This window comes from Aptenodytes patagonicus, chromosome 1 (assembly GCF_965638725.1).
Source record: "Aptenodytes patagonicus chromosome 1, bAptPat1.pri.cur, whole genome shotgun sequence".
Classification (NCBI taxonomy): Eukaryota; Metazoa; Chordata; class Aves; order Sphenisciformes; family Spheniscidae; genus Aptenodytes; species Aptenodytes patagonicus.
The window spans coordinates 153725610-154302325 of NC_134949.1; the positions used below are offsets into that span (position 1 = coordinate 153725610).

Here is a 576716-nt window from a genome sequence, read left to right on the forward strand (position 1 = left end):
CGAATCTGGGGCTGGGGAGAGAGGCACTGTACGTGCAGGCCTCAGTTCGATGGGACTGCGGTCTTAGCTGGGGCATCTCAATGAGGTAAGCGTTATTGTTGAGCAACCTTTACAGATAAATCCCACTTTCTGAGTCGAAATCTGCTCCAACTTACAAAAAGTACATCTGATGTAATTTCAGCAACTTCAGCACAAAGGAATTTCCAGGTGAAATATGAAAGGCTCAGCGTCATGCTGCTTGCAGCCTAATACGGGAGACGTGACCGAGCAGCGATTGTGGCTGCTATGGCCTCTGAAGGCTGCTGTCATAAATGCAGAACAACTCTGGGTCTCTTATTGTCGGAAAAGGCACGTAAAGCCACCGACGGAAGATCTCTCCCGTGCCGATACTTCTGTGTGTTCCTTCTAGTCTCGCGCGTTTTTTCCCAGAGTGGCCTTGGGCTGTCACAGTTCGCATAAACACAAGGGCCGACAGAGAGTCAACCCTTTGCTGTTCCATAGAGAAAGGAGAACACTTAGCATTGGCTATTCCATCGCTTGCTGTTTTGCTGGTCTGTAGGTTCTTATGTTTCAGGGGAAAAGCACTGCCAATTGCTTGACTCTACTAGAGCCAAGCTGGTCACAGAGTAAAAGAAGGCTCACCACCCTCATCCCATCTCCAAACGGAGAGGCTCAGTAACGTGAAGCCGACAACCAGTTGCCGCTCTCTGATTTTCCACACCCGTCGCCGGCCTGCAGCTTCTGTAGCTCTTGTTCTGCGGCAGCAGCCCCCGACAGGCAAATAGCCAGTTGGGAATGGCTGCAACGTGACAGCTAATGGACTTTTTCCTTGTCATACGGTAGGTATGTCCCCTCACTCCATAGTTCTCCTGGTCAAGGAGCTCTCGGAAGAGTCATCTGTGTGGAATTCATGCCAGGTGGGGGATTCCCCAACTCAAGTTCAGTTTTCAGCAGTAAACGCAGAGGTGCTTTTTATTCAAGGCAGCACGGAGATAAGAATAGGGGGCACTGAATTCACCTCAAAGCCTTGGCGGGGCTCTCTGGGCCCTTTAATACCAATAGGTTCAGCCCTGTAATTCGGCACTTCGGCACAGCGTATCCACCCTCATCCCCCAGGTATTTTTCTACGCGCAAGCCGTGCAGCGCCGTTTTGTACAGATGTGCATGATTATCCCCAAACACGCCCGGTACAACAACCTGCCAAACCTTCAGGCCGTGGCTGTCAGCCTGGTGCTGTTTTACGCGCAAACGCGTGTGTACACACGCACACCTCCTGCAGCGGCCAGCTGCGTGCAGCTGGAGGGGTTAATCCGGGTAACAGCCCACCGACTCTAACCCCCGGCCAAACCCCCGCGGAGGGGACCGGCGCACGCAGACCGCCGGTGCGAGGCAGGCTCTGTGCCTCGCCGGCAGCCCCGCGGGCACGGGGCACCGCGGCACAGCACGGGCGGACCGGTGGCCGCACCTGCCTCCCGCCAGCAACACCTAACGGGGAGGCGGCGGCACTGCAGGGGAGCCCGGGCGGCGCAGCCCCTCCGCTGGCGGCTCCCGGCGAGGCGGTGCTGCATTGCGGGCGCAGCCCGCCCCGCCTGCTCCCCCCCCCCCCGCCCCCCCGGGGCCGCCTTTCTTCCCCAGCGCGGCGGCCCCCCGGCTTGCGCCCTCCTGCGCGGCAGGGCGGGCCCGCAGCCCGCGGGCAAGGCGGGTCTGGCGAGCCGCCGCCTCGGAGGGGAGAGGGCGGGGAGGCCGGGGGGGGGGGGGGGGAGCGCCCGCTGCTGGCACCGGGCGGGGGCGGGCCGCGGCTGCGGGGAGGCGGCTCCGCGCGGGGGCGAGGCGCCGCGCTTCCCCTGATGTCCTTTGGCGGTGCTGCGGGGTTACGGTTGCACAGCCCCGGTGGAAACCCCGTCGTCCCCCCGCCGGCGAATAACCAGCCGGAGAGCCGGAGGAAAAGGAGGGTACGCGCTCATCTGCGGTTTCGCCCGGCTCCCGCAGGGTAGAGGTAATTACGAACGACGGAGACACGTTTCACAACTCCTGCAATGCTGTAGCAACACAGCCTGCCTACCGTAGTGGTGCCCTAAATATTAACATGTAAAAAGCTGCGGGATTATTGCAGTCGTTTCCTGACCAAGCACTATTGTTTCACGGTAACCAGTGAAACCGCTATTGTAAAAATCTCATCTGCAGCGTTTGGTTCTAGCATGGATACGTCACATAAGGCCTATCGCGACCTACACATGCTTTTTAACCACGATGCCAACTTTCGTTAGCTCCTAAAACACAATGCAGTCAGGTATTTTTAGGCGGAATATATGTTTTATTGCGATCATAATTAATTAGTTCTGCTGAGCAGAGCTGCTCTTGCTCTTCCAAGAGTGAAAGAACCTAAGGAAGATTTCTAGCCAGGGATAGAAATCCCTGTCTCTCTTGCATGATTTTTAAACATCACAGGAAAAAAGAAACCTCTGCAGGGTAATCTACACTTGCAAACACTTTTTTTTTTTTTTTCTTTTTCTGAGCATGTTACTAAGATCAGTTCAGAAAGGATAAAACAGCGTAAGATCAAAACTTGCAGAGAGCAGCAGCCTACATTTGGGCCTGGCATTAGGGGAAATGGCTGTGGGGCTCTTTGCACAGAAGGCACTCGCAAGACAAGAACAAAGACCTAGGTAAAAAACGGTAGGAAGCAAAACAATTATGAAAAACAGACAAACTTGGAAAGGCTGTTGGAAAGAATCGGAGCCAAGAGTTAGCTCTGGGCATTTTGCTAACGATGGAGCAATATGGCTGTTATGTTACTGCCACAGTCCACGAGACCAGTGGTTGAGGGGAAAGGTGTCACCGATGGATACTTCTCCTCTGTCTTCAACCTGCCTAACTGAGAAGAGCAAAAATGCTGGCACGTGAGCCTGTTCTGATGGCTTTATTTTACCAACCTACGTTACTCCCCAGTAGTCATTTTGGAGTGGTGCAAAAGTGGCCAGAATGGACCAGTGCATCAGGCCTATTTTGCACAAAGTGGGGATTTACTGAAGAGTCTAAAGATCCCTCAGTCCTCTCCTCCCCTTGCTCATTACCATTGCCGGGTGCAACACTCTTAACTGGTGCGGATTCTGTGGTCACAGCTGAATGGTGAAGAGTCCTCCCCCAGTCATACGTCAGGGCTGCATCTGCCCTTGGAACTGGGAAGACTACATAAAAATGAGTTTTATTTTGGCTAATTTTGTGCTGAAGCAGTCTAGGACACTGCAGTGGAACTTATTTTAGATGAAAATTGCACATCTGCAAAGATTTCTACATCATCCTGATAGTGCTCTGGCATCTCCATTTCAGCAGCTCCCTGAATGCAAAATTGGTTTTGTGAAGAGCAAATATACATGAGTGGATTGCCACCTGCAGCCCCCTTTTCAATGAATCTGAAACCATGACTCAGTACTCAAAGATATTGTTAGGTAATAATATACTATCTATATATAGATATAATGTAATGGGTGCCTTTATGCCGTTGACCTTTTCTTTTCATAGTCTTCCTAGGCTAATATTCACTTATTGATTATAAGTTCTGCGTCTCCCCTTCAAAGAGAAGTTGAGATGGAGTCCTTGATTTCAATTGCTGTGTTTCTTATTATAGTTTCTTCATCATTTCTAACTGAGCTTGGAGCGTTGTTGGACACAGACGTTCTTACGGCGTTTTGCCAAAAGCAGGTGCTTGCTACAGCAGAGGATGGTCTATTCAGAACAACAAAGTCACTGTTAGGCAACTGGAAAAAAACCCAAACCAAGAACAAAACACTAGGTAGACGTATTGGATCACTATAATAAAGCTGTGTCTCTCACCTAACTCCCCAGTTTCTCTATATTCCGAAACGTGGATCTCTCTTCACAGTGACCAAGCAGATGGACTCCCTGCTGACTGCAGGACTTCGCAGACCCTTGTCGGCCTGTTTGCAGGTTGCATGGGAGGAGAGTTCCTGCCTTCTGAAATGTTAGTTCTCTGCTGTAAACTCCAGGTAGTCTGTATTTGTGTTAAGGCAGGGGAAGGATTTTTCTGTTACAAGGTCAGTTACCCCCAGTTCTTTTTTTCCCTTTTTCTGCTTGGAGTCAGTGTCTTCCCTCTCCTCAGAATTGTTTGAGATCTCAGTTATATGGAACTCCATACATTTTACTTCCATTCAGTGCTGCCAGGGGTTTTTTTTTGCATTGCGATCGGGGATTTAACGGGTGCCATCGGCAGCATTCAAACAGGCTTACATATTCTCTTCTCTCTGCACGGACGGCAAGGTGTTACTGCTGAGGTTCTTTCTCTATAAAACCATAGAGGAGCTCAGCTTTTCAGTGGTGGAAATTAGTCAATGCATTTGTTCTGTCTCTCAGGGTTCAAGGTGCCTGAATAACGGTAAGTGCCATATCCGGAAAAACAAGTTACAGAGATTCTATTGCAACTTCCAGTTAACAGCCAGGAAGGATCCTGAGGTAATTGGGAAGACAGAGCTGCATTCTGGCATATTTTTGCATGATATGTCTTGTGGTATCTCCAAGAATGCGAGTGCTGAAAAATGCCATTGACATCAGTGAAGTGGATGCAGCGGGTTTAGTGAATGCTGACACAGAAGATGCAATTGGAACCAGAAATGAAGGATTGAATTGATTTCTCCTAATTTAGATACCTACAGCTGAGCTAGCCTTGAATGTACCTGTCTCCACTGACTATAAAGAGACCCTAGGGTGACTAGCTCATATGTAAAGGTCTATGCTCTGGAATGTTTGATACTAACTAAGATGAATCTCACTCATAAAAGTCAGTCTCTTCTATTCATCTCGCCTTTCTGCCATGCATCACAGTCTTCTTACATGAGGTCAGATTATGGGCTACAGGATCAGAACCTGTCTCTGTTTTATTTGCAAAAGATACAGGAAGAGAAAGGGGCAGGGAGAAAAGAAACAATTGGATAAGGCAAAACAAATGTCTTTGCTACAAATCCAAGTATCACATGTAATGGCTACCTGGGAAATGTGCTGTGGGAGAAATTAATGAGTCTGAAATGAGACAAACTTGGTAAGTAAGACGTCTTCAAACTCGACTCTGGACACTCCTGTGAATCCTGCAAGTCTCACTGCATCAAAGACGCATTAGGGGCAATAGGGACCACTTTATCCTTTGGCTGTTCTGGGCTACCGGGAAACCCACTGACAGCTCTTGAGAAAGCAGCCTCTTGAATTGGTCTGGCCTACTGTGGCTCTCAGCCCGGTGTGGAGTCCCAGAGAGAGAATTGCCACAGCACTTCAGGAAGGGATAAACAAGTAGAATGTGGATGGTAAAGATGGGGAAAAGAGCATGTCAGCAGGATGAAATGGCATGAATGTTACAACTACGTTGGTAGTAGAAAGTACTAGAAAAGAAAAAAGCTTGTGCTGAGGCTAGAGACAGGAAAAGATCTGGAGGATGTTTGTGAGCCAGAGGAAGAGATTGATCAATACAGGTTGGTTTTTTTTTTTTGCATGGAGGTAGAGGCCTCTGCAATGCTCTTGGAGAGAATTTCAATTGCTTTGGATGATGCGATAGGGAAAATCATACTTTCATTGAGGGAACATTGGAATCCTTCCCTTTTTGCAAGATTCTTGTCTTACTTTCACTAGATGCAAATTTGCCAGAAAGGAAAGCAAGATTGAGGTGCCAGGCTGTGTCTAAATGTTACGGTAGAGGAGGTTTTCAAAAGTTCCAGTGAATAGAATAATATTACAGATGCATGCTCAAATCACACTCCTGAATTCCAGGCAGTTCTATGAGGCTGCATGCTGCACAAATCATACAGCTACGATGTACAAGAACAGGTCTAAACCAGATTGCAGGAGTTTTATTGTTAAAAAAGGCTGAATTTTGGCTGTCGCTGTTCTCCTGGAATGCATTCAGACGTGAAACTAGGTGAAATTTGGCTTGGAGCTTCATTCTCTTCTTAGAGACCTGAGACTAAGAGGAGGACTATGAAAAATCTTTCCATTCATGCCTGTGATGAATTCCTCTGACTTACATATTAATAAAGAGTAACAGCATGCTGCCATGAATTAGCAAAACTCTTTTTTTCCTACTACTCCGTCCTAGCAGAACAGAGGCTATGATTTTAGTATGGAGCAAATGCTGATTTTTCCATGCTCAGATAGAGGTAAAAATTGTTTTTCAGAAATGCTGAGCACCTAGAACTCCAGCTGATTTTAAGTGTGTGGAAAGCTTGGGATAAAATGTAGTATCTCCAATCACAGTTATAGCCAAGGGCGAGTTAGTTAGGCTGGGTATGCTGGTTTCCTGCCCAAGAAAGGCATAACACAAGTTATTTCCTCTGACGTTTGTAGCTTATTAAAGATTTATCTATGTTTTGTGCTCCTAACTCAAATCACCATGTAAAAACACTATAAATGGGAGCAGCAAATGTTGTTTGAAATCAGGCCCAGTCTGTCTGAACTTGGCATTCAGAAAAGTCAATGCACTTTAAAGAAAAAATAGCTCTTTTTACATGTGGACCATAAAACAGCTGCAAAATCCTAACTTTCTGAACTGACTATTCTGTGGTCATTTTCCACATAAATAAATGATTAGAAAATTTGCAAGGAAATGCACAGGTTGTCTAGGTCTTCTCTCACCTGAATGTATCTTGGATAGGCAACTGATAATGCCTCAAGTGCGTGCAATGCTTTCAAGGGAAGACCGGAAAAGATCATCCAAAAGATTGCTCACTCTGGGTAATCCGAGACAATTTTTTCCTTAAATGACAAACAAAATAAGGCGAAGGCAATAGACCAGCAAGCCAGGCTTGCTGTTGCTAAGACAGAAAAGAGTTTCCAAGAGAATGCCATGTGGCACATGCATCAGCACAGCATAAGGCTTGCCCATAAACCCTGCTTTAAAAGCATCAGTGCTTAGCCTGCACTATTCTGGTGCTCAGAGCTGGGAAAGAGCGCGTGTCCCCAGCTGACCCCTGCTGCTTCTGCACACATCTGTCCTTCCACACATGGGACAGTTTCTGAGGGGATTCAGAACAAGTTCTTTGTGCTGGATTTTCAGAAATTGCACTGTTGGGCTGAGAGGAAATTTATATTTTTGCCTATGGGGCCATAGCAGTGCTGGTTTCTATATGGGTGAAGTCTCATTTTGTTTCCATGTTCCTCTTTCCTTTTTTCCTTTCCCCACGTGCACACATGTGCAGACACACACACACACAAACAGGACGCAGTGCGAGGAAGAGATGTGGCATGTGCCTCTCCTTCCAGTACCAGAGCTGTGAGGCGGGGAGTGGAGTACGTGCTGTATCTTGGTGTGGACACACCAGATGGGGTCTCTGAAAGCTGCAGCAGCCCATCCGCAATCTTTGGGATCCCTGGTGTAAGACACTGCCTTGCACTGTCCTCCAGCACAGGGCCATCCTTTATCTCAAGCAGCCTGAAGCATATGTGAGCCTAATTTTTGCCAAAGCTAACACTTCTTTTCTATATGAATGCAGCAAGTGGCAAATCCAGGCAGGATGCTCTGCCCAAGGTGTGAGAAGATCCTGCGGATTCCCCTGTCTCTGCTCCTGTGCCGCAGCTGAGCTCTGTGTGTGTGAAATCTCCGCTGGTTGGATGGTAAAACTGGAAGCACAGAGAAGCGATAAGGAACAATGCAAGCGGATTCAAAAGGGATTTGGATCATTTAGTTGATGAGCCAGCAGATGGCAAATGCTGCTTGGTATAGAAAATGAAAAGTAATTAGTCTGGGAACAAAGAGCAAATGTAGGGAATGGGTGTTACATCCAGCACGCTGATCAGAGAGAGAAAGGGGTTACTGTGGAAAAAAAATCATAGAAACCATCACTTCAGTGCACAGCTGCAATAAAAAAGGCAAACAAGACACTAGACCGATGGAACAGTGAGCTATAATGCACCACGAAAGAGGCAATACAGTCCTCTGGAAGATGGTTATTAGGCCCCTCCAGAATACTGCACAGAGCATGGGTCACTGTCTCAGGAAGCTTATGTTTGGAGAAAGATGCATTATAAAGCAACTAAACTCTAATGGTTTTGATGATTTCCGTTCTGAGGCAAAGTTAAGAGGCTCATTCTGAGGGGTCAAAGAGACCTTAAAGAGATTTTAAAATTATAGTAATGATCAGTACCAGACAATACTCATAGTGCTACGAGATTATAAAAATTAAGGAAGGGGTACTGAGCAGAGAGCAGAAACTTCACAAACTGCTGCACAAGAAAAAAGACGGTTACCTCCTGACTTCACTGAGTTAGCTAAGGGTGAATACAGCTTCAGGAACACATAACTCAGTCAAGTGAGTGATGCACAATTACAGTACATGGAACTGTCCTGTGGAACAAGCAGGTGGACAGTAAAGGCCCAGATAAAAATAGCAAAATGGTTTAGGGGAAGAATCCCTCCCCAGTGCTTCAGGGTTTGTTTTTATTCGGATTCAGTTTGTGCAGGTTCCTAAACTGAATCTGTCTGTTAGTAGAAAGATCAACCTTTGCACACAAGCCATAACGAATGTGGGTTCCCCCAACCCACATTCAAAGAAGAGAAAAGGGGAGGGGGAAGGCAAATGTTGCCGTGCCCTCTTGATCCTGCTCCGGATCACGCCATGTGAAAATAAGCTAGCTTCAGGTCTAGTTAAGACACAGAAAAGTTGTTGGGCTGCTGCTTATGAGAAGACGGGACAGCAACAGGCTGAATTTGAGGTCAGCAGGTAGTTTACAAGGCTAGGGAAGGAGGGGAAAACTGGAAGCATGTGTACCTGCAAAAGGGGATGTAAGCATTTAAACTGCAATTAAATAGGTTTCAGGCACCTAAGCCTACCAGAACTACGCAGAAAATCTGTGCTTTGCTGTGTAGGCATCAGAGAGGCACTTGAAGTAAATTTACTGACGTGCTGTGGTGCAGATACAGAACTGCTGCCGCTGCACCTGGGCTGAGCTGGATGGAGGCCGTCTCGCCTGCTTAGCCCTGAGGTCCTGGAGCTGGCAGATACAGTCTAGAGCATACGGATTAACTATACGGACCTTGACAGAAAGCCTGGGCTCCTTTCATTTAGCGCCATGGCCAGAGAGGACAGTATACCACTTCTATTACAAAAGGTTAGTTCTTAGGGGTATATCGTCAGGAAATAGGAGGTTCATATGCACAAGCTTCCTAACAGAGAGCTACTTGCTGTGGATTAAGCTTAGGTTGTGATCAAGCTTTGCCCTTTCTGTAAAAGGGAATGCAAGACAGTGAAAAGGAGCAGGCAAGACTGAGCTTGACCCTGGGGTGAGGTGAGGAAGGTAGCGAACTCTGTCACTCCGTGTCTACATGGCTGCAGCTCCACAGCCGTAGCCACCCTATGTTAAGCAAATCGTGTTGTGATAAAAATGCCTTGTGCTGATTTACTACAAGTGGTGCCATAGCTGTATCACTAGTGGAAAAAGGCAGGTTTGAATTTGCTGACATTGTTGCAGCTAGACAAAGCTTTTAGGTGCCTCTGAAGCTGATGTGGAAGTGGGAAAATAGAAATTGTGTAGCTCACGTAGACCGACGATCTGGCCTTAAAGGGACCAGCATCAGCTGCTTGCAAAGAAGATAGAAGGACCTCAGAAAAAGATGTGGGGTAATCTAACCCTATAGAAACCTAATTTTAATTCTCCCATAGTCAGATACTGGCTTAAACTCTGAAAGCCTGTCTTTATACTTCTTCCAATGTTTAGCATAATTGTTCTGACTAGATATTCCTGTGATCCATATAGCCGTCCAATCCTTCTTTGAATCCTGCACAGTTCTTGACCTCAGTGCTTCCTGTGGTGATATCTTCCACTGTCCAATTACACATTATGTGAAAGAGAATTTCCTTTGATCAGCTTTGAATACATGAGCTCTTCATTTCATTGAATGTTCCTTTATTCTTGTGTTACACAGCAAGGTAAAGAGAAGTGTCAGACACTTCTTCTCTAGAGTATTTGGTATTTTATCTTACTGTGTCCCTTCTTATCTGTCTCCTTTCTGAGACAGACAAATCTCATTCTTTTCAATCTCTTCCTTTGATAGTCCCTGTCTCTGCCTCCACTCCCCACTTGCTTATTCTCATTCTTACTATCTGACCTCCACTTGTTTCTGCAGGATCTTTTAGAGCTTGGGGAGGGGCACGGACAGTATGCCAGAGGAGAATTCAGCACTGATTGGTATAAAGGGAGAATATTTTCTGCATTATTCACCATCTCATTCACTGAGTAGCCGAACATCTTGTTAGCTGTTTGGATTGCAGCTGTACCTTGAGCAGATGTCTTCGTTGAGCTCTCTATAATGTTTTTTAGGCAGTTGGTGCTGAGCTCATCACCTCAGACCTTAATTACTGTAACCAGCTTCTCCCTGGCATCTCTAACATTCATGCTGTCTCACTTCATTTGGCAGATATCTTGCTACCCAGGAAGCCTGCATTATCCAGTAACCTGACCTTATCTCACCTTCCTGAATCCTTTTTTCTACCACGTCAAGAAGAAAGGTCTCACCCTTATTTTAAAATGGCCCTTTTAATGCTTATTTTTGCTATCTGTCTGCTTTTATGCCATCCTCAAGCTATTCGTGGCTTCCTTTCCATGTATTAGTAGGTTTGACATGCTTTGCCCACACTGCCCATGCAGTCTCCATGGTAAGAGCTTTTCCGTGCCGATCTACAAGATTTCTTATTATTACCACTTTGTAGTCATCCAGATCATCCTTAAAGTCTGGTTTTCTGGTAATACCTCCAAGACGCAGTGAAAGGCGGTAATGCAGGGTCATCTGGAATTCCATAGTATGCCTATAAGATGTGCCCAGATGTGAAAGCACGTGCAGCACAAGGAACATGGAGCTCCCCTTGATATTTAGCAGGAGGTGTATCCCTTCCAACCCACTCAGCCTAGGTTGATACATGGAGTCGTAACACAAGCAAAGCCAATTTGTGCCTTCCGTGTCAAAAGAGCCACAACTACTTCACCATATATGCGTTTGCCTGCACATACCAAATGCTCTGATGGTGAGGCACTCCATTTTTTGGCTATGCTTCCTTGCTCATGTGGATTGCTCCTTGGAAAGTCACAAATAATTCATGTAGGATTAGACAGTGAACTCCAGGTCTGTCAGGGGAGCCAGGCACTCAAATGCGTCTCAGTTACCTAGATTATCCCACTCCCCATTGTGTTATGACTCAGTGTGGAAAGGTTTCTTGGAGTTTTGGAGCTGAAGGTGTCTCTCCCACGCAGCTCTTGTGGGCTATGTTTTTTGTATAGGAGCCTTGTTTGCAAAGTCCTGTCTTCTAGAACTAAACCCCCAAACATTCTTGAAGCAGAAAAAGGAATTGATTTTCAAGTGTTGTTTTTTGAGCCTACTTCATGCTATAGTGCTGTTTTGCTGTGTTGGCTAGAGAAACCAAGGTGTCTTTCATATTAGTATGTAATATTGGAAATGAGTAAATTCTCAAAGGTAGGAAGTTGGGAGTGAATTAGAAGCTGACTGAGTGACGTTCAAGAGGTACCTGAAGAATATTACCTGGGAAAGTGCCACTGAGAGGATTTAGTGCTGAGGTCCTGATACATTGTGCTGAGATCCACAAAGCATTTGTTTCTGCACTCGAAAAGGAGCAGTAGAGAGATTAGGATCTGTCCGGTTAATTTTAGAGAAGGCAACTAGGATGGTGAACAATTTGCAACACTACTTAAAATTAGGAAGACACCGGTTAGTGAAGTCTTTTAATTACTTTAATAAATGCAGTGTAATCTGAATGTCATCTCTTCTCTTCATTATGAGCCAGTTGTGCCTGGCCCACATGTTTTAAATTGGCACTTGTAAGGCAAATGGAAAGGTGAATAGAATAGCTGAGCTGAAGAAGCAAACCCAGTTGGGTCACTTCTGTTTCTTCAGTGTAAAATTTTCAGAACATGTGCACAATAAAGGTATAATCAAAAGTGAATTTTGGATTGCTTTCAGGGTTCCAACTGCCTTCCATCTTCTCAAAGCAGCTATTTATGCTTTCACAGGAGCTTTATGAAAGCATGTGAAGTGGGTATCAGTTCACCCCTATCTTATGCTTGGAGACAATCTACCTTTATCTTCTTCTTGTGGCTTTGTCTGGATTGCAATGAGGAGTTTTGTGAGACTGACCTAAAGCAGCAAGACAAGACAAAATAAATTTTTTGTGTACACCCTCATTCACTGAGTTTAAGCTTAAATCCTCCACTCTTGCAGTGTTTTAGCTGAAACAACTTAATACACAGGAGAAGATACCTTATCTTGTTTTGATTAGAAACTATTAGCTCAAGCTAGATAACAGGGCCTAAGCCGAGATCCCTAAATCCCTCCCTAGTCAAAATTTATGTTCTGATGAAGCAAGAACAAATTATGTCTGCTCCATCTAAACCTTTTTGAAGCTTTTACTCCATGCAGCATCATGAAGAGAGCTGTAAAAACAATCCGCTGAGTCCAGACTGGCCAGGTTGCAGCCACTTGCCGAAACAGATGATACCTTGTTTATTGTTTTGTGTCCTTGAAGTTTAAAGAACTTTTATCACTCTTCACTTCCTCTGTTTTCAGTTTATCAGTGAGTTTAGGATGCCAGTGAGAGCTACTCTATTGATCACATCAAAGGACCATTTAGCCTAATGAATTTTTTTCTGACTGCTGCCAGTGTGGGATGTGCAAGAATGGACGTAAGGATGGAGCACACATGCTGTGGTCGTACATGTCCCAGGCCCTTGGCAGATGGTGCCCTGTGGCTGGCGCTGGGACTGTGGAGCCTGTCTTGGGAGCAGATCAGAAAGCAGACTTCTCTCAGGAGCTTTCCCTGGCCATTAAGGCTCGCAGTCAAACTCCCACTGTTCTTCTCTCATCCTGTCCTTTTGAGTCTTGCATTCTGGGCTGCACAGCTTCAGTCAGAATGGTCACACGTGTTGGTTGCAAGGTGCAGCTTGGAGTAGGGTCTCTTACTGAGAGAGAGCCTATTTATGTTAAGAAAGGCTTGCTTCCAGGTTGTAGCAAATAACCTGCTACATTGACCTGCTAAAAAAAAAAAATACTGGAACTATTGCCTCCTGGCTCACTCGTTTCCTAAAATGTTTGCTCAGTACCCTGAAGAATGCCTGTAGGAACATACTTTGCCTAGATCCGTCTGGGTGGAAAGGCTTGTCTGTGGCCCTGCACCAGGTGCTTTAGAAGGGCCTGGAGTTTATCGCCCTGCTCAGGCACTGCTACTTGCCTGGATCCAGGAGCTCTTTCCTCAAGTGAAGGTTTTTAATTGTTCATCCAAGTCATCCAGATCCCTCCACATAGTGCCTAGGGTGGCCTTGTGCCTAACACAGGGTTTTGTACTCTGTTTGGGGCCAGGCACCTAAAATGATGTGTCTTGTTACAATGCCTAAACCCTTAACTAGCCATAGCTGCAAAAGCTTGCTTTTAGTACTTTTTGAGAAGCATGCTAGCAGTGAGAGGGCTGGGGATATAGAATCATAGAATCATTAAGGTTGGAAGAGACCTCTAAGATCATCGAGTCCAACCGTCGACCCAACACCACCATGCCCACTAAACCATGTCCCTAAGTGCCTCATCTACACGTCTTTTAAATGCTGCCAGGGATGGGGACTCAACCACTTCCCTGGGCAGCCTCTTCCAATGTTTCACTACTCTTTCAGTAAAGAAATTTTTCCTCACGTCCAATCTAAACCTCCCCTGGCGCAACTTGAGGCCATTTCCTCTCGTCCTATCACTAGTTACTTGGGAGAAGAGACCGACCCCCACCTCGCTACAACCTCCTTTCAGGTAGTTGTAGAGAGCGATGAGGTCTCCCCTCAGCCTCCTTTTCTCCAGGCTAAACAACCCCAGTTCCCTCAGCCGCTCCTCAGAAGACTTGTGCTCCAGACCCCTCACCAGCCTCGTTGCCCTTCTCTGGACACGCTCCAGCACCTCAACGTCCTTCTTGTAGTGAGGGGCCCAAAACTGAACACAGTATTCGAGGTGCAGCCTCACCAGTGCCGAGTACAGGGGGACGATCACTTCCCTAAAGTGAAGCCAATATCTCCCAAGGCAATCTTTCAAAGATGTGTACCCTTTCCCCAGCTGCTTTTCAAAATGGATATACTCCTTGTGCTTAGTGTCCACTCCCTCTGCTTTACCTGGAGGGATTTGTACACCATAAGCTGTCCATAGCACTGTGGGACTGAGAAATTCCTTTCTGGGAAACAGGAAAAAAAAAAGAAAGATCTGTATCTGTATGATCGGGTTCTCCATTATTTTATACTATATGTAGGCATATGTGCTATCAAGTCATAGTTCTTGACACATGTAACCTTAGCTTCTTATAGCTGATCTGTAATACTGGTGTTTGAAAAATTACTACAGAAGATCAAATCAGTAGAAACTCACACTGTCAGGAGTTGCATAAATGGTCCTAGGAGACGCTATAATAGTACATCTCTACTGATTTGTAATTCCTTATATTACAGGAGATTTCAAGCTAATAATCCCTATCCAGACAGTTGGGCAGCCTGGGTTTCATTTTAAGAAACATCCACACACACTGCTGGTTCCTATTCTTAAATTAAAGAAAACGTAAGAGTCACATTATTAAGAATGTGAGCTTGATGCAAATGTGAAAGGACCACAACAGGGTCTGCATTTCAGCAGACATTGTTGCAATGTTTCCTTTTGCGTTTTGTCTGTGGGCTTGCACGTCTAGTGAGGAAGATCGTGGCCTATTCTATTTCAGAATGGCAAATATTACTGCCTATACATACTTGCCTCAAATTAAGAGCGGAAACTCCCCTAAAATGCAACGTTTCCCCATAATTTTTTTTTCCCCTTTCTTTCAGTACGGATATTCCATCTTCAGGTTTTGAGTTTTCTTTTTTTTCTGTTTGGCTTTGCAGTTAGCTTTGATACCATTCAAAGTGAAGCCCTGGGGCAGAATTTTTAGCAAATAGCAGTCCAAGAGCTGCAGTAAATTCTTCATTGCTCTGTGTCTTTAAATCAAGATTGGGTGCCTTAATAAAAGGTTAGGCTTCTCTTCATCGAGTTATTAGCCTTTGATAAAGGGATCCCTTGATGAAATGTTATGGCCTGTGTTTTCCTGGGAAGTAAGACTAGATCATCGTAATGGGCCCTCCAGTTCTTCAGCTCAGTGGTGCCTGATTTCTTTCCTGACCTTGAATTATGCTGAGAAGAGGAGGTTTTTGAAGAACAAGTCAGGAAGTAAAATTCTGCATGAATGTTTTGCAGGATTACCAGCAAACCACTGAGGCGTTCAGGGAGAGAGGCAGTGCTGAAGCAAGCAGGTCCAACCTAGCCGAAGTTAACGGAGCTGTGTGTGGTGTGTAGGACTGAACCAGCACTGGTGTGGGAGATGGCAGAAGTGGGCTCACTCTGAGCCTCGGTGGCCTCGGAAACACAGCTACACATAACTGTCCCTCTTGTGCGTGGTACGTCAGCTCCTCAGCCGCTGCAGGCAATGCCTGGGGAAGCTGTCTCCGTCCTTCAGTGATGGCAGTACCCCGATGAATGGGGAGACCGTTCATTGCCTGTTCTCCCGTCCCAACAGGAGACTCCTGGCAGTGATGGGGAGCAGCAATGTCTTGTGTCAGCCCATCATGCGTCATTGCACGTCATAAGCCAGAGCTTGTTCCTGAAATACATTCCCTGCCCTCAGTAGCAAAAGCTCTCCATTTGTGTGCTTCAATATGCGATGGTTGCAGTCCATAAAAGGCACGTGTTCGTGTATGGTGGTGAGTCACAAAAGTGCAGAACATTTTTTGGGAAGCTCATTTCTTCTGGCCTGCCCCTGAGATGTTCAGCCAGTACCTGCCCCGGCTGTCAGATGCTGCTTGGGAAAATGCGATTTCCCCAGTAAGAAGGAAGAAAATGGCCAACCCCCGACTCCCCAGGTATTGATCGAGCAGAAAAGAACCACCAGAAGCTACCACTTGCAAAATGGTCATGTTAAAACAGCAGCATTTAGGTTTTGGCCCAAAAAAGCATGCTGGAATAAATACTTCTGAGAGATGGCAATCCTGCGTGGGAAGAAGCTGTAGGAATCGGGAAATAATTGGTGAAAAATATGTGTGTGTGGACAGGGGAAGGCAGGATGGAGAGTGACTTGGTACTTGTATTTCTTGTGGTTTTATCGTAATACTGGCCTATAAATCGTGAACTGCTGCTGTGCAACTGCTGAGGTCATGGCTCTCTTGGCACTACTTACAGACGTTAGTGGTCTTAAGGTACAGGGGCTTGTCTCCTAATTTAAATAAAGAAAAGTTTGGATCGGTTATGCACTCATCCTGCGCCTCACTAAAAAGTAGCAGTGACTCTGTTCTCCTTTCCCCAGAGAGCTGCCTCTTTTTGCCTATTTGGCTCCGTCAGACACCCCAGTTAAATCCGGTGCCTTGTTAATGAGGTCTGCTTTGACGAACGAGCCTTTCCTCCTTCCTTGTATGAAGCTTTTAAACGAGCTCACCCGTGAAGGAAGTGTGGAGAAGGGTAGGTGGCTTAGGCAGGAGCACAGGCGACTGCGATGGGACCCGAAAGCCATAACACAAAACCAGGCAATTTTTTCCCTCAGAAAAAGGTTTAAGAAAGAGACAGATGAGGCATAATTGAGACAGAAGGATGTTGATTTCATGGTTTATTGTCACATTAAAAAAGTAATCTTACTGATGAATTAATATTTGCTTTTTAATATAAAAGTGCTTATTCTTACAAATCCTTAAGGCTCATTCTGTTACATTACAGTAGGATTTTTCACCATCCCAGAAACTGTGCTACATGAGTTTTATATGAACCGTGGACATAGCAAAATCTCCAAACAGTAAAACAAGTAATTAATAATTTCATTGCCTTTGTATGCATGAACCTGTTTAATTGTGTAACATAATTTAACATGAAAACAAACAAAAGCAAAGTTTTCTTGTGTTTTCCAGTTTGACTCAGAACTGATCCCCAAAAGATCTCTATTTTGCTTGAGTGAATGGAACAAATACAATTGGTTTTGAATCTCAATTTTTCACTCGTACAGCAAAAAGGAGGGAGGGAGACAGAGGAGCGTTACAGATGTAGTGTTTACCCTATGTTTCTTACTAAAGAGAAAAGGGACGACCAGCAAGCACAAGCACTGTTCATATGTGATATATTTATTTTTGTAATGTCCCTATGTTGTACTTTTACTTAGGTAAAGCTCCCACTGAAGCCAATGTGAGTTTTGCCTGAGGGAGGAATAAGACCAGGGCTCTCACGGGGAACATTTTCGATTAAGTAGTTTATTATTTTCTTGTCTCACAATGGAAGAATGAAATAGGTGAAAGTTACTAAAGCTCTTGTTTGTATTGATCACAAGTGGAATATGATTTCTGGCATACACTATGATACACAGATAAGAGTATACCGTATTTATTTTTAATCATAATCAGAGCTATATTAGTTGGATGGGCATTGAATTTGCTATTTCTACTTAAATTTTAGATATCTATTTACTGTAAAGACCAATTTTTTTTGTGTGTCAATATTTGGGTCAAAATGCAGTAACTAAAAAAATACTAATGCAAAAGATAAAAATAATTTAAAGTATTCTGGAGGAAGGGGGGAAATGCTGACCAATCTAATAAATAAGGCAGTTTAAAGCATTTGTGACTGCTACCGTGATATATGTACATACTTTACAGCATAAATTACTGTACAGAATACTCTGTTTATTAACCTGTGTAAACAATATTGCCTGCTGTATGGGGACATATCGTGGGATTATGCTCACTGGAAAGATAAACTGCTATAGCTTTGGCTGGGTGGGGGAGGCCTCGGTAGCGTGCCCTTAGAGAGAAACACGAGCGATGTTTTATGAGCTGCAAATAAAGCCATCCTGACTCGAATAATTTTACAAAAAATCTGCTGACGTTTGTTGCTATGAATGAAATATGGAAATGAATCTCTGTTGTTTGTTACAAAAATAATTCTGGTCATAAGCTGATCTTTGTGTACCTCATCTGGCCAGGGACCCTCGCTTAGAAGTTTGCTGTGTGAAAAGGGGAGGTGGGGAAGAGTTGCAACGCGGCAGTATCCCGCCGTGCGCCGTGTGCAGTGCCAGCACGCCCGTCAGGAGGACGGTCGGTGGCTGGACCCCACACTGGGACCGCCGCATTGCCTTTTCAGCCACTGGTGCTATGTGCAGGATGGGAAATGGGCAGGGAATAAGGACTACTGCAATTATTGCAACCGGCTGGAGAAGTAATGACAAATTTAAGCATCCTGTTATTTTGGCCGCCCTGTACTGTTTTCCCCACCTGTTTTTTTCCCCTTTTTTTCCCTTAACCACCCACAGCACGGTTTGGTTTTGGCTTCTGCATGGTGGCAACTCTGTGGAAGAGAGTCTCTGTAGGATGCCTACTGCAACATGGCCCTGGTGAGTGGACGCCACCGCAGCCCAGGTTTCCATTAATAATACGCCCAGGAAGGCAGGCGGTTGCCGTAAGCGAAGTGTGTGTGTGCGCAGCCGCGATTTGTTACACCGGTTATCGTCTCTGTCTGCCGCTGTCAGCACGGAGCAATGTCCCTGTGCAGGAGGACCAGGGGTTAGCCTCGGGCTGCCCGGAGAGCAGCTCTCACACCGCCTGGCTCCTCTGCCTCAGCTCACCCCCCTCCTGTTCCCATCTGTGGAAAGAGACAGCCTACCGATGACACCGCAAGCACACCTTAACCCGGCTGCCCTGAAGCTATCAGCACGCCGCCGCTCTTTCTGCCTCCACTGACAGCAAGGGACGCTGCCTGGCCAGCCCTAGGAGCTGCTATGGGACTGCTGGTCTGCAGGCAGGCCACGAGCTTTAGGTGGCCCTGGGTGGCCTACAGGCTGTTCATCATGGATAAAGTTGCCATTTTCACATAATGAATTGAAAAATGCTGTTGAATTTCCATAAATAAAGTAATATTGGCCTCATGTGGGCTCACGGCCAGCCTCATCTCTTCTGCCATCCACAGAAAATCTCTTTCTTCTGTTTACAGAAAGCCAGCTCTACTTCCAGACAACATATGGAAAAAGTGCCTTTGAGTGTTTACTAAACCATAAAATGTATTTTCTTGGTATTTCAGTAATCTTAATAGAAGAAAGGTGCACATTCAGTCCTCGAGGAACTACCTACTTCTTTGGATTTGGGCCTAGTGAATTAGAGAGTGGGCAAGGGATAGTCCAAGTCTAAAACATATGCTTTAAACATCTCAGAAATAAATGTATTTACCGCATACTTATTTTCCTGCATATCTGCTCCCTCCCAAAGTGATCTCAGCCACATCCTGCATCAGCGCATCCTAAGATATTTTACCAATTTCAGCAGGCATTCTCGTTAGCAACAGGTACAATTGTAAACCTGGGGTGGGATTTACAGCACCTCTGTATCTGAGCTCATCACCTAAATTCCCTTTGTAGCCGGTGGACGGAAGCAAGCACTTCTAGGGTGTGATTCACTGTGCTTACTTTAGACCTTCAGTACAAGATGAGGTGAATCCCAACTTCTGTGTTTAAATCAGGACCTTTTTTCTTTCCCAGTCCACCTTCTCGTGCTATTTAACGCCAGTGAATTGTTACAAGGCTGACTGTGTGTCCTCAATGGCCTAAAAAAGGTCCTTGCACAGGTGTGAGACCACCAGTTCCTGCTGGTTCTACTGCAGGGCTGTAAAGTGACAATGCTCATTCAAGCAGATCAGTAACACAATGTCAGGCAATGGTGCTGGGCCAGGAGATGCTGCTGTAACCCCTCCAGCCACACTGCTGTTTCACACGGGGCATTTGAGTCACCACCGCTAAGGGCTTTCAGTTCCCAGATTAATGGCCTCTCCCCATCTGCCTTTGGACACGGAGAAGAAGAGCTGGTCAGAAATTGTGCATGGAGTCATCAGCACCAACTGTCTCTTCCTCAGGAAGGAGCTGAAGTTTCTTGCTAGGAATAATAGGAGAAGGTGGGCACCAGTCCAACAAGTGGGGTGGGAATGAGAAGAAAGCAGAAAGGTCCTGAGCTGCTCGGCGCAGCTCTGCACTGCCCTCCATCTTTTTTCCCATGAGTAATTTCAGCTCTCCCTTGTCCTGTACGTCATACGCCCGGGCTGGGAGATGGGGTTGTGGAAGAAAATGTCTAGAGCTGCAGGAAAAGCTGACTGTGGGACCAGGAAGACAAAATGAAAGGCTGAGGAGATAAAAAATGAATTACTGTATTGATCATGGCACTAGTTAGCTATGTGTGATTTGCTGGGGAAAGCCAGAAGTCCCCATCCTCCCATTTTCCATTTTCCTTCCATTTCCTTCCATTTCCTTCCATTTTCCTTATGGAAATGGAAGACAGACTTGTCATGGGTGAAGGCAGACCACCAAAGGGACCTTGACATCCAGAGGGACCTTGACATCCAGAGGGACCTTGACAGGCTTGAGGAGTGGACCCATGTGAACCTCATGAGGTTCAACAAGGCCAAGTGCAAGGTCCTGCACCTGGATTGGACCAAGCCCCAGTATCAATACAGACGGGGGATGTACTGATTGAGAGCAACACTGTGGAGAAGGACTTTGGGATATCGGAAGATGAAAAGCTGGACATGAGCCAGCAATGTGCGCTCGCAGCCCAGAAGGCCAATCGTATCCTGGGCTGCATCAAAAGCAGCGTGGCCAGCAGGTCGAGGGAGGTGATTCTGCCCCTCTACTCTGCTCTGGTGAGACCCCACCTGGAGTACTGTGCCCAGCTCTGGAGCCCTCAGCACAGGAAAGACACGGACCTGTTGGAGCGGGTCCAGAGGAGGGTCATAAAAATGATCAGAGGGAGGGAAGGCCTCTCCTGTGAAGAAAGGCTGAGAGAGTTGGGGTTGTTCAGCCTAGAGAAGAGAAGGCTTCGGGGAGACCTTATTGTGGCCTTTCAATACTTAAAGGGGGCTTGTAAGAAAGATGGAGAAAGACTTTTTACCAGGGCCTGTAGTGACAGGACAAGGGACAATCTACCTCAACTGAAAAAGGGTAGATTTAGCTTGGACATAAGGAAGACATTTTTTACAATGAGAGTGGTGAGACACTGGCACAGGTTGCCCAGAGAAGTAGTGGATGCCCCATCCCTGGAAGTGTTCAAGGTCAGGTTGGACGGGGCTCTGAGCAACCTGATCTAGTTGAAGATGTCCCTGCCCAAGGCAAAGGGGTTGGTCTAGATGATCTTTGAAGGTCCCTTCCAACCCAAACCATTCTGTGATTCTATGCTTCTATGATAAATCTAAACTGCAAATGAAAATATCCTTTTTCAATACAAATATTTTCCAAAATGGAAGTAAGAAAAAGACTAAAAAGGGCCTATCCTTTGGTAAATGTTATCTATGTCTAGCTTGTTCCCGCAGGAAGTGTTTCCCTTCATGTCTGTTGACAAGGTGAGAATTCGATATCCAAGAATGCCAAGTGGAGGAGAAAAGGATAACTAGTGCTAAGGAAGGAAGGATTTGTTAGTATTGCCTGAATAACATGAACAGCATTAGAAACATTTTGTTGATTTGACTGGTGTTCAGTCCTTGGTGAAGTGCTTCACTGATGACTTCTAGAGCTAATGTGTCAGAACAGAGCTGGGAGTTTGACCCTGGGATGCTGGCTAATGATGGTGTGATTTGGGAAGGTAACTCCCTGAACATTGTGCTCCCAACATATCTCTGATTTCCCAGCTCAGTTACTGGTAGTGTGCATCACAAACAGACACATATTTTGTTATGAGAGAGACTTTTTTTTTAATGTTTCATTAAGTGACTAATCCTCTCTGCAATGCACCATTCTAAAAGAAAATATCCATTGATTTGAAGTTACTTGAAGCTGGATTTGGAATAACAAATGATTTGAATACTTCTGAGGCTGTTATGAGAAACACACTTGGTACAACTGGGGAGGCAAATTTCTTTCACAGAAATACAAAGTGGCTCAAAGACATAAAAAGATTTGAAATTCTTAGGATGGCTACACAGCACTTGTTAACCTATGCTGTTTGTCCCATTATGTACTGTTGTGATTCTTTCTCTCTACCAGGATCAAAGTTATAGATACTCTGGGAACAGCAGTTTCGCCTACGCTGTGACTCCCCTCAGCGCTAAGCACAAATTTTATATACTCAGGCGCTTACATTGAGAGCTTACATGGTATTTAAGGATTTTGAGGGTCTTGTAGTTCTGGACTCGGGGGTGAAATTCATCCAGCGTACTTAGCAGTTTTTTCCATAGCTCTTCTACAGCACATCTGAGGATACAAAGTGATTTGCAAACATTAATTAATTCTCATAAAGCCCTATGAGGCAGATAAGTGTTAAGTATCCCTGTGTTAGTACATATGAGAAACATGAGACCTGAGTGCCTTATGATCCATGCTCTTCTCTATATTCACTCCCAAAAAGGAATATGTGCCTTGGGACAGAGGAAATCCCCACTTTTTCATCATTCTGTTGTTTTCCTCGGACCCTCTGCAGTCCTTCAAGGGTCGCAGGGATGAGGCTGCAAGTCAAGCTACAGCGTGTGAGATTCAAGCTACACAGATCAGAAAAGAGAGGGAGCCTTGCTGTATTTGCTGCTGGTTTTGTGGGGGAAAGCAGTGCCCCTTATGCAACCTGTGGGTTACTTGCTCCGTGCTCCAGCACCCTGTCTGAAAGGCCGCTTGGGCTGCCAAAGTAGAAAACACTCCTGAAAGTGCAGGCATACTTGTGGACTACCGAGAGCAATAGAGCCAGACAGCAAGCGGAGGCAGGGGAATTACTTGAAGAAATAACCCCAGCTGAGTCCCGCCCATCTCACTGAGGAAAACCATAGTCTTTTGAAAGAATGATAGAGCCTTGGATGCCCCAAATCTCAGTGTTTTTCCTCTATGTTGCTTTAGTGAGGTAAGCACAAACGGCGCCTAAAGTAACTTTCCAAATTTGTTAACCTCAAGAACAATTTACAGCATGGCCACCAGTATGGCCTTATTGAGGGCAAATGGCAGCTTTATGAGAGACATTAAAGTAGCCAAATTTTCATGCTAACGTTATTGGGTGAGAGACATTGTCCTCCAGTTTTCGAGACAGACTAGATATAAGATCATCCAAATCCTTTTCTGAATGCGTTCAGACAAATTTATCTACGGTTACATGCCTTCCCAGCCCTCGGTGCACAGCACATAAGCTAATGTAACAATTATAATTATGATAGTGGTCAGACCTACCAGGCCTTTTTAAGACATGAGAATCAGACTAATTCTCTAGTTTCAAACACAATGAGTTCAAATATGTGATGTAAATGCTAAAAAAAAGGTAACAGAATGAGAGGCATGTTAGGTCTGTGCCAGCCAAACTTCTATTGTTATCTTAACAAGTCCATATTCTTCAGGCATTGTTTGTATTTCTATTGTGCCAGGAGATTTTATTCTTTAGTTCGAGGATTCTCCCTGAATGGGGGAGGGAAATGTTGCTATCACTGTGAAAAAGAAACATTTCTTTCTGACATATTAAGCATTAAGCGGATTATGTAAAGGCAAGGCATATTGCAGAAGGAGATGTTCTTAATACAGCTTTGACCATGAACCCACGACCCTCGAGAAAATTTAGGAGAGTTAAAAAACCTATTGCTTTGACAATCTTTTAATTAAAAAAAAAATCTTCATGTAAAAAGATCACGGAATTCATCCACTGTTATTTACATAAAATTCAACTTTTCCTGCTTAAAATCATGAATCATTTCATGTCACATCTGCAGGATATCTGAGGCAGATGCCATTAATCCAAGTCATTTTGCAAATTCCAATTTCATTTGGATTAAAACCTACAACTAAGTCAGCGAATAGTATATTCTGTACATGCGTTAAGGCTGGTGACTACTGAAGTCTCTTGGGTAGATAAACTAAGCACAGATTAGCCAGGTCTAAGTATATGTCCTCATCTAGGGAAAAAAAGATATCCTGACATTTCAGTGATGTAGATTTGAATCAGTAGCCATGAAAAATGGTTGAACATTTGTATTACAAAAGAGATACTATGGCACAGTCCCAAAGGTGCATTTCTTATAAATTAATTAGCTGCACAAATTATTTTGATAACAGTTACTGCACTTCTGAGGTGATATGGCTGCTCAGTGATGAGTACTTGATGATCAATGGTAGGCACTAGTAATCCTTCATGCTGAGTGACTTCATTACTATTTAGATTTACAGTATGTACATATGTGTTTGTATCTACACTTACGGCTTGATCTTCTTAACCTCCTTTACCTAAGGTCCTCTCTTCACTATAATCTCTTCCTTTGGAGCCCTGTGATATTTGGATAAAAGAAATAAGCAAACAAGGGGTTGGGGTATCCTGCCATGCGACAGGGAGGACTATGCTTGGCTTTTGGCCACACTTGAACCTCTGCATATGCTTTGTTCTCACCTGTCATTCATGCCACCATGGAATACTATAAAGCATTAAGGCCAAGGGGTCTGTATGATCTTGCTGTCTCTGAGGATCCTATAGGCTGCTCTGCATTTGTTGCGTCCACCTGCAATACATGGTTCCTTTGAATGCATTCCCATTGCTTTACCAACCCTGACTGATTCAGAAGGCTCTGTTTGTAAGCAAACCTCTCCCTCCAGGCATAATCCTTCTGGATTTGTACAGAATGACTTCTTACTTTCACAAAATGAACCTGAACATTGCTATGACGTAAAGAAGCCTGCATGTTCCTAGACTTTTACAACAGATTACAACAAGTAAGCGTCTTTCATGGAACCCCAGAGAAGGACGGTCTCTGCTGGTCCCACCCAGAACACACAGAGCACCTTTAACTCATGGTGAAGTGCCTAAGACTGTTCAGGTTCTTCACGTGGAACATACGCTTAATTGGACCAGACCTAAAAGCCACATGCGCTTTTCCAGACGAGGCCCTAAGAAGATGAAATGAAGTACTTGTCACCGTGCCACATTCAGTCATCTGAACAGCAGCAACCATTTACAGCAAATAGTCTGCACAGAAGAGTATTCTAAATAACCTCACCAAAATGGTATAGCTGCAAGAAACCCTATGGAGAGAAGGCCAAAACCTCTAATCCATTATATGTCTAATTGGTTTAAATGGCTGCTATTTCATCCTGTTACGCCACCAGAAGTTAAGGCTCAGTGTGCTCATCAGACGACACAGATGATGCCAGCACAAAAACTAAAAAACAGCGTGTTTTTCCATGGAAGCAATGGGTATTTTAGCTGAAATAATTCAATATAAGAACAATGTACAAGAAAGGACAATCATCTACAAGAGATCCTTAGTACTTGGAAATGTTACAACAGGACAGCATTAATTCTTGCATTTCTTTGAAGTTTCTTGACATATTACATCCATACAAAGAGTTCATCGTGATTAAGAAAAATATCCCGATCTTAGTAAAATAAACATGCTTCGAAGTTCCATACTTGAAACTCAAATGCCACATGTGCAATAAAACTAAACTCCATTTAAGGCAAGTAATACATGTCACTTCTAAAATTTCTCAACATTAAATAGCAGTAAGGGCTCCCAAACCCCCAAACTTATCTGAAGATAAACATCATAGGCACCGTCAAAGAAAACAGAAGCTAATCTAATTGGAATTTCACTTTCCTGATCTGAGGAGAAATCCCGCAGTACCTTCATATGGTATTGAAGCAGCTGACAGAATCCGTTGCTACTAGTCTAGTAAATCACGACAGACTTCCACAGCCGGAGATCAAGCAAGTGATAAACAGAAAGGCACCGATCAAGTTCTCCACCATATTTGTGACCAAATTGTGTTCCTTCTGGGGTGGATAACAGCCAGAGTTAAGAGTGACAGGAGGACTCAGAGGATGTGTATTTTGTTACTTAAAGGCAGGTCCGTGTTCACTCTTAAAGCCAGCCAAACTATTACACTCAAGTCTGTGCTAAGAGGTGACAGCAGCCTGAGCTCAGGACTTCTCTTGGGGGGAAGCATCTGAGCACCAATGGGCACATAAATATTGGCCTGGGATGGCTTGGGGCTGAGCAATCCCTCAGTAGCTACCCTACTGAGCTGCTTCAAAGAACAAGGTGAATGCTCTGAGTCTGAGCGATAGCTGGAGTTATGGTAAGCAGCCTCGACAAGAAAAATGCAGGTACGTGGGGCCCTGTGTCCTCTCAAGCCCGCTCTTTACCACAGGGTAAATACAGCCTGGGTTAAAAAAAAAAAGATGTTTTGCTGAGAAAACGTGCCGCATTGTTTGGTATCTTTTTTTCAAAATGCAGCTCTTCAAAAATGGGGGAGGGGAAAAAAAGGCAGCAAGGACCAATCAATCAACCATCAAAACCAGTGGCTACTTCTACTTGTATCTTCTATTGAAAGAGTCTTTTGTACTCACATTTCCTTAATCTATAAATTAGATTAGAAAACAACAATCAAAGGCTCCAGTCAGTGACTCAGACAAAAACAGTCCATTGAAGTCACTGGAGCTGCTGACTTGAGTAAGGGCTGCAGATCTGATTGCAAAAAAATTATACTTCCGATACAAAAAAAGAAAACTAAATGTGTAAAAAACCACTGAAAATGAACAAAAATGCACTGAATGCAAGCACAGTTGATATGAACTGGACTTGACCTCAGCTGACCCAAATTAAACTCCAATTATTGTGGGATTAATTCTGGCACGAAAAACACAGCCTGTCAACAGGAACTGAAAACATCCCATAAATCAAGAAACGTTAAAGCTTAGTTGAGATTATGCATGAAGAGTGAGCGGATTATGATAGGAAACAGTTCTTAGCCTGGTGAACAGCAAACTCCGCTTCCCAGATAAAGGAAATTGCATGTAATGCTCCCATACAGCCTGGAAGAAAATGCTGCAAGCTTTTGCTAGATGAAAAAGATATGAAAGTCAAAATCTGTGGGATGAAGCCTTCCCATGCAAAGCCAACAACTGGTATAGTTATCTCTCTGTCTCTCTGTGTGTACGCAGCTGAAATTAACACATTTTCTTTTCTAAGTGGATTGCAGTTTGCCATATTTTTTCATTTATCTGCTTACTGTCAGTAACAGAATGCAATTTTCCACCATCTCTTTTAAGTTCTTGCTATCAGCATATATGTTTTCAGGCTTTTTGCTTGATACTGTAGGTTATACTGTTGGTGAGGAGCTGAACAAGAGGTAAAGTTATTTAAAAAGACAGGAGATAAAGAAATGCATGCAATTTGTTGAAACTTATTGCACATGAAGGAATGCCGTCTTTCTCCAACTTAACACGGACTACACAACTCCTCTGTGTGCCCCAGTGGGGAAGTAACAGGGAGATGGCACAGTAATATTGAAACTTCTGTGACGTGTCCATGCTCGCAGTAAAAGTTCTCCATGTCTATGATTTGCCCTCATTCATTCCAGTTCAGGAAAGCCCTTGTGTATGTGCTTAAGCTCTGCTGAAGTCAACGGGATTTCAGTACAAGCTTCAAGTTAACAATCTATTGAGAGCTTTCATGAATAGGGATCTGTGCTTATTGCACTTGGTTCAACCAACCCATGAGATTTTGGTTTCTGAGTTTCTCGGCACAAGAATAGAAAGGGTATGCTTTGTGCATTAAGATCAGTTCTTTCCAGTATTTCTAGTGTATGAAAATGTTTGGAGAGTGGTACAGAACAATTCATTCTGAAGAGACATCATTGTATATTATGCATATCATTGCATATGTATACATATATGCACACATACATGTCTACACTCAGAAAATTTTTGCTCAGTATTGAAGAAATATTCACCTTTGTTTGGATCAATGCTGTGGTTGACTATTTCTGTAGCACAGTGTCCAGAATAACTGAATTATCCGTGAAAGATATACTGTCCATGTGAATGGCACACAGTCATTATGACAAGTGAGCACTATTCCGCACCCAGTGAAGTCCTTGTTGAGTGTACTGAACTAAATGCTCCATACTGCTGTGCAAGGTGATAGGTCCCATCAATGCATCCAAGTCGTTAAAAAAATCTACAGGGGAAAAAAAGATTCAGCATCAGAGGAGTGAAGCTGTATTTGCTACTTGTCACCCTTTAATAGATTTTATTCTCTTGCAAATTGAGTCAAGCTGAACGTTTCATGGGAATGAAAGTTTAGTGCTGGTGAGATTAATTTTAAAGCCCTGTGGTTCACGATGTTACAGGCTGATGCACAACAATTTTCTTCTTAAAGAACAAAACAGTGAGTTCTTCGGCTTTGCTTTTCATTAATTTCCATTGAGCCTTGATAAAGCAAACAGATGCTGGGCAAGATTTATTCTGAGATTAAGGACAACTAAATCAAAAAGTCTACACACAAGTGTCTATCTATACATATGCTAAATATCTAAGCTACCGTGACAGACAAATAGAGCCCTGTACAACATGGTCATCACAGCCTAAAGAGTAATTTGGCTAACTAGCCACTAAGGACTAAATTCAGTTGCCTACTTAGAGGTATGTAGTGCCCGTTTGAGATGCCCTCAGGCAGCTGATACATACAGCCTGGACTGGCACGTCTAACACAGGACGTACAGGAGACTTCTGGAGTGGTAGGGTAGGTAAGGATACCTCAAATGGCATTTGGCAGCTATGGTTAGGCAACTGAATTGTATCCCTGTGTCCCCTTCAGGGTGAACTGAACAGCTCTCTGAACTCTGCTGTTTGTATTGAACAAAGTTCCATCAACTGTAATGGGAGATTAGCCCCCCTGACTCATATATACACACCTACGCTTAGGTGTCCTCATTTTGATTTGAATCCTGCCCATGCCACTGCCTTAAATACATGAAATAGCCTGAAAACCAAGGAATACTTTATCATCAAGTCAGATGCTGAAGCGCTTGCTCATGGAAACCAGTTCAGCTGAGAGAAGTTTGCTCTGAAGAGGGAGCGAGGCACCTCATTCCCATCTGTGTCTGCTCAGATGGGGGGAGGGCTAGGGGCTGTTCATTCCTTCTGCAGAAAGGAAGTGTGCTCCTGCTTTTTGACGTGGTCTGGCTAAATGCATCCCATCCAGCTCCACGACTTTGGGGCGCAGGAAGCTGTCTTGCCTCCCACAAACTTTTCTCTCCAGAATGACACAGATGGCAGCGAATGCTACCCACAGCTATGTCTGTGACCTGTCTGTCACCAGTCCTGACCAGCCAAATAAAGAAAAAAATTAGATGCTTCTGAGCGAGACAGCTATCAAAATTGCCTTTTTGGGCCGTTCTGGAACAGATTAGGAGCACACTGAAGAAAAAATCACCTCTGCAGTCCTACTTTGCAGACAGGATTCCTATCAAAATAGTTGTTTTCGTGATCAAAATCATGTGACAGCCTTCTAGAATAGTCCAGTGCCTTGACTCACTCACCTCTGTTTTCCTTGGCCAGGTTGTCAGCCATCTCCCAGTAGTCATAGCTGTGCAGGATGCTGTTGGTGATGCTGACGTGGTTGGCAGCCATCTGATGAATGCGCTGCGGGATGCTGATGATAGGAGATGGGGAAGGGGCCCCTGTGCTCCCCTGGGATCCTACAGAGCTGACTGGAGAAGGGCTAGGGGACATGGGTGATGGAGTTCCTGTGCTCCTGGAAACAGATTTTAATATAGTTACTTAAAAGGGCATTGGGATTAAAAACATGAGAGTATCAGAACATACGGCAGGTAAGAAAATATAATTTCTGCCTGCCAATCTGATGTAAGTTTCTGTGCGACCTGTGAACTTACTTTCCACTGGCACCCCAAGGAGAGGGGTTCTGGGCAGCTTTTGATGAATTCTGTAAAGGAAAAAATAATTCACAATGCATATAATTTATATAAGACTATGAAATGAAGAATATTAAACAGTATAAAAGTAAAGAAATGTAAAGAAAAAACTGTGCCGACAGCAGTATTCAAGTCTCATGATGCAATAAACCCACTCAGCCTAGTTTGGTGTGATGAAGCAGTGCTGCAGCACAGACTCAAATCACAGTCTATTAAACACCCTGGGATGGGGACTGGTTAGGAAAACATGTTGGTTGAAACTGAAACTTTTCACAGAAATCCTGGGAGTTCAGAAGAAAGTACTGCCAAGACTCTTTGTGAGGTTTAACATGGCATTTCTTGTGATAGGGAAAACCAGAAGGATTTCCTCCCACTCTCCTGCCCCCAAAGACACATGCCATTCTCCTAGGACCTGCGAGACTGTGCAAGTCTGCTCAGCCTGGCTGACCACAGGGATGTGAATCTGAGGCTCCCTCAGCTCAGGTGGGTGTTTTAACCACCAGGCTCAAGAATCTCTCTCACGATTGCTCCTCTTGGGACTCTTCCCCTTGGTCTGAATATAGCAGCATTCACAGGGCCAGAGAGACTGCCCTTGTAGAGTGGTGGTTCTTCTAGCTGAAGGGTTACCCAGACCCACCCAGAAGGGGACGTTAGATCATATATTGTGAGCTCTTGTATACCTGCAGTCATTAAGACTCTCACTGGTATACTGTGCTTAGGTGAAAGAATTCCATTGCTTGAGGAGAGGCTACTTTGTACAAGCACTGCGTTTACAGAGCAGGAGAAATTCAGGTGTCCACAATAATGGAAACCGAATAGCTAAAATGATTCTAGTAGTTAATCTACAAGAGCTGGTGGGAGTCTACTGGCAGGTTCCTGCCCATTTGACCTGTGGAAAAACTCCTCCCCTCTCCCAAATGCTGTCACTGATTTAATCCTGGGCCTGTGAGAAGGAAGGATGTAAAAACCACAACTGTAGGAAACAAAACTTTTCTGGTCCATCCCATCCACAGCCTCAAGTTCAGCAATGGCCAGTTTCTAATTCCTCAGAGGAAAGTGACCTCCTTGCACCCTCCTCTGAAACCATACATCCAGATAATTGTGTGCTGGGGAACAACCCTCCCTTCTTGACAACCATGGGAGACCAAGTGAAGTCCTGCAGCTCGCGATCTGTTTATGGATATTGTTCAAATGCAGGGCTGCAGGTGTTGCAAGCTGCAGGAGTTGCAAGTGTTAACAGCAGTACAAACAATCTTCATCTCTCATGGCTTAGGAAGGAAAAATGATAAACAAGCGGTTTCAGAGCTTCATGGATTTCAAGGCCAGGACTAATCCCCCAGGACACTCAGTCTGTCCCTTTTCCACCAATCATGGAACTTTTACCAGAAGCTAAATTCCTTTTAAAATGTATTTATTTTATTTTATTGTATTTTAAAAGGATAGCTAGTCATACAGAAATCTTAAGACACTATTTATCCTCTTTGTTCTCTTATGTCCTGCATCTAATGTTTAGCAGGCCTCACAGTTAGGAAAACAGATTCTGTTTCAGGGTTTCAAAGACTGAATTTTCTTAACTTCAGTGCTAGCTTTTGGATTTTGTTGGACCAGTGCCAGCAAAACTGCGTGTCACCTGGTATTATCAGCTCTGTTTCCATATACATAATGATCACATCCCCTCTTAACCTGTTCTGCAGTAAGCTGGACGCATCTCCCGAGCCTCTCTTCAAAAAGTTTGTTTTCTCAGTTTTGACCTGTCCTCTGAACTGCTTCTTGTGTTCTCACATCTTTCATGTGCACACCAACATTGGCTGTATTTCAGCAGTGATCACATCAGTGTCGTGTGTGCCCTGGCATTCTTCCTGCATTTTGACACTGGGCCTTCTACATCCCAGGTAAGTGGTATGAAAAACAAGCTTTGGAGTGTCCCACAGGGGGTTCATCCTTCAATGGGTTTTCTTTTTCTTTTGGCAGAAAGGGCTAAGGTGTGAAAGGAAAAAAAGGAAAAGTTCTCATTTACCATCCTAAATAGAACCAACCTGGGAATCCTCGGCATTTGCTCCTTTCACAGAATAGTTTCTTTTTTTTTTTGCTTTTGTTTTCTGATCTGTCTCAGAACTACTGGCCTTCATCTTTCTAGTGTAATGGAAACTGAGTACATGTTATTTACTTACAGAGTTGGAGGCAGGAAAATATGAAAATCGAAGTGGAGTCAAGGATACTTCCGCTGTAAATGTAATCAGCCTCTGCCTTACTGTACAACTTCCCACACCTTTTTTCTCATGTTTTAGGTATATTACTCCAGCCTCCTCCCAGTTCTGCACCAGAAAGGTGGGGGTAAGGATTCTAAAGAGTGTAATGTTGTAAGGGACCATCTCTTATCCCACTTTGCTTACTGCTACCCATTCTCCTGGTTTCTTCATGCTCTCAAATGCGTCGGGCCCCTGAATATCTGTAGCTTCTTTCTAATTCTCCACTGCATTGATTTTTTTTATAATGGAAATAAAATACTTAAAATGAGATTTAAATAATCATTTTGTCTTTTCTAAAAGAAAAGTGTATCTAATTTTCCCTGCAAATGCATGTGACAAGGTTTAAAATCTTTCTTTTATTGATATATATGTGGAAGTTCCTAATGCAGTCAGCATTTCACGTCACTTGGTTTTGAAAGCTGTTAGATACCAAATATGAAATGAGTAGAGAATTGGCTTGTTTTCCACTAAAAATTATAGCAAATGTTTTTTTTTTTTCCATTTTTACTTTCAAAGGTGAGAATACTTTCTAATGTGAAACTACACTATCATTATATCAGCAGGAGCTCTGCAAAAAAACAAGCTCATCTTGGCTATAGCAGAGTGTAAGTCCATTTTATGTTTGCTGTGAAACAGTTTCTGTCTGCTAGTAGACATTTTACATGGTTGAGAGCCTGACCATCCTGTTCTTAATGCAGGTATTCTCTGAACTGGTAAAGAAAAATAAAGTGCTGTAATAGGCACATATTTCTTTTCCCTGAAATCAAGTCATTGTTAGAGAAACATAATGTGTTGAATTATATATTGCTAAATTTTTAGAAGCAATTACAGGGACTTCAATTTCAGTTTGACAATAACGGATCTGTCAATTTCCTTCACTGTCTTCATGTGTTCAGAATCTGGTCATGAGCATTCGTGCTTGTATTTGAATTTTTTTATTAACAAAATGTCAAAGGATGGATGTTTTTCATTTCAAGGTACCTCCCAACTGCAAAACAAACAACCAACAGAGGAGCCTGTGTTCAAAGACAAATGGCTGTTCAGGTCCCCCAAAAGAGTTTGTTTTAAAGCTTGTACTTTGTAAAGCTTGTACATATGTACTTGTATGTACGTATTATTTTTTTAATTAGAAAGATAAAGGCTAGTTTTGTGTTTGGAGATGAAATGCTGGATGGACTGACTGCTAGGTGAGCTCCACCTGAAAGGCTTTTTTCCTGAGATACTTTCCAGAGAAAGGTTGCCTGCCAAATAAAATATATTAAAATACTTTGAATGACTTCCTGTCTTATTCAAAATAACCAGGGTTTGGACCTGGCAGAGAGTGGAAAACAGATGGAGTAGCAGGCAAAGCAAAGGAGGAAGGGGAAGCCAGCAGTACCGTGTCAAGTACATGGCAGGCGGTTTGGTTGCCCTCTGATGCTTTTGTACAGCTCTCACTGAAGGCAGCGTGGGCTGTTTGCCAGTTCCTTGGGTAAGAACATGTCCCACTGCACTGTCCTACCTATCGATGCTGCTAAGTGGAAGCCCTGCAGCTGAGGACTGATCTAGATCAAAGTCTTCAACTCACAGGTAGTCTAGTGGGAAGTGTAATCCTGGAGGGGATTCTTAGAGCAAAATCTGCAAAACCTATTTGCAACAGAGCTGGATAGCGCTAGACAATCGACCAAGAATAATCTGAAAATGCCTGTTTGTTAGTACAATAATAAATTTCGCATCCTTCATGAAGGGACACGGTGTGCATTTTGCAAAGAGGGGCCCTTGTGAAGACAACAGAACTGACTAGAGATCAGGCGTTGCCATGGGAGTCTGTGGTAAAACTCTACTGACTTCACAGGGGAAGAACTAAGCCCAGCACAGCTACTGTTTTAGTAAGATGCTGTACTTCCTATAATGACACACTGATCTAAAAACATGTCACAAAGAATGCACCTTGAAATACTCAATAAGCGCTTTCGAATACTTGACCGCATGGTCTCTCTTGAGTCGGAACATCCTCCAGTACAGAAGGGCCAGGCAGCGGTAACTAGAACAAAAGGGAGAGCAGAAGGTAAAGCGTGCCCCCTGAACAGAAATCCCAATTAATTATCTTAAATTCTCAAACTAACGCAGAGTGGAAGGCTGACAACACCTTGCTTACGGTTTTTATCACCATTTGTTTACAGTACTTCACACTTTGCCATGGATTCATGAGCAAGGCTAGGTGTTACAGCCACTGACAAATGCTACCAGTGAGGTACTAAACAAACTATACTCAGAAGGGTTTGCAGGTTTGGGTTCCCAGGCCTTGACTCTGAGTCGAAGTCTGCACACTTGACCAAAGGCCTCTCCCGTGAAAAGGTCATTACAGGCCTGGAACCCAACATACGCATTTTTTTTAAATTTCTTTTTGTAAATGCAAAAGCAGCCTTTTGGGGTGTCTTATCCCGGGACTTTATTACAACAGCCCGGAGCCTGTATAATTAACTAGAGTTATAATGGGTGTATTTTGTGTACACCAGTGGTCTCTTCCAGCAGCTGGAGATAGCTGGGAAACAGGGAAACCTCGGACCTGCCCACATTTCACTGACCACGGTCCTCAGTGGGAAACCAGAATGGAGATTGTGTTGGAGCCTGGAGGCTGTTCCTAGGCCACCTGCCTGATTTGTTCCCCAGGGGAAACCAGCAGTGGGCTGAAAAACTCAACGTGCTGTATTGGAACTGTCTGACCCCGTGCTCCTCATTAGTCTGCAGAGAGCCGCACACCTTTAATGCTATGTAATTAGATGAGAGTAATAGCTGTTAACAATAATGATACATCACAATAACTGATAATCAGCATTCAGGACACACGAACTCTTTTCTTCGCTATCGGCTTTAGGTGCGCTGGTCTATTTTGCAAATCAAGAATCACCACCACCTCTTCCCAGCAAGCTTTTTGATCGGCAAGTGTGGGATTGCCCGTCGGTAACACAGCTTTCGAAGCAAAAATCTGGCGTGTTTTGCTTTTCCTTTGGCAGCAGAGGCCTTATTTTTAAAAGCAGTATTCGGTCTCCGAGCCAACCTGAAGCAGCAGAAGGTGCCTTGAGTTTGGAAGCGCAGGGCGCCCCCCGCCTCCCCGCGCCCAGGAGCTGCCCGAACCTCAGCAAACCCCTCGAATTAGCAAATCGCTCTTGGAAAAAAGTCCCAGCCAGGGTTTCCCAGCCCGTTCGCCTCCCGTCCCGAGGGCAGGAGGTGACTTTCTGCCTTCGGCCGCTGGAGGGCAGCCTCTCCTTAGGAGAAGCGGAGCCGGGCGCGCCGGCCGCCCGGCCGCCTGCCCGGCGGGCGCCGGGTGGGAGCAGCCAGGGGCTGCGGCGGCCTCGCAGAGCGCCGTAACTCTCGCTCTGTCACCTTCACAGGTACGGCGCGTAGGCAACGGGTGCCGCTGGCTGGCAGAGGGTGCGTTCGGAGTTGCTACTCGCCGCCCGGAGAAGGCACCGTCTGCTTTCCCTCGCTCTGACCTTCCTGCTGCGACAGATGCGGCGGCTCCGCCAATTCGGATGCGGCTCCGCGCACGCCGGAGCGCTCCGGCAGTTCTGAGCCACCCTCCGGAACGTGGCTTTATGGGTTTTGGGTTTGTTGTTTTTTTTTTTTTAACCGTTCCTTAGTCGTTTTCCCACCTAAGCGTTTTTAAAGCAACTGCCGTGAATGCATTCTGCACTCCTCCCGGTGGCACAGCAAGCCGGTGACAAAGAAAGGGCATTGAGGGAAAAAAAATTGCATCTCTCAGTATTTTGTTCTTTTTTATACAAATGATTAATTAGGACTCCTTATTTATGGAGGCTAAAGATGCATTTAATTTGGATTTTTAACAGATGGTTAATAGATGTTAAAAACACACTTGCTGATTGTAAATGTCCACTTACTGAGAATCAGTAACCATGTAATAGGTATTTTATGTATTAGCTACATAGATACTAAATTAAAATTCGATTTTAATAACGTTTGAGTATTTTACTAGCAATCAGCAACCATCCTATAGAATCTAGGGTGCGTGCGTATATATCTAGAAATCTCAATTTAGAAGGTAATCCAAGAGGCTTAATTATCACCATCCCTGTATCTCCCTTCATATAACATAAATATAATATACGATTATTGAGCCTAAAATGTCAGCCACAAAAGAAATTACCGAGCTATTGGTACAAAAGTACATCACTCATAAAAACAACAAACCATCAGGCATTTAAAAATTAATTATGCTGACGTACCGTAGCTGACCTGCCACACTCAATAAGTATGAATTGCTTATTTACAGAGACAGAATGCAGACCTGGTACAGTGATACAAGGGCTGGACCCTCCCGGAGCAGAAAGTATTCTCTTAATTTCAATAGACAACATAATCCTGTCTGGCTGCATCCAGCATCTGATTTTCAAGAACTGGCTCACTGCAGAAAAGAAGCCTTTTGAGGAAATCTTGATCTACTAACCATAATGCTGCCAGCTGTTTGTCTTCTGGCGTGGCGTTGGGGCCTGAGTGGGTTTTTAGTCTCACTGCATACCTTAAGCAAAAGGAAAAAAGCCAATGTGAGTTAACCGAGACAGCTTTATATTACTGATCAGAGCGCTAAGCTGGCCGATGTCATTTGATCTGCCCCCTTATACATATTTGCTCAAGTTACCAGACATACATGTGCTTTTTCTGGTTGTGTTTCAGAGCTATTTTGCCGTTAGCAGTGCCTCCCCGCACTCTTTAAACAGCAGTAACTCCCTTGAACATCCGTCAATCCAGAGGGGAGCCTAGCTGGCGAGGTGATGCTGTCCTACCACAATAACTTCTGCTGCTGTGGAGACCCAGTTACACAGAATTTATGCAGAAAGGTTTCCACAGCGTTTGAAGACAGACGGCCTGCCTTGAAGCTGGTGCTGCCCTCACCCTGCCAGTTCTGAGCGTGTCTACGCAGATTTGCTCCTCCAAGCAGAGCACAGCAGAGGGGGAACATGCGGCTCAGAGCTATTTTTGCTCATATGACATTACATTCAAATTCTATAAATATTAAACATCCACAGAGGTAGCACTGCTGTTTCAAGAGTGTATGTGCTATGCAATCACAAATTAGTTTCTGGAAATCTCAGCTTCCAGCTGAATACGTGAACAATGGACAAGGTTAGGACAACACACAGCACTTCTGGGCTCGCTTCCAGAAAAATACCTGTTCCCCATAATTAGCTGCTTGTGTTTTTTCTTATCTTTGCCTTCAAACTTTAATCCTGGTACCTGTGCAAAGATTCAGCATGAACGTTTTGTTTCAACAGGCATACCTAGTAAACCACCTATTTTTCTGAGCTGCAGCAAGTGAGATCAACAGCAATTCACACTACAACACAACCACAGCTACACACGCTATTGAAAGCTATGGATCTGCAAGCAAAATTCATTTCCAGAGTTAGGACCGTATATTTACTATCATGAGAAAAGACAGGGCAGACAAAGAAAGAGCTTTCTGCCTTTTGAAAAGAAGAAGGGAAGAATTGCGGAGATGGGATGTACTATTTCTTACTGAAAAAACCCTTTGATTTTGTTTAATATCCTTCCAGTTAGAAAGCTGGCCTCAATCCACTGAAATGCATGAGAAGACAGCCCTAAGTGGAATAAAATGCCAATGGAATTGTTAACATGCGAGGAAATCATTGCATCAACACTAAGTCCAAAAGAATGCAGGTGTTTCAGAAGCTTTGCTCCATTGTGAATATGATTAACAATTAAAATGTTTTACTTCCTATGAACTTAGTCCTGACAAGAGCTGCGTGGTTGACTGTGCACTAGCAGTGCGGCTTTCTCTCCTAGTGTGGCCGGGCTCGCTCTCTTGCAGAGAGAGTCACTCAGCTGCTGGGATGATTTTGACCTTTGTGTTCTCTACCGACACTGTCAATGATGTTAACTATTAGTACCAACTATAAAGGAGGAAAGGACTTAAGAGACAAACTTCCTTCACAGGGACTTGAGGGTGGGACGGAATTCTAGACTGTCCTATTTGGAGAGCAATGAAGGTGACTAAGTATAGGGGTCTGCTTTAGTGTGAGCTGGACTGCTTTTGGGACTCCACTGGCTACAGTAGGAGCATACACACCAAATGGACCTTGAGTGACCATTTTTCTATCACTGTTCACATCTTCTTTCAGGCAATCATTAAACTGCAGTCTTAAACATGTTGCAACATTTTGCAAACTAGCACTCCATGAGAATGTTTTGGTATTATGTATTATTATTTTTCCCTTTTGAGTAGCACGGGACTTATACCATGAAACTCTTGAAGTAATTTGCAACTCAAGTAATATGAAAAGCTTTGGGGTTTTTTTTGCATTCTACACAGTTTCCTGATTTAATTTCCATAGAAATCACAGATGATACATACATATTACATATGACTGACCAGGCATTTGGGAGGACCTCATTTCTCCCCTTCTACTGTATCTAGGGAATTATGTGATGATGTAGATGAGCATGTTTGCACAAACAGAGTAACCCCTGAGGTCATCTCTTCCCTTCCTACCTGATGAGTTCAACTGTTTCTGAATACATTGTATAAGGGGATTTAGATTCCATTGGGCCTTGTTCCATTGCATTTCCACACTCAATAAACGATAGTGCTGCTTCTGCATAATTCAGTGCCTTTCCAAACTTTTCCACCTAGAGGAAAAAAATAAGGACACAGAGAAATAGTGTAATCATCAAGATATGGTTATATTTGATGGGATTTTCTCAACATCAATTGTAAACTTGACGCAAGTTGGTATATCTTCAGATTCACAAATTTTCCTTCAAGAAAACTAAAACCCATCAAACCCTGTGCATCAGTGAAAATCATAAGATACAGAAAGTAGAGCTGAAGAAGGCTACAAAATGCTATTTGGTCCACACTCTTGTGTCCAAAGAAGGATCAGCTCTGCCTACGACATTCCTGATCTTTGTCAAAGCTCTTCCAAGTGCTGGAAATTCCACAAACTCATCAGGCCTTTTGTTCCAGCTTTCATTAAAAAGGGTTTCACATACGTTTGCAAATGTAGTTTTTCATCACTCAACGAAGGTAATGATTATTGTGAACTAAGAGAATCAGAAATAATACTTTGACTACTGTCTCTCTTATTCAAAGGCTCATCTCTGTTCTCATGTCTTCTTTATCCCTACCATTTTCAGCACTGCTTGACCACAGCCTCCTCTTGTCAGGAATTTGCTTTCTATATCCTCCTCCTCTTTCAGGGACTGCTCTGCTCCCTCAGCTTCTCCTGCCATCCTTCTTCCTTGCCCCATTTCTTCTCCTATTTTCAGTACTTCTTTGACTCTGTGTATTTGTGTACTTATACACATATACGTACATATATGTCCTCAACGACGGTGTATATGCAAATGTGCACATAATGTTCATATGTGTACACTTACATACCACTTATCTGCTCTCAGAAGTTCGTTTTTGATGTGGATAGAGGTGAGTCATACTAATACCTCTCTGTCCTGACTTCTCTTTCCTTCAGTCAGAACTCCTGCGGTACATAAAGCCCATTAATGGACTGGATGCATTTGGTTGAAATCTGATGCACACAGTGAAAGGTTAATGGACCTTATTCTTTTCCGAGGGATAAAGATTTTAAATAGTAACTTTGGAATGGCACACTGGCTTCACTCTATTTTAGGTTCTTAGATGACTCCCATTGCGATCATACCAGAGAACTTCACAAACTTTTTATTATATTTCTCTCCCCGGTGCTCTTGTGCGGGTGGAGGTGCTATTATCCCAATTTCACAGATGGGGGACTAAGGAGCAGAGAGACTTAGAGTAATTTTCAGGCTGCTCACTCTAAGTGCCTATGTTAGGTATTGCAGGGCCAAAGTAGGAGCTATCGAGCCCAGCAAGGTGATTCAAAGTGCCTGGAGGCACTTTGGCAATATGGCGATTCCTCCAGGATCCCTACACAGTCAGTGAGGGAGAGGAAGTACCTGCAAAGAGTGATTCACAAGGTGTAAGTAAGGTGCTGGTCCACTGTGTACGGAAGCTGAATGTGAAGGATGTTTCAATCACCTAACACTGATGGGAGGCTATTTAAGCTGTGCCTAAGTGACTCTCATGCAGGAAACTTGTAGCAGAGCAGAGAATAATGCTCGCACCTCCTGTTTCTGGGAGTCTACCATAAAAACATTTCTCTTCAGGCTAAGAATTTCCTTTGCATAGTAAGTGATTTTTTCCATTCTGTTTAAAGCAACACACTAAAATGCACCATTTGTACTTCTCCACATTTTTTTCTGATTTAAGACTCACTTTAGAGCAATATGGAACTGAATAAACCATGGAAATTTGCGCTAATAAACTCAGGTAGAGTGTAAAACTCGGTGTTAGTGTCCTAAATTAAGGGCCTGCTTCTGCTTCCTTGGCTTTTTTACATTCTGCACAGCTGAGAAAAAGAGGTGAAGAAACAGAGGCTCTGAGCTACCTTTCTTGTTTCCTGCTGCTGTGACAACAAAGTGTCTGTCTGACAGAGCAAGGCAGGACTGCAGCTACTCCCGCCTGCAAGCCAGCCATATTAATGCAGGGTCCCACCCCATATATTGCAGGTGCAATACGTGAAGAAGCTGTGCTAGCTTATTCATAGTGCTGGACAAACGTAGCCTTGGAGAAAGCTGAGAGACGGCTAAGCAGAGCTCTCCTGGAGCACTGCGTACTTCATTGCACCCATTTGTTTGGGAAGACAAGCATCTCTTTAGTGCTCCATATAACCTCAGATTCCCCTTTTTCAAGTGGGTCTTACCGGCTACATTTTTAGACAGGTCACAGCCAGGGCCAAGAATCTCTTTGCTGCAACAGTCCTTTGTGTGCAACGTGTTCCTCTAGGGTTACACAGATTCCTTGTGTGCTTCTGATTACGTTAGGAGAGGTCTGCCATGAAACCAGGATTCTTTTGGCACTGAAGAGCCAAAGCTCTTTAAAAAAAGTACTAATACCTCAGCCACCAGACCAAATTTGGGAATGCAATTATAGGACCTAGCCAGCTAGTTAAACTGAGAAGATAGGTATGTAGATCCCTTGTGCAGCCTCCATTACTATAGTTACTAATTAAAGCAAAGGAAGAAGTGGAAAGTTTTATTTATCCAGGCCTTTATCTCGGTAAGTCATTATTTGTTAAGTCATAGTTTATTGGGCTATGAACATCTGATTATACAAACATTTCTTAATTTAACAAGCCTAGCCATCCTTATAATAGATTTTATAATTACCCCAGCAATACTGCACTGATGAAGAAACTGCATTACAAAAATAATTTGGAGCAACATAACTGGAAAGAAAATGTTCTCACCATTGCATCTGCTTTATGCTTCTTCCGTTTAGCTTCCTGCATAAAGTAATCTGCATTGTGTGGCCTACCAGGGGAAAATAAGAAGACATTTTATTATTTTCTGAAGTGCAGAATATTTTCAAGTTATTTTTCCCTTATTTTAAACCTGATTTGCAAACATTTTTAATGAAGAAAATACACTTATCATGTAACCATGCATCTTCTATTTCCAAATTGCTGCCTGTGGAGACAATAGCATTTATGGCTGTTCTCATTCTTTAGAAGTCAGTGATTCAAAGCAAAAAAAAGCTAATAAAATGTGTTTTTATGGATTATATAAACTGCTTCCCAAATTAGTGCAGTTTTGATCTGCAAAACGGATGCAAGTGTTAAGTGGAACAAGTTATTCCATCTTCTCCTCTCCCTGATGCTTGCTTACCTCTTTTTCTCCTCCTCTGTACATTGTCATTTGCCTTGGCTTCTCCCTCCTCTCAAAACAGATGTGTGTTTAATCTCTCCGCCTTGAAAACACGCATCGAACCTGCTTGCCTCCACAACTACCATCTCACCCCCCTTCTCCCTCTTATCTGTAAGCACACTGAGAGTGCTGTTTACTTTTGCTGCCTGGAGTTCATCTCTGACTCGGTGCTGGGCTGCCTGCTACAATTCCACTGGCATTGCTCGTGCCAATTTCTCCATTGATTTCTCCTCAAACAGATCTCAGAGACTCCATCCCTTCCTTAACCTACCTGACCTACTGCCTGCAGGGCACCAATTCAACTGCTGTCTCTGTGCTGAAATTCACAAGTCTGTTTCTGATCCAGACTTATCCACTTCCATTCAAGCTGAAAACACAAACTGATGTCTCCTTGGAAATGTCTGGTCACCACCTCAGTGAGCTCCTCGTGACTGAAGCAAATTTCTTCACCTCTTCCCACAAACTCTCCCTATTGCACCTTTCTCAGTCACTGTGGAGAATAGCCATTTGCCATGTCATTTCAGGCCATAACCTTGCATCTTCAGTTGTTGCCTCTCATAAAAGTCTTCATATTTCCTGACCCTGCAGATTCTTCCAGTCTCATATACGTGGGAGATGGCCGCCTTCTTTCTCTACTCAGCTAAAACATGTCCTGGTTCTTCTCAGCTTGTACTGTGGTTACTCCCATATCCTCGTCTCTCTCAGAGAAGGAAGTTCTGCGTTGCAACATAGTTTTCTTAATATTGGTCACAGTGCCATCCCTTTGCCCTTATCTAATGAAAATGAGTTATTCCTGAGTAGTCAGAGTATGAATTCTGATGTTTTTACCATTCATGCTTTTAAGTGCTTGGTGTTGTAAATGATATGGTATTATTGCCACTTAGCAATCTGTTGTAGGTTAACCCTGGTAGGCAGCTCAGCCCCACACAGCCGCTCGCTTACTCCCCTCAGCAGGATAGGGGAAAGAATCAGAAGGATAAAAGTGAGAAAACTCGTGGGTTGAGATAAAGACAGGCTAATCAGTAAAGCAAAGCAGAATAAGGAATTCATTCACTGATTTCCATCAGGAGGCAGGTGTTCAGCCATCTCCAGGACAGCAGGGCTTCATCACGCTTAACGGTGACTTGGGAAGACAAACATCATCATTCCGAACGTCCCTCCCTTTCTCCTTCTTCCCCCAGCTTTTATTGCTGAGCACAGCGTCATATGGTGTGGGATATCCCTTTGGTCAGTTGGGGTCAGCTGTGCCTGTGTCTCCTCCCAGCTGCTTGTGCACCCCCAGGCTACTCACTGGCAGGGCAGGGTGGGAAACAGAAAAGGCCTTGACGCTGTGCAAGCACTGCTCAGCAATAGCTAAAACATCTCCGTGTCATCAATACTGTTTTGGTCACAAATCCAAAACACAGCACCATACAAGCGGCTATGAAGAAAACTAACTCTATCCCAGCCCAAACAAGTACACAATCCTAACTAGTTTTTTTGAAATTGGGATTTCTCAGCACCCTTGTTTAAAAAAGTGTTTTGTGTAAGTCAGAGAAAATGCAGATCTAAAACCTGAAGTCAATGGGATGGATGAGTCAAAAATTCTTGCTGACAGCAGTAAGAACATACTCAGATCCATAACTGAGATCAGTGGGAGCAATGGGGAGCCCCTTGACAGAAAAGGACTGCCATATATACTTCCTTGAGACCATAAGGCTATTTGACAGTGCATTTACTTAGTCTGTTTCCTTCTACTGAAGTGCACACAGTTTCAAGGACATTTAATTGCATAACGGAAGGTTAGTCAACCTTATTTTGATGAGAAGGAAGGCTAAATATCACTAGATGGAACTAAAATTCAAAATCTGGCTAATTTTGAATGACCTCTGCCCTAAAAAGCTTGTTGATATGAAGAAAAACAGTTCCTTTGCTCCAACTTTCTTTAAAATATTATTCTCCTTCAGAGTGGAATTTCCCCCCAGCTTACTCTAGCCAGTAGGTCAGAACGGGGACTACAGTCAGGTTTGCGTCCCAGTATCTCATAACCTACTGCAAATACTTCCTGTGCCCAGCAAGATGCTAACATTATCTTAATAATACAAACCATCTGGATTTGGTCTTGGTCAACTATGAAATATTAGACAGTGAAACAGTGTTAGCTTGATATAGAAAAATAACGATGTTTTCAGAACCATTGAAAGAATTCTTAATGTTAATTCCCATCTCTCTTCATCTTGTGCAATGACCTAGGTAAGACGGTTTACTATGAAGTGCCAAAAAGCAAAGCAAAGCAGAGCACATCAACAAAACAGTGGTCTCATCTCTCTGAAATGATCAAAGTGATGAACCTTTACAAGATCCTTTCAAACTCAGGTCTTTAAAATATGTCCTTTGCAACATTCCCTCCCCTATATCACCCAGCACCGTATGTCTAATTTGCTTGTTTGAAGCATGGTAAGAGGCTGTAAAAACAAAGTGAGATAACACAATGTAATTATCGTCTACTTATAAATAAGTTAATTGTAAAATGGTTTATTCTCCCGAGTTACGATTAGCAATGAGGGTATTAGCAAGAGGCATGCACATTACTGAACCAAGAAGCCTGCTTTGAGGGCCCTGCTATGGGGTGGTTAACCACAATGCAACGTGCAAAAACTGAAGTCATCGGTTTGTACTAAGTCCTATTGTTTTTTGGGAAGCCTAATATAAAAAAGAAACTATTAAAAGGCCATTTTAAAGCAAAGCATATATATTCTCAATGTGAATGTTTAGGTATTTCCATAGGAAAAGTACAAGATTGATTTACAAATCATGGGATGCCTAACAGAAATTAAGATTAATTGGGAACAAATGGATAGGGTATGTTTTCTTCTAGTTTCTTAAACAGAGCTTGTTCAATAGTGTTAATAAACACAGCAAGTCAATTTCTGATCTCTTTATGCCATCTATGAAATACTATTCTTCAATTTATCACTACATGTTAATAAACTTCCTATTCAGATTACTGATGTGCGTGTTGGGTGGAAATGGAAAGCTGAAATGTCCTGTAGGTTTAATGTATGTTTATGTACATTGCATACATTCCTTATACCATTTTAGTAACAAAATAAGGATGTGCTTGGATTTAATTATTTTCTGATTTTTTTAATGAGAAAGGTTTCAAATTCAGTTTTAAGTTCCCACTGCACATGAACATCATTTGCCTTTTTAAATCCAGTATACTAGTTTAAATTATTATGTCATGAAGTAAAAAAACAGAAAAAAACCCCTCTTCCTTGAAGGTAACAGGTTACCTCAGCTCATGGACATATGAAGACACATGAGAAAGCTGATGCATGAATTAATTACTCAGGATAGCTCTTTTGTATACTGCACGTTTCATATCTATGAAGTTCACAAAAGCTTGTTAATCATATTCTGATTTTACAGACCCTTAAGTTATAGTGACTGAGAACCCATATCTGTTACAAACATGAAGGTTCATCCAAATTTCCTCTGCAGCTTGGCCTATTTAGTTACATTGGTGATAATCTCAGACTGGAGAATTTGCAGGTAGTCTCATTGGATGCTAATTTCAGATACTGTATGTTATTGATGAGAGGCATCTTGAGGAGAAGCAAATCTTTTCCCACTGACGAGATTCAGAAAGATCTGTGGCTAAACCCCTTTTCAGGTCTTTAGTCTAAGGTTTGCGATCCCTCTGCAGATCACAGCCTCGCTACAGCTTGAGAAACCAGAGAATAAAGAAAATTTCTACAGGATTAAAATGGTACCAGACTACTGGTTGAACCGGAGTGGATGAGAGTAGCAGAAGAAGCACTGGAGTCTCTTCGTTAGGCTTACTGGTCATGAATGTAAACTGAAGCCCACGGAAAGTTATTGAGCGACCTCTGGTTTTCAGACAATTTAGTCAGATTCTCCTCTTAAGTTATTTACAACTGTATGTATCTGTTGGTGTCAGCACTGTCACTCCAGATTTTGAAACAGAATTCAGGCTTCTTTTTAAAAAATAATATTTAAAAAGAAGTCTGACTTCAAATTAACAGGTACAAACAAGCGTTTTATCTCTATTAATAATCTTGACTGCACAAGAAAGTCTTTTGTTTCCGAATATCTGATTGTTGGTACTTTTAGAAATGTAGTCCTCTTCAACAAAGCCAAAAAGGAGTTCTAATACACTGCTCTAATGCATCTCATATATCTCTCTGAAAGGCAAGAGAAAGAGCGTAAAGCATCAGTGCCAACTAAGTCAGGCTGCTGGTGAATTCTCCCTGGGATCAAGTGTCATTATGTGAAACTGGCTGCTCTCGAGGAGAATTTACCCTACTATGTTGATTGGGGAAAGCAATCAAGTACCGCTGGAACCAGTTCAACGCATTCTCAGTCAACACTAGCCAGTCACCTAGGCACTGCAACAGAATCCAGCCTTTTACAGAATAACCCCCCCATGGCTAGATCTGATAGTACAAACAAGGCCAGGCTTCCTTTTCAGCAGCGGCATTCAAACCATTTATGACTTTGACAAGGGCAGCCTCAGTAGCATGGCTGTGGCTGAATCCAGGATGAAATTTATCAAACAATCCGCTACTGTCCAGAATTTCTCTCACTCGCCTTGCCACCACTTTCTCTGGGAGCTTGTTGAAAACCAGCAGGAAAGGCAGCATTTCCATTGCTTGTTATGTTGCGCGGGATCTCAGCGTGAGGTGAGATGGCCGTGGGCATGGTAATTACTCCCCTTCCAGAAGCAGCCTTTCAGAATTTCCGGGCTGTTGAGCTCCTAAGAGTGGTGTTACCATTACCCAGGTGAAATGCTTGTGTGTGTATATGCTTCTCTCATCCTATTTAGCTCTATGCCATTACAGCGCATCTCTGCCACCTTTGTCTTTTGCTGCCTTCTCTGAATTTAATTTATTCCAGTTTAGCAGATAATTGCAAAAATGTAAACTCATGCAGTAAAAAAAAGGGAAGAGAATCAAACAAAGTGAATCAATAAAAGCCTTACTTCGTACAGTAATTTATCAGCATCTACTGCAACACAATCTCCTTGGAACTCAGTGCAACCACTGGTATTTACAGAGTACGGTGTAGCTTAGACTCCAATATACAATTTTAATTATAACTGCATTCAAAACCACATTTTTCATCTAATTTTTATACTTTATATGAACTAAATACTAAACTATAGCATTTTCTGCTTCATTTACATAATCTACTACTTGTACATTATTTCTTACTGTGGCATGGTGCTTTATGAGAATACATTAAAAAAAACTAATAAAAGTTCAATTAAACATCATAAATGTAGCCAAGTGCATATTTTAATACCCTTCAGAGATAATGCTGCTGAAGTGTTATAAAAAAACAAACTAGTGCTTCCTCAGTGTACAACAATTGCATGTAATAAAAGCAGCTTAAATCATAATTCTAAATATAGGACCAGTTTCACAAGTTTAGTAATCTAGACCCTAAAAAAGTGAGTGTGCTGGAAGGGAGAAGAACAGCGAAATAAGTGACTTTAACATTTGGTCAGAGCTAGAGGCGAAACAGAAGAAACTGGCCTAGCCAGGGTTAGCCCATGTCCAGTTTTGAAGCTGTGCCAGTAGGCCCTGAACTTTGAGTCCAAGAAGAGAAGAAAATCCCGTAAGAGCAAGAAAACCACGTAAAGTGAAAGGCAGGCGTATACAGCCCTGCCTATTTGCTGTTTCGTACTGGAACATGTGTCAGGAGCATGTCTGACATGTTGGGTCACAGATAAGGATGGTCATTTTGGGGGTAAAGGACAGAGCTGAAGCTGAGGAGCGGGTATTACTATACAAAATAGTCTTCTCCCCTGATGTATCATGGCCTCCTGCCCATTCCACAACTTAAAATAAATGCTGTTTTATGGGACATGGCACTGCTGTGTCTGGGGCATGGCACACATGGTAGCACACAGGGTTGGGGAGAGCCCATGGCACTGTACAAGGTGGGTACCCAGTTACGGGAGTCTCATGCGCACTATGGCAGACCCAGCAGGTCTGGGAAGTTTGGCAGAGGAGCATACAAGTGGAGAGGGCAGAGAGAGTTTATGTGACCCATTTAAATGATAATGCTATAGGCATTTCAGAAAGACAGGAACAAACAATCTGATTGGAGTCAGGCCAAATGTAAGAAAAATTTACTCAATCACACAACTACACAACTACTATCTTGTTGGGCTTAGTATAACAAGGTCAATATCTTAGATTAGATGAATAGATGAATAGTACAGATACCTAGAGAGGGAGTTACTGTTGCAAAAAATAGCAGACAAAATTAAAGCCTGGCACCTAATTTAAATGAAATGAAGAAGGATAAAATAAGTGGGGATTCCTATTTTGGCAAAAATGCAAAATCCCCCAGACTAACCATGTCAATGTAGTGAAATACAAGAGACCACGAGAAAGAGTTAAAATTCACTACAAATTCCTGGGCACGACCCAGATTCATGATTTAAAGATATCCATGTGAAATCAATATCTAGACTAAAATATGCAAGGGCAAAGTGTACAAGTGAAAAGAGATGAATGAAAGAAGTATTAACAATAGGGACTTGGGCTCCTGTATTAAAAGCAGAGGGAGAAAACATTACATCCTTGCAGATAAACTACAGTTGTGTCTCTTTCAATGTACTTTAAATAGATATTCTGAAATCAAGTAATTTCAGTCGAAGGTGGGGTGAAAGTCTTTACATTCAGACCTAGGGAGAGAGGGCAGGACCACGGCGGTCCAGATTTATATTGTTTTAAAATACCATGGAATCACACCTTGAATTCTCAAGAGGCAGCTGAAAACCAAAGGCAGAAAAATCTTTCTGGACGAGAGACTACCTGGCAGCCAGCTCCATGTTCCCAGCTCTGATGAGTGAGAAGCCAAGGTGTGGGTGAAACTGTTGAGTGACAGTACATGTGAAACCTGAGTCAATGAATGGGGTATCTGCACTGAAAGGAGCAGGCAATCCTGAAACAAAGACGCTATCCAGGGCTCCTGTCCTGCATTGCCTGTCTAAGAAACTTCAGTAATCATAGGATTTGAAAGAAATCATAATCTAGGCACTAGAAGACCAGGAAAGCATCTGATAGGGATTTTGGGAATTCATATGCCTCATGTGCATTGAGTCATCACAGCCCCTCTCCAGCTCCATGACTCATTGCTGGTTCTCAAGATGAACAGGGTACTCCCAGGCTAAAAATGAATTTGAACAGTCTACCTGTGATTCTCTAGGCTAAAGTGGTTACGATCATCTGCTAGTGTGGTTCATTATCACTGCAAGATGAAAATATCCTTTGTATGTTGAAGGACTGATCAGGAAAGCTCCCAAGGTTCCTTGGGGGATCACAGCCTTTGCACCCTAGGGCCATTACAGTGAGCCTTTTAGTCCAAAAGGGAAACTTCTGGGTAATTGTATTGTGGAAAATGGACTTGAAGCACAGTCTTCAAACATATGTAAAGATATTTTCCACTGTCACAGGGACAGCAAAGCTGACTTAGGAATCAAGCTGCACATAGAGGCATTAGAATATCTCGTACACACCACACCTGTGAATCCTGGCATTGAGGGTGATGAAAACCCACAGTGCTCTGTGATCCAGTACAAGAAGACAAACCCTGAGTTACACTGGGATGGACTTCTAGCTCTTCGAGGAGAAACCAGTGTTTGCCACCAAACCTGAGGGAAACAAGCTCTGTCAAGAACCAGAGGTGTGGAAGAATGGTAAACACCATGGGAGGTTAGATGAGACTTCCTCATATTCAGTACGAGACCTAGACTAGTCAAAGAGCTGCAGGGTTTGGAGGGTGCTCATCACCTGCTGTAGGCATCTGCTTATTGCTCACCAGTTGCAGAGGTGAGGAAAGACTGGGAGAGACTGGTGGGAGAGATTGTCCTCTCCCTGAGAGAATCAGCTCTGCTGCTGGGACCCGGAGGAGGGTTTGCTGAGCCTGATTAGAAGACCCTTGTCCTGCTCACTGTTATGATTCATTGTGGACTAAAGGTATTTTCTAGTCAAGCTGTAAAGTAAGAAAAAGGCACATCAAAATCAATTGATGCAAACAAATCCTCTTTCCTGAGTGGCAAAATTATCAGAGGCCATTTCAGATCTGAGTCTGTCAATAAAACCATTCCTTGGCTACGTCTGTGCAAGTGAAATAAGCAGGGCAAGGATACCAGCTCTATTGTTTGATCATCCATGCTGTTTAATTGCTAACATTCTCCCTGGCATAGTTTTGAGCTCGGTCCCAGACAATGCCTGGGCACAGCTGAGGGACAGCACAGGCCAGGGACTGTTCTCAGGAGGCAGTGAGTGTTCTTTGTTTTGGGGAGTGAAGACAGTTTAATCATATAAGCATAAACAGTGCTGGACCACTTGCCCATAGGAACAGAGAAGGGGCATGGATGTAGCTTGTAAGTTCAAACGAGGTCCACAGCTCTGGGTTTTCTTTGACAACAGGAAATAGTGGCTATGAATTCTTTACCCCATGAGAATCTCCTGCTAGAGCTGATTAAGCGTCTATTTCCCACCAGACCAAGCTCTCACAAAGCGTCCCTAAAAAGAAAGGGGGTAGGTGGTCTTGCAGAGAACAGAGAACATATTTAATCATGGGAGGCAGTGTCTGCTGTCTAATAGTCTAATGTTATTTTCTCATGGGCAGTGTACACATGAGAAAATTCAGTGCCACAAGAAGGGAAGAAGAACAATGGGATGGTCAGATGAAGTCTTGAAATCCCCCAAAGCCAAGAAACTGGGAGCACTCCAAAGTAAGCATACGAATTTATGAGGAACTTAGTGTAGTAGACGTTGGTCTATCTGACCAGCAATTTTTTAGATTGCTGATGAGAAGAAAGAGGAGCCAAGCTCTAATCCTTAACTGTGCTCCTGAGGATGTGCTCAGCACTACAAAAGTCTAAATACTTCAGAAGACCAGGAGTCCTTGAGGCATTTTGAGCAATGCAAAATGAGATGACTTCCAGATATTATAAGGGAGTCACAACCCAAGAGCACCTTTTCCTTTCCACTCTGAGGCAGAAGAACAGGGAAGAGGAGACTGAAAATGAGGGACTTGTGGTTCAAGCCAAAACAAAGAGATGCACCAAGAACTTATCTTTTGAGCTCTTTATGAGCTCTATGCATAACACCTTTACAGGTTGAATATTTTCTGGGTATATGGTTTACTGGTTGACAAACACACACAGGAATGCTAACTCACAGCAGGATATGTACCTTGGACAATGTCAAGCTGGTGCGTGTGTGTAGCACCTAAATCCATAAAGGTGGAACAAACATTCAACAAAATATGAATTAAAAAAAAAAAGCTGCAGAAGATGTATTATCTTGCTCCTATAAGGCCAGAAAAAAAGGGAAAATAAATCTAAATGAAGAAAAACCACACCCCAAATTTGAAAGGGTAACCCACAATGCAAGTGAGAAAATAATCCTGAGGAGCACGTTCTGATTTAGCCATAAGGAAAACTGGGAAGCTGGGTATGCTCTGCTCTTTTTTATACCACACATGCAGTATTTTGAGGAGGGTGTGGGACTGTGCCCTCGGGCACCCACAGCATGTCTGTGCTTATCACTTCAAGGACAACAGACTTTGTTCCTAAATGCGGTTATTGGGAATTCTATCATTCAGTGAAATTACAGCAGGACTGAATTTGGCTTGAAGCATTATTATGTAGCCTTGAAAATGTTCTCTTCATAGAGTCAGAAATGGCTAAAAATCCAGGAAATCTTGTTAAGAATTAATACTGGAAACAGCATTGATGTCACTTATACACGTGGCATGCTGGGTACCTCGAAGCATATTTAGAGCAGGCAGTAAACAATGGCAAAACAGGGGAAGTAGGATTTTGCCTGCCTTTTGAAGACTGTTAGCTGTATTTACTTTTATATTGCGATGTATGTGTATACAGCACTCTGCCAAGCAAGATACACTTTTTATTGACCTACTTGTGTTCCAATTTATTGCTAGTGACAGCTGTTGTCAATGATTTGGAGAAAATAAATTGAGAATAAAGCAAAGAGACATGACACTGATTGGTCAAAAAAATTAGTTGTTGTTTTAAATCAAATATAAGGGATTTAGTCTCTTAAAAACTATAGATTCTGATTAAAATGAAGACTTTAAAGCCATGGCTGGATTATAGTAATTCAGAACTTCGTGGATTATGAGAGAAATACTTCATAGGCATCATTTTGGACAAATGCTGCCATTAGGATTACTACATAATTTTAGACCTACTGTATTGCATTTCTTCAAATCCTCTGCTGTGGTACTATACGAATTTGAAAGACACTGGCTGCCATGTTTAATTTGATCCTTCTAACATGTGAGTCAAATTTGTTGACATTTAACATTTGCAGCCAGTCTCATCTGCTACATTTCAGTGACTTCTCTGCACAGTAATTTCAGAATCAATGTCTAGTGTAGCTGGTATTCTGGTGGTGTTTCCTAGATACAGGTTGTGGATGACAGTTGTACAGTACACGAAAATCTCCCTCCTCTAGTTAGCACAACAGGTATTTAACTGTTTCTGGTTTTTAAGGGCAAATTAACACATATTTGATTCTGTGTTTTATCTTACTTGGCTTTTTAGATTGCTTTTTTTAATAGGCCACAAGTTGCTTGGGGACATTCTACATGGAAGGCACTATACATGAACAGTTTTATTGTATCTGTATCTGAAAAGGTGAAACAGTTTTACTGAAGATGCCTGCCAGAGAAATCACATGTATCACTAATGGAGAAAGCAAGTGATAAAAGCCTCTTAGATGATAGAGATGGTGAAAAAAACAGTTTTCCTATGACAGTATTCTAGGGGAAAAACAAAACAAACCAGTCCCCCTGTTTTTTGTCAGCATCTTGAGGGAAAATCTGATGAAGATACAATAGTTCTGTTGTAGCTGTTTCTGACTGTGTTTTTTTCTAATCCAAACAGATGAGCACATCCTACTATTTTGACTTTTATCAGGCACACTAATACCTTTCTGCCTTATATGTACATGTATAAACTGCAGAAAAATTGAACAGTTGCAAGTAAATTATAGATTATAAAGTATTCTAAGAGATATGAAGAGTTAGGTAGTACTTCCAAACAGTTTCAAATTTCCTCAGTGGAGATTGTTGAATAAATACACTGGAAGAGTTAAAAAATAACATGGAGGGAAGTGGAGAAGGAGGGAAAATAAGAATATATATATGTACAGGGAGGAGTTTTCTCCAAAAGGGACAGAAAAATTGATTACATTTATTCAACTTACATCTCCTTATGGCTGCCAGGAATACACACAGACATTAATCTCATCAGTCTTTTCTTGACAAACAAAACAGTTACGTCCTTTTGAAGTCTATGGGAATTATTTATGCCTTATAGTAGGAAACCTGGATTCTCTATATGAGAGGCTGCTGTCCCTCTAGTTGTCCCTGAGAGCAGGTGGTGTGAATAAACATTATAATTATTACAATTATTATTATTAAATTCCAGTTCTGGTAAGAAGCAGCTCCTGAGGAAACAGGGCTGTTTTCCCAGGGTTTCCCTTGGTATAAAAGAGTTAGCGATGTTGTAGGTGAAAGTCTGGGAGTACGAAAGGCGTGTTAAGGTCACACAGCTTACAGAGCTGTATTTGCTCCAGGCAGTCTGAGGCATAGCTTCAAGAGAACCTCTTCTACACTAGAAAAATCAGTATTTTCAGGCCAGAAAATTGCAAGTCAAAAAGAATCTGGATTTTCTAGATACTAGGATTTCAACCTTCAGTTTCATCTTTATACCTCATCTAAATAATACCACATCCTAAATGACCCTGGGAAATGAACCAGCAATTTTAATTTACCAAAAAGAAAAGAAAGACAATTACAGGCTGAAATTCTTTTCAGAGGAGGAGAGCAGGGGATGTTTGAAGGATGTAGTGGAGGAGGGGAGGGCCAGGTATCCCTCCAGGTACTCATGCCACCCACTGTTGATTCCTGCTCACCCTGCCTTTGTGATACTTTTTTCTGAGCAGCACTAGCAATGACAGCAGCAGCTGTCAAGGCTCAGGGATGCAAGGCTCCTATGTGTCCTCTCCCCTTGCTCCAAAGGGTGCACAAGAAGGGTGCCCCTGTCACCCTGCCTTGCTATGGTTCTGTATATATTAAGTCTGATGTGTGCATAATTAAAGCCAGAGCCTCAAGGGTACTAATAAAGCCTTAATGGCCCTGTCCTGCTTCATGTGGGGCCTCCCCTCTCTGCCCATGGGCTGAAGAAATCCATTTAAGCTCAGGTCTGGGCCTTCACTCCCTGTCCAACTCATTGTAAGTGTGCCTGTCTTCAGCCCTTTCACAGCCATGCTTGTGCCTGGCCATGGCCCTCGTTGATCTGGACCCTGACCTGGAGACCGTCTTCCTGGCTGGACTTCAGACCTGCCTCACCACTACGCACACCTGGCAGTCACTGGGCTGTGTCTGACCCTCACCGGACCTGATCCTGACCTGACTTCCTGGCCTGACCTTGGGCCTGCCTCATCACCATGGTCTTGCCTGAGGATCTAGGCTCTTGGTTGAACCTGACTCCACCTTTGGGCCTGCCCTGCTCACCTTGCTTGGGTGTTGTGGGACTGGACCCTGGCTAGCACGGCCCCTACCCTGCCAGCCGTGTTCTGCCCCTTGGCTCCTGGCTCCCCGTCCTTTAGGGAACAGCCAGTCCTTACTGCTCCCTGATGATTAGAGGCTTAATTTATTATGAAAAATTAAAGAGTTTATATAGTAAGTCTCATTCATTTCTCGATGTACAGTATTACTATAATACTTCTGACCATGTCTCAGTTCCTGTTGGACAAATTGCATTTTTCTCTCTTTAAATGGAGAAAATGACATTGTTTTCTTTATTTTAAAGTCATCTGTACTTACATATCATCGAAGATAAGCTTTGTCCTTCTGCAGTCCCTGGGTGTGCTGGACAGAGGTGACCAAGGCTCTGTTTGGGACTGGGGCTTATTGCAGAGAAGAACATTTTCTGAATTCATGTGAATTGCTTTCTAGACAACAAACAGCAGAGAAGACATTGAGGAATTGGCTACTAACTTCAAAAAAGCAACTAATAAACAACAGAGCGTCTTTGCATTGTGTTGTAAATTGGCAGTTAGTTTTCCTACTATTTCAGTAGGGAGTATGTGTAACTGTCCTGTCACTGATAGCCACAAATTCACAGATATTGCTCAGAGCACTTTCTAAAGGGCTCGAGTTTCAATGTGATATACGGAAGAAATGGAGCTGAACTATTAGTAACTATCAAAACATGCTGAAACACAGTAAGTGAAATTTTTAAATAATAGATCTGTTGTGGTCATTTAGAAGATCAAGTTATATCTCTAGTCTTCAGCTGCCAAACTAGCATTGTACCTTGCCTCAGGAGAGCAAGGCTCACTTGTTTGTCTTGTTTCATGCTGCACTGCTGATGTGCCTATGCAGTATGAATTTGTAGCCCAAGGTCCAGGTTTCTTTCTGTTCTGGGCCCCTGATCAGCCTGAAAGATCACTGCTCTGTGCCACAGTGGAAGCTCATGTCTTTTGGCAGGGTCTCATGCGTTCCCTCAGCTGCAGCCCTCTTCATGTGGCCTCATGAGCCATTCGTCCCACTGAGTGACCTGCTGTGTAGGCTACCACGCACTGGTACAGTGCAAAGCAGAGGGCCCCAGGTTGTTTTTAGTTGATAACCACTGCCAGAAAACACTGTTCTTTCTCTGTCGGGTGACGGACAGAAACGCAATAGGGAAATGGACAAAAAGCTCAAATGGATAAAAGCCACTCCCTGGCTTGTGGTCTCTGACAGAATTTCAAAGGACCACTTGGGCATGCCAGTTAGATGCCAGATGGGAAGTTGGGATAAAACAAAGCTAACTTTAACATTTATAGTTCATGAGCTCTCATCTTCTATATGGCACATCCAGATCAGTTCAGCAGGCTAAAGTTTTCAGATGAATAACCAGATACATAAGAATTTTATTGCAAAGGTTGTTAAAACGTTGACCAAATGGTGCATTGCTAGGCTATGCAGAAAATCTCAGTGAAATGCATTTGCTAAGGGTGTGGATCATAAAGCAATCACCTTTTACTTTTGATTTCCAGCACATTTGCCTGTGAAGGAATTTAAATTGTTTTCAAGATATCCAGTGAAGAATCATATCATTATAATTCTGAATGGGTTATAAACCTCTAAACTTATGTTTTAGAAGTTAAAATGTTTAAAAATTTACATTTAATCCATGAAAAAATAAATTAATGACTATGATATGTTAAAATCCCTTTTTATTGGAATATTTTTATGTAATTAATTTTATTTCAATTTACCAAAAGCATCTGTGAGATATTCTTGAAACACACAATTTATGACAACTTGGTTTTTAAAAAGTGTCCAAAATTAAGATTATAGTTACTACTTCCCCCTCCACTCTCAAAAAATAAATATCTTTAAGTATATACATGTATACTTAATATATACTGTGGGGCCAGTTATCCACACAACAAAAGTAGCTGGAAGAGACCACTGCTACAACTCAGGTGGTTTGTTTTCCTGAAAGTTGCTTAGGCACTAATACTTAGGCTTTTGAAGCCTCTTATGTATCAAATAACAAATACAACAAATAGATATAGGATAAAATATATAAATAGCTTTTGTAGCAAGGAGAGGAGCGTGGGCCTTTCTAGCAGCAGCAGAATGCCCTAACAGTTTGACTAGATGCTCCAGCAGTGGACATCAATATGATGGTACCCAAATTGCTTCTTCTAGGTATTTCACACAAAGCAGAACAGCTTCGAGGCGAGGATGTGACAATATTCTGCCCTTGATCTTCTACCGGCAGCGTCCTGCAGGCTGGAGGGTAGGGTATGATTTTGAGAGGTGAGAGAGAGAGAGATGTGAATTCCCTCAATCAGAAGAGCTAACAGGCTCTTTACTCCAGCATCCTAATTGCAGGACTCATGCATAAATGGGGGCAGCATCTGCTCCTGTCTCTCTGTGCTCTGAAGGCAGTAGCTACCACGCGGTGCAGTAATACGGCCTTATCTGGAAGGGGGCTCTGGACACATTTAGTGTGACCACGACTCTCTCATAGGTATCTGAATACCTGGGCTCTGATGGAGCTGAGTTGCGAGGCTGGTGCTAAGCTGTTCATCGGTGTCAAGAGTAAGTAGAAACGTCTGAGAAAGTTGGTTGTAAGACATGTAGGAGAACTCGTCTGCAGGCACACTCATGGTTAGGCAGCGGCTGAGTAGAGGCCTTATACAGCAGAGGCCTTATGCACCATACTTTTGGATGTAGGGGGCTTGCATTGTGCCCAAACAATACTCTGGAGGCCTAAATCCATTTGTTTTGGGCCATTAGCTTTTACCTTTTGCTTATGTAGCCTTTGGTATCTGCCTACTTTACAGCCTGCCCTCTTTACTTTCTTCTGTGCCTTGATAAACTCCAAATCAGAAAAACTGAACTTACAATAAAACATTCATTATTACAATTTTTTTGCATAACATTCTGCAAAACTATCACAGACTGCAATACAAAGTGAAAAATATATAGCTAGGCTTTATATTGTGAACAAGAGCATAAACTTACATTGAAGTCTCCGGGATGTGGCTGTGACTGGATTTCACCCTTATGTTTTTTGCTGGAGGAGATGGAAGGTAATAGACTGCTGCCATTAGGTCTGCTGGAGGAAGTTAAATCATCGTTGGAGTATTTGTGTTTTGATGCATCAGAGAGGGGAGAGACGGGTGACCGAAGCATTTTCTCATTTTTATTTATTGGTATTGCCGAGCTGGAAATGGAAATTACAGTAATGGAGTGTCACAAAGCTGGCTTTGAGAAAGGTAAATGTTTTATATATTACCAAAACTTTGAATTTAAAACCTGCTGGCAGGATAAAGTCTATTGGTATCTGGAAACAAGCTTACAGTATTGGGACCAAGAGTTCATTTACAAATTTGTATCATGTTTCTTCTCTTTCCCTTCAAGGCAAATTGTAATTCTGGAGTTAATATAAAGTCTGTATCAGAGTACTTGAAAAAAAATACAGAGATAAATGGCCACTTGCTCACCATTTCTTAAGGGATAGCTGGAGACAAAGATTAGGCTCTGAAGTGTAAGTTCAGGTTATGGAGCCCTATTTCACCATTACAGGTGACAATTTATAAGCCATGGCAATAAAACCATATGTGAACTAAAACAGGAAATGTGTTTAAAGATGACTGGCTTGTCTTTGTGCTCAATGCCCAGCCTTTGGTAGCACTGTTTATACTAATCTAATACAGATTTTGAAGACAAAGAAAGATAGGCTGGTACCACAGACAAAAGGAAACATATGCAAACAGTAGACACACAGAAATGTGAGCTGCTCTGTCTTCTAAAGAAGAACGCTGTAACGCAGACAGTATTTTCCGCTTTCATTTATTTGGGAGAAGCTTTGGATGAGGAGAAGTCAGACAGACCGTAAAAATATGCCCAGAAATAAACTTCAGATGCACTAATTTGAAGAAAATATTTAGCTGAAAATCTTAAAGCAACACACACAAAATAAAAGTTTTTTTAAGGAGACAGTTTGCATTAAGGCTAAAACTGTGATTAAGGTCAGACAGACTATTTTAACACAATACCTTTCCCTGTCACATTCCTCTTTATTCAGCCTATTACTTTTTATGGACATTTCTCACTTCTTTATAGTCACTGTATCAGACAGTATACACTTAATGGAATCGCAAAAAAGAATATGGTACAAACTATACTTTATTTCTGCACATCATTTCAGAGAACAGAGCTAATTAAATGTGCTCTTATCATACATTTGTCCATTTATCTGGCAAGTCTTTAAAAACTAGCTGTGAAAGAAGCCATGAATCGTAATTCAGAACCTTTCCTGTTTCCCACAGTGTAGTACCTTTAAAACACAATGTGAACTCTTTTGCTTTAATGATCAATCCTGTTTATGAAAGCAAGAATCAGGGTGTGTAAGATGGACAACTGTGCCCTTCTTCTCCCCCTAAGAAAAATAAGATCTTTAGCACTATTTGGAATGTGCAGGCCGATGCTGTCATTTCTTTTCCTCTTTCAAACATAAACCCACGCCTTGACTAGCCATACATCACTGTCAAAGTGCAGGCCTAATGCATCCAAGAGAAACCATAGCTCTTTGGAAGCGTACCCAAGCCTCAAAAGCTTGGCCCAGAGCTTGTGAGGAGTAGCTGCAATTTGTAGTTATGCTGCAGACCTTCTACATGGCCTTTTGCACATTGCGTAGGGCCCACCTAAGTGTATTGTGAGCAGTCAAACTGCAGCAGCACAATCATCCTATACTGAGAAGCTGTGCGTAACAACCTGCAGCGAGCTCTGGTCTGCTGGGAGTGGGCAGATTGTGGCACCTGACGTAGATGCAAGGTATTTGGGGTTTTGACGTTTTTTGACGCTGCAGCCTTTCTTGTCAAAGAGGGCCTTGCTCAGTCTGCACCTCAGACTGTAATTCCACAGTAGAAAATGCTCATGTCTGAAGGTGGTTTTGCTCCTCTCTTTGCTACCAGCCCTCAGCTGTGCTGTCAAAACTGTCTGTGTGGCTCTGCTGGGAGCTGAATAATAATAACCTGGCCAAAAAAAAAAAAAAAAAAGAAGAAAGAGTTCTGGTTTCAGACAAGTTTCTTGAGTGAATTTACAGGAGAGCCTCACAGACAGCTATGGTGGCATAACTGGAGGGGGGATGTGCCAGCATGAGCAGCCGATGGTTGCAAGAGGGACAGGAGGTCCTGATATCTGCACTGCTGGTTTAGCTACAGCCTCAGTAGCCCATCCTCAGCTGTGGGAATATTAGCATTTGATATCATGCCGTACAGTAGCATAAACCACAGAAACATCTTGAAAGCAGGGCAGACCAGGGAAGAATTAGGAGGCAAATATACGTTTAAGACCTTCTTCTTTGTTTCTTTAATGTACAGTTGCTACCAGGAGTATTGAATATAATGTCAAGCAAAGCACAAATTATTGTCCTGCTTCCAGGAAGCACAGAATTAACCCTGTGACATAGTAAGCTATGACAGCCATGCTATTCTCTGAAAATGAATGCGATGTAAAACATATGACACTGCGGTAACAGGAATGGCATGCCTGCATGCAATCACCTACAATAAAACAAACTGTTCTGTGTATTGTTTTCACTTTATGAAACATATGTGACATGTCAGGACAAAGAAATCGAATGCATATTTTTGAATAAGCACTATATATATTAGTTTTCTCCATGATTTTTTCCAGTATTGATGACAAGAATTGCTCAAACTCATCAGTGATGCATACAACAGAAAAGCCTACTACAATAAATACAACTATTCTCTAATTTTAGCAGTTCCACCTCAAGAGATACCCTGGTACTACCAGAAAATGATTTTTTTTGAAATACTGATGACCAGCATGTACTAAGCAGCATGCAGCTGAACTCTGAAAAGATGCATGTCTAAGTTTGACTGCTGGAAGCCTCCAGAGAAACTCAGCATGATGAATCTGACATTGATAGGGGTCTGTGTGCATAAACCATGCCAGCAAATGCTAAATATTCATCATTTGTTTCATGCCCTGCATCCTTTGAAAATCTGATTGTTTTTAAAGTCTGAGTTCCTTGTCCTAAAATACCCACTAATTACACAGAATAGATTGCTTGTAATCTAAAAAACCCTGGATCTCAAATATATTCTGGAACTGAGTATTGCAGGCATTGTTATGAATATTCTTCTCAGTCTTTTCCACAGAGTTTATAGATAATTGTATTTAAACCCAGACATACAGCCAAACTTTAAGTTTGAAACTTGTAACACTGTAAGGAAAGAAAAGGTTGTAAGATGGTCACCTATGTGCATTGGTACCTACAACATGGTGTTTGGGAATATGTCTCCGACGATCACGCTGCTCTAGCTATAATTACTCATTCCATGAGCCTCACATTTGAACTCACAACTTCTTTGTGCAATAGGACAAAAATGCAAGTATATAAATGTGTCAGGAGCTGCTAACATGTTCATTAAACCAGAAGAAAGGAGAATGCAGTGGGCAATTTTTCAACATAAAATGTGATAATTAAAAAATAAATCCTATTAAAGGAAAAAATAACACACGGCATTAAACTGCAACTAGTTGTATGACTCAGTGGTAAATAAGAAGGAAAATGCTTACCTATTTTCATTCATATTGCAGTGATTTGCTGTTGTGATGCTATGGGCAGAGGCAGTTAATCGTGAAGAACCCTCTCTCTCTAAATGAGTCTTCTTGATGTCTCTGCACTCTTCCTCATTCTCACACTGAATGAAGAGAAAAATAACAATCTTGTAGGTTTTGGATTTACTACAGATCCAAAAGTATTTCAACAAGTCAGGGGCTGGTATTTTCTGGCAATTTTGGTATTAATGATGACACTTTCTTTGAGCATATACCTAACGTGGATCAGAGATGATTCGTCCATGTCTTAAAAAACTAAAATCTAAAGAGGCAGTGTGTAAACAAAGGAGTAGAATATAAAACTTGACTTGTTTCAACCACTTCCCCACTTGCACCTCAGGATATTTTTTCTTTATACTGCCCTCTTTGCCCATCTCCTGTGTGCCTTTCTCTTGCCTAGTCCTCAACCTCATACCTCTTTTGTCTCTCCCTGTCTTTTCTTGGCAGCGGTGACTATGCCCATACTAGTAAATACAACAGATCAGCAACTGGCCCTGAGGCCAACCGGCATGGCACAGCTCGCACCCATGCACTCATCTCACTCCTTCAAACCAGGGCATGCCACATTTGGACTGCTTTTTGGGAAGGGACCTTAATCTGTGCAGTCCTGAGTGAGAGTCAGACAGTGTTTGGAAGAACAGAAGTTGGCCCAGGCTAAAACCACGTTAGCAAGCATGCTAACAATTAAACAAAGAGGATGGATGACTGTGTGCCACCGCTTGGGGCTGGACCCTGGCCCTATCTGACCTATTAATATGAACATAGCTAGTGTTGCTGCCACTATTTAATATCATCTTGTGATCCTTAGGTTCTATACCATTGTCTCCCAAAGGCTCTGCTTTCCCAACCTCCTAGTAAGTCTACATCCTTTTCCACTTCTAACACTTCTCTAGTTGCCAGTGCTGGCTGAGTTTTACTTGTGAACTGTTGATTCTGCTGTATTTATTGCCTTGCTGCATGGTAAGAACATTTTTTATGTTATCGACTGCCACTATAGCTGCTGTTATGGGGTTAACATTGTAGCTTATACTGCACAGGAGTGAAGCTGTTCTCACACCTCAGTGTGCTTAACCATCCTTCTCTGTCTCTACGTTGCCCATCTTGAGATCATGACAGAGGTGGAAGTAATAAGGACCTCTTTCTAATTTTGCAGTTACGCCTGATTGATAATCCATTCTTATTAGTCTTATTCTTAAAGTCTTTTGGGAAGGGGGATCACATATTGTGAGTTTGCATGGCAACTGTCCCATTGAGGGTCTTATTCCAGGCTGAGGGGCAATTTGGTACTCCAGGAATGCCTTGTATTTATTATATCACTAAAACCACCAACAACAGCAATGCTTTAAGATGGAAGAGTAAAAGATAATATGTGCCACAGAAAGTCGGATTAAGCATTTCTAGCGTGACTGCATTTATTTTGCTCTTCTATTGTGTCCTCCTGCTTCCTTCTGTGTGCACAGCCTGGCACTATCACACTGGCATCTCCTATGGCACAAAACATAAATCTTTTGCTTCTGCCACTCTTTCTTGGCCTGTTCCCCATAATTTTGTACTGTGCAATCAACTTCCATGCTACTTCCTAAAGAAAATGCAGACAAACGCATCAAACAGATACTGCCACCTTTCAGATACTAAAAAAAAGAACCCCAAAATGAAAAAAGATAAAAAAAGGAAAGACTGCTTTAGATAAATGGTCCCCAAAAATGTACAGATCAGTCTGCACACGTACAGTAGCTCAGAGGGCAACAGATGACTGCACAGTAAAACTGTCCAGAAATTGGGCAGATGGCGATTCCAGTTCAGAGTGACTTTTGCGGTCAGATCAGTACAAATGGACCAGAAAGCCTCCTCGGTGGACATCTGTGGCCATGGGGTGGAGGGGGCTTTCTCCCCGGCACCACCAGCGGCTCAGAAAGCGGGAGAAGCAGGGCGGAGGGGTGGATGTGACTGGAGGGCTGTGCCCACCCGGCTGCTGTGACGGTGCTGCTGGGGAGGGGGCAGCTAATGGACTACACCCCCACTTCTTACAGCTGTATGAGAGCCCTGAGGTAAAAGGGGGCCATGGGGGTGCGAGGGAGGCAGTTAGCAGAGCCAGGCAGGTCCCAGGTCTCTGCGAGTGCATACCCCACGAAGCCAGGGCTCCCTGCTGGGACTGAAGGACAATCTGAGGGGGAAAAAGACGTTGCCTCTCCTTTTTCGACACATGCAGTGATACCGTGCAGACTGTGACAAGTTAGCTGTTTATATTCCCTTTGCCGACCTAAGCATCACCTCCAAATGCTCAGGTTTTGAGAGAAGCCTCATGAGAGAATACTATCCTACTAAAAGGCAGTGTCTTTGCTAAGATGTGGAAAGCTGCGTGCCAGCAGCAAACGCTGTCTCCAAGGGGCTGTGATCCCTCGCAGCCAGGACTTTCATCACCTCCTGGAATGGCATCTCCCCTGAGGCTTGGCCAGTTTCTACGCGGCAAGCAGGGACAAAGCCCAGCTCTGAAGCGCTGGTCTGGAGAAGACACCGCCATCGAGCACTGGATGCGGGCGCAAGCGATGCTTGCCTCCCACTTGCCAGAGGCCCCCCTACCCACCCCGATCGGTCCTCCCGAAGCTCACCTTGCGTTTCCTTCTAGATTTTGGTAAACCCTTCTCTGCAGGGGGGTCAGCACTACTACTCTGCGGGAGGCTGGCCGCCTGGTTTGCTCCGGCGCTCATGGCCAGTGGCTCTTCGGGCAAACGCTCTGGAATCCTGGACAAAAGAGCCAAGTCAATGTTGACCCACAGTGACTTTACCTCATCACTGTCTTTCAGAGGAGACAGGAGCTCATTCCTACCGAAAGGAACCAGGGTGTAAAACTGTTCCTCCAGCTCCTTTGCTATTTCACTACTAGTCCTGGCATTAATGGAGCCAAAGGCACTGCAGCCGCTGTGGGGTTTGCTGGCGGTGCCGGTCCCTGTGTCCTTGGCGTGCGGCTCGGCCCCAGCCGCCGCCGGCGCCTTGGGCAGCGGGCGCTCCTCCCGCTCCGACTCAGAGCCCGAGTCAGAGGAGGATGACGAGGATGAAGACTCAGTCTCGATGAACTCCTTGGATTTGGGCGCCGTTTTGCTCGGCCCCCGGGCCCGACGCTTCTCGCCGGCTGCAGCCGAGCGGGGCTCCCGGCGGTGCCCTGCTCTGCAGCCACCGCCGCTGCTGCTGCCGCTGGGCCGGGCCCTCGGCGCCTCGCCAGCAGTGCTTTCCGGAAAGCTGTGGCTCCCGGGGGGCTCCTCCGCACCGGGGCAGTGGGGGCCGTTCCCAGCAGAGGTCCTCTCGGCCCGCCGCGGTGTCTTCTTCCCTGCCGCCCGCCTCGGAGGCCCGCCGTCGGCAGCGGGGGGTGACTTTTGCCGGCTGCCCTTGCTGCCCGGCGCTTTGTTGGCGGTCCTGGGCCGCGGTCCGTCCCCGACGGCGGCAGCGGCGGCAGTGCGGCTCTCCCCACTGCGGTGCTCGGCTGGGCCAGTGGCTGGGGTCTTCTCACTTTCCTGCCGCTCCCCCTTCACACGGCCGTAGTAGGGATGGGCCTCCAGCGCCGGGCCGTCATGGTGGGTCAGGATGGGTGCTTTGTGCGGGGTGACTTTATTCAGCCACTTGTCCAGCTGCCACTTGTTGGACGAAGGTGGCTCAGGCTGAAAGGGAAACAGATGGCAACGAGCTTAGTGCCGAGACCCGGCTGCCCTCACCCTGGGGCTCCCTCAGGGACACCAAAACGCCGGGTCCCTCCTGGTACCGCAGAGATTTTCCTCTGGTCAAAGAGCCGCCCCCAAGCCGCGTCAACCCCCTGGCACTGGTCCTGTGTGGTGCGATGGGAGACATGGGGCATGCCGTGCAAGTGGGGCTATTTTTGGTTTCTGAATGAGGTTGGGAAGGAGGACGGCTTCCGTGATTCATCATTTCTAAGGATGATTCACGCAGCGCTACTGGCATCGGCTTTACTGGGAAACGCTCCCAAGTTTCCAAATAGAAAAAAATATAATGGTGGTAGGAAAGGAGGAAAACAAGGCAGGGGTACAGGTGAGGCTAAGGGAGGATAGCTAGTAGGAAAGCTAGGGATATATATTTTGTGTCCTGTGCCACTGCAATAAATATGAAAAGTATTTAAAAAGCATACAAAGAGGCATGTAGTGGGGAGCTGGAGGGCTAACCAGGTGGTTCATGTAATCTGTCTGATATTGACGTTATAATCCTGTGAGATCCCACAAACATTTGTTACGTGGTGGTATTGTCAAGTGCTCATTTTGTGAGTATTGTGCGGCTGTTAGTTTTTCTCTTCGTTCCTGTCACAACACGATCAAGTTATAAGAGAGCTTCTAAAACATAATGGTGTTTGGACAGTGAAGAAGTGGGATAATTATGATTTCAAATGTAACCACAGCTCAGACAATGTTATTTCAGAACAATGTGCAAGTGTTTTCTAGTGCTTCTTGCAATCAGTAATTTGAATGTCATAAAATGAAGAGGAAAGGCAAAAAACCCCAAAAGAAATAAATGATGGAGTAGATGGCCAGCCATAACCTAAGCCCGCAGAAGCCAATGTGAAAAGTCTCCTAATTTCCCTAACTGGAACCAAAATTTGATCCAGTAGGCTATTGCATATGAATAATCAAAAAGCGTGTCATGAGTCTAACATGAAAACTGTCAATGCTCTGGAAGAAAGTTTGCCTAAGAGAGAATATCCACAGTTTCTAACTTAAAAGAGTCTCTTAACTCCTTATTTAAAGTAGGTGCCTGAGGGCAACACAGGTTTCCTGCATAGCCAAGGGCGTCTCCAGGATCACCCACTGAGGGCTGTATTCACTCTACATGGAGCAAAGGCTCCTAAAATAAGCAAAAAAGTTAGACATCGGAATTCATATAATACAAATATTCCTTCTCGCAAAAGTGTCTAATTTACTCATCATCGAGCTAGCCAATACCTATGGGAAATTTGCTGGATTGCCTTAAGTTTATTTTTTTCTTAAGCATACTCCCTAATAACTTACACGAGGAATTTCTTTCCTGAGCTGTAAATCATGAAAATGGATGGGCAGTATTTCTCTTGGATGAAGATATATTCTTATAACTCTTAACTCTTTATCTAAAATAAACAGCATTTTTTTGATTGCTGCTGAAAATACAGATAGATTTGTTTGGTGCCATTCATTGTGCACATACTGAATTTACTAGATATATAATAAAAGGTTCACTATACAGGGAAGTCTTTCCACTGTTCAGGTGTATTTAAGAAAAGGACGTACATCAGAAGCATGTGGGGAAAAATACACCTCTGCCCATAAGTATAGGTCAGAGTGAGGGCAGCTTGAAAGTTCAAAAAATCTTCCAGCTTTTCTGTTACATCCCATTCTGTCTCTTTATGTACCTTGTAATTCTTGAAAACAGTGGTTCACAAAATATGGATTCCAAGGGATCACAGTAAACCAGCAGAAAACAGTGATTAACTGCTACAGTGTCGTAACTTGGCAACGTGGTACTTTCCTAGAGTGCTATGTCTGCTATTTAGGCAGAATAACTACAGTCCCACCAACCTATAAGCCAACTATGAAGTCTAATAAGAAGGATCAACAATGTTGCCAGCTTTACTAATTTTGTCAGGAGTTTTAGGACACTCATTATTTTTCTTAAAGCCTCAGCTCTCAGAATCATGGGCTTAGATGCACTTCTGGGGTTTATTTAAATAAAAATTCAAATCCTTGTGGCTACTGAAAAAAAAACCCCTTAAGATGTGTCTGCTAAAAAAACCCCTTTAAGATGCATTTGCTAAAAGTAAAAAGTCTGCAGCCCATCAGGTAAATTAAAAGAACCCAAATTTAAAAAAATCAGAATTCTAAAACTTTTCTCACTATTTTTGGGCCCTGATACAGTTTTGGAATATTTGAGATTGTCAGTGTACATGAGTGATGCCAATTAACTTTTGGAAGTAATTTATTCAATTGATTGCTCTAACTGAAAAGTACTGCACATAGAAATCCTTTAAAAAAACAAGGTACCTTGCAAGAGAACAAAATCATGACAGCCAAGAATGAAGAGCAGGCCTGGTAAAAAAAGGGATTGGGAAAATTCACTTGAAAGTTTTCGCCTGTCCACTTTACATGCCTAACTACAATTATTTGTGGGAGAAAAAGAAAATCCCTAATTCTCCAGTCCACATCGCCCCGCTGAGCATGTCACATACCATTCTATGGAAGAAAAGTTGGTTTGCTCAAAGCGGGAAATTTTCAGCAGCATGTAAGATTGGAAATATATATGAAAATATATCCAGAGTGATCAAATAGCAGAATGGTCTCTGTCCCTTGTTTTTTGTGCCATGGAAATATGCTGCCCTCAAGGCCTTGTAGAGAACTGGGTAGTTTTTAATTGGGGTAAAGCTGGTGGTGCCCAGATGGGCAGCACTAATAGGAATAACAGACTGTGATAAAGCTGACTTGCAGTGAAATATGGGTTTTGCATGAAAACCCAAACCAGGAAACTTTACAAGATAAAGATAGTTTCAGGGACCAAGGCACCACAGACATACACATGTGCCAGGCTTCATCGAGAAACAGAAGGATGTGATACACTTCCTTAAAAATTGTGGGTGGATTCATCTGTAGAACTTGGACAGCTATATCTGAGCTAGTCAACGAGTTCCTTCTCCAGTCAGTGGACTACTCTTCTAGGATGTGCAAAATTCCCTCTTGAAATAGACATCTGAAATAGGCCAGATGAGCTGGGCCCTAAAAAGGTATATTCCTTTCCACCGACTGTGAAGGGGAGGCTGAGGTGATGAGCAGATGTAGGTATCTACAGTAGAAGTGTCCAAATTTAGGTGGGATGACTCCCACACAGCACGTCTATATATCTCAGATCTCTTCAAGGCTACAAGTGCAACCAGAGGCACGAGTGGCATGCTTCCAAAAGAAACCTTTGTCAAAACGTTATCCAGAAACACTTTCTGGGGTAAAGGGCTGTTAAACAATGTAAGTGTAACGGGGTCACTCTACGCTTGTTATGACAAAGAGGGACCCAAGGTGTAGCTAATACCATGGGAAACTTGAAGCATGACACCACTTTCATTGAGAGATTAGATAGCCTATAATATGTGCATGTACTTAGCCCACTGTGGGGTAGGACTGAGCTATCTGCCATCCCTGCAGTATACTCCGCCTATTGTAAATTCACATACTAATTTACCCTTATGATAACTTGCTTGTGCTGCCCTGCTATTAAAGATTTCGTTCAGGGCAATCCCCATAACAATGTGGTGCCTCTTCATTGTATTTAAGGCATAGATGATGATGATGAAGATGATGATGATGATTATTACTACTACTACTACTTTATTGCTACTATTAGCACTGCTGCTAGCACTTTATCAAATTAGAACTGGGGATTCCCATGTGTTAGGCATGGCACACATATACTGTAAGAGGTGGTTCCTCCCACAAAGAGTTTTCTGGAGGGAAGGGAACGTTTAGTTTGTAGTCGTTGTCAAAAGTAGTCCACAGGACAGCTAAAGCCCACGAATCCTACTTGCAAAGGTAAAGATGTTGTCTACAGTTGGTCTAGTGGTAAAATCCCCATTTCTTCTGAGTGTACCAGTCAGGAAATCGAATCACGGCTATACTTAAGATGGGAAGCAAAAACTTTTTGGAAAGCAGGACAGATACAGAAAACATACCCCTCCTACCCCACAACCCTAAAATTACAACTCGTCTTCCCCTGCCTCCCTAGTGAAATCTATCAGTGAAGAAAGGCTGGTGAGGTGACAGGAGCACGCTCACCAGTTAGCTAGTCTGTTAGATACACACGTTCTTCCTATTTTCTGAGCTAAAGAGAAGAGAGCCAATGCCAGAGAGCACCTGAGGGAACAGCAGGGATTCACAGGCAGTGGCTCCTCAGCCACTGGTACTGATGTCCAGGCACTTGAAGGACTTGATGCACAGTGGTCAGGAGGTGGCTCTCTGCTGATGAGAGAGGAGGGTGGGGAAGAGCAGGACCCTACAAATCACTTCAGCTTTGACCTGGTCAGTCACAACGTGGGGACTTGAGACGAAAGAGTATATCCTGTGATGACGGAATAAGCATGGACAAAAAGTACATCTGAATCCTTGAAAAAGAGGAAAAAACTTTAACAGTTGTGAGCTAGTCACAACAGCAGAGGCTGTAAAGGATATTGCATCTGGTGTGTGGGGCTGGAGGGGCCCGGGACAGGACACTCTCTCTTCTGGCCTGGTTACTGTTGACTAGCCACTGACACTTTGTTCCTTGCAATGGCTTCTCCGCTTCCTTCCTGCCCATTTTCCCCCGTAGTCCTCCCTGCATAGTAGGAATCCCCGGTTGCCTAACCAGATTCAGCCTTATTAAAGGTCTGCAGGATAATTCAATGGAACAAAGAACAAACAAACCAAATTCTTAGCTTTTGAAATGCAGCTCTTTCTATGGACTTGGCACCCAAGTTTTTTTTCTGCCATCTGAAATAATTGCAAGGACAAGACGTCATTGTTTTCCAGAGTCCTCATTTATGACGTTAATTAAGGTCATGCAAAGAATTCATGACTTCAGCAAAGAAACAGGAGATAGAAGCCTCAGTCCCTTGTTCATAATTTCAGGTTTGGCAGTCCACAAAACTGTAACTACTCACATTAATGTCTGAGGCACCTTAATTTGTCCACATCACTGAAACCAGTCTGAATGTTGTCTCCTGTTCTAGCTCAGCCATTATTCTTAGTTTACTGCAGACATAAAGTGTAGACAGCTGAGCTAGTCACTACAGCCTCTAAATAGTCAATGGAAAGAAACAGACACTTTTAGGGTGCAATTCATCTAATCTATTTTATATGTATGCTTTACAATGAGCTGCTTTTACACTCTAGGCAACTGCATTTAGACACCTGAGAACAACTCAAAGATCTCAAAATGAGATGAGGAAAAAAATACAGAAGAAATGAAACAGCAATTGAATTTCTATATAGCCTCAAATGCAGAAGACACGCTGTCCTAGAAATAAAAATCTTTGAGTATATGCATATAATATTTCAGATTATGGAAAAAAAAAAGAATGGAGGCCTCATAATGGTCTGCAGATTTCCAGATTAAGTTCCTCCCAACCTGGAAATATGGATTTCCTGCCCAGCATTGTGTTGGAGTACGCAAGTTCATTGTAGCTGAATTTATCAGTTTATGCTAAAGCAAAAGCAAAGGTGTATTTGCTTTTTCTGTCTTATCCAACAGATGAAATTCATTTTAAGACTAGGACTGGAACTGAGTCCACTACTTAAATTTAGGTGGACAGGGCCTCCCTTTAAAGAGCTTCCAAGGACATGTCTCTCCATTTACCGGGTAAGAACATGACATATACTTTAGAAAGATGGCTTCACTGGGTGCATAAATGTAAGTTAAAGCATTAATGCAAAGCAGACAGGACTTCCAGTCACAGACATCACATAAGCATGTTTTGAACTGGTGCCATCAGTCATACGATGGGCCTGGGAAAGCACTGGCCCTTGGGGAAAGCACAGGTAACCTACTTCCCTGGGACACCCTGACCCTATCCATGTGTGGCCTCTCCCATATCCCATCAGGGCATGACCTATGAAAACCACTGCAGCCATCACATTTTTTGAGTCATTTACATTTTCGCATAAGCATGTTTCATACAGCATGTCCTAGAAGGCAAACCACACAAATATAATGCAAAGAGACAAGCAATCTGTTGGAGCAGTGCAGCTGTTTCGTGACAATGATCACTGATAACTCAGCCTCTGTACAAAAGTAGTTCCACAGATCTCTAGAGGATATGTATAAAATGCTTAAGAGGAGGCACTTCCTCCACGTTTCGATGACTCTCAGATCCCTGCTTGACTTTATGAAATCCACGACCTGCCTCAGTTAATTAACTTCCCACATTCCCTGAGGAATTGCTGCTCTCAGGTCCAAGCAGCATGGGTATCTGCCTAGATAGTAAACACTCCTCCCTTCCTGGGTACTATGCTTCTCCTCCTTTTATCTCATATTTCCTTCCCCCCACAATGGTTCCTTCTCTTTCTTCTCTTTGTCCCTTTTCTTCCACCTTCTGAGATCCCGCAGAGGGAGGAGAGGCTGAGCGCGAGATCTCTGCACTAATTCCAGCGGGAAACTAGGCAGAGAGAGAACAAGGTCTTAACGGGTCGGATGAGAGAGCTCAGAATGGGAAATAAGACATAGGGTAGTGCAGGGAGGGCAACAGGGAAGAGAACAGAGACGAAAGGAAAGAGAACCAGAGAGAGAGATTTAGGAAAGGGACAAAGTGAGAGGAAAATTAACTGGAAATGGATCTGAAAGTACTGTGAAGGAAAGACAGAAAGGAAGATAAGTGTTAAATAAGGAACAGAACCTGAGAAAAATATATTAAGGATATTTCTGCGAGTGCTGCATTTTGCCTGATAGGAAACATGGCCCCAAATAACCGAGCAAAAGATGAGGAAAGGCGTGCTGGTTATTCAGTACAATTTTTCAGCATGAGAGAATAGGTGAGGCATAGTTTTGGGGGGAGGAGTCTGGTGATTGGATGCTTTATGTGGAGTAGGAAAATACACTGACTGTATTTCACGTGTATTTACAATCTTGCTGCTAGATTTTTGAATATTTTTACATACATTAATGTGTATGATGTGGCTGTGGAGTTCATGGTTTTATACTAAAGGTGTGTATTGACCAAAACACGTAAAAACGTCAATCCTGCTAGAAAAGCAGAGCAGAGACAGCAGCCTTGTTGTGTCTGTTGAGCATTCTGCAGAGGTGAAAGCAGAAGGTGGCACAGCACTGGCAGCTTAACTGTAATTTGGCTAGGGCTTGTCTACATGTGAAAATTTTCAGTACTAGCTTTCCAGATGATAAGTTTGGGTTTAATGTTTTGCACCGTGAGTAATTCAGTTTAGTCCATTTTGGATGTAGATTACAATAAATCACACAAAGGCAGCAGTAGCAGAGAGTAATTCACTTAGGGAGTGAGGTGAGGGAAGTGCGTGAGTGAAAAACAACTGTTCTGCTTTAAAAATTCACCCTCAAACTGATTTTATAATAGCTTCCCTGTGTAGAGAAGCCTTTAGTTCCCTTGCAGTGCTGGGAGCCCACATCAGGACTTAGGCACTAAGCAAGCCATTGCTATGGAGGCAGAGTCACGTAAAACTTCAAGCAAGCTGTGAGCCTTGCAAGGCACTCCACTCATCTCCAATTTGAGGAAAATATCAGAGGGTTATTTCTTTCCTAATTTTTGTTTCAAATGCTTTCATCTGCCCCAGGATCCCCTGCCACTTGCATTTCACAGCATGCCAGGAGGAGGATCCCTGGGCCTTTCTCTTCCATTTTTTTGTGCATCTCCCCACAGCCTCCTTGTGTTGCCTTGGCTGGAAAAAGGTCTGAGTGGGTGTAATAACGGATTGCCGCCCTAAATCATAGAGAGCCGAAGCCCTTACCTCTGGGCTGGAGTAATGCGAGGGCTTGCTGCCGTCACTCTCGCTGGAGCTGCTTTCGCTCTCTGAGTCAGACTCTGAGCTGGTCTCGGATTCACTGGAGCTGCTGCTGCTTGACCCCTTGCTGGAGAGTCCCGAGGCTCGGGTGTTGGACTGCGGCACCACCAGGCTGCCAGCCCCACACACAGCCCATGGGGGAGGCGGGAGGGAAGAGAAGAAAACAAGAACATAAAAAAACCCACATGTAAAACCCGTGGTGTTTTAGGGAGCATACCTATGTGAATGCCTGTGAGCTTGCCTCCGCTGCTAATGAATGGAATTCAACACTGCATTATTATAATTGGGGGGAAAATATGGGGTTACCCTCATATTCATTTAAATCCATAGCCTTTGCCATCTCTTCTTTGTCTGAGGGAGGGTCAAGTTTTCACTTCAGCTTGTCTCTTTTCTCATTCAACAGACATTTTAGGATATATTAAAAATATCAAAACGTTAAAAACCAGAGTATAGAAAGCAGTCTTACACCGTCTAATGAACACTCTGCACAGAGGTGAAAGCAGGAGATGAAAAAAGGTGAACAGTTAAGAAACGGAGTTGAACTCCACAGTACCAGTCATTTATAAGTAGTAACAGCAATAACGATAATAATAACAATAATAATACATCCTCACTGGAGCTTCTAACCCCTATCTTTTGTTCTGCACACTTCTTCACCTACCCATAAATGATGTGGTTACCTGTATATACCATCTTGATATTGACAACTGCAAGATCTAAGACTCTGATCCTGCAAAAACTTGAAGAGCTCAGGCTTGTGTTTTTGCACGTCAGCAGTGCAGTGCTGTCTGCAGAGCTACTTGCCTTCTTAAAAGTTATGTTTGCATGCAAGTGTTTGTATTATCAGGCCTGACAGCAGAAGAAATGTATACTTTCCTGAAATAGTTGACCATGCATATTAAAAATATCACGGTCATAAAGACTTGAGTGTGAAATGTTCTATTAAGTCATCCAGCTTATTCCCCAGGCAATGGAAGATTGTTCCCTATAGCAGGGTGCATTTTCTAGTGAGTTGTCCAATTTGATTTTAAATGACTTGAATGCAGCTTTTACTTTTACCCCTGGGAAACTACTCTGCAAACTAACCCAAATTCCACTGTCAGAAATTTCTCCCAACCTGAAGTTGCCCTTTTTAAATTTATTGTTGTTACTTATTATTTCATCCTATTACTAATAGTTACTGTGATAAATTACCCTCCTCCCTTTTTGCTTTCACATATTTGCAGACTATTTTCCTGCCCTACTTCAGTCATCTTTCAGACAAGGCCTTACACATTTACTTCTTCTGATCTTTCTTCATAAGTCATTATCTCCAGAGATATGGGATCATTTTTATGGCTCTTTTCTGAACTCATTCCAATTTGTCTATATCTCTCTGATAACAGGATGCCCAAAACAGAGTGCAGCATTATAGATGGGTTCTCACTAGAGCCCTACAATGAAGGGCTATTACCTTCCTGCTCCTTGATGCGTTGCTTCTGTAAACATATACCCGAGCTGTGATGGAATATATAGTCCATTAACACTCCTACATCTCTTTCAACACTGCTTTCTCCAGAATTCCTCCACTGATAGCTACGTTTTAGATTATTTGCTTCCAGAGAGATTAGCTTGCTTTTTTTCTTCATACCAGATCTCATTTTCTTCTTTACCGCACATGCCTCTATCTCCTTTTGATTTATTTCACTGCCCTTGGAGGTGTCTGCAGCAACTTCTAATTTAGTATCAAACGCAAACTTAATTAAATGGTTATTCACTTCCTTTTCCAGATCATTAATGAGACTGTTAAATAAACCCCACATGAAACACACCGGTACCCTAATAACCATCTCTTCCCAACTCCGTTCACCAGTGTTTATCATTACCCTTGTTTATGCTCCATCAGTCCAATATTGTGGCTAATGCAATGTGATCTCGGAGATGCATTTTGTGAGAAGTAATATCTAATAATTAATTACAGTTCTGCTATGTTGCACCTAATGAATTGTCTTTACCTGCTAATGGTGCATTTCATTCTGGAAAACTGGTACCTGACACCTGACACAAGCCACACATGACAGGCAATTTCTGGGGCTTTGAAAAGAGGCCAGGCCATCAGAGATGCAGTTCCAACTCCACGATTCCCCACGGCCGCACACTTCCTGGCCCTATCCCTGCCTCCCCTAACATATGCCAACCTTTCCCCACTGGACCACCTGTCTTGCACAAGCCAGTACTCCCACCACATCGCCTTTACTAATAGTGTCCTCCTTGCCTTTTGCTAGGAAGTGGTACAGCTGCCCATGGCTTTCTTGCTCCAGAGAGTTTCTGGTTGCTTGAGGAATCGTGTCGCTGTTGGAGAGCCTTCTGCACCCTTCAAGGCACAGCGGTGCCAGGCAGTGCAGAAAACCTCACCTGTGATCTCACCTTACTAATTAAAGCAAGTAAAATAAACAAGAGAGGGAGGAGCTGACATCCATTTATATTTCTGACCTTTATTTCCATCCTTGTAACCATCAGGTGGTAGACAGAGGCAACAGTAAAAGCTCATGCTCCAGCAGGACGGCGCGGTGCTACACGCATGTTCGCAGAAGTGCCTGCCAGCTCTTGTGAGGCAAGAGGTCTGTCATCATGCACAGGCATTAAAGGTACCGATTACAATGAGTGCCTTTAAAAACTCGCCCTCTGCTATTTTTGTTGTTATTCATGATGTCTCTTTGTCTAGCCAGGTAGGTGTGGTAAATACGAGATTTTCAGGCAGCCATTTGTATAACAGCATTAAGGCCCAGAGGTGCCTGAAACAGAAACAGCTTATAAGCTTGTAAAAATTTTCCTTCCCGGAGAAGGAAAATAGATGTTTTGTGCACTGCTCTGGGACAATGCCGTTGTCCACTTGTACAGGTTGCCCAGTAAACTCTAGATATAAGTTGCTCACTTGTATTAACAGATCACAGTCAATCCCTTGCTAATAAAATAGTGAGAGCTATATAAAGGCCATTGTGAGTAGGTTTTCTCGTTTCGATTTTTTTTCTTTTTTTTTTCTTAAGGGAATATGAAAAGGTAACTGCCTTTTCTGACAGCGTAGCTTAGGGAATGCTTTTGACAGTGTCCGACTGATGGATTTCCAGTCCTCTCCACAACAGCGTTGTGACTGTTGCCCGAAAAGTTCTTCAACATCACAAAACATCTGCACATTTATGTCCTGCCCCTAGTGACTGTGGTTTTAATTTTTAAACCATCATTTTTGTTTGGCATTGACTGAAGTATTCAGAATTGCTATATAGGGGATGAGGGAGAAAAAAACCCCACAGTAATATTTCTTTCCTGTTGTGACATGAGATGTTTTTCTAGGCTGCTGAATAGAAATTGTTACTACAGCCATAGATATAAAATATAACTGTTGGACTCTTCACAAACATCTGGAAATTTGTGTTTGCTGCTCTAATGGTAGCCAATATACTACAAAAATTTAACATTACAATATTTTCCCATTTATGCTGATACTGTTGACGTCTCCTGTCCCCCTTCTACCTTTTCCATTTTTATATATAGCATATTCTTATAAGGATCCTCATTATATTATAGTGACCAGGGTGAAAACAGTTAAATGTTTCTTCATGCATTCTTATTAAAAAATGACCTTTATTTTAAATTGGTGACTTCCATTTTGGACTGTTCTTTCTAAAGTATGTAAGCAAGATCATGCAGTCAAAATAAAAGACCAATTTACATTTTAATGACAGTGGCACATAACATTCATGCATATTTTGCTACTGGCTTATGCCCCAGAATTAATTACTACATCATAGAAATGATATTTTTATTTTAAGCAATTAAATAACAATTTGGGTAAGAACCACTTTTCTTTAAAGCCCTTGATCAGAACATGCACTCTCTGATTTAAGAGAGAGAGTAAATACTTTGTAAAGTTGCCAGAAGTTCAGTAATAAGATCACTTAATAACCAACACACCATCTGAAGTTTCTGATTAGGTATCTCCCATCATCCTGGCTACATGGAACTGGGGCTCCTAAACACCATGCAAGTCTCCAACAACCTATTTTCCTGCACTGCCTAGTGGACAAGTCACCCTTCTCTGAAAAACTGCTAGATACCTTATAGCCTCAATTTTTCTCAGATGTGCAGGTTCAGAAACAGTGATTTGGGGAGGTTAATACTTCTTCCCCACTCAAACTAATTTGTGATCCAAGCTGAGAGGTGGAGCCATCTCAATCCCTGGAGAAGCCTGAGAGGCTAGTTGTGGTGGGACCAGTTATTAGCTCCATCAGACTGCATGGCCACGGCCAGCCTTTGAACAGCACCAAGGTGGTTTAAACACTTGTGCAGGAAGGTGCAGGTGTTTGCTATTCAGTCAGTGGAGAGAGATTCCCAAATCAGATTGCCTCAGTGGCCCTCAGGAGACCTCTTGAGGTTAATCACGCTGGATCTGGGTCCTACTCTGTGCTTCATATTAAGCTGCTGCTTACAGCTGCACTACTTTCCATGATAATAAATCATGGCGTTCAGCACTGGCCACAAGAAGTTCCCGGGCAGCTAAGCGTATGCTGCATTGCAGGAATTCAGTCTCAGTGTTTCAAAGACAGACAGCCTGGATGCCCGATCAAGGTACAAGTAAAACAGATACAGTTCTTTAGCAAACTGCAAGTATTTGGTAACAATATTAAATGGATTCAAAAGAGAAAAATCCCTTCTGTGCTGAAGAATTTGTGATCCCAATTCTTCACTGCATTACCACATGAAGGCACTTTATACCTACTTTACACAGGTATGAATGATAATCAAGAATGCAAAGCAAGGGAGAATCAGGCCTTGAAGAAAAGTCTGTGCCAAGAAAACTTATCAGAGTGAGCCTCTGAAATACTCTTCCAACCACAACAAAGGCGATGCACGTGCTCACGCTTCATATTTTGGAGTCCAGTCAGTCTGTGTAATTTCACTTTGCAAGAATTGTATCCAGAACCTTCTTATCAAAAAGCTCAGTAACACTATCAGACACTATTTGCTGTATTTGTTTTCGTGTCTGGAGATGGGACAATATTTAGACAGTGTCATCTGCATAGCTGTGATCATCTAAACTATTTTTCTTCTAAATCTCACCCTACGGTACCATCCATCAAGCACTGTGCAACTACCAAGTGGCCCTGACTCCCCATAGGAAAGAGGAATGCAACAATTAGTGTGAAGAACTGACTTGAATAAACAAATGACACTGTTAGGGATCACATTGTCAACATTGAGAGGTAAACATGGAGAAGGTGATCTGAATTTGTAGATGTCACAAACGTTCGAGAAAATCCTAAGCAAGGCTGTATGAATGCTTGCAGTATTTGAAATACCCAGAAAATCTATCAGTGTCTGGAAGATCAAGGCCAATTGTGGGAAAACAATACTCTGAAACAGACACCAGTCCCTTGGCTGGTATAAACTGTCATAGCTCCATTGACTTCAATTAGGCTACACTGATTTAAATCAAACAGTAAATCTGACCAAGACTCTGAAATGATATTTCAAACTCAGTGATGAAAACATATTCCACGGTTTAAAGGAACTCTGCTGGCAGAGTCTCTATTTTTATTCCAGATTAAAGTATCTGAACCACCACTTCCTTCTTCCCTTGAAGCCAACCTAAAACCCAGTGCAGGTCTTTTACGGAAAACTCTTTATCCCTTTGTTGCGAGAAGCAAATTCCTCATCGTGCTTCCTCAAAGCACAAACTGAGAACATCGTGCCAAGATCTGTATAATTATCTCTGCTGCCTGGCACCGAAGATACTGCACGTCTCCCATGCACACAGTAGGGAATTCCTGTGTTGATAATTGTGAATGAATCACAGAGGCAATGGAAATGCCCACTTCTTGCTGCTGCCCCTGTGTATTTTTCAAATTCTGTTTCAGTGAAGACATCTGAAGCATGCTTATCACGGGGGTCTATCTGGACTTGCAGATCAGGCCATCCCAATATTGTAGCAGAACATATGGGGATTTTTTTTCTGAGGCGACTGTAGAATGCCAAGAAATAGCACCATAAGGATAGCCTACAGAATGAATGTGGACGCTGTCCATTCGTTTCAGGCCAAAATCATGCTGAGAAAAAGGAGATGATACCATAAACTCTAGAATAGACACCCGCTTGAGGACAGCCAGATACCTCCATGGTTTAAAATACGAAGGCTGGTTCTGTACTTAACATACAAACATGAGTATAAGGAGCCTCTGCTCTAGTTTTAGCTCTGCCATGTCGAGTCTGAATGATCAAATCAGTCGACCCTTCCAGGGCTCCGGTCACCATCCAAGTCATACACAGGGATGACCAAACTTGCCTACCTTCAGTGTGTTAGGAGATGTCCTTCGTTATTCTTTAAAAAGCACTTGGATATCCTTGTTCCGAACACAGTACGGAAGTGACACAAATTTATGTTTTTGTACCTTTGCTAACCGGGAGCATGAAACCAATTAACTGTCTGAGTTCTTTACAGTTACTGATTGTCAAAACCCATCGTTCACTAACAAAAAAAGCAGCTAGCCCTGCCATGGTCGGCTGTTTGGGCCTGAACGCAAAAAAATGAGGCCGGGCACTTCCCTTTCTCCAGGTAAACGATTTCCCAGGAGTCTGTTAATATCTTTAGGAAACAGAGAAATGTTTTCATACCTCATTCCTATAATGGATGAGGTATGAAATGGGAGTCATGATGAGTGAGAGTCCTGGAGGTTGTTCGGCTTGTCACAATATATAATGCTTCTGTGAAAGCACTGCATTACCTTAGTCGCACCACCTTTGCACAGCACAACTAATAAAGCACAGCTGCCAAGAACAGAGTTCATAGACTCCACCTATATTTTAACACTGTCCTTGGGAGTTGCTTAAATAGTTTGTGCTGACAAGACTACAAGTATCATCCGATAATGCAAACCTAAGGTAAATCAGGTCTCTTCAGAGAGTCAGGTGTGCCCTGTGTGATTGCAGCTTAATTGCCAGAATAGTCACCAAAGAAAAACAAATTGATAGGAAAGGCTGTTTAGAAAAACAAGCTATGAAACTCATGCACACACACGTACAAAAAACCCTCAAGGAAATTCAGTCTAGCAAGGGGGTATCTACTTAAGGCCCGGTCGATACTGGAAGCAGCAGAATCACAGCTCCCACCTTGAAGGAATATGGTAGGAAAGAGAAAACCACTGAAAAAAACCTTGGCTAAAAAAACCCTCCTAAAATAAAATGCTACATAACAATTAATAGTGACATCTCTGTATAAATAGCTCTATCAGGAGGAGCGTGTGTCGGGGTATCTGAGATGAAAGGGTCCAAAAGACCTGGAGCGGCATTAGTGTGGGGATGAAGTGATTAGTCAGCAGGCTGACAGCTGTGCTAGGAGCCTGGTGCCAGATTCCAGTGTATGCTTTCCACTGCTGCCAAGTGTTTGCTTGTCGCTCCAGATAAATGGAGCATCAGCAGTGTTTTATTTGACCTGCTCACAAGAAAAATAAAGCAACTCTGACTTCCTCGGTGTGTTTGTCGTTGACCTTGCATCAGCTGAATATGAGCAGAGAGATTCCCTGGTCCAGGAAAATTAACTCTTTAGTAGAAGAGCAGTGATAGAGTCTTTTCACCTTGGTAGTATAATTAGTCTCTTAATGGTTCGAAGTACTGTGACTTAAAAAGTGACAGGCATAGCCTATGTGTCCTATACTGTCCTTGGAACATGCCCTTGGACCAATGGCCTGGAGAATGATGAATGACTTTGAGAATAGTCCGTGAACAGCCATCCTCCTGCCTCCAGTGTGAAATCAGGAAACCATTTCTACAGAGACTTTTTGGGGGCGGGGGGGGCGGGGGGCAGAAATAAATTGTAAGTGGATGAAGTTGTTGAGAAGATTCAGTCAGACAACACCGCTTTTGATTTCCCCCCGAGACCAAGGGCAATGGCTTTTGTGTGTTTTCCTTCATATGTGCCCCAGAAGTTTTATTTTTCTCTCTTTTCTTCATCAGTTTGGTCATGTTAGGAACTTTCTATTTGAGATCCCCATTGCTGTCTGGTCAAGGCCAGCTTCTGCCGCTGGGTGGAAATCGGACACAGTGTCTTTGAATTACATGTCTGAAAGGGAATGTAGAACACACACTTTTTTTGACCTTCAATGCCCTCGATGTGTGAAGGTTCTCCATGGCGGCTAAGAGTGACAACCATACTCCAGAAGCAGTGTTACTCAAAGGACTCTCTTGGGAGATATACCCTTTCCTCTTCTCCTCTAGGAATCCAGCCCTCACATCAGATCAAAAGACCCAGGGAAGAGGTAAGAAACCTAGAGAGTCTTTGCAAGAAGGAGAAAGGACTCCTTTAAGCACATGTAGATACATGGTACTAGTGGCTGAGACCGTGGTCAGGTATAGTTTTTCCATATCCAGTAATACTGAAGCTTTGGATGTCTTTCTGGCACTCATTGATTCCTTGTAATAACCAAGTGCATTCTTCTGGACACTGCTACTTTCCAATCTTTCCTCTTTTCCACCTGTCTCTCCTCCCCTCCTCACTTTGAGGAAGTTCCTTTCCTGGCAGCATCAGGAGTTGCTGCATACAATTGCCAATGGTCTCCAGAGAACATGAGTTCATTTGCCCAAGGGAGATCAGATTACCTAGGTTCACTGAAGAAGGTAAATATCACTAGAGATGAGCTCTGTTCAACTTCCCATTACATGAGTTAAAAACATGCCTGCATTTCATTGGTTTGCATGATAAGCCAGATACGGAATAGGAGCTCAGGCTCAGCTGTCAGAAGGTCTCATTAGAGTGGCCTAATGTGAAAGTAAAGATGTCACGAGGCTCCGCACAAGTTCTTTTAGTCACAGGGAAGCACTCAAGATGCTGAATCCTACCATCTGAAGAACAACTTCTGGCCGATGGCTCTTCAAGAGAGAAGGAAAGCTCCATAGGCATCCCTTTTTCACAAAATCTTGATGTCACATATGACAGTAGGAGGAGAGATCCTTGTGCTTCAGCAAAATAAGAAATCAGGAAGTTACACCTGAAGTCAATGAAAATAGGAAGAAAGGCACTAATTTAGGAGCTGTGAATGGAAATACAGAGTGTAAAGAGTGACAAGGACTAAGGACTGTTTGTAAGTCAGTCAGTTGCCAAGAGGTCACCTGAAGACCTTAACCAAGCCAATTTTCTGACTTTGTGAACAAATAAGTCATGTGACTCGCACAGTCAAGACTTCACCTATTGTGCAGGGCTTAAAAAATGACTAAAAAATAATGTAGCTGAGTTAAACCAAGGTGGAATTGGACCCTCTTGGTCAGAACTTGATACAGCTGGCCAGTGGGGTATAGGATAGTGGGTCTGTAGGCATACAGTTTGTCTGACCTTAATTTACAAGGGACCAAACTACTGCCTAACTTCATCATCCAAAAACGCGTTCCGGAGATTCCTACCTCTCTTGATAGACTAGAGGGAATCTAGGATCCTAAGGGCAGCTTAAACTATATGCCTGGTACGCCCAACACCATGTGCATTTTGATCTGGAAGCAAGGGAGGTTTAGTTCAGATTTCTCTTAATAATTTCCCTTTCAGGGTTCAGTCAACTCTCCCCACTTGTCCTAAAGACTGGGGGTGGTAAGCAATATGAAGACCTGTATCCACTCCCAAGTCACTACTTCACTCTTTCATTAGAGCACTATTAAAAGCTGATCCCCTGCCAGATTCAATGATATCAGTACTACCCATTTCAGGAATAGATCCTCCACTAACATTTTGAAGATGATTCCAGCAGCTTGGTCTTTGGTGGGATAGGCTTCAACTGTCTGGGAGAGATGTTGCAAAGATTAAGGTAATTAAGCACCGGAACAGATCATCAGTGAAGATGTGGAGTATCAGTCATGGTAGTTCCAGAAACTAGATTAGGCAAAGGAGCAATGCAAAATGTTCTGTGAGTGGCATTAATCCACTATCCTCAAAATGTCTCATCAGGAGAATTCGATACCAATTCCCTGGAAATTAACCTGAGTGTTGCGTTTCTTGTCTCATTTATTTCCTAAAGCATGAAGTATAGTTGTACTTCTGTCCAAGAAAACAGCAATTTTTGCTTGTGACTGACAGCTTCATCAGGCCACAGAAGGCAACCACTGCAGTGCACACGAGGAAAATCCTCGTCTGCTTTGACCTACCATCACCTTATTTCAGAGTTACTGTTAACATAACTCATGTTGTGGCTGGCCATCTGAACGGACAGCCTTTTATAATTTTCAGACACAGTTGTACCTCACTTCAGCACGGCAGTCTTTTGCCTCAGTCAGCAGGACCCTGAGTATGGTTCTGCCTTGCAAGACCTCTCGCTAAGCTCTGAGAGTCCAAATACAGATGAACTTGTGCAGATAAAATTACTAACTACCATAATGGCTGTCCAAATGGGTGCAATAAATTTCAGCGTGAGACAAACTCTCTCAGGTTTTACTGACTCTTAATGTTGCTGCTGCCAGCTTTAGTGTTACTCTTTGACTCAAGCCATATTCTGTTGTCTCCCAAAGGTCTTTTCGGCCCGTCAGCTCTAATCAATATGCTGCCTTGAGAAGGAGCTTGTTTTAAGTAGGTTTGCTCACCATAAAGAACCATATAAAGAAAATTTGACTTCTACTCCTTGTCAGCATATATCACTCCCTATGCAGAGCAGCATTTAGATGGTCTGTTAGTTGAATCCAAGTACTCTCTTTTATATGTTTCAAGAAATGACAAATGCCTGGAAAAAATGCATAGTTGTTCTACAGAAGACATTAGGCAGACTCAGGAATGGCAAGCAGAACAGCTAATAAAGCCCAGAATTGTAGCAGAGAGGATGTTAAAAGCTAATTAGTTTGAGATTATTTGAAGACTTGTAAAAGGTTCTTCTGTTCTCCTTTCTGATGTAAGTACAGCCTGTTTTCCAGCAACATGCAAAACTATTTTAGTATGTTTTTAGAAAGAGTTGCCCAGGATATGCTGTTTACCTATTATTGACGTACTAGCTCAAAATAAAGGATGTTTTAAACCAATTTTCAGCTGTTGAATATTTGCCTGTGGTGCAGCATTAGGTTTTCAGGGGTCTGAGCCACTGGGAAAAAAACTTCTCCCATTCTGACCAGGCTCAGATTCTTGACCCCTTATTCTGGCTTAGCAGCATCGCACTTTACAGCTTGGAATGGAGTACCCAGAAGTGCTCATGAAGAGCAGGAACGGTCTGTCTAGTGAGGGTATCAGGATCTGACCCACTGTAACCCAGCAACACAGTGTGCAGGTACTTGATGAAGGATTTTAAAACAGAGAGCAGCCCCTACTAGTAACCTTTGCTGTGCCTTCCTCAGTTATAATGTATTAAGCTGGCCTGTGAAAAACAATGAATAAGTATGATATGCACAAATATATAAATCTATGTTAAGAAAGAGTTACATAAATTGCCCTTTACAATTCAAAGGAAAAATCAAACGTGAATTGCATCCTTTTGTTAGATGTCATCCCTGGAAAGCGAACTTGAGGTTTGTTCATGCACACACAGATGATGAGGGGAGGCAGAAATAAATTACAAAGCAAATATAATTTTATTTGCTTTATTAATCTAGAATGTGGTACCAATGTGTCTGGACTCAGTGGCTCCCCAGCTGCACCCTCCTGCAGGATGTTATCAATCCTTTATTTCTGTGAAATGTGCTACCAACTAGTAGGAAAAGCACTAGAACTGTATGACATTTTATTAAAAAAAATCGGTCTTATACCATGCTGTGTCCTGATGTAGTTAAACGTGTATCTTCCAATATACCTTTCAATCCATATCTCATACGTTTTGCTGTTCATTAACTGCCAGGCATCTTTTTAGGTTTCTTATGATATTACATTATCACTAAGGCATGCCTAGGTGCCTTTGCCTATTCTTCAATGTATCTTTTGTTCTCCCTGCCTCTCCCAGGGAGGCGGAAAGGAAATAGAATCATAGAATCATAGAATAGTTTGGGTTGGAAGGGACCTCTAAAGGTCATCTAGTCCAACCCCCCTGCCGTGGGCAGGGACATCTTCAACTAGATCAGGGTGCTCAGAGCCCCGTCCAACCTGACCTGGAATGTTTCCAGGGATGGGGCATCCACCACCTCTCTGGGCAACCTGTGCCAGTGCTTCGCCACCCTCAGTGTAAAAAATTTCTTCCTTATATCTAGTCTAAATCTACCCGCCTTTAGTTTAAAGCCATTCCCCTTGTCCTGTCGCAACAGGCCCTGCTAAAAAGTTTGCCGCCATCTTTCTTACAAGCCCCCTTTAAGTACTGAAAGGCTGCAATAAGGTCTCCCCAAAACCTTCCCTTCTCTAGGCTGAACAACACCAACTCTCTCAGCCTTTCTTCATAGGAGAGGTGTTCCATCCCCCTGAGCATTTTCGTGGCCCTCCTCTGGACCCGCTCCAACAGGTCTTTCTTATGCTGAGGGCTCCAGAGCTGGACGCAGTACTCCAGGTGGGGTCTCACCAGAGCAGAGTAGAGGGGCAGAATCCCCTCCCTCGACCTGCTGGCCACCCTGCTTTTGATGCAGCCCAGGATACGATTGGCCTTCTGGGCTGTGAGCGCACATTGCTGGCTCATGTCCAGCTTTTCATCCACCAGTACCCCCAAGTCCTTCTCGGCAGGGCTGCTCTCAATCCCTTCATCCCCCAGCCTGTATTGATACCGGGAGTTGCCCCGACCCAGGTGCAGGACCTTGCACTTGGCCTTGTTAAACCTCATGAGGTTCACAGGGGCCCACTTCTCGAGCTTGTCCAGGTCCCTCTGGATGGCATCCCGTCCCTCTGGTGTGTCGACCGCACCACTCAGCTTGGTGTCATCTGCAAACTTGCTGAGGGTGCACTCCATCCCACTATGTCATTGATGAAGATATTAAACAGTACCGGTCCCAATATGGACCCCTGCGGGATGCCACTCGTCACCGATCTCCATCTGGACATTGAGCCATTGACCACTACCCTCTGGATGCCACCATCTAACCAACTCCTCACCCACCGGACAGTCCACCCATCAAATCCATACCCCTCCAGTTTAGAGAGAAGGATGTTGTGGGAGGCTGTGTCAAAGGCCTTACAGAGGTCCAGAGAGATGACATCTGTAGCCCTTCCTGTGTCCACTGATGTAGTCACTCCACCATAGAAGGCCACTAGGTTAGCCAGGCAGGACTTGCCCTTGGTGAAATACACACGACAGTGGAGAGAGGGCATGAGAACAGGGAGAAATATTGCTCATCAGTGCTGCTTCTCCCTCCCAGTGCCACAACAAGCTGTTGCTGCCTTCTGCCTCTCTCTGCCCCCAGGCTAACAGTCCCCTTCTGGCACTCTGGTCTTACCGCAGTATGTCAAACACCTCTCTGCCTGCCTGAGGTCCCGCATGGTCTAGGATGTGCTGTGGGAAGTGGTGGGCCTCTTCAGAGCATGAATTTACATCTAGCAGTGTGATCCAGCACGGACACTGTTAAAGGTGTAGGAGTCAACATGTGTTGCTGCTAGGAGTTCAGTGCCCAGCTGTGAGGATATACATTCAGTATTTCTTTAAAAGTGTATCAGGTCACCTGCCTGCAGCTGGGAAACAGCTGGGGGAAAGTGGAAGATGCTGCACAAGAGCTCTGCAAAGAAGATGAGACGGACAGATAGGTTTCCAGGAGAGTATGGTTTTCCACAGTCAGCGCAGCAAGAAAGTAACTCTTCGGGATTTTTTTTACCACCCCGACATGACTCTAAACCCTGCTAGACAAGCCTCAGCTTGGGGAGAAAGATCAAGTGTTGGGCCTTTGCCATTAGTTTAGACACTAGAGGAAAGGGCTAGATGACTTTGTTGATAACTAGCTTGAAGACCCCAGCAGGCCTTCAGACAGTTTTATTAATCATAAAAGTCATTAAAAATAGCCAATTCCTCAGGGGCAAAGAAAAAACAAAACCTCAGAAGAATGAATCAGAGCAGGCATCTCCCATTCCTAAGAGCACTCTGTTCACATTCTGTGCAGGGAACTGAAAGGGAATACTTAGGAGTGAAACTCCCAAACAATATAACCAAATGGTTTCTCAGGAAAGGGGCAAGCACTTTCTTATGGACTTAGATTGCAACAAGGAAAGATATTGATGGGCTTTGTGTACAGCCCAGAGGCACTGAACTTTAAGACAGTTGACTCTGAGGCTTGCATGTCACATCCAGAATCAACAAGATAGGTTTCGCCTTCGCCTTTGCACTTGGCCTTTCCTCTTTCATTTTTTTGCTTTCCCCTTGCCTCTCCCTTTCCCCCTTATCTTTCCCTCTTCCCCTTGCATTACCTTGCCTTTTTTTTTAAAAAAATGGATAGAGATAACATTTATTTGCCTCTATGCCACCGTTCAGTGCCTGTGCTCTATCTCAGCAGTCTTTAGCTGCCTTTGCCATATGAACCTGTCAGGCCCTAAAGACGTCTTACATATCTTAGGGTTTCTCAAGTGACTTTAGATGCCTGTGTTAAGGTACCTGAATCCCATCTTAACTTTGTCACCTCACAGTTGTGAAGAAATCCTTCCAAAGCAGCCCAAATGTAAAACAAAGCATTGCTATCTTCCTGGGTCTGCAGACAACCAAAATCAATAAAAGGTATAAACTTTCCTACCAAAATTAGCTTTATAGGGATGTTGGCCGCAAAACACAATGGTAGTTTAAATATAAGCATTCGTTTCTCTTAACTGGAAAGGTTTCAATGGTGAAAAAAACTGTGGATGAAGAACTAGGACATAAGGCAGGCAAAAAAGAGGATGGAGGAGAATCGTAGGTGGTGGGAAGGAGAGGAAGCTTGCAGAGCCAGTTTTTCTGTGGTCTGTGGGGCTGGTGACTGAAACGTGGACAGTAAGTGAATGATGCAGATTTTCTGCCCAGAAGGTCTGTTGCCTCCCTGCAACACTAGACATAATTTTTGGACACTTGCCAGCAGGTGGAGGGAGGTGATCCTTCCTCTCTACTCAGTCCTGGTGAGACACATCTGAAGTACTGGGATCCAGGTCTGGGCTCCCCACTACAAGAGAGACATGGAGCAGCTCCAGCAAACTGCCATGAAGATGAGCAAGGGATTGGAGTGTCTTTCACATGAGGAGAGGCTGAGAGAACTGGGAGGGATAAATACCAGATTGGAGGGAGGAAAGAAGACAGAGCCAGGCTCTTCTCAGTGGTGCCCAGTGACTTTATATTTAAAGTTCCCTTTAAATATAACAAAAAGCTTTTTTTTGCTGTGAGGATGGTCAAACACTGGAACAGGTTGCCCAGAGAAGCTGTGAAGACTCCATCCTGGGAGATATTCAAGACCCAGCTGGACACAGCCCTCAGCAACTGCTTTAGCTGACCCTGCTCTGAGTGGGATTGGACTGGATGATCCCCGGAGGCGCCTTCTGACCTCAGCCATCCTGCCACCCTGTGGGACTAGCAAACTATGGTGCTCTGTGGGAACACAAAGCTCACTGGGGTATGAAGCCCATCCAAGAAGCTGGATAACTACGTGGGCACTGAGCTCCATTTGGCCATGAGCGTCCCTCTGCTGTGTGTTTAAAGCTCACTCAGATGGCTACATGAGTCATTGCCCCAACTTGACTGAAGTGTAGACTTGGCCTCGGGCACCAACACTACAGCTGAAACCATGTGCCAGCTGCATATCACACGTTGCCAGCTTTACCCACTGCTCCATCCTTTTGCAGGCTGCTCCATGCTTGTCAGAGTAAAATGGACTCTGGCGGTGTTATTAGGTTCATTTGCTGCATTTGGTGTATTTTACAGCAGGTGCAAGGTACAGCAGCAGCAGCCACAGGCTGGAAAACTTCCTTCTCCTTCAAACATTTCTGGATCTGTCTGTGAATGCGGTCAGCAGTGTCTGAGGCTGCCCATCAGGTCATGCTTTATTTATTTAACTGCACTTTATAGCACCTCCCTCCTTCTATAAAACCTTGCTGTTAGGAGACTGCTTTACATTTTTTTGGGAGTATCTCTCAAGTGCAGTTGTCTGGCATCACTGCCCAGAGCAGCTGCTGACAATGCCAATGCACCGAGAGCTGCAAAATCCTTCCTTTCTGAAATCAAGAGTAGAAAAGATCATCATGAAATAATGGACTAATGTGGCCGTTCTATCTATGCTGCTCATAAATTAGATTTTGAACCTGGCAATTGCAGGGTAATTAGGAGGAGAGTAGCTTTCCTGCAGGAACATATATTTCCTATTCTGCCTGCCTGACACACTCCAGTTTAATTTTTCCTTTGTTCATTCAGCTCAGAGAATGGCAATTACCAAAGGTGATAGCCTAGTGGCAATTTTTGAATCATGAAGAGACGTAGCACAGAAATGAGGAGAAAAAAAAAAAAGGACAGGTATCACTAGTAATTAAAATAATTTTGAATTAAAGGGACTATTTCAATAATTGCTTTTCTACTATAATTGTCACCACATAACCTATCCTTATGAATTACTAATACAGTGAAATAACAGTACTGTGGAGAGTGAGCTTAAACAGACAGCTTTCCTAAACATGTAACCTCATCAGTGAGAGATAAGTAATGTTTGGGCAGATGTTTCGGAATGGTAGGTGATGCCATGGCTCTGATCACTAACAGCCATGTGATTTTTAAGCACTCCTTCCCCTTTTGGCCCTGTCAGAGAGGCACAGGAAACAGAGCAGGAATTCCCATCTCGGGTGGCCAGAAGAAGGTTTCACATTATTAAAATAGATGATTTCCTTCATCTAAGAGCCTCTGAGGAGCATAAATTACAAAGAACATCAAAGCAAGTGAAAAGTTTTAGAGCAGACTGTCAAAGAGACTGCTGGGGTTTCCTTGGTAGATTTCCATTTTTAAGGAGTCTCAGCAATTTACTTTCTTTCTCAAAACAATTCCATATGTCTGTGGATTATTTACGGTTGTTTTGATTTTTGTTGTCAAGGGTTTTCAAGAAACAATATTGCAATTATTTAACATGGGGAAATAAAGTTAGACAGACAGCGCCTGCAGTAACAAATTATTGGGATGATCTCATGGACTAAAACTTTGCAGACTTGCTTTGTGCTCTCCAGGGTTAGACAGCATGAGTCTAGATACAAAAAAAAGCAGTATAGCTAACTGGAAATAAGTGTAGGTCCGACACCCTACAAACGCAGCAACTAATTATTCAGGTTGCCACCACCGATTTTACAGGATAAAACACCATGGCAAGTGTGTGGCACAAGAATAAGGGCTGTGAGATACGTTGGCCCAGATTTGAAGTAGACCTGAGAAAACTTTGTCTCATGATTATTGGAATTCATCTGATAAAAAGTGCAAAGGCCGGCCGTGGACTTAGATTAAAAGTCATCAGGGCAAGTTGTGAACGGATTCATATTAGCTTCCTAACTTAGGGTAAAGAAGTGACTATTATTAGAAAAGGCGTGAAGAGACTATGTGCTGACGAGGTTATTAGCCAGTCCCGAGGAGGCGGCTTTTGCTGAGTGTGGGTTTTAAGTGCTTTCCCTGCAGGGGAAGGTTGTCTGTCATTAGTCGCTGGGACACGGACCACGCAGGAGACTGGTGTGTCACACCTCAGCCTGTAGTTCCTGCCTGCAAGGCCATGGGTATATTCAGCAGCAACCTGCACACTAGATACCAGGCTGTATTGACCACATCCAGGAAACCAGTCTCCATCTATGCAGTGAAGTAAGCAGGAAAAAGGATGGGGCTGTGAGAAACATTGCCGCGTCTCTGGATCACCAAGCAGGAGACGCCAGTTTTAAGCTCTGTCATTATGTTGGCCCAAGCTTCTGCGGTGTTGTGCTGGCAGCCAGCCACCATGTGAAATAAAGATCCTTAGGAGGAAAGCACAAGTCCGAACACTTTATTTTCCTTTAAGGGACGGATCCCTCTTTATTTCACATGTGCATGAGTGCATAGGTGTTTGGCCAAAAAAAGAAAAAGGGAAAAAGGTCTATATTAATTGTTTCCAAGCCTAGCAGCAAATGTCAGATTCTTAAATCTGCCATTTACTGCTGGTGAATTATTCCAAAAGTTATTCATAGTTCTTACCTAGTAATTTTTCAAAAAGTATTTTCATAAATGTTGCATCAATAATTTAAAAGCTGCAACAGCATATGATTTTCAGAGTGACCTCTGATTTGAGTTTGATGGCCATCTTATCTCTTTGATAAGAGCAGAAGACTAATCATACATGATAATCGCATGACATGAGAAGGAAACGCTAAACTGTGCATCGCTTATGAGTTTGCTCTGATGGGTGTACTTCCCTGGGCTGAACCGTAACAGCACCAGTCCTCCATGCACCACTGGCAAGGACTGAAGAATACAGTCTTTATGCCTTGCGTTGACTTGAACGTTTGTGAGGAGCTTGGTTGAAACATGAGCTGGCTTCTCTTCAGTTTTTCCTGATGCAAAACTAACTGGATGTAGTTCCATCTCACGTCAAGCTTATAATTTAAAGGTGATTACCTTCTGCATTGAATGTGTGTGTTTGATAACTCAAAGCTCTGATTCATTGGTTCGGGTCTCGATTGTGACTTTGATTTGATGACTGTATTGTCCATCGTTAATTAGCTTGTTGTGGTTAAGCTAATATGGTCACGTGTTTTACATTTGTTTGCTTATTTTTAGTATAGAGGGCTGGCTTATTCAGTCCAATTGTAACATGAGTCATGTCAACCAAAAATGTATGTAACTTAAATAAGATACTTCCCAGCCATGTGGCCCTGCAAACGAATAAATAACTCTACCCTCCACGGGATGGTATCAAGATTAAAACAAAGCTATTAAAATACTGTCTTAGTTAGCAATTAAACTAAAAAAACCTTCAAGATTGCAATGCTACCTTTAATAAGCTCTTTACCAGGTGCAAGACAAACCTAAGGCAATCGCTTCCTTACTAAGCAAACCCTGTTTACATCTCAGCTTTGGAAACATAAGTTGTTAATTTAGAATTGCAATTGCCATGTGAGCTGGGTGTCACTTCTAAAAGAAAAGAAAGTGCGACTTTTGGGGATAATTATTTTTTCAGCACAGGTGCAGAAAGTGCATTTGAGCACCCTAAACATTCACACAAGCTAAGCTTTGACTCAATCAGACTGCAGCCTATCACAACCTGAAAACAGTATCATAAAATCTATTCTTTCAGGCATGGTATGGCCTTAATACAAAGCAGTGCACAATTTCTTAACTTAACAGAGGCTCATCTTTTCTCCTTCCACATTTTACCTTCCCTCCATGATTACATTTTACCTTCCCTCCATGATTTCCCCTTTTACATTGGCCAGACTACCCACATGTTTCACCACTTCTTCATCCTTACAGCTCTTGGATTAACTGGAGAAGTGGCTGGCGGGTCCATGCATTTATGGAGCTTGCAGTTACCAGTCCTTTCAAGCTAACATCCCAATTCAACAGCTGAACACTGGTGCATGATATCCCTGTGGAGCTCAACTCCAAAGCAGCCAAGGAGCGCGTTGTGACACTGTAGTATCTCTTCTCCATGTGGGGCAGTGGGAATTCATTTGCCATACGTTCCCTCATTTAACCAGAGAGTGTATTCATAGAGTTTGTTCTAATGTATTTAAAAGGCTGATGTGGTAAATTACTGACATATGAACAATACAAACTGGATCCCCAATTTACTGCTGCTCCATAGTGATACCAGGCTTTTGGCCATAAAAACAACCCTAATAATTTGGATAGGGCAACTCTGCAGTAATCGCCTGGTCTAATCAACCTGGGAGACCTTACACAGGCAGAGGAGGGCAGCAGTGTACAGTGGCGAATGACAGAAATTTGTCATGGCTCTTGTAATATTAATAGATGGTTAATGCTACATTTTGACCAAATGGAAGAAGAGAATAAAACACGTTTCTTAGAAAATAATGTGGTGTTGGCTCAGATTAGCTAACTACATCGAATGCTAAGGCACTTGTCTAACAGTGCCCTTTGTCTGCATGGATAAAGAATATGCATGGGGATAATGCGCAGCTCCAGGAGGGGGGCAGATATCCTTGCAACACAAGGGAGAAATTCCTGGATAATCAGGTGTCGACCTGGCGCTTTTCACCAGCATTAAATCCCTTATAATTATTTAGGAAAATGCATATATTTTTACACAATACTCTGAAAATATCAGCAGTCTGAGGTTAAAATTTGGTGGCAGCTGACAAGCAGACAACATGCTAATACAGAAAATGGTATAAAAAGAGAAGCTGAACCAGAGATCACAGTACATCTCTGTATCAATTAGAGAGTGATAATCTCAGAGGAGTGTTTAAGTTTTGCTGTCTTCTCAACCTGTTCTCTGGGTTTGCACAACCAACTTTGCAGTTGTTGTTTTCCTCTTCAGCTTAAACAGAGAGAGGTGCTGTGCTGTGAATCCCTCTAGCAGGAGGAGGGGGAGGAAAGCTGAGGGTGATCTGACAGCTGGAGGAGCCCCAGATTAGGTTCTTCTGAGAGCTCCACCTTTCAGCATCCCTATTTCAAAAACACAGCCTACAGCTTTCACGTTGGAAGCCCACCACTCTTCTTTTCTGTACCCTGTACCTCATCCCACAAGTCCTGCATGAGGGGTTTGCACCAAAAAGTTTCAAACTGGAAAATGAATGTGCTTGTTATTAGGTTCAGCAGACTGGAAATCTGCCAGGCTTTTACAGAACTGCTCATTTTCTGAGTCTTAGCTCTTTTAGCTATTTTTTTATTTTATTGAGTGGAGGACAAGCTCTATCTTATTAAGTGAAAACAATAGAGTGAGAAGTTGGAAATTGCCAGGAAGCCTGGGAAAGACTGACACTCAGCCGAGATTTCATACCATGTTTTCCTGTTGACCTCACAGGCTCTCGACACAAGAGCTCTGAGTACATTAAAGAAAGGCCACAGTCTCATTTGGTCCTGTGAACATTGGCAATATGTTATGGGGACAATATACAAGCTTGAAAGGGAAAAACCGCAGCAATGTCCCCATGCCCTGGAGGTTTTGTCTGGTGCAATGCTGTTTAACCAGAGCACTGTGAGGTTTTAAATGGCCATATGAGATTTATAGTAGGTCATGACCAGATCTCTTTTCAGGGCAAAGTTTGAAAAGTCCATTTGTCTCAAAATTTAAAAAAAGAGTCTGGTAATTTTCCAAGGTTTTTCCTCTTCCTTCAGGCAACTATTTTTGCCTGGCCAGAGTTCCTAAACCCTCCCTAAGAGCCCTTTCAATGTGGGAAATATTGTCCTAGTGTCTGCTATCAAAGGAATAATGCTGAAGATACAAATATTTACAAACCTACTCTAACTCCACATGATCAGTATAAAGCTTATTAAGTTTTAGAAAAAGGGACATCATGACCTTAAAAGAAGTGGCTTCAGGAAATCAGTATTTGAGGGCATTGTTAGCAGGGAAGAGTGATGGTTATTGCGGGGAACTGAATGGAGAAGACTCAAGGTGCAGGCAGAAATCCCCTGTGTCTGGCGGGTGGCGTGGCTGCCCTGCTCCGGGGCCGGCAGCCGAGGGGCAGCCCTGGCTGGGTGGGTGACAGTGCCGGCCCCCCACCGCTGCCCAGCTAGGCTACGTCCCACCACATGCCAGCAAAAGGCGTACGCTGGTGTCCATGGGGCTGCAAAACAAGACAATGGGCTGGCCCCCCACCACAGCTGTTTCCTGCACAGCAGGAAGAGAGGTTGTCCCCTTTCAATGATGGGGGCCACGTCAACCTTTCGGCAGCGGGTGGTGCTTAGGTTGCCTCTGCCAAGCCTTGCTCATGACACTGTAAGCCAGCGGGACTTGTCTCCTGCTATGTGGCCCTGAGATTGGGGGCATCTGGAGGAGACTGATGGGAGATGGGGGTCCCGGGAGGGCTCCAGGCACCCCAGTGGGGTCAGGGTGGTTTTGAAGAACAGGGAAAGGGCAGATTGGGCAAGCAAGATGGCAAGTGGCAAGAGAGGCTCTGGGACAAGGTACTCCTGGGAACCATGGAGAGCCAAAATCGTGGATATCTTGAGCCAAGTGGGGGAAGATGCCTGTGATAGAGGCTCTGTGTCTGGTTTTCCTCTTTTCTCTCTAAAGGGGCTGTAGGAAGGAAGAAAAGGAAGATGGGAATGGCAAGTGAAGTCCCACAGGGCTTCTGGGAGCCAGGCACTAGCTGCCCCCTCACCAGCGCCTGCACCGCCAGCAGCCATCACCTGCCTGGGTATGAAACAACACAGACCTCCCCGGGTGCACGCGACGCCAGGGCCAGAGCAGATCCTCACAAAAGCATATTAAAGTGTCTTAAAGGATCACTGCAAAGCAAGAAATTTACTTGGCAGGTCTCTATGACTTTTCTGGGGTGGTTTTTATCTGTTGTGTAAATCAATATCATGGGATTCTTTAACCCCGCTCCCCTGTTTTTTTATCTGACAAACTGTTTGTTCATTTAAAGCAGTTATGCTTGATTGTGCCAGTAAATAATAAGTGAGAGCTGTTTGTGAATTATTTGGCTGCTAGATTTCCACAGAGAAGGGCCTATTCTCTTCTGTGTGAATGTGTGTGTGAGGGGCAGTCCCTCAGCATGAAGAAAAGTTATGCACCTGAGTCAAGAATGAAAAAGACCTTTAAAATCTTTATAGCAGTCTAATACAGAAGATACACTGGTATGCGAAATAAATTTCATTAGGTATAAAATACCTACCTTTAAAAGAAATAATTTTCTTTTTGCTAAAATGCCAGAAGATTGCAGACTATATTAAAGATAGCATGTGTCTTGTTTAAGTCATACCCCGTGGAAAAATACCTAATTTAATTTAAGTAATTTCTATTTATTTCTGCCTTTCAAAATGATATCATTTTCAGGTTATAAAAATGTAATGTATGAACTTAGACTCTTTACACTTAGTTTCAAGCCAGACCTAATTTTACATCTGAGTTAAAAACACATGAGAGCACACAGTCATAATATGATCTGGCCCCTCTCTGACTGCAAAAAGGGCAGCCTGCTTATAAATAGAGTCCTTGAGAGAAGTAAAGTCTTCCGTTTTGAGGAGGATTTTGAAATTTCATGCCATTCCAGTTTGGAACAAAGCTCTCCAATTCTGAATTTTCCCATGAAACAGAACCCCAAAAGAAAGCAATAATAATGAAAAATAAAGCAGAAAGTGTTCTGATCATTTGTAAAGAAAATGTCACCAGATAGACCTCCTGGAAATGCTGACTGAGCAAAAAAACCTTCCAACTTTGGAAACTGAGCCATTTGAGATTTCGGGGTCTTGGTTTGCATCAAAAAAGCTCCAATGGTTCAGGAGCCTGAATACCTTCCCTGCAGCCCTACTCATCAGGTTGCTGGCGAGGGTGTCGGGGGAGCTGGTATATAGTCAGGCTGAGTTGAAGTGGAACCGTAACCGGGTCCTGATGTCTGAATCGCACGCCGAGTGTGTTCCTTTAAAATAATTCACTTGTGCAACCTTTGGACTCGCAAATAGGCAGGGTTGTGATTTTTAAAAGCTGGAAATATTTCCAAAGTGCTAAGGTCAAATCCTCAGTGGGTGAAAACTGGGATAATGCTACTGAAATCAGTGAAGCTATTTCATTTTGTACCTGTGAAAATCTGGTCACTGAAGTTTAAAACAGAGTTCAAAGTCTAGAGTCAGTGTAAAGTAAGAATCATTGCTAGTGTGCACCGATCAGAGCCATCGATGAACCACAAAGAGAATTACTGTGGGACTCAAAATGTTAAAAACAATTACATGATTTAAGCCTTCATTTCATGCAGAAAAAAAGCTCTCAATCAAACTAAACCAGAAACTTGTCATTTTTCTATTTACTTTTCACATTTACCATGAAAAATGCTCCCTGCTGCCACAAACTGCTAGGGTAAACCAAAAGGTTTGCATGTAAAGCCAATTTGTCAGCATTGGCTGAAAAGTGTATAACCATACCTCCTTCTCCTGATGTCTGCAGGAAAAACTTTTCACATGCATGGAAAAAGTATTCCTTTTTAACCGGCTCAAGCCATACAGCTAGGTATAACATGCCTTGCTCACCAAAAACTCCCAACAATTTTAATTTGGCTTCTGGGTATATCAGGAATGCAGGGTCAAGTCCCTGTTTTGGAAGCTCTGCAAGGCATAGAAGTTCTCTGAATATGGCCTTGCTTCAGTATCTAGATTTCAACGCATTGCACAGAAAGAAAGGAGTTGGGGTTTTTTGTTTGTTTGGTTGGTTTTGTTTTTTTTTTAGGAGGAAGAAAAGAAACAATTCCTTGGATGGGAAGAGACTTTTGCAACCGCTAGGATCTCCAGGATTCTGGGAGTAAGACCGATGGGGGTCTGTAATGGGGCTGTGGAAGAGTATCCCCTTCCCAGACTTTTCAATAGGAATTTGGTTACAAGTACACATGGTGGTCCTCAGGAAATTCAGATGGTATTTTTTTGGCCCAACATCTCGGGTAGCCACGAGATGGCCTGTATATATCACCCAGCATGCACTGATTCTTTCCGATAAGGGAGGAAGATGAAAGCATTGCCAAAGGAATAAGAGTCTGGGAGGAGACAAAAATAGTTTTGTGAATCTGATCCTTTTCTCAGAAAGTTCTGGATGTGAGTCTTTCCTAAGGCTTTCTTAGCCAAGGACTTCTCTAGAGGTACTACCAAACATGCCTGAAACCTTTCGGCTGCAATAGTTTTCAAGGTAAAGCATTTGTATGAGGTTTGGTGGATCACACCGAGCTATAGGACCCCACTGGACTGCTGCTGTACCTTCACACAAGCCTATGTGAAATAGTTAAGTGGGAAACTGCTCATGCATCCTAAGAGCTCTGCCAGATTTCACAAATGTTCCAGTTTTTCTCTGGGAGGAAACCCAGGCTGTTCAAAGATCACGCTTACATTTTCTTTCACTGAAATGCAAGAAACCTAGAACAGTGTGAACCCTTCCTCAATGGCAGAATAAGTCCAACTTTTCTCCAAGGCAAGGAGAGAGGAAAGGACACTAATCCCCATGGGGAAATCACAGGGCATCTCTTTCTTTGTACATACTCACCTTTTTTTTTGGCCTGCAAAGAAACTGGCCACAGTTCTGCTTCACCCCTCAAAAAGCAAAGGGCCAGCCGAGGCACAGACCACGTGTTGTCCCCACTGGGGCCACATGAAGACACTGTACTGAGGAGTTCCTTGCCTACCTGCACAAGCAGAGCTCTGTCGTGGGACTGGCCTCCTGCAGAACATGCCTGCCCTCCCCTGAGCAAACCAGAGCTCCCCTTTCCTTTTTGCCTCCGTTGTTGCCAGGGTCAGTACAAAACCAAGAGCAAGGAGAAAATGCTCTTGAAACTAAAATGAAAAAATACAGAGGGCAGTAGGCAGATAGCCTTACCAGTGACAAAGGCAAACGCAGAAGTTCAGCTGGGATTTCTAAACCACCTTTGCAAGAGGCAGGAAAAAACGACTGGAGCGAGCATGTATCCATGGAGCTGATGCCAGAACACCCGGTTGTGCCTGGCTGATTACTGAGCGATTAAAGCTTGAAGGGGGGAATCTCCTTCCATCTGCTGCATGGACTACTGCCTCACTGAAAGGGAACTGGAATTTCTCCTTTGTGTTGCTGCACCCACTCTGAGGACTCCCTGAGTCTCCAGGACACGATTCACAAACACACAAGGGTCAAAAGTCCCAAGCTAACGTCCTGTAACTGGACCAGGCTGAGGTGCCCCTGCTTGCTACAAATTCTCAGCTTTTTCTTAAACTAAGGTGGTAATGAAAGTGTCGTGATTTGTGGGAACAGTGTGGTCCCCTGTTTTCTGCTGTTGGTGCCGTGTAAACCTGAGCTCTCTTTCTTCAGACTGTCAGGATATAGATACAAATGTATTTATAAGATTTCACTTTTGCAGCATAGCACTAAAAATAGCACAATACATCATTCATAGTACAGGTCTCTCTATTCTCTTATCCCACTGCTGAAGAAAGGCAGGCATAATGTTATCAGCTAACTGTCCTCCTCCCTCTTCCAATAAAGCAAGTTTTAGCTACCGGAGTTACTATCAAGGTTGAAATCCCCTTTGTTTTACAACATGTTCATTGCCTAGAGGGACTGTCATTGCCCAAAGGGAGCATAATGTTCAAGTCTCATTGAAATATCGTAAGTAATACCAATAATAAGGAAAACAGAATTCATTAACAAAGTCACTGCCCATAGCTATGTACTCATGATATACGGGAGTGGTGTTCAGAGCATCAATTCAACAATACTTTAAGTCAGCGCTCCCTTGACCCACGCTGATGAAGATGGACAGACAGGTTAGACAAGATTATGCCTCCAAGGGTCATAAAAATGTAGAAGTTTCCCAACTGCAAACTGATTTTTCAAAGACAATTACCTGCACAATTTAACCAGACAGCCATTTATGCCTTCCAGGTTTCATATCGTTAATGTTTGTTTCCTCTTGGATTTTTGCTGTTTCTCCTACACTCGCTTTTCTTTTTTTTTTGCCTCAGATACACACATTAAAAAACCACTCTCACACTTCTTGTCCTATGTGATTTATTCCCAAGAAATTAAATTACATTTTTATAAGCCTGTGTTACCGCAAATGATAGCTGAAGATTTGCTGAAAAAATTAATTCCTGATCTGTTGCCATGAAGCGTCCTCGCTAGCACTGTACTGACTCTGTCTTTCAAAACCAGATGGAAGCAGTCCAATGGTATGATTAACTTCTTAGTCCCTGCAATTTCCTATTGCTCTACTTGCCCTAGATTTCAGGATTGACCTCCTGCTTCACTGCAAAATGCACAGTTGCTCAGTTTGATAAATCACATGAATACTTTTTTGATCACAGTTATCTACTATTTACTACATACCCAGTGAGGTTAATCATATGCTGAGGCACTTCATATGCTGCACACATATACACTCTTCTTCCCAACAGCACTTTGCATATTCTTCATGCTGCCAGCCAGCAATGGGACCTGTTTTCCCCTTACTAACATGTGAAAGACCTCAGACCTGCACCTTGTCTCTTTTTCCCCCCACGTTAATTCTGTAATTATCCACACGCTGATTCTTAAAAAACGTAGCAAGCCAAAGAAAATACATAAGAAATTGCTAGTCAGACCTAGAACGGATTGTCTCCCCTCAGGTATCTTTAGGGAGCTATTGAGAATGCATGGGGCTGTCCATAGGGAGGTGGGAAATGTTTGGCTGTCATGATAGCAAAATACTATCACTTCCTTGAAGAAAAAACACATCTTAACTTTTCTTTGTCTTTCTCTAAACACCAAAGGAATTTCAGTATTTAGTATAGCTAGCTGGGGCTTAAAATTGCTAAAATTCCCTGGGACATCTCTGCTCCACCTTCTCACGCAGCACTGCAATACATCCAAATCACGTCTCTGGTGCTATGATAGACCAGCTCTAAACAAACACCAGCAACAGTCAAGGTATGGGAAAACATCCAATAACGAACACATGAGCGCTACAGATCTTGCTCACAAGTTAAATAAAGGGAAATGGAGTCCCAGTTTTAGAGAGATATCTACTCCTTTTCACTCCAAGCCGTCCACACAGGCTCTTCTTTTAAAGACCCTTTTCACTAATTCAAAAGTCTCCAATACTGAAAATAGTGTCCTATATACAATACATATCATTAATCTTCCTCCTTCAAGTTCTCTAACTAGGAGGGCTGAGAAACTCTAGACCATTTCTGCCACAAAACATAGCAGCAGTCACCCTTTGCTACCCTGTACCGTGTGGGAGGGCTGTAACTGTGGGACACCAGTGTTTCCAAACAGCCAACCTTTCATGTAAGGCATAAATGATGAAGCCGTATCTCCTGTGGGAGGTGTTCTCTTTTTCCTCGCAAAGATAATCCAGAAAGTTTAAGCAACGTGCTAACGCTGTGAGGGCCGTGTGTTTGTTTCTGTGGCGGTGAACACCGTGCGTGTACACTCTTCTCCAGCCAACCTTTGCCTCCTGCAGAGCCCATGATCTCAATTCCATCATTCTCTGCTGGGACCCAGATCAGCTGTCCCAAGCCAAGGCTTCCCCTCGGCTGTCACTGATTACCCAGACCTGTCACATGAAGCCTTTCTGGCCAGCCAGCTAGCTGAGTCACTCCGCTGATAAGCTGACAACGTAGCTTCTCACGTGGAGAAGGTCTCATGGTGTGAAAGGTGATGTTATCAAAAAACTCAGTCCAACACAAACATAAGTATGTGAGTGACACAAAGCACATGAGTGTTTTTGCTAGCTGCCACTGGACTATTTACTTACTTCAGGGCATCACAAGTTCAACTGCTCCGCTTAATCACAGCTCAAGCAGATACTTGAGAACAAGAAATTTTTGGCTCCGTCCACCAAAAGTTTTAAGGCTGCTTGGACAGCTGCCTTCCCTGCTTTAAGTGATCTATTAAAAGTCCAAATTGCCTCTTATTGTTGCCTTAATACTTTACAGGCAGTCCCTCCCCAGGCCTCCTAACCCAAGTGGTGTATCTCAATGTGGCTTTGTCTGAAGGAGAAGAGCCATGCTACAGATCCCACTGGACTAATCCTCAATCCTGTGGCTGCTTACAATGTCAGGGGAATGGACTCGATTGTCCCAGGTCAACCTTTTCTGTTCGATTATCCTTGCAGCTGAGTGCTAAATGCTTGCATGCACCCACGAGAGGCGGTGCAGCAGCACCTCTGCTTGCAAATGTCTCTCTCTCCACAGATGTGGGGCTCTGCTGCTTTGCATGACCTGCTGCTCGGCTCCCCGAACCCTTCACCACTCCAGAGGACAAGAGGGAGTATTTGTTTGCTCTTCAGGTTCTTAAGTGCAACTGGCCAGACCCATTAGGGTAAACCAGCTCATGCCTGGCACAGCCTGCATTTCAATGTCCTAACCGTGATCAAACATGGACAGACAAGGCATGGTTACACAGAAATGCAAAGTACTATCCCTTCTGCCCGGCAGGAAGGCGGACCGAAGCTCAGACAGGCTGTGTAACTCACAAACCATCATGAACGGGGCTTGTCTATACTGCCAAATGGGTGTTAGTTTTGAGACGCCTTGTCTATCAACAGCCCAAGATGGTAAATCAAAAAGGTTTATCATAGCCTGTACTTAACAGCTCAGGTCTGGATGACACGTATATATTAACCAGGTGCTGAGTGTAAGCTAGTGAGTTGGACTCTTTACAGGACTTATCAGCTGGCATGGGCAGGCTTGCCAGCACTGCTGGGCTGAGCGGGTTCAGCTCTCCCTCTGCCGTACACACCTGAGCTGAGGTTCGTGCGGGCACAGCTAGCAGGGTCTGCCTGCGTCCTCCTGCCTAAGTACACAGAAAGTATAACAGACCACAACTGTGAATTAAGCATGTCTCATAAGTACCACCCAAGCACCGCAGTGAATGAGCTATCTTTCCCCTATTACAATGAGAGAGGAAATTCAGCGGTGGTACAACACTTTCCTCTAAGCATTCAAAACTCTTAGGCAGACCCACTTGGCCTACACTACAGCACAGAGAAATAAAAGCAGCTAGGGGAATAAAAGTGCCCTAGGACCACTGTAAATCTTTACTTCATGGAAAGTCTTATCTTGCACATGAATATGAGCTGTGAGTAAATTTAATGTGTGGATTAAGTACTGTGCGGTCTCCCTCATGGTGGGCTTTTCAGCCTAAAAAGAACAAAAGAATAATAATGAGTGTTGTGTTTGGGTATGATTACAACCAGCTGTAATTTACAGCTGGACATTCTCCATTGCAAATGTATCCAGCAAGCAAGTGCTTCTGGGTTAGTGGAACAGACTGCAAAAAATTAGCTTTTAACTTCAGCCTTAAGGTCAGAGTTCTGGGACCATGGGAGTCAATACTAAAATCTATTTAGCTCAGTGGGATTAAGCAGGTTTAAGACCTGGCTTAACCACACTGCTTACTGTTAAATAACAACAGAACACACTGAATATTTTAGTTACAGACATTTTTCTTCATTTGAAAGCTATTCAGGCAGTGGATATGAGAGTCGGACAATTGAAGATAGGCTAGCACTGTACCATTAAGGTATATGAGTTAAGTTCTTGCTCTTCTCTGTCCCAGAAACTGAGCAATCAGTATAGTTAGACCACTTTACTGAAGACCACAATAAAATTAAAACCAAGCTGTGCTGTATAAACACCGAGGGTTTTTCATGAGAGAATGAAAAGCTAATGGGGCCAGTGCATCTTTCCTGACAAAATAGTCAGTGCATGTGCAGAGCAACCTGTCTTCTGGAAGCAGAAAAGCTGTTTCAGTCAAGCTTCTGGGTCACTAATCTTTGTGTTTGCACATAAATCTGCTGGGGGTTACTGTGTCATTCTGAAAACAAGGCTGAGTGCAGTACACTAAAGAAACCAATGGCTACAGGTTTAAAAACTCTCCCTTCCCTCCCCCCCCCCCCCGCCTTTCAGTTTAGCTAACTGTTACCTTTTTAATAGAACCTGAAAGCAAAAACTGAAACAGGAACTGCTGGAGAATATTTTTCAGAAAAAATAATGGGTGAAATTACTGAGAGCTTTATTTAAGCTGCCATCTCCCTTGGTGCTGGGAAGTGCTGGTGTGTGACAGGGAGCTCGTAGTTGCTACTGAGACACAAGTAATGAGCAGCAATATCATAGGCATCCTCACTTTAGCCAAGACCAGACAGAAACTGCCATCACAGTGTGGGTTTTTGGCTCCCTGCCCTCCCATTCACTCGCTGCAGTGAGGCTACAGGCGGCAGGGAGGCACCCGCAGCCTTCCCAGAACCCCCTCCAGAGGGAGGGGACGAGGGTGCCCTGACGGCTGAATGTTTGCAGAGCAGGTGGGAAAGCTGTAGTCTCCGGGCATGCTTTTTGGGGCAGACAGGGGACTATCTCATCATAAATACCAAATCTGAGGTGTGACGGGCAACATTTCAGCCCTTTTGCCCTGAGGACGAGGGCAGCCTGTGCCCAGCTCCCTCACCACCCCTGATGAGGTAGGGACCATCTATCCATCATCGCCACTTTTCTTTCTAGGGGAGACAGAAAGCACAGTGAGGGGTTTGGGGCTTGTTAACTACCTCCAGGGGCACTTCTGCAGGAATGTTCCTCATTCAGCCCAGGGGAAGGATGCTGAGAAAAAACCCCCACGTTTTCTTTGGTCACCCAAAAGAAAATTTTACCCCCACCAAGTGCAAAAGCTGCTTTGCCTCGGGGGCGAGCCTGCACACCTCCAGGGAGAGGAGCATAATGCTGACTCTGACTCCTCTTTCTTTTTGCATTCATCCCTGTTACAGCAAATACTCATATGCCCTACAACCGCGCCAGCGATTTCACCCACATCCCATACGTTTCACTCCGGAATTTTTTTCCTCAAGGGGGGGAAAAAAATTCTAAACAAAACGGTGTTTGTAAACTTGGGGGGGAAGGTCGATAATTTTGGCGGTCTTAGCCTCCGAGCAGAGAGAAATGTTATTCATCCATGCACAACATATAATTCAGTCTAAGTGACAGGCTCTGCTCTGGAGAAATCCTGGCCTGAGCTGGCTTCCAGAGTCAATTACCGCTTATTCCCAGGGAGGCGGGGGGCGGGGGGCCAGACGGAGCAGAGGGGGCTGCCAACAAGGCATGGGGAAATTTACTCTGTGTCAGCCTGCATGACACAGTACCTCATTTGTGGATAAATGTAAATCTGCTAGTTCTTTTTCACAGGCACTAAAATGTACAGTCTCTCCTCCCCCTTCCATCCCCCCGTTCCCAAAACTGGAAAAGAAATCAGGACCGTCTTAGAAAGCTACCTTATATTTCAATCAATCCTCTTTCATAAAAGTCATTTAAGGTAAATACCTGTGCAGACCTACGGCCCAACTATAACATTTACTATGGCCCAAATCCTGAATTCCTCACTCGGGCAAGTTTCCCATTGAAGTTAATGGATTTTTGCTTGAAAAAGAGCGGAGTAAAACCTGAACACTGCCTAAGGATTTGGTCCCCTGCTTATCTGCCTGGAGCACTGCTGCAGTTCCAGAAGAAGTGAAAAAATGAATTAAATTCCTCCAAAATACCAATCCCTCAAAACTTAAGGTGTAAAAAAGGGCATTGTTTCTGTGCATAAAACGTACAGGGAATCTCATCAAAAGAAGAGTAATTCCCAGGGAAAGGATTTGGAAAAAGTCAAAAGAGAACATCTCGGAATAAATGAAGTACTTATTGCTGAAAAATGAGCTCAGATATATCTCAGCAAACTCTAAAGCTCAGAATTTACTGCATCATTCATGCCTTCTCCAGTAAGTTTCTTATCTCTCGTTTGGTATCACAACAAGGGATTCTGCATACTCTGTATGAAATACAAGACGACTGTGATTTTTGCAGTAATAAACTCTACACATGCATGACAAATCCAAGCATGCAAAATGTTTAACATCCCAGTTCACAGATACTTTGGGGACAAAATCCGATTATGAGTTATATGCCACAATAAATAGGGCTCAACGTTTCATAAAGCAATTTATAGTTCATAAAAATGACAAAATGTACCTGTCAGATAGAACGCGGAGAGCAGATCTCTGTGCTGCCTGCTGGAAGAAAGGGCAGAGATGTTTATTTTATATTCTGACTTGAAAATTACGAGCACAATCAACACTTTAAAAAATGCGTTACACACATTTTTGTCACGTGTCCAAAATGTTAAAGTACAAGCAAAGTAGCAGAGAATCTATAGTCAAATGGACATTCCAGCCTAGTAAATGTAAGAACACTTTGTTAAGTATGCCATAAACCAGAAGATTGTCAAAGCACCGCACGGTATTTGAGGTCTGAACTACTCTGTTTAGACGATTTTTTCTGCGGGTCCCTGAAAACTCGGCAGGGCTCGGTTCTCTGCCTTCCCCTCTCCCCGCTTCCGCACTCCCACTCCCTCTCCTTTACCATTAGTCTCCTCCCATTCTTCCACAGAAACAAACATCACATATTTGGTTCCTTTTGCGATGAAGCCTGTAGCTATAATTATAAATTTTGCAAAGCTTGCCAGAGCTGCTGCAGACTTTTCATGAGCGCTGCCATGTTAATCTGCTGGCAACTTTTGACTACACAGTACAGGATTGACCTGTTGCTGGTTTGCTCCTCAGTTTTTGCCTAGTACAACTCTTTGGATGGGATGGGGAAGCATGGTGCTTGTTCTTGTGTTAACCAGCAGTTCTGGGAATAGAAATCGTAGCCTCTCAAATTTAATAGGACTCCCAAGCCTATCCCTGAGCTAGTTTGCCACTTTATTATTATTATTCTTTCCCCTCCTTCAATCACTTCAAGTGGTGTGATTCGTGGCTTCGGCACAGTAACCAGCTGCTAAGCAAAGATGAAATCCATAATGTTTTGAAAATCTACTTTAAAGCCTCCATTCTACTTGAAGCTGCCCAGAGCGTCCCCTTCCCAGCTGTACCTGTCCAGGCTGTGCCTCACCTGGCACAGAAGGGACACAAAGCTAAGCAGTACGGAGAGTCAAGGGGCAGGGAATTAAATGTCAATTTTCTCTTTGCAGTTATCAATAAATTTGTTTTTGAAACCATTCTCCCCGGCTTCTCAGGCTGCTGGGGGTTACGTCCCTATCCCTGAACAAGCCGCACAGCTTGCAGGCATCCCGCTCAGCACCGGAGAGCATGGAGGTAACCTTTCTGGCTAGTCAAAATGCTGCTGACAAGCTGCAAAGAAAAACTTGATAAAACCTGACTTGCAGTTGCAGTTATGAAGCATTTCACAGAAAGGTGTGAAAAGATCCCGAGTGGATCCCTGCAGATCTGACAGGAGTGCAGAAATGCTTTGGGAAGGGTTTCTACTTGATTTTGGAAGCAGGATTTCTGCTCAGGGAACTTTCTGGAATAACTTGGGCCTCCTGGGTTCCCTGGGGAGAAGTAGTTTGCTGTGTATCACATACCAAATTGTGAGGAGACAAGGGCTATGCCGAATCCCCTGTGGCTGGCATGGCTCGCAGGAGGGGTTTTTCCTTAGCATTGACTTTCTGCAGTGGGAAGTGGGAGTGTGCCCATGGAATGAACACGCTGGTTTTAGTGTCAGGAAAATAATATGGGGAGTCTGGTATTTTTCACTGTCTCCAGTAGGTCATCCTATTTCCACACGCTTTGAATACAACCCTGTCCATGCCATCCAGGCCACTGGGTACAGGGCAGGCCTTAAGGGAAGCAGCCACTCTCCAGTTCAGCAGGCTGGCACCATTTTTATTCTCTCCTCTGCAAGGGGCTTGTTGTGACAATTTCATCCCACTTCTTGTACACAAATGCAGGAGAGACCCAAAATGTAGGTCTTATGGCTTAATCTCTTATTTAATGCCCTGGGCCAACGCAAGTTCATCTCCTCCCACGTCTCATCACCGTCACTAGCAGGAAGCTATGTCCATTTTGAGTTTCAAGCTGCCCAGCTTCGATGCTGACCCCTCCGCTGTGTTATGGCTTTGCCTCCAAAACTCAGGAGCTTCCTCTCACTATCAGAGACCTCTTCCATGGCCAAGTTGTGTAGACACCATTCAGGTCGCCTCTCCTTCTTCTCTCCCACCAGCAGCCAGGGCTAGTCTTTCCCTCACAAGCAGCCACTACATGGCAGTGCTGTTTAAGCCACTTTTAATGTTTCCCACTCTTGGCTCAGGCCACCACAGGTGCTCATGTGGTTGTGCAATGCAACGGGTTGGAAAACTGATCCAGCTGAAAAATAAGACTTTTCTGTCTTTTTTCCTTTTTCTTTTTCCCCCAGGTTATTTGCAGACTGGATCTCTTCTCTGAGCTGCTTCCCCAGGGAGAGGGTGTCACATCGCAGGGTGCGGTGTGAGGATGGGAACGGGTCTGTGGGGGCAGCGTGCAGCGGAGACCCTCACTGCTGAGATAAGGGCATGCCTGCCAGTGAGGTTGCTTTCACCTGACATCGCTCTCACTCCCTTCCAGGGTGCTGCAGAGCACTCCCGGAGCAAGGTACGCGGTGGCTGCAGTAGCCAGCGGGCCCTGAAGGAGACAGGCTGCTCTGTAGCCACAGGCCTCATGTACCTTACAGAGACCTCAAGAAAGCAAACATGGACTTTGGTGACACTAAAGGCCCCTAACAGGGGGATGTGAGGTGCATATCACTCTTGTATTTCCCTAAAATCCCTAATTTTGAGAGAGGGAGAAGAACTGGATACTTTCTCTTCCAGTCTCGATGAAAGCTGCCCTCAGGAGGGAAGAGGAGAGGACTCTCATCAGCGCTAACCAAGCCAGGCTGTGTGGTGTGGGACTGCAGCCTCAAGTGCCGATCTTCAGTTTCCATCTTGGTACATCCAGTTGTTGACCGCTTTGAAAAGGTGATCCATTCTGGGCAAGAAAGTGGGTTCAGATGACAGGCAGGGCAGCAGAGAGAAATGTACAAGTAGTTTTCAGTGAGATAATTCTACTTTTTCAATTAGTTTCTCATTTTAAGCCCTTTAATAAATGTCCTTCTTCACCAGGATGCAGTGCAGATTGCATGGGGCACCTCACTCTTTGCTTGGTGGTCGCATATTCTATAAATGAGACTATTGATTTCTTTCTTACATGGTTTCAAAATACAACTGTGTTTGCGTATTTGTGTGACCCTCTGAGTTTGTAATGGCCCCATTTCTAAATGATGGGGGAATAAGATCCAGTCACAAATTTATTCTTCCTCCCTGGAGAAACAGGTCTATTGCCTGCAATGAAAGGCAGTTAGCAACTATCCGGCAATTTTAATTCTAGCCTATATTGCTCCCCTCTCCTGGAGAAAGTGAGCTGTTGTAATTAAAAGTAGTTAGCAGTTCCCTAGCAAGTATAAATACTTGCAGCCACTAATTACAGTCTGCTTTCTTGTTCCCCTGCGAGAGGACTGGGCTGCTTAACTTAGGGGGAAATATCTGCCCTTGCTTCTCGCTAACACTTTTTTTGTGACCCCATTCAAACTCATTCATGAATCCCCATGGAGGGTCATGACCCATAGTTTGAGAAACTCCTGGCTAGAGAAACAGCTTTCTGTGATTTATTATGTTTCTAATATGCTGATATTATCTATGTAACAATGTAAGCAAAAGGGTGGTACTTAGTATCATATACTGCCTGCATGACTATTTTTTTAATAGCTTGATTTTGATTGTGCGATTTAATTTGCATTTTATTTTACATCGTTAACAACTTTACTGAGGCCAACTCATCATCCATCAAGAAAAGATGAGAATATGTTCTACAGTCTTTATTATTCCTGGAAGTAAGTGACTATGCTGGTTACAGAAATTAGGGATAAGAAATAATTTTGAAGTTTGATATTGCTGACAGAATGTAAAGATTTCTAAGACTTACCACTAAAAAGTGCTTTATGGGAAGCTTAATATTCTCTTGATAAGTGATTGAGTTACACTTTGATGTGTTCACCAGTAATGAGTATAAATCCTGAATTTTCAGTTCTTGGTAACTTATGGAGGAAGGTTCTCCTTGATATGAACACGGATATTGAAGGTCAACCCACCACATAATAACTTTAATGATGAGTAGAAAGCAGAGAAGGGAAAAAAAATAATCACTTAGGTGACTCGGGTACTTGGGCTTGAGAAACCAGCCACAGTAAATGAGGTGAATTACTCCTTTTCACTCCATCAAGAGTTGTAAATTACAGGATACTGGCTGGTTAGACTTCTTTGTCCCCCACCTGAGTTGGTTATAGATACATTTAGGGCAGAGTTTCATTGATCTGCCTATAGTTCATTAATCATTCATGAGAGATTCTACTTGTACCCCAAGACTACTGGGACAAAACAAGTTTTCGTCCAGCAGTAATCATGTTCAGGTTCTCAATCTCCAGAGATTGCATCTCCTTTCTCCATCCTTTATTGCAATGAGCCAGAGCTTGGGAACATAATCAGCAGATATTCAGGTTTCAGTGTGTGTTAAATGAGCTACCAAAATTACTTGAAGTGTCACAAGTTGCAATCTGTTGTTGAAGGGAAATCAAAGAGGAAATTAAATACTTTCATTGTAATTGGGACTGAGCAGCGAGCTAGTTCATTGTAATTGGGACTGAGCAGTGAGCAGAACGGGTTGAATACAGCTATTGAGCTGAAGATACAGGAGTGTTGAGAGTGGTCCCCAGAAATCCCTCCTTTTTTTTTTTTTCTTTTCTTTTTTAATCTGGTTGGAGTGGAATTGCTTCATAAACTGCTGGGCTTGCAGGCATTTTTTGGATAAGAAGCAAACGAGAACTACTGCAGAATATTCTGCTGGGCTTGGAACAGTGTCTTGGAGGCACTGCAGGCTGACTGTGGATACATTTTCCTATACCTCACCCACAGCACGCTTTGGCAAATAAAAGACAATAAATTGACCGTTGGCAGATTCAGATATTTTGTTTACCGTTTTTCCTGTCCTGTGGATTAATCGCTGTTATTGTGAGAGAGCTCAGTTACAGCAATTTTATGGAGTTACACCAGTTATACCAGCGACTTCACTGAGATGGTGCAGGTGTACACAAGGTGAGAATTTGAACCATTTCTTTGGTGACAGTGTAACAATACGTACTACCTGTGCATGAGTAAATTGCATTGCTTCCAGAGCATCTTGTTTGTCTTCCTCGGGTGGTAGAAGTAGTTCCTCGGTAGTTCCTGGAACTCCGCAGTGAACCATTTATGCTCTAAGTGAGCATCTCCCATATTAGCAACCACCCAGACTGCTGGATGCCACCCTGTATTGGACTGCAGTTAGTGAGCTGTAGATGCACTTTTTCCAAGCCAGGGTTAAGGAAAGATGTCATTACTATATACTGCCATTTGGGAACCAGACCAGAACAAATACTTTTATATCTGTCTTCTTTCACGTTTCACTCTTCGTATGCGTTCCATGTTGATTCTGTTTTAATTTCCTAAGGTTTTGTTTATTTTTAGCTTAAATGCAGTTTATTTCTAAACTAGAGAAGCCAGGAAGAAAATTTTGCGAAGGGCACAACCTGACTGCATGCCATAACTTGGGCCATGGGACTCTCCAGAGTTTTTTTTCTACTTCAGATCTGGGAGCAGTTGTGGACCTAGAGCAAAACTTCTGGATAATCCTCTTATGGTGAACCCACCTCAGTCCAACCACATGCATGGTTTTTCACCTTCCATGTTAAGATGTGAGTTTAGTCCAACTCTGTTTATAGGCACCTTCTTGCACTGGAAGTTATACCTTTGCCTGTGAGACGGAGCTGCCTTCCAGCCTCACAGCTCTGCTCCCTGAGCAGGTGTTTATAGACTGTGATCAAGCCAGCCACCAGCCTTGCTTTAGACAAGCTCAGTTCATTGCATGGATATCTTTCACTCCAAGGCATGTTTTCCGAAGGTGTTAGGCATCCTTCTCCCTCGTCTTGAAACCCTCTTCAGCTTTCGGCATTCTCCTTGAAGAGTGCAGAGCTGCGGAGTGTTGCAATGATGCTCTCATCAGGGCTCAAAACAGAGCTAATGAAACCCTCTCGCATCTACAGACTTGCCCTGTTTAAACGGCCCTGAGTGTCTTGCGGCCACAAGAAGTTGCCCGAGGAGCCCAGGTCAGGCAATTTATCGTAAGTGATTCCTAATGTGCCTTCTCTCACTGCATTATTCTGTACTCCTCACTGTTCCTAGGGGCTTTGTTTGAGGATTTCTGAGGGATTTAAAATCACTTGTAAACTGCAGCTTGAGTGTTTCTCTGTAAATTTGCAATATAAATGTGTGAAGGTGATTTTCACTGTCCAGTTGATATTTATTTAAGATTTACAGGCTGTAAGACTTAAAAGGGTCTCCCTTCCTTCCCCTTTTGCAGTTGGTTATCATCAGAGCCACATCTTTTAAGAAACTATAAAACCCTTTCTGGATTTCATGATTTCTCCAGGCCTTTCAACACCTCGGTATTCGTTTTTCACCCTGGAATTTTATTATTATATTTCTGGCGTACATTGTTCTTTCTCCTCTGCTTTGCCCATTAATCCTTATTAATCTTCAGGGGCACACAGTCTAGTGACTTGAACATGGCACCTGGGAGTGAAAGACCCAAGTGCTAATCCTGGCTTTGCAGCTGACTTGCCATGTGGCTTCAAACAAGCCACATCTCAGTCTCAGTCTCCCTGTCAATTCTACAGAGATAATAATTCTTGCTTAGCTCTACCTAAATACCTCTCAGGGGCATTGTATTAAGTAGTTAATACTTGTTAAGTGATTTGGATCTCCAAATTACTGTATAATCAGCATGGGTATTAACCATACAGAGAATTTTATATATCTGTAAATGTTGAGTCTTCTGTCCTGCATCTGTTCAGATTTCTCCTGCAGTCTTGCCCCAACAACCACACAGGGTTTCAACGCAGATGATTTAACTTTAAACTTTTTCAGTGGAGACAAGCAGAAGGAAAGTCCTTGGTACTTTACATTAATAAAAAGGTTAATTTTCAATGACACTGGAGGAAGGTCTCAGTCATTGCAAGCGAAGCAGCGGTCACCTTGGAAAACCTCCTCTGTCTCCACAGAAGTAGTCTCCTTATCCAGGAAAAGGTAACTTGGTTGAAGTGCTGCTTACACTTAGGATATCACAGGCAAAAAATGTCAGTGTTGTGCCACAGGCTTTACAAGATTTACTGGGAAGTCTGAAAGCTCAGAAATTAAAGTAGAATTTTTCTAAAAGCCCATATATGTGAAAATAGGGGAAATAGGGTAGTAACTCTGCCCAGGGAGGTGCTATGTCAATCGACTATGATGCATTTGTTGCTACCCAAGTATCTGCTTGGATTGTGCTAGGAAATAAAAAAGAAGATGGGGGATAACATCCTAAGTTGATTGATATCAGTGGCTAAACTCCTGCTGACTTCAGAGGAGAGAGATTTCATCCTAGGTGCAGGAGAAATTGTAGCAATGGTTCCCCAGTCCCTTTTTCTTAAATTCTAGTTTTGATGGATTGGCTGCTGGCTCTTTTTGCTTATTTCTCATCGTGTTCTAATATAGCTGCTACTCCCTTTATAATGCCCTTTTTTTTCCAATTTATTTTCTTCATTCATTTCTTTTTTATTCCCTTCATCCCTTTCCCTTTTCATGTTCCTTTTGTTTTCTGACATGCTCTCAGCTGCCTCTTTCTCTGCTTCTGCTGTCATCCATCTCTGTGCACCACATCTCCTTCACACAGCTCCTCACGCTGACACCACCCCAGCCTGAGCTGAATGGCCAAGGGGAGCGAAGTGAGCTTGGCCTTCTGCCTTGCAGAGAGCAACAGGCAGCTCCTAGAGAGGCTGGGAGGCTATGCTGGTGTGTGTGCACGGACACGCGTGTGAGAGAGACACAAGCGGAGTCCCTACAGCATTCCTCACTGCCTTCTGCTTCCCTTGCACAGGGGAAACCTGGGCTGATGCTAAAAACGCACAAGTTGAGAGGGATAGATGGGTACAGCGACATAAAAATAACGGAGCGGGATAAGCTACCACGTGCCCTTCGAGCTTCTGAACGTGTCGGGGGTATGTTCCCCTCTTAGAGCTTGTAATAGCTGCAATACTACGAACGACACTAATTTGTGCTCTAAATTATTTGTGACTGCTGGTTATTTAACCGTTCTCTTACAGGCACGCTGGAATGAATTTGCCTGAAGGCAAACAGACGCTTTGTGGCCACGCTTGAGTGGGGCGAAGGCTCAGGCACGGTGTCTGGCTTCAGCGAGGGCTCTCTACGGCAGGAGGAGCGGCGCGTGGGCTGAAGGGCTCACGAGAGACAGGGACAAGGGAAAGCCAGCCTGGAGATGTGGGGCCTAATCCTTCTTTACGCCCCAAATTAGCCAACGCTGCTGAATTGATTGCATCAGGATATGTTCCCATGCCAGTCAACGTAGACGTTCGTACATTAATTCCAGTTCACAAGGGGATAAAAAACTAACCAAAGATTTCAAGAAGATGGGGTTAAGGAAGTTACAGTAGATACAGAGAGAAACTGTTAGACTTGGAAAAAGGTGATACCAGTGGAAAAGGGCAGGCTTTGGAGATTTATTAGAGCTAAAACTTAGCTTAGTCACGGCATCCACATGAAGAGACAAGGAAGATGCCCTTGTATTTTAAATTTATTTTCCAGTCTATTTTTAGAGGTTTGCTACTGAGGAGCATGGAGATCAGAGTGCTGTGTTTCAATTTCCCCAAATTTTGTGCACGTCCAAGAGCCAAGATGATCTCTAACCTTTTTCACTGTCATTCATGGTGGTGGCATTCAAATTTAGAGCTTGATCCTGGCTGTCAGTGCATGACAGACACTGAATCTGATTTTGTAAGATAGGCAGTGATGTGAGCCAAGTTTGGCAGGACAAGACTGAGCTCTTATTATGTTTCATCTGACAGTTTCAGTGAGGCAATCTTGGTCTTCTTGTCACGCCTTGTGGAAGTGCAAATTTAGATGTCACAGAGATTTTAACATCAGAGCTGGCAAACCACAAAAAAAGCTTGGCTCAGCTGGCTTAAATCTTACTCTGGATTTTGGTTAAGTTGGATACCAAAAGGCTTGCTTCTCTAATACACAGGAAATAATGGACTTACCCAAGTTAAGTAAGGCTGTCACAGTGGCTATTCCTCCAGTCTAAAAACACACTCACATTAGAGTGACAGAGGGCTGAGCAGAGCATTTGGATTCAGTACAAAACCACCTGCGGTTCCAGCCATTCCTTAACCCAAAACTTAATTTTTCCACTTTTGCTTATCTCCGCTTTGTGCAGTTTTGGTTGCAGTCAGACTCGCATGTGGCCAGACTTCATGAAATAAGTTTCCTGTGCTCAGTGGAGTGAGAAACTTCTCATCAGAAAGATATTTTTTTTCCAAGTTTATCAGGGCATTTTTTGAGAGAGAAATTCATTTGCAGTGATGATGCAGGCTCTGTGCTTTTTTTTCCAGGGCTGAATGTTCCCATCTCCTTTTTCGCTCATTTTCCCTTCTGATCAAGCATCAAGTATGGCATTGATGAAGAGGTGAATAAAAGGGAGCACAACACTAAAGTGACTTAATGTCGTTAAAATATTCGGACATGGCATATGTGAACGCAATTAGCACTGCCTAAAAATAGTTTTAATGATGAACAGGGCTATGCAGTGGCGTGTTATAATTTGCCCAATATAACTCTTCTCTCTAGACATACCTGACTGCGCTCTGCTCGGCTGATCTTCGACTTCAGAAAGCGTCGTTCTAATAGAGGAGGTCTTATGGAAAGAAAGCTTGTAGCTGCTTTGCCCCTTTTTCAATTTGTATCAAAATTCATTACAGATGGCTTCAAATTAGCTGGAATATTACATTTCATATGCAGAAGTAGTGCTTATAAAGACCCTACTAAAAATTATTCCTTCTGGAAGAAGGTGGACATATGAACGTTCATTTCAGGATATTTTTTTTTCTCTTTGTTGATTGTCAGTCCCTATCCAGAGGCGAGAGGGAAAAGTCCTACACATTATTAAAAAGATTGTCTTTATTGTCATTCTTTCTCATTTGTTTCTGGCTACCAGTAAAGAAATGAAACATGATTTTACGACTTAGAAAAATAAATCATTTCCTAATGCTACTTACATAGGGGCATGGCCACACCGATTGCCATTGACCATGTAGATGGACTTTTGTCCTGTTTCAACGACAGGACGGATTTGGCTCGTCCTAAACACCTATGCTGCAGACAGTCCTGCCAGAAAGATGCATTTCCAGCACTGAGCCCTGGCATCCCTCAGTGCATAAGTGACAGGGAGGAAACATAGGCACGTATGTCCCCACTGGAGCTGCAGGTGTAACTCGAATTAGCATCAAGTTTTCTAGCTTAGCCATGGCCAAGGTGATTGATGCTGGAGCATGGACCGGTACCCCAGGGCCAGCAGCCCACCCTGGCTGTCCGCAGGCTGCCGTGGGTGGGGGGCAGCTCCGGGACCCCCAGGAGGGCGCCGGGCTGGGTGGGCTGCCATCACCCTGTAGGGCTCTGGGTGGCGAGCCAGACCAGGCTGCTGAGACTTTTATTTTACGGCGCTGAAGCTGTTCCTGGTAAACTTTCTCGAGGCTGCTCTTCCCCCGAGGTCTCCTGTGAAGGGACATGGCTTTCTGTTTGTCTTGGCTTGCCTGCGGAGGGGCCGGTTTTGCTCACACCGCTCAGACCCTGCAGGACCAGCCTGTCCCCGTCCCTTCTCAAGGAGGGCAGCCACTTGCAGGCAAATGCTGCCTTCCCTCTTCCTTTGGTGCAGAGCACACGAGCAAAATTAATGAACCCAAGAGGATTGTTCGCTGCCTCCCTGTGCACTGTGCGCGGAGGGTGTCTTCAACCCCCACATTTACCTGCTGCCGCAGGGGGATAGTCATACGATTATTTAAAAAAAAAACCAACTACTAAAGTTGGGTCTTTCCTTTCGAGTTACAGCAGGGGCTGGAGTGCGGAGCCATGTCCCTGGGAGTGTGTTCTGATTGCTTCTTCAACTTCTGTTTATACAATTTTACAAAATTTTGGCAGGAATCAAGAGCACATACCAGGGTGTTGGCTTTTATGAATCCCATGGGATGTGAAAGTCAAGCTGACTGGATGAACTTTGGTTACATATTCCAGACAAGCACAATGACTCTATTTATTCAGACTTGGCAGCCAGAATGCAGATTGACTCTGTGGGTAATAAATTTTCACAGCCACAAAACTTCAGCGGCAACCAACCTGATCCCGTGCAGAAAAAATGCATACAAGGAAGCAGACTTGGGTAGCAAAAATATGTTAGATTATTATTCCATGTATGCATACCAGTCAGTTAATTTATTTGGCTATTGATTGACATGAATTGCACAAATGATGCCAGGGATCTTTTTCCCCTTAAAGGAACTACTTTCTATTACAAAATTTTCATATTGTAAAAGGACAAGTAGGGGGGAAAAAAGATAATTGTTCATATTACAATTGACAATCTCCTTTTAATATTTCACCCAAGACTGATTTAAGTTATCCAGTGACCTCTACGGAGAAGAGCAGGGTATTATAATGGGGATTGTTTCATGTGCTATGCCACACTTCAAGGAACCAAAAGGCAATAACCACTACAATTCAGTACTCCGAACAATCTTAAGTACAATTTTGACATCTTCATGCTACAAAGCTTCAGATGCTTTCTGGGAGAGACGATGATGAAATTATTACTCTATGTGTTATAAATCAAAATGAATTGGCTCTTTAACTTGCAGATTTATGTTAACTACCTTGGTATCTGTTAATTGCATGCTCTTCAGATATTGATTGGGGATTAAAAAGTATATTTTCTTCAATCTATGTGATGTAAAATATGCCAACAGGAAATTTTCCCTCTGCATATTAGATCCTACGATCACTGCCTGTAAAATTAAAACGATCAGTTTAAATGGATAAACTATGCTCATTAAAGAGGAAAAATACATTTATGTAATTAAAATTAAGAGACTAATATGTGTGGATAATGTAATTACTGTGGGCGCACAGACACTCAGCTCAAACCCAGCCTCTTTTGCCTCTCCTGGGTCTGTGAATCTCACTACCTTAATTGCTGATGTGGAGGGAAGGGTTGGGAATGCCTTGCCCACTGCTGGTCCTGAAGCTCTTAATCATGTCTCTGTCTTGCATTTGGCCTCCCTCATCCGTGGCTCACATTCCCTGGGTCAGTCACTGCCCTTCAAATACCAGCCCTGGGAGTGCAGGAGCACCTGTCCCCCTTTGCACCGCTTCAGAAACTTTCCGTCCGCTGCTTGGCAATTTCAGATGCAAACACAAAATCTCCTCTGGAGTTTTCAAAGTCTTTCCCCTAAACTTCCCTGTTTAGATATTAGCAAAATGAAAAGCTTCCCGGTTCTTGTACAGCTCACCTTCAGCTCTTTAAGAAACTGGACTACTTAAATGAGTCTGGGTGCTCAAAGGTTAATTAATTGTGTAAGGACTATCTGGGAATCACTCATGTACTGTTCCTATCCCTTCATCTTTGATTTCTTTCTTTCCTGTTCCCGAGCTCAGGAGGAGATCTGAGATTAAAGAGCCTCAGAATTAGGAAGTAAAAGAAAATGGGTTCTTCCACTGACATTTAGACACAGATCAATGTTGTAATCTGGGCATTTATTGGCAGAGAGGGTCTGTGTTACTCTTTTTTGGGCCTATTTCCTGCTAGGTAGATGGAAACTTAGTGTTTTGTTATCCCGCAGGCATATTTATTTAGGATTGTTCATTAAGCAAACCTGCAGGTCTCAGCTGAGGTTCTGCAAAGCATTTCAGATAGCAGGAGCCAGCCTGTGCCTCCAGGAGATTTTTATCTGTACAGTCAAGTTAGAAAAAAATGTGACTAGGAAAGGGGACCAAGTCACAAAGTAATTGCCGAAGGTTGCTCATGCTAGGGCCCGTGATGATTAGAAGTGAGTACTGGGATCTCAGCTCTGCTCTTTGCCGCGCGGGTGGCAGACTCTGTCCTGGCTCTGCAGAGCTTGTTGGAGCACCGAGGCAAAAGACCCAGGCTGTATCAGCTGTACCTTAAAGCTCTGGTTACTGAGCGAAGACCTTGCGTAGCACACGTGATACTGAGCAATCCAAGCGCATGAAAGATGTTAATAGTTGTAAGCGGTAGCGCTAAACCGAAGGTACCATGTGTGCACACCCAAACAGCAGTACTTTTCCACGATCCCTTCTCCGCCTAAACCTACTAATGTTCTTTTATCTCCTGCACGATAGACACTTTCACGTGTCCTTTTCTGCTTGCTGTGAAGCAAACCAGTATTTCAGTTCTCTGGCTTTGCCAGCCTGTTCCACACTGACATCCATTACGCAGGATCCCATCTCCCTTCCTACCCAAAAGACAAGCCATCTCTCCTGACCACTGGCTCCCCCCTCCCCTACCATGCAGCCCCTCGCTGCAGGCACCACGGCATCTTGGTGTGCTATTGTTATTCTTCAGACATCCCTTCTGTCCCTCACTTTCCTTTGCCCTACGCTGTCTATGCGCTGTATTTTAAACTATCTAGACAAGCAGGAAGAGTAATTAAATGTGAAGTGTTTCAGGATGAAATACATTAAAGAAAAATAAATTGTATAAATATGTAAATAATTGAATCTATGTGCTGAATCTTCTTAACACCAAGAAGCTTTGCTCAAAATAGATGAAATAATGGTTTAGTATAAATATTAAAAGGTTTTGATTTACCTGTTATTTGGAATATATTCTAAAATAGAGACTAATAACAAGAGTTAAAGAAAACCCTGGAAGAGCTTCATGCCTACATACCTAGAATTATTTGTCTAAGATCCTGAATTTCAGAAGTCTAGGTAGCTCCAGTTACCCTTGACTGAAATAATCACATTTGAAACTCATGTTATATCCAGGTCTGGATCCATCTGTGAGATGCAACCAGGGGCAGTACTGCCCTCATATGCTCTGGTGAAGGCATGGGACATGCATTTTAGTGCAAGAAGGAAGGGAAGGGGCTCTTGCCCTCTCATCCCCAACCAAATCGCCCATGCCAGTATACTGAGAAGGAGAGAGTGTGGCATAGCACCGCTTGGCAACGAGCCACTCGGCCGGCCATGGGAACGTCAAGATCCAGCCCTATTCTAGTGAGTACTTAATTATTTAGACAAAACACAGCCATGTTTTAAGGAAAAATTGGGAGACACCTCCCCCTGCCAACAAACCCCAGATCTTCTGACACATGGAAAACTTTGGCTGACGTATCTGCTCCCAGTCAGGTAGTTTGGGGTTGTTAAAACCCAGGCAAGCGTCCTAATTGCTGTGTTATGGAGTGAAGCAAACACACAGCCAAGGCTTTTTCTCAGCTGTCCTTAGCTTTCTTAGCATGCATGGGCCACACAGAGACAGGACCGAAAATGCTCAGAGGAGAGGCGAGGGCTGGGGAGATGGTGGCGAGGCTCTAGACAGGTAAGAGGTAAGCAGCCCCAGCGGCTAATCCCTGGGGCCAGCTCATGACTGCAGGGTTTGGCCTGAACCCTTAATCCAGAATTCCTGTTTCTCCCCTCCTTGTCCGCTCTTTAAAACAAAACAAAATCAAATCAGAAGGAGACTGATACAAAAACCTTCTGGGTCGCATCAAGGTAATAAATCAAGAGCACTGCAGACCGTTCCCCACCAATCCAGCAGTTAGCACACGCGGGCTGGCTCTGAGCAGCAACATCTGTTACTCCAGTTACAGTACTGCATGTATTTTGATAACCTTTATGTATGTTTTGAAAAAGCATTAGCAAAATATTTGCAGTAGCTCAGTCTCAACATGAAACATGCTACAAGTGACATGTCAGTTGTCTGGTTCTTACCTGGTCATTCTCTTCTTCATCGCTGCTTAACTTGAGGTCATCTTCTAGCATTCTGGAAAGCAAGCAGTAGAATAAATTATAATTTACCAAAATGCTTTAGGTCTGATGTTTTCTCTGAGCTACTGTAAACATTTAATAATTTAAATAGAAAGAAAATATATTTTATCCCAGTAACTCTGTAGATGTGACACTTTATAATTTTTTCTTATCCAGTTGCTATCAACTAACTTCTTAATTAATTTCCTACTATTACTGCCTAAGGGAAAATGTTTACTAGAGTAATAATGGATTTTGCAAAGATTCTTGTTATTATAATCACTGACAAATAATTTTTATATGCTAAAAATAATATTTTTGATGCTGACAGGTCAGTAGTCTATCTGAAAGGAAAATTTTGTTCCATTTGGCTTTGAGCTTACAAAACAGAAGTAGATATTTACACTGGCAGTACTGCAGCACAAAATAAGATTCAGTGATGTTTCCCAAAGGCCATTTTTACTTTATTGCATGTTTGATGTAAAATTGACATTGACTGAAACAATTAAAACTAAAATATATTGTCTCAGTGCACAAGAGTATCCACAAGGATTTCACTGTCACATAAACATAGAAAATAATGCATCTTTTCTAATGGGGATTTCATCCTCCCTTCCCATATCCTTTCCTCAACTTGCTTAAACTGGCTCACAAAGAAGAGTTTGTTTTTACCTCCATGCATTTTTTTTACAAGCTAGGGTTAAGTAACCAGCAGTTAAAGGAGTTGAAGAGGTGCAAAGATTTCTCCCAGTGCTTGAAAGGTCTTCAAGAATGGGACCTATTTTTAAAAAACACCTCTGTAATAATAATAATAATAATTCAGAAAGTTGCTAATTTTTCTTGCGTTCTGGGAAAAGAGAATTTGTAATTTCGTCTCAACTCCAGAAGAAAGCTTGGTGAGCAATTCAAACACATCCTGTGATGTGGGTGGTCCCCGGAGTGTAAATATCTCAGGAAGACATATGTAGTAATTTCAAACCACCTCCTTGTACTTGTGCCTAGAACTTCCAAGAGCGTGCCTGAAAAGTGTGACTCTTACATGGGCGACATGGTGTGCCGTGTCTTAAAAGAGCACCGAGCCTAACCACCCTCTCCTCAGCTCCTCGCTATACGTACAGTCCCTGCCTGCTGCTGCCGTCACAGCTGCTTCCCTACTTCCCTGCGGCACCTTTCGGGGAATGTAGGTGTATAAGAACAGAATCAGGGGTCAGAGCAGAAAATCCCACTAGTTCACCTCTTAAGGACTCTTGTCTTGCTTTTCTCCCCCATTTCCTTCTACTTGTGCCAAGATTTTTCCTCTGTAAAACCAACATATCAAATTCAGCAAAATCTCATTGCAATGCAGACACCTCAAATATATAGGACACCCATTGAGTTAGAGGGACCTGACAATCTCACAGCAAGACTTGCCCATGTTTTATCCGGAAATATGTCCACAGGCAGGAAAAAGCTCGCTCTGCCATCTCCTGAGTCAGCAAAAACTCTGGTGGCCGTATCGATGCAGCCACCGGCCAAGCTAACAAACCCTGCTGAGAAGTGGGCAAATGGGACAGGTATGAATGACACGGGATATAGCTATAGCTCCTAGGAGCTAAAATATGCAGAGAGGCAAAGCTTCCTGTAAACATTGCAAGATCCACATTGGCTTTGGATCCCACCACTTACAGGGATCCAAACAATCTTATAATTGCTCATTTCTTAAGTTAGATCTGTTTAGGGCATCCCTGAGAAAATAGTGCTTGAAAATAGAAAGCTGAGATCTGGGATTGGGCACTATGTAATTAAATATGATGAAATCTGCACTGATAGTGATTTAACCAGAGAGAGATGTGCTTATTGTGTGAAAAGCAGAGCACCCAGGGTGTCACTGCCGGCTCTCCCTTGAGTTTGAGTGCGTGAATTTCTGCTAGTGAGGTGGTAGGTAAGTACATTATTTAGGATTTAGCAATTTAGCTCTTCTCCTAAATGGAATTTGGAAAATCAAAAGCGTATAATGAAATGTTCTAGGTAGCTCTATGCATTTCTTAGTGTCCTGGCTTTTTGTATCAACTAAAACCAAAAATGCGTATTTTGAGTCTGTGATTAGAAGCAACTATGATGCTTTGAAGCCTTCAGATTGTGTGGAGGTGTGAGTGGAGCTAAGGTGAGGCACTTAGTGCAAGCAAGAACCATCCACACAAAAGGAACAAGAAACCGCAGCGCTGGCCCATCAACCTCTCCTTGCTTGTATGTTTTAGCCCGTCTTTGTTTTCCCTGTCTGTTTCTCATTTCAGAAGTGCTGCTCTCCAAGAAAAGCACTGTCTGCCCAGGGCTCGCAGCCCCTTTTGGAACACCGTCAGCGTACAAACAATCTCCTAACACTGGGGATAGAAGAAAACAGGTTATCATAAAATGCTTGCTTGCTTGCTTGCTTGCTTTTTTTCCCTAGAGTGGGATCTGACCTGCCTGATCCATGTATTTGTCACAAGGATGTGTCAGGTTAAGGCAGCTTGCCAATGTAGTGGTCTACCTTGTAAAGGCAGGAGCTGTGCAGGTATAACCTCCATGCCTAAAAGTCTTCACTGGTTCCCAGACTCCTTTCACTGTCAGGTGAGGCCCTCAGCCCTGATCTACAAAGCTACAGCCAGAGCAGGACACACTGTCACCGGCGACTTCAGTTTCACCTGCCAGCAGTCCTGGAGAGGGAGGCTCCTTGGGCACCAGGCAGCTCTCACAGCCCAGGCTGAAGCACACCCTGGGTGAGGAGGAGGTATTTGTGTTACAGGGACTCCAGTTTGCAGTAAGTGCCTTAAGGAAGCTAGATCAATTTTGAGTCTGGATGCTTTTGAGGAACGCTCCTCCTCAGCAACTCATTTCCACCATGACAACGATGGCGGTTAAAAGAAAAAGTCCATAACTGGACCAGCAGACCCCACTTGAAGAGAGAGAGAACAGAGGAGAAGAAAAATACTTTAAGCTCACAAGAGGCATTACATTAATTTGTAATTTATCTGAAAAGCACTTTGGCACAGATTCAGCACAAAATGAGCTTTGGTACGTCCTATGCTAGCAGAGCACTTCAGAACATGTTTAAATCAACCCCTGCTCGGGATGGGATTTCTTTACGTATTTTGGCAAACTAGTACAAGGATGGACAGACAAACACATACAAGCTCATGTGCAAACACAGCCTTTTCAACACAGCCTATCTATAGCTATTTTCTATAACACCTTTTTCAGAATACGCAAAATCCAGGCCAGTAAGTGACATCATCCACGGGCTTTAAGATTTTTTGAAAAGGACTTGGCTTTGATGTGCTTGGGTACTGGTAAAAAGATAAGTAAATATAACTTTGTAAACAAAAGCTAGAAAAATGAAGTGGTACTCGAAGCAGCTCTGAAAAACACACACCACCACTTAAGGCTTCTGCACTTGAAAAGAGCGCATATGGTCAGGAAGTCACTTTGCAGAACCTAATTACACATTTTTAGTGACATCTCTGTGAGGTCGCGGAGGCAGCGAGGTGTGGGAGGCTCGGGCAGGAGCGCTCACTGCACTCTATATTAATGCATTTGCTCCTTTCTCCGCAAATAGTGTGACAGGTAGAGACATAATGAAAGGAAATGAGGATGAGTTTGGGATATTGAGAAATGCCTCAGCAAGCCAGCTGGTTTCTTTCTCCAGTAACCAATTAAGGGGTGCAGCCTGGGGTGCTGGGCCACTCAGTTACGGTTGGAAAGGAGGGGCGTGAGGGGTTACGCACATTCAATGGAAAATAGACAAAGTCTTCTAGACGGCATCGATATCCAACATCTGCCAATTTGAATGTGACTGTGTGTCCAAATCTCCTACATAGCTTGTCAGAAAGCCTGACCTGTTTTATCTGGGGGCTGCTCACTGCTTTGGTTCAGTAGGCTACCAGGGTGGGGTGACCATGTGGGGCACTGCAGAGGGACCCTGTGGGACTCCTGCTCATCCTAGCATGTCGAAGGGCCAGGAGATGCTCCTGGTCAAAAGTACCCGGAGTTTGGGATGGGAGGCCATCGCAGGCTGCCTGGGAACCACATTGGTCAAAGGAAATGGTCAAGTTGAGACTTGCAGCTTCACTGTTTTGTCTGTCTGTCTTTTCTCCTGATTTGTTGTTGCTGGGAAGTTAAGTCCCAAGCAAGGATTATCATAGAATCATAGAATAGTTTGGGTTGGAAGGGACCTCTAAAGGTCATCTAGTCCAACCCCCCTGCCATGGGCAGGGACATCTTCAACTAGATCAGGTTGCTCAGAGCCCCGTCCAACCTGACCTGGAATGTTTCCAGGGATGGGGCATCCACCACCTCTCTGGGCAACCTGTGCCAGTGTCGCACCACCCTCAGTGTAAAAAATTTCTTCCTTATATCTAGTCTAAATCTACCCCCCTTTAGTTTAAAGCCATTCCCCCTTGTCCTGTCGCAACAGGCCCTGCTAAAAAGTTTGCTGTCATCTTTCTTATAAGCCCCCTTTAAGTACTGAAAGGCTGCAAGAAGGTCTCCCCGAAACCTTCCCTTCTCTAGGCCGAACAACACCAACTCTCTCAGCCTTTCTTCATAGGAGAGGTGTTCCATCCCCCTGAGCATTTTCGTGACCCTCCTCTGGACCCGCTCCAACAGGTCTTTCTTATGCTGAGGGCTCCAGAGCTGGACGCAGTACTCCAGGTGGGGTCTCACCAGAGCAGAGTAGAGGGGCAGAATCACCTCCCTTGACCTGCTGGCCACCCTGCTTTTGATGCAGCCCAGGATACGATTGGCCTTCTGGGCTGCGAGTGCACATTGCTGGCTCATGTCCAGCTTTTCATCCACCAGTACCCCCAAGTCCTTCTCAGCAGGGCTGCTCTCAATCCCTTCATCCCCCAGCCTGTATTGATACCGGGAGTTGCCCCGACCCAGGTGCAGGACCTTGCACTTGGCCTTGTTAAACCTCATGAGGTTCATACAGGCCCACTTCTCAAGCTTGTCCAGGTCCCTCTGGGTGGCACCCTGTCCCTCTGACATGTCAACCGCACCACTCAGCTTGGTGTCATCTGCAAACTTGCTGAGGGTGCACTCCATCCCACTGTCTAGGTCATTGATGAAGACATTAAACAGTACCGGTCCCAATATGGACCCCTGCGGGACACCACTTGTCACTGATCTCCATCTGGACATTGAGCCATTGACCACTACCCTCTGGATGCGACCATCTAACCAATTCCTCACCCACCGGACAGTCCACCCATCAAATCCATACCTCTCCAGTCTAGAGAGAAGGATGTTGTGGGGGACTGTGTCAAAGGCCTTACAGAGGTCCAGAGAGACGACATCTGTAGCCCTTCCTGTGTCCACTGACGTAGTCACTCCACCATAGAAGGCCACTAGGTTAGTCAGGCAGGACTTGCCCTTGGTGAAGCCATGCTGGCTGTCTCGAATCACCTCCCTGTCCTCCATGTGCCTTAGCATAGCTTCCAGGAGGATCTGTTCCATGATCTTCCCAGGCACAGAGGTGAGACTGGCTGGCCTGTAGTTCCCCAGGTCTTCCTTTTTTCCCTTTTTAAAAATGGGGGTTACATTTCCCCTTTTCCAGTCAGTGGGAACTTCACCGGACTGCCACGACTTCTCAAATACGATAATCTTCAGCCCCAGCCAGAGTCCAGGGGATAAGCAGGAAGACATCTAGTTTCCCCTCTGGGAAGTAACATCAAAGTAACATCAAGTTTCAAATGTGAGGGTAGAGCCAGGGCCCAGGTCAAAGATTTTTGGGTTTGAAAGAGCTGGAGGGAAGATGTCGACGGTGTGGTGTTTGGGGGAGGCGGTCTTCAACAGCCAGTTGGGAATCAGTTGCAACTTTCAACATCTGGAGCTAGACTGAGACCCTTCCAGTGTAGCCCTACTTAGGAGGGTATCTATTTTCTTCCAGGGTGAAGACACGGCCCCACCCGGGAATTATCCTTCACATCTGCTCGTGCACATGAAAGAAGCAGCAGGCATCACACCTTGCATTTTACTTTAACCTCTGATACATTTCACATTCCTCGGCCTAATGAATTCTTTCCTCCCCCCCTGCAAATTACTTATTGAGGCGTAAAACTCTGAAAAAATGCCTCTGTGGTTTTGTTTTGTGATTAGAGAGATTCCCTTTTGGCACGTAAATCAAAAGACAAGAGAAGAGGCCCTGAAAATTTCCACGAGAGGTTATGAAAATGAGGGGTAAAACCGTCCATGTGTCCCTCTGGTGGTCTTAGCTACTATACGAGATATGGTCTTCATGATAATTTTGATAATTAGAACAAAAAAAAAAAAATCGAGATGGGAAAGGAAAAATATTGTTAGTAATTAAATCATTAACACTAATGCTTTAGGAGAGAACATGCCCATGGTTTGCAAGCCCGGGGCACAAATATACGTACTTGCAACTGTCATTTAAATAAATTCAAAAGTCACCATCGTTGAAATTTGTGAAAGATCTCATGAATGTGTTAATCTGATCAAGTATATTGTTCCATTTTAATGCTAGGCAGCATCTCAGTCAGAATACCGTGTTTATTACAGACTTTTGTGATTTCTGCTCATTATGTAGGAAAGAAACTTCAGTAGTGGAAAAATACTTTGATTTTAGCTGAAGAGGAACCCCACAAAGCAAAGAGTTGTGATGAAATATGAAAATCAGATAACTAAGTGCTCATTCGAGTTTATGCCGCCACAATGTTTCATCTGAATGAGACTGGTTTTGGAAAATTACCTTATTTTTTAATGCACAATATTGACATTTTATTTTCTTTCCCATAAATGCATAGCGACCTTCCAAGAACTGGACATGAGTTTCAATATTACCAGAAACCCAGAAAGAAAACTATTCTAAGTAGCAGTAGGCTAGAAAGCTTTCAGACTGGCTCCAGATGTTGAAAGTCACAACCGATGTGCTGATATAGGAGAAGAAAAGTATTGCTTCACGTTGTAGAAAAACAAAACAAAACCTTCCTGGAGGCACAACACTGTGCAAGACCTTTAACTCTTGTTCCCAGCAAAATGAGAGAGAACGCCAGGTGGGAACCTGCCCTTCCTATCCAGACTGGGCCCTTATGTTACTGGGATTATTTCAGCTACAACTGCCCACGTTCGTAATATGACTTAAACTCCAATAAGACCAATGTACCTATGGTTTCTGGCTGTCTTTGGTTGCTTTCTAAAAGAGAAATGCAAGGAAAAATATTCCTGGGAAGAAGTATGGAGAATTCATAAGAAACAGATGAACACGTTTCCTTCCTTTAAAAAAAAAAAAAAAAGGGAAACCAATCTGCTTGCTATTACCTTGGTTACTTGCACATAACAGATGGCCAGTTATATTTGCTACTTACCTACAGCCAAAACAGGTATTTCAAATAGCTTTGTTTACTAATCCTAAATATAGGAGTAGCTGTTTTTATACAGTAGTAATTTTTAATTAATTAGATTCTGATTGCTGAAATTATTTTTCACTTTAGTGCTATAACTGATGCAAATGTTTCACTTTAAAAAAGCTCATGCATTTATATTATCTGAAAAGTGTAGTATTTATTCGTGTTTTATATGAAATAAAGTCAAAAGCTTATGGATTCAGGTAAACAACTAGATCAAGAGGATATTTTATAAATGCTGTAATAGAGCTTTCACTAGGCTTGTAAGATCTCTGCAAGCACTGGTTGCAGCATCTAAAATTCACTCTGAATATATGATGTTTAAGTTGTGAAAACCCCTCAACAAACAGTTTGTGCAAGTTCTGCTACACAGAAACATGTAGGAAAACACGATTATAGAGAATACCGTCAAATCTAATTAAAAACAGAGGGAGAAGGCCAGTAAAATCAGGCTGGTGAAATATTAATGTACTTAATGCTGGAATGAAGCATATATATCAATGTGAGATTTAATTCCAGAGTGTACAATTTAAATGCCTGAAAAACAGACTCAGTCTATAGAAATAGAATTAGCAATTCCAATAAAAAATAGATGCTCTGAAGCAAAAGTTTTCTGTCCTTGGCTTGAATCCATCTAGGCTGGTCTACACCGCTCTCCAAAACCATTTAAAACGGCTAAATGCTCTGCTAAATTCCCATTACACTGACGGTCTCATTAGAAATGAAAGGCAGTCGCCTCCGAGTGATACAGCCATCACTCTCTCCTATGAGCAGAAGCTGAAATAAGGTTTCCTCTGCAGCAGCTGCCCCAGTGAGCGACTGTGTTTGCCCCGGTGATGGTCTCCCCATTTAAAGAAAGGGAGAACGGATGCAATTGAATCATACCCTGAATTTTCTAACTCCTTGGCAGGGTGGCAAGAAAGTGCCCCACAGTCCACAGCACTTCCCGAGAATGATGTTTGGGCAGAAGGACCCAGAGTACCTCCTTAAAAATGGGAGAAATTCTTCAGAAAAGCAGTGTGAGCCCATTCCCCGAGCAAGGAAGCCACCTAAAAATGCATGAATACTCAGAGAGAGGGAAGAGTGATGAGCGACGTACTGGCAGCTCACACCTAAGCACCTGCCTAAGTAGTCCAATCACTCTGAGGACTCACCAAAGTTTCATGGCTAATCATGCTCTGTGTGACAGGAGGAAACACATTGGGGGAATAAAAGTTTTGAATGCGCTGCTTGCAATTTTCCAATCTGTTTCTTGCCTCCCTGCCCCTGCTTCCCCCAGGCTCTCTGGGTGTGATTAGCAGTTATTTACTAACTCTCTCCCTCTGATTTCCTAGCAATTGCTGATGCTGCCATCTACAAAATATTCATTTCAAATGCGAAATGAAATAAGAGGGCGTGAACTGCACTACTGCCTTGTGTGTCAGCCGTTGTGGCAGAAATCTTGGGGAATTTAATGTGTCTGAGACAGAACCGCCACTGCCAAGTCTCCCCACTGAAGGTGCAGCATCTGATTTTGTACTCGGTGATTATTCCCTTACAAATAGCCTCTTTCTGCCTAATCCCCAGCATTATAAGCACATGTCCTCATGCTGGAGTCATCATCCCACACATTTTTATTCTCGTGCTCCCTTGCAGATGACTGCAGTCACCCGTATAACGCTGACCGTTCATTTAGCAACGTTCATACCCGGGACTCTGGTGGTGTTTATCCCTATCTCGCTGGTTCGGCAAGGGAAATGAGATCATTTAGGCTCGAGGTTCTCAAACTTTGCTGCGCCAAAATGAGAAGTGTCTTGTATCATCAAAGCGAAGGGGAAAGCGGCAGCTCCGTGTCCCTGTGTGATCCCCTGGGCCCTGCCCTGCACGCCAGAGGCTCACGCCATCTCTCTGTGCCAGGGCATCCTGCCGGTGCTGACTTCCAGCTGCCCGCTCACCTCCATCTCTCAAGTGTTTTCAGAGTTGCAGCTTCCCAGGGTAGAGTCCCCACTTAAAAACGGAGTCAGGAGGACATTCCTTGTTCTGGGGTATACAACTTCGTGTTGGTTTCTTTCAAGCCTCCTTTGTTTAAGTGAGGCTGAATTATCAAATTATTCAGACTCTTTGATAACCTGCTCCATCCTCACTGTTTCTTTCTCTGTCATCCTCCACAAAGTTTTACCAATGGTGAATATAATTTCCTACCATGTCCTAGTTGCCAGCTCCTCACAGAATGAAATCAGCTTTGGTTTACATTTCTTTCCTTGAAAGTAAAACATTGAATGCAAATAATTATGCTCTTATCCTTCAGTTCCTTAGTGGTATTAAAGGAACCCTGTTTGGGCTCCCCCCAAACTTTGTGTGCAGTAGGACAGGCGACCTGTCCTTAAAACTTAAACTTTCTTCCTTGGCCTTTTGGCATATTGCACAGCATGAGCTGTCTCCTGGGGTTTACGCCACGTTTCAAGGTACATCACAAACGACCCTCAGATTTTGCTAGCCAGTGGCCTTCATGGCTATGTGGTAGCATGGAAGATCTGAGGCTTACGGATACTTGTATCTAGGGTAACTGATTTTAAATAATTTATTGTCTCCAGACACTGTTCAGCTTCCTGCCCATCTACTAGGCACCCTGCTTTTTCTCATATAAAAAAAATATTTATTGACTCTAATATTATTAACAGCTTTAATATTTCCAGCTAATAAGGGGCTATTGCTAGAATTTCTTTGTTGTTGTTGTTCTTTATATACCTTAAGAAAACCCTTATTCTCATTGTCCTTGAACTTTCCTCTGGTATCCTCCACTCCTTTTATCCGTCTTCAGTATTTTATAATTTCTCTTTTAGATCGATTGTTATCTTCCCCTTTCATGTTACAGGTATTTTTTATTTCATCTCTATTGCACAGATTGCTTTTTCATTTCTAATTGCTACTTCTACCTCACCACTGAAGCTGAGCTAGCTTTCAGCAAAGTTGGGTTTTTCCTTGACTGTGGAAATGCAGCCTTTTGGTAACCTAACAAGCTCTGCTTAAAAACTTCCAAAATTCCTTGTTTCTAGGTTTTTCTACCCCATCAATTTCTGGCCAACAATATCTTCCACTTTGGGACATCAGCCTTTCCTTGTCGGGACTGTCCTTTATTTGTCTAGCTTGGACATAATAAAATCATGATCTAGTTCCCAGGCAACCATGTGCTTCCCATCCAGTGACTGATTTATCTTTATTCAAAGCAGGGGTGAATATGTCTGGCGAAATGTCCTCAGTGCTAGAAAAGTGCCACAAAGACCATCCACAACCTTTATTTTAATTTCACGGCCGGCTGCGCTGGACCTCTGGTGATACCGTCAAAACTAAGACCTCTGGTATCCACCTGATGAATCTGCCTTTGCTTTACAGATCGGTGCTGACGGAGCAGCTCTGTCCCCTCCTGTAACTGGAGTTACAGTGATGTTCTGGCTCTGAGATAAAGAAAAAGCTTATTCGATATCCCCAGCTGGAGCTTTTCATGTCAATAAAGGCTAGAGGAGGGGAGAAACAGGCTAATTCAGTCCCTCCCAATGGCACATGGCTGACAAGCAGATACAGGGAGGCTTCTGCAGAATATATGTATGGCACTGAGTGGCAGGACAGGAACATATGGGAACTATACCTCCTCCATAACCTCCCGAGCTCCAGCCAGTAGAAGCATGGCTGTGAAAGACACACCAGGACCCCCAAAGTTTTCAGCATTTCCTTTTAAATACTTTTCCTAGCTGTTTCCTGGAAAGCCACTATATGTATTTTACTCAGTCCCGTCTGCAATAGTTATAGCTTCATTTAGTTTTAATATAGTTATAAATGAGCTGTAGCGGCCTGCTTCTTTTAATAACTAAGTAAATGAAACCCTGTCTGTAATAATAAATGAACCATCCATCTGGGAGGCCTCCAGTAAAAATTTCAACAGGTATTTATTGCTCCTTTATGTAAACAGTACTCTGGACAATACAAGTGATTATACTCTCTGTCAGCCCTGTCAGGAAGGAGACAGTATAGTTTTGGATGAGGTTCCATAGCGTACACACTGAATTTACAGGTTTATTTGACTAGATGGAGAAAAAATTATTAAAACAAGCAAATAAACAGACAAGAACCCAGTTGGCTACCGTGAAAGGAAGCATACCATTTCATTTAAAGATATGGGCTGCGAGGATAAAATATAGAAAATTGACAGGTCCGTGGTGCAACAGACTTCTCACAACCCCAGATGCTTCACAGACACCCCCCTAAACAAAACCAACCCCCCTGCAGAAGTGGAAGGAGTTTCACTGTAAAATCAACACTTTACAGAGACTTTAAAATATATTGTGCCCTTGTAGGTTCTCATGGTATGGAAGAGCAGTGCCTCGGGAGAATCCCCGACCGGGGTCCAAGGGGTGGCAAACCACGCTGTCCATTCCTGGGTCATCCCTTTCACCCATGGACACTGTTGTTCGCACACCGAAAAGGGCAATAGCATGACACTTTTGCAGTAATGAAATGTTAATTAGAAAAAATGTCATTGCCAAAATCATCTTCATATCACTATTATATTCTGGCTCCTAATTACATACCATTACATTCCGCTATTGTTGAAATAATACAATGTCAGAATATATTGTCAAATAATTAATTCACTGTGTGGCAAGAGGGAGAAAAAAAAAAGAAACAAGGGGCAGAAAGACCTGAAAGCTCATGTATGGCCAGGTTGATGTGCCATCACTTGATGCTGAGGAGTGAGCTATAGGGAGTTGTGTGTATTAAATATGTAGGGGCTGCTGTGATTTTTGTCAAAATTTCCAGCCCTCAAATTTCTGCAGGAACGGGCTTAAACCTCTCCCATGAGCAGGCTTCTTAGTGCCTTTCATCTGCAGCCAAGCTAGGCATAGGGAAAAATGCATTTTTTTCCTTACCAGGCAGACTACAAAAGGAAACCAAAGCTCTTGGCCAAAACGCCAGGCAGCATTGTGCCCCGTGGGGCAAATGGATCGCTGCTCATTATGGAGACCTGCACCCTGTGTGCTCAGCTCAGAGAACAGGGTAGCGCTGCTCCCAAAGGGGCTACCTCCATGGCCAGGGCATTTCCAACATTTTTACTAAGCCTAGCACGCTAACAAACTTCTTAGGAGATGGTGCATTAGTGATAGTATTCTGTTTTCTCCTCTGCTTTTGGTGTGATCACAAGATGCTGAAAGGGGAGAAGATAATCCCAACGGGGCAGACGTCTCCGAATTGGTAGCAGTCCCACCAAAATAGAGGAGGAGCTGTCAGGTTTTCCCGCAGATGGGCTGAGGGAGGGAAGGGGCTGCTCAGGTAGCGCCAGGGCTCGGGGCACAGGCACTGCAGGGACAGGGGAGCTGGAGGCAGGCGCTGGCACCTGGGGTGAGCACGTGGCCGTGAACTTCACTGCTGGGGGGAGAAAACCGTGTGCAATCTGCAGTGGTCAGATAGTTCCTTTGCTTCGCATGGAGCTGCACTAAAGGGATGGTTGCTCACATGGGATCCCGCTAATTCAAATTGCATTCTGCAGCTCCGGTCGAGGTGTGCGCTTGGGTTGTCCGTGGGCTTCCTGGCACAGACCCTCAGCTGCCCTGGGGTCTGGTGGCACCAAGCACTTCTGGCCTGCTCGCTTCACTTCAAGATGTCCCCTTCTAGGAGTCAAAATGGGAAAGTCCTCTTTCTTAGAAATAATGTCCTTTGGACATTGCAACAGCAGAAATAGTCAACTGAGGGCTGCTCCTTCAGAGAGGGGAAGGGCTTTACTTCAGGCATTCAGATCCTGCATGTGCTGTGCAGCAATACACCACCTGGACTGCAATATATATGTATTTAAAAAAAAAGTGTGTATTTTTTCTTTAAAAACAAAAAAGTTAGCTCTCAAATAGTAAACCATGCTATATGTCCTTTCTAATGTCTCTTTTTAAATATACACCGGGGAACAACTCTCATAACTCACTCGACACACACTATCTTATGAGTTATAGGTCAGTCTTCTACGTGCAGAGTGTGTGTTGCACTTCTACACACCGTTATGAATTTTCCATACCTCATCATTCATATCATGTCAGAATATCTATTACAAACCCCTGTTTGCAAGAAGAGCTTCTATTTTCCCCTTTCATTTTATCACTGCTCTTAAATTTTCTCCCGGACACCAGCTTGGCATGCTGGCAGTACCATGCTGGCAGTTTCTGAGAAAAAGTCATATTCAAAAATCATATGTCAGGGCCGTAATGTCACTTCCAAAGAAATATCCTTTTTTAACTAATAGGAGTAGTGTATAAAAATGAATTAGACACAATTGTATTCTGATTGCCAAATTCTACCACCCAGCTGCTAACTACCACAACCGTCTTGTAAAAAATAATAATCTGGAAGTCTAAATGATGTCTGATAATGCTTTCTGCCGTGCTACATCTTTGGAAGTGTTGAGTCATCTTGAGAAAAATGTCGACAATCATTTTTCACAAAGGCTCGAGCGTGGACGTGGCTCTAACTAGAGTCTTGTGTGAGGGATTTAGAGCTAAGGGGAATTTTCTGACAAAGTTCAGCCATCAAGAACAGTGTGAGGACTGGCCAAAATGCTTGGCAGTTGCTAGATTTGAGAAATGCTTTTCCCTAAATAACTAAAGTAGTTTAATTTCTATGCAAAATGATTAATTTCAACATTTCTGAAATGCTATGCTTTCATTTTCTTCTTTCAAAAACATTATTTTGAAATATGCTTGTATCTAGTGCTGTAATGAGGCTCCCCAAGTGCTTTCTGGAGTGAGGTAAGCTAAATGAGACGATTAGCCCTGAATGTATTTTTTTCATTTTGCTGAGAAAATGAACGCAACTTTTTTTTTTTTTTCAGTTGACCCAGATGATTTTTTATTGTATCAAACAAAGCATCAATTACCCATGCTGATTCAGAAGTTAATTTAATTCAGTTTGCAAAGTATTGAAACTAGCCTTGGTTTGAGTTTCACCTGCATCCACAAAACATACTCGCTTCTTTCATTTTTTTCCCACTCATTGGCTGTTAATTGAAGCATTCTGTGAAATATTTTTTTCTGTTATCAGCTGTCAGACTGCCATCTATAGGAGCAAACTTCTGTACCATAGCACTGTTGTAAGCAAGTCTTGGTATGAATCAAGCATGCAGGAAACGGATTCTCAGATTGTTACATGACTGAAATTCAAGGATTTGGTTTTTTGGTTTTGTTTGGTTTTTTTGTTTGTTTGGGTTTTTTTTTTACAAAATCAGATTGGAATTAAGACCACTTGCTCAAATCCATTATACAACTGGTTGGTTGGCTGGTTGGTATGTATGTTTGAAATTATGATTATCTGATACTGAGTTCCCAGGAACTGAATTCTACATAGTCTCCTACAGAATCTACCTACGGCCTCCACTTTTGAAAAAATGGCATTAAGTATCATTTAACTTGCTATTATTTGATGCCAGATCGAGTCCAATCAAAACAATCATTTTTATTTCAGAAGTACTTTTGGGTGTGGAAATCAAAGATGCAGGACTTAATATTGACAGAGCTGTGGGTAATTATCTGTTTTTAAGTAAGAACAAACTCTACAGATAATAACGTATTAATGTAGTACAACTGCAAATAATTTGTAAGCAAACATTGTGTCTATATTATGCAACATATCTTTAAAAAGTCATCTATATGAGGGATGAGACTTGATTTCTAAAGAATTGAATTTAGTAGTAACAATGTTAATGGTCAAAAGTGGATCTCCTAAACTAAATATTGAGTTAGTTTCATCAGTGTCACTCTAGTAAAACCAGTTTCATCAGCAATTAACTTAGCCCACTATATTACCTTCAAGGCAAATGATTTTTTACTGATAAGAGAAAATACTTTAGTTGCACATGGTTTATCAGGCACTAAATATTTCATCAGATGGCTGATGAAAATACTGAATAAAATAGGCAAAAAATGTAGGAGACTGACAATAAAGACCTTTGAAATATGTAAACAACTTTCCAGAAGTTCTATAAACCTTTAGGCTATCTCCAGCAGAGTCTTTTAGTCTAAAGAAATAACTCTGTATTTTTCAGTGTACTATTATCCTCACACTAACAGCAGAAAAGTTTTCACTGTTCAAAAGATGCAGCAAACAGCCCTCACTACATATTTTTATAAATAGCTTGTGCTTGAAGTGTATATGCAATTTAAAGCTGTGTCAGGGAAGAATCAGGAGTGAACGAAAGGTCTGCCAGAATTTTCTTATTGACATTTTCTCCAACTCTTCCTTCTAGCCGAATACCAAAGCACAAGGACTTACTCTCCTTATTACCAGGATCATTAGCTAGTATGAAATAGGACCCATCCTATCAAGACAGGTACCAATTTATTATCGGGCTGTATTCTATCACACTATTTTCTAGCGAGAGATCTCCACGTAGGTACATTTCCCAACACCCTGTGAGGTCAAAAGTAAACAAACCCATGACTATTCTCATTCAGTCGGAAAGAGGAAACTGAGGCAAAAAGATTCACTGTTTTTTTCCGAAGTCACACTGTTCAATCAGATCCAGAACTGGGGAAGGAAACTCCCGGTCCCGACTGGGAACACATCGGCACTGCCTCAGATGTACCCGTGACCCAACATCTTATGCTGTTCAGCCTCTGCTTCACCTTTGGAGCCTGCGCTAGTAGGAAATTTTAAGTGAAAGAAGGCCGAAGACAAGGTGGGAAGGTGAAGAGGTGCTGAAACAGTATCTTTCTATGTACAACAATATCTCTTCTATCGGAGCACAGCAGAGCTACTGGAGCAGAATATGTCAACATTTAAGAGTCTGTAATTCTCTGGCAAATACGCATTCCTGCCTGAAATGGGGCAAGTGGGTTTTATGTAAAGAATGCATTTATTCATCTGTAAAATGTTACAAATAAAAAATAAAATTGGACTGGACGATTTGAATTTCTTCCAGAAGAACCTGTAACATTTGACCTATTTTGGTATTTTAAATCAAAATTTGATTATTTTAAGCTACATGTGAGAGATCATTCATTCCTAACAAGGATTTGTTATATTGCTTGTTTAGAGTAGGATTAAATAAACTTTTGTCACGCTGGGACTGTTAACTCTTGATGTTCTTTACTGCTTCGCTCATGTAGTTATTAACTCCTAACAGTCTTTGGTTTGGGCTGTAATTGCTCCTTCCATTTGTTCTCGTGAGATCGGAAACTGCACTCAGAAGTGCCCTTTAAATACTTGTTTTTTGGTGTTTTTCCCCCATCCTTGTAAAAGTCATGACAATTCGCTGCTAATTATTGCCACGAGATATTAAAAAATACATTTCAGCAGATGTATGAAGCAGCAGCAGATAGATGCCTTCTGCACCCCTGCTTGGGACCACTGGGGCTGTGCGTGGGATGCCAACCGCAGCTGGGGTGACGGTGCCCGACCGCCTGTCATCCGGGGAGGGGGTCCGCTGCCGGCACGGCACTCTGTGCGGGGACCGGGTCTGCCCCCGGCTCAGCAGGGGTACGGCTCTGCAACTGGGCAGGCAGGCAGGCACACCCAAAATCAGCCAAAGCCAAGTGCTGTGCTGAGGGGTGTCCTTCGTCATACCGAGAAAGGGTGGGTGAAAATTGGCTTGGAGGGGTGCCCGTCCCCTCTGGGCTGCTCTGGGGTCTGGTGGCTTGGGTATGAGGGGGAGCGGTGTCCACAGCTTGCAGCAGCCACCCTGCACGGGTCTTGGGGCTACTTCGGCTTCTGAAGCAGCTGAAATACCAAGTATGGAGACTTTTCCCTGCAGCCCCGGCTCTGAGGCTGACAAAGGGTTAAACGGGGACGAGCGGCAGGTGCCCTTCTCCAGCCGCTTGCAGCTCGGGGTCCATCCCCAGGAGTGCCGGGGTGGTGCTCGGGGCTGGGGTGAGAGAGACAGTCACACAGGGCCCAAAGAGCAGGCAGCAACCACACTGGGGGCTTGAAAAAGTTGAAGACCTGGGTGAAAGCACACTGAAATGAGTGCCTAGCTATTTAACAACAAACATGGATATTCAGGACTGAAACCCAGGCCATAGCCCCATTTTGGGGGTTCAGGCGCAACACGAGCCTCTCAGGAGCGGGGCTTTCCCTCAGCTTTGCTCCGACACCGCTCCTGAGGTGTGAACGCCCTCCGAAACCCAACAGCAAGAAGAGGTAGGCGAGCAGGCGCTGGCACACCCCGCGGGGTGTCACCCCTGCACACTGGCAGAGTGACAGCAGCCACGCTGGTGCCAAGCTGCTCTCCATCCTTCGAGGACTGTGCCTCATCTGCTGTGCGAAGATCGAAAAGGAATAAGGAGGAAAGTACTAGCGAGAGCGCATTTTGTGTTTTTAATTATTAGCATCTTCGGTGCTCTTCAAAGACAGTGATGCTGCTGTATTGCATTAGCTCCCTGTATAGGTAATGAATGGGAGATGCATACTGTGAGCATTAGAGCATCAACCTCAAAGAGATTCAGGGGAAAAAAAAAACACTATACACACTGAAAAATAAATATATGCAGCCTGGGACATTTAAGTATGTCTCTTCTTCAGAATGCTGATTAATGTTGCATCAAATCACAATAAAAATAGCCCCTAAGGCTCATTTTCCTATTTGTAAAAGGGTAATAATGATTAGCTTACCAATGTTTGTAGCAGGCTTTGAGGGGGGTTCTGTTTTCAAAAGAAATACTAATGACCTGAGGAGGTCATTAGTTTGGGGATATTCTGCTGGACTGGCACCAAATCTCCTATGACACTTTCTGCCTAACAAATCATACAGCAGAGTGGACTTTCATCTGCGCGAGCTTCAGGCATGTTTGAAACTACTTAAATGAATGTAATTGCAAAGTAACTTTATTCCACTGTTTTATAGCAGTTTCCATGCTCTGCCAAAGGCAAGACCAGGGAGCCCTTGAAGCACAGGAGGCTGCTGAGAGGGTTATATTTCATCAGGTCTTCTCCACTTTTCTGCACCAGAGGGCTCAGATCACCTCAGCAAACACCCCATCACACAGGACCACCACCACAAGCCCCACCAGCAGGCAGTGAACCCCTAATTTATACCACTGGCACTCGGTCTCAGCACCTGATGAGGTGCTAACTGTAGCAGGTCTGTGTGACATGACTATAGTCCTAGAGGTAATTTCCTACACCTTATTACCACATAATAATGGCCTCTTAACAACCAGGCTAATCAAGAATTAATGAGGCACTAAAACATTTTAAGGAACAATGAAGGATTTAAAAATTTCTCTTATGTGTTTTATTTAAAAAGCAATTCATTTAACAGTTACTGCCCTTACTTTGGAGTCATATAAAAGTCTTGGTACTTATCAAATGCATCAGCTGAAAGGTTTTATTAATTTATCAGTTATTTACTTATGTGGGGCTGCACATAACCGAAGGAAACCTAAGGGGAGCAGAACCAGATTTGAGCCCCGTCCACCTCCCTCACGTCCGTCTGTCTGTCCGTCTGCCCGCCCGCTCAGGCACTCCCCTGCTCTCATGCTGGAAGCCTGTTCATCCGACGGTGAAGTGCAACACCAAAAATAGATCAAAGTCAGCCCAAATTAACACGACTGCCAAAAGGGGATTTTGCATTATCTCTGGAAAGCTAGGACTGTCTTTTATTTTTCAGGAAGGGAGGGTGCACTTTAATGGGGGAGCCATCCTTGATAGAAGTGTTTAAGAAACTCAGGGCGAAGTAAGTGGGGAAAAAAAGTAGGGATAATTTACCCTAGAAAAGGATTTCATATCAGTGACTCAACGCTGAAATAAAGCCTGAAAATATGTGCCTTTACCATCAGCCTGGAAGGGATAATCAAAACAAAAACATGTTCAAATTTGACTTATTTTTTAAAACTTCCTTCTCTGGTGAAAGGGTGGGGGACATATCCTGGTTTGCTGAGAAAATCCCCAGATAGATCATTCTGTGACAGATAACTGTTATGATTATTAATTCCACTGCTGACATTGAAATTAAACTGATTCCCAACATAATGGGTGAGTAAATAGCACATCAGAAATTCTCAAATGCTTCCACATTTCCTATGCAATCAAAAAAAAGAACTCCCTCATTAAATAATACACTGACAGAAAAGGCAATTTGATTAAATAAACCTATCTGCCAATCATGCTGAAAGTTATAAAAGGAAAGCATTCTGTAGCTAAGTAAAACTTTTCTCCATATTAATCTCTCTCTCTCTCTCTTTTTGTGATTCTTAAAAGAGAAGTAATGGAAAACTATGTGCCCCAAAGGAAGATCGGGGCAATACCTGGGCACCTGACAAAGGAGTTAAAAGTTAGTCTTCAGCCCAGTGATTTACCATGAAGCAAAGATGACATGATGGAGGAATCAAGAGACAAAGGAGAAAGCAGCAGGTGACGAGGCATATGCACTAATCCAGGAACCCGAGCTGCTGTAGGTATATTTGTGTATCCCCTGTTACATTTATCTCTTTATGTCTTTTCTGTTTTTCAGGAGACATGGGGACATGTTTTGTGGGGCAAAAGTGGAGAAGGGGAGGGCCAGCAGAGGTGAAAAGCAAGGGGAAATGAGGCTGCAGAGGATGAACCTTACAAAACCAGGGATGGGACAGTAGGAGAGCAGCAGAAAGGGTGCAGCAAGAAAGAAAACGGAAAGAAAGAAAAACAGAAGGGGTGGTGGATGGCATGGGATGGACAGCAGGTAACAAGACAGGGGAAGAGAAATCAGAAATCATTCTGTGCATAGGGTCTGAGGTGCCCGAGGACACCCGGAGAGCAGGCAGGGATGTGGGGCTGCAGAAGTGCTCCCGAGGGTTTGTGCTACCGGGCTCCCCTCCGCCCGGTCCACAGAGCCCCCACTACCAAAGCAGCAAACGCATATTCTCCTGTAGCAGCAAATGAGGCCACACATTACCCAGCTGCATTCCAACAACGGTGGGGTTAATTTTTCATGCTATTTAATTTCACCAGCTCTGTGGGCTGGGGAGAGGGGAAGAGTTGTGTAACCCGGTGTGATGGGTGGAAAGTCTCCAAACGTCACTGTGTCTAGTGGCCAAAGATGGGTATGGGGCCTGGCGGCTCCCTCTCCCTGGCTTTGGGAGGCAGCAGCTTCTTAGGATATCAAATACTTAATTAACTGAGCTGCAAAATTGCTGGGTAAGATTCATGCAGTTGCTTCTCTGTTGGAATCCAAGAGTGTCAGCCTGGACCGCTCTGTTCTTGGTGAGTCTTTAAAGCTAACGCAACTCATATGGAAGGTGTTCTTTGAAAAGAACCAGAGATTTATTTGGATAAAACTCTGAGTGGAAGACAAGTGCATGCAAAGAAATGAGATGAGATTTTAATTTTTCTCAAGTAGAAAAACATAAGCGGCTTGAGCAAGAGGCATTTGCTTTCCTGCTAGGCACCAAGGCTTTTCAGTTCTTCAGGGCACAAAAAGAGTTGTTCTTCTCACAGTGAATTCATAGCTCTGCAACGTCATTGAGCCAAATGGGACCATGCTAAAGATGTACTTGGCCACTTCTGCCAGATAAAAATAAATCAAAATAATTTTAAAAGGAGGGCTGTTGCTTTTTATAATCTTTCCATTATGCCTGGAAATGGTGGTTATTAGGTCATCAACCTACTGTGGTCTTAAGGAAATATATGCAAGTTGGGAATAATATTGATATTTTAGGTCCTTCTACCAATCTAACCTTCACCATCCAGCTTTGTGCCCACCTCTCATTGTTTATGTATTAGGTATGTCTTTGTATTTGTTTAGTCTTATGTGTTACATGTAATAATGACACTCCTAAAATCCTATCTGGCTGACAAGTCTTCTGTTACTATACCTCTAATCTTCCCCTCTCTCTCTTTATTCCACTGTCTCCCAGGCTTCAGAGCTGGAAATTTGGTTCCTGACTCTTGGCTACTCAGCATCAGTCACAGGAGGCTGCTGTGGGTGCTGCAGGGCTCCTTACGTTAGCATGCTGGCTGAAAAGTGGTATCAGCCAACCACTCTTAGGCAGCAATGAAACCTACGGGAAAGGCTCAGGGAGAGGTTTCTTTCTCTTGAATACAAAGCCTGAAAAAGCAAAGCTCTTCAGAGGAGGAAAGGACGCCCCTCCCGAGTGACTGCCTGTCTCCCGGCCTCGGTGCTGGACCGCTCACTCACCGGAGTTGCGCTGGGATTACTGCGCCGCGGGACGTGACAGTCAGCGCGCTAGCGGCAGCTGTGAGGGATGGGGAGAAGAAGCAGACCTCCGCCCTGACAAACACAGGTTCCTCTTTTTTTTCCCTTGGTCTTTCCATGTGCAGTGACTCTGTAGCAGGCCACTTTTTCGACACATGTAAGTCATCCTGCTTTACTGAGACTGCTCACAGTAAAGCATGCAGCTCACGGGGAAATGTTTTTTCACTGAACTGGAGATGGGCAGCACAGCATAAACACGAGTCTAGGTACCCACAGGAACTCTTGGTCTTTCAAACAATAATGCTGAAAGAAGTCCTGCTGGAAAGCATCATGCTTGTCTATAGTTATTTGTGAGATCTAACTCTGTGACAGAGGAAGAGCCCAGGGTTTTTTAACAGTTTGTGGCAAAAAGCTTCATTCTTTTTTCCACAGAAGTCTACAGAAACTGCTGTTGCTTACAGTGATTGCAAGTATTAGTTTGTGTCTCATATTACATTTATTGTATAAGTTATGGGGAAAACATGTGGATTTTACATGAGCAGCCACATGAATTTTTTCTTAAGTCCAACAGTTAAAACCAGTACAGACCAGAGTGATGACAAATTATTTTTGAGGTTATGTTCTGTGGTGTTCTGGGGTTCCCAACCAGACCTTTTCCTCGCTCTTTGCTGTACTGGGCCTCTGTCTGAACTACGTCAAGGCAGGTCGCATGTCTGGGTTGCCTACCTCATCTCCCCAGGGGACTTCAGGACAGAAGGCCCCCTCCACCCTCCCCAAACTTCAGCCATTATAAATGGCACAAAAATTGGTCATCAAACAAAGTACAAAAGGGTAATTTGCTCATCCTTTGTCTGTATCATGCTATTAAATACTTTTAAGAGATTATTGGTGTTCATTTGTCTGCTTTGCTTTGATAGTAGGAAAGCTGATGGTGAATGTACACGATTTTCACCCGTAATTGCACTAAATTCTAATACAGTTAAATACATAGTAAGTCCACATGCTTATCAGGTAACAGATCAGTTCTGTTTTAATTTAGTATACCTGATCTATTGCACCTCCTGGAGTGTCTCTCTGAAGAAATATGTCAAGATATTCCTTCTCTCTACCTAAAATTGCTTACAGTTTATGCTATGAAAGGGGAAATCAGCACAAATGAATCCTGACAAAATATATTACAAAACTAATAAAAATCAGCATGCAGAAATGCCAGCTGTAATTGCACTATTTTGCCATAAAAGGTCTGTGGGCCAATCAAACTTTTTTTTTTTCTCTCGGAAAAACTTAGCTTTTATCTTTGTAAGTCAGTGGTACAGTTGCCTTGATTTTGGAACGATCTGTAAGTATAACCCTTTTGAATCTCAGGAACAATATACCTCATCCAAACCTTTGTCCTGATTCATCTCCAGCTTTGATAGCTTCGGTGTGTCACCCTGCTTGCTTGTCAAATCTATCATCAATTCTAAATTGCCAATAAATATATTCCACATCTCTTTTGGGAGATGAAGCTTGTCTGCATGCTAAACAAAGAACAGAATGCACAAAGCTGAGATACACACTGAGATATAATATTCTCCCTCTTAAAATACCGCAGGTGAAATGATAATGTGGAAATATTCTTACCCTGAGGAAGGCAGACTCCAGTTGTAGCTTAGCAAATCAAAGACCAGAAAACTTGCTTGCAATAACATCCTAACAAATCCAAAGAGTTATTTTTTCCCCCAGTTAAAAAATATCCACACTCTGACATTTAATCCAAATCCAGAGATTAAGGCAGAAGAACTTCAATAATTTGTTTAGTTAGGTATGAAAAGTAATTTGTCATGAAACTTGTCAGCTATAAAGGTTTAAAAAAATCATAGCTATTCATGGCTGAACAGTAGGACTTTTCCACACAGGAAAATTCATCATCATTTCAGGTTTCAGTATCTTTTTGTATTTTGCATGGCAAATAAAAAGTTGTCCACCAATCTTGAAAAGTCTTTTTTTTGAGTTGGTCACTCTGTGGGAGAAACAGGCATTTCTTTAGATTCCCTTAATTTGGTCTTCATAGTTGTAAAATAAGTTAAAAGTAAAATGAGGGAGCTTCTCATTCAAAACCTCACTTTCTTGTAATTAAAAAAATGTATCTGTGTACCAACAAAGTAGAAAACTAAGGCACTTCAAATTCCAAAATCTTTCCATTCCTGGACGAGCTTTAGTGTTCAAATGTTAATAGGATGCCTGCATTTAAAAAAAAAGAAAAAAAAAAACACATAAAAAACCTTGGCCTGTATTCAGGCTCAAGAGTCTGTGAAACAGACTTTTTCCATACTATGATCTCAGTCTCAGGATTTCTCTCTTGCAAAATGTTAGTTATTTTTCTTGGCAGGTGGCCAGAACCCTGTATCTCTCTTTCTCCCCCTCTCGCCCTCCTCCTCTCCCCACCCTCCAGGCGCACACACACCTCTCGTTTTTCCATCACCCAGCGATTCAGCCCCGGGACGAGGTAACCCCCCCGCCCTTTGGCTGATGAGACATGGTGATGGTGTGGGAAAAAAATCAGGTTATGAGAGCCTGGAAGTATTGAATGCTCCTGATTGCCCTTCTCTTCTTTTGGACCCATTTTATTTTGTTTCCCTGTCTAAAATCCCTCGGCGAAGCCAGCAGCCCCCCGCACCCAGCAGTGGTGGTGCCCCCGCCGAGCATCAGCCCCGGCGGGTTTCAAGTTGCAGCAGCTTTCGCCCAGGGTAGAGGATTTCCAAAACATGTTACCCTGGCAACGGGGAATTTTAGCCCAGCAAAAACACCACCACGCACATCGCGACTCCAACGTGAGAGACGCTGAGCTTCCATTTATCATTTTCTTCAGAGAAAAAATACGGAGCGGGGTCGATGGTGCCTGCCTTCCTGGCAGCATTTCCGATGAAACAGACTTCTTCCCAGATATTCACATCGCCTGATTTTCCTGGCAACCCCTCTTTAACCACCGTATTCAGAGCTAATATATAATACATTCAAAATTCCCAATTAGTCCCTTACAAATGACAAAGTCCAAGGAAAACAGTGCCTAAGAGAAAAATAATAACGCTTTCGGTGCAATACAGCAAAACATTTCCTCAAGCATGACGATATTTTAGCCAGTTAAATTGGTCAGCTTTATTCTAAGTGACGTTAAATGAACACCAGTGTTACAGAAGCATTTTTGACTTGGTATAAAATTAGAAATAATGCCCGGCATTATAGGAGGTTTTCCAACGGGACAAAAGCTGCTGTTTCAAAGTGAGGGTTTCTCTTGCATTAAACCACTTTCCCCTTCAGCTTTGAGCCAAGGGTGGCATCAAAACGAGGGCAGGTTCCCATGGCTAATTATTTTTCTCTCTGGTGTGCAGAGTACAGGTAGATAGTAAAGGTGAAGGTGCTAAACAAGAGGGCCTGGATCAAGGCGACTTTATAAATAAAACTCTGCGCCAAGCCCTGCAGCGATAAGGGCGGTTATCTCAAGCTATTGGCTATATCTGGTAAAAGAGAGGGCTAGCATTTAAAAATAGGACAGCAAAGGCCCTATCTCACCCCATGTAAGTCAATCACAAAACTTCCCCAGACCTCAGTAGTGCTTTTATGTAGCATTCATCTATCCCCGTTCTCAGATAAAGCTTTTTTTTCTCTGACTTGAACTCAACAGAAGGTAAAGTTTGTCCCAGGAAAACCACCGCTGCAATTAAGGTCAGATTGGGCTTCCAGGTGTTTTCTTTCTAAACGAAACAAATAAGTCCCATCTCATCTGCTTTCACAGACATCATGTTTTTAAGATCTTTTTATATGACTTTATATGTCATTTAAAGATTTTTTTACCTGTATCATCTTCAGCTGCTATGTGTCTATAATTTTTCACATGGCAAAAACAGTCACCAATAATGCCAATTCATTCTTCCTCCTTAACTTTGCTAAACCTCAAAGAGAGATTCAGTCAAGACCTGTGTGAGCAAATGTCTTCCAAGAAAATGTCTTTATAGCATTTGAAAAAAATAGATTTGTTGGTATCAACTTACAGTAGTTTTTTGTGAACTATCAGCAGCATTGTACACCGCAAATCCAAAATATCTGTGCTCAGAAAAGGTTAGGAATTGGCGGGCAAGGTTCACATCAGCATTGTGACAATACCGTAGTGGCTCTGATGCATCCCACAGGTGAAATCACTTTGTTTCTTGGAGCGGGAAGTTATGGCAGAATTGTATTTTTTAACGGTCTATATATTTAATACACAGAGAAATGCTCTGTACATGGACTGAGGGTAATTCTTCAGGGGAGAAGGCAGAAAAAAGAACTTTTTCATGGGAATTTGAGAGCTGAGGAGTATATTTTAAAATTTTAGCTGTTCTTGCTGGACTGGCTGAGCAGAGTGACAGTCTGGCAGTGTTAGGGGTTAGCTCTGCAAGACGAGGCTCAAGTAAACAGGTGGAATAGTGCAGTGAAGCCAGCCTTCTTCTTCTGCCAGTGACTTGGTTCATGGATAAACACCAGACTTTCACTTCTACAGTTTTCAAGACCTCCATCGCTCTGAAAAACACTGCCTTCATTCATCATAGTAAGGGGGTTTTTTCCTTCTTTTTTTTTTTTTCCTAGCATGGACTGCAAGACTTCTCTCAGAAACATCTCAGACGTACATTAAAAGCCATTGATGCACTGGTGTTTTCAGAAACAATACATCTCAAAAATTAACTTAAAGGATGTCTTTTCATATTGTCTACTATCCCTTGGAAGTTGTTTTTCTTACAGAGGAGGGTCATCTGTGCCTCATGAGCAGGTTGATATGCTCATGATGGCCCTCAGTAGAGCCCGTGGAGTTACTAAAAGAGGTGTCACCAAATCATTGGCCAATATGTCTGCTGCAGATGTCCTTGCTGTCTAAAATGCCCACAACTTGAGCTGTGGAAGACTATTTGGGAAGTTGCCCTGGTATCTTAATCTGGAAGCTAAAAGTGGATTATGCCCCATAAAAGTTTGGGCAGCCCTTTTCTTGGAACCGATTTCCTCAACATTGCATTTTGAAATGAAAAGTTTCACCCTTTCCATTGTCCTCCAGACCCATCTAGCTATTTTCTCGTTCAGTTGACTTGACCCATCATGGTCCTTTTGGCAAACAGAAGGATATTGAAGATGTACTGCTGGAGGTTTTTTTTCCTCTGCAGCTTGCATGCTCTTCTCCTTCCCTATTTGCCATCCCTCCCTCCAGTTCAGCAAGACAAAAGCCAAATCCTTCTAATTGAAACTGGGTGACCCCTGTCCCAAGACTGAAACTCTGGGGCGAGGATGGGAGAGTGGTGATGGGGCAGGGGCTGCCCGTGCTCACCAGGTCTGCAGGCACCTGGGAGAGGCAGCAGCTCCCGCTCTCCCCTTCTCCCTACACCTGGCACTCCTCAGGACATTTACCACTTACTACCCAAGTCTGTCTTTAAAAACTTAAACTACCGCTCATTTCCTTTACTGTTCTGGGTGAGTAATCCTTAGCCATTTTTACAGAACATTACATTTTTCAACACTTTGTACAAATATTAATGACATAGTCTTCATGGCGGTCTAATTATTGTTTTAGATGGGGGAAAGCCAAGGCTAACTTTAAATAACTTGCACCAGGCCTTTTGGTGAAGTGAGGTGGGATTAAGGCTCCTCTTCCAACTCCAGTGCTCAATCAGGTTGCAGTTGTTGCCTGAGAGACTTAAGGTCAAGACCACACGTCAGCCAGATGTGAGAGGCCAAGCTCCCTGGGGGCTAAGAGCTGGACAGTGCGTTGGCAGCACTTGCTCAAGCTGATCTCCTGTATTTGAGACTGGTTCTCTCTGTTCTCTGGAGGCACCCTGTAACCCCTCTGCCTCAGTCTTCCCATCTGCGGAAGGGGAAACCAGCAGGAGTTTTTGGCTGTTGAATAACTATCTGTGAGTCACGCTGAAGATACAAGGGGCAAGACAGCAGAGAGGAAGAAAAGGCAAGAAACCAACAGACGACACTCGTGCCAATACAGACATAGGTCACATCAAGCAAGAACAACAGTGCTGTTGCTCTGAGTACCTGTTTCCTATTTCCTTCCTCAAGGAGAATCAGGGTGATGAGAACGATGAGCAGCTGCTGGATGGGAAAGAGACTGTAGCACTAATGTCTGCAAATGGGCAGCTTGGAAGCTGCCGAATTTAGTACTGTTAATGAAGATCCCCCTGAGCAAACTATTCTCCAAATGATGCTGGGGACTGGTGCAGGGAAGGAACAGAGCCAACATCTATTTCTGCCTGGCAAAAGCAAACAAGCAAACACACACACCAAGATCGCTGTGATTCTCAGAGAGTATTAGCAAAGGACAAAACTTGCATAACTGCCATAAATTATAAAAGCCTCCCTCAATCTTGGTTAATTCTCCTGTAAAAAGGGAGGGAAAAATCTGGAGCAGCTCAGCATGAAAACAATTGTGGGAGGGATAATAAAGAGACAGCACCGAGGTATCTAGTTGCTAGCCCTGATATCATTAAGTAAGTGCACTAGAAATGTCGAGGTAAATGCATAGCAGTGAATCAGAGTCAGGCATGATTAACCTTGGGTAGTCTGAACTGGAAATCATTTACAAACACAAAGGTACTGAAGAACATCACAACAGACAGTACATCAAAAGTCATCCCAAGAGCGGGAGTCTTGCCAAGCACTTTGTGTATTTGTGCCATTTCTGAATTATTGTCATATTTTGCACGTGGGAGGATGGAAGATCGCAGACCCCCGGCTTGGGGAGGAGTTTCTATAGCATCGCAAGGTCCTCTGAAACATGTGCACTGGTTGGAATCACTTTTCCTTGCATAGAAGTTTCATAAAATTAAAGGCTTTAATTGCAACGTTCCAAGGTTTACTGAAAGGATCCAGTTTTTGACAAAGAAAGACTAAAATCCTGCATCTGAAAATATTAAAGAACAAAAGAGCACTCTTTCTTCATCCCTCCCCCACTCCTTAACGCAGCCCTTCAGACTATAACTGGTAAAACCAAGGGGAGAAAGGATTTTAATAAAAATTAGGTGTTTTTAACAAAATCTGTGAAAGTTTTCTGACCATTGAAAATTGAACCTTTTAGCACAAAACCAAAAGAACAAAACATTGCTGGATATTTCCAAACAGTCCTAAAAGTTTAGAAATGCTCAGCGAAGCTGTAACCAGATGACCCATAGAGAGCTATATATATATATTAAGAGTACAACAACAAAAAACCCCTTCAAATCCAGAATTCTCGTGGCTTTAAAAGCATTCAATTACAAGGAACATGAATCAACTGGGGAAGACTCCAGACAGCTTAACACCTTTGTATTGTTTGCACCTTTTATTGCACTTCTTCAGTGCCAGCTCAGGCGATTATTGTGCATACCGAGGCAGTGAAGGCCATAGGAGTATCGTGCAAAAGGGTACAGCTCTGCTCAGACTTCCTCCCCGCTTTCGCATCATTCTCATTCTCCTACATCCATCTCAGTTATCTCTAGCATTGTAATAACTGCCCTTATTTATCTGCCTCATTAGGATGTTGCATCAATTAATGTGTATCATCTAACGCATACCAGTTTCTTAATGTTTAATATTATTATCAGTGGAGAGCCATGTCATACCGAGTCTATCTAGGGAGTCAATGCATACAGGAAAAAAACCCCATGCATAATGCTATTCAGAATGATGCATTTACAGTACCCAAACCCCCCCAAACAGACCACCACATGTCCTGCACTCTAGGTTTCTATACTCTCGGAGATTACACGTAGCACCTTTGGCCCTGGGGCTCCAGGTCACAGGGTAGTATCTGTTTTTGAGGACCTGGAGCCCAGTGGACAAGGCAGGAGGAATGTCTTAAGGAGAGACTTCATGTAAATGCTCAGTTCACAAGCGCCTCACTGCCTGATTCAGGAGGGTAATCAACCTGTCCTTTGAAGCTGCATAAATAATGTTTGGATGGAGGTAGTAAATCTGCACCAAGGATGAATTAACTGCCACTGAGTCATATAAGCTTGGCTTGAGTGTGTGGCTTGTAACATGCCTGAGGAAAATAAAAAAGACATTTGCAAGAAAGAAACATTAATTTGCTCCTCCCCGTCTTTTCTGTTATTTTTATCTAGGCCAACATGACTTGCTTTGTGGGTTTTTTTGTTGCTGTTTGTTCCATTTTCACAAGGAAACACTGATTCACAGTGAAACGAATCCACAGTTTCTCCTGGTCAGGCCCAAATGTGCCACCTCTCCTACATCAATGTCGCTCCTTTTTAGCACCCCTGCCGGGAGATGCCAACCAGACTCCTCCGACACTCTCAGAGGAGTGACACCTCGCAAGAGGGTGCAGGTTTTTTTACTCATGGGGACCCCTGGCAGCGTTCGTGCTCCCTCGCACACCTCTCCCCTTGCACACCTCCGCTGGCTCCCAGCTGCAGGTCTGGGCACTGCCGGGCTCTCGGTCAGCTGTGCAATGGCACGGTCTTCTCCACGTACGCAGGGGAAGAGTACGTCCATTACTGTAGACGGACCCAGGCACATGCGCTCACGTATCTGTGTGTACGTGTGCACTGCGGGTCTTTCTGGTTGTGCATCTTGTGCTCAGGTGAGATCTGCTACATCCCAAAAATGAACAGAGGAAGTCTGTATTCATGACTGCCTGAGAACCAGGGACAAAAGTCTGTCCTAGAAGAAGGTAGAAATGAGAAGAAACCCAGGGAAGGCCAGCCGAAGGCAGCAGGAAGAGAACTGGGATGTCAGTGTGCACCTACACATCAACATGAGTTAATTTATGTCACTGTAACACTCAAGTATCCAGCCCCCTATTCAATAACACATACATTTTAGTTTACTAATAGCTTTTGCTCGTATCGCTCTCCCTTCTTTCTCGTTTCCAGTGTTTGACCTCTGGTTTTCTCTTCCACTGCTCTCAGTTTTGTATGTCCTTCTGAAAATTTGGCATCTGCAGTTTCTTTTCCTCCTTCTTAGCTGTACCCCTCTCATTTTCCTTCTCCCCCTTTGGCACAGCACTTGCTGGTTCCCTTCCTCTCATCCCCTCCTTTCTCTCCTGCCTACTTTTCCACACAAATAATTTCTCTAACTAGAGGGGCCTCTGCTTCTCGAACACAGTAATTTATCAGTGGTAACCACTTGTTTCTACTTCTAAAAATTGCTCTGAGAACCAATATCTGCTGTGGGGTAGCCTTAGCATGTAGTAACAATTTAAAGATAAGCATTATAAATATACTATATGTAGTAGACAGCACAGTTTCAGAAGGTTGTACTAAGATCTCTTATTAGGCAAGGAACTTTTCACACCTAACCAGATTCTGAAGTCTGCTGTATCTAATACAGCACACTATATGACAGTATGTAGTCTCAAACCAAAACCATAAACATGTTGGGGCATATCCCTGAACCCATATTCTGGGTTCAGAGATCTTATGGGATTTTAATCCAATGAAGGAGAAGAAAGGAAAGTAAAGAACATTCCTCATGAATAAAATAGCGTCTAACCAGAAAAACCACTTTGGAGGATGGCTTATGTTTTACATATTGCTAAATATCAGCAAAAATAAATGTGTTCATTTCTCCAAAATACCTCCAGATGGCATTAAAACCCTTCTTCTTTTGGTCTTTATTGTGATATTCTTTTTAAAAATGATAATTATTGGAATCATTCTATTAACCATTCCCAGCAATCATACTATCAGAAGGCGTAAGGCTGCTACTGCTTAATTCATTTAATAAGTTTGGCTAAATATGCTCACATACTGTAATTACATTGCACAACACAATCTGCAGGACAAGCTATTTCTTACACCATGTCAAATCTTTTTCTAGATTCATTTCCAGAAGATTTTTAATGTGTATTTGCAGCAGAAATCAAAACATCCCACAATAAATCACCGTTATTGTACCTCCTTCTGTGACTGCTTTTGGCCATGTAACAAATGGTGACATCTTGCGAGATTTACATGATATAATGCTCTGAATTTAAATAACAGGAATCAGAAAACATAAATTATGGGCAAGATGCACTCTAAGATTCACATGACTAACTGTCACAAGAACTTCCCTCCCTCAAATGGGATTAAAAAGGTGAATGGTTTTGCAGACATTCATAATGCTCCTGCCTGGTAGTTATAAAAGGAATTCACTTATTTAGCTCAGTTTGGGAGACTGATGCTATTTATTTTTTTTTTTTTTTAACTTGCAGCCCATCTGTTTCATAGGCTGGTTTATGTTGGCAAAACAATTCAGTCCTTTGTATACTAGAGTTAAAAATGGTAAAAGCTTCTATTGTTGCACCAGAGTGAAGGTGAACACTGATATATTACAAGTGCCTGTTCCTATCTATTTCTCGACTTCTTTTGTTAATTCAAAAACATCAACAAAATCGTGAGAGACCAGAGATAGCTGTAATTGGATTTCAAGTAATTCAGAGGTGAAGCTGCAGACTGCAGTCTTTTAAAATTACATCAGTACATCAAAGGCATATGTGACATGATGTTTTTTAGCAAGTGTGACAAACTCCAGCAGCATTAAGGTAATGTTGAAGTCAGGTTGTAAAGGCCAGCCTCGCACGCCCACAAAAATCATCTCGCATCTGTTCAGCTTGATGTGGAGCCATTTCACTTGCAAAGATCTCTGACTTATACTAGCATGCAAAAGTTCTAGGAATAATTAATGTTTAGTCATTATCTAAAAAGCCTTTTTAAGAAAAGCATCAGTGAAAGAGCTTTATCTTAATGAAAACAAACAAATTCTATTTTGCCCAGCAAATCTGATAAAAACACAGCTGCCTTCTCCGATCTTAAATGCAAAAATGACTTACGATGTATGGGTTGCGCTTTTCTCTGGACTCTTTGGCTCTACATCACTTTTCCCTTTAAAAGAGAAGAAGAAAATGACATCAGAAATGGGTCATTATGGAAACTGCTCAGATGTGACACGTCAATGCTTTATTCATTGCTAACACTGACCACTCTTGCCACACGTGCAGACAGCCTCCGAGGCGATCACAGGGCTGCGGGGGCACTGCTGGAGCGTTTGCAAGCAGGGAGTCAACCCTGACTTGACTTTTCTTGTCACTGGCACATGTACTCTGGAAATGTCAGGCAAGAAAACTCCACAAGAGAGGACACAAGCTTTACCAGGGATAGCAGACCTCGGAGCCATAGAAAAGATTTCTCTAGGCCCCTACAGCTCTGCTATTGAGAGTGCACCCCATCCAACATGCACATGCTCCAAAACCCTGCTCCAGGAACAGTAATTATTTCATACAAAGCAAAACAGCATCAGCAGGAGCTAGTAAGGCAGTGATTAGGACACAATTCTGCCAATGGGTGTTTTGGTTCACATTCATTTTGACAGATTAAGCATCTGATCTTCAGCTCCAGTAAGTGAGGGCTGGGGAAGCCCTCTTTGCTATGTTGTATATTTTGGCTTAGGCACACAACCCCAAGAGAAGTCAGGTACCCAAATGCTTGAGAGGCATCAGATGCCCAAAGGATGCCTCTTCACTTTTCTGTACGACTCACATGGGTCCTGGCAAAGCATGTTGGCTTGTGATGATTCCCTTCTTGGGTCCAAAATCATATATGTGCCCAACACAACTTAGTTACATAGCACAGACACCAGGGAAGCAGGCTGCTAGCTGATGGGAAGGGTCATACTGCTTCTGCCAAGTCAGGCCAAGTCCTTCTCCCTCCTTTCTCGCCCTGCTCCCCCCACAGTAAGGCTGATGTTTGCTGTAATTATTGCTCTCTGAGTAACCAGAGAGAGTTACACTTCAGCGTAAGATTTTTGTTTAGCTCTACCATGGATGTGCAGGGTATGCCGCTCTACTTGAATCACCTTGAACTTGAATTCTGGACCTCGCGACTGTGCAGCTGCTGCTCCTCTTGTGTGTCGCTGGATGCTAATAGCTGTCTACACATGAGTTTATGTTGCCTAGCAGACAAGGAGGCGCAGAGGTTGAGTGGTTTACTGATGGATGTGTTTTTCTCCATTACCTTTTAATGAGCTTTGTTAAACCAAAATCCACCTGTGCCTTCTGAAAAAAATGTGAGAAGTGCTTATTTTGGTCAGGCTGTTTCAGTGTCTGATTTTCTGCTCATTGACTTGAGTTGAGTGGGCTTTGGATCAGTCCCCAAGCTATTCCATGCATATGAGCATTATGTATCATCCATTTGCTGCTGCCAAAGTCCTCACCCTCAGTTTCCATACAGCGTTGGGGTGCTGGCAATGGCTGTAAGGGGCACCTCTGGAAAACTTGCTGTTGCCTTCAGAAGAGGCAGCGTTTTGCTACCAATGTCCTTCCACTGCTGTACAGAAGCAAGCTGAAGGACTTACTCTAATCAGCAACCTTCTGGAAGTGGATGTCTTGCAGAAGAGGTTCTAGGTATTGCAAACACCTTGCCGTGGTGCATTTAGATCTTGTCCTCCCCTGTGGAAGAGTTTGTGTCTACCCAACTTAGGTGCCTAAACTTTAGTGAACAGGATGGGGGAAGCTCTGGATGACTTAAAAAATACTGATGCCTCCCTGTGGTCCTCTAGGGAAGCTAAGCACCTAGTGTAGGAGGACAGCTAAAGGCACCTAAAATTTAGGCACAAGCTGGGCATCCACACAGGATGGAATACATCCACTCCACAATCTCTAGGGCACTTTTCACTTTTAGCAGAGACCTCAGAAAGTATATCCAAATGATGAACTTGCTGGCTAGAAAGCTGTTGCTACAGTATATGTCTGTCAGCCTTAAGGTTCCTGGAGCCCTGGAGCTCATCTGCATTATGGTAATTTGGAACAAGAAACCAACAGTAACAGTTGGCATATATTCAAAGATTTTCTATTCGTAACTTAGGCTTTTTATAAGTAAGTGATGAATTATTACCATGAACACTGGTTTGTTTGAGTGTGAGGGGGAATATGGATTCCTGAGTGCTTTGCCAGCAGAGTTCACATCAGTTCTACTTTCAGCAATGTATGTTAATGCAGCAACAAGGGAAACAGCATAAGTACTGTGAGGAGGGAGAAAAGGGTATCTCTGTGATTTAGCCAAACTGGATATTAATGAATTACCCTACAGTAAGCATTTGCAGCTGCTTTTATGCTAATCGTTACTTAACGTACTTCTGTGAGGCAGGGGAGGACGAAGCTTGTACAGATGGTAGAAATGCATCAGTCCGGCCTATCAGAGTAGAAAATCTGGCCATTAATGCTTTATCAGTTCTTACCAAGTTTGTTCTCACTTGACTGAATCATAGAAATTTTAAAAATGTGTATAGGCTAAGCATAGTTGAACGTCACAGATACGGTACAGATAAGATTTTTGGATAAGCATATGTAAAAGGGAATCATCTGTCAGAACAACTTGTTTTTTTCTCACTCTTGGCCAGACTAATATTTGTTTTCTGTTTTCCATGTAACCTGCCAAATGCATGCAGGTACCATTGTGGGAGGCTGGCATTTGCTGAACTGCTAAATCCTCTCTAGCTCTGGCTTCTTCTTATGGCCAAATTTGTGTCATCCTTTTGTTTTTCTTAGTCTTTTAGGAATTGACAAAGAATACACTACCCACCTTGCCTCTTTTACAGGACTGCTGTTAGTACACTTTATTTCAGGTGCTAAGCACTGTGTACATCTTCTGAAACGGGTGTGGATGTGTGTGTGTGTGTCTGTGTCTGTGTGTTGGTGTGTGTATTCATACACATGCCTCCAGAAACACACGGTGGAAACCATCAGTCCTCAGATCCTTAGCCACAGAGCTGGGCGTTCTTTGCTAGTTTCTACCTCATCTCACACAATTCCCTTCCTAATCTTTTTAGGTACAACCAGATGAGACACGTCCAGATTTCTCCCATTTCAAAATAAATTTCAAATGAACTTTTGTAGGATTTCCCTGTTGAATAGTAGGCAGCCAGAGAAGGAGTTCTCTCCTCTGAGTTAGAATTTGGGTGAATCACTCAACCTAACCAGGCCAAGTTTCCCTTTCCGGGTAACAGGGATAAATAATACTTATTGTGACACGGCAGTATAATTTCAGCCATTATTATGCTTTAATTATTATTAAATATTATTATATTATTATATATCAGCCATTATTATGCTTTAATTTCCTTGTGGGGTATCCTGGTTTCGGTAGGGATAGAGTTAATTTCCTTCCTAGTAGCTGGTACAGCACTGTATTTTGGATTTAGTATGAGAATAATGTTGATAACACACCAATGTTTTAGTTGTTGCTAAGCAGTGCTTACACTAGTCAAGGACTTTTCAGCTTCCCGTGCTCTACTGACTGAGAAGGCTGGAGGGGCACAAGAAGCTGGGAGGGGGCACAGCCAGGACAGCTGACCCAAGCTGGCCAAAGGGACATTCCATACCATATGACGTCATACTTATGCTCAGCACATAAACTGGGGAAAGCTGGCCAGGGAGGCCGCTGCTCGGGGACTGGCTGGGCATCGGTTGGTGGGTGGTGAGCAACTGCATTGTGCATCACTTGTTTTGTATATTATTATTATTATTATTATTATATTTCAATAATTAAACTGTTTTTATCTCAACCCATGAGTTTTCTCACTTCTACTCTTCCAATTCTCTCCCCCATCCCACCGGATGCGAGCGGCTGTGTGGTGCTCAGTTGCCGACTGAGGTTAAACCATGACATGAGGGAAGGATGAGAGAAATGCAAATGTTATCCATGAGAAAGACAATGTTTGCAGTGGAGTAAAACCATTGCAAATGACAGGCTCAAGAGCCATTCTAAAGTAGACATGGTGCAATGGGAAATTATGGCTAATTGGGACTCTGAAGATGTGCATTTGGATAACACAGTACATAGACCATTAGATTTCTTTCCCACATAGAGTCATTTGCTAGCATTTCCTCACATCCGAATCCTTTTTTTCCCCAATTTCCTTTGAGTTTGATGTAACAGGACTGGCAAGGTCTATGTCTCATTCTAACTGTGTCTTATTCAATGTCTTATTCCAGCACCTTGACAGGAATCCTCACGGATACAGGTCTCAGAGGTAGACAAATTCCCTCTGCAACATTAGGAAAAGTGTCTGGGTGTCTCACAGCGACCCTAACTTTTGCCACTAATGAAGAAAATGTTTCTGCATGGGTTCAGCTGTGCTTTGGTTTTATTGCCATCAGCCAGGCAGTACCATGTGCAGCTCCAGCCCAGCTGCAAATATATGCTGATGTTGCTGAGCAGGATGAATGAGGAGGTAAGAAGAAGCTGGAGGTACTGCGGTGTGGGAGGGCAGATGGGGTAATTGGAAGTAAAGTGATGTCGAAGACCACTGGAGTAAGAAGCAGAGGAAAGTTGTAAGGAGGTAGGACCGATTTCCTAATCCACAGGAAAGCAGGCTTCGTTAGATCTGCAGAACAACCTATTTTATTCAAGTGTTGAAAGAAGGAAATACTCAAAATGAAACTATGACCAAAGCTGGCCAAACACTGTGGCCTCTGATGTCATGGCGAAGCCCTCAGCTCAGCTGGTGTGTTTGTCATGCTTGTGACTCTGCATGTGTTTGCATAGCCCTCTCTATTATGGCCCTTTTGTGCTTCCTTCTCTCATTACTGTGTTCATTATTTTCTGACAGAACCTCATCGCCTTTGCCTTTTATTATTTCCTTAGTGCTGGTACCCGCAGCAATATCAAACCGATGCCAGCAATTAAGTGACACCACTGCATGTTTCTTCACAACATTGTCTTCCGCATGCCGACCTTTCCCCAGCAAAGTGCCACACGTTTTAATAGCCTACATTTCCCAGCCTTGTCTCTCTGGATGTCTTCTCCCTCATGCAGTGGGTGACCAGCCACTTTCAAAGCCCTACCTTACCAGCTCAGGGCATTTTTCATCTTCAGTCACAGCCCTGTAATTTGCAAACAGGGCTCTGTGCTGGCTGACAGGTCAGGAAGCTAGCAAAATAGTTCTTTTGGTTGAGATGATTTTATGTTGAGAGCAGGATAGGATCATGTATTTTTAATATGCAAGACAACATTAACAACAGTCAGAGGTGTCAGGGGAGAGGATTAATATTTTGTTTCACAGAACAATTCAATCTTCCCTTTCAATACAGCTGCTAAGTTTTTTACCATAACTAAATGTAATTAAAGTGCTGCTGATCTGCACCATGATTTGTAAATTGGAGTCCACTGAAAAGCCCCAACCAGGAGCCACACAAGCACATATCACTCCCCTGCCTACACTGCTAGCCAAAAAGACCCACGGCCACATGGCCTTTGTGACATTATCTGGTGTTAGTTTGGCAGGATTTATGTAGCTTATTACTGTGCAATAGGCACAAGATATACCATTGCCTGTGAAAGACAAACGATAACAAGTCTTCCTGCAGAATTTTCTGGCAGTCTGGATTTGGCTGTGCAACTAGGTCAGCTCTTTTCTGGCTTTCTACGAAAGCCACTCTTTTGGCCTTTCAGTCTTTCTCATCTACATAATGAAATGGCCATAATGAAATGAATCCTTTTTGTTCTTCCCAGTCCACCAAAAGAGCTGACATTTTGATGGTCACTCCTCAGTTCAGTTCTCCACATTTGGCCATAGCCAAGTACTGCCTACTGAGGCTCTGCGCTGTCCCAGTCTGCTACTGGTTCCTTACTCTATGTCACTTGTTTTTCATAGTCATTGTCATCCCCTCCACCCAATGCAGCCAGAAAATGAGTTGGTACTTACTTGTATTGCTGTGTCCTGTAGATCCCTGTTGTGACTCCTACAGTAGTAATAGAAAAAAGGTACGGTGTGTTATTTTTACGGCAATTTTTAGCTGCGATACTTGCTTGAACATTACCTTAACAATACAAACAGCATTGCTAATTGTTCATTCAGTTTCAAAGTAATTTTCAATTACAAGAATAAATTCAATATTTCTTTGAAAATCCATTAATTCTAAGGCTCGTAAACTTATTTCACAACAACCCTTTAATGGTGCAATTCCTTGTATAGCTATTATGACTCTCCTGCTCATTATTCATTTATTGATCAGCCAAAACTCGTCTATTATCTTCTACAAGTTTAGATGAGAAGACAGAGGGAAGACCAATATTGTTTCATGGACCACTGGATTCCTGAGGTAGTAGCACAGCTGGTCTTTCCTTTTCACAGGTTGATATTGACAGCACTGGAGAATGGAAATACAGACTTTACTTCTGGGTCCCCAAGATTACAAGGTTAACTTGTATCACAACCGCAGCATCTATGAATATGGTGCAATAAATCAGACCGTTTTTTCCTCACATGCAAATGTTCACATATTTTACTCACAGAATTTGTTTGCATTCATAAAAATATAAAAGAAGCCTATAAATAGAAGGGGAAAACAAATATAAACGATAACAAAACGATATTTAAATTAAGGAAAAAAAGAACACTTTGCTGTGGATGACAGCAGGGAAGGTATCCTGTATGTAACTCTGCTTCTGAATAACCCAGACATGCACAGGAATACCACCTCATATACATGCTGCAGTTACAACTGCTCGGAGAGGCCAGGCACCCACAGCAACACACGCGGTCATTTTCGGTGAGGAATCAGGCGCTGGACCAGATCCCTGGTCCACAGAGGCTGAGCGATAAGCCAAATGCACAGCTCATCAAGAAAGGAACTACAAGTCCCCAGATAGCTCCAGGATGCTCCAACTCGGCCGAGCTGAGACTTTGCTGCTGAGTCACTCAGAAGCATCAGGGGCTTGGGGCCCCAAGAGTTTCTTGACATCTCTAAATGGAGGTTGGCTGGACCGCAGGCACTGGGGTCTCGAGGGCTCAGCTAGTCAAATCCCCTCGATCTGCACCATTTGCTCTGGAGTCAAGGCTGTCCTTTGATGTGTAATTTTTATGCTGTAATACACATCTGCAATTCACTGCCATCCTACACACCTGAAATGCGAGACATCAAATTTTTGGGCAAGCCCTAAGGGTTTCTACCTTCAACTGCAGTATGAAAAGATCTGTACCGTGTTTCACATGCCAACAATAATTTCTCAATAATTTGAAATTCTCTACTTCTGACAAATCGCCTCAGCTTTCTGTGAATGCTTCTGATGAAGGGATATTAAACCCTGTTTTTTTCTGGTGACTGAATATAATCTTAAGAAGTCAGGATCAGCTTGCAGTGGTGATGTAGTGACATATACACTTGAATTTAAATGCTATTCTAGTAGCCAACCAGGCTGCCAATAAAAGTAGGCTATTAGAGCATGTTCAGTTTCCAGAATAGTGAATTTATGTACCTAGAGAAGTTGGGGGAATACAATCATTCTGACGGAAATACCCTCGAGTTTGTAAAAGTGTTTGAAACTGCTAAAGAAGGATCTTGCTCACTCTTTTACATTTTCATCAACCTCAGGAAGAATGCACTCTCCCCTTTAACTGCCTAGCACAGTATCTTACCTCTGCCATTGGCTCTGCATAGTCTCAAATTTGACCATCAGCAAAACATATGAGCTAAAACATTTTCACTTTTCCTTTTAAGTGATTCTTTAAAATAAGTGTCTTGATTCTCAACAAATTATTCTTAATAATAAAGGCCAATATAAAAATCTCATAGTGAAACAGAGAATGCTCCCACTGATGTAGGAAAAAAGCACTACTTTATGTAACTTAAAAACCAAAGGTGAAGTCTTCACTTCTGGAGATTATTTTCTAGTGCATTTGCTCCAGCTTGTTAAAATCAACAAGAAAGGAAAAAGTAAATGAATTGAGCATGTAAAGAATAACATCACTATGATAACTTAGCTTCTGCTGAGAATAATCACCCAATAGCTTTGTGACAAGACACCAGCTCTCCTGGAGTGGATAAATTAATTCTCAAATAACAACATGATGGCTGATCCCATAATATCACACACACATAACTAGAAATCAAACACCTGATCAAACTTTCAAGACATGAAATCACAGTAAAAATGAAGAAAGAGAGCAAAGCAGGCAGCAGAATTAACAGCATTTTTTTCCCCACACAAGAGTAGAGAATTAATGCCTGAACATGAAAGCTCATTCGCACAAGCATCAAGTGAGCTCTTATTTACCAAATTTAATTATTCATTTAAAGTTTATTTATTAAGATGTTTTTAATAAAATTACAATCAAATAATGCCTGATCATTTGTACATAACAAAGTGAGACAGAGATAGGAGAAAGGAAAGCACACACAGCCTGTCACATCACACACTCATTCAATTATCCTTAAGCTTTGAAAAGCAAGAAATAAAGAGACTGTTGTTGCCCCTTTCTTGTAAATTCAAGAGTACAAATTAATTCCACAGAAAAAGAAAATTCAAAGTTAAGGATGAAATGTAACTTTATGCCCTCTATTACATAAAGGACAGTTCCCTAAATGTGCTCTCCCAGCAGCGCTGTGCTGAGAAACCTATTGGGCACTGCCATACGTGTCAAACCTGACCCGGACTTTCCTTCCATTCTTGTGCATTAATGCAGACCTCCCATGTTAATGAGGTCTGATTCCATATACAGGTACAGCATATGCACATACATCCCCCCCATCCACCGAGCATATAGATGTATAGATGGACACATCCACACGCGCAGTTTCAAATACGCTATTCTGTTACATTTGTTATATATAAACCTCAGTTATTTAGCTTTTATTACTAGACTGATTTCAAAACCACTCTAGCCATAGTTGCTGTGGCCTTTGCAACTTTAATAGCCTAATTAATAAATTTCAAGTTTCAAGCTGTCAGATCACTAATTACTTGAGTTGCAGGTTAAAAGCAGTGTGGCATGTATGGGAACTAATGATGCTGACACTCAGTTTTTATAGACAGAAAAGTAAGGATGATTTGCATCCTTGCAACAGGGCAGGAGTCCTACAAGCTTCTCTTTTTCTCATTCCCAAAATGATGAGTATCTTTACACTTGGGAACTGTCTTCTGTTAAAAAGGATTGCAGCCTACTTGCTTCTCTGGCTGGAAGAGTCATTGCAAATGAACTGAACTGATCTCTCAACACTGCCATAAAGACTGAAAATGAATTCATGGTACCATGCATCGCTTGGAACTAAGAGATGAAGCCGATGCCCTGAATTTAGCCTTTTAGCCTCTGCTAGCCTTGGCCACTACTTAACTGACAGGCCCATTTATCTGAATAATGTGCGATCCACAACAGTTTGGTGTAGTCCTTAGGTTTTAACAAGTTGGGACAGCTACGTAGCTTGCCTGTGGGAAAGCTTCCTAAGAGTTATGGAGACATCCCCTGTGAGATCCAATAAAGATTTTACACCACACTTTGTGAAAAGCAATAGCTAGCTTACAAATGTTTCAAAAACATGTTTGAAAAATTAGGAAACCATTCTTTGCATTTTGGAGCCTGAAAAGCAGATGCCTTCTAAAGTCTGCGACTGTACAGATTCAGAGTAAGCCACAGAAGTAGCTTTTAATTATTTTAAAATATTTTAAAATAGAGGTGGTGTCTAAAATTAACATGATCTATGGCCAGTAATGCAGGACTTTTCCAGGACTCTGGTGAGTTTTGTTAGCTACTTGTTCCCCATCTCTCACAATGCACTCTAATTTCTGACCATGCATACCACCCAGGCCACAATACAGTTTTGATGTTATTATATGTACAAAAGTATGCTCATATATTATTAGATGAAATCTTGTCCATCCTAAGCTTAAATAAAATGGAAATTCTACTTTGGTAAGAGAAAAGGAAACCACCTAGAAAAGGCTCTTTAAAAATGAATGGTAGATCTCTGAAACGGCTCTGCAGTTCAAACTATTAGAATATTTCCCAGAGAGATGGATGAACAGGCAGAGAGAAGATGAGAAAGTCAATATCAACCATTATTCACATATCTTTGCCCTATGGTCTGTGGTTCTCCTATTCCTATATTTATCACAATACATTTAGTTGTGAGGAATTGCATTCATGACGGCCACACAGATACGCTGATATGTGCACACCTTGCCCATGCACGTCTGCACGCATGCCACTCAAGTACATCACGTAGTGATAATTACGGCAGAAACTGCAGAGCTGCAAGCACTACTTCGTTTTTGTCATCCATATCCGGGCACTTCACCTGCTTGTAAGCTGCTGATCCATCTATCTCCTACTGGACTTAACTCTAACGTAACAAGCCTCTAGCCCGCCTACCATCTTCAATCAGCTGTCTACCTTCAACGAGCAAATAGGCAGTGAGTTATTTCCTTCTTTTTCTTTCATAACATGCCAGAGGTGTTTTGGTTTACACCCCTGGTACTTCAAAATCATGACGCTGTCATCCACAGAAAAGCTGTTTTACTGTAGGCAAAGCTTGAAGGTTTCTTGGCTTTGTGGTTATAATTACTCCCTGCACTAAATTTTGCAGAATGGACTTAAAGTTACCAAAGGAGCTTGCTTTAACAGGAGAAAGGCTATAAACAGCATCAATACCATCTTTCAAGCTTGAACACTTCATGAAATATGCTTGTGGCATGTAAACAGTATATGGTGATACAATGGGAAGTTTTTATTGGCTCTTGCGTAAGATAGCTGATTTCATTCCCTCCTGATTTACCAAGTATAAAGAATGTGGTTTCCCCAAGCTCGTGCCGATGAGCTTTACCATGCTGCACTGCATCCTCCCTGGGATACACATACAATAGTGGAGCTGGTTTCAAGGGACCATCAGCAGGACCAGTGGCCTTGGTCCCTTGAGGGACCAAATACTTCGCTGGCAAATACTTCTGTGGCCCCTCTGGGCATCATGGCACTGGGCTGCCTGCCTCTCTAGCAAAGCTGTCCCTGAAGCCAAGTTGGTGGCAGGGGATGTATGCCCACTCCTCAGCCCCCAACTGCAGAGGCCAGTGTCTTAGTAAAGCCCACCTCAGACCTCAATGGTTTCAACAAAAATCTCGGCTATCGAAGCCAAATGAAGCAGGAGCAATGTATGCGAGCAGGAGCGTCTTGACTCGCAGCAGCTCTCTGTGCCCTGAGGTATCAGTCAGGAGCCTCAGCAGGTGCCCACAGAAGGCACCACATCTGGACACCCCACCAGGGACACCTGCGGTTTTGCCTTGTGGTGAGGAACCCATGACCCACACACCAGCATCAGTGCTGCTTCCAGGAGATATGCAAACAAGACCGTGTAGCCCTGCAGAGGCTGTAAGCAGGGAAAAGGCAGGGGATACTGGCACACACACGGAGAAGGTCATCAGCACGGCATCAACCTCACCCCAGAGACCTCACACACTTAGTCAGGGCTCATTTAGGACATGTTTTGAGGTGCAGGAGGCATGTTTCTACACGATGTTGCATGCCTTACCTTGTTTGGGAAGGGAAACTTGCTTTGTTCTGCCTTTCCTGGTGTGTGAATAGCCGACAGTGGTGGAGGCCATGAATGGGTCATCTCCTGAAAAAGAATGTTGTACAACAAACTGTGTTTAGAAAGTCAATGGAATAGGAGACAATGATAGTATATCAGTAGCAAGAGTGCCTGGGTAGTGGAATATTTAAGTTACTGCAGCTTCTAGGAAATGCCCAGTTTACATATAATCTAGACAATACATGAGCTACATTGATTTTTATCACAGACTCTTGAGAGCAGTTCTTAAGCACCGTTTCATTTTCCTGAATAGTTAATGCATCTTAAGTGCAAGAAGTTTGATTTTTCTGACAATCTGCAACCACATTTTAATCATGCAGTGTATTCTGGCTGGTGAGACTAACAGAACTTTTTTTTTGTAGCATGGGAACAGAAATTTCAGTTCATGACCAAGTAATGGGGTACACACTATGGACTAATCACGGAATAGATTTCACAGACAAGGTCAGAATGATAAATGCTCAACACTTGCTCAACAGTTAATTCCTAAAATTGCCTTTATCATTGTAAAGGAGTTGAGTAAGGTCCTAACTGCAACGTGTTTGTGCCTTGCAGGACACAGACATGTGGCAAGCCCTAAACAAGGTGTGCTGCACTCCACCTTTGTCTCCTCCCTGTGTTGTTTTGAAGGACATTTTTTAATAGCTAAGAGACATACGTAGCTTGACCTGACTTGTATGCAGTCATCCTTGACACAGCTTCAGGTAGCAGGTAGACACGTGTTCAATACCATTATTATTCAAGCCTGAATGAGTTGGTCTCCAAAGCAAGGCTGCATTTGGTGAGGTGTAAATTAAACACTTCAGACAAGAAGTTTGTTAAGAGAGAGGCCCCATATTCCTCTCTAGTGCAGGCTGTTAAAGGATGGACATGTTTTTTGACATGTTCAGCACCAACAGCCATAATATTTAGTACACAGTAACTTAACAGAATTAATATGAGAAGCAGCACAGAGTGTGACAACCCTGAAGAGTCGGCCCGTAAGTTTCAAGAGCTGAAGAGCAACTAACATCCTGCCTAAGCAGGGGGCTCGCTGACACTATCAAGAGTTTGCCTGGCAGATGCTTTGCTGGGTTCTGATACCATTAGCTGACTGTGGAATTGTTTCTCAGTGATATTCCAAGGAGTCGTGCTGAGATCCACGATCAGTCCCAAAATAATGCTGGAGTTATATTTCCATGACTCATTCCTTTTTAAAGAGAAAAGAAAATGTTCTTGTTTGAAAAAAGGTGCGGGTGAGTCTCTTGCCCATCCTTCATTAGCGCTGATGGAAGTGCCTCCTGACCCGGCACGGACTGAGCTGGGGCATTTTTTACATAGAGGAAAGTCTCCGGCTGTTCTGCCAATGAAAGGATCAGCCCTTTCAACATAGTTTATTAGTAATAAATGTCACCTTTAAAGCATTCTTGATAAACAGTTTATTTCCTAATAAAAACTGCATTCTTTTATTTTATTTGAGGCTAAAAAGTTACATGATTTATTATACTTCTGTAATCTACGTGTGTGCCTCTAATCAGAGCATCATCTGGTTGCAGTTTCAGTATCAGAATTGCTTTGCTTTTCAGTTCTTTGAGGCAGATGATTGTTCATCTTATGACTTCCTTATCTGATAAGTGCCAGCAATAGCAGTATATAGTATTTTTTAATATACAGTAAGTTCTTTAAACTCAGGCAACAAAAATCACAGGCAACCAGACTGATGTTTGCTACAAGTACCTGGCACATGTGCTATTGTTTTCAAAAGATTAAGGAATTACATATTGAGAAATATTCCAACAGTAAAGGTTTATGACCATAAATTGATGAAGAGGAGATTTGCAATGTGGACATTTAATTCTAAGGCTGTGATCTAAAAAAGTATTGCTTTCTCTCCTGCTTTTCTCTGCTTTTCCCTTACAGGACCATTGGCTTACTTTCTAGAAAATGGGATGTTTATAGACTATAGTGCATATAGACTTTAGTATAGACTAAAGGTGTTTCCACCGGTAAAACCCCATTCCCCAACAAACAAAGTGTTTTTTGCCCTGTAAGTTGAGGTGCTGATCCCAAAGGTACCCATAGGAATGAACTATGTGTCCCTTTCTTCTGAAGGGCAATGTTTTATGTTATCTCTGTCAATTGAAGAATCGGGGCAGCCAGACTGGGAACGTCTGGTGGCTTTGACCTAAAGTTATCCTACTTGTGAAATATGCTATTCAGTACTTATGATTTCCATTTGCCCAAGAAGCAGTTCCTTCAGGTTATATGGTGGCTGACCCCCACTGTCACCTTCAGGGAAACATCTGAGAAGTCTGCTATATGCCATACAGAAACCAATCTGTTACAGCAGCAGAGCTCTTCCCTCCCACCTTGCCTGCCCGAGTCTGACAACGATGCCTTCATCCAGGGAAAGGACCAGAAGGCTGATTAAAAATAAGGGTGACCTTTTTTTTTTTGACATGTCAAAATCTTTCATTTCTTCTTTTCCCCAAGATTATTTCTCATCCACACTTCAATGAAAAATGGCCTTAATGGTCTTTTTTTTCAGCTAGCTTCTGTTCTCCCTTTTTACTTTGAGTTGTGGTATATAATAAAGCTTTCTACATAATTTGAATTTGACGTAACCCTTTCTGACACAAAGATTTAGTAAGACCACTGATATTTGCCAGGGTTAATAATTGCCATTATCATGAATATCTGAATGTGAGTTTACTAGAATAATATTTTGAGTTGTGACCATATGGTGTATTTATCACTACCTTTTGGAATTCAGACAACTATAAAATGAAATCAAATTAGAAAAAAAAAATCAGAAAACTAACATGAAAAATACCCCGAATTATAGGTTGTCACCACTGAGGAGTGGTAAGATTTAAATGTAGTAAAATATTTTTTGAAAAGAGAAACATTAAACTATGTGCACAGACTCCTTCTGGCTGCCAAGAACAGAATCTCAAAAATCAGGAGAAAGGATTTAGGTGTCCAGCAACTGTCAACACTTTGCAAGGTCAAGCAGAAACAAATCCAGAATATGTTCCTGTGTGCCAAATCTCGTGATTTTAGACTCTATCTGAAGATACTTGAGACAGATTAAAAGCACTAGTGGTGACATGATTATATAAAGATCTTTTTTTAGTACATGGTGTGAAATGTTTGAAAACGTAAGCCCAAACGGCAACTATGTAACTAACTAAATAGAAGGACTCAACTTTTATTGTTAAAATAAACTTTCATGCATAGCTTCTCTTCTCTGCTCAGCTAACTTGCCTGTCTTTGGAGTTTGGGATTGGCAGTATTAGCATAAAGCACCCACTGGACTGAAAACAATGTTTCAAATAGACTGATGAAAATTTAAATGTACTTAAGATCCTCGGCACCTTCAAATTGGTGTTAGAACATTGATGGACACAAAAGATTTTTTAAATTAGAAAGAGAAAAAAGCAGGGATTTTTTTTTAGCTTAAATCAAACAAAAAGTAAGTCCGAAACACCTGGCACCAGAAAATGTTCCAGCCGCTACAAGATAATGGTCTAATTTGAAACCAGTTTAGATCTTTCTCCAAACTTGATTAAGTTAACCTTAAATTCCTGAACAATGTTAATTAAAGGAAGCACTGAGAAGCCATTTGGGGTACAGAAGTGGGGAAAACAAAGATTTCTGGATCAAAGAAGGAAGCCCTGACTACACTGCTTAAAAATACATGTGGACAAGCACGCATGCCTAACTGCAGGACAGCTTGTTTGAGATGACGACAACTGCCCTCCTCCTCCCGTGGCCAGACGCACAAGACCGAGGGGTGGCTCTGAGACCCCCTCTTTTTTTTTAACACAAGTTTCTCCTTGTGAGGGTTGCAGCGATGTTGTTTCACACTGACATCTTTGCGGTGGTGGTGATGGCACGTCTCATTCACACGCATATTGTAACTCTACAACTCTACTTGTCTCCACCTGTAGTAAATCAGTTTTCAGCAGTTATACATAAACGTCCAGTTTTACAAGCTATAAAGGTCCAAGCCTAGTTAATCTTAGTCAATGTGCCAACTTGGCTTTTCTTCTTATTGAAGGGAAAACCTTCAAATAAAGAAATCTATAGTATTGCATATCCTTGCTCCAAATTCAGTTTCCGCAGCAACAATTAAGTAACGAGACATTTCTTGTGGATTAATGACTGCTTGGCAGTGTTTTGTTTGGGGCTTTTAACCCTAGCTTGTAGGTAATTTTTCAGGAAAAGTACCATGCAGAGGTAAATAATAGTATTCACTCTAGACTTAAGGCAGTGCTATTTATCTAGTGCCGTCAATCTTGCTGTGTGGTACGATACCAGGAAAGGTTGAACTGATTCAGAAAAATTGTAATTAATAAAAAGGAGGGGGACCAGTATCATCTAGATTTAAAGTCTAGCCACATGAATTATCTTGCTGTTCATTCGCTGCCAAAACCAGAACTTATCATCAGGCCATTAAGAAAATTGACTGTTTAATCCTCCTCTTTGCTTGTGCTCACCTAGCCAATTTTTGATTCATAATATTTTGTCTCTCCACAGATGATGATTTAAGAAATGTTTGTAGTGTCTCATAAAGGGCCCTGTCAAACACCTTTTGAAAATTATTTTAGCTGGCTCAACTTCATCCACTGCTCTACCGACATGTCGCAGGAATTATAGGAGATTGGTGAGATGCAATTTTCCTTTGCAAATACTCTGCTGGTTAGATCACAGGGACCGCAGAGGCTCTTTCTTTGTAGTAACCTACACTAATATGCAGATTTTAGGGAAGCATTAGATATATTTATTCAGCTGGAAGTCAAGGCAACACAAAGCTAACACAGAGCTTTCCAAGACCCTTTAGCAAGTGATCACAGGACAGTTTGAGAACCTCTAATCCAGTTACTCTTCTGTCTTCATAAAATCAGTTGGTTTTTTTTTTAGAGGAGACTCTCTCTTTAACTGCTGTCAGTTGGCAAAGATCCCTTTCAGTTCAGTGAAGCTACACTGCCACTAGCTGACAACATGGCTATGATTTTAGTGTCAAACATCCAAAGCAAAGAGCAAGGGATGCACTGAAACTTTTGGAGAGTATGTTGAAGCTGACAGCATTTCACTGTGGTAAGGTTCCCATGATGTGAAAAGCAAATTTTCTTTTTTTAAAATTGATTCCTCTAGTATCTGTTATTGCTGCAACTTTTCTAACCCAAACCTCAAATATACACCTGTAAAACAGAAAGATAAAGCTGTTTCCTCTTGTTTCTTTACGATGTCACTTATTAAAGCTACATCTACTTAACTCTTTTTCTTCTTCCTCATGAGCCCTGTAGTTTCCTTTGAGCACTTGATAATTTTCTTCTTTCCATTTGAGCATCTTTTATTTTGTCATTATCCTTTTGGTAACGTGTTATTCAGAACCACCACCACCCAACAAAATATCTTGCCATTTTCCAGCTTCTGTTGTTTCCTGTTTTACTCCCTTTCCATCCACTTATTTGGACAGGTTTTCATTTATAGTTAATTTTTACGTCACGTATGATGCCAAATGCTTTCTAAAGTTGAGATAAGTGACAAACGTGGTTTCACCCACCCACTAACTGAAGGATGAAATAAGGGAACTACTACGAGCTCCCTGTCATAGAGCTGAAATAGCCATAAGGACACCATTTACGCCGAGCTGGATGCCAGTTCAGCACTGAACCTCAGTCAGCAGTTCTTCTGTCCCCCCTACTCCTGATAAAATGATTTCAAGGAGTCACTTTTTTCATAGCAATCTGCTGCAAAACACATTCTACCACATTTCCCCTTTGGCTCCAGTCCCAAGGCCCTTCAAATGCCCTGTTGCTTTCTGTAATCTGAATTCCTTTCAATAGGCTTCATCGGTATAACATCCGAAGATATATGACAATCCAGGGGAGAGTGCTTATCAAGGAATTTTTTTGTTCTAAGCAAAGAAATAAAGGTAATTGTGTAGCTTGTGACTGTGTCATTTGTGCTGTGCTTAGTTCTTCAGACCTGCATGGATGGGCATCAGCTGAAATTTCGTGATGGTAACAGGACTCTGTGTGTGCGTGTGTGTGTGTGCGTGCGCACACACGCCTGTGGGCTGGGAGGAAGGAAAGAAAAAAAGAAAAATTAGGCCCTTGGAAAGGGAGAAGGTCAGAGATTTTGCAGACTGCAGCATTAAAGAATGTGTTCAGCATTAAATCTCCAGATGTTTGGTATCTACAGAACTAAACCATTCCAAATCATGAACGTTTGCAACGTGATCTGTGGATCAATTCACTCTACAGCAAATCACAAATGCCAGTGCAGTAAGTTTCTGTTTGGAATACGTTATCTCTGCTTTAGTGGAACCATCCTGCAAATAACATGCAACATTTAGTCAAGGTTCAGCAATCTAGGACAGATAAATGTAAAAGAAGGCTACAGCTGCTGACTTATCAAACTGACTTATTTAGGTCCTTCATTATATGATTATAATTCTTCAACAAAGAGTCTTGCAAATTTTTATTCATTTTTGGGGGACTAAATGAGCCTATAAGTCCAGAAGAAACTATGGATACCCAAGAGAAATGTGGTTTGATTCTAAGAGCAAGTGTTAATTAGGGTATAACCCATGCCATGCTCTCTCGTATCAGAGTTTAAGATAAAAAGATTTATCTCTAACTATCAGGAAAGGAAGAACGTGACCCTTTACAGGTAAATCATAGAACAGAATTTAGAGGGTTTCCTTAAAAACTTTTAAATATTCTTCACTGAAATGAAAAAAAAAAAGGACAAAATTTCTTCTTTAGTCGCAATGATGAATATCTGTTCTTAGCTAAGAAGCTATGGTTTTAGATGAATGCATTGGGCCATATGATATGACAAACTGTCTGAAAACCAGCCTTGCCTGGGCAAGCTGAGATGATGTGGTTAATCAAGGTACAATCTTTATTAGTGCATTAACCTCCTGCACCCAAGGACTGTGGAGTCTAATTTCTGAATTGCCATGCAAGACTGATGCAGCTAGTTTTCTAGTCTCAGTTGGCAGCAAGCTAACAGAAGTGGCTAATGAAGATGAATAGCTGCCTCTTGGGAGTCGGGGGAGGAGAAAGAGGAAAGGAAAAGACCTAGGATACTTCAAGGTCCAGATCTCTGCATGATTTCAGATAATAATGAAAAAGTGCACATAGTCGACATTTTCAGAGATCGTAACAAGCATGTTAATTCTGCAGTCTGCTAACAAAGCAATGGTAGCAGCCTCAGGATTGCTCTGGAAACATTTCAAGAAGTTAAAACAAAGGCTATTGAAAATAAAGACCAGGACACTGGTCAGGGTCTTACCCTGTTTTTGATGGATGATTGTATTAATATGGACAAAGGAGCAGACAAAAAAATGCCCAAAGCTAAAAACCAGACACATTTACTAAGGAAAACATCTGCGGTTTGGAGAAGACAAAAATACCATCATGGTAAATATTTAGCAATACTGAAATATCTTTGCCATAAATGCATGTAATGTTCTAATATGAACATCCCTTTAGTCCAGACAAAAATACACTGCTAAATTTAAGGAGGTCATTGAAGCAAGATTTGTGGGGAAAAAAAAATCTAGTTCTTCTGAAACTAGACAAATTTTTCAAGTTTCTTATTTTGTGAAAGGCTGGAAGCTTTCTGATAGGTACATTAGTAGTCCTGGTTCACCTCCTGGACAGAAGGTGAAATAGCAGGTCACCGGTTTGGCCTAATTTGTTCTTAGTTCCAGTCTTTCATACTCCTGAAGCCAGTTTAAGAGGACTTGGGGTACCATAAAGATTTACTTGGTTCCTGCGAACCCGAGGGCTCATACAAAGAGCTTTGTGCCTCTACAGTGAAGATTCACCAGTGGGTATGAATTGATAATTTTAGCTCAGCTTGTTCAGCCAACTGATTGAGTATTTCAAGCTTCACGAACTTATGAGTGACACAGTAGTGGCTGTGTGCTCTGTGCACAAGTTACGGGCAGACATTACATGAAGTAAGTACCTTGTGCGCTGGGTTAAGGTTTAAGGTGCTACCAGAATGCCTTTCGGCTAACGTACTCGCGAAGGCTGCCAACCATAACAAGAAGAAAGCAAGCTTCTGTTCCGTGCTACTACAACAAACTTCTTGGTCAGTTTGAAAAGATGATAGAGAGGGTAAGAAAAGACCATAGGAAGAAAAAAGTCAGAATTAAAGTATTAGAAGTTAAATTGCTGTCAAATGTGGCTCTATAAAGCATAGCTCCAAGAGGTTTTGCACTTTTGGTTTCTTAATGATATGAGATGAAATGTGCTCAATTTACAGGTGAAAATTACACCAGGCTGGGACCTCAGACTGTGGAGCTGAACATCAAGGCAGGGACTCCCCTTCCCTTTTCCCTGTTGTAGCACAGAGAGGTTCTGCAAGGCAAAGCAGCCTGTAAATCCTTCCCAGACAACCTTGCATGGATGTGGCTGACTGCAATTAGCAAACAATTTTGTTTATGATGCTCTGACAACTTGGGGAATCTATTCATGTACAAGCCATTTATTCTGAATGAGATTAAGAAATCAGTGTAGCACTGCATGCTTCAGTGTATGTGAATTCAACCATCTGTTCTCAAGGTTGCATCATGTGCCTCCTAGATCTGAATTGACAGAGAGATGTTAAATCTTGATGGCTCGTATTCTAGAAGTAGCACAGTGGCACAATGTGATGGCTGAAGCCGACAGAGACCAGTTCAGCTAAGAATACAGAGGTGTACAGAGTTGAACACAGACAAACTTATGTCTACAAATGAAGAATACCATATATACCTGATAGACTGAGACACTGGACCCGGAAAGGAGTTAGAGATCACCAGAGGACAAGCAACTGAAAATAATCTCCCAACATCTCATGCTCTTGCCCAAAGAGCTCATTCCATCATTGTGCTTTTGAAAATGGAGAAGTAAGTAGCACAGTAAAATTGGTGAGGCCAATGCTGGAATAGCCTGTGACCAAATTTCTTCAAAAATGTTGGAAATTCTGAGAAGGTTAAAAAAGGAGCAAAAAAAATCACAGATTTTTACAGAGATCAGCCCTGTTAGGCTAAGAGCTACTATGCTTGATTTGCATAAGCATCTTCATAGGGGAAAAAAACCCCTCTAACATGACTTTTAGAAAACTTATTTGTAGCCAACTGTCAAGTGTCCCAAGGTAAAAGCTAGAACCTCTACACAACACCTTCAACAGGATTCACAAGAGATGACTGAAAAAAATCAAGGTTGTTCATGCTTAATAGGAGTCCATGTATACAAAATTTCCAAATAGGTCTCAGTGGAAAATGTTGTCAGTTCACAATAATATAAAAAGATAAAACCCACTAACTTCTTGTATCATGAGCTAATGGACAGAAGGACAAAAAGGCAAATTGAAGTTAGGAAAAAAAGAACAACTTCTCATGAGCTGGTGGCTCACTGCTGGGACGCAGTGCTACGAAAATGCCTGTCTTCATCTCTTGAAGTCTTAAGATCAAGAAAGGATGTTTTTCTGAATGATATGCTTCAGCCAAATACGAGATAATGGGCTCAAAACAGGGGAGAGTGGCTGCAGTTATCTGGCTTGTGACACAGGTCAGAACGCTAGTCAGACTGGGTGATAAAATACACCATTCAGACTCACACCCAAAATGTACCTAAGTGGGATTCTTTTTCTTTATTTTGGAGCTTCTTTTTCAGTCCATCAAAACCCTTAGCATTTATGATTCTCAATACAGGCTTTATAAGTCAAGAAAACATGTGGTCTATTTGTATTCACATGTGAATGCGAAGTACTGACCACAAAAGCAGTGATTAAGAGAAATGGATGTTCCACTGTGTTTTAGAAAAGACAGAAACAAAAGTTTGCTCTTTCCTTATGTATCGGTAATCTATCGCCCATAGTTGTCCCCTGCTGCTTTTGATTGTATAAGGTCAAGATGCATCACAATTAACCTTGGGGATTTAACTGAGGGGTCAACACGATGAAGGCATCTGTCTGACACTCTTGCTACAGTCAGCAGAAAGATAGACTCCAGCATTGAGCACATCAGCGGACCTAAGATCTGGAGCATCCTCTAGAAGTGACTTTCTATATTGTCTAGATATGGAGTCCAGATTGCAGTACTTAGTCCTAAAGTGCCTCCAACTGGGGGCGTTGAGTCTGGCCTTGTGCCCCTTGGAGCAAAGCTTTATTTCTTACATGTTCATATGGCACCTAGCACAGAGATTTTGATCAGTGCTGGGCCTCTCTAGTTGCTACAATCACATATACAAGTTGAGGGAGAATTCAGAGATGACTTCCTGGCAGTGCTATTATTTCAGCTAGGCTGCCCTGATACTTTTTCTTAGACCATCCTTAGGTTATGTCTCTATCCTCAAATCTGAGAGCGTTACCACATTTCTGTATCTTGGCCATCTGCATATCAGGATGAGAGTCAAGCACTCATAAAGCCCTGTTCCCCACCCTCCCTATGTTTCTTGGAAAAATACATACTCCATATGACCTTTTAATACCTTCACATTAATTGCTGTTCCAGAAAGGTCATCTGTGATCATCTAAAATGTTTTTCTTAAATATATAGACAACCCAGTATTAGGTTTTCCAGTTTTAATGTTGTGGGTAGTGGGAAGGTTAGCTGGCTGGCTATCATCTTTTTCTTCCAAAAAGTCACATTTGGATTCTGTCTCAGCCTGGAAGAGCAGTTGGACAGCAGAGGAGAGCTGAGGTGCTCTCCATCAGGCACACAGCCTTGATACCGGGAGTCGGGACTGGGGTGTGCAGGACCAGGTCCATGTAGGCACAATGAATACCCAGGGTGGCTCTTTGCCTCCTGTTGTCTTCAGTAATGCACATGCCCTCCTTCCCCTGGTAGGCGTAGAGGAAAGAGGGTCTCCGTGCTACCAACCTCTCACCCCGGGGCCTGGGGAATGAGCCCTGGGCAGAAGTGGGAGGCAGGTGCAAACATCCTCCTCCTCCCTCCAGGGGTTCCTGGTCAAACAACACGGATTCTCCCAGAGAATCAGCCACCCACACTGGAAAAAATCCAGCAAGGTGGCAAAGCAGGGCTTGGTGCTAGAGCCAGAGGCTGGTGGGCCTGCTCCAAGACTCTTTGCGATGTAAAAGGCTGGCTAGATCCTGCTGCACTTGGAGAATTGAGTTAATAGCACATCCTTTTCCCCATGTGTAGTCCAATTCCTACATGTATTTGTAGGTTATAATGTCTCTGGGATGAGCACTATCTTGTACCATGTACATGGCACTGTGCATACTTAGGCTATGATTTTGTTCAGAAGTTACCAGGAGCAGCAGGTTTTGTTGACTTTTAGAGTGGTAAAAATACCAGCACAAGTGGGCAGAGATTCAGAGGATAGTCCCTCTTAGATAAATTACCGGATAACTTTGGGACTTAATCGGCAGTAAAAAATTAATTCACAAACAAAGCTTGCACAGTGCAATGGTGGAGGTTCTCTACCAAGGATATTTTATACTCTGCCAAGGACAAAACATGTAGTTGAACCTCCTCAAAACTACTACTGCACCTTGAACTGCTGCACTTAGTGATCTGTGAATTGACAGAGACTTTTGTGGACAAGATCATCTGACAGAATTTTAGATGGGTGAAGTGATTTCCTTTTCTTTTTGACATCTTCCGGTGTTGACGTTTGAAGGATTTTGTCCAAAATGTGTGTCAAAAGCATATGGGATAGGAAAAGAGGAAGAAAATATGTACTGGAAGACTCCTCAAAATAGCTGAAGAATTTAGTTGAGAAGTCCCAGTGGATGCACTCTCCATCCAAAGTCCCTAAAGCACTTTTGAGACCCCCATCCGTGCACACTGTGAACCCTAGCCAATGCAAACTGGATGCAACAAGGCTGGAGGTTTCATCATTGAGAGCAGAGGCAAAAATAAAGCCTGGAAAGTGGTAAGACCCAAGTCCTGCTGCTATGTTCCAGTCTTTGCATGGCTTATTGAGGCAAAAGCAGATAATCGGGGCCTTTTGCATCACAGTAAAGGGTTTGGTAAGCAGAGCACACCAGGCTCCTGTTACAATCATTTTTATCTGTTTCGCAGAGCCAAGGCAAGAAATCAGCAGGTACAAACAGACTATTTTGTTACATTAATCTGCAGGTTGTTTTGGATGTTTAGGTGAGAAGTCCTGTGACGGGGCCAATCAGAGTGTGAGGGGCGCTGCCGCTGCTTGCAGAGCTGGCACAATCACAGTCCCTGCACTTCAGAGGCTGCAGGTTCCTACTGCAGCAGCCTTGGAAAAAAGACCCAGACCTGCACCCTAAAAAGACTGGCAAGGGTGGGGAGAGGGATTGAGGCCAGTCCTTTGTTGCTGTGTAGAAAAATGTTAGGCTTGCCAGCAGCACAGTGCTTCTGGGAGCGCTTGCGAGGGCGTTATGCACAGGCAGGGAGCCCACCTGGGCTGCTGCTGCTCACCATCATGTTCTCGGGAGCCAGTGCCAGGAGCATGAAACGGCACTTGCCACTTCTCCCCGCAACATGGGGTGGCCTTTGGGAAGCTGTCGGAGGCAGGGAGTGCCCCTCTGTTTGCCCCAGTTGTCCCTAGGCAATCTGGCATTTCTTGTTAAAACTGATTTTAAATTGTGCTTCTCTCTAGCTGCAAAAACACCCATGGAGCAGTGAAGGAGACCGTTCTTTAGCTGTGCAATTCACTCTTATCTAGTGTTCTAGTGTTAAGTGGGTTCTTCAAAGCTATCATTGTCTCAAGCTCTGTCTGCTTTAAGCCCTGAAACAATAACATTTAGTGCTTATTGTACACACTGGCTTTCATTTGCAAGGTATTCTGCAAACTTGAATTAAGCATCCCAGCACCCTTGTAATCTCTGTAAGTACTGTACTATTATTATGAGGTAAGACACATAAAACTGGAATTAAGGTTGAAAGAATCTTGAGTCAGAAAATCCCATAAGAAAACCCCACTGTTTCCCTCTCCTGGCACAAATGGTACCGAGAGTGACAATGCCACTCTGCAACTCCACTTGGAAAAAATAGTAGAAGGTATGAAAATATACACTGAAGCCTTAACTCTGCTCCTAAAGCACGTGTTCTGGCTTCATCCATTATACCGTTTATTTCATTAAGAAGCAGAGTAACACTAGTATCTTATTCATTATTGTAGGCATTGTCTGCATAAGAAATTTGCATCTATTTAAAAAAAGCAACGGTTTTAAATGACTTTAACATAATGAGTGTTAGAGACTGTATGACTCTTGGTTTTAACTAAAACCAAACACATTTAGATTCATCTAAATTGGTTAAAACCAAATTAAATGAATGGAAAGAATAATAAATAGATCTTTGAAACGGTTTGTAAGTAGACTTGGTTATGAAACAATTAAACTCGAACTAATGAAACACCCTACATAGAAAGCCTACATGGACTCGCATATCACGCTGCCTCACCATTTCTAGGTATTCTCCGCCAATGTTGTACCAGACTCTCAGTACAAAGACAGCTTGGTTTTACAGCTAGAATGTTATGAAAAATGATGCTAACAAAAGTTTTTACAACTCTCTAAAACATTCCTCAAGATGTTTGCCAGCAAACAGTAGGTGATTATGAAATTATAGGCTGCATTGTGACAGAGGCACGCAAGGAAGTAAAATGTTTACAAATGCTTGTTTATTTTTGAACTCTTAACTACACATGATTTACTTATCCACTTTTAGCAAAATTAACATTGTTTTGCTGTCATTTGAAAAAATGAAGATGTATATATTTTCTTTTTTTTAACGTCATAGGAATCACGTGGAAAAATTAAAGTAATACATAAAAAGGAAACAGGACATACCATTACCACTTTTTAATTATGTTACCTATTTTTTAGAGAGCAGGGAATCAGGAACAGCTGCCTTAGCATTGCAAATTTAAAATACTAAAAGTCATGAAAGGTTGTTTTGTGGCAGCAAATGTTAATTTCTTTTGATTTCTCTTCATGAGAACCATCAAACAGCAATTCAGTGCAATAAGAAGGTCCACATAATGTCTACGTATCAATTAATTCCCACTTAAGTCTTCAATGACTTTCCTACCCAGGGAAGGATTTCACCCCTGTTGATTAAAGGTAGTCCTTTAGGTCAGTTCTTTTTTTACTTTGAAAAAGTTTCTTAGTAAAACAAAGCAGTGGATGTATCTTTCAAAGCTTTAGTATACGTAGAATCCCATCAGAAGAAAGATCAGAACATAGAGCTTTTTTCCCTACGAGCAATAAAAGCATAAATAAGAAACACCCGCAAAATGAAACAGAGACAGTTGGAGATTACTACAATGGTAAAAGAATACTGTAATCATGAACATTTCATGCTTTTTGCGTGAGAAAAATAGGATTCTGGAATTATGCCAGACGGCTTAAAATAATCTGCATGGGCAAGGCAATTGCATCCAACCGGCGTATGTTGAGAGGAGAAACGATGATCTAGAGGTGACTCAACTGATGCAACTCTGTGTTCAGAATACCAGACATAAAAAAACCCAGTGGTACAAATCCGGTCTGTCCCCAGTGCTGAATTACATCAACCAAAGGGAACTCTGGTTATAGCAAGGCAAAGCAGAGTGGCCTGCCAGGGGTTTTGCCGATTGTTCAGCAAATAGAAACACTCATAATGCCAGAGCGCAAGACAGACTGAAGTTTTACTGAAGTTTTAAGACAGAGCATGTCATAAAGTGAGATGAGAAAAGATAAAAACTGTACTTTCAAATTAATCCTTTAATGCCAACTAGCAGTAAAGCTTTTAGTAGAGTCTGTTTGGTTTTATTGATAGGTTCAATGTGTTGCATCCCTATCCATGTTTTAGCCCCAGTGCCTAGATTCACATCGCCATTGGTTTCTGATGCTTAATCTCATTAGTACAGCTATTTGTATTGCTATACCCAATAAGGCTGCTAATACTACCTTAGCTGAGTGTTATTTATTGTATCTGTATATACAACAATATTAACACAGTCAAGCATCAGCATCGGCACTTGAGGGCACCATTAAATTCACCCAGTGTTCAGCGAGAGATTTAATGATGGATTTAATAGTATTAAATAGGAAAAAATGCCCTTGGCCGCTACATTCTCATTTAAAAACATATAAAAGAGTAGTAATTCAGGCAGTTATACTTCTTCCAAAGATTTTCTTTTAAATCACGCTCAGCAATATGAGATCAGCTGTACTTTGGCTGTTATTGTATCTTGACCAAAGACAGCAGCCCCTGGTCTATCAGAATTGCCAAACTGTTGGCAAATTCAGCTCAAGTTCCTATGTCAAATATGGGTGAGTTTACTGCTAAAAAAATGAAGACAAAGATTGGTGGAAAATTAGCACAATGGTGTTGCCTGCTAGCAACTAATGTAAGCAGAGCCGTGAAATAACTGGACGTTAGGTTTTTATGCCGATTTTTTTCATGGAAAATAAATAGGTTGGGTTTTTTTTGTGCAGTGGTGTGCCTGCTGAATTTTCCCATAGTTTTTAGCTGCATTTACCTTGCTTTCTTTCAGTCTCCAAATGTCTGTTACTGACTTGGACCTACCGATGTTCTCTAGTCCATCAACAAGAGAATTTCACCCAAGAAAGGCATATGAATGGCTTTTTTTCTGTCTCTGAAGCAATTGAACCCTTCAGGTCGAAGGAACTAGGGCTCAGTCCGACAGTGGAAACTTTCTTCATATGCTGCCCAGCTGAGTCTGTACCCTTACATTCAGTTTGAAACCACCAAGTGGGTGTAAGAAAAATGTTGGAAGACAAAGATGCTCCCTACATGACCCTTAGCAGTGATTAGAGGGTCACCTAAGCACCTGTGAGTTCTTCTTAAGCTTAGAAACTGTGGGCCATATGTGCAGGGTCTCAGTGACTTCCATATGTAGAACTGAATTTATATCACCATGAACGAGCAACTGTTAAGTCGTAGGCTTTTTTTTACATATTTTCAGTGTCTATCATGAAAAAGATTATACAAACACTTATACTAGCAATATGAATACTGACAATTAAAAGATAACCGTAAAACCATCGTATTTGAATTTGAAACCAAATTTAAAAAGTTTTTTTCAGCAATTTTGGCATTAAAGAGAATATGGATCAACTCAAAATTATACTTTCACACACATGGGTAATAACACTTAAAACTAGATACTTAGCAGCAAATCATGCAAAAAAACAACAACAAAAAAAGCCCAAGTGACTGCTTATCAGGGAACATTCACGCTTTCCTCTGAAATGTCCCTGCTTGTGAATAGTTCTACCGACTCAGCTACTGGGGCATTTTGAACAAACACGCTATATAACATCTCACAAGATAATGCACCTAGTTTAAAGCATGAGTTATGCAACAGAGACAAAGAAAGGGACAGGCCATTCTCATTTCCTCACACATCCAGACTGATGCTGAATTAATTACAGAGCATTATATAAATGTGGATGTGTTTGATTCCACAGTGCTTTCCAAAACAAGGGTAAAATATCGCCGACGTTCAGCCACATCACTGGTGGGAAAAAGCCACATAGGGTACACAGTTCACTGCACAACAGTGAGGGGATGGGGAGTAGGTTAAAGGAAATATTATCCAAGGATGAGAAGAAATCCCATTTCTTATCAGACAAACCCCCAGGTCTCTGATGTCATTTCAGAACATGGTCTTTGGCTGTTACAGCTAACATCCTCATACGATGAAACATATGCTTCTCAGTTTATCTATTTCAGAAAAATGAGCCAATATAGAAAACTAGATTCCTGTTCGTGCCATTAGAGCCAGGACTCCTGCATCCACCTGCACATTCTCATGATTTTGGTAAATGAGACCTTGGGTGGATCCACAGCTAAGGCTTAGTTTATACATCTGTAAGTGTGGTGCATATGTAATATGCATATTTTGCACAGTTATTTTGGAGAATGAGGAAGCAATTTTTAATTAATTTTAAAAAAAGGATCTTAAGTGGTAAGGTTTGCTGAGAAAGTACCAGTACAGGTACCACAGAGCTGTCTTCTCTTGCAATCGACAATGAATGAGATTTATTTTTTTTAATCATCTCTAACAGCAGGCAATCTAGTATTAGGCATTCATGAAATGACTTTGTAGCACTTCGCCATCTTTGGATGAGATACTTGTGGTGAGTCTTTCAAAGGCTCTAAGCTTTACTTCTGTCTATGGGTGCTCACAGACAGCTCCCGTTGAAGTCAATGGAACCCGAATGCCCATGAATAGGAAAAAAAAGTAATTTTACTAGTGGCAGTAAGGATTTAAAAATGGTTGAGTAGGCAAAATCCCTTCCTCAAGCAGGCTGCTAAAATGATATACTTTTAAGAGACTGAAAAGGTTCATCTAGAATTTGCTCTGTTGGTTAAATAATACTTACACAGGTTTTTGCATGCCGATTATGTATCAATTATTGTATAATTGCATCATTACTTTAATTAGATTAAACTACATAATTGGGATGTCTAATTACAGATTGAGGGGGAAAAAAGGTAACTTCCCCGACATTAACTGTGGTTCTTGAAGAGGGGCTGTCCACACAGATTTTGCTCCAGGGGCAAGTTTCTGGTGCAGGAGATACTGGTTTCCTCTACAGCGGCAACACTTGAGGCGGCCCCAGGTGCACCATCTCCATCCAGACCCTTTCAGGAGCACCAGCAGTAAGGTTGTCGTGGGGAGGCCATTTACCGCTTGGTACCTCACCAGTGAGGTACGCCAGAGCACTGGGCTCCAAGTCAGCAGGGAGGGGAGGTGGGTCATGGAGTCTGTGTGGAAAACTCTTTGTGAAAAACCACAGTTAGTGCCGAGGAAGCTGCTCCTCTCTTCTAAGTGTCCCACAGAGACCCCATTTTGGTAACGAACAAGCTGCCTTTTAAATCCAGATGTGGGAGGAGCAATATTACCTAAAGAACAACGGAGGACAACTTTATCAGCACTGGCCTCTGATTTACCAACTGGAGTTGAGGACTTGGAGAAGTAAATGAGTAAACAAAGCATTAGGAAGCAGGTCTGAGTACCTCGACAAACAGAGGAGAACGGGCTTTGTCTGGAGGATGCTCTTTAGTAACCCATGGGAAACAGGAATACAGTACAAAATTTACTTGGACAAGTCTGCATAGGAATAAATTGGCTTCTAACCATTTCAGACTGGACACCTGAGCAATTCTGGAGGATCACCTGAATGTGCCAATCCTATACACATTAAATGACATGGGACAAAGCCCTGGAGGGAAGAGGAGCCCAAGAAAGCTGGGTAATATTCAAGGATCACCTCTTTCAAGCTCAGGAGCGATGCATCCCAACAAAGAGGAAATCAGGCAAAAACACCAGGAGGCCTGCATGGATGAATAAGGAGCTCCTGGACAAACTCAAACACAGAAAGGAAACCTACAGAGGGTGGAAGCAAGGACAGGTAGCCTGGGAGGAATACAGAGAAGTTGTCCGAGCAGCCAGGGATCAGGTTAGGAAAGCTAAAGCCCTGATAGAGTTAAATCTGGCCAGGGACATCAAGGGCAACAAGAAAAGATTCTATAGGTCCGTCAGGGATAAAAGGAAGACAAGGGAAAATGTGGGCCCTCTCTGGAATGAAACGGGAGACCTGGTTACCTGGGACACGGAGAAGGTGACTTTTTTGCCTCGGTCTTCACTGGCAAGTGCTTAAGCCTCACTGCCCAAGCCGCAGAAGGCAAAGGCAGGGACTGGGAGGATGAAGAGCTGCCCACTGTGGGAGAACATCAGGTTCTAGACCATCTAAGGCACCTGAAGGTGCACAAGTCCATGGGACCCGATGAGATCCATCGGCAGGTCCTGAAGGAACTGGTGGACGAAGTTGCTAAGCCACTCTCCATCGTATTTGAGAAGTCATGGCAGTCCGGTGAAATTCCAACTGAGTGGAAAAGGGGAAACATAACCCCCATTTTTAAAAAGGGAAAAAAGGAAGACCCGGGGAACTACAGGCCAGCCAATCTCACCTCTGTGCCTGGGAAGATCATGGAACAGATCCTCCTGGAAGCTATGCTAAGGCACATGGAGGACAGGGAGGTGGTTTGAGACAGCCAGCATGGCTTCACCAAGGGCAAGTCCTGCCTGACTAACCTAGTGGCCTTCTGTGATGGAGTGACTACATCAGTGGACATGGGAAGGGCTACAGATGTCATCTCTCTGGACCTCTGTAAGGCCTTTGACACGGTCCCCCACAACATCCTTCTCTCTAGACTGGAGAGGTATGGATTTGATGGGTGGACTGTCCGGTGGGTGAGGAGTTGGTTAGATGGTCGCATCCAGAGGGTAGTGGTCAATGGCTCAATGTCCAGATGGAGATCGGTGACGAGTGGTGTCCCACAGGGGTCCATATTGGGACCGGTACTGTTTAATATCTTCATCAATGACCTAGACAGTGGGATGGAGTGCACCCTCAGCAAGTTTGCAGATGACACCAGGCTGAGTGGTGCGGTCGACACACCAGAGGGACGGGATGCCATCCAGAGGGACCTGGACAAGCTTGAGAAGTGGGCCCGTGTGAACCTCATGAGGTTTAACAAGGCCAAGTGCAAGGTCCTGCACCTGGGTCGGGGAAACTCCCGGTATCAATGCAGACTGGGGAATGAAGGGATTGAGAGCAGTCCTGCTGAGAAGGACCTGGGGGTACTGGTGGATGAGCCAGCAATGTGCGCTCGCAGCCCAGAAGGCCAATCGTACCCTGGGCTGCATCAAAAGCAGCGTGGCCAGCAGGTCAAGGGAGGTGATTCTGCCCCTCTACTCTGCTCTGGTGAGACCCCACCTGGAGTACTGCATCCAGCCCTGGAGCCCTCAGCATAGGAAAGACACGGACTTGTTGGAGAGGGTCCAGAGGAGGGCCACGAAAATGCTCAGGGGGATGGAACACCTCTCCTATGAAGAAAGGCTGAGAGAGTTGGGGTTGTTCGGCCTAGAGAAGAGAAGGCTTCGGGGAGACCTTCTTGCAGCCTATCAGTACTTAAAGGGGGCTTATAAGAAAGATGGCGGCAAACTTTTTAGCAGGGCCTGTTGCGACAGGACAAGGGGGAATGGCTTTAAACTAAAGGCGGGTAGATTTAGACTAGATACAAGGAAGAAATTTTTTACGCTGAGGGTGGTGCGACACTGGCACAGGTTGCCCAGAGAGGTGGTGGATGCCCCATCCCTGGAAACGTTCAAGGTCAGGTTGGACGGGGCTCTGAGCAACCTGATCTAGTTGAAGATGTCCCTGTCCACGGCAGGGGGGTTGGACTAGATGACCTTTAGAGGTCCCTTCCAACCCAAATTATTCTATGATTCTATGATTCTATGACATCTCACCGTCTTACTTTGTTGTGAGTGAACTGGGATTTTGGGGAATAAAACAAGTAGAAGGCTAAACTGATGGAGCTGGAGATTGATGTGAGATCTGTAGAAGTCTCTCAAACTATCTGCAGATTGTGACATAATCTAAACACAACATTTCCAGTGTTGAACTTACATTGTGTCTGGTCTTTAGTGAAAGCTCTCAGAAGAATGAATGCTATAGGGTGGTGAAGTGATTATAATTTTTTTCCCCAGATACACAGGTTTTAAAGATTCACTTCTGTACCTTCAGAAGACATAGTAAGAGCCTGTGAGGAGCTCCATCCTGAAGCTGGAATGGCCTAGTAAGGTGGGAAGTCCCCTGTGGGGAGAAATGCCTGATGAGAAGTGAAGCTACAGCTATATAATTTTTGGCAAACGGACCTAAGATTTGGGACCTCTCAGAATCTTTTGAACTTAGGAAACAATTTCAGATGAGGCTGAACTTTGTCCTTCAAAGGATGAGGCGGGGGTGGGCAAGCCAACAGGTCCTGGATCTCTCCACCATTCTGTAGGAAAGACTCCTTTCAGGCTGTTGCAAACCATGTTGAAATGCCAAGATGAGGGGTCCCTCCCAGCTAGGAACACAAGGTCTCTGCAAAGAATCTCACTTTGGGATGTGAAACTACATGATAATTGTGAATGGGAAGTGTAAATGCCTAGTTATGGTCTATACTCCTGGTCTGGACCCGCTCAGCAATGTGCCCCACACAGACACTGAAAGAGCAGCTCCTGCCCCGAAGCGCTGGCAGTCCAAATACATGAGATGAAACTCAAGACAGATGAAGACAGAGGAAGCAATACAAGGAAACAATGACTTAATTTTGACTAGCAAAATAGTCTTAATCTCACTAAGATTATGTAACAGTATTTTGGCAGCCCAGCTGCTACTAGGCATATTTGCTATTTTATTTTTTTTTCCTAGAAGTATCACAGCACATTTAACAAGTGGGCTGATCAAAGGCATCATCCACCTCTGCATCCTAACCAAGAGATGGTAAGTAAGTTGGGGGCAAGACCAGCAAGGGCCAAGAAATGCCATGTTTGACAATATAGGAAAATGGATGCCAACAAAAGAGTCCCATGGTTGAAGCTGCAGATTGGCTCAGCATTCCTTCTTTTTTTTTTTTCCCCTGGCAACTCAGACTGAAATGAAAGTGGCAAGACCAAAAACATCATGACATGAGCTGGTGAGACCCTGCTGTTGGGCTCCAACAACAAAGCTGATAGACGTATTCTGCCTGAGCTGATCAGAGAGCTGCTGGGAAGCAATCCAGTCCATACACTTCTTACATCCAGCTTTGTAGAGGGTTCTGCACTTGGTGCTAAGATGTTTTGAAAAGCGTTGGCCAAAAAACCTCGGACTATCAGGTGTTGGCTGGTACCAGGTGTCAAATTTGGCTCTGGTTCTGGGAGACTAAGATTCACAGAAAGGCAACAGACAGGGCTGGCGGATTCATCACGTTGGAGAAACAAAATTATCCTGATCCTGCCTACTTCAGTTTTCTAAGAATTATGGGCATCCAGAGAGTCAGTGGGGAAGCAGAGCATTTATTGGAGTAAAACATCCAGGTTGTTTTTAATGAAGTGCCTAGCAAATAGAAGTTGGTAACATGGCTCTTCCTGGTCATGGAGATTTTTTCATCCACAAATCCCTGTAGAGCCCTGAAAAGCTGAGTTGATGGGGTAGGGCATTTTACAGACCATGCCAGTGGGTGGTAGCCAGAAATATGCATCATCTTGAAAGACATGTGTGTCCTTGACAATGTGGAAAAAACCCCTTGTTCTCCAGGACCCAGGTGAAGTGTTTTGTGGCTGTAACGGCACAGGGCTAAGGTTGCCTGTCAGCACCTGAACAGTCCTGGACTGGGGACTCGGCAGTTTGCAGTTTCATGCCTGCCGGTGAGTTTCAAAGGGAGGCTGTCACTTCACCTCCTGAGTTGACCACCTGCAGATGAGCATGAGGAGAGATACTGTGGTAGCTGGGAGAGGAGGCCGATGGGGAATCCTGCTGCACATCTGGCCTGCTGACCAGCAAGGATAGCCTTTCCGAAGCAATGAGAGCCAATGGATCTATAGTCCGTTTGGAAACCAGCGCTGAATTTTTTATAAACCAGTGAAATAATGTACAATGTAGGTATGGGACGTGATGTGGCATGTAAGTTGGAGGATCATCTTCTGTTTTGTTTTGGGGTATCTTCCATTTTTTTCTGGAGTTGCCAGGTGAGAAGTAACAGCTTTTTTGGTGCTCACAGTGTGCTCTTGTTGTCCCGTGGCACCATCTCGGTTAATTCTTTAATCTAAATGTGGATTAAGAGAATTCTCTATCTTTTGCATGGAGAAACAACAGGTGATTAACTGAGCCAACTGAGCTACCTATGGCAGAAATTTCCCATGAATGAAACAATCATCCAGTTAAGCTGATTCTGACTGATAACTGAGTTCATTGGCCATGAGGGGATGCAATTACCTTTGCAGGGTTTTCTGTATAGACCAAAGGAACTAACAGGAGATCAACTGACAAAACTGCTCAAACAAAATATGACTTTATGGATAAACAGATACTAAAAGAGAGGCTGATTCCCCAAACTCCTTTCTTCTCTGAAATGGAAGGAAGGTTCCTTTGGACACTGGCAACACTTCTTGGACTTCAGTGAGTTGCACCCATTTTAACAGTGTCTCCTCAGAAAGATCAGAGATGGGGGGGAAAGGAATTAGACCAAGCTGGTCAGGTTGGATATTCATCATTTGCTCTTATCAGGGTCAGCCAGTGGTGCGGAGCAGAGGAATTGTTAGTGGGAAAACAACGCTAATGTTTTCACTAATTTTGTTGGAGGAACAGAGCTAAAGCTGTTGTACAATCCAGGGGTCCAAATGTTAAAGGCGAATTGTGTGGTTAGAAGCAATGGAAGAGTAGTGTGAGGCCACCCTATCCCTTCCCTTGCAAGTTACAGGGAAGCAGGTAAGGTGCAATGGAGCCACACGGTTCAGGAATAGCCCAGTGTGTTCCAGGGGTGAAATCTGCATGTAGGCAGTTGTTCAAGAGTGAACAGGTAACTATCAGTTTTGAAATGTTGTCAAAATTATTTGCAGACATTTTTTAGGAAAGTACATTGATTGTGAAGTTAAACATTTTGGCCTTTGCAATTTCTTTTGTTTCATTTACAACTTCATCTATTATAAATTAATCATTTGCACATTTTTCCTTAAAAAATAGGCTTTAGAGCATAACAAAGTCATATCTATTTTTAACTCTTCTACAGCTTAAAAAATAAGAGAATGAACTTCTTTCATGTTTCTTTCACTCCTTCCCTCCTCTGGAGCACATACCTTTAGAAATAACTGCCCTGATACCACATGCCAAATTATATCTTCCAAGGGAGAGGTTAGACGAAATCCCATTGATTTACTGGTTGCTGTTGTGTGGGTGTGTACCGAGGAACAGCATTTTTAAAGGCTTTTAGCATGCCAGCTTTTATCCAGAACAGCTTAATTAAAACCTGATATTATAATAGTACCATTTGCCCCAAAATGAACAGTAGCTATACCGACTGCCACTGCATTAAGTCTGGTTAATGAAAGTAATTACAATATGCTAGTAACAAAGGTATGAGGGATGAGGATAATAAAGAGCCATTTGCTGCATGCTGAGGTCTGCGGAAGCCCCCAGTTCCCCCCTTGCCTGGTGCTGGCAGCCCCTCCACGTGCCCTGGCTCCACGTGAGCCTGCGGAGGCATCTGGGGGGGGGACATGTGCCAGAGCCACCCCTGCCTCTGGGGAGCACATATGGCCCTGGCAGACAGCTCTTCAACTCAAAGAAGCTTGGGAGGAGTGGTAATGAAGGGAATAAACGCTAGCACTTGAAAAAAAAAATGTTATTTTGTTGTGTGGAAGATACTTGCGAGCAATGCTGCCTGTTATTACCAACTGCGTTTTTCTGAAATAGATTTGCCTTTTCTAGGCGAGAATGAAGTGAGGTGATGAAGTTAGCTCGGTCCCGTAAAGCCCCAAATCTTGCACAGCTTGACCCAAACTGAGGCAAAACTGCCCCCCGATTTGGAAATGCTAGTATAGCAGGAGTTCGCAACAGAACCATGCTGAAGCAGGAACCATGGATTATTTTGGAGAGAGAAAGAAATGAGTTTTAAAGGGAATTTTTAGATCTTTCCCAGAACACCCTAGGTAGCCCCTGCTTTTTGTTGTTGCTGGTTTTTTAAGCCTAGCTGTCATAGGCCATATCTTAAATACACCACCACTCAAATTACTTCTCTGATTTTAAATCCCAAGTGAACAGAAACGCACGGCTCCCTGCATGAAAACAAATTGCGATGAAGGGGGAAACTAAAGATTAGCACTAATGCACACGCTTTAGGTTTCAACCCCAAATTCAGTTAATAAAAAAACCTGTTATATTTCTCCAAAACCTAGCGGATGAAACCTCAATCAATAGATACCCGAGGAAGCAGGATAAGATCAATAACAGAGCTAATTTTGCAGAATTAAGGAGCAACATGAAGATTTTTAACGAGGAAGCAGACACCTTTGCAATAACTGCACTATGATATGTTGCCTAGCAACAAGATATAAAAATGATGTATAACGCCAGTAACTTCTTTCACATATGAAAACAGCACCCTACCAAGACAGCTTCATAATGTACCCTTACAAACTAAAAATCCATAGAGACCATTAAAGCCTCCATCTTCTGTAATATACTCTGTTAAACAATCATGTGTTTTTGTTAATGCAGTAAAACACTGAATTTATTTAATGATTACCCAATGATACATCAGCAGCAGCAAGCAGGAATGTTTCTATTTTAAGCCTGCAGAATCCATCCCAAGATATCGCACTTTGATGGAGGACAAATGCAATGAGCCAGACCCGTGTAGCACCCGGGATGGCCAGGGAGGGGAGACGCACCGTGAATGCTTATGGGGGGTGAATTAAAATCACCCACTGTCTGATAAAAAATAGCATTATCGGAATGCATGGGAATGCATTTACTGCTTTTAACCACTTTTCTCTGTGGCTTGTAGCTTAACACAATATTGCTCCCAGAGTACCTCCTGCTTCCCAGCTCCTGAATGGGAAAGGCGAAGAGGGTGGCAGGGTGTGCCAAAGAGCAGGTCGTTACTGAATAATGTCTGCTATAAGTAGTACTGTAAAGACGGTGCGGCAGGACAGGGGGAAGGAGAGGACCGTCGGAGGGCGAGCTGCCGGGTGCTGGTCGAGCCATCTGCAGCCCAGGCGACGGGGGGAGCAGCTGGCACCGGCAGCCCCAGCCCCGAGCGGGAGCAGAGGTAGCGCTCGCCAGCCCAATTACTAAAGATGGTCCGCAGCCAAAACGCAAGCCCTGCAGCCAGAGGACCGTGCCAAGATACCAGGTCCTCATCTCTAGGAGGGCTTGCTGGGGGACAGAGCGAGCGGGGAAGAGCGCCACGCACCCTGGGGAGGCTCCGGCACTTTCCCTCTGAGGCGTTGCACCCGGCAAAGCAGTGGGAAAAACGGCCTTAGCAGAAGAACACAGCAAGTAAAACCAGGACAGAATAACTCAAAGTTTAGGGTTGGTAACGTGTTACAAGGCTCGTTGGGAAGTCATCTCAGACATGGCTGGGAGTAACCAGGGTCTGGCTTATGGGGCAGTTTTGTCCAGGTCAGCGTTACACAAAGAGGAAGAAAGAGACGTTGCTTATGTGCTGGGAATGGGCACTTGGCTCAGGTTATCACCTTGCGCGGGTCCTGAGTACTCACGGTGGCAGGTTAGCTGTGAAACAGCCCTGCAACCCAGTAGCAGCATGGCTCCTGTGGGAGAAGTCCCCCTCCCACCTTTTTGAGAGTTATGTGCTAAATATTTCCAACCTGTGATACCTGCAGATTATCTGAGGTACGTTATATATGTCTGGAAATGAAGCAGATGAACACGGCACTTAATCCTTCGCTGATCTCATGCCTTGAATTTTAATCTTCGCTCTGCCACTGGCTTGCTTTTTTACCTTGAGCAAACCACAACAGCTCTCTGTACCTCAGCCCACCCATCTGTTCAAACGTATCTGGCGATGTGACGCTCTCTGGCTGACCCACATTTTATGGGATGGCTGAGAGCCTGCATTAACATGTGATAAGATACTAGGACACTTTTGGATTAAAACAATAACCATGTTGTTGCACAAAATAATCATAAATCATTCTTGCACTGAACTGTTGAAAATAATAAATATATATAAAGGATCATATATTCCACAAACACAGCAACGCCAACTGGAACCGAAATCCAGATCATTGTGGTTTCAGTGCTGGGAGTGCGGTGAATTATAGGATCCCAGGTTTTGTTAGGAGCAGACTACAGAGACTAAGCAATTGAACCTGGATAAGTAAAGAGAGGGTAACATAGACAGAGTGGAGCAGAAATGGGCACAATCCTGTCCAACTGCCATGATAATTTCTCTGCTGTGAGCCTTTGAAGGTGAAGTGCTGAGAGAAATTTAAAAAGTCCCATTCTTCATGTAGTACTGGGGACCTGCAAAAGTCCACTGTCAGGAGACAAATATGATCAAAGAGAAGCTTGTGCGTTTTTTTTTTAATCTAAGTGAAGGCCAACTTTTGAACTCCAACAGGTAATAGGTAATGTCACTGTAAAAGGTATTATTCTAGACAGTTATATGGATTAAAGGTAACTGGAAAGATGGAGACATTGGTAAGATATAGAAAAATATATAAATATGTAAATGCACAAAGGGAAGTCAAGTGTGACTCCCTTTCCTAATTGCCTAACATGATTCCCACTAGATGCATAAATTACAGCTCCTATTAACGGCACTATGAATAATAATCAGTTTACTTTCTGGCTTGTATCTAAATATACTTTCTATATGATTTCATCTTTTATTCAGCTGTTTAAAAGCAGAACATCTAATTACAGTTCCTATTAGTCTACATTAATTTTTTTTTTGCCACAGAGCATGTGTGATGACTGATTTTCTAAAAACAGACAGAATTTTTTAGCATATGGAAAAATCATGTTATTATTAATACATTCCCACATGACTCTACATTTCAATTCCCTTAATTATTTAGTCATTGCTGATTATGTCTTTTCACAATTCATTATCCCATTTCCTGCAACGTGGGCATTTTATTCATTAAGTGTCAAAATGAAGGGCCTGACCTCCAGGAAGATAATCAGGAAATAAGTGGCAGATATAAAAGGTCTGGGTTTCCCTTAAGTGCTCACTTATTTCAGCAGCTATGCCATGTTTTCAGTAAGCGGTGACAGAAACGAAGTGTTGTTGGTAATTGCAGAAAGGCGCGGGGCTGCCAGTCTGCATGCGCTCTGTTTTACCTCACACGTGCTGCTCGCATCAGCCGATGGTTTCTGCTGTGCAGTGGCAAGAATGGGGTGGCATGACGGCAAAGCGGTATCGCTTATTGTGTAACGGCACAGAGTAACGCCACCTTTCAAATATTTTGCGGCGGAGAGCGTGGAGGGCAGAGAGGCTGGTTGGCACTCCGCTGCTCAGGTCAACCTCAGGAGCGGGGACTTTGCAGGCTCTCGTCAGCCTCAGGTGGCTCCTGCTCCCCAGGAGACCTTCAGACCACACTAAGTTTTGGGAGGGAACACTGCCCGCTCCCTTCTGTTGAAGCTGGACCTCTGGCGAGGCAGAAAAGCCCAAGCCAGCAGCCCGGGAGGCATGACGAAGGGTTACGTTTCCAGCCTAAGGGTTAGACCATGGGGCTGGAGAGGGACAGCTCAGGGTTTCAGGCCAGGCGTTGTGATTCAGGCTTTCACTGGATTAAAAATAGGTGCACACTGCACCCAGACGCAGAAGCACGTGCCTCTGGACTTCTGCATAAGCCTAGCCTCGGCCACCGATGGGCATATCAGTGTCTTAAAAACCGAATGCTGATGGAAAGACACCTTTCTGCGTAAGCATCTCTCCCCGGCTTCCCACGTCTGCTGCCAAGCTGCCCCATTCAAAGCTGACCCCCCAAAGAAGCTGAAGGAGCTCAGCAGACAGGTGCGTCTCTTCTAGATTTTAAAAGCTGACAATATAACCTGTGAGGAGCAGGGAAGTTCCATCAGTGCACCTCTCTTCTGTTCCCTCTGCCATAGATTTTTCTCAAATTCTGTCACAGCAAAAATACTATCGTAACATAACCAAGTGACAATTATTCAGCACACACTCGCACACAGTAACAATTAAAATAAGAATTTGAAGATGATTTAATTAGCCTGAATAGCTGCTAATAACGCATGGTAATTTTGCAAAGTTGTGACTGAATGTTTGCGGTATTTATAATATATAATGAATACATATGTGTATCCCCATATGTGTGCTTGCATATATATAAAATGCATATATCATGTTTTATTTATGGGGCTTCTATCAGCAAAAATTAATTTGAAAAGCTTTAATAGACATTACATTAATAGACAGTAGTTTCCTAAATAGCCTCATAGCTAGACAAATACTTTGCCTAATGCCATTTCATTTTCTGCCAGCTGCATGTGATTTGCTTTTGATCTGGCACGCGCTTCGTTATACATTATTAAAGAGCCAATCAGCGTGCCCCTGGAGTTAGCATCCTGCCCCCCACTTATTTTTTAACAAATTTCCTCTTTTCTTTCGTACCACAGTGATTAATCATTTCAGCTAACAGCGCGCTGTTTATGATCTGAGTCAGTGACTTCAGACCATCTTAATCTCCTGTTAGGCAGGTTTTAATGCGCTGGGAATTTACTTACAAGCTTTTATTTATAGCACAGTATGCTCTCAATTTCATACAACAACAAAAACAAAACCTGCAAATAGCACTCAATTTCTGCTTTTAATGTTTCTGATGAAATTTTATGGGAGAGAAAAGCACAACCAAACCATGAAACAGAAACTCAAAAGGCAGCATGATAAATACTTATTTTTCAAAACTGTCTCGGTTTTTATCCAGTTGTCTGGAGAGAACCTGTTGCCTTCCAATGTCTCTCTGCAGTCAGATCTTTTCTGGTCTGGGTTATTTTGTACCCTCTGGTTGTCTGCAACAGTGCTTTTAGATGACTCGCTTATTAAAGCAGAGTCCTCTGGGGCTTCTAAAGTCCTTATTTGCAGCATCCCTATTTGCAGCATGGTTGGCAGAGAAGCAGCTTTGATTCTTCTGTTAATATTACAAATATTTCCAGCTAACTTTAAGATCTATGCTGAAACGGCTGACCTCTTTTCTATGTTATAATAGCAGTTCAAAAGACTCTTTTATTAAGCCAAGTGCCTGGCCATTATTGTTTTTTATTGTGCTGTAGTTTTGTCTGATATTAAGGGAAATGATTTGAGGGGAGAGATAAAGCACCAAATGGATTTAGTTATCAAAAACTTTATGATATTTCAGCTTGCTGCAGGAGTAGTCTGAATAGATTTTTTGGGAGGATTTTTATTCTTTTCTAAGCAAAAATTATATACCCATTACAATGCTCTCCATCACATGGGCAGTTCCAAGGACTACAAGCTGGAGATCTAAGTCTGCTTAAACAAATACTGAGCAAGGCAGAGACAAGGTGTCTACAGAGCCCAGCCAGGATGACACAGAAATGAGGTTACAGGGTCAGGATCTGCTGTGCCACTTTCCCAGAGTACCCCTTTTAGGGTCACCCTATGGAATTCTAGATTTCTAATGTCTCCAGATTTTCTCTTTTGTCTCCCTTTTGCATCATAATGAACCAAACCCCAGACTTTTCTACATGGGAGAAATAATAGGCAACATCTAAACTTTGGCATAGGGAAGGGCATAACGGCAAAGGCTGCACGTGCAGTTTAGGAGATATGTGGTCGATGATACAGGGAGACAACTCTGTGCTGCTCTGGGGAGCGAGGAGACAGCTCCTTCTGGTCCTCTGGGATGCAGAAGAGATAGGTCGGAGCCAGGATCCACCTGCTTCCTCCCACTGGTCACTTCTCCAATATTGTGTTTGCTTTTGTCTTTCTTGCATGTATTTTTAACCTCATAATTTTTCATCCTCACTCATCTCTGTCCACATTTGTTCCTTTTGCTAGAGCCACACTGAGCATCCCATTATGGCTCCTGAGCTTCTCTATCTTGTTGCTGCAGTTTGGGTATCAATGGCTCGCTTTGATAGACACTTTTTCATGTTCTTGAGCTGTTCCCAAAGGCAGATCACCAGTACAGACTCTATGCTTGTGTTCTCCACTATCTTTTTCTAAGCGTTGCCAACCAAACAGCTGGTGGGCCAATCATAACCTCACAGTACTATTACTTGTTTCTGGCTTTTTTCTTGTTGAAAAGTTTCCCATTTACCATTTCCCAACAACAAACTTTAATCCCTCTTAGCTTTAGTCATAAAAAAATTCATTGTCCATTTCAGCAAATTGACTGGGATCCCTCTGTAGACAGTGAGGAGAGAGGCGTCTTCAGAGGACAATTTGTCCCATCCTCTCTCCTGTGGCTACCTAGGGAGATTAAATTCATAACTTAGATTAGATACCTATCTTCAAATAACTGCAACAAGGTGAGATAAATTCCATCTCAACTGATCACCTAACATTCATGCAGTAGAAAACATCTTATTTTAAATGCTCTCGTTTACTTTAGACTTTGGTAAACCTGTATAATTTAACATGTTATGTTTAGAACAAGGAACATGTTAGTGAATTCACTTTTATAAATTTAATAGCAAGCTATCAACTTGTGTAGAACCAGCAAGATGAGTAATAAATGTTACAAGAACAGCTTTAGGCACTGCATATTAATAGCTGTGGTAGGATTGACTTGCAGCGCCTTGGTTCTGTGATCAGCAACAAGATAATTAGTAAAATTATCCTGCAAATTCATTATCTTGATTCCTTCCACTTGTGCATTTTATTCATTACATACCAAAATGAGGAGCTTTGCCTCCAGACAGATAATCAGAATGTAAGTGTCAGACACAAAAAGTCTGAACTTTCTTTAAATATGCTTTGGTGGATGTGACCTTAAATAGTCTCCGTGATACCGAGGAATTTACAGTCATTATTCCAAACAGAAGAAACCCTGTAATTTTGCAAAGAAATGCATTTGTGCATTTTATAGGCTTTCTCACACCTTAATTCTATTTTGAGATAAATGACTTAAACATCGGATAATTCTGGAACATAACAATTCACCTGTAGTACTATGCATCGGTCTCCATGCTCCTTGTCCTCTCATTACCCAGATCCAAGAACCAGCTGAGCTATATTGGGACTCCCTTCAACCCATGCATCCAGGGGAGTTTTGGGTTCAAACTAGGGTGCAGGAAAGTTGCATGGACTGATATATGTAGGTCTGTTGCCCTGCTGTACAGTTAGGACATAGCCGGACACGTGAGATCAGAAGTACCTCTTGGCCACCACCAGTTTAGATGGAGTCAGATGGACCAACAGTGTTCTCTTAGACAAAGTATTTCATTTTGCAGATCCTTATAAAATGTTTCACATTCTAGATCTGCCAGGAGGTTCCTGCATTCCTCCTGCTCGGAAATAATGCAAAGAGTTTAGCTGTCAATGCTGTGTCTGTTTTGCAAGGGGTGCTCAAACTGGCTGCCTCCGACACTGAACTCAGGGCTAGGTGCCTGCTCCTTCTAGGAGTCAGCGAATGAGAACTGGTGGCAGCATGAAGGCCATTCACAGCAGGAGCCTGACTTCTTGCACACCAGAAACACAGTGCAGTGCTTGACTGGACTCACCCTGCAGCCATCTGGATTCAGAAACAGCAACAGAGCAGTGGAGAGAGGAGCGGACGTGAGCTGGTGAGGAATGGCTAGGATGGATGGGTGTATGATCAGCTACATTTTCCCTTTTACCTGTGCTGGCTTCAGCATTTAATTCCCCTTATCTTCGCCTCACAGAACGCTCCATTTCCATATACTTTAACACACTTTAAGTCGTAGGATTCTTAAAGTGCTTTTATTTTGGGATATGAGCTTTGTAAAAATGATCTGTCAAGCCAACAATGCTTTAAAATCCTTGCTTTGTATTTTAAAGACACCTAAGTTTTTACTTGTAAGACTTGATTCTATCATTGCTGCAGGAAAACTCATGCGTAGGGTGAGACATGGCCTTGCAAATTTAGTAAGAGCAGTATCTTTTGTGGAAAAGTTGAGGACACAGTGCAATGGTTCCACTGTAATTAGGTACCTCTTGCTGGCCCCAAATCCTGCATGGTTCCTAGGACATACTCTGCAACGATTACCAATCTGATGGCTCTTGGCCAAAACACAGGCACTTGAACAGACAGAACAAGATGCATCATGGATCAGCCCATTTCTGCATGTGTTTAGCTTGCTAGTACGCGCATACACTATTTAGCTGGCATGGCTTTTTCAGTGCCATATGAATTTTGAATTAGCTTCTGCCAAGTGAAGCGTGTGAGAAGGGACATTCTCAAGCTGGATTCGCAGCCTTGCACATCCGCAAAGCTGCTGCAGCCAGAAATGCTGCCACGGGCTACGTGAGAGTACCCAAAGCACAGGCATCCCTAGGCAGGCTGGCTCCTTCCCTGGCATCACGGGTTCAAGAGATGGGACACCTTAACCAAAGACTCCAGGTCTGTGTCTGTCTCAGCTCAGAACTCGCTCCACCTGTCTGTCCAACCTGTGTGGTTTCTGCAGGCAAAGAGGGACAGAAAGAAGGGTAAAAAAGCAGACTCCTGTTGGTTTGTTTTAAATCAGAACTCACTGAAATTACAAAAAAAAGAAGAAAGGAGAAAAAAAGTAATCCATGAAAGCTTAGATTACAAGATATGGAAAGGTACCTACACCACAGAAACAATAACTGATAGTGAACATCCTTTACAGAAGGGAATGTTTGATGATTTGGGGAATCTGCCTATGTATAATTTATGAATTCCTTATGGCTGTTTTTTACTGTGTAATGCTTTATACTCCGTGTGCTAAGAAGACAAGGAAAAGTACTTAATGTCTGTCCACAAAAAGGTCGATAGCTAGAGATTATCAGCACGTGAACAGATCTTACCCAAGGAAAACAAAAGGTTAAGGGCCATTTTTTTTCCCCTGCTGCTCCACAGGGGTCTAGATTTGGAGAGCGGAAAATCCCAGACAAGAGAAAAAAGATATCAGATACTAATCCTGGGTCTTAAAAAAAATCACAGAGCCTAAGTGACTCCTGTGAGACTCCACAGGCCCGGAGACAAAGAAAGCTTGTTTAGGAGAAGAGAGCCCGGGGGCAGCTCTCTGAGCAGGGAGACACCAGGGAGGACGAAAGATGCTGCTGCCCAGGAGGGGAGGGAGAGGGAAAGCCAGGCTGAGCCTGGAAGACAGGGTGGAAATGTCATCTTCAGATGCAAGGGAGCTGAGGAGTGACAGCAAAAAACGATGAGGAAATTCAGACGAGGCAAAGCGTGCAGATCTTTCATTGCTTTGTCTAGAGATGTACGCTGCTTCTCCAGCTAATGGGGAAAAGCCCCGACCATCCATTTTTTTGGAACTACTGCAGAACCTGCAGTGGTCACATAGCTTGGAAAACGTGATGCATATGGTAAATTTGGGCAGCCTGCTCAAGTTAAGGGAAGCTTGCACGCCCATCGGCCCTGTGTGGTGGGCTCAAACACAGCAGGCTGAAGACTGTCCATCCGCTTGGGAAAAGTCTGAAGTGCCTGGAAGTGCGAAATCGAGCTCACGCCCCTGTTCCCAGGAAAAAAAAAAGTCTTCAAGCATGGTCCTTCTTACACTGTGAGACTGCTGCAGCTTCCAGCTTCCCCATCTGATGAGCAAGAGAGGGAACCAGCTGCCGTGGCAGCAACTATATTTAGCAGTCTGTTCTGCTATTGATGCATATATACCTGGTTCCTATTGACTATAATGAGAATTATTCTGACAAACCACAAAGAGAATAGGCCTTTTAGGATTCAGTTTGTACTAATGAAATGTCTAAGGAAAATTACCCTCCTTTTGGCCATGCTAAATTATTCCAGCTTTTCATTAATACTCATTAAGTTTCTAAGGGTTGGCATTTTTAGCAAAAAAATAGTTTTCACTGACAGAAAAAAGCCACCCAGATAAATGAAGAAAATGTTTACTCAATTTAATAGGCATAATTTTCCCTTTTGGTGCTCAGTTCAACATGAGGATCTGAAGTCAACACAGGTTGGATCAGGGTCTACAGTTTTTTTAACTGGGCTCTTCTCATTTACACTGGAATATGTTGAAAACTCAGGGCTATAATGAACCATTACATATGCATACATGCAATGGTACGAAAATTAATAGTGTCTTGAATTTGCTCGGTATTTATTCAGCATTCATGAGTAAATAACAAATAACTTGATAATATTAATGAAAAAAAGCCTGTGGAAAACCCACACAGCTGGAAAGAAACTTTTTTACTGCGTGAAGCCCACTTTCTCTCCCACCAAGCTATTGTCATTACTCTGAATAACTTTTTTCCCCCCAAGGGTAAAGTGACAGGCTTGCAATTTCTATATAAAATTGCATGGTTTGTAACTGAAGTTTGTACGTAATCCCTTTCATGTCTGGGTGACTTTAAGTGTAGTCAATATTATTGTAAAGAATACATATTTTGAATTAAATTAATTCCATTGGCAAAAATGAACTTTTCAGAAACTGTCAGAAATGTGATGGTTTATCACCATCTTCACTATAACCTGTACAGTGGTACTGTTTGGAGGACTGAGTCAGAATCCCGTCATTTAAGGTGACATCAATGATTTGTACATGAAATAATTGGATCTTTTCCAAGTACCCCACTTCTGAAGCACACCTGATAGCATTTTACTTCCTAAGCTACTAAATCCAAAATAACTCTAAGAAAGACACAATGCACCATACACAGTAAATGGCATTTAGCACTAATCATAAAGGACAGATACTATGACATTTCGGTTGGTGAAAACTTGATCAGTATTCAGTCAGTCTCTCTTAAAATATTCTATTAACAGCACTTTGCATCCTGCAGACAAATGACTGCATATGTTCTTGTCTTTCCTTCAAAAAGAGTTTTTACCTTTCACATTTTCAAAGAAAAAAACAACCCAGTATGTCCCAAGGGCAATGAACTACAATGGCAGAAAGATGCCAAAATATGTAGAATAAAAAATGTTAGAGATTTTCAATCACAATTTTTGCAGTGTGGCTAGTACTGTATTCTCCAAGGTCTTTGAGTTTGTGCGCGAGGCAGGAGGAATCCCAGCACACGCTATAGAAAAGCTAGACCACACCTCTCCTGACACACCGACAGGACCAGACACCTGAGCGCCGGCCCGCAACTGTCCATATCATTAAATCACTGACACCGGCACGGTTTTGACTGGGGCCAACTCTTGCAGAGAAAATCCCTGCATGCCCAGGGGCCTCTCCTAACAGGCAGCGTGTGTGAAGCCACTCTGCTTTGTGGCTGTAAGAGAGTTTAGGTCTTTGGACACAAGCCATGCTACGCTGATTGGCCTCAGGGTAAGAGAACAGTTATTAGTCCATTTTAGTTATTAGTATAGACATTGCAATGGAATGTTCTTGAAAGCGATTTAATTTCCTTTTAGCAGACTCCTCTTTTCTCCCACAATTTCCTTAAAGTCTTTCTGCCAAGTGAAGCTAACTGCTAACTCATGTGTTGCTCCTAAATATGATTAAATAAGATTAACAAAAGAATATTTGTCTCAGCTCCCAGATGAGGAAAGCTGCCTCTCTCAGACATAAACAGAGAGCTCACGCTTCCTGGATCAGACCAAAATGTGACAGTGGTGGGAGAGTTCCCGCTGATCATCTCCAGTTGTGGAAAATCAGGCACCACAGAGGAATTTCCTAGATGTAAGAGCACGTCTGGTGAAAATATTAGTGTAGGAGACAGGAAAAGGTGCATGGCCGAAGTACATGCGTAACGTCAGCCACTGAAACCCACAACTCGATTTAATGCAGGTTTTCAGAGACACATCTTAAGGTGGGGATGGCAGTAGGTCTGTCACCCTGCGGGCTCACGGGGCAAACCAGGGCTGTGTCCTTAGGCGTCGGGGACCGTGGATCAATGATTGCCCAGCTCTGCAGCCACAGCTGCAGTCTACAGCCCGGAACACATGCACACTACGGGAAGCCCTCCATCTCTCCCTCCCCTACTCTACAGCCATCCCTGGAAACATGTCAAAGAAAATGGGAACGTTAACCCAGGTGGAAAATACATCCTATAACTGCATCTAGTTGCATTGTCCGATGAGTCTGCTTCCTTAATGCCCATTTAATCAGGGAAGAAACCACTGTCACCATAGGGCTTACTGGAGGATGCCGTCATCTCAAGTCACACCTCCTTTGTGGTCTTACTTTGTTTTGAGTGAATCTTACCAAGGGGGTAGAAAGTAGGCTGTTCTCTAAAGGCGGCAGCTGAAGGCATCAAACGCCAGGCTCCCAGCAGTGCGGATACCTGCTATTACCCAAATTTTATTCTTCTTTCATTAGGACTGATAGCACAGATCCTTTCTGGTATTAATATGCATAATTCTGTTGGCCTCAGAGGAGCTGTGGCAGGGATATACAAAACGAGGATCTATCTGGCCCTTTGCCATTAATAACAAGGAATCATTTCTCTGTATTGGAACAAGATGGTGATTGTGCCTCTTTTCCAGCTTTGTGAAACACTCTAAACAGAGAGAAAAATTAGTAAGTATTTTACTGTATTATTTTTGTATAGCAGAGAGGCTGGATAATTCATTCTGGATTCTCTCGTGCTTTGTCAAATAACAGGGTGTATACACTCACTACAAAACAGCAATTTTGAAAATTAATTCCACCACATTAGCATGATAGTGTTTCACCAGCTCTTTTCTACTGGTCTGCCTTTTCCTAACACAAAGCCTTCACACATCGGCTAATTGTGTTCTAAAAAGAATATGGGTCTCTCTCCTCTGTACCACCCTATTCGATTCAAAACAGATCAGATTTTGCTGTATTTGAAAATGTCAGTGCCGCAGCACGTGGTGGCTAATGCCACAGAAAGTGCCTCCATGTCCTCCATTGCGTCCTGGAAGACTGAAAGGCAGATTACGTTTGAGTGGCATTTGTTGTAAGTCTTATTCCCACCATAAGAGTTTCTAGCTTGATCTCCTACTTCCATTAAACTATTTATAGTTTTTGCCTTTTTAAGGTGATATTTTTTCATTGACATGGAGATTTGTTAAGTTCAAGGTTTAAATATACAGCATACTTCAAACCTCAAACTCCTTTGAGACACTATTTTCAACAAAGTCACAGCAGCAAAAATCCAAGTGTGACAATTCAGAGGGGCTGTTGATGTACAACTAGTTAATGGTTGCTTGACATTATCACTGTTAGTATAGTATTTTAGTGCCATTTTACATGGTGCTCTGTACCTCAGACTCTATATGTTAAGGGCCAGGGAAGCGATGTTTACATGTCTGGGTTTAACGCGTTAGCTGTGAAGGTTTATTGACAGGCAATAAAAAGGATACGCCATGCATGGTGCCCAAACCAGGAGCAGTTGCTGTTCAGATGACAAATAATAGGTCACCTGGGGAGAGACGCTGATGATCTGAGAAAGCCCAAAAAGGAGCAAAAGCTGTGAAAAGTGTGGAATCCTCCCCCAGCCTTTTGGATGGAGAAAGAGGTAATAAAGAGACCCTGGCTGCAGCGGACACACAGAGAAAGTCCAAGGCACCACGTACAGACGGTGTATCCTGAAAGCTGCCAAGGTGTGAGGAGTCGAGGGGATGATGGTATACACAGGTATGCCTCCTCTGTAGTCACTGCAGCTTACGTGGACAAAGCCAAAATATCTTTAGCTAGCTCTGGTACTGCTGCTGATTTTGCTCTAGCAGCACAAGCTACCGTATGGACTGCTAATTCTCACTGAGAAGCTGGAGAAGCTCCAGGCAGAGGGCTTGCTGAAGCTCCACGGTGCTGCCATCCACACCGCTAGCGGTACCCAGGCTGGCTGGAGGAAAGCTGACCTAGGTAAATCGCTGCAGACAGTGACTGCTGTAGATAGGATATTGTACAAACGAGCTGGGTTGTCATGGTGTGGTAAGAAGGGCAATGTTAATACGTGAGTATTGGAGGTTGGACTAGATGGCTTCAACTACGTCTTAATGTTTCTGGGATTTAGTGCCTTGGGTGAAACGACACATTTTCCAAACACTCCTGGGTATGCTTTTTCATTTATTTGAGTATGAAAGACAAAAAGAATAATACTGAAGAAATGCAATGAACAGTATATATCAGCCAAAATAATGCTTTAATTGCTCTGAAATTTAGGATACTAAAAGCAAAGCCGTGCTGTGAAAATTCTCCTGAAAGATTGCAATGAAAACAAATGATATTTTATGCATCTGATACATTTTTAATATGATTCTGACACTTTGGAGTGCTTCTGTATTCAGTGAGACTGAGCAAGAAAGGTAGCGTCAGCGAACTGGGGCTGCTTCTAAGTCTCCATACCTTCTCTCTCTCCCATCGCCTCTCTTTCGCCTGGAGTTGCTGTGTTCCTCCTGAAACTTTTCCAGGAGTTTCCCACCATGCTCAGTCACAAAAGCCAACACGAATTTCCCCATGAAGGTGCCGTGCTGAGAGCAGCCTTCTCACCTCCCTCCCAAAGTTGCGCAGCAATTTCTTTCCAGCAGTGGGACTGCAATAAAATGCTCTGCTAGTGCAGAGGTGGCTATTGCACTAGCGCCATGCAGCAAAGTGGGTCTCGTTCCACCTGTAGGCTTTTCCCTCCGCTTTGGAAAGCAAGAGGAGTGTTTAGAAATATACTGCTGATTACCATATTTGTGTTCTGTAATTCTTCACATGTCCAACTCCACCAGGAGCTTAACTGCAGCCAGTGGGATCTTACAGTCATTAACATTTACAAGGCAGCAGTTCAGAGTTGTTGAACTAACAACCTACCTCTAAGAAACTGATTTTTCTCCCTTCTAAGCATTGACACGTGCTCCACTGACTGTGATGCTTATTCACAGTGACAGTGTGTTTGGTAGGATTTCATGTTTTCACAGGATTTGTCTTGTGCAGACAGTTTCTAATTTACCTCTGCTCTTGTTTTAATTCAATCAGCTGATGGAGTGCAGCTGATCTCACGGCACATATGGCTGTTCACGTTTGAAAAAAACCCTGAATATTTGATGGGTTGATCCTTAATGCTTTCTGCTAAAGAATTAGCAAGCCTGCTAATGAGCCAAGGGATCCCAAGTGGGGAAGGGGAAAAATACAGAATTAGATTCTGTTTTCATTCAGTTTTTTACATTGCTCAAGTAAGAAGTACTGTGCTTTACATGCTCTGATTAGTTTCACAGGGTAGAGATATTCAAGTAAATTACTCATCAAAGCCATCACACTTAAAATGTCATGTTTTCATAAGTGGACGTCCTGTGGCCATGGGGAGTCACAACCTATTTGCAAGGGCACCTGCGGGTGCTCACCCCCTTGCAGAAGGCTCGTGGCACCAAGCAGAGTTGTCCTTCACTGGGAGGGATGTTCGCAGCTAGAGTCTCAGTCCTTTCACTGCTTCCCCAACTGCTTTTTCTATCCTCCCTGAAATAAACTTATCTGTCCTCCACCCCATCCTGCCTCCCCACTGCTCCACGCCATCCCAAAGGAGGTGGCTTCTTCCATGTTAACTGGTCATGCTTGGTTTTCATAGAATCACAGAATGGTTTGGGTTGAAAGGGACCTTTAAAGGTCATCTAGTCCAACTCACCCTGCAATGAGCAGGGACATCTTCAACTAGATCAGGTTGCTCAGAGCCCCGTCCAACCTGACCTTGAATGTTTCCAGGGATGGGGCATCCACAACTTCTCTGGGTGACCTGTTCCAGTGTCTCACCACCCTCAAAGTAAGGAATTTCTTCCTTATATCTAACCTAAACCTATCCTCTTTCAGTTTAAAACCGTTATGCTTTGTCCTGTCACTACAGGCCTTGGAAAAAAGTCTTTCTCCATCTTTCTTATAAGCCCTATTTAGGTATTGAAAGGCCGCAATAAGGTCTCTCCCTTCTCTTCTCCAGGCTGAACAACTCCAACTCTCTCAGCCTCTCCTCATAGAAGAGGTGTTCCAGCCCTCTGATCATTTTTGTGGCCCTCCTCTGGACCCACTCCAGCAGGTCCATGTCCTTCCTGTACAGGGGACCCCAGAGCTGGATGCAGTACTCCAGGTGGGGTCTCACCAGAGCGGAGTAGAGGGGCAGAATCACCTCCCTCGACCTGCTGGCCACGCTGCTTTTGATGCAGCTCAGGTTATGGTCGACGTTCTGGGCTGTAAGCGCACGTTGCTGGTTCATGTCCAGGTTTTCATCCACCAGTATCCCCAGGTTTTCCTCTAGCCCTTTCTCTGCATTCCTGTTGCTTTCGTCCATCAGCTTTCTGCCAGTTCTGCATCCTGCAGTCAAACACACTATGTCTGCCTCTCTTCAGTTCAATGACACCTCTCATGTCAACACAAAAAAAAAGGGAATTCACAAGGAACATCTTCAATAATTAAAAGCTCAGCTTGTCTGTGGGTTTCCTTTCAACAAAGCCACCGCAACTCTAGGAAATCGCAGCTAAGACTGTAAGAATAGTCAGATCAATCTCCCACCACTTACCTTACAAACCAAGAACTGCCTGCACCTGACACAATCCCTTTCTCCTTAAATCCATGGCAAATATATTGAGTGCATCCGATATTGGTTGCAACAGTTAACCTAGTGGAGAGGCAAGACTCTTGCTGCTCCCATTTTTCCCATGTACCACAGCAAAATAAATATTTACTCCAAACCCCACCAGTCACAACAAAATACACAGTTCCACACACTAATAAAATCAAATAGAAATCAGCCAAAATTACTAATCTTGCTTAGAAAGCCTGTATTTTAGCAAGGAAGTAGATAGGTTGGCTTTGGCAGTGTCTCAGGAACTCAGGTAGCTACTGCTCAGGGCACGATGGAATAAAGGATATTTGTGTAGCCTTAACTCTTATTTTCCGCTTCAAAGTTTTCTACCATGTCCTCTACCAACAATGCAGAAGTTTACAAAGAATTGCCTTTTACAGCTACTGTCAAGTAATGAGGCTTTTCTCTCTTGATTTGACATTACATCTGTAACTTGGTCTTACTGGAGTTATTTACATCGAAGGCTCTCTTAGAAGTTTCTCTATCCTCGACGTGCGTGCCTGCAGCGGGACAGAGAAGTCACTACACTTTGAAGAACTTGCTATAAACTAGTGCATGGGGTTAGATGAGGTTCAGGATTCCTGCAGTGATTATAAACTTAGCAGGAGTCCTTACAACAGCTCCAATCTCGACAGGGTTACTGTCTTGTTAATCAACCTCCTTCAGGACTGGAAGCGGTTCTGCGTCTCAGTTCTTGGGGGCTTTCTTTGGAAGCTGCAGTTTCGTGCAGAATGATCTGTCAATTTACAAAGTCTACAGAGCTCTGATACATTTAGTAAAACAACATCAAAAAAGGCTAGACTTAAGCCGTGGCACCCTGCGTTGCACCAGGCAGCACAAAGACTACAAATTCTTGTCACAGTTAGTGCAAAATAAGATTTGGTGATTTTAAAGCTATGCCTCAACTGATTTTGCAGCCCAGGGCCAGATGTTAGCTCTGGCCAAGTCCTGAAACCAGAGGGTGACAAGATCTGTCCACAAACCAGCACTTGCCTCCTCTCACCCGCTGGGGGAAGGAAGCACAGGGAAGCAGATGGAGCAGATTTGGGGCACGCTTTCTACTGCCCTTGGTCTGGACTGGGGAAAGACGGACATGCTGTGGAAGTAGCTATCCCTTGGAAGAGCCACAGCCTGACATGTGCAGGGAGCACACTGTCTAGAAAGAGAGGATGTCTTCTGCTTTGTGTTGTGCAAGAGACAGCTAAAATAGGGTGCAATGTTCCTTAAAAAGATAAATTTTAAGCATCTTCTTCTCTTTGCTGATGCTCCGTATAGTAGAGTGGCCCTTCCTACAACACATTTCAGCGTGCCAGCAAAGAGCCATCTTTTCTGAGGGGAACACAAGGATTGCAGCTCCTGTGGCTTTTCACTGTCTGCCTCTGGGCACCCATACAGGAACTGCATATATTCTGTCCGAAAAGGAGTTAAACTTTGGCTTTACTATGTGAATAGCACCTCCAACAAAAAAATGGAAATGGCATTCCTTACAAATAGTCTGTTTCAGAAAACCAAAAATCTGTGTTAAAACTGAATGGATCTGTTCAGCACAAAAAGAGGGCACGGAGAGGGCTGGAAAAGTCTGGATGCCAGTAATCTACAAAGTGAATAGCAATGGCACATTATTACTGTTGCTGCTTTCACTAATTATCAGTAACAGCAACCACTGCTGATACGGATTTGTATTGCGAGAGTACCTAAGAACTGCTTTTGTACTATACAGCAGTTCCCTGATGCAGAAAGTTCACTTTTCAGGACAAAAGAGAGCAGATGAATACATCTGGCCTGACGGGGCACTACGAGGGATAAGTGGGACAACAATGTTCAAGCATGAGAAACAGTGGTATAGCCCTGACCTCACCACTGTTTTTCCACAGTCCTTGTGAAAAAGGAGGATCTTAAGAGAGGATCTGAAGGTAGGTATGGAGCTAATCGGGAAAGTGTTCAAGGCTGTTCCCAGATCTGATGGGAAGCATGGGAGAAATTAATTGATGTAAAACTTAGCAACAGGGTGGCAGAGGCTGGCATCACCAGGTAAGCTAAAGTGGGAGCTAATATGTTAGCACGAGCTGGTAGACTTGAGGCCTTAAAATCAGAGACAAATAGCTGTACTTGATGTGATAGAGAAGGAGATGACCGTGGTGAGGTGTAAAGACAAATGTCTTTGGGCAAGATGTCAAGCTAGGAAAATGATCTGCACAGCAGCGTGAATGGAGGTGGGTAACACTGCATTTGTCAAAACCAAGGAAAGGATGCTGCAGCAATCAAGGTATGTAATGAGAATTTGGACCTGAGACTTATACCTTTGTGAATAAAGAGCTTCAGCTAGAAATGCTATAGAGTAACAGTCTGCAAGATTTACGTGTAGTTTTAGACACAGAGACACAAGGGAAGTTCAGAATAGAAAGTGAGACCCAGGTTGCAGACCTGGAGAATGGACAGATTGGAGGGGTTACCCATGATGACTGAGTATTCATGTGAGGACAAGAGCTAGGGGATGAAAACAGTGCGCTCTCTATTTTAGCCATGCTAAGCCTCAGCAGATAGCATGATACTGATGCGAAGTGTGACTTTTGAGCTGTGGGTTGTTTTATTCTGGTTTTAAGCAAAGTGAAAGAATTTGTGAATAAATCCTCACAAACAAAAGGGTCCTACCCATCCAAGGATGTCCTGAACGCTTCATCATGAAGCTTCGCGAAAGTATTTCTTGAGGAACGTTCCCAAGGGAAAAAAAAGAGAGAGCAGCAGCTGTGTTCACTGGTTTGGAGATGCACCTTACCATCTCTAGTCATACAGTGCATTTTTCTTCTCAGCTGGGGTCTCTTACATATCCATGTTCCTCTGCGTGGAAGGAACCATGTCTCTTCTACATTTTTTGGCTAATTGCACAAGCCAAATTGCACAACCTAAGGAGAAAGACTAGCTTTTTTGACTGTTCATTTTAAAAGCCTTGCATAAAAAAGGGGCGAATGAGCCTCAATCACATCATATGCTTAGTGCATCGTGAAAAATGTAAAAAGCTCTCATGAATTATACTATCTGCTATTAATTTGTAATGAAACAGCAGGGACTGAGGCTAAGGCTTGTTCAATATGCGGTTCAGCCCTACAAAAGCCTACTTTGTAAACGTTAGCTAGGTAAAAGCGCTGCCAGTGAAGTCATAAGCAATCCATCATCATTACCCTTCGATAAACTCTTTGTCCACTTTTAGAAGTAAAAGCTGTATTTAACATATTCAGGGAGAATGGAGAAATGCCTTTAGAAACAACAGGCTTAATGCACTACTAATCTCTAAACCAAATATTTATAGCCCCGTAGTTTATAAACAATCTGAAATATTTGGGTAGTCGATATCCAAGAGGTGGAAGCGCACACAGTAATAGGAAGGTTTTACCATTCCATCTGCCCTGATTGGTGTTTCACTCACTATTATATCAGATTTATAATCATTGTGAATTATTGAATTATCAGTTTAGAAAAAGAACCAAAACAACCACGAGTTAAAATATATGGAAATGTTTCATTGTTTACAAATTTGTCTGCCTCAGAAAATAATCAATATCAAAGTTGATTCAAGCCAAGATCTGTCTGGATGTGTATTAATTTGCTCCATGAAAATAAACTAGAAATTACTAAGATAAAAGAAAAAATAATGAAATATGGAAATAACTAGGGATTTTGCACATTGTCATTATATAATGGACATAATGGACATAATGACATTACATAATAGATTCTAATTAAATCCAGGTGGAAAATGACCTTCCTAGACCTCCCTTCAAAATTAAGATTTTTGACAGTCATGATTAATGGAAACATGCACTTTGCATGGTTTGTAAACCTGAAACATCATCGTACATTTCAGTTTATAATTTATCCCATTATCTGCTTCTGCATGCATGAAGGTCAGCCGTACTGGCACAAAGTAGCAGTGAAATCCAGAGGCTCTAGAAGGTTGTTTTCACAGATTTTTCAATTATTTTTCATGAGGAAATAATTTTGCCTACTTTTTCCTTAGAAAGATGACAATCTAAAAGAGTAATATTTTTAACAGCAGTAATTGCAATATTCTTGTTATTCTCTTGTCCTTTTAGAGTAAACAAAATGGCACTGGAAGAAAATGTTTTTTTAGGGATTCCTACCCGCAATATTTCTTCAATGCAGCTGTTATCTCCTGTTCCACTGTCCTGTAAACAAAGTGAGAAAATAGTTTATTTGTGTTTTAAAAAGAAATAACAAATAGCAGGTTTGAGGACATGGTTGTCACATGAAATATATTCCAACCTCTATTACAGTTTCAAAATGAGGCCAAATCTTTCCAGCATCTGAAAGTTGCACTGCTTAAAATTCTCAAATTATTCCCCATCAGCACCACAGGAAGATGTAATATTTGCAGTGTTTACGTATGGTTGCAACATATTTGTATAAATTCATAGGACTTTGTTTGCACCACTTTTGGGTGCAGTTCCTGCTGTTCTGGATATACCGCATATGAGTAAGCATAAGCAAAACAGTTATTGCATGTACATAGATCCAATATGTACATTTATTTATATTAAATAAATAACATCTCTCCGCATCCTTTGTGCAGGAAAGACTTTGCAGTGACATTGCCTATGTGAAGCCTGACGATGTATAGCGTAGAGGCAGCTGTGATGCTGAGGGGAGAGCTGCAGAGACTGCAACGCAGGCTGCAACACTGAGCGCAGGCTAGGCAGCACAGCAGTCCTGAGGAGGCTACGATTTCCTAAAATGCTGACCCTAAACCCACCCGTACGTTGTGGGACTGAGGGCGCAGAGGAATTCAGCTCTCCTGAACGGTATAGCTTCCTCCAGAGCCATTCCGGAGAGGGGAAATCAGAGATTTGGCAGAGCAGCTATCCCCCTATAGGAACCATCCAGCCGGTGCCTCACCTGCATGCTCAGCTTGGTTGTTCATTAGTACCCAAACTTCTTGCCAGCCGAGACGAGGCAGCACGAGACACCAGTCTGCCATACTTATGCCCCCCCCATTCCTGCCTGCCCCCTGCCCACAGTCCCCTTGCGCTGCCCAGCACAACTGGGAAGAGAGGGCGCACCGTGGAGGGAGGTACTGATGCTGAGGGGGTGCCCATCTCCTGCAGCTCTCCACGAGATACAGGTGGTTGCTGCATCAAGCAAGTTTTCGGGGGATTTACTTCACCACACTAAATTCCCTGACAATTCCCCAAAGAAAGGTTTTCTTCCTTTTGCAGAACAGAACTAACTCAGAAAGCAAGAGACCGGGGCTTGAGGTCTTCCCATGTGGGAAGGGGGGTGGAAACAAATCCAATACCATTAATTACTGTCCCCAAAGAGCTAGGAGGGAGGTGAGCTTGGTCTTCGCCTCTTGTTTTCAAAAACCACCTGGAGGTTCTGAGTTTTCAGGTGCCCACCTGGAGAAATACCAATGCAATCTGATTTTCCAAAGTGCTGAGCTCTTGTCACCTGGAAATCAGACTTCTCTACCACATCTGCATTTGGGCACCCAAAAAATCATGAAGCACTTTCAAAAATGGATACCTCTGTGCCTACCAGGCCCAAATGATACCACTAGCCAGTTTGTGCAAGTCCTGGACGCTGTCACCGCCGCTCCCCAGCCTGAGCTGAGTCACTGAGGAGGTCTGGATCCGCAGCTGCTCACAGCTTAACAGCTGTAACCAAGGTCGGAAGTACAGCAGTCATGCATAAGCAAGGGAGCAATTTATGTTTCATAATTTTTTGTGGCTGTTATTTCATGCCAATTCATAGAAAGTCATAAGTGCTTTATTGTCAGCACTCCTGCTAAATCTTTGCTGAATATGGCCCTTGATTGTTAAACAAATGAATCTCATTAACTCTTTTTGGTGCAACGCAGTCCGCCAGCTTTACAGTTCACCAGGAGTTACACCACTGATTTCAAAGGGAAAGGAACTAAGCATGCTATAAAGTCAGCCTTTGGAGAATCACTCATATCTGATGTACAGATGCTGAAAAGAAGCTGCAGCCCTGAGCAGATAGCCCTGTTCTGATCTCAGCCCTGTCCCCGAGGAGCCGCACAACACCGCGTGCGACCTTCCTGTTGCTGAAGCAGGGGTGCAAGTGCAAGAGTTCATGTCGCCAATGAAGCTAACAAGACAGACAGAAACACCACAACAATCTCTGGATATTTAAGATTTTTAAAATTCATATTAGCTAATTTTTATTTCTCTCTTCTCTGTGGGTTTCCCTCCATTTTCTCCCTTTCCTTCCCCAAACCCCAGCCTATGACTTGTTATCCCGTTAACAACAGTGCAGAGTGTAAAGCCCTCATCATGAACGCCTTGTTTACAGAGCAACGAATTTACTGCCCGACCTCAAGCTAGCTATTCTAGTCCATTGCCATCTTACAGAAGGAGGGATGAGATGACCTACCATCTTATGCTGTATACAATACATTGAACATAAGGTAAAATGATGCTCTCTATTCTTGTGTGAAGACAAAACTACCGAAGGTAAATTTGGCAATAGGCTATTTCAGACTAGGTTTAGAAACAAGCTTCTATTACAAAATTAAATATCCCTCCTAGAAGTGTAATGAAATAAGTCTGCAAATACTCATCAACAAGAAATTACACTTTCCGTTACCACAGAAGTTAAACTTCAGCTATTCTCCCTAGCACATCATATCTCTGGGCAGGGAGTAAAAAAACTTTTCACATCTCTCTCTCAACATCATCACACTGCCTTTCAAAAAGGCAAAAAAAAAGCTGGAAACACAAAACCAACGAGAAGATATGCAAAACTGAAAAAAATATTTAGAGAAAATCTCAATTTCTATATTTTCCTCTTTGTTCTTCATCTTTTGAGTGCCAAATATAAATGTCTTAATTTATTTTTGCTTTGAATACTTGTAAGGATCTTACAGTACTGTTGATATCAAACTTTTCTAGAATAAGGGCGGGGAAGTTAAGAGACTACGCTCTGCACACAGCAAGCAACTTCAATTTCATATGGCCTGGGGCCGTATTATTTTTTTCGTCATGATATCATATAACACAATGCAGAGTGTTATTGTGGGACCTAAGGTATGTCTGAAAAGCATCTGTAGATGTTGGTATGGAAAAGACTCCCCATTCTCACTTTAAAAGCTCTTCTCGGCTACATCTCTAGTCACATTATAGAGGAATCCACACTGCCTGGGAATCTGGCAACCTGAATTTAACTTCACGGCCCTATTTTAATTATTAAAAAAAAAAAAGCTGGTAAATGTTTCTTGAAATCTGAATTAAAAGAAGAGATTGCATTACCTGCAGTCAACAAACAGCACAGGGTACAAACACCATTGCATTGGTGCTGGCTGCGTGACGCAGCTCCTGCGTAAGGCTGATGTCGGCAGTACCGGCAATCTGCGCAAAGCAGCCCCTCCACCCTCTCGATAGCCTGCATGCCACAGTACACTTGTGCAATAAACATTTTAATTACTTTTAAAAAAAAATTAAAACAAAACAGAGGTTTTGAGGCTGCTGTTCCCAACTAAGCCGAGGAGCTGCTACCCTGTATTTATTCTGACATTGATGAACCCAGCTCATTTGCCTCCCTTTGCATTTTGCGATCTGTCATAACAAACTCGCCTCATTGAACCTCCAATGAACCATCAGCGAAATACTGGCAAGTCTCAGGGAGCTGTCGGGGGAAGTGGGCTCCGGTCTCTTCCCTTTCCGATGCTGTGCCCATTACCTTCGTTCCTCAGTCAGCGCAGCCTGAAGAACGCCAAACATCTGCACATACATGCGGCTGCCATACAGTCTGGCAGGAGGATGCGAGGAGCTGCCGCCGAGGATAACGGCAGTGGCTGCTGAAGAAATAGCCGGGAGCATTGCACCGCCGATAAAACGAGCAGCTAATTACCATGCAAAGCACAGAGAACTGTAAGAAACAAGGCTGACTAAAGGCTACATCGAATTCTTGAGAAACGGGATGTCATTTCAAAAAAAGCTACATCTGTACAAATTTTATTTCAGAGCATTACTTTATTTTTTCTTCCCTTACCAACAGCTTTCACATGGAGATATATAAAGAAACCCCTCTGAAAGGAATTGCCTATCTGTGATACTTCTCTCCCCTTTCAAATCTTTGTGTGAAGGAAAGAAAGAAAAATCTTCTGCAAGTATCTATTTCCATTTTAGCCTAAGAGATTTTTATGATGCAAGCTTTTGGTGCTGTTATTATTTGGACTGTGCTAAGTGTTCTTAAAAAGTCTCCAGAAGTTACTGGATTTTGCCTCCGTTATAAATTAAGTGTGATTAAGATCTGCAGAAGGCTGAGGTACGCACTCAGCAGACTTGCTGGCCTCTTCCACTCAGTGGGAGCCAGGCTGGCTGTGTCGGTCCTTGAACGTCAGTCATCTGCAACCGGCGGCACGGCAGCGGCCGCCACGCGCCCACCCTTTGGGTGCCACCTCTGCCTCCAGGGCAGCTCTCACCCCCGCCCTGCACAGGCACTGCATGGCATTGCTTAACACAGGGCTGCAGACCTAGAGTGAAGCTTCAGGCAGTAAATGTTGGCAGGCAATAACCTAAATCCATGATAAAAAAAATAGCAAAAAGAGGGAAAAAAGCCCACGTTGATGGACCTTGATCTGAAAGCATAATAGAAATGCTTCTTTGCCAGGCAAGACCATGAAAGTATGGAGATACACACACATACATGCACATGTGTATATATAACATTTTCTATATAATCCGTTTGCTAGAAAGGAACTTCAGAACTGTAAAATAAACAAGTATGGAGAAGATAAGTACGGGGGATCCAGGAGATGTCAGTAAAAGGAAACAGCTGTGTGCTTAAAAAAAGAAAGGTATTCATTTCCCTTAAGAAAGGAGAGCTCACAGTCACCGTTACAGAACCTAAGTTTCTCTGGCCTCTCTGCAGTCATTTCCCCGGTAGGGCTGCATTCACTCATGTGTGCATCATTCATTGCATCACACAGATGTGCTTTTCCCAATCCTTATTTCTGTTAGCGTGGCTAGCGTTTCTCACGGGGTAAGGCTGACAGGTGCTTTCCTTATCTTTTTACTTGTTCATACGTGTGGCATCTGCCTGTTGGGTTGTGGAGAACCATTGCCCTCAACAGTTTCCCTTCGATCATTTCTCTGAACTGATATTAATACCTTCAAGTTGTGGAGTAAAATGACGAAATTTAATGGGGAGACGTGCCTGAGAGCAGAGAGGTGACTTCTGGGGTCTCTGCGCAAATACAGCCAAGCCACATAAACGAATTTTTTAGGAGAGGTCATTTGCAGATGCCCAGGAAGGGTTTTTAGATATTCAGGGCTTAACTTGTTATTTCCTTACATGTGCCACATCCTCCAAAAGGCTCTTTATGGGACGGCTGCGCTGAACCACACTGCTCTGGAGAGCAAATGCAGGACTTTGGACCTCAGGAAAGGTGGGCTGGTTAAAAAATTAGACCTTGACCTGGTTAAAACCTCACTTTTTGTCCCTCAGGAAATGCCCACTTTTTGGAACATATTTCCATTCTGAATTGGGGGCCAGGCACCTACATGTAGATTTTATCCCGTTGGCTGTGCTCCCATTAAAAATGTAGTTTTGTGACATTATTGCCTTCAAAATGAAATTTTAAGAAGTGTTCTTCAGTTTAGTTGAGAAATGAAGGTTTGATCAAATCAAAACACTTCAACATCAAATTTTAAGAAATGTAAATAAATTGTATAGCTACAGAATAAGATATGGCCTAAATCAAGAAGTCATTCAAACAAAATATTGAAATGTTTCACTCTGACTCCAAATTTAGAAATTTTTGCCTTTAAGAAAATATTTTCTCCAAACAAAAATGAAAATAGTTTTGGTCAAAATCAACATAGAGGCAGACATTTTCAGTTCCGATAAAGTGGAACGGCCCATAGGAAAAGGACTGAATAGGAAAAACCTATGACCAGAACAGAACTAAAAAGGGCATTTCTCTTTTTTTTTTTTTTTTTTTACTAACAAGAATGGCACCCATCCTGATGGGTGACGTGAGACCTACCACCAATGTTTCCATCTACTTTAACAGGGCTGGACTTCAGGGAGCCAAGGCATACTGTAGTCCCCCTCATTTCTCCGGTCGGCATTAGTAATGCTTGTGCACTTCACAGCCCTTAAACGGAGAAGACTCCTCGTCTCTTCCTGAGGGTGCAGGCAAGCAGGGCTGAACTGGGTAGGGTTACGCCAAGGAAAAAGAAATGAAGAGACGGCTCAGGAAGTTTGATTTTCTGTTGTTCCTGATATTTGAAAGCTTTACTTTGCACTCGTGCTATTCCTTACTACTAATTTGGAGTGCCAGTGGCCATGGTCTGTTGATACAGTAGTTTCCTCCTGCGCTTTGCATTGCTGCGAGTAGGAGCCGTTTCGCTTTTACTAGGAGGAATTGCTGCTGCTTCATTAGACACAGAGACGTGCAGGAGGGAGATGGGGATGAACAGCTGAATTCTCCTCAAGCTCTGTGTCAGAAAGCGTTGCACTAATTAAAGTTATTAAATCCATCTAATTTACAGTGACTGTTTAATAAACTGTTACCCTTAATAAGCCCACTCTCTTTTGAAATGGAGCCTTCATATTTATTATGGGGATTATTTTTCCTACCATGGGATCTTGCAACATTGTTCTTGGTTCAAAAGGGAAGAAGAGAAAGGGTAACAAAGATTTTATTTCAAGAAAAAAATGAATAAAGAGCAAGTGATAAAAGTCATCTAGCTTTGCTTTAATGAAAGTATCTGGCTATACTAACTGGGGGTCTCGCTGCAACTAGAATATCACGATGCCCCAGTCTTGTACCAGGAACAGGGAGCTGTTCTGGCTAATCAAAGAAGATGAATCAAAAATATCTGTAGATAGAGAGAAATGCCAAATGATCCAATAGACTTGCCGTGCACACTAGAAAGGAAACGCTAATCGGACAAGAACACGTTTTGCTTTTGATGAGTGATACTTGCTCAGAACAGCCTGCTCAGCAGCTCCCCCACAACAGAGGTAGGACAGCAGCTTTTGGAGAGCAGAGCCTCCAAGAGGGAAGATTGCAGAGGAGTTTATAAATCCATAATCCAGAGTACCACGAGCCTTAGGCTGTGCTGGCCCTGTATGCAGACCTGAGAGGACTGAAAGGATCAAGCCTCTGAGGTTCAGACTGGCGTCTAGTTGAAGATGGATTTACTGTGGATGTATAAGTAAAGGCATTCACCATATTGTATTTTTTTTTTAAATAGCAGGGAGTCAAGGTTAGAGCATAACTCCTGCAGTGCATGCCCATGGCCTGCCCCAGAGCTTGAAGAACCTCCTGCCCATGTAACACCTGACCTGAACTATGTATAGAAAGCCCGGTGTCACAAAGTGAGGTGATGCTGAAGGGCCGCCATCTGGATGGTTGCTGGGAGCTTCACTAGAGCTTAGGCACCTACAGCCCAGTTTGGAGTGGATTTAGAGTGCTGGGTCCAGCCATGTGTTGAGAGGTCATCTTCAAACTGATGAGGTGGTCTGAGTCCATGTCTCAGTGTCTACACCACAAAAAAATCGAAAGAATTAAAGGCTCAGAACCCTTCTGAAACCTCCCCACCCTCTCCACCCCTAAGGGCCATCGAACAATCAATGACTGGAGCTGCACCGGTAACATTTCATCTAATAAAAGATGCTTGGGAGCCTCAAATGAAACCTACTGGCAGATCAGTGGAGCAATTTTACAGGCTTTTACATTATATTCATAAAAATAAAAATCCAAACACGCCAGAATTACACTGTGACCCAGAACAATAAAAGGGAGCTGTAATGGAGAAGAACTGCATTGTTCTATTAATAAAATATAAAGGTTTTATTGTTATTGGGAAAGATTGATTGTATCAAATCAATACCATGTCACAGTATATTAATGTTTTTCTTCACTAATGAAAAAATAGGGTCTGATGTGATTACACTCTCTTGCTACCCATTTGAAAAATATAATGGGATGATAATAATGAAGATTGCAACTTGCAATTTTACTCCTTGCTACTTGCTTGATCCTGGGAGGTGCTGAGTAAGTGACCTCGGCTTTCAGTGAAGTCAACGGGAGCTGAAGGTAACTGGCGTACACCAAAATGCTGGTCCCCTGAATGGACTCCACAGCCCCTCTTCCCACCCAAAAATTGGAAAAAGCCAGTGGGGACCACTGGAAATGCCTTCAGCATACTACATTTGCTGCAGGACTGTATGCATGCTCTGAACGTATTAAGCGACTGCTTGCTTTACACTGTGGTCTGTTTCTTGGAAAGTTTCCACTATGGACACTAGAGTCTTTTGGTTTTGCAGCAGGAAAGGCTTTTTAGCAAAGGTACGGGCTTCTCCCCTCAGCCCACGTAGTCCTTCCACAGCCGACCCAAGGACCCTGCCCTGGGAGCGATAGAGATCAGCTTTTCTCCCCATTAGATAGATGCCTGTCCTCCCTGCTGCACAGATGGCCAATTAGTGTCAACTGGAATGTGGTATTTTTAGTGATGTGGACACTTGTCCGCTAGGACCTGGACTGAAACCAATCGATTACATTTAATATATTGTCTGTGTTTGTTTGGGGAGAATATATAACATCTGTACAGCAGCAACAGTTGGAAAAACAAGTATTGTGGAACTGTTAATCTTTTTGTGACATTTTAATATGAATTTACCATCAGCTAGTATAATATTCAATAAATTAAATGGATTATTTTGCCAAGAGATCCTTTAAAAATGTTAATTAACAATAAATCAATAAAAACTATTCAACATGAAAATCAATTACATCCCTGTTTACATTATTTAACTACAAACATTTCTGTTTTGTGTGCTTGTAATTAGCAAGCTATAAAAGATGCCATAAATAGGCGCATAATGAGAGGAACTGTTTATAAATGATAATTGGTATTCATTCCCACTGAGCTAAAGGTTATGTGATTACAAACTATCGTGCAGAAAGGGTTAATCCTCTTACAGATAGAAGGTTTTACAGTACACAGCTCTGCAGAAATCTCTCCCACAAAAGGCCCCTGATGGAAGAAAGCCCCTGTACATGAGTGTTTGATGGAAAGAGTAACATCTATCAGGCATTCCTTAAAGCCTATTTACATCCATTTAGAAACGGCTCATGGGGAAAAATCTACCCTTTGGGCAGTGGTGGAGGGAATAAGAAATGGAGCCTGGCACGAGGAATTCAATATTGCTAAATCATCATCATCTGAACAATATCTCTACTAAGTCAAAAGGAAAGATACTAACATTGAAATGCTATTAAAAATCTGGGTGACCATCCTGTTAACAAAGCTGAGGACACGACAAAGGAAACAAGGGTGGTTTCTGTCATGATGGGTAACAAAGATGTTGCTCTACTCAATACCTCACTCAAAGACGAGGGCCAAAGAGGGTCACAGAGGTTTTCACAGAGGGCTAAAAGAGAATTACCGGATCTTCATGTGGCAGCCAAGAGCCCAAAACACTGAGCAGCAGCCTGTATCTCCAGAAGGTAACACCAGACTAATTCTCATGATAGGCTGCTATACAGAGCTGAAAAAACTGTTTCCTAGGGAGAAACAACCTCTCATTGAACTCTATCGCTGAAAACCACCTTCTCAATTTTAGAGTCTGAGACCTGATCTAGACTTAACAGGTGTCCTGGTTTCAGCTGGGATAGAGTTAATTTTCTTCCTAGTAGCTGGTACAGTGCTGTGTTTTGGATTTAGTACCAGAATAGTGTTGATAACACACTGATGTTTCAGTTGTTGCTAAGCAGTGCTTACACAAGCAAGTCAAGGACTTTTCAGCTTCCCGTGCTCTACCGACTGAGAAGGCTGGAGGTGCACAAGAAGCTGGGAGGGGTCACAGCCAGGACAGCCGACCCAAACTGGCCAAAGGGACATTCCATACCATGTGACGTCATGCTCAGTACATAAACTGGGGAAAGCTGGCCGGGGGGGCCGCTGCTCGGGGACTGGCTGGGCATTGGTCGGCGGGTGGTGAGCAATTGCATTGTGCATCACTTGTTTTGTATGTTGTTGTTGTTGTTGTTATTATTATTATTATTATTATTATTATTATTATATTCCAATTATTAAACTGTTTTTATCTCAACCCATGAGTTTTCTCACTTCTACTCTTCCAATTCTCTCCCCCATCCCACCGGGGGGCGGGGGGAGTGAGCGAGCGGCTGTGTGGTGCTCAGTTGCTGACTGAGGTTAAACCACGACAACAGGTAAAAATCCCCACGATCTGAACACCGGAGTAACATTTGGCATTCTACTAAAGCCTTTTGCTAGTCCAAGGATGTCACCAACATCTGACAGTTTTGGCTTTGACAGCGTCTCCTCCCCAGCAAAATAAATCTCATTCTTTCACTCTAACTGCCTTTGCGAGGGCAACAAACATCAAGAACCCTTGATGGAGCAGGTCTGAAGCACGGGCAGACCAGTGAGCATCTAGCGATAAAGCCAGCAGAGTTAAACAACCTATCTGCAAATTCAGAGAGAAACTATTTTTTCTACCTTGTCTGGGCACAGCTGATGCATATTTCCTTTCTTTTCTGGATTGTGACTTAAAAGTGAATTAATCTTGGCGTGAGACACTTACATTGTACTGCTTTCCTTGATTTGCACAAAATATGATTGTTTCATGGAAAATATGGATCAGGATTGGGAGTTTAAAAAAAAAGTCTATTATGGGTAAGGAACAGAGCATCATACGCATGGGTTTGAGAATGACTGCTCAGTCTCATTGCTAAGACTGTAAAGACATTCTGGTCATGGCAATTATGACCTGGACACCTATGTGCCCAAGAGGGATATAATCTGCTACTGGATAACCAAAGCTTTATCAATGAAGATGAACTAATTGTATGCATCTGCATCTTTAAATCAATCCCTTGACGCCTCTGGTCAGCTCAGGTGGATTCTCTTAAAATCCACACAGAAGCTGATAAATAGCACAATTCTCCAAGCTGCAGTGAAAATCTCGGCAGAGCTTTATTGTGCTCTCAGCATTCCTTAAAGTCAAAAGAAAAATCCAGCCATACTATGGTCACTGACAGACTGATGGAAACACACTCACTGCAAAGCTACTAAAAATAGTACTCCCCAAAGGTTTTGCGGAGTTAATAGGACATGTAAAATTTCAAATAAAACGTCAGTGCTGCAAGGTCTTAGGGCTCAGACATGTAAGTTTCTTGCAGTTAAGAATGTACATGACACCACGTATATACATACATATATTTATATGTGTATGTATACACCATACAAAAATCCTCTGCAAAAGTTTCCTGAAAATGCCCAAACCAACCAAGCAAGTGTCAAATCTTATCAACTGTAGCCTTAATATGGGAATCAATAAATTCAGCATATCTATAAAGTTGCAGAGTAGACAAATACCTTCCTTATTTTTCCTGTCCTCTTTCTCAAATCCCACCGAAAGATTTATTTTCCCATGAATTCATTGCAGGCCCGTATTGGTCCTCTTTGGTGAGGGACAGAAAGCCCTTTGGCCAGCTAGGCAGGAACCAGGCACTGCTGTGCTGCCGTGCAGAAGACTCACCTCCAGAAGTCAGGATACCTCCACATCTATAAAACCACCTACCCCAAGGAGTGGCAGCTGCCCAGCACTCACCCCCGCTTTCCTGTGGGCTTCGGGCCAGCACCCTACTATTTGGGCAATCACAAGACCAGAAGCAGGAGAATAAATAATGTCCCAGGTTTGGGGAAGGTTGTAGGTAGCTCCCAAGTAGTCGTATGCTACTAGTTAACATTTTTTGATGGAAGCCACACTGGTTGCTCAGGCTTGGAAGACAAAAGGTTGGCTTAAAATGATCTTAGTCCTTTCTCTTTTGGCTTTCACTTTTCTCTTCTTTCCATATATTCTCAGGTTATCCCTTTTTAAAGGGGATATTGTATCTGAAAGTCACAATGCTTTCTGATTTTCTTTTTGCTTGTTGCTGTTACAAGTAACAGTGAAATACAGAAAGAAAGTAGAAAGATAAATTAGCCTCAGCTTTTCCAGATTTTGTGTCTTTGAAAGAGTTTGCTTGTCCTTCCAGTAGAGTAGATGTTTCCAGTTCCCAGCTGTTTGCATTGAGCTCTCCCACACAGCTAAAGGCTAGTAGAGCACCACTTATAAAACCCAGAAATACAAAACTGTACAAACCACAACTATTTTCTGTGTTACTCAGGGGCAGTAACCACTTTTCACTGTCACATTAACAGTTTTCTTTTTAATACAGAAAACGAGCAACAAGTCACTTTATAACAGTGCAGTGTCATGGGGGCTACTAGCGTATGGACTGCAAAGCCTACAGAGAACTGCTCTCCCAACAGAGTATGTATCCAACAGCTGTATCCACCAGCGTTCGCGCACATGCAACACACAATACAGTGGGGGGAAATTAAAGGAAGAAATGGACAGCGATAGCAGAGTTTAATTTTTACTGGGTTGCAGACCAAAACCAGTACGCTGCATGAGAGGGGTTTGTGAATTTTCTCAGAAAGGTTAGGTTGCCCTCAGGTTTGGTTTGGGTTTGATTTCCAAAACTTTCATTGTTTTTATTCAAAAAGGTGAGCTGCCTCTTGGATTTCTATTTTTATTTTTTTTAACAGATGAGGCGATCCTCCACTTAAAAACAGGTTATTTTGTCTCTAGAGGAAGAAATGTTCGATGTAGCCCCATTTCAAATGGAAGCTAAATGGAGAGAAAATCTCTAATACTGCTACAGCTCACAGACATTTCCATCTAGGTCAAGTACAATAAATCTGCATTTTTTAAGTGGCAGAGGCAGCTCTCTGTCCCTGTAAAAACTGGAAGGTCTTGTGGCATCCCAAATTATAACAACATGTACAGAAAACAGGAGTACAGTTGGAAAGCCTTTGAGCCGAGAAGCCACATGCTTCCCTTTTGTTATGTGATCTTGATGAATTTATTTCTGTGGCTTTTATTCATGTTTCAGGACATTGAATCCTTTAAACTTGTTAGTATTTTCCTTTTTTATTGTTCTCTGCTGCCTTTCACTGTTTTATTTTATTCTTTTGTTCCCTGGTGTAACTGAAGGTAATGCAGTCCTGGGCCTATTACCCTCCATCTCTTTGATCTGGCAGTGGATATCAACAAAGAAGTTATTTGTTCTCAACACATTAAACCCTTCTGTGTAGCTTTTTACAAATTCTGTTATGCAACGTTGATATGGCCTGGAACGAGTTGTCAGGTACCAAAAGGCAGGGGAGCACAAAGACCTCTCCAAAAGTCAAGCTATGAATGGTGTCATCTTGCTGTTTCACTTTCAAAAGTGGCTCGTAGAGGTTTGCTGAATAGGAGTCGTCTGACAGCAGACATCTGAATTTGTATCGCAGACTGTAAGACACCTTTATAAGGACTTTGAATATCTTAGTTGAGTCCTGAGGATCAACGCTTCCTATGTAATAAACCTATCACGGGTTACTCAGGGAGATTTTCAGCATCGGTAACAATAGCAGCTGATTTGCCTCTCATAACAAGCTACCGATAGAATATAAGGGCTGTGATCAATACTTTAACTAGCGAGACAAAAATCTATCTGAAACTCAGGAATTATATTGAGGTCTCATAATTTACTTTATAAACCATCTCCTATAATTTTAAGATGCATATGCATCAGGCGTTGCTTGAAATACATTAAATCTTGATTTTTCAAATCAGAATACTATAATAGTAAGTAGAATTGGCAGCATAAATGAATATAATGCATAAAACACAAAAAGCTTTTGGCTGGCTTTTGTATACAGCATTAGAAACAGAGAAACACACATTGTTTCACAGTGATCTGCATTAAATATATTTGTTATGGGTCTGAAATACTCCAAACTATTTGTTTTGGATGAGAGAGGATGCTCTGCATTTATGATATACGATACCACATTGTCATCAATTGTCATGCTTTGTTTATAGGACTGAATAATTTGTAATCATCAGATTACTATGTTTAGTCTGCACTCTGGTTTTCAGAGAATGCATATTAAACAGATCAAATCCTTGTATCTTTTATTTATTTGTTTGTTTATGAAAGGAATGATGAGTGGCTCATTCCCCTGAGAACTATTTGGTGAAGGGTTCGGAGTTTCAGGTGCCGGTTGTTCTTGGAGAGGAGAGAAGGGCAAAGCTGCTCTTGCGCTCTGACTTTTAATTGTGTGCCCATATTGCCACGTAGGGACATTACGTAATAAAGCCAGAGAAAAATGAAGAAGATGCAAAAGGCTATGCATATTCTAAGGGCTTCCTTCAGCTTTCTGGCTCCCTTTCCCCAGCCATCCTTCCAGCAGCATTTCCTGCACGTTTTATCTGCAGACGTCGCTCTAAGTCACGGGCAGCCCAGCTAAATATTGGGGCAGGCAGAGGACAAGGAAGCCCCACCAAAACATGGATTCTCCTGTACCATTTGCAGCAACAGGTACTTTGTGAGGAACAGAATGAAATGCTCCTGGCAAAACCCTCTCTCTTTCATGATCCTTTTTCTGCCAGAGAAATACAGCTATGAAACAAGATACTCTAGCAAGGGTTGCAGGCAAAGACTTTTACCTGTTTCTGTGCGGGGGAAGGCACAGCCCTGGCAGTCGGGAACTGGCCGGTCACTGTTGACTGCCATAGGGCTGGTGGAAAAGTCCACACTAAAGAGCAGTCCCCACCTTATTTAAATTGCATATACATTCATGCTATAAACACAACGGGATTTTAACTACCTGCAGGTGGGAAATCAGGCAACAGCTATGGGCTGAATGCCTGTAGCACTTAATCCCTGGGGACTGTATGGGCACAGCAGCCCATCTGCACAGATCACCTGCGCAGGTCTGTGCTTCGGGTCTCGGGCACAGGAGAGTGACAGTTACTGCTCACTCACTGCCCAAGGTACCCTGTTGATGGCCTTATATATAAACGCATGATACAAGGAAACAACGGGATTACTCATTCCTAGAAATAATTACAAAATCAAGCCTTTGCAAAAGCGTGATATTGGTTCATTTGCCACCCAGAATATCTGTACCTCTAAGCTAAAGAAGAAAAAACCAGCAAGAATGAGACAGGAGCCAAGCTTACATTTCCATCCTTATCTCTCTGTACCGATACTCTCTTGGAGGTCCCTGCTTGCATAGCAGCTGCTGAATTGCTACAGTTTACAGTCTGGCATATTAAAATAAACTAGCACTGATTTTGGCAATTTGCAGTGGTGCAGTTGCTGGTGCTGCATAAACAGTTGATGGATCCCTACAGCAGAGGCAGGAGCTCTTCATCTGTGCCCACTTGTGCGTCAGACCTCTCAGTACACGCACTAACCATAGCAGAGACTGCGGTGTGAACGTACCCAAAGTCACCCGTTATTTGTGTCTCATTGCAGTCCAGAGCTCGATCAATGCTACCAACACAAAAGGTGTGACTTTTGAAAGTGGCATATCCTGGATTTTGATCGGATGGAAAGGATTAAATGGGGATGTCTTGATTGAAAATAGTCTGCAATAATCTGCATTTTGCATGCATGCATGTTACCATGAAGGCTTGTATAGCACTTCACAAGCACACAATCAGAAACATGTATGCAAACAGATGCATATGTAATATAGTACATCTAGATATGTAGCAGCATTTATAACTTTAGATATGGAACATGGCTACAATTCTATCCGGGCAACACTATGTATTTTTAGGAAGGATAACAAAAAGTACATTTTGTAGTCTAAAGGGCTGGAAGTATTTTAGGTAGGCAGAATTAATTATCCCAGAAAATTAGGATATCAACTGAAAAAAGAAAAGTCCTAACAAACCCTAAAAAAAACCCCCTTAAAAACCTAAAACAGGTATTCTGAAAACAAACAGGCCTGTCCATAAGACCCCTTGATTTTTCCAAATCAAGCCAGCAGACTTTAAGCTGGTTCCTCAGGCTCAGTCCTTCACGAGACAGGAGACAGGGCACGGTGCATGCTGGAGCAGTATCCTCAGGGCTTTCACTCCCAGCAGCTGGGTCTGGCCATGGGGTACCAACAAGAAGAGGCCTACAAGGACTCAGTAGCAGCTCTCCAAATAGCAGTCTGCCATTGGTGCCCAGAAATACTTCTAGCACGCTTTGGCAGGAAAAGTAACCAAACGTTTCTGTCTGCCCACCGATTACCTGGATGACAGTCAGGTCACAGTATTACAAAATGTTCCCATAATTTTCTCCTATATGTTTGCCCACAAAATATGAAACAGTGAAAATCTACAGATAATATTGGTGGCTGACTAGCAATTTCTTCAGAAATCAAAAAGACTACTAAAATTGGGATCTCATGTTCCAGATGATCAGCACCCCCTTGCTCATGGAAAAATCAATATGAGAATCTGTAGAATTAGATGTAAGGAAATACTTTTTCCTGCATACTGCTACTCGCTTTACCGTCAGCTGGACTTCTTGCAAGGAGTGGGGGATGGCTTTGGCAAGGGGAAGGAAAACAAGATCAAACATTCCCACCTCATATCACAATGAACAAAGCAAAGCTGTATGTCATCTTGTTTTACAAAAGCTTCACAAAAAGCTAACTAAGCAACTGATGCGCTCCCCCAGCAAGGCAAATGAAATCTTTGACTTAAGGTGGTATCACTACTTCAGGTTGGATATCACTACTGCTGAGCAGATCTACTGCAGGAAGAGTGGAAGAGGGAACATAGGTGAAATTATGGTTTGTGCTCAGTAAGGGTCTAAACTCTAATGTTTGATACAAAAACAGTGTCTTCTAAGACAAACCACAAAAATACAATTATTGTAATAGTCTATAATTTACCAAAATATTTTGACATTTTTCCAGAGATAGTCTGTTTCCTGGTATTTGCATACCTTTGACTCTAGAGTATAGGCATGTTTAAGCACTGAAGAAGGCAAGACAGCGAGTAATTATTTACTGATTAAGGAGTGGATGGGCTTGAAGTTTGAAACATTAGCATTCCTATTTCATCCTCATCCTTCCAGAGGAGGAAGGAGGAGACATGAACTAGAAAGTTTTCAACTCGTAGAGATTCTTAATTCATGACATTAATGCCGTAAATTCCTCCTCTTCGCTCTTTTGACTTACTGCTGTCTCCTGGTATGCCCAGGTCAGCCACACTCAACTCACATTTACTTTGCTGAGGCGGTGAAGGTTACGCAACTCAAATTTTTTTTTCCATTTCTAAGAGAAATGAATCCAAACTCAGCTAATTTGTATACAGCTGCAGGCAATATAAACATCGCTGGTTAGAATTCTTTATATAGTATAAGCCTTTGTACTCCATACTTCATGGAAGTTAATAAGTAGGTGTCAAACTCTGAATTAAAATTCCCAGAAGAGGACACAGCACAAAGGACAATAAAAATGATTTTTAAATAATCATAGGGATAAATAGCATCCACTTCTGACAAATGTAAGTGCTGGCATAAAATGTTATTAGGCTACAGAGATTTTCTTTTGTTCAGGAAGTATGTTTTATTCTCCAGCAGTGTCATTCATCATCCTAATGAGCCCTCAAAATGTAAATTAAATAGCAAAGACTGATTCATTCAAAAACATCTTTGTGCTGTGTGTTAAACCATTTTTCTACTTTTATCCTTATATATTGGTTCATTCTTTCATTGCAAAATAACCCCTCAGCCCTTGTATACTTTAATGGCCAAGTTCAAGCAAAGCATATTTTCAGTAAACACTGTTTATTCATTGGTGCTTTTGGTACAGTAATTTAAAAAAAACCCCCTCATTTAAAAATGTTGTGCCCCTTAAATTATATTTGATCCGGAAAATCTCAGAAACCTGTGCATGCATGTGGGTTTTGTTTTATTCAGTGTCACTTAGTCCAGGGAAACCCTCAATGGAAAAGGATTAGCAGAAATTTCAGGCATCTCTAATTTACTGAACTGAATACATTAACAACTAAGCAAACACCATATTTTTTGGTAATGGCAGAAAAAAAAAAGAACCCAGGGTCATGAGCTAAATTAGTTCAGATATCTTGTTATCTGTTGATAAGGACATTACACATTCTTACCAGGAATGCAGAAAAGAGGTTTCATACTTGACCTGAATTTATGCATGAGCACACACACAACAACAAGAGCGACAAGGAACAGGGCTTTTCTGGAGCCAATCCAAAGAGAAATATAACAGGAATGGAAAAAAACAGCAAAAGCCTGTCTGGTTTTGGTATGATTATTCTTCAGTTATCTTGTTCTCTGCCTCTTTCCTTCTCTTTCCCTTTCTCTAATGCTTCTGTAAATCATCTTCAGCTTATTTTGTGTGTATATATGTTTGTGTGTGCAAAATGAAGATGAAAATATTAATAGAGAGAGCAAAGTTTGCCTGATGACAAGAATGCTGTTATTAAACTGAATATGGAAGATTTAAAAGCCGCAATCTTCAGAATAAATTACCATAAAATCTCAGCGTTCACTGACATTATGCTTTTATGAGGTCAAAATGTTGGAGAGAGACACCAGGGGTTACGATGAAACCATCCGGCTGTGAAAGAGGTAAGTACATGTAGGTGTCTTGCTGCCTGGGATCCAAAAAATGGGCCTAGACCAATACTTCTTTTATTGCAAACCCAGAGGGAGATGAGTGATACATTGGTGTAATTGAGTTAGGAGAACCTAAAGACAGGTTAAGTGTTGCAACTTTTAGCTAGAATATCTTCAATGACAGATGACCTTTTGAAGGGTTTCTCCTAAAAAAGTTAAAATGGTGATTTATGGAAGTTCAGTGATGGCTCCACACTGCAACTGTTAAAGAGACCATACATGTAATCAGGTTAAACTCCACTAAGCAGAAAGAAGAAAAAAAAGATCAGGATTATGGTATGAAATATTATCACTTAAGGAAATTAAGCATCATGAACCCTAGCTGAGAGAACTTAATAAACCATCTATCATTTATCTTTGAGTGCTGATTTAGAAATCAGACCGGCATTCACAACTGCAGTGATTGATTAAAATAAATGTGTACAGTATAGTAGTTTATAAATGAAGACAGTAATTTACAAATTAAGGACAGACTTCGTGCCCGCAGAATAAGTTGCTGAAGCTGAAAATATATTTGAAGATACTTCGCATATACTCAACTTGTAGGAAAGAGTCATATGGTGCAAAACCTATCTGAGTTTATGCTTTGCTCAACTAGTCTTCAAACACAGAGAAGCAACTAGATGAAAGGCCTGCCTTTCACATGCTTGTGCGTACACAACACACCTAGGTACACTACCTGTATTTTGACTAACTATCCTTTTCATGAACACCGATGTATTTAAGTACCTATTATTGCCTCATTTTTTTTACACTACAGTTGAAACACAGATCCATGGATCCTATAGACTGCTGCAAGTGAGAGTCTCTCCAGTCAGTTGTCCAAAACCAAAGCACAAAGAAGAAACAGAGGCTCCTGAAAATCTTCCTGTTAGACCGTAGGCCACCCAAGAAGTCAGAAAAGAGAAAGTAAGCAATGGAAACTCTTTATTCTAACTCCCTTTTTTTCTCTAATAACCAGAAAACAGTGAGGTTATGCATTCCATCATGGTGTTAAAAGAATAGTGTAAATTCACTATTTGAAAGCTCTTCCACAATACCACAATTTTAATTGCATACTTAGAAATGAACAGGGCAAGGCTTTGCAGGTTTTTTTTTTTTGTTTTATCCATTTGCATTTGATTTTTAAAATATAAAGAAATACCAACAAAGGAAAAGTTAATGGGACTGATCTGCCCTTGAGTCTTCCTGGTTTTTCTCAGCATCACTGAAGCCTCAGTGCTTCCCGCAGCAGATGGAGAGGCTACCTGAAGGTTAGCCATTGGTGCCGCACAGAATTTGCAACCTCTGCTCTTCCTTGGCACCTGCAGCCATTTAAAACATACCCCAAAATAAATGCTGTCATCTGGGACTCAGGTATGGTCCTGACAACCAGTGGACTGTTTTGCTTCCCACCATACACTTCCAGAAGTGACGTGCAATGCAAGAAGCTGGTCGCTAAATCTGAGATGATGTTTGCTGTTGCTAATTCAGGCACCAAGAAAATCACAGTCCTCAGCTGTGAAACAGCCTCCAGTTCCTGGCCCCATGCCACGCACGCCATGCTACGATGAGGAAGGGCTGACGATGGCTTGGCTTACCCTTGGGTGGCAGTTGCCACCACCACGTCTTGGACTGCTCAGCTGCAAGGTGAAACCTGGAGGAAACATTTTCCATGACGAGCCAGAGACCATCAGCGGCAATGAAACGCCAGGGCTGAGGAGCCGTCTTCTGGACAGCAGGAGGATGGCATGCTGTAGTTTGATGCTTTCATCCATTGCTCCAAATTAAGGAGGAGAACAAAATCAGGAACGATTTTGTCAGATTAGACAATGTTTGTTAATGATCCCCCACCCCAACCTCTGTCAACCCTGGTTCAGCTGCAGTTGCTTCCCCGGAATTTGGGGGGTGGACAATCAATGTCTAACAAAGGACTTCTACATGGGGACCCTGTGGAGGGGTTGGCAATCATCGAATCACTCCAGGCTTCAGCAGTGCTCCAAGATCAGCAGTGACAGGCGCAGCCAGACCTTTTTAAGGAAATGACAGGACGGGAGGCTGATGGCATTGGGTCGGCGAGGGGGCCACATCCTTGCAGGGTTCATCTCGCTGACAACGATGACAACGTGGACAACAATGATGGAAGTGAAAAAGATCAAAACATGAAGGAAATAGTAGAATTAAGCTCATCTGTGTAAAATGTTCTCGTCTCCCCTGAGCACATGCATCCTGTTCCTCGGCTGGTTTCATTTGCTGCTGCTTGCTGCATGGGAACTATTTGTGAGTCTGACTGTGGCAGCATTAGCTATGGCTCCTCCATTCACTCGAGGGTTTTCTAGATTGTACAGGCTCAAAAAATGACTAGTACACAGAGAACTGGGAAGAAAAGAGAGGGAGTGAGAAGAAAAAAATTCTTTATATAGCGCAGTTTAGCAGTTTTTGCTATACTGGAAATTACAAACCTCCGAATATCCTTGTGGAGCACAAAGGAGTTAGAAGCAAAACCCAGCAAGAATGGGTAAAATATGAATGCTGAAGAAGATTTTGAGAGTGCTGCAGGATGCAAATGGACATAGGATATATCAGACTCCTTTTTCCTCACTGCTCTTCATCCTCTACTTGAAGTTTTAGAAACAAAATGAGTGCTCACAGGATTAAAAACAGAGGTTCTGCTTCAAATAATGTGCATGTAGTTAATTCAGTGATAAATGATGTCTGATAATATATTCTTTGAAATAATTTTAACATGTTTTCTGTCTATACATGCCTTTTTCACTGTATCTACTCTGTATCTATCGAAGATTTTTAGATAAGTCGAGTAATTGTATGATCATATACATGCATGGCCATGCTTGTCAGATATTGCAAATATGTATCTAATGGTTCTTAGTTCAGCCAAAAATATATGCTGTATTATTTGAGAAATAGTTCATGACCATATAATGAAACATCAAATTACAATGCATAAATCTAATGAGAATGAAAGTAAGACTGTCATTAAGATTGCCATTGCCAAAATTGAGCTACTACTTTACTTCTGAGAGCTTCATTTTCAACTAATTTTGTTCTAACTGGAAAAGTAAGTAAGCAGAAGGCAAGAAGCAGGTTCTGTCCCCAAAACACTTTGCCTTTAGAAAAGACACAGGGGACACCATGTGTGGAGAGGAACAAAATGTACCAAAAAAACTGAGTGGACTGGTGACTGGCTCAGATTTGTCAGCCTTTTTAGAGTTTACTTTGAACACGACTAAGCAAATAAAGGAGACCGCTGCCACATGTCCGGTGGATGCTGTAGGCTCGATGAATTCCTTGGAGATCCTGAATAAGGAAAGAGGGGTGATCTTGTGGGTCACTTCAGCAGAGGTGCCCCATTGTCGTGGTGGCAGGGAGAAGGGCAGGAGACACAGTGTCCCTGCCGGAGCAGGGCATTCAGCCCATCGGGGACACGGCTGGAGAAGAGGGCGGGAACAGACTTCTCAGTGGCTTTGAAGGGGAAAAGGAGAAATGTAAATTTGACCTGGTAGAGAAGAAATGGGATGACGTAGCCAGACGGAAGGTGGTCCTTGTGAGGGGGTTTTGCAAGAGCGGAGTGAGAAGACCTTGTCATGAGCCCGGAAACGAGACACAGCAAGCCAAGAAACCGGCAGGGCTAGACGTGCTCTGTGAAGGCAGGACCATTATAAAGCATCGATGAAAGAGAAGCAGTACCTGGGCTCACTCTGAGGTGCACAGGATGAGAGAAAGGGAAGAGCCAGGTCAGTGCTGCAATACCTCCAGCTGAAGTACATTGGAAACCTCATTTTTTTCCTGGCTGGCTTCCACTTACTGCCTCACAGATTGCCCAGGTTTTTGCAAACTAGTTACAGGATTTAATAAAAAGCATAGTTTTGCCACAGAGTCATTAGCAGACCGAGTCACTAGTATCTCCACCCCTATTGAGCTACAGGTTATTCATTGAGCAAATCCATTTTCTCCCAGACATGACAGTACATGTGGCAGAATGTGGCCCTTTTTGACATAACACTGATAAAAGCAGAAGCATTTCTAATGTTGGCTGCGACCCAGTCCTACAGTCATGCTCGTATGTTCGTGCATTTCATTAAAGGTGATGCATGAAATCACTTAGTGTACTTGACTCCTTTAAATACCTTGACAGAGAGTTAGGTAAATTATGACTTGTTTTCTGTATAACCAAGAGCCATATTTGAATATACACATTCACGTGTATTAAATTCATATGTATGCAATTAAAAGTAATTGTTTTTACAAATTTAATTAAGTGACTGTCATACCAAATATTTCGCATGAAAAACAGGCAAGAGAATATACAAAATAGTATCAAATAGCCTATTGCCCAAAGACTGTGAAAAACAATCTATACGGGGGCTTTTAAAAATACAGGCAGTATTTTTGATAAAATTATGTGTTAGTTCAAGGGCCACTTTCTTCTTCAGCGCACACAGTCAAGTCTTCTGGAATTCACGACCGCTCAAAGCCTTTAATGAAAGCTGAGCACATTAGTCAGAATAACCTAATCGCTCTGTCTTTGAAGATAAACTCCGCTTTTCTTGCTCGTTCCCACATACACTGAAATGCAGAGACACTAGAGTGTCATCATCGTGTAAGACACTCGCTATTAAATCTATTCTCGATACAAGGCTGACCTGAGGTATGTTTCAGAAATCTTTCTCTTTGTCTGCTCTAATCCATCAGAATCCTTTCAGCTAAAACTACCGCTTTTATATATCAAAACTGTATTTTTTAAGTAAAGCTGTCACTTTTAAGGCATGCATCTTTTCAGGAAAATGTCAGGGATGTTATACTTGGGTGTCCTTCTGCCCAAGAGGCCAATGGAGCCTGAACAATGAAGCAAACAAGACAGCTAATCAATAGCAGTCACAGCACTATTTTTTATCCTCCAACATCTTCATTTTCAACTCGGTACACATCATTACAATAGGAAAACAGGACAGTCAATCTCCATTAGGTTCAAGCACTGCATGAAAGAATTAATTTGGCTGCCATAAAAATGATGATACAACTGCATGCCCTTAAACCTTTAAAATTTATTCTAAATTTACAGAAAATACTTGGATAGGCAGATTGCCTAGATATGAAGGCAGAGGCATATTGACTTGCTTTTTCCTGTTGGCACAACATATTTCTTACCATGATGATTTCTCTGAACATTGGAATACATCCTGTAAATTTTTTGAAGGCTTTGATATAAAGCAATTTCACAAGTACCTGTGTAACTAATCAGATTGAAGGTTCACGATGCCAATTTCTCAGAAGTATGACAGTGGCACTGAGTCTTGTTGCTAGCTCTAAAAAATATCCTTTAAATTTGGAATTTTCAAAGGAGCCAAGGGATTTAGCTGTCCATAAGGCACTCAAATATGAGTGATGAGGACCAAACTCCCTTTGGCTATTTTGACAAATCCATTTCAAGTCACTACTCATTTTAACGTTTAATTTGAGTTCAAAGGAGTCAAAGTTATGATTCTCCCCCTCCTCCACACTGACTGCTTTCAGCATCTGGCACTGAACACTGACCCTATGTCATTCGCATGTGTATGCACGTATGTGTATGAACACACATGCAAACACATACAGGCAAAATCACTGAAATGGGCCGGCCCATGGCAAGAAGCCTTGCTGGCTCTTCAAACACATGCGCTGGCACTTGCCACAGAGGGAATGGGGTAGAGATGAAAAGCATGCAGAGACTTCTAAGTCTCCCTCCCTGTATGTCTGTTAACATCCTTATATTTCCTATATCTAAGAGAGGATGCACACACAACAACTTGGTCCAGTAAAACCTTTCAGCACCTGACACACTAAACTGAGGGGGAGCACTGTTCATGCAGCCAGCATCAAAATAATTTTGTGTCCAGGGCTATTTCGAAGTAAAACTGGATAGTCTTACAGTTACTAACTATGATGTGGTTCTGCATGGTCAGACATGCTAACTTTAACTGAAAGTGGAGAAATCCGTTCATTTATAAATAGCCCCATGTTTCAAAACTTCATCCGATTTTGAACCATTTGGTAAATAGATTTTTTTTGTCTTGGGGTAGTAAGCAATCAATACTCAGTCTATAGGCATGAACCCTGAGAAACAAGACTTAAACAGGAGAGAAAATGTGAGGAATGTTCCTGTCAGAGAATTAATTCCAGATCTGCAATGTATGTGGTACTTTCTGGCTGTACTTTATTTAAAAATTTCAAAATATACTTCATTTTCAACACATTTATAACTATATGTATGACATTAGAGGTATAGGACAGGCAAGTAAGACAGAACTTTTCAGTGCTTTGGAGGAGCACCACACCAGGAAAGGCCTCTGGGAAAAAGAGTATTACAACATTTGGAGAGTAAAGCTCCATCATCTAGCAGCCATTCTGAATGTTTTTTAGTCTATTTTCTCTCTTTTGTCCTCTGGCAAAATTTTTCTCAGTATTAGATTCAGCATGAAAATACTTGTAGGTTAGCCTCATGTACACTGTCCTGTTTATAGCTCCAGGACATTACAATGACTGCCCTGATGTTTTTGAAACTTCTGGAAAGTTATCTGCTCCCAGATCTATCTTCTGTAAGGCAGTTCTCTTCTAGCTATACAGCTTGAAATAGGATTGTGGTTTTGTTTGGGTTTTAATATTATGTATCCCTGATTATGCAAAGAAGTGAAGGTCATGATTAACCTGTGGTCTACACTAAGTTTATACAATGACTAACTTTAAAACCATGCATGCCTTTTTGTTTTCATCTGGATCAGAACTTTTACTTAAAACTTTCCTGTTTTTCATACAAATTCTGAAAATGTATTTTAATCATAGTCTTTTGAAGGAAAGTGATTTTCTGGTTTACATAGATGTAATGAAGCTATGGAATTCCTTTTCTCCGGAGAAAATTAATCTTTTGGCAGGTCTTAAGAAGGAGGAAATGTACAGTGAGATAACTCTCTCTGGATGATCTAATGATTATCAAGGGATGCAGCTAGAAATGAATGGAAAAAAACATAGAAAATGTATTTTTTTTAATATTAGATGGGTTTGTTGAACACCAGCACCAGGAAACAGGAAAGAGTGAAAAGCCCTTGGAGACAATTTTATTCACAGAAGACCTATGCTTTACCAAAGACTCCTTGCAGTACCTGCCAACTGATGGCTAGAGCTTGTGCTGGCTTTTCACACCTTTTGGTCTACATCCTAAATACGTACAGGGCCACTGAGCCTTTTTTTTTGCTCTTAGTAGGAGTGTTGGGGAGAATTACACTTCCATCAAGGAATCATAAACATATCATTAGTTCTTGCTGATGGCAGATTGTGTTTCTGTGTGAGCGATGCCAACGGAAGCCAGAACAAACCGTTTGTTTGAGATAGATAAGGATTGAACAAAGTGACAGCTGAAGGCATGACAACCAAGTCAGAGCACTCACTATCAGTTATTTTTTTGGTGAAGTTTGGTGAAGAGTGTTCGAGACTTAAACCTAGCTGTGGCTTAAATAATATTAAGGTAGTTCAGAAATGAGCACATTTATCCCAGGTAGAAAAGGAACCGGCAAGAAACAGTAACTTTTCAAACTTCAAACCATGGCTTGTTTTTCGCCAGTTTCTACAGGTTTTTTTCAGGTCTCAAATATTCTGCTACTGGCAAGGTCATTCTTCTTCCAAGATAACTTTCCTAAGGAGCTTCGCTGTTTCATATAAACACGCAGAAGCAGGCACACCCTGTATATGCATTTCAAATTTACATTCCATTTTTTATGCACAGGTGAGTAACATGGGCGGTGTTCAGTAAGTGGCCAGGATGCAAAACAGTAGGAAAGCTGATTTATACCCCGAGTTTTCCTCTTACCCCTTTCATTCCACCTATCCTCTTCATCCTTGTCCATCTGCTCAGAAGGGATAGCAGAGTCACATGAAATCTTCCAAGCCATGCAGTGGCTTAGTCCATCTTTGCCATATGCTGGGACAACTGCTCTACAACTCAGCGCACGTAAGCACGGTATGGCCAGGCTGGAATAGACCCCTGGTGGCCCCCTCCTGTCCCCCTGTGTCCACCTGGGATGAACCCGCACTTCTTGCTGCCTGCTGAACTTAGGCTTTCCAGACCATCTCTGTCCCAAACACTGGACTGGTTTAGGACTACCTATCTTCCAAATTTTGATACAATGGGTTCCTCTCAGTTTAGCACAATTGAGAAAAGAAGTTGTTCTCTGCTATACTCTCTCCAAACACATTTTCGGTGAGATCCCCCAAACTGGAAACTCCACGTTGCCCTCAGGAACTCCCTTGAATCTTACCTTTCTCATCCATTTTTTACATGTTCAAAGCTTCCAGGGATAAGAGAGAGAAAACTTTCTTCCATACGTGTGCATAATTCCTGTTAATGCTTGCAGGAGTCAGATCTGTTTATTGGATGAAGTATGTAACCTGTTGTGTACTTTTTCACTTTCTTTCGGGTCACTCATCTTGTCCATCTTTGTATCAAAATAATTGGTAGCAATGCAAGACTCAGCAACATCTTAGCTGTCGCACAAAGCGGATGTCAACAATATCAGTATAAAAAAAATTACGTTATGCTGTTTCAAATGCAGAGATAGTATGAAAAAGAACACACAGTGGTGTGCTATGCATCATTTAAAACCAGACATACTCTTCTGCCAAGATCCTTGTCACTGACAGTGTTAGATGTGTGGTTTTTCCTCTTTTACTTTTTACAGGGTTTAAACTTAAGGCTTTTTGGTTTTGCTTTTGGTTTTTTTTTTTTGAAACAAAGGTCACTTACTTAGCTACAGATAAATAAAAATTCAGGCACCCCCAGAAAAATCAATAAAGGTACTAAAAATCTAAGTTGATAATAAATTTTTGTTCCCCCTTCACATAGCTCAGGAATGTCAGTATTTACTGGAACCACTGTAATATCAGATATTTCAGAAGAGTATTGATTTTGCCACTGAAGTGTGACTAAAGGGATAAATAAACTGCTCTTGGGGTCAATCGATCCATTTATCTTTGCTGTTATTTTATAAAACGTCAAAGCAGCATAAACTTTGATAAATAAATGTTATCATGAAAGAAATACTATCAATGTGAAGATTTTGAGAACAATGTGAAAATATCTAGTCTGCCAGCATTGAGCTGCAAAATCAGGATTATATTTATGCTGCTTTGAGTACTAAAAATGAGGACAAAATATGTCTTTGCAGCAGTGATGCACAATGCAGAGTTTACAATTCTGAATGTGGCTCAGTGAATTAGGATGAGTGTTACCGTATGTAAAGTAAATATTCCACAAGATAGGAAATACTTACATGATGGGAAAAGAAAAGGGAGAAGAGCCTTTATTTTTGTATTTGTAATGAATCTGAATCACAGTTGTACTGATGCATTCTGCTATTTAAAAAATAAAACATTTGGTAACAGCTGACTTACTCAAGTTGATGAGATAAGTAATGAGAATGCTCTGAAGTGACTTTATGGAGCTTTAATTGTGAGCAGGATAATAGCTACTTCAAGAAGTCACAATGATATTGTAAAGATTACAGTACAAAAGTCATGCAGAGCCTGCCACAGTGTGATTATGATGTGAATTTAAGGTGGTAAAAGAATATTAAGACAAATATGAAGTTTGTGTAAGACATAAGAAAGTGCTGTCATTGTGAGAAACTATGCCTACTTTGTAAAGCTACATATGCAAATCAACAGAAAAAATGCAATGACATCAAGATAAAATGACAGAGAAGGTGTATAACCCTTTTTTATATGATACCTAGGTAATAGGTGGGTGTTATCCATCTGAATTAAAGTATTCAGAAACTAGACACCTCAGCTCATGGCTAGTCACTCTCTGCTCTGCTCACAGTCAATAGAAAGAAGTAGTCTCTCTCTGAGAGCAGTTCTTCTTGCAAGGTCTGCACCTCAGAAAGACCGGACGAATCGCCCTTTGGAGGTACCTGTTTTGGTCTTTTGACTATAAAAGGAGTCTAGGCTAGACTTGGACATGCAAATTTTAAACATTGCAAGGGAAGGGAAATGAATCATACACAACATGTCAGTGATAAGAAAGGCATCCTAAATTCACCAAAGTGAGAGATCAGTAGGTAGTTGTTTAAAAAGCAAAGTTGCCTTTCCTGTAGTCACCAAATTAAAAAAAAAAAAACAAAACAGGGACATACAGATGGTTTTAAACTTCAAGCAGTTTGAAATAGTTGCATGAGTTTGAATGAAGATATTGATGAGACTGGAACAAATCTCTTCTTGTCTTTTTTTCTTAAAATCTGGGTTAATGACTCCTCAGCAGGCCCCTAAGAAACCCAGGGGAGAGCTGCTGAAGAGGCTACCACCCTTTTGCCAGTGGAAAAGCACCGGGTTGCTCAGAACAATCAAGGTCTTGATTTCACGCCAGGCAGCATACTAGAACTTGCAAGGCAGTGGCCCGCTCTCCCTGAAGAGCGAGCATTCAGAGAAGCACTCCTTATCTGCAGCTACAGGGGAGAGACTGGGAGACAGTGAGAGGGAGAAACGAGGAGAGGCAACTTTATGAAAACTTCACCATGAACAGCCACAGAAGTCTACTGTGAGAGGCAGAGGTGCTTTCCTACAAAAGAAAGAGGTGAAACGCAGAGGCTTTTGAAAGACTGCAGGACTACAAAAGCACAACTAGCTAAATAAAAGCTGCTGATGGGAGAAAAGGGCTGTGTTAGGTGGTTGATGGAAAGAAACTGAAGGGCATGAAGAAAAGGATAGCTAACAAAAGCTGACAGAACTTGTAAACAAGCAGGTTTCCTTTTGGTTTAGCATATAAACTTCTTCTATTGAAAGAAATACACTGACACAGTTCAAGATTGTGCTTTTTAATCTCCAGGAAACCAACTCTGATTAGACTTCTCAACCGATATCTGAGAAGTACCACTTTACCCTGGTCTTGCGAGATAGCCCCTGTGACCTCCTTGGGTCCTTCCAGCCCTGCCGTCTAAGGTCAAAATAAGGTACCCCTTACGTATCCCACAGTCTTACACAGCCATGCCACAGACAGGTCAGGGCAATGAGAGCTGACATCCAAGTTTCTTCTGACGACATTAGGGCTCTATGCGTCCACCCAGCTCTTTAGATGACCATCTAGAGCCATGGGACATATACCATTTGCCTCAGATACCTAAGAGGAGAAGATCCCGGGAGTTGTTCACAAGGGAACTTTGTATTTTACTTCTGAGTAAAAGTGAGGCTGGAAACCCTAACTTACTGTGTAGGCTTTAACAGTGACAGAGCCTTAATGAAAGCCAATGAAAGCAGCTACTGCTTTTGGCTACCAAGTGACAAACTTCACCTGTGTGCAGGCGACCTCCCCTCGCGGAGCGGAGTGCCAGATGACTGTCACGTCCAGTTTTCCTGCAGTGACACAGCTACACACAGGCTCCCGCATGTGAACTCAGCCAGAGAACTCACGAGAAGATAATACTCTACTTTTCAATAATGAGGATCAGCCAGCTTTAGGGTTCATCTCAGGCGCTCATCGTGACCCTTCTTAGGGAAACAGCCTTCACAAAAACTGTTCACGTGTCTCAATCTGGCCACGTGTATAACTTCAGCTTGCTGAACCAACCAGGGCTGGGTGCTGAAGAAAACCAACTACAGCCAATCCTTGCGTATTCATCTTGTTTAAAGACTAACAAAGAGCAACTTAACGTCGGTCAGAAACACCTACCGGTACTTTATTTCATTTACAGTCAGAAGAAAGAAAAGGAGACAGAAATATTATGCACAGCATATGTGTGTTTTACTGTCTGTCCTGCCAGTAACAGCTGCCAAGTGGTGATCTATTTGCTTCAGCAAACCATTAATTTTCCAACAGTAACTGGAAACAAACAGCAGAGCTATAATATTTCCCATGTTCCAGCAACAATATTCATGTATGATATACAAACATTTTTCAGCTATCAGGGTATACATTCAGTATAAATATATATCTGGTATAAATTGATTTCTCTCCCCCGATTTTTTGCTGCCCACTGGTTCATATATGACACAGTGCATGCTTCCTATGGCCTGGGATGCCATTTTGGCTCATGAACTGGACAACTATACAACTCTTCCCTTTCTGTAATGCTGTTCTGTGAAGATCATACCTATGTTTGGGAAAGACAGCAAATCAGCCACACCTCTGAAAGGAAAAATCAGTCCCACAGCCACTATATGAGATATGACTTGACTGCTGTGCTTTGATTTAAACCTGGCTTAACACCAACAGATTGTCAAACACTTCTTGTTGCAAAGCTTTGAAGCAGCAGCATGTTTCTGAGCAAAAACATAAAGGACAGGGAAGGCAACTGACTCAAAAGAGGATAGAAATTCTGTTACCGGGGGAGAAAAGAGCCACCGCTGGGCAGAGCTCTGCAGATGCGTCCTGGGACAGTGGCAGAGGGACGGCGGGGTGGGGTAAGGGTGCAGGCAGGCTCCAGGGGAGATCGCCCACCCCCAGCGATGAGAGGTAAACCTCCCTCCCTAGCAAGGCAGATAGCAAGTCTCTGCTGACTCCCACGGAAGAAGGAGCAGGGGCACTGAAGCTGCCTCGCCTGGGTTGTTTTGACATATGCTATACCCATCAGTTATTTTTAAATTATGTCGTTTGACAAATCTGCTGAATTCATTCACAATTTCTGATTTGCAAGCTGAGTTTCTCTGTTACTTCTAGGAATCTATGCAAATGGAAACATGATGCTTTCTGCTTTGTTCTGTATTTTAAAATCTCTACAGGTTGTGACTCTTCTTACTTACCTGTTCTATTTTCTGGCAACTGTGTTAAAGACTGCAATAAACAAACTAAATAATTAACTCATCCACTTTCTTACACTTTAAGCGATGTATTATTTAAAAGTCCAGGCATTAAAGTCTCAGTCCTGAAAACATGCCCTTGGGATCAGCTGCTTTGAAGTCATCTGCAAAGTTAGGCAGGTGTACAAATGCTTGAAGGATCAGATCCTAAAAAAGGTTATCTTTATTGTAATAGTGAGCAATAATCATAATGAATCTGTTTGATGTTCTATCATACGTTAAAATATAGCACCTATTCAACTGCCATCAAAAAAGTAATCGTGTTTCAGTGTTTTTATTCTTTTATTTGATAAATGAGTTTGCTTTATGCATTTGCTTTATGCAGTGAAAGAATATTAAAACAGACCTGGTTAACATCATGTTTGGAAGCGTAAGGGAATTGTTCTTTGGGAAGTTTCACTCCTGTCAGTATTACAGTATTACAAAAAGCAAAATGAACATATGGTTAAGCCAATTTAAATGCACTTCCAACGAACAAATGAACGCACTTAACTGCATCAGTTAAAAAAACCAAAATCCCCAAATCCTCCCTTTTAGCATTGTCTGGCCATGTTACCATCATGAACACCATCTATGTTATTGGCTTGATTTCTTATATCCCAATCAGTAGAAAGTCAATTAATTGGGAAGCCTGCTGAATAATATATTGCTTGACCAAATAATAAAAAGTAGGTCATCAAGTATCTGGCCCTGGTTACCAGAAGAACAGCAGAAAGCAGATTTTTGCTCTTGCGTACACAGACTGCAAAACCCATGGCAAGCGTCCGAGCTATTTAGGAAGGATGAAATCTGTCCTTAGATCCACTCTACCGGCTACACAGAGGTAGGGTTTATTTTGGTTCTTTCTTTGATATAGCTGGTGCTGGTTTTCTTTTAGTTAGTAGCAACATAAAGGCTGCTTAACTTTTTCATAACACCACCAAAAACTGAAGAGCTCTTCATTGCTCCTGACCATTCAGATAAACTCTCCCCTATCCCCTCCAAAGAATCACCATATCAGCACTAATTCCAGATAAAACTTAACTGTTACTGATTCAGTTTCCTGGAAAAAACAGCACATTAAGGAAGCAGCAGATGTTACTCCGCTGAATGACAACTAGTGTTAAAATGTGAATATTCGGAGCACTATTTCCTCTTGGTCTCAAGCTGATTCTAGGAATCTGCCAAAGGGTCTTTAAACAGCAATGAAATTCAGTGCCATGACTTCAGGGATTACTGTGCTTTGCACATGAACATTTGGGCAATGGACGCATAACAAACTCTGGCTGACCAAACCACAGTTAAGTATTTCAAGGGAAGAGTAAGAAGAAAAGAAAAGCAAAACAGCTCCCTCCTCAAACCCAAAACAGTCCCACAGAAGTCTAGCATGTAAAAATGGTTCTGAAATTCATGCTTCTTCTGGAGCCAAGATGTATATAAGAAATATAGCAGGAAATTAATCATCAAAAGCCTGTTTTGTTCAGTAAGGGCTGCAGTCCCTTATACCTGCAATTCATCCCTCCCTCCTTGCTAAAGGGGAATTAATCTTCCTCATGCAGGATGTCACTCGCAGGTTGTAAAGACTCTCTTACATTGAAGCATCCACACTCATATCATCTTGATTCACGTGAGAGTCACCGGAGAGAAATGTGCACTAAGAATGTGTCACTCATCTGGCCTGTTTTAGCTGTCTGCCTTAAGTGAACTGAGACCGATGAGTCCCTGTTTCTCTCCTGTAACAGCGAGGACAGTCTAGACAATTAGCTCGGATGTCAACATTGAAAATACACATCTGATCAGATGAATCCCATCTTTACAAACCACGGTGGAAAAGGGGGAATGAGTTGGCTCTTTGTGTGGAAAGATTTGGGCAATAACTTCAAAAAGTTAAGAAAATCAATCCCCAGCACCATGTAGGACAAGCTGGCTTACTGACTTACTGGCCATTGTTATTGCAAAACCCACCAAATCCGTATGACACTGCAAGGCACTCACAGATTAAATAAATGTTGTAAATAACTGTTGTTAAAAAAATTGGCTGTAAGTACACAAAACAGTATTAAAGTACCTGTTTTAAGTGTTTTTGTTAAGACTTTGATGGAAAAGGGAAGTTTATTGGGATCATTAATGACTTAGCTTTGCATGCAGGGGAAGAGGCTACAGAAGCCTAAGCAGAATTTTGCTTTGGCCAACAAATGAAAAGCATCTCTATGTAAAACAAGGCCCAGAAGGTCTCCTGAGTATCACAGTCTATTTATCCGTCTTTTCTGGAGCACGTGTGCCTAAACTGTTTGCAAGCTGCCAGCTGTCCCCCTCACCAGCAATGCAGGTTCCTGACCTGGCGTTGGGTCTTTAGGTCCCACTTGTAAACCCACAGCCTTCTAGCATCTGTCTGCAGATGCCAACATGCAACGTAGTAACCTGTACTGCTGTGGAGCTGAGAAACACTGCCTCTCGTCTAGCTGAGGCTCCTCCAGTGCTGTGGCCTGTTTAGAAGATGGGCAGAGAAGACAGGAAATGAACTTTCCTGATGAATCTAAGTATCCCAAATAATTTACATCAGTTGAGCAGATACCACTGAAATTACAGTATTTTGCTCAGGCATTTAAACTGTACAAATTACACCCAGTTCTCCTCTCCATGAAGAGGAAGAGTGACAGTTTATGAACTACTCATTAACCAGGTCAGCTGAACACCCTTTCCAACTGTGTGCAAGTCAATCTGAGTTAACTGGATAATAATTATACCTTAACCATGTTTGCTGGCCTCAGATTTTATTTGGTCTGGTATTCACTTACAAACACCACAAATAACAAGCGACAGAGCTCGGACATACTGAAGTCTTAAGTAATACCTAGTATCCTAATATAACACCGGAAGTCTGAGATGTTTTGGCTTAATGTGTCTTGCAAATAATATTTAGGAACTTTCAAAATGAATGGCAATTGAGCAGCATCACTAAAATAGTGAAGTTATTAACAGAAGTCATACACAAAGAGAGTGGAGAAGAGGCCAAATTATTTCATTCCACCATCATAAATCTTATGTGCAATTAATTTTTTGCTGTCTTAAGTTGGTCTTTTCCCTACCTTTTTAACAATTTGATAGATTGACCTAATTAACCTGGATTGATTTGTACATTTGAAAATCAGGTTTGCTTCTTATTCCGTTTGACGTGTTCTTTCTCCTTCACCTCCTTAAGGTCTCTGGTCTCTTTCACTGCCTCCTCATCTTCTTTTCCCTTCCCTGCTCTCTTTTGGCTTTCTTATTTCATCTTTCAAATTCCCCCCAAACAGGCTTTCAGGTAGATCTAACCTTTACTTATTGTAAAAATTGCTGAATCAGAAGTTGTCAGGAAATTTTTACTTAGCTTTTCCACATTCTATGGAACAAGCAGAACTACGTACTCACACTGTAGCTGAAATGCCAAAACAATGGTATTTATGCTGCTAGAAGCCATGATTCCCTAATTCGGATAATGCTATGCTGTATTTTTATAATACAATTTGTCTTCAGCAATGACAGTTATACAGTTTTGAGTAATAATAGACATTTTTTAAAGACTATACTAATCTCTTATCTTCTCATTTGTTATTTCCTTGCCCTGCCTGTTACTATAATATAATAGTCATGCATTATGGACATAAAAGGCTCTATTCCATCATGAGATGTGCACTTCAGATAGATTGTCCCCACCAACTATTGCTAAACAAAGTAAACAGCACAAACATGTCCAAGGCCATAAATCTCCTATGCCCCCCTTCAAATACTTCTAAAAATATGACTTTCCTTCTGAACCACGTGGGACCAGTAGACCTGGGTGGTATATTGCCCATTGGTGCTTGCAGAAGCAGACCCCACCCAGACTGAGGAGCGCTGAGAGGCTAAGGACAACGCTCTGGGACTTCAACACGGATGCTGTTTGACATCTTTACTTCATATAGCGCCTACACCTGAGAAAATATGGGCTGGCATGCTGAGGCACATTTTACTTCCAAGGGGCCTCGAACGGGACACCTCTACAAGGGACACCTGGGCTCAGATGGTCAACAGTGATCCAAGCAAATGGGACAGATGTGTTGGGAGGGCAGGGCAGAGCTTTCCAAGCTGCACTCCAGGCGACTGCGTGGGTCCAGCTGAGACCCTCAGTTTCTGAGAAAGTTTTAAATGTGATCCAAATCCCATGACCTCTACAGAAAGAGTCCCGTGGATTTTAATGGGATTTGTGATTTGGCAACCGGAGTTCAGGGGCTCGGTGTAAGCCTCCTATATCACAAGCATTTGCCCAGTCCCTGTCAATGCAGTTTCGGACATCTGGGTCTTCCATCACATATAATGTACAAAGAGACCCAGAAGTGAATCAGCAGCTGGTGAGAAGGACAGCGGGCTCTTCACTAAGAGGAGCAGGTCCTCACCTGCCAGCTGCACGACCCATCCTGCCATCAGCCCAAGGCAGGGACACACCACCTCTGGTGCGAGCACCTTATCCCCTGCCTACCCTGCGCTCTGTAACCTCTGCCCCACCTACATCTCCCTGAATATGCTCCTTCCTACCTGACTGAAATGCCTGAATAATTACATTGTGGGCTGCATGGCATAATCCTAAGTCTTTGTAGCTGTTTCCAGTCCTTCTTGTTTCCCTACTGTATCACGGTTAATTAATTTTATATTACAAACCAGCCACTTCTGCAAGATCTGTTGAGGTTCAGATTAAATGCAAAATTTCGGCCTCCTTCATGTGCCCTTGATAAAGACAATTTTATAGCCCTGATGTCAGATGTTTTGGGCACTAATTGTGCCTTTATTTCACTCCGGTAAATGAATTTGCAAGAGTTTGGGTTGTTTTTTTTTCCCCCTGTAAAGTAACAAGTACCAAATGCCTGGATTTTATTTTCTTTCTTACTTTTATTGGACTATATTAGATACAAACAGACTCATTACTGTGAAGTGCAGAAACCAGAAAAAATATTTCTAAGTTTAAATCCAATTATATGATAATTTTCTGAGCATACCATTAAGCCTATTAGCAGTAGGACGAAAAAACATATAAATGCATAAGTTAACAAAGTGTAATAGACCAAAACAAAGCACAATAACTGGACGAATTAGAATATACAAATACAGCTGATACAACTAAATGATCCAAGAAGGTCCCCATATTAAAAATAGAGAGAACCCAAACTGTCAACAACCCACTAAGAGCAGTCTGCCACTTAGACCCAGTCCGTGCAGCCACTGGCACCTTAGTCTCTCCGCTATGTGGGAGCCTGGGGTCTTCAGAGGGATCTTTTTGCACCTAAAAGTTCCCAGTCCCCGTCCCTGCACACACTGCATACTTTTCACCCCTGGATGCTCCAAGATGATCGAAATTGGTCTGCTGTGCTCCGCCCTTCCTCTCACCACCAGCATAAGCATTTCCGTACCACTTGCCTTGGGGAAAAGGGACGTCCCTCAGCTGGGAAAATGCTGGCTTGGTCTATAATGGGATTTAGGTATCACCCAGTGTGGGCACCACTATCGCATTGAAGTGGCTCAGGCATCTTTCCATTCAGGCTCTGGAGATGTGGCATACCCCATAGCCTTAGCCAAAGCCCTGCCACAGGTCCCCAACTTGCTATTCCCCGTCTGCCGATCTCGCCATGAGGAGCCCTCTTGTAACAAACCTGCAGGGCTGCTACCACAAAAACACATGACCTTCAGGAGTACAGGTGCTCCCTTTCAGCCAGTGCCTCCATGGCGAGGATGCTCTGCTAAGGTTAGGGAACGTGGTGCCAGCAGTCTGAAGAGCCACTCTTAAAGAGAAAAAGCAACAGTGGGATGGATTCAGAGCCATCTGAATGGGCTTCCCATCACTCAGGGAAGGAGTGGTAGCTGGCAGAGGCCGTGAGCATCTAGCAGGCAGATAACATGGACTTGAAAACCTGCCAGACCAAGGACAGACTGGAAAATGGGCTCTCCCTTTTCCAGGTGAGCACTCTCACCGTTGAGCTGCTGCTGGAGAGGGAGTGAATGAAGGGGAAAGACGGTAACAGGGAGCACCTCAAGCAGCTTTGCCTTGGAGAAGGAGCTCGCCAGAGTCCGTAGTGGCTCAAGCGAGTGAATTCGGAGTAGCCAGATGCATCTATTTGCAGCCCAGAGTTTGTGGCACAAGCCTTGGGGAGGAGAACAGCCCAAAAATACAGCCCTGTTTGTAGGATTTCCAGCTGGCTAGCTTTGGTAGGACTTTTGGACCCCCCTCCCAGACACAGGGGTCTCTCCATGCATTGTGCTATCTAGATGTAACATAATTGCTACTAACTTGAAAAGCCAGAGTATAAACTAACCGTTACTAGAAATGTAAAGCGCAATGTATAAAAAATGCTGTGTTCTCCTTATTACAGAGGAGTAAACTTTGATTAGTAGAAGTGATTAGTCTATAAAATTTAACTTGCCATTTATTAACTTAACAACCTAACAACGTGGCATTATTAAATACTCAGGGTGGGAACCACTGTGACCTGTGGAAAAGTATTTGCCTGCAAAAGTGCAGATCAATAGTTCTACATTTAGCTAAAGTTTTATGTATTATGCCAAATACAGTTCATAAATGTCACTTCCTAATTTGCATCAGTACAAATTATTAGCAGGGAGTCACACCCCTGGCTTGCCACACCAAAATACATTATTAGTTGTTTCAGCAGGTCTTCTGATTTATAGTTATGCTTAATGATCCTGTTAAAAATACAATAAATAACTTTTTTCTTCTAACGAATTAGAGTCTTCATTTTTTTCAGGTACCGTCCAATGAGGCGAAAGTTTATAATAAACTGTTTAAACTGTTAGAAACTAAGCTGAATATAGGAATATAAACCCAACAAAATCCATCAAGAAACCGACTTTCTAGATATATAAGATTGCAGAATGAATCTAAAAATGTGATAGACTGAAAATACAAATTTGATTGATCTCTAAAAAATGGTCATTTTCTAGAAATGCTTTTTAAAATTTATTGCTTGAAACAGTACTTTCTGAAAAAATTGTTCATGGTGATATTTTATTATGCATTCAAGTGTCCTATTCTAACTGCTTTCCTTAATTATACTGAGGTTACAGACATTTTCAGTCTCTTATCCAGATACAGTATTCAGGGCAGTAGCATTTGCGAGTTATGTATTGGAGACAGATCTGAACTTCAGACTCCACATAGCATAGTGAGCACACCTTAACAATTTTAATTGGCCACGATATCACCGAGAGGTCAGCAGTGAAATGTGTATCCCCAAGTTTATGGCTGTCATTTTATAGATTTTGATTTAGGGTTAGCGCTTGCACAGCAATTAATGATCAAACGGTGATATTTAAACTACTGGTCTCAAATGCAGGCGCTCTTCCTGAGCAATCGGAGACCGTGACAAAACCAAGCAGAAGGTCACAGCCTGCTCCTCTGTGCAGAGGCTGTCCTCTCCCTACAGCCGGAGGCTGTAATCCTCTCGGTGTTTGCGCTGGATGTGTGCAAACACAGATCTCTCCTCTCCTCCACCCGCCTGCTGTGGTAAGGACCAGAGGCATCACGGCCCAAGCCAGGTGTTAGAAAGGGGGAGAGAGGAGCTAACTAGGGAAACCTTCAAGAGGTTATGTTCATGATGACAAATGCTGTGCAAAGGGTCATAAATGCACTTTCATGGAAACCCACAGATAGAAGGGACGTTAGCCAGAGCTTCTTGGGATGGTGCATTCCCCATCATTTAACACCCGTAATGGAACAGCGTCCTCGTATTTCTCATGACACTGTTGTTCTTCTTAATGGGGATTAACAGCCTTTTGTGTTATTTCCTGCCTAGATTTCTCACGAACTAACATCCCCACATCAGATACTATATTAGCCAATAATAAGAATAAATGACAGGCTGCACAGTTTCTTGCCTGACAAGGGTGCTGCATTATCCCACCACACAAAGAGTACAAGGAAATTTCTGGGTTTTATTTATTGTTTTGGCTATTACATAAAAATATTACAGAAATAAAAACTCTGAAGAACTAGTACCATGTGGTATTGCTCCAGTCATAATGTGCTAGTACACAATCAATTCTTATAAAAGCTTTTCTTTTTCAGAGTAGTTTAGTTGTCCAAAGGGAATAAATAATTCACTGCTTGTTCAATCCAGTACTTCTATTATTTTTAAAAAATTATTTTACTTTGCATTTACCACGTAAAGTGTTCTTTGTTTACATTTTGACCATTTTAAATCTGTTTCCTCTTTAAGCACATAGAGGATACCCTTGGTCAAGTAAGCTCACCAACATGATGCTGATGGCTTGAGAAGAGTTCAGGTGTACATTTTATTCTCCTTATTTCTGAAGCCAGTATGTGCTACCCGGATTTACTTCAGTGTAAATTTTCACGATTTCCGCATTTTCAAAAGAAAACCTTACATAGCTTATAGACACAGACATGTATTCTTAATATACCTAAATACAAGTTGGTGTTGTCAAACTGGTTCCCAGCCAGCTAGAAACTACCCCGCAGTTGACACGGTTGTCAGGACACTCTGCAGAGAAAGGTTGGAGCAGCTTGCCGACACTAGAGGTGACCATGCCTAAAAGAGGACCACATGGTGTTGGCCAGCAGGGATCCCCGTGCGGCGCTGCATCCACACTGCCCATGCTCTACCCACTCGTGGCTGCACGGAGGAGCTTCCCCATCCCCCGGACAGAGCATCCCCGGCACCTTCCACAACCTAAGATTTCTTGGAGAGGAACAACCTTAAATACTCAAGTACCTCCACTTTTAGAGGATGAGACTATGCTCTAGGCATTTATTTAATGCTTCCATCTAGCAGATTTTTTCGCATTTTCACAGATGAAGTACTCTCACTAGTTCTCCTAAGAAAAAATAAGTGTTCCAGTTGGAGATGGGCCTTAATTTATCATTAAGAAAGAAAACAACCCCAACTTGTACATGTTTTCTACACTGTCTTCCCAAATTTTGCATCTTTAAAGTATTTGAGGAATAATCGTAAAAAGGTGAGAATGAAAATGAATCCATGAAATAGCACAACATATGCCTGTATTAGTGGTATCTTCCGCTGAGAAACTCAGAATTTAATTTTTACTTTTAAATTGTCTTTTTCAAACCGGTTTACTGGTGGGGGAGAAGTCAGTATTTACTAGCAAAATGAACAGTGTTTAGAGGATCAGATTTCCAATTCAACTTTTCCATTTCAGCTCCTCCCCAAACAGACATGTAACAGTGAATCTAAAAACTCCTGAGAGGTATTGCATGACCTGTATAGCCTTCCCCTAAAATCTTGTTAATGACAATGTCAAAGTCACTCATTTACTGTCTTTGGCTTCACACAGAGATTCTGAACTGCATTCAAATCTCAGATGCCACAGTGTTTTAAAATAGCATGGTTACTTCATTATAAAAGGGATCTATGCTAGTGCATCACTTTGAAATGGGCAAAAGATGTATCAAACTCTCTTCTAAATATGTTATCTATGTTGGCCTTGCTGTTGGTGTGATTCCTTCCTAATTTCTGCTCCAGTGATCACTGGTGACTCACGGTCATGGTAAGTGGTCTCTAGGTACATTTGCAGTATTTTCACTGATGTATTTTTCAGCTAAAAGTGTGATGAATACACAGTGACCTGTGAATGATTTTGAGGGCTGACACTCATCTGTTGACCCTTAAAACTTTGAAATAACTACAGTAAAATATTTAAAGACAGGAATGAAAGATAATCTCTCTCTAAAATACAATTTAATGACTAGTGGGTATTAAAAAGCTATGTGTGTGGCCATCCTAAAATAGTGTCATCACTCCAAACCCAGATTAAATGTAGTGAAACCCTACTGCTAGTACTGGAGTGAATATAATACCAGATTCAGTTAATGATTTCCCCATTACATTGCAAAATCTTTGCACCAGTGGCTGAAATTCCTCATTAGTTTTATGATCTGCCTGTGAGACCACAGGTCCAGGTCACGCTACTCTGCTCCCATGAGACCCCACCTGGAGTACTGCGTCCAGCTGCGGGGTGCCCAGCACAAGAAAGACATGGACCTGCTGGAGCAGGTCCAGAGGAGGGCCATGAAAGTGGTCAGAGGGATGGAACACCTCTCCTATGAAGAAAGGCTGAGAGAGTTGGGGTTGTTCAGCCTGGAGGAGAGAAGGCTCCAGGGAGACCTTATTGCAGCCTATCAGTACTTAAAGAGGGGGCTTACAAGAAAGATGAAGAGAGACTTTTAACCAGGGCTTGTAGTGACAGGACAAAGCATAACGGTTTTAAACTGAAAGAGGGTAGGTTTAGATTAGATACAAGGAAGAAATTCCTTACTTTGAGGGTGGTGAGACACTGGAACAGGTCGCCCAGGGAAGTTGTGGATGCCCCATCCCTGGAAACATTCAAGGTCAGGTTGGACGGGGCTCTGAGCAACCTGATCTAGTGAAAGATGTCCCTGCCCATGGCAGGGGGGCTGGACTAGGTGATCTTCAAAGGTCCCTTCCAACTCAAACTATTCTGTAATTCTATACCTATTTATACACATATATACACATATACAGACATATATTTACATACATGTGTATATACATATATTCATACATCCACATACATGATTTTTGGAGTAACATACAACGCATCTATTTTTAATTAGACCTGGTTATAGAACTCTTGTCACAACTTTTGCTATCTTGCAATAGAAATCAAATAGCTTTAAACAACTCTGCTCTTTCTGAAGCATCTAAGGAATATCCCAGCACTTCTCCCACAGATTTCTGTCCTACCAGTGGTCATAGATGTAATTCCCAGAGATCACATATAGGCATGTGACAATCTCAAAGTCAGTGCCTGATTTCTTTTTCACAGCACCCATATGGAAAGACTCACCTGGACTATCCCGAGAGGATGACGGCTCACTAGGGCTTCCTATGTAACACCGCATGGATGCTGCTTTATGACCATAACGCTACACTCCTCAGAGAGGTCCCGGCCATCTTTTTTGCCATCAGATGCTGGCTGTAGCCTTACTGGATGTCCTTTCTGGTGCCCAATGAGCATTTCTGTGCTTCCATTACTGGCTTGCTGCTGCAGCTCTTTAATTCATCCTGTCACTTTCTCTACTGTTATGGCTTTGAGAGTTTATTTGCTGCAGGCAACGGAGAGCTTGCACAACAGTGTGACATGAAATGTAGCACTAGGCTGCTAGTACCTACTGTTGGGGCGCTGCTCCAGTCCAGCAGCATTGTCTGTGTGTGTTTATCTCTTCAGTTTGCCTTTTCAATATATTTTCTTGGCAATCTTGACAGCTGCTTCTGCTTTGCCATTAGACTGGGGGAGATGCTGAGAAGGCACGATATGGTCGAAGCCTGCTCACGCTGTACACTTCTGACATGCAAACTAAGGTCCATTATCTGTAAGAACTATTTCTGCAGCCCTCTCCCAGGCAAACTCAGCCTTATGGCCGTCAGTGATAGAAACTGCTGCTTTTTTATGTAAGGGATCCATTTCCCAGCCGTCAACAAAAGCACTCTGCATTCATTAAGGCAGGAGGGGAAAGACGAAGACGAGATGAGCTGTGTGGTTTTGTTTAACCTTGTTCCTCAGGGACACCGGCCTCCTTACAGCCGCCATCCAGTAGACCAAGCACTAAGTAGCTCAAAGCAAGATGGCTCCCTTAGGGAACTAACGGAGTATTTACACAATGAGGCTGCTGACAACCTGTCTGTATTAATACTGGTTAAAACAAAACTTGAGACACCCATAGAGCACAGGTTGGCAATTTAGGGGAGTGAGCTGACAGTATTGGAAAATAAAGAGAAAACAGAGAAAAGAAGAGATGCAGTCTCGAAAACATTGTTTTTGCTGAAACGCTGCTAAATACCAATAGATTTCAAGGCCCATGATGGAGTGAGAAAATGAACTTCTGAAAAATTACACTTGTTCAAAAACCAGCTCGGGATCATTTCTTGTGTGAGGAGACCTACGTCCCTAATGGAGACGTAATGATTCAGCCATCGCCACTGCTAAAGGAAGAGCCCTTTGTACCTGTCAATTGACATTAGCCATAACCCTCACAAATGTCTTCACCAGAGATGGCTTTGGTGTGGGTGTGGGTGTGCGCGCCCTCCTCTCCAGGCTGCTGGAGGCCAGGGAACTGCTGGGGAGGCTGCGGGGTGCCTGCTCGCCTGTGGACCTCCCTGGCCACAGGGCCAGCCTCTCCCTGCCTCGCCAAAGCCCTTCTGCAGCGGGGGAGGAAATCTTCGTCCCTCACGGCCACAGGCTGAATTAAATTGAGGTGCTCACCCTAACTGGCACTCAAGAATACTTTTCTTTTTGATATTATGGTCAGCATTTGCTTCAGGGGAAGAGGGCTACATTTCAGAGAAGGCAGGGGACACTCTTAGACAAGGTGCATGAGTGAATTGTAATTTTCAACAGCTCTGCTGGGAATATAGCAGAACCTCTGCTGTGCAACCACTCTGTCTTGTGCAAAAGAGGGAGGAAACCTTGCCATGTCTCTCCACCAAGATGCACCAACAGATGCAATTAGTTTGAGCAAACAGAAGATTTTCTCTGGACTTCGGTTTAGTTACCAAGACTAGAAGAGGGATCAACTTCAACTGGGTTTCTGTTGAGCTCCAAAAATGTTAAACTTACATGGAACGTAGAAAAGGCAGAGCTTTAAGAAGCTTTTGTTTCAAATAAATGAACAATGCCATCAGAAATACGAAGTATGGTATTCTGAAGTATGATATTGCATTTCAATTCCCCTGTCAGCTGGGGATCTTTCATGATGAAAAGTTACTTATAAATTTAAGGCAATACTAAGACACTATTTTTCTTCTTTATCAAGAGGAAGGAAATATTTACATTTATTCTGTTTTACATGGTTACAAGTAAAAACAATATACATAAACACTGTATGGGCTAAAGGGCTATAATTCTGCCATGCCCTTATCTTTTATTTTTGCATGGTGATTTTGTTGTTTGTTTTTTTTCCCAACTGCTGCAAGTCATTTAATGGATTTTATGTTGCCTAGGTAATCTTAAAGGTTTTAAACTTTTCATTTTCTGTTCTGCTTTAACACTGATCTCATTGTAATGGCAATTTTTTGTTTTACATCTGGGTCATATGTGTCATATGGAATGTGTCATATCATTAGCTTATTCACTCCAATCTCTGTACGCTTGCTAAATATACCTAAGAGAAAGTCACGATGCTGCGAAGATGACAAGATGGCAACACAAATCTACATTCAGCTTTGCTGAATTTCAGGTACCAGGCCACATCTCACAAGGTACAGGTAAAAGGTCACATCTAGCGAGATCCTTCATCTCAAATCCCTTCCATCCTCCCCACCAGCGGAGATCAGGATAGTTCACTTGAAACTAATGACACGAAGGCTTTGCACGTGTCCTGCTCCTCTCCTTGACAGAGAGGATCATTTGAAGAATAAGCCAACAACAATTTAGTTGAGATTGGACGTGTGTATCCTTACAGCCTTGCTCATAATTCAGAACAAAATGCTACTTTAAAAAAAAATATCAGGGTCTCTAAAAAATCTAAATGTCAGTGTGTCTAGGAAAAGCGTAATTAAGGATTTTGGCTTTGTAATGCCATACTGACAGACAAGCAAAACGTGTCCTGTGAAGTGTCAGCAGAACAACTTTGACATATGTCAGTGACATGCCCTTCCCTGAAATACTGTGTTTAGTTCTTGCTGTCTAACTCTGGGTTGTGTGAGAACTTGTCAGCTCTGAGGTCCCGATGGTTGTGTCTTGACTGGAGAAGACCTGTTAATACCCAGTTGTGCAACATTCTTTGCTTAGATTTTTTAAGCACCATCCAGTGCTTGGATTTCTAGTGAAAAAGTAGGTAGGCAGAAAGGAAGCCACAATATTCTCCAGAAATCCCTCTGATAACTGGGAGATCAGGACTGTGAAGTGCCCTGAGGAACGCAACTGCCCTACAGTTAGGACAGAGACCAAACGAGGACAGAGTGAAAATAGGAGTTGAAATAGCTGGTAATAATGATAAGAGGCATGGGTGGACTTCCAGATGAAGACAGATGGAAAAGATTTGAATGGCTTAGCTGAGGGAAGAATGGGTCACAGATTATTGCAGCAAAAGTCAATTGAATGCTGCCATTTGCCTTTTCTTGCAATACCAACATAAGGGAACAGTTGATGACACTGAAGACAGATTTAACTTTTTTTAGGTGAAACATAATTAAACTGTGGCATTCACTGTCACAAAGTAATGAGAAAAGCCTGGAGCTTAGCAGGATTAAAGAGGGACCAGACCTTTATATAGGTAACAAGAATACATTCCGTTACCTTAGTTGGGAAACGCAGTTTTCTTAATGAGAAGCATAAAGCCTCACATTTCGGTGTACAAAGCAACTAAAAACCTTGAGACTGGGGAGGCAGTGCTCCCCCCAGGCAGGTTATTTTGCACCTCAGTGCCTTGCCTTGAGGCCAGAGGCGGGATGCTGGAGCAGACGGACAGCTGGTCTTGCCCGGAATGGCAATTCCTACATTTTAGTGTTTATATGTAAAAAGTAACAACTCAGTTATAACCAAAACAAATTTGAGCGAGATCAGTTGATAAAGCAAATCCAATCATAAAGAAGAGAGAAAGTATTATGTGTATGCAGTAAATTCTTGTACGGAAAGAAAATAAATAAAACCAGTTAAAGTAAATACAGCCCAGTAAAACTGAATAATGTCCAAAGTGCTCAGATATAATTCTCACAAATGAAGGTGTCTTTCTGTTCCGGCAGCCTGTGCCGAGGCACACAGCGTATAATATTTTCTCCGACAGTAACAAGCAATTGTCACAAGACCATGAGGCATTTTTCTGTTCTCCCTAAAATTCTTAAAGCAGCAGGACCAGAGTGGGGAAAAACACTCTTAGCCACAGAAGACTGCTTCCCCAGCCAGTGCAGATTGCTGCAGAGCCTTTGACGTCAATGGAACCATACCGATTTATACTAGCTGAGGACATTTCTGCTCAGTAAAAACCTTCAGTAAGATGGTGTGTCCCCCAGCTAATTTTATTAATTCTTATAATTATGTTTATTCTCAGGCCTGATCCTAGTGCTTGAATGTGAGAAGGAATCACTGAAATTTAATTTTACAGCTCTGAAAAACCGTTTGTTCACATTCTCTGAGTTGTGAGATAAGTTTTACTCTGATCCCCCATCAGTTCAAACAAATCTGGAAAAGAGGAGAACCATGTGGTGTTATATATATTTGCTAGTTTACCTTGCTGTTTCTTATTAGTTTATAACTAAAAAAAATAGCTTTATTTCCCCCCTGCGTTAAAGGCAAATTTGCAAGTCAGTCATATAGGATATAAGCTCAGTCTTTTGGGGATTCTACTTATATTTTCTTTATCATTATGAATATTATTTGCTCTTTTTTACTAATGGATAGATTTAAATTAACTTAAATTTGTGGATCATTTTTACTGTCCAATTTTTCATCTTGAGACTACAGAAGTCATGGCCACAAGAATCTTCAACACATCATTGCTGTATAAAAAGCCGTACATGTCTGAATAAAATGATAATCTAAACAATTAAATCTTGGAAACAAACCTAGAACAAGGCGGTGAAATGATATAACTGTGCCCCTCCTTAACTAGTGAAAGGCAACCTTTCCAAGTTGAATTTCCACCATATTCCTTCATAGTTCCCTTCTGATCACTCTCCCATGTAACACTGGATGCGCAAAGTAAAATGGCTTTGTACAAAGAATATTGAAAATACTGGTCTGTGTCTCCTGACAGCAATCTGCGTCTCCTGTTTCTCAGCTCTCAGGTTGAATAAGTGTAGCCTTAGCTGTGAACAAATTACACTGCAGATTTGTAAATCCTGAGATAAATGGCTGTATCCAGATGAAGGCCAGCAGTACCAAAATTAAAAATAAATGCATTACCGTGGTTTGAACGCACAGTGCAACACTGCCAAATTTAGTCCCATAAACCAGATTTAAATAGAGCAATCGATGACAAAACCAAAACCAGGCAGCAAAAGACTCAAGCCAAGCCCAACAGATCCCACACTCAGAATAAGAAGTCTGGGGTTTGCAAGAAGCCTACGCCCACTATCTGTCCAAATAGATCAAGGTGGGAGAGCAACTCTTTGGCTGCTTGCTTGTCTTTCAAAACTGATAAAGGTCAAATTGACTGACATCCTTCTTGGAGTTTGAAAAGTGAACAGAATACTTTTTTTTCCTCCTTCCTCAAAGAAGAGATTGTGAAAAGCAAGTGCTTGAGCAATTACTTTCCCGAGGAGCGTACTGTGGCCTTCAATCAGCAGCCAGCCAGACCGGGGTGACTAACTTCACATCACTAGAGCTATTTCTTTTTACAGTGATGCAACTCAAGTTCTCCACGTTACTGTAGTTTTAATGCACAAGAGCCTTGCAGCCACTCATGACACACAAGGTGGCAAGTGTACTCCCTGTGAGGAAGCTCTGGAAGTGAGGGACTGCCTCATCCCTAAACGTTTCTGCTTATTAGGATTTCAATGCAGTCATGCTGTGCGAAAAAAGTACAGAAACGTGGATAAAATGTGGGAAACCCCCTTATACCAGGTTCTGCGTGCTGGTCCTCTGAATGCTGCGTAATACATTTGGCAGCTAGCTGGAAGACTGAAATATTTGGTCCCTCAAGCCCAGATCTGAGCCAGGAGCACTGATGGATGCTCTTGGCTCTACTGAGCCGGTCAAGAAGCAGTATGGTACCCACTGGCACTGTGTGCTTCACATGGACCGTCAGGGTGGAAGGAAAAGCTCCTCCAGTGTCCCTGTGTCCATTGGTCTCAGCAAAAAAGAGGCCAGGAGAGGATTTTGTCTCCTCTCCCCGCCTGGGGCCGCTGGGGAGAGTCAATACCGTGGCAGAGCCCCCAGAGCCCTGTGGTCTGTTGCCAGGGGAGGGACAAGGAGGAGAAGGAGGAAAAGGACATCCTTGTGCTCTCAGTCCTGCAAATACTCTTCTCTAGCCTCAGTGGGCAGCGAGAGATCTCGCTCCCTGTCACAGGGAGCCTTGGATGAAGACTGCATAGGAATGGCGGAAGGAAGGCAAGGGAAGGAGAGAGGGAAGAAAGTCAGAAAGAGAGGCCCAGTGCTGAGACTCTTTGCTCACTGCAAAGGTAGGGAAGGAGATGCGAGAGCAGGGAGGGAGAAGGGACTGCCATGGGGCTTCCTGAAGTCACCTCAATGGAGCAGATGAGCATGGGCATCTGTGTTTGCAAAATCGGGGCCCCAGTGTCCAGTGCCTAACATATCGCTGCTTGTCCTGTTGAGCATGTCTCTTTTATTTGGGTAGTTAAGTGGAAAATAAAGCTGTTTTAGAAAAGATACCAGACATTTTCAGGCAGGAGCAATTATCCAAAACATGTCAAAAGTTGGTCTAGGCTCAGTTACAGATGATCAAGGACAATGCTCTACTTCACAAGTTCAAAAGCTTTGATTAATATTTGCAGCTACTATGCAGCTACAATGCAATACAAGTCTAGCCTTAGGGCTTTTGTGTTTCTTTAAAGCATTAGCCATTAATAGGCTAAGTTTACCACTGGGATACAGAGCACAGGCCCAGCAATGCAGCTCGAATGTATTTATTTTCCAGTCTACGGGTTTCAAGTACAGTGTATCATTTCTACAAGGCTTTAATGAGAGCCAAGAGGTGTACATTATAAGCAACAAATTTCTATTTCTAATGGAGCTCAGTTCAGATCAGAGAGTGATTTATTAGCTTTCCTCAGCTTTTACTTGTATTTTGCTATAGAGGTCAGAAATTTAGATTTAGATCTAAAATTCACAGGATAGCATCAAGAGCCTTGTTTTCAAAGTCAAGATTTTTTTAATCTTGAATTTACGAATGTTCCATCCTGCTTAAGGTCAATCATTCTGAGGAACAGTCAGTATCTGCCAGCCACTCTGGACTGTCTCATTAAAATGAAAGCATTTAACTTCTAAAAGAAAAAAAAAAAAGGCATTTTTGAGAGCATACATATTTAGTGAAAAAGCAGAAGGAAAGACATTCGTCTAAATAAGTAACTCTTAGCAAGATGTTTATTACTACAGTTATTGTCAGTAGTAACAGAAATAACAAGAACAAAGTATTGTTTGTCGCCAGCCAGTGGAACAGGGACTACCCTCTCCATCAGAAGACAAAGACGGTGTCCACCTATCTGTAACCCGTAAGCTGGATGTAAAGTATGACCGATTCTAAGATCCATGAAGCTTCATGAGTAGGTCCAGCGTGCTGGGTCCCAACACAGTCAGCTGGCAAATATCCAGAAAAGGCTGTCTATTAGGGTTATGATAAATGGCCTAACATCCAACACTGGATCATTCAGAGATTAGCTCTTGTGCTGAATGGTACCGGACTGAAAGGCAGGAGGAAAACCAGAATAAAGATGACAGAACCTAGAAAGAACTGTTTACTATTTGAACAATTTACAAAGCAGATGTTTACTGGAGGTGGAATCGAAGAAAGCTTGCCACAGATAACAAAAATTGTTATTTCTGACATATTGAAGCACCATAAAAGAAGTTCCCGCTGGAATCAATTTTTTAATAAAACACTTAGAATAACATCAAAATTTGAATATTAGAAATATAATGCCACAATGTGCTCTGAATATTAATTAAAGCTGTGTTAAAAATCCCATAGAACCTCCTTTCTTACCATGTAACTGAACTGAATAAAAAAGAAAAATGTTAAAACAAACAGAATACTAACAAATAGCATATGTTGGTTGTGATAGAAATATTAATGTACTATTTACCAGTGTCATTTATTTTATCCTTGCCCAATCCATTTATTTGTGGTTGTTATGTTAGTAAGGCTAGACTTTAATACGGAAAAAATAATTGAAAAGTAAAGAGGAGAGAGGTGTTTTGAGCTTATGCCTCTTTCTACAACATCTCCTCGAGACAAGAGTCCATTTCTGCTTATTCATGGCTCTCTTCTGTCACATAGACCTGTTTGTTCTCACTGGAAAATCTGAGGACAGTAAGAGCAGAGTGACTCAAGTTTACATGATCAGATGAATTTTTTCTTCCGCTAATGGAAAAGACAGACATTAACTCATCCCTCTCTTTACATAGATTTATTATGTTCAATAATTGTCTGTTATTATTACTGTACATTGTAATCTATTTCTAATGAATCCCTCTTGGTTATGGTGAATCGAGTCTTGCATAATAAATTCTAATCTGTTAGTCATTATCTTTGTTAATATTTTACAGTCTACATTTATTACTAAGATTAAGAAATAGTTTGTACAGTGCTTGGTATGTTCACTATTTTTAAGTGCTATCTCTTCTAATTAGTGATCTCTTTGAATTTGCCTTTGCCGCCTTAGACTAGTACCAACCACACTGGAAACATCAGTGTTTTCAGTCTTTTTTTAAAGTCTTCTGCTGGGAAACACAAGTTACAAAATTCCCATGTATTTTTTTAGAATGGGTGTTTCTTCGTGTGCCGTATCAGCTCATCTGATTGATGCTGCTTGAGTTCAAGCCTGCAAGCAGATGCATGGGACTGGAGCTGACAGGAGCAAAAGTGACTGCACACAATCACATCTGGGCATTCTCCAGCGATTTCTCTTTCTCAGTTCTGGAAGACAGAGATTTCTTTGGGGGAAGTAGTAAATCTGCTCAAGCTGTAAAGCTGCTTCCCATCTACTAGTTAGAAGGTTTTGGAGTGCACTCTCCAGTCTCCTATTTGTAATACCTTTTACAGTTACAAATGTCTTGGCATAGAGATAATAACTGGGGAGCTATTATCAGGTCTTGTAATCTCATTACAAAACAGCCATTGCTGGCTTGATGTGAGTTAGCCACGGAAGAATCCACGCTCTGCATTAAAACACTGAGGGATACAGTGCTCAGCCCCCATTTAATTAGATGGATGGTAAGAGTTTGTTTAATGTCACGCCCGTGAGCATTACTGCAGTGAAGTGAGGGAAGGGGCCGTTTCAGTCGGCTGAATAATTCCTGAACAGTATTATGTGCCTGAAGAACCCCCTCGAGTACTTCATCGCACATCCTTATGTGGTGGCGAACATCTCTGAGGGAGCTGCCATCAGGGTTGCTTTTGGTAGAACGGACCAGCAGTGCCTTCGCCAAAGCTGTCTGTGCCTTCTGCAGTCTTTGTTCGGGCAAAGGGTTAAAGGTGGATGAGCGATGCTCGCTTTTAGACTCCCTACAAACGCTTATTGGCATTTGGCAATTAGATTTGGCAATTAGAGCCGGTTGGTAAACTTCTGATGATAAGCAATGGAAAATGCTGATTTGTTCAAGCTTTTAATGGGAACATATTGGGTTCAATTAAGTGTTTTTGGAAGGGTTCCTTAGGGCACAATGGACCTGTGGTAAAAAATTGTAAGCCTTTGCAGTAGATGAATAATTAGGTACTCACCCAAGGCCCCACTCTGCTTTATTGGGGCAGAATCTGAAGTTTTATATATTGGGCAAATATCTGGTCTGATCTGATAATGTGTACTAGCGAAAGCATTCTGCCTGGAGGGAGGCAAGGATCTCTCCATCACAGAAATCTTCAAAAAGTCTCAAAGTGAACCTGCACCATCATCCTGCCGCAGTATCTGTAGGACAGCAGGACTGCTCTCTGTCCACCTACAGGAGCCCTTCAATGAGTCCTGTAGTCCATCCGTAATTTCTCCTGGATGCCTTTCTGAGATGTGATCTGTTTTTCAGAGCCCTACCTTTCTGTGGCATTTGTCAATGCTTTTTATACTGCTGGAAATAATTTTTGATTTATCTTTTCCTAATCTCTTAGAAGAGATTGTTTTCTCCAGTTTCCATTGCTCTATCTAATGCACTGTGTAGAGCAGCTTTCCTTTCAGCAGTTCTAAAATGTTCTTTAATATGTGGTCAGTATATAACCATTTCTATTATTCCCAGTGTCTTCGTCAAAACTGATGCCCAATGAGCATTATTAAACCAGTGTGAGAAGGATTATATTGAATAGCTAACTCCTTGGCAGCATCTTCCCTGCTGGAATGTGGAGTCTTTGTCCAAGTTTACACACTGTATTGCAAATGTTCACAGCAAAGTGGAAGGAAGCAGGAACAGGCAGAGATGGCTAGGAAACACCGGCTGTCCTTCAGTGTGCAAAATATCCACCCCCCAAATCTGACATGTCAACACTGGTTTACTACGGTTATAACAATGAAGAGGAATTAATGAGTGAGACGACTCGGGCCCCTTTCCCCATTTCACTGGTGCCTCTGATCCCTGATTTATTTGCAAAATCCACTGTGGTGAACTTAATCAGCACTGAAGGGAACAGAAAACACCTGGCAGTGGAATGACAGCCTCAAGAAGTCGTGTGCAGCTGCCTTTTGCTGCGCTGTGGTATGGGCAAATATGCTAGAAAGGTTAGCTTTGAAAGCAGCACACAGCAAAACTTGCACTACAGCCATTTAAGCAGTAGTTGCTCCAGCTGAAGCAGTTTTCTTTTCTGTGAATGTGTAACACCCAGGTTATGAAGCTCCAGGACTGATTAAGGCCTTCGGATACTTCCGTAACATAAATGTTTACTCAGAACAAAACTAGTCACAGCTGCTGCACTGATGGAAAAAGATCAACCATGGAAACTGGGAAAAACCAAACAAGAAAGAGAGTAGATAGTAATGTGTGCGTAGCCAACAGATTTTCCATGACTGTGGATCCTTCTCTGGGACTTGAGAATCATCCATAAGGTCACAAGTCTCCTGAACCTGCTGGGAAATTACGCTTGGTCACTGCAATGCAAATGGTGGTGTCTTCTTTTACGAAGAAAAAAATCCAATAAATGATTACACAGTTATTATCAGTTCTGTGGGGCTATACTCATTTTCACAGGAAAATTGACAAACATATGAAGGGCATGAAGATTTAATGAAAATTCAGAAATTAAAAGGGTATGCATTTTTGAAAGAACAAATTAAATACAACTTTCGTATTCAGGAAGGAGGGGAGAGATCACAGAGACACAAAACTCTATGGAGAAAGGGAGAGAAGAGGACAGAAGTATCATCCACAGACAGAAAAAGTGAAACAAAATATAAAATGCTAGAGCTGTACAGCTTCTGAGACAGGGTATACACCTGGTGGAGAGTGAGAGTTAGGAGACTTCAGAGGAAGACAGAGGTTTCCTACTCCCTTTGAAGCGGGGAAGAAAGAGAAAAGGAAAGGGAGAGGCCATTGAAAGAGAAAAGGAAAGAAAACTGAAGGAAGACAGATCAGAAATGAAGAGGAGTAAAAGTTGCAAAATTCATTCCTAGGGAAAAGAGAAATGAAAGAGGAAGGAGGCAGAAAGCCAACAAAGAGGAGAAAGTAAAAATAAAGGAGTAAGAGGGAAAAAGTCACTCATACATGTGGCTACTGAAAGCCATTGAAAATACAGTTCTGCAGTTATCAGAAATATCTACCAGGAGACATCAAATATATGTCTGTGTAGGAGAAAATCGGGAGATCTGCTTGCAGTTGTGAGATGAGCATGAGGGATATCATTGATAGCCATGGGAAAGAGGACAGCACATATGTTTCTATAGTCTTCTGAGATGAGTCTCGTATTTCCCCCTCTGTGAGAATAATGCACTCACTGATTGCATATATGGACCCATGAAGAGTATGCAGATGTGTGCACACATGCACACACAAAGTATAGCATTTAGAAATGCTTGGATTGATTCCAAGGTAGTTGAACAAAATGAGGCTAATAAAATATAATTAAACATTAATTACTGTAACTATCAAAAATAATTGACTTGTACAAAGCACAGCACTCCTATTAAAAAGGGACCTAAGGGTAATAAAAAACATATACTATTCTGTAATGCAGACATAATAATTGCTATGAAGCAATTAAATTTATAGGCAACTGTTAAAATTCTTTTGTGACTATTTAAAAGTGTGAGCACTGGACAGATTTGGTCCAAAATTGTCTACAATAAGGCAGTTGGTATTAATAAGGAGTAAACATTACCATTTAAAAATCAAACGAAAGGTGCACTGCTGCTTGAAGTAAATTTGAAGTGAAACTCGCTGGAGCTGCCATAAAAATGCTGCTGCATGTGTCCCAACAAGTCATCCTTCTTCTGCCAGCTTTCCTCTCTAAAAATCTTTTGAGCATGAGCGAACCAGAGCTGGCAGATGAAAGCAGGAGAGTTGAGATCTTCAGCTGGTGTGAAGCTACATCACTTCACTCACTTCCTCGTGCTTTGCTGATTTTTAACAGTGAAGGAAAGAACTAGCCTCAATGCAGGCAGAACTGAGGGAGAGACACGGACTGGTTGAACCAAGGTCACAGTTAGTGAAAGACAGCCCGAGTAGAGTATTTCATCGGCAAGTGGGGCTGAAGTGGAGCTGTAGACTGAAACAGTTTGTGCTGAGGACCCCCCTACTTGTATTTCAGGGCGTTTGACTTCAGACTAGCGCTTAGTCTGTTCCTATTGATTGAGTGCCCATTAGTGTCTGGAGTGCATTAGGTGTGTTTCTGGAGTGAATTTTTGGTTTACTTTCATCTGAAAGGAATCTAGTTTGCACACTCTAACACTGTTCTGCGAGGCAAACCAAAGTCTGGTAAGTGGGGATGACCAAGAGATTGACTTCAGATGCAACTCCTGATCCAAAACAGGGCACTAACGCAGATGCACCTGAAAAACAGCTTTATGCTTTTTTATTTTAACTTTTACTTTTAACTTATACTTTTAAGTATGTCATTCCCTTGTGAAGAACTTGTTCTCTTAGCTTGCCTTCAAGAAAAATAAAACTTGAGCATTTACATGGAACGCAGTCTTCTTGAGTTAGGGGCAGTGCTAACAGCAGGGTACAATCAGAAGGGGCAGCAATAACGATGAATTGCATGAGTCCATTTTGCAAGGACAAGTGACAACAACACACTGCAGACAGCACTTCTGTGTGTTCTCACTCTGGGAGTCCTTATTCACTCCCTCCACATCGCCTTCTCTACTCCTTTGCTTTGCCTGCAGCCAAAATTTACTAGTTATTTGGCTGTTCATCTCTCATCTTTCTCATTTAATCTCATATATTGTATTTACTTGGAAAAGTTTTTGTTCTAGCCCACATAGAATAAAAGAGTTGGAACGGAAACAAACAAAAGGCAGAGCACAAAAGTTCATTTTCCTGAGCCTATCCTTACTCAGGAAAATAAGAAGCATTGAAAATTTTAGAAAGAGGAAAAAGAATACATTTCATCATCTTCTTCAGCTCTACTCCTCTACTGCTAGTATGTTGGCAACAGCTTGATAAGTTGGTGACTTCACTCATTTTAATAAAAAGTTGGCATTCTTACATAAAACAACTACTAAAAAGGAGTCAAATTTTTAAGGCAGATGTAATAGATCATTGTGAGTTGGTGAAGATGCCATGACATGAAACATTTGGCATATGGCGTCTTCACTCATTCTACAAGAAAAATATTAAATGTAGCAAGGTAAAGTCAGTTGAAATTGTGAAGGAATGACACTGCCATCTGAGAAATTGTCATTACTATGAGACATTATCATTGCTATGTTCAATTTACTACAATCCACTAATCAAACTTAAATCTACCAAGCAGCTCTGCTTTTAGGACATTCATTCATTCATTCAAAGAAAAACGTGCCAGCCCAAGAACCAGCTGAAGGGGCTAAACGTATCCTGGTTTTGGTTTTGTCTCTTGGACTCAGTGCTAAATCATACCATATCATATCATATCATATCATATCATTGCATTGCATTGCATTGCATTAGAATGACAAGAAAGTAAAGAAAAGTCTTTTTTATTTCAGCCATTCTCCCCAAATTTTCCATGTCATGCTATGCTTTCTGGGCATGCAGCAGGTTGGGCTGCTCCTATGCTATAAATATTTCTCTTACATAACCAATTAATCAGCTAAAAAGTCAAAGAAAGCAACTATTTTTAGTATAATATTGCTAGTCATGCTTCTAGAGTGTTATTTTTTGCTTTGAAATAAAAGGACTTCTTCATTCTGCAGTTCTTTCCCATCAATGTGTGGGGCTGTGCCAATTCAAGCAACATTTCTGTATAAAGAACACTGATTAATGATCCAAAATTCCAGGCAAGCTTTATTGTCTCAGTGTTGCTACTCGAACTGCTTGCAAAATTTCTGCAACAAGATTTAAGCTATTCATATATAACACCCAAAGTATTCTTCAGACTTTGGCTCTTTCAGCCCAAAAAGAATGAATCAATCAAATAATTTTGAAGAAAAATTATATTGTTAGGCAAAAACTTGATTTCTCATCGAAAAAATGTTTTAAATACAAATTTTTACTAGCTTTCCTTTCTACTGGATATGGACTTGGCTTTTTAAATGTCTTCTGCCAACTAACCAGAGACAAGAACAATTACAAACTGGCCTATGGAGCCAATCCTCAATTACTTCAATCTGGAATGGCACAGTTTTAATTCAAATTGAGGCCTTAATTCTTAATTTTTAAAATAATTTTTAACATTACAAATACAAACTGTATCCCCAAATCCTGTATTAAAAGCAAATCAAGGTTGTGCATTATGAACTCAAAAGCTGCAGGAATTAAAGTACCTTCTTTGTTGATGGAGGAAAGATAGAGTGGTAAAGCAAAATGAGCCTGAAAAATCTGAAACCCAGAATGAAAATTTAATATCAGATGGCTTAAGTTCATGTAGTTCACCTAGTTTCAAAGCAGAACACTCCTCTTTAATATATTACACTTCTACCTTAAAAAAGATCTGGTGGCAGCTGCAATCCGTGGGCCAGTTAGCGCTGGATTTGATTGACCACCAGTGGTCTAGTGCCACCTGAGGACCCTGAGGTCTCCTCAGCTTCTGACTCTCATTCCAGATGAGCCTGGGTACCATAGATCCTCTGTCATATCTGCCCACCCCTTGAGGACACCTCGCTGTCTTACATTTCAAATTACTTCAGGGACACCTATATAGGAGCACATTTTGCCCCCACTGGATGTGAACTGGTGGATGTTCATAGCATGGAGCTATGGATGGAGAGAAGAGCTAAGCTCTGGATGACCCAGCAGGCCCACTCTGGTCCCCAGAGTATAGGGCTCTGACTCCAGGATCTTTTGGTTTCACACCAAATATATAAGGGTGCTTCATGCTTCTGAGGGATGGACACTAACGGGAGGGATGAGAGCACTCTTTCTACCCTACAAAGGTGAACCAGGGTTAGAGGACAGAATACGACAAAACCAGCCCTACCTATGGGCAACATCTCCTTATTAATAATATCCACATATACTAAAACACCACAAAATAAAGCAATTCCCCCCCCCCAAATCAGTTTGGTTTCTCCTCTAGGATACAGATATTTTTTGAGCAAAGGTCTGTTTCTACAGAATGTTGTGGTCAGGAAGGTATTGCAGCCTTTCTTCATTGAATAAATGAGTCTCAGATTAAATGTGCACCTGTATCATTCCCGAATGTTTATCTACCACATAACTTTCATTTTTATTAAACATTATCATACACAACCAAATGAACAGAATTTTCCTGTATTTATTTACATGTAAGACTGGATTTAGATATGGGAGATTAAGTACACCACGTAAGAAAGGGCAATGGGTGATGATGGTGACAAAAAGGGCAAAATAATTGTTTGCAGCCGCAGAGCAGTATCTGAAAAGCAGGGCCTCACCAAAGATAGCTTGAAGTTTTAAAAGGATCAAATGGCTCCCGTTAGGTTAAGGGTAACTTTCATACAAAGCAAGATGTGAGTGGCAACAGATTGTGCTGTCTGGCTGCCAAGATTTATTGAAGATAAAGGCAGCAAGCTAAATCATTTTCAGGGGAAATCCACCTCAGGATCTGGGAAGCTCTTGCTGTGTCTGATGTGTTTGCTACATCAGAGGCACAAGACATGAGCCGGTCTTTGAAGAAGAGAGCAGTCTGTACAATACCAAGGAAGGCGAGCAGCGGGACACTATGATAGCCCTGTCAAAACCAGAATTTTCCTGCTAATACAAATCCCATCTGGCAGGCCGGGCATGTATGCCCTCTCATCCTGTCACAACCAACCGAAGCCGCAGCTCAAAGACTATCATGCCAGGCAATATGCAATTTTGTAATTAGTTTTATGGGAAAACCCAACAATCAGAAACTCTCTGTCTTCTCGGTAGCAGTTGTTATTCTTTCCCCAGAGAAACTGGAGACAAATATCACTTTCAGTGATGTTAAATTCTTATAAGAAGAAGTGAGAAAACTCCACAGAGTGCAATGAAATTGTTTTAAAAATGCAAATAAGGAGTGACATACAACAGAGAAGAAGGGGAAAGCTTTTTCCCAGGGAACATCAACTCCATTATTGAACGTAATCCCAATACATTTATAATAAATCCATTTCCTTGAACAATTCCTCTTCTTTTTGAATGACCCTTTAAAAATAGCTATAGATCACAGAAGTCCTATATTAACAGTTGACCCCTCTATGTGATTAACCTAATTGTGTTATTGAAATACATTAAAAATGTATATACTTTCCACAAAAACGGGGCTATAATAAAAATCTGGTAATGTGAGAAAAGCCTTGCATATCTGTGTTAATGCCACCAAATTTAAACCTGCTGAAACCAAGTCCTTCTCTTCAAAACATACACAATGAACAAGGGAGTTTTTTAATTCCATGATTAACAAGAAAATTATTTCTTCAAAGTTAATTTATATAACACTGCTGCTTTAGTAAAACTGAACTAAGCCAAGATGACTGCATGTTAAATTTCGCCAGTGTGGTAAAAGTGATGTCAAGAAATAAGAAAAAATACCGTCATCATGTTCATTTAATGGGTAAAACATGAAGCGAGCAGCAGCAGAGATAAGCACCCTGGAGGCTGTTTGGTTTGTCACAACGTGCACACGCAGTAATCCCTGACAGTCCTTCTTGGTAAAGAGGGGTTTTTTTTTCCCCCTTGCTTTTTGCTCATGCAGAGCAAAGCTGTGGTGATTGCTGCTTACTAATGCATTAGACTTTTAACAGTGTAAACATGAAGGCGGTAATTCAGAGAACACTAAACTTGAAAGACGTAACAGACATGTAAAGCTAATTTGATTTACAGCATAATCAGGAGCAGAGTTCTTTTGCTTTTCCTTCCAATCTAAATCTGAGCCCAGAAAAATCAAATTTCTGCCTCCCCACAAATCCAAGCAGCTTCCACTCACTTGTCTTATGTGGATGTAAGAAGAGCCAAATTCAACCCAGACCTTGATGTTCTTTGGGGGAATCAGTAATTTTGCTTCGCAACTTGTCTACATTACACTGCCATTATCATTGTCTTCATTTGTTTACTTCAAGAGCATTTCCAATACACCAGGTGCTTCCCAAACAAAAAGCAGATGCTACCTGGATTTGAGTCTCTTAAAGACTGAAGGCAGGAAGACAAATAAGAGGCGAAGTAGCAGGTAACACAATATAAGCACGCACTTGAAAAAACCAAACAAATAATTTCACTCATGCTACGGCCACAATCAGTCAGCTCCTTTCCTCATGTCAGATGATACCGTTACAATAAACAGCTCTGATTCTGCTTCTCCTATCACTGTTGGCCAGTTTTAAGCTTGATAGCTCAGGCCCCCTCCTCCTTTGCTACAAGAGATGGTCTCCATTCCCCACCCTGAACTTTTCTCGGTGGGGTTGGGAGGGCACAGTCACTGCAGGTGATTTTTATACTTCAGAGGGTTGCGTTTGGCCCCCACAGAGGTGCAGGGCCTGATGGGGTGGGATGGGATGTGGAGGTTGATTAGAGAGAGAAATGTTTGAGGTGGGGAGTGGAGACAACCTCTTGTAGCAAAGGAGGAGGGGGCCTGAGCTATCCAGCTTTAATTTAGCTGACTGCCATGAGGCCAAGCACACACGGAGCTGCAAGCTAGGGCTGAGTCTGAAGCATTTCCAAGGAGAAAATTTCAAAACCACTCAGCCCTTTGCCATGGGCCTAAACTCTTCCCATTAGTCTGGAGAAAAGGCACAGGTGGGATATATGTTGCATCCACCAAGTGGTGCCTCAGGCTCACTGCCCAGGAGGGGCCTCATCGTGTTGGATACGGATTGATCAGAAGAAGAGCTGGTGCCACTGATCCTGGACCACATGAAGCCGATGTCGAAGGACAACTGAAGCTCCTGAAATACAAAAATCACTGCCCTTCTGAGCTTCTGTAGAGCATGTACACTATAGAAAGAAATTGCCTAGCATTTCCCCTTTCCCCCTTCACTGAATTAACATGCCTTTGCCCCAAGTAAATAATCCGCCTGCATGAATTTAAGCTTCTGTGAGGCAGATAGCACAGGCATAGTCAGTATACTCAAACACGTCCGCTCAGATATTGCTGAGATGGTTTACAGGGTCAGCTTCCAAAACTTCTATAGGCAACACTTTGTGATCATTGCCGGGACAAAAGTTCACCGATCTCCTAATGCATCTGATGCAAGAGGTACGCATAAATAGAAATAAAGAAAAGAAAAATGTACATCTGCACATGTGCCTGCTAATGATTAGGCAGGTATCAAAAGAAAACAGGGCTAAGCCTGGAGGATTTTACCACAGTCAGATGCATACAATACGGCATAGACCTCTACAAAAGAAAAACACCAGACAGTGAATACACTAAATAGAAGGCTGCAAAATGGAAAACACAGATAGCTTTGTGTAATTCAGAAGCATCATCATGGAGGACAATGACTGCTCCAAGGGGACTGTGAGGAGGACAGCGCTGGCACCACCGCCCCAGAGAAACAGGAAGCTTATGTGGAGAGACAAGGGACTCTCCTGAGATGCAAAAATGAAACTGTTCTGCATGCATGCTCTCCATCCTGCTCTATGCAACAGAGATGTGGACCTTTGAGAAAGCTGCCAGACAAGGACTCCCAGCCTCTGAAAAGAATTGTTTACGGGCAGTCGAGGAGATGGCATGAGAAATGAGAGAATCATGGAGAGGATCTGTGTGAAGGAGAGTCCCTGGCACGGTAATCAGGAGGAAGCATGAGCTTTTGGGCATGCTTGCCAGATGAAGGACAAGGACTTGCAAAAAGAGACCACGTCCTTTGGCCAGAAAGGTTTGGTCTGTTAAGTGGTGAGGCGACATGGCAGAACATTTAGGCAGTGCTTTTAAGATGCCATGTGCCAAAGCTGGAGCCAGAGCCTTGTTAAATGAAATGCAGGAGCTCAGTGCAATGCTCATTGAGCTGTGACGGTGCTATCAAACTCCCTGCCTCTCTGGGCCACCTACAAAACACTTCACTGACCTGCCAGGCACGTACCACCCACTTCAGGAAGCTGTCGGGAGAGTCTGGCCAGCCGATGGTGGCAATGCCCCCAGGCAGATAGGACTGGTGTGACTGAGCCCTCCGCCCTCTACCTGGCTGTGGTGGAGTAACTCCTTTTGGGTTACCCTGACACCCCCCTTGCCTGCACTGCCTTGGGGGGGGCCACGGGATGTACTCCAGCCTAGGAGCCACGTGAAAACTGCTCTGAGGCTGATGAAGCTCAGGGGCCACAATCGACCAACTGTGGGGTGACGCAAAGAAGGAATGGGTGTCCAAAACCCGAAAGCAGGTATATCCCTTCACCTATATCAAGTCACCTACAGAGAAACCGTACGCAGTCCCTTATACTGGCCAGCCCAGGGTTTGCTTTGGCAGGCGATGGTGCCGCAGGGGGTGGGCAGCGGCGAAGCAAGACCAACCCTCCCGCAGAAGGGGGGCGGCGAGGCCGGGGACATGCCGTCCCCACCACCTCATTGCCAGAGGTGTTAGTGGGCAACTCTGGCAAAGGCTTGAGCTGCACTTTCTCAGCACAGCTCCCAGGTATGTGCAGCCATCCCATGCGCGCGCGCGCACACACACACACACACTCTTACATGATTTCAGCGCAATAAGCATTTTCCAGCCTGAAGAGAAATGCAATCTCCTGCACTGCCATACATGAGGCATTTCATTCATCAGTTTCTCCAAATGGAAGACTTGTCATATAAACAAAATGAGTGTGTGTGTGTCATTTTACTGCTTCTGGATACCCTGCGAGCGAAACACAGCAGAACGCATGCTATTTATCAAAGTCCTGATGGGGAGGAAGGTATTTTTGTTGCATCCCCTAAATATCCTCTGTTTCTGCTACTTTCTCTGCTTTTAGTGACAGCAAACAGTGTTTGACAGAGACCAGAACATGCTCACTATTTTCCCATCTCCAATCTAGCCTTTTTCTTAAAAAAAAGAGGGTGAGATTTTCAAGAGTACTCTCGCTGAATTCAACCTCCCTCTGCTCACATTTGAGTCAGAGGGAACTGAGGTCAGTGCTGAACCTTTTAAAATTCTTACCATGTATTTACATTATTCTTTTACAGGTTTACTTTAAATAACAACTGTGTATAACATAGGCTGTATATATGCAAAGCACACTTTCGCCTTTCCTGGCACTGAACTTTACAGATAAAGATCCTCCAAAACACTTGCCTTTATAAGATGAGCAAATGTCTGATATGTGGAGTTTGTCTCCATTTCATGAAGAAATGGAGAAAGGAAGTGAAGGAAAGGAACTGGACAGAAACCACACCGTACTCTGGAAAAGGTGATCAGGAAAGGAAACAGATGGTCTGAAGGGTGTTGATGAATCTTTGGTTCATCTATAAAATGCAACAATTTTGGAAAACACTACTTGAACTAATATGCATCAGAACTTGCAGCGAAATTATCTCTTTCAACCACAGGTATCTGACAAAGACATAAGTATGTTTCAGACGACATTAGTTCACTTAAGAGGAAGCTGTTAGAAGTACATCCATATTTGATACTAAACTATGGAGCCAGTTTTATACATAGCAGCTGGAACAAGGCAACTTGAATTAATAATGTACATTTCGAGCTTCAGCTACAGCTCAGGGGCCATCTGAAGAGGGACCGTGTTTTCGGAGTGCTACAGTCTGTCTCACAATAGTACATTACTTTTGAAAAACGCTGTGAACCTTAGACACACGTCTCCCAAGTGGGGATCCCCAGGCTTGCTTGAACCTGGACTGGTTTCTCACTAGACTATGTGGTTCCCTGAAAGCTCACCAGGATGGGGAACAATGCTGCTGGGCAGTTGAGCTGGGAGCAATTGCTTCCAGCCAGGGAGCTCTTCAGATGAGCCAGGGGCTTTGGGAAATGCCTGTATCCCGGTCAGAGGAGCCAGGATATGCCAAGAGAATATCTATATTAAAGAGTTTTAAAAAAACCTGTTCTGAATAGGAGTGCAACAAATTTTTGAAGCGTCAAAAATTACCGCAGACTGGAAACTCACCGTTCCACCTAGTCCTGTCTTCAACCAGGTACACAGAGTCTGACTTGACAGGGGGGATTTCTGTTGTGCTCTTGAGGAGTGATTTGTGATTTCCAGACTTTCTTCTGCCAGTGGAATTAAGATATCACTCCTTAAAAGGCCAAGCTAATCACATCAATTGCAATGAACAGAACAAGTGCTGCCACATAAGAAGTCAATAAGCCACCTGCAATTGCTTTGTAGCAACATACCAGTACACCTGCACCATTATTCAGAACTGGTAATGACTGTCATACCTGGCCTTAATATCGTTACCAAAATACGCTCTTACACATGCTGTGAAAAAATCACATCAACTCTATGTCTGCCCAGAAAATGACCCAAAGATGTACATTTTGCAACCCCCTCAAGTTTCTTGTCATACCTTACATATTTTTTGAACAGTCTGAAGTTCCTTTGACCTTCAGATGCCATATATTGATTGCTTAGTGAAGTTAAACCTGCTCCTCTCAGCATCCTCCACCCGTGCTCATCCCTGGCAGAACTTCTATCATCTCTTGTCATCAGCTACACAAGCAGCTCTTGAAAGTAAGCCCTCTCTCTGTTTTGCAGCTTATCTCTACATTAGTATTAACTGAATGCAAACATAGATAAAGGAAGGATTTTTATAGACACCCTATTAACAGAAGCTACTTATTCACTGAGTGCAAGCTTTCTTAAAACAAGCTCTGAAAGGATCATTTCCCCCATCTCACTCTGCTGAAGTGCTGCTAATACTGCTAATTCAGACTAGATGATTTTACCCTTGTGTGCTGGTTTTGGCTGGGGTAGAGTTAATTTTCTTCAGAGCAGCTAGTATGGGGCTGTGTTTTGGATTTATGCTGGAAACAGTGTTGATAACACAGGGATGTTTTAGTTACTGCTGAGCAGTGCTTGCACAGAGTCAAGGCCTCTTCTGCTTCTCACCCCACCCCACCAGCGAGTAGGCTGGGGGTGCACAAGAAGTTGGGAGGGGACACAGCCGGGACAGCTGACCCCAACTGACCAAAGGGATATCCCACACCATATGACGTCATGCTCAGCATATAGAGCTGGGGGAAGAAGAAGGAAGGGGGGAGCATTCGGAGTGATGGTGTTTGTCTTCCCAAGTCACCGTTACGCGTGACGGAGCCCTGCTGTCCTGGAGATGGCTGAACACCTGCCTGCCCATGGGAAGTGGTGAATGAATTCCTTGTTTTGCTTTGTTCGCGTGCGCAGCTTTTGCTTTACTTATTAAACTGTCTTTATCTCAACCCACGAGTTTTCTCACTTTTACTCTTCTGATTCTCTCCCCCATCCCATCGGGGCGAGCGAGCGAGCGGCTGGGCGGGGCTTAGTTGCCGGCTGGGATCAAACCATGACAGCTTGCTTGAATCCAGCAATTCTCGTGTACTTTTGCAGGGGGATTAAACAGGTTTAAAATGATGTTTAAAAGGCCTTCTCACAACTCTGCTCAGGGAAGGGTGAATTTTATCCACTACTTTTTTTTTGGTCCTTGTTTATGTGTATATTCATGGGTTTGGATCTTGTCAAGGTTGCTAGATAGCCTTTACCAATTTTGTAGCATTCAACATTTTTGGAAAACATTACCTAGGGTAACATATATTGCAAAAACAGACAGTATCTCAATCTTTTTCTCTCTGTCTTAATTTAAATGCAGTTTTGATTGAAGATGGTCTTATGTGTTTTTAATTACAAATAAACATTTTGTTCTCTCCTTTGGAATTTTTTTTTTGCTTTTCTTTGAAACTAGATGCTTCTTTTGTTTTCTATTTATGAAACCTTTTACAGAAAATGATTACTTCATGTATGGGTCTTCAGTGGCACATAGAGCTTCTGCAGATATTATTTTAATTAGGTTGCTTGGTTCCATTTCATTTTTAAACGGCTGTGGCAGGGACCTTGTGTTGTGATCTGCTGAATGGGAGGGAATGTCTGCTGAGGATTCTTCCCTTCTAGAAGTAGTGTATTAATGAGACATTTTCTTAATAAGAGCCTTGCGCCAAGTCCTGTAATCAGAACACGAGAGACACCCAAACCAGCAGAGACATTCATTAATTCCAGAAGCCGCCATTTCTGCATTGCATTTAAATATTATTCCAAAAGGAATTTAACCTTAGCAGTGATTTGGGGTGAAAGGATGTTCATGTATTACAGTGAGAGATACAGTTAGTCAAATTTATTGTGTCATATACCGATTGGGTTTCCTATCTATAAGGCTAGTCTTTCTTTAGAAACAAAACCCCCAAGCCTGTTAGATATAGGGCTGCAGTGCCTTGGAGTGAAGAAGCAATTTAGTACAGGACTTTAAAATTGTTACCTGATTATTCTTCAGTTTGCCCTAACCAACACTGAGAAATTAATCGGTGCCTGACTTTAGACAATGGATTGAAATAATTCTAATTTAACACCTGTGAACTCATTATTAAGTCTTTCCAAGCAGAGAAATAAGTGTTTTATTCAACACTTCTGACAGTGGTGCAATATGATCACACCATCTCCATCCAAGCTCTCTGGGATGAGAAGCCTAAAACATTAATTAAAACAAAACCCAGTCACATACCTCATCATACTACTGTAGCTAGAAGATAAAATCCTCCAGGGAGATCGAGAGACTGATCTACAAACTATTAACACAAGTTCTCCTTTCTATGTTCACCAACCAATTCCATTAACACCCCTTACGGAATTAAAAGCAGGCAAAGAATAGACAACTCAGAAAGGTATACCTGGTTTTTTTGGATCTACATGTCATTATTTGCAAAGCAAGAAGAGCATGATAACAGAAATACATTATACTAGTGTTATAATCAGCATTGGATTAGGTTTCTGTATACCAATATATTTTTAATAAGTGCTAGTGTACATACAATTGGTAAAGTAAAAGTTCCATTAATTTTCCCCACTATGTCATGAATGGGAGAAGAAAATTAAATTTTTATCACCAGATTCCATAAGTGTCACTTACTTGCATCTAATCCAAAACAGTCACTATAATAATTTCTTGCTTTTGTGAGCTCACAGCTTTTCAAAATATTTACCATTTGGGCTAATATGGTTCACATTTGGCCTTATCTGATAAGTTGCTTCAGTTAAATCCTTTAAGCCATCTTTAAGCCATGAACAAAAGTGAGTAAATATAGTTTACTACTGTTTCTGAACAGGGAGAAAGCTCTTGAAACACTGGTAAACACGGTGAGCATTTTTACCGGTGACAGTAAGTGCTCCTGACTTGAGGAAACTACAGTCAAAGTGGTTTAGAAGAGCACGCTGAGGAACAAAGTGCAGTATTTCCCACAGAGTATGGATATCCACATACAAACATTGTCAAATGCACCCAGTAAAAAAAAGAAGCTTACTTAAGTATATGGGTAGGTATGTGCAAACCTACCAGTAAAACACATTTCTCAGATCTACAGGAGAGGTGAGCAAATCAATCGGCTGCAGAGCAAAGACTTATTTTCTGCAAACCAAGTACTACCTGTCAGTCTCGCTTACGCTTCTCTGCAGCCATCAAGGTTCATTTGAACAATCTGATTTGTGCATGAGGCATTATAGATCAAATTTGCCAGTGGTACAGAGTCTCCTTTATTTATTCTTTACAGAATAAAATAACTACTGAAATGACCTAGAAGTTCCCCTTCTCTCACTCAGAGAAAATGAATTTCTTGGGAATAATGGGCCTGATTCTCATTATCACTAAACCATGCCTCTCCTCCTTCATCCTGACAGTGAATCTCTTTACAGTGAATGTAATGGAATTTAAATTGCAATTTCTACACTAATTTTAGGGCTCCTTTATAATGCCAAAGCAAGATAAAGGGGCCTTACCATAAATAAGAATAAGGCCATATATAGTTCATATCGATCCACCTACTTCCCACCTTTTGTTTTTTCAGGGCATCGTGCTTAGGAAAATGATTTCACGGATTTTTTTTTTTTTAAAGTCTGAGCTGGGACTTTCAAAATCAGACCCTCAAAGTATGCAGGGTCTGGTGGTTTTTGGTTTCGAGCCTGGGCACCCATCGGCCCCCTGAGCTCCTCCCCACTCCAGCTGTGGCACTCCTTGGGCCACGCTTCTTCAGTGCAGAAACGAAAGTCTAAAGAAAGTCTCAGGCTGTGCTAGATCCACAGAAACTGTCTCCAGCTTACGAGTAACTAAAGCAGCAGCAAGAGCTGCCAAATTAACACAAAAAGCAGTAATCCCCCAAACATGAGCCCTCTCAGCATTTCCTGCTCTTTGCAAAAACATCTGAAAGTTTCATTTCACATCTGCAGCAGTCACTGGGCGCGATGAGGAGTCGACAGAAGAACATCAGCTCAGTGCCTACAGAGGAGTATTTAGTTTCCCAAGTTTGGAAACACTGTGCTGCAGCAAGTACTGCCAATATCGATGTCGGTCCACCACTCTGCGCACGCTTTTCTAGAGCCTCATGGAAAACTAAGTACAAACCCCAGAGTGAAGCCACCTTTCTTCAGCTTTTCCAGTGCTACTACAGGAGCTGGTACTGAACTAGCACCAGAGCACCGACACGGTCAGCAATGCTTTCCCTGCGTCTGCAGCCCGACCGCCAGCGAGGGTGAAATAACCATCCGAGTGGGAATGTGACGGTCAGCAACATAGTGGTTGGCTTTTTTATTTTTCTGGTTTCATTCGCACCTGCTACTTTCTCCTGTTCTTCTTCTTCCCTTCCATCAGCCCCTTAACAATATGTAAAGTACACCGATGGATGCAATTTGTGCGGCCAAAATGCTAGGACTTGATTTACTAAGTTTATTCCAGAGGACACTGCTGACTGAAATAGAAGTTGGTTTTTTAAATGATGATTAAACATTGTTTTTTCCCCTAAAGCTTAACATAGGTCTTACTGAAGTGTGACCAAAGGCATACGCTTCTCCTGTGCAGCTTGTCTTCAACAGCTATAGCTTTAGGTCTCCTCTGCCTGATGCGGTGTTTACGACTACTGCCTCCAAGAAGCAATGCTCTACCTTGGTAGTAGAAGGCAGCCACTCCGATTCAGATGGAGGACTCCAAACACGACCACCTCTGCAGCCCTTATCTCCGTATTAAAGAAAACGGCAATTACTGTCCACTCCATGTAATGCAAATACTCTCCTGATGCTCCTGGAAAGGTGCCAGCGGGTTCCCTCGGGGCAAAGTTTGGGCCTTTTGTATTAGCTTGTTCAGTATACAAAACAGCTATATTCTGGGTTTACTGCAACGCTTTCTCAGAAAATGCTCGAGAAATTAATCACTTTCCAGCTTCTCTGCTAATTATTTATTTTCATTGTCACTTTTTCTTTAGGAAAAAATGGATGCATTAAAGAAGGGAATGTCTTATCAAATACACACAATGCAAAACTCAAAACCAGAGACTTATGATTATGGGAGAACATAGATGGGAAATAGTCAACTAAGAGTTTAACATTGATACAGAGTTTAATTCTGCAAGATATCCTAGATTTCTGATGGGAATACTTCACAAATGAAAAACACTTTTCAATTTAAATTAAATTAAATTTCCAATTAAGTCACAGAGAGCTGTACTCCAGCAGGAAAACCTACTAAAAATCACATATTTCTCGGCCATGAATTAAACATTTAGTATAGTTCAGTCTACAGTGACCCAAGATAGAAAGGACAAAAAATACCTTCTGAGTCCCCCTCCCTTCTATTTTAAACCATATGTTTTCTAATGAAATGTTTCTGACATCAGTTTAAGGAAGACTTTCTTCATTATACAGAGTTATATCTGTAAAGTTTACTTCAGAAAACAAATCTGATAGTCAAGCTACTTGTGTCATAGTTTGATACGTTCATAAATATTTAAGAAATTTTATGCAATATGCCCATCAAGTGACAGGCCAAAATAGCTCCTAAGACTTTACCATGAATTAAAAATGTGAAAATAATGGATTTTCTGGGTTGGTAGCTAAAGTGAAAATTGTAAGGAAAACTGTTCTTGTTTGAGCTGAGTATTTTTGGTTTGTTGTTTCTTCAAAAAGGAAAGAAGGAATAGTAAATTAATTATACTACATCAATTAAAACAATTTATTTGATTTGAAACCAAATGTTCTGATTTTATAATTTTATCCCTTGAAAAAGTAAGAAATGAAGGAAAATTTTGAAATGAGGGAATTCTTTCACATTAAAAATTTGAAACGTTTGACTTGGAAGTTTTGGAATTAACTATTTCAACATTTCTCTTTTTTAATTTTCTCCAGTTAAAGCAGTTAGTTCTGTCCATCTCTACACCAACTGCTTTGGAGAATCTACTATTCACAAAAAGAAAATTAACCTAGCTCTATCAAAAATACGCCCAACTTTTTTAAAAAAACCTTGAAGCTCATGAGAAATTTACCTTTGCCTTCAATGGAGCCAGGACTTCTCCTCTTGTCTTTATCTACACAATAAAGATAATGCGCTTTTTCTAGAAAGGACTGAGAGCAAACCTGGTATTCTGAATTTTTAAGCTACATTGATGTAGATTTTATGCATTATGCACTTTTCTATGATCTGTTATTTTTTGAACTGTAGCTCCAGGAGTCATGTAGTTGTGCGAATCATCTGGGAGGAAAAAACTCACGTTATCCAAGGAAAAAAAATCCCTGCAAACATCTTGCAGTGGCAATGGAGCTTACAAGATAACCAACGTCGTAAGAACAAACACATCCTGCATGGAGCGGGATGCTGGAGGTTAGTCCCAGGGTATTTCTGTGTGCACCTCCATCAGGGATGCAGGGCTGTCTCTTTTGTCCTGTTGGATAAATGTGTCATATTTGCAGGAACGTGGGGTGGTGGGGTGGAGAAGCAGGAGTGCAGCAAATGTCCCACTTTTTCATCACTAGCCCCGGGGTACTGTTACCAAGCTGCTACTCCGATCAGCAGGGACCGGGCATGGTTTCCTCTCCAAATTCCTGACAGAAGACGTTTCTTAACCATTTGGGTTTTGGGGTGTTGAATGCAGGGCATTTTTTTGCCTTATCTTGGCTGACAGCCAGTAAGTTACCAGACAGCAGGAGGTGACATCTGTAATACGTCTTTCAATCTTTTCTCTGCCTAAATGGGAAGAACACATCTCCCCTATTTTCACACCACGTCATCTAGGGGATCAAAGATTTCGCTGCCTCCAGTGCTTTACATCCCCATGCATTGATCCAAATGCAGTATCAGACCTTTGTTTTTATATGGAATATAGTTGGAAACATTTTCCAACACGAAAGTAAATGCTTTTTTTATGTAATAAGGAAAAGGCATAAAAAGTTGGAACAGACGGCATCCCCGTGAAGATGCCTTTTAAGAAAATTTTGTCACTTTTAAGTGTGATTACTCGAAGTATTATTATAGTGTGATTTCACAGTGTAATTAGTATCATATGCACCTCTTCTATTAAAGTACCCTTTGTAACATATGCTGAAGTCATAAGTCATAATTCACTGTATCCCATTTTCAATTTACTGTGTCAGCAAATTTCAGTGACATAATGCTACAGAGCAACATTTCTGTATATTTATTACTGTAATCACGATAATAAAGTGTGAAGACACCTTGCTAAAACCTGTAACCTCTTGTAAATGGTGCTTTTTTGAGAGAAAAAAACCTGCTAAGTGAACAATATGCAATTCATGGCTATAGGCTCAGTGACGACTGTTCAAAACTACGGTAAATTATTTAGGTATGCAACATTCTTGGCACAGCAGCAATAGAAAACAGACACAGAAAGCAAGGGAGAAAAACTGTAGACATCTACATGTAAGCTAACTGCTCTAGGTTCCCTTGCTGGTCGATGGAGAGGGTTACATGCTTTTAAGGATTTATCTTATTCTAAATGGATGTTTGCGAAGGTCAGATTAATTGCATCTAAAAATAGCCTATTTATTTCAACTGAGTGCAACGGGAGCCTTGAGTCACTAGTTCACATGACCACGTCTGTATTAGAAACATTTAATGCTAGGTCTACCCAGAAGACAAGAAATGGTCAAAACAAAAAGTCAGAGAAGACACATTTTAAATGTAACTTCGGTGGGAAGTCCAGACCTTCCTCACTTCTCCGGTAACTTCATTATGACTCTTGCTGCCCTCCCAACTCTCCTTCTCGTGAAAACAAGCACGTGACATGGAAACATGCATGTGACATAGACAAGAAATCCAAAAAATCCTTTTTATACTCCTGTAGCAATAGCACCTGGGCTTCCTGACAGGAAATGAAGTACCTTCCTGAAGGAAGTCATGCTTAAAGGAAAATGTGGGGGACCAGAGAGATTCATAGCTGCGTTCTAACACTTGGGCTAATGGGAACAATATATGCAGCTAAAAAAGGGTAAAATTGGCCATGCACAGGCATCTTGGAAAGCTCAGAAAAATAAAGTAAACTAGGAATTTTTAAGTTGTAAGACATGCCATTTATTCCAGTGACGATGCCCTGCGGTCACCCACCACGAAGGTGGCTGCACTGGCAGCAGACGGGCAGTGGGACCCCAAGGTGAGCCCTGCCGCAGTACACTTTGCCCATCACTGGATAAAACATTATGTCTTCTTGCCTATCTACTACATGTTTATACTATTCCAGTTCCTCACCAGAATCCACTGTACAATCCTCTTTCTCTTTTTTTTCTTTTTAAGTAAACAACTACTCACAGACAAGATTTCCTGACAACTATCCCATCCTACCCACGCCTGTACATCGATTCCCAGTGTGCCCATCACCATGATATTTAAACATATTCTTCTACTGAGAAACAATCCATCAGTCAACTCATTTTATATTTACAGATTTACTACTTCAGATAGCTTAACTTTGAGATATCCTCTGTTTATAAGTAAGGTAAGTTTACCTGCAGCCCCTCGTTTTCTCATGTTCTTGCATTTCTTTTAGTTAAATGCAAGATTGACCTTTAGGTCAAAAGAGAAAGAGGAAAAGTTGAATAGCAGAAAATAAAGGGAGAATCCTTCTCTTAAGTGAAGAGTTATACAATCCACTGAACTCTTTCTGTTTGTGGAAGCAAAAGCAAATTGCTTCTCTCAATAAAGAATGCCAAATTTTGCATAGTCTTTCAAGGCCTATACCTGCTCTCACTATATTCTGGGGCCAAGTCTGCACAGGTTTCAGTGATTCAGGATAAGGCATCAAAAAGTTAACTGAAAAAGGAGCAGGGCTGAAATCTGTTTAAATTTAGTGTTGCCTAGATCAAAAAAAACAAGGCATAAAATATCGGTGTGGAAACAATCCAGTGGGAAACAGACTATTAGTCTGTGATTGTAGGGAGACCATAAATGTTTCATTCAGTAGGCTCTTAGCACAGAAGTTTTAGTATCAATAACTTATGTCTTCTTTTTATTCTGTTTTCATTTGCACTGCAATTTTTGGCCAATTTTTCATTATGCTATGAAGCGTTCTTGGTTGTTTTCTGTGTTGATTTGCAACAGCATTGCCTCATTAACAAATTACTGTAAGGGATGGCGTATTCAGAAAGGAGGTTTTTTATCATCCTTTTATAATCTTCCCACTCTTTCTCTTTCTTCCTATTATCAAAATATTGAGGAATTTACAAACTTCATTAATCTACTGGGCTCATATATGGAAACGAAATAATTGAGGAAGGAAAAATAAGCTTCCAAAGTGTTTATCAATACATTATATTAATGCCATCTGTCCCACAGCTATGATGTCAGACTTTTTTTCCTTCTTCATTAAGGCATAGTTCGTTTACATGAACTGCTGCTTAAGATACTTGCTGGAACACTTAACAGCTCCCTCATTTGTTCGGTAGTTTTTTATAGGCCTCTTGTGCTGGAGCAGAGGTACAACAGCTTGCAATGCAGGAAAAGAAAAGATAAAACTACCCCGCTGTGCAGATTTAGTCAATTTTCACTGGCTCTCGCACAGAAAACAAATTGCAACCCCTCACAAAGAGTTCTCTCTCTGCACTGGCAGCCCTGACAAATGCAGACAAAAATGAGTAAATCAGGCAACTTCACATCAGGAGGAAAAAAATGGTTACTGCTCCAACAGCTGCTATCATAATTAAGAACAGATTTCATCACTAAACTCTTGCTGGTTGTGTCTGCAGCAAAACAAATACACAGATGTGGCACATTTGCATACTGAAAAATGTGTGCCATGTAACTGAAACAAATTTGCATTTCAGCTCTTAAATATTCACTTTTTAATATGAAACAATGGGGGTAGTTTGCATGCTAATCCTCTGTCTTTGCTCATCAAACTCATTCAGTCAGTATACGAAATATAATGCAACACCAATACCTAATAAGTCCACGTTTCAGTCGTGCAATCCAATACCAAAATTTGTTAGCATGTCCAATAAAATACAATTTCGAATTGCTTTCTGAACTGTCCTCTAGCACTTCTATTTGTAAATGACATGTTTAAAAAAGAAGATAAAAAAGGGGAAAATGTGAGAGCGGCTTCTTTTAATCATGACATGCACTAAATTTATTGCTCCTTCATTTATCCACACATTTTAAAAGGTCACCTAGCATCATCTAGTAAAGAAGAAATGCAACCCTTTTAAAGTAGAAAGGGTATAGCATCACGCCCTGTAAAAGTAGGGTGGGATTATTAATGCAACAGTGACTGAACCCTCACAACTGGAACATGTCCATCAGAAGTTGTATGTAATATCTTGAGACCCTCTCTTATAACACAGAGAGACCCTCTAGCTTCTCTTCCCCTCACTCCAAAGATACATCTTTCTGAGCTATGGCTATTTCATAGTTAAATAACCTAGCTGGTTTTAGGCAAACTCTCATAACAGTATTCTGGAATTGTTTCTTGTCTGTAAATCTGTGATAATTAAAGAAACAGAATGTGATTATCAAGGTCCATAGGCTGTTTAAAGAGCAAATCTGCAGATCTGCTGATAATCTGAAGAACGGTTTCACCTTAGATGTATTTTAAGCCATTCAGTCATGCCACTATGCTTTCCCTAGTGAATACATTTGTTCAATTTAAATCCCTCTGCAGAATTAATTTGTTTATTTTAAGTATTGTGCAGAACTAGACGATTAAGTTTGAACACAGTTATTTTTCAGACAGATGTGTGTCTGATCAAAGCAGCCTGAATACAGCTCTTACTGTAGGTACTCAAACCTCCACGTCCTCAGTCCTCCTCTTCTGGTAGTCATTTCAGAAGCTGATACACTGTGTATCAGATGGCAGGATTTAAAATCTGCACATTTCAGTGATATGCACCTTTACATGGAGGGGTTGGGACTTGTAAAGTGTTCCTGTAGATATTTGCATGCACATCTTTGGATGCTTATGAAAGAAGGTTATTGCTTGAGAACCAGTTTCTAGACAGTGGACACCTTTATAAGGCAAATAATTAATGCCACTGCATCATCAGTGCTATGTCACAGGAGTATATAACTATCTGCAAATAGTAAATGTCAAGATTTTAATAGCAAACCAGTGTGCAAAGAATTCAAATGAAACCTCCATTAATAATGAGGGGGCTACACAGCCAGGAAAGCAGAGTGGTGCTGATGATATGTACGCTTTTTCTCCATGTACAGTTTGTTCGTGTTTTGCAGTAAGGGTGTCCAGATCATAGAATCACAGAATCATAGAATCGTTTAGGTTGGAAAAGACCTTTAACATCATCAAGTCCAACCGTTAACCTAGCACTGCCAAGTCCACCACTAACTAAACCACGTCCCTAAGCACCACATCTACAGGTCTTTTAAATACCTCCAGGGATGGGGACTCAACCACTTCCCTGGGCAGCCTGTTCCAATGCTTGACAACCCTTTCGGTGAAGAAATTTTTCCTAATATCCAATCTAAACCTCCCCTGGCGCAACTTGAGGCCGTTTCCTTGTCCTACTGCTTGTTACTTGGGAGAAGAGACCGACACCCACCTCACTACAACCTCCTTTCCGGTAGTTGTAGACAGCGATAAGGTCTCCCCTCAGCCTCCTTTTCTCTAGGCTTTATAAACAACCGCAGTTCCCTCAGCCTCTCCTCATGACTTGTACTCTAGACCTTTCACCAGCTTTGTTGCCCTTCTTTGGACACGCTCCAGCACCCCAATGTCTTTCCTATAGTGAGGGGCCCAAAACTGAACACAGTATTTGAGGTGCGTCCTCACCAGTGCTGAGTACAGGGGCACAATCATTTCCCTACTCCTGCTGGCCACGCTATTTCTGATAAATGCCAGGATGCCATTGGCCTTCTTGGCCACCTGGGCACACTGCTGGCTCATACTCAGGTGGCTGTCGACCAACACCCCCAGGTCCTTTTCTGCTGGGCAGCTTTCCAGCCACTCTTCCCCAAGCCTGTAGCGTTGCATGGGGTTGTTGTGACCCAACTGCAGGACCCAGCACTGAGCCTTGTTGAACCTCATACAATTGGCCTTGGCCCATCGATCCAGCCTGTTCAGATCCCTCTGTAGAGCCTTCCTACCCTCAAGCATATCAACACTCCCATCCAACTTGGTGTTGTCGGCAAACTTTCTGAGGGTGCACTTCATCCCCTCGTCCAGATCATTGATAAAGGTAAGACAGAACTGGCCCAAATACTGAGCCCTGGGGAACACCACTTGTGACCGGCCGCCAACTGGATTTAACTCCATTCACCACAACTCTTTGCGCCCAGCCATCCAGCCAGTTTTTTACCCAGCAAAGACTACGCCCGTCCAAGCCACGAGCAGCCAGTTTCTCCAGGAGAATGCTGTGGGAAACGGTGTCAAAGGCTTTATTAAAGTCCAGGTAAACAACATCCACAGCCTTTCCCTCATCCACTAAGCGGGTCATCTTGTCAAAGAAGGAGATCAGGTTAGTCATGCCACTATCTGTCATGCCACAGATAATACAAGATACTGCCTTTAACCTTCCAGCTGCCTCTACCACTCTCACCCAGCGTGGCAACACTAACAAGATGATTTGTGCAGCCTCAAGGATAGCAGCTGACCACCTTCTATTGCTGTTCTCTGGAAACACAGAGAGCTGGCCATGCCCTCCAGAGGCAGTGGGAGAATACCCAACAGAAACGGAGCCCAGGTCTCCTGAATCTAACCAGTGCTGCTACGCAGTGTCCTCTTGCACAGGCCTACACTGATCCTGCACCAGCCAATCCTTTTCTTTCTTGTTTTACTTGTCTGTTCAGAAAGGGACATGAGAGGTGTCACACTGCCTGGGTAATGTTATGTTTGAAGACATCTATAATGCCTCTACTGGTGTGCAGGGTACTAGACCTTAGGCAGCGATAATCTGTCACTTAAAATAAGTGTGCATCAGACTTGATGCACAGGTGCACAAGCAGGTGATTCTGTATTTGTAACTTTGCATGCATAGAAAAAGGAGGCCAAATTAGGACTTCTGCAGTCAAGGCTGAATCTGTTGCACAAGCAAAATTCTTCGGCATTTTAGAATGAGCCCTGTGTTTGAACCATCTTTGCAATGAAACTTGTTGGCCTGATGTCTTGAAAAACACAGTTTTCCAGATCTGTGCGTAACTTTATTATTTGTTCTTTCATAACAATATTTTCATCTTGAAGAATGGCTCTCAAAAGCTGGTTGTTAAAAGGAAAAGGGCACAGAAAACTTCAGACACAGTGAAGGGCCTTTCCTATGTTAATGACAATCAACACATAACAATAAACAAGTAACTCCAGGATTTTGGGGAGTAAACAATATCCAAAGGACCTGCCATACGAATCAACTATGTTTTTGCATATCTCATAGCTGTAGACGTGCAGTGCAAGTGACATAGGAGAAACAGCAAGAAGCCCATTTTTGTGCACATCTGGATTCTGTTTTGGTTATCAGGTCCTCATTCCTGTTTGTCTGGCAGATGTTGTGTGTACATTTTTAAGATGAGTTTACAGAGGTTTCCAAGGGAACTCAGGGTCATGGTTTCTTCTTTTTTTTCATCTAGTCTGTGGTCCACTTTATCATAAAGGTAATATCAGTCAACTGTTAAGCCTTTTGCAGTTGTTCCTTTTCTTTATTGTTTTCTTTTTTTAGGCAGTAAAAAAAAGATAAAGAAGTAGCATACAATCAGAAAGTGTAGCAAAGGCTATATAATTGGTGAATTTGCTTTCCTTTATGCATTTAAAATTATTAATTTCTTAGCAACCAGTAAACTAATCTCTGCCAAGCTATCTCCCTGAAGCACTTAAGTACAGTGTTTTCCGTTACATTAGAGCAAACAGGACTCAGGAAGAATTGGTGGGTTGGTTTTAATATCAGAAATCAGATAACTAAGCTCAGCTCCAGGACACTTGTGTGAGTATTCCCTGGTGTATGCTGCATCAACAGCAGTCAGGGAATCATTTTGCTTTTGAAGGACACAAGCTTTGGGAGTTGGGATATGTACAGTCTAGATATATCATTCCAACGCTGTTTGCATGAAAGTCAAGGAAAGCTTAGTTCAAATGTAGTTTTACTCAACTTACTTATAAACTAAAATCCTCATGTTCTTAAAAATAGTAATATCTCCAAACTGTTCATCAGTGCCAAGTTTGTTTTGTCTGTATGCAAAGAATTAAAGACCAGGGTGGCATTATGGGCTAGTCAAATCTGGACATTTTTGTCAAGCTTCATAATTTATATGCATTTTGAAATCTGAAACAAATATTTGATTGCAAGTTATTGGGTTGGAGGTAGCCTTCAGTCACCCGGTATTGTTGTTACAGTGGAAAAATGGTAGCATTAGTTTAATGTATTGTAATAGCACAGGGTAATGATCCTTAGCTCAGTAGTACTGAAACACCTTGACAACAGCAGTTGAAGTCAATGGGAGCATTGCAAGTGCATATAAAAGTGCAGTCTGCAGACCATTAGGCATAATTTCATCAGATCTTTATTGGAATAAAAATTGCACTTAAGCTTCTGTTGTTGTGTTGGCAATTTAGAAACGCTCTATCTGTGTACATGCATTTTACAAAGACTCGCTGTTAAACCAGAGATTAAACTACTGTTAGGGTGCATGGACACTGGGAACTTATTTGGGTGACTTCTTTGCATCTAATAATGCAAAGAAGATCAGCAAATAAAGAGGTAAATCTCCAGTGTTGGTGGCATGAGGCCAATTTGTACCTGTAGTGGCCTTGGTCCATGGTATGTACAAATGCAACATACATACATTTTGAGCTAGTCTAGATACTGCCTTTTCAGTCTCAGCACTGCCACGCTGACAGAGCAGAGACATTTATACAAACCTGCCTCCCCTTGAACAATTCCACAGGTCTACTTATTATGGGAGAAATGAGGTCTACACGCAAACAGCACCCTTGCAAACCATGCCTCTAAGGGTACGCTACGTGCTTACCTATGTACTCTGTATTTTTGCACAAGGTTTAAAAACAGACACAGCTCTGCTAAGAAAAGTCCCAGAGTCTCCAAGCTGGTCACATAATAGTTTACCTCACCCTCAACTGTGTAGGGAGTGCTGCAGCCGGCTTGCTAACAGAAGAGGTGGCAGACATCCCTGGGAATTCCCAGCTGGGCACCGGGATGCATCCCGGCTTGTCTCTGAGGGCAGGCAGTGGCTGCTGCCAGACTTCCCTGCTCAGCCTTCCTCGCCACAGAAACCAGTGCACATGGCTGTGGGCTGATGTAGCCCCTGACCCAGCTCTTGGCCTCCAAAACCAACACAAGCTCTGAAGCTTGTCATCCCTTTCCTGGTGTTTTATTGGAATGTTTGTTTTACTGGAAATAAAACAAGTCAGGGAAAAACTTTAAGTAATTTACCGTTTTTCTGAAGCCTAAGGGGAACTAATGGCTGCTAATTTACTAGCTGACTTCTGTGAGAGGCAGCAAAGAGAACACCGTCCTAAAAAGTCTTAACAAAACAATACAATACAGCTTCAAAGAAAAAATTCTTAACAAAATGCTTACATTACCAAAAGCCAAGAAGGCAAAGGAAATTCCTCTAGAAAATAGCCTCATGCCAATGTCAAAAGTCATGACAAGCCAGGAATAAAAGAAAATGAGGAGAAAGTAATAGGAAAAGGCTTAGCTTTGTGTGGTCTCTGGAGGATGGAGAAGATAATTGTCAACATCTTTATCATCTGGACACAGCTATTTCAACTATTCAAAAAAGAGAGGGCCCAGTGACCCCAGACTGAAATTAGCACAAGGCCATTATGCATGTCCCCATTACTTGGTGGAACTACTTTCCATTTTTATCTTTCAGTAACACACTTGGGATTTTTAACACCTTGTGCCTTGAATCTCAGCCAAACGATGCCAGCAGCCAGGAGTCACCGCAGCCTGTGTGGCAATGGCACCTGTAGTACTGCCAGCCTCTGCCGACTCACTGTAGGAAGCAAGTTGCCTTCAGTGAGCAATTACAATTTCCAAGTCTGACGTTAGCTCTGGAACAATTACGTGCTTTGTGCAATGGGTAAATTTTATTTAGGAAAAAAAAAAAACCCACACCGTCCCTCTTCCCAGCTGATCTTGCCAAAGTCAAAACAATTCCACCAGGAAAGGGTTGTCAAAGCTCCTGAGCAGGCTGCAGAGCACTACTGCAATTCTCTTGTCCCATATATGAGGAGAAAACCAACAGCCAGCTCCATGCCCAGAAAGTCAAAAGTAGGCTTGATTACATAGGGAGGCATCAATTTGTTCTCACACTCACAATATGTCATACCAGTGGGGAAAAAATGGCAATTAGCGTGAACTCCACATCATTTGCTTTAGCGCAGCTTAGTCAACACAAATGTCTTCATTTATTTCCTCCCCCTGTAAGGCCTCCGGCTCACACTGGTGGTTCCTCTCCCGTCTCATTCCGCACAGCTGCTGTATTTCTTTCCACCCATCTCACACACGCGCCCGAGCCATCCAGCCAGATTCCTTCAACCTCCTGCCCTTCTCTGGGACAGAAGTGTCCTTTCAGCTCCAAAGAGTATCCTTGATTATCATTAAAGGAAATGCAGCAAGTCCTAACTATCTTCTGCCCCTTTGGAGCCCTTTTGTTGGTCTACCTTCTCCAGCAAGCGGAGTACCAGACTAACATCTCCCGTACCAGCCGGGCTGCGCTTTCAGCTTCACCTTCTCCATCCCCTCCTCGTCTCACTCTTCCTCCCAAGTGCAGTCTTTGCTCACCCTATTAAGACTTCCTCCTCCTGAACACCATCGATGTTTTTCCATTTGGGTACTTCTCTCAACATTGTCCCTATCTCCTTTCTGCAGGTGCGATAGGTTAATTTAGTTTCCAGGTTCCTGTTAACCTTTCCTGTGCCTTTCCAGGGCTGATAGGCTCTATCACAGGATACCTCTCGCTGTGTGCTTGTACAGCACCTTGCATAATGAATCCTGACCTCAAGCTTTTCAAAAACGTTATCAGGAATTTAAGCTTCTTGTCAAACCCAACAGAAAACCATCCCGCTGTACGTTTGCTGAAGAATATGTGGGAAAGGAAGAATACGCAGAGCTGACCTGTCCTCATGGCTCTTGGCACCATCCTGCAGTTTCCCTCTATCCTGTGCATTTAACCCTCAGTTGCAGTCATGCACCTCAAAAGCCTACCTGAATCAAAACAGTCTAATTTTTAATCTGAGCATATCATGGTTTAATCAATAATTTTTTGTGTGTGCCTACTACTTGTTACTTAATCTGTGAAATACAGTTCGGGGGAAAAAAAAATCCAGCCTGTAAAACCTGTTGGTGTAAAGATAAGCACTTTATTTAATATCCAATTAAATGTGGTCACCGGAGAAATCACAGCTTATGCAACTTTATCAGAAAAAGATTAATCTATTTCAGGCTTAACCCAAAATGTCATAAAAGAACTCATGAATTTAGATAGCAATCCACTTATTATCCAAAGACATTTTCCTATTGAGTAAGAACAGCCTAAATTGCTGCCTATATTTATTCTTGGTTCAATCAAATTTCTGCACTCAGTAGCTGCATTGATTTTTAGGACAATTATCAAACAAAAATGATGAACAAACTGAAGGAACATTATAGAGTCTTTTTCAACTCCACAGTAATCATTAGAAAATGCACAGCCTGCTCATTGATAACGGTTTAACGGCTCACAGGGTGACATCATCACATTTAGAAGATAGTCACACCCGGAAGGCAGAAGATTTTTTTTTTTAATAGCATTACAATTTGCCATTTTAAAGTTAATTGTATTTTGCTTGGTGTTTCAAACTACACAGGCTGCACTGAAGTTACTTTGTTCATATTATGTGATCATGCCCAAAACCATGATTTTAAAATAAGGAGGCAAATAGTTGAATTTATTTATTTAAATTAAGCAGACTTTCTTGCCTGTCTAGAAACTGATACTCTTCAGTTCATTAGCTGAATTTCCCACAGGGCACTTTTCATTTCTCTACTGTTTGATTTGTCTAGTTGATTTATTAAAAAAAAAGTATTCTATATTCAAATTATTGAATATATTGAATAATAACTATTTGGTTTCATCTTTCCACACTAATTATTATATTTAGTAGGACACGCATTTCACAGACAGTACAGAAAACTTGTTTTAAAAAAAAGGGCATAGGTATATCTGTAGAAGCAGCAGAGCAGCCGCCAGCTGCTGGGGTGCAGCACTTTTGATTTCTGTCTGCCGGGTCAACCAAAGGCAAAGGGTTCAAGTGTAATGGCTAAAAATCTTTATTAAGCAGTGATGTTTAATGGCCTACTTAAAATGAGTTCAGTGATCCAGCCCCATTCCACCGAGTGCAAAAATACCTATCTGTAGTCAGTGCGTAAAAGGTATCATTTAAAAAAGCTGCAAAAGTCTAACTCACACCTGGTTACAGCACATTTGCTGAACACATTTGCTGAACCTCTACGCTGCACATTATTTTGCAGTGCTCTACAAATACGGATCTCATTTGCAAAGTTTGGCATGGATGTCAATTTAGCACAAATTTTGCAAACAATTTGGAGGATCATTTACATGGACAGCACCTTCCTCTCACTGAATGAGAAACCTAAGCTTCAAGGAAGAGGTGGTGGATGGATGTCCATTAGTAGACCAGCCCATGCTCTGAACACACAAAAATCCAGTCTAAGGAAAACAGCAGCTTTACTTTGAGAGCCAAGCTCATAGACAAGAAGATGGGAGTGGGAATTGTGTTCCAGTCCATTTCAAGAGAAATAAATTAGGCCTGCATTTGGGTCTATTTTAGGACAGACGAGAACCCAGCCTGGGCACCGCACCCAGGCAGCGAAGAGCCGAGCAGGTGGGAGTTGCTCCCATGCCGGGCACTGGCAAAGCTGCCGACCCCGCTGGCCCCCCGATGCCAGCAGCAGCTCCTGGAGGCGGCAGACCCCTGTCCCAGGCCCCACCTGGGACTGCAGGGAGCTGCCAGCCCTCCATGCCTGAACTCGCTGAGCTACAAAGGCTTCGCTCAGCGGAGCTCTGCCGTGAAGTGGCAGCAGCAGGATTCGCTCCTCCGTGAACCTCCAAAGATTTGTGGCAGGTACTTTTTAGTTGAACTTCCTCTGTGTCAGGTCTTCATCCCGTGCTCTTTATATAGCAGCAATTAGCATATCTGAGAAATCCCCATTCGGTGTGTTTTATGGTCTCTTCTCTGTGCATTGCGATAGTTCTGGAAGTTATGTGCAAGGATATGCCATAATTCCTAATGTACAACTGTCAGGAAATCACTCACGTAGTCACTGAAGAGTTGGTGAGGAAACTGATTCTGAACAGGGAGCTAGAAACTTTAATTACAAGAGAGAAAAAATTACTCAAGCACCTCAAACTGGTCAAGAAGCTCCTTTGATGCTCTAAAGACACGTCTTAAAGTTAACAGATTAACGCAGCATAGCATTTCTGAATTCAAATGCCACCTTCTGCCACTGACTGATATTCTGTATTACTATTGCTGACTTTCTTCAAAGTAATAACGATGTCAAAAAACAACCACAAGTATTACATCTCCATTTCTGGAACAAAACAAAGAAAGAGTGAAGAAAAAAGACCATCTTCCCTCAAGCAATATCTTCTTGACCAAAGGAAGTTCATACAATGTAGAAAAGAAATATTCATCCCTGTCAAACCCTGATCTTGCTACCACTGAATGCAATGGCAAAACTCCTATTAATTTCTAGTGGAACACATGCGGTGAGTAACTCAGATGGAAGTGGTAAACCGTAAGTGACATAATAACTCAGGAACTGTCTCTGCCTCAAGTGACCTAAATGATAGGAAGAAATACAGTGAGAAACATTAATTCAGAGTTTAGCAAGAAGCCTTTACTTATGCTTCTGTGTTAACTTCCATTTCCAGCGCAAGGTTATGGAAGAGTTTCATGTGCCGCTCTGCTACACGGCAAGCTGTAGCACAAACCAGAACACAGAATCGGGGGTTCAGCCTCTTCAGTTTTGCTCTCTGCTTTGACACCGATTCACCCCGGCTGTGCTTGCTCTGAGCCTGTGGCCAGCCGCAAGCATGTCCAGCCTCAGTCTGGGGACGGGATGAGGTGCATGATCCGGGTGCACCATCCTGTCCTCTACCCCAGCCTCCTGCATCATTTTCCAGCTGGTCCCTCAGCCTGGACCACTGGCAAACAGGGCCAAGGGGAGCACGCCCGGTCTGCGGCATAGCTGCCAGTGGCACCATCAAGAACGGTGTCCCCATCCACCTGCACCTCAGCTAACTCCTCTGTAACCAGATTTAATATATTCTTTTCAGAGTTGTCATTAATGCTTACGAAGAGCTTTGAAACTCCTGAATGGAAGAGATTACAGTAGTAAAAGACACAGCATTTTTGGTTTATTGATGAGAATGCAACAGATATTATCAGAAGCTATAAACCCTCTCAGTGGGGAAAAAAAAAAAAAAGACCTGCTGTGTTTCGGAAGATGTCAGCTCTGTGTAGAGGCTGTTCACAGACATTTGGGACATGCTATGTGAGCGTGAGGTTTCGCCTCTTCCACCTCCCACAGAAGCTACGTCTACACCCAAGCCCAGCTTTGTGCATATTGCCATATTGCTTATGGGGGGAGATGAGTAATGCATTTTCCTCCCGAAACAGTGATATCACACCTGTGAAGAAGGTGATGGCCACCATCTAAATTTTCGTCCTCATGGGAGAGGGCAAGCTTCTTTAGAAATAACCGCAATCGTGCAGCTCGATTCTTTGTCAGGGGTGTCCTCTGGACATAGGTCCATTCCTATCTGCGAGCAGGAACTGCACGGGAAGGAAGGGTGCTCCCAAAGGCTTCCTCAAGGGAAAAAACACACTGCAGCAAAACCCTAAAGTTTTGGGGCCTGCTCAGCCATCTCTAAGCTACTGAAAGATCTTGCACGCAGACTTTATCATAAATTACGACTGCTGCTTATGGTATTTTTCAAACTGTCCATCTCACATTGCATTTGGTCCTCCCATGAGGACAAAAATTTAGACCGTGACTAACCCCTCCTTTTCGGTGGGTTTCTCAAAGCATAATTTCATTCTTTTCTCTTTAGGCTCCCACATAATTCTTTTCTCAGACTCCTCCACTCTTATGGGGCCCAGCTCATTCGTATGTCCTCTCTATCTATGTATGTTTAAGTTTTCCTGCATGCTAAACATTTACGATTTGGTGCACGAAAGACATTCATTATCTGCTTACAGTATTTTTCAAACTGTCCCTCTCACATTGCACTTGGTCCTCCATCCCATGCCTTTTTTCTAGACAGCATACTTCCGCTCCGGACTGCTACTTCCATGAAATCAGAAATTAACCAGCTAATATGTTTTCTTGTATCAGATGTCCCTGAGATTGTAATTAAAATTGGAGAAGGCCTCTTAGAAAATAATGCATAACTGCCAAATCATGGCCATTCTATATACTTTGTATTAATATTGCTTTTGACCGTGTTTGTAATCAATAATCTCACAGCTGTCTTCCCCTTTTCTACTTCAGGTCTAGAAGTTGTAGCAGTCACATAAAGTTGTACCTGCCTCTGCATCTGAATGCAGTTGTACAACTAGCTTTAAATAAATGCAATGTTTGATTAACAATAGATTACGCTGCTGGTATTTGAATACTAATAATCTCTAGCATGTGCGGGAAAAAAACCCATCATCTTCAACATCTCATTTCAAAATAGTTACAAAGCAAAGAGAGCTCCTTAAACATGTGTTAGTGATAAGAGTTAACAAGAAATACTCTCTGCTTTCCTCTCTTTCTAGCTACACAAGCTTCCCTTACAGCCATTTGCAGTAAATGCAGAGGAATACGAATAGCAATTTTTGGTTCTGAGAGAAAATCCTGGATCTCAATATTCCTGACCCTGTGGCTCACTGGCCTGAATGCTTTTTGTGTATTTATCTTCTGAATAAAATGTGGTGTAAAGCCACCTCACACTGAGCCTCCATAGCTCAGAGAAACATGCTGGTGGGGAGGGAAGAGAGTGGGGCATGTATGAGGGAATTTGGGAAAGGAAATGCTTATCCTAAACCATGTGAGAAGCAACCTCAGCCTTTCTGGCATGCTGGTTTTAACTCATGAAGTAAAAAAGGTACCATATTTCAGAACATGCGATTGTTATATATATAAAATACAATTAAGAGATTTGAAACGACATGAATACATAATGTACACATTTCTTTACAGATGCATTTTTCTCCAGACAGGCCGGTGCCTGCTTTAATTTGGAAGCTATCCATTTTCATACAAAGTTAACCAAGAGTGACAGGAAATCAGACGCCTACGTTATTTATCTTTTCTGAACTTAAAAAAAAAAAAAAAGCCTTCTGTTAATTACTTTTCTAGGAAGCTATTTTGTGATACCACAGGGATAGATCTTCCATATTCAGAAGTGCTACGGAAATGACAACTTTACGACGTGCAGGGTGAATAAAGTATGTTACATGCAGATATTTAAGGGTATATTTGTCTTCATTTACTGTAAGTGAATATGTGACCAACAATAAAGAATTTAACTGCTTCTGGCCTGGCTGGATGCATTTACAACAATTACTGGAGGTCTGACCTCTTTAACCTTATACATCAAGTGGCACATATACATTATTTATTTAGCTGGAATTAACAGTGATCTGTGAAGCTCGCTGTATTTTCCTTTGGTTCTCTTGCTCATCAGTCATAATTGGCCCCCGTGAGTATGTTCAGTGGTGACAGTTTCATGTCACTCTGATTCATGAAAGACTGGGGAAACTACAGAACAAAGCAGTAAAATATTTTTCATGGATATTTAAAAAAAAAATAATAATCCTAAACCACCTTTACATCCTACATGATCCCTTGTACATTGCTGTGAAGACAAAGAGTAGACAGAAATGCTCTGCCCTGCTATAATTATTGCAAAGGAGAATGTGAGTTGGCATTAATAACTGCTCTGCAGGAGCAACGAGGGCTTGGACTCCACACCTGACTGCACACTGATATAACGCTCTAGCGTTGTGCAATGTAAGGTCTGAGAAGCAGAGTGCGTCTAAGTATTTCTCTGGTAACCTGAAATCCACAGCAAGCCCACCCTCGCTTTCTGTCTGTACCCTAACCCTTTCTAAGCACTCCTTTGTTCAAGGAGCCACGAAACAGATGGGGAGGAGATGCTCAGCCGAAACCTCGTGTTGGGGACAGCTTCTTGTGCTTGCAGGAGCGCCGTGCCGCAGCGCACAGCTCCTGCAGCCACATCCAGGAAAGGACCACTTTCTCCAACCGCTGAATACCCTTACAGGCCTGGGAGCAATCCATGTTAATGGGGCCAAAGGCGGAAAAGCGATAGCAATGCCATGTATCTTCTGAGGCGCACTTCACAAAGGAGGTCTATTAGACTACTTTGTTTCTGGTAGGGAGGATTTTTATTACATCCAGTTATCATCATCATAAGCACTACAATGGATTCAAAAAAATCAGACAAGATGTGCGATTAAAAACTGGTTTTTGTAGTTCTAGAAATCTTATTTCCTTCATCAATAACTTTAGTGCTTACCAAAAGGAACTAAAGAAGCAATTATACAGGGTTGTGGACATTTTTATGCATGCACTTTTGTATCAACTCCAGAGCTGATTCATAAACCAAAGTATCCACTCGGGGGGGGGGAGGAAGGCAAGAGGAATACACTTTTCTCACAACGAACTATATTCTTGCATCCATTGAGCTTTCCTTATCCCAAAAGTGGTTACTTTTCCAACTTTTGAAAAGATGGAAAGGCCAGTTTTACCAAAGGGAGGATCTGACTTATGAGAGACCTCAATGAACTGCTCAAAATATTTTTTCAATAATTAGGAAAAAAAAAAATCTCAGGGAAAAGTTGCAAAAAGGCATGTGCATACGTTAAGGAATTCCCTTGACAATCATAAGTTTACATCCAGTTTAAAGAGATTTTTCTCTGATGATAGTCATCCTACCAGTGAAAAACAATGAGGAACAACAAGTGATTCACCATAGCAACAAATGCATAGCACATACCATATGGTAATCAGTCCATACAGAAAACTTTAGCCTCTATGTAAATAAAATCTTGATTTTCAAAAGCCTATAGATAAGTTTTGCTAGTGCTTTCCCAGAAAAAGATTTTGATATTTAATTCAAAAGGGAAAAGAAACTTGTTTCACTGAGGGTAGAAACAGTTAAACTAGGGAGCTCTAGAAGTCAAGCAAAGGTGTCTAAACAGTACTTTCCTTCCACAAGAGCTGCCATGCAAGAATAACTGGAGAGATTAGGCCCACTGTGTTCAATGAAACTACCCACACACACAGTCGCTGTGTGCCTCGGCGACTGCAGAATGCGAGAAAGGCAGGGGCTTGTGTTGCAATTTGAAAACTATACCGAAAATCCATCTTTGCGCATTGTGGTCTCCGCTGTGTTTGTTAAGAGCGCTTCAAACACCACTCTGCCTATTTAATACACACTTTCTTTGTAGTCCTAGTCTGTTGAATTCTCCTACATAAAAACAGGCAGTAACGCACAGCCCTCCCACAGACACACTCGAAGGTCCTGAATAACGCACGACTAGCAGGGATCTTTGCACCACACTGCTCTTGTTGTCCAGTTCTTCCTGTTTAATGTGGGAAAACATCCTTTATTTGTGGGGAAGGTCAGTGGTGCCATTACAGGGATGAATTGAGCTGTGTCTTCTTGTAAATGCAGCTTGCTACCTCATTCCCATGAACATCTGGGAAAGAAAACATCTACAACTGGCTCATACTTACAGTACTTACAGTACTCGAGTGCTGTGATTGCTAACTGGCTTCTCAAGCACTGCAATTCTTCAATAAAGTTGATAAATGGTAGAGGAGTATCAACACACTTAATTCTGCGTTTATGTCTCTAGCCTCTTTGGGCGCATCCTAGAACGGTGCCGGAAGAAGTCTGGACCTTCTTGCTAATGCATTCAATCTCTCCCTCCCTTTTTATCTAAATGCATCTTCAACTGCTCTTCTATACTCACTTCTGCCTTTCTGGGACAGAACTGAACACCCTGGGAAGCAGAGAAGAAAAACCTGGATTCAATTCTTAGTCCTGCAACAGTTCAACAGGCTCCATCGCAGCAAGGGGAAGGTGGTGTCCTGCCTCTGAGGAAAAGCACTTATGCAGATCTCCTCTAAACCCTTTTCCTTCCTCGCGAGACACTGTCTCGCCTGTACTTTCCTGTAGATCCAGATATGTGGTATTTCCAGGGGAAGCATGCACTGATCATGACCATCTTCCCAATTTAGTCTACGCTGGAGCTTCTGTTGTGAAGTGAGGTGTAGCTGCACTTGTTTTTTCACACATGAACTTCCACCTCCAATTTTAAACTGGAACGGAACTACTTATTGTACACGCTATGCACCAAAGCTCTCCTTAAAACAGTCTGGTTTTGAACATATTACTGACATAAAGTCCGTATTTCTGAGGGGTTTTACAGAGAGAGGGAAGAAAGGGAGGAAAGAGTTGTGGGGTTTTTTTGCTTTCCATTAATATATGGGGATAGAACTGATTGATAGGTGAAAAAAAGATTGCAGATTTAAAGAACACTTGCTAGCGCGTGTGCCAGATGCTGATAGCTATATATAGCCACTCGAACGAGAATGACTGCAGACAGTATCTTATCCAGGCAAATAGGAATTTGCCTGAGTAAGACCAGGGAAAAAAGGGGGAAAAAAAAAAATTCAACATTTAGTCTATTGTGCATAACTTCTGCTGCAGAAGTTGTGTAAGTACTCCGTGAAGTGGAATAAGAACATGTCCTCATGATGACCTTATCTACATTTCACATAAATGTGTTCCCAAATTCAACAGAACCAAATCTATCCTTTTTACCATTAGACTGCTAGTCATTTTTGAATACAACCTTGGTTTCCTTGCTCCATAACCCTTAGAGAGGTAAGCAAAGGACAACAGATAAGGTTTCTTCAATGTAATAAAAAAGCAGCATGCAGCCTGTAAGATGAAATTCAAAACCAGAACTCAGATATAAAGAACATGATTTGCCATCTTAGGTTTTTCTTATTGTCTCACTCAACTCAATTTTAGAAAAGAGAGGCACTTGATTTTCCTGCCTCTTTTCCTCTATACCCTGGTATCAAATTTCTCTTCCCTTCTATCCAGTACAGTGGGTTTTTACCTACAGCAATATAATTTCTAAGTAGTTCAAAATGTGAAATAGCAGTACTTGAGATGATGAGCTATTATTTCTACAGAGCAGTATGATAATTTTGGAAGGATGGGGAAGTTGGGTATGGATTCTAATTAACACTGATGAACCTGGCTCCTAAAGATTAAATTCCCAAATGAGTAACTGCTACTTTTCTACACACAGGTCTATGCAAGTTATTGTCATTAAAACAATTAAAAAAAAATTATAAACTTCAGTCTGTGTCAAGATATTGAAGGCTTTCCAAAATTGATTAAAAATATTAAATGAGGTATTGAACTACATTAAAAATCAACCTTTTTCATGTATTGAAAAGTAATGGTCTATAATTTGTATTCAAGTGATTTTGTTTCCAGTGAATAATAATTGTACTGCAGCCAACTTTGTGCCCTGTTTCTCTGAAAACCTCAAGGGATGTACAGAAGAGGATTTTGTACCCTGCTGAAGACACACACACTTTGCGTGACATTGCTTCTTATTCTTCAGTTCTTACAGGGAGACTTAACTTTGTTTCATTATGTGTTTATTTTTCCACTGATGGTTCCTTCAAACTGGTAAACACAAATGAAAGTGCATAGGTATTAGCTATACTGATAGACTCTGGAAAGTACTATAAGCTAAATGCAAGTGCATGGAAACAGAGGACTCAACCTGAATGCATTAGTAAGTGGACTTGCAAATCAGGAGATTTATAACAATATATTCTTGTTTCCTGGTTTTCTCTGTGGAACTTGAAGTTGCCTATAGTCACGTGATGTTCAAAATAAAACTAAAACGTCACACAGAAGTGCTCATCACTTCATGTGCCCCAACGCTGCAGGAACTGGGGAAATGGTCATTTCTCACCATTCACTTCTCTACTTGGTCAGGCTTGGCAGCTTCTCCCCTGCCCCCTGCCCCTCAGTTTTTCCTCCTTTGAGTCTCATGTTTTATCTCACACCTACACCCTGCACTCACATCTTGCTTCCCGTATTTGCATCTTTTTCCCTTACAGCCTCCTGCAGTTCCATTTTCAGTTCAATTAAGCAGCTGTAGAACTTGTCAAGGCCAAGTTGAAAAGTATAGGCTTTGGACCATGGTATCACTATGAACACATTTTAAGAGCTGAAAGTAGAAAAAAAGTGTGTAATGACGAAATTAGGCCTGCAGACAGAAAGTGAAGGCTATAAAAGTGGTCCAGAAGGTGGTGATCAGTGGCACAAAGCCACTGGTGGTGTACCCCACAGCCAATACTGTTTAACATCTTCATTAATGACCTGGACGATGGGGCAGAGTGCACCCTCAGCAAGTTTGGAGATGATGCAAAACTGGGAGGAGTGGCTGATACACCAGAGGGTCGTGCTGCCATCCAGAGGGACCTCAACAGGCTGGAGAAATGGGCCGACAGGAACCTCAAGAAGTTCAACAAGGGAAAATGTAAACTCCTGAACGGGGGAGGAATAACCCCAGCACCAGTACAGGCTGGGGGCTGACTGGCTGGACATGAGCTCTTCAGGGAAGGACCTGGGGGTCCTGGTGGACCACAAGCTGACCACGAGCCAGCAACACCTCATGGTGCTGCCTACACTAACCCCCAGAGCACACTAACTGCCCTACCTAGTCCATCTCAGCCACACACCTTTTATTTTAGCAGACATAAAGCTTCAGTCCACCACCTGCGCTCCAGATACCCTATCCCCAAGCTTTCTGCCCCTCTCCTGCTTCCCGTATTCTCCTGGCTGCTCTTAGGCAGTTTTCTGCCACTCTCATTTCTGTTTCCATATAGCTTCCCAGACACTGTTGTATCCTACTTGTCAGCCTGCTTTCCCTCACTATCATCCTATATGGCATCTCTGCTCTTCCCATGGCCACTAGGGATACAAAGTCCTTCCTGGCCATCACCTTTAGCCCCACCCTGAACAAGTTTTGCCTGCAAATGTTCACAGGACCATGATAGCTTTTGTGCTGAAAGCTGCTTAAAACTTCTATCCCTAATAGGGGACAGTGAACATTTGATGCAAAGGAGAAGTTTTATGAGTTTGAAAGCAGAAATTTAAAAAACGCATGGAAATTCTTACAAAACTGTACTAGGAGACGTATGATACAAATAACAAGAATGGAAAAACATTTTGAAATAAAAAGAAGTATGATTGAAAATTAAAGGGAGGGTGGATCAGGCAAGACTGACTGAAAAAACTTTCAGTCTTGGTCAATATTTCTCCCTGTAGCAATACCAGTGGGTTACCAATTTCATCTTGTGCCACTTGGGATGGAAAATGTTAGAACAAAGGAAATGTCAAGATAAAGGAAAAAAAGCTGGGCACTTTTATCACCAGGACTCTCAGCCCTCCAACATGAGATCTAAACATTGTCTTTCATTAGCTCCCGTTTCAAACCCCATCACCTGTAGTACTTACTATTTTTCTTCTGAGTCATTTGTCCATCATTTTTTGTAATCACTTACCTCTTTTATAACCTACCAGACAATGTTTTTTGCCCACCTCCTTCAACTTCAGTTAAATGTTTATATCATGTTATCAAATACTGTTTCATTAATACTGCATCCCGTAAAATCTGTGAACACTTCAGTAGCTACCTTGCAGTCCACTCTCTCCTACCATAGCCTACATTGCCATCAGTAGCTAAGCAAGTTAGTTTAAAGCAATCTCAAATACGTGTCTACATGTCTCTACATGTCTAGAAACTGCAGTATAAATTTACCCTTATGCATCGGCATGGATTACATACAACAAATGAAAGCTTTCTTTCCTGAGGTAGGCGAATTTGGAATGCAAATGGTAAATCCTGAATTTCAGACAAATGATTGCCTATCAAAACTGCTTTCCAAACTAGTCCTTAGAGTATTGCATACATGTAAAGGGGGAAAATTTGAAAGATCCAGACAATTGCCACAGGCATCTTTAATTCTAACAATACTTCCCACTTGCAGATAGAGGCACAAGTCTGAAAGTGGTAATAATAGCTAAATGGATATTAGTATCTGCCATTACATGATCTATCTGCACAATTACAGCAGTTTGTGAATGCTAAATTTGCTTATCAAATCTGGCTTAAGAGCCTAAAACAACCCCTTTTCAGGAACAACATATCACCTACGTGTTGTTTGGAACTGATGGAACTTTAACTTAGAGAAAAACCACATGGGTATAATGCCTAAAAGAGCTGAGAGAAGTAATTGCTTCCAGAGAGATTTCTCTCCCAAACCGAACCAAAGGGGGAATACAACAGTCAACTCCATTTCTTACAAACAGGCATTAAGAGGCCAGAGAACTCCACCAAAAATTAGATTTTTCTTCTCCTTTAACAATGCCAGAAACAAAAATGTTAAGACTTAAAACATCTCAAGACACACCACAGCTGTCAAATAAGAGTAAACAATCATTGTCTCTGCTCTGAGAAAGTCATGGTGATTCAGCCAAATAGAGTTGTTTAGTCCTATAAATACTATAAATTGTTTAAGTCATGGGAGCTCTACTAATTTGCACAAGAGAATGATGTGACCATCTTTCTATTGGCATACATGCCTCTGAATACGCCCCAGAAAAAAAAAAAATCACCCTTTATTCTGCCAAAACCAACTATTTCCTCCCCATCCAAAAAGATCAAACAGAAAATCACAGACTCTGTAAGTGATAAAGCAAGGTGTCCTACTTGCATAAACAGAATGTGAAATAAATGAACATAAAATAAGTCCAAGCAGAAATCTTTCATATCTACTGCTGATAACAGAAATGTTGTCTAGAAGCTTTTTCAGACATGTTCTCATATTTGTAGCATGGCTGGGTTTCTACAGATGGTGATTCTTCAGGAAGCAAACCTCAGTCTTCTCAGAAATTGGTTTGAAACAGAATCAGATACTATGAACTAAAAGGAGAGTCTCACTGCTGTATTCTCTTCTATTCATAGAATCATAGAATCATAGAATCATTGAGGTTGGAAAAGACCTCTAAGATCATCGAGTCCAACCGCCGACCCAACACCACCACCCACTAAACCATGTCCCTAAGTGCCTCATCTACTCGTCTTTTAAATACCTCCAGGGATGGGGACTCAACCACTTCCCTGGGCAGCCTGTTCCAATGTTTAACCACTCTTTCAGTAAAGACATTTTTCCTTACATCCAATCTAAACCTCCCCTGGCGCAACTTGAGGCCATTTCCTCTCGTCCTATCGCTAGTTACTTGGGAGAAGAGAAATTTCCACAAATTTCATATTGTTTAAGTAATTTATTTAGATTGCAAAATTACTTTGACATCATTGAGGATGGCAGAACTACTTCTGATCACAAACATTTCATTTAATCATTGCCAAAGAAGTCAATGAAATATGAACAGTTAGAAGTAATACACCTGCCTAGGAGAAAAAAAAAAAAGAAATAATTAAAAATATCCAGGCTTTATATGTGGACACCGAGGAAGCAAAGGCAGTGAAATAATATATACTACCTGAAAATGTGCCATTGTCGGAAGTGTTATGGTCCTGAAGACAGTGAGCATTTCACTGTTGAGATATCTTTACATTACTGTGAGGCTGCTATTTGCAATATACTATGCCAATGTTAAAAAAAAAATTCAACATGCAAATTAATATGTTAAAAATGTGTAGAGAGACAGATGCAATTTGCAGTTCTAAGGCATCATCCATCCATCCAAGGGGGTACGTCATAAAAAGCATAACAACACTTACCTCTTCTTGCTTAGGAATGCTGAACTTGGCTATCTTTGACTTGGTCCTGGCCGAATCAGGCTTGTTAGAAGGCACTCCCCTATACGACTTGGTCGTCTCTGCTGGTAACTTCAGCTTTGGAGACTCATCAGGAGCCTGGTCTTGACCGTCCATCGGCCTTACATAAGCTGTTGGTTTCTGCTGAACCAAACTGGGCTTCGAAGCAAGAGAGGGCGGAAAGTTTTGGACGCAGTGCCCGCCACCATGCTTTGCTGGCCTCTCTTGCGCTTGAGCTCCTCCTTCCGAGCTACAGTTGAGCTTTGCCGGCTGCTGCACTCTGTTGACGTTGTCTCCTAGTGTGGCCCTCAGTGAGCTTTGCTGGGCAGTGTTGGAGGAGGAGGAGGAGGAGGTGGGACTCGATGCATAGCGTTTTAGTTTCTCCAGACTGGATTTTTGGTTCGCCAGTTTGAAGTCACCCTTGTGTGACTCCAGCGACCGGTGCCCATGCTTGCTCGCTCTCTGCTGGCCATCCGAAGCAGCATTGTGCCCGGCCTTCTGCCAACCCATCATGGTGCTTTTGCTCTGCTGGGCAGATAGGGCTGCTGGTGTGGAAGAAGTAGTGCTGGAAATGGAAGGAGGAGGCGGCGGTCTCGAGTCTGCAATAAGATGTTCATCCAGCTTGGGGAGAGACGTCTGAGGAACCCCAGGTTTTGGAACCCCAACAAGGTGGCTCTGGTTTGATCGGTCAGTTAACAAGTCTTTCATTTCATCATAGTTGCCCAGCGTATTCTGGATGCGATTCGAGAGCTCATCCCCCTTGTTAGTCTGCAAAACAAAAATCAAATGTTCTGCAACAGTCAACGTAAGAAAAACAAAATTCCCTGCATGCTTCTGCTGAAATCCTTACTGAAGTAGCACTGCCTTATTCAGCAGTGGCGTTGAGGGATGAAATCGAAAATCCTTATTGTCTCTGAAGACACTTGTCAACATCTTAAATCTACCCTGAACTGGAAAAGCTATAAAGGGCCTTAGAGTATATAAAAAAAGAAATCTATCACTGGTATCACACTGTAGTTAAAGTATATTACCTGGAAACTAGAAAATTTATTATTGCAACTACACAGAATGGTTTGGATTAAATCTGACCATGATAAAACTTTTCCTATAGCCCAGTGCAAGCTCTCCTTCAGCCATGAATGAAAACGCTGCACTCCCAATTTCCTTCTCTGCCTGCCTAAGTTTTCACATAGCATCTGGGAAGCCACACGACATCCAGTGTAAGCACTGAATGAACTCACCAGTCTAAGCCAACCAAATACTCTGAGGTGACTTGAAGACAGCTCGTGGGACAATGGGAAAACTACAGATGATTATATCCCTTCTTTGAAAGTACTGTCAGGATGCTCACTCCAGGGCACTCTCCTCTTTAAAAAAAAAGGTGAACAGAACCCCCCAAATTCTTCACATTGCCTAGTGCTTGCTGTGTGCAGCAGGGGGAACACAGCCACCCTCCCTCCCCTCTAAGATTCATCATTGTCTTTAAAATCATCCATTTACTTCCTGACTGAAAAGGCAGAAGCTCCACAAAGAAATAAAACAAGCAAATAAAACATACTGGAAAAGATTGAAAACTCTTGCTTTAAAAAGCCGCTGTAAGCAAAAGGGTGTATCATTAGCATTTATGCAGCAAAGATTTTTCTAAAACCTGCCAAGATTCAAGCATGTGATGTTCTTTGCTTTAAGTTTTCAGAGGAAGACAGTAATGAGCCAGTGGTGTTCTCCTTTCTCTCTTCCAGACACGGGGTCTGGATGGGAAAACTCCCATTGATCTCAGAAGGCCAAGCTTTCATCTCAAGACTCCCAGTTTTAGAGGAAAACAGAAATAAGGAGAAAGAAGGGAGCAAAGGGAGTGGAGAAACCCACTTAAAGTTATATAAAAAATACGAAAAATGTAGCAGCAACATCAGTTACTCTGGAAAATTGGGGGTATTTTTGTTTTTAAGCCTTCAAATAAAATTGAGTCACTCAAACAAAAACATAAGGGAAACTCCCCCAGTTCAGAATCTTTTTTTTAGAGTTTCCTATTAAAAAACCTGAATCCAAGCAAAAATGCCCTGTACATGAGTGCAGTGATTGCCACATGCTAATTTTCAGAGGACTACAGTGGAAGCATTCCTAAGTCAGACAGTAGAAGCAGTCCTGTCTTGCTTGAAACTTGTCCCCTCAAATTTCAAGGACATTACCTTGTAACTATGTAAAATACATTACAGCTAGCTTTCTGATATGCATTTGTTACAATGCTAACAGAGTTTAATATATACCAATAATAAATATTGAAGGGAAGTGGGAAGGGAAAAACTCAAAAGTGTTGCATCCGAATCATTGCTTTGCAAACTTGGAATAAGATGGCTCAGCCACTACAGCCTGATCTTTTCTCTGCGTATGCAGCTGTTGTTGTCACAAGGACAATAACCTGCTACGAAAAGAAATATGAAGCATTAATTCACAGAAAACAAGTGGCTTAAAAAAAGGGTGTTCCTTCCCTTCACAGGAATCACATCCATGTCCTAAAGAAGAGGAAACTATTAATGAGGCTTCAAAGTGGGAAGCATCACATACATCTGAAAAGAAAGAAGGTTGGAGATACACTCGTGTCTCCTGGGGTAAATGAAATGGCTTCTACACTTGGGCTTCACCTTGACCAGCAGAATTACTTTCCGGAAGGCACAGAAAATTTCCCTTTTACCCAGTGGATCTCTTCTATGCTTCCAGTGGATCCTCCACCTCGTGTAGATACCTTCTAGAGATGTGTTTCCAGCTTCCCTCTAGGGAGGGAGATCTGCCCTTGGGCCTGCACCCAGCCTGATTCAGCCAGCCTGTGTGTGTGAGGCTTCCTTCCCTGCCAGGAGCATGGCGACAAGGACCACCAAATGGAACAGGGCTCCTGACACCCACAAGTCTCCTACAGCACAGACAGCTTGTGGGGCAGCTCTCCACCTGGCTGCCTCTAGGTCCGTGAACGTAAGAGAATTTATGTGCAAGTTTTGCCCCTGGAAAGTCCAACTTCCCTAACAGAAGGTCCATTCTTTCTGATGGCTGCTATTTGGATGGGAAGTAAATAAAAGCCTAATTTCAGATCTGTAGACTATCACTAGCCCAGAGAAGTCAGCAGATTGTCTTCTATATGGATGTGATGTGACGGTCACAAGGAAACACCTCATATTGAGAGATCCCAGATAACCACAAGAATAACTGTAGAAAACCTGTCTAATGCCTGTACCACAGCACATGGTGGCAACTGGTCAGTGTTGTTTATTCCTTCTGGATGCACTGGGGACAACCTGAGGTGAGAAGATTTTGTGTTGAGCTGATCTCATCCAGAAGAGTTCACCTACATCCTTTTGGGATCACGATGGGGTCTGAGGTAACTTGTTATGAGCTTTAGATATAAGAGTCTGTCCTATTATTTGCTCTGAAATATTGTTGGCCTTATTTAATCATTCACATAGGGAAAACATGGTCACAAAATGAGTAAGTAGGAAAAGCATTCTGTGCAAACATTTCTAACTTACAGTGCTCTGATATTCTTCTGCAATGCAAGATGTATCCATGCATTTGAAGACTGCAAGATTCAACACTTCTAAAAATAAACCTCATGGTTGCATGGAAGGTCATCAAAATTTTTTTCTTCATTAAAAATACTGATATTGTTAATGTCCAGGAAATATCCGGAATGAAACTCCTACTTTTTACTCCCTGTAAAAGACATTTTAAGTAGAAGATACTTGATTTCCCGTAATCCTTCATAAAGGGTTGCTATGGATACTTTGAACAGGATAAAGGGCAACCCGAAGAGTCAGGATTTTTCAGAAAGTCTGATGTTACCGGAGTAGTGATACATGTCAAGGTGAGAGAGGACATAAGATTTAAGAGATTTCCAGTCTGCCTTTGATTTTCAGATATGGCCTTCTGAATGGCAAATCCTTTGGCTTTAGCTCATGTTTCTCAAGCTGTGCAGAGGAATACTGAATTTAATCAGAGCTTGCGGTGAATGTCTGCTGTAACTTCATTTCCCTCTGGAAACACCTAAAACTTGAACATGATCTTTAAAGACAGTAAGATTGGGTTTCGCAGAAAGGTTTCCTCTTTTGCAGTCAGCCTCGCTCCAGGATAAGATCAAAAAGCCCAAGCCACAGCTCTGCACCCCCACACTGAAGGTTCACAAATGCTTGGATGAGTTCAGACAGCGCAATGGTCCATTGCCAGTGTACACATGACATTCAGAGTACGCCACTGCTGAAGTTTTCATGTCCAATACTGTCAGAATGACTGGTCATCCCAAGCAGCTGTGACTGTCACACCAACAGAGCTGTGGGTGAGTTATACTGCTGTCTTGGGCTTTGCCTTTCTCCACGTTTCCTTGACAAAGACAGCTGTAGGATGTATTTCTGCAGCACCTTCTTTACGCGCTTGTCCAAAATAGGGACATAGTGTTTAAAGATAAGAAGCATGGGTGGAGCCATTATTTTGATCTCCCCATAGGATACCCACTCAGTATCCGCTCTGCTTCTAGAGGTGGCAATGATTTTTCATCCACTCCTGTTAAAGTTGATGGAATTATACTGTGGTTGCATAGAGATGCCTTCAGACATCGTAACTCAGAAACTACTGGTGTGTCCATGATACACGAAGTCTGTGCCATGACAGTCAGTACATTGGCACACAGGTAATAATTAAAGTGCACAAAATATTCCAACTATACCACTTTTATAAGTGATTTGAGCTTCAGTATTACCAACTTTAGGTACCACAGACAAAATGGTATCGGGGCCCAGCAAAAGGACAGGTCCTTTTTGTGAGGGGTCTATTTGATTGGATGTACCAAATGGAAAATTATTAAGTCCCCATTGCAGTAGAGCCCTCACGAAATGCCAACACACAGCTGACAAGCTTTTCAGGCTTTTTTCCATGGATTAGCCCTTGATTGGTCTCACAGTCGACTTTTTCAAGTAGAGTCTTGAGGAGTTCAAGACATTTCCCATGGTTTCTAAACGCTTTTGTAATGAATCTGAAATTCGGACAGCTGGAGGTCAGCTTCAAGGCAGACAGAGCTGTCTTCTATCAAGGGACATGGTTTGAAAGTGGTAGATCTTTCTTTTTTATTAGGGACTAAAACCAAACAGCAATCTGGAAGAACAGCAAGGTAAGAGCTGACCCTGGAGCACGGGCAGAAACACAGAAGCATGGAAGCCAGGTGCAGAAGCCAAGTACCAGGTCCCAAATAGGACTCCTGGAAAGAGGCACTAAAGCATCCAAAGCATCAAGGACAAGTGATGCTGCATGGAGGGAAAGGCTTCACAACGTGGTGGTTGTAACAGTAACTTGGACATTACGGGAAGGGCACAGTAGACAATACATGATGATGCTTTGATGCACACAGGCAAAGGCACTGGGTTAGCTGTGGGAGAGGAGCAGCCCCTGTGGGATACCGCTCTCAGGTCCTGTTCACAAGGGCTTGGTTTGCAGGCTTCTACAAAGTGCAGATCCTGCTTGACCCTTCTAACAGGGAGTGGGGAGAGACGGTTGTGCCTCATCACACTACTGTTACCACGAGGAATAAAACGGGGAGTTGAGACTCATAAGTTACCTCTGCCTTTGGTGAGGGCAAAACATGTCTAGCAGACAAATTTTGTTGGTAATGCTTATAGAAGAAAAAAAAAAAAAGCAACCACCAAGATATTTCATTACATTAACCTTGGCCAGAGCACAATGTTTACTTTATTGCTTGACCTTCACACACAATTCTAACACAATTGTTTTCTTCTAAGTGTTGCAAAAACAGGGCACCATCACCTTCACCTCCTAGTTTTAATTCGATCTCAAATATTGTTAGGATATTTCTAGTTTATTTCATTCTTGTGTGCTGCTGAACATTATAAGAAGCTTATCTATATATATATAAAATCCGATTCTCAGTGAACCGTAAATGTTCTCTGCAAATTTTGTGAGGCTAGCACTTGTGGCAGGGTGCTGAAACCTGGACAATGCCTTTGCCAGGCTGCATTTTTGTACTGTGAATAAATAAATAAATAAATAGCCACCCAGCTGGGAAGCATCTACCTTGTACGGTTCACTGAAGAGGGAGTAACTCGTGTTAAACGCGCCATCCTCCTGCTGGGCCTCCTGATTTCTCCTTTCCCATTCTTTCCTTCGCAGCACGTTTCTATCCGGCTCATAGACACTGCAGCAAAAAGAGGAATAGCTTTTTAAGAGTTAAAAGTTAGCGGGCAACATATAAACCAGCATGAATTTAAAAGTGAAGAACTCTGGTTTGCAGACAGATGGCAAAAATAAGCAAGAACATGAATCAGATGAATGCCAGTCCAAGCAGGCTGGGGAGGCTCAGGTCTCTGGGAATGCTGGTGCTTTCTTCACACAGAGAATAGATAATTAAATTCTTACAGAAGAATAAAAAAGAAATCACAGGGCAGGATCTAGTCTGTGCAGAACTTCTCTGCTTGAAATGTGACAAAGAAAATATCTAAGCAACTTTGACAAAGACTGAAAGTACTCTTAAGGCAGATGGTAATTACAGCTATGAGTAAATAGAAATTATGAACATATTTCCACTTATGACATATCCTCTGAGTGTTGTATGAGAATGCTCCTTTTTTCACATGGATGTGTTTCTGTAGTGATTCTTTCATTAACTAGCTCCCTAAAGAGCTGTTAAAACTACATGCTGTAGTGGTTTCCACAGTTAGGCTGCTGCTTCTGATCTCCGTTAATCAGCCAAGTCGTGAAACTACTACTGAAACAATTCCTCTTTCTGATGGATTTGACACTATCACAACTTCAGAGCATGAATAAATGAATACTGGCACGACAGTGTATGTATGGCTGGTAGAGTGTAGCTGGAGAGAGAATAAAATCACTGCATTACACAACAGTATTAATTTTTAGAAATGAACTAGTCTGGCTCCAATACAGACATCCAGAATAAAAATTAACTTTTTTTTTTTTCAGAATTCTAGTTTAATGCATGACAACATAAACCAGAGAATCCCTTCCCTGGATTTCCACAGAACAACACAGGTTTGCACATTTCAGTTTGTTATGTTTTATTCTCCTCACAAAGGAAACCAATGTGTCTAATAAGGTTTAGGTGTTATTTCAGGACAATGTGACGAGTATGCTGATTGCCTATTTTGCTTAGCTCAGCTAATGCCTTTCTTCTGGCACTGTAAATCTGTAAAGTAGAAATATATATTAATGTCATGTAAGTGCACCATGTGTTAATAAGAAAAAGGTTGTCTTGCTAACCAGCTTCCCAGTTAGCAAAACATATGTTGCATCGGCTACCCACGTGACGTTACCTAGTACGCCTCAGGCAAGGCAGTCAAAAGGCCAACAGCTATCTGATTCTAATTCAAGACTTGAGAGAGCTGAAAATACATAGGATATGTTAGACGCTATTAGTATTTAAAAACAATGCCTTAGCAGTCACCAAACGAACACAAAATCTTATGTTTACTTGTTAAAGCTGCTAACTCGAACTGGACTGCGGAGCACCCTTCTGATGGGTCTGAGGGCATCTGAGGGCAGGTGCCAAACGCCGAGCGGGGCTCTCAAACACAGGGGTTTGTTGTGAAACACAGGGTTTCAGTACGGCAGGTTGGAGGCAGCTTCCAACCACCGGTTTGTTTATTCCACTTACAGGTGGCTGAGGTTTTTTCGGGTTTTATCCCATATTTTTCATGAGCAATGCATGTTATTCACGCCAACACCCTCTCTTTGAAAAGCAGTGGAATGAGGAGGCTATCGTAGGGGTGGAGTTTTGGACATGGAAAATGCCTTCCTCCAGGAAGAGGGGAATAGCGAAGGCCTCCCCACGGGGTCCCTGTGAGCGGAGATCATCTGCTGCACATGCTGCCGAGGCCAGAGGTAGAGCAGTTGTCATTTACTGCTACGTGAGCAATGGTCCTCGGTTACTACATCATGCTATCCGAGTGTACTCCCATCAGTTAAGTCAGGGTAAAAGACTTTCTAACAACAACTTCTGTGTCTGAAGCAGACTTTCTGCCACCCTGAATAGCTGTTGTCCTGAATAGCTGTTGTTAGGTTGGGTTTTTCTGGAGTTGCAGGGATCAGGTTGTAACTTCATCCTCAGCCACATTTCCCCATGCAAAACCTCTTGACTCTTTGAGAAGCTTTGCATTTGGACTCTAGCCTGCAGTCAAATAGAGACGAGCAGGTCCCCTGAGATTAATTATAATACTGATCTCTACCTGGTTTCTAGGAAGTAAACAAATGCAGCATTCTTCACTAGGCCTCATACAAATTTAAAAATGCACTGGTGTGATACTCCTAAAGTGGAAGGACATTTTTATCCCTTTATTTGATGGAGACATATTTGATGAAGACATACAAGCCGTCAGATCTCTGAACCCCCTTCCCGAATGAGAAGTTCACTGTTGGCAATGCAACGCACAACCTGCAATAATTCAGAATGATTATGCAAATGGAAAAACCGTGTGACAATGCCTAATATGCCATCTATAAGCAGTAAGTTAGGAAAAGCTACAAGTTGAGAGTTGTATTCCTTTGGTAATACCAGATGGCAAAATCTCTAGCATTTGTGAGGCTGCTCCTTATTTGCATGAACATTGCAACAATCACATTTCCTTAAACGTATGTCACCAAATGTATTTATTTATTTTGGTTCAAGGAGAATGCTGCCAACTGCTATAATTGCCTTTATTGCAAACACTTCAGTTAATGGAAAATGATTCTTTTTAATAGTTTTATTCCTTCTTTTCTTAAGATTTGTAATTTAAAACAATCCCAAATGTACATGTACCTTTTTAATCGTTTACAGTGTGTGTCTTTTCTATAGCTAAGCCATGAAGAACAGGTTCACGAAAATCTCAAGGTTTTTTCCCTCATTGGGGCATGTGTGCGTATGTGGGTGATGTATGCATATATATGTGTTATATGCATGCTCGCACATCAGTTTATTGATGAAGAGTTTTGCTAGTATGGGCCAAAATGCTGAAGCAGTTTTGCAAGACTTGGAAACCAAAGAACATGCAATCATTCATCTCTCAAAAGTCAGTGTCATTTCTATTTGCTTCATACAGGTCAAACTCCAAAAGAATGAATTTAAGTAGTTTTTAAATGGTATATTGCTATTTTTAAAATGCTGCATCTGTTTCAAATTCATGCTTAAAGGACATGAACTGAAGCATGAGTAACAAGTCAAACACCTGCAAAAGTTATATATGAATAAATGTTGCATTACAAAAATTACACTATCTCAAATTTAGCACATTGCTTTAAAACCACACTTTGATTTATCTCAGCCCTAAGATCTGCCAAGAGACATACTGGACTTCCCAATGAATTATGTCTAAATACCAGCATCTCAGGTGCAAAGCACTTTCAGCACACCATCACCACCACACGGTCACAGCAGCCCTACCTTCTCTGCTTCTTCTAGGATACTCTGAATAATGTCACTCTCAGGTATTTTACAGATCAGAATACCAACAGACTGCCAAACTTCTCAGAGTAGGTATGTTTAATAAATTTCGATCTGTTGTGATGCCTTTTGGAAGATTACCTTGATGGCTACCCACTCTTTGGCCGCGTGCTAGGTGAGCGTGGCTCCCCATGAGACCAGCCTGAAGAGGAGAGCCCAGGCACGCTGGTCCCTGATGGGAGGGCGGCTGCGGCACCAGCCTCCCCACAGTACTGACAGAAATGCTTATAGCTTTCTTCACGCTACTCCTGACATCAGAAGGAACCGCTTCCTCTAGTCCTTAATTAGAAATAGACAGAGACGGCTCAGGGGACAGCCTAGGAGCAGAGCAATAACCTTACCTGAAAAACCTGGGACTGGATTTAATCTCCTACAAAGTCCAAAGAGTTATGTAGTCTTAGGCTAGGCTGAAAGCAATCATATAAAAAGCCTAACGTTTTAAGTGTTGAAGAGTCTCCTTTTCTTTCTTTTTTTTTTTTTAAAGCACACTATTTCTGACTCAATTTACCTCCCTCAGACATCACAACTTGGAACAACTCAAATAAAAAGGTCTAATCTCCGTGATGAACTGGGTGGAGACAATGCACCAACATATCCTCCTGTCCTTCAGTTCTAGGGAACGCCCAAGTTTTGCATTCAGAGGAAGATGTCCTTTTCCACAAACTAAAGCACTGCACCTTCACTGAGGAATTACACGCGTTCGCAGACATATGGTGTGCATTAATGATGCTGCTTGACCTTTTCAGAAACCACAAAATTGCCACATCACCAAGGGGACATTCAGGAAGGATACCGTTATTTTGCTACGAGATCACCATCCTCGTAACAGCTGGCATCTTTGAGGCTGTAAGAGACACGGGTAGGTAAACTGAGGGCAAGATTGCTGGTGCTCCCCTTGCCTCGCATCAGTTTATTTTCTGGCAAAGGAAGGGGACAGTGACTCAGGCTGCCCTACCGGCACGACAGAGGAAGGCGTTACCACGTGTATACACACACCTGGTGACAATTACTGAACTCATTATAGTTTACAGTAACCTGCAATCTCGCCTTTGCCTTTCCAGACCTTCCAATACCATTTTCCAGTCCAAAGATTTAGTCCATTATTCTCTGAATTGTGAGGGCTTTGCAACACCCTCTCACACACACACACCTTCCTTCTACCTCCCCATGCACATAAATAATTGTGATATAGATTTAGCAGGAGTAGCCTGTTTATTTGTAGTTAATGTTTTTGACTCAGGAGGCCTGATCGCCTTCACCCCAGCAGCTACGTGTGGCACAAAACTTTCAGAACCTGAAGTCTAGACATATTAATAACAAAAGCAGAGCTGACGCCTCACACTAACATGCAACGATTTCTTAAATTGGCAAAACCACAGTTCCCGCAGGCTCCTGGCAGGCCTTTGCTAGGGAAGACCGAGGTACCATTTGCAAGGGCTGAGATTCTTTCCCAGATTTTGTCGACTTCCCCATTTGTGCCCAAACTGGCCCTTCTTCTTCCATAATCAGCTTAAGAGGCTCCATACAAAACGCTGTCAGACCGCAACACCCACTCCCAGCATCATGGAAACGATACCATCCCCAAGCTGCCAGTGGAGTCCCTGACTATCCCCTGGGAGTGTACAGAGCTGATCATGTTCCAAACAAACAAACAAAAAACCCCCCCAAAACACAACCCACACCATAAGTGACTAAAAGATACATGCGTTTCAAGAATAAAACTGGACCCGTGAACAAGTTTTCTGTGAGGACACATATATCTTTGAAATTAAATTTTAGCACACGGTCATTTCTGAATTATGAACAAAGTTGGAACTGCTTCAAAACCATGAAAAACAGGCAATATTTCAAGAAAACAAATTTTTAAATGGTTTACTGATTATTCTCAACATTTCCCCACAAATTGTAATCTGGCACACAAGTCAATATACTAAATTTCAGGCTGAAGTGAGGACATTTTCTTAAATATTTAATAGTCTAATTCTCCCCTGAATTACCGCATTGATGCCAAAGTAGCTAAATAGAGTAACTCCAGGGAAAAACTTACACAACACAATAAAAAACCAGTCCAACCTTGATGCAGGACAGTGATTATGAAACTGAATTCAGAATGGAAATTGGATTCTGAATTTAAACATGCCGTCATTCCCGTATCTCTGCAATATTTTAAACCACAAAAGGACTAACCAGCCTGAGACCTTGTAAAGGCAATAGCCCCAAACATTTTTAGAAAACAGTCTTAATTCTGACAATTTAATGACAACAATTCAAGCTATTTTGCTTGCTGAATTGCTGTGCTTAACATGGAAGTGCTATCATTTAATGCCTGTTTTCTATTTCACTGTTCATATCCATGGTTTTTGCCGGCCAATTTCTTGGTACCCATTCCATTTTCAGCTAAGTATAAACAATGCCTGTTTGGGAACTAATTGCTAATGGGTTATGGGGAGCTCTTAGAGATGGCAACCTTACATTTTTGAGCATTAAATGTTTTCCCTAACGACATTTGAACTATCGGTTCGACTATAACAAAGGGGCTGCCTTTGATGAACAAGTGGCATAATCAATAAAATACCTTCCTAGGTTGCAACCAACTTTTTTAGACTTTTTATCTAGCTTAAACAGCAGAAGTTAATTTGAGGATTTTTACAGTATTTTTTCCCATTTACAAACAGGAATGCCGTAGGGTAAAGCAATTACTCTGATTTACTGTTTTCACTTTGATTGAACATAAAGATGTAGCAGGGTCTCAAAAAAGCAGTAACTTAACAAACTGTGCTCCTATCCACAGACAGATAAAGTACCTACTTTGCTATTTCAAAGAGTTTACCTCCAGGCAGCAGCACAGAGCAAACATCAATCAATGACATGTGTCTAAGATGAGATTGATGTTTACTCTCGCAGCTTTTCATCTTACATCCAATAAATTATTTTTCCTTCACCAAAATGCCTGGTTAAATTTCATTTTTCACTTTGCAGTATCAGTTTTAAAACTTTAGCTTCCAGCAATTTTAAAGCTAGGATTCATTGACGCTTCAGCTTTTACAGCCTGTTTATGATTTGTATTAACCATGAAACACTGCTGTCCAAACATGAATATGATCAGGGGGAGCTGAGCTGGGCCGGCCGCTCGCGTGGTGGCAGGTGCGGGCTGGAAGGTGCGAGATTGCTTTAATTATCTGCCTGGAAATTCCAAGTCCGAAACGGGGAGCTGTATTTTCAGGGGCAGATATATCGCATCCACCAAACGAATGCATATATACATATATCTGCAAAACCAGCATCTGAGCGTTCAAGGCAGGTCTTCTGAGGGCTCACGCTGGGCAACTGGAAGGACCCAAGGAAAGACTAATTGTGGGTGCAGTTATTATCTTACAGGCGCTCACATCTGACATTCACAAAATGCGAGTGCTTTGCGTGCAACCTGACTGAATTTTAAATACGTATTGAAATACTGAGAAAACCTAGGGTTGCAATTGAGACCGGGATCTAGGTTGTTGAGCCAGAGCAGTAAACATCACAACAGAGGAACATTAAAAAAAAATCCAATTTAGTTCAACATCTGCTTGTACAAGAGCACCTCTTCCAGCTCTGCTACAGACAAAACATGCACATTGTCTTCCCTCAGTGAAGTTTTGCCCAATGAGAGAAATTGAGACATAATTCCAATATTTTTTTTTTAGTTTCAGGAAAAATAATTTCATCACATTATAAAAATCTACCAGTCCATACCTATAGTATACAGAGATATCCAAAAATTCACCATTCAGTATTAATGGGTAATGCTATACTCAATGCCTTACTATTTTCTTTTTGCTATTAAGTGCTGGTGCTCTCTTTATGTAACCCTAAAACAGCTAGCAAAATTACCTAAGATGGATGAAGGTCTAATAACGACACTGAGCCAAGCTAGAAACAGAGCATTACTATTACTTTTAATTTTGCACAGCTCTAACAATATATTGTTTGAAAGTATATTCACAAGTCACAAATTCACCACTATTAATAATCTTACACCTGGAATGGGTGTTTCTTTTTCTCCATAATCCAAAATGATATTTAAAAACTCCAGAAATTAAATGGAGATGATAGCTGTCAAGAAACAGATACTGTACATGAGATAGGGGAAAGTATTCCTTTTGTATCCTCGTCCATATTTTCCAAGTGGAGAGAAAAAAATACCAAGACTGAAGAGCACAAACCAGACAAAGCACAGTGAAGCCCTTTCATTTGATTTTGTTAGTTACTTTTATGTTGTAATTCAAAAATATAACAGCTGAGGGGATCAATAAGGAATCTTTTTTTCTGCCTAACCTAACACTGCTGAATTCCCTGGGCTGCTACACACAGCCTTACCTAACTTGGTGATGTCTGCATCTGATCCAGTTTCTTCTTACATTGCTTCCCTGCCAGAGATGTCAGACACAACGCCCCACGTGTCTGTTTTTCTCCACAATGATTTCTGTTTTCCATGGCGTCCTTATGCATGGGAAACTGTTCCAGTTATCATCTGCCAAGCTTGTGTGATTCTTTTCCTTGAAACTTCTTCTTTAGGCTCTGTACAGTCATAATTAGCCAAAAATGATAGGGGTTTTTTTGATCAGCCATCCGGCTCATCTCTGTAGAGGATGTGCATGCATAGGCAAATTATTCATATAGTCTTGGTGCATATCCTGAAGATTTTACAGACGGAATGTTGCAATAAACTGAATCTACTCCTATCATTGCGTGATTTCTAGGGATGTTCCGAACATTTTAAATGTAATGAAGAAAATCTGGCCTTTTAAAATTCTATTTGACATTTTGCAGCAAGTGTTTAATACTTTATTCAAAATGTTTGTTGAGCTTCTTATTGATGTGTTTGCTGAAAACTGGATTTCAGTCAATAAAGATCTTCAGTGCTAGCTGCAGTAGTAAAAAAAATGAAAACAAGTATCCTGAAAATCGTGAAAATTTATGTTTTGCCTCTATGAGCTTTTTCTTGAAAAAAGGTCTTTTTCAGAAAAAAATAACACCTCCTTGCTCCCGTTTTTCTCTAGCAACTTAAATAGCCTATTCCTTCCATGGGGCTCTGAACAGTGATCCATCTACCCACAGCTAATTGCAGGATTGAGAAGTACACCGAGGTATACTTCACGTAACACACAAAAATGGAAAGCTCTGTAACTGGTAGAAAAATGTTGTCAAGCAATTCAGCCTGCTGCAACTTGACTTAAATCAGCAAAAGCAAAGACTATAATGAATCATTAAGGCCAGATCTAAGATCTCTTTGCCACTACAGAGATAACAACAGTGTCTACTAGAAAACGTTCCTGGCACAGTAGCAAAAGGAGCAAAACTTTACAGACTTCTATGGATGACAAAGACGAGCAGTTTTAATTTAAGCTGTTAAATGCTCTTGGTGCTGCTAAGAACCCTATGAAACATGAGTGAAAGACACACAGAGATTCAGTACCTAAATGTAAAGGTTGCGAAAACTCTCGCCTATATTTATATTCTGTGCACTTGATTTTAGCTCAACATTCAAAATTATCTGATGTCCAAAGGGCACCAAAATACAGCACTGAAGTACAGCACACAGGATTGCAGCCTTATGTAGTACTGCACTTTCACGGAAAGCCAAAGTACAGTATTTCATTATGAATGTGTCAGCTGTTAGTAGCCATCAAATCTATGACTCATGAAAACGTCTATACATGTTTTATTAACAAAGCAACATTTCCAATTTGCTCTTACTATAATGGATAATGACTGAAAGTTCATCAGGGTTAATCAAGAAAATGATGTAAATTTTATATTGTATTATGTTTCACTTGGCTTAAAATGGAACTTGGGCGACAATCTTTTTCATGTGTTTAATCATGATTTACAGCATTATGGAAACCACACAACAGCCCCAGTGTGAAAAAAAATTATGAACAAGTCAGTGTGTAAGTAAGTCATCAGATTTTATGTATTCGCAGAAAATCACTTCTTGGGATCTTCAGCGGACAGTCACTGAGTTTGGTTTCTGCAGAAATAATCGATATGTCTTGAGATGCCGTGTTTTAATTTATCTTTCTTTCATATTTTATAGATAGATAGAGACCTTATTATAGCATTTTACATATTACAGAGGAACCATCACTACATACAGGTAAGGCTGAACTGAGTTTTAAACAGATGTATCTTAGCATGTCTACATGATAAAAATAAATTTGGATTATGTTAATAACTGCACATGCAGATAAAGCAACAACCAAAGTAGTTAAACCCTATGCCAACTGTACAGATACATCAAAAAATCAGCCACTGTAAATGACCAAATAATAAATCCACTAAAATCTGTGCTTTTGCTTATATGAACACCTGAAATGTAGCTCACTATATGAAGAAATTGTGATTGTTTTTAGCAATAGTTTGTTTGTATCAGAGTCTGTAAGCGTAAAATCTTATTATGGGGAATTATGAGGTTCCATCTTCATTCTGCTCAATTGAGGTAGAACAATAGAAAATGGAATGGAATATATATTTTTACACCTAAATATAGATATATACAAACCTAAACCTAAACCTAAATCTATCTATCTACCTAGTGCCTATGTAGACAGCTTGTTTTTGCAGAACAAAAGGGACTACTGTAAGAAGTCTGGGTTCAAGAACCTAAGTAATTTGTGGTTTATATAAAACTTTAAGTTACAAACAGTGAAAAAATGCTTATACAGAGGACATTTCACTCTCCTTTCACATGAAACTAGTACTAGCCAAACATATTGCATTGTACCATACAGCTAGCTAGCTTCTCTAAAAGGCATTGTACACATTTAAACTCCAGCAAAATGCAAATCTCTTCCCAGTTCTTCCTTCTGAAAATGAAGAACGTAAACTGGACCTGAGGTTTATGCTTGACCAATTAATATTATGACCACGTAACCTTGGGACCTGCATGAGAAAAGTGCACAGCACACAGAAACCGTATGACTTTTAGTTTCTTTTTCATTATATCCTGCTTGCCCTGTGCGGCTCTGTCATATTTTGACATGTAGCCCCAAGAGATAAGCAATCAAAATTAGGAGGAGAAGTTAGCCAAAGCCAGCATACCCATGCTTAAAAGAGCAATTTATGTTCATACATGAATAAAAATGCATACATGTTAAAATGATGAAGTTAAAAATTTTACGCCCTGTGACCGGTGTAATTCATATAAGCTTCTTACACATGCTAGTCCCGATTCATTCTGCCTATGAAGATGACTGTATCATAACTCGTGCTGCCCACCTGCAGAGCTGCACAGAGGAGCACCCATGCGCTCCCTTCCTTAAGTGACATGCGATGGGAAGCGAGGTATTTTATCTCTCATTATAGAAAAGAAAAAAACCCAAACATTTGCAACAAACTTATCTTTGTTTTTTGGTTTGTGCCTCTCTTGACACTCTGCTTCTGCTTAAGAAGAGTGGTGGTGACATGGCCATGCCACAAATCCAAAACAAAATGCAACATGTCAGGAATACAAAACCCTAAACGTAATAAAGTGCAAAATAAGCTCCTGTACTTCAACTCGCAGAACCAGCATGACTGTTCGAGTGCCTCGCTTTCAAGTAGGTTAAAATTTCTTTAAATATTTCCGAATCTGAAGGAAATGCAATAAGAATGACAAAGGATTACCCAGAAGCTTTAATGGTTGCAATAGATGCAGAAGCCATTCCAGAGATGCCCGCGCAGGGACCGTGCCAGAGAGGCAGATGCTGTCTGTTGGAGGGGATCAGCCTGGTTCCAGTCCAAAGTGGGGAAGCAAGCGACCTGATGAAGTCAGATACATCGTCCCCTCACTCTCTAACAGCTGCCTCGCCCTGACTACTTTTTCTCAGCAAATTTTAGCTTTAGCAACAACAACAGAAGCTTATGAGAGTGAAATGTTTTATTTTTACTGTATACTTTATTTGAAGTCTGAGTTCATAAATGCTTATTTGTGTCACAGTAAATTATAAGGATATCATTTACCTGTATAGTGTAAGGTGTAAAATTATTCAGTGTTTCATTTTGAAAACGGTAAGAGGTATCTAAATTCTATATATTATTGTAAAAGCATGAGGAGGGATCTAAACTGTATGTATTATTCTAAAAGCATGGGTTTGGGAGATGTCTACAACATTTCTATTTGAATCTTCCGTAGCAAAGATCCCCTTTTGTTATGCTAGGAAGCTTAGAAATCTCTGGGTCATTTTTTCCTGCAAATTTTTTAAATGTTTCAAAACATTGGACTTCAGTTTGACCTTCTCTCATTCCCATGTTCAAGAACATCAAATTTGTGTGTCCTCCCAGAAAGCCCACTGAAGCTGGTTTCATGGGAACAATTTAGGAGGGTTAAAATCCTTCTCTGACAGGTTGTGCATAAAAAATGCCAGAATTTCATTTTTCCTGTTTCAACAGAATATAACCAAAAAGAGTTAAAACACACATTTAAAAAAAAGGAGGGGTAACAAGGCTGAAGGAAATTCCCCTGATTTTCCAGTTCAGAAAAGCCAACAAAATGGTGATGCTTAAGATAGGAGATCTTCTGCAGTGGAAAAAAAAATCCATACAGGAGGAACCCATCCTGCATCTTTTTATTGGCAGATTATCAACCTACGATCCCACAGTCCTCTGGGGATGGGACAGGATTGGAATGGATAGGATTTTGAAGACAGGGCAAGCTTTGCCCTGACCACTATCCGTGACACTCACTGAAACTCATGTTCACGTTGCTAAAAATCCAGCACTTACAAGAACGCTGATCACGCAGTTTGGATTTAGCTGCTCACATGCTCTCAGGCTTTCTAGTCTTAAAAGTGATGACAACCAAAACCCCCGCAGTAGATACCCAAATTCTTGTGAAGAAGTAACATCTGAACTTCGTGGAAGGTGTTTAACATTTTAAAGACACAGGATGACTCTGGTATATCTAATAGCACATTTTTTTTCCCACCGAAAGCCAGCACATCTCTGCACTTGGAGAGGTGGTGTTCCTGGAGTGGGCTGTAACACAAGTGAACGGTGGAGTTACTCCATCAGTGTTACTTGCTGGCAGAAACCTGAAATAGCACTGAACAGAAAGGTGAAAGAGCTGCTTGCTGTCCCCTCCCAGCCCTGCTGGATGGGCCCACTGTGGGGAAAAAATGACATGGATGAGGGTGAGAGAGAGCATGAAACTAGGCCACTGCGGGTGAACTTGATTTTTATTTGAATCCAAACAAAGCACGGTGTAATTCACACTTGGTAACTGGAATATCCCAGTGCAAAAAATAAACAGAAGCTGTTATTAGCAAGAGAGTATTTTGTTGCTAGCGTGCCATGTTAAGCAGAAAACTGCTACTACATTTAGCCTTCCTTAAAACTTTCCTAAGCAGGAATCCTGATACAGCTTCACAGTAACACAGGAAATGGCAGAGAATTATTTCCTTCTAAGTAATGGAAAGCAAAAGACTTATGTAAAGATATTCAGTTTGGTTTTTTTAATACAAATAAAAGAAAATAAGCTCAGTGAACTTGTTCAATTTTAAATTTGGGACTGTTTCTTGGAAAACTGAAATAATTTTAACACCCATATTCTATTTTGCTGTGAACCAAAATAGTATCTTAGTAACCCAATGACAAAGGTTTGTCAAAGATTGCTGAGTTTTTACGTAATCCTAAAGAACATTTTGCTGTTCCTGACATGGGAATACCTAGCCTACCTAATTTGATACTAATGACATACCATGAGAAAGAAAAAGAAAACTTTATTACAATCAGGAAAGAAACCATGAAAGGGATAACGCACTAAATTAAAAGGAATAGACTAGTTGGGTAGACATAAGTATCAAGCTGAAGACAGTATTATTTAAACTTATCCATTTCAAATTAATCTGTTCTCTAACAATTTAAAAGCCCAGGTTTACCATCTTGTGACATATCTCATTCTATATACACAAAACAGAAAAACCATACCACCCTGTGTACCTCCCCAGGGCCAAATTAAACGAAACAGAAATTCCAGAACTTCATCTCCCTTAATGAATCTACTTTGCCCGAAGGCTTGCAAAAATGTATAACCCTCAAACGTTAGCTGATTCTTGGAAAGCACTTATAGAGTTGACAGCCTCCCGCTTCCGATGTGGGAACCATCGTACTGCGTAGCCTATTTGATGTCCGTTGTCACGGAAGTTTGCAAGGAGGAGCAATCTCTCTGCGACACAGCTTCAAAGCCACATAGAACTTACAGCTAAAATACAAGAGACATGTAAAAACTAGATCGGTCTTTGGGAGGAGGTATAAGGCAGTAGGTTCCCTGAACCTGATACGACCCAGAAAGTATCCTGCAGCAGAAGAACCAGCTGAATGATTCATGGTCCCATTTGGGTCCCATTTTGGCTACCCAAGCACACAAAACATCTCCTATCCTCCAGGTCTTCCTTTCACTCTATTCCTGTTGCCATGTATTTTGGGTAATAAACTTCATCCCAAACTGACCTGCAGCTGGGCACTGAGAAAATGCACACACTGGCCTGGGGACCTCTGCTGTAGGAAAGAGGTGGTGAAGCCCAGAAGAGAAGAGACAGATGGATAAAGGAGCGAGGTATGAAAAAGGACAAATTGGGTTTGTCTGGTTTAGAAAAGAGAAGACTGGGAGACACATGATAATGATCTTCCCACCTATAAAAACTTGTTGCAGAGCAGACAATGATTAATTGTGTTCTCTGTCTGCTAGGTCACGCGACTTAATTTGCAGCAGAGGAGATTTAGATATGATTTTAGAAATGCTATCTAGCTTAAAAAGGAAGGGCTGGAAGAGGCTGGCTATCTACTCCACAGCCTCCTTCATGGCTTCTTTATTTCAGAACAGGTTGGTCAGTCTCCCCCCGACCCTGTCCCCACCAGCAGACAGTTATTGTTAAGTTTGTTCCTTCTCAGCCAGCTTTAATACACAAAATAAACAAGAATAGGAAATCTTCATCCATTGAGCAACACAACTCCCCTCCCTCCTTCCAGATGAGCAACAGTGTCTCCTTACATTATTGTATGGGATGCCTCTCCTCCATAAGTACCTGCCTGTTAGCACTTACCAAAGTAAGACTAGTTCTCCCCAGTAATGAAGACACTTTTCCGGGAGGAACATACATCAAACACAGATTACTTCTGGGCTAGGGACCTATGGAAGTCCCTATGCAGTTGCTCCACAATCCTGAGGGACTCGTGCTATAAAGGTTAGACCTGCCACGCTGGCCTAGGTGTGCTTCTCCTGCTTTAGAGCCGAGGGATGGAATAAGGGCTCTATGCAGCCCAGCATTTGGACTAATTTTTTCAGTTGTGATTTTTTTAATATATGGGCTAAAGGACGGAGAAATTTTCCTTTCTTCAGTCACTGAATTCAGAAACTGATCTGTAAGATGTGAGAGCAGGAACATTTTTTCCACCATCTCCAAATGAACCATGCTCAGCTGCTACAGAGACACGCAGGGCATGCAACAGGAGACATGCAAAAAACAAATAGAACTTTTCCAAAATATCTTGCGTTGGTGATCAAGAACTGAAAACAACCTCTGACACTGAAAATTCCAGAAGGGGTGCTACTCATGGCAGCTTATATTTGCTATTAGAAATTTACTTTTGATCCTTCAAACTCTGTGGTGCACAAAAGATCTGAATCCTCTTTTACAACAACAGGAAAGGCAAGGGGTGAGCAAGATGATTTGGTCACCAAACATCACAACTGCTCCCTCAGTCACCAAACTCAAACTCCTAACATCTTCAGGTGATGTGAATGGCATAACTCTACTCATGTCAAGGGTGCTATTTTAATTATTCCGCATAAGAATGGAGTAAGATCTTAAGTATGCCCAACTGTATACATATAAAGCCAAACACTAAGCACCAGCCATTCACAGCCAGCTCGGGAAGATTCTCATCAGTGTGGACTTTGGGGACACCCAGGATATGTGGTTGAAAACCACGGCTGGCAAGAAGCTAACTGCCTCAAAAGCTGAGTCCTGGAGCTTAAGTTCACTGTAGGCTGTACACTCAAAGGACGACTTTTTCACTTTCTCTCAGGATTTGCAACTGTGAGGTGAATACAGTCTAACAAATTCACTTTTGGAATAGGAAGTCATGATACTTGAATTCTCCTACCATGTGTTGCAATTTATGACACATCAGAAGACATTGTACAAAAAATAAATTAAACAATGCTGATTTCCTTTTGATAGGCAAGCTGAAAAAAATTACAACTCCCCCTGTCGCCTGCCAGAAAACTTTTTTTACTCTTACAGGTTTAGAAAAAAATCAAGAAAGAGGAAAACAAGTTGTCTGTATGGTGCAGATACACTATACTTTATTTTGGGATCTGATGAGACATTTTCTATAATGTGAAAATTATGGCATCTTTTGTCACAAATTAAGGTGAATCTTTTTTTTTTTTTTTTTTGGTACTGGTTTGGCTATTTTTGCTTACCTGTTCATGGCATTCTATTAGGTGCCATCATAAAAAGAAAATACTGTTGGCAATATTTATTTGTAGAGACAAACATCAATGCACTTAGCAGTACATTATGTTTTTCTGAGGATGCACTTGGGGGAATCAAAGTATTTTATTGCACAATAGATATTATTCTGTTTGTACTTGCATTCCTCCAAACTTAAACTATTCGCAATGTTTTATTTCTGAGCATATATAACCAAGAACACTGACTGGGGTGATATTGTTAAGTATTCAAACAATTCCTGCACATCATTTACAAAAAGAATGCCTTTGGGTAAATATCTTTGCTTTCCCTTTTTCCTTGCCTTTCCTTTGTCGGTGCCTTTATATGACATGTTCTTGGAAAAATGAACCACATTTGCTCCATATACTGTTTAACAAAAATAAAGCATGAAAAACGTTATAAGCTATAAATAAAATCATCTAGTATTTGTATTGTACTAATTTGTCAGGGGTTGAATAAATGTTAATTATACAGCTTTTTAAAAATCAGACTTGTTAATGTCATTTTTAATTTAGAATGTTACACTGTAAATGTTTTCCATTGTGTTAATTTACACCTGTTATTACAGCCTCCATTATTAGGTTTACACTGGAACAGCTACTTTGTGCCACTGAAATTTGCTTAAAACAGCAGAAACAATTACTAATTAGAAGGGCATGTTTACTTTAATTATATTTATTTCCTAGTCTAGTTTTATATGTAGCACACTATGAAAGTGTATGATTCAATTAGCCAAACCCATTTATCTTAGGCAATTCCTCAAATGAGCATTGCTTAGAAAGACAGCAAATTCTTTCAGCGCTACTTTGCCTCATAAATTTCATAGGTGACACTAATAAATACATATGGTGACTGGGTATCACTTTCTATGTGACCTCACTGCTTTCTCCCATTTTTGCTAATGCTTATTCAGTAATTGCAGATTACCAGGATGACATTTTATTTAAACAACGAGCCCAACTGTTTTAATCAAAGATTTTAAACCAGTGACATGAAGAACCGTCTTTAGCATTCATAAACTCAGAATCAATACAAGATAAGCATTCAGCTCATTCAGTTATCCGCACAACGTGAAACTACGACTGATACTCATCCACCGATATCTAGAGCTAGTCTTATGTATTACACAGTGCTTTGTAAATTTGCAAACCTAGTGCAATTTAAACTTCTTGGGAACAAAAAGTTAATGTCTTTATCCTTTACAAATATGACTCTTTGAGTCGTTTTTCCAGTGAAAGTTGTATTATCTATCCACTCTCACAGATTAAAAAGGAGAGCCATAAAAATTCTTTACAAATTACTTCCCTGAAGCTCATTCCTAGTATTATGTTTTAAACCTGAAGTGAGGATTAAAAAAAAAAACCAAGAGAGTTATGTTTCTAATTGATAGTTGCTGCTCCTAATCTGTGTAAATTATATTGGCAGGTAGTAACGACATACTGTTGCTTTCGAATAACATTATTTCAGTACTTACAACAAAATTCAGTACTCTGAAAAATAAAACCGAAGATAAAATTGTACAAGCCAGGGGCAAACCCCAATGAGTTCTACATCGCAGGGCTCTGCCCCATTCAGCCATCAAGGTTAATGCATTTATACTACCTCACTATCACTGCATGGGCATAGCAGTTGTACGACATTCAAAGAGTGCAGCTGATGCTGTCCAAGGGGCTACAACAGGGCCACGGTTTCCCAAACAGGGGCAACCGTTGCCTGTGGAATGATGTGCAACAGCTCTGCATATCAGCAATGCTACCTATAACGACCAAATACATGAATTTAGGTCATCACACTTTGGACTGCTTGGGCCACATTTTATACCTTCCACCACAAAGGGAATTCATTCCCAGTTAAATTTCTCTTTAACATACAGAGCGTAACAAGAATGATGAAAATCTAAACTTCTAATAAGAATTAAGCCAGCATCTTGTGTGGCCAAAGATCACAGACCTACCTTCTCCTAATCCACTGCAACGCAGAAAAGAAAATAGTGTATAAATAGAAAGCCTGATGTAATTCAGGAAAAGCTGCTATTAAAAAGTGAGCATTTTAAAAAAGCTAACAGAGACATATCTCAGCTGATGCAATTATTTTGTAGGTTAAGAGGAGAGAAATACTGCTGCAATCGAAGATTTGTCTTCACAGGGGTTCTCAGGGAAGTCAAGGCAAATCAAATGAGGGAATGAAGTCAGTTCCCAGTCAGATGAACATCTATTACGGCAGCTTATCCCTCCTCCGGAGGAAAAGGGATCAACTGTACTGATGTAAGATCACTTGAGAGCAGACCAAGCATGTTCATGTAGGGGTTTAACATGCTTTAAGGTTTGCAGACTGACTTCACGCATTTAGTTTCTCCCCTGCTCTGGCGTTGCCTTTATCCACGCTGCGTGGTCACTGATAACAAAGGCTGACTTATTGGACACCATCTCTGACCTTTCACTAATAGCACCTTCTCTTTTATTTGCGTGCGGGGGGCGGGGAAGGGGAGGTTATACGAAGTGCACTGGCAATTTCTAATAGCTAACTATCTTTAATAATGAAGTGTAAGATAACAAATCAAGTCTGAGTCATAACTAATTAAAAGAAATAGGAATTGAAAATGAATGTAATTAGTCAAAATTTCTGAACAGTGCCTTTATTATGAAGTCAATAATTAAAACGGAGAAATCAGTGTTTTGAACCATAATCAAGCCCATACACAAGCAACTTCTGGCCTTTCTTCAAGTGTCTTGGTTTTGAATGTCTCTGCTTTCGGAAAACTTGGGTTACTATACATGTTGGGTTTTTTTTTCCAAAGAAGAAACTGATGAGATGGACTTAGTTATCTTTGCTGGGACACTGTCAGGGAAAGTTGACCACAGTATCTTGTTACTGCCTCTGTAATTAGGCTACTCTCTTTGCAACAGCAGGGAAGAGGCATGATCAATTAAAACTGAAATAATGCTGGTTGCATTATTTTGTTGAAGTCAGAAATACAAGTACTTGTATGGTACATACAGTTATAATGAATCTGAGTTCTTAAGTGCTAGGATATACACATGCAAAGCAGGTATGTGCCTTTTAAAAAGGGGCCTGTAGGTGTTAAACTAAGCAGACTTCAGACGAATCTTAGTTTATAAGAGAAATATATTGACTCACTTTAATATTTTCCCTCTGACATATACCTTCTTGTAACCGTGGGCTGGCTCTTTCTAGGCTTGTTCAATATGGATCCCCCAAAAGGGGTTTTCTTACGTGCAACAATTGACTAAGAGCAACGATACCGCTTTTCTGAGCAAATATTCACCCTGGTCTAATTCTTTTTGCTCCACCACAATGTATTTTGACACAAAAAACCCATAGAAAAGCCTGGTATTTTCCTCAATGTTTGCAATGCTGGCCCAGATCAGAGCTTTTTGATTACTTTTAGCCAACATCCACCAGGTAATTTTATTCAGGCTCACTTAGTGGGAAGCAGCACATCAGCCCCAGCTCTGTCCAGCCAGCCAGGCACTCTGCCTTGCTGGTGCAGCTGGGAACCAGCTGGGTATGGAGCACCGCATTTCCACTCTTCTCCTCCTCCTCTTGCCCTCCCCCCCCCCAAAACAGATTGAGATGTGACTGCCTTTTCCAAAAGAAGGGGATGATCCAAAGGTGTTGCATCCAGTGGAAACCCCCCACCACAAACAGACAGGTAATACATGACACAGTCATATGTTCTTTATTACTCGTAGTAGAAAGTAATAATATTCTAACCCAGCGTCCCAGACACAGAGCGCAAAGGGAAATGCACTCATCCTCAATTTGGGGCTGCTGGATAAGCGACGACTCCATTAAGCCATGCCTGTGATCTGACACTATCTGAAAGGCAAGGCTGCTGCCCGGGGAGCCTGCCTGGTGCTCGCTCCTGCTGCTGTTGTGCAAAAGGCTTCAATTAGTACTGACCTCAGCATGGGAGTATTTCTCCCTGGGTGGGAAAGGAAATATCACAGACTTAAAGACCTTCTCTCTCTGAAGCTGGGGTGAAACTGTGCCACGATGGATTCACCTCCCACAGACCCACTTGAGTAAAGGGTGCGCATCAAGGAGCAGCACGGTAGCACAAATTAAAACAAAGACGCTGATTTCTTGAATATTTGCCGTGCATGGGGACTACACCAACTTGGTGCTATCAGTAGCAGTCCACAGCACGTGTGTGCGCACAAACATGCTCCCCTCCGCGGGCTCGCTAGCTACCTTGAGGCAATGCTGCTCCATACACACACAGACAGACACAAACTCACACATACGCAGCTGCACGTTATGCACAAGGGGGGGGAAAAAATACAGAAAACTGGGCGTTACAAGAGACTGAAAGATATACTCAGGGTCCACAGGGATCCTGAAAGCCAAAAGAAATGGCAAGAAAAAAAAGGGGGGAGGGGAGGAAATATCACTACACAAACAATTTTTTTACTAAAACTATTACATTATCTTCCGAAGAGCTAACACTTCGAAAACATAGACCTGAGTGCTACTGTAGTGATAAAGAAGCTACTGAAACACAACATTCAGGCTACACTAGTCCAGTGGAGTTAAGATTACCTTTATTCCTGATTCACACAGAAAAAAACCCAAAACCAACAGATTCTTGCACACAGTTGGAGGCCACTTTACAATAGATATATATGCTCATCTTAAAACCATTAACAAACCTCTTTTTACCATAGGATTCTGGCTAGCATGGAAAACTGGGCAAGCACCGTGGACTCAAATGATTAATAATGCATGAATTTCTCCGAATCAAAGGTAAAGCAAGCAAAAATGACAAGCAGAAGGAGAAAGCATCTTAAAAAAATTACCAGAGAGCTAGTTTTGGATCTAAAGGCAACACCAAGCCTGCCAACTTCTCAAAGAGGCTGCCAAGAGGCCAGATGCCATAACTGGAAGGATATTATCCAGAGTTTTACATCTGAGTCTCATGAGTGCCTTTGAAAAAGGACAAAAAAATGGATGCTGGCAAGAGCTCAACTGTTTAATTTCTATCCCCACCCTAAATATTTATTTAAAAGTTAAATTGAAACCATTGCAAAAATTAAAGACAGGATGTGTAAATACAATGTTAAGTATTTACAATGACCCACAAGGGCGAGCTAGCCCTACCAAAGTACTGGAAAACTCTCTGGAAACATGAATTAAAGACCTGAGGTCATCCCAAACTCCCTGTTTGAGCTGGGCTTCAGAGAGCACACAGAGTCCCCGAGGAAGGACTTGCGATGACTGAGTTTACAGAAGTGGTGCCTGCCCCTGCAGCTGGGGTGGGCATAGGAGGATTCTATGCTGCTCCTCTCCCACCAAGTACAGCAGGCACATGGCTCACCCCCATCACATGATGGGTTACACCTGCCGCATTGTGGGCCCTACGTGTGCCCCAGTGCAAGAAAGCTCAGCCCATTACAGGAGCTGGCACACGGCTGTCACGCAAGAATGATGCCTTTGTTTTGGCTATGCTGGAGGCATGTTTGATCATATCATGGAGGAGATGCTGACCACCCTTGAGACAGAAGCCAGCTGTAGACCATCAGAACAGTTTAGATGGTCTACAGCTTTCTCCATTCTCATACCTGAAGAAGTCAACGCAATGAGGTAGGTAAACAAGCTGCAAGTAACAAGCTGCAAAAAAAGGAGCTGAAGAGTCTCTAATCAGCGGACAGACCGAAGGTTGATTACCGCCGCTCTGCAGCAACGTCCCACAAAGTGTAAGGTAGCACTGACAAATTGGATTCAGCCCTTCTAATAAGAAAGAAAGTGACCATAATATTTGGATTTTTAGGGTGAGTGAAAGAACATCTACAGAGGTCTCTATTGAACCTGCAAGCCCAAACTCTGATTTTACTTCATATAGCCTCCATTTCGTGAACACATAAGCACACACATTTAAAATACTTGAATAATTCCATTTAAATCACTGGAACTCCTCATGTGCATCAAGTTAAACACTTGCACAGGGTCCTTTTAAGTCACAGTCTTGCACTGTTCATGCAGAAAAAAATTTGTAACCAGATTGATTTGTATATCCTGCCATCGCTTGGCACTGAGCATTTGTATCCCTTGACGTTAACTGGCATCTGTCAAGCACTCTCCTATAAAAAAGTTATTCAGTTGCACACGTTTGTAATATGCAACTGCATATATTACTTGGGTAAAGGAAAGGCAGTTATTTTGATTTCTGCCATAAAATACAGCATAAGTATAAACTATGAACTGCAGAACACAAAAATATGTAATGACTTTTTCAAATACTGGCCAAGTAAGCAGTATTTTACAAGACAAGAAACAAATGTTCAGGTCAAAACTGCAAATGGAAGTGACCAAGCCTGCACTGGACTTGAAGGAGCTCAAGATCCCCCCCACAAGACTGTGACAGGTTAACGTCTCATCTTATTAAACACCTGCTCTGTCTCTCCTTCTGGACTTTCTACAGGCTCATTAGGATTTGTTAGGGCTTTGGGGGTTTATTTTTTAAGAAAACACCAGGTAGCATGCAAAAAAAAAAAAAAAAGAAATACTGAATTAACCTAAATCCCCCTTTTAGCTAGTTCAAGTCTTGTTATAATGTGCATGCACCACTTTGCATTTACCATGAGGCTCCTCAATTAGTTCATAGACATGTTAACCTTCTATCTCCCAGAAAATATAATTCATGCTCGTTTTATACAACACAGCATTCTGCTGGCTATTATCCATCATTTACAAGTGTTATTTGTCTATAAAAATGACACTAAAAAGTTGAAAAATGATTCTGCTTTGCCTGCTTCTGGATGTGTTTTAACAAATGGTACCAATGCAAAAGGCTCTAAGTCATGTAAGAAGCAATTAGTCAAAGAAGCCATAAATATTTTTTAAAAAGGATATAAATGATTGCTTGCCAGATAGTAAAAGCTCTAAAGGTTGCTACATAATAAAAGACTGAACCTACACATACATATCTGAGTAACTTTACCCCTGTGTGCAATCCCATTGGGATGAAGAAGGTTACTCAAGCACGTAACGTTAGCCAGGTGAGTAAGTGTTTGTCCTAAAATAGTTAAAATAGTATTCTTCATTATTTAGCGTTAATGAAGTTAATCAAATTCAGCACTACTTACTCATGCATGCATTAAATAGAAACCTGAACATGACATGCATATTTATGGAACAGAGATTGAAAGATCATTATCTGTAGGGAAGAAAATCCAGCAAAGAAAAGCATGCGTAAAATGTGTCTGTTATCTTATTAGAACATAAACTGTTTTGCTTAAAACATAAATATTTATTTTAATTAATTCAATTAACCTAAATAATAGTGTCACACATGACAACTACAGCTAATGTCTGAATTTCGTGATTTCTGATGAAGATGTAGGTCACAGCCGTAGCTACCATCAACCAACTGGTCTAATTCCATGGAATTCAATGGAGCTCTACCAGTTTATACCAGTGTGCGTCTGGCCTGTAGCTCCCCGCTAACTGCATCTCTTACATTGAACTGAAATGTAATATACTGCACGCCACCAGAAAGCCAAAAGAACAAAAAATACATTGTTCTAGTTACTTTTCAGTTAACAAATAAGGTGAACATTCCCCACTTTCATCTTAAAATTCTGAAATTGCAACTGAGGGGTTTTTTTATTTTTAAATTTAGATACCTGTATACAGGTTTAGAGGCCAGACAGATGGGTTTGGCAATCCCAGAGAGAGAAACAAGGATGAAAAAACTCCAAAAGTGCAACTATTAAATATTCATGCCACTGGCATCCTGTACCTTCAGTGAAGTTCTTGCTCTATATTAAACCTATAGTTAAGCACATGACTCCACTAGCTATCAGTTTTGAAAGAGTTCATTATAATCTGAGGGGGGGAAAGACTCTCCGGGTTGCTAAATATACAGAAAAATATATGGAGAAAATAGGGAAAGAAGACGTATTTCTGCATGTTCCTTGGCCTTTAAAAATGACAGATCAATTTTGTTCTAAAAACTATCTTATTGTTCAAGCACCGGAAGAAAAAACAGTGCATTACCTTCAGTCATATTTTCAAGTTCTAGGGTGATTTTATTAACTCCTTTTTATTGCCCAGTTTAAATATTCTAATTGGCACACAGCACACTTGCAGTCACTAGATATCCATTAGACTTTAATGGGTTTGAAATGGTCTACAATATTATGGGGCTGGCAGACCTACCGCAGTCCCATTTACAATGACGCAAGGTAAGTGGGGCATAAAAACACAATGGTTAATGCCACTGCAAGAATAAAAAAAAAGCTTCCTCCAGTTCCTCCAGCATGTACCCTTACAGATGGTTTTGCACAGGCAAGGGCCGGTCTCCGCAAGCGCAGATGAGCAAAATGAGGTCTACAAGAGTGTGTAGGTAGCAGGACAGGGGAGGAGCAGGTCTGTAGAGCAACACAGCTGCTGCCCGGCGCGTGTGCTGGGGCTTGCTTCCACTCCATGAGCTGTGTGCCCACCGCGACTGCTTCCTATATGGAGCACTTACCCAACGCATACTGTAACTGTCCTCTCTGCGGTAAGCACGAGCCTTTGCACACACCCACCACTGAGGTTACCTGCTTTCCCTGTGCTCTGAGTCACGGCACACCATGCAGGAAAAAAAGGGAAAGCGATGCACTCTCCACAAGAAGGGTTTGCCTTCTCCTTCCACATCCCCCCAAAATCACGGATATAGAGCATTTATGTGCCTGATACAAGAAATAATTATATATTTGTGCCCAATATCTTGCAAACCTTGTTCAGGAAGGTGATTCTTTTCCATAAAAACTGTCCCTGCAATGCCACCAAGGCCATTTGGATCCCATTTGGGGATCCAAATTCTGGCCATTTCAGGAGAACCAGAAGTGAATGACTGTGAGAAGCATGAAAGGAAGACTGAGATAGTCTGATATGCCTATTCAAGGAAAAAGTGAGGGCTGGGCAGCCGTGTTTCTGTGAATGACAAAGCCCTTCCCACTGACACACTGTAGCTGTGTAAATGCCAGCCTAGGGGGAAAAAAAAAAAATCCGAGTTCCACATGATCGTTTTTAATTTAATTCATTTCCATGCGAGAGGTTTAAAACATCCCATGTTTTATGACACCTAGGAAATATTAATAAAAGCCTACAGAAATCTGGAGATCTTTCTGCTACTACATAGATAATTCCCCTGCCTCCACTCCCGGGGAAGTGCAAAGGCCACGTGAAGATTCATCCCCTCTTTCCCTCTCCCCCCTCCCCAGTTTTTCAGGGCACTTCAATGTGCAGGAATAATCATGTTCTTCAGCAGATTCCTTTACCGAGTCAAAATAACTGATTCCACGCATTTAATTGCGGAATCCTCCTTTTATCCTCTAATTACGAAGCGGTGCCTGTCGAAATTAAAGTGGTGTGCTTGTAAATATTTTCGGGCACAAAGGAAGGAGCAAAGCCAGCTGAGCAATTTGGAAAGAAGGGAGGGAAGAATATCCCGGACCTTCTGTATTCTTTAGTTAAAAGTGATGAGACCGTTTTTATTTGGGTGGTTTTACACAATAAATTTTGAAGAGTAGTTGCTTAAGTACATCTAAAGGTTAAACCTTCAAGCAGCTCATCTGTATGTAAGAACAAGTAACTGTCAAATACTTAACCTTTTACAGATTAAAACTGTCTGCCTAACAGATGTGAAATCATCATTGTTGTAATTGTTATAAGTAGATATCTGAGCATTTTCTGCAGATAGATCATTTTTTTTTTTAGCCGTAATTTTATGCCCCAGGTCACTTGCGTGTTCATGGCTGTGATAAAACCACTGCTTTCCATGAGAAGTTATATGCCAGGACTTTATAACTGCTGTACTGGTTTCCAGCACCAAAGTTATTGGTTGTAACGGACAGGTTTAAATTATTATAAAACGAACTTGTAAGGTGACTGGAAATGTTTTATTGTTCAGTTGCTGTAAGTAGTTGTATAAGCGAATTTTCACAGTAGTATGGCCAGGGCACAGGAGGAGAAAATGCTTCAGTTTCTGATAAGCTGTAAATGTTACTATAAAATACTGCTTTTAGACAACATTTGATAGAAATACACTCAGTCATTAGAATATTACTAAAATGCCATTACATTATGTTTATCAGTTATAAGTATTAAGGATATAAGAGAAAAATGTTTCTACTATGGTAAGTGAGCATGGAAACAGTATTTTTTCCCATATGCTACTCATATATAGCAGGGCAAACTAGCTTGAAACCCTTCAGATACCACTAAGCAGATACACGTTCCTACATGGGTCTACGTTTAGGCCAGCATCCTGCAACCAGACCAGGCATTTTCCTCTTCAATCACAGCGAAACTTAATCACTAGACTATCCAGCAGCCAAGTCAGCTTATAAATCCAACATGTTACATTCAGACATGTGGGTATAGATTTTGGCTTGGCCCTCGTCATGCTGCTGAATATGCACTGGGAAAGTGGACCTGTCTCGGACTAAGGTCCAGGCTTCACCCTCCTTTCCCCTTCAACTTTTTGTAGTTTTTTATCATTTTAGCTGTACATACCAGAGGTCAGGATTCTTCTGGTGTGAGATGCTGCACTGGGTCCAGCGCAGGCACAGCGACTGCCCTTCACAGACTGCAGCTACCTCCCCCACCGCCTTTCCTGAAAGACCTCATTTACTCCAGCAGGAAATTTCCTGCAAGTATGTGTTTTGGGCTCCGTGCCAGATACTCAACCTGCACTTTTTTTCCATCTACCAAGTAAATACAGTTTTGAAACAAGAAAGATTTTTTTTTTTCCCCAAAAATTTCTTTTTAACTCAGGTCTGTTGCACAAATTGATACGTGTTGCACAATCAGCGGGGCTTCCTGGGGAAGCAAAGCGTCAGACCGTGGTGTCTCCCCATCATCTACGCCCTCTTCCCCGGTTGTTACTTTGAACCTGGTAATCAATTTCAACCAAATCTGACAGAGGTTCCAAAAAAGTCCTACTGAAAATCAGCAGCTGTTTACGCAGTGCTAATAACTTGGTCCTTTATCCATGCCAGCTGATGGCAGCCAGCCGTCCATCAGCACACGAGCACTGTTCAGTTCAGGCACAGCTCTGAAACCGCCCCAGCCGCTGGTGTTTCCTCCCTAGGTCAACGAAGAGGAGCGCAAGGGAGATGCAATCACTGGCAAAGAGTTTATGCAGTGGGACTACTGGGTTACCAGACACAAAACTATGGTCTAGTTTTGGTAATTCCACTGCTCAGGGAAGCTTTTTTTCCCTACCTAGATGACTGATATTAAAAAAAAAAAAGATAAAAATAATAATAATAGTAATAAAACTGAGTTCTAACAATTGTCAGTTAGACCCTGTAAGTATTCAAAGCCCAATCGCTAAAGACAGAAAAATGCGGTTTTGAAGAGCAACAAAAATTCCAACAACAAGCACACACTCTCTTGCAAAGTACTCTGCAAATGACCCCTCGCACCTCGACTCATCTGAAAGGGAGATGCAAAAGCTGGTGCATCACCACCACCCGTATGAAAGGTCATTTCCAGGACACAATGAAGCAGTATGCACTGACCTGCACTCTGCATCGATGCAGTTTCCACACAAGTTTATTTGTGAGCTGAACTCGAGCAGAGAATGCCAGCTGTGCCATATTGTAAAGTGGATTTGTCATGTGGATTTATCCATACTTTGTCCATTAAGTCACCCTTGGGAACGAGCACTAGTTAGAACTCTCTGATAGACGTGAAGGGTTTTTATATGGGGGGGAAGGAATGCAGCGATTCCAAGAGACCGGAGGAAAAAAAGAGAGGTATTATTAGCACATCGAAAGGCATCTGAAATATAAATTATTTGAAAGCACATCACTTTATATATCCTGTTAATTACATGGTTAATATTATGGAATCTGACAACTCCCCACAGACACCAGGACTATTGATGAGTTCCATTTTATGTTAGAAATTTCTCTCTTCTTGTGCAGAATTACCTCTTTAACCTCTTTCAGTCCAATAAATTCACATTAAAATGTGACCAGGAGTGACAACCTTGGGAGAGGACTAACCTCTCCCTCTATCATGTCATTTTAGCCTCAGTCTCAAATTGGTACAGCACTCCCATAGTTATTAGCTCAGCTCTTCTCCTGCCTCCTGAGTAGATGAAGCAGTATGTCTAATTAATTTACAATCCTTAAGTACAAAGGTAGCTATCAGCAAAACTACATTAAAATCAACCTACCAATAAGGTAATTGTAAAATCGTAATTTTCTGGGATGTTTTCACTAAATACCATCTTAGCTTTGTAGCTGAATGTTTTCCAAAGTCTAGACTTACAGTTACGTGAAAGTCAAATATTTCATACATTACAGTATATCTCACTCCACAGGGAAAAAAAAAAAAGACAGATACTCTTTAATACAATGAAATGCAATTTAAAGCCAAGTCAATAAGATACTAACCTCTTATCCTCAAATGAGGGCTATGTTATACATCATGGTTTAGAAGTTAAAAATGAAGAGAATGGTTCTTGCCACTCATAATTCAAAGACTGTTGTCAAAAGCTTTCTGTTCATAGAAATGCTATTGGTTTTATTCAGCTGGCAAAAACTGTGCAGTATTCTAAGTAGCTCAGACAGATAGCTTTTTTAGCTATGCAGTTCAGAGCCAAATTTTCCTGAACAGCATAAGGACTTGATTTTGCTAATGTATACATGTTGCACTGTACCCGGTTCCAGAAATAACCGGCGTCCGTGAATGCAGGCTGGGGTCTAGGGAGGATACATGCTAACAGCCAGATTCCCTATTTTGCTTTGTACTCAGAGAGACCAGACACAACCAGCGAAAAAAGATTGCTGCACTAGGAAGCCCTCTGACAGCACAAAGCTCCAGGAGGAAGCTCTGCTGCTGCCCCGCTCCCTACCTGCTTCTCACTGATGAGAAAATACTGAATGTTGGGGATGGGAGGCGAGGGACACACTGCAGCACAGCAGCAACGGGCGAGATTCTCCACTGAGCTCCAGCCACCCTCCTGAAACTCTCATTTTTGCCGGGGCCAAATAGCTGAGGGACATGAGGGACAACTAACCTTCTGCAGGCAGCCATCCTCTCCTCCCCCTCTTGAGCCTGAGGAGAATAGAGATGAGGTGTAACATCTGAAGCCCCCTTCACTCCCCCATTTTCTCCGGTTGTCAGACGAGTGATGCTTGCCAGCATGCTGAAGGGCGCGGGGAGCCTTTTTTCTTTCTCCTTCCCCTGAATAAACCCCTTTCTGTAACCATGCCATTCCTGCGTGGTCAGGGGCAGCAGGAGAGGAGCTGAGCTCATTTGCTGTGAGGAGCTGTCAGCATCTCCCTTAAGGAGGGCAGGTTGCCAGCCTCTCTGAGGCAGTTATGTGGTGGCCTGGCCTTAAGCAACCCTCATTTCCCGCTATCACATTCCCACTCTCTGTCACACACAGGGAATCCTGTACACCGCATCCTTCTTTTCCCCTATGGCCACACCTGATCGGCACAACCTAGTCCTAGACTTGGTCCTAGCCCTTCGTGGCCGATGGAGCTTATGTAAAAGACTGATAGAGGGAGCAGAAAGCTAGACCAGCCAGAGACTTCGCTGCGACAGCCCAGAGGTGGTTGCAGAGGAACAGATGAAGCCTTAGGTGTGAAATCTCATACTGTCTGCTCAGTGTTGTTTGGTGCGAGTGGCCCTGAGGAACGAGCGACTGCAGCAGGAACAGATAGAGATGTTCTCGCCACCAGGAACAGAACAGGACGCTTATTTGTCCCCATCTTCTTTCTAGAAGGAAATCATCTGCTACTGCTAACGCTGAAATCTGTGCATCATGCTCATGTCTGCACCAGGTTGAGGAGTATGACAGAAGTTGCCAATTACAGATAAAGGCTATCTTCAAAATTTGGATAGAAGCCACTGATTTTGACTGCTCTACCATGTAGTGGTACTTCTCATTCTTACAAGAAATGCCTAGAATTTGGTACGGACATTACATTAGCTATATTTTAAATCTATATAAGCAAATTCGGTTAAATAACTGCACATATGTGTGTAATTTTCCACATACCAATGCCAGCACCCTGCAGACTGTACAGCAGGCTACTCAGTTTACATCCTCATGTATTTTGCTTGCTCACATATAGGCAAGCCCATAGTTACTGATATTCTTTTAGAAATCTGACCTGCTGTCTACTGGGAATTATTATATGTCTCACCAGAAAATAGTGAATAGAGGATAGGTCCTGCATGAGAGCATGAGGACACGCATGCCTTTACCCTTGGGCGCTGCACATGCCTTTTCCCCAGGCACATACCTGGCAGGTGCAATCCAGACCTTCATTTGTCACTCAGACACCAGTAGTGGGCTCTCCAGAAATACTCTAAATAGATTAGATTAGATGAGAATTATCTTCTGTCTTTTTCGACCATCTTGGCATTAACAACAAAACTGGGTATATTTTCCACACAAACATGCTTTCTCTGGAAAACCAAAAGACAGGACAAATGTTCCTGTCTCCTCTGAAATAACGTTTACCAGTCCTCACTAGCGAGAAGCAGCTGGCTTCAGTTAATCTGGTGGGATAACATTAAACTTAATAAATGTAATGACATTAAGATCTAAACCTTCTTCTAACAGACTTGGGTACAGGGATGAGCTGCACAGCTGGGTGCAGACTTAGGCACCCAGCTCCCGAAATGGATCTCACAGTGCTGCATTGGGTGCCAAAGGATGAGGAGAAGCCTGCACCAAACAACCAGCTTCTCAACACCCAGAGGTTACGCTGGGAGCCAAACCCTATGCCTGCCAAAGGAAAATGTCAAAGAGAACTTATGGGTTTTGCTGTGATTAGACTCCACCATGAAAGCAGGACTCACAGCCTGAGTCTCATCCATGTGTCCTCTTGGGCATTTAGGTCAGACAACAGGGGCACACCTTTGAAAAGAAAACCAAAGGACACAGCCAAGCATACTGTTTTGATAACATCCTAGTGGTTAAAACACCAGCATAAGAAAATGGGAAGCCCAGACCCAAGTATATCCCCAGCTGGGGTTCACATCCATAGATTCAGTCTCAAGGAACATGCACTACTTATTAGGCCAAAGGCTTTTCTGGGTGACAAGCCCTTCACCACTCTTCCTGGAGCTTGACCCCAGTATGGATCTGGGAATGGAGGAATCATGGGACCAGGAGGAAAGTGGCTGAAACATTCAGCTGGAAAAGGGGGAGTCCTGAGTTTCAGCCCTCACCTCCCTGGGTGCCGTCATCCCAAAGCTGTATAATGTGTGACGTGCAAGGAGTACAGACAGTGTGTGGCAACAGCGTATCTTGGACTTCTCCCGGCCCTTACGTACTGGGCTAACGAGTCTGCTAATCCCCAGATTGCCTCTAGGCATGTGCACTAGCAAAGCTGGAGATAATGTCTAAGTGTGCTTCTGCCAGAAAACAAGGGCATCTTGGGTGCCTAGTTGGGTTGTGTGGGGTTTCTGGATTGTGGGTTTTGCTATGTTAATTCTGCCTAAACTGTGCACATAAACCACTATGTTGCACCTTGCTTAGGAGCTGTAAGGACTGAAGTAAGTATCTGCTCTGGTGGCACACAACCAGCTAAATTAATCTCCTGGCATAAACTTGCACTGCTTGGTTCAACAAACAAAATCAAAATCCAGCCTCCAAATAACTTAAGAGGAATTTCTGGCTGATGTGGCAATCGTTAGGCATATTAAATGACAGATACAATGAAAGTGATTTTTAGTGGTTCAGATAGATAGGCAGCTAGTACGTTAGTATCACATTCAGCTTCCGACCTAGGTACATCTCCAGCCTGCTAACAAGCATCCTTTGTGGATTACTTGCTGTACTTTGACCTTCCAGAGCTGCTTGCTTTTTCTTTACACTGGAGACCTAAGATTCTTCTGTGCTCCCTTAGTCTGTACTCCCCATAAGTAATAAAGCTATGTCTCTTGCCTTAACTGACTGACTTTCTCAGTAATCACACACCTTAGATTACAGACTTCAGATTTAGATGCATCACTGTATGAAGTACTGTGCAATGAGCAATCTACTGACTTTCTGTCATGCTTAGAAAACACAGTCTCACAGACAAGTCTGGTTCCACCTTTCTCCTTTTAAGCCTGTCAGGCACCCATGCCCACAAAAAAAAGGTTCATCTGGCCCTCCGGGAAGTTTTCAGCATATGTACACAGCACAGCAGGGCAGAGATCCCCAAGCTAACAAAGACCGAAGCGGGGCTTCACATATAGCACCATGCAGCCCTATAGGCTTTGGTCGAGGAGAAGCATAGCTGTACTTACATGCTGCTGAGCCCAAAGTAATTAGTCTTGCCTCCTGAAAAAACATGGGACAAAGCAGATGAACACAGATGTTGTTCCCTATGAGCACAGCTAAACTGCTTACAGACCTACTAACGAGACGTCCAGTGCAACTGGTGCCAAATATCACTGAGCGTCACTTGAGGTAAATACAACCCCAGTGTTAATAATAATAATATCATTTGTTTTTATCATCACCCGGTGTATTTTTGTAATGTCTTTCAATGCGTCTGGCCCATATCAACTGTATGGTAATTGAGTGTTGTCAGTAAAATTATGTAAAATTAATTTTGACACCCTTTCTCTGAAGTGTCCGTTCTGTTCTGTGTCCTTGGAATGAAATGTTTTGATACCAGCGATTTTCTTCAGAGAAAATAGCTCCCCAAGCTCCTGTTGCTACCCTTCTAACTGCAATACTGCCGAATGTGTTATATCCTGGCTCTACCTCATCCTCTGATTTCTGCTTAACAAGTCCACAGTTACTTTCAAAGTCCCTTTTCTATGTCTTGCCATTATTACAAGAAGGTCAGTTTCTGTTCACTTGAGTAAAAATATGACTGATGCTAATTTTCTGGTGTTAAAACCATGTATCACACACTAAGAAAAGCATCAGGTGTACTCTTTACCTATCAGGAAAAGACTGATATCACATTTACTAAAGACTTGACCTGAACATGTCCCATATTTGGTTGCATTACTGTCGCTTGATCGCCGAGAGCTGAATCTTTGCAAGTAGATCATATTTATGAATGTGTCACTATGTCATTGTGCCAGAGACTCATTAAAGATCTACTCAAAGCTTCCTTCCCAATTTATATTTCATCTATGAGTTACTTTGATTTGAGAAATCTCTTTTGCAAAAGGAAAGCCGTCCATTGTTTGGACTCTAAAAGGAAATGTAGGTGTTTAATTGGTGGATGCGGTTTTCATTATACTTTCCATCTCCACCACAAACCCTCTTCATAAATTGTGACAAGTCTGTTGGCAGCCTGCTGTATCAGACTGGAGGTAGCTGACTTGATAAGCATGTCGCCCAGCCGAATTAAAACATGAATTCCCTCCAACTTTGCTCAGAATTGCTAATTAGCTTAAAGGCAGTGTCCTGAATTGGCACAGAAAACCACTGTGAGAAAGTCCTAGGGAGATGTGTGACTATAACTCGATAGGGTCTAGTAATATCTCAAACACTTTCTGTTTATTGAAATCATGCTGGCATCTTTGCTCTGAATATACTCCTTATTTAAACACAAGTGCAGTGATTTACAATCCAGTAAAGTCCCCAGCTTCATTTCTATGCAGCCCATATCATGATGGGAAAGAAGGCTCATTTGCCAGAGAAAGTAAAGAGGGAAATGTTTTCATTTTTATAAAATCAGTCACCCAGTCTTACAGGGCTGAGGTCCTCTTCCTCTCAAACGAATGCAGAAGCAGGGGTAAAGGAAGCACTGATCTGGTCAGTGTTGTGATTCTCTGCTGACATTTCTCAATGGGGCTTGTTCCTGCTCTCACTCAGACCAAAAAAATCCCAAACCCTTGTGCCTACACTTAGCATTTCCAATAGCCAAGTGGCAAGGAAGCATTTCCAATAGGCAATCTGCATGTGGCCACCACATGGAGATACTTTGTGCCAAGCCAGTTGGCCTACAGGGCAGCAAGCAACCCCTGGCCCATTTTACTATCTCCACTGTGGCCTGAAGTTCACCACTTTTGAACATCCTCAGATGTGGGAGGAGAATATGCAACCACAGCTTGGTACTATCAGGTTCCAATCTCTCCCCAGCTGAGACACCCTGACCTCCATCCCCCTCAGGAAGGTCCTCACACATTCACAACTCTTAAACTAAAGCTCTCCTACAAAAGTAAATTTTTTGGCACAAACTGAGAGGGTACTCAGGATGCTGATGCCCTGAAGTGATAACAGCATTCACCTGACACACACAAAACCTTCGTGCAAAGAAACTGGAGAATAAACTTGTAAGGACTGGAGGTATAATTTGCAAAAAATGCCTAAGCTGACAGAAAGAGCATCTTTATGGGTGCGGCGTTGTTTATATTTTCAGGTGGTATCCTGGCTTGAATGAGTATGGGCACACTGAAAAATAATGTTCAGGCTTTAGTCTCCCATACGTCCCACTCCCCCTGGACATGCTTTGGAAATGCTGACATGAAAAGAGGAAGTCAGCAGTTTTGCCAGGACTCCCAGGCAAGCCAGTTACGGTGGAAACCTGACATCCAGAAGACCTGGAAAATGGCCAGTTTGTGCACAGCATGTCCATCCTGTATGCCTGCATTCAGGTGCATCAGATTTATTATGCATGTGCAGATCACCTGATTTATTGCTATGGTTTATTACCAGGTGCAGCAAGGCCAGCAGCGTGTTCAGAACATGTTGGATTTACTGCACGTACACGGGACATCTGCGAGCACGCACAATCACCTTTTCTCCTGAGACTTCCTAGGAGGAAATATGGGAACCATACTCAAACTTCTGGATTCACTTTGGTTCTGTACTTGTCTGCAGGTAGAGACAGACTTCTGGGATAAAGTAAACGCAGCTACTTTAGCATACTCTTAGAGTGTACTGTGAGAAAACTTGTTTGTACTTTTCAATCCTCAAGGGGGAACTGTGAGTGGATAAAGGTGAACTAGAAGCATTACATAGAATCATAGAATCATAGAATAGTTTGGGTTGGAAGGGACCTCTAAAGGTCATCTAGTCCAACCCCCCTGCCGTGGACAGGGACATCTTCAACTAGATCAGGTTGCTCAGAGCCCCGTCCAACCTGACCTTGAACGTTTCCAGGGATGGGGCATCCACCACCTCTCTGGGCAACCTCTGCCAGTGTTTCATCACCCTCAGCATAAAAAATTTCTTCCTTCTATCTAGACTAAATCTACCCGCCTTTAGTTTAAAGCCATTCCCCCTTGTCCTGTTGCAACAGGCCCTGCTAAAAAGTTTGCCGCCATCTTTTTTATAAGCCTCCTTTAAGTACTGATAGGCTGCAATAAGGTCTCCCCGAAACCTTCCCTTCTCTAGGCTGAACAACTACAACTCTCTTAGCCTTTCTTCATAGGAGAGGTGTTCCATCCCCCTGACCATTTTCGTGGCCCTCCTCTGGACCCTCTCCAACAAGTCCATGTCTTTCTTATGCTGGGGGCTCCAGAGCTGGACGCAGTACTCCAGGTGGGGTCTCACCAGAGCAGAGTAGAGGGGCAGAATCACCTCCCTCGACCTGCTGGCCACGCTGCTTTTGATGCAGCCCAGGATACGATTGGCCTTCTGGGCTGCGAGCGCACATTGCTGGCTCATGTCCAGCTTTTCATCCACCAGTACCCCCAAGTCCTTCTCGGCAGGGCTGCTCTCAATCCCTTCATCCCCCAGCCTGTATTGATACTGGGAGTTGCCCCGACCCAGGTGCAGGACCTTGCACTTGGCCTTGTTAAACCTCATGAGGTTCACACGGGCCCACTTCTCGAGCTTGTCCAGGTCCCTCTGGATGGCATCCCGTCCCTCTGGCGTGTCGACCGCACCACTCAGCTTGGTGTCATCTGCAAAGTTGCTGAGGGTGCACTCGATCCCACTGTCTAGGTCATTGATGAAGACATTAAACAGTACCGGTCCCAATATGGACCCCTGCGGGACACCACTCGTCACCGATCTCCATCTGGACATTGAGCCGTTGACCACTACCCTCTGGATGCGACCATCTAACCAATTCCTCACCCACCGGACAGTCCACCCATCAAATCCATACCTCTCCAGTCTAGAGAGAAGGATGTTGTGGGGGACTGTCAAAAGCCTTACAGAGGTCCAGAGAGACGACATCTGTAGCCCTTCCCGTGTCCACTGATGTAGTCACTCCACCATAGAAGGCCACTAGGTTAGTCAGACAGGACTTGCCCTTGGTGAAGCCATGCTGGCTGTCTCGAATCACCTCCCTGTCCTCCATGTGCCTTAGCATAGCTTCCAGGAGGATCTGTTCCATGATCTTCCCAGGCACAGAGGTGAGACTGGCTGGCCTGTAGTTCCCCGGGTCTTCCTTTTTTCCCTTTTTAAAAATGGGGGTTATGTTTCCCCTTTTCCACTCAGTTGGAATTTCACCGGACTGCCACGACTTCTCAAATACGATGGAGAGTGGCTTAGCAACTTCATCCGCCAGTTCCTTCAGGACCCACAGATGGATCTCATCAGGTCCCATGGACTTGTGCACCTTCAGGTGCCTTAGATGGTCTAGAACCTGATGTTCTCCCACAGTGGGCGGCTCTTCATTCTCCCAGTCCCTGCCTTTGTCTTCTGCGGCTTGCGTGGTGAGGCTCGAGCACTTGCTGGTGGAGACCGAGGCAAAAAAGTCATTGAGTACCTCCGCCTTCTCCATGTCCTGGGTAACCGGGTCTCCCATTTCGTTCCAGAGAGGGCCCACATTTTCCCTTGTCTTCCTTTTATCCCTGACGGACCTATAGAACCTTTTCTTGTTGCCCTTGATGTCCCTGGCCAGATTTAATTCTATCAGGGCTTTAGCTTTCCTAACCTGATCCCTGGCTGCTCGGACAACTTCTCTGTATTCCTCCCAGGCTACCTGTCCTTGCTTCCACCCTCTGTAGGTTTCCTTTCTGTGTTTGAGTTTGTCCAGGAGCTCCCTGTTCATCCATGCAGACCTCCCAGTGTTTTTGCCTGACTTCCTCTTTGCTGGGATGCATCGCTCCTGAGCTTGAAGGAGGTGGTCCTTGAATATTACCCAGCTTTCTTGGGCCCCTCTTCCCCCCAGGGCTTTGTCCCATGGCACTCTACCAAGCAGATCCCTGAAGAGGCCACAGTCTGCTCTCCTGAAGTCCGGGGTAGTGAGCTTGCTATGCACCCTCCTCAGTGCCCTAAGGATCTTGAACTCCACCATTTCATGGTCACTGCAGCCCAGGCTGCCCTTGAGCTTCACATTCCCCACCAGCCCCTCCTTGTTGGTGAGAACAAGGTCCAGCATAGCACCTCTCCTCATTGGCTCCTCTACCACTTGGAGAAGGAAGTTATCATCAACCCATTCCAGGAACCTCCTGGATTGCTTATGCCCTGCCATGTTGTCCCTCCAACAGGTATCAGCGTGGTTGAAGTCCCCCATGAGGACCAGGGCTTGTGAGCATGAGGCTGCTCCTATCTGTCTATAGAGGGCCTCATCCGCTCGGTCTTCCTGGTCAGGTGGCCTGTAGCAGACCCTCACTGTAATGTCACTTGTCCCTGCCTTCCCTTTAATTCTGACCCATAAGCTCTCAGTCGGCTCCTCATCCATCCCCAGGCAGAGCTCCATGCACTCCAGCTGGTCATTGACACAGAGGGCGACACCCCCTCCTTGTCTCCCCTGCCTGTCCTTCCTAAAGAGCCTGTATCCCTCCATCCCAAGACTCCAATCATAGGAGCCATCCCACCACGTCTCTGTGACGCCAATAAGGTCGCAGCCCTGCAGGCGTGCGCACGTCTCTAACTCCTCTTGTCTATTCCCCATGCTACATGCGTTTGCATAGAGGCATTTAAGTTGGGCATTTAAGACAGCCCCGATGAAGCTGTCTTACTGGCTGGAGTTCCTTTGTGCTGCTCTTCAGGCACTCTCCTGCTGACCTGGGTTCCTTCTCCAGGCTCTGGGCATCTATTGCTGGCCTTGGCATCAAAGTGGTAGGAATGGGATGGATTGAGGTTCCCCTGCCCCGGCATCTCTAGTTTAAAGCCCTCTTCACCAGCTTGGCAAGCCTATGACCAAAGATGCTCTTCCCCTTCTCTGACAGATGGACCCCGTCAGCCCCCAGTAGACCAGGTTTCTCAAAGCGAGTCCCATGGTTTAAGTAGCCGAACCCCTGGCTGTGGCACCAGTCCTGTAACCATTTGTTGACTTGCCAGATTTGACTGGCCCTTTCAAACACCTTCCCTTTCACTGGCAGGATTGATGAAAAAAGCGCTCCCGAGTCCCTTACCGCCGCTCCCAGGGCTCTGTAGTCCTTCTTGATAGTCCTCAGACTGCTCCTGGCTGTGTCACTGGTGCCCACGTGAAACAGCAGCAGCGGATAATAGTCAGTGGACTGTACGAGGCTTGGCAGCCTCTCGGTGACACCCCTGATGCGAGCCCCTGGTAAGCAGCACACCTCTCTAGAGAGTGAGTCCGGTCTGCAAACGGGTGCCTCCGTACCTCTCAGAAGAGAGTTGCCTACTACTATCACCCATCGCCTTTTCTTAGTTGCGCAGGGGGCTACACGGGGGGCAGATTGGGCTGCATTACTCAGCTCCAGCGCTTCTCCTGGTGTGACAGGACTTTCCTCTTCAGCCTGCAGAGTGGTGAAGCGGTTCTGCAAGGGCACCTCAGGCTTCAGGGGAAGTCTCTTCCTCCTGCTGGTCCTTGCCTTTTTTTTTTGCCTATTCAATAGAGCTAGCCTGTTTCTCTACCACACAGCAGATATATTAGCACCTAATGAGTTATGATGACTTCAGCTTTAACAGATGACTTTTATTCCGCCAACCAAATTACAGTAAAAGCACCACTGAAATTTTATTAGCTGGTTTTGCATGTGAATATGAGTTGAGGAAAGGAAAACACTTGAGTTACATATTTGTTCAAAAAATCAGAATTCCATTTTCTTTAAGGCTTTCAATGAGAGGTATGTTTCCAAGTCATTTCTGAAAGTGGGAATTAGGGTATATTTGACTGGCATCCAGATGTGGGCGCCAAGACTTGCTCTGATCTGAAGCAGCAGTACTGGAGTAGTACTCCATAGTAGTACTGTAATAGGTATATTTAATTAGTTCCCATTGGTGCCACACATATTCTGTTGAGGCGCTGGAGTGCCTTGAAGAATACCCAATAGTTATCAGCGTTTCAGTACGCTGAGCCCTGAGGAGTCTCCTCGCACATTGTGGAAGGGCTCCCAGGCAAGAGAGAGGTTACCTGCATCTCCGGGTACGGCCCCAGGGAGCGTTCCCACACCCCCGAGACACTTTTTCAGGTGCCATCCCTCCTGATCCTACCCAGAGCAGGCAGCTTGCTTCATTCACCCAGCCCATGGCTTTCTGCCCCCAGAACAATGTCTTGTGCCTCCACCACACAAGCGCCTGGCTTCCCCACCATTCCTGCAGCTGAACCTGTTACCTTCAACCTGACTCTGTAGCAGTTGTTCTAGGTAATTCTGCAGGTTCCAGTATCGTGTGCATGGAGACAGCATTTCTTTGTGTCAGGTCGTGGAGATTGCTCAAGTGCACCCACTGCCTTTGATCTCGTACGACCTCAGGCTCCAACCCTCCCACAAATAACTCCCTGGCACTGAGATACACCATCCTTCATGAGGGAACCTGCAGAACTTTAACACGTTTGGATTATGGCAGCTCTAAACTACAACGTGTTACTGACTGAGACTTAGCTTACCCGTCTACTGAGATCTTTGGCCAAGGGCATTTTTCTGCTGCTACACATACCTCAGTTTGCACAATTGGACTTCATAGATGAGAGCCAGCTCCAGCTGAGATGCCGCAGCAAACAGCATTTCCCAGGCAGGATGCTTTGACTACGAGCCCCTTTTCTTTACAGCTCTTCACTGGTTCCCACTTTCCTCATCATGAAGGCCCTTTGTGGCCTATCCCCATCATTATGAAAAGTCATTACCAAAAGTTATTAAAAAAGGCTAACTCTAGTCTTCTCTTGACCCATTAGGGCAATTCACTCTCCAAGTTTCCAACTAACACCTTCAGGGTATCCTTGTGCTCTCACTCATGCTTGGGAGGAGTCCTCATAAACATGCACAAAATTGCTTCATTGTTCTTTTTGAGGTTCTTGAAAAGAAAATTCTGGTTTTTCCCATCATGCTCACACTCATGCGTTTGGCAGGACTGTCAGGCTGGCGGGTTGCTGCGACCACTGTTTATTTGGATGATTAAAATACTCTGTCGTTTCTTTCTGACCATTTTTGCCTATATCCATCATTTTCTTTTGTCTTTCACTTTGTCTGCAAAGTTTTTGGTCCCATGACTGGCTCTTTGACCCGTGTCTGAACAGCACCTAGTGCAGCAAATCTGGGTCCCTACCTACAGATGCAAAGTCCAATGGTAGTGCACCTGAATAACAACAGCAAGAGGCAGAAGGGTAAAATAACATAGCTGCCACCCTCTCCTGGAGTCAGTGCAGAGCACTAGCCATTCCAGTCCATCAATGAAATATGGTCATGATGGGAACGTGAGGCGTTTCACTATTGTTTCTATTGGGATGAAGAGTTAGGACGTTTCCTCTTCTGGGAAACCTTCATTGTCGTTCAATTTCAAATCATCCATGCTCCAGAATTAACTGCAACTTTCATTATTTGACCATTTTCCTTCCTCTTTTTAACCTATGTGATAATTTATTCCTTTTTTTTTTTAGCTATAGGTTACTTTGCTGTGTGCGAGTGTGTCACAGAACCTATTTTTCTAGTTACTTTGACAAACCTGACATCTTGCAGCTGTTACACATCTTGTTTCAATTACATCTCTAGATAAAAAGAATTCTTAAAGCCTGAAGGCTGCAGATGGCTTCCTGGTGAGGCGTTAACTCCAGCTTCATATTAAAGCCTTTCGGGGGTCCCTTTTCTTGGGCTGTTCTCTTCAGTCTCCTGCTATTATGCCATTCTAATTTTGCTATCTCACTTATTATAACCCCCATTCCTCTCTGGTCACAGGAGAGGAACTGGAGCACCAGTGTCCATCCCTGACTCCCTCCCACCTAAAGGTGCCTGAGGGGAAGCGAAGTATCTGTCATTTCAACCTTATCTCCACATATCATGCAGGCTGCTTACAGCAGGGCACAGCTGAACGAGCACAAATCAGTGGAGTGACAACTCAGACCACCACTAATCCCCAATAAATTCTGGACTGTCCCACAGACTTGGGAAGCTCTTGACAACTGGTGATGCTCTCAGCATCTGGCAAACCACTTGTGTCTAATTGGGTACCCTGAGATATTTACACTGTGCTTAATGGTTACAGAAGCGATTGATCACCCCATTCTTGGTATCTATCCAAAATGGGTATATAAAATCCTTTGATCTTGCTAAGGCAGCAAAACGTGTCTAACTATCAGTTATGTAAAGGTGGTTGTTATTAATTTGAATACTGCACAGAGAGGAAAGAACAGAAGTACCATATAATGAGATATATTAAGACTACAAAAGAATTAAGTGAAGCCGTTATGTTATGAATCATGATTTTATTGTTTAGCAGTCAGCTCTTGATGTAATTCAGATAATAATGAATGGGCTAATTCCTTCCACCTTTATTCAGGCAAAACTTCCATTGACTTCAAAGAGAAAGTTGTCCAAGTCAGGACTAGAGACTGCTGCATCTATCCCATTATTTGCAAATGCTTTTCTGAATATAAAGTGTTCCTTTATAATGGGCTATCGCCAATAACAGTAACATTTACATAATATAAACCTCTTACATAAGTGCCTTTCATGTTCAAAAAAGACTTTTTATTCTTATTGCACACTGCCATGTTAAAAGTTCTTCCGCAAACCCTAATATTTATTGAAGTATAGGAACATACAGAATTTCCCAGTGTACCATTTTGATCATCTTCCCTTCTGCTCAATATTTTTCATTTCATTTTACCATAAATTTTTCTCAGGAGAATGTGTTATTTATTGATTATTAGCAAAGAGATGATTTATTATTGAAAATATTTCTCTTTATCATAGAAAACAGAGTGCCAAAAATGGGAAAATGTGCTAAGCCTTGTTACATTTTAACAGATGCCAGGAGTATTTGAGGAAACAAATGAATAAATAGTCCTGCATCACTGTTTCTCTCACTCTATAGTTCTATTTATAAGTTAATGCCCTATGTAACATTTCAAATTGGTACTTTTAAGTAATTCTTAAATTAATTGCTCAAAACTTGAAAAATGTGCTTAAGCGTAATACTTTCTGTTTTGATCAAGGCAGGACTCTTCAGGTTTTTGACAAAACCAGAATTTTTTCTCTGATTATAAAGTATGCACTTCCATCTGGAACTTATTTTGATATTGTGACTCTTAATGCCTCAGAAAAGCACACAGAACAATGGATGGGCACTACTTGATTGTTTGAAATTGAAATTAATTAATTATGAAACAGCTGCAATAGTCCAAATTACTTATTTCCCCTTTTGGTGAAAATGAATTTACAGGCATTTGCAAAGCATACAAAAATAAAGAGAGAGACAAGAAAGTCTGTAAGAAGGGAAGTCATGTAGAATTGTCTATGATCTGTATTTCAAGAAAGTAAATAATTAATAGCTCCAAGGAAGCATATTAGAGGTTGCTTTTTCTATTATACAGTCACATTGAGCAGTAAAATGCTGCTTTACATCTCAACAACAAATACAGTACAGAACTCAGTAGAGTTTACCTTTCCAGATAATCATTTTTTCAGCTGAAAACAGCGATTTTTTCACATTACAACCAGACTGTGACTTGAAAGAAGCTTCTCAGTCATTTAGTCAAGACAGATGAGCAATGAGTGTTAGAAAAGCTACCAAGGCATCAAAAGATCTACAGTCAAGGCCATTAAAGAATAGCTAATCTGCTGTAGTTCTAATTCTCTGCTAATGGATTTCCTTAAATGTGCTTTACATCAGCTGTAATTAGTTCAAGATATTGCTACTTATATACTTCTAAGAACAACAAAAAAAAAAGGTTGCATTTCTACCACATTGTATGTAATCATGTTCGTGCAGCCATGCACCCAAGCTAGTAAGTTCTTGTGCAATGCGAAGCCTTGAAGAGCGTCGTAAAGAGATACTTTGCTTGGATCTACAAAAGCCAGTGCAGGTCCCGAAGCAACAGCATTTATCTATGCTTTCCTTTATTGGGGTTATCTCAACGCCATTTTACCTCAGATGTTGCAGAATTGACTGTATGAAATAGCCAGAGACATGTTAAGCCACATATATTGGAAATATGTGCATTTCTCCTACCGATGCTGTTTTGAAACAGATTTTCATCGTCGGTGGCAGTGACAAAAAACTCAAACCCAAAAACCTTGCCACATTTATGACAGACCATGACTGGGTTTTGAAGGTATTCACTCCTTCTTAGAAAAAGGTTCATTTATCTGAGAGAGCAGCAGTCCGACTCAATGACCTAGGAGAAATGTACGGTCCTGTGGCCCTTTTGGACCCATCTACACAGTGAAAGGGGTAGAGATCCACAAGCTAGCTGCAAGCACGATGGTATACCCAAACACACAAGGCAACGTGGTGATACTAATTCAGGTCAGTTGGGATCACGGTGGTTTTCTTGCAGGGAGCCTGAGTAAATGGACTAGCACACAATCACCTTTTGTACTAAGAAATTCCGGACAGTCTTCAGGCCTAACCACAAACAAAGCACATTGTAACATTAATTTACTCTTTAAACTGGCGACATTTAGTTAACTCAAGGTCATCATCCTGCAGAAAATGTTACACTCTCCTTGCCAAACGCAAATGAAGAAATGCACACTTAGCTTTTATTGTTACTTTGTCCTTTAAAAACAGTTGATGACATGACAGGTTCCCTCCCTGACTACTTCAGAAACAAAAAATGTAAAAAAGTGTCTTCTGTTGGATGCATATCAATGTAATTATCTTCTCCAGAGTATCTCTGTCAACGAACTCTGTTCATTTTTTCTGGACTGAGGTTCAACCACCTACTGCACTTGCTGTTCTAAGACAAAGGAGCACAAAAACATTAAAATTACATCATTCCCTCCTAAAATCGACAGAGCTGAGAGATGAACCCTCCCGGTCAATCAGAAGCAGTCAATGACAGAAAGAATCAGCTTTCTCGTGGTGCATCGCTAGGAGGTAGACACCACTTCGCAACATCAGAACAAAAGCTAACCCCTCCCCAGAGGAGGTTTAGGATATCTGCCAACACCCGTACATCAGAACAGGCTCCCCAAAACCTTCACAGTGACCAAAGCAAAGAAGGCAGAAGAAACAGGGAGATGGATGGTAGGATGGCTTCTGAATCTGAACCCTGCAAATGCATACTTCACCAATGCTTCTTCCTCCTGATCCATCTGCCTGGCGTATCTGCGTTTTTCATACCACCATAGGTCATCATAATACCCTGGCACCTAGAGTGCACCATCATGGCAATGCACGGACTAGGAAGGCCACCAGTTTCTCCCTAACAGATTTCAAAAGTCATATATGCAATAAGAAGTGATCACAGCTCAAAGCAATCAAAACATACTCAGTGTAAGAAGATACCACCTTCATCCTCTATTTGTCCACTCCTGCCATTCAGTCAAAACAGGCTGAGCCACAAAGGACTCTTTCTTTGGTCTGAAACATGTGAAAACAACCACACGGAAAGACTGGGTTACATTAAGATGTTGTGAGGCTTTGTCAGATACAACCCTCTTGTTTTTAGTTTTAAGTACTTACAGTTGTGGATCATCTTTATTGAGAAACAAAACATAGCAACAAAAAGCTTCTTAGCAAAGATTTCTGGTCCCTTCTGCATAATTTTAAGTGTTTCCTGACTGCTGAGACCACCACTGCTGCATTGGAACTAATTTATTTTTTAAAAAATACATAAAGGATCTCTGAGGATAAGTTTAAATTGCATTCCTACTGTCATATTTCCCAAGATACACCCGTATCCAGGTCCTTGGTACATGCATGCAGGTTAAAATCTTCCTAAGAGGATAAAACACAGTCAACTTAAGTTACTAACACGTACTTTTTGTTTGCTTAAGGTTTTGGGAAAGCTGAGATACCAAGCTGTAAGAGAGAAACACAAGTAGCTATATTATGCATGTTTACCTTTGAAAAGACATAGAGAACGCTTAGCACAGAATATTACTAATTGCCATCATGTTCATTTAACTGTTGCTACAGTTCATTCACTCTTTCTCCTAAATATAAATTCATAGTTACCCACAAATTATTCAGAAATTATACAGATTATTACCTGGGTATTAAACTACGAGTGTCCGGTTTTGCTCTCCTGGGGCCTTAGGCAGCACCAGCAAGCATAATCGGTGTCTTAACATTGATTTTAAGAGACAGAAGACCAGTGAGTAGCCCCCCTGGTAATGATGCAAACACAGTGGGTTCGGCCAGAGCAGGGACCGGCGGGCTCGCCGGGAGCGGCCAGCCAGCGAATCCAGCCCCCAGCAGCGGCACTGAAATGGTAATTCCCCAGCAGGGCAGGGTTTACGAAAAGAGAGTTTTGTTCAAAACCAGGGAAGCTTGGTTACAGCTTTCCCTTTTCCTACTTTCAGCTGTTCACAATGAACTTGTGGTTTTCCGCTGGAATTAGCCTTACGGTATACCAACCCGTATACAAAGAAATTTTACCTGGGTTTCCTAGAAAATACTGGTTTTTTGAAATCTCATTTTGTGAGGATGTCACTTCAAAGTTACAACTTGATCAGTCTGTTAGATGGGACACCATCTCACACAGAATTTAACCTCCCTGTTTTCTAGCTGTACGTACTATCAGTTTTTCTTCATTTCTATTGATTTTATTTTATTACTCCTATTGTTAATAAAGTTATAATCAGAGTTTAAGGTATCTCTGAACATATGCTGCGAATAATTGCTGGAACCCTTTTTATCCATGCTTTGTTGCTTCCTAGTCATAAATATGATGCAAACGGATTAATTTGTTATATGAGGTTAAAAACCTTGCAATTAAACAGTTGCTTTCTCTAATGAGAGTACTGTGGAGTTGAGTATGATGTTATTCCTAATATATGGATGACAAGATGTTCCCACAGCCAGTACTTCTTCTGTGTCTTTTTTTTTTTTTGCTTAATGGCCCATATTTCTCTTCCACTAGTTTTAAGAAACCTGGTGTTTTCATTGAAATATTCACATAGAATTGGAAATGCCGCATGTACCTCATGCCCTTTTCTGAATCCTTCTCCAACAGCCTAGTAAAGTTTCTGCCTCGACTTCTGATGGAAAACATTCCCAGAGGAACACAAGGCTACAAGCCTGAGTGTTAGGAGGAAAGCCCAAAGGGCTGTTCTCCCCCTGCATCACACAATTAGGCATGGAAGCTCAAACAGTACTGGGGGGGAGAGATGAAAGCACACTCATTGTCCTACTGATGTATCAAAATTTCATTTATCAGATGAAAACAAAGCAGAAGGTTAAAAAAATAATTATTCTTTAGAAAAGTGACTGAGTACTGCAAATCAGAGATGATGGGCCACATCTTCATCTGCTATAAACTGGCAAAGCCTCTGGACTCGGTGGAGACTTAAAGCAAATGAGGAGGATGTGGTACATTACATCCAGCAAATGAGCACTCACATGGCACAACAGACGTATTTTTAAAATATTATTGTTTAGCTGATGTTTATAAAGTATCATGACCATGAAAAGCTTGCTCTTCTTATTATTTAAAATGTTTAGCACATACAATTTGTTGAGTGCTGTAAGAAAAAAACCCTCAAACAATAAAAGTAACTCCTGACCCAAAGGGCTTCCAGCCTAAAAAACAGCCATCAAGAAGAGAGAACATGCTGTGAAAGTGGGAGAAGGGAACGGTCTATGGTTATTACTCGTGTTACTGTTTGCTCACAACGTACAATCATCACAGAAAGAGCAAATTTTTAGATGGGATCTCAATGAGGGGAAGGTGGCAACTGTGAGTTGACACTGGGTGGAAGGCAGAGTGGCAGAGAAACACCACAAAGATAGAAATAAGGAGACAAATAGGATTTCAAGCATTAGTGGTAGAAAGAGGCCAAGAGCTGAAAGGAAAGAAATAAGGGACAAAGTCCAAGACACAGGCTGGAGTAGAGTTGTAAAGGAGACAGGAGATAAAAGAAGACACTAACTTAATTTTTTGTGAGAGGGAGGTATTATTGCTGTGTATTGTCTGTAAAAAGGGTAAGCTGGTCCAGCCTCTAACCCTACTGAGAGAATGGTTGGAGTGACCCCTCTCCCCCCAAAGTAGCTGCTTACTGTTACCTGAAAATAAGTATCTTGATATTCTACTTTGACAGAAGAAGCATTTGTAGAATTAGCTTTCTAAAATTGTCTCCAGTAAACACTGCGCAACATGAGAAAAAAACCTTAACTCACACAAATATAAAATGTAGTGACTAAAAGCTAGACAACCTGGGATCAAGAAGTTACAAAAGGTTCATTTATAAGACTTCTGGATGTCTGGCCACTTTTTGTTAATAGCAACTTCCAAACAAAACTCTCATTGACTTCAAATGGAGCAGGAACAGACCCAAAGATAGCAAATGAACTAGTAATTCAATATGTGGTCTGTAAAACACACTGGGCCGCCTTACACTGTGGCATTTGATATTGATCTCAACTTGGAAGCTATACAGCTATATATTCTGTACATGACTATCCAACTCCTACAAAACCGATGCTAACTCAAAATATCCAGAAGTATCAGAAAAGTACCAAATAAACCAATTACATACTTGGCTTCTTTTACCTAAAAAAACACTGGTTTGTTTGTGGCTAACAAACATATTACGCTCAAAATTATTTTCTTGTTTGGTACAACACAGTAAGTGCTCTAATAAGTCTGCTAATTGTTTTTAATGAATGGGGAAAAACCTCAGCCTATGCATGTATCTTACACAAGCATGCGAGGAGAGCCTTTACTAAGCGGTCTTCACCAGGGCTATCACTGTGCCTAAACCTAAGCACAGAGTTAAGGATCTGGCTGAATTTTGATCTAGATTTGCTAAATAAGGCAAGTAACAACACAAATGCCTGTAACGCAGAACTAGTCCTGGCACTCCAATTACGTCCTTTGGTCTGCTCATTTGATGCTTTCCGTCACGTGTAGTATGTTTTCTGCTGTACAAGAGGCTTATAAACCACCTCTAACTGAGATTTTCCATCTGTTTTTGTCTGGTGTAAACAAATATAAAGCTATAAGGCACTGGAGAATCCACATCCTTGAGTCTGGACAAGTAAAACTACACATAGCACACAAATAAATGCACGGAGAAAGAAAAACAGGAGATGGGGCTGTGGTTCAAAGTCGTTAGTGCCGCCTGTTTGGGATAACTGTGTTAGTCAGCGGTAACGACACCTTGAGTTAAGTTGGGCTGATCATCCCAAAACGTTCCAGAAAAAGCTTACCAAATGGGCGCGAGTTTTGTTTATGCCACAGAGTGGTATGTTTTCTTAAAATTTCTATTTGAGTTTGTACTCAGCTTTCACTATTTGAATTATAGTAGTTTTCTGGGAAGCAGAAGTGTTATTGGCATCAATACAGCCTGGAAAAACTACTGTTTAGTAGAAAACAGCTTACAACATTCTCCCGTTGCAGTTTACTAGTTAAATACTGTCTTACAGCCATGACACGATATATTACTACATTTTCTATGCTACAGCAAAGTAAAAGACATAGCACGTATTAATTGGAGAGCAAATTCATTAATGGTATAAAAGTAACAATCAATGAGAATTGATTAGCATGCTGCTGTTCATCTGGAAACCCCTTTTGATTTTCCAAGAACATACCAAACAAAAAAAAACACTTCAGAACAGCACATTAATATTTAATTACTGCACTTTTAAGCAAAATGTTCACCAAATACTGCAAAAAGTGGATTTTCAGTCATAAATTAAGTGCGCAAATTGCCATTATGACTACATTCAAAAGAATAAAGGACAACATTCATTCTCGCTGCAGAGAAAATTAAGTCTCTTAAGTGTCGCTCTTTGCCATGAAGTACTTCCTATCTATGTGGCATATTTTATTTCCCTTTTTGGCAACAACTGCACTCCTTTGAAGGCATCCTGACAAGCCTTCAGAGCTGAAAATTAACATACCAGCTTTGTTTTGGTCAGTTTAGTACAGTATCCAAATCAGGTTTCTTGAGAATGTCCGTAACCTGCCCGTCGGCGAGCGGGCAGGACGGCGGGGAGGGCAGCGTGACACACGCACCCCGCCTGCGATGGGAGACCGACCCAGGGCCCTTTGCCACAGCCGCTGCAGCACCGAGGCATCGCTGGCCTTCACGATGGACTCTGGAAGGTTTCACTAAGAGAAAGTAAGTTTGTATTTAACACTGCTCGTATGGCTTTTCAAAATGACTATTCCGAACCATTTGCCAAAACAGCTACTTCATGATAAACTTCCAGCCCGTGATCTCAGATCCTCCAAGCCAAAGCCGGTCAGCGAAACCTAGTGCCCCAAAAGGATGCAAACACGCAACAGCAAACACCTGCAGACCCCCTGCTCCCCCGATGGGCTCCGCTTAAAGTCGGCGTGACCCCCTCGCTAGGCACTGCTCTGGACATTTGTGGGTTCAACCCCTACACAGGGGTGAGAGTTTAGCAATGAATGCAGGCCTGCCAATATGCAATGCCTTTTAACGTGTTATTTGAAGCCCTTCTGTCGAACCTACCTTCTAAACTGCAACAACCATAGAGGAAAACAAACAAGAGGATCTATGAAGCCACAAGACCACTTGTAATGCAAATACAGGCATTTTTAAGCAGGTAATTTAGCTGGAAAATGATTGATGTCTTTTTGGACCCGTACAGGAGCTTTATGGCGACCACGGTCATTTGAAAGTGGCTCCACAACAGTCAAAAAGCATGCTAAAAAGGTTATGAAAAGGAGCAATTGCCAGACACAGCCTAAAGCCCTAGCTTTCCAGAGTTACACTGCTAGCTTTTCAAAATTCAGTATTAACCCTAATAGCCAGCCTGCAGAACAGACTAATGAACAGCACGCTTTTGCTGGAAAAAGAAAATTCCCCCAAAGTTTGTCTTCATTCAAGGAGAAAGGGAAAAGCATTCAAATGTGTGAAAGTATTACTTCTCCCGTTCTTGTTTAATAGAAAAAAACATGCAATTTGATTGTAAAACCGTGCGTATGGACTGGAAACTTAAAATCAGGCCAGAGATAAATGTTATGGTTTGGATATAAAGTGAATATTGGTATTTATAATTGAAACGAGGACATAACCTTAATTTGTGTCACAGGCAGAAACACTGTAATTAAAAACTTTCATGGGGTAGTAACTAATTTTGTATTATATGTGCTCTTTAAAGTTCCCACAGCAATATAAAAGTTTTATTAGGCTGGATGTTATCGATGTATGCATTTATAAGCACTCGCATTCTGCAGTGCAAGCTGTTCTCATCATCCTGAGGTCTTTTGTAAGAAGCGGCTCAACTAATGGGACTCGCTGGTCCGGCGTATGTTGTTACACCTGCCACCGAAGAGATAAGCCGGCGCTGTCGAACGCGCACCCACCCTACTCACAGAAGATACAGATCACCTAAGATGTTAAAAAAAATGCATGCCGTTAACTGATTTCAGGCAAAAGTAATCTCAGCTCCCCAGACTACCGATCCAGCCGGCCGGACACAAACTGCCATCGCTGCCCCGGCTGATCGCAGCACCGCACCACGGCTGAGCGCACCCAGCCCGACGGGGAGCGCACCCCGCTGGGGAAGGCAGGCACCGCCTGCCCACGGGTGGGGGCGGCGGGGCCCCGCGGCATCCCACCCGCGTCCCACCGCGGGGGGGTCCGCCGGCATCGCGTCCCACCGCGGGGGGGTCCGCCGGCATCGCGTCCCACCGCGGGCTCCCACCGCCTCCCACCGGGTCCCACCGCGGCGTCGCCCCGGGGGTCCCGGCGCTGCTCGGGGGCGCCTCCCCGCACACCGGGTGGCCCCGGCGGCCACCGCCACGAAGCGCGTCCCCCCCGCGGACCCCAGCCGGCCCCGACGGGAGCCCGCCGCCCCGGGGCCGAGCCGGGCCGGGCCGTGCCGGGCCGGCGGCGGGGAGCGGCGACCGCCCGGGGGCGGCGTGCCTCCCGCAGCAAACTCCGGGACTTGGCAGAGGCAGCGGCTCGGGGAAGGTGGTGCGGGGGGAGGGCAGCGCTTCCCACCTCCAGCCGCTAATGACATTTCTAGAAATTGTTTCCCCTCCTCCCTGGCAGCTCCGCACCCGCCGCCGGGGCGGGCAGGGACGGGGGTGCGCAGGGGGAGGTCAAGGGCATGCAGTGGGGGGGGAGCGGGAAGGGGCAGGAGAGAGCAGCGGAGAGGGGCGTCGCGGGGGGAGGCAATAAAGGCGGCCCGGGGGGGAGTTGCGGGGCGAGGTGGGGGGGTGTGAAAGGGGCGTGCTGGAGGGATGGGGGATGAGCTCCGGGAGTGCAGCCCGGGTGCCGGTGGCGGGTGAGCCCAGGGGATTATTGAGGGGGTTGGGGGCGTGCAAGAGACCCCGCAGCCAAACACTACATTCACCTCCCGGACCCACCCTGGCAGCCAGGGGAGGGGGGCACCTTCCCTCTGCCCCTCCCGGGCCAGCAATGCTGGGAGAGCAAGTGGCAGGGGAGACACCTCCCGGGGTACTGCACCCTCTCTTGCTAACGCACCCGCCGCCCCAGTTACTGCATCCCCGAGCCACTGCACCCCCCCTTATTGCGCACCACTACTGCACCCCCAATTTACTGCTCCCCGACAGGTAAGTGCACCCCCCCCAATTATTGCACATCCCCCAGTTATTGCACCCCCTTCAGTTATTGCACACCCCCCGTTACAGCACTCCCCCGTTACAGCACCCCCCGCAGATCCCGCCCCTCTCCCGGTTGCTGCTCCCCGCGCCCGGGGGGAGGCAGAGGCACCACTCACCACAGAGAGTCCAGGTCCCACTCCTGAAGGAGAGCTAAGTCGAAGCTGTCCATGGTGAGCGATGTCAGCGCCGCCGCGCTGCAACCACACGGCGTCCGGGGCGCATGTTAACTGCACCGCGGGCAGGGCGAGGGCGCGGAGCACCCCCGGCGCCGCCGCCGGCCCCTCTCCGCACACGCGCGGGCGGGGACGGGCCCCCCGCCACCACCTCCCCCCCGCTTCCCCCTAAAAAGAAGCAAACCCCCCAAAACCCCGTGCCACCGCTCGTCTGCAAGCGGCGAGGCGAGGCGAGGCTCAGCGCGGCTCGGCTGGGCTCGGCCGCCGCCGCCGCGCTCCGCTCCCGCCCCGCTCCCCCGCGCCTCCTCCCTCCCCCCTGCGCGCCGGGAGCGCGGCCGAGGCGGCGCCCGCCCCGCGCACGCTGCGCCCGCGCCCGCGCAGCGCCCGCCCGGCGCGGGGGGGGGCCGGGCCCAGCCCGCCGCACGGGGGGACTTGGTGGGAACTTGCACCCTGAGAGGTTTGCCCGGCCGAAGTTGGGTTTGGGGTTGGTTTTTCCCCCCCCCCTCTTCCTCCTCCTCCTTCTCCTCCTCCACGCGTGCTCCCTGCCCCTCGGCCCCGTGGGGCGCGGGCCGGCCGGGTGCCCTCGGGTGGGCCTCGGCACACCGGCTGGCGCGCAGCTCACGCGTCGTGAACACCAGGATGGAGACAACACTGGGGAGAAACTGGGACGGGTTTATTGTGGGACGGGCCGCGGCCCCAGTCCCACAGCGCTGGAAGCCGGCAGCCCGGGGTGCCAGCGTGGGCCCTCGCTGCCCGCGGGGCCGGCAGGCTTTCAGCAGTTCAGCCGTGGGGTCTGGGGTTGGGTTAACGCGTTCTTGCACCGATTCCTCCTTAGATGTGTCATAAGCTGCACCTGTGCAAATCACAGCTCCTACGGGCTCCATCTACATACAGGTCTACCGAGATCTGCACGGCAGATTAAAGGTCCCCGGATTGCAGGGAGATCGCTGGTTAAAAATAAAAGTACCAATCGTCAGTGCTTGCCACCCAAAGAGAGTATGACGCCTCGCACTGCCCAGCCTGCGTGAAGCGCTGGCTGTGATACCTGGCTGGCCAGGGGAGGCAGGCTCTCCTGATTTGTAGTTGCTGAATCACATTAAGAGAGGTTAACACACGTTAAACACTTTCCAGAATATTGGGCTTTTCAGCTAAGCAGTGAGTGGCTGCCAGAGAAGTGCCATGTCATGGCAGACGGGGAGAAGAAATGTGCAAAATCCGTGATGAAAAGAGGGGGCTATTCATGTGACAGTGCCAATGCGAATATCCACAGGGCGATCCCACACTGGGAGATCCCTGCTCTTGGAGACCAACCCAACCCAGCTTGCAGCTGACTAGTGGCACCCCGACGTGCGTGTAGCCCTGGCAGCCCTGAGCAGTGCACAGGCTCAAGTATTTATGCAGGCTTCTGGACTGGTTTTGTGACTGTATGTTATTCGTTCCTGAGTTAGCTCGATTTAATTTAGGGTTGGTAACCCTGCACAAGCTGCAGCCACAGCTTTGGTTGCAGCGTAGGCACACTCCAAGGGAAAGGTTCGAAAACTCGTATGTTTGTACGCAGCTTTCGGCAAGTCATCTGAAAATCCTGAGCCACTCCAGAGCTGCTTCTGTTCCCTTGCACAGCCAAGGTGGTGCTGCCTCCTACTGCCAGAAGTCCCCCGACCCTGTGGATGTGGCGCATCTTCAGCCTGGAGGGACCCACGGGAGCTGGCTCCTGCCAGGTCTGTCTCCTCACCTTCCCCAGCGGGATGGAGAAGGACGTGTCCCGGGTCAGGAAGGCTTGCGGCACCCTCTGTCTAACCGGAGCAAATGAAGATGAAAATGAAAAAAATCAGGCCTGTTCAGATGCCAGGCTTGGTCCAGTATTGGACACATAAACCCACCTGAAAACAGCCTTTTCCGTCAGCTGGGGTAAAGCTCAGTATGGCTGAAGGTTGAGCCTGCAAAGCAGGTGACATTCTCAACAAATCTATTACTTATGTGTGAAGGAGTGAAGGGCAGCATATTTACACTGACCTTTTTAAGCCACGGCCTGTGCTGCCTCACTCTTCCCGTTTTAAGGGGAGATTTTGCAACCCGCGTTGCAGTATGGCCCTGATTCTTTCCCTGAGTCCCAGCTTACGCAGTGATTTGCAGAAGTGCTTAAATCACCCTCGAAATGCTATGTACGGCAGGGGAGGCTTAGGCTGTCTTTATGGACTAAATCACTAGAGGTAGACCCCCTTTACATCAGCGCTGGAACTGACCACAGGTCATTCTGTAAAGCACGAGGTGGACTGCAGTGCTCACAGGCGGCAGCTCACTAACACGTGGAAACTTGGAAGTGAAATTCTGTAGGCTAAATTCATCATCCAAACTGGGATCAATAGAAAAAGTAAGCAAACAGCATGAACATCACTGAGTGAATTAAATTTCAAACAGTAATACATAATGATAGCAACATAGGCAGTATGTTTTATGTTTTTAATATGTTTTAACACACAAGGTTTTTTTTTACATTTCTTGCATGTATATTATTATTGTGGTGTTCTTTTCTTTCCCATCATGGCCATGATTCTCTTCTCATGCGGAGCAGAGAACATCAAGACTAATTGCATTGAAATTAATGTCAGTTGAAAATCTCAACTGTTTTGGTTAGCTGCCAAGTGCTGGAAGCTTCCCCTTTTCTCCTCTGGCCTTGATGGCATTTTTAAAACTCCTTGTAGGTGAGACCTCACCTACAGGTTACCCTCCCACCCCTGATTTTGCTTCCTCTGTGATGTGCCAGGCCGGGAAGGCTTGTGGCTTTGCTGCGTTCCTCTGCTAACTCCTCGGCATAACACCATGGTCAGTCCCTGTGGCCGGAGCATCCTCTGTGCTCCACAGCCTCACTCACTCAAATCCTTGCCGCTTGCCAGCCATCGAACAGTAACCTCACCTGCTGCTTTCTTGCTTAAAAATGTCCCATCTAGCACCAAGCGTGGTATGATTGTAACCATAACATACAGTAAATTAACGCAGACCGTTTAAAAGGAGTTCAGGCCCGTGCCTGAAGGAACACCTTCCATGCTGCCTGTTGCAACCCAGGGCTTCCCCACAGCCACCGGTTCCCCCCTGTCATCCCTTGCTGTGTGACTTGTCAACATATTTTCAGCTCCTGTAGGGAGTGAAGCCTACCTCTTTAGGAAAGCATGGCGTTATATAAACAGAAATATGCTGTGTGCTATCTAATCCTGCTCACTGTACATATATTTTTAATGATTCATGTAGACATTACTTGCCCCCTCATTGTGCTCTTTCCTCTGTTAACAACTCTTCATTAAGAATAAGCAAGCAACTGTGCCCAGTCAAGCAGACTTTCTAAGAAGAGCTGAAGGCCTAGGAACAATACGTAATTCAAATGCATTACATAAAGAATGCATGTAACAAGAAAGCTGAACATCATCTTAAAAGTTGACATTTCCCACTTCTCAGACTCTCCGTCTTGAGCGTGGCATAGCAACTGCCTGAGGAAGAGTAAAGATAATTTTAATGCAACATAAAATAAGGGGGAGGTGAGAAATACTACATTCTTAGTCAACATCCTCTACGAAAAATATCGCCATAGTATCTCTTTGGTATAACCTACCTTTAAAACGCGTACCCAGCGGGAACTGAATTCCCAGCGAATTCATAAGACCTTAGCTGAATGCTTTCAAAGAACGCGAGAGGAGTTCTGGAGGTGACCAGTGTAGGACATTCCTTAGCATCAGTACAGTGTGCCTCAAGAATGTGATTTTCTACGTCTTACCCCACTTTTGACACACCAGCGCAGAGGTGGTGGGACACGGTCAGACCTTTCTTTTGCCTGTGGATTTCAGCAGTTGTGGGGGCAGCCGCACAGCTGTGTATACACAGCATGGTGCAGGATTAGACCGTGCGTGTCGCACCTTGCGGTTTCGAGGCCATAGTGGGGGCTGTTACACCTCATCACTTCTCACCAGTAAATCCATGCCTGCTCTAGTCCCAACAGCCCCATGCATCAGCAATTCCTCTGGAGGGCAGGTGGCTACGTGGCTCAAGGGCAGGGCTACCAAGCACAGTCACACTTGTTCTGGTGTGCGGTGCGCTTCTAGCGCTCATTGCAAGGCAGTCCTCCCAGGGCAGCTCCAGCAGCTGGGACAGGACGTATATGGTTCCTCAGCGAGTGTTTACATAAAGCCCAGACACAAATCTCTTCCAAAGGATGAAAAAGCCAAGAAGCATTATTTAGTCTTGCTTCAGCAGCTCATCACCATACTGAGTAGTACCTACTTCAGCTGGGCACTGGCTCCACAGGGGCAAGGGATCCTAAATTAGAGTGGGTGTTGCAGAATCAGTCTCTCACTGCTTTAGGATGTGTTTTGTTTGTCCAGGTGACTCTAAAGTAGTCTACTGAACATAGTTTATAACAGGTTTGCTGTTTAAATTTAAATACAGTGTTCCACTTTAATTAGATACTTATAGGCTTAAGTGTAAAGGAGTTTTAACTGTAGTCCTTTTCACAACCTCACAGAGTTTACAGCAAGGCAAACCCACTGGATTATCTAGTCTAGCCACCTGTATATCACAGCCTGTTCAGTCTCACTGTTTTTCCTGTATTCAGCTCAGTAACGTGCAGTTTGAGCAGTTGAACAGCCCATAGTTTAGTACTTAACATAATAAAATGTACATTCATAAACAATTTTACTCCCCGAATAGCTTTACTTTCCCCCTCTATCTATAGGTCTTCAACCCGATAGTGTCTCATTAAGTAACTGCTAAGTTCCAGCGCAATAGCCGTTGTTGCTTCAGCAGAGAGCGAAATGGGCTCTGAATTGGGTTTCCCTGTTAATTTAAACTTGCAATCTGCTTTGAAATTCCTTAGGGTGAAAGTTGTGTTTATGGCTGATCGCTAACGTGTGCCTAACCTTAACTCTGCTTCAGCACGTATAAGTACTCCTCGATTCCATGCTCTTATATACCCCTTTATTGCATTATTATATGCTATATTTGTTAGGTCTTCTCTAGTCACTACAGAAGATGCCAAAAATATTGTGAATTATTTCTCTCCTGCAAATATCATCACAGTCTATTTATACACTGTCGCTTCTGAGATTTGATAAGACCAGAGCGTAAGATGGCATGGTTACAGATGCTGTCAAAGTTAAGTTAACACAACATATTTCATCGCCCTCCCACTTAACATGCGTAATACACAAACGGTTGCAAACTATCCCTCTTTTAAAGAAGCAAAATATATGGATTTAATTTTTAATGATTTAGCTTGGTAATTAATCCAAATTATTAGTTAACAATAGCTAAAACAGAGAACTATAATGGATTCTCTGGATAATGAAAATATTTATTATTTTAATAAGTTGCATGGCTGGAAGTCTAAGTCAAGTCTTAGTCTACTGGCCACATATTGCTCTTGATTCACACGTAGGACCCCCACGGAGGTAGGTGGATGGCTGTGTCCCCGAACGAAGAAATATAAATCGTTGCTTCCGAGTATTGATGACAACATCTATCATGTCAGCTGCGGAATTGATCCATCCTAAATTATGAGCCAGGGCTGAAGGAATTATGCCAATTAGAGAGACACAGATTTTTTTTTTCTCTCGTTTTTTCTCTTTCCTATAATTTTTGCCCCACACAAAAGGCTTTGAGACCTATTTATATTATGAAAGTCCTTTTGTTGCCCGAGACCCAAAGAAAGATTTAAAAAGAAAATGTAATTGCTGAACAGAAGTGCTACAAGGGCCGTTTCAGGCTCAGGGGAGGGGAAGGTCAAGTTTTTAACCTGGAAACAAAAGGATTGAACCCAACGCTGTGAGTGGGCTTTCCCTGGGGTCCGGGTCGAACAAAGCCCTTTTGCTGGACGGTGGCTTTCTCGGCGATGGAGAGGGCATGACCCGCGGCACTGGCGATGAGTGCGGCAGGTACACGCCGTCCTCCAGAGCGAGAGCCCGGTGAGGGGTCTGCAGGTCGGGGTCAGGCACGGGGGGGCGTGGGGGGCAGCGAAGAGGGTGTCCCCAGTGACACCTCCCCATCGCCCATGCCTGCCGGTCACCCCCCGACAGATGTCAGGGGCCATCTCGCAAAGTGGCCGAGGGAGCAGCGGACGGAGACTCGAGCTGGCCACTGCTGCCAGCGGCACACGATGCCCCTTGGACCTGAAAGAGAAAGGTTTTTAACCTCTCCTTCATCTTTCCTCCAAAGATTTCTGTATTTGTGAGCAGTGGCAGATTCGGTTAAGCGATTACTATGTATTTCCTTTTATCTTATATTCCTGCCTTGCAAATGGCTTTAATAAATGCTGTAATTATAATTCTCAGTGACTGCACCGGTTTTAAGGTTGCATCCTTTCAGAGCATCTCTTGGAGCAGTGGCTCCCCGAAGAAAACCTCCGCGTGACCGAGGTTGCTGCCTGGCTGCCTTCGCCGAGCAGGCAGAGGCAAGCCAGAGACAAAGGCAGGGATCGTGCTGTGCATGTTCCCCATCTCGAGCCGCTGCCTGCACCACGCGGGCAAGCCCTGAGGAAAGCCAGCGCCGAGACATCTGGGGAAGATTACGATTATATATATATAAATATGTTTTGGGATAATTACATTTACAAACCAAAACAAGGAGGAGAGGCAGGTGGTCCTTGCTGAACAACCACAGGGGCTTGTGTGTGCTTTCCGGGTGTCTCTGGCGCTGCTGTGAGCTGGGGTTAGGTACCAGCAGCCAGGACCTGCCGTGGGGCATGGAGTGGGGACAGGGGTATGGCCAATATCACATTCCCGTGCCAGCCCATTGTCGCCTGTTGTGGTCCCCAGGTTATCTCCTCTGGCGTCTGAAAGGGGCTGTCCCCCACTTGCTGTCGCAGATGGGTCACCCAAACTGGGCATGGTGGTTGCGACCGCCACCTGGCTTGAATACAAGTCCCTGGCAGCTACTCTTCTCCAAACGCAAGCGAAGGTGCTCAGCTTGGGAGGCAGGTCCTTTGCCTCCCATGCCTCACCCTGCTCTTTGGCAAGGGTGGTTAGAGTCAAGGAAATAATCCAGCAGCATCGTTTGGTAGGAAAGCGGGTGTGGATCTGGACTTCCCAGGGGGGTTACTCCTAGAAAGGGGCATCTAATGGTGAGGAACAAGAGATGACGGTGGTAATGATCTGCCTGGGTGACAAGGCGACTATTCAGAAATAGCTGGCACTACAAAAAAAACCCCAACAGTTTAGGGTGGGATCCTTTGGTTACCAATCATCAATTGGTAACGCCTCAGGAGGTGACACGGGACTTGCCATGGCTGCAAGTCAGCCAGCCCATCACTGCTGTGTCAAAATGTTTCCTCTGCCTTCCTCTAGCAGCTGCAGGCGCTGGTCAGTCCCGGGCTTGTGGGATTGCTGTTTGGGTCCAGAGCAAGCCCATCTGACCTTCCCTCGCTATTTTGATACTCAGTGAAATCCGTGCTCAGCAAAGCCCCAGTAAACATCTCTCAGCTGAAGCCCTTGTTTCAGGGCTACCGGGAGCGTTATCCAGGGGAATGTTTCGTTTCATGAGGGAAAAAGAAGGCCTTTTGGAAAGGCAGTAAGGTGTTTAAAGCAATATTTCTGGATGTCTTGGTGGGTTTTTTATGTACAAAAGATTGTGCATCCAACTTAAAGGGCACAGACCTTAGAGAAATTCAAAGGATCTTTTGAAAAGAGGTTAAATATATTTAAAATTTATGAGTGTGCACCCATGCAAATTGGAAAAGGAAATTAAACTATATCTGCAGAAAAGGAAAAATAAATCTACTTACATATGATGTAATTTAGAAAGTCAACTGTACCTTTGAATGATGTCTGGTCGAAAGGATAAGGTAATGCTGAGGAAGGCTTAATATCTGGGCTTAAAAAGCCACATGGGGCCATAGGGAAAAAGGGTTTGCAATATCCTTGTATACTCATTATGAAGAGTTTCCAGTAGAATGAAAACTTATCTAGCTGGCTTTCGGCTAAGAGAGAAAGATACACAAAAAGAGAGAGCAAGTACAGTTTTTTCAACCTCATCAGTGTTTTCTGTACAACTAGATCTGTGCTCCATGTAACTAATTTGAAAACCTACACACCGATATTTTTTCCTAAGTCTGGTCAGTCTTTGTGGCTCTCTATTTCCTATGCTGTGCAAAATAAACTTCTAGTCAAAATAACTGGGCTGAGAACAAGGGGAAAAAATGATGGGAGAGAGATGTAAAGCAGAAGGAAACCATTTGTGTGGGTATTTCAGGGAGATGTAAAGCACCAACCAACTTAAAGAAAGCAACAAGAGTAATTCACAATATTTTCCTTTAAACTAAAGGTGGAAGTTGTCTGTGTTTCAAGCCTGGCGTGGCACAGAGTGTTACAATCCATGTGCCACGTTAAAAGAGCCGGTGATCTCAGCTCAGTTCCTCCTGAGGAGGTACTCGCCAAGCAGTGCCGAACAATTGGGTCCCTGGGTAATAATTTTATTGGAGAGGCCAAGAAGGGAACGGCCGCGGAATTAATATTGCTGCGCTGTGCTGTTCCGATTCTGAAGGCGAGAGAGGACTTTGCTTTATAATGCTGACACTGCAAATCCCTTAATGAGCACTAAATTCACTTAACAAAATTCTAACTCCCTCAGATTTCTGATGTAGCTTAGCATGTCGGCTTTACCTTAGAGTTTTCCGTGTTTCGCTGGTCTATGCCATCAACTTAGGCATCCATAAAGGCAGTATTCCTTTTTATTCACTCTACCTGTTTATTCCTTAGTATATTTACCCTTTTATTAAGAGCTTCCACTTGGTTAAGACTTGTTCAAGTATAAGCTGAACAGGAAGCATTTTCCTTTATACTGTAATAACTCTATATTGTTGCCTAGAGGGTGACAGAAAGTAACGTAAGATTCATAAAAATATAACTGTCTGAGCCAAGTAGATAGAATTATGGTAAGCATTAACCAAAGCATATTTCTCTGTCCTATAGGGTGAAATCAGAACATCTTAATGTTTTCTTTCTTGGGTCACATAATTCTGCACAAGAACACCAAGAGAAATGCCAGACTGCTGCTGCTTGATCATTACGTTCTGTACCAGCCTTTCGAACAGGTTTGCAAATAAAATTATTTTATTTCATTATGTGTCATTTCACATTTTGCCCACGCATCACCCCACTGAGACCATTTGGTTTAAGACACTTTTTTTTTAAGCTATAAGCAACTGGAATTTTAAACTCATTTAAACTGTAATTCAGGATGCTTCTAGTAGCCCCTTTTCAAGTTTAATCATTAAATGAGTACATCCTTAGAAAAAGAAAAATGCGTGTCTTATCCTCATTCATTTTTTATCCAAGTAATATTAAAAAAACCCAAACCTCCAAAAGGCACACTGCTGGGGAAATTTTAACCCTATTGAAACCGGCATGGTGGTTTCTGAGCACAACTTTTTTTGGTTTGTTTTCTTTAAGTTGGATGAGGGAAGTGTAGACTTGCTAACTTTCCCTTCTGAGCCAAGGGGGGTGAAATAGCCCGTACATCTCTCACTCTCCTACAGAAAGGAGGTGGCTGAGCTCCGTCCTCCAGTACACCGCACTCCTTGCTGCCAAAAGAGGGGGTCAGCATTTTGGATCTGAAATCCTGTAAAGCCATATGTTCTGTGTCAGCAGCTAGGCCAGCTCCATTAGTGTCAGCAGCAAGCTTTTCAATAATGTCCGACCATGCTGCAGAAGAGCTACCCGCGTACAGCAGCTGTCTCCAGCGAAGAGGAAGCAAAATTATCGTAGTAGCAGGATAAATGCCGCAGGCAAAGTCATGAAGGTGATATTTGTTAGCAGTTGCGGGTTGAGAAAGAAACCTCGCACCTGAAAGACTGAAAGAATAAAGGATGAGATGGTCTATTATGGTCTTTTCATTATTTCATTTCAATATTTAGTTAAATTAGCAAGCCTTAAATAAGATGGAACCAGCTATAGTTGTGTTGAGTAGACAGGACGGGGTTGAAAACTCTAGGCCATTTTTCGTATCTCTAGACTTGAGGATTCTGATGTTTTCTTTGTTCTGGTTGCCTGGTAATAATTTAATATTTTTATTTCTATATTTACTTTAATGCTTAAAAAGCCAAGAGGTGGAGATATGTTGACAGACTGGAAAAGGAAGCTATTATTAATTAAAATTATTTTAAGTCTAAGATTAAAATAGTGCTCCTGCATATAAATTTGCCTTAATGAGCTGGACCCACTGTAATGTTAAATCACTGCATAAATTAGGAAATGTAGCAGACATACTGGCTGGGGACTAGATGGTGCCACCATTTTAGATGGTGCAGATTCTGTTTTCCCTATATCCTTCCTATGTGCACATGCAGCTTAGATGCCACTAGGTAATTGTCCATCTCTGGTACAAATTAATTTTTTTCTCTTGGGGATCATGTGCAGCTGATGTAAGTCATGGCAAACTTTGTTGTAAATCAGCACATCTTGGCCCCAGGATTAGCCATAATGGTCCCTCTGCTGACACCCATCTCAGCACAGCATGGGCTCTGCATAGCCCTCCACTCTGGCTCTGGAGGGGAATTAATTTTTTTTCTCTTAAAAGACACTAGTCCGAAGTCCATGAAAATCAATGGAAATTTCCCAACCAGCTCGAGTGCAAGTTGGACCGGACCCAGAAAGAAACAGAGTATGGAAATTTGGGAGGCAGCGGTTATCTCTGTTGTTTGCTGGTAGAGCTGGAAGGGAAATCTTGCAAAATACCACGCAGCCTGCTATTTGTTATGTCTATCTAATGCATGCACTCACCACCAGCGAGCCTCTGAACAAATCTAGCTTCATCTGAAAAATCAAGCAAGGAGAAAAAAAAGCTGCTATGTAAGACAGCAAGACATTCCTGAAGTTTTGGTGTTTTGATGACACTTCTCTGTAATCACAGTGAATTGTGGCAATCTTGTATTCAAATTAAATTGTAATACTGACCACTGTCAATCCAGCATATTAAAAACCACGTGCTTCCATCTGCTTGGTGACCTGGAGTAGGGAGGACCATGGCAATCTCTGCAATGACAAGCAGAGCCCCTGCGTGGGGTACGACAACCAAGGAGGGAGGTTTCCACTAAGGTCTTTACATGTCCCACTGCAGCAGCAGCCCAAAACACACGTTCCCCTCCAGAGCCCCAGTGGAGGGCTATGCAGGGCCCATGCTGTGCTGAGATGGGTGTCAGCAGAGGGACCATTATGGCTAATCCTGGGGCCAGGATGTGCTGATTTACAACAAAGTTTACCATGACTTACATCAGCTGCACATGACCCCCAAGAGACCACCCAGCACTTCAGAAGGAGTGGTCTATAACTTCTCCATCCTGTCCTCTTTTTGCCTGTAGTAAAACACTATCTGCACTGAGATGAGGTGACTGTTCCTCTCCCCTCTCCTCCATAAATGAACATTGCACTCTGATGCTGAGCTTGCCCGTGGGAAGGGAAATTGGGGGCAGGGGCAAATACGAGGAGTGGGTCCTGGATCCTGGATCTTACTTCCACACACCCAGCGGGCAACGTGCAGTCTGCCAGACCCTGTAGGGTCAGGCTGCAAAGACCTGAGGTTCACAGGACTACTGCAGTGTCAGCTTCTTAAAGAGCAAATGGAGAAGAGAAAGCTATCCTTGTTCCTGGTGTGACATCCCCTCTGACTAACTTCTTCAGAAGAAGTGACCTGCATTCCCACATGGTCTGCAAGGCAACCTATAAAATAAGCTGGAAAAAATCCTAATGAGAAGGCAGAGCAGCAGAAAGCACTGACAAATGTACTGTAGCAGAGCAGTCGGCAAGGGCTTTTTCTGATGTTGCAGGATTGCCTTTTTCTCCAGCACCACATGCAGATGCCCAGGCAAGCTTAAAAAAACAGGCAAAACCACTACATCGTGACAATGCTGATGCATGAAGGAGTTTATCGACTAGTGCAGGGGCTGACTCTTACTTCATACAGGAGCACACGTGAAGTTCTTCAACTGAGTTCAGTTGAGTTGCACCAGAATATTCCTGCACAGACAAGAGCTGATGAAGACCTCACAGAAATGCGTATAGACATTACAGATGCATAAATCTAGTTTTATATGTAACCATTATATTCATTTTATGACTGGAGGGGCAGCCTGTTCTACCCTGGGCCCAGCCACCTGTAGAGCAAGCACAGCGTGCCATCCCATGAAGGAGAGGTGTAAGATGGCAGCGCAATTCTGCACATTCATGACCACAAAGCCATGATGCAGCGTGGGAACCAAAGACTTTGCTGCTCTCCTACTTCATTTCTGTGGAGGAGAGCTGGGACAAGGGACTTGATGGGATCTCTAACAGCCTCTCCGGGACTGGCTATCATGTTGTAAGCAGGGACGTATATCCCCCAAACTGTTTATTTGCGTGACTGCAGAGGAAGAAGAGGATTTGCCCCAAATGCCTTCTTATTTATGTTCTCTCCTAGCTGTTTTATTATGCCTAATTTGTCATCCTTAGAGGATGCCTCTTATCATGTGCAAATTCTTTTTAAATTATTATACTGACACAGAAATAATAGATGCCTGATTTACATTGTAATCTTCGGTAAGAGGGATATTTATATTTTTGAAAGTGTTATGATTTTAGTTGCTTCTCAGTGGGGTTTTTTTGGCTTATGATGTTGTATTGCAACGTACAGAAAGGAAGGGGAGTTCAAGCATTCATTAGAGACACCTCACGATGAGATCCCAAATCCTAGTCCCTGCCTAGGACACCACAGTCATCAGTACAGACAGCAAAACATTAAAAAGCTCTTAAGTAAATAATGACTGCGATGATGATATAGTGGGAAAAGGAGTAAATTTTCAATTCACTAGGGTTCATAGTGATAGGCTCTATTTTCTAAACAAAGATTACTACCCGTTCTCTGGAGCACACATACACTTAATACACAACCGCAACATTAAAGCTGAGATAAGGAGACAGATAAAACTCACAGCAGGAAGCTCCATACAGTGCAGCATTTACAGGCGAGCTCCCACCGTACTGTTTAAACCCCGTGCTTTGGCACGACCATGTTTAAGCCAAGAAAACGAATCAGCTCACCTCCACCGCATAAGCCGACCTCAGCCCACTTCACGCCACAGAACTTTGGCTCTGAGCAAGTTATCACCCATCCTGGAACAAACCCAGCTAATGGCTGCTCAGAAAAGCACATATTTTTTTTTTTAGCTCTCACAGTCCTTGACGCGTAGCAGTTCTTATCTCGTGGCAACATTTAAAATGCATCTTTTCCGGGTGAGGTTGCCTGTGTGAATTTGGAAAGGAAGGCATCATGGCTGCCCCATGCTGTGCGCTGCCGAGGCCAGTATTTGGAGTGAGGACCTATATTTTTCTTTATGATGTTCAATGTCACTCTCTGCACTGGGCCCTTCTGTCACCTTAGTGAAGAAGAAAATGACTTGGGGAAGTGAAACTTATTTAGAAACACCTTCTTTTTTCCATGGGATCAACTCTTTTTGCCTGGATCAACTCTTTGTCCTCTCCCTACAAATGGAAACAACAATACTGAAGAGCAAGGGCCAAAATCGAGCCAAAGAGTAATTTAAGATCAAATGAAAGGGCAAATGGTTAAGTTTCGTTAATACTCTTCCCACTAACCACTGACCCTGCTGTGCTGCTCCTTCTGCATGTGAGAACAGTATGGGATACCAAGGACAGGAATCCCATCTCTATTCTCCAACAGGAGATGCATTAAATGCAAAACCGGCAGCAGTTACATTTTCACTGGGGAAAAAAAAAAAGCTCTTTTTATCTTTCATGTAGTTATTTAATGTCCCTCCTTCATAGGCCAGCCTTCAGAATCATGGCACAAATGATTTTACTGGCTATCTGACTGTCATTCTCTTTAACACAGTCTGTGGTTCGCTAGTTGATGATAGCTTAAGCGGAATTTAATTGGTAACATATTGTCAGTTGAATTAGAGGCCATATGATACAGATTTAAACCTTGGTAATTTTTGCATAAAGAACAATCTGTCAACAAATCACAGCAAGAAAAACAGCCATAAATCAGTTTGTCAGGTTTATTAGTAATTGCAGAAGTTTTGTTCCCTTGTTTGACTAGAGCCTCTCTTTCCCAGTTGCCAGAAAATGTTTCTCTAGATGAAGGTAACTTTGTAGGTATGCAGATTTTATGCTTCCCATGCACAGGGATGTACATAAACGTATACAGGGATGTAAGCAATTGCAGAGCACTGGAGATAATGACCTAGGCAGCTCCTCCAGCCCTGTCTTCCTAAATAGATCAAACTGCAGCACCACACGTAGATGCGCTATAGAGTCACATCCACATACATTTAACCATATAAGCTGAGGCTACCTTCAGAGGAGGATGTTGCCTCTGTATTTCTCTATGCCTCTGTATTTCTGCTGGCTGATTTTGCATCATTATGCTTCTACTGATAGATTCACTTTTTTTTCTCCGAAGATTCATAATAAAACTTTCCTGGCTCGAAGCTGGGACATTGACACAGTCCTTTTTTTTCTGAAATCGTGCAGTTCTGAAGCCATTTTTCCAGCTCTGACAATATTCATCCCTGTAGAGCATTCCCCTAGCATGGATTGCATCACAAGTGAACGAGCCAGCTTCATGACACAAAGCAGAGTTAGCTTTATATTGCGAGCCGGATGAACCACAGAGAAGGATGGGTTTGCCTATAGGGCCTCGAGGAGGGGGACTGTCTCCCCCATCCTGGAGACCGCAGAAACATGGCAAGGGGCCACATCTCCTGGGAAGCCCTTCTCAGGGGTGTCAGAAAGGGGCCTGTAAATCACCTAGCAAAGTCCCTTATTTTTGGGTAGACACACACTATCGGGTATACATATACACCCCGTTCCTCTCCCCCACTGCACACCTACTGACACCGGTCGTCCTCTGACGCTAGCCTACGTCTACCCAGCGGAAGCTGTCCTCTACCCTACAGGTGCATGGGGGTCTCCCCTTCGGTTTGTGTCTAACAGGATTAATTTTTCTTGATGGTCGAGAATATGCAAAGTAAGAGAAGGTAAGGCACCGATTGAACAGATATCCAGTGGGCATCATTATGAAAAAGATGGTAAATCACAAAAAAAGTGCCCCATGAATATTTTATTTAAAGGGACGCCTTATGTTTTGCGATTACCCTTGGGTGACAGTGACTGACAGAGCATGTCTATCACTCACGATAAAAATTGCAGGATGATCTGCACCACTGTTCATAAGCATGATATAAGGTACAGTAGTTGTTACAGCAGCATAATGTTCCTATGCGGTAACAAATATACTACGCAGAGACGTGCGCATAATTAAAACGACGCTCGCTGGCTTGCTAGCACCGTTTGCCAAAGAATAAGTTGCATGCAAGTGGATTTGCATACAAATGAGATACTGTCAGAACAATAATGGGACTTTGATAAGACCACATACTCATGTCATTAAGTCACTTCAGTAGCTAAGGAATATTTAGTTAGCATTAAACGGGGATAAAAGTTGATCATTTCCCCTTCCCCCCAAATTAAAACAAAAGCCAACAAGGTACATCCAGTTAAAAATACTGGGACATTTTTAATTTTAAAAGATACCACTGTTAATGCCATCTTTTAAAAGTTTTATGATGCACTGTGGAATTAAAATTGTACTTTTAACACAGAAATGAAATCTATTTATTGTTAAGAGCTATTTTCACTGAGACTCCATGTCACCTGCCTGCTTGGTAAGCACAGCTGTAGTATGGTGTGTGATTTTTTAAAAATAAATAGAACTTTTAAACAAAGACACTTAAATTCATGCTTATATTTAATTTTATGCTTAAGTGTAATTAAATCAGTGTAGATTAAATACCTACTGAAATCTTCTAGTGAATCAAGACCCTTCAATCCTCCTATTTTTTTGCTGTACTTGGAGACCTCTTGGAAATGTCTGAACTTTGGACTTGATCCAGCCATGCTGAAATCAATGGGAATTTTTCCATTGTCTTCAGTGAAAACAGGTCCTTTGGGAACAGTCTGAACTGAGATGTATTGCTCTACTTAGCTGGTAGAAAAAAACCTTTTGGAAGACCATCTTGTGGCAATCTCAAGGTCTGTACATCCCATGTGTTTTAGAAGTAAACAGGCTTACAGTAATTTTGATGGTTTTGCCTGTAAATAATCAGAGGAAAAGTTAAACACTGAAGTAAGAAGTTTTCAAAGGAGAAGTCAACACTTAAAATAGTCTTTTGCTGGTGGTAGGAGACCTGCTAACCCTGTATGGCAGGAAACGGTCTTGCAAATTCGTTAACTTCTTTTCTAACTTGAAAAATGGTGCAGGAGTCACTCAGAGGAGGGTAAAAATTAATATTAATGATTTCATTTTGACAGGAATGAACTCATTACTATGCACATTTCCAACGTTTTTCCACAGTTAATTTTAGCTGCCGAAAAAGACCTCTCTTGCTAACTGAAAATATGGTAATTTCACATTAAAAACTGTGTATTAAGAAGTCTTTCTTTGCCAAAGTTACAAGCGCTTGACAGGGTTTTATAAACCACACTGAGCACATCACAAACTTTCAATCACACATTATGAGAGACTAAAAAATCCAAAATTAAAATCAGTTGCCTGATTCAGTTTTTGTAATGTGTAATTTTTTTTAGTTACTGCTATTATGACAAAACAACTAAGACATATGGAAGAAATACATTGGCCCGTAAGATGCTCTAGATTTTTTTTAAGAAAGAAAATACAACATTATGTTATAGTAACTGTCACTTCCAATGATAAAAGGTATACTGTTTTATTTACAGAGAGAAGAATTAGCAGTTATAAAAAATAAAAAGTAGCTGATGTAAGACGAATTCACATTAAGATGAACGTGTTCATTTAATCTCTGGCACATTGAGTCTTGGGCACTAGTTTTATGGTTTGCCAGCAAAACCTGTATTTGGATGCCGGTGGGCTCAAGGGCGGTCCTGAGAAGCTCTAGGTGATGAAATGTATTTCTTTCCTTTTTTGTTCAAGATAGACAAACTCGCCTGAAGATTTTGAAACAGTGCCACTAACAAATTGGCCATTTTAATCTGACAAAATCTTCCAGAGGAGTTTGCAACGCTTGCAAAAGGCACAGCATGAAGCCTTCCCCAGTTCGCTCTGTTGTCGCAAGGGCAGTTGGAAGGGATGGAGCAACACACCAAACGGTGGGGTTCGGTCCTCTGTCCCTGGTCGCTCCCCCCCCCCAGCCCTGCTGCCGATCCTCCTGCCATTTCGGCTTGCCAAAAGCTATGCTGTAACTATCCGCTTGCAGAGCCTGGGGCAAGCAGTGCGGGAGCCCTCTCGGTGCCGCGTGTGAGCTATGTACTGATAAAACAAGGCAAATAACTCCCTCCCAATGCTGTCAAACCCACAAAATACACAGCTTGCAAAACAAAGGAGATTGCCTTTATTTCCTTTCCATTCTAATCATCTTCAGGGCTATTTGTAACAATAGTAGGCATAACACTGCCAAGCGCAAATGTGATTTCCAAGTTGGAGTTCCTTTCAGAAAATGGATTAGTTCAATTTTCCAGATGTCAGACAGGTGTGCAGTTAAGTATACGCTGGAATTCAGTTTTGGTGATTAACACTCATAATGACTATTTGGCTATGACAATCAGATCCTTATTTTCAAAACCTACCATTTATTGTTCTAGTACATTTACTTCACTTATAGCCACCAGCTAAATCCAAGATCAGCTAGAAGGAAATTAAGAACCAATTTATTATGCTTGCGCTGTTTGTACGACATTCATCATCACTAGAAGAAAGTGACTGCGAAAAGGAAGAGTAAAGAGGTTTTATGCCAATGCAGAAAGAAATGAAGATGTGTCATTCAATTCCATGTGGTGGTGTTGGGAAAAAGATGAAAGAAAATGCATTCATGATTTCCCCATATCACTTGCATCCCTTGGCCCTTTGCTCTGCAGAAGTCATTCACTTCCAGAGCAGCCTTACCCCCAACTCCAAAAAAATCCCCCACTCCCAAAAAAACCCAGCATCTGCAATTAAGTGGCTTGGACTTGGAGTTATACAGGTCAGTATCTTTGAAAGGTTGCTCTTGCAAGGAAAAGTAAAAATAGGAAAAAATGTTTCTGTATCAGCGTCTCTGACAGGGCAACCCTTGCTCATGCTGGCTTCTCACATTCCATGTTGAATGGGCTGAAACTGGGCAGAGGAATTACTGGTCAGGACCAAATATAGGGAGAGCTGATCATGGCGCTAAAAGCTTTGCTTCCGTATCTGGATTCAGCCCGAGGATTTCACTTCTAGGCATCTCCGTATACCTTCATAATACTGGATAGAGTTACTACGAAGTCATAACACTTCAAGAAATTAATTAATCTATATGAGCTAAAAGCAAATAATTTGGAAAAGCAGTTCTGTGTGGCCTTGATGTAGCAATAGATTTGGTTTCAAAGGAGCTGTCGGCGTGCTTGAAGTCAGGTAAATGCTATGTCATATGTGGGAAAGTCTAGTGCTGTGGTTTATCCGTTGTATTGCTGGTATTGATCCCGAAAGTATTGTTCACTGATTGCTAGTTAATTAGGTGCTGTTAATAAATCAATAAACTGCTTTGATCCTGATTTGGTTTTTCCTGCAGCAGACATAATCTATCTTTAGCCATTGTGGACAGGCAACAAGGTTGTGACCACTCCATGCAGACAGAGAAAGGAAGTGTGCGATAGTCGCTGACAAGAATTTTCAGTATAATAAAACATGTCTCCATCCTAACAGTGAAGTGAGGGTGTAAAACTTAAATCTTACAAGTGGACACAAGAAGGAACCAGGAGATAAGAGAGGTCAATTTGGCTAGGTAAGCATGGCAAGTATTTTTCCAGGCTTATTAAGACTACTGAGATCCTGCTCAGTCTGTCAGCCCCACACAGTTTTAAATTGGCTTCCAGTTCCAGGCGAGCGAGACTTCCTTGGGCACTTTCTTGCGTGCTTCTCTCTTTCACAAACACACCTACACAACATCTTGCTGGTTGTCAAGCTTCAGCAGCCTTTTCTGAGCTTTCGTAGCACTGCTCTATTTCACGAATGCCAAAATACCTTAACTTGACCCAGTCCCTCGGGAGGTTCTTTTAAAATTGCCTTACTGACATTTTAACAAGGACCTTTGTATAAAGACCAAGTAAAGACTGCTGGATGTGGTTATTCCACTTTGCAATTTTTGTGCCCAGGTATTACAGTATTATACTTCTCTTCAGTGAACAGAATTAAGACTTACACCTGGCAAAATACCAGATGGAGTTAAAAGAAAAAAAGTTAAATTTCCTTTTCCAATTGAAGGTAGACATTAGAAAATAACCTCTTCAGCTATTTTTCACTCATTTTTATTAATTTTGAGGATAGTGCCAGATGAAACATGGACTAGTTCTTTTCTGGGTCAGGCTCCGTGAGAGTGAATTAGTGTAGGTGGAACCAATAATAACTCCAAGGAACACTGTGAAAGCAACGTCATATAAAGGTCTCTCAGCACCTTTGAAGATGCGTCATGGGTCAGATCTCCTTCATTATCGTTGCTTGTTCGAGCAATACGAGCAGAACTGGGCCTAGAGAGGCCTCTCCCGTCACAGCATAGGCCCACCTTAACCTCAGCTTGAAGTATTGTCTTGTGGCACTAGCACAATACTTGAGACGCTTGCTGGCCCAGATCTCAGTGGCTGGCCCAAATTGGCAGAATTGACTCAGAGGTACCGGAACGACCCCAAACTTAACAGGGCTCGTGGGGAAAGGGGATTCCCTGTATTGAACATCGGCTATCACTGGAAAAAGTAGGCGAAGGTCTCGGCAATTTGAGAGAGCCTGAAAACTCGCCCACTTTTCCCCGCGGTGTTGAGTGGTGCAGTAAAACGCAGCAGGTCTCCTTAGGACCTTTCCTTGCATGGTACCCCGAGAGCACTACACCTACAGCATCACCGGTAAGAATACCATACAAATTCAGGTGGTTTCCAAACAAAATGCTTTACTGGACTGAGCTTGCCCCCAGTAAAGCATAGGAAGACCTAGTATGTGCGAGGAGAAGGAGAAGAAGGTGAGTAGGAAAGATGGAAAGGGAAAGCAAAGTTACGAAATAAATTTGTTTAGCATTTAAATATCACAGCGATGAATATAACATAGATGGGAGAAACCCATGGGGCTTTTCACACATTTTAAGGTGTGAACCCGCTTAAATGATTCGCTGGAACACGTCCCCAAAATTTACTTATCTCTTTAGCAAAGGCAAACAAAGCTAAATACTGAGGTTTTTAATGAAGTCAAACAATTAAGAGAAAAGTATATTCTTAAACTCACTGTGCAAGTTGAGCCAATTATAATGCTAAAGCAGAATGGTGAAGCCAGTGTTAATTAGCCAGAGAAGGGAGTCATCAGGTCAAATTTACATCTCAAAGGGCTACAGAAGAACTCCGTGAGCAAAAAAAGAAAAATAATGTTATAAGTTTTGCTAAGTTCTGAAATAATCTGGATTTGGCAGTTTGGGTTGGTTTTTTTTTAAAGAAGCTAAACACTGGGCTAACTTTCTCCCATTTAAATCAACTTTTTCATTGAATTTCCTGGAAGTATAATCTTGGCAGTTATAAATTCTTATGAAAGTGAAGTGTTGGCAAATAACTTATATGGGGTAGCAGTACACAGAAAGAGACTAGGAAAACGTAACTGTTCCGTGCTTCACTTTCCTACCGTTTGGTAAGTAACTTCCAAAGATACAGGAAATGTTTTAGAGTTTCCAGTTGAAAGTGAAAAACTAAGCCATTAACCAAGGAAGTTCATACATATTTTTATTTAAAACTGGTGCATATATATATATTTTTTTTAAAAAATTAGTTGAATGGTAACATATAGGACAGGCTGAAATATATATATACATGTGATTCCCCTTTTAAAGTAAGTGGACAATAGCACAATTCTATTTTGTAGGCCAATTATTCAAAATCAGACATGTTTTTTCCAGTGCTACCTATGTTTTGGAATAGTCTTCTTTCAGTCCAAATCTGATTTTCAAAGCATTTATTTATACTCTTTTGCATCAACTGTTTTTAAAAAATAAAAAAAATCATTGAACTATGACCAAATGAATATGCCAGTGTCTTCCAATAATTGATGTTGCCATTCAAAGTTGTTTTGCATTAGAAAGCGCAACAGCTTTTCCCCCCATTTTTCCACCAGGGAAGCTGTTTTTGTAAGATCACACATTCATTCAAAAACATAGCTCGGATGCAGTGGCTGGCTGACCCAACACCCCCTTCACTTTAAAAAAAAAGTGTTTTCATGTTTGTTTCTGTAGCTTGGATCTAGGTCTTTATCACTTTGCTCCCTTCATCCTTGTGGTTTATTCAACCTGACAAAGCTTTGGGTTTTTTTTTTCTTTTATTCAGTGCAGCTGAGAAAACCCTCTTACAATGTGTCAATTTTAATATTTGCTTACTCCACCAACGCACAAACGAGTATATCAAGGTCTCCCTTTGGGTAAGCAGCAAATGCAGTTGTTGATGCTGTACCACACAGTGCTTGTAACAGCGTCTGGACTCGGGGCTGATAAACCTACCTGCTTCCTCAGACTACTCGTTTCTCTCTCCCCTTCACCCTCCTCATAGTCTTCATCTCTCTGGCAAGACTTGATGCTGCTGCCTCAGTGAGCTGGGACTCGTTCTGGTCTCATAGGAAGGTTTAGGGACCAGTAAATGTTTGCAATGTTTGGAACACTTTCTGAAATCCTTTTCCACCAGTCTCCAAAGTGAATGAAGATTGCACTGGAAAGAAGGCCTCAAAAATGAATTTAAAAAAATTAAGGGGTGTAGTGCATTTGTTTTCGCTACTGGTTATTTCTACTAATTTGACTAGAGTTGAAATTGTGTTGTTGGTCTTAATTTTCTCTTAGTTCACGAAGGCTGATTTCCAGAATTGCTGAACGCACCCTTTCCCACATATGGAATGGGGGGACTTGTGGGACCTTCGGACCTCGGAACGTATGGGCTAGTCCAGCTTAATCCAGGTTCCCAAAAACCAAAGGAATTTAAACTTTCCAATGAGTGCTCAAAAATTTCCTCAAACATAGATAGGGACAACAAGATTTAGCACCCAAGGGGAGGATACATTAACCAGTGCTTTTTCTTTTCCCCTTGAAATTGTGATGTGAAAAGCACTGTAGAAATGTGAAGTACTACTGTCACAGCTGTTCTCAGAGCCAGTAGGGTCACATGCCTTTTTTCTTTGAGGCAAAACACATAGCTACGATGTTTTTTTTTCTCTCTGGCTCCTACGAAGACCGTTGTCATATCTTATTTCATACATAGAGCAGACATGAAGATTTTATTATTAAAAAATGTCTTTATAAATTGGTCATGTAATCAGATTACAGTTTAGTACCTAGTCATAACATGACCTGGTCCATATTACTGACTATTTCCATAAATATTAAGATTAAGGAAATTACTAAAGGTTTTACTTTTAAGGAGTATTTTTGATACTCCATTCCTGACTTTCCTGTTCTATCAATGCGTAAGCTTTCATCCGTCACTTGAGTTATCTGGTAGCTTGTGTAATACTTGTGAAAGTATTGCTGTAACAGAAACCTACCTGAGCTATAGTTTTAAGAGATTCTTTAGTGGAGAGAGAATTTCAGGGGTTTTACTGCTTTATTGTTTGCCTCTTTATCTCATCATATCAAAATTACAAAATTGATCAACATCACCTCGGAGGACAGGATCTGATGATTTTTAAGAACATGGATTTTTAGTAAAAACTGCTTCTGTTACATCGAAAAAAATACTTACAAAAATAAAGGCACGTGCAAGTCAAGCATGGCGTCTTACAAGCAACTGCTAGGTAGTATAACACCATCACTGTCTGCAGAGAGACTCACAATCGCGCGCACACACACACGTACTTGTATGTTGTGCATATGCATCTAAATACACTGATGATGTACTTTGGGGATAGGGAAATCCATCTATATAAATACATGTATATTATCCTTGCTTGTAAGCCTGTCCTTTTTAAGAATTCAGTATGAAACTATTATAAGATAAAGGTTTCATTTTGTCATCAGAAATTCTATGACGTGCATAAAATTAGCATTTACGAGATTTTAGCTTGGTTGTAAAATTTTCTGCTGTTGAAACCTGGCTTATGTAGAAGTAATTAATTTTGCCCAATTGGATTTTATAAAAATGCTTTTTTTGATTGCAACAGTATGAGACATTTGATGTAATTTAACTGTGGATTTCTGAGGGGGGGGTCTGAGATAGAGTCGCCTATTCTCGAGCAAGAAAACTATTATACGACGTTATGTTTTGTGCTACTGTGTAATGAAATGCTGAAATTGATATAGGTCTTTACCACACTGACTATCATACAGTACAATATAAAATAAATTACCGGAAAAGAACAGCATTTTTCTAATCCTATATGCTTATACAAAGCATTTTGGATTGTTGCATTTTAGGGAAGTGACAATTATTCTCTCCATATTCACTTGATTCATGAATAGTGCAATTTTCAAGCATTTGTATTTGGTTAACAGTGCTCAGAGAAAAAGCCCCATAACAAATAGTCAAGTGGCTATAAACCAGATCCTTCCATGCTGACAGACTAATTAATCTGATCAGTCTTGAACACCAGTGTTTGTCATGTGAGCAGTCAGCATTCAGTGGCAGCCAGCTACAGCGGTCACCTATAAACACTCCCCAGTTGCCTTAGGGCTTCATGCTGCTCTCACCAAATCCAAAGGCCAAATCTTTACTGATCCCAGTTTTTAGAAAATCAAGTAACATTGGCTCAGTAACTGCCACTTTCCCACAAAAAAAAAAAAAAACAACAAAAAACCCCCCAAAACCTCCAAAAACCAAAATGATAAGCTGAATATTTGTTCCTCAAAAGCTGAATCACCAAGTTCCTAAGGACGACCACATGTGATTTTGTCTGGCAGGAGCCTGCCCACCAAAGAATGGTTCGGGAGCTGGAGGAGGAACCTGACCTCCTCTCGACTTCCTTGGCACGCATGAAACGAGCTGTACAGAGCCTGGCAGCCTCCTGTGGCCATACCCAGCTCTGTTACAAGTGCAAATAGGTAGCTGCGAACTGGACAATTATGTGCATAGATGTTAAGTGATGGCGATTAAATGGTCATGTTGTAGTGTGTTAACAGCTCAGATTTTTAAGAAAATCTGTAAGAAAAGTACATTCAAAATAAACCAAAAAAAAAACCCTACAGCCCAAAATGCTGCTCATGAAACAGCAAATATTATAAATACAGATGAACCGGGATTTTAAAGTAATTTTTAAATTTCTCCAATTCATGAGCAATCTTTCTCAAAACTCATGCTGCAGGTCACAGCAGCAGGCTGGTAATTTTTTGCCATTTGAACAAAGCATCGTGTACTAAGGCAAAGCAAGCTTGTATTAAATTCCTATCATCCTGAGAACACAGCAAATTTCTAGCAATATGCTACCAGGAATAATATGAAAAACGTAAAATCAAGTTATAATTTTTGCATTTATTTATTTATTTTTACAAAATTCTCATTAAATTTCATATCACATTATGAGCAGCAATTGCTGCTATAGAGAAGCAACAACCTAAAGCGTCAGATATTCTCTGGTGGATCTTTCAGACCCAAACCTGCTTAGCTTTTAAGATTAGACAAGATCAAGCCTACTTAGACAAGGAAGGCCATCTGTTTTCAAGAATCCAGCTGCTATCCCTTCAAACACAACTCACTGTGGACTCCTGTAATTTATTAATCCCAGGATAAACCTGTAAGTCTGCAATATCATTATTTGACTTCTTTATACTATTAGCTTGAACATTTTATCAACTGCTGTGCAGGTAACAGTCAAAAAGCTAAGGAGATTTGTCAACCCTCATAATTAATATCTCCCTTCTTTTAAGTTATCAAGACTCCAGTTTAGCACAGACTTAAGCACTTTCTGTGTGTGGGCAGTTCAGGGGAGAAGATTAAAGACTGGCATGCGTTTATGATCCTTTCAATACCTGGGACCTGTGTTCAAGATGTTGCCTGTGCAAATTTGTTTTTTAAATTGGTTCATACATGCACACACACACAGATGCGTGAGCATGGACACACACGATGTTATTTTGTTATTTCTAAATTTGTCATTTCTTCTTCAGAAAGGGGAAAGCTGAAGACTCCACCCAACCCAGGTGAAACTGGTTTTCTGGTTTTTTTTTAAACCAAACAAGTCTAGAGGTATCTCAGCCCCCAGAATTTATATGCTGGATTTAAAAGTGAAAATGGCTTTTTCTCAGTCAGGCAACTCCAAATTGGCTAAGTGACTGGATGGATGTTAATAAAACCTCCCTTTCGTCTGCAAAATGGTCGTGTCTGGTCCCAGGTGGAGCATGATAAATCAGTGCAAAAGCTACTTTTCTCAGAAAGTTATGTGACTGAAAATAAGGGTTTAGAACGTAAGTGCCATGTTAGTTGCGGTTTCAGAGCGTTACTACCATGATGGTGTAATCCGCCTGCTAAAAGCATATTTAACAAGGTAAAATAAATACACGTTTTTTATATATGCATGAGTACATAGTTGGCAAATCCAGAACTCTGAAGTCCTTACAATGTACTATCCTGGGAAGCTCTGAAGGAGTTTCTCATTCAGGTTTCTCACATAATTATGTGTCTCCTAAGACCACCACGAAGAAGATGCGCGGAGTTATCAAACCTTTTTGCCTGAGCAGCGCCAGTGGTCATGCTCTGCCACGCACTCCGCCTAGAAAACAGCAGGAGGAAAGGGTGGGTCAGGGGTTTCCATTTTCAGGCTTTTCATTTCCGCGTCTTCCCAGATGTCTTTTTGAAGAAATGGGGAAGTGAGCATTCAGTACTGCTTTGTCTTAGATAACTTCTGCCTAATTCCTTCAGCCTCCCTGGCCTGTACATAGGTGAAGCACTCAATCTCATGTAGCTGCTCTTACTGCCACGCCCTGGGCTATCCCTTCTTTGCTAGCCCATCCTCCTCTCCCACCCTATTTTACATGGTCAGGATCTCCCGACATATTGAGCATCCTCAGGCTGAGGAAGCCAGGGCACTCTCTGTGTCTACAAATGTGGTGACATGGCTGGATCTTTAATTAGCAACGTAGCAAAGTAGCTCCACCTTTGCAGGGGCTGAACAAAGTGCTTTTAGATCATCTAAGCTGTTGCCAGCACGTGCTCGGTTCTCCGAAGTAATGGTATATCATGCAGCATTGCAAACCGTGAGGGTTAAAAATCTTATATGTTTGTTAGAATCCATTAAGAGCTCTGCGTACTTGATTGGGAACTTTTTTTAATTATATATTCAACTTATTCCTGAAGCAGTAAGTGCTAGAATTCTCTCTCCCTTTCTCTCTCCCGTTCTTTCTCTCTCTTTCTTTGACTGGCATGTGGGATTCTACAAGAGTACATGATTCTGGGAGCTAATGTTTTGGATGAACTGAAAATACTGAAGAAATGACTGTAAAAAAATTGAAAATCTATATTGATAGCTAAGAATCCATCCCAACCAATATCAAAATAATTTGATTTGTGGCTAGGTCCCAATGCTTGATGTCCAGTGCAATACAAGGCAACATGCAGGAATTGCTATATGTTACGTGGTAAATCCCTGTTAGCAGCAGGGAAGCAGTCTCCACACTTTCATATGTCATTTCCTGACATCAAATGTTCTAAAACGTTTTCACACAAACTCAGTGAGGCTCAACAGATGTATTTCTGTTGTGAAAGAGGAGGTTACAAACCATACTATATAATCTTTATTGTTCTAATAATTGTGGACGCTTACATTTGTCTGTTTAACTGGTTATCAAAATGTAGTAAAAAAGAAACCAAACCCCCAAAACATTTAAACTAAAACCTGATTCACTTTGATATTAAAGATTATTTTTAAGGGCTCCAGAAACTGGCCATGATTGAAGTGACGTGATCACTGCTGTTGCCAAAGTGCCTGGACATGTGGGAAAGCCTGACCCGGAGGTGTCTGAACCACCCTTGAACACTAACTAGACAGTCGCATATGACTAGCTATGGATACAGTCACGTGAGAGCATGGGGAAACAGACACAGAGCATCTATCGGTAGGCTGCCAGCTCTTGGGAGGGTTTGGTAATACCCAGACAGGACTAAAGAACATGTCCGACTTAGGGAGAAAATAGCTGTGGTGGAAGGACACCTGAAGAAGGCGACTGCACCACTATAAGCTAACTGACTTGGACCAAACATGCTGCTTGCAGAATGATGGTGCAGTAAGGCCATAACATGCACTAGGAGGAGCACCAACAATGGCCATGCCTTTCATCTGGGGGGTCAGTATGAAATTCTGTGTCCAGCCGGCAGCTCGGTGCGGAGAGCAGAGAGGCTGCGAGCTCCATCTTGTTTCAGCAGCACTGCCCTGAGCAGAGTGTGGATAGATGTGGTTCAGGATTTTCCTGCAGCACTGGGCCTGAAGTCCAGCAGGAGGTACCACCTTCACATGCCTCCTTCTAAGCTATCACTTTGACCTGCCCTTGTAGTTAATGGAATTTAAAAAATAGACCCAAAAAAGGGCAGTGATTCATCTCATCCAACACAGGCATTTAAGCCAGGGGAATCAGCCTCTTCTTCACCTGCTCTTTCTGCCCACAGTGAAGGGAGCCTGGGACAGACCCCAAAGAACCATTTTTAGTCAAGAAGGCCTGAGCCTGCTCGCTCTGCAAACACAGGCAGTGTCGCACACTGCGGCGGCATCGCAGCAATGCTCTATCTCAGACCATGTACACTGCCCCTGACTCTTTTAACACAAAACCCATAGCTTGAAAAATAACTAGTGAAGCCGCGGATTTTAATCAGGTAGATCAGGGTCGCAATGCCTTGCTCACGGGCCATGAGAAGTTACTCCCACGGTTACTGATGGTTACTCAGTGACTGCACACATAACCCCAGCGCTGACACTTCCTGGCTTTGCACTGCTTGATTTCACCACCCCCCTGTTCATTTAGTACCACAGCTTCCCTTTAAAACCATCTGAAAAGCAAACCATGCCAGAGCGGGGAGGGAAGCAGGTCTTTGTAAGAGACAACTTATAGAGATGATCTCCAGATCCTCAGCACAGAGGATGGGTTTGGGGGACTACAAGAGAGCCTTGCGGCTGTATGGGGACTAACCACACTTTTCCAGGTCCTTTTCCAAAAACTGCTGGATGATGCCACTGTGAGAAGGTAGATTGCAATCTATCAATAACTGCATCTAAACTTTCCCTCCAAAATGGCTCCGATGAGTGCAGTCTTATAGAGGTGATCTCCAATGGGTGCAAAAGCAAGATTTTTTTCCGGTGCCCAGGGCACCTTAATACTACCTTTATATTTACCAATCTAGTATCCTATATATATAGCTTAGAAGGCGTAGGTCAACGTAGCTCCACTGGCTTGTCAAAGCAGTGTTGATTTATTCCAAATAAGCACCTGACTTGGAAGTCGAAAGAGCAGATGTACAATCAAGCAATCTTGTTCCCAGGTAGGTGATTTCTGCTACCACTTAATAAAAGTGCTAAAAAAGCATTAGGAAAGCTTATTTGTTTTAACTTTCAGTGATTATTTTGACTGGTACTTGCAAACATCCTATGTTAAGTCTGACAAAAATTAACTTATGCTTTGGCAAATACTGGTGCTTTCCTTCATGTTCCCCCCTGTTAAAGGTAGTCTGACTTTGATATTGCTTAAAGCAGTCACAGTCTTTGTTCTTCAGAAATGATAAAGCATTTCTAATTCTGAGTTTTATAATACTACAATATGGAGAGACAGATTTTATCTTAATAACATCTATATTATGATAAAGAACCAGCTACATGACAGGAAAGCGAACATTTCAGTTCATCTACAATTCTCCATCACATCAAAAGACACTACATGGGAGAATGATATGCTAAAACTTCCCATTATGCAGTTTGGAAACATATATTTATTCCAAAGGAATCGGTATTGTTAAGAGTAACCTCAACGGCTGATCTAGATAATGTTTCACAGCCCAAACTGATACTTTAATTACAGTGTAATAAGATACTGATCTTATTTCCGTACATCTTCTAAGATATTTCTGTGAGCAAGATGCTGAATGTAAAGAGCTGTTCCTGATACAATAATTGCAAATAATAACACAAACACTATCCCTCCCAGCTATGTTGTGACACCTAAACTGTTGTTAGTATTTAATGCAACCAGCGATGAAATAGGATAAACTCAACAAGAATTCTATTCCCAGAGAAAGGTAATAATTTCTGTGAAGGAACAGAGAATCGGGCTGAACTGTTCCTCACCCCGAAGAGAGAATTAGTCATTTATTCTATATAGAACAACATAGTAACCAAAGTCCTCCGCACCTTCCAGTAATAGAAGATATGAAAATACACAGAATAAACCATATGCATGTGAGCTTTCACTTAACATGCACGTTGGTAACTACATACTCATATTTTAAAAAGCCCTCTCCCTCATATATGCGCTTTCATTCATATAGATGAAATATATACTCATACGTATTTATGATGGGCCTGATTCTGCCTACCTTGCTCAGATCGAGAGGCATCTTACCCTTTAGTAGTCCTACTGAAATCAAGCAGAGATAATGCTCTTCAATCTGAGTATGGGTGGCAGATTCCACCTATATATAGCACGTCTATATTTATCTCCATTTTAAGTGGTTAATTTAGCTCTGTATCGCTGAATTAAATATAAATTATCTGCTAGCACAAAAGCAGCTTGGGAGCAATTACAGTCCCCTATCTCCCCCCACCCCAAATACGCTAAATATCAATGTGTAATATGCAAATCCTAGGGTTTTTTTTTACACTAACCAAGTCGAATTCTTAATACCAGACAAGACGAAAATCATAGCCTAACATACACCAGTAGATGTAATAAATAATGAACAGCACTAACAGCTTAACATCATAAGGAAACAGATGGAAAACTTCCCTCCGGAGATCATTGCATCTAGTATTAGAGAATGAGTTTCTGGACGTGCACAGGGTGAACAGTTCAAGTCTGAATTACAATGAGGTTGGTAACACTTTTTTATTATAAATGTAGAAATTTCATATCTTCCTTTTAGAAAGTTCTGCTATTATAGCATTCATCTGTTTCGCTGAAGACATGAAAAGCAAAAGGCAAAATCTTAAGCTGCTAAAGCGTGCATAGCACAATCAAATCAAGATCTCGCTCTGGGAGTACCTTGGCTGGGTTTGCAGAATACAGCAGGGCTACAATGCCATCATCTGTCCAGGAAACGAAACAGAACCCAACGTGGAAGCCAACTCTTTACTAGCAGCGTTTATCTACACTACTGAAAAACGCTATTAAGGCAATAGCTATTGTATTTGTAGGTCAATGACTATTATATGTTTAGAGAACTATAATGAAGCAACGTGCAATCTGTTCCTCTGATAACATTTTCTTTTCCACATCAAGTGGCTTGGTTGTATGTTCAAAGTGCCTTTCAAACTGTGAATACAAGAAATGAAGACTTCTCTGGAAAGTGTTTTCTGTTTGGTTTGAATAAACCACGCTGGAGAAGTGAACCAGTTATCACATTTTGCATGCATTTGTTTGCATTTTCTTTTTGGTGTGTGGTGTCCAAATAAAATATACGCACTATATCACTGGAAGCAGCCCAGCTAAAGCAAGATGTCATGCTTCAATCCTTCAGCTACGCTCCCCTCGATGGGCATTTGATCCCATGGCATGGCTTCTCTGACTTTCTAGTAAGAATGCCTGTACTGCATGGATTACAACAGATCCTGCCTCTCTCATCTGCCATCAGGAAGGTCTCCAAGCATGGTGCAAAACTCCACCTCTAGACAGACGCTCTTTCAAGTGTCTATTATAGCAGCATCTATTTGCCATGTATGCAACTACACTTCATACTGATTTTTGTGCAAATAATAATAAATGAAGCTTCTCAAGAAGAAGGAATTTTTCTCCCTGCTTCCTTCCTCCATCCTCTTCACACCCACCTCACCCATTTTACGGACCACAAAAGAAGCACGAAAACTAAACGCTGTGTTCAGGGTCTCAAAATCCATTTCAGCAGAGCATGCCCAAGCCAGCCGAGCTCCTGTCTGCTCTGTCAGCTGTTAGATAACATTGCCTCCAACATCAGATGGATGCAGAGACCACTGCTTTCTATTATGGCTGAAGATATATAAACATAATTGAAACTTGTATTGATTTTGAAGCCAAAACTTCTAGATGACTAAAACTCTGGGGCAACTGTAGGGTCAGCCAAAACACCTTTGGTAATAGGGTGAGGAGCGGAAGCTGATAGTCTCCTGACAAACCCGCTAAGCTTATAAATGTCTAGCACTCATTACAGTATACACAATGCTAGCCAATAATTTCAGGTTGCTGTTCCAAGGCACAAATTACTTCCAAATGCTGGACTATACAGAAATAAATGGAAGAAGTCCAACATCAGAATGTAAGAGACACCAAAGAGTTATTTCAATAATAAGACTACTCAATAATTTTATATTGCACAGTTTGATAGTGAATCAAATAACTCTACAGCACCTTAACGTAAAGGCACACAGCTACAATCCATTGCAAACCGAGAGCTAGTGATGTACTCACAGAGACTGACTATAAAAAAACGAAATAAGAAGTAGAACGACAACTTTCCAAAAGGAAAAAAAAAACCAACACACACGTTTTCTGGGATGATGAGACAGCTAAAAATCTCCTCCCTGCATACACACCTGAAGAGCATCTGAAGAGATGCAAGGTTGCAGGGCTGCGGAACAAGTAAACCACTTGCAGACAGAGTTCAGCGTTTGCCTCCTGCCTCATCACGGGAGGCAGCATTGGCAGTGATGAGCTGCAGGCATGGGCACAGGGCAGCAGGCTGCCAAGGACAGCAAACCTGCTGTGATCCCCCACAGCCCACCGCCTCTCCTGCTCCAAGCGCTGGACAAGTGGACGTGTTGTGGCTAGGAGAGAGAAGGGGTTGAAACTGGAATTTTGCAGCCAGAGTTGAAAACAGGTGCCCAGCAAAAGAAGTTGTCCAATTTCTCCATCCCCCCTCACTGGCAGAAGTGGGACTAGCGAGCCCTTCTCATTCAGGCTTTCGTACTTGCTCTCCGTCTCACGTTCCCCCATCTCCTCCTGCTAAAGGAGTGGCCTGGCCAAGTGTAGCTCCATCTGGGGGTAACACTCAGTCCACCTCGGTGGCTGAGAAGCTTGGAGCCACATCTGCTGTTTCTCTTTAAGGGAATGAGAGGTTTATATCGCAAGTTTCACCTAAAACTAAATGCAGTCAGTGAGCTTTGTATTAAACCCTGGCATGAACTTCAGGACCACGTTCAAGATCTTGCATAATGAGGTCATTGATTAGGATCTTCTTAAGGTCCTGTCTTGCCTTTGACCTTCACCAAGTTAAACTAGCATCTTTTCTGTGCTCATCACCTAAGGCCCTAGAGTGACTCCAGGTCACCATCTTCACAGCATGCCAGGCTTTCTGGTGCATCAGCTAACTCTGGATCACACGAAATTTCTTTCCAGTTTTCCCTGGTATAACCAGCTTTGTCTGCCAAGCAAATCCTGTGTGGCATTGCTGCTGACAACTAGGATGATAACCAAATAAGCTAACATGAGGAAAAAAAATGTGGAATATGGTGAGAAGTAGCATGCCAGTTTGATGCTGGAAGCACAGATTCCCTTCTTCCTCACTCTTCCCCTGCATTTGCCTCCATTTGGCACTCTCTCTGCCCCCTCTCATTGCTTTTACGCAGCACTTCCTCACACCCTTGGTAGCTTTGAATAAGAGTAAAAAAAGAGAGACATTTTCTCAGAGGCTTTTTCTTTCCCCTTCCTCTTCTCCTTACAGTTACTTTACTTTTGTTTCTCCTGTGAATTGAGAGGCCAGCTAAATTTTTTGAGTGTAGAACTGGGGACTTTGCAGGAGATCCACAATGTGGATGCTCGGGAACTTGTCCAGAAACCTTGCTTGGCACAAGAAGAAAAATTTCTCCCAGTGCATTTGAGGCTTTTCAAGGAAACCACATATTTTGCGTCTGAGGTTTGCTCATGACCTTTCTCTTTTCCTTAGGCTATGACACATTACCTGACAGCGGCTGGATTTATCATTTATTAACTTAAACCCCTTTAAAAGTGAGGTGCTTTCTATACAACTTTGGGAAACCCTGGAAGATGAGGAACAGGAACAACCAGAGAGAATGCTAGGGAAAGCTTTGAAGGTTGAAACAAAAAACTGCATCTGTTAGGGGAGGGATCTTGATCCTAAGCAGAGCCTTCTATCACCTGAATTACTAAGAAAGTGAGGTTTAAACCACTAACCAGGTGGATTTACACCCTCCAGCATACATTACAGCAGTCAAACACGTGCATGCTGTTAGGCTGTGGCTACAGGGACTGAGAAACCAGGGCAAGGGCAGAAGTCAGAGGTTGTGCCCACGTGAGCAGCTTCTCTGTGCGCGAGCGCTGGGACTGGTTCCTTCATTATTTTGCAAAAAGATGCCAAGAAACATGACAGGTTGAAAAAAGCAAAAGAGAAGCCAGCAGCACTAACACATATTTTTCTTTAAAGAAGACCAAATTCAAAGAAATTAAGTGAGACACTAAGCTGCTAGATGTCAGTGCAAAGGCAGGGAGTGGAAGAGTTCAGGTTGTGTGGCATCACCATCTCATTGCACTTTCAGATTCAGTTTTGGGCATACCTGGGTATCTGCAGGAGTTTAATGTCAGCAGAAGGAACTCTTGCCCTTACTGCTTTTCCCCGTTAAAACTAATAAGGTTGTGTTCCCCTTGCTTTTGTATTTCACTTCTTTGAATACTGACAAATTAAGCACAGTTGAAAACAGTTTTGCACTACTTCAGATCCAAAACATAGTAAGTATTTGGACAAGGGTGACCTACTTCATTCGGAGCGATGGGTGTTTATCCAGGAGCGGGATTCTGACCTGCTTTCGTGCTGGAGCAACACAGGCCTGATTTGTTGTGTATGTATGTGCTCAGGTTGTCTTCGTAGACTCAAATCAATTGAAAGTATTTAGCAGCCATTTAGTCACAAATACTCCATACTCCTATTAATAAAAATAACTGCCTACAGAGTTCTCAATTTTCAAAGCTCTTTACTATTATTATCATTATTATTAAATATTTATATTACCATATGGCCCAGAGGGAATAGTCAGGATCAACTTCCTATAGCGCTAGGCTCTCCACAAGTGCATGAGATGTAAATATTTGTTCATATATGTATTTACCAGTCATGTTACTTCCCAGCTTGCCTTCCCGACCACCCTTGCTCCTTCCGCCCAGCCGATGAACACTGTAAGAAACACCCAACCGGAGAGGGTTAAGCACTGCAACCCTCCAGCCACGCCATCGGCTGCTGTCGTGCCGCCCATCTCTCATTCTCTCCAGCACCCCCTTGGCGGCACCCCGAATGTCACTGCTTTCCAGTCACGCCTCTGCCATTACAGTCTGTCGTGCTCCCGCAACACCCCACCCTCTGCGTCTTGCTGGGAGCTCTGCAACCATATGCCGCGATTGATTTATTAGTCCAAATTTCCCAAGGGAGCACGGCGTACCCATCTGATGCCCCTGCATTTGAGCCTCTGAGTCACAGGTAGTGGAGCAACGTGTGAAAAAAAAAATCATCACGTATTCTGTAGGCAAAGCGCTTCCCGTGGTGCATGCAGTGTAAGTTGCTCGCGTGCACCACTTATCCCACTATGTCTATAGAATAAATTACGCTCCAGAAATTTGCTCTCAATGGCCTCTTTCAGATAGTAGCAATGAGTAAGATAAAACCTGCCACTTTATGTCAAGTCACACTCGTCGAGTACAGATTTAGTAATAGTAATACTTATCTTTTATGTAGCACTTTACATTTTCCAGTTGCTGCACGGAGATTAATTAATCAGTTAGACATATATAAGCCAGGCCTGAAGTACATATTGGAGGATTGACAGATGCCTGTGCTGCTGCAAAAGCACAAAGGTGACCGCCTGACCCACACAGGTGCAGGTATGTTTAGTTGGAGTGAGACACTGGCACGAGCCCTGTGATGTGCTTGGATTTAAGCGGGACCATGGGGGCTCCAAGGCTTTGCTCATCTCCTCTCCACCCACTGAAAAAAAGAAATGTAAGCAAATACCAACCATTCTGCCACACATCCTGCAAACCCTCTCTTGCGATTAGAGCAGTTACTGTCTCCGAGGCTGGGAAATGAGAAACAAAGACGGATGGGTTTGCATCCCGCTTTTCGTTAACGCTCGCTGCCTATGGCACCCCACTGAGAGCTCCCTTTGCCATGGCTTAAACGTCCTCCTGCCTGCACCCTCCCAACCCTTGCGGGGCTTGTTCCAAAATCTCTCTGTGTGGTGGAGAGGAAGGTGATGTTTCTGATGGCAATGTGGGAGAAGGCCCTCGCCACACAGCCGCGCTATCGACTGACCTGGCTGCCCGGCTGCTGTTACTGCTGCTGGGGAGCGCTTCAGACATACTTTCTGAATTAAGCCAAGCCTGGATAATTGGGAGTTGGAACCAACTCAAACATGAGCCAGCAGACGAGGGATCATGTTGTTCGCCGAATTGCTCGTTGACGGTGAAGAAAAGCATTTGCGGTGGAGTGCTGCTGCCCTCCAGATGGGAGCGTTGGCCAGCGGAGCAGCTCACAGTTTTGTGAAAGCATCAATTTTCATCTCAAACTGGTTTTGTGCAGCTCTTCTTGCCCCAGACTATGCCCCAGGTGGCACAAAGGCAGCCTGGTGACTTGCGCTAAGGACGTGCCTGGCGCTACGTCTTAGCTTGTCATAAACTTAAAAAAAAAAACCCAGCCAACCCATACAAGAAACTGCTGACATTTTTATACTTAGGGACTTTCTTTTTTGACATCCACCTTCCTGATATCTTCAGAAAATGTAGGAAGGCATTAATATGCACATGCGGGATTACTCCTACACTTATGCCTGTCATATACTTGCTATGTGAAGAAAAATCTTACACTGAGCATGTGTAAGATGCTCGGATGAGCTAAAACTGAAGTGTTCACGAAACTGCAACACCAGCCTTGAAAGCGTCAGTTGAATTAAGAGTCAAAAGAATTTTAAAATTAATAAATGCAGGGCTCCTTTTATTTGTCTTTTAGCTTCTGAGTCCGTAAGTCATAATTCCAGGATATTTCTACTCAGCAAAAAGGACTAGCAGTCCAACTGTTATTTGAAGTGAAAGATGAGATTCTCCCATAATCAAAAGACTCCAGCAACTGAGATTTTTTTTAAAGTCTCAATTAGCCAGCAATTCATAAAAAGAGCTGGCAGCACTGCTATGAGACATTAAATTTTCCATGTTTTGACACTGTGCATGTTTACGTTTGTGTTCACGTAAACTTTCTTGCATTTTATTACAGAGGCACTTCTGTCGTCCACAGGTGCTTTCCCATCTTGCATTTACTCTACTGAAAGTGATAGAGGCTATGGAGCTGCCCCAGGTTCTTAGTGATGCCCAGTGATACTGCTCATGGAAATGGGTGATTTTGCACAGAAACCAATATTTAAGCACTTTAAACTGTGCTGTAAAGAGACTTTACGGTGCTCCAGGTGTCTTAGGGTGCCTTCTCATCTCCACCTCCTTGGGCTGCCACTGCAGACACGTATCTCCTCCTCTTTGCTGGGGCTCAGATGCATCTGCCATGCAAGTCAGAGATCTGAGTCACAGAGCTGGCAAATAGCTTTTGTCTTGGTGTTTCTGAATTCTCCGTCGTCTTTGGAGCAAGGAGGTGAGTGTATGCTGCTGTAACATTAAAAATAAAAAGTTAAATGCCCAAAAGCCTCCAAAAGAAAAATACTAGCTTGTAAACATAATGCCTTGCTGTGCTGTGAGTCTCCCCTTGTGTTTGCTTAACCCTTGTGAGGTGTGATTTAATGCTGAGACATGGAGCCTGTCTGTGACCTGACCCGTGGGCAGCTGCCTGCGCTTCCCGGGGAGGGAAAAACTGGGGACCGTGTCCCAGCTCAGCCCCTGCAGCTCTCAGGAGGGCACCTGGGGCGTTGCTTTGCTCTGTGAAGGTGAGCGGCTCTTGAAGCCCCGGGAGGTTATGCACCAGTGCAAGTCCCTGATGTTCAACCTGCGTACGCTGGCTGACCCTTAGCTCCTGACATTTTGGAGGAGGCACAAAGGGCCGGATCCAGGACGCTCTGCATTCACAGGAGCTGGTCTAAAGCATTTTCAAAACTATCAGATAGCCAGTTTTAGTTTTTCACCATGTAACTGATTCCTTGCTGTAACTGGGCGTTCAGAGGAGAAGCAATCATTTTTTCTGAGCTTGCTTTAATCACAACTGTTGTTGTGGATGGAGGATTAAAGCGTGCATGCAGGCCTGTGACATGATATTTTTCCAGAGTCAGAGCTCCAAATCAAAACCCCTTAGGTTATATTCAGAAAGGACCATATTGTGACTGTTGTTTCATGTACAAAAAAAAAAACCAACGCACACCAAAAACCAGAGGGTCACTTTTAAAAATATCACCGTGTTTCAACGATGTCTAGCAGAAACAAATGTTTCTTCCCTCTTTTCCCCCCATGACGAATGCCCCCCCCAATACTGTCAGTTAGATTTTGTAAAGTCCTTATTATCACACTTCACTACATATCAGGATGAATGAAGAGAGCTGTGCAAACACTGCAGATATCTTTTCTTTATTACAGCTGCAGCCACTCCCCAGAGACGTTATTAATGTCCACGGCTCTCATAGAGAGGCAGTGTACGCTGGCATCTGATTGCTATTCAGATCAGCAGCCTCCCTCCGTCTGTCTGTGAACCAACACATTAGTAGGTACATAAAGGGCTCTCGCTGTGGGCTGAACAAGTTCCTAGGGCCTCCGTCGTAAAAAGATAATGGCAGTGTGATTGCCAAAATTTTGTGGAAATCGTGCTAAGCCAAAGCAAAACAAAACCCAAGGTAGGGGATGCATTTTTCCTGGGCAATTTATTATTTATCACTGCTCAGCAAACCCCTTTGTTCTTGCGTATGGCAGTTACTCTCCATTTATAGCTCACTTGGGTGTATAATTCAAAAAGAAGATATATGGTGGTTTTTAAGAATGTAGGGGTAAGTCTCGTTCCCTGGATCAGGCCCAAGCTTGACAAGGGGTAACTACGTGAGAAATGAAGGGTAAAAAAAAAACAAACCACAGTCTATGCCCACTGCTGCCTTGCGGTTTCTGCAGGGAGAATCCTGACGTGTGGAGTCAACAGCCAGCAGTATTTCATGGATCAGAGAAGGCTCCTGTCCTGCCAAAAGTGGAGCTGCCCACCAGCTGTTTTGAATTACGCATTGGATTGCGGCGGGAGTGATTAAGCAGCCACAAAAGGCAGCACCCGTGAACCTGGGTGAGAGCTGTGGGACTGCCTTGCCTGCAGCCACAGAGCCCTGTGCACTGGAGGATGAGCACCCGCCGCTCCAGCCTCATGCCATCTGCTTGAATCCATGATAAATGAATCTGTGATAAATCAGACCCCATAATATCCTACTCCCAAGCCTACACTTTTTTGGTGTGAAGCAAGCAGCATGCCCAAGTGTCCATTCAGCCTGGAAAACTAGTAAATACCTGTCCTCTTACGATACACCTACATCCTTGGCGCAGATATGTATGGGAGAAGAAAGCAAAAAGATGTTTAGCAATGAAGATCTGAGCAAGGAGATTTGATTAAGGCAGGAAAACTAGTGTTCACACAAGAGGATCAGGAAGGGACAGCTGCTTAAGGAAACAGAAGAAGAATGTAAATGCCCTGCTTGCTTGTTCCCAACCACATCACAGGTAGCCACGGGTCCCTCACAAGAGCAAACCTTCAAAATGAGCTACTTCATGTAGATGTTGCAAGACAAAAGCAGTGCATGGCTATGGACATGCATCCCACAGGCACTCAGAAGGTGCTCTTGGAAACACAAAAAGTGACCAAAATTGTCAGCTAGTGACAGAGCCCACAGGGAGCAACCCAGAAAATTGATTTTTCAGGGAAGTCTGTCTACATACATGAGACATGCAGAACTGTGATGCATGTGAGCGCACAGCTGCGATCCTCACAGGATGCGGGAGAAGCCCATATCCATATCTCTGCAAGAACGCATTTCAAAATTAAACCAGGCACTGAAACTGGAGCAGACAGGAGGAAATATTCCATCCTCTCTATTGACTGATGCCATGCGTTCATCATTGAATATTTCTTTATAACAGGCCCCCAGACTACACATAGATCAAGTACGAGAAAAACTGTAGTATCTTCTCTTTTCTAGAGCCCCCCTGATAAGTACTAACCATGAATATCAGCCTGGACCTGCTTTGTCTCATTAATGTACATAGGAGGAAGCTAATCACTGGAATTTGTTGGCTGTATCTTTGCCCAGCTTTGTGCATCCTGACACCAGGGCTTTGCATAGTGTAAAAAGCTCCCTAGCTTAACACAAGCACTGCCTTTCCCCTCACTGCCTACTTCCACGGCCTGGAAAGCGTTGCCAACTGCAGTGCTGGTGGAAGTTACCTGATACGCTGTCGAGGCACCTGCTTTATGAACTCGTCACCGCCTGGGGCTGCCACCTCCTGCCTGTGGCCTCCGAGTATCATGCAGCCATGGACTTCCCCCCTCGCTTGCTTTCCTCCCGAAGGAAGATGGGGAGGCGCACTGCCGCGCAGATTTCCTTCTAGCCATTCTAGATGTTACGCAGCAAGAGGCACCATTTCCTCCCATTAAAATGAAGCTGAAGGTTGCAACGAGCTGTGGCAATGACCTGATTCTCCCTAACGTCGCAGGCTGTCAGGGCAGAGATGTAGACAGCAGCTGCTTCAGAGGAGGGACTCGACTCACATAGAAGATCCAAGATAGATATCTGCTTTTCAGTGAAGGCAGATTTTTTTCCATGAATCAAAGTCCTGCCCCATTCTGCACCAGTATTAAACTGCCTCTTCTCCACCTCAGTGTATGGAAATATGCTCCCCATGGGAATCCTATGAAGACTTTCAGGAAATCTGAAAAACCTGTTTTGTCTGCCTCATGACAAAGATACACTGCCTCCGGATGCTACCAAAAAGCGGCTAGAAGTATTGGACAGAGAATATTTTCATTTGCATATCCACATAATGAAATCACATTACATTTGCTTTTAAAGGCCTTGTGAATCTTCTTCCCTTCTGGTAAGCAGCACAGATGTGACCTCATACCTGAGGATGACAGGTTTTGACAGAATTCTTCTTGTTGTAAGTAAAGAGCTACCCCTGTTTCCAAACAGCAATAAGCAACACACAGATTGAGGTGTTACTGGTTCATAATATAAATTGCAAAAAATTGCTGAGCCCTCTTGGAAAATTATTTTGCTCAGAGAACAATGTATTTTCATGGAAAAGTTTTATTTGTTAGGCACTTCGGTACAATTACTTGACCATGTACAGTGTGGCTGAGTTGCACTGAAAATTGATACTTTCCATAATGGTGCCTAATTACTGGTGATTCATTGGAGAGGTGCTGCTGTGATAATTAGTGGTTTATGGGCAAATGGGCCACACATTCTTTAAGTAGTCCACTTCCCTAACAATGATTTATTTAAGTGGTTGGTTTCTGATAGTCATGTAAATAAATACATGCTAATGGAACATAGCAACAGTGCTTCTGTTGACAGGTTTCTGTGTCTTACCATAAAGCAGCTGAAGAACTGAATCTGCATATACAAATCCATAATGGTTAGGGGCTTTTATGTGTTTTTGCAGGAGCAGTTTTGACTGCACAAAAAGATGCAAATTTCTCATCTTCTTCAATTTTTACTTCCCAGGCTGGCTTCAAAGCTTACTTTTTAACTTAGATATTTGGAGAGGCTGATATTGGATGAATGAGCACTACGATGTATCTGTTGATGGCCTACTGCTGTTTCGGAGGCTGGCTTCCCCCTCCCACTCCATTAACACACTTTGTCTGCAAAGCGCGCTAGATGCTTTGAGCAATGCCCTACCAAACCAATTCTGCATGGTCAATAAAAGCAGGGATTTTAACGCTGGCTGTAGTGGGTGATGGGGCAAAGGATGCGACACATCCTGTCCTAGCTGCTTCTGCTCCAGTGGCTAAGGTCTCCAGCCCCAAGTACTTGTCACCACTGCTTTGCTGGAACTTACTGCCCCCCAAATCTACCAGCTGAGCTACCCATGTGAAAATGAGCCAGAAATGGTAGGTCTCTGCTAAGTCAGCTTTTGAGGCTGACAGGGGTTAGGGAGCGCGCACAAGAACAGAGAGCTGGCAGGTCCACGGACGGTAGAAGCTGGGCATCTTCTTCGGGCAGAACTGCTGCAGGCAGCAAAAAATAAAAGAAATCAGCTAAACCAGTAGCTTGGCAGGTTTTACTTCCCAGTCCTGGGAGCCCCCCCTCGGATCCATGCAAGCCCTGCCTGGGGGCTCGTGGGACAGGGTGCGGTGAGTGAAGCTGGCACAGCTCTTCTACTCTGTCATCCTCTGATCACCGTAAGACAGCCAAAATAAGGGCTCACAAGCAGTCCTCATTCAATCAGCTCCAGAAAAAATGCAAATGAGCTCAACAACAACAACGACAAAAACCCCAGAATTTTTCTGGTGCAATTATGGTGCCTATAAACACAACTTCAGCTTCAGTCTCACAGTTTATATTGCTTCTGGAAACTCCTGAGACATGCATAATCTTATTGAGCAAAATCCTAGCCCCACATAAGTAATTAGCAAAACGCCTACCCATTTCTATGAGCAGAATTTTGCGCACCATGAGCAGTTTTTGTTTAAATCCAGAATTCAAGCATGAATATATAAAATTAAGATAGATTATTATAGCTGTAATAAAAATATATACAAGTACATTCACACACTTAGAAAAAGGAAATAAAGGAAGGATATTTGCTAATAGAATACATAACAGGTTACATCTGCTAGTATAGTTGCAGGGAATTAGACCAGATGTTGAAAGTCTGTCATCTTTTATGTTGAAAGATATTCTTTCAGTGTGTCAATTAAAATATGTTCAAGAGTAAATTTCTTCCTCAGCATTATAAACTTACTGTGACAGGGTGGCTGAGTCATGCTTGTCTGAATCGCTTCAGATTTTCTGCATTCCTTCAGCCAGACTTAATTCCCCGTGGACATGAAGAGGACCAGTTCCTTGGTCGTGCCAGCCGGGAGGGTACGATACGGCTTTCAACGGCTGGCAGGCAGAATGGGATGTCCTTCCCCTTAGATTGTCACAAATCTATGTATGTTCTCCCCAGGGACAGAAAGCTGTTTCTTCTTGAGGTGAGGATGGTAGCAGGCTCTTTTCACTGCTGTCTTTTAAAGTCTAAGATGTTTGGTGAATGTGCCCTCTGACTAGCTGGAGGAACAGGGAGCAAGGCAAGAGACTGCCTATTTTAAGATAGGTTAGATATTAAGACCCCTCACCTCAGCTCACTGCAAGATACTTACATATCTTTGAGGGTTTCAAACTGCGGGACTCCACACAGCCCATGACTCATTGGTTTCTCCCTCCCAGAGTTAATTCTTTGAACACTCAATACTTTAACTGGCACTTTCTTGTAAAAAACCACCTTGTTGTAATTGTGCTGTTTCAGTAACGTGGAGATAAATCTTGCAGAAATTTGGAGAGAGGTGCTGACCCAAACACAGATTATTGTCGCACAGACCTCAAGGTAGAAGCACCAAGGCAGGCAGCACAGCAAGGTCCCTACTTGCAGACGGTCCCTTGGCCCCAGCCACCTCGCAGGTGCCAACTACAACTTTATGCTTTTCAGCAGCGTTTTCCCTTATTTTTCTCATCACGTAGCAGGGGGAGCAAACGGCGTGTAAGAGCTCAGCCTGGAAGAAGGGTGACCGCCCTGACCACCAGTTTCAGCAAAACTGTGGATGTCTTTAAACCCATGCACGGGTGCTGGCAGCTGCTGGGTCATTCCAGCAGAGCTGGCTGCCCTCCTTGCAGGGTCACCTACCGCCTCCCTGACCCGCTTCGGGGTCTGCTGCGTGCAGGCTCCTCCCCAGAGATGCCTGTCTCAGCTCTTCTTCAGCCACCGGTAACAGGGCCTGACAACCTCTCCCGACAGTCCCTGCCACAGCAAGGGAAGGCTTGTGTTGTGTCTAATCTACACCATCTTTGCTGAAACATTGGTCCAGTCCTAGTTGTCTCCTCCGCGACAGGCATGAAGGACAGATTAGCTGTCTCTCCTAAGGCTAAACCGCACCCATTTCTTTCAGACTTGGCTAATGGGTCGTGTTTTCTTGTCTCTGCCTTTTCCAGTGGTCTCTTCTGAGTTGTCTCCAGCTGGGTCCCACCTTTCTTCAAGTGCAGTACCCCAAACCTGACACAGCCTTCCAGATGACACCATGCCACTGCTGAATAGAGCAAAAATGTTACTTTACATGTTCTTACGTACATGTAGGGATATGAGGTTTATCTTTTTCATTACAGCATGGCACAGTGGACTCACATTCAGCCTCTGATGGACAACAGTTTCTAGATTTTTTTTGATTTATAGATTTATTTATTTGCAGAGCTGGTCCCTCTCTGGCATTTGCCATTTGTACTTTGGACATTTCCCTGTTAAATTGCATATTTTTTCTTTTTCCTTTTTTGGGGGGCCATATCTCAAATATATCAAGCCATATGAAGCCTGCCCCCAGCACCACAGAGGGTGCTCCCCCCTTGCTGCTGTCTGTAAATGCGACAGGCTCATTCTCGAGTCCATCATCAGCACTGTTGGCTTCGCTGCCAAAGACACTGAGCAATCACAGGGCCACAGCAGCCTCCCGCCGAGCCCTTCTTGATCAAAACTTCCATTTTGATAACGAGCTAATCACCGGTAGTCTCCGAGTAACGTTTTCCAGCCCGTTTTGTGCCCACCATGCAGCAGATCTGTCTAGACCACACACTTGCTGTACTTGCCTGTGAGCGCTCTGCGGGAGACGCCGTGACCAGACATGCGTTTGCTTCTGTCAGAGAGATCTGTCACCCTGTCACATAAGGAAATAAGACCGGTTTGACAAATCCATGTTGGCAGCTACTCCTTCCCTGCTCCCTTCCAGGTGTCTGATTATTTGCTTCAGTATTTTTTGCAAGAACTGGTGTTGTGCTGATGGGTGTACGCTTCCCCAGCAGCTCCTGCCCCCTGCCCTCAGTGATAGGCACCCTACCTCTCCTTTTACAGTCCTTCAGAGGATGTGGCAAGAGCTCAGCATTTGCGAATTCTTACAGAAAATCCCCAACGGCTCTGAAATTTCAGGGGCCCCCCCAGTTCTTTGAGCATCTTAAGATTTAGATCATGAGGTCTAGACAAATTTGAAAGCACCATATTTATTTAGAAAGTATGTGTTAACCTGGTGCTTTGAACTTGGTTGGAGGGCTTGTTTGTTTTCAGTATTATATTAGTTACATAAATCTCTTTTTTATGTTCCTGCATGAAAACTTTGCTGTCAACTAAGACTGTATACAAAGACTGAGTCACTTCCTTTGAGGCATACTATGTTAAAACATGGGATGAGTGTTTGAGATCTCCATTTTGTTGTGAAGAGCTAAAATAAAGAAATCTTCCAAGAGCAGCTGGCAGAAAATATTTGTAATGAGAGCTGCCAACTACTAGAGGAAAGTGGCTTATTTATACAGGGGCACCACTGAGACAGACTGAAGAGACAGACTGCATTGGATTTAGAAAATGAAAATCACCCGAGTGGACAAGGCTGTAAAACTGTATAATATAAAAAATGAATCTTGTAACCCAGCAGCACCTGCATCTGGCAATCTCATTCATGCCTTCTGCAGGAGATAAACCTTCTTGCTCTATCAAATAAACCCCATAATTACATTGCTTAAGTAGGATATTAAGTGGCATCATATTAAGCCATTACATGACCCTTGTCATCATCAGCCCTGCCAGGCAGTGAGGAGAGCTGTTGCTCCCTGCTGATTTCTCTGGGTATCTATTTAAACATACTGTGGTAATTAGAAACATCTAAATAAAGCTCTGCCCAGGATTACAAGGGCTGAATGGAAGAAACTTTTCTTTCTGGTGGCTGCAATGCCCTTACCTACTGTTGTTGTGTGCACTCACGCATCCTTGCCAACGTCCCTCGTTTGATATGATCCAAAGCTCTATGGGGTAAGAAAACAAAGAGGTTCAAAGGCGGCATCCTTTTCCTCCTCCAATTGATAGAGCCTCTGCCACTGGTGAAGAGGATCTTTCCACAGGGCTTGAAAGACAAATCTGCTCATTCCCCCCGTTTTATTCCTTTATGCCTTTCTCTGAAGTGAAACCTGCAGGTTTCAGATGCCAGCTTCATTCTAGGCATCCTTCCTAATTACCTGAAGGGCCATCATTAAACGTAGCATATATATTGATCACTATCATGAACGTTGCCTTTCTAATATTGAGCGACTGTGAATCAAACTGAGTCACAGATGTGGATTTCAACAAGGTATATCTGAGTGCACCCCGCAGATTTCCCTTCCTTATAGTAACTATAGCTGAAATCAGAAAAAAAAATATCACTCAAGTTCCTGTCCTTTAGGTATTATCTAAGGCAATATGATTAGCTCAGGAGCACTACTGGGCACCTAGTCCTGGGAAAAATTTCAGCTTCAGGTGGGAGAAACCCCTTGCTGACCATGAAAGGTGTTTGGGAACACGCTTCCAGACTGGATTGCCTCCCAGATTTAGGGAACAGATGGCCTAGAAAGGTTTACGTTCATTTTTCAAAGCACCAGTTTTAGCATTTGTCTTTCGCTTAATTGTGTTTCAGCAGAACATTTCTTCACTTTCCACAGGAAAACCACCACAAAAGGATTTCCAGCTCTGTGCTGTGCTGCCATCCCTGCTCCTCTCTCACTCGCAAGATTTACCCCTCCGATGCCCGGGCTCAGATGCTGCCGTGCTTTCCAGCAACTGTAAAAATTGTTCATGAGCAAGCTCAAAAACAAGCAGTACTTCATGTCACTGTCAAGTAATCATAGTGGTGGACACAGTTTGTAATAATGCTTTTTTCACAGGAAGAAGTCACAGATATCAACGATCTTTGTCAAAAGGGAGGTTTAAAGGTTTTAAGATACATAAGGAGAAATAGAAGGCGTCCACTTCAATAACAAAAGCAGCCTTATATTTTATAGCCAAGGGCCAAAGCATAATGTGTTGAGACATGCCAGTAATACAAATGATTTTGCCTGAACTATTTAAGACAGTCATGTGAAAAGGGCTTGTCTGAAAGATATTTTGGTCTTAATGCATTGCCTGTTAACAACCTATTCCCTTGGTCCCCTCTTTCATGACTGGGTTGTATTCTAGGATGGGAGGATCCAGTTCTAGCCATGAGATGGTCCAAACCATATGAAGCACTACAGAATTTGGCCAATATTTTACCCTGTGAGCAAGAAGAGTCACACACCACTAGAACTTCTCAGTGCCTGTCTGCGTAATTTATCCACATAATTGCCTAAATAGGTGCACAATTGCACACTCCCAGCCAGCCTGGGGGGGCGATGCGAATGTTAGGTTAACTGGTAATCCTCCGGCCTTTTTAGACCAGAATAGCTATTCCAAAACAAACACGCTGCAATAGCTGCTCTGGAATAGCTCACCAGGCGGCTTTGCTTTCCTGAAAAGGATTATTTCTCCTGAATAATTACGGCCCTCTGGAAATAGAGTGGCTTTTCTTCAAATAGCACGCCCTGGTGGGAACTACTCCCAAGCAGCTACTGGGAGATGATGTATTCTGCAGTAGTTATTATAGCCAATTTGCTCAGGTAGAGAAGGTCAGTAGAGGTGTTGACTAGAAATGCTCTTGGACCAACTTACTTGGAGGTTAAGGAGCAATTTTCTTTGGTATGGAGTGGAAGATTTTACCTAAGCACTTTCCATAGGTGCACAATTGATGCTGGAAAAAAAGAGCGAAGTCTATTTTTGTCTCTTGTCGTCTGCACCTCAATCACAGTATAGAATTACTCTGGTCCAGCGATTGCCTGCACGGAGAAGGGCCCATATTCATTCCACCTCCAGGGTTTCCATTAACACAGCAGTTACACTGTCATTTGGGCAGAAAGCCTGAGTCAAAGCACTGCTTCATTTGATCTGCATCTGTCCTAAAGTAATATCCCTCTGCTCTTTCTATCCTGTTTCCCTCTGAGGCAGCGGACTGCTGTTTTTGTGAGGAATGACTGCCTCCATTTGACAGCAGAATACTTTGAAGCGATCATGCTAAGCAGGCAGCGCTGCTGCTACGAATTACCGTCTGCAGCACATTATGGTGACCTCCCTACCTTCCTTTTCCATTTCATATGAGGACCTAGAAAGGAAAGGCACCCTTGTGCACATGGCAATCATTCAAATATGCTGCTTTTCGGCGATTCTTTCAAGGTAACAGAAAGCAATTTTGTTGAAAGAGGAGAACGCTCAAATAACACGGATCCCACTCTCCCCTTGTGTTTGGCATGGTGGAATTTACGGGGAGCCCCTGTATTTCTGGGTGATTGAAACTGTGGCATTCCAGATGTCCCAGTTCAAAACCGGCCTTTTTACCACCAAATTTTACTGTCAGGAGATCAGGTTACTATTTCATATAACCTCTCCCGAAGGGAATTTATGGATCTGATATTCTAATGGATGCTTTTACTTCTAGTAGCAATTTCACACATTTTCCCCAGTCCATGTGTCTTTTAAGTTAAGAAAAGCCCCCAGCTAGGACAAGGAACCTGTAACGCAGTGAGGTTGCCATCCTCTGCTAACCTAAGACAAAATTTCGATGCTTATTTATTTATATTTTTTGCTGTAGTACCCTGAGAAACCATGAACAGAAACGTGAGCACGTCCTTGTAAATCCTTCTAATTAAAATGTCTTGATTTGCAAAGGTTTTTTTCCTTTGACAAGGAAAACGTAGGATAGTCTCAGCATCTTTAAAATCTAGCACTCCTATGATGAATTTAGGAATGAAAAACTTATCTCAGCAGATTCATTTTGTAAGACAGATGAGGGAGATATTATGTGGGGAATATTTATTCTGAGCGACCATAGGTTTTCTCTAAGGGAGAAGTGATGCCCGGCTCTCAAGTCCTGCATGAGGTCTATTTATCTATTGCTAATGATAACAGTGACCTCTTGTGGAAATTTCTAAAATCTTTTCTAACTCAAGTTACTTTAACCTGGTTGTAGTTTTGGATAGGCTTTCGGCATTTCTAATACATTTGTTACTGTTCATAAAAGAATAACCAATTTAAGGGAGCCCCTTCTCCCTTGACCAAGTTCAGGACTAGGCCCCTAATTTCAGTGTACCGGATCTTTAAGTTAGAAAGGAAAATACCACATATATGTTGTTATTTTAGAAGAGAGTTGTTGTTTTAAAAAAGAAATGGATGGGCCTTAGGTTTACTAATTAAGCATCCTACCGTATCCAGAAGTCACAAACAGATTTTGGTATTTCCAATTAAAGCCATTACATCTGTTTGAGCAAAAGCAGCTTGTTTGTGCTTTGTTAATTAAAAATGCCACGAACCATGAACTTGGTTTCTAATGAGTCAGTAATAACCGCACCTGGGCTAACAAATTTGTCTTTTGACTTCAAAGCCTTTTCAGACCAGTCATTACTTCAGACACAAAAGGTATCTTCAGACTAGTGTCACAGAATGTTTTGTACCACACCTCTCTTTTTGGTTTCCAGCTGGATGTCGTGCCATTTTAGACTTGGGTTTAGTAGCCCTCATGCCATGGCTTCTCAAAGTCATAGACAGACATCTGGTCTGCAGTTAGCTAAGAGCCTGAGGTTTGTACCAGAGCAGCTGAGTCTCATCTACGGCCTGCTAAAGGGACTGGTAGCTTTTGCAGAAAGACAGGATGAATAAACACAGGGCACCAACATCTAATTGTCACTGGAAGAGTTGCCAGACCTCTGTTGTCAAAACCTGTGTACCTTGCAAAAGGTATGCCAACAGCTAGGAAAAGATTTTTTTTTTTTAACCTCATAAGTAAAATTAATAGAAGAAAAAGGAACTAGTGGCTAAGGATGGTGGAGAAAGAGTCTAGGTAAGGTCGTAATTTTCAATAAGGACATTGATGTTCACCAGAGATTAAATGTGATATGGATAAGGAGACTTAAAACACAGAAAAAAAAGGTCATGGCTTTTTATTCACTTAACTACAGAGATATCAAATTACCTTACTCCTGAAGGAGTGAATGCACACTTCTTTTTTTTATGGTGGATGGGGTTTTTTAATGTATCTATCCAGTTAGGAATGTTACCTTCTGAAAACATTGTAATGCCAACATTTAAGAAGACAGAGAACTATTTAGGTACCTACAAGCCTATCAAGCTGACCTTAACAGTGTGTAAGACTTTAGAGCAGTCCTGAAATGAAGGGATAACTAAAGACCTGGAGTTAAATGAAAAATGTGATAAAATCAACAGAAACTAACCAGACTGCTGCATCTCCTTGGTCTAAGAAATTAATTAGTCTCATTTGGTTTTGACACAGTTCAACATGGGATCCTAGCAATAAAGCTCAAGGAGATGGTGATGAATGGACAAATCGTAAGGTTTATGGGATGTACTAACAGCAAGTTGAAAGGAATTATGTGGCTGGAGATGGGAAAAAATACCTAGTGTTTTTTCTCAAGGATCAGTCTTGGGAGAAGTCCTTCCTGTTTAATAATTCCCGAGGTTTACATAAGCACGGGAGTGTTTTACAAAACTGAAAGGCATCGGTACAGAGGAGGACAAGGATATTGTGCCTGGAGACCCACTGGACTGAACTGAATGGAAATGAAACTCAATCATGCAGAATATATTTGGGAACTAGCAATGAAAAGTTATCTGGAAGATAGGAACTGAAACCTGGAAATGATGAAAGAAGAGAAGGAAAGAGTGAGCTTATCATGACCCACCAATGGCACTGGGATCCATTAAGGGGAAGAGTCAGTCTTGAGGGAGATCTGTCCCATACAGGTGGGGAAATACTGGAATATAATACAGTGTGCATTTCTAGGCATGTATATTAAAGACACAGGAACTCAAAAGAGGATCAAATGCAGAGATGGGCTACTTTGACCGCCTGGGAAGAGGAGGAAACTGTCCTGTTCCTGCCAGCAAAAGGAGGGCTGAAGAAGGTTATGGTTACCCTGCACAATTACAGTTGGGCTGGAGGACATGGAAGGGAAAATCTGCAAAGCATACACCAACCACTGAGCCTAGAAGCTTTTTGCAGTCTTTGCTTTGTCCAGTCAGCCTCTGCAGTAGGTGAAGGATCAAAGTCCTACAATAATGTGAGTAGCCTGAAGGGATCGCAAACAGAATGCCATGAAGCAAAAGAAAGAATAAATACCCCTTCCATATACATCATGCATAGACATAAGCAACAATTTACATTTATGTAAAAAAGCAATCATCTGTTTCCTGAACAGCGAATAAAAAGGAGCACGCGCTTGGCTGAAATGAGCAGTCATTTGAAATGTGAACCAGTGTTTGCTAATGGAGTTTTGGCACATGCCGTCAATTTCAGTTATTAGCACTGGCTGAATGATACCAATGCTATACAATAATCCCATAATCGGAGGGCTTATAGCAGAGGATAGGAGACACAGCAAGCTTTGCAAAATGACAGCGTAGTTGCTTTCTTTATCCAGGGGCTACTTATTAACATAAATAACATCACACACACCCCCACCCCAAAAAACAAGAATGATGTCATCCTTTAAAACAAACAAACAAAAAAGCAATAATTTAGCTTCCTGACGCTGACTGTCCTCTGTAGCTTTTTTCAGGATCCTGTGAAATTTAATTGACTGGTAATGGATTTTTCCTTTACCTATACAGTTACTTCACAGTGAAAATACCACATATATAAAAATATATATTCAGTAAAGCAGATAGCTGATAAACAGCCTAACCACAACATACTCGTATTTGTTTTTGTACACATTGTACTGAGCATTGTGAAACTGGGACACACAGTACTTAAAGCATTATACTACACCAGGAGACCATATTCCATTACCGTTTCACATGGGGGAGGAAGGGAAAAAACCCACTGTTCATTTTGCTTGTTTTTCTTTTTCTGTAATTACTTCTTAACATTCATCACTTAATATAATTTCAAAATTTCCACAGGTCTCAAAACCTCTCTCTCAAGTTTCAGAAACAGCAGCATGGCAGCAGCACAGCCAGGGGATCAGCATTTCACCTAGGCAGTGTCAGTGTCCCCACAGCTTTTGATTAAGCCCTCTTGTCACTAATCCAAGTCTCTGGCCTTCAGATGTTTAATTACCTTTCTTTAAAGTGATGCACGGTCATTTACAGTAATATAATTGTCCTCCTGGACAGCGTCTGAGATATGAAGTTCTCCTTGAGAAAAGAGGCTGAGACACAGCGTCCCCGTGATTCCTGGGCTAAAGCGCTCCACCAGCGTGTGGCCAGCATCAGGGCGCTGCACCCCCAGGCGACACTCATTTGTCACAGCAGCATCGCCATGTTCCGCTGCTTGGCAAAAGGGTAAAGGAAAAACTGTCGTAGCCTGGGCAAGGGGGCAAGAGGGATGCAATGGCAGGATCGCCAGAGTCCTGCCTGGGAGCTTACAAAGATAAAAGCAGTGCTGAGTCACTCACAAGTCCAGAGGCCAAATACTACTTTGGTCACACTGACCCCCCCCTTCCCCAAAGACAACGTGTTTGCCGAGAGAAAACAGCGGTACAACTTGTAATTGCTGCTCTCATGTCTGGAACGCCCGCTGGTGCTCAGGGAGCGGTCCAGGCTTATGAGAGGTTGCCGTGGGAGCAAAAGAGGGAAAAAACCCAGCAGAATTAGGGCAGAGGAAGATAAGAAGAGTCTGTCTGACTGTAAGAGACAAGAAAGGAAGGCTTGTTCATAGGTACTGACACCAAAAAATGTAATGCTTCCAGCAGTTACAAGGTCAGTGCTGCTCTTTGTTGCTCTCCTATTTAGCTTTAAAATTGCGGTGCAACCTTTGCTAACAAGAAAGAGAGCAGGTGCAGGCGACGCAGGGTCAGAGAGGAGCTCTGAGTGCCTCGCCCAGTGGCCCGAGCACAAGACGAAAACGCCAAAAGCCCAGACTCGCTGCCGGACCGTCTGCTACAACGAGCGCTGGGTCGGAGCAACAGCCAGGCCCTTGCTGTGTACCATAGGGATTAGTCATGCACTGAGGGAAGAAGATGACACGGCAGATTTACTACTAAACCAAGTAGTTCCCAGGGCTCTCAGAACCATCCCAGCCTAGTTTTCTTAATATTTGTTTCTTCTGCTTGAGCGATAGTATCTAAAAATGCAGATTTTTTCCTTAGCAGGAACTGGAATTTGAATTAAGGGCATGTCTCTCCTCTGCTCGGCCACCAATTTTCAACAAAGTTACAAGAACCAAGACTTCTGTACCGCTGGGAAATCTTGCTGAAATCACCAAGCAGCTTAAAATTTTGTGGTGGGATGGATTGTTCCTCCAGCCACAAGACCTTCGAGAGTCCCGCTGTTGCTGTCATTGCTGGCAGCGACACTCAGACCCCTCTAGAAAGATGGGAGGGATTATTTCTTGTTTTACACGCTCTGGGTATATTTTAACCACAATAATAAGTAGCAATTGCAACATAACACTGTCTCTGGCAGCAGCTGGTCACGGTTCAGTCCCGGCAGCCTGCAGCACAGGGCAGGATAATGTATTTACCTCCCAGTAGCTGTACGAAGAGGAAGCTGGTTTCAGTCATCTGGCACTGGGTGCTTACTGGTGTGGCTGAAAGCAGAGATGCAGCCTTGCACCCAGGCATGGTTTCCTATCTAAAAATCTAGCAAGAGAAATGAAGCATTAAAAGGAGCCTTGGTGTCTCTTTCCAGAAGCAATCAGGGACCGAGTTTCTCCGTTGGCTGCTAAGCGGGATGCGTGGATGCAGGCAGGTTTGCAGGGCTGTTCCCAAGCTGCTTCTGGGAACTCGCGGGGGACTCCTGGCTCCGAGGAGAAAAGAGCTGAATTTTCCCAAAGTACAAATATTATACTAAAACTCTCAGAGGGACACAGAATGTACAGGCAATAACTGTCTGCACAAATGTGCCTAGGAAAAATACTTGCATCTGTACAGCCCTCGAAGGCATAAAGTTATTGGCAGGAACAGAGTCGGTGGGACGCAGCTCAGTGCGAAGGATTGCTGTAGGGCTCTTTCCCTCGGTGCCTGGGAGCGGTTAAAGGGTAGGGTCAGGGTGAGGCCCTTGGGTCGGCTTGGTGCAGTGCAGGTGGCAGGCTTTTTGCCTGTGCAAGAGCCAAGAGCTAAGCAGAGGTGAGAGAAGACGGGGTGACAAGTCAGCCGGGTGTTCCTGTTAAAGAGTGTGCAATGAGGGGAGCTGGGCAACCAGTGGTAACCACAATAAAGGTTTACTGCGTTGGCTATAATGACAGCTACACGCAGCTCAGCTACACGCAGGTCCGCAACCTCTGTATTGTTCAGGAGGGACTAGAGTAAGTGGAGGAGTGAAGTAAGTCAGGTTGGGATGGCAGTGAGGTGGCTCAGCAAAACCACCCAAGTTCTGGCTTCTTTTCAGACTCCCCCTGCTCCCCTCCTTACCCTCCAACACCTTTGCCTGCCAGTACAGGAAAGAGAAAGAGAGACAGAAGAGATGTAGGGAAAGAAGACCAGGGAAACTTGGCAAAGGACTGCTAGATTTAGAAGATTTCAGAAGGAAAGCATTTCAATGAATCATAGAATCATTTAGGTTGGAAAAGACCTCCAAGATCATCGAGTCCAACCGTAAACCTAACACTGCCAAGTCCACCACTAACTAAACCACGTCCCTAAGCACCACATCTACACGTCCTTCAAATACCTCCAGGGATGGGGACTCAACCACTTCCCTGGGCAGCCTCTTCCAATGCTTGACAACCCTTTCAGTAAAGAAATTTTTCCTAATATCCAATCTAAACCTCCCCTGCCGCAACTTGAGGTCATTTCCTCTTGTCCTATCGCTAGTTACTTGGGAGAAGAGACCGACACCCACCTCGCTACAACCTCCTTTCAGGGAGTTGTAGAGAGCGATGAGGTCTCCCCTCAGCCTCCTTTTCTCCAGGCTAAACAACCCCAGTTCCCTCAGCCGCTCCTCAGAAGACTTGTTCTCCAGACCCCTCACCAGCCTCGTTGCCCTTCTCTGGACACGCTCCAGCACCTCAACGTCCTTCTTGTAGTGAGGGGCCCAAAACTGAACACAGTATTCGAGGTGCAGCCTCACCAGGGCCGAGTACAGGGGCACAATCACTTCCCTATTCCTGCTGGCCACGCTATTTCTGATAAATGCCAGGATGCCATCGGCCTTCTTGGCCACCTGGGCACACTGCTGGCTCATACTCAGGTGGCTGTCGACCAACACCCCCAGGTCCTTTTCTGCCGGGCAGCTTTCCAGCCACTCTTCCCCAAGCCTGTAGCGCTGCATGGGGTTGTTGTGGCCGAAGTGCAGGACCCGGCACTTGGCCTTGTTGAACCTCATACAATTGGCCTTGGCCCATCGATCCAGCCTGTCCAGGTCCCTCTGCAGAGCCTTCCTACCCTCGAGCAGATCAACACTCCCATCCAACTTGGTGTTGTTGGCAAACTTTCTGAGGGTGCACTTCATCCCCTCGTCCAGATCATTGATAAAGGTATTAAACAGAACTGGCCCAAATACTGAGCCCTGGGGAACACCACTTGTGACCGGCCGCCAACTGGATTTAACTCCATTCACCACAACTCTTTGCGCCCAGCCATCCAGCCAGTTTTTTACCCAGCAAAGACTACGCCCGTCCAAGCCATGAGCAGGCAGTTTCTCCAGGACAATGCTGTGGGAAACGGTGTCAAAGGCTTTATTAAAGTCCAGGTAAACAACATCCACAGCCTTTCCCTCATGCACTAAGCGGGTCATCTTGTCAAAGAAGGAGATCAGGTTAGCCAAGCTAATGAAGAATACTTTGACTAGACCTTATTCCGCTGAGCTTTCCCTCTCATCCCCAAAGGCATGGCTGTACTGGAGAAAGAATCAGGGGAGCAGCCCAAACTGCAAGATGCATGCTCCCTCTGGCACGGTGTGGTCACCCAGGTCTCCCCTGCCAGCCCTCCCACCCAGCTGTGACCGCATCCAGCTCGCAGCAGAATCATCACTACTTACAGCAGTCAAACCATGCCAGGAAGTCTCCAGCATTAATTCTCTTTTCCTTATCTTATGAATAGCTGGCTCTCACTGGCACACTTCCGATGATAGGCTGCGAGAGAGGGGAAGAAAGGTGTCAGCTTGCAACCGGTGACAGAAACACGGGATCCAGAGGAAGGGCACAAGAAGCACCCAGCGAGCAAGACGGGCCCAGCTCTGGGCCAGAACAAAGCCAGGGCGCGCAGAGTGGGACCTGGGAGCATTTGTGCCTCTCCCAAATACTAGGTAACAGTCAAGTATTCCTACAGCGTCTAACTGATATCACTAGCACGGTCTGCTGTCAGCTGACGTTTCTAAAGCTCAGAGGTGACCTCTCAGCTGCCACCTTCCAGCAGAGAATTGAAGGGGATTGAGATGCATGGTTTTAGTCTGATTAGCATCTGTATTTTGTGGCCACTTCCCTCACAGATAGCAGAAACATCTTCTTCTTCGTTCAGGTGCTGTGGGCAGATTTCTCTCTCCCGTCTGTTCTGCATTGCTAGCTGTTTGGCTTTCTAAAGCTGTGGGCAGAGGAAATGGCAAAATTGCCTGTTGAATAGAAAAAAAAGTGGCTAAAAATATGCTTCTCTCACATCATGCAAGCTCTGCTGCCAGCAGAAACACCTCTGACTTATTCTGGCAAAGACCATCAATCCAGCTGCCTTTGGGGTTGCCTGGCTGCTTGGCTCACTTGGGTCTCCATGAACCCACCACAGACCTTGTGCATGGAGATGCCTCTTTTCTCTTGATAATGCTGAGTCATTCAGGGTTATACGGGTGAAGGCCGATTAGGAGGAATTACAGGAGGGATCTGAGAGAGAGAGTGACTGAGCCTGGACTCTCTGGTCTGATAAAGCTCTATGCCAGTACTAGCAGTGCAACAAAAGTGGAAAAAAAAAAAAAAAGATTGTGGGCTAGGAGGAAGAATCCCTTCCCTTGTTCAGCTCCTGGTGCCTCCTGTTGGTGCCTCTTAGTTCCTGTATCAGAAGAGAGAAATGGTGAGCTGTTAAGGCCATCTGCCCATGACTTTTTCCAAAAAATCTACCTTCACTAGCCCATTCTCCCCCACCCGAGCCCTCAACAGACCAAGCCCCTACAGTTTACCTTTAATCTTCAAATACAAGGGCTAGCGAGCACAAAGGGAAGCTGGTAAGATCCTAGTCCAAAACAAAAAGTAGTCCTTCACATGCCCTCCAGCCAGCCTGTGGACATCCTCGCCAGACAAGGATGTGGATGCTGAAAGTTCCCATGAGTTCAAAAAGGTGCCATAAAAAAATATAGAAGAGAGATCTGCTAAGGGCTCCGAAACACACAGATGTCACATCTGGCTCAGGAAGTCTCTTCGGTGCTGGAGGCTGGGAGATGAAGTATAAGTATTGCCCTGTTCTCCCCTGGGCTTTTTGGCTACTGCTGGAAACAGGGCACGGGGCCAGACAGGCCTTTATTCCAGTCCAGACTGGTGGCCTTACGCTCCTTTTTGGTGCGGCATACTCCAGGCTCTTTGGTCATCATAAGCCCTGTATGCACAAGCCTGGGCTTGTATCCTGTCCTCATTCAATGGGAAACGTGACAAACAGACAAACCCCTTTGGATACTTTTCTGTGATTTCGTCCAAAATTTATCACCGCTTCTCCAATCCTCCACTTCTCCCCCTTCCCACACACTTAGCAGACCAAGACCTTATACTTCATTTAGGAAGATCAAGCCAGACCACTGTAAAGCCTTGTGTATGTGCTTGTCTAGGAGATGCCTGCTAGGATTCCCTATGCCAGTCACTAGCATCATATCTGAAGCCAAACTGCTTCCCTTGCAGCCCCACTCCCAGCTATGCTCACGCCCTCCCACACCCGGAGTCCCTTGTTGTGAAACTTCTCATTACCTAAAAAAACATCATCAAGGCTACGTCTATACAAGCAAATTAAGAAGAGCTGAGGAAAGCTTTTGGCTCCTGCCAGATAACTTTACCACCCCCACCCGCCCCCTCAAATCTGCAGCCACAGCTCAGGAGTTAGCACAACACAGGCACCATTCCCAATAGGTAGTTTGTGTGAAGCTGCACATTTTGGGTGGGAAAGAGGATTTAACACTATGGACACACACAGCTGCTCTGTGCCAGGCAGTGCTTGTGCCAGAGAACAATCTCATACGCAGTTTATGAATAAAGGCAGAGCCAAAAATGTCCCTGCTTTGCCTGTATTCCTTCTTCCACCTCAAATGAATGGAGGCAAAGCGACAAAGTGTCCTCAGCTAATCCTCCCCAAGTCCTGCACGTCCCTTCTCCTCTGGTGTGGTTTTATTTGCAGTGGCTGTTCCTTGGTTTCTGCCTGAGCGGGTGCATGTCAGGCGTGAGCCGTGCGCTCCTGTTCCAGGACCGGCTCCAATCCCATACGTGCTTGCAAGCAAACCCACTCCGACGCAGGGACAGATGACTCAAGCGAGAACTCAGAAATATTTAACTCCTCCATGCCAAGAGATTTTCCAGCACTAAGCACAGAAGTAAGAGTGGTGAGCAAAAGGCAAACTGCAATCAGCAGCTGGATCTCTAAAGTGGACTGGCTATCTCTGCTAAAAAAAAAGAGGTACACCCGGGCTGTCTTACAACTGGAAGGACATCAACTCTTACTGATGTCTTGGTACACATCCTCCAAGAGGAATTACCTGTTATTACCCATAAAGATAAAATCAAGAAGCCTCTGCACTGTAGAATTAGCGTGTAATGACAATATTTGAAAAGGTCCAGCCAAAGCTGACACTTACACGAGTTGATAGCTGCAAAGTAAACAAGAAAATTACTTGCTTGAAAGCACTGTCTGGTAAGGAGGCACCTCTGCAAAACAAGGAGCCTGCAATTCAGACGCAGCTTCTGAATGCAATCCCATAACTATCTACACAGCAAACAAAACACTCAAACGTGCAACATTTTTTTACAATTCCTTCATTTAGGAAGGTGTGATCGATTTGGGCTTCTCTAGCAAAAGAAAACATACCAGAAATAATAGAAATTCAGAGACGAGGCAAGGCAAAACAAAACAAAAACAAAAAAAGAGGAGTAATAAAAAGATCTCTGTGCATAATTAATTGGAGGAATTTGTTGATACACCATGTCACTGAGGTCACAATATTGCAGGATTAAAGGAATGGATTTTTTTTTTTTTTTTTTTTATGCATGCCATGACTATACAGCATTACTTGCTAAAGGTCAGAGCCTCCCTCAAATTCTATATACCACAAGTTTGGAAGAGGAAAAGTAAAAGCTTTCCAGGACATATAGAAGCCTCAAACTGAGGGATTTGGGAGACATATCTTGCCAGATTCTTTTCGTTTTTCCCATCCAAGCATTTCTTGTACTTTTCAAGTGTCTGGTACTAGTCAGTGTTGAGAAAGGGCATTAAGCCACCTGGAACATCGTCCACTTCTTATGGAGGCTTTACTCTGCCGCTGGGATCAAATGTGCTTAATCCTGAGCTTTGTAGTTAAACCTGGTGTCAGGAGAGAGGGGGCAGAGAGCTAATTTGTATCAACAGTGAGTAAAAGAGAATAAAAACTTACTCTAAAGTAACTTCGTATCTTCCAAACAGTTTTTCCACACATACGCTTAAGCTTTGGGGATGGTGCATCTTAAGCAAACCAAGCTGGATACTTCGGTATTAGCCATTGCTCTGGAATTACTCTGGTCCCACCGCAAAGCACGGTGCTTGAGATTCGGGTGCTCCCTCACATGCCCTCCTGCACTCCACTTCCAGCAGAGACCAAGGAAACAAAGAACCAAGAGGAGGGGGAGGAGGCCGGGATGGAAACGCACGTGGCACACATACTCAGTGACTTCTGGTTCTGGGTAAGTAACTTTTGTTTTCTTTGAATACCTCTATTTGAACCTCAGTCTCCATTGGCAATTGAGCTTTGGGTCTACATCCTTTGTGTCCTACTTCCACACAGGACCTCACAGATTTACTTAAATAGAAGTTGATTTCAGAGTGCTCCACATGAAGAAGCACCTGTTGATGTGCCTGTAGAGAACAGCATCATCCAGATGCTCCAGCACAGTGTTTGCTGAAAGTACAGGCAGGGCTCCAGGCAGCTGCCTGAAGGTGTTAGAAACGGAGTCACCCTTTAGCAAAGCCCCCAATGCAGTTTGGGCTCTGGTGGCATGTACCTGAGTTGTAGCAACCAACCTTACCTTGACAGCCTTGTTACACGTCTTGATATAGGACCTGTTCTCTGTAACACAGAACATCACTAGTGGTTTAACTGGAACTGCTAAAAGATGTGTTGGTGGCAGGTTCAGATCTCCATGCAGCCTCATGGGGACAGGCCTTACCGGAACCCTGCAAAACATTCACAGAGAGGGAATGGGGAAATCACATTGGTGCTGGGCAAGGGCCCTTGCTACGTGGACTTCCATTCAGGCAATGGATGATCTTGCCTCCTTCTGTCCAAGCCAAATAATTTCAGATAAAAGAAAATGAAGCTGGCACGGAGCACTTAGGCATTTTCTGATACCGTGACTACTTAACCACAGCAAGTCCATCTGCTAGAAACCATGTTCTGTTAGCCAACAAGGGCAGCCAGCAAGCACTGTGAGGTGCCTCAGCCACCAGCAGAAAACACGAGGTTATTTGCTCCAGGGCAGGGCTGAGCCTAGGCTCAAAGTTAGGTATCTTTCCTCTCATGATATATCACACTATATATTCCTCCCTCCTTCTGCTTTAAAAGTGTCTTCCTTTCCCTGTCAGATCTGCTCTGACAGGACATGAGGGGTCCTGCTGCCTGAACCTGCTCTCCGACTGCAGCTTTGGCCAAAAAAACTGACAACTGGAGCCACCGGCCAGCACAACTTTCCTGGATGTTTGGTTCATTTCTTACCTTTTATCTCTTTTCTCCCTTGAAAAGAAAACCAGCAGATTTGCAAGAGAAGAACAAGGGCTCGTGACAAGAAGGGGTTGAGAATGACAAGAAAGAACACAGCCACAATGAGCGGCGGCTCTCCCATGGGCTCCATGAGCTGAACTGAGGGTGGGAGGGTTTCATGCTGTGGTGAACACAAACGGATTAAAGGAGCTGCACGGAGGTGTTTCCCTTTGGCTGTTATGGTTAAGGAAAATTATGCTCTTGGGCACTTGCAGTATACCATCCTCAAGCCTGCGTGGACACCAGGAGTACAACTTGAGAAGTTTCAGCTCTGCCTCTGGAGTACGCTGGGTAGAGGAAAAGGGACCAGAGCTGTTTAACTTGGTCTATGGTGAGGCCCCCAGGACCAGCTTCTGGTCCAGCTTCTGTCTTCAAAATCCAGGTCCTCGCAGGGGCAGGGCTCCAATGTGGCTGTCACACAAAAAGAGCAGCAGCAGATGTTTGAGAGAATAAAATGTAAGCGACATTTAAAAGTGAAGACCTCTGCTAAGGGCTCCTTACCTCCCTCCCATTTTGGAGGCCTCCTGCTCCCCTTAAAATCCACCCCTCCCATTCACATGCAGCGCCTCAGGCTGCCCTGGGTCCCCAGCAAACCCCACCGTGCTGCGTCCTCTGCAGCCTCCCCCACTTTTCCCACACCGGGGCTAAAATCTTTGCCATGTAACTTATGAACTGCAACATCTAACCACTGCTTCTGGGATGCCACTTGCTTCTTAAAACCTGACAGGGCCCTTTCTCATCCCTTGGGCTCCTGTCGGGGAAATCAAACTATCGTGCCCCTTCTGACAGCAGCACATCAGCGGCTTGTTTCTGTCCAGACCATATTTACCATGGCTCCAGCTCTTAGCCCTCACAGAGCAATAAAGCTTTCCCATAAACTCACGCTCTTATAAATTCAGTCTGTTTTATTCCAAATATCACATAAATTAAATACATTTCCCATGAATATTGCAAATATACATGAAATGAACATTGCAATTTTTAAAAAAAGTTTTGGCTTTGCTTATGCAACAAGAAGTGCCAAATGTGGTTAGAACATGACCTTCTCCTGTATTTACTAGATACAAAAAGGGGCAGATTAATAATTTATATTTATACATATGTACACACTCCGTTTCATAACTAGCTTTAAAACAGTAAAAAATGGTTTCAAGTTTATCTACATTAAACATACTCGTTTAAATCTGGTCAGAAGCCCCAGATAAGAGTTGATACAATCATTTCACAACTGCAAAATTAAGGCGCTACCAAAATACCAGTTCCACTAGTGTAAAATGTAATAGGAATAAAGAGTGTACAGCTTTCTATTTATCAATTTAAAAGTGGACTGGAGAACAAGGAAAAAGGAGCAGTAAGAAACATGACAAGATCTACAGGTTAGAAGTACAAAGAGATCTCGATGACTATCAAGTGAACATATTAAAATACAGTAGATAAAAGGCCTCAGTGGCAAACAATTAGTATGCTTCTGAAAGACAAAAAAAGGTTAAAATAGATATAATTTTGTAGCTTGAAGCTTTACAGGTGAACAACAGATGTAGAGGTAGAGGGATTTTTTTTTTTTTTTTGGCCTCTTTACGATGTATAAAGAAGGGCCACATTCACCACAGTGAAAAGACTCATCATATATCCCAGCATCCTTGCTTGGACAGCAAGCAAGAAAAGTGTCACGAGCTAGAAAGGCAACAGATCCTGTCTATCTCTTCCAGGAGCTCAGCTCCAATGCTTCCACATGTACCTTGGCGACAAGTTACACCTAAGCGTAGATCAGCCGTAACGTGGACATCTCCTCTAGAGGAAAATGAGATAGCTAGCTTTTCCCATGAGGTACTACTGGATGCTGTAGAGATTATATGGCAGAGATAATTTGGTAACAATGAAATTGGTACTTTCCCTTAGAAGGCAAGTACCACAGGGCAGTGGTGATTTTTTATTTATTTATTTATTAAAGCTTTGTTATTTGATCAGCATTCAATGTTTTGGAAGAAATGTCAGCTTTGGGCTGCTAATATGATTATTTGCATCCATACACAGACAATTCCTATGTTATCATTTATCCAAAACATCAGTCACTGAAATATTCACAAACCGCTTTAAACCTTGACTAAAAAAAAAAAATCCCTCTACAATTCAGCTTTCTCTTCGATAACTAGCATTCCATTAATTATGCAGGCCTTCACGAACACAGTAATGTCACTTTCCATGTAAAATGTGTCTTTACACATTACAGAACACCAGTAAACCACCTCTCTTGTTCCATAGGGTTTCCTCTCAGAAGTACCTCAAAAGTAGATATCTTGAAAAATCACTTTTGCAAAGAATATTCACATTAGTTACTGAGGCAAAGCCAAGAAGACACTAACTAGCACCTTGATTTTTTTTTTTTTCCTTAAACGCACTCCTATATGTAAAAATCAAGCACATGTAAGATCAAGGACCAGCAATATACAAATACCATCAGTGTCCCCTTGCAGCTAAACTAGTAATACTCAGAACTAGGCCAGACACACGAAGGAGCAAGATGAGTGAGTCTAAGAAATACACAGCATGGAAAGGGATGGGAAGAACAGGAAGCTGAACAGAAAGGATTGCGAGATCGAATACAGTCCATCTTCTGGTCTGAGAATTAGTTTGCGAAACCACCCTTCGGTAGCTCAGCTGACAGTGGGCTGAAGACCTACTGACTTCTGACATTTCCTCCCCCATATATAGAATAATTCTTTTATACTTCCTCTTCATCATCTTCAAATCCTGGAGGAAATGCATTCAACTTGAATTTTGAGTATTTTGGTGATGGTAGCAGAACTTGCAGAAGGCTACTGTAGAGGTTATGACATCATTGGTTTTAAGTTATGCACTTCACAATTCAGAGAATATACTTACAAACTATTTAAATAGAAAAGGCGTGTTCAAGGTAGAGGCAGTTACAGTACATTCAGGGTATGTTACAGAAACCATTTGTGGTAGCCATTTGCTGAAAGGAAAAAAACTCTGTATTTTTGTTTCCCAGACCACAGAGGTTATGACTACAATACCCAAAGAGAGCAGGTAATATATCTTAATCACTGCATTTTAATGCAGTCTTCTTCCAGAACTCATGTGCAAATTGAAAAAAAAAGTTTAAATACATCTTCATTGACAAATAAGGACAAAAGAACTAAAAAAGAAACCAGGCACTTTGACCATTTAGGTAAACAGCCATTTCTTCTTACTAGACTTCTGCACATGAACAAGTCTTTACCTTGGTCTTGCTATGCTTGCAGCGCATGGAGATTCAAGTCAGCTTTTTTTTTTTCTCCTGTTGGTAGTATCGGTTCTACTTATAGGAAACTATGCCAATTGAATTGGTAACACTGTTAGTTTTTTCATTGGCAGCTGAGCAAACGTTGATCATTTGACTGACAAGCGATCGATTTAATAGCTATCAAAGTTAGATATTAACAAAACAATACATAAAATAATCAAAAAGACAAGTGAAGGTTAACACCTGACTTAAGCTTGCATTGAGACTTGCCTTTATAGGTTCTGTTTGTGCCTCCTTTCACGGTGTTACTGTGGACTGATTTCCATCACATACAGCAACTGGTACTAAACTACAATACTTTCGGTTTGAAACATGTTCAGTAGAGATCACTCCAACGTAACGGGAGGTTGGCATTACGCTGCAGGTAGGAGGAAGATGGAAACCTCCCCGCGTTTCATCCTCGCCGGTCCCACGTGCAGAACAGGCATTCAGAGCAAACTGCAGCATCCTTCCTCGTACTTGGGGTGAAATCATTATTTCACAGCAGAGTTTATCATGCTTTAGGGAGCCGGTTTGATTTGAATTTAGCGATAAGACCAGCTAGGATTACTTTGATTTTTCTTTTCAAATAAACCAAAGTACACCTTTCCAAACATTTTGTACATACTCAACCTGCTACAACACATAAATCACAACATGAGGGATTACCTAAGGCTACTAAATAGTGTACTTATTCAGTAGCTATTATTCTTTCAGATAAACATCCTCAGATGCCTTGACCACAAACGGCTTAATCTTTTTTTTTCCTCACAGACTGCTATTTGCTGAAAAGAGAGAGATGTGGGTGTATGACAGACTGCCCACCAAGTCACTAACAGAGCGTACTGTTGGTTATAGTCTTCATGCATACTTCTGCCGGGCAGCGTAACTCCTCTTCTGTTCACTACCTTCGAGAAAGTCTAGGAAACACCTCTTCAATCCACTGTCCAGTTTCCTCTTCCTACCAAGTGGAAATCCAAATCACATGCAGGCCAATGGTGCTACTCTAGTACTTAACTCTCTTGCAGGCTAGAAACATCAACGCTATCGTAGTACTTTGAAGCAATTATCCACATCTATCAGCTATGCTCTAACTGTAGCACAGCTTTGTAGAGGCTCAGATTTCACCAGGACAACAGGAGAGAGTGCAAGGTTTGGTGAATACCCAGGATAACAAACCGACGCAATCGATGGATGCTGGACGCAGTCAGAGAGGGCTGTTCCTTTTTGAAGGAATCTTTAAAAAAAAACCCAAAAACAACCCTTCCCCCTTTGCCCTCCCCCAGAACCACCTGTTGTGAGATGTTTTCGGTGCCCGCTCACAACTGAAGTCCATGTTATCTGGGTCTTTTGCGAGTCACAAATATCAATACACGTCTGATGGCGATAAGACGATCTTTAAGGGAGGTCATAGCCAATATAGCCAGCTGAGCTCTGTTTTCCAGAGGCAACACTGCCAAGAGCCACCAGTACCAGGCAGGACCACTGGGGTTGCTCTGCAAAAGGATGGAAAGACATGCAATCGTGTATTCACTGGCACTGCCCCATGAAGAACACCACCTTCCTTCCCACCTTCTATTTCTATTTGCTAAGAAAGTCACCATAAAACAAACAGTTGAAGCAACAACTAAACACTTGATTTCAGGTGCTCTCCTTGTCTATATGCGCCATTAAGACTGATCTCTTCAGGTATCAGCTTACATTGATATACTGTTTTCCATTGATTAATTGTTTTCCATGCTTCACGCTAATAGACCAAAACTGGGTAAATAAGAAGAGCTTAGAATGCAGAAAACCACAGCAAACACCTGTCAGAAAATAGTTTTGTGTAAAAACTACATATAGAATAAGGATGCGTAAGTAGGAAGGTTTTATTACCTGTGGCTCTGGCTCTTTTCCTGGCATGGACCCAAAATGATTGAGAATTTGCACTTTCATATTGTCTTTAAGAGAAGTAAACCAGGCAACGGCTTGATCATAAACCGAGTCATGAAGGCGGACAAGTTCTTCATATTCCGGTCCTTCAACCTTATTGTTAAAAGAAGGGAGATGGAACAAAACAGGTTTGATACCGTGGAGTCCATATGCTTCCCCAGAAGCAAGCGAAGCAAAATAATGCAGTGACTACAGCTGTTCAAATGTCATTATCTAAGCAAACGATGCCCAAGTCTCAGATTTCAAACCTGTGATGCTGGAGTCTTTTTACCCTCCCCTAGGTGTTCTGAAGTGACATTTCTTGGAGCAGTTACTCCCTTGTTAATATCCATTCCTATGGCACAACAGATGAATCTGCTCTCTTAATCCCGGGACATCATATTAATCATATCAAGCCCACAACCTCGACTCCCTGTCACAGAAGGACCTCTGAACATTGTTGTATCATCTGGCAAAACAAAAGAAACACTACTGCCACCAAGCACAGAGACAGGGGGTCTACGGCATTTAGAGATCAGCAGTATTTTATAGAAGTGTTAAGGCCGTGGTAGGACAGCCAAAGAGGAGGAGGAGGGCGGACACCTGAGCAGGCAGGAAGCAGGGAAAGCGGATGCTTTCTCAACACCAGGAATGGCCATAAAAAAAGACTCTCACTGAGACAAAGAGTGCTTTAGTTGCACAGGCCTGACTGTTAGCCATTAGGGAAAAGAAAAAAGCATAAGCAAAACCCACTACAAATTGGCGATTTGTTTTTTTGTTTTTTTTTTTTTTTGGTTTGGGGTTGTTGTTTCCCCCCCTCCCCCCGTAAACTGTACACACCAATGGTGTGATTCACCTGTGCTACTCAGATGCACATCTGAGCTAGCTGCTCTGGATGCCCTTCACAGTTGAGAAGAAACAGCTCTAGAGGGCAATTAATCTCATCTCAAGGCAGGTATCTAAGAGCAGATAAAATAGCTTTGGACTGAGATTTCTCACCATCAGATATAACATGAATGTAGGGTGCTGAACACAGACGTCAGCCTCTCAAGTGAGACAAGGTAAATCTCACCCTAATTATGAAGAGGTGGTTCTCCGGCATCATCTACAAACAATGCCTGGACACCTGTGTTCCACCACCCTCACTGCGGATTTAAATACGGCAGAGCCCTCACTCTGAGCAGGCTACCTACTCCGACCTTTCGCAGGGGGAGGCACCTCCATGTGATCTGCCTTTCCTGCCCTGTCAAACAACTGCATCATCCTGCACAGGTTAGAAAAGCCCTACTAAGACTTTACAGACTTGCACTTCAACTGTGAGAGCGCGCTGAAGAGCTATTATGACCGGACTGGACTTCATCAATTGGCATGAGATTACTACTAAACTGAGTGGTAAGAGGGATCAGGGTTTTATAGACATGCTCTAAAGATGATCCAGGAAGTCATCATTAAGCATGACCAAAAATCCACCCTTTGGCCAACACCCATCACAAGCACCTCACCTGACACAGGTTTTATAAGAGGACTTGTTTTTAAAAACTACTTGCCTCTCTGCATTTCTCTGCTCTCAGCCAGCTCTGACGGATGCTTGTATAGGCATGGTTAACTACATGTCACTAAGATCTCATTTTAAGAGCGGACTCCCACATTTGTTTGAGGACCTGTTCTGTAAACCAGAGCTTGGAGGTCATATGAAGTCTGCCAACTGTCTGTTCAGTGTAAGAAGAGAATAGCCAGTTCTCTAACAACAGGGGCACGTGTTCTTAGAAGGGTTTCAAGCCCGTACCGGTTTTAAAACATTACCCTGACCTCACCTACACATCATGACAGACCTCAGCACCTGAGTCTCAGAAGCCACTTTGAGATCCACGAAGGGAGTGCAACACTTCAAGCAGAGATAATTGTAAGGGCAGAAAGGAAGAAAGGGAAGGAAGAGACAAAGTTTGTTCCATGGTTTTCAAAATAGAGCTTTAGTATTTATAATGATATTGGTTTAAAAATAAGGCACAGCTAGCTTGAAATGCAACAAGGAAAGGCTATTTAAGTGAATCCAGCAATACATGGGTATGAATAACTTTGCACCATAGATCACCTTTTTATCTTCAAGATACTCGATGTTTGCTGTGTTATATCCATCTCGCTGGCCATGGCTTAAGACCCTAAAACGACGGACACCAACTGTATCAACAACTGAGCGCCCATCAGGAAAAAACTTTACGTCCCTGATCTCTAATATACAGCCATGATCTGCAAATCTGAAATGACAGAAGGGCATAAAAGTGGAAGTCATCAACAAGTGTTTATACACATCAGGACAAATACTGGGCCTAAGTCACCACTTTTTATTTGAAAGAGGATCCTGCTTTGGTGACAATACATTTCTGCTTATTCACATAAGCCACACAACCCCCACCCTTTCTGCCTTCCCTCAGAGGTCCAGGGCAGCAGCATTTTTGGAGTGTAAATATTTGCCGGGGTGGGGTCAGGGGGGGAAGGGTTGGGAAGGGACAGGAAACTAAATGGAGCATGTTTCATGCTGGGAGTTGCCAGCTGCTGGTGGCAAATTCACCTGGTTTGCAAAGAAAACAAGATGGGTAAAGATACCACAAGGAAGTCCAGAAACTGAGGAACAAACGTAGGGCTGGGAGGGCTACCCCCCTGCTCCGAGGTGTAAGCAGAGGATTACAGGCTTTAGAAGGAAAAGGCTTCTATATAGCAAGATTTTTCTTGCACTTGTATCCTTTAAGTAAAAAACAACAAAAAAAAACCACCACAAAAAAACCCAAACACCCCACCCCCCCACCCCCAAAAAAAGCCACAACGAAAAAACCTTTACAAAAGCACATCTATATCCATTATATTTAAAGTAGGTACAGGGTTTAATCACATCCTGGAAACAAGCATGCAACACATTTTTACTTAACATTATCGAGCTTACCTACTCTACATTTGTGCAGTAGTGAGTTCACTAGGGAGGCTGATTGCACAATGACTCTTCACCATGATGCGTTCATCTACCAGCATTTGCAGCTCTGTACCTCAGCCTACTGCTCACCAGGAGAACGCATTGTATCTAGTCTCATCTCAAGACACCAAATCCCTGCAAGGTCTGATAAATGTTTCACCAGGGAAACGCTTGTTTTAACAAGGGCTTGGCCGTTTCTTATATCAGAGTGATGAAGAAACAGCGACACTGGGGGGAAATGAGTCCTGTTTCTATTCCACCAGAAATTATTGTTGGGGGGGGAGGGGGGGGGGGGAGCTGACCGCTGTGAACAACCATTCTATCCCGGCCATTGTACAAAACAAACTGAGGAAGAGCAAGAAGAGTACAGCTGCACACAGCTAAATCCTGGTGCTTTACAATGGGATTACAAGCAAGTTTATTATAGCAATATTAAACTAAACACTACTTAAACAGCTACATAACAATTTTTTAAATTAAGGATTTTAGTGACATTCATACCAAGTTTAGAAATTAATATATGTGATGGGGGGGGGGTTTGTCATTCTTTGAGAAGTTACTTTTGGATAGAAAGTGACTTTAATCGAAGAGAGACAAGAAAGCACCTAGAGATGGGTATAAAATGTACTGACACATTAGAAGTTTATAAACAATTCTTCTCCCAGTTTTAATTTAAAGTGGAGAAATAAAAGAGAGCAAGGTGATGAATTGAACATGTCTTGTCACTGTGTTTTTCAAGGGAGGTATGAATCTCAAGCCTTCCATATCCATGTCTTAGCAGATGAGGCAAAACAAGTTTCCCCACTTTTTCTATTCCCAGTTGATTTTGCAATTTTGAATAAACAAAGAACAACTTTGCTTGTGTAAGAAGCTTCAACAGCCTGCCAGGTGTCTACAGATGAAGGCTTCCCTGCACATCAGTGTTTGGTTTAAGTAGAAGTTACCATGCTTGAAGTTTAATTATTTCAGTAACTCGAAACAGACAGGACATAAAATCTAACCATACTGGTTGCATTTTAAAATACCCTTTATGACACTATTTAATAAATCAATTCTTGTGTTTTGGGGATCGTAACCCCTTGGCCCTCTGTATTAGACCTGACTGCAAATAAGTTTGGCTCTTCCACAAGCCTTCACAGATGTAAGGGGAGTTACCACTGATGTCCTAGGGTCATTTTGTCCTCACTCTTACAAGTATTTGCTTCCAGAAAATTGCTAACAGGCCTGGAAGGGACTGCGGAGCATCAGCTGCCATTGGAGCCTGAACTCCATTGAGCGCAGCACCGACAGCATGCCAAATGGCATGAAGCACAGCCAGAGCTGACTGGAAGCTGTAGCATCTCTTGTGTTCTTACTGCCACCTTACTGTCCAGTCTGGGAGAAAAAAAAACAAACCAAAACAAAAACCCTGAACTGGACAAGTAAAGGCTGCCAAGTCCCGGTATGAGTGCCCTCCTCTCGGCTCCAGTGACGATCGCCTACAAAAATACTGCTCCTGAGGATGCCTGTCTAATGCGTTCTTAAAAATTCCCACACTGGTCATCCATTCTACAGTCTGCATCACTCCAACGTATCTTCTGAAGTCAGCAACTATCTATTACATCTCGTAAGGTAGACCTTTCTTAAGGCCACCTCATTTTTTTCCCCCATGAGCATCTTCTTGTACCCTTCACCCAAAAAACTATCATCTGTAAAGGACTTAAAAACCTGAAGGTTGCCATCTAATGATTAGTATTCAGTCTCCGCATAAGGAGCTGGAAACACACCAGTGTCAGAATTCACAAAAATGAATTGAAGGTAAGATCATATAGAAAGACAATGCAACCCACTCACTGCAGATAGTTTAGACATTGCAACACAGCAGTAAAGACAAACATCAAAATTCAACGTTCAGCAGCAGAACAGGCTTCTCAGCCAAGGGTATACTTTGTCTCATTCAAATGATACCACCTATGCAGGAAGACTATGCAAGGTTTGGATTTTTTTTTTAAATGTTATTTTTTTGTTTTTTAAAACTGAGCAGACAGAGGAGCAACCTCATCCAGACAGTCAGCTTTCACTAGAACAAACAGGCTAGAAAGCTTTCCAACCACACAGACAATTAAGTGCTATTTTTGAAGTCTGTAGTAGCAGGATGAGTTGTATTCTTGCTATCCATCCAACAGGGGAGCAATAAAAATTACATCTTTGTGTCAAAAGGAATGTTTAATATACGAAACTAAAAAGCCAGCCACTTCCGTATTGGTTCATACAGGACTGGAAGGAACAGAAGTGGTTTGGGGAGACCAGTATACTGCGCTGTAGTACTCCATTAGCGTCACAACAGCCTCTGCAACAACAGGACATTCTCAGCTCATCTCCTTACCCTTTTAATTCGTCAGCTAAGCACATGCCAAACTGCTTGGTACCAGTTTCCATGCATCTTCTTATCATTAGACGATAACGAGGTTCAAAGACATGGAGTGGGCAAGGGATGGTAGGGAAGGCCATGGTACATACGAAGATGGGAACATCTTTATTCAAACTGTAAGAAAATTGTTTAAAAAAAAGTCAACTTTTCTCTGGGTACTGCTATATTCGGCATAAACTGAGTCCAGTGGTTTCTTTAGACTCATCCTTTGTAAACATGCTTCTGGTCAAAGTCTGTCATTTTTACAAGACAAGCATATTTCAGGAATCTTCCCTTTAGTACATTAAAGAAACAATCCCTCTAACCTACTTTCATAGAGGAAAAGTCAGGAAATAATAACCAATTTCCCAAATGTGTGTATACCAATACTTAAATACAAGTAGTAAGATTTTGGTGATAACTTTTTATAGTAATATAGTACCTAAGAACTGACCACATTCAAAGCAAGGTGGTAGAGAATTCCCAAGCACAGTAAAGCCCTTTAATTTTGAAGAAGCCCACTAATCCTTATATTATTTTTTCAGGCGTAATTTTATGTTTTATTTTTCTTTTTAGCTGAGTTGTAGCATGAGATCCACAAGCCACTGACAACACTGAATCCTTGAACTTCTCCCGACCTGCAGTATAACCCATTTATAATTGGACTTCTACTCCCAGAAAACCCCCATTATAACTTTTAAAGCTATTATATTGTTTCAGAAGAAAAAGCAATTATCTTTAAGAATATCGTTGTGCCTCTCTACCATCCAAGCATATCGTTTCTTGTTTATCTGGCAGGTTCATTTACAAATTCATTCATTTTGTGCATTTCCATAAGCAAATGAAGCTTTTCAAGTAATTTAGATTAAAAAATACAGTTTTGTAACAGCTGTCAGTAGTAAAATGAGAGCTTACTTTGACAGTTCCTTCATTTCTTCCTCATAAACTTTCTTCCTTTCAGATAATTCCTCTGGCAAGTAACGGACTATCAGTTCTTCTGTAAGGACAGTCTTCTTGTAAGTTCTGCTTGCCAGAAACTGCAAGGAAGAGTCAACTCCTAAGTCTGATAACGAGAAGTCAGGTAATATCTCCTCCTCCCAACCCATCCCCTTTCCTAAGGCCAAACAGCATGTTAGTTCAGGATTGTACTTGTTCCTCCTCCTTTCCAGCCTTCAGGTATCAAAACTTCCACTTTAGGATACAAGGTTCACTCCAGTGCCCATTTAACTATAACCCCGTGCCCTTTTTTTGGCAGAAGTTGTATTACCACCAAGAAAAGGCAGTCCCTCCTTGCTTTTGTGGAAGATACATGTATTATTTTCACCTAGAGCTGCCAGGTTACTGCTCCCCAAGAAGTACTCCACGTATGAGACACGTTATGTCTGCTGGAGCAGAAGTTTTGGCCAAGAAGCTACCATTCCTCGTTCACCACAGATAGAGCTACAGACTGGAGAGGTGGTGGGAATAGGGCTCTGGTTGGGACTCCCCAGGCATGAGCCTGACGTGACACCGGAATCCTCAATTCCTTTCAGCACCAGCAAACCACACGTGTCTTCCAAGGAATAACAAAATATATTCTGGAGAAAATAAGGTCTGTGCACAGCTTGATGCTGCGGGTACTACTGTGGTGTTCTGGTCTGCGAGTAGAGCACAGAAAATCCCCACATACTTGCTTTCAGAAGAAAACAGCTTTGTATTTTTTTTTGTTAATTAGGGCAAGGACGTACTTACTTCTGACAGTTTTTCTTTGCAGAGTGGGCAATGCGGATTATGGTCAAGGCAACGCTCAAGGCATTTGAGGCAAAAGGTGTGTCCACAGGGAGTGGTAACGGGTTCGTAGAACAACCTGAACATGAAAACACAGAACAAAAAAGCTAAGCTGCCAACAAAAACAATGCAGATTCCCAAACTGTGGAAAGGAGTGACTAGGTCCAGCCACCTCTTCCTTTCCTGCTTTTGTATAAATCACAGGTGAGAGTTATCTAAGGGTGTAAAAAAGGCTTTCATTTTTAGAAGTGGTAAACAACGGAGAAAACCATGCATAATGGAGAAAACCACATCTGTAAAGATTCACCAGATGCAAGGTTCAGGAAGAAGGAACAGAGTAATAATTTAGACCTTCTCTTGCAGGTTTCCCTTCTGACACCATAAAAACTTTTTTCAGAAGCTAGAAAGGCTTTCCGATCTTAATCCCAGGTCAATGCAGTCGTACCTCATGCAGAGGGAACACTCAAAGTCCGATGCATCCACCAGAGTTGTTGGTATTTCACTTGAAGTGACGCCGGTGTTTTCAGGTAAAACGTCTGCATCTAAGTAGGTAAGAAGATGATTATAGTAAAATGTTTAAGTATTACTGCAATTTCAGATGCTGTTTAGGTTCTCTATGGAAAAACAACTTAATTTATCTCTTTTCTTTTTTGAAGTTTTGTTCCAAACAAACATATTTTCCATCTAAGTTTTAGACTTTCTGGCAGGAAATCTTACGGAGAGCAGAGGATGTCGTCTACGGCCAGAGAAAGCACTTTAGAGCTGAATACCCATGATTTGCTTCTCCAAAAATGGTTGGTTGGTTTTTTTTTTTTTAAAGTCTAGTTTTTAAAAATACTCTGTTATTGCTTTCCCACCACCATCACCACTCCCACATCAGCCAGGCCAGATGTTTTAAAGTACATTAAGTCCAGAATTTAATTTGTTTACACACAGTCAAACTATTTCATCAGTTTTTATTATAGATTTCTCAGCAGGGGTAATTTTTCTTACAAGTATGAAAAAAGCTTATGTTCTTCTGGACTAGGCTGCTGTGGAAATCCCATGTTTCAGACAGCTTAAAGTTTAAGGACTACTAGAGCTGCATTAGCTAATACCGATTTCACTAGCTCAGCACTCTGCAAACATGGAGACAAAACACTTCACTTAAAATTCTGCCCACCCTGGTTTTTTGGGGGTGGTACGTATCCCTGTAGTTAAACACACTTAAAGGGTATGGGCTTCGAACTTCACAGCAGCAGCATTTAAGCTCAAGAGCTACCAGCTCGAGCTTCTGATGACATTTACACAAGCAGATTCTGCAACTTCTTTTACAATCTGGACCTTTGTTGCTCAGTGATGAGTTGCAACAGAGCCACGAATGCTGCCTCCACATCCTAAATTCTTGACCATTTAAAAAAAAAACAACCTCAGCTTTTTACATTAAGTTAAAACACTAGGATGTTTTGTTAAAGGATAACTTATGCTCAGCATCTGGTTTATCTTGAGCACAGACAGGACAGGGGAGAGGGCACCGGTGTTGTGTGGCCTACAAAGAAAAACAGCGTTATCGTTAACCTACATCTCGCATGTTAGCATTTAGTAATAGCCAGAACCTAACTGTGTTAATTCTGCAAATAGTAACATGGCATCGGGATCTAGCACAGACCAGAAATTAATGGTTATGGGTAAAACGCGATCTCTGGCCTTCGCTGTGAAGATACAGGCGGGTCAGATTTCACAATCTATTTACTGAGTCTGCAGTTTAGAGGCAAGTACAGGGTTTTTCCCTTCACAGCAACGTGATCAGAAACTGGCCATACATTGATCATTTGCAGAGGTGGCAGACAGACAGCAGCACTTGAAGACTTTAATATTTCAAGGCAGAGTCAGATTTGGGTTTTTTTTTTTTCTTTTAAGGGAAAAAATGCACACTAATATAGCAGCATTTTAAAAGCCCCTTTTAACCAATTATTTCACTACTCAATGCAATATATTGCCTTCAGCATTTTTATCCCAGGGTACTAAAAACACTTTGGAGGTCTTTGTTAGAAGCTTGAGAAGCATACCAATTGTAAGCACAGCTATCAAGTGACAGAAAACTGGGGGGGCTTATTACCCTTCAAAAGGCTTCTTTGTTTGCTTGGAAAATTTCATGTAAAGTTGCATGTGACTGTTTCTGGTGCCAGTTCAAGATTAGTTTCCAGGCTTACTGCATCTTTCCTTCATATAGAAAGACAATGAAGTTCAGCTACACCTCTGAGACCTAGAAAATGGAAACGGCACCAGCGAAGACTAAACTGGAAACGGCCCATTTGACAAAGAAAAACACAGTGTTCATTGAAAGAATTGAAACTGTTCTGGAGTAAGGTAAATAGGCTGTTACAGCAGAAACAGACACACCAGACAACAAAACATTATTCCAGTCCCTGTAGGGAATGTTTCACTGACACCTATAAAAAGGAAGGAGGAAAAAAGTAGTTTATCATCTTTAAGTATGTGCAAAAGAAATCCCCTTTCTAAGCCACAATACAAACCTTTTTTAGGAATCTTATTGGGGACATCCAAGCTTTGTAAATCCCTCATATCACTGGACAGCTTTCTTTTTAAGCCAACCCCAGGTAAACTGGAGAGAATAGCTCCCAAAGACTTCTTGTTGTCTTCAAAATAGAGATCCAGAACGTGATGGGAAACAGGAGAATCAGTACTTCTAAATACATCGGATTCTTGGGACGGGGTTTTTGTTAACCTGAACACAGTATCCTAAAAAAATTAAGAACAGTTATATACAGCACGAGACAATTTTGCTTTGTTTCTTTCCTTTTAGTTATATACATCAGCAATAGATCACTGTCCCTACAATGAGCTTAGCAAGGGAGAAAGGTCTGTATCAAAGGCCGCCACTCTCCAGTTGCATGAAATAGGGACACTTCTCTCCCTACAGCTCCCGTCTCTAGAAATTATGTTCCTGAGCGCATAAAAAGCACAGAGGCGGAAAAAAACCCACAAATATCATCAACCCCCACGTGAAGGCACCACATTGTTTTCTGAAGAAAGAGTTTCATTCTCTTAGTTTTCTGAGGAAGTACATCCCAACAAGAGATCCAACAACAATGGAGAAAACAGGCTTACCATGAAAGTAAGTGCAGACAAAGACAATGTCACACAGACCAGACAGATCCTTGTGTTACTTTTGGTATTTTTGTGTTGAATGCTTTTTACTTTACCTTTGAGGACCCAGCAATAGAGCTATCTTCTACAGCTGACTGTGTGTTTATGCTACTCAGAAATGCAGGTTTCAATCTTGTATGGGATGTTCGACTAGAGAAAGGCGCTGTTAGACTATCATGCACATTTTCAAAGGCTGGGAAAAACATCTCACACATTATCTAGTCAATTAGAGAGAAAAGAAAAAAAGAAAAAGTAATAGTAATTACAACACAGATATTTATGTTTGTATGAACACAGATACACAAGCTTCACAGCTTCTGGATGCCAAGAAGCTTGCAACAACCAGTACATCCTGCGTTCCCCAATGCCCACAGGAAACTTGAATGCCAGTCCCCACCGCAACCACAGACACATCCCAAGGTGCTCTTCGGGTGTACACCTCCCTCCCTGAAAGCCTCTGCTCCGCAGGAGCACCCAGGTGGCAGTCTGTTGCATCCTTCTCCTGCCTCCACCCCTCTCCACTCTGACCCTCAGACCCCTGCTTCCCGAAGTCTTCAGACCATGCTCTCCTATCAAAACCGGCTGACAGAGATGTGTTCCAGTTCTCCTCATGCTCTGCACCCATCTCCTCTATCCCCAAGCAGATTTCACCTCTAGCTAAAAGCTGTGTGGAGCCTGTTCCCCCTCTCACCAGTCCCCACCAAGCGCCTTGCCGAATACCCATTTCTTTTTATAAAAAGCTGACTGTACGGATGGTGACAGAGAACCTGACAATGGTTGGTTAGCAGTAAGTGTGTCCCTTATGGGAAGTTATACAAACTGCTACAGAGACTGCAGGATTTTTCCAGGACAGGGCAGCACACAGCTTCCCCTTCTCGACCCTCTGCCACTTTCCACTTAGAAGTGGGTTTCTGATGGGCACTAAAATTAGCAGCCTCGAGCCTACGAAATCCAGGTGTACTCAAATCTGGCCAACATACGGCAAGTGTAATCTACAAATGGAAGCAGCCAGACCTACAGATTTGCAGTGGAATCCACAAATATACAATCCCTCTGGTTGAGACATCAACCAAACCCAAGAGGCGCCTCGCACAGCATAAGGCTAATAAGGTTTATTGGAGAATCTACTGAATCAAATTATCCTTTGGCTGTTTACTGTCACTTGAAATAACAAAAATTTTACCTAGCTACAGGAGTAAGAGCAGCGTGATGGCCAAGAAGCGGCCAGTAAATACATTTCATACCTTTTGGGCTTCTTTCTTCATTGAGCTCCATTCAGGATTTAAGGCAACACAATAGAGAAACTCCTTCAGTGCTTCCTCAGTCCTTTCCAATCCAGAAAGAGCTTTTGCTTTCACATAATGGCCCTGTTCACACAAAGGAAACATACAAATCTAGAGATCATTTCTGAAGTGGCAGCAAGAATCCAGCAAGCAAACTTGGAAGTTCACGCCATTCTGCAAGCGAAGAATAAGACGCTTTTTGGGTAACCACCTCTTTGATCCACACAACTGAAGGAAAGTCAGTCCCTTTTGCTGAAAGAAGATCCCCCAGGAACTCACTGCTGCATCACCCCCTGCCAAAGACACCGTTCCTTTCCTCAGGGGGAACCTGATGCAGAATGAGGAGGGATATTTTTCTCCCCAGGGACTGAGACTACTACATAGCCCACAGGGCTTGATACCCCAGAGAACAGTTTCACATACCAGGGCAAGCTTAACAGTAATGAAGTGGCGTGGGAAAGACAGTGGCACGGGCAGGCTGGAGGTGGCAGCTGCGGGAGCAAGAGATTTTAGGTTCAGGACACTCACTTCTCCTGGGTGTCTTACCAGGACAAAGATGATTTTTCACCTGTTCTATTTGGCTAGAGAAGACCAACAGCATTATGAATTTAGGGCAACTTACCAATGTTTAACTTGAAACCTTTTAGCCCATCCTACCTCTCCCACGTCCTAGAGTAACACATCCATGGCCAACAGGTAGCGTAGTCAGCTTGGGGACAAGTCCTACTTCACTTCTTACTAGTAGCAAAAGAGGAATGCCTCACCTCTGAATTTCCCCACGGATATCAATTTGCAGTTCAAATCTGACTATGGAAATTACTTCCTTAATGATGAAAATAAACTAAGTATGCATTTAAACATTTGCCTCTTGCTTATTAGACAGAGGTGTGCTCTGGAAGTCCACCTCTGATGCACATGAATATCTCTAAGCTGTGCTGAAAGTAAAATTTCACTAGTCTAAGAGACTGGTTAGATAAGAATAGAAAAGTGTATCTGCTTCATACTAATGCCAAAAGATCTGGTATCACACAATCTTCCTGAGGAGGTACCTTCCTCACTCTTTCAATATAGCCCTTCAAGCTGAGGCCCATTAAGATCTTTACCTTTCTACTGTCAGGAAGAAGGGGGCTCGTACCAAAAGCAAGTTACAGGTACTGTGTAGGACAGGTTAATTAATGTATGTCATTCGGTGACCTGAACAAGGAGTTTCAGTACACAGCTGTCTCTCAAGGTGAGATACATTTTTCTTCTCCTGAATGCAGTAAGAAGAGAGGTACTGTGAGGCCTGACCCTGACCTTCTTATCTTGACACTTGCACAGCCTCTAAAAGACCTTTTTAGAGAGGTCCTAACATGCCTGACATCGCTGTCAAGATTACTCCACTGCACTGGATAGGCTACAAGGTTGTTTGGCCTCGTCCTTTGGGGCCACAAGAGCAGTTTCCTTAACCAAGCTGCAAGGGAAGACCGAGCTGGACTGTCTACGGATCAAATACCCAAAGATCCAACACCAGAAGTTAGGCTCAGGGACTAGAGGCCCCTGCACTTCAGAGACTACCACTGCCACCTTCCCTTTCCCATTTTCACACATCCCTGACAAGCATCGGATTGAAGGGTAAGGTCCAGGCAGGACCTTGTGCAGCAGGCAGGATCGCATCTGTTTCTATCCACCACATAAAAGTACAACCAGAAACTTCTCCCTGCCTCAGATAGTCCAAGGACCTGGTTTTCATAGCAGCTCAAAAGAAACCAACTTGTTTATTTCTCTAATGACTACAGTGGACCCAAGAGCTTCACCAGTAACTCAGCGAACCATTAGATTTCAGTTATCAATAAGCCAAAAGGTACTGGTAGGTGAACACTTGCCTCCCAGGAGCTACTCCCAGAATGAGTTTAGTTTTATGGTCAATTTTTTTTTTTTTTTTTTTTTTTTTTTTAAACTACACAGTGCATGTTTGAGCTAATCTCTGCCACTGGATAAGATGCCGCAAGATACAAAACAAAGCAGATGCCCAGAATTCCTGGAGAACATGGATTCTGGATCAGCACAGCTTACGTGGAAGTTCTCACACACACACGCAAACATAAGTGAAATGCATCTGTGACACTGCTCCTTATGCCGTAATGACAAATTTCATTTTCAATTAGCATTCTTCAGAGATGTGATCAACACAATCTTTATCCGCCTATGACTGACACGCATCACATTTCCATGGATTCGAGGCAAACAGAGAAGACACTTCAAGAAAACATTTGAACGGGCATAATTCATCCTTCTCCCTCTGCACAGAAACCCAGCCAAAACCACCCGAGATGGGTTCCTGACTTGATGAGAAATGATCCTAGATAGAAAGGCAAATTGAAGGCAGCGGGAAGATTATGAACTGCCTTCAAATAAGAAAGGTTTTAATGGGTGACAAGACAGATAGCCTTCAGAGACAAGTATCTAACTTGTCAGAAGCTAGATGCTTCAGACAGCACCTCTCTGCTCGCCCCATGTCTTCCCCAGCTGGAAACGGAGAGCTAGCTGCAGACCCCCGTGCTGAGGCAGGCGGCCGAGGGGTTCATGCAACACCTCCTTAGTCTTTGCAGGGAAGTCAAGGTCTGCCTAAAAACCTTCCCCAGTTCCCCGTGCCACCCTCTCCCCAGGTAGCACCCAGGGGCTTTATCTGGTCAAACCTGTGCTGCAGTTTTGCTACTGATGGGTGAGGGACTGACTGGAGGTGTAATCCTAGGTGGAGCGAGCTGTCAGACACCCAGTCTAGCCTCAGGCAACTGGTGGTAACAATGGGCACCACCTGCTTCTTCCATTTCTCTCTCATAACATCATTTCTGATGCTTGCTTCAGACTGCCCACGAACCAGTGCTCCTTGTAGCACCTCCTCTCATTATGAAAAAAAAAATCCCAACCCCCTCTATGAATCACCATGACACAGGTAGGAATCACAGATATGAACTCTTAGTATTAAAGGAGGGGAAAAAAAATAAAATCCTGAAAAACACAGTCTGGGGTGCTCCTCAGAAAGACACATTGGCCAACAGACCGTCAAAACCACCCACTGCCTGGGACACACCATCCCAGAGGGAACTGCATGGCAATCCCGGGCTGCCGGATCCTTACAGACCAGATTCTGCTGCCAAACTGCAGCACTAACCCCAACAGATCGATGGGCACCAGCACAAACAAAACCACATCACCAGCTGCCCACCGCTGAAATCCCACTGGCTGGAGACATACTAAGGACCTTCCCAAGACTTGTCCTATGAAGAATTTAGCTTTTGGTAGACATTTCCAGCCCTGATAATGCCACGATGTTCCTCCAACAATGCCCTCAGCAGCGCTGTCCCCACCACAGAGAGAAGCCCTGAGAACAAGCAGTTTTCATTTTGGTCTTTATGACACGCAAGCATCGTACCGCAGGCCAGTGGGGTTTGTTTCGGCAGAGGACATCCGCGTCGTGAAGAGCTTGCTGGTAGTTTTTCATTGACGTACAGAGTTCTGCTCGCTGTGCTATTAGTGAACACTTGCAAGGAGCTGGAAAACAAAAAAGGTTACAAGGAACTCCATTAAAAGAAGCACTAGTACGTGTTAAATACAGTAACCTAATTTCCAGCCAGAGTAACCTAAAAAGCACTACTGCACAACGGTTACATTTATACTCTCCTGTAATGGAAAAAAGGCAATTCCTTCCTTCTTTTCTTCCCAAAATATATTCCTCTCAGCCTGGAAGCAACCTCTGCGTTTTATCTAGCAGGACAGATTTCACATTCACGTACAGGATGCCACCTGCTCTTTCCCTCACCTTGCTTACAGGACACTTAAAAAAGCAAAAAGAAGAAAGCCCCAAGTGTTTCTCCCCCCAGTGTGGCTTTGCTTGAAAGAAATCACGAACGCAGAACTTCAGCTAAAACATTCCTGTAAGCCACTCATTAAGAAAAATGCATGCGGCCTTCACATTTCATATCCACTTGCCACCCGGGTACCTTGCCCTTCCTCAGGGCAGGCAAACCTCTCATGATCACACACATTGCCTCAGTACCCACACATTCACGAACCGTTCAGTTTGCATGGATTATGAACATCTCAAGCATTATTATTCTGTCCTTTCCTAAGGTCTCTATAACATATCTTAAGATGGAAACCTAGCTCCAAAAAAAATTCATAGAACCACTGAAAAACTTTGGCTGATCCATGTTCAGCTTGTCCACCAGGACCTCCAGGTCTTTTCTATAGTGCTGCTGTCTAGCCCAGCCCATCCTGTTGCATGGGGTTATTCTGTCCCAGGCGTACTTGCCTTTGCTGAAGCAGGCAAGACTGGTCAGCCCATGCCCCAGGTTGTTGGTCTAAATGGCAGCCCTGCCCTCCAGCACATCAATCGCTTCCTCCTCTGCCATTTTGGTGTCACGGACAAACTTGCTGACAGTGCGCTCTGCCTGCTTATGGAGGTTGTTAATAAGGTGTTGAACTGTGTCAGCCCCATTACCAACACCTGAGCAATGCCACTGGTAACCATCTGCCCAGCAGCCCTCAAGCCATTAACCACCACCCCGTGCCCCTGAAGGTCCAGCCAGTTCTCCACCCATCCCACCTCTACCTCCCCAGCTTGGCCAGGAGGATGCTGTGGCAGGCTGCATCAGCAGCCTTGCAAAAAAACGCTAAGCCCCAAACAATGCTCTTCCCTTTGTCCACCAAAGCAGTTATCTCATCTTAAGAGATGAGACTTAGGTACGATTTGCTCTTGGTCACTCTTGTCCTTTGTGTGCCAGGCAAGGCCTCCGCAGGGCTGGAAGCTGGCTGCCGGATGGTGGCAGCTAAGTGCAGTAACCCTTACCCAAACGTGAGCTGGTTAAAACTGTCGTAACTGGGATTAAACTTTAAAAAGGTTCCAAGGTGTGCCGAGAGACAGTACTGCCTCATTTCTACAAATTTTAAACTTCACCTCCAAGCTAGCTCTCTCAAGACTTTTCCTGCAAGTGTCACCTCCTGTACATCCCTACGCAGGGCTCTTGTCTCTGTACCTCTCCTGCTCTCTCCAGCCTGCTTTGGCTTCACTGTTTGCATCTCAGTTCGGCATGAGCATCCTAAACACGTCCTCAGTAAGAGCACATTGCCCATACAAAGCCTGGACACACACCCAAGTGTGCATGGACACACAGAATAAGCTTGTAACTGCTGCAGGTGCCACTGCTCATTAAGTTCAAGCACCTACCAGGAGGGATAGCCCAAGACTACATCCCCCTTCCACCTCCCCCCCCTCCCTTGAGCTGACACTAGCGCTCGTGCAGCAAAGCAGGTCCGCATGGTTGCGCAGAGAACCACAGCAAGGAATCAATTGACTGAAAGCTAATCCAATAAAAACAAATAAATAAAAAGGTTTAAGAGGATCAGTTTCCCCTCAACTGGTTCACTGTACAGCCACGCAAACACGAGTGCCAGGACAGGGGATGAGAAAGAAAGCAGCAGCAAGGACTGCTGCCTTTTTTGGCTGTGGTGTGGACTGACGCCAGATACACTAATTGCAGCATGACATACCAGGGTTGATGCTGCCCCAACGGTCCCAGACAGTGACAGCTAGAGACTACACCTAAAATAAGGAGCTCTGCAAAAACTAGTTCACGCTGTGGGGCTGTTCTGTTTGGTTTTGGTGTTGTGTTTTGTTGGTTGGTTTGGGTTTGGTTTTTTTTTTAAGTATTACACATGCAGCCTGCTGCAGTGATCCACCCTTGTAGCTGATAAAAAGACTGCAAGTTAAATGAAATTCAAAACAATTAACCTAAGATCTTCAGAAGCAAGTTTTTTTTTCCTTTTAGTAGATGCTCAAATATAAAATTATTTAATTTAGCTACTATTTAAACAGTCTGTGTCTTCTGTTTGTATTAAATACAAATGCATACTCCCTATTTCCATCATTGTATCTGCTGCAGGGTATTTGTGCAGAGTATGCCGAGGGGAGTAGGTGCAGTAAGCAGAGGTAGGTGCCTCAGCAGCCAGGCAGAGCACTGGGTGGGGTATTTTTTGGCACCACAGGGGAAAGGAAGCAGTGGGAGATTAGGGGGCAGGCAAGCCCGCTTCCTGCTTCTGTTCACTACTGCACATTTTGGCCACGCTGACGCTTCCTAGCGCTTTTCAGCACACAATTCCGCACGGTTCATACATTCAGCAGAGTCAGAGAGAGAACAGCTTCATCGGTTCTTTTTTGGGATCTTGCCTCCACTGCAAAAGTTTTAAGCAAAAAAAAAAAAAGCCACAACGGTGTGGCAAAGGCTGCAAGCCCTCCCGAAGCAGAGTCCAAAGGCTCTCACAACATGAAAGGAAAATAACAAACTACTGAAAAAAAACCAACCCCAAGGCAAACCAGAAAAAGCTACATGTATTCAGGGCCTGTACCTCTCGTTCACCGAGTCTCAATCAGAAGGCATGGCCCATCTTAATGAGTAACTGGCAAGGAATGTTTAGTTAAGAGAGAGAGAAAGAAGGGGTAAAAAAACCCCACCTTTGCTGAAGAGAGCAGTGTTTAAGAGACTATAGTATAACAGGTTTTCTATAGGGAAATGAAGCGGCTAGACAAGATGCCATAGCTGGAGCGGTGCCCAGCCTCCTTCATTCAAGCTCACCCCACTCGGAGACACAGCAGCACAGCCCGAAAGCTCACTGGCTCTGCACCTGACCCACACATCCCCTCATCCCCAGCCTCCTGCTGCCAGCGAGACCGTCCCGGGAGCGTCCACAGCTGGTCCCAGGGCAAGGCTAGATGGACTGAAACATCATATTCTCTGTCAGTGGAACTGTGGCATCAGCTGGCTGACTCCAACTTAGAGTATGTGTTAGAAGTGGGAAGAAAAAGTGAATATCCAACCACAGCCTAAATAACTACAGGGTTTCTATAAGCACCGTGATATCAAGTTGTTCCATGCCACCACACGTGCCGCGGTGAAAAAAATTAGTCACAGAAGGTGGATGGAGAGGGCTTGGAGGACATACAGAGTTTGTGAACGCTGCTAGATGCTGGTATACTATAACAACTGTCAAGTTTATTGGGGGGGGGGGGGGGGGGAAGTCACACAATAGCCAATAGTTTGTTTTAAAACAAGGCACCCATTCTTTCTTCTGGAGGTTACAGAAGAAAAGAAATCTTTTACGAAATGACTTCTTATTTCAGGCCAAATTAAAAAAGAAAAGCGTAGAAAATTTTGCTGTTTCCACAATACCAGCAGATGGCATTCCCTGAAGCAAACTCTTCTGGGAGCCTGCAGCTGCACAGCAAAATTTATGTTCTTGTCAGCATCACGGATCCACCACTGAGGCTCCCAGGATCTGCGGCTCCAGGCAGCCGGGACACAGAGACTTCCTTGGAGCCACAGGTCCTGGGAGCTTTCCCACGTGGCTCCCTCCCTCCGTCCCAGCCATAATCCCATGGCACCAGACAAACCCCAGCCTGAGCAGCACCCAGAGCTCAGGGGGGCTTGGTGGCTCTTCCGCACCCTGGACCCTCCTTGGGACCAGCAAGTATTGCCTACCCCGAGTGTGGTTGCCAGCTTGGATTTTCCAAAGTTGTTAACTTTCTGCTCACACCACCTTTGCACTCATTTGCAGGTATTCGTTAGATTGCGCTTTTACTTATGCAGAAGCTAACACTCAGAATTACTTTTCCAGATATGCCCAAGCATTCAAGTATTAAAAAAAAAAAAACCCACAAAACCAAACCCAAAACAAGAAACAAACAACCTGTGCTGCTTGAGTTCGGGATGCTGACAGGGGAACAGGGCTCCCCAAAATCTCCTTGTGCCAGGAAAGCAATTAGAGCATTCACCAAAACTGACCGTAGATGACGAGAAAAGGTTTAGTGTAATAAAATACCGGTGAGATTTCTTCCAGGAACTCAGCACGGAAAGAACATGTTTAAAGCTGCTAGAACTCCCTAATCCTCCTTATCTGACATTTCTTCCTAGAAAAGCACATTTTATTCAAATCTATTTCAATCCTAAGCATATTTCCTAAATGCATGAGCACAAATACTGTCATTACAAAAACACCTTTCAGTCTTGCTAGCAAGAGTCAGCCTGCGCAGGACTTCAGGGGAAATTTTTCCCACATTTTAAAGAAACTTCTGCCCCTGGAGAGAGGAAGAAATTTGGCTTGCTTTGTTACGTTATGCATTCAATTCTGAACAATTCAGTATTGAGAGCCTTTTCATAAGCTTGAAAAATAATATGAAACATTTATTTTCATTTCAGTGAGAAATTAGCAAGATTTAGTAACTAATTGAATAGCAAGCTAGTTTTTCTCCTCCAGACTTCATGCAAGCATGACAAGTCCGCACACAAAAAAGGGTGCACAGGGGTTGTTTGGTTGGGGGGCAGGGGAAGGAGCACGCTTGATAAAATAATGAACAGAAGCAGTAAAGACATTCAAGTAAAACCTCATTCTACAGCAAAGATGAACAACAAAATCAGTTTTGGGAAGCTGACCAGGAGGGACAATGAACATGATGCATACTTGCAATCAGCAAGCCCACATTTTCTCACTTATCGGTCCGCCTTAATTGGATTAATAACTGGATTTTTTAAAAAAATTAGTATTTTCTGAATATCATGGCTTTTCTTCCCTGCATTTACATCACTGGCAGTCTTCAGGAGGTGAAGTAACCGAAGACCCCAGAGGAAGCATGCAAGAGGTTTTACTGCACAGAGGATGCAAACAAAGAAGCCTCTTCCTCCGTAAGCCCGCTTCAACTGTGATTAGGAAGCGGATGCTTGCCAACAGTACTCTGCAGGCAAACGTAACACCTATTTCCACTGGGTGACCAACACCGGCAGACATAGTGTAGGAGTTTAGGAACTCTTGAAATAGGCTGCGGCGAGGAGGAGGAGCAGCGCGGGGCACTGCCACCCTCTGCTCGGAGCCTGCACCACCAGGCGGCAGCTGGTTTGCACGTGCCTCTTTCCTCATCCACACTCGCGCTGCCCACAGCCAGCGTAATAAAACACATCTCCTCCTCCGATGGAGTCTGTCTCCCATCAAGCTCTATTTATTATATTTTCTTTTATCTTCATGCAGATATGAAGTATTTTTCTTCCTACTTTTCTTCCTTCAGAAGTGCCCATTACAGATTTCAAAAAGCCACCCCAAGCCAAAGTTTTCCCTCTCCGCACCTCCACAGGGAAGCCAATTCAGGTGCCACCAGAGAGCTCTAGTATGGCTCATTTGCACTACACAGCTACAGAGCTCGTCCACGCCTGACTGGGATTTCATCTCTACAGACTACCTAAGCACACTGAGATGAAAAAGCAGATGAGACCTATTTAAACCAGGGTGGACAAATTACAGCCACCACTTGACTGGCAGAATTGAAGCTGCAACCCTCTCCCCTTGCTATCCCACCCAAAAATACAGGACATCCACCCACTCATTTATTTGTCCTGCAGCATGCTTACCTAGGTGCTCTCTGGTCTGGGGGACAGGGAGACATCAAGAAACTCCCCATATTATCACTTCAACTAAAGGAGAGGACACTGGTGACAGATGAGCTGGACTGTTCTTAAGAACACGTAGTTTCAACTAAATTAACTTCTTCCCAGGCCTCTGTATTTTGCTGTTCAGAAGTCCACACTTAAGAACACAGATTTTTCTGTGTGCTGGACAAAATGCTTTGGATTCCCAATGGGTTTATTTCAGGCTCAGTGAGTAAGTCCTCAGCTAGGAAGCTCCATACATTATTTAAAGCTGGGCTGTCACCATTGCTAAGCACAGCTAATCACTGCTCCCATCATTACTCAGGAGAAACACCGTAAGGGAAGTTATACGCTACGTAGAAGAAGAGCATCTACAAAGAAGGTGCAGCTAACTGCGCCCTTGCTTTTGTGTTGTACCTCTAGCCTCATGAGGCAGAAGCGTGCCAGACCAATTACATTAACCTATGGTTTAGTTTGCATTTCCACGACTGCAAAGCTAGTGATGACCTTCCTTACAAACCCATTAATTGATAAATTGCATGGTACGGCAAAGGTCCTCAATTCAAGAATGTCCCAATGTAGAGCTAGGTGTAATGTATTAGATTATTGCTCCCTCCTATCCAAATCCTAAACACTTCGCTAGATGCATGCTACTCTCTCCAGATAAAATAGCATGAATCAACACCTCCTTCAGTTCCCACTCTACCCTTTGGACATTTGGGCACTGCTTCAGGTGATGTATCCCAAGTCCATCTGTGGCTGCTTGGCACTAGTATAATAAAACTATACAATAAACATTGTGTAACGCATTACACAAGTGTAACTCATTTTCAATGCTTACTAGTTCTCCCAGCATTTAGTTCGGGGTTCGGGTAAGATTTCCTACCAAAGCCTCAGTCAGAACTGAGGTATCCTCTCAAACAGCAGGTACAGAGACTGTCCCAAAGCAAGACGCCTACAGATTATGAAGTATGAAGACATAACAAGTAAGCTTCAAAACCAAAACAAAACACCTCAAGAGGTCAACCCCCTGCCTGATCTCCAAAGCACCCAAGGAAAAGTCCTGACCCCCCCCCCATAGAAACATGGAGCTGTACTAGGTGCACATGAACCTGTGATTGCAAGGAGACTCCAAAGACGTGTGCTTCACAGACAGGTGGGACCAGCCAAGTAGGTCTGCCATGATAATAGTTAACAAGATCAATTAACAGCCAGATATTCTTATCTTAATATGACTTTACCGGTGATAACCTAGTTGCCCTCTGTCATAATCAGTACATAAGCTACATCTCTACCAGTTACTCTTCAGGTCTCTATAACCTTCTCTTTTTCCAGTTAAACCTTATTTCAGCCCAGAATTTCTGACTTTCTAAAAGTTGCAAAAAGAACCTTCTTGTTTCTCAGTTATTACCTCACTGCTTCTGTCCTCAAATAGAGCCAATCACTTAATACATCTGTAAAAGAGAAAAGGAATGGTACAGTATCCTACTAATTTTAAGATTAGGAAGTGCAAGTCAGTTCTATAAATGTCTTCTTCCAAAAGCAAAAGACATCCTATTATACTTCATCACAGCAAAGAAAAAAAGAATATGCTGTTTGAAGAGACTTCAAAAATTCTTCAGACTTTCTGATACATGGGTATAGTTCGTTCTTTAGGAATGCTGAAGTAGTTCAGTTATTTATAGGAAACTACATCTGGGTTACATACATGGGGGGGAATACTGACCCTATCTTAAGTGGTACCTAACTGTAAGTTACAGGAGCAATGTTAACTACTTAAAAAAAACCCACCACGCCTAAAGACTGTTTGTCTACTGTACAGCATGATGCCTCCTCCCCTTCGTGCCCGTGATAGATAAACCTCCTGTCCACCATGGCCCTAGTCTTGCAGCCTTGCAAAGCCTCCGCCTTCAGCAGACCCTCTGCAAGCAGGCAAAACTTCCAGAGACCCAACTACAGGATCTGAGCTTTCAACTGCAAGCTCTTTACAAATCAGGAGTAATGCAAGCTCCTGCTCCGAAGTACTTGACACGCCAGTGGTGTCATATATGAAGTATTTACTACTATTTTTCAAGCACTACCTCAGTAAAAAAAAAAAAAAGGGGGGGGGGGGGGAGTGCTGAGGGACAGAAGTCTGCAAAATATTTTAAGTTTAAAACTAACACTCAGACTACTGCAACAGTCTCTAGGTAACCTTGACTCCTACTTTTATACGTTCTTCTGCCCCCGTAAAACAGAACAAACAGGTTTTGGAGACACGCTTTAAGCAGATTCCAAGAGGCGCTTTTACAGAGGGATGGGAAAGTTCCTTTTTTAGCACAAATCCTCTAAGCAGCAAGCATCTACTATTTTTTGTAGCATGTCATTTTAGAAAAACTACCTCTCATTCTTCACTTAGAAGTCACACTTTCCTTTAGGAGTTACAAAATTAAATATTCTTCTGATAAATTATTAAAATGACTGAACCATTTGCTGTTCCAGGAGTCATGACAGCTGTCTACCATGGCTGGTTTTTTTGCTTGTTTTTTTTTTTTTTATTTAAATGGCTGGTACAACATCAAAGACTTACTTCTTTACTACTGGAAACTGCAAAGTGTTCCCAAGACCCTGTAAGGAAGGAAGATTCGGTCAACCTCTTTTTTACCACATCAGAAAAAGACAACTGACCTTATCTTCTAATAGCAATCTTCTAGATATAGTGTACAAAAGAAGAGACCATTAAAGTGTACTTAATACACATAATTCACATATAGATGCATGCGGACACTTCTCTAGCAGTTTTCTTTGAACAACACTTCAGTGCAAGTGCATCGCTAAGGAGCACAAGTCCTTAGAAAACAGCAGCAGAATTAATAAAACGCATACTATGGCATCAATCACCTTCATAAAACTTTAAGCATGGCTTTCTAAAGAGAGTTCAGCAGCTTCCCTTTGCAGGAAGGGACTCTTCTTTGCTTCTTCTGACCTTGACCCATGACTAACACAGAAACCCTTCAACCATCAGGTCTGCAGTAGGATAGCACCAAGAGGATGTCCCTCCAGCCCACCAAGAAATTCTGATCATCTTTTTTACCCCTTATCTGAAACAACTCAGAAGCAGGCTTGGAAGGAAAACGCCCCAGCAAATAATTTATGAGGCACAGCAAAACGCTTGCCCATAGCTATCTTACTCATGGCTGTAAGCACTCAGCCCAACTCCAAGAATGCTTGGTTGGACGTTTACCTATGCCATGCTCTCTGGGAAACAGCGCAACCCCGCAACCCAGCATTTACCTAGCAGGAAAATCCAGGGCAGTTGCTCTTGAACCAACTTGCACTGAAACATCACTTAAATTAAGAAGGTCCATAGCTTTAACAGTTTGAGAGCCAGTATGGAAGGTCAAGAGATGCAGCAAGACACACTTATTTTCTATGTGCAACTGCTAGGGGTTTTTTACCTATTTAAGAGTTACCAATGTAAAGGGGAGATGGAAGGGAAGGAAAAGCCAGAGATACACATCAACTACCCACCTACCTAGCCAGTATGCCAAGAATAGCATAAGTTAATTTGTTTACAAAGACATCGACATGAACAACTCTCTATATAGACCAGAGGAGATAAGATGCAACAAGAAGGCCATGACAGTTTGCAGATACTCCATACTGAGGTCAAACCATCCCACTTGCTACCCAAGCAAAGCAGCGGCCACAAGCTCAGGAGCATGGAGGCAGCACCAAGCCCCTCACCACACAAACTCAATGCTTGGCACAGGAGGGCGATGGGGATACAGCGACCCCGAGGAGGTGAACTCCTAGCACGCTACCTAAAACAGCCCAGTGAGCAAGGCTGGGCAGCAAGAACTGGCACTGAACTACCATCCCAAGAGGCTCCATCTGCTTGAAAATAGGTGTGTTTTGGCCTGAGACCTCGTCCTTGCATGCCTGATGCTCCCTTTACAGCTCTTTTCTACTGCCTCCTGGCCTGTCCTGCCCCCTTAATTCAATTCTTATGAAGAGAGAATTTGGAAGGCGCCAGATAGATTTCCATTAATTGCTTAACCACAAAATAAATTAGTGCTGAGTGGCCACATAGAGCGTTCTTTTGGATCAGGCCAATTTATAGCGAACCTCCACTGGGATGAGGTGAGAAACCTCTCTCCCCTGAGGTCTGGACAAGAGAGGCAGATCCTCCTCTTCCTACCAAAGTTCAAGAAAGCTCCTACATTTTGTTTCTAGCAATGCCCCAAACAACACCCCGTGGGCTGGCGGTCAGCATGCGGCTCTCCATGCCAGGAGATGCCAGATGGAGCTTCTCCAGCACCCAGCAGCATCTCCCTCGCTCACTCTGCAGCATGCTACCTCTGACACTACGTTGGGCTTGATACAAACTCGCCTCCTCTCCTTGGCCTTTCCCGCACCATTCTCTACCTACTGGAAACACAGATCCACACAGAGGGCTTGGGAAGAAAAGGGCCCCTTTGCACATTAACTCCACCGTGTTTTAGAACTCTGATACAGCTGAGCTTTATCTCCTACAAACTTCTACTGAACCCCCTGGGGGGGGGAATTAAAACGCTGGGCAATTTGAGCAGCTACATGAAGCCTATTTCTGCTCAGAAAGAGCCCATCACACCAGAAGTAAACACAACCACTCCGAGGGATCACTGCGGCTTTTACTGCTCTCCAGAGACAGCGACGCTTCTCAGGCTTGGCACACTCCAGAGGGACACTTTGCAGCAGCGGGTAATTACATACTGGAGCCAACGCGCCTCATGCAGAAACGAGGTGTCCTGGCATGCCAGTGTCCAGATACGATGTGTGCCACCGCACTGGAAGCCAGGCACGACCGCACAGCACGCAGCAGGCAAGCAAGCACCTGCTTCATCGCACCACAGGAGCTGGGGCACGGCCATCCCTCCCCACACGAAGAAGCTCGTTCAGGATTAGGGTCAGGCAGGCGCAGCGGAGGGGACAGCCCTTCCCAGCAGAGCCACAGCCCTGTGCGCTGGCTTGAGAGACTGACGGAGACCTGTAACTGCGACACGGCTCAGGAACCAGCGCCGTCACAAAAACAACAGCAGCAAGCGTCAGGGGACTCCACCGCTGGACTTTTTATCTCCAAGCAGGTGTCTTCAGGCTTATTTACAGGAAAGGAGCAGGATGCTAACAGCCTGCCTCAGTACGAAGAAGGACACAGAGAAATGCCGGCTGAAGGCACGAGCCACTGCCACCCACCTCTGCGTGTGTGTTTGCTTACGAGCACACCCTCACACCAAGGAGAGCTTGGTCTCCTTCAGAGCTGTACACCATCTAATTTTAAAACCAGCAGACTAGCACCAAGTGTACAATATGCTCCTACTTGGTCTGCACAAGACAGTATTTTTTGATAAATACTGTTCCCTAAGAGTGAACTTTGTTGTGGTGCTCCCACCCCCGCCATGATACAGTCTACGGCCGTACTTGGGAAAAGCCCTATTCATTATCTTCCCTATGAAGCAACAGCCACCTCCTACCTCTGTAATTGGGTATCACTTTCTAGAATTAAAAAAAAAAAAAAAAAAAGAGCACACTCCCAAAAGCATCTCCTCAAAATACCTACATTAGTTTGTCACCGAAATCTAGCTTCCTATGCTTTCAGGTATATCGCTTAAAGGGTCTGTAAACCTGGACAACACAGGAAACAACTGCACTCTTCCCAGGCATGGTCCCTCCAGAGCGCATCTCCATCAGAGAGCAGCAGGTGAGAGGAAAAAGGGTGCAGAAATCACCTACTGCACAAAGCAGTCCCAACACCACCCCCCCCCCCCCAAAAAAAAAAACCCAAACCAACCCTGCACGCATATATGATAACATATTTCAGTTTATTTCACCTAAAAGTTCATATAATCAGAAGACCAGTTAGGAGACAAGGGATGGCAGAGAGGAAGTCCACCTCTCATACCCCAGCTCTCTGAATTTTATCTGTGTGGGGAACCACCCCAAGAGCGAGATTTGGACAATACTTGACATTATGATGGCTGAACAGCATAAAGCTCAGCACAAAGAGCGATCCAGCTGGAAACAAATGCTTCCTTTCAAGCAGCCTGACGTGTGCTTGCTTTGAAGCTGTGGTAATTAGATACCTTGCAATAATGAGAGATCTATTCCAATGTCTATGGCAGCAGAAAAGCCAGCAACTTTGTTTAATACAGCAGAGATCACCAAGCTGTGGGCATCTCAGGAGGACTAGAAGGATCAAATAGTAAAGGTGATTTTCTTAAAAACAACAACAAAAAACCCACACAACCACACTTAGCAGACCATCAGAGCGAACACGGGAGCAGCACTGGCATTGTAGATCCGATAGTTAAAGACAAAAGATGAACATACTTGCTAAGAGTAAGCTTTTGCAAGACTAACTAGTTCAACTGGAAAAAGTTGACAACTTGAAGGCATGCAGACCTCTTTGAGACCTGAGATTAGGAGCAGGTATTCCAGATTGTACTAGAAATAAGTGTACTGGCTGCATGACAGGAGCCTTTTATAGTTTAGACTTGAAGAACTTGAAGAACCTCAAGAACTAAAATGCAAATCAAAGACAGAAGGTCACAACCAGAATGAGAGAAGCCATCGGTAACTGGAAAACTTGCTTTAGTATTACATCACACAAAGCCAGTTGTTGCAGACAGAGCAGGAAAGTACTCCACAAGAAACACCAGTAAAAAAATCCCACTGAACCGTGTGTCCTGCCAAGAAACCTGGAGTTTTACCTAACTTTATACAGCAATTGTATAATCAATGTGTTCATGTGCTTTCAGTCTCTAAAGAAAATTAAAAGGATACCCACGCCCTTGACTCTCAATAGTAATACATAAGCATTTGGAAGTTAAAAAAAGCAGTTATTTTTTCACACATCAGAAGTCTTAAATACCTGACAGTGGCTCATAAGCATTTCAAGTTGTCCATATGCTAACACTTAAGACGTCCTGAACAGTTAGAAAACAGCCATGTTTTTCTTTTTTTTCCTCCTATTTACTGCGATACTTGGCTGGAAAGCAAGAAGACAACTCCAGCAAGCCAAGAGGCAGTACCTGATGAGCATGTGATAAGAATTTCAGAACACGAGGTGCAGACAGCAGTTTGACCTGTGAGAAATGGCATTGGCACACATGGAACAGGAAAAAAGGTGAAGGGCTGGAGGGTGGGCTGCCCTTCAGCAACAGGAATTTGGATCCGCTACTGGGATGTTACAACACGTCAGCCTATGGTTTTAAGATTTCAAAATCTAGCAAGATATCTGCTATTATTTTGAATTAGAATTTTAAAAGAAAAAATCTTATTAAGCAATTTTAGCGACACTGACAGAGCAAGGAGTTTCTGAACAGATTCCCAGTGTGCTTGGGAAATCACAGAAGACAGAAATAAGGACACTGTGAGGGACTTATCTCAAGACCCTGATGCACAGCAGCCACGGCTGGAGATACGTGCTCCAGGGACAGGAGGGGGAAGGACAGGCTATGCAAGAGCGCTAGCAGCGCACTATGGTCTTCCCTCTCCCTTCACACCCATGCAGACACAGCAAGCAGCACATGCGTCAGCGAGAAACAGTTCTCTCAAAATCGTATCAATCATATCATTGACAAGATGCTATCCTCCCCAGCAGTGGGACCCTGAACCCAAAACTTTACGAGGCTCTAATACTGAAAACTCACTGTATCCACCAGTGACCTACATCAAGCCTCTCCCCTCCTCCTGCTTCACCTTCCTTCTTGAGCTCTCCGCCCTGCCCTACTTTAATAGAGATTACTTCAGCTAAACCGCGTTAATAGTTTTACAGAGAGGACTCAGCTTGGACTGAAAACTTGTCACATCTAGCTAGAGAAGTGGAATAAATAGCTGAACTAACGGTTTCCATGGCCAGCATCAGCTGTGAGGCGATAGTATGCTATCCCAAGCTCTTGTATCTCAGATGCCTACCATGCAACTGCGGCAAAAAACGAAAGTGAGTCAGGGACTAGCATAATGGTGTGCTTCTCTCCACAGCAGCCAGCAAAATAGTAAGAAGAAGAAGAAAAAAAAAAATCACAGCCATTTATCCCTAGATGTAAAAACTAGGAACAAGGAAAGCAATTTTACGCAAAGTAGGGAAGGAGCTCTTCAAGAGAAGAGGCACAGTTTTCTCCACATTTGTCTTCCGAAGAGATTTACCCGCAGGATTTCGTCTCTGTTAACACGACCGAGGCACTCTCTCTCCCCCCTTCCTCCCCAATTAAACCGGACATCTATCACGCTCAGACTGGAGGAGCGGCAGATCCCGGGGGATTTGCCGAGAGCCCGGCTCTCCCCAGCTCCACGCCTCTCTCCAGGCGTTTTAGACACTCACGGAGCTGTACCACCCCCACCGCTCGCAGAGCAAACAAGACGGGAGCACGCACGCACACAAGCATTACTACAAGGCTACAACCGAGCGAGCAGGATCCACCTACTACTCGGCGCAGAGACTGGAAACAACCTAGTTTTGATAAACTAAGGCTGCCATCGGTTTGGCAGAGGAGGAGGGCGGACCGTGCCATTTTTATTTAAACCCGGGCTCTTCGGAGAATACTTTGCGCATGGAAATACTGCACGCCTATAAAGGTGTTACACTCAAAACACGGGCGGACGATCTCCACGAGTCAAAACGCATATTTGTCGTGAATATTTTGCACAGTGTAAGATAAAGGAAGTTTTCTGAGCCTTTATGCCTTTTGATATTTCATTAGGTGTTTTCACAGGCTACGTTTTGCTGAAGGTGCAACCGCATGTAGCTGAATGAATCCGATCCACACACTAATTTCTTCCACGAAGCCGCGGTACGGCTTAACGCGAGCACTACTGCGTATCCCTTACTAAAAGATGGTTTCCCCACAAATAGGAAAGCGGGTTTTCTAGAAATACTGCATAATGACTCATCGACTGCAGGCAGTTAAACGCCAGGCACCTTCTGAGCAAGGACAAAAATAACAGCGGAATAAAAATAGCCATTCACTTGGGGGGGGGGGGGGGGGGAGGGGGGCAGGAGACCCGCTGGGAGGATTCATTCTCAAAACTTCCCCCAGGTGCCCTCTCCCACCACAAATCCCCTCCCCGCCCGGCTGCTGCGGGGGGGCAGCGCTGCCCCCACCTCGCACCCTCCCGCTCCTCCGCCGCCCCCTCCCTCTCCCCCCGCCGCCGCTCACCCATCTCCAGGGCCTGGTTGTACTTCTCCAGGGCGGCCGGCAGCTCCTGGCACTCCCGCAGCGCGTCGCCCTCGGCGCGGAGCCGCCGCGCCCGGCTCTCGGCGCCGAACCACTTGTGCAGCAGGTTGCCCAGCACCACGTTGACCCGCGGGCGGGCGGCGGCCGGCGACGGCGGCGAGGCGGCGGGGGTCGTCTCGGCGGAGCGGCGCGGGCGGTGGCAGCGGCCGCAGTCGCCGGGCTCGGCGCAGCGGCGGCAGTGGGTGTGCCCGCAGTGCAGGGTCACCGGCTCGCACAGCAGCCGCCGGCACAGCGGGCAGGCGAAGAGCTCGGGCGGGCGGCAGCACGCCGGGTCGCCCAGCCCCTCGCCCTCCGCCCCGCCGCCGCCGCCGGGTCCGCCGCTGCCCCAGGGCGGGAGGCGCAGCTCCTTGTCGCGGATGCTGAGGGCGAAGCTCTCGGCCAGCTCCCGCAGCTCCTCGGGCCGCAGCCGCGCCAGTCGCGCCGCCGCGCCGTAGGCGTCCAGCGCCTCGGCCATGCGGCCGGCCCGCGCCAGCGCGTCGGCGCGTCGGAGGCACAGGCCCCGCTCGGGCTGCGGCAGCCCCGCCAGCTCCGAGCCGTAGATCTCGGCCGCCAGCTCGAAGTTGCCGCCGCGGAAGGCCTCCTCCGCCACCTGCAGCATCTCGGCGCAGGGTCCCCCCGCCGCGGACCCGGCCCCGGTCCCGGTCCCGGCGGCGGGGGGCAGCGCGCAGGGCCCCGGGCCCAGCTCCATGCCCGCGCGGCGCCGCCGGCCCCGGGCCGCCCTACTCCATGCCGGGCCCGCGGGGCTGCCGACTCCGGCGCCTTCCTGGGAGGGGACGGCGACGGGAGGGAGGGAGGGAGAGAGGGAGGGAGGGAGGAAGGGGGCGGGTCACATCGCTGCAGCAGGGGGGCGGCTCCCGGGCGGGGGGTAATGGGGGACGGTGGAGGGGCGGGGGGAGATGGGGGGCGGCCGGCACCACCCCCGCGGGCCCGGCTCCCGGCTTATGTAAGGGACGGCCGGTTGTGTAAGCCGGCTCCGACCGCCCTCCCCCGGGGCGGCGGCGCGGCGGGGCAGAGGGATCGCTCGCTCCTTCCCTCCCTCCCTCCAGGCCCGCCCGGCGACCGCCGCCGCCAGGTGCCGGTGCCGCACGTGCCCGCCCGTCACCGCGCCGCCCCGCCCGCACGTGCGCCCGGCCCGGCGGCGGCGGCGGCTCCTCGCTGCCGCGGGAGCGGGGCGGAGTGGGGCGGGGGGGTTTCCGCTGTGCGGCTCCTGCTGGGCTCAGCCTCTTCCTTCCCGTTTCCTGGTGCCCGGCCTTAACCGCTTCCTCGCCGGGGCTGCCCGCCCCTCCCCTCCCCTCCCGCCGGGCGCGGCCGCGGCGCTGCCGCCGCCGCCGGCCCCCCTCCCCTCCCCCCCCCCCCCCCCCCCCCGGCACCGGGAGCCCCTCGGCGCCGCCCGGCTGCCGGACGCGGCCCCTCCGCGTGGGGCGAGCAGCACCGCACGGGGTGGGTCGGGGTATGTTACCGGTTATTGTTTGGTTGTGTTTCCCTGGTCCCCGAGAAGGCAAGCACGTGTTCTCTCTTAAATAAAATAATAATAATAAAAATTCCCAAACCCCACAACTGTCAGAAAAAAATCCTTTTCTGTAAGCGGCAGCCTTGCCAGCTCAGCTTGGGATCTGCGAGTCGTGCTGAGCGCTGGCTTGTGCATCGGCAGCAACAATAAAGATAATGCAGCTGTAAGTTAGTTAATCACGCATGAGTCAGAAAGGAATCCAACTTGCTCCGCAGGAATAACAGGAGTAAAAAAAAAAAAAAAAAAAAAAAATAGGCAACGTTTATTTTAGACACAGCTGTAAACAAACCGTTCGGAGGAGCGGAGAGCCTGTCAGCCGAACGAGGAGGTGTCCACGTCCAGCCGCTTCTTGGATTGCGGCTGGACAGCGGGGGGTGTTCTGGTTTTTCCCTCTCTCCTGCTAGGCCTTAAGCCCCCAAACGACGGCCTCTTAGCCTGTGTTAGGAAAACCTCATTGCTTAATTATTGTATCGATATTTTTATAGTATGAAATTGTATCAACTTTCTTAATAGTATGAAATTGTATCAACTTTCTTAAGATAGATATAGTTTACATCATATACTGCGTAGTCATGCTCAAGTAAGCATCATGGTGAAGTAAGCATGACCAAAGGACCCCAGCTCATGGCAAGGAGGAGCAGGACAGCCCCCACCCGGAAGGTAAGGACCTTTGTTTCTCAGAATCTTAAAGCCATCCATGAAGCATAAAGGATACCCCCGGACTAACGAAAGGCAACACCAGCATCCTAGCCCCTCCGTCACCTCTGCGAAACCCTCCCCTTATCTGGCATCATAGGTAAGAAACTGTAGCAAGACTGACTCCGGGGATGTCTAGATCAATAAAGAAGCAGGTGGATGACGGCCGGTAGAACTATAGCTGCTTTGCAAAACAGCGTGTGTGTGTTAAGTTGTTCCATGACTTACCCATTTTGCACTATTAATGTTTCTAATAATGGTTCTTTGAGCGATGCTCACCGGTCCGACACTTGCACCACCCTCCTTGGTCCAGAAGCTGACCTCAGCATCCCGTCACTGTTTCATCATTCTTGAAATTTTCACTTGGAATTACGATGGGATTGAATCCCATTGCCATTTTATCAAAGTCAGCTGGGGACGTGATCCATCACATAGAGGACAGAAGCGCTGCGGCTAGTTCTGCTCTGCTGTATCAAGGGCAAGCCACGGGATCTTGGACGGACGACGAAAATGTGGACTCGCCACTTGAGCCACCCCCCAGCGTTATTCTCTGGTTCCTGGGACCCTGACAAGGAGCGGCAAGCACGTGTTCTCTCTTAAATAAAATAAAAAAATTTCCCTGAAATCAGCATTTTTGCTGATTGCTCCCGTCCTGCTCACCCGGCCACTAGGCGCTTTGGGTGGGAAGTCCCCAGCAGCCCTCCTTGCTTTCCTGCGGAAGGAGGGACCAGGCGAGTCCGTCCTGGCATGCCGCTTTTCCCCATGTGTCTTGGGATTGCTGCGTGACAGCCCTTCACCTCCAGCCGACCCTTCTGACGGGCGGCTGGGGGGGCACCGGCTCAGGTGGCGGTATTGAACGCAGCCAGTCAGCCCCTCCATTTGCTGCTGCACATGTCATGCCGCACCGGCGTGCTGGGATGGCCGCGGTCCTTTCCTCATCGACGCTTAGCAGGTGCTTCTAGAAGAACCTACCGCTAAGTGAGGCTACTACTTTATTTAGCAATGCTATCAATAGCCTCCTCGCATACAGCCTCTATTTTTTCCAAGACATCTATTTGCGAGGGAACAAAATTACCTCGCTGCTGTCCAAACTGACTCAGTGTGCCATCTTTTTCCTTCCTCCCATGTACAGAATCGCTTGCCACCAGCATCTGAGCACACCTCCGTCGCTCTTCTCCTCGGTGCCTACTTTAGGGGCCATGTTCTTTCGCAGGTCTTCTTGCTCCAGAGCGCGGTTCATTTGTACGTCTGGCCATGGCATTACCCTGCACTTGTATCCGCTGTTTCCCTATCTGAGCACCAAAGCCACTTCGATACAGCTCCCTTTTGCAACATCGGTAAGAATTCCCTGAGCCCGAGTGTTAATACTTCGCAGGAAAGAATGACAGCCTAAGAAACAGCAAGAAACAGAGGGGAAGAAACTAAAGTAAAATTATTAATGATCTGTACTTAAGAAGCTCATGCTTCTCACTGAAGTTATCATTAGTATGCCGAGGCTATTCATCCAAGGTCAGCAAACGTGACATAGGAGACTCCTGCCAAGAAGTCCCGGTGGAACAGGTGCCCCATGACATGGTTGCGTGGTTTATGGCTTCTTGTTGGACAAACTACGAGCGACTGATTGCGACAGCCACAAAGCAGAATGGATTTTTCATAAAGGATATGAAAGCCGACTGAAACACCAAAGTTGATTTATAATTTTTATTAGAAGAAAAGCTGTAGCTACTGTGTAGGATTGAAGTGTTGCCTATCACGGGAGATGAAGGACCTCCTCTTGTACTCAGCAAAACCATGGCAAAACTTCTGCTGGCTTCATCATCTTAAAACCACCACCATCACCCAAAATTAGCCACCATGTGGCAGGTTGTTAGAGGGGCTCCCCGTTAGCAGTAGTATTTTCCTGTTAATAGTATGCTTCCACTTAGGAGTGCCCTCATCACGCTCTCTCAAGCAACATGCCCAAGTCCATCCGCTTTCCAAGGGGAGAATTACAGGTGCTTACTCCACGGAGTCACTGTTACACACTTAAAAGTTGACATGAGGTTTCCCTTACGTTTGTACCCTAATTTTCAACTTCTTCCCGAGGCCCAGCTTTCCCAGGGTTTTCCCCAGGGTAGAATTTTACTTGAAGTTTGAAGGGGAAAGGAGGAGATGAAGCAACTTTGAAATGACAGCATTTACATATTTGGAGGGCGTTTTTAATTCCTCTCACACTTTTCTATTCCAAGGTAGTTCGAAGTGTTAAACTCCAGTTTGTTTTGATGATCTCGTGGAGGAAATCTGTCTTTTATTGTTTCGGAGTAAGTTAATTAGGATATAATCAGTGCACAGGCACACACACACGTACCACGTTAAAATGTTACTGAAGTTGTAAAGTCGAAGACACAAAAATTGGGATACAGCATAATTAAGGCTGTGTATGCTTATTTAATGTCTCCTTCATGCATTAACCCGATACGATTTTAATTAATCACATACTATTTTCTCTACAGGATGCATGCCACAGGAAAGAAGATACTCAGTTAACGAGCGTCCGAACAGTAATATTCTCCCTGGTCACTGTGCAGTCCCCTGCACCTTTTAATTTGTATTAGTCATACCTTGCTGCAGTAGCAGAATTATAAATTTCCCCATGTGCTTTTCTAGAAAATTCAGGATACAGCATTGGAATATTTCACAAATACGCACTCATTTACATTTTCAACAGGAACCTTTAACAGCTGGGAAGTTGAGGTACAAGTGAATTAAGTCCAGAGTGGCCACTAACTTGAGGCACTCGATTTAGTGGATGAAATTTCAGAGTATGATTTTTCAGATATGCAGATTATTTCAGAAGTACAGCTTCCTTCGGCTGAGCTGTAACTGGATGGAGGCGCTGAGACTTCGGTCTGAGTTTGGGCCTCAGCTTGAGCACTCTGCAAACGAGAGCTATACAACTAGCGATCCCCCTCCCAAGGCATGATGTAAATGCTTTACACTTTGGCACAAAGAAAACCCACGGCAGAGCGCAGAATGCAGTCTTTCCAGCCAGCACTCAACTGCTTTTCTTCTTCCCTAATCATCGCCTCATTTATTACAAGCTTTCCAGCTTTTGAAAGAAAAGGTCACTGTATGATTATTACTACTAAAGTCTTTGTCAGCTGAAATAGAAATACAAATTTTTAATTTTTTTTTTAAAGAAAGTCTTTTTTCAGAAGTATCATTTTTATAAGAAAGTTGCAGGGTAGTGCTGGTGATGAAAAAGGTGCTAGCTAAAATCTATTGATGTTAAACATAATGAAGATTACTTTTTTCCCCCAGAAGACATGTAGTACGTTAATCCAGCTGCTGTGAATCGCTGGAGCGAGGACTGTTTCTGGAGGTTCTCATCCTTCCTTGCAACGTCCCAGACAGGGAGACCTATCTTGTCTTTTCAGCGTGACACACATATATCGTGTGCAAAAGATATTATTCTTAACTACATCCTGCATGGGCTGACTGGAAGATTAAACAGCTTAATAATTGTCCAACAAATCATTAACACATCCTATGACGCAAAAGGAGCTAATTAAAATCTACTACTGGATTCCCTTCCAATAACTGCTGTGCGGAGCAAGCGGCTCCTCACTCCGAGATAAGCACTGTTAAGAAAATCCCCTTCCCTAACTATTATATCAATCAGTCTTTATAGTATGAAAGTGTATTAACTTTGTTAATATACGTATTAGTTCACATTATACACTGTAATGTAATAAGGCAGTGAAATTTTACTGGAGACTGGTATTGTTCACGCTTAAGTAAAACAAACTAAAGAACAGCCCAGCCCTGGAAATAAGGACTTTGCTTCTTGGAAGCTTAGAGCGTCCATGAAGGATAAAGGATACCCCGGGACAACCAAGATGCCACCAGCCACCCCCTCTAACACGTCTTTGACAGCCTCCCAGCGTTATCTAGCCTCCTAGATAAGTAACTGGCAAGACTGACTCCAGGGACGTCTGGATCAATAGACAAGCAGCAAGAATGCCGCAAAAATATTGTTGCTTTGCAAAGTTTTACTATGATTAGTAATAGGTAGCGCGGGTATTAGCGATTAGGCAAATCGTGTTGTACCTGAACGTTTGAAGGGTGCAAGAACCCTGTGTGAAACCCTGAATGCAGGGTGCCCCAATTTGGCTGGGACACCTCATGCACATGAATAAATATTTACTCTTGTAATTCTTTATGTTGTGTCCAAGCCTCTCTCCTCAGTCGGCATGGGCCAGTTGTGAATTTTCCTGACAGCATCTATTTCCTAATCGGAGGGCTACAGGGAGGGTGATGCCAGCAGTAGCACCTGACGGGCTGGGAAGCGGCTGTTGTCCCAGCACACGCAGCTGTGGACATCGTTAGCTCATCTGAAGGAGGTCTCTTTCCACATCAGTTGCTTTGCTATTTCCTAGCATAGAGTCGGGGAATTTTTCAGTCTTGTTCGGTAAGCATCAGCTTGGCTTTTCAGAATATCACAAATATTTTCCATTGTGCTTGTTTACATGCCTGAAGAAATAGCAAGACCTGTGTTTCTCTCTGTTGTTGGCACTGTCAGGGCTTTTGGCAGGCACAGGGTTGGAGCGGGACGTCCTCTTGTTGGGCACTGATCTCCATCCGTCTCTGGATACCCGGGGTCAGTTTGCCCACCGAGCGGGAGGGGGTTCTGCAAGCAAATCCATAGTGAAAATGGATCAAGTTACACCTGTGTTGCAATCCCTGTTTGAACTGTGGCTTAGCAAAGCCCCACTCGCACTCCTCTGGGCTGCTGCACACGCTTAAGTGCAGCAGCACGTGGACCAGGCTGAAAGCTAATGGCACAAGCATTTACCCCACGTGGGTGAAAAGTGCTGTTGCCCAGGCTTATGTCGTGCCAGAGCATCCTGAAGTTCAGTGAGATGACACACAGCACGGCAAGGGACCCACTGAGCTTGTTTTAAAAAGCAGGATAGCACACTGCCGTTGGTGGCGTCCCAAATCCCTTCTGGTGCCAGCTGCCCACGTGGGTGGTTGTCCAGCCGGATGGTGGGCACAGCAGGTGGCATCTCTGTGGGTACAGGAGACATCTATTGGTGTCCGGGGGCGCCTCTCATTTCTGGAGTGCTGCACAAACATTTTTCAGGGAGATGGGCTGCCTTGGAAATACGGACAGGGATCAGCGTTTCTCAAGGTACACTCTCTCCCGGTCCTGCTAGGACATCATTATCTTCTCAGATGTTTTATCTCACTCTTGCCATGCTTGACTTTTGTGTACATATAATCTTACATATCTTTTCACATGGTATTTTTTCATTGAGAGACATCCTGTTTTCCAACTACTACTTTTAGCTGAAAAAGGACCCATTGAAATGTAGCACTTTGCCCAGTTTCAGAAGGGATTCCCTTATAGTTTTACAATGTTGATGTGACATCACACACCAGCAAGTCTTCTCTGAGACTGTGCTCTGGAACAGATTTTCTAGGAGCCTGGAGAAGGACATCCTGGTGTTGTGCTCGAGCATCCTATCTAGGGTCACAACTTCCCACAGTTCGTGTGCTGAGGCCCAGGTACTACCCTCATTAATAGCAGCAGGGGGGCTTTCATTTTGGGAGCGCTACCTGGGATCCACCAAATGCAAAGCTGGACCTCAAGTGTGAATTCTTTCACCACTTTAAAATTCTAGGTCGGTTGCAATCCAGCATGAGAAAGGTGAATAATGTCAATTAGACACACGCATGAGATACTGTTTTGCCTGCAAGAAACTTTCTTGTCCTGTTTTGATCGCTTCTTTACTGTGAGTCAGCCTATGACACATTTTCATGAAAACCCCAGACATTATGCTTACAAAATTAATTGTGGGTCAGATGGGAAAAACATTATGAAGAGCTGAGAGTGTTAAGGCAGAAAAGAGATCACTTTTCTACAGGTGCAATGCCTTGCTCCCCCTGGAAACTACTGATCTCTGTCTTCATGACTCCCACTCAAGGACTCTGGGAGTCCATGCTGCAGCAATCCAATTTTAATTGTAAAGTGATTCCTGGTAAGGTGACCAATGTGGGCCCCTCACAGAGCACCCTTCACCTTGAACTTCATTGCAGTCATCAACTCAAGCACTAGAAACCTCCCGATGACATCCCTGGCCCTAAAAGTCTTGCAGCCTACAAAACGCATAGACAGGTTGGAAAATAAAATTTGGAGAGAACATAGCAAAATAATAATATGTCTGTTGTTCTTTGCCAGTCAAGAGCAGACAGGACAAGGCAAGTTTCCGCCTCCTAGACAATGAGTGTTTGTCCTTTTTTCTTTTTTTTTTTTTTGGCAGAGGAAAGTATTGGAAGGAGAGCGTAGTGATTTTTCATATTTTGATTAAACGCTGATTTTGGGTCGCCATAGCAGAGCAGGCTGCTTCAGTGGAAAGATCAGCCATCCTGTTCTGTGGGGTGTGGCCGAGGGGATGAATTTCATCAGCCTGTCCAAATCAGGGCATCTCTGTTTCTGAGTCAGAGCCTTCAGTTTTTCCGCTCAGCAGGCCATGCTGTGGGAACGTGTGCTCAGGGAAGATCACTGGATGGTCACTGGGGAACTTGGAGAGGGAGCTGGCTCCAAACATCTCAGCTGAGAAAGCAAACTGGATGTTTGCTGCCCCAGGAACGAAAATCCGTGTGCCAGGACTCTCCTGCAGCGGGAAGAGATGGCAGATGCCAAGCCAAGATGAAGAGTGAGGTTACATGGTGGGGATCAATAGGGATGATGGTGTCACCCAGCCAGGAGGTGTGATTGCACGCATCTCCCCATGCTCAGCCACCAGGACCCAGGCAGGACCGCCTGCCTCCATCGCTGGTGACTGGGGAGGGCGGCAGCACCGCGGCCACCTTCCCCACCGGAGAAATAGCCTTCACCAAGGGAGTGTCCATTATCTCAGAAACCAAAAAGCCAGGCAAGCAGGGCTGAACAAAGCTATGGAGGAGACTGAGGGAGGTTTCTGCTTACACAGAAGAGGTGAGGCAGTAAGAGAACCTGAAGGAGGAATAAGAGAGTAACAAACAGGAAGGGCAGGAGGCTTGAACAACTGACTAGTGAATGGGCACCATCAAAAAAGAGACCAGAGGCAGAGAGCAGCTGTTTCAGTTGTATGGGAACAGCATGGCTGAGACTGGGAAAATAATACAGGAGTGTGAACAGACATGAGATCTTGTCTGGAAAACACAGTGCAGGCAGGAATAGACAAAGCCTGAACATCAGGGCCAAACCATAGGAAACCAAGATTACAGGTCTGAGTAACAGGAAGTGCAGCGATATGGATGGTTGCGATCAAGTGTGAAAAGATCTAGCCTTTTGGCCATGGCTAGGTACCCACCAAGGGCTGTTAGGAGGATGCATCATGACTTATTTTAGCTGTGGGAAGAAAGAAGGTAATAGCTGAAGCTGTGTTTGGGGCTGACATTACCCAGAGGGGCACCGGAGATGAAAGCCAAGAACAGCTCTGAGGGACAACATCCTTCTGCCCCAGGAGGGATGGGATTAGGACCTCAAAGAAAGGGGAATCAGGAGGCAACGGTCACAAAGCTTCCATGCATGACAGGATCTAACAACACATTGTGTAGGGGACAAAAACAGACTGGGGGGGGGGCGGGATCTAAAGTAGAATTAGGGGAAAATAAAAGTCAGTGGCTCTGGATAGCACATTGATGGTGTTTGGAGGTGAAGACGTGGGCAGGCAGGAAGGGCAGCACTCTGTGGAGCGGGGCTGGCCTGTCTGTTGTGTGATGGGTGCAAGAAGTGATGTTTTCCACGTAGGCTGGTGAGAAGCTGAGGGGAAGAACGAGGTAAAGGGTAAGAGAAGGCAGGAGGTGAGAGGCTGCAGTTGCTGGGGAAGGAGAGGCTGAAGACGGCAAGCGGTTTTAAGCTTCCATGGCAGCAGTGCCATGGGGGGATGAACCACAACAGGCTTTTTCAAATGGCTGGGATGTCTTCTCAAATGTCTTTTTGCTTTGAAGAAATGAGCAAGATTCTGAGTGGAGAGGATTTTGAGAAAAAATACCTGAATTCAGCCACAGGACCAGAAAGATGGAAGAATGGAAGAAGAGGAAGAAAAGGTAAAATGCTTGCTTTCTTGGATTTTTTTTTTTTTTTTAACCTACCTCCACTGGATTCATGCATTAATTACTGAAAAAAAGTAAAATCACTTTGGGGAGCTGGCAGCCAAAGATAAGGTTATGTGCATGTAGGTTGGCTCAGATGCAATAAAGATAATCCTGCTTTATTCAACATCTTCATCCAGATTCATTGGGTGTTATGCAGCCAAGAACTGATCAGTTTTAAGATTGATCCAGATTTTAAGGAAGGCAATAGTAAAACTTCAAAGGATTAGATCAGCCCCTTTAATGAAATATTCCAAAGCAACTCTGTCTATCAAAAGGACTGCGCAAGCAAAATGTAGGTATCATCTCTGTCATAAACAAATGGATGGATATTTTGTGAATCACTCTGTCCGGGAGCTAAAGAGCAGCACTGGAAAGTGAATGCCGGTGTAATAACCACCATCTCCCCAATTAAAACTAATGATTTGGAAAGAAGGAAGACGAGAAGGGAAAAACACTTCTGTGATTAATTCCGATTGCAGTGTGTCAGCTAGTATACAAGCAAACCTTTCGGATTTTGAAAGAGTACAAAAATAGGAGTAGGGAGTTTGTAGCCATTTTGATTCAAAGTATTTTTTTAATGAATGCAGCAGTGATTAGAATGAGTAAAACACGTTAAGAATCTCTTCTGTCAAGATATTTAGAATGAGATCTCTTAAAACCATTAAGGTTTCCAGCGAAATTTACTCTGAACAGCTAGCAGGGCCACGCAGAGCCAGATACAGCTTTCAAATGTGCATGAAGCTCATACATAAAGCTCATCCTTCTATTCATGCAACCACGAGTAAAAGTTTTGTAGTTTCTCAGTCACAGAAACACATGGTACTTACTTTTAAGAGCTATAGGGAGATGTATTTTAAGTGGCCATCCCTATAAAGTCCTGATACGGAATAGCCACAGCTGACCGCTAAAGCTGACCATTAGTTTACATGTTACCACAGGAATAAGCCCTCTTCCAGCCTCCTCTCAAGCAACCTGTGCACGATACGTAGTCTACTTTTATTCTCCCTGCGCTGCATACATACACAAATCTATTTTCTGGTTTTATTAAACTAGTAATCAGCAGACTCCACACCACTCTCATCTCTTCTAGCAGCCTCTTCTCCCCAGACTGCTTGGCTCAGATCCTCTATAAACATTATTTAGACAGTGTCTTTCAACTTCCTTATTTTTCTAGGTGGGGCGGCAAGCCCAACCCTTCAATAGAGTCAGCAGATTTCACATACCATGGAGTCAATGCCAGCTCACCAGGTAGAGTAGCCCAGGCAGGTGTCATTGATGACTTACAACTACATTCAAGACTAATTAGTTCCAAGGTGTGCTATACCTCACTAGGCAGTCAACTGGCTCACTTCAGACTGAAATTCAAACTGGTTGCTAAGAAAAAGACTCACAGTGTCTGGAAACCTAATCCTTGCATCTCTGGTTTGTCAGGTCAAAGAGAACAAACAACGGTGCTGTTAAGTGTGAATAGATGCAGGTGATTTACAGAAAGATACAGACTATTGCTACACAGCTGCAAAATTAAAGGTCTCCTGGATACTGTGCCAGTGGTTTACATTTACACCACAAGGGAATACAAGAGCTCCTAATGCCTCTCTCTTATTTCAGGCTTGGTCAGCCTGATTTGATTCTTAAAGCGAATTTCTGGAAACAGAGATGGAGAAACAAAGCAGTGCAATTTTTTTTTTTTACATTTATCCCTTTCCATTTCTCTTGAGCCCACATATCACGGGACTGACATACGAGGTCAAAGAAGTTGAAAAGCTGACAGTGCTTTTGCAGCGCGTGCCAGGAACAGAGCCTTATTCCATGGAGGGTTACAGGAGCGGTGGCGTACTTGAGAAGATTAGGAAAGGCAGAAACCCCTCTGCTACAAGTCAGCCCCAGCTCTTCCCATCTCTAATGATTGTTATGGTAAGGTGCAGGATCCTCCACCGGCATCTATGCCGGAACAGACATCGCATCTAATCTCCTGGCTGTAGCAAACTGAAGCATCCCAAGTTTCAACAGATGAAGCTTGAAGAAAGTTTAGACTAGAAATAAATAATAAATATTTAACTGTGATGAAAATGGAAGGTAATTACCTGTGAAGGTAATGAAGGTAATTAAAACTAAGACATTTTACTAAGGGCTGCGATGACTTCTCCATTAATGGGCCTTTGTAAATTCAGGTCAGATTCCTTCCTCCTTCCCTTTCCTAAATGTGCACCCGTGGTCAAAATAGAGTCAATTTAGGAGTATTGTTTAATGGCTGTGTGACACAGAAAGTCAGAAGACATGATTACGGAGCCTCTGTACAACCTATGAACCAGTCTAGGACACAGATCCCTAACACAACTTTTTTCTAGCCTCTCTGCGCTCGTTCTGGTTGGAAAGTCTCTCTTGGAGTTGTGTGTCCATGTTTGGGTGAAGTTTCACTCGGGGCTTGCACAGCGGCATTAATATTGCCCTGTCTTCACCAGAAGTCCCTGAGTACATGCCTAAATAACAAATGCTAGGCACAGGAGTGGTGACAACGCTTGACTCGCTGCCAGAAGATCTGCATAAAAGCATTCACAGCAGGGCAGCTTAAGGGTATTCTGATTTAATTTAGAACTCAAACATAATTTTTCTTAATTAAGAAAAAATACTCTCCTTGTTTCCAGAGTCTGACCCTGGCCCCTCTCCCAACCCATAAAACGACCAAAAAAACCCCATGATAGGCCAAATAAGCAATAGCGATGGAAGCTAACCATTACCCCTTTACAAGGATTTTCTCCATGCACATTTCATTACCTTCACACAAATGCCTTATGATTTCTGCAGCTGTAAAAGGATTATTAACAAACAGTGGTTTGTGTTCCCACCACACACCGAACACCCCAGTTGCTATGTGGGTGTTCAAGCTTTGATCAAGGCAATGCGTAGCAGCCATCGAACACTTACTCTGTATCTCTGAAAGGCACAGCACACGCACCGTGCCGTTCAGGTGTGCCAGAGGTACTGTCCTCCAGTAAAACTGGGTCCATAGCAGTGGTGCTCCAGGTTAAAAGTGTGCCAGTGAGTCAACAGCGTGAGCTGCCAAGCCAGAGGAACTTCCTGACAAGTGAAATTGCTGTTTGTGTTTTGCTCAGCGCGTCACACCCGGTATATGCTACTTGGAAAACGGCGTGTGAGCAGGAGATCACATTGCCTGGGTATGAAGGTGCTGGTGGAAAACAAGGTAAGGAGGTCAAGAGTACCGCCAAGCAAGCGTTGCTTCGTTCGTGTCTCAAAGAGGGGATTTCGAGTGCGAGGAATTCGACAGGGGACCTTGCTTGGATGCCAAGGGGGTTGGAGAGAGTAATGTTAATCAGGTGGAGAGAAAAGGCTAGCAGCAGATACGATCGCGTAAGTGTCCCTTTCTAGCCCACTTGCAGTGCATGGCATTTGGCCAGCATTTCACCTTCTGCATGGGTCACTTCATGGAACTACAACAGACATATTCCATGGGCTCCTCCTACTCCATATAACTTCTGTTTTCAAGAGAAAAAGGACAGAAAGATAAAGGTAAGAAGTAAGTTGAGGAAAACTATGCTTACTGCCTACCCAGACCATAATAATAGAAAAACGTGGGTTGGAAAGGATCTCTGGAGATCATCTATTCCAAACCCTGCTCAACACGGGGCCAAACTCAAAGTTAGATGAAGGCACTCACTCAAGAAGGTTGCTGTGTACAGCCGAGTTTCCCACACCTCCACGGATGGTGATTCCTCAGCCGCCCTGGGCACCTGCTCCAGCACTGACCCACCCACGCCGTAAAGAGCCTCTTTTCTTATAGCAGGTAGAGTTTGCCAAACCTTGTGACCACTGTTTGTCATCCTTGCAGCTCCAAGAATATTCCATCTTTTCTATAGCCAGCCACCCACTAGGTAGTTGAAGAACATAGTCTATACAGCCGAGGAACATACTGTATATAAAAGGGATAGGAGGAGGTGGAACATGCCGTATGTAAAAGGGATAGGAGGAGGTAAGTTTACGCACTATGTGCTCCCCAGTAAATTGGTCCCTACCCTGTGCTGATGCCTGGGATTGTTCTGCCCCAGGTGCTGAACCCTGCACTTCTTGTTGAGCTTCATGAAGTTTCTGCTGGCTCAACCCTCAGGTTTTTCAATGCTGCTCTACCATCCAGCATAGCAAACCTTTCCCTGCCCAACATGTAATTTAATGTCATCTACAAAATGGCTGAAGGTGCACTCTGGCTCATCATCCGAGATCAGTGATGAACGTATCAAACAATACTGACCTCTTGTATTGACCTTTGGATGCTCTGTTTGCTACGCTGTGCCATCTGGACATTGAGCCATTGATTACTTACTCTCGAGTCTAGCAGTTCAGCCAACTTCCAACCCATCTTCCAGTTCCTTCACCCAGCCTGCGTTTCCTCAGCTTTCAAATGAGAGTCCTGTGGGAGACCATGTCAAAAGTAATTTTAGAGACGAGATAAACAATATCTGCTGCTGTCCCCTTGTCTCCAGAGAGAAGGGAGCCAGTCTGCCCAGGTGCCATGTGCCTGTGGTGAAGCTGTGCTGACTGATCCCGACAGCCGCCCCGTACTTCATGAGCCTGAAGATGGATTCCCAGGGCATGTGCTGTGCAATCCTTGCTGCCCAAGGGACAGGGAGGAGGCTGACTGCCCTGGTGCTCCCTAGGTCCTCATTCATTAGTGTTAGCCTTTTCCCCATCATCAGGGAGGTCTCCATGATTTTCTGCTGATGATCGGCAGCAGCCTTGCACTCACATCACCCTCCACATGAACGTCCTCCAGCCCCAACCATTTGTGAGAAAACTGTGTGCAATATATAAAGACTTGTGCAGTACATTAATACACATACCGTAACAGAACGGAATCACACAGACAAACTCTTCCTGGAATTAAGGATTAAGAATCCACAGAATGGATTTCTGTGACGTGGCTTTATTTTGACCCATGTTCTTCACATATTTACCACCAGAGTGAACTAGTGTGACTGCCCCTTAAGAAATGCACCGAGCCCATTTGTGTACCTCCTAATCCATGCCAACCCCCTTCTCCCCAAAACCAACCTTGAATGTCAAGGTTGCAAATTCACGGTCAAAAGCCCAGTAGCATTAGAGTGGTCTAAACAGGTGTGAATTTACAAAGAGAGATCCTAGGGCTTTATTCATGCTGCCAAGTGATAGGGCCCAACAGGAGCTGATCTGCAGAGCCAAGGGCACTGAGGAACCTACATCCCCACTCGAGGGGGTTCCCTTCAGACTGGCTGTAGGCCTGGCCCTGCTCAGGGGAAGACTCATCAGGTGCTCAGGTTCATCTCAGGAGCTCAGTTGTCGTGCCCCAGAAGCAAGGCATGTTGTCGTGGTTTAATTTCAGTCGGCAACTAAGCACCACGCAGCCGCTCGCTCACTCCCCCCTACCCGGTGGGATGGGGGAGAGAATTGGAAGAGCACAAGTTAGAAAAACTCGTGGGTTGAGATAAAAACAGTTTAATAATTGAAATAAAATGATAATAATAATATGATAATAATAATAATACACAAAACAAGTGATGCACAGTACAATTGCTCACCACCCGCCGACCGATGCCCAGCTAGTCCCCGAGCAGCGGCCCCCCCGGCCAGCTTCCCCCAGTTTATGTACTGAGCATGACGGCACATGGTATGGAATGTCCCTTTGGCCAGTTTGGCTGTGCCCCCTCCCAGCTTCTTGTGCACCTCCAGCCTTCTCAGTCGGTAGAGCATGGAAGACTAAAAAGTCCTTGGCTAGTGTAAGCATTACCTAGCAACAACTGAAACATCGGTGCGTTATCAACTTTGTTCTCATCCTAAATCCAAAACACTGTACCAGCTACTAGAAAGGAAATTAACTCTATCCCTGCCGAAACCAGGACACACGTGAACCACAGAATCAAAGGGGTGGGTCAGCCCTGACCTTCATTTCAAAGGCACGCTCCTGACCCACACTATAATTTACACTAGACAGTCCGTGATTTCACAGCCTCACAGCCAGCATTAATATCAGCCGCCCTGGCCTCTAGGGAAATGTGCCCGCTAGTCCCGGCTCGCTAACTTGTCCCCTCACATCTATGCGTTATACCTGGCTCTCCTCCTCCATGGCTGGGCAGCTTTTCCATGCTTCGTTTTATCCTTCAGGTCATGTTTATATGACACTGCCCAGAGCACGACTGAGAAAAAAAAATCTTTTCTAGTCCTGTAGAGTTTTCCAGCCAGTAATTATTTTCCCAAAATGCCTGTGAGGTGAAGGAACATGTATTAACCCAGCTCATAAGTGGAGATCTGGTGTACAGAAAGCCTAAGGAAAAAACAGCCACCCATTCTGGAGTGTCAGCTGAGGCACCTAAAACCTGATTTAATATTCTATTCAAGACTACAGCCTTGACTGACGTCAGTTGCAGCTGTGAACAAACAGGGCTCGTGCAAGTCATATCCCAAGGCTTGTGGTCAGAGAATGAGGAACCTGTCACCAGTGACCACTTGTGAGAAGTCAGGGTTAAATGACATAATTAGCATCATGCAAAACTTTTGGGGCAACTGCTGACATTGTAAGATTAGCTTTTTTCTTCATGCAGTTCTCCTCTCTCAGTACACACCTTCTGTCTTCTGCAAGAGATAACAAAACAGAACCACTGGCATCTTACTCTTCTTCAAGAGTAGATGAGTAGTCTTCTTGCTCAAGGCAGTAGCACCCATCTCTCCAGTACAATGAACGACACATGAATTCTGTGGAAAAAATAGCATGTGAAAATGTAACAAGAATAACTTATGCTAAGACGCGTGGGCGAGAAGGGCAGGGGGGAAGCCCTGAATTTTGGCATTTCCCAGCCTTTGGTACCAGCTGTTGCAAACTTGGCACTTCTTGAATGTAAATTTCTAGACATAGGCAAAAAAAAAAGGCAAAAAGCAAAGCAAGTCCTGTCAGCCCCCGCATCCTTCACAGGTTCTTAGTGCAAGTCTTCTTGCTCTGTCAATCCCTTGCTTCTCCTCCATCTCCCACCTTGTTGGATCTCAGTTCTACTACTCTTCCTTCTCAAGCATCCCTGAAGCGTTCAGTCTCCTTACCCATGCCTATAGCCCAGATTCCCCCCAAATTATCCTCGCCCCTCTAGTCCCCAGTGGCTCACTACTCAGGTCTAGCACCTGAGGCTGCAGCAGGCTGTTGCAGTGAAGAGCAGTGATTGATGGAAGAGCACTCTTCACCATTTGCAGGCCGGGACAGGTCATACCCTTTATGAAGAACTCAGCCACCAAGCTCTAGGGCTTTTCCCAGTTTGTGTGGCCTGAATTCTTCAAATATTTGTCATTTCCCCAGTGGTTTTACCACACAAACAGCAAAAGGCACATTTCAAACAACAGAGTGACTTCACCTTCTCACTGACTTTTAAGTCCTTCATCCCTTGCAAGAGATCAGTGTAGCACACCAAGATTTTTTTCCCATCAAGGGCACAACACAACACAACCTAAGTAATTTTCCTAAAGGGTATTCCCAGAAACAGCATAACCATTTTAGCTCTTAGAAACAGCAAAATTAGAAGTAATCAAAGCCAGAGATTTATAAAGAAAGCATTTAAGAAACCTAATTGCAGCTGGCACTATCAGCTCTACATCCTGTAAAAGAAACTGCCTCAGCCAAATGCCCTAAACCGCTTGTAAGCTCCTCCAAGTTGAAGATGAGGTGCTCTAGGATCCAGTCACACTTGCAGAACTCACCTCAAATAACACAGGTGTTAAACAAAGCAAAACTCAAGCAACCCTGCAAAACCCCAGGTTCCCTGACTCTCACCCATGCCTGCCCTCCTAGGTAGAGCAGAGAATACACTAAATCTTTCTGTGCCTTTAGCTCAAGTAAAGTGCCTAGCAGACTCAGTATGTTTCAGAATAATGCATTACAAAGGCGGCCCTCAACTACATGTTAAAGTTTCAGGTGGCTAATGGAAGTATCGCTCACAGTCTGGAGCATTAGGTTGCTGCACCAATTGCAAACACACGCACACCTCTGACCGTTCGTGTGTCAGGGCAAAATTAAAATAATGCATCAAATTAAGCTCCTGACAGTATTCAGCGTAACCTGCATTAGCCATAAGCACTGGCAGCCTACATGCTAAGTTCACTCTGCATGATTGAACCCAGAGGTTACAATTGCCTTTTAAAGGTAACTGCTGATAGTAGAGCCATTAATATTTTATTCCTGCTCTATCTCCTACAGGAACTTTTCACCTTCTCTAAACATGTTACAAATATCTTCAATACTCCCAGCTTCATACGAAAAGTTTTGTTCACAGGGCGCAGTCATCAATAAAGTCTATTTGGTGTATTGTCCCCCCAGCGACTGCTTCTTCATGTCTGATGATGGCAGTTCCCCTCTGCAGAAAGTGCTCATTATTATCCCCTTCAGGGATGGGAAAGAAGAGGTGGATTGAAGCTTCACGACTCATTTTCCAGAGACGATACCTGTTTGAGCAGAATCAGTAGAGCCTGCAGTGGCGATGCCTTGTAGAGGTCCTCCCGAGCAATGACACCGCACGATCGTCTGTGTGCACTGTGCCACGCTGACAGTCGAGTCAGCCTGGCCAGTTAGAGATGGGATATTGGGATTTGGAGCAGAAGTCTAGTTTCAGCGTGCTGTCCAACCTCTCCCTTGGATTAGGAAGGGAGAGGGGCCAAGGATCCCAAAAACTTTAAATGAAGAAGTTACTCCATGATACTCTTCACCTTCCCTCTTGTTTCCTACCAAGTCACTTCTGTTTGTGTCAGACATCCAACTCAAACATGGACAGGGGGAAGCACCGTAAGCTTTCCTCTAAAGAAACAAAGTCAGGGAATTAACTCTGCACTCCTGGCTCCTTACAAAATTTGACATTTCTTCCATCATCTCTAAATATGATTAACGTGCGCTAAAGAAGATAAGGAGACAGGAGATGGCAACAGTTCCCCAGCTACAGCCCATCTCTTGGCATACAAGACTGGGCTGGATGTACGTGACCTTGTGAGATTGGCCCCACCTGCCTCTGCTGATCCTTCTCCTCCAGTCGGATCACCCAGCGCTCGCACACCAGCCCTGCTCTGCCGTGCTCGCAGCCAAGGCTCACTGGTCTGAGAGAAGAGATGGGACCTGAAGGATCAGCTGGGACATGAAGTCAAGGCCTCTGCTGCTTTAACAGACAGTGGCATAGCAGCCTAGTATTATTTTGCTTCCTTTATATACACCAAAATGATGACAGAGCCTCAAGGTAGGAAACCTCCTCCCAGTTTCCAGCCTCAGCTGGCTCCTGGCCAACCGACTGGTTTGTCTTTGTGACTCCACCGTCTCCTGGCTCCCTTCCTTCTCTGGATGTGAGCTTCTCCCACTCCTTCATTTCCCCCAATACAGGTTTAGACAGCAGTTAGACCCCTTCTCCTTTCTTAGGCTAAACAAGTTCTGCTCACTGCCTGGGAGGCAGGCTCTTCGGTCCACTCAAACGCCAGCAGCCCCTCTCTGCACCTCTGCTAGATCTCCCCTGATCACAGCTCATGAGGACTGGAAATGGGGTCAAGGCGAGGCCTCTCCACAGCCTTAGTCACCATATTCATATTTATTGGCCATTATTGAAAATATTTAGTTGGATGCGTGCAGAATCAGGTGGTAGCTTTCTCACAGCCATGTTATGCTGCTAGCTTACAGTTCTTCATTAAAGCCTTCACACTGTCCTTCTGGCCTACCTACAGTCCAATTACACACTTTGCAATGCAAAGTGTTTAAACCTGAATCAGTTCCAACTAGAAGCTGCAGAAAAGAGGCCCCAAAATAATGGAAGTAGGAAAACTCTGCCAATACTACTTCAGAACAGGAGAGGAGTGCACAAAGCAAATCTACCATGCTGTATTTTAAGCCCCAAATCCATCAGTAAGCGGATTACAATAAAAAAGTATCACTATCTAACGAAGTGATTTTTCTCTGACTGGCAAGCAATCATGTGATAGACCCTTACATGGAGATAGCAGTAATGCACATAAGTTGTTTTCCATCAGAATGGCATTTCCAATAACCCTAAACCCACAAAACCCAATTACAATTTACTGCAGTACCTTGCTCTCGCAGAGATGTATTTAAACAGTGTGCTGAGATTAAAACCTGATTAAACCACTTTTGTTATCACTGGTCAGCTTCCAGAAAAACGAAATTATGTTTATACTGTCTAGTAGTCAAGAGGAGTAAAGCAACACGCTGCCACTGCTTAGAAAGCAAGGAAATAACACCTTTGCTCCATCTTTGCTATGCAGTCCTGTAATGCTTGATGGGACGAAGGTCTGGCCTATGAGAACCTATCCCGATGACACCAGAGAAGAGCAAGTGCATGCCTGCATGTAACCGAGACACCAACAGGAAACCCACCTACACTACACTTGACCTTAGCCAAAAGGCCGAGAACCTAGGTCCTAAAAGCAGCCAAACAAGAGTATACAAAATGGAGCAAATGGTGTGGAACTGTGAAAGGGGGCGCGGAAGCCCCTTCCTCGTGCTGCTTCCTTCTCTCTTGCTGCAGCTCTGTCCCTAATCCCTCTCCTCTCACACGTTTCTAAATCTGTAATTTTAATCACAAATACATACCGTGATGGGTTTTACAGCAAAAAGCTAGACTGAAAAGATAATGAAAGGAAAACAGATGCTGGCAGATGAAAGAAGCTTGTGAAGTGGACAGAGGCATACGAATAAAGGTCCACTTTGGAGTCCCGTTCTCTCCAAAGCCTTTGCTGAGTCTTCTTGCTCGCTGCCTTTTCACAAGTACAGATGGCACAAATGGCATTGCAAAGAACAGTCAGGAACCGAGGAAACTGAGAAAGTGCAAAGAGTCAACTCTTACTCTACAAAACGCTTAAAGTAGAATGAGAGTAAAATAGGTGGATCCAAAGTGAAGCTTTGCAGTATGGCAGATTTCAAATTTTACTTGCTGTAAAACCTTGATGAGGTGGGTTGAGTCCCCATCCCTGGAAGTATTTAAAAGACGTGTAGATGCGGCACTTAGGGACATGGTTTAGTGGGCATGGTGGTGTTGGGTTGACAGTTGGACTCGATGATCTTAGAGGTCTTTTCCAACCTTAATGATTCTATGGTTCTTGCTGGAAGCCATTCAAAACATAAGAACAAGGATGCCAAATACAGAACAGAACAGCAATAATTTTTCCATAAGTGAATTCCTGACCAACACATGAAACATCTAAGAAGCAGCTAATGCAATCTTGATGTTTCACAGTCACCACAATTCATTCGTGATTGATAACAACTCCCTGAATTTTCTCCATAATTTTGAGGAACACGAAGAGAACATTGTGTATTTCCTACAGCCTCTTCCACCCTTCTGACAAGAGAAGAATGACGGGTCATACTGTGATGTATCATGCAAAGACCTCTCAGGACATGGGAAAGAAAACGGAGTAACACAGAAAGGCTGTAGACAGGAGGGGGAAAAAAAAAAAAAAAAATCTACAAGACTAAATGTTCCTACTTCTTAAATCACAGGAGGTGCGTAACACGTAGTTGTTGAAAGAGCTAGTTATTCCACAAGAGCTTTTTCTTCTCCTTGTATGCTTCCAGCATAGCTATACATTTTTCCTAGATGAGATCCATTTACTTAGGCATGATTGAGAGTCTTGGCTAGATTCTCAGTATTAAATTGCTTTCCAGAGCATGCACAGATGCCCTATGGTCCATGTTTACCCTCCTATTTGCAGATTTGCTTTTGTCCCACAAACTGCTCAGAAATGACTTGTACACATCCAGGGCGGTTAATGCATTTCTGGCAGTTAGGGTGGGTACTGCATTTCCAGGAGTGCAACCTTCAGGATTGTTTTTTCATTACTTCCTTTCCACCTTTTTTTTTTTTCCCCCTTTCTGTGATTTCAAACAGACACCCGCAGCAGATGCTTCATGCTTTCAGCCTGCCATGTGCCTGCTGTCCCACCAGCAGCTGCTCCTCTGGCATGCACATACACCATAGGGGGGAGCACGCTTGCTCCTCTAACACCTCCCATAAAGCTTCAGCAACTTTCTTTCAACGTGGAGTCCAGCATCTCTGGGGCCTTTAAAGCGACTGACCGTGGCTTTTTTCCAGCGTTGCTCTCCCAGACGTTGCCTTGCCTGAGTTTACCAGTCTGGAATTTCTATCAGCGCGGTTCCTTTTTATGACTCAAAGCAAACACACATCTTTTTTCCCTTTCACTCCTACCTGGATTGAAAGGGAAAAATGATGATTTTACAGTAGCTAGCCCTGAACAGCACCTTTTCTGTGCTTTCACCAGCCTGTTGCCACCAGCTGCATGGCTGCAGGCCCAATGCTGCTCGCTTCATAAGGGAAACGTCTCCTACTGCATAGCAAAACAGGCTGCAGGCCTTTCAAAGCTGCTCTGGTGGCAATGAGATGAAGCACCTTAGGCTACTGCCACACGCAGGAAAGCAAGACGACAGCTCAGCTGCGCACAGCTGCATTAAAAGCTCAAAAAATAGAGATTTATACAAGGGAGCACCAAAGTCAGCTGCACACATCAGCGTGTGCTGAACTCCTCCTCCAGGAGGGAGGCACTCTGCGCTCGCCAGCCCAAGCACTGCAGGCTTTGCTGCTAATAGGATCATTTCCTTCCAAAACCTTCCCCACGGCAGTGGCCCAGGAACACGCACAGATAACTTAGGCTGAAAGGGAATTTTCCACCACCCACAAGCCTCTTTCCACCTTGCATAAATCTTCTCAAGCACAGGCCACAAAGGAACTGCACCAGCCTCTGCAGATGACATGTAACGAGCAATTAGCCATAATAAATCTTCAGGGCCCAACTCCTGCGTCAAGTTTCCTTTACACCCTCACATTTAAAATAAGCACACGTTGAATTTACACCTCCTTCCAGGTCCCTTCACATTGCCGTAATAACAGGATGGGGGCTTAGCGTAAATCACGATGAGGCCATTAAGCAGAAAGATCATTCACCCTCTCTCTGTCAATTAAGGGATATCAGATACAGGCAGATACACTGATGAGACATCCTTTTTCATCTGAGAACATAAGCTTAAGCAATCCCTATATAATCACTCTTTTCTCAGCAAACTTTCTGGAGCACAGATAAGATCAAAGGTGGCTTTCCCAGCCAAGAAAGTTATTAACACCTCAAGGAAAAAGTAACGTTACACAAAAGCCAGAGCTGTCTGATGGCTTCCTTGATCTGAGGACAGAGACAAGTCGTAGCAGCAGGGGGCTGTTACCCTCAGTACAAACTGAGGCAGCATCTAAACACAAATAGGAAAACAACATGCTTATCTGTGAAAAATACGTATTTTCAGGCCACTTTTGAATTGCTACTTCTTTTAAGGAACGGTTCCCAAAATAAAAAAAAAAATCGCACATACATTTTAACTACAGAAAAACATCTTCATGGCACGTGATCAGAAAGCACACCGGTGATAATGCACTGTGTGCTGAAGTTAAAAGAAAAGGGGACAGGCATTGCCCTTAAAGTTGGTTCACAAGCAAGTGAATTCTGGATCCATTTTCACCACAAGGAAGAAGATAAAAAAACCCAATACCTCAACACCCACCCCCACCCCCCCCCCCCATATCAGCTACCTCTAGAAGTGTCCTTAATTTTATAAGGAACATGAAGGTAACAGACCCATGGAATACATTTTAATTCGTGATTTTTGTCTTTGTTAGCTGAGATCAGAGTCCAGACTCGGAGCACTAGGGAAGGGAGTCCATGAGAAACAAGGAGCCCCCCGATGAGCAGAAGCAGTAAAACTCAGTTTCCCGTCTGTACTTTCCCTAAAGCTAACAAACATACAGCATGGACCCTCTGATGTACAAAGAACGTTTCCTCTCCTATTTTCAAGAAGATTACTGCAACTCACTATCCCCAAGAGCTTGACTTTCCTCTGTAAAATGTGGTTAAAATGGGCCAGAGGATTCAAAAGCTGCTGAGGAGAGACAACAAAAAGAAACAGATATGCACAAAGCAAAGATGCGAGTTTGTTTTCTGAAGCTGTAACAACAACAAGAAAAGAGAAGTTACAATCTGGGCCAGCAGTTCCCAAAATATGACATAAATATCACCTGCAGTTTGAAAGCGGTATGCAAATGACATCCGAACAGCCAAGCGACGTTCATGCATGCCACTGGGACTAAACTTGTAAAAGCCTTGTATAGAGTACAATTAAGCTAAAACAAAACACAAGCATTTAATTAGTCATAACTAGCAGGGCAAGAGCCTCCTCCCTGACACAGTATGCTCTGGCCACCCTACCTGCACCGGACCGAGATAAGGAGAACCCTACCGTACCTCACCAAGGGCTTTCGTGTTATCCAAGTTTCTGCAAGAGTCATGCCAAAATCGCGCCATCATTACTTCAGCCATGTGAGGAAAAAAAACCACACTTCTAGGAAGAAAATATAGCTCAGGAGGGTATAATTGAAAAAAGAAACTTTGTGTTTGAATTGAAGAAATGGTAATGAGTGTTCCAGTCCCAGCCTGAAAAGCGTGGGAGCACGGAGCTGGGAGAGCAGTACACACCTCTGCCAGTGTCAGTCCATAGCTCTGTCCACATTTGCTGTCAGATGGCCGAGAGAACTCAATGCAGAGAAAGCTATTAGAAAAAAATATTGTCACTCAATATTTACGTAGCACTTTCCACCTGGCAATTTTTTAAGAAATCAATACAGTAAGTAATTTACCAAGAAAAATAAAAACATACATTGGTGTTCTGTGTGATCAGTAGCATATGCTTTCAGAGGAAAACAATTCTACTTTATCTTTATTAGAATTAAACTTTAAGGCCTGAATTCACTATACATTACTCACTGTTACATTTTAAATCGGCAGAGAGGTAATCCATCAGCTCATTAGCTCCAAAATGCGTTTAACAGTACATTTTGCTAAGTTCCCATATTAAGAAAACCACAGAAAAACCTGGAGCTGTTAACATCTTTTTATCATTGGTTAAGAACTAGCAAGTTAGGGTACTGTAATCGTCGTTTTTAAAAAAAAAAAGAAAAAAAAGAAAAAATCCCACCTTCCAGCTTTGCCACCTTGGACTATTCCCTTGCTAACGATGCCCAGTTAATGATTCTCCCTTATTTCAATTAGTCTGTTGAGATCTTTCTGAAATCATTTCCAGCTACCACAGGGCTTCCTTTTTGTGGGTAGCAGCACATGTCAGCTTGGCACAGCCTTCCTTTTTCACAAGTGCAAGATGCTTCCTTGTGTTGATACAGGAAGCTATCAAAAACATACTGTGGCTGGATTTAAGAGCAGATTCCATAGCACTGGCCATCATTAGCATTTCTAGCCAGCAACATTATGCTGATCCGAAAATTAATCTTTTAGGACTAAGATTTAAAAAAATACAGTTCACATGCTTACTGTGACAGAGCAAGTCCTGTATGTCAGATACGTGGTGTCTCTCTCCCATGGCCTGCGGGATGAGGTGGCAGCGCACTGATTTTTTATTGCTGGTGAACTCAAACAAGAGACTGCTCTTTATGAGACACAATGCAAGCACAGGCAAATACGATGGCTGCATCCATTCAGTCCTGGTTTTCTTTTTTAATGCATAAAATGGGTACACAAATTTAAGTGACATTCAAACTCCTGACAAGTTGCCAACTCACCCCATTGCTAACACAAATGTTGGGCATTTTTGAGTCGGGACACCATAGCAGTGAATCACTGGAAAAATCAGGGATTCATCCTGTCTCCTTTAGCAGTAGGGAGATGAATTTTCAGAGGGGAGTAAATTTTCTGTTCTCTGAGGTACTGATCATTGAGCAAGGCTGGATATAAGAAAAAGGTAGATCGTTAATCCAAGTAACTCTAGCAGCTTTTTTATATGACGTGCCGCTTTTGTGGCTTCTTTATTAATCTTAACTGTTAGAAGACAAAACAAGTTAAATTGTGTGATATTTAGAGAGCATCACGTGACTTCTATATGTGCTCCTGCAAATACAATTAATACTTCATTTTAAATTAATTTTCCTTAAAATTTCCCTAGCAGTTTCATGTTTCTTCTATGCTCCATTTGCATCTGGTGTTCTCAGATAACTTACACAGCCAGGAGTTAAATAACATTTTGAAAATCAAAAGTAGAATTATGAGGCTCAATAGTAAGTACAGTAAACACCTGACAAAAATACAAAGACAACTGGGCTCTGGAACCAGTCCCTTTTTTAACACCTCTAAAACTTCTGTCTAATTAGGTTCATTTTGTGACAAACAAAAATGGGATTAGATCAGCATTACTGTTATTATAGCAGTATTATTATTATATTATAATATATTATAATATAATATAATAATATTATTATTAACAGAACCTAGATAATTTTACTTGTCAAGCATTTAATCCATTTTTAGTCCTGTACTGGCCTCTCATTTTCAAAGCTCATGGGAGACTACATGCCTTTCTCATGAGCATGAATCATCAAGTTCACCCACATGTCAGAGTTAACCTACAGTGAAATTGCCATCTTTATAAATACTTCACAACATTTTAAAAATGGCATTCTGTCTGGGAGAGGGAGGGGAAGACCATAGCCCATTCGATCGCCCTCTTTTTTCCTGGAGGGAAGAGGGAAGAAGTGGAATTCTGTATTTCGGATAACAGAGACTTCATTCCTAACAGATTGCAATGTCACATACTGAAAACATGGTCAGTAAACAACAACTATAAGCCCCTACTTGTTCATATATGACAAATATTTCACTGAAAAATGGAGCAACATCAAAAAGCTAGAAAACAAATGGTCATTCTCAGCTCTGTCAGTGTTGCAGCTGGTATTCACGCAGGTTTAGATTAATCCATGAGACACTTCTTCAGAGCTTATCCTAGGTGTCAGTTAAGCAAGAAATCTGGCTCCCGATAACCAAAAAGTTTAAAATCGCCTTCAAACCGCGCATAGAGGCGTCTTATGTCTCTCTTGCTAATTCCCGAAAAATACCGCTCTACTTTTGTTTTGTTGTACACCGTTATGCCTGGTGGAATTGTGGGGTACGATACCAGATGGTCTATGCCGGCTGCTTTCAAGATATACGGAGCATCGTCCTCCAGGGTTTCATGGTGTCCGATCACACTATATGTGATTTCACAGGGGGCGCAAAGTTCCACGTATGTTACCCAATGAATGATGTGGTCACCAAACTGAACATCCAGCCATCGATGGTTAGGGTCACCCAGGTAGCGCACAAAATCCTCAAACTGCAGCCCTTTGGTCTCTGTGCGATTCTTTCTATATTTACGAATGATGCCAGGAGCGATTTCATGCCGGTACCAAGGTTCAAACCGAGGATTGTGCACAAACTTGTCTTTAAATGCAGAAATAAGTCTTTCAAATGGATCTCTAACAATAAAAAACTTGAAGTATAAATTCAGTCTAAACAGAGGAAGGAAAAAAAAATAAGAAATTAAATAATTAAGGAAAGAGTTCAGCAAAGTGTTTAAAGTGCGTTTAGCAAAGACTTACAAAATGTACATAAACTCTGACCACAGACACAGCAATACGAATCTTACACCACTTGCACAGTCTATCAATATTACAATCAATAGGACTAGAAATACAATTCCTGTCTTTTTACTAACAGTTTTTGTATACAGTACAAAGTGGAAATAGTTCATCCTAGTTTTCACATTTTATTCAAACCGGAGGAGCTTAGTTTATCTCAATCCATATAAACAGGAGACGAAAGATGCTGATAAGACGCTGAAAGCTCTGAGTCAAAGATATTTTTAATGCCATGTGATCAAGCTCAAGCAGCAAAATACACAAAGGCATAGAAAAAGTGGCTTGGTGCAGCTACATGTATACAGAGGGCTGCATTTTTCACTGGCAGGTAGTTAGACAAATCACTGCTTAAGTAAAAAAAAAAAATAATTCTGGTATTTTATTTGATGTTTTGTCATGCTTTCAATAATGGCCGAGAACATTATCTTCATGAGACCACAGTTTTCAACAGAATTTCACATTTTGTTGTGATACCACTGAACTGTAATATTCTGTAGTCAGAGATTATCTGTAGGAAGAGTAAATTGAAAACAAAGTTTATTTCAGTAAATAGCTGAGAAAGGAGATTTAGAGCCCAATCCTCACTGAAGTAAGTGGATGGACTCTTTCCAGCCTCAACAGGCACTTGGATCAGCCTTCAGGTTCTCCTGACCTACTCCTAACCAGGCAGGGCTAGAGGTCAGCAAACCAGATGAACAGATCCACACCATCCCTCTCTCTGATAATGTGTTTCAGAATTCCCAACCAAACCCATGTTATGCATCTCCAGCACAACTGCTGTGGTGGGCTGACTGCGACAACCCAAATCATAATGGCATTCAGCTTCAAATACCCTAGCTATGGCTCATCACCCAGGTGAACAGTTACTTTCTACACAGGGCTGTTCACAGTGAGGGAGAATGGATCCACGTTCTCAAGAACGTGGTGACAGTATTTTCTCTTGCACACTATCAACACAATCAAGTGACACCATTTCCACAGGCTGTGATAAGTGTATTTGTACCGCTGAATACAACAAACCTTGGACTGAGCTCTACTGACAGCTGACACCACATGTATAAGGGGCTGACTCTTCAGAATGGCTTAATACACACAAAAACCACGCAAGCACAAGCTTACAAGTGTCCGCTGTCATCTTATGTCCTGTTCTCTCCATGCTGCCACCCCTTACAGGGATTATATATGGCATGGGCTCTAGTAGAGATGAGAGCAGACACAGTCAAAAATCTAGCCAAAGTAATTTAGAAGGCTCTACTGCAGAGAAGTATTTTTTTCTGCTCTGAGAAGAACCAGAAGCACCCAAACAGGAAGATAAAGTGGTTCAGCTGAACGGACAATACTCTCAGGCTAAGGAGCACTGTTTTAAACTTACCCAGCTCAATCCCAATAAGTAAATCTGCCTGTAATGACAATCTTACGCTTAGGCAGTTAAGATTTACAATAGAAGGCATCAGGGTGGACCTTCCAACTAAACCTTCCCTTCTGAAGGTCAACTATGTAACAACCAGGTATGCGCTGAACTACAGAAACCCTATATCCAGAGGGAGCTGGTTGGCTCACCTAACTGTATCACCAATTACACTGGTGTTCTCCTTCAAAGTCAGCAGGGAGGTAGTCACAGCGACATCTGTGAGGATAGCAGAATAGTGCCATAATACAAGTGCTGGAGCAGAAACCCCCTTGTCCTCAATTCCAGATGTAGACTTCAACTTGATTGTTGATAACACCACTGACTCCAAACCCCTCCCACACCCCTGAGAAGCCACTTCTTACCGTTTTTTAATTTCAGAGTCACTGAAGGAGGACAAGCGTGGAAGGCCATTCTTCTCATGGTCATGTACAATATTTTCTGGGATCTCTTCTATTGAAGAAAACGCTCCTAGACAAGTCAAAAAGAGAGAGCGAGTGAATCATTCAAGGGGGGAAAAAAAAGTGAGCACAAGCAAGCATGTGTGCCTTTGGCTGACAGCTTTTTGTTTTATCTTTCTCTTTTCTGTATTTTTAGCATTTACAGTTACTATGTTTAAAACTGTTAAGTGATGAGAGATTCTGACTGCGAAGCTGAAAACTGTTAAAATTCTTTAGGGTATGTGACATCAAGGTCCAAGACCAAATGGCCTCAAAACACTCAGAAAAGCACATTATGCAAATTGCACCAGCAATTATGTCTAAGCCTATAACTCCCCAACCTCAGTGTCCCCATTCTCTTTCCCTCTGCCCACGCATACAAATGGAGGAAGACTGAGGATTAACTCCAAAGAAGAAACCAGCTTTTTGGCTGAGTTTCTAACACCAACAAAAAATAAATGCTGTGGGCTGCTTTTGGAACGGCTTCAACACAAAAGCACTTTGCTGTCAGGATCCATGAAGTTATTTTAATGACTATGCTGTGCTGAAACAAAAATTCCAATCATACAATACTACACAGATTAAAAAGCACTAAAATTAACAATAGAAAGCCTCCAGATATTCATTTTTGCAAGCACATAAGCTGACAAGAAAAATAATGTCACTAAATTCTGATGCATTTATTTTAAGATCCTGATCCTGGAAGTTTTTATGACCTTGAGAAATATCTCATGTGGTCCCCTTAGACTTTAGGAGTAAGCCTTCACACAACAGCATCATTTCAGAGTACCAACCTGCAACAAGAACAGGGTGCTACAAAACAAGCTCTTTAGGTGAAAGCCTCTGCGGCCTTCTCTGTTCCAGAACTGCAGTGAATAATCCACACCACTCAGCTTCTCAGTTTTCTAGGTTGGTTTTTTTTTGGGGGTGGTGGTGGTTGTATTTTATTAATTTCAGTTTCCTGATTATATTTTTTGGTACTCTAGGTGAATTACATATGGACAACAGATGAGATGTCAGATTAGACAGCCTCAGAAACTGAAACCTTGCATTCATCCAGAGCAGAGATTCGGTACAAGCAGTAGCAGAGTTAGATCCCCCACAGTGCCACAGCTGCACTTCTCCACCCTGAACCTCCAAACACCACTTAAGTATTTGGACGTAAAGTATTCCCCCTCAAGTATCAGTCCTGCCTGCTAAAACTACCCAAAGAGGAGAAAGTTAGGTCAACTGCAGCGGTAGTCTTCATCAGCAGATACTAGTACACTGGCAGCTCAAGGCAGAAGAGACCAGTGTTTACATGGCAACAATTTTCTATCATTATCCAACATGCCAGAACTAGGAAACTCAAGGTGAAAGGTTCCCTGCTGTTAAGACATGAGTTATCCTCCACTCAACACAGCCAACACACCCCTGCCTGTCCTGAGCTATTCTTTGCACGTTATCTCTGTTAAGGTCTGGTAAGAGCAGGTACTTCTAGCACACTCATATAGTTTCATATTTAGTACTTTCTCGGAGGGTAGCTTTCATAGGTATTTAAGACACATGCCCATACCTATGTGCATGCATATCTTTCCCAGATTTTCAGCTCCCATCCATGTATCAAAGTTCAAACTAACATTAAAGTTTTTAAAGACATACTCCTTGCTACAAAAGTTTTGCTGAGGGACACAGTTCCTTTGCCAATTTGTGACTGTTTCCTTCCGGGTGTGCAAACTAGCTCACACAAGGTAAAGAAAACATAAAAACACAAGTGCAGAGCTGACTGTTTGCAGGGTGCTTCTAACAAGAAAGCTGGGTTTACAACGTTCAGGTTTTGCCCACATCTTGGTGAGCTATGCCACCTGCAAAACCACAGGAGGACCTCAACCGACCTGACTATATGTAGCAAATTCACAGCCCTGGTGCACAGACAGGAGGGTCTCATGTCAAACACAAAGGTGTGTTATGTTAAATACTATCAAGTTAAGGTTATGTGTGCAGGTAGTGGTACAATAGAAAACCCTGAGGAAATGAGTTATTTTTATTGGCATACCAGGCTACTAGAAGAGGATGGTAGGCTACATATAGACAGGCAGCGTTCACCCTGTAGATCGTTATTCAAACACACTAGTCCCTTTACTCCTTCTTTTACAGTCTTCTATAACATACCTTTGTTGACCAAACTATTGCCTTAAGCACCTCAGAATCTTCGTAACTCCTATGATGGCTCGCTAATAGCACATACACAAGATTTCAGCAGTACAGACCAACAGCAGCTTCCAAGTTTTAACTAGCTTTCTTCATGGCTAAAAACCCCTAGTTAAAAGTCACTGGCCTCAAGTCAGAAATTTTATATTATTGTTTCTTAGGGAATTGTGATACCTTGTAATTTACTTGTTTCAAATTCTAGAAATTAGTGCCACTCCTTCAAAGATAACAAATCTACCTGCCACATGCATATGGGTACTCTTTCATGACTCAAATCACTTTTGAGCCAAGTAATAACAACGCTTATTTGCACAGAAAGAACAGGTGTATTTTCTTTAAAAGAGATGTTTTGAAAGGACTAGAAGCAACTGTCAAGAACGAAAGGCTGAAATTAAGTATCAGTGCACAGAAAAGCAGAAAGAATCCATTTTTGTGTTGTCCCAGTTGGACCAATTCTGTTCTTTCCTCCTCCTCAAAGAAATCCACACACCCACAGCAGAGTAGATACCATTTAAAACGATCAAGACTTTTTTCCACTGAGTGTTGCCCACTTTTGGCGTCTGACAAAACAGGATCTTGTGCTTGTCACACACAAATATTCGGTCCAAGACGAATTTGGAAACTGCAGTGTGAGAGAGATTTCTCAATGCAGTGTCTCTGCAGACATTCCTGAGAAGCTCAAGTCTTTCCATATGAACCAGGGGTTGGCGGATCAGATTTCCAGAAAAAGCTTTTCCAGTTGGCTTTATGAAATGCAGAGGGGAAAGAAAAAAAAAAAAGTGCAAGAATTTAGTTTTCAGATCAAATTCTAAAGTATAAAAATCCCCAAACTGTGCATTCTAACGACTCCCAGATTCACGATTAAAACATTGCTATGTATTAACTAAAGAAGTAGCACACAGTTTCCTTCCTGTGCTGCTGCTGTACACATTGGTTTGAGTCTTAAGTCATTACGTAGTAGTTAACAGTAGCACAGTAGTAAGAGCTTTTCCATACAACAATTTAAGTCTGCTGCAGAGCAGCAGGGTCTTATCTGTGCGGATACAATATGCCTTGACCAAATATTGGAACTCCCACAAAGCTTCAACAGCAAGTAAGAAAGCTTCTGAGGGGCCGGGACAGGAATTTCAACAGAAATTAAGCTTTAATCTCTGAGAGGATGGGGCTTAGGGATATTGATCCATCTGGCTGGGAAAGAAGAATTTAGGATAAAAGTTCTGTGTTGTTTTCTAGCACTTGTAGGCATTCAGTGTTTCCATTTATCCAAGCTCCAGCAAAGTCGACAAAAATTCACACAATGAGTATCAGCGCTTCCTGTGGCAAGTGAGAGAAGTAGGCAAGACTCCTCTCCCCAAAAATGGATGAACTGTTTGATATGTCTCATTTTTCTGAGACTAAGACAGGAACCACGACCAACTCTGTCTCAAAATTAGTGGGGAGAGAAGAAAAAGGAGCTTGTCTGATTAACAGGTGATGGGAAATTTTAAATTTCTACTGACAAATCTTCCCCCTTCCGCTAATTGATTTACATAGTTGGCAATCCCCAGTATCAATACAGACTAGGGGATGTACTGATTGAGAGCAGCCCTGCAGAGAAGGACTTGGGGGTACTGGTGCATGAAAAGCTGGACATGAGCCAGCAGTGTGCACTTGCAGCCCAGAAGGCCAACTGTATCCTGGGCTACATAACAAGAAGTGTGGCCAGCAGGTCGAGGGAGGTGATTCTGCCCCTCTACTCTGCTCTGGTGAGACCCCACCTGGAGTACTGCGTCCAGCTCTGGAGCCCTCAGCATAGGAAAGACACGGACCTGTTGGAGCGGGTCTAGAGGAGGGTCACAAAAATGATCAGAGGGCTGGAGCACCTCTCCTGTGAGGAAAGGCTGAGAAAGTTGGGGTTGTTCAGCCTGGAGAAGGGAAGGCTCCGGGGAGACCTTATTGTGGCCTTTCAATGCTTACAGGGGGCTTATAAGAAAGACAGAGAAAGACTTTACCAGGGTCTGTAATGACAGGACAAGGGGGAACGGTTTTAAACTAAAAGAGGGTAGGTTTAGATTAGATATACAGAAGAAATTCTTTACTATGAGGGTGGTGAGGCACTGGAACAGGTTGCCCAGAGAAGCTGTCAATGCCCCATCATTGGAAGTGTTCAAAGTCAGGTTGGACAGGGCTTTTAGCAACCTGATCTAGTGAAAGATGTCCCTGCCCAAGGCAGGGGATTGAGCTAGATGATCTTCAAATGTCCCTTCCAACCCAAACCATTCTGTGATTCTATGATTTTAGGTACAGTGTCCAAGCTACACATGAAAAAGGAATGATTTTACTTTTTGTCCCAATCCTCCATAAGGAAAAAAAAAATCTCATTCTGCTTTTTCTGTTTGTTACTCTTCTCCAATATCCCCTGGTCATAATGTAATCTGAACAGCCTGACAGATTGCTTATCTGTCAAAACAATTCCTTTTGCATACAACCAGGATTAATATTATTGTTCTGTGTTTCATGCTGTCGGGAAGTCAAAAGGGAATAGTTTTAGATCCAGAAACCTTATTATCCTTTTCCATACACGTAAAGGAAGATATTAAAACTCACTACACAGATCTGCCAGCCTTCCACGGAACAAAGTGTTTCGCCCAAGTATTTTGAGGATAACTTAAATTTCAGGTTTTTTACATATGAAAACAAAAAGTGTCATGTTTATACAGAAGCCTACCTTCCATGCTGCATCACAAAAATACTCTAAACGTAAGGTGACTTATCTAACCAATGGAAAAAAAAAAATTGGCCTTAGTCCACCGTGCAACTAGTCTCAAATTTACACTTGCATTAGGGATTTTCAGACTTTCCCTGTATATTAGCAGGCACCACATTTGTTCTGCTTTATCGCTGAAAGCACAGAAATATGCATCTAAAGGATCAACTGGTATTGAATACTATTGTGTTCATGTTCTACTTTGGAAAAATGCTGAGATGCGAAGCACAAAGAGCCCAAAACATGAAAAAGAAATGGAGACTGATAAAAAAACCAGAGAGACTGGGCAGAGAACTAAGAGAATAAACAAGACACAGGCTTGCCCTCAAGAACCACGAACCTGATGGCTACGGCAAGGCAGAATACCAGTAATCCAAAACTGGGCCATTATATTAAAAAGGCTAGCAAAAATGACTGTCCTGACTTGATAAAGGAGTACTGTAATGATTTTCTCCTAGAAATGGAAACACATTAAGTTGAATCATTCACATGAAATAAGACAGCAGGTTACCGTAACAAACTAGCTTTGTGAAGCTAAAATTAATTCTGTTGGCTCTATCTAAATAGAACAGGCTGAATAAATAATTCCTGTGTAGCAATTCCTTTTAACAACAGGAAGCCCTTACTTAATCTCTTATTTTCTCTCACTCTTTAATACATGTAACCCTTATCTCAACAGTATGCACCTGGAATTCTTCAGGCCAATGTTTTTCCTTTGGCACATGCACCTCCTCCACTTTTGTCACAGCTGTCAGTATCAATGGCTCTTGCTTGGCACCATAGCCTAAGGAAGGAAGAGAGATAAGAGCATTACAGAATGGGAGGGGAAGGCAACTATTTCTGCTTTACAACTAACACAACTGAACGTCACTTTCTGTATTAAGCTTACAAAACATTAGGATTTGTTTCCAAATGGGAAGGTACTAGACAAGACAGGAGACAGACTATGAACATTTTAAAGGACGTATTGTATGGGAATTTTGGATGCAACTTCAGTTGAGTTTTATCAAAGAAACATGTCCATTATCTTTTATTTTGGTCTTTTTTAAACAAACTGTGCAGAGTCATGGAAATCATAAATTCAAGTATCATGATTGGTAGACAATTGAGTGTAACTATATGGACTTGACAGTATGAGATTTTTATTTTTCAATAAACTTCCCAAAGCATGTCCAAATAAAAAGCTTAATCTGTCAGGTTTCTCCCTCCCCTCATATTAGTAGATAGGTTTCTTCTGTTGTAAACTCTGAGACATTACCAGAATAGAAGTGCCATTAAGGACCACCTTTTATTTCTTTGGTGCTCTAAGTAAACACCTCTAACCAGCAATAAATGCAAGATCCGCTCTTCCTTTATTACTGGACTGATGGCCTTCCTTAGAGACTGCCACGACGAAAGAACAAACTCAGCTGATACTCTTGGTTTTTAATGATTTTTGGGCAGCTAATAGTTTGAGACCAAATTAAAATAGGTAAGGGAAGAACCCTCTGCATCTTTTGCAATTGGTATGCTAGAAGAAAACTGAAAAATAACACAAGACTGTAGCTTTACTTTACATGGTGCGGAAAGACCAAAAATAATTTGAAGCAGCTTTCTCTAACCAGAAAGCAAAAAGAACATGATTTCTCCCTGAAAATTTATTTCCATCCACATTGGACTACTTTCCCCTTCATATAGTTTCTTCTATGAATAATCTTTCTTCGTCTGCATCCACAGTGGCTTACTGTTTTATGGTCGAGAAAATGTGTGTAGTGCCTATGTCCTTTTCTTAAGGGAGTACTCTACTCTGCCTACACTGGATTTTAACAAAGGGCACGCGTGGAAAAGCAAGTTAAAACTGAAAACAACGTAAGCATCCAAGCAATCAGCTACAGTAAATATTGTTGTGCACAGACTTACTTCACAGTATCCTTTTGTAAAATCAAAGTAATCTGACTCAGTGAAAGAGCAGTTAAAGTATCCTTCATTATCCCTGGGTAAAAGCATGCCTGCAGATGCTACTAGAGATGATCGACAGAAACTTGCTCCTTCTCATTAAGAAGTTCCTATTGCTCATGCACCCTAGACATCAGTAAAAGGCTTAAACAAAAGAACATTGATTCATTGAGCATCTGCTGGTTTTGTTCTAGCTGCTAAGTAGACACATCCAAATAAGGAAAATTTCTGACAAGCCATATTTTGTTAAGTCTAGAAGAGTTCCTCCAGGATTGGCCATCCTGTTAGGACTGTCTCCAAAATTCTGTTGGTATATTCAAATTACTTCCCTTCATTAGTCCCAGTACAAACACTGGTATCTCCAACACATACATACACTTAACCACAGTCATGCCTTTGCAGGACTGGAGCTTAAGAAATTATACAACTTTCTGCTCAGAGAACTATTCAAAGGGGAAGGAAGATTCAGCATAGACAAAAAAAAAAACCAGAAAGAAAAAAATTGGCAAGCCAACATAATAAAAAGCAAGTAAATGCAAAGGGTGTACTCTAGTAATTTTTTTTTAAACTACATTTTAATCCTCCTGACAAATTCTGATGTAAAGAACCACTCAAAGAATACCTGAGCTGGGAAACAAGAGTTGGCATAGAATGAAATACTGGAAGATTTAACTACCTAACATAAGACCAGCTTATCTGCTGATGTACTAGGGCTCAAAACCAGCTGGGACCAAGGAAAGCTAAGTTAGCCTACAGTTCTCATCTGTAAGACTTGCTGAATAAATATTCACATAAAGGTATGCTATTTAAAAAGATACACCTAATATATTTATCCACTATCAAGTCACTGAAACAAATGGCACTAGTGATGTCAGCTCTTCAGAAGTTACACATTTTTCGCGTATCTTAGGAAGATGTGGAAATACAGATCTCTTAGGACTGTAAGTCATGTCATCACCTTCACCCTAAACTCTCTGTAGGATGCTTTTGTAACAGTAGCTCCTCAGCAGACAGAAAACTGTAACATGCTGTGTGGGGCCATCAAATGGCTTAAATTCCTCATCAGCTTAATACCATCTGGGCTACTTAAGCTAAGCAAAAGCCTATAAGCTGTTTCTCAGTCAAACAGCAGAGGATAAAACTGAATGCAAGAAGCAGGGCGGAGGTGGCTAGGCTGAGTGCATTGCAAATGAAATAAAACTTTCCACAAGTTTTACATAATACTGCGGCCACAGGACAAGCAGTCACAAGAGGACAGAAACTAGTATCATGTGAAATGAACCCTTTAATTCCTTGTGAATATCCTTTGTCTTTAAACAGGTAATTGTGCTCCGTTGTTTTGCACGTGACTTCTGCTCCTAGTAGATCAAGACACTGAAACTGAGCGTGTTTGAAAAAGCGGACCTCACAAGACAGTACTGCCAAACACGATCCCCTCTGCTCTTAACCGCAAACAAAAAAGGCACGATATTAGTTTTGCAGACTTCTACCAAGAAAAGCAGAAACTGAATACCAGCACTGTTACTTCTAGGAACGTAGTTGTTCTGTTCTCAATCCTACTGAAGAAGTGGTAACATGCCGAGAACTACTCTGCACAGGAAGAGTATTTGTGTGAAGCACTATTCAATTTTCTGTTTCACATCAAACATTAAAGTTGAACTTACCATCTGGGTCTTTAAAAGTCAATGTGATAAACTTGCTAGCAACCATGAACATGAATATCACCCAAAAGCATGCAGCTAGCAGCAGCCACTGGTGGTGCATGTTGTCAGACATGAGCCATATAAAGTTGTTGCTTCCTGTTTGACAGAGGAAAGATTGACACATTAATTATTTTTGTTACCGTTTAGAAAAATACTTTCCAGAACCAAAATGACAAAACTCTTATATGTATGTGTGTCATAAAACATAGCAGTAGATTTCACTTCTTTTTGTCCTTTTGGCTGTTTTTTTTAACCAATGTTAAGGCTGAGGCAACGTAACCGTCGGCTGCTATCAAAGAGAGGCTTCACTCCTCCTTCACCCCCACATACACATTCCCAGTCCCCTCCTTGTGCTGGCAATAGCACTGTCTGCCTGACTGCTCAGGGAGACAGACCAGCAAACCCCCCAGTTTGTTTAAAGTGTAGTTTATTTTTTGATTTAACTTTGCAAGACGGCTCACTGTAGGAAAAGAAGGGAGAATGAAGAAAGCTGCCCTCTCGGTGGTAGCTAGTCAGCAGATCAACCAAGCTATAACACTAACAGTATTCTTAATTATCCCAAGTCAGCTCATGACATAAAACATGTACTCCTCCCCTGCCTAGCCTACATGAATTACAGGCTGGACACTACTGAGCCAGAACACTAAGCTTAACCTGACATAATATCTAAATACATTAATGTCTCTTTTTATCTTGTCACTTTTATTGCCAGCAAAGCATCAACCATAGGTTCTGGAAGATTTTTTTTATTTCCATCATGCTAAGCACTATCCACATAAATAGTAAACAAGGTTTCCTTGCAGCAGTGCCTACTACCTGTAGCTGCATCCTTGCAGGTAAGCCTTAAAGATAGGACTTCCCCAGGAGGGCAGGAAGGGTTACCCAAACAATTGAGACGGCAGATTTAATGTGCAAAGAAACCACAGGTAGTGACTGAATCCAAGCAGAGTGAGGATGAGGATACTGCACAATATTACAAACACATGGTGTCTGCCCTTCCTTGCAGTTTCTAAGTTTGCTGGAGTGCTCTGAGCACTTCTTAGTTTGATTTTGGAAACTGTAATCCTAATAAATTATTTTTTATGGTTAAAAGTTAAGATGCAATATAAGGAAACCAATTACAAAAAAGATTTAAGTCCCTAGCCATTAAGAGAAATGTATAATTTTAAGCTACATCTTTTGCTGAATTTCCAGCTTCTGATGGGCAGTGCACCCAGGGAAGCACTGGGGCTGACACCGAGTATCTGTGAAAGCCCCACTGCAAAATTTAAGCTTCCATAACTTAAAAAAAAAAATCAAAACCACACACCACCAACAAAAACCTAACAGCAAACATCACTGCCTACCTACCAAAACCTGAGACTCCTCAGGCTTGAATATTTATCTTGCAAAAATAAAGCGCCATTGTCTCAGTTGTTGCTGGAGAGATAAGACACCTGAGGGCCTGAACTCAGGTGCTGGCAAGTTCAAATGTAAGCGAATGCTTCCTTTTGAGGATTCATATAACATAACTTCAGAACACTTAACCAAAGAGGATATAACACAAAATCTCATACAATGAGATTCTCCTAACAATCCGGAGAGGTTTGTGCTTGTAGCCTCAGGAAGAACAAAAAACCAAAAACACCCACATAGCTAGCAATAGGATCAAACTCACTCCTAAAGTAGCCACATGCAACTTCAATGAGAGTCACATCCGCATGGTTTGTGATCACACTTTCTATACAGCCACTTAGTGAATTGCCAGGGAATAACAGAGATGCCCCCATTCCCAGCTAAGATGCTAAAAACATGCTAGTTAATACTTCTAAGCAAACTTTGTATTAAGTTTTTCAGTCATATACCAGCGTTCCACCTTTTTTGTTCCCACAAAGCTTCAACAACCAAAGTGAGCCTGGTTTTGATGTTGTTTCAGCATGTCCACCTGCAACATCAGTACTACTGCTACAGGTGCTGATCCCTTTTCCAACCAGCTTTTGCCTTCCAGCAATGCAAATGTTTCCAGGAAGGTTTCTCACTGTAGCTGACAGAAGTGAAAGTCTTCAGGGCGTGTCGAAAGCCTGTGCAGGCAGACAAGCAGTTCAAAACAGATTTGCGACCCTAAGGATGTATGTGAAATGGGTGAGAGGAGGAAAAGAACAGAGTATCTCCAATTAAAAAAACAGAATTCATAATTTTTAGCTAGGATGGCAGTGTTCAGGCCTATTTTTATTTTCTCAGTGCAGTATTTTTAGTTTGGCTTCTGAGAGGTCCCTTTTTTCCTTCTTTTATGATTTCATTTTTAAGTACTTCCCCTAAAAACATGGCATTTAGGTAAAGAGATGCATCAACTGTCTTCTGGACAATTACAGGTGCTGTGACCTCCATAAAGATGGTATTTGTCATCTCCCATTTTCTGCTGCAATTCCCTAGCTGCCAACTGAGCATGCAATGTCCAAGACACGTTATTCTTCAACAACGAAAACTGTTGGCCAGGAAGGGCAAATAATACGGTGTGAATTCTAGAACACTGACCTCTTTCCAGCTAAGTAGTTCAAAAGTTACTCTCATCCTACCACTGCACTAGTGCAAAACTTGCCCTAAGATTCATGCTGAAAACCACCAGGTCTCAAAGGTCCTCATTTTTCAGTCTGCCACAACATCCACCATCTCCCATTTAGAACACTGAAATTTATCACCTTTGCTTTCAGACATCACAATAATTTGGAAAACTTTCCAACTGCCACAAATGAGAAAAGTGCAAAATAGATGTCAGGACACAAAACATAGCAACGATATTTTTACTTTTTTTACTCTGCTAAAACCGTGAGAACCATTCAACATTTAAAATGCAATTTTAACCTGTCTTCAAGGCAGCAGACTGACAGAAGTTTGCAGAGAAGATTCTGCAGGAGGAAAACCTCTTTCTAACCATCAACTGCAGGCTTTTCAGAGACATGACAAATGGTCTGGACCAGACCCTTCTGTCTAACCCAGTACATTTGTTCTACATCAAGAATGATAGAAATGGCCTCCAACATTCACAGCATCCCTGCTAGTCTGCCCGCTTTTATAATGGTGATGGATGCACACCATTCAGTAAGGATTATTGATCTATATCCCCTAATGTAATTTATGTATTGGATTTCTAAGAAGTTGTGTTAAATGACATGGGGAAAGCAGTTCCCATATGCTCTGACCTGAAAAACAGTTAGTGCACACAGGACCCTGCTGTCAGATCCCGTGCTGTAGGGACAAGAGAACAACATTTCAGCCAAAGACACCTATGAGCGGTACACTACTTACCTCAAGGACTGGACTCTGAGACCAGAAAGGGGACAGAGTTGCAATCACATCCCTAACAACCACCACGATTACCCTTCAATACGTTGAAGCAGAGAGGATAATATTAACCAGTTTTGTCTACTTCTCTTTTTATGCGCACAGCAGTTCTGCAACCATACTCATTGATGCAAGAGTCTTGTCAGAGGATTTATCATAACGTAATTACAATGGCTGGCACTTTTACTCACTTCTAGCATCCTAAACAAAACTACATCTGTATCAGCAGCTCATTACCTATCTCAAGAAGCAGGACTGTTCAAAATTATATACAGGAGTAACTCAACTATTATGCTCACTTAAATGCAATGACCAGTAATGTTTTTAAGATAACATCTTTATGTCGTTTCCCTTTCTCTAGCTTCTTTTAATATTTTTATTGTTTTCACATAAGGAAGTTGCACTTCCTGTTGTATCTCCAATCTTACTGCATCTCTGTCACCTCTCCTGTTACTTATTTTCTAGTGAATACATGTACTAACTTCTGTTTTTTCTCTTTAATAGCTTCCAAATGTGTCTTTTACTTCTTGCCTAAAGCATTTTTTCTTTACAAGTAGAAAAAACAAGAAAGCTGTTGAAGGTTTAGTCCGTTTTCTCACATTGAAATATGCAGGGATTTTTCAGGTTGCTTCTTCTCCCTCTTATTGCAATTCTATGCTTTTTAGGAGCACAAGATCCCCCAAATCCCTCTCTCCATCCATTCCTCTGTCCTTCCCTCCCTGGACTACTTACCCCAAAGACACACGGTCACATAACCCTCAGATCAGCCAGATGCCAGTTTTGCATGAGCAAAAATGGGATGACAAACACACACACAAACACGAACAAAAAATCAGGATACAAAGCATGGCAGGCTTGACCCATGGCCTGCAAGTAATGTGTTACCTGGAAAAACCACCCGCGCTTTGTGGAAGACTGCTGTTCTTCATGTGAACGACAGGACAAAGCGTAGAAGATTTAAACAACATTAAAACTCAGTGCATGGCCCCTGCTTTGCAGCTTATGCTGTTTGGATAGGGGCACCTTGGCAGGATAGTCCCTGCACGCATCGTGAATGACAGCGGCACACCGGTAGTCTCGAACTACCAACTGCTTGCCCATCAGCACATGACTAATGATGTAATTTGAAATGGAACTGGTAACGAAGGCCAAACAACAGTTAGCTGGGATACCTAATCCATTTTCATTAAGGCCTCCTTTGTGTTACCTTAAAGTTAAGAGATCCGGACAATTTCTTACACTTTTTAAAAAAATTTTGGACTAAAAACTATGACACACTCCTTTGGTAAGTCGCGTGGTGCTGCTGAATGTTACAACGTACATTATAACGGGCATTTCTGAAAGCTGCCTACTTCCTAAGGCTTTCCTCCACCCCGACGGCACTAACAGGCCTATCGCCTCTGCCACCGCTGGAGAGCAGAGTCCTCCCTGAGCACGCACAATTCACCTGTCAGCAGGAAGAAAACCAACCACCGGAGCAGCAGCCCCTGCAACACCTCCGCCCGGGGCAGGCTCAGCGTGCGCCAGCCCCACGGCCCCAGACCGGGCACGAACGGGACCCTGCCTCCCCACCCAGCACACCCGCGCCCTGGTTGACAGACACCGGCTCCAACTCCACAGGCACCCCACGGTCTTCACAGCTGGGAACGGCAGCTCTTTCCCCAGCACCGGGGCTTCCCGGGGGCTCCGTTCGCTGCCCAAGGGGGGGATAAAAACAGAGGGGTCCCCGCCAGGAAGACGGGACGCGGCCGTGGTCTGACCGGCACGGGATGAGCCGAGGCAAAGCTCACCCACAGCCCACGAGCCGGGCTCCGGGCGCACCGACTGGGCTAAACAGGCGTAAACTTTTCCCGTTCCCGAGCAGGAAGCAGGGCGGGCTTCCCCTCACCGCCGGCAGGTAGAAACAGACGCCCGCAGCGCCCGCTGGCTTCCCCACCCGACCGGCCGGAGAAGCCTCTTCCCGGAGCTGCCGGCCGCCAGGCCTCCCCCCGCAGCCCCGGCCCGGCCCCGCCCAGGGGTACCGGGCCTCCCTCGCAGCACCCCCTCCCCGGCTTACCGGCCCTCCAGCGTCGCTCCCCGCAGCTTCGGCCCCCCGCGGCGGGGCGCCGCTCCTGCCGGGGGCCCGCCTCACTCGGCGGCGCGGCCGGCCCGCTCAGGCGGCCCCGGCTGCGGCTGCTGCTGCATCCCCCCCCGCCCGGCTGCGGGCGGCGGCGGCAACGGCGGCGCCTCCCCGCCCCCGCTCAGCCCCTGCTGCCGCCGCCCGGCCCTGCCGCCGCCGCCGCCTCCATTTCCTCCCGCCGCGGGCAGGCCTCGGCCTCGGCCGCGCCCCCAGCCCCGCCGCCGGGAAGGAGAGGAAGGTGAAGGCCGCCGCGGGGACTGCTCGGCTCGGCTCCGAGGAGACGCAGCGCCGCGTCCGGCCGCCCGGAGGCGGGCGGGAGGGAGGGATGGGGGGCGGGCTGCGCTCCCCGCTTCTCCCCGCCCCGCCTCGCCTCGCCCCAGCGGGAGCGGGGCGCCTCAGCCGGCGGGCCGGGTGCGATCCCCGGCGAGGAGGGCGGCGCTGTCACTGGTCGGCCTCAATCCCCTCCTCGTCGCCCAGCCCCGCCGCAGGCCCCAACCCCGGCCCCCGCCTTCCCGCCGCGGCCCCCCGCCGCCCCCAGTGGCTTCCAGTTTTCGCAGGGTGGTTGGTGCTTCGTGGCGGGGCCCACAGCCAGCGCTCACCTGGACTCGCGTATATAAGTGTGTTTCTTTTTCTGTTAAAAATATCTTTAATAGGTCCCTAATGCTCGTGTTTCAAAAAAAGGAGGCTGAAAATGCGACTTTTGTGCACCTGCAGGACTCCAATACCCACAAATCCCATCAAAACCAGGTGCTGGTGATGGGTCTATTTTTAACAGCTATTTAAACAACTCCTTTTGGGGACGTATCGCAGTGCGTAGCTGTAGGGATGTGTTGCAGTGCTGAGGCGGTGTTTCCTAAACTCTGCAGAAATGAAGCTCAAACGGTGGAGCAGGACCCTCTGGACAGTGCCTGGAGGAAGGGGCAACAGCGGAGCAAAGCCACCCTATTTTAAACCTCATTGAACACTGAGGCGCTGTGGACACATCTTCCAGTATGAAATCAGGTGATGCAACACAGAGGATGGCCTTTATCACCTGACCCCAAAACATGTGCTCCTGTTACCTGACGCAGCACAAAAACTGTCCTGTAGTATGTCCTCTTGTGTCTGGTCACCAGAATTGATTTGCCCACTGGGAACTGGTAAATTGAGTGGGGGGCACAGGGAACTCCCATCTTTCAGATGAAGAATCAGAATAAACAGCATCCTACAGACAGTTTTGTTGATCAGTCCAGACTAGTCATACAGGCATGCTGCATGAGAAGCCCTTGCTTCCAGCCTTCATCTCTTCTTCCATCTCTGCATCTTATTCCCAAGTATGTTCCGTCCTTGGAAAGACCCACACAAACAGGATAATTTTGAGCACAGTGATGGGAGAGGTGGGAGTCCCAAAATCCACACAAGGAAGAAAACATGACCGAGAAATCTAAGTAGATTTTTAGGCTTTGGGGAATGATCCCTGAATTCCAGTCTGATGTCCACGCTATGCAGGGTTGGCCCCCTCTGCAGTAGACTGTTGCAGTTCATGCTACACAGCACTTCACCCTGATTTTCCTAGGAGATCTTGTGTGGAGAACGTAAGAAAAAATTGCCAGTTATGGGATTGTGTGAATAAGTAAATACCTAAATAACGTCCAGTCCCTTGAAGTTGATTTGCCATGGAAGACTTGAACCCTAATAAAGTGATGCCCTAAACCCTAATAAAGTGTGAGGAGCACAGGGAAGCTTGCTGCAGGATCAGGGCCAACAGTTCAAGACAGGACAAATTCAGAAGACACAGAATTGTAGTAGAAGTTTCTGCCTGTCTCTGTGCGTCTGGTTACCAATTAATGAAAATAATCCAATGGAAATAGAGTTTAAAATGCTTTCACAGGTAAAAAATATATTGTAAATTTATTAGGGTCCAAATCAAAACTGATACAAGCAAGTTTAAACTAGTGCCTCTTCTAGAACAAGGGAGAAGAAACATAGGTTAGAACAGGCAACCTTAACTTAAATACTCACCTTGTGTACTTCTCAACCTCTCATTTTAAAGTCTACATCACTGTATGGAGCCTGAGTCCGAGACTCACTGACACACACACATGTAACTTGCATGGTTTCCAGTCCTGAGTTGCAGGTAGTAGGACTCCCTGTGCAACATTGGATGCCTCATTGAATGACCAAGATGCAGCACTCCTCCCTGTTAGAGGAGGATTTAGTCCCTCTGATCCATGCCTTTCCAGACGTGACTACCATGGTGTGCTATGCTGGAGCCTGACCAAGGCAGCCCAAGGACGCTGCCATTGGTATGGACGCTGTGGCCAGCCTACAGAGCAGAACAGGCTAATGCAAATGCATTGACAATGGTGCCTTCAGTGCTACGCTGATGGCTGCTAGCCACTGGTGAAGCAGCAGAAACGTAGATCTCACTGTGAACCAGTGGCCGAAAAACAGTAATCAGAAACCTAAGTTCTCTGCCTCACTCTGTTTGTATCAGCACCTTGGGACACTGCATCCTTGTGCCTCCCTTCCTCTACCTGTGAGGTAGAAATGGTGACAGTGATAGTTACCTTCTTGGCAAAGCACGTTGGAAATCTGTGGCTGTCACCAGGTTGAGTCTTGCACGGGCTAGAAAGTTGCTTCTTTCTTCAGGCTTCGGAGTGATGACTACAATTGCAGCCATGCACAGATTTATTAATAAGCGGTCTCCAGCTGTGGAACCAATTCCTGCCAGATTATCAGACTCAGCCCAAGTATTTTAACCTTTCAAGTATGTTGTTACTGACATGTATAATAATTAATCCAGTATAAAAGGAACCAATTTGCCAAACTAAGCACAGTTAATAAGCTTTGTTGTCAGTAATTGGGCCTGAAAGTGTCTGATGAAGTTGAAGAATGTGTTGCATAGGCAACTGTACAGTTGGATTATACAGTTGCTAGTTCAGGCCAACAGGATTCTTGCTACTAATAACGCTAAACTGTAGTGGGGTTTAGAGCTTTAAATAGGCAGAAAAATCAACGTTTGAGTCTGGGTTCTTTTTAATACTAGAGAATTTTTACAGTGCCAGAGCAATATAAAGGACAATTGTGCTGGTGAAAAGTCACCTTCCTCTCTCTGGGACATTCTAGAGTGACTGCGGCTTCCTCAGAGATATGCCACTGAAACCAATGGAAGTGACACACCCATTTTTCTCTAAGGACATGGGCCTAAGCTGGAAAATTTCATTTTAATAACATGTTCCATGTTTATGCCATTAAAAAAAGGTTTTATGTCCTAATAACTCTTGTATATCTTTATTCCAGGTTTGACGTTTCTCCTGGAAGAGTCTTACTTGCAAAAGATCAACATTTGCAGCTTGGCCAGTCAGGAGGACCAGGTGTGACACTGGACACCTGAGCTGCAAGAGCACATTCAAGCATTTTAAGAAATTATTATCTGTCAGTGGCAGGCTGTCTTGACTGCCCTTGGTATGAGTTAATTCTAAATAGCATTTAAGCATACTGGAATGTTTAAATGAGCCCCTGTCTTGGACAATATAAGTAATCATCCATACTGCAGTTTGCATTTGAACACATCCAGCCTAATCACACTGAAGGCACCCTCGTTTTCCTTGACCTGCCAAGATTATTCTACTCAGCAGAAGCATAGGCTTGCCCATATTGTTAAACTTATGCTATGTTTATTCTTTGCTCTTTGTTGTTATTTCAGGTTTTAATCCAATGCCAATTACTAGGATTAGTCTTGGTAGCCCTTGTAGTCGTGCTTTGCCTCCATAAGAGCTGACCTTAAGACAAGTCACCTGTTCAGCATCAAGCACTCAGGAAGAATAAATCTTATTTAAATCAGCAGGAACACATGCTTTTCCTAGTGCAGTGCCATTATTAGTGAAATCACCAATCATCTGCTTTGTGGCTGTGTTTCTGAGGCATGACTGATCACCAAAGGAGATCTCTTGTGTACAAGTACCTTGCTTTGCAACTGGTCAGACATGGCACCTCTGGCACATAATACGCTTATTAGGGTGTGATCTTCATCACCAGACTCTGTCTCTTTCTGGAACTTGAGTAAGCTAGTTTAAATGTGGATCTGGTTGATATAAGATAAAACATATAGAATACCTTGTGGCCTCCACAGTCATTAAGAGGTACTGCAGCAATCACAAAAATCAGACTGAGGAATACAGAAATACCAACAGGGGTATACAGCCTCATACAGATGCAGGATTTACTAGTATGGTGTAAATATTAAGCCTTACGAAGTGTTATATCTAATATAATACAGTAAAGTATTAATATTAATTCCTGGATTATTTTTTATATAAAATAACTTGAGCAAGAAGTGACCTATAAGGTGCATGTCTAAAATAGCTGGTGTATAGGAAAGACTGAGGTGTGTGGAGGGGTTGGGGGGTGGCTTAGGGCTGATATCTGCAGCAAAATCAGGCTGGCTGTAGTAGGAGCAAGATCAGATCCATAAGCAGCAAATGAAGACTTGTCATATGAAGATTAAGTCCACTTTTTATTTCAGGGTAGAAGCAAGTTTTATCCCATGATAAGTGCCTTGGAAATTGTTAAATCTTTGTATGTCATTACACCATTTGATTGCCTTCTGAGTAGGAGACAAAAAGTTTAGACTGAGGTAAGTACGTCATTAGCTGAACCATCTAGTTTACCTTATATTCTTAAGACACTTAGTCTGAGCTGGTAGTTTGAAAGGGAAAACAGCTTTGTGGGGTTTATTAACAGCAATGAGCCGAACATGTTGCCAGGGCTGGGCTAAAGTAGCTAACAACTACATTTAATTATCAAATCAATGTCAATTAAAACTGAACCCGATAATTCAAAATTAATTATATAGGTCATAAAATGAGTGCAGCCAACAAGCAAATTATCATGTCAATGTAGCAAGATAAGTCAATTCTTTAAACAAAAACCAGAAGTAACAATTGAGTTTTAAGTCCTAGTTATGGCTATTTTCCAATATAACTGGAATTTCCAGAGAAATTAAGACAATTAAGACAATTGACTTAATCAATTAGTATTCAAAACAAGTTACTTTACTTCAAAGTAACCTGCTACCGTCTTTTAACCCTCCCCTTTCCCCATGGCCTGAATCAGACAGCTGGATTTACCAACTTTCATTTCTCTCTGTGGTTGGCAGAGTCAAACTGGCAAGCAGCTGAGTCTTAAATTCAGCTGCTGCATCCACCAAGGGACAAATTAGTTCCAGGCTATTTCCAGGCGACAAAGTTGCTGTGACAGTGCAGGTACGGCGCTCACCATTGCATTTGTGACTTAGGCTCCAACGAGGGCAAGCTGCACGTGCCCCTGCCGTGCCGTGCCTCGCCAGGAGTTGCAAGATTGGTAATGCACAGACACAGAGCACCAGAGCTGCTGTGGGCACACATAAAGAAGCAAGGCGGGTTTTTAAGTTTTTTTGCCATTGCTGTGCTACTCTGAGCCAATACTTTACCTTGCCAGTGTTTGAGATCACACTCTCAAATGTTAAAGAAACACATAAGGACAGCGTGCTAAGCAGAAGACACAATTCCTGACTGATCTGGTACCAGTAGTGCTGCTGTAGCAAGAGTTGAGAGAGCTGTTGTCTTCTGCTTGATTATCACCCCGTTAGAAAACCAGTTTTGGAGCAAGCAGGAACACCTGAAGGAGGATTGAGGGGTGACTTTGGTCACGGGAGTGTGAGAAGAGAAAAAGAGAGGTGGAGGGAGGCACAGAACCTGGGTCCTGTTTGCTAATGAATGCATGTAGGATCAGTGTTTTGCATTAAGTGGAACAGCTTTCACAGGGACATTGAGTGCTTCAAATAATTTATAACTTGCTGGTTGGGGCTGGCTCTTGGGAGATGGCAGATGTGGTATCTGTCAGGAGGAATCTGAACATTTGTTTCCCGTATCCCAGTAACCCAATAATTAACTAGGAACAGCACCACTCTTGTGAAGGCAAGAAAAAAATGTTCATGCCAGAAATTCTAGGGGATGTAAGTCTAGAAGGGTTATCCTAAAACAACAGGCATCGCTCTAGAATCCGAACTCAGGGAGGCAAGTCTGTGAGAGTTGGGACTTAACTTCACAGCTCTTGGCACGTCCTCCCGGCCAAAGCAGTGCAAAGGCAGTCTGTGCTCCGGCCACGGGGAGTCACTCCCCAGGGCCCGTGTCCTCCTGCATGGTGCAGCCCCTGTGCCTTACCTCGGTGCGTGGTCCTCCGGGTGCATGGTCCTCAATCAAGAGTAATTTTGGAGCTATTTATGTCTGACTGTTTTAAATGAAAATTAAGAGCCTTTTTTTTTTTTTTTTTTACAGAATCTGGAGCCCGGTCCATAGTTTCCTTGATTCTTTATTTAAAAAGAAAAAGAGAAACACAAGGTGGAAATTTCTTGTGTTTTCAGGGGATAATTCTGCTGCCTTCCCAAATGTGAGCTGTTAATGATGTTACCATGCGTGCTTGAACTGACTATGCATGTTCACATGCTAAAATATTAAAAGGAAAAAAAGGGACAAGGAACTTCCCCAGTCAACACGTAGACAGAAATAGGGATAGGAAGAAGAGCTACAAGGGAGAAGTTGAATTGTTTCAAAGAATGTGGCCTTCAGAGTTGCAACACAGAGGTCAACAGAATTCTTCAGCCACTGAAACTTATGTTGAAGTTTCTTGCCCTTGAAAAACAGAGACATCAGGCCCACAAGATCTTCTAGCTTTATCTTGATTTTCTGTGGCAAATTTTTATTTCCTTCAGCTTAATGTTTCCCAAGATATTAGTGCACAGACAGTCTTGGGCTGCAACAATAAAATCTTGTTCTCACTAAGGTGACAACCCATGGGAGATTGTCTATTTGAAAGGTCCCATTTTTAAAAGGGATATATTTTAACTAGTTATGGCAACCACCACCAAGGAAAGCCCTGAAAATATGAGAGGTTGGGTAAATATAGAAAGTTTTATGAGACAGCTTTCAGCCTCAATACAAGGAAAAGGCTTGAGAGTATAAGATGATTTCAACATTTAATATAAAGCTTTGACATCTCCTCAAGTATAACTGATGGTCATCAACCAACTTCTCCATTTGTTCAGCTCACCCTAAGAGCAGTTGATGTTTTGGAACTGCGTGACCACCAACCATTCATCAAACCTTACGTCCGGACCAGCCGTGGTAGATCAACCATGAGAAGCATCATGGCTTATCCCCAGGAGTTTCTTCATCTAAAAAGAGGGAGAATTATTTTACTTCCTCTTGCTATGTATTCAACTCAAATGAAAGAGGGTTAATGAGATGAAATCTGTGTTCGCAGACAATCTCAGTTACAAAGCACACAGTTAAATGAAGAAGTCACTGTTGCTATTGCAATTGATATTTGATAAATAGCGATATTGAAGGTGCCAGTTTTATACTTCAAGCAAAGAAAAAAGTAATTGTTGTTTACTGTATTAGACTATGCTTTATATCCAACACTGCAGTGTTCAAAAAAGTATCATGATGTGTTTTTTCGCATGTTGCTCTAAATTGCAAAATCTACAACTGAGCTCAAAATGATGAAATGAATTAAAAAATGACCAAGCCAAGCAAAGACATGGTTTTCAAATGTGAACTAAGTATTATCACAAAAAGTGGATTTTTTAGTGGTCCAGGATACCATCTTGGAGCACAGATCCTACTGACACAGCTCTGTTCTCAGTTCCTTTAATAAATATTGTGGATAGCCCAGATCAGCTGTATTAAGCATTCCTCCTCTTGCAGACTAACGTCATAAATTCTTATTGAATACAATCTTTTTTGACCATTTGGAGCCAAACCTTTCCCTTTCTTAGGCTGTCAGCTCTTGCTGCAGGGCACTAGGTCCTCTGTTCATCTTCAGGCCCTGCTCACAAGAATCTTACAGAATCACAACTATTTCTTTTTTTAGCATAAGAGACACCCCAGCCCTGCATTTGGAAGCATCGCACCATTTAGGCACGTTTCCCCAGCAACATTGTCTTTATTCTAAGTTGTATCCCCAGAAAAGAAGGAGGCTGCCAACCATCCACCCACTTACTATTCCCTCTAGACATTCTGTCCTTTTATTTTTGACATCATTTAGCTAGTAGGCTTTCCCCGGTTTGAAAAAAAGCACCAGAGCAGTTAGCATGTGCTTTGTTGCGACATCTTTATTTCCTAATTTACATGCAGCTTCCTTGAGCACTCACTTCATTAAGGAAGCCATGTCACTGAGCAGTGACTCGTTGATCCAGGCAATGCAAAGAGAGCAGATTATTTTGTTCTCCAGGAACGATAACAACAGCAACACACTGGGCTTCATTCTCTTGGATAACTCATGGTGGTAGATTGTGCCTAGCACTGTTGTTGTCGAAATGCGTTCCTGTAATAGAAGTTATTGGGTCAAATCAATTTCTGCTGTTCTCTCAATGATGTTGCTGGAGTTAGAATAGGGAAAATCAATTTTTGGCTATGTTTTCTCTGAACAGAAGGCGGGGAGCTCTGCTTGATTGCTTCTTTCTTTGTTTTATTGTCACGCTGTAGTCAGTACGAGGTTAATGTTAAGCCACCACATGCATGTTTCATCTTATCCAACTCCCTCTTCCCCCAGGAAAAATCCCTTTTTTTCACTAGGATTTCACAACTGGATAAGTGAGATGCATTATTTATTCCATGGTGAAAATAAAACTGCTTTAAAAAATGCTTGTTAATGGTAGTTTGTTACTAAAGTTATTTCAGCACTGCCTTTCAGAGTTGCAGGGAAGATCCTGGACTGTAGCAGTATCATTGCTATGTGCCAAAAAATCAGCAAATGACTAGAACCTGTCAGGTTACAGTGTCAAGTGAATGTATAATTTTTTTTTAATGTAAAACCAGCAGAAATTGTATTCACAAATATATTTCTCAGGTAGAACAGAGGACAACTGAAAATATTTTTCACTTGGTAGCTTGAATTTTGGAAATGTATCCAATGCACTCTTTAGAATTTGTTTTTGAAATTTTATCACGCATCATGAAGCTTTAATATAGTCTTTATTGGCTTCTTTAACGTTGAACTCATATATCTTACTGCATTTCATCATAGATGAATTGTTTTTTAATTTTACAGCCCTCCTCACTCTTTCATTGAACACTGTCTTCTTTAGACACTGTATTGCTGGCCAGGAATATGATAACTTTGTCAACAGAAAGAAAAAGAAAATTTAAATTGCATACAATTAATTCTCCTGTCTCAGGACTATTCATCCAACTAAATAAGCACAATGTGATCTCCAGTTTCATATGGCTTCATGAGAGTCACATACTTCTAGCCATCTCAAATCTCTGAGGTTAGCAGTGATAAACCAAACAGGATTCACCAGTTATTGCACCGTATCTTTTTATATTAACAAGTGAGGAGATGGAGTCCCAATGTGTCGTCTCTGCTAAAACCTCTCCCCAGCAAGATGTACTTGGGAGAAGGTGGCTGACATGACTATTGGTGTGGCTGCTTGTTTTCTTTTTGAATTTTGGCTTTTCCTCCTCCTTCATCAATTAAGTCCTTCCAGGTAAAAACCGTAAGCACTCCTTGTTTTTATGTGTGGTGTCTAAAAGCAAATTATACTGTGGAGAAAAGTCTGTCTTCTCCAGTTACTTGCAGACAAGAATGCGAGAGAGGCTCCAGCCTCTGCTTGTTTCTGGTAGTAGGGCTGAGACAGGCAGGCACGGCGTTTGACAGAATATGAGGGATAGAGCGCTCCTCTGCCGAGTCAGAACTTGGTTTTCTCTGTGGATAGTCACTCTGAGAGACCTAGCTCTCTGCTCCGTTCTTTGTCATTATTTCCCTCAACTCATGCTTATTCTCTGTCAGTATTTTCCCCTTCTTTTTTGGCTTTGGAATAGTTCCTTCTTTATTTCGGAGCCTTCAGAGCCAGCGGAAAGTGCAGCAGTTGCCATTTAAGACAGACAAGATGCATTCTCAAGATGTGTTACTATGAAAGGGAAAAGAAAGCTCACCTTATTTCGTGCACAATGTTGCTAGCATTGAGGGACATTCAGGTGCATAACTATCACAGGGAAAAACTGCTCATAGTTTAAATCAAATCAAGATCGAAGAGGTTTATTGATTTATTAACAGCACATAATTAATGAGCAATTGGTGAATAATATATTCAAGATCAGTACCAACAGATAAACCGCAACACTAGACACTCACAAACTGTTGCTGAACTCCTACAAATTTTTGAACACCCTTCTATAACAAATCCCCAAAAGTTCAAGTCCCGCGCTGGGAGCGACAAGTGCCCACCCCCCTCCCATGGGTGTGGGGCTCCCCTCCTTGCCCACTTCTCCTTTGGGGGATGTGTCTGCTCTGGCTGTGCGTGACCCCCCACTGCTCCTGACACCCCCTGAACCTCCATGCCACCGAGGAAGCCCCGCTGGGCCACAGGCGCAGGGTCTCTCTGCACTGCACCCACCAGGTCACCCCCGCTGGGTGCCGGCTGTGTCCCCCGTCCCACATGGATGCTGCACCCTCTGTGCTGGGCAGGGGCCGTGGTGTTGTGGGCCCACCCCGGCACTGCCAAACCCTGCTCTGTTCCCATCCCCAGGGCACTACCCTCTGTTACAAATTTTGGTGCATCGTTTGTACTTCTTTTCAAGCTCACTCCTTCTTTGTTTCAAAAGACTCCAATTCCCTGGTTACTGCTAAATCCTGCTGATGGTCGTCTTCCTCTTTAGCAGGACCAGTTTGGGCAAACGTCCTCTCAGACGGTTTCTGGCGCCCTGCTCACACATGCGGTTGACACTCACGTTCCTCTCTTACCAGGCCATTTTGCCAAGGGTGGTCCACAAGAGCAATCCCCCACACAACATTTTGCTGGCAAGAAATACTTCTAAAGAAGAGAAAGTAATTGCAGATGGGGAGTAGGAGCTACAAAGTGTCTGTATTCCTGCCACCACACCATCATTCTCCCTCACTTGTCTTGTCTGGCCGCTGCATCGTATTAGGGAAACTCTTCTTCTAGACATTTATGGCTAACACTGGCTCTGGATCTTTGACTGGAAACAGTGGTCCCTGTTGGGACCACCACCACAGTGGCTCAGCAACACGCAGTCCCCAGAGCAGAGACCAAAGTGAGCAGAAGGGCTCGTTCAGGTGGTCTGGAGTTCTTGGAGGCATCGAGTCCTCCCCTGAGCAGGGAGAGCCCTCTCAATTCAAGGTTTGGCCTACATGGAACAACTAAACTCAAGAAGATAATGTGCAAATAGGATGGTAATGGGGCCAAAGTCTGTAAGACAGAGTCCTTAATTCTATGCCTATAACAAAAGCCACTGTGCTTCTGCAAACAGACCTTTGGGAAAGGACAACAATTTAAAAAACTGCATTCAAATTTATTTGAGGAGATTAAAAGTTTTAAAAAGACATTCAACTGCGAAACTGAGAGACCCCTCCGAAGGAAAGCCTGCCTTTTGTTTGCCAGTGACTCTTGTGGCCAGCTGCTTACAGGCAGACCAGGCGGATCTTTTGCAATCTGCCTTAGGGAATGGGTCATACATACTCTGCACGAAGGGCTCTGGGACTCAGGTGTGTACAGAAACACCCCTCGGGTGAAATGCACTTCTCAATAGAGGCTATAGGGGAGGCATCACTACCGACAGGCTATTTTGGACCCTAATCCAAATAGTGTAAACAGACTTAGTATTAATGGCTCTAAGTTTATTGTTGTTTGCCAGCCTGGTCTGATTGCTAGACTCAGGAGTGGCCATTTCCATGAAACTTATAGTTCCAGTATTTTCAGGCCAATAAAATGCTTTAAAAGCTTAAAAGCTTTTGCTTTTTGCTACAGTAAAGCGTTTGCGGAGCAATGTAATCTAATGAGATAAGAAAATACTCAGGCCAATGAGTGTCCAGGCATAACCACTTCGGCCAGAGGGGAGAATGAAAGTTAGCTCAAGTCTTACAGCTGTCAGGAGTCAGAAGACATACACGAGTTCATACAAATGAAATTTAACGTCAGGGAAGCAATCAGTTCATTTTCAATACCAGTAAAATTCTGTATAAATACATTTGACCTGAAACAGAGTGAGAAAATTAATTGCTTTCATATTAAATGAGTCAAATTACTTAACAATAAAAATACAGATATCTTGAGCAATAATTGTACGTGACGGTGTTTGAGTACTTACTCATCTTGAATGGCACTCAACTCAGATCTCTGACAGGAGTAAGTGCTGCTAAATATGGCTAAGGGAAGCAAAGCTTTGGGTTAAACTCCTTGCTCCTCACTCAGTGACAGATGCATAACTTGGAGTGTCCGGAGGCCTGAGCTCCCAGTTATTTACACATGCAGCTTCCTAGATGGGTTGTTTCTGTGCATGGTCTTAAACTCAGGCAGATGATGAGCAATATGCCCAACAGAGGGTTGGTGGCTCATGTGATATTGAAATGGATTAATATCGTCTGGTAGTTTCTTCTCTCTGGCTGGTGGGTTTAGAGCGAGTGGTGTTTGAGGAAACTTGGTCGGGTAGTAAAAATGGTCTGGGATCGGTTCTCCCTGTAGCCAGCTCTTGGTGAGACAAACATTTGTTTTAACAAATTCTTACATATTCTCTTCACATATACTAATGGAGACTTAGGATTTGGGTATTTGCCAGAAATCTGAGATGTATGAGATATATATTAGCCTATATCCTTTACTCTAGTAATCAGTGTAAGGTATCCATTACCACAGACTGTGGTAATCCCTCTCTAATCACAAAATTATGATTTACATATAACGACACTCAAAGAAAATTAAAGCTACAAATTAAATCATTCAGATCTAGGAGGCATGGATGAATGAGTGTCGGCATTATAATTCAGCTGTTAAAATCAGATCTGTTCAGCTGGCGATGCTAAGTATATGTCAGCCACTCCAGTATTTGACTGAGAGACCACCTGGAAATTTCTGGTAAGGCACAAGCTAAGGAGTCAGGAACAGATCATTCTGGATAAGTCCTTGATGAAAGCTCAACCACAGAAACTGATTGAGTTATCCCACCGGCTGCCTAAGCAGAACAGCATACTGCTTCCCTGCCAGACTGGGGAAGCAACAAATAAAATTAAGCCAAGTGAAAGTTCCAGATTGAAGATCTTTTCAAATGCCTCAAAGTGTACTAATTGTAATGAACTTTCAGCCCAGTATAGCAATATAGCCCATTGCCACAGTACTGTTTCCATACAGTACAATCTGGTAGGTGTAAATTGCTTCATTTCAGAGGAATTTCCACTTCTCTGGCTGAACGCAGCAGACATAAAATCACGTTTATCCAAGAAATTAGCCAAGAAACTATCCAAAAGAATGGAAACATTCAGATTCCTGGTCTAGTTCCATAACTTCCCCATTAGCACCTGTCCTCCATTTTGATGCTCTTGGTTAGCATCTTGTCTTTGAACTCCAGCTGTATGAGGCATGCTTTTACTGATCCCCTTGAAATATTTACTTGCTGCCCTACTGAACTTTAAGACTATGGCTTTATATCTGTAAAGTATAGCAATCCAACCACAAACAAAAGAATAAAATTAACTATTCTGTACTTATTTGACATTCTGACCATCAAATCAACACCTGTACTAAAAAATAGACTAGATGTCCATTTTACAAAAGTGTGATTTTTTTTTTTCCACAGTCTTTTTTAACACCAGAAATTCAATGGCCAGTGTGTACTGGTGAAAGCAAAGTTTGGGCCCACAGCTCTGAGTGCCGAGTGGAGCCTTGCCCATGTAGAAACAAAAAATGAGGTGAGCTCTCACCATTCGGACCCCTTGTCTGTGCTGGAAAGGTAAATGCATGTTAAATAAAACCACAGTAAACCAGCCTAGTATTCAGCATAAACGGGCACTGTCATACTGAATACAAGATGAGCAGGCTTTATGGCAGGTTTGCCTACTAAATGCCCTCCACCTTCTGCAGCTTTTCTCATCTTTCCAAACAGATCGTGGGTTAGGTATAGAAAGCCCTCAGAGCAGGATAAGGCTTTATACCAAGCACTGCCAAGCTGCAGCTGGCGAGAGGTGTGCGGGAGCAGAAGCAGCCAGAGGGATGCACTCAGGAACTGCACGATGGTGACATTTTGCTGACTTTGTCCTCACTGTCTGCAATTACCTGCTGATTTCATTGCAGGGATCATTTACAAAAAGGAAGCCAGCCCTTCACCCTTATGCCTGTTGAAGGCAAATTTTCTTCCTATTCTTCATTTATCAATCACAGCATGTTTTAATCTAAAATTATGGATGCCATAATATTGCTGTTGCTAAATATATGCCAAGCCTTCTGACTCACCATAAAAAATCCTCTTGTTTCTCACTGACCCCCCACCAAAGCTTCATTTTTAACTCATTTGTGAATAACTGCGGGCACTGAAACTCTTAACCTATTTCTCTCTCTGCACGCAGGACCTTAAAGGAGGAATTTCATTTGTGCAGTGAAAGTACGGCTCATTAATGTAGCTTGGTGCTGACCTATCCATTGGTGGAGCTGCACTTTAGCTAACACCTATGAAACGAAATGTGCGGCAGCAGCAGAAAGTTCTGATTTAAGGAAGGAGAATGTGTTCATAATATGACACATTCAGCTATTTGAAATTTTACTTTTAAACACCTTTCCCCATTCTTCCCTTATACTGCACAGGCACTGATAAAACGCTATTTTCAGTTTGGTAATAAGTTGTACTGATTTTTTTTAATGGAACTTGTATGGCTTAATTTTTATCTCATCTTTAAGCGTAAGCCTCACTTGAAGCAAATGAATAACTCCCCAGGCTTCACAGGACCAACATGTAGGCAAAATTTGCTGAAGGAAAGCACAGGGTACATTTAGGGTACTTACTGGGAAAGGGTGCACTAAAGCAGTGGATCCTGCACTGGGCATGAGAAGGAGGAAGGAAAGGTTCAGGCAGCATCCGCTATTTTACTTCATAAAGGATAGGTTGTACCAACCCAGCATGATCACACCCCCCTTTCCCTATGCTATTGCAAAAAATTCACACTCCTAAACTCAGACACGGGTAAATACTTTGAAAGGGGCTGTTATTTGAGAGGCTGTGTGGGACAGAAGTGGGATTTTAAGCAGATAATGAGTAGCCTGAGGAAGAAGGCAGCAGACTGTGCCTTCCTTACCAGACTGGGAAAGCTGGAGAACCATGTCCCATTACAGTCAATAATCACTTGCAACTTGGTAGGTGTTTAATAGTATTCTACTCTAAAACGTATTTAAAAGTAGTAGTATTTGGTATGCTAGTATTCGAAAAGATAGTAACATACACTGCATCTAGAATGGCTCTCTAAGATCCCATGTTTCTGTAGCATGGGAGTGATTTGGGTGCAAAATCCGTGATAAGCATAGCAACAGAAACAATGTTGATGAACAATGATTTTCAGTTTGGTTAAAGTGTCAAAAGACAGAAGGAAGATAGTTAATATGAAATTGTGTAATCCTTCAGAGTGTCTTTACCCGTCTACCTCTGATGGGCCCAGCTCACGCTAGTGGTCTCTGTTTTCACATTTCCATGACCACATTGGCATAAATGACATTACAGCTAGTAGGAATCTGCTGCTTGCTGCCATCAAAAATAAAATGCCATCTTCCCTTTTCTGAGAAAATTTAACAAACACAGAGTGTCCCTTCACTCCAGGATTGCATGGGCTTGGACAGAAAGCAGGGTTACTGCGGAAAAGGGGTATGGGCTTCCTGGAACCCTGCATCTCCTCGTTACTCAAAGCCTGGGAGGATTTGCTACGAGAAACCATCATCACAAAACTCACTGCAATCTGCTTTAGCTCCCATAAAGGGTAAAAATTCTACAGTCAGAGGGACTAATCTCTTTGAATACTATCCCGTCTTGAAACTCCCACTTCCAGTCAAGACGGGTGAGAAGCTGACAGCTGAGTGCCTGCTATAGCAATGTCTGACCTCTCCTGACAGCTCCCCACTCAGATTATTGCCCCCAAAGGGCTGTGATGAGGCGAAGACGGCCGCCTCTCCCAGGGGAAGGAACAAAGGGTGAACTAATGGTGCTGGGGTCACTCAGCTGCTCCTGTGCCTCTCCACGTACTCAGGACACACAGTTGTGGAGCTGACGAAGTCACATGAAGTCTGGCTCCCCTTTTCTTCTCTGTGAGAAAGCGGGCACGTCTCCTCTCTGACTACTCTGAGATGCTGAGATGCTCCCGCCAGGAACAGTCCTGCCGTCATCCTTTTAGTGCGCAGCGCAGCCATTGAGGGACATTATGAGACGAGGTGGGCTGCTGTGCCAATAATACCTTCTGCAGCTTTTTATGTCTTATATCCCACATGGAGCCATTGCCTCCCAAACATCTCTACTACACATGTGAGAAATTGGACAACTGGATATGTATTTGCTTCAGCAGGCCCGAAGGCTATAAAAAAGAGGCTGAGAGGATGCTGCCTTTCTCCATCTCACATCTGATTAGAAAGCATTGCCCTTAGAACTAGCACAGAGAAAACTAGGAAGCATTTTCCAAAGTCAAACCCAATGATTAAATCAGGACGAATAGAAAATCACCTTTCTGTTACGAGCAGATCTGTGTCTTGTCTACAGTCGTACCCACTACGAAATGAAGAGGTGGATGGCTTTCCTTATTTCACATGAAGGTAAATACAGTACAATGGGCCGGGACTTGTTCGATATGAAAGTTCACATCCCTTCTAATCAGAAGGCAAACTTTATTTCTCAAGCTGCCACGAGGAGAAATATTTTCCAAAGACTCAGTAAGCCCTACCACAAAACTGACTGTTCTGTTTAAAATGAAAATCCCAGCAGCTCCGTCGCTTCTCCTTGCACAGCCTCTCCTTTCCTTCCCTCCCTCCTTCCTTTCCCTCACCTCTTCTACAAAACCAGCTTTGACGGAGGTGTCCGAAGGGCGGAGGACGGGGTGCCTGATGCAGGACCCCGGGAGCCTCCCGCTGGCCCTCCCGCGGGCGGGGGTTTCTCGGTCACGGCGGGCCGGGCCGGGCCGGGGAAGCGGCGGGGGGCGGCGGCGGGGGGCGGCGTGCGCGGCGGCGGCGGCGGGAGCGGTGCGCGGGGCCGCCCCGGCGCCCATTGGCTCGGCGGCGGCCCGGGCTCGGCGCGGCCCCATAAAGGCGGCCCGTCCGCCCGCCCGCCCGCCGCTGCCCCGCCATGCCCCCGCCCGCCCTGCCCTGGCTGCTCGCCGCCTGCTGCCTCTGCGCCCTCCCGCGGGGCTCAGGTACGTCCCGAGCCCGGCACGGGGAGGGAGGGAGGGACGGGACACAAGCAACACCCCCCCACAAACCTTGGAGAGGGCCGTCTCCTATCGAGGGGCGCCGTCGGGGCTGGGCTCCGCGGCATCTCCGCACAGCCGTGTCCCCCCCGTGTCCCCGCAGGGTTCCCCCAGCCTTTCTGGCGCTACAGGGACGGCGCGGACCTGCCCAAAAGCCAGGTATGTCCGTCTTTGCCTTCCCCGCCGGCCCGTCTGGAAGCGACGCGCCGTGGAGGTGTCGGGCAGAGCCGGTCCAGCCCGGGCTGGCCCGAGGGAGGTGGGAAACGAGACTCGCCCGTGGCAGGGAGCTGCGGTAGGAAATTGGCGTCGGACTGGAAATACGTTGTGAAATCCCCGGGGTGGGTGGCAAAGAGAGTAGGGAGGCTGAACCCCTTTGCTGCCCGGGGAGGTAGATGGGGCAGGTAGGGGCAGGGGTGTGATGTGCAGCTGTGTGCAGAATAGGATACCTGAGCCAGCAAAAGCCAGGTGGGCTAATAACCAGCCAGTCCTGACTCCCTGAGCTAAAATGCAGGTCCCGAGGTATGGAAGCCCCACTGTTAATGTCTAATCTTTACTTCTTAAAGCAGCTGGCGCTGTGTTTCAGTCAGTGGATGGAACTGTCTAATCAACCCCAGGTAAATTGGCTTTGGTAATCTGTTTGATCTGCTGGGACTCTCTTTCAGACATACTAATTGCACCACGTAACCCTCAGCATCGTGGCTGCAGGTGGCAGAGCCTCCTCCAGAGAGCCAGCGGCTCTGGAGAGCAGAGCAAGTTTGCTGGTGTACATGCTCTCCTCTCTGCAGAGCTAACCCGGACCTAGAGAAAAGAAAAAAAACATGCTTTTCTTCCCATCACAGTGGTAGCTAGCACCGAAGCAAGAAGCGCCGGTCAGTGCTGTAGGAGTTACAGGCAGGGTCCTGCCTGGTCCCGGCTCTGCAGTGGTGGGTGGATGGTGCTCAGAGGAGAGGGGAGCGAGGGGGAGGTTTCACAGCTCCTGTCTGCTGTGATGCCTCTGGCCCAGAGCTTGCAAACACTTCAGACTACTGAGTAACTTTGAAAGACCAGCCCCACTGCATTTGATACCGAGCCCAAGGGTCATCTTCATTTTCAAAGGGGAGAGAAAATCTTTGTAGGATCAGCAATTATCTGGAAATTTTCAGCATTTTGTGCTGATTTTTTCTCTTTTGGAAATCTTTCAGTTTTGTAAACCAAGACTGGTGGAAAACAGTTCCTAGAGCCCCTTGTTCAGGTGTCTTACATTTTACTTCGTTTGGAGCTGTAGTTATTTCTTGTCTAATGTGATTGCATGCATCAGCAAATCCTTGTTCTGTGGCAGTGAGTATGGGACAGTATATTTCAGTATATGGTTAAAGATTATAGTACTGATTGAAATGCTTATAGATGAAATTGAGTGGAGATTAAATATGCCAAAACCCAAACCTATTTGTAGAATGCTTAGCATAGGAAAATGTATTTTAAATATAAGAGGCTGATTTAGGTCTCTCTATAGCACAAGACTATATTGTAGTCAGTAGTAGTAGCATGTGTACTCTCCTCGTACAAAATACTAGTTTTTCAGCTCATAATAGCTTCAGTAAGTCTTGCCCTACCCTGAGTCGTTTTGGTGGAACCGTGTTCAATTTACATTGCTCTGGGATCAGAATCGGGTCCATTCTCTGTCAAACCATGTACACTACATCCTCTCAGTAAATGTATTAAAGTACTGTTTGGTTTTGCAGATCTCCAGCACTGTTTTGGATCTTTGTTATTCCATATTCAACAGCATGCATACCAATGAGGTAAGGTGTAATAGCTTCTTTTACTTCAAAGCATCCCGTCCTTCCTTAAACTTAAAAAGCAACCCCTCCAAAACCAACTTCTTGACATTTCTCTCCAAACAATAATGCATAATCTAATACCGTCATGGTTTAGGAGATGCAGGAGAGTATATAAAAGATTTTTTCTTCTCCTTAGTAGTTTGCATGTAATTCTTAACTCCATTAAATTATATATCAAATTGCTGTTTTTCACCGATTCAGAGCTCAAGAACCAAAACATCCACTTGCATCTGGGGTCAGTATTTTAACCTGACCCTCACTCTTGAATAATACAGGGTTAAATATGCTAAAAATATGTGCAACTTTGGATCAACAGCATACTTAAGCTCATGCTGAACATGGAGTCATATGATTTGCTGTACTGATTTTAATACTCTACTTGGGCTTATTTTTGTATTTCTGAGTCAGATCCAAAAGATTATGTTGAGGAGTTAAGTATAGCTCTTCCTCATCGGTGCCGTCATATTAGGACCTAGCTCAATGTCAGTTCTGCTTTATATCAATTTTTTATTATCGCCAGTTTATTAACAGCCTTTCCCATAAAATTAACTTGGCCCCTGGGTATATTAAAAAGGCCAATTCACTTGTGGAGTTTGAGTCCTCTGTTTTTTCAAATCACAAGTAGAGCCTTCAAGACAATAATAGAAAGTATTTTGACATGTATTTCAATATCTCTTCTTGCCAGTCTTTAGCTTATTATAATTCCAAGCATGCTTTCCTGAAGCAGGCATAAAACTCTACAATACAGAAGTTGATTGTATAAAAAATTCTAGCATTTCAGTTGTAAGTCTAATAAATGTTTTGAGTTCAGTATTAACTCTATACTTCTGCAGCTTAGCTAATGAGGGGACATCCAGAATCATCAGGTAACTTTGAATGGAGCCCTATTCCTGGTTACTATTTTAGTTACCAACTTCGCAAAAAATTCACCCTCTGTTATGCATCCTCAAGATTGGGAGCTGGATCTCGTACAATATCCTTTCAAGAGATATGACTAGTATCAGCTATATATCTGCAGTATGATTTCTCAGTGTGGTCCAGTTAAGTGGTAGATCAAATCTACATATGAAATATGGAAAAAAAAGCTATGCAAAAAGTACAAATTTTTACCCAGCAGGTTGAATCTCTTATAACATGAAGTTGTACTTTCTCAGCCCACGAGGAATCTTGAGAAGACACTGCAAACACGAGTCTGTATGTAGTGCACCCAATGAAACAGTTAGGAAATCCTACTGATTTCAGCTGGTCTTCAACTTTCTCCATGATCCCATATTTGTGTGGATTTTTAAAAAAATTTTGATTCAGTCAGAGTTACGGATTATGTAGAGAAGGTAGACAGTGTTTCAGGAGAAGGAGTGATGCCTCAGCACTATGAAAGGCAAAGTCGATAGCAATTTTAGCATTAATGGAACTTGAACTCCATCTGGGGAACTTAAAATCTTTTGGGAGAGCTAACAGACTATTTAGTTTCAATGTCTGATCTTTGAAAGTGCCATCTGCAAGATTTACCCAAAGGAATCAAAAAGAACTAAATATCTAAACCCAGCTACATCGCAATCACCTCCGTGAGAGTTTGAAATTTCCATCCTAAAGTCAAGCCAACACACTGTTTAGAAGCTCAGTTTTTACCATGTTTCTTCCACGCAGTAAACTCTCATCTGTTATAAATTAGCTAGGATATTTGAAACTGCAGGCTAAGTCATGAGTCAGTCTATCTTTGGTTGGTATGTAATAATCATCTCAGAACAAAACTAGCATTCACAGTACCTCTTTGTCATTGTCACCTCCCTTGCATCCTTTAAAGCACCTTGATCGGGCAAGCACTTTTTTCTTCCGCAGTATTTGATAGCCCTGTAAGTTGATGTCAGTTGCTCTATAAATCATTGCCTTGAGGCTTGAACCAAGAACAGTTTAACAAGAGGAAATCCTCGTCTCATACCCTGAATCCTGATTCCCTCCTTCTTGCTTGGATATTTTGTCTTTTTAAATTCCTCCTCTCCAGTTTCCCATCCACATGCTTTTCCTGGGTTCTCCTCCCCTGTCTTCACATCCTTGCTCATTATATGTGCTGGTTTTTCAAGCCCACCCCAGCTAACTAAACCTGTTCACTGATGTAACTGTGGCTGCGGCACAGGGAGCTGTCCCCAGGCGGGATCACGCAGCCAGGCAGCCGTGCCGCAGGCAGGAGGGCTCCCGAACCAGATGTACCAGGCTGCAAGTTCAGGGCTTCATTAGACTCCGAGCTCAGTCTGCTCCCATGAAGTTGCGGGGAAGTTTCTATTCCTTGATGTAAGGCTGAGTAGAAAAATGAGCAATTTCCTGAAGAATAAAGGGTGCAGGGGAAGGCTTAAGACCAGCAATCATGCCTGGGTTAAAACCACGGGCAGTCTGAAAGGTGGAGAGCAGCCACATTTTAACAAGGTAAGAGCTATCAGAACAATTCAAGCCTGAGGAATGGAGCTGCTGCGTTCACTCCAGGTGGAGCTCTGCTTCACCTCCCAGAGCATGGCTGTGCTTTGCGGTACAGCGAGGGAAGCGTGTCGAATGAGGGTAACAAATGGGGTAACATTAGTTAAGGCAAGATTTAAAATCAATCTTTAAAAAAATCCGTTTGCTGCTGTTCTTGTATCTGTCTGTGATATGTGTGATATTCTCTCCTTTCTCACGTGGAGTGGAGCAACCTCATCAGTGATGGAGGATTACTGTAACAAACCAAAGAAATGACAGCATCTTGATTAACTTACACTGTCCACTTGCAGGAATCACAGATTGCTGCTGCAAAGTTTACAAAGAAGGTATGTAAATGTGAAGACAAGCGAGTAGGAATGGACAGGGAAGTATGGCCCTTTCCCTGTTTCATTTGCTGCTTTTTTTTTTTAAGTCAGCTTGTTCTTTTTCAGTGGTTGGGAAGTGAGCTGTGCTGACCCTGCTTCTCAAAGCAATCCACCATGTTTAAAGCTTTTATACATTTTTTCTAAAGCCCGTGAATCTTTAGTTATGGTAGTTTAGTATATTTACATTAGACAGAATGGATAGTTCTTGACGATGCCCCTTTGGGTATTAATTTTTAATCAGCATTCCAGATGAATGGGCATTGGGGACTATCAACATCTTTTTGTTTGCATGCTGCTGAAAAAGGCCCTGAATTATTGATATTTTGATGGAATGACACTGAAACTTGTCAACAGATCTATGGAACTGAGTTTAAAGTATCTTGTTATTGTTTGTGTTTTATTTTACAGGATAGTCATGGGACTCTGGGACGGCCTTTTTTCCTTTTCAGGGTATCTGCTTCTCTTACTCTTTAAAGATTCTGAATCACAAACCATGTTATATATCTATAGATGAGCAGCTGTTTCCCTTCACAAATTCTTGCTGCACTTGTTTTGAGTAGAGGCCAAATATCCCTTGCTTGAAACCTTAGAGCCATTTGCTTAAAAAGCTCTGGTTCAACTAAAAGACCACAAGATGATGAGATCTGGGGTAGTAATGGATTAAACACTTTTATTTGAAGAGGTGACTCTGCAAGTGTTTTTATCTTGAGCCAAATCATCCAAAGACAGAAGTAGTATATGGCTTGTATCTCTGAGACTGCCAAGGTGCACTGATACTAAATGCACCAGATAAAACATGTGCGTGAGCTGAATGTCCACTTGGTCTGAAAGTTCTGGCCAGTAAGTGATGGCACGCTGCATAACAGGGTGAAAAGCCAAAGCAGAATTATGGACATCATCATTTCTCATGTTTTTCACCCATTGGCTTGCTGAACTATGGCATGGTCTAATGCAGAATATGCTGGTTTAGACACACTCTGATTAACACCAAACTAGTTTTTAGGAATATCTTCAACATGTTAAAAAAAAAAGTTATAAAGTAGGTCGTAGCAGGTAACCAGAGTCCCAATTCAGCTGTCACTTACATTTTTGGCTCACTTCAAGTGTGTCCAGCCAGGTACTTGCAGTGCTGGTATTTATATCCTCTTTCTTAGTCATCTACATAGTACCCCAACGAACTGGGACCCAGACCCTTAATGAGAATAATTAAAGCCAGACTGTTTAGCTGTTTGGACAGAGGCTGAATGAATATTTCTCAGATTCAAAGGCAAAACCCACCCTGCACAGATCCCCTTGTATTTGACGTGTTGTCCCTTTAAAGGAAACCTTAGTGCAGCTTTCTTATGTACTCTGTCTGCATGATGGGAGATGTATTTTGGTGTGCTTGTAAATCTGGCATCTAATACTTCTGCACAACCATCTAATTATTATATTTTTCAGCCTCGAAATGGAAGAACTATCGAAGGCAGTGGTAAGTAGTCATCCAAAAGTGACAAGAACTTATTCTGTTTTTTCAATAATGATGATCCTCGTGACAGAAGGAGTTACTGAGAAGTATTACAAACCTAGATATCCATGTGGATGTTTCATATGGACAGTAGGAGGTGTCTGGGCAGAAATGCATTTTTTTTTCATGCTCAGACTTACAGTATACGCTCTTGGTAAAAGGAATGTTTTCTTCTCTCTTTAAGGTTCAGTAAGGAGGAGCTTTCATTCTCTGCAAAATGATAGAAATGGTACAGAAATTATGAAGTTTAAAAACAGAGGGTGTAAATTGTACTTGGAACACAAAAGCTAGACTCCTCTGTTCCAAGAGACCTTCAGTCACCTAATCCTACTTGAGAGCCCACTAATATAGATCTCTGCATGCAGGTGGAAGTCGTCCTCACATCAGAAGTAGGACCTGTTTTGGAGTAAATATTAACTAGAAAGAGCAGGGGTGGGGATGTAAGGAAGGAAGATGGTGAGATCTAATAATATCACCTAGCATTTGCATATCCGTCTTTGAAAGTGTCTATTGAAGGTCTTGGTGAGCTTTAATGGGAAATGGACAAGTCAGTCAATGTACATGTGTCCCCTCCTTCAGTCTCTCTTCTTCCAATATTTTACCCCACAATAAAAGATCACCATTTTCTGTTTACAATGTAACAATTACTTCCAGCTGTTGACTGAAAGGGTTGGGTTTTTTCTGGACAGGACAGGAGGATAGGAAAGGAAAATTGCAAAGAGAACACAAGCAAAGAATACCTTTGCTGTATATGCAGGATTAAACCATTTCAGAAAGAAAGGAACCAAAGACTCGAGAAACTGTTGTAGAGCAGCATTGTTACTTGCTTGCTCTGGTCTTAGGCACTGCCCTGGGCATCTATTGCTTCTCATGGATGAAAGGAAGACAAGGAGCTAGATGGATCTCTGGTTTGAGCCAGTGCAGCTGTTCTTGTGTTAGGTACACGTGTGTGGGAAATGTTTCATAGCTATGAAACCTGTAGGGACAGGTAGTGCTGCCCAGATCTGTTTAGAAAAACTGGAAGCATGAGCTGACAAGCACTAAGTTAAGCCAAACACTGAGAGAGAGTCCCTATAGCTTTTGGGCAAAACAGTTCAAAAACAATTAGAGTAAACTTGCTTCACAGTACTCTGTGAAGTACTCTGGTGTTAGCAGAATTGCTATGCTATCAAACAGACCTCATTAAATGGCTAGTGTAGAAGCCACTACTCTATAATGATGCCCTAGCCTTACATATAGCAGTAAATTTTATCCACAGCCAACCCGGCTGCGAGATGCACGCCATGCCTCCATACCTTGAAAGAAGGACAGTGGAGTTAGGACATGGTGGGAAGAGAACTGTGTGAGGAGGGGAGGATTCATGTTTGAGTGCAAATAACAGACCTGGGCACTTATCCAAACTTCCAAACTCTCATCCATCTTAATCTTCTGGTGCTAGAATTTGAAGCCATTTCATTTCTAACTTTGGGAAGGACCAGACATACATAACTGAATATGAAGTCATATTCAGATCAACATAACAACATAAAATATGATGCCGTGTTAATTTGTTTCAGAGTATCATGGAATATGAAGTTCGTGTCAATTTACCAGCTTGATGACTTGGTTTATACAAAGAAAAGAGACTTCTCGTTGCACTGGTTGTCTATTATGTGACTCAGCTGTCTGGAATTTGCTGTTCCATGTAATAAACTCGCAATCATTAATTCTTCTTGTCCTTTTTTATTGAAGCAGGTACTAGATTTCATTGGGTTGTAGTGTAGCATTGCCTGGTTCCAACTGTATTCAAAGGAAATCAATCATCTGAATATCTATAATTTTCAAATCCAACAGTGCATTTTATATTTATAACATCTTTAATAGGGTCATGAATGATAAGCCTGCCCTTTTGACTAGATATATTTCCCCAGCATTTCAGAATGTGTCCCAAACAGCATGATAAGATATTAAAATCAATAATGATATTAATTATTTAATTATTATTTTTAATAACTAAGGGGTCAAGTATGATAATTGATGAATCCAAAGCACTGAAAGAAGTGGAACAAGTACTGTGGTTACACACAGGCACTATTTGATCAGATGATGTATTTTTTTTTTTTTTCAGCCTTGCCTTACTGGCTTATCGTAAAGCACAAATGAGTCACGAGAGATATTCTGAACATCTGCCCTTTTTTGTGAAATCATGCATTTAAACCTGTGGTGCGGCCAATTGTGCTTGCGCTGTATGGAGTGGGGTGATGTGTTTCGGTAGGTGGAGACATTTATGGGCAGAAAACTTAAAGTATTAAGCAGTTACTTCCTTAGGAAGAAAAGAGCATTGTAAAAGCCAGGGTCTAGGGATACACATCAGGTTGGGATTCTTTAACACAATGTCCCACAGCATTTGTTTCCTCAAGCCCTTTGTTATCCCCCCTTCCCCTCCTTGGCTACTCAGTCCTAGTACCATGGCATGGTACCATCTCAGATACACTGGCACAGCCACATGTGAACTGGATTTGGGAACTCCTCTATCTTTAAAAACAAACCCTGAGAAACCTGTGAGGGATTTTTAGGGGGTTTTGGCTGGGTAAGGTCCTGATTTGGGCTGTATTAACAGAAGTTTGGTTGGTAGATTTAGGGAAGTGATGAGTTATTTGGCAATTGTTAGACCACATCTAGGGTAGAGTGTCCAGTTTTGGGCCCCACAGTACAGGAAGGGCATGGACAAACTGGAGGGAGCTCATGGAGGGTCTCCAAGGTGGTGGGTACTGGAGCGCTTGCCACGTGAGGAGATGCAGGGGTAACTGGGCTGGTTCAGCCTGGAGGAGGGATGCCTTCAGGGGCACCTAACAGCCCCTCCGGTGCCTACGAGGGGTCACCAAGGAGACAGTCAGGCTCCTCGCAGTGTGGTGTGGCAGGACAAGTAACAACAGGCATAGGTTGAAGCAGGAGGGGTTGAGACATCCAGGCAGTGCAACAGGTTGTCCAGAGAGGATGTGCTGTCCAGTCCTCAGAGGTTTTCAAGACCAGAATAGACAAAACATGGTCTGAATTCCTGCTTGGGATCAGACTAGAAACCTCCTGAGGTCCCTGCCAGCCTCAGTTGTTCTGTGACATGAGTACAATTTCATGCTACATATTTCAGCCTCTAACAGGGTCAAGCCCTGGCTGAATTGTAGCTCCTGTGCCTCCACCTGGGCTGGTGGGGTGGGGGGTCCCCAGGGAGGCTGCTCAGGGCAATTAAGACCTATTTGTGCCCTCATAGCACACTGTTGCTGTTGTTCACTGGGTTGTCAAATCCTGTTGGAAATGATTAGCCCATGGAAAGACCACCAAAGGGATGCTGGCTCCTCAAGTATTTGGAGCCAGCTGGGGTGCCCCTCTGAAAGAAACAGCTAAGCCAAATGCAAGTGGTGGGGTTGCACCATGGTAACACAAATAAATATGAGATAATGATACAAAAGCACAGCAATGGCACTGCTGGCCTGTTCCGTCTCAGAGGCCAAAGCTGAACAGTATCAAGTTTTGCTCAGTTCTGTGTAAATATTTGTACTGGTTTGGGCTGGGATAGAGTTAATTTTCTTCACAGCAGTGTGTATGGGGCTGTGTTTTGGATCTGTGACCACAACAGTGTTGATAACACAGGGATGTTTTCGTTACTGCTGAGCAGTGCTTACACAGAGTCAAGGCCTTTTCTGTTTCCCACCCTGCCCCACCAGCGAGTAGGCTGGGGGTGCACAAGAAGTTGGGAGGGGACACAGCCGGGACAGCTGACCCCAACTGACCAAAGGGATATCCCACACCATATGACATTGTGCTCAGCATATAAAGCTGGGGGAAGAAGAAGAAAGGGAGGGACGTTCGGAGTGATGGTGTTTGTCTTCCCAAGTCACCGTTAAGCGTGATGGAGCCCTGCTGTCCTGGAGATGGCTGAACACCTGCCTGCCGATGGGAAGTAGTGAATGAATTCCTTCTTCTGCTTTGCTTTGCCTATTAAACTGTCTTTACCTCAACCCACAAGTTTTCTCACTTTTACCCTTCCAATTCTCTCCCCCATCCCGCTGGGGGCAGTGAGCGAACGGCTGCGTGGGGCTGAGCTGCTTACTGGGGTTAACCCACAGCAATACTATACCATAGGCAACTCATGCTGTGCTCTCACGATCAGCAGTGGCTTCCTGCACCTACAACACGTTTCAAGAATAACATCTATTTGGGCCTTGAAACTGGTTAAATAAGACTGATAAATAGGTGGTAATTTGCAGGTGAGGAACTAGCTTAGGTTCCTCAGCCATATTTCTGTAGTAACTGTGGCTCCTCTGTAAAATGCACAGGAGAGCTCTTGTTCACTGACAAGTGGAAACCTTTGCTTCCCGGAGCAACACAAATGTCACCTGTGGAATAGGAGAGATAAATAATATTCAAATGTAAAGGTCATCCCTGGCCTGAAACTCTTTCTGAACATCCCACTGCAAAACCCATAGCAGAAATTGAGGAGTGCAGACACAGGTGACAAAAACAATTAGAAGCACAGAAAAATTTCTGCAAGAAAAAGAAGTGAAAGCTCAGTTCCCATTGTCAGCAAGAGAGGAGACAAATAAAGAGTGACATGACAAGGTATACAAAGTAATGAGTGTGTTTAGAAGAGTAAATCGATGCTTATCCATCCTCTTGTAATAAAAAGGAGCAAGGAGGGAGACTCAGTTACGCTGAGAGGCAATACATTTAAGCTGCAAAGGGGAATTTTTTTCTAACACTTAATCAACTCCTGAAACCAGTTGCCACAGCTTAGAGCATGTGGTTAGAGACAGCTCTGCTGGCTCTTGGGAAGGCAGGCACAATCAGGAGCACGGACCTTTGTGCTGCCTAACTTGCCTCAAAAATAACTTTAGGCTGGCCCAGGACCTCCTGTGTTAAAAGCCTGGCCTGCTCGAGCTGGGCTCAGCAAGGCATTGCTCAGCAGAGCGCACAGCGAGGGACCTGGAAATGCGCTTGCTGGTGGGGGAGCGAGTGCCACCCGGCCTCATGACATGCCGCTCACCAAAGAGCCAGAGCACGAAGCACGAGAGGAAAACCCTCTTGGTGCTTTACTTCACTTTCTCTGGTGCCTTCGTGCTCCGGTGCCTCGGACAGCCTCACTCCCTTCTTGGCTCCCACAGGGAAGAGCACACTTACTAAATCTCCAGGCGACGGCAGGCTGGGAGGGACAGCAAGTGCTGGAGGACAGAGTCAGCATTCAGAATGGTCTTGGCAAAGATACCTCTGGAAAAAATACGTAGGGCTCGCTGTGGATGAAAGGAAGGTATTACACATGCTGAAGAATAATCAATTGCAGCTTTGCAGCATTGGGGATGGGTAACTGTAGACAGTCAAATATCACAGTGCTGGGAAGAACACAAAAATATGATGTGGAATGAATAAAAAGCTGTAGAGACTCTGACGTGGGAGGTGTCACGCTACTGACTGTAGGGAAGACTTCATGTACAGGGTAGCACTGGAGAAGAAAGAGGGGGACCAACAGGAGAGAGCCCAGCAGAGAGGAAAGGCAGAGGGTAAGTAAAGTTGGTACCCTGAATGAAGTGGGGTTGGTTTGCAAGAAGGAAGGTTTGAAGAGGGGAATGATAAAATGCTTCATTTTAAGCTTACCACTCCCACCATGCCCATGGATGGATACTGCTGGGAGAGGTAAGCTTAAAATGAAGAAAGATTGACATTAAATCTGACAATCAGGAGAATGAAGCACTGACTGATAGGCAGAGATACCTTTTCTTGGTCATAAAAATTCTCCAGGGGGACTGACACCTCACTCGCACTCTAAGTTACAAAAGTCCCAGCTCTGAAATAACTGCAAGCAGCATTTTCTCTCTTCAGTGTTACATCATGGTGCAATGTTTATTCCTAATTATGTTTCATTTAATGAAAGATTAGTACCATTGTTTTGTTGAATATCTAGCATACTTCAGATAGAAGTTCCTTTGGCTGCTTCTGGAGAAGTGGAAGATTCAATCTCAGAGTGCCCAGCACTTTACATACTTTCACCTCGTGTTACTAACATCTGTGACAAGTGGCACCTGATGCCCAGCGCTGTACGTGCCCGGAGCTGCAGGGCAGCCCTGGGAAGGACATTGTCTTTGCTTCTGGAACACTTGTGTAAAACGGGAGAAAACATCCTGTCCTGGAAAAGGAAGCGTATGGATTACAGAAAAAATGGAAAAGCCCATTTGCGACCTGCAAACTCAGACTGCACACAAACTGGAGTCCTTCGAAAATGCAGAGTGGATTCAGATGACTGGCAATGAGGACTGACCAACGCCCAGCGAGATAACTGCCACGTACACATGACATGAAATACCATCTAGGAACTAAAAACACATCAGCTGACTGCTTGTCTCATCTTCACAATTCTCGGCAGGTAAAGAGACAGAAGTAGCTGCAGAAATTGCAAATCTACCTGCTGGAGATTTAAAACCATTTGCTTAACATAGCCAGTTTGGCAGATGATGTACAGCTGCTTGACAGGCTGGCCAAAAGCTGCCAGCTTTCCTAGTGCACGTGAGGCTGCCGAATGAACTCCAGCTACAAGATGGATATGCTTATTATTCTAAACACGACAACAAACTGTTTATTTCTTTACTGGAATATTGGAGTCGAGCAGTGACTGCAGGATCTTTACTGGCAGCCGAGACGGATGCTTATGTGGAGATCGTTCTGAAGACTTGACTTACTTGCCTGTTCCAGACAACTCACACATTGCAATTGCCACCCCTCTCCCTTATTAAACAGGGTAAAAGCATATGTTTGACAGGGCTGGACTGCATAAACTGTCTTAATCTAAACATCTATCACCCTGATAGATTTCTGCACTGAACAACTAGAAGTAGCTGCCAAGTCTCCTCCAGTCATTTCTGGATCTACTTTTTCCACAGTGCAGAAACAAAAATGTGACTGATCTTATAGCTGGTTATGATTCACCATATAAAATTTTGACATTTCTCTGGGGCAAAGAACTTCATACACCACATATCATCTATCTATTAGCCTTAAACCTGCTGAGACATCAATAGAGAAAGTCTGAAGGAGAACATATGGCAAACTGGAAAGAAAAAAAAAATGTAATCTCTTTACCACAAAAGCCTCTGCACCCAGGGTGTTTCTATACAGCAGTTCAGGTAATGCCTGCTGAACTACTGCATGGGGAAGATGCATGCACAGAAATACATGCTTCTGGAGTATAGCTGTCTAAACATCAACCAGCAAAAGACCTAACTATGGACTAGAACTTCCAACAGAAAAGGCAAAAAGCACATGAACTGACCTCAGAGCACAAAGGACCGGCAATCATGTGTGACCCATTAGAAAAGCAGCAAAATCCGGGAGCCTCATTCAGCACAGGACCGAGCTCACGTTTCCTCTTATGACCCCAGAGTGAAAGGACGTGCCACAGCCACCCAGCCTGCTGGGCAGCGTAGCCTCTCTGGGGAATACACCAGAGACTCTGCTACATAAATAAACACCAAAAATAGCCTTTGATTATAACTTGGTAGTCTTATACCACGTTTTCAACTTCATTTCCACAGCTGTGTATAGTCTGTATAGTTCCACAGACTACGTATAATCTAAGGTAACCCAAAGTCACTATTTTGTGACTTGCAATAGAGCCCGTACTTGACTTCCAAGAGGGCAAGGATGTTTAGCATTGCAATATTGGGACCGGTCAGAAGAGGGCAACGCCAATATCAAAATTGTGATGCTCAAAGCAGAGGCACGCCGGGCCCTACCCCGCTCTGCCGAGCAGCGGCCGCTGGTGCGCTGTGCTTGATCTGCTCCTGACTCAGGTAACGAATGAGTTCAGACTTTATGCAGCCCTTGTACTCACCTGGACAAAGCTCTCCGAGGCCATAACTTGGGATGTTTCCTCTCCTTACAAAGAAAGCGAAGGTGACGGAAGATGGCAAGCTTATAAACACACAAATCTCAGCGCAGAGTGAACTGTAGGCACTCTGCACAACCGAGACATCCATCAGCAACATCGGTCCTCTAGACAGGTAAAAGAAGAAGAGCTTTTCCAGGCATCATTTCATCTCCATGCTTCCATCTGCCCACAGCTTCATTGAATTGTGGAGTACCATGTACACAGATTTTCTAATGTCTGTTATTGAAAACATCCATTTTCCTTGACAGACAATTGCACCATACCACAATTGAGTTAGGAAAGTAACGCTACATCAAGATAAACGGGTTTTGCAGCACCGGTAACAAGAGAGGTGCCAGAGAAGCTGTTTTTCGAAATTTTTCATTGCTTTGCTTTACAACTAAGTCACATACCAGCCTCGGCTACAGGTGACTAGACCTAAGCTGAATTCTGTAGCATGGGATATGAGAGAACTAGTCATGTGCAAAACTACCATGCAGTTAATGCCTTGTTTTACCAAAGTAAATGAGCACTTCTGTGATCAACAGAACTAGCAAAGTTATTTCTATCAGATTTGTACTTCGAGGAGGATCTCCTATATTGTATTTAATGAAAGATAGTTTTTATTACCATTTCATTAGTATAATTTCCTGCTGTGGCTCTTACTTCTGTCAGGGCATACATTGGAGCTCTTTCTTTCACAGAGCTGCCTATTTCTATGTAACCGGTAGGAATCAGCTTGTGGTTTCAGGTATCCATCATATTTGTCTAGAGGACAGATGGATCAGCAAGCAAATGGTGTGCTGCCATAAATGTTGTTTTCTTAGGAGGAAGGACAGAAACTGAAGGGAGTAAGGCAGCTGAGTAGGGAGTGCATAAAATGGGAAACTGGATGTCTGAGCTCTCGTTCTGGCTTTCTTGGTATATAATGGTAACCCTGCATTTCACTGAACCACTTAAAGGCATGATTTCCATACTTACCAAGCACTTTGTTGAACAGGAACTTACCTGTGGGTGTGAAGTTAGGCACGTGCACTATGGAAATGGCACCTTTCCACCTGACTCAGCTTCCCCCTCTGTGAAACAAGGGTTAGCCTCAAAATTTTGCTACGATATGTTAATTTCTGTTCAGAAATAGCTTCAGAATCCTCAAGAGTGTCTATTAATCATAGAATCATAGAATCATAGAATAGTTTAGGTTGGAAGGGACCTTTAAAGGTCATCTAGTCCAACCCCCCTGCCGTGGGCAGGGACATCTTCAACTAGATCAGGTTGCTCAGAGCCCCGTCCAACCTGACCTGGAATGTTTCCAGGGATGGGGCATCCACCACCTCTCTGGGCAACCTGTGCCAGTGTTTCACCACCCTCAACATAAAAAATTTCTTCCTTGTATCTAGTCTAAATCCACCCCCCTTTAGTTTAAAGCCATTCCCCTTGTCCTGTCGCAACAGGCCCTGCTAAAATGTTTGCCGCCATCTTTCTTATAAGCCCCCTTTAAGTACTGAAAGGCTGCAATAAGGTCTCCCCGAAGCCTTCTCTTCTCTAGGCTGAACAACCCCAACTCTCTCAGCCTTTCTTCATAGGAGAGGTGTTCCATCCCCCTGACCATTTTCGTGGCCCTCCTCTGGACCCGCTCCAACAGGTCTGTGTCTTTCTTATGCTGAGGGCTCCAGAGCTGGGCGCAGTACTCCAGGTGGGGTCTCATCGGAGCAGAGTAGAGGGGCAGAATCACCTCCCTCGACCTGTTGGCCACCCTGCTTTTGATGCAGCCCAGGGTACGATTGGCCTTCTGGGCTGCGAGCGCACATTGCTGGCTCATGTCTCGCTTTTCATCCACCAGTACCCCCAAGTCCTTCTCGGCAGGGCTGCTCTCAATCCCTTCATCCCCCAGCCTGTATTGATACCAGGGGTTGCCCCGACCCAGGTGCAGGACCCTGCACTTGGCCTTGTTAAACCTCATGAGGTTCATACAGGCCCACTTCTCAAGCTTGTCCAGGTCCCTCTGGATGGCATCCCGTCCCTCTGGCGTGTCGACCGCACCACTCAGCTTGGTGTCATCTGCAAAGTTGCTGAGGGTGCACTCGATCCCACTGTCTATGTCATTGATGAAGACATTAAACAGTACCGGTCCCAATATGGACCCCTGCGGGACACCACTCGTCACCGATCTCCATCTGGACATTGAGCCATTGACCACTACCCTCTGGATGCGACCATCTAACCAACTCCTCACCCACCGGACAGTCCACCCATCAAATCCATACCTCTCCAGTCTAGAGAGAAGGATGTTGTGGGGGACTGTGTCAAAAGCCTTACAGAGGTCCAGAGAGACGACATCTGTAGCCCTTCCCGTGTCCACTGATGTAGTCACTCCACCATAGAAAGCCACTAGGTTAGTCAGGCAGGACTTGCCCTTGGTGAAGCCATGCTGGCTGTCTCGAATCACCTCCCTGTCCTCCATGTGCCTTAGCATAGCTTCCAGGAGGATCTGTTCCATGATCTTCCCAGGCACAGACGTGAGACTGGCTGGCCTGTAGTTCCCCGGGTCTTCCTTTTTTCCCTTTTTAAAAATGGGGGTTATGTTTCCCCTTTTCCACTCAGTTGGAACTTCACCGGACTGCCATGACTTCTCAAATACGATGGAGAGTGGCTTAGCAACTTCGTCCACCAGTTCCTTCAGGACCTGCCGATGGATCTCATCGGGTCCCATGGACTTGTGCACCTTCAGGTGCCTTAGATGGTCTAGAACCTGATGTTCTCCCACAGTGGGCGGCTCTTCATTCTCCCAGTCCCCGCCTTTGTCTTCTGCGGCTTGCGCGGTGAGGCTTGAGCACTTGCTGGTGGAGACTGAGGCAAAAAAGTCATTGAGTACCTCCGCCTTCTCCGTGTCCCAGGTAACCAGGTCTCCTGTTTCATTCCGGAGAGGGCCCACATTTTCCCTTGTCGTCTTTTTATCCCCGACGGACCTATAGAATCTTTTCTTGTTGCCCTTGATGTCCCTGGCCAGATTTAGTTCTATCAGGGCTTTAGTTTTCCTAACCTGATCCCTGGCTGCTCGGACAACTTCTCTGTATTCCTCCCAGGCTACCTGTCCTTGCTTCCACCCTCTGTAGGTTTCCTTTCTGTGTTTGAGTTTGTCCAGGAGCTCCTTGTTCATCCATGCAGACCTCCCGGTGTTTTTGCCTGACTTCCTCTTTGCTGGGATGCATCGCTCCTGAGCTTGAAGGAGGTGATCCTTGAATATTACCCAGCTTTTTTGGGCCCCTCTTCCCCCCAGGGCTTTGTCCCATGGCACTCTACCAAGCAGATCCCTGAAGAGGCCAAAGTCTGCTCTCCTGAAGTCCGGGGTAGTGAGCTTGCCGTGCGCCCTCCTTGGTGCCCTAAGGATCTTGAACTTCACCATTTCATGGTCACTGCAGCCCAGGCTGCCCTTGAGCTTCACATTCCCCACCAGCCCCTCCTTGTTGGTGAGAACAAGGTCCAGCATAGCACCTCTCCTCATTGGCTCCTCTACCACCTGGAGAAGGAAATTATCATCGACTAATCAACCTGGATAAAACCCTGACCTTCCAAGGAAGCCAAATGTTGATGATCTGGATATTTGTCCAAATTTGTTCCCAATCACTATGTCTAGAATAAATAATGACATTAATTACTGTAATAGACTAGTAATATTTGTTCACAGAGCTTACCTTCTAATCAAATCAGAGAATTTATCCTTACATTTAAATTTATCCTCAAGTAAAAGCTGTTATCTTATTACCTTAATGCATCATTATTTATCAGCGTAATTAGCCCTACTCCAGTAAATGTTTAAGTACTCCTCAGTGTACATTTTGCAAAACCAGGTGCCAAAGCCCAGTTCTGCATTCGTCCCATTCAGACTGGTAACACCTCTAATGAAAAAAAAACTTTTCTCGTTGTTCTATCCCCAGGTTTCTGAGTATCTATCATTTCTCTGTTGATGTGTTATAAGGCACCAGTGAAGTGTCATAACTGTGTTTGTTTCCTCTTCAGCAGCAGACATTTGATCTTTTGGTGGCCCCTGCCAGGGCTGGTACGAAGTTTAATGCGCTGCATTCACTTTTAACAAGTGCTGTGGAAGGAACAATACATCTGGGAAATATCAGTGGTCCTGTTGAGTAGGTAATGGGACAGCAGGTATAAATGCACAGTGAGAACGGCTGGAAAGTACCCTGACATTCATCTTGCTTGACAACCTTTGTAGCATAAACGAAAGAACATCACCCAGTAATTCCTGCCACGAAGGGAATTAGTCTTTGTTTTGCTTTATTCTATCATGAAATGCTACTTCACACGATAAATTTTACGTTCACTTCCTGCTGATATTTGTGCTGCCCTTTCCTTCACTGTCTATGTATCTCTTTCTATTTTTACAGCATTTTCATCTTCATTCTCCCATTTCATAGTTTCTCACCACTTCAGCACCGTTTCTCCCAACAAATTCTACTTTATCCCTTCCTCCTCCGTTTGCCCTGGCACAGAGTGCCCTTGTACAGACAAAGGAGGCAAAGGATATGCTCTGAGGAGGAACATGCTGTGAAGCAGGTACCAGAGCAAGTTTCCTTTGAGAGGAACTGTAGATTGTTAATGTAGTGAAAATAAGTTAAAACCTGCTGGATGTGGAAAAGTCATTTCACTTTTTTAAAAACAAAAAAAATTACTATTAAAAAAATCTACGGATCCATGGAGGAAAAGTGATGGATTACAGGGGGCAGAAGGGGGAGTAGACCCCTTCTTAAGTTCTTAATAACTTGCATACTCATTTCTACCATAGACCACTACTGAATTTCTAATCTGTGTTAAAAGAGAAGACACAGCTTCACCAGTTTCTGGATCTTTTGCCATGATTTCAGAGGAAGGAAGACTAGGTCTATCTGAAGAGAGAGTGATCTTCAAAGAGAAACAGCTTAAAGACATGAGGAGTCCCAACATGGACATCCTTGAATTTCTCAGAAGAATGCTTCAATTGGCAGTATTAAGTGATGATGAAGCACTCAGTTGTTTACAAGGATATTATTTTAGTGGGATTTAGTATTGCTGCCATTGTCTTCTTATGCCAATCAGGAGGGCACAAGGGAAGTGCTCAGCCAGAAGTAGGCCACGATCCACATCTCAAAACAGTTTCACACCAGTGTATCTCCACCCATCCAAACAGATTTAAACCTAAATCATAGTGAGAATTGGGCCTGTAGAAAGAAGCTCCCAGACTAGTAAATAGGAAGCACATTGAGGCAAGCTTCCCCGGTCTACTACTGAACAGTCTCCCAGTGAGCGGGGTACATGTATAGGGTACCCTGGACAAGCTGGGTCCCAGGTATGTTATCTGGTGTGTTACAATGACCCTGATAGGAGAGATCAATAAGAGAAAAGTAAATCTGAAATAAGTAAGGATGCGAAAACTTGGGAAGGGAGAGGGACCAGGGTATGTGACAGATGCTTAATGTTTCCCTGACAGATGCATGGGCTATGTTTGAGTTCCCTTACAGCAGCGAGCACCTTCCTTGGTGAATTCAGCTAGCGAAGTATGATTTAAGCCTCATGAAGCAACTGCGTGATGTTTGAATGAATAGAGAAGCTCATAAAAAAATCTGTTTCCTAGTTCAAGCAGCAATCTTCACTGTCTTCTGGGCATGTCTGAAAGACTCGGCTATATCTGAGTTTCAAAAGAAAAAGTCGGCCAAGTGCTGTGACAGCTTGACACAGCCCCTCACTGTTTGCTCCTTTGTGTCATTAATTCCAGCTTAACCAGTACCCTGGATTCAGTGCATGCTACAGGGAGAAAGAGCCAAGTTTCTCCTGTGACCTAGATGAAGAACAGCTATTTTTAGGTTACTAACTTGCACTTCTCTTGTGTTCTGCATTATGCAAGGTAGGCCTGTTGACTGCCTTTTATCGCTACGTGGCATGATACCTGGAAGTGTACTCATGGGCTGAGATCACACCTCGACTAGACGTTGAAAAATAAAGGAAAAAAGAAATGTCAGCGTCCTTGTTGATTTACCTAACCACTGAGTAACAGAGTCAGGCTCCCTCTTTCTGTTGCTGCGCTGCCTCTGCATGGTACCTTCACTTACCATGAGTCCTTGGTGGCAGTTCAGAGCCCTAGATTCAACAGGTGGTGCAAAGCAAGGTGCTGGGATAACACAGCTCCAGGGCAGGCTGTTAGCAACAGAGCTTGCTAACACCTTGGGCTGACAGCAGCAAATATGAAAGAAAGTATAGCAGCCAAATTGAGCCTTAGGCAGCTTCACAAAAACCTCTTGGATCAGGGGCACGCGTAGAAAGACATCTAAATTGCGGTGCTTTGGAAGAAGAGAGGTACACCCAGACCAGGCGATGTTTGAGAACGTGTGCACCTTCCTTGGTTTAGAGGTTAGAGAGCTTGCACTCTGACAAAGGATGCAGCTAGCAAGTTTATGCAATGAATGCTCTTTCTGGGTCTGCCACTTTGACAAATGCATTTAAAATCTAACTCAGCCTAGTGATCACATTCCCTGCTTTCAAGGGAGATCAGAGCACAGAGATAACGCAGGGTCAGCTTGCACATTTTGCTGGTTCGTTGGTTACACATTTCTAAGAGCATGACTAACTCCTCTCCCCAGCTGCCAAGTTATTGCAGGCATAATAAATGTTAAAATGGTTACTAGCTGAGTTTAAGTGAACTTGTCTTTTTTTGGGTAGAATGATTAAGAAACCCCACTACAATACTGCTGGCAAAAATATTCTCACAGATGCTGCACGCAGCACTGCAAAGAAAGCCACACAGATAGTTGGAGCAAGCTGGAAAGAATACATTTTTCATTGCAATGCTGGAAATGGTTGTGCTGTTCTCTCCCACACCCTCTCTTCATATAACCCCTTGTTTGGGAGTCTAATGAACTGCTTGTATAAACAAAACAATGATTTCCAGTAGTTCTAACACTCAACAGTCTCAAAATAGTCAATGAACGTTAGCTAGTTAATAAGCAATTTGCCCCCTGAAGACAAGGAAGTAAGTTGGGACAGCAAGGAGAGCTGAGGAAGAGAGACTGAGAAAGAAGTGAAGCTGGCAGTGGTGGTGGAAACAGGAGCAGAGTCTGACCCAGCCACTAGGATAGCCTTCACAAACCATGTGCTTCACATATTATCAAGGCATTTATTTGGGGTAGAGCAGTGCACAACCTGGTAATGAACAGGGCTGAGGATATGCAAGAATACTGAATATGTTTTATTGTGTATTTAAACTGACAATGGATTTTTTTTAATCAAAGATTAAAAGTACCCCATTAAAGCATGCATAATGTTGTAAGCATATGTATCTTCAAAAGAAAGACAAAATAGGCTTCACAGCTGCAGGAGAGAAACAGAATTGGGAGAATTAATGAGTTCCCCAAAATTAATATCTTAACATTGGGCATTATCTTTTCAATTGTCTTGAGACTTCACAAAAAAGCAGGAATGAATGCACTGGTGGTTCTACATTTAGAAGTGCAACAGAAAAGCTGTAGTAGTGAGCACAGAGACCAGGAGAGCCACAGCAAGGCATATTTCAGGAACCAGTATGTCTGTAGGTCAGCTCTAATTCTTAAAGACAGAGCAGAGCTGTACGATAGCTTCTGGGACCCCTGGGTACTCCAGGGATGCTCTTTCCCTGTGGCTCTCCCTGGACCTGTCAGTGCCCCATGCCCCCCCCCCATTCCAGTACTCCTCCAGTTTGTTCTTATCTGTTGAGTTTTCCCAAGAACGTGATGGTGAGCCACTGCTGGAGGTGATGCCTCTCCCCTCCTTGCAGTTTAGCAGACATGAGCTGCAGACCCCAGAGCACCTATTGGGCACTCAGCCGTGACAGACCACATCTTCCCAAGCTTGCTGCTTCTGGAGTAACGGGATGCCTTGAGCTTGCCAGCCACCCTGCAGTCATGCTTAAACCTACATAAACTTTCTGGTAGAGCTAGATGAGTTTAATATAAAAATTTATATTAATATAATTTTTATATTAATTTAAATTAGTTATTTGGCAACAAAGACAGAGAGACCAACCAGCACCACCCCGATGGCTACTTTCCCTCTGACAGGGTCTCAGGCTGAGCCCTGTACCCTGGGCAGCAGCAGCGCCTCTTGGCCAGCTTGTCCCAGCACAGGCCATACAGCTCCTGAAGATGGGGGTCATTCCCTTAAACAAGCCAGGGTCAAGATTTGCTTCCTCTGCAGAAGAGCTGGGACATGGGGAAAGATCTCCATTAATTTTCCCTTTTTTGGTAATTTTTCTATAGGCACGGGGGTTTGCTGAAACCTCCTGTTCCATGGGTCATCTCAACTCATGTACCTGGTGCGATACAGCTTCATTCCAGGCAGAGACCTTCAAAATTCCCACAGGGCTTCAGAGTCACAGCCCACACTGTGGAGGCAATCTCTGCCTCAGCAGCTCCAGCCATCATCCCACGCTCAGTCTCTTCTTCCTGCCCCCATGCAAACCCTTGAGTTGTGCCAGCACCACTGTGAAAGGCACACACAAGTAGCTTGATGTGAGTTTTCCTTTTTAAAAAGAAGAAAAAAAAAAAGGTTTAAACACATGAGCCCAGCAGCAGCCTGGTTCGCAGCAGGTGCTATAAGCAGCTGTGTTGGCACAGCAGAGGAAGCAGTGCAGCATGGCAGGAGTTGCACAAGCCCATGCTGCTGCAGGGCACCCATACTGTGGGTGGCTCAGACAGGCCAGGAGAAAGCCTCTGAGCCAACACAGCACGAAACGTAACCATCAGCCTGACAGGGAAACAGGGGACTGTTTTTCTTCAAACACAGCTCATACAGTCAGTGCTGTTGAAACTGCTGTAGGAAAACATGCAGCAGCCCCCTAAGGAGCTGCTTTTGCTTTCCAAGACAGCAGCTTGGAGGGTTTGGTTTATGGTGCAGGTCAGCACTTTGGCACCATTTCACCCTCTAGATGTCCAGCCAAAAGTGGCCATGTTTACACAGAGAGCAATGGCTGATCTTATGGCTGCCCTCAAAACAACATTTGTCTACTATCCACGCTATAAATCACTTCTCTCCAGTGCCCATAGCAGCCAGTTATGCTGGGACTGACCTGATACCAACACTGTCTTCTCTTTGCCTTCTCATAGCATAGCCCCTAGTAGGTGTTTGCAGCTTACACGCATGCTAGATGTTTCACATACAGAAAGTCCTCTGGCTGCAGTCCCACAATACCTCATTCCTGGCTTCTTGCCCTTTGTTTAAATTCCCTAGCCTGCTTATACGAAGAGGTGAACTCTCTGCAACCCATTCTTCAAAAGGTCCCAATTCTCACAAGACCAGAAAACCAGGGAGATGAGAGTTACGCTAGAGAAAGCAGCGGCATAATATGGATTACTATGGGGCAGATATGGGAAACAGAGGCTCCCAAACCTCGGGCTGGTAGGGTCAGTCTTGAGGCAGTTCTCTAAACAGCCTTTTTACCTGGCTGGATTAATATATCTGAAACTGGTGGACACTAGGGCCTTCCTGTTCTGTGTTATGAATAGAATAATTTGAACACCTAATAAAGCTCTTAAGTGGCATCCTGCTGGTGAAGCTGTTAAGCAAAATTTTCTGCAGCACAGCAAACAGATTAATACTAGTGTGTGTCCACCATAACATTGCAAACTAGAGCGCAAATCTAATAGCGCTTAAGTAGCCTTTCAAGCTGCATAGGTGGAAGACAAGAATTCTGGAAGATCCTGGAAAAGGCTACTTCCTGGATTACCTTTTAAACACAGGTTTCCTTGATCTGGATCCTAATGGAACAAGCCTCAAAGCAGCTAAGGAGATTCTCAGTACCAGAGAGGTAGAAATTATATTTGGATTCATTCTTAAGAAGAGCTTCTAGAAGATCTTTAAGGCTCAAGCACTGACAAGGTTTATATACGGTCTGTAGAAGACTCCTTGGATTGCACTCCATCAATGCAGAAACTCAGAGGACAATTCCAACACCATCTTTGGACCAAGGTGTGTGCAGTGACACTCTGAAGTTACAGCACAGCCCTACCTCCATATCCAAATGTTAAAGAAGATAATTTAACTTTACCATCATTATAAGGCAGTCCAGTTTAAGTTTCTCAGGTGCATCTATCTACCCTGAATAGTTAACTGTGCCCATTGTGAGGTCTGAAGTGGTCAGATGAAGCAGACTTCTACACATACTGTATAAGGAGATCCCAGCCACGCACATGGAGACACAAGCTTTAAAGGCCATAGAGCAGGTTTCCTTAGATAACTGCACTTCCAAAGAAAATCTTCTGTTTGGTGCAACAAATATTTTTATAGAAGGGAATAAGATGGACATGAGTCCTTTGCACACTTATTTATTCATAGAAGTAGGCTGTTGACTTTTTTCTTTTGAAGGACATAGCTAGGGAAACCTAACTTAGCAACCCCGTCTTTAGCAGCTTTTCAGACATGTGCACAGGTAGACACACACAAATTTAGACCAAAAATGCCAACCAGCATGAAAAACTCTGAGCTGTTGAGAAAGCCAGTGTTAACAACATCACAAGGTCAGGAGCCTGGGTGGCAGCTAGAACTCCTGTGACTGGACATATTTGCGGGCCAGTTTAAGCAAGATGGTCTTCTTAAGAAGTAGTTCGGGAAGAACATTAGGTAACACCCCTCCTCAAGCAATGGTCACACAGGAGAGGAGCTTGTTCAGCTCATCATCATTTCTCACGGCCAGCTGGATGTGCCTGGGCAGGATCCTGGCTTTCTTGTTTTCATGTGCAGCGTTCCCTGCCAGCTCCAGGATCTCTGCGCTCAGGTACTCCAGCACTGCAGCCAGGTAGATGGCAGCGCCAGGACTGATCCTGTCAGCATAGTTCCCTCTTTTAAGGGGCCTGTAGACACAACCCACGGGGAACTGCAGACCAGCCTGAGCTGATTTGGTTTTCTTTGGCACAAAGGGGGAAGCTCTGTGGTTTTCTTCCCACATTCAGACATCCTAACATCAATCTATTATAAAAAGAGAAAGAATTAAAAACCCCAAACAAACAAACAGTCACAGAAACTGAGTATTTAAGTCCTTTCTTCCTCATTTCACTGCTTAATTCCCTTACAAGTCAGTTTTCCCCTCTCAGAAAGTTTTTTAGTTGTTCATACTTTTGTCTGAAGGAGCAGATGGGTCAGGCTGCTGCTTTAGGCAAATCTGACAAGTTTCCAGCCAAGAGGCATCTACAAGCTCAGTCAGAGCAGCAGGTCAGCCATCTGCTAGATTTCAAACTTTTCAAGAGAGTAAGTTAGAACTTAGGCACAAGGTCTTCTGACCCAGTATCAAAGGAAGTCTGCTGTTAAGGAGAAAGGTTAAGCAAACTAGGCTTCAAGATACTTAGAAGTGTTCAGAAACCCTGCAGGGAAGCTTCAAAAACTTACCCCTGTTAAGAACCTAAGCAGTTTCTGCAATGATGACCTTGTGAGAGCCAGAGCTAGAAATTCATATCTTTGTCTGAAGTAACAGCAACAGGAAAGAACTTCATCTACTGGAAACCACTTCAAATGGATCTTGTCTTCCAGAGGTGAGGGGACCTATTGCTGCAAGATAACAGGCCACAATCAGGAACAAGACTTACAGGAAGAAGAGAAGCTTTGTTTTACATCAGGCACTGAAATTGCTCTGCTCAGCGCACTGTGCGTCAGGCTACTACAAATGCACAAGTACCATCTTCTTATATGGTACTGCATCCATTCTAACAAGCCCCATCACTTATTATTGACATAAAGTCTCTGGTACTGTATAGTACCAATTACTCTTCAATGCATAACACAAAGCAACTGGAAAACAAACACAGGAAAATTCTGCTCTTGTATATAGAATTATTCTCAAGTTTTAATCATTAGTTGTTTTTAAGTAATGAGAAGCTCTACTCAGATGTGGGGAGGAACTAAATCAGATATCAGATTGAAGTGTTTAAAAATACAATAAAAAGTTCTTTTAGGAGATTTTTGTGGGCCTTAGAAAGATAAGCTTTTAAAAATAGCCTACACAAGTAAATAAATTAAAAAACCTAAAAGCCCCCTTAAGCAACCCTATACCAAACACAGAACTTACAAAACCATTATTTCACTCAGGAGCTTATCTAACACAAAGAAAGCATGCTGTTATTTCTTGAGAACAAACTCTTACCTGAAAAAGTTATTAACTTAGCTTCTTTTCTAACAAGACCAGTACACAAGTCCCCCAAACCACAACCTCTGGCAAGAGCTGCCCCCTTTTAAACTCCACAGTGGTAGCCATATCATTACCAGCTCTTGCATCATTTAATGCCACCTGGGTGAGCAATGATTCATCCACTCAAAATAAAAAACTATCAAGGTCCCAACACACAAGCAACTCAGTACAGTCCCTGAGAGCATGAGAATTTGTCGCTACTCCTTGTAGAGCTGCTTAGCACCTTGTTAGCTGATCTCCTCTGGAAAGAAGCCTAATATTTACTGCCTCAGAGAACTGCAGTATCTGATCAGCAGCTAATTTATTACAGCTGGAAGGGGGCACACCTCACCTTTCTGCAGTCATCAGGAATTAAACCCGGCAACCTGTACTGCTGTTCTTTGTGTTGCCAGCAGTGGCCAAGCTGCTTTGTGACCACGCTGCAGAGCCTGGGAAAGCTCAGGACCTCTGACATTGGTTTTTCTCTCTTCTAGCACTTGTCCCTATCTGCCACACAGTCCAGTTTTTTTCCGAAGTCATGCGTAGCTGTCTGCAAGGCATAATATGCCCTTTCTAGGGTCAAGGGTGTGGTGGCAACTGAATAATTTTTTTCTTCAATGCATGAATGCTGGAAAGCTGAGCTTTGGCTCAACAGAAACTTTTGCTGAGCAGCTGGGTTAGGAGACATCTACCCTGTTACTGCGAAGCCAGAGGGGTGAGTTTTCAGATCACTATGCTATCTGGTTAATTTACAGGTGGGTTGAACTATTGGCTGGAAGAAAGCAAACAAGGTTTTTCTTGATCAAAGAAATACTTAAAAAATTGACTTTTGAATTGGACCAGTACTTCACCACAAACTCTATCTTTGGGTGTAAGTACAGGTAGGGCCACACAGCTCCCTCAGTGTCTTTTATCATACAGAAAATGGCAGGTGAAGGCATTTCTAGAAGCTGCTTGAGCACTGGTCGTGCCTTGCAAGGTCTGTTTGGTGTGGTGCAGAGCAGGCTCACAGGAGCAGCTTGCATCCAGCAGCAGCATGATGACTGACACCTAGATCTCCAGATTAGCAAAGGGTGCTGTAAGCACCATGCTTGAAACTGCACAAAATTAGTACCTTGCTTTAGATTTTTGCTTGATCCAAATAAATAATTCCCAAGCCTGCTTTCCCTTGCCATGGTCAAATGGAGGAAACTGAGTTTCATGTGTTCATTTCTCATGTACCTCCTTTAAAGCTTTTTTTTTTCCATTTACAGGTGTAAACACTCAGCACAAGGATAGTTATATATAGCACACCTTTACTACATGCACAAAGCTTAAGATCTACTCTCAGACATTTTTACTTCTCATTGCAACAGCATCCTCCACTTTCTCTCACTTCACTGGGTTAACTGCAGGCCAGCCAAGATCTCATCAAATTGCTCTTGAAAACCAGGCGGCACACAATGACTGTTCCAGCTGCCTACCACCCTGAAATCACAGTGTCTGCTCAGTCAGTGTGCTGGTTTTGGCTGGGGTAGAGTTAATTTTCTTCAGAGCAGCTAGTATGGGGCTGTGTTTTGGATTTGTGCTGGAAACAGCGTTGATAATACAGGGATGTTTTAGTTACTGCTGAGCAGTGCTTGCACAGAGTCAAGGCCTTTTCTGCTTCTCACCCTGCCCCACCAGCGAGTAGGCTGGGGGTGCACAAGAAGTTGGGAGGGGACACAGCCGGGACAGCTGACCCCAACTGACCAAAGGGATATCCCACACCATATGACGCTGTGCTCAGCATATAAAGCTGGGGGAAGAAGAAGAAAGGGAGGGACGCTCGGAGTGATGGCGTTTGTCTTCCCAAGTCACCGTTATGCATGATGGAGCCCTGCTTTCCTGGAGATGGCTGAACACCTGCCTGCTGATGGGAAGCAGTGAATGAATTCCTTGTTTTGCTTTGCTTGTGTGCACGGCTTTTGCTTTACCTGTTAAACTGTCTTTACCTCAACCCACGAGTTTTCTCACTTTTACCCTTCTGATTCTCTCCCCCATCCCATCGGGGGGAGCGAGTGAGCAGCTGGGTGATGCTTAGTTGCCGGCTGGGGTTAAACCATGACAGTCAGGTATCCTCTCTTCCCATTTCTGTGTAAGCACAGTTTGGAGTGAGTCATTAACTCAGCTGCATACAGCTCTGACGTCTGTCAGCATCGTAAAACCTGGCCAGCAGGCTCTGACACTCTCGTGCCTTGAGGGGGCAAAGGAGCTAGGTCAAACTCAACAGGACAGGCAGATCGTTTTCAAATAAAAAGTTCATGCTCCGGCTACAGTTTAGGAAGCTGGTCCTAACCAGCTCTTCTCTGTGTGAGATGCTGTGAAGTTTGTGAGATACTGCCTTGGGGGCAGACTGATCCTAATGCAGCTGCAGCAGATCCCTGGTTTCCCGTTCAAGAGCAAGCCTCAGCACCCACTATGAACAGAGAAACCGTGGGCACTTTCCTGGGGGAAGACCTTCAATGACTTGGTCAGCAAAGGCCTGGGGCTTGTTTGGATATGGAGACTTTTGTTTTTCTGCACTGATAGACAGAAGCAAGACAGTCACCTCTACCAACAGCACAAATATTGCACCAGGTTTTAAATAAGCTACCTATGGTTATTATGACAAGATGGAGGGGCTAGAGGTTTAGTCATGTTGGAGCTGTCTAAAGACAGGTAGTTGTTCATTACAACTTTACAAGCAATAAGACTTTAAAGCACAGGGTTACTAACTTCTAAAGCAGAGTTAAACAACCTCTGAGGCACTGAACTAATTGCACTATGGATCTGCGATGGAGGAAAAGTTCACATGAACCTGAATGGCAGTGTGTCTTGACTCCTCTGCCTGCTCCACAACAGTTACTTGTAACATGTTTTCAAAAGCAGACATGTACTTGACTTTTAAAAAAGTTATTTGGGTGTTATGCTAGACTTTGACATTTTCTGTGTTCCTCCATCCCCAGAAGGGGACCTGAGAAAAGAAAGAACAGTGTTGCATTCTAGGAACTTTATTACAAGGTTTAAAAATGCATTAAAATTAGCAGGAAAAACACTTGACAAAGAAGCAAAACACATACAAATTAGTGCTACCAAGTCCCATCATCTGTAAGTGCACAGACCAGACCAGGAAAAGCAAGTTTCACCGGCTGCCACCTTGTTCCTGAGAAGGAGCAGCATCTCTGACAGTTTTCTTGGGAAGGAGCTGGGAAAGGATATTTGGCAAAACCCCTCCTTGAGCAATGGTCACACAGGAGAGGAGCTTGTTCAGCTCATCATCATTTCTCACGGCCAGCTGGATGTGCCTGGGCAGGATCCTGGCTTTCTTGTTTTCATGTGCAGCGTTCCCTGCCAGCTCCAGGATCTCTGCACTCAGGTACTCCAGCACTGCAGCCAGGTAGATGGCAGCGCCAGGACCGATCCTGTCAGCGTAATTCCCTCTTTTAAGGAGCCTGTAGACACGACCCACGGGGAACTGCAGACCAGCCTGAGCTGATTTGGTTTTCTTCGGTGCAGCTCCAGTTTTGCCAGCCACTGCGTGTTTCTTTCCACGTACAGACATTCTGACGGGTGAGGAGACACAAAGGGTTGGAGATCTTCAAACTACCCGGGGGCTTGGGCTACAGCTAACTGATAGCAAGAGGAAACAACAGCAAGGTGAGTTATGCTTTCTGCCTTTCCACATCAAGAAGAAAGCTTGTTCTTTTCTTGAGGAAAGAGCGAGCCACACACCACAGTTCATTAATAGTAGAGCCAAGATTTTAACTACTACTACCCTTTTACAGCCTACCTTTCAGGTGAGAGATCTCATTGTAAAACCAGGGTGGTCTGACAACCTGTCAAGAAAGACTTAGTGAAGTAGATATGAAGAGCTCAAAATAAAAGAGGCTTTTCCCTGCTACTTGGCGAGTATTTGGGATTGAGGCACAGCGGGTCTTCTCTAATGAGATTTTTCTTAAGCACCATAACTGTTACCTCAAAGCTAACTTGAGGCCCAGCCTGCCTCTTCTTCCAAGAGGAATCTGTATTCTAATTTCTTCCATTATCAAGTTAGATCTTTCTTTCATTTTAAATCTAACAATTGAAAGATTCCAGCAGCCCACAGCATCTTACACCCAAAATACTCCAAGAGGATTTCATACGAAGTTCTAAATTAATTCCTCAAGGGATATTCTCTGGCTGCTATGAGAGTACTGGAGGTGTTCTGCACCAGGAAAAGGAAGAATTGACTTAGACAGCACAGTGCAGGCTGAAGAATAGAAATTACTATCTATTTACTCAAGATTAAGGAAATTCAGTCCAGTTAGAGTACTCTTACAATTGGAGTGGCAAAAATACTCATTTAAATAGCATTTCTAATCTATGAGTAAATAGGACAGTTAGCTTCCAGCACAGCTGTTTGCAATATACAAGAACATCCATCACTAGATTAACATGTGGGTCTTTTGTGTAGTTTTTATAGAGAGATTTAAATATTTAAGAAAAATCAGAATAATATTTAGGAGGGAGGAACAAAAAAATCCCAGCCCATAATAAAATCCAAGCAAACCAAGCCATAACTCCTTATCCCTATTACCAGACAATAATTTTCATATTCTGATTACTCACATTACAAACATACTGTGCTACAAATGCAGCTAACTTACAAAAGAACATAAAGTCCACAATAACCCCAAATCTTTCATTATGTATTATAAATGAAAAATATATCCCATTACCTTCAAAAATTCTTATTTTGGTCTACTCTGTGCTTTGCTACAGCCTGTACTCAAAGGCAAACAAGCCACATAACATCATTTCCTCTACCCCTGGGGCAGAACCTTTTTATTAGCAACTTTTTCTCCTCATCCAGGTGGGTCACCTGGACAATTAATGAGTCATTCCCACATGTGGTTCATCTTCCTCCTAACCCCTGATTTGGGGGAAAAGGAAGAAATACGTTATAGATGCTCAGAAGGAAATTCTTGGGGGCGTGGAGAGAAGCCAGGCTGTCTCCAAGGGCTGAGCCACAGCTATATTTCAGTCTCACTGTGACGCCGCGAGCTCTCACCCACTGGCTGGAGTATTTCTGTCTGTACACCATGTGTAAAAACAGTCCTCTCTTTCCTGCTGAAGCTTGCTAAAAAAGTACATAAGGGAAACGTGCTTTATAAATACGATGTATTTTTAGTTGGGTGGGAGGGGGGAAACTGTGTATTGCTTTATGCGTGTCCTGGGCAGAGAGAGTTATGCTTCGTTCACATTGTGTCTGAGCCCCACCAAGTGATGTGATGGAGCTGCTCCTAAGATTTGGGCTTCTGCCCCCTCTTCTGGTTACTGTCTGCCCCAGATGGGGCTCAGGGTTTACTGTGGGAACAGAGGGGTTCTGGTGCCAAGGGTCCTTGGCTAGTTCCTCTCAGTTCACCTGGGCAAAAATCTCACCTAATGCAAATCAATATTTTCGAGCACCTTTTAAAAAATGAGTGCACTCTCTGCTCATGCTCTTTCTGTGTTTGTTTTCTGGTGTTCAAAATAGGTTCCAATCAGCAACATGCAAGAGCCATGGGTGTGAATGGTATTTCAGCTGCAGAAGGTGACTATTAAACCAGCAGGGCCTCCTGAAAGCCCAGGGTCTAACAAAACATTCATACAGCAAAACTGGCACCGGCAGCTAAGCCTTCGGTTCTGCATGCTGGGTACTAACTGTGGGTCAAAGCCAAAAGACTTTGGAGCGCCTGCAGAAGACTCCAAAATTGTGATCCCGAAAATGTCAGCTCACGTGCTGCCTTGCCGGAAGGCTCCGTAGCCCTTTACTTTCTGATTTAAAGTTCATGCATCATCTATATCTGTGGCTCCATCTATCACTCAGACAGCCACTTTTCCCACGAGGATGAGTGTTTAGTCCAAGCTGGGTAAGCCTGAGTCTTCCTCCACCTCAGGGCCCTGGGAGACGGGTATGGGGCACCCTCCGCGCGTCCAAATACTCACCATAAGGGCTGATGTCCCCTCAAAGCGCAGCTATCCATTTCTTTTAGCTCAGAGGCAGAAAAGGTGCCTTCCCTTCAGTAAACCAGCCTTAGCACAGGGTAAGTGCCCCAGCACGCTTCAGGATACATGGGTGTTAACGGGATGTCCGTGATGTTGTAACGTGTTATAACGGGGCTTCTGAATTTCCATTTCAGGCCCTTGGTGGAGCGGAGACACAGCTATTTCTCCGCATGCCCAGAACAAACACACTCTTAAGGCCTGCTGGCAGGTTGTGTGGGGGTGTTTTTCTGGGGACTCAGAGCTGGGCTCCCCCTTTCTGGGTGAGTGTGCTTGACCATCGGTGGGAGCGGGCCTATTCCCCCTTCTCCTTTGCTGCGTGTCTTTGAGAAGAAAGCGCAAAGTCTGCTCAATTCTTTGCAAGGGTAGAGGTGCCCATTTTTAGGGAATGGGGTGTTGATCCCAAATGGATTGGGGTCACCATACTCGACACACTCCTCAGTGTTTGGTGAGTAGTGCTTTAAGACAGATTCAGATATAAAATAAAAGATAAAAATAAATAAAATAAAAAACATCTTGTACTGCTAATTGGCTATGGCCTAATCCTAACAATATTTGGAATACTGGTAATTATGTCTGATACAAATAGATAATATAGTTTGAATTTTTTTTTTTTTTACAGAACAGGGAAAGAAAAATGAGGAGAGAAGCCAGTGGAGAAATAAAGCAGGATATGAAATACAAACAGACAAAAAGAGACTCAATAAAGAGGAAAGGGAAGAGTTACAGAGAAAAACTAAGGCAGAGGAGAGTCCCAAAACTCACCAACTGTATTTGGATGCTCCTAGGGAAGCGTTCCCTATGGCTGACAATTTATTTGGGGTGTTTCTATGATGGTGCCCAGTTTGGTTTATGCATTCGGGTTTACAGCATTCAGCATTTAGGCTGGCTGGCAAGCACAAGGAGCTGAGGCCGTGCCCAGGTCAGCACCCTGCCTGGTTGGGATCCCACATGTCATGGCCACGCTGCTTCCCCTGCGTGCCCTACGGAGCCTCGGTGTCCAACAAGGACAAGCCACCCGGGGCTGGGCAGGAGGGCTCACAGCTCCGCCACCACATCGCAAGGGTGCCCGTGAACTCATTTCAGCAGGGCTGACCCACAGAAAATGCACTTTCTCTTCCTGCCTGATTGCTTCACAGGTGAGAAAGGAGTGCTGCAAGGTGCTAGGAAGTAGCTCCCTGGGGTTTTTTTAACTTCTGAAACAAGAGTTACAGAATGTGTTACATGTTTTTCAATCTGATATCAAATTCTTTGTTTTGCTCTCCACTGTGTAAGTCTTTTCCAGGGTGCATTTAGCAGGCTACTTTCACAGGATATGATTTTGTATCCCTCGCTGTGCTGCTGAAACAATGATAAAAGGGGCAAGGCAAGAGCAGAGCTCCATTGCAAACCTGGCTGAGCTCCGATGGTGAGGATATAGCGTGGGGATGAGGAAAGGTTTCTTAGGTTGTGCCGGCTGCGGGGCTGTGCCACCTGGAAGTCAGGCAGGAATTCCTCTGCCCTCCATGACTTACACCCTGCATCGTTTCCGAGCTGATGTTGGTTTGAGGGGTATGAGGAGAGGGTAGGGGCATCTCTCCAGATGAACGGTACTTGGGTTAAAGCCCTGCCGAGACGGGCTTCGGGCAGGGCAGCAGCTCACACAGAGCCCCGCTGAGGTCGTGCAGACTCATGGCTTACGTGAACAACCTTTGTATGAAACCCCTCCAGAAGCACTTGTGGGGTGGCACGCAGGGACGGGTGCTTGCAGGCCCGGGGACGAGTTGGCACCCACCACAGCTGCTCGCAGGAGGGACTGCTGCCCGTCAGCCCCGGGCTGCTCCGTGAGGCACCCACACCTTTCTGCCTGCAGACGGGGGACGGGGAGCAGCGAAACCCCTGGCAGGGGGGAGGCCAGACAGTTTCTAAATCACGCTGCTATTCACGGTGTGCGTCCCGGGGCTCCCTGCCCGGGAAATGAAGCGGCATCCCCGTTGGGAGCAGGGGCCGGACCCGTGCAGATGCAGCGGGGGGGACCCGGACCTTTTAAAAACTGGCACTGAGGCGGTTATGGGGAACGCTGACGGTAAGGGAGAAGAAAAAAACCCACGGCAAGAGTCGAAACCCGTGAACTCATCCAGCTGGAGCGCTCCGGCCCCGCCGCTTTCCAACAGGACGCTTCCCCTCGCGGCTCCCCGGGGCCCGCCGCCAGCTCCGCCGCGGCAGCTCCCGCAGACCCACGCCGCGCCGCCGGGACCGGCCTTATTAGGCGGTACGGGAAGAGGCAGCGGCGCTGCGCCCGCCCCGCCGGGGAGCGCCGCCTCCTCCGGCCGCGCCGCGCACGCCGGGACCGGCCGTGCCTAGTCCAGCCCCGCCACCGCCGCCGACCGGGCCCCGGCCCCGGCCCTACCGGCAGGATGCAGGTGAGCAGCCGGGGGGCCCTGCGCACCCGGCCCGTGTGCGGCCGGTGCTGTGGGGGCAGCCCGCCCGGGCGGCGAGCCGGGGCCGGACGCCATGCCTGGCCGCAGCCCCCGGGACGGGCGGCCGGGCGGGCTCCGTCGGCAGCCGTGGGCCGCCCTCGCCGGCGGAGCGCCCCGGAGCAGCCGGGGAGTGGGGGGGGGAGCCCGATTGCATCCCCCTTTCTTGGGGGCGGAGGTGTCTGTCATGTGGCGGTCTTGTTACGGAGCTCCATGGCTTGGTTTTTTGGTGGTTTGTTAAGTTTTTTTTTTCAAGTACGATATTTATTTCGCTACTGTAGTAAGCAGATGGGCTGGTGGGTGTTTTAGGCACTTCATCGGTATGTTGATAAACGACAGTAAACGCTGTGAAATGCTGTGTCGAGGGAAAAATGACCACAGTCAGAGACAAAAAAAAAAAGTAATCTGGTGTGCTATTTGCTGTGCCTCTTTATTTTCTTTCCTTATTCCCCCCCCCCTCCCCTCCCGGTAGTCCAGAAGTACTGTGTTTTGGTTTAGAGAAGAGATACAGTCTTGAACAGATCTAGTGTAAGCTATATCGATACAAGCTGTAGCAAAGCAGTAGGTGTTGTATTCAGTTTCCAGAGTGAAAGTCTTGAAACTTAGGTCAAGACAGTAAGGAACCAAAATCAGCCTGTGAGTGCTTATCACTGAATTTTCATGTATTTAAAAAAATAAGTGCTATCTAACTTGGAAAAACTTCTACTGAGCTTCTCAACAATACATGGGTGCCTGTTGGCCTTGTTTTGCAGGATTATTGCGACTATTTCACAGTGAAGTCTCTTTTTGACTTTCAGGAACAGTCTAGGCATAGATTTAGATCTGATTCCCTAGCAATGGGCTTGTCTGGCAGAGACTGTGCTTGCTTCTCTCTAAGCCCTTGTGTAGTCACACTGACTTGAATCTACCAAGGAGACTTCCCATATATCCAGAGTTAGGTCTGCAAGGCTGGTGCCTGTGTGTCTTCTCACCAGTGCTTCCCGATGCAATGACCACTGATTTGGTGGCCTGTTGTTCTGCTGAGGCTCTGTACGTGAGCACTGTGGCCAGCGTGCTTCCCTGTCACCCGTCTGATTTCCTCCCTTGTCCTTTCACCTTGAGAGAGCTGCAACGATGGTTACAATGCTTCAAACTTTTGTACCCTACCAAGACCTCCTGTACGTGCTGTGAGTGGGATGGAATAAAGTAAAGTCACTCTTCGGGGTACTGGTCTGGGGCTGCAAAGAAGCCTCAGCATCAGGAGGGTGCACACTGTGACTTTCTGGCGCCGTCCAGACAGTTACCAGTTTAGTAATGTGCTGTGTCTCTTGAAAAACTTGCCTGTGTTAAGTTCTGGAAGTGGTAAAGTTCACCTTGAATGCACGTCATCTGTTTTGTGTTCTGTTCTAGGACCCAAATAAAGACACGGAGTGGAATGACATCCTGCGGAAGAAAGGTATCCTTCCTCCAAAGGAAAACCTGGAGGAACAGGAGCGTGCAAAGGAAGAGGAGCAGCTTGCCATCCTTCAGAAGTCTCTTGGTGAGTGACTAGCCAACTCGGGCAGCGGCAGCAGGACAAGTCTTGGAATGGCTCCTGGGGGAAGCTTGTACAAAGAAATGGCCAGCAGTAATATTTATACGCCTGTAAAGCAATGTGTCCTTTTCCAAGTCTGTAAGGGATACCAAAGCTTCTTCTCATATAGGGTGATCATCTGTTAACAGTATCAAACAAATATGTTCCTGAACACGTGGATTCTTCCAGCACAGGAAAGCTTTGTTCTTGATGTCAGCTCCATATTTTTATAGAGGTAAATGTTTGAAAACTGAAATAAGGACAGTGCGAAGGGAGCCTGCCATGTGAATGTGCAAGTAAAACTGTCTCATGACGTTACCTGTTGCATGCTTCCTCCCTCCGTTGTTCAGGCATCCCTGCCATGTTGTATGTGTGTTAGGTACATCTTTGCTGCAGCCACTGAACTTGAAAGCTAGTGCAGGTACTCGTGCGCTAGTCAAGGCAGCCTTCAGCTCAGGGTCCTTTACATCACTGTCTTTCCATCTATATGTCTAAAGTGCATAATACTTTCTAAAAATCCAGTAACAATAATACTTCAAAAAAGCCCTATTTCCCATAGTTAATCCATCCTTAAAGTAAATAAATTCTGTTGGACTGATAAAAGCTGATGAGTTTTAATCCTGGAATGAGGTTTTTGCTGGTTTGATGTTTCTTCCATTCTAGTGAAAACTTACGAGGACATGACTCTGGAAGAGCTAGAAGAGAATGAAGATGAATTTAATGAGGAAGACGAGAAAGCTATTGAAATGTACAGGTCAGAGCAGCATGCAGAATTTGGCTTTAATGAAAATTGGAGGTTTTTTCTTTTTATATGCTGTTAGATATTGTTGAAGAGAGGAAGGATGTTGTTAGGCCTGATGATAGAAAAAGTGGGTTGTGTTTCTGGTCTCTTGTAGAGCTTCTAAGTGTCTTTAATAGGATAACTGGGTTTAAATTCGGTGTCCTTTATCTACAGCCTAGTTTTGCAGAGATAACGTGCACCTGCTGAGTGCGTGGCTGGGGATTCTGACAGCTTTGAAAATCACCTCCAAGGTTTCTCAATTTTTGCATGAATGAGATTAAGGTGCTGCAGATTGACATAATTACAGCATTGGTTTTCCATTATCTCTTTATCTCTATCATCTCTCGTGGTTTTTGCCATGTAGCTTGGTAATGTAATATCTGCAGAAGAAATGTCTGCTGAGGGCAGAAATGAGGAAAAAGAAAATTAATGAAACATAGTTGTACTTGCGTGTTGGTGGTTTTAACTTGTGATGCAAATATAAGAGAATCTATTGACTATGTCAACTTGCTTTTGTTGCTCTGGGGTTTGAAGAAGCTTGTAATATGCCTCTGAAGTCTAGGTTTCAACCAGCTCCTTTACGTGTTCTGTCAAAAATGCAACTATTCTCAAGATGTCTTTCCCATTCCTTGCTGTTCAGGCAGCAAAGGCTAGCGGAAATGAAAGCAGCTCAAATGAAGAATATATTTGGAGAAGTTTTGGAGATTTCGGGAAAAGATTACGTTCAAGAGGTTACGAAAGCTGGAAAAGGTATATGGGTAGTCCTGCACCTCTACAAACAAGGGTAAGAATTTGTTTTTAACCTTTAAACCTTTCACTGTCAATAGCTGAAAATACTCCAGACAAATGTATAGTTATCGTGGAAATTAAGGAACTGATTCTGGAGTTCTAAGAAATAAAAAGATGAATTAGTAATTTCATTACTGTTGACTCAAGACTGTTCTAAAACGATGTTACCATGAAGTGGCTTTTTATACGTCTATACAGCACAGCGTGGCTTGTACCATACAGCTACCATAGAGGTAGCTGCTGCCACTGAAATATCCAAGCTTTGGAAATTATTCTGGATAAAGTGTGAGGGGCTGTGCATTAGAAGGATCACTGTGTGTCTCTTGGCCTGGTTTTTAGAGGCGTAAAAATGCTTTCAGTCCTGTCAGCATGATGGAAAAACTTGTCAAAAAGGTCTGATAAGTTGCTAGAATTTTCTGGAAAGGGTTAGAAATACTTGATTTTGTTCATTGGCTCTAGTTGCCTCACAGGTGATTGTTGTCATTTGCATACTTTCTTCCAGGAGCTGCTTTTCTCTCTATTTTGCCCTTGCTTATGCAATTTCTGAATATCTTCATAAACCAGTTTCTCTGTATGATAGAGGAGAAGGTTGTATTGCTAATATCTTAAAACAGAAAACCCACCAAAACCTCCAGTGATGCTGATTTCCTTTGAATGCTGGAATGCTGATTTCCTTTGAATGCTGGAATACTGGATAACAAAAGTATTCAGAAGTTGCTTCTGGTACATTTGTCTTTCCATAAATGCTACTCACTGAGCTGATATTTCTGACCTTTCTTCTGGAGCAGATTACTGTCTTAATTTGTCTTTTATTTTTTCCTTATGTGTGTCTGTTGCTGTTCTTTGCAGAATTCCACTCTGTGCCTTAATAAATCAACATATGAGCGGCCTTGCAAGAAAGTTCAGAGATGTGAAATTCATCAAAGCTATCTCTACCACCTGCATTCCCAACTACCCCGATAAGAACCTGCCTACGATATTTGTCTACCTGGAGGGAGACATCAAAGCTCAGTTCATTGGGCCTTTGGTGTTTGGTGGCATGAACCTGACAAGGGACGGTGAGTGTCTGCATCTCCGGTCTTCCAAAGGAAAAGCAAAACTGCTTTGCTGGGCATGAGAAAAGTGAGGCTTAGGAGGAGAAGAGAGGTACTAAAAATCTTATCAGTGTATGGGTGTTTTGGTTTTGGGGTTTTGGGTTTTTTTCACCCTTATGGCTCAACAACATGCGATTAAGGCTATCTTGTAAAAGCAGTGAGTGGCTGAGCAGGCCAACATATAGGTATTTATCTTATGTGTGTACAAGTATTCACACCCTGTGTCAGGTGAAAGAAATTTTTCTGACTATATTAAAGGGTAAATAGTACCCACGCACGTTCTTTGGGGCTCTTGTACCTGAATGACTGACCTTGCCCCCAGTTACTTGATAATCTGTGCACTTGGTAACTGGTGCTTGCCTATTGCATTGTAGGGCTTCTTGTTTCATTTTCAAGCCGATGACATATATTTGTCTGTTGTACCTTCCCGACACACAGCCTCCATTCCTCATGAACCTTTGAAGACAGCCTGTCTGTTTGTCCAAATGGGGCTGCTAGCCTGAAATTGGGCTGCTTCCTTTTCCTCTTGCCACCTCCCAAAGATGGCAGCACGTTAAGCTCCTGCCTCAGTGGTTCAGGGGGCACAGGGCTCCATGGGGAGAGGCTGTTACCTTTCCTGGAAGTCATGGTTTTCCCTAGACCTATTTCTCCTTGCCCATCTCAGCAGCCTCGTCAGCATGACATGCTTCAGGAGATGAGGGCGGTGATACAGGTCTCGCAGAGCACTGTGGCTCTTCAGTAAAAGCTGCTGTTTGGAGGTGGCTGGTCAGGGATGGTATCCTACAGCAGTGCTTGAAGATAGAGCTCAGCAGTGAAAAAGGCTCTTCTTGGAAAGCAAATGCAACTTGGATGTAACCTAGTGGATTTTAGTTCAGTTAGAAGGATACTCATCAGCTTTCTGAGTAGGTATATTGGTCCAGATGCCTTCAAGCTTTTTCAAGGTTAGACTTTAAGGGCATCTTTATCTGAAGTGAACCACAGTTAAGCAGCATTTTGAGGTCCCTGCTGAATGATGTCACTGCCTGTACTGGGATAGGATGCAAAGAGGGTGTGGTTTGTTTTTTTTTTTTTTTTTTACTAAAACCCTGAAGTTTACAGGATATCTTGAGCATGTGCTGTAGAAAACACTCCCCTGCCTTGAACTGTCAGAAGGGGAAAAGCTCACCAATGAGGTCACTGATTTGAGAACAGCTAACTCTAACTGCAGTGGTTGCCTAATTATGCACTGAAGTGAGCAGTGGTAGCAGAACCTATAGTTAGCTTTCTCCCATTTTTAGCACATAAATAATTGATTTTGGGGGAGGGTCCAAAGGTGACTGAGCCAGCTTAATTCAGTCATCACAGAAAGCTGTGCACTGAAATTCTGCACTTTTTTTTTATTTCTTCCTTCCTTCTCCCCTAAGCCCAGGTGACTTCCACTGGAGATTAAAGAAAGTGTGAGGTTGTATTCATTACTCCATAATGTCTGAAGGAAATTAGATTTAATGATAGGGTTGCCAGCAGGACTAGGAGAAAGGTGAGCCAGCAGTGTGCCCAGGTGGCCAAGAAGGCCAATGGCATCCTGGCCTGTATCAGAAATAGTGTGGCCAGCAGGAGTAGGGAAGTGATCGTGCCCCTGTACTCGGCACTGGTGAGGCCGCACCTCGAATACTGTGTTCAGTTTTGGGCCCCTCACTACAAGAAGGACGTTGAGGTGCTGGAGCGTGTCCAGAGAAGGGCAACGAGGCTGGTGAGGGGTCTGGAGAACAAGTCTTATGAGGAGCGGCTGAGGGAACTGGGGTTGTTTAGCCTGGAGAAAAGGAGGCTGAGGGGAGACCTCATCGCTCTCTACAACTACCTGAAAGGAGGTTGTAGCGAGGTGGGTGTCAGTCTCTCCTCCCAAGTAACAAGCGATGATAGGACAAGAGGAAACGGCCTCAAGTTGCACCAGGGGAGGTTTAGATTGGATATTAAGAAAGATTTCTTTACTGAAAGAGTGGTGAAACATTGGAAGAGGCTGCCCAGGGAAGTGGTTGAGTCCCCATCCCTGGAGGTATTTGAAGGACATGTAGATGTGGTGCTTAGGGACATGGTTTAGTGGTGGACTTGGCAGTGCTAGGTTGACGGTTGGACTTGATGTTAAAGGTCTTTTCCAACCTAAACGATTCTAAGATTCTAACTGAATGTGTTGTATTGACTTTCTACCACTTCTGGGAAGCAATCCAATTTGAATCTATATAGTAATAGGCCTACTACTGATGGTGGAGTCTCTCTTACTGTCTTGCTAAGGAACTAATAATCAGTGCATGGCGTAGTGGGAAAGGGGTGAATTGCGTTTACAGAATACATCCCTGAAAAATACCTATAATTTGGATGTGTAAATGGAATTGCTACAATTTTTTTTGCCCCTCAGCAAATCTATTCCCTGCCTCTTCTGATTGTTATGAACTCGGTATACGATGGAAGCAGCTGTAATATGAGCAGTATTCCTTCACTGGTGATAGATGTGCAAACCTGCCTTCTGCCCTTAGGTGGTTAGAAGGAGGTGGGATTCACTTTCACCGGGAGAGTTGCCTCTAAAGCTGCTGCTCTGTATCAATCACCTCTTTTGCATTCCTGGTTGTAAAGGGAGCAGGGAGGCATTGGGGACGCCACCGGTGGGCTGTGGAGCAGTACCCTGACCTCTGCACTCTGGGCTGAAACCTGTGCCAGCACTAGTGACTGTGAAGGGAGGGCTTGGCTGGAGCGGGTGCAGGAGACAGAACAGGGGCTGGGACCTGGGGGTGGAAGAGGAGAGGGGGGCAAATAGAGCAGGGCCCTGGTTTTGGTGGTGGTCATAAGAGAAGTCAGCTGGGGAAGCAAGGGTGGGAAGGGCGGTGGGGAATTGTGGTGATCTGAGGTCCTTTTTTACCTCTGAAGGTAAACGAGGAAGCGCAAGATGCTGTGTACTGAAATAAATAAAGTAGCATATGTCAGAAGGAGTTGGAGCTGGAGAAAGCCCAGTTTGCTCCCCCATGTTCATGGCTCTCATTTTCCTCTGCACAGAATTGGAGTGGAAGATTTCTGAGTCGGGCGCCATCAAGACAGACCTCGAGGAGAACCCCAGGAAGCAGATCCAGGACCAGCTCATGTCCTCAATCAGGGCGTGTGTCCCAGCCAGTGGGGAGAGTGACTCAGAGGATGACTAACTGCTGCATCGGCATCATGATTGATACAGTACACTTGCAGCCAGTGTTCCCACCTAGAGCACTGGAGATGCTCATCAAGATCTCGCTGAGCCCCAGAAGGGTAGTATTTCAAGACAGTCATTTGTCTAGAAACTTCTAGAAACTAAAAAAGTTTTTTTTTTTTTTTTTTTAAAAAAAGACCTTACTTGCAGCTTCACTTAAGATCCTGAAAGATGTTTTATATTATGAAGCCTCAGCAAATCTTGCTCAAAATTTTAAAATATAGACATCGGTAGAAACGGAGGTCTCTTGTTATTATTTTCTTAGTAAATTGCTGACTTTAAAAAAAAAAAAAATTATCTGAAATATGAAGTGGCCTTAAGTGCACTGGTTTTGACAAGCTTAACTTGTGTAAATCTAATCTAAATAGCTGGTCTTAAACAATTGGTTATAGCACTTGATGGGCTAAGAGAAGGCCCAACTATGTGTAGATATTCAACAGCCTGGACTGCGTGGAGAGCTAGGGGAGGTGACCCGTGGTGTGGGTGCTGCTGAAGGTGGCGCGTGGTCCTTTGCAGAGGTGTGCTGGCAGAGGGGCCAGCACGAGGCTGTGAGCTGGGACCTCGGACATCTTGAGAGACCTTGGTGACGGCGAGCATCTCCTGGGACCTGCTGAGTCCAGAATCCCCTTTCATTAGCAGCAATATTTTGCCTTTCACAGGGGTTGAGCTTCCTGCACTATCTTGTCTGCTAATTGGGAAAGAAAATTCAAGAAAATTCAGAAATCTGATGTGTTACTACAGTACTGCCATTGCCAAATGGGAAGGAAAATGATGTTTGAAGACTTGACGTCTTTCTATATTAAAGCCTTCCATCTTCTAGGTACAGTAATAATAAGTGAGGCCTTAGAAGAGAATGAACTGAAATACCACCTTAATTATAGATCTGCTGACACTTAAGAGGTGCTTGCTTATTTTGGGTTGGATTTAATGTCCACCTACACTTCCAATTTGTGTATACTTGGGCTAACAAGCTCCAAGAGCTTTTGCTAACAAGGCTGCCCCAAGGACATTTTGTTATATTGCTGACGGATTCTGTGGGTGGATGGTACAGAATGCAACACTCAATAAGCAGCAATTTTTTTTTAGTTTTGTATTAGTTCATAGCGACTTTTAAACATGTTTCCTGCACTCTATCTCCCCAGTCAAATCTGTGTGTAGTTCAAACAACAAATAACTGTTCCTTAAACTTCAGGTGAAGTTGTAAGATCCTGATGGAGAGCTTCCTCTTTGACATCTGAATGGTGATTTGAGTGTCACTTAAGTCTCCTTTCTGTTCTCTTTTGTGTTTTTTGGCAAAATAGCTAAAACATTAACATTGTGCAAGTGAGCCAAATGCAGCTGAATACAAGGTGATAAATACTGAATATTATTATTGTACGTAGCACCACACTTGTCTTGACACTGGACTATCCAAAATGCTATCAGACCTGATGCTTTGGAGTGATCTCTGAGCACATGGACTGGGTTCCTTTTGGAGGAAACTATCTAGAGGAAGAGCCCCCAAAGGGAAAGTCAGTCCAAAGAGCTAGGCTAAAGCTAACCTGAAATAAGGCCCTCTGAAATGTGTGTAGAGTGGATGTTGCATCCTGAGCCTCTCCCTCTAGATCTGCTGCTGTTGAGCTGTCTGGATTGCTGATGCAGACACAGCTGCCATACTCTTCTCAACTTGTTTAAAGTTTATCAAACCTTCTAGGAAGGGGAGGTGGAATCTGCAACCCATCTTGTATCATTGCTGTGACAACTTCAATTTGAAATTTAATTTAAAAAGTAGGCAACTTTTTTTACTTCTATTATTCCCTCTTTTATTGTCTCCCGCTTCAGCGCCTCTATGAAGGCAGAGTAGCAATAACATTGCAGCTGCCCTTTCACTGTCTTTCTAGACCATTGATGATTCATGGACCACAGCAGGAGAGGAGCTCAAAGCAGGATGACCACTGCATTTGGATGGAGTTGCTGAGGACTCTATCCTGTGGGATCTTGGAAACATCTAGGGATGAAGACTCCTCAAATTGTCCCAGTGCTTGACTGGCTCCAGTGCAGCCCTCTGTTCCTTGCATCCTGCACAGGACAGCACGGGCAGCAAGACCTTGAGCCAGAATAACTACAGACAGAGGAGTCTGTTGTCCAGAGCTTGATCCAAAGCTTGTTCAATCAGGAGAACTGGTGTTTCAAAGGCAGACAGGCATCCCTAGGATACTAACCATAGACTTGCTAGAGCTAATCAACAGAGAAAGCTGAAGGACAGACTGCATTGTGTGATCAGACCATACCAGCTTGCAAGGACCTTAGCCAGTGGCTCACAGCTTAGAGTATGTGGCTTGAACCCCCTTCTGGAAGGGGGATGCTTGAGCCTTCTGCTCCAGAAACTCTGCAAGCCTTCCTCAAAAGCTTCCTGCTTGCTCCTGGCCGCACTGGCACAGTGATTCTTGTTCCCTAATCTGCAAAGTAAGCCATTTTAGGTGGGATGGTGTCCCCTTACAAGAAGGGTTCATGCCTGGTGAATGAGGCACTGCCTTGGTGCAGGTTTGAGCCCCTCAGGCAGAAGTGAGAATTGAACTGAATTGCTGATGCCCTTGGCATGTGGTGTGATAAACCCTTGGATAAATAAAAAGGGGAGGTGGGACTTTGGGCTGTTTCCATCAGAGTCTTCTCTTCCAGCGGGGTCTTAAAAGAAAACCACAGCTGCCTTCCCCTTTTGTACAGAGTCTAATGGGTTTTGTGAGCTCTGGGACCACCAAGAGGACTGAGCTCCTGAAGGGGACCAGGGCTGTGTACGGGCATGTGGTTGCCCCGGGCTGCTCAGCTGTGGTGAGCCAGATACTTCATGCCTGTGAATGACACTTTGATGGATGCACTTGACCCCTTAACCAAACTAGCGGTAGTTTGGTACACACTCCAAAGGAGGTAAAGGTCTGATCCATAGCCAGGCCAAGAACTCCTCTGGTTACAATCTGTTCTCTGAAAACCCACAAAGGAGCAGAGCGACACAGTGAGCATAGATGCATATGAGCTTGGAACACCGATCACGCAATTAACACATGAATAGCGGGTAGCTTTTCCAAGACTCATTTATCAAGGAAAGAAGGCGGCTGTGGGTACAAGAAGACTCATGCATACCTTTTCCGTCACATGTAACTTGACTGTGAGCCAACCACTGTAACCCATAAATATGACAGCCTAGGTGAGCCTTCTTTGAGCTCTCCCTGCTAGGCAGTGTGGCTAAAATGGTGGTGATCTCCCCTTGAGCTGGGACACCTCTTAAGGTTGCTCCTTGAGGCAGAGAGACCTTTTACTAACGACAGATCTTTGGTAAGTGACTGATACCGCCCGTAACCTTGTAGTATGGTAACTTTGATTGCATGCTGAATTGTTGCTAATGAAACATTGCATATAAAATCCCTTAGACATAAACCATTGACCAAGTCAGACTAGGTTTGGACCTAGCTGCACCTAGACTCCTCTTTCAGAAGGAGTTTAGAAAGCAAGGGGGTCAGCTCTGAACCTTGTGACTCAACGGGAGGGTATTCCTTACCCTTTGTGTCTCTGGTCTGTGTGTGAATCATTCTAACTCGAGTGTAACTCAATTTTCCTTCGTATGTTTCTTCCATGTAGTAATTAATAGTGAACCTTGCCATCGAACTCTGTTAAGTCGCGCTTTTACAACATCATATTAAAACCACTTTTGCTAATACCTTTGCTTAAAGAATCACTGTCAATCTAAATAACTCATTTTGCAACACACTTACGGCACCCCTTTTATTTGTCTTCGTGAATCATCTCAATACTACAAATGGGTAGTAGTTACATCTGTCTCCTACAAGGAGTGAACCAGGCCTGCCCAGGAGATGGTAGGGGAGGGGGAGATTGCCTCTTCTTCTGGCCTGCTCCCTGCTGCTGTCTGTCAGGACTACAGCAGGGGCTGCCTTGCCATTTAAGCAATTTGTCATTGAGCAGCGTGTAACAATTCAGGAGAAATGGAGACAAAGTTTGACTTGTATTGTCTTTTTGTCCTGAACTGCTCAATGTGTTGACACATTGGGGGATGCCATTCAAGTATGCCATGCTGAAGGGGGCAGATGTGAGAATAATCACAAACCAGAAGAGGCTGAATGTTCTGCCCAGCTGCTGAGACCCACGCGGAGCATCATTTCAAATGGTCTCTGTGCTTCTCTGTATTTGGCTAAGTGTGAAAACAGCTTCTTGTAATCTTACTCTCTTTCTTGCCAATCGTATTGCCCTGCTCCAGGCCTTTTGTAGAAATTAGGTCTCTGCAGGAAATGGATAATGAGATCTGTTTAACCTTTTGGCAGAGCAGAAGCTATGGAAGCACACAGTAAGGGGAATGAGCTTTAGCTTAAAAGGAAGCTGGCTGCTGAATAGCAAACCAAAACAGCCAATTAATATACACAGTAGAATGAGGCAAAATAATGGGAGAAAATAATTGAAGAGCCTGAACGCTCATTTGCAAAGATTTGGGGCACTGTTGCTAAATGCACTATCAACATTTTTGCAGCCTGTCAGTAGTTAGTGTCAGATCAGTGCTCACTTCTCACTGGTGCGAGAAGGTTCTTTCTGTCACCTATCATGGGAGAAGTCAGAGGCAGCGATCCTGTAAACAGTGCTGAGGCTTGTACGAGTTACTGTTCTGCGTACCGCTGTGAAAGCATCCCTGACTCATCCCATACTGCAGCAGTGCCAGCAGGTGGGGGGCAAAAAAATAATCCTGGGCTATAGACAGGGGCAGATGATTTGCCATTAGTGGACAGTCACTCTGGAGTTTTTTGTGTGAAATGAAAGTGCATCAGTAGTAATAAAAAGTGTTTTCTTCATGACACAGGTCTGAAGTCCGCTGCTTACCCAGGTTATGTGAGCAGCCACATTAGGTTCATAGCAGGCTGCCCTGATCCAAATAAGTCACCGCTCTGATTTTCCTTTACCCAGACCTGCTTGCACTCACAATCTGCACTCACCAAACCCTGCCAAACCTGGAGGGCAATGTTTTGCACCCATTTCACATGCAGAGAGCGAGCCAGGTGTTGTGCAAGAAGGGCAAGGCCCTGGAGGGGCAAGTTAAGCTGCCAGTTCTCCAGGTACTTAATCCCACAGTGGTTGGGAGCCCGCATGTAGGCAGAAGTGTCTGCAGGACTGTGATCCCAGGAGATGAAATGACGGAGTGTCCTTTGAATACCTGTGCTGTGCCGTACCTGGTTTGGCCAGATCCCCCTTTCCCAGGGCTCAGTTCAGCCTCGCCTGCCTCCTCTTTGGGTCTGGCCCATCACCTCCCTTCCCAAATACGCTCAGGTGGCTATTTGGTTGGCCTTACTGTCGGGAGTAGTTTAACTTAGATGAGATGATTCACAAAGATAAAGCTGGGTGTGTGCTTCCAGCTCTGCTGGATTGGGGTACAGAATAAACACCCGATGTTAAGGCCATAAGTTAGCATGACATCTGAATACAAATATTTGTCTTTTATAGAGTTCATGAAGAAAATAGCTCTGATCTACAGCGATTCCCGTGAAAGTTAAGATGTACTTTTTATTCCTGTATTATAAAGTCAAGTTCACAATAATTTGTCATTTTTCTCTGGAAATCTAGGCAAGTTTCCTATTTCACAGGCTGTGTAGCAATGGGAAATGAGACTTCTAATACAAACCTCAGTAACTTAGTTTGGACTAGCTCTTGTTTTGTGAAGGGGGTGAAAAAAGCACCATTATATGAACCTTTTGCTGTGTATTTGGTGGGATTGGATCACGTCTAAAGAAACTTTGCTGTCACTGAGATCAAAGGGGAATGTTTTCCCTTCTCCATTCTGTTAAATCACTGCATCGCTAAAACTAATCTATTCCCTGTCAATTGTTTAGAAGGCAGTTGAACTCATTTCTCATTACAGCCCATTATAAATCACTCCTCATTTCAGTCTCATTTAGCTAATTCAGTCATCAAAGGATTGCTGGAGGCATAAAGTATTTTATTGATGCATTTAGCTCTTCACAGAATTATAAAAAGTATTGAACTTCTTAGGTCTATCTATTTGCAGATGGCTCTTGTGATGCAGGGAAAGGCTTCGTTCCCTCCCTTGGAAGACAGAACCATTAAAAAAGAAAAGCCAAGCGGTGGGAGACTCTCTCGAGGCTTGCGTGGGAGATTGATGATGAACGATCTGACTTGTTTTCATATAACGTGTTAAAACTTTCATCTCTTGACACCATGCCAAGTTTTTCAGGACTTCACCAGATTAATTTTAATTTACAGAGCTGACTGAAGAAATTGAGGTCTGATAAAAAATGGCAGGAAAAATATCAAGTAATTCTGAGGTTGTTTCTATTTAACACTTCAAATGTTAAATGCGCAAGGAATTATATAATCTAAGGCAGAACAGTCCATGTAACAGATGTTAATGGACAATTAATGAGGTAAACATAATTATGCATATTTGTAAGCCTCTAGTTCAACATATCTACTCTAAGAAGTCATACTTCTTCCAGTATATTGAACAGCTTAAACACAAAGATGCTTCTCGTGGAGGCAAAAGTTACAGCATTTACTAGCAAGAGCAAGTCTTGATTTTCCAGACAGCTGTTGCCTACCCGCAAAGTGACAGTGACTCCTGCTATGGCATGTGTCATCCTGATCCCACTCCCCTAAATATCCATGGGAATACTTTCATTTACAAAGAGGGCAGCAGAGCCAGCTACTGAACTTTTCTTCTTGCCTGATTGCAGTTTATCCTTCTGTGAAATAGTACAGACTGTCTGGGGGTGTTGGGAAACTTCATTAATTATCTGCCCATATGCAGATGATTTCTGTTATGTAAAGCTGAAAGTAGGGATGTCCTGGATCCTTCAAGTTGACTACCACTTTCTGTAGTATAGTTGTTCCTGGCCTCAGGTGATTAGAGGAGTGTTTATGAGGGCCACCTCCATGGCAGGAGAAGACCAGCAATAGACACTTGCAAAGATTTATCTCTGCCACAGCACCGAGGCATCGACTGTTTTCTTTAGCAAGAAAGTGCTGGTGGTAAAAAGGTGCAAAGTCTGGCGGGATGAAGCAAAAACAGGAGAATATGCAAGATGTGGAGTTGGGTTCCCCATCTGGTAAAGTCCCCAAACTTCTTCAGCTGAGGTGCATTCCCTCTGATTACATCTAGCTAGCAAATTTAATAGTGCTGAGGAATGGGATGGGAACCGGATCCTGTAGGGTGAACCAAGTTCAGACAAAAGAGCTGATCCTGGAAGTGCTTGAAGAAGTTTCTTCTTGTCTTCTTTCTCCCTCTGAGAAGAGAGGGAGGGGGAGAGCCCTCAAGACAGTGGAAGAGATGAAGGGCATCAGGTGTGGGTAGGTAAAAAGGGACTCAGATGGGAGGCTTAAATGAGAAGTCTGTCCATCGCTAGAGAAGAAGGGTAGAGGCGGGGAAGATGATAAAGAAAAATTTGAGAGCTGGCGTTATGAGGAAGATTCAGGGATATTTGATGCTGGGATACACTAGGAGAAGCACTGTTCTTCTCAAAGGATGGGCTTCACGTCTGTAGCTGGAGACCGTGCACTGAGGATAGCAGAGTGGATGAGAGCATTAAATTATAGACCAAGAGGGGAATTTTGGTCCAGACTCCTGAAAGCTTCATCCCTGACTTCAGTGTATAGGAAGAAAAAAGTCAGATAAACATGGATGCTCTGATCCATAGAGAAATGTTAGGGAGTAGACTGCAAGTAAGTGCCACTATTAATGAGAGCAGTAATCAGGCAGGTTTTCAATAGGCAAAATCGATTGGTACAAAAAATCCTGCGTAATTCAAGCCAGGAAAAGATACTGCTGTATTATTTGCATACTAACAAGCTGTCTTCAGCATAAACTTAGGAAAAGCTATGAATCCTTCAGGTGAGAGGAGCTGTTTATATCCAGTTTTACAAGACACATTAGGCACTGGTGGCATCACGTCATCTGGCGTATGTTACAGTTCCAGCCCAGCGGATAAGATGCGTTTTCTCTCTACATTAAGATGTCAAATGGTACTTTCAATTTAACAGCACTACACCGACATTTTCAAACTTAGCTACTGCCCTGTACATTTGTGTTGTATTATAAAAGAGATATCAGGGCAATTTTAAAAACAGTCCAGTAACATTGCCATCTCTGGCTGTTGTGGTTTAACCCGGCAGGCAGCCAAACACCACACAGCTGTTCGCTCACTCCCCTGCCCCCGCAGTGGGATGGGGGAGAGAATTGGGGAAAAAAAGTAAAATTCTTGGGTTGAGATAAAGACAGTTTAATAGGACAGAGAAGGAAAAGAAAATAATAATAATTAATAATGATAAAAGAATATACAAAGCAAGTGATGCACAATGCAATTGCTCACCACCCGCCGACCGATGCCCAGCCAGTTCCTGAGCAGCGGTCACCCTTCCCCCGGCCAACTCCCCCCAGTTTATGTACTGAATATGACGTCATATGGTATGGAATATCCCTTTTGGCAGTTTGGGTCAGCTGTCCTGGCTGTGCCCCCTCCCAGCTTCTCGCTGGCAGGGCACGGGAAGCTGAAAAGTCCTTGACTAGTGTAAGCACTACTTAGCAACAACTGAAACATCGGTGTGTTATCACATTATTCTCCTCCTAAATCCAAAACACAGCACTGTACCAGCTACTAGGAAGAAACTTAACTCTATCCCTGCCGAAACCAGGACAATGGCTTATCGGTAGCAGTTCCACTTTGAATGCAGTTGTAGAAAAGAGAGGAAGAGAGAGAAAACATCTCTGTCCTTTTGCTGACTAGTAGCTGATACTTTAGGACTTTCAACCTCAGGGTGCTCCTGATGAGAAAATGGTGACAAAGAGCTTTGGTGGCATCTTTACAAAACACACACAGCCCTGTCCTCCTCCTCTCCTGGTGGTAGGATAATCAGCAAGCACATGGAAGTCCTCCTAGCTAAAACACTGGCATGCTTCCATTGCTCCAGGCTTCAACCAGCGGGAAATCTTTAACATCAAATCCACATCATCTGTAGCTGTCACTCTGAGTTTGTGTGGAGCACATGGGATTTCCTTAGGAAGTCATGCAAGAAACTGGGCCCTGCCATATCCCCTGGGCTGTGTCTCATTCACCTTATCCTGAGATGCAGGTAGTGCCCTGGAGACCTAGCTGCTAGGCTGGATACAGACATTATGGTTTAGTTTTAGGTAGTCCTGAGAGGAGCAGGGAGTTGGACTCGATGATCCTTATGGGTCCCTTCCAACTTGAGATATTCTATGATTCTATGATTACCTTGCTTAGAAAGCAGGCAGAGGGAAATTGAGAGTTTTCTGCAGACTCAACTTGCCTCCATACAGGGCCCCCAAAAGGCCAAGCAATTTCCCCACAATGCAAAGGACCCCTTGCAGCAGGGCAGCTCTGTGCAGTGACACAGAAGTTGCATGCTCCTTGTCAGTGCCGGTGGATTTTACTCCGTTACCCCATCAAATGGGGAACATATACAAACCAGAGCACATGATGCCCTGGTGATGGTGTGGCAGTCAGTGCAGATGGGGACCTGGCTGAGGGCGAGCATCTGGTGGGACTCCGCAGCACGGGTGCTCAGGGCCACCAGGATCCTGGATGTGCTTGGAGCCACCAGCTCTCACACCCCAGCTTTCCTGGCAGCAAGAGAAAAGCTTACCTGAAGCAGAGCTGCCCACCTGCAGGTGATGGTTAAAAAAGTATGGAAGAAGGCAGCATAGTGTGGAAGTCCTGGGAGTGGTCTAGATTTCATGGAGTATGAGGTGCCTGATCTTTCACATACCCCTGCAGGAGAACTCCCAGGCTGCTATGGTATACATTGCTCTGTGGTTTAGGGAGGATGTACTCATGGACAAGGTGTGGAGATGGGTTCAGCTGCTCTCTATGGCTGTGGAAAATTTTCCTTACATAAACACCGTGGCTTTGCTGGCCCTCATATTCCTCACCAGTAAAATTCATATTTGTGTTTACTGACCACATATTGGTGTTTCAGGGTTTTAGTAATTTATAGCTGCAGTGAGCTGTGAAACACTTTGAGGGCAATTGCTACATTAGGGTAGCCGTTGTTTTGTCTATTTGTCCATCTACGCCAGATTTTCCTGTACAGGAGTTCTCTGCTGTTGCCATACTCCTGTGCGTCTGCATGGCTGTCGGCACTTGTAGAGAGTCTGTGAGTAAATGCTGCTATTCCACTTGGTAAAGAATAACAGACTTTTGTAGAACTTTGTTAGCCCTGATTTTCCACTGTTTTATTGATTTCATTGTGATACAGCTGGCTTTTTTCATTAAATATACTTAATGAAGCGCTTCACAGGATAAAAAGGAAACATTTGCTAGCCCAGAAAGCAGTTCAGATCTTGTTCTCACTGTTTGAGGACTGGAACAAGCTGATCCTATTTAGGAAGACTTCTCCATTCAAGAGCTCGAACGCCACTTGAGGCATGTTGGAGTTTTCAGGAGAGGTGGGAAGGATGAGAAACTTCTGCAGTATCACCTCTCACAAGTATGCCAGGTGCAAAGTAAATGCAATTGTGCACAAGATGGCAATGTTCTCCACAAAAAGGACCTTTCCTTCCTTGCTTGCTACAGTCTGCCTGTGTACTTTTAGACATACTGCTTAATTCAGTGAAATATCAATGGCAGCACTTGATATGCACAATTCTGCTGTGTGCGGGATTGAAGTCTCTGTGAATACATACAGTGAGATATGCACACCAGCTGTATATTCAAATACGTCTCACTGCAGACATGTGTAAATCTGTCCCACAGGTTTCTAACAGCTTTAGCTAACGCACCAGACAGCAGCTTGTTTTTCCTGCGTTCTGACCTGACTATTACCGCACATGAACATGGTGTCTATAGCACTAACTTCGCAAGACTGTTTTTCAGGAAGAATACATCTGTCACCATGTTGGTCACAAATAGCTGGCCATACACACTTCTGATTCACCCATCACCACAGCTCCAGGCGTCTCATCCACAGAAACGTCACATCTAAATCAGACTCCAGAAAGAGCTGGGATCCAAATCCAGTAAAGGCTGAGGAATGGGCTCAGCCTGTCTGTGGCAGAGCAGTCCCATCCCAGTGCGTGAGATATGTGAAAGTCTTCACAGGACTGACGTGTGCCAGTTCCTCGTTGTTGTCCCTATCTGAGGTAAGATAATTTCCATGCCTTTCTCTAGGATGGTCTACTTCTCTTTTGGAAAAATGCCTACATTAATAGATGGCTTTTGCTGGGTGAGCTACATGGGTTAAGCATTAGGACTCTCCTGATTTAGAGAGTAGAGAGTACCCTGGACCAGGAGCAGATACCTCTAGGCTGAGAAAACTTTGAGTGAAGAAACTGAGGGCTGATATCTGTCAGTGGTGTTAAAAAAGACCCAGAAGCTTAAAACCCCAAAAGTTTGTATTGGATACTGTATTGGTTTGAAAGAAGAATATTGATAAAATATTCATCCAAATTGGTTATGCAAATATGTGAGAGTCCTTGCACAGCTCTTCGATTTTCTGATCAGCCTCAGGAAAGTCCCTGGCTTGGCATTGCAGGTACCAGTCTGGGTGGGTGGCTGCCACGCCATCAGACAGACAGCCTGGGAAGAGGCATGAGAGCCTCTTCGCAGTCCCTGTGGACATCCAACCCCTCGGCAGCCACCGCTACAGAGCAGCAGCAGTCAGCCTCCTCGTAGCTGAGCCACATGCGAGGATGTTGCCACACAGCTGCCACCGCTGCCTCTCCCCACTGCAGCTCTGCTCCCTTGTTTAGCTGTGCGAAGGCACTGGAGAGGGCTCTTCAGGAGAGCAGCAGAACTTGCCATCTCCACTAGCAAAAACTAATTTCTAGACTTGGTGGGGGCACACCTAGGCACAGCCCTGTGTGATGCTCAATAACTGAGAGTCAGGCTGGTTTCTCCCACCGAACCATACTGAAGCTCCTGGCAGCTGTAAGCAAGAGTGCAGTCCTGTTGTGGCAGATCTCAGGAAACAGCGTGTGGTCTCGCATCCCCCACCTGAATGAATAGCTGTGTGTAATCCACTGAGGAGCTTTTCAGTGTCTATCACTCACTGAGTAGACTAGGAGGGATCTTAGCCCTAACGTGATACTTCTTATAAAGCTCTTGTCCTAAATCCCTGCTACAGGTGGTGATCCAGCTTATCTTCATAGGTTCACCTTCCTCTGTTCTTCCTGAAGACCCATTTGTGCATGACAAGTATTGCTTTGATACTTTGTTTACAGAGGAAGAAACTATCCAGGTTGACCCCCATTTTTTATGGCCAAAACCCCCTCAACCTCACCATCAGGTATGATGATAAGAAAAGCAATATCAATCCGGACCGTTCCTAAATCAGAGCTGGACTCTGGATGGACACACTGAGAAATGGCCAAAGAGGACCTGAATAGAACTACTGGAGCACACAGCATCCGATATACCCGTTAATGATGAGAGTGGCAGGGTGGACATCTCTCCTTACATTCCAGGAGGATGTGTGGTCTCTCAAGTCTTAGGATCTCTGCAGCTGAGAGAAAACTGAACTGCAGTAGGCACAGTCCACAATTTACGCTTTTCACATGGAGCAGAAGGGCTCTCCAAGGGCGCCTGCATGGCATGGGTGTGCACGGTGGGCCAGGAAACTTCTGGGTTCAGGTACATGTGGTGCCTATACAAGCTTACTGCCTGTGCCCATGGGCAGAGCACCCCGTACATCTCTATTCCTGTAACGTGACTGACATTCTGTTATTAGAACCTCCATAGAGCTTTTCAAACCTTAAATAACCCAGCCTCATAATCACTCTGGGAGGTAATTAAGCCGCCCGGTTATCAACAGTGGAACTGAAATGTGGAGTTGGGATCTAGATTTTGGATGAGAGATCCCTTTCTTTTGCAGGCCAGGTCATGAAGCATTAATACAAGTGGTGTGGTCCAGGATTTCTGCTTCTGTCATGGCTCAACATCAATACTTGAGTTAGATGTTTAGGAAGCTCTTAATTTCCCAGCCCTGTTCTCAGAATATCTTCCCGTAAGACAGAATCTCAATGTATCTTGTTAGAAAAATGAACAGAACAGGACGTTTTAAAAAATCTAAACATTACCTAGAGCATTGTAATTTGGAGAACATCACAGGCATGTTTCTGTGTCTCAGTGCAGTGCTAGTCTCTCTCTTTGTATCAGGTTTTAGCCTAATCTGTGATGGACTGAACTTTTTTTTTTTTTCTTTTTACCATGGCAACCTCACTATGGTGATTTCAGGGCTAGGGAGCTTTATATTTATCTTGACCAGCATGAAGAAGTCTGAGCCTCATTAACTGAGGAAGGTGGATGGGTAGCATATGGAACACACCGCACACGAGGTGGCACTTCTCTTCCCGGGGCAACTGGGTCATTTGTATTATCTACAAGAGCTGCAAGTTTCCTTTTGGAAATACTGAGTTGCTAACTGTTCTCTCTGTCCCAAGGGAAGAATATCCAGACAGATGGCTTCAGAGAAACCTTGCATCTTTAAGGGAAGATATCCTCCTGGAACAATAATTAATGCTGGTGGGATTTTTTTTTTTTTTTTTTTGAGAACTTGGAAAGAATTCAGTATCACCAGAGGGCATTAACACAGAGCCTAGCAGAGGACAGAGAAAGATAAAGAGGGGAAAAAATAGCTATCACAAAACAGTGATCCTATTAAAATGACATTGAAGAATTCTATTAGTGCTCTTTGCCCCCTCGTCTGCCTGCCTTCGAAGATTGGAGGCGAAACACAAGTGCTTGTCAGTCAGACAAAGCCTACTAATAATGTCTGCTAAAAGGTGACATTCACACATTGCAGAGGGACACATGGGGCCCCGGGCTGACCACGTCAGGAGTCTACTGGCAGAAAAGCTGCATCTGGCTGTGGGCGCTGGCGCTCCATGCTGCAGGGAAAGGGATGGTGGGGCAGATGTGGGCTTGGGCCGCTCACCCACCTGGAGGCTCAGCAGCTCTGCTGTGTGAGTGGGGCTGAGCTACTGGAAGAGCAGCAGCAATACTGTGGCAGCGTTGCCTCCATGGGAAGGGAGGCTGGTGTCATGCAGGCTTTACGTGGGGACCTAAGAGCACTGGGCAAGTGGGGTGGATTTGATCCTCACTACACCCCAGCTGAAACGCCTTGCTATGTTGCTATCCAAGGGTCCCCGGTAAAACCTCATCCGTATTTAAATACCATTGTTTGAGCTTTGGATGTGTTGACCCTTATTGTTGGTCACGATCATTAGAAGCACACAAGTATAGGGGGAAGAAAAGCTAGATCCTAAGCTAGTCTTTTCCAAAAAAAACCTAACTGCTACCTTAGATGTGCTGCTTAGTTTGGTACTGGCTGCTATATCCCAGGGTTCCCCAAAACAGTGGTGATTTTGGGGGCCACAAAACCTGAGACTAAAGATTGCTCTCTACCCAAGATCACTGGGAAAATGCAAGACCTCTTTCCCCACTAGCAGCTAAACCTTCTTATTTTCACTTCCTGAACTTGTTCTGCCAGTACGTTTCGGCAAATGTCTATTTATGTAGGAGTATCTAGTGCACCGTGCACAGGATTAAGAATGTATTCTTTTCTTAGCACATTCAAAATAAGTTTTGAATTCTATTAATTTCTCTCTTTCCCATTTTTTTTAGTAAGAAAACCTATTTGGATCACGATCAAAGGGATAGTTTATTGCTCTTTGTAGAAAAGCAGATTCTCTTTTACCTTTGGAAATTACTAAATGTAGCACAGAAAACTCATACACCATCTTGAACAAATATCTGTCTGCTCTAGTCAGCAGAGATAATGTCTCAGCTGGAGTACTTTGTGTAGCACTGGGCGCCGCATTCCCAGAGAGATACGGACCAGCTGGAGTGAATGCAGAAGGGAGCTGCAGGAAGGATCAGAGGGCTGGAAATCACGACCTACCAGGAAGAATGACTGCATTGGGGTTGCTTTGCTTAAAGGAAAGAAGATTAAGGATGGGGGAAGGGAGAATGATAACATTCCTCAAATATGCAAAAGACTGCTGCTGAGAGAGGAGGAAAAATTTCTTCTCCCTGGTGGAAAGCAAAAGAAATAATGGGTTCAAATTGCAGCAAAGATGACTTAAGTTAGGCATTATGGAAAAGCTTTCTAACAGGAAGAAAAATAAAGCACTGGACAGGATTGTCTGAAGAGACATGTTACAGACCCCATTGGAAGTCTTGAAAACCAAATTAAGCAATTGTTCCTCTTGGGCAAAGGAAAGGAACAGAGACCTTGGGAGTTAAAGGGACTATTATGACATTTGAGAGGAAAGTAATTCACCTGGAAATTCAGCTACTGGTAAGGAGGCAAGTTGAAAAAAATGGATAAAGTTTTCATTAATGCTTTTCTACATCTTGTAAACTTTTAAAATCAACCTTTCAAGCCTCCTAATATTTACTAGGTATGTCAGTATTAAAACATTAGAAGGTGACACAAAAATAACAAAATGTAAAGGGGAGATGTTTATAGGTTTCAGTACTGAAGCGCACTTGGCAGCTCTGAGCCACTGACTTTCCCAGGGGCACTTGGAGCAGTATCGCTCTCTGGAAAGCTCATCTCTTTCCAGATCATTCAAGTGAGGAAGGCAGATTTCCCTCCTGTCTTCTTCAGGGGGCCTGGTGCTGCCAAAAGTGGTTGGGAGAGTATTATCTGGGCAATCCAGGAAGGAGAATTACACCTGCTCTAAATGGTGGCTGAGCACTGGGCTGGGTATGTAAGAGGATGGAAATGGGAAGAGACGATAAGAAGATTGCCGCTGCAAGAAGTTGGCCACTGCACCTGAACACACACTGGCAAGCTTCCTTCCCTGCCTCTCCGCTGCGACCTCTCAGTCACCCTTGGTACAGCCCTTGTAACGCTCTGCCAAATAGGATTACACTCCGGCAGAGGGAGAATTTGCACATTCCATAGGACTTGACGAAATAGCCATTGATAAGGACACGCCACAGTATTAACTGGAAAAAATCCATCTATATTGGGGGCAAGGGGGTGGCTGGGTGAGAAAAGGAGAGTTACACCCCCTGTTTGGTTGGTTTTAAGCCCAAGCAACATGTGCCGGTGTGCAGGGAGTCCTCTTGCAAGCCTTGTGCTTGTTAGAATTTAATTGCTTGCTGTTCATGCTGCTGGCAAACTGGTGCAAATAGAGATGATCCCTCATTAATGCAGAAGCTTACATGAGACCGGCTCCATGGAATATTTTCAGTAGTGTCTCAATACTCTCTGGTCCAAGTTTCTTTACACCAAAATGCCATTATTTTAACACATCTGATGGAAAAAAATCAGCAAGAAGTCTGTCTGGGAACCGTCTCCCCACCCTCTAGGTATTTTTAAAAGTAGGTCTGTGAGTTTGTCTTAGAGGGTATTTGTGGCCTGGAACTGTGTGGAAATGCATTTGGAGACACATCACCAGTCGAGAGGTCAGAGGGTCAACAGTCGCTATTAATTACCTTGCAGCTAGGCAGGAGCTGAAACGCTACCCTTCGGCCTTGCTCAGCCGGAGAGAGCATAGCACAGCTGTAAAGAGCTGTCAGGGAAGGAGAAAGCTGCGCCTACCTTTTGCTTTTTGCCTTGTGTGGAAAAAAAAAATGGAAAGGAAAAAATCAACTGTCAGAAAGCTACATGTGGATTACTTCTCTCCCTCTTCTGAAGCCAAAGACATGTCTTCTTTTGCACAAGACGCAAGCCACATGTTGAGACATCTTGTGATTATAAACTCTCCTCAGCAAAATTACTGAGGGTCAAAGAATCTGGGGAC

At 43.3% G+C, this 576716-nt stretch overlaps 5 protein-coding genes across 6 annotated transcripts; 2 read left to right on the top strand and 3 right to left on the bottom strand.

The window, feature by feature from the left end:
* Window positions 1–27735: 27735 nt before the first annotated feature.
* AFF3 (ALF transcription elongation factor 3) lies at window positions 27736–361431 on the bottom strand. The gene is made up of 22 exons (XM_076328910.1): window positions 361276–361431; window positions 309471–309591; window positions 303853–304175; window positions 303372–303723; window positions 208634–208678; window positions 163499–163585; window positions 157906–157942; window positions 152036–152087; window positions 119659–119710; window positions 104913–104953; window positions 72406–72571; window positions 63559–64602; window positions 60908–61032; window positions 57317–57518; window positions 54617–54744; window positions 41275–41338; window positions 38481–38617; window positions 36417–36488; window positions 33899–33992; window positions 29682–29731; window positions 29328–29542; window positions 27736–27964 (listed from the first exon to the last, which is right to left on the bottom strand). The coding sequence occupies exons 1-22, from the start codon at window positions 361326–361328 to the stop codon at window positions 27843–27845; spliced, it is 3582 nt and encodes a 1193-aa protein (XP_076185025.1). The 5' UTR covers window positions 361329–361431; the 3' UTR covers window positions 27736–27842.
* Window positions 361432–422289: 60858 nt separating this feature from the next.
* Window positions 422290–457550, bottom strand: LONRF2 (LON peptidase N-terminal domain and ring finger 2). Of its 2 annotated transcripts, XM_076359553.1 has the most exons (12): window positions 456785–457550; window positions 441572–441690; window positions 438118–438240; window positions 436930–437091; window positions 436240–436465; window positions 434169–434265; window positions 433688–433802; window positions 432872–432993; window positions 431933–432091; window positions 428695–428857; window positions 426567–426716; window positions 422290–426184 (listed from the first exon to the last, which is right to left on the bottom strand). In XM_076359553.1, exons 1-12 carry the CDS (start codon window positions 457548–457550, stop codon window positions 426026–426028), a joined length of 2361 nt encoding a protein of 786 aa, XP_076215668.1. In that variant the 3' UTR covers window positions 422290–426025. The 2 variants fall into 2 exon arrangements, 1 of the variants encoding a protein (XP_076215668.1); XR_012997113.1 differs by lacking the exon at window positions 428695–428857 and having other exon boundaries at window positions 426104–426184; window positions 456785–457498.
* Window positions 457551–481962: 24412 nt separating this feature from the next.
* CHST10 (carbohydrate sulfotransferase 10) lies at window positions 481963–500610 on the bottom strand. Its single transcript, XM_076359569.1, has 6 exons — window positions 500523–500610; window positions 495107–495241; window positions 492194–492291; window positions 489270–489504; window positions 486497–486602; window positions 481963–484594 (listed from the first exon to the last, which is right to left on the bottom strand). Exons 2-6 carry the CDS (start codon window positions 495216–495218, stop codon window positions 484057–484059), a joined length of 1089 nt encoding a protein of 362 aa, XP_076215684.1. The 5' UTR covers window positions 495219–495241; window positions 500523–500610; the 3' UTR covers window positions 481963–484056.
* A 17101-nt stretch (window positions 500611–517711) lies between these two features.
* NMS (neuromedin S) lies at window positions 517712–525691 on the top strand. The gene is made up of 8 exons (XM_076328911.1): window positions 517712–517778; window positions 517936–517991; window positions 518396–518446; window positions 519554–519613; window positions 522412–522447; window positions 522895–522936; window positions 523927–523957; window positions 525550–525691. The coding sequence occupies exons 1-8, from the start codon at window positions 517712–517714 to the stop codon at window positions 525564–525566; spliced, it is 360 nt and encodes a 119-aa protein (XP_076185026.1). The 3' UTR covers window positions 525567–525691.
* Window positions 525692–552399: 26708 nt separating this feature from the next.
* PDCL3 (phosducin like 3) lies at window positions 552400–560198 on the top strand. The gene is made up of 6 exons (XM_076359580.1): window positions 552400–552482; window positions 553926–554055; window positions 554752–554842; window positions 555510–555653; window positions 556508–556716; window positions 559777–560198. The coding sequence occupies exons 1-6, from the start codon at window positions 552477–552479 to the stop codon at window positions 559917–559919; spliced, it is 723 nt and encodes a 240-aa protein (XP_076215695.1). The 5' UTR covers window positions 552400–552476; the 3' UTR covers window positions 559920–560198.
* The last annotated feature ends 16518 nt before the right edge of the window (window positions 560199–576716 follow it).

Excerpts from the sequence above, each read along its gene's own strand:
- AFF3 (XM_076328910.1), bottom strand. The coding sequence starts at position 361,328 with ATGGACAGCTTCGACTTAGCTCTCCTTCAGGAGTGGGACCTGGACTCT. Across the intron at positions 309,592-361,275 it reads TGGGACCTGGACTCTCTGTG|TGTCTATGAGCCGGATAGAA; the intron begins GTGAGTGGTGCC and ends TTTTTGCTGCAG. Across the intron at positions 152,088-157,905 it reads TACAGGACACAGCAATACAA|GGAAAAGTGATGTAGAGCCA; the intron begins GTAAGTACCAAC and ends TCTCTTTTAAAG.
- LONRF2 (XM_076359553.1), bottom strand. The coding sequence starts at position 457,550 with ATGGAGCTGGGCCCGGGGCCCTGCGCGCTGCCCCCCGCCGCCGGGACC. Across the intron at positions 433,803-434,168 it reads GAGTGTTCCCTCTGCATGAG|GTTGTTCTACGAACCCGTTA; the intron begins GTACGACTGCAT and ends TTTCATGTTCAG. Across the intron at positions 432,994-433,687 it reads GCAAAGAAAAACTGTCAGAA|TTTCTGGCAAGCAGAACTTA; the intron begins GTAAGTACGTCC and ends TCTTCCTTGCAG.
- CHST10 (XM_076359569.1), bottom strand. The coding sequence starts at position 495,218 with ATGTCTGACAACATGCACCACCAGTGGCTGCTGCTAGCTGCATGCTTT. Across the intron at positions 486,603-489,269 it reads AGTCTTGATCGTTTTAAATG|GAGCGTTTTCTTCAATAGAA; the intron begins GTATCTACTCTG and ends TGACTTGTCTAG. Across the intron at positions 484,595-486,496 it reads GACTCTGAAATTAAAAAACG|ACTGAATTTATACTTCAAGT; the intron begins GTAAGAAGTGGC and ends TCCTCTGTTTAG.
- NMS (XM_076328911.1), top strand. The coding sequence starts at position 517,712 with ATGCCCCCGCCCGCCCTGCCCTGGCTGCTCGCCGCCTGCTGCCTCTGC. Across the intron at positions 518,447-519,553 it reads AACTGTCTAATCAACCCCAG|ATCTCCAGCACTGTTTTGGA; the intron begins GTAAATTGGCTT and ends TTGGTTTTGCAG. Across the intron at positions 522,937-523,926 it reads GGCCTTTTTTCCTTTTCAGG|CCTCGAAATGGAAGAACTAT; the intron begins GTATCTGCTTCT and ends TATATTTTTCAG.
- PDCL3 (XM_076359580.1), top strand. Across the intron at positions 554,843-555,509 it reads AAAGCTATTGAAATGTACAG|GCAGCAAAGGCTAGCGGAAA; the intron begins GTCAGAGCAGCA and ends CTTGCTGTTCAG. Across the intron at positions 555,654-556,507 it reads CTGCACCTCTACAAACAAGG|AATTCCACTCTGTGCCTTAA; the intron begins GTAAGAATTTGT and ends TGTTCTTTGCAG.